We start from the raw sequence: 561,383 nt of genomic DNA, 5'->3' as shown, positions 1-561,383 counted from the left end.
CCTTCGCCCTGCAGGTTGCATAGTCATGGATTGTTTAAAACTTTCACCCCAAACTTGAAGTTCCCGGATGACCACGCGTGTGTGCTACAAAATCGAATCACGTCCCAGCACCCTTTGAATATTATTATTTTATAGAATTTAGTGTAGGTTCATCTTTCGTTGTACATACAATACGCAGAAGGCTCTGGAACGTCTCGATCAGGGACTTGATCAACATGATGGCGTCGTTGAGCAGCGGGTGAATTGTATTTCGGCTTGGCGGTTCTGTATGTGAAGTTCACATACGAAGAAATCATATTTTAGCACTTTTTGTAAGGCATTTTGTTAAGTTAGTTAAGATACCAACACTATATTGACACTATTTTTTTATGATACCGACTTGACGCAAACTACAGAAAACATTTCTACCTGCGACATTTGGCTTGTAAACAGCATTATCTTACTACTTACTAGAAGTAACGAAATTTGACCGACAACGGACCCCCACGTCCTGGGCATGGCTGCAAAATGTGTTCCCCCATCCGGGGTGACGACACAAAGAGATGGACGACTCATATCCATAGCATGACAAGCCCTCCAGCCAGATGAAGCCTGAACCGGGCCTTTGTCTAGAGCAGCATCGATCATACCCCAACGCCGATCGATAGCCCAACATGCGACACACGACATCGGCGTCTCTCAAATCGAAGCCATTCTGGCAGATAGTGCCCCAGCGGCCGCGATAGAACACTTCCACCCTCCCCTCCCCTAGGTGACTGTATGGACCCACCAGACGCACAAAGACTTGAGGACGAGTGGTGTAGGGGAACGGTGGCCGGGTGGTGTAGGGGAAGGGTCGCCGGGTGGTGTAGGGGAAGGGTCGCCAGGTGGTGTAGGGGAACGGTGGCCAGGTGGTGTAGGGGAATGGTCGCCGGGTGGTGTAGGGGAATGGTCGCCGGGTGGTGTAGGGGAACGGTCGCCGGGTGGTGTAGGGGAATGGTCGCCGGGTGGTGTAGCGGAAGGGTGTTGGTGCTGGAAAATGATCACATGGGTTATTAGCAAAATATCTAATTCTTTTAAAATGAGTGAAAAACCTATCTTTCAACGTTTTATATGGCAATGTTCTCTTTAAATAGAGCTTTCATATTATTAGGGTGTTACAAAAAAATTAGATTTGCTTTAAAATTTATCTTTGGAGCTTGAGAGCTTTTTTATGCCTCTCTCTCTCTCTCTCTCTCTCTCTCTCTCTCTCTCTCTCTCTCTCTCTCTCTCTCTCTCTCTCTCTCTCTCTCTCTCTCTCTCTCTCCCTCTTTCTCTCTCTCTCTCTTCATTTTCAAACAGAAAAAAGGAAAAAGGGTTTAATTGATATAGTATTTAATAATACAAAACTAACGTTTTTGGTTTGCATTACGAAAAATGAGTAGGACGGGAACGCTTTATCTCCCAAGGGGGGAGTGAGCCCCCTCAACTCCTTCCATAGATTTACCCCTGTAATACCTAACTTACTTATTGGATTGGATGTTATGCATTCTACAGATGCGTCTTCGCTGTGTCCACAATTGTGTACTCCCCATCCCCGATGGCGGCACTGTGCAATAGATCTCTCAGAGCCATTACAGTTCAGGTCGTCGAGCCATATTCGACCACTCCCTTGTCCGTATCGAGCACAGCAAGGCGCCGACCTGACCCCGCGATAATACCCCAACATTCTGCATATCACATATGCATCAGGGAGACCGAAATTATCATCGCAGATGGTGCCCCAAATACCGCCGTAAAGAACCTCCACTCGACCGCGGTAGGGCGCCCCTCCATTGACAAGACGGACCCTGACGAATGGTGTTGGTGTTGGTAGTAGCTCTGCGAAATACAGTGCAATGAGTGGTGCCCCTCCTAAGAGCTGGACCAAATTTCTTGTATTTGGGCCAATATTTTGGTATTTGTATTCTTGTTTCTTTCTTACCCCAAGCTTTTTCCATGTCAGTCCCACCCTCGCCGAATGTGTCTATGACTCAACCCTGGTTCACTTTGAATTTCAGCTGGCTTAGACTAGTACAAACTTTATGTACTATACAAGTAGAGTATACAAGTTGTACAAGTTTTTTTTTTTTACTTTTACGTCCTCACCATTACGACCATTGCCACAGACTCGATAATAACACGATGGTAAGCTGGTCCGCATGCGATACACGTAAAAGGCGCCACAATTTTTTACGAAAATTGTTTCTCGTCTTGCGCAGCATCTACCAAATGCAGAAAGAGAGAAACAAAGGGTTCTGTTGACTATTCCCATGTCCACGGTTGGGTGCGAACCGTTCATCCACCCAGAATAATACCTGCAAGACAAAAACGATCATTTTACTTGCATCTATGATCTAGAGTCGATTCTAAACCTTTCCAATTCGGTAACACAACCCTACATATTCTTGGTTCTCATGAGACTAAGGCCTAAGGCGCACCTCCAAAAGCTAACCCCGACTCCCTTTGCAAATCCTGGCTACATGCTTTCTTATGGCCGCTGACCTCACCTTGCACCGCAGGTTCTGTTGTTAGGGCACGTGGTCAGTACAGCATTCCCGGCATCACCTGATATGCGGTACCACCCATTACCATCAAGTCGTCCACAGGAGGTGTTACCTCTTGGGGCGTACACCGCTCTGTCCGGTTCGTTCAATATTGTGTAGTTAGAGCATGCTGTTCGTCGGAGAAAGGATAAATGATTAGAGAGTAAGTTATCCCTTATCAAAAGCCACAAAATACTGTGAATATAAATTGACAATTATCAGGTAGTGTTCAGACTAATTCTTTCTTGTATTATGTCGTTATATTATATCATAAGCATTACTTTTCAACCAGGCCTATCTTCGTCGTTGACATCTTAATAGCATTTAAAATATATGTCCAGAGTCTACAAAGTAAGAGAACTCACCTGAACCCTCGTCATCAAACAAGTCATCAAAATAACCATCTGCATCGTCAGCACTGTCTTCAAAATCATTGAAGTCATCTGTAGCTGTAATGAGATCGTTAATGCAATTGTATGTAGCCTAGCCCTACATAGCAAGCATTTGAGCGCGCAAAGAAATTAGGGGAGCAGCCATGCTTGTCCCCATTTTTTGCGGGGTTAAACACTTCTCTCAGTCAAACCTTTCTCCGAAACTCACGAGAACGCTTGCTACGAGGCTATAGCTGTTACAGCCCGTCGCACCCGCTTGGGGCACCTGTGGCGCACCCCGAAGAGACTGGACCTGTTAAAGTATTATGGTTTTAGTTTTTTGTCATTTTCCACTGTTGTTGTTACTGTTTTTCGCATTCCTTATTCGCATTTTTGGCAATTCTCGTATTCCATCGCATGTCTCGCAATTCTTGTTCTACCGAAGAATAAAACGTTATTGATTCTACACAATCGCTACCAAGACATGACTAATGATCTTATGACTAGAAATTATGATTGCTAGAGACAAAGGGGAAGATGAAAAGCCCCCTCCCCCTCCCCTCTGTTGTCATATACGAGAAGTATTGGCCTAGTTAAAAATAGAGATGCGTAATCTAGAATTGCGGTAAACACTTCAACAAGTAATGAGCGAAACACAGCGATAGGACGACTGACGATTTATTTGATATTAGAATACAGAATTTGAATTCAAGTGCTACTTAGCTAAAAGCATTCTTTTTCTCTGCCCTGAAGACGTTTTGTTAAGGACGAAAATTTGGCAGAGTCGACAACCAGTTTTTGGTGTATTATATTCTTTTTCCCAGCACAATACACAAGGCTTAATTATTTTGACATTGTAAATAAAAAAGAGGTTGATCACTCGATTTTGTTCTTTAAAGTTAAGAAAGTAAACAAGGTACTCAAGTCAGTACTTTTGCCCTCTTTAAAATCTCAGACATGATTCTTCATTATGCCTGAACCATATTAAGTGCATAATCGCTTTATTTCATCGCATCAGTAGCTTCCAATGTTGCTTGATCAAAATACTTTTCATAAGTAGAGTTTGAGAATTCGAAAATTAATTCCTATCTCTCTCTCTCTCTCTCTCTCTCTCTCTCTCTCTCTCTCTCTCTCTCTCTCCTCTCTCTCTCTCTCTCTCTCTCTCTCTCTCTCTCTCTCTCTCTCTCTCTCTCTCTCTCTCTCCTCTTTCAAAAGCCACACCCAATTCGCATTGCAATGGAAGATGCACAATTTTGTTAGTCAGCCTATATGCCTTTTCGTCAAAAGCTTACAATGATTTTAGAAATCCACATTCAAAATGAAAAGCGGCTTCAGAACGCAATATTTAACAATTGTGGACGCACAATTTCGAGGTATAGAGTTGTGTTATTACTGAAGGGCTATAACGATATCCAATTAGGATAAATATTTCAAAGGCGCCTGCTCACCTATCCCAGAATGCTCTGCATTACTGTCACATCCCCAAAATACCCATTTTTATGACCTTTAATAACTATAAATTTTAGCTGTTAATGAAAAAAGTTGTCATGTCTGTCTAAAAATGTACAATATTTTGATTTTCGCTGGTGTTAAAAATGGCCCCCAAATGGATCACGGGTGGGCTGAGTCATTCCCTTTAGTTTGTGAGAAGATAGAAAAGAAAGTCCGTTGATCAGGTGTTATTACAAATTAATAATTATCAAAAACCTTACCTTCTGACTCCAGACCAAATGCATCATCTACCGGATCAGCCAACGAAGAAATAAACAGTAGCAGAAAACACGCCTTTAAACAAGCACATTAAAAGAGGATTACAATCACAATAACCCAAATACCCCATAAATGCTATACATGAACTGACCAGAAAGATTTCAGCTTTTGTCATGCTTGCCGCGGACTCGGTTCTCTTGCAAGACAGTACAAGCCTCGCCAATAGCGTTATGGCTTGTGGCTTAAGCTTTGAGCACTTTTTCGAACTTAAAACATTGCGAATCACTGATATTGGCACTGTCTAGGATGGTCATCTTTTTTTACTTCCACATCACGTTCTCGTTTGACCTTTTGGAAAATAACTGAGGGTCATTATTCAAATATTGATAAGTGAGTAAGTAAAAAAGTAAAGCAAAGTGTTTGGAACGAAAAACAAAGTGTTTTTTTCCTGAACGAGGGAACCAGTTAAAAAAAAACAAGACTTAAACGGGCTTCAATATTATTTTGGCCAAAGCTTATTATTCGTTTGCAAAAGACTCATTTTTGGTGCAATTTAAAGTTAAACTTAACTTTTCCAAAATACTAACGAATTGACTATTCAAACTTATACAATACATCTTATACAAAACAGGTTTCTTTGTCCCTATAAAATAACGTCAACGTCGTAGGTATCGGACTCAACAGGGAACGCAAATTCCCCCCTCCCCCTCCGATGCTCTTTTGCATATGATACCTATAACTGCGTACCCCCAGTCAGCTAATGCTGGGTACGCGCCTGTAAACTTTCTAAAAATCTGATTTCCAAGAAAAGTCAATTTAATGTTATTGGATAAAAGTGAGAAACTACGAAAATCAGAATCGCTCAAAAATGGGTCCTTCACAGGACAAGGGCGGATTCGGTCCTCTGGGTCACCGCTCCTGTGCTAAGTGACATTCAACTGTGTCTAAAACTGAAAAGCTTTCTGGAAATACTTGTATAAAGGAATCCCATCTAGAAAACCATTGATTTTATAATATGTTGTCTGTCGTCTTACTATCGAGAGTGCTATTTGGGTTACCTTTGGTTTGCCCACAGACCCACCATTTCAGCCCCAGTCGGCTGGTCCCTTCTCAAGTATGCGGTAGTACCAGGGCAGGTGCGACATCCAAGATGGCGGATTCGGCCGAGAAGACGTCGCGAAAACCTTCCAGTAAGCACTCTTAAAACACTACAAAACGCACTAAAATACCATGTATATGCTCCTTGATGTGTATTCTATCGATATGTGCTTGTTTTATAGACACAGCGTTTAAACAACAACGACTAAAAGCTTGGCAACCGATTCTGACTGCGTCCACAGCCTTGCCTGTCTTCTTCATCGTCGGAGTTGTTTTCGTACCCATCGGAGCGATTCTACTTGTCGCTTCTGATGGGGGTGAGTACGAGCTTAAAAATCCAGCTAAGAAAAGCTTGTCGCTCTGTTATGGAGCATTTATGTGTTTTATTCGTTAAGTGAGAACTGAGTGAAGGACCAATCTAATCTAGCCCTAGCCCTGACGCTGATTTCAAAACAACCGCCTTCTCTTCTCATACTGCCGCAAATAAACCGAAGTTATCTTGAAGTTATCTTTCTCTTGAGAAAAAAATACTTAATATTAGTTTGAAAGAATTAGCTTTTTATGCTAGGAAAATAATATACTAAGTATGCAAATTTTATCGTTTTTCATCAATTCATAATGTGTTCCGATAACCGTGGAAACGACTGCCGAACTTCCCCAAACACAAAGATGTTTTTATTTTATTCCCTGTATTATTTTAATTCATCACCCATACAGTAGTTAAATTTTAAGTTTGAATTGTGTTTGCCTAAATATGATTTGTCTTCAGTCCTATCGAAGCAAACACTCGGCCTGTAAATACCAATAACTGGTGACATAACCTTTTCTGGAACTGTACCACAATTTTTTTTTTTAAATAATGCTATCAAATTTTTGACAATTCAAAAATTATATGGTAATGCTTGCATTTCCATGAAACCTTGTTAACCAGAAAAAATAAAGAATGCTAATTTTAATTGTTTTTAATTTTTCTTGTGATATCTCTAGGTCCAAGAAAAAGTTATAGAATACACAAAATGCAACAGTACTACAACTAATGAGGGCTGTGACGCATTCTTCAAGAAAGTCAACAACTCCGGAAAAGTTTGCCATTGTAAAATAGACTTCAGCCTTGCCAGCAAGTTTTCAGGAGATGTATATATCTACTATGGAATGTCCAACTTCTACCAGGTATGAATGATTTCTAAGTGTAGAGATTCCATGCAGCATTTTCATATTTTAGTCATCCAATGGTTATCTAGGACATTATTATCATGTGGAAAAATAATACTGTGTGACTCAACAATCCCACCATCCACACTTGATCTACAAAATGGTCTAGCTTATGTGAGTTATAGTATATGCATGTTTTGTGAGGACTGCTGTATTACTTGTAGAACCACCGGCGCTATGTCCGATCACGAGATGACTTGCAATTGAATGGCCAGCTGCGGACATCTGTCAACAAAGACTGTGCACCATTTAACAAAAATGCCAGCGGGACTCCAACGGCCCCATGTGGAGCAATTGCCAACAGCCTTTTTAATGGTAAATTTTTGATCTTCTGTACTTTGTCTTTTAGTATCTCAGAACGAAACTCTGGTAGTTTTCAGCATTTGTATTCATGGCTAGTGACTTAAAGTGTTGAAGCTCAGAAATTAAATGTAATTGTGTTCTTCCTGGTTTCAGACTCTTTCAAGTTCTTCTACAAGAAATCCTCGTCTGACATAATACCACTTGATCTTACCTACAAGGACATTGCATGGGAGTCTGACCGGGAAGTCAAATTTAAAAACCCTTCAGGGAACTTGGAGTCAGCCTTCAGTAAGTACTCCAAGCCCCGAGATTGGCAAAAGCCTGTCTATGAATTGGACAAGAATGATAGCAGCAACAATGGCTTCCTGAACCAGGACTTTATTGTGTGGATGAGGACGGCCGCATTCTCCACCTTTCGCAAGCTTTACAGGAAGGTGGTGGCCACGGATCCATTCAAAGAGGGACTGCCCAAGGGTGATTACACTGTGGAGATTAACTATGGTATCCTTCTCTGTACACTGTGTTGTGCTAGTACACCAGAATAACTTTTTTATTGATAAGCATTACAAAACACCATTTATACATTTTATCATTGTGGGTTTTTGTACATATACAGTACATGCATCGTACAAGCTTTTAAATCTGTTTTTGCTGTAACCCCAGTCTATCATGTCTTTTATGAGATGAAATATACATACAGGAGGGGCTAAGTACACCATGGTGATTCTTTCTATTGTGATCAGTCCATAACTATATAAAACCTTACTCAATCTATATCTCAAATATGAAGAACATGGTACTAGTACTTTTTATGATAATCGTTTGAATGTAGTTGTTTTGGATTGGTTGCTAGCTCAGGTACATAGCCAAGAGTCATTGAAGGAGGCTGCACTTGAAAGGGTGCACCTGTGTGTGCCTGCATTTACAATGTCCTTAACTATGGTTAGCATACCCTGTTGGGAGATTTGATGGCGAGAAGCGTATCATCATCAGCACAACCTCTTGGATAGGTGGCAAGAACCCTTTCCTGGGCATTGCATACATCACTGTTGGCATTCTCTGTATTGTCCTTGGAGTCTGCTTCCTGGTGATACATCTCAAGTTTGGCAAAAGGTCTGTCACAAGCTTTGAATGATTAGAGGGAGTTACTCAAATTCTGTATGACGTAAATACTAGTTTGTACATAAAGTAGCTTTTATAGCTAATCAGTTATTTTGGTATGTTAGATATTATATGACATTTACACTGGTGAAACTATTTCAAGCAGGTTTCATAAGGATAAAATTGAGTGTTAACCAAGGTGTTCATATTTCTCCTGAACTATCCAGTGCCAACCAAATAGGGAATGAGATGGTTCTTGAAACATTCAGACCATTTCAACATTGTTTTTCAGCGAAAGCCTTACAGTATATTCAATTTGATATTTTATTACCCCTGGTTGTGTAATACACAGCACTTTGTTAATTTTTAAAGAGATTTTGAAAATGGTAGGTAAGACTGCCAAACTGGGTTAGAATAGAGTTCTTGAACTCTCTAAATTAAAGAATGACAAAATAGCATTTTTTTTCTTGGATATTTTGTATATTTAACACCAAAATCATATAATTCATTATAATTAATTGTACATTGAACCCATAACTAGACCATGGAATAGAATGTGTTTTCTTTAAGATTTGTTTCATTTAACATATTTTGCCTTTGCTCAAAGAGCGAGGGGTGCTATAAACGTTTAATCAGGAAAAATACAGGACACATGTGTAGGATATGACTTAACATCATTTACTGTATAGTAGTGGGATCTACTATTAGTTGCCTTCTGTTCTTATCAACAGAGTTTTTTTTTGCAGAAAGTTATATTATAAGATGTACATATTTAACAAACTTGCAGAAATAAACAAATTGTTTCCAATTAATGTATGTTTTTTTTGTATTCACACATTAACTGTATGTAGGAATTTATAACCTGCATCTCTATCTTTTCTTCTAACTTCAGTCCTCTCATGTGGGCAAATGTTTCTTAACTGAAAATGTTAACAAGCACCAAATGGCTTCCCTTTTGTGATTCCTGCATGAACTACATAGTGCTACTGGTAACACTTCCTCTGTCTTTTAGTAACATGGAAATTATTTGTTGTTCACAGGGGATACATGACAAGCGATGGTGTCCCTCTTCAAGAAATACGTAACTAACACAGTAAAACCTCTCTCTGTAGTCTTGATTCAACTTTTGAATTCCTATCATCTCAAAGACCTTAAAGTTCTATATAAGTCCCCTACAAGCATGCTATTTGTCTACTGTATCTTGTAATACCTGTTCATCATACTACAGTAAACTAAATGCAAATTCAAACTCTTTTCCTTGCTAAAATTCAGTAAATCCTTTATAATGAAAATGGTTAGCTAGAGTAAACAGAAAGGAGGATATTTTTCAAAATTAAGAATTTTCTCTATAGACCATGAAAACAGTGTTCTGTTAGTAAGACATAAACGGTCTTTTAGCAATGATCATGCAGATCTCTCTTAAAATTACTGAAAGAAAAATGTAAAGCTATTACAAGGTCATGATTGTCAATGGTAGGATTTAGATTGGCTCAGAGAGATAGTTACATATTATATTCAGGCCCATACCGGGGGGGGGGGGGGGGGGGGGGGGGGGGGGATGCAGGGGTAGTGAACGCACCCCCCACAAGGACCAAAAGTCCACTTCTGGTTCTCAATAGACGCGTGATATTTGTAGACAAAACTAAGAATCATAAGCTAGATCCCTCTGGTATGTAGCCAAATGCGACAATAAACGTCCCTTGGAGATACTGCAAAGGCAGCCTTGGTGGTTAGATTTTTATCAGAGAACTCCCTCCCCCTCCACCACGGAAAAATTATGTACACTTTTTCGGATTTCGCACCCCCCCCACCCCCCCCCCCCCCCCTCCCCAAGAAAAATCATGGGTACGGGCCTGATATTTATGTTATTATATGAATTTAAAAATCATTCTCACCTTAGAAAACGACTTGGAGAAGGTGATTTAGAGAAGGTTCAAAGTGTTCCGTCATGTTCTCTGATGCTCACTGAGGCATTTCTTTGCTTAGCTTTTTTGGCTAGTGAATGCTAGATATAATGTCTCATATCCTTATAAGCCATCTTTACTTTTTTAATTTCTTAGGTATTTCCATTGTTGCCTGACTGCAAGAAAGGGAACTTTGAGTTCATGGCGGATTTGATTCTTCTGTTCACAAACATTCTTGTCGCTCATTCCCTTTATTAGAGGGGACTTAAAGGTCTAGCAACTTATGACATAAGGAAATGATAATTGGGCTATGTATTTTTCAGCCTTAATTCGGCTTTTATTCTGAGACGTTTTTGTCTGATAATGAAGGGATGGTTTGTATATATCTATCTATATATATATATATATTTATGGTGAAATTATGTTGCTATTTGGGTATTGGTTTTTTGTATGAGGAAATTAGGAAAAGCAAAGGTACAATATAACTGTATAAGGTATTTGTAAGGTATTGGTAAGATAATTGCATGTTGGGTGTTTAAACTCAAAATATCTAAAATATTAGTGAAATAGTCAATCTCCCTGGCAAATAGCTTTGTGCCTTAAAATAATATTGATATTTACATTTAGTGCAGTCGAGTTGGCTGCCTCGTTAGTAATTTAGCCCAGAGGCACGATAAGTCACTTTGTAGCGGCTTACCGATGGGATATTAAAAGTGTTTCATTCACCATTCATTTGTTATTGTTTGTATTTAAACGATTTGCAAGAAAATGTCAGGGGCGGATCCAGCAATTCTAAGAGTGGAGGGGGGTACCATTAAATGTGTGACGGGAACAAATTTGTGGATTTTTGCAGCGATTCTTCAATAGGAAAAGATCAAGGGGGTGTAAGCGTCACTGTGCCCCACCTCAGCTTCGCACGTATCCCTTTAAATCATGGCGATCATTTCCTCTCTAAAGCTTACCGAATTGCACCTTTTCTAGCCGACCAGTATAGCATATATAAGGTATAGACAGGGTTATAATCCACACTAAAAACACCGCAACAGGGTGGGAGAGAATCCTGGCAAGAGAGGATGCACTTTTGACCCCTTGTCGGTAATTCTGGAGTGATGTACATGGCAGTGTGCAGAAAGATACTGTTATTCTCGAAGAGGGCGTCCCTGGGAGCTTGCAGCTATGTACGACAGGTGTACTTTTGGAGGGTCCATGCTATTCGCGGTCACCTGAAAAACTCACATTTACAATCAATTATTCATTCAGCGTCACGGGAATCCTTTTAGAAGGTAAGAGTTGTAATTTGGAGCGTCATTACATTAGCGAGGGTAAGGAGTCGCAAGAATTAAAGCCTTTGTTAGCGAGCCAATCGGAATTGTTTATTCATTCAATAATTATTATTTCGCCTTGTCGGTGATGATAATTCTCACAGTTGGCCTGTTTCTTATGGCGAACTACAGACTACATAGTCTTCAGGAAGATCGGACAAGTCGATTAGGGTTTGTGTTAGTGAATGCAGCCTTTAGTGTGTGCGTCGAATCCTCACATTTATAGCCGTGGATGTTAGAAGGGGAATCTAAGGTATATATCGCCGGTTTAATCAAATATATTTCTGTTAGTCACATTGTGTTGATTTAAGAGAAATATACTCACATAGAAGCCACCTAAAGCCACCAGGATTTTCGATGTTAATGTTGCTCTTACAACTACATTACCTTCACTCTTATTCGATTCATTTTTGTTTTAATAAGCTTATTTGTAATTTGATATAGCTATGAATGTGTGGTATGAGTCGTTTGTTCAACCCGGCAAGACCCATATAGACATTTCCCCCTGTTTTTAAGTAATGTCTCATACAATTACTGTATTTTTGGCTGCTGGAAAGGGGGGGGGGGGCTGCCACCCTTGGCTTAACCCTGCGCAAACCCCCTAAGAGATCTTGTAAAATTAAGAGAAATTCGAAATAGGGTGGGTGGATCAGGTGGGAAAAAAAAGGAAAATTGGAAAATCAAAAAAAAAAATGTCGTGCCATAATGATAATAATCTTAATAATAACAATGATAATGCGGATAAATAAATAAATAAATAAATAAATAAATAAATAAATAAATAAATAAATAAATAAATAAATAAATAAATAAATAAATAAATAAATAAATAAATAAATAAATAAATAAATAAATAAATAAATAAATAAATAAATAAATAAATAAATAAATAAATAAATAAATAAATAAATAAATAAATAAATAAATAAATAAATAAATAAATAAATAAATGCATTCTGACCTCTCCCTCCCTGGATCCACCATGCCTCCCACCGGCTCTACCTCCATCGGCACGAACGTTATCATTGTATTGCTCTGATAGGACACCTAATACATCAATATGCTGAGTGGGAATAGCTCATCCGCGGTCAGTTGGTGCAACAGCAGTATCCACGCATGCGTCGATCTTGGTAAGTCCCTTATCTGCTTGTTATGGACATATCTCGTTCCCAGGGCTCTGGGACGAGACCGATAATGACGACGAGGACGTCACCATGAAGGCACATTTATTGATTCACAAGGAAGCAGTGTTTATGTGCTTATGGTACTAGATGTCCCAAAAGGATGGGTGACCAGGACATACAGAAATAGACCGACTAACGGGGACAAGACTACCTGAGTTACCCCGTTAAATACCTATTGCTACGCAGCTGATAATAACAGTTGGACCATTTTATCTTTCACGGGGGGAGTGGCTGATTTCTCCCAAAAATTATGAAATCTCAGGCCCTCGCTCGAGCAAACTTCCATTTACCTATCAACTAAAAAGATTGTTCCTGTTGCAGAGCGCTTCCGCCGTGAGTTCGTGTATAGCACAACCGCCACTGTTATCGTCATACTTGTGTTGACTCTCTGGCTTTTTATCTTCCTCGTGGCGCTTAAAAACATGGACAGAGCAAGCAAGCAGAAAGAAAAGAAAGCTGCTGAAGAATTGCAAACACAAAAGAAGGGGGACAAGGTCAAGATGGCGCATATTTAGTACAAACGAATTTTCTGTGTTTTGCTAATATAGGGACGTATCCCTAAAGTCCGCCGCACACGGCGAGAAAAATTTCGTGCTTGCGCTTCTCTCCTGTTTACTATCGAATCCGTTGTATCACGATGCCGCATCTTCAAAACATCTATTTGTTTTTGTCTTTTGGGATTTTCTGTTCCGCCAGTCAAATTATTATAAGCCAATCAGATTCTTGCCATCTCTCGCCTAGTGCAGTTGCCCGGCTTTCTGTCGCGACACTGTTTGGTTTTCGTCCAGAGGATAGCCAGGGAAGTGCACAAAGCGAGTTATAGGGACGTATGCCTAAAGTCCGCCGCACACGGCGAGAAAAATTTCGTGCTTGCGCTTCTCTCCTGTTTACTATCGAATCCGTTGTATCGCGATGCCGCATCTTCAAAACATCTATTTGTTTTTGTCTTTTGGGATTTTCTGTTCCGCAAGTCAAATTATTATAAGCCAATCAGATTCTTGCCATCTCTCGCCTAGTGCAGTTGCCCAGCTTTTATCCAGAGGATAGCCAGGGAAGTGCACTAAGCGAGACTTTGATTGGCTCAGAATGGTTTTACTGACGGAACAGAAAACAAAACAAATCGTGTTTTGAAAACGCGGGTCGCGATACAACGGATTCGACAGTAAAAAAATGGAACTCTTGTGACAAAAATTGCAGTATCCAAAAATGCGGGCTGAGTTTTCTTTTTATATCGCCTGGATGTTTAAGATGAGAGAGGACGTTAAACGTTATTTGTAATAAGAGGTTGTTGAATAAATCCCACCAATGTCAGAGCCATACAACAATGACCTTTAATTAATGATAGTTGTATGCCAGTCGCTATTCGCCATCTCGCATTGGCAATCTCTTTTTTAAACAGAGGTTTAAAATGGGTCGTTTTTTTATATGGTCAGAGTTTGCAGGCAGCCATCTTTATTTATATTTTTGCTTGTGAGAGATAAACATATTGTTTTAAAGGGCTTGGAATATGGTAAAATTCTAAGGGGAAAAACGGCTGCTAGTATTCTAACTCCCATTATCTAACAAAAGTTCTTCTATTGCTAAATTACCGTCGTGAGTGACCCAAACAATCGCCTTTTCCCTCTTATACGTCGTCAGGCAGCGTGCTGACTTTCAGGTCTTCGAGCTCGCCTTTCTTCCCTCTCTTTTTCTTAAGTTTTTTTATTGCATCCATGTTTTTGAGTACCACAAGGAACAACATTAGCCAGAGGACAAGTGCGATAGCGACTCCTGCGACGGTATATCCGTTCGTCTCACAGCACACAAGCATGTCACTCCCTAGAATCGAAAATGAAATCCTGGTAAACATTGCCATGTCACACCCTAGAATCGAACATGCAATCGGTAAACACAAGCATGTCACTCCCTAGAATCGAAAATGAAATCCTGGTAAACATTGCCATGTCACACCCTAGAATCGAACATGCAATCGGTAAACACAAGCATGTCACTCCCTAGAATCGAACATGAAATCCTGATAAACATTGCCATGTCACACCCTAGAATCGAACATGCAATCGGTAAACACAAGCATGTCACTCCCTAGAATCGAACATGAAATCCTGATAAACATTGCCATGTCACACCCTAGAATCGAACATGCAATCGGTAAACACAAGCATGTCACTCCCTAGAATCGAACATGAAATCCTGATAAACATTGCCATGTCACACCCTAGAATCGAACATGCAATCGGTAAACACAAGCATGTCACTCCCTAGAATCGAACATGCAGTCGGTAAACACTAGCATTACACACCCTAGAATCGAACATACAATCCTGGTAAACACTATCATTTCACACCCTAGAACCGAACATACAATCCTGGTAAACACTAGCATTTAACACACTAGGATCGAAACATACAATCCTGATAACACAAGAATGTCACTCCCTAGAATCGAACATGCAATCCTGGTAAACATAGCCATGTCACTCCCTAGAATCGAACATGCAATCCTGATAACACAAGCATTTCACACACTAGAATCGAACATACAATCCTGATAACACAAGCATTTCACACACTAGAATCGAAACATACAATCCTGGTAAACACTAGCATTTCACACACTAGAATCGAACGTGCAATCCTGGTAAACTCAAGCATGTCCTTCACTAGAATCGAACATACAATCCTTGCAAAATTTCATAGCAATCCAACAATAGTAAACAATAATGTCAATAGGTTATGATGATATTTTCCTGTGCCTGCTCATTTAACTATGCTTTTTTTTTATAATTGTTGCGGCCAGATTCTTGGTCAGCTTCTAGATGCTATTCGAGAGTAGCCTGGACTCAGAGGTAACTAGTATGGCTGTCAAATGTAAGTTTGAAGTTATGAGGGTTGGCTAGGTTTCAAGTGAAACTCACCTGTGCTAGTTCCATTTCCTATTTTCCCATCGGATGTCAAGTTTCGCATTCTTTCTCGTTATACAGCCGCTATTGCTACACACTGCAACTCTGTCGTATCAAAAACATTGCATTTAAGCAAGGAATAATTTTTTTTCACAAAGCCAAGGCGTTTATCAGGATAAGTATGCCTTTGCGAAGAAGAAAGGAATGATGCGCAGACTGACAGATACCTTATAACTACTATATGATATGGTGATTCAATAAGAAGAAAAGACAACTTCAATAAGAGAAAAAGACAACTTTGGCGGTCGGGAGGGAAAGGGGTCGGGGTGGGGGGACCTGTCCATAGCTATCTGCGCTTACATTATTAAGTACACTCTTTACTTACGCCTTGGTGCTATTAGGCTATAACATGGAAGTAGATTTCAAACCCCAAAATCCCAAGTTTTATGTTTTCTAAGACTAGCAAAAGAGCAGATAGTGAGCACTTACCTTTGTTGGTACCTTTTTTCAGACGAAGCCAAAGAGTTTAAAGTCACAGAATTTTTAGACACGATAAAATAATACCTTCACTCAATAATACCTTCACCTAAAAAATTCCTTCACTCACGCATCAAATATGTTACTGGTAAATCTAGGTTAGGCCTTTTTGTAACTTTGAAGCTACAATAAAATTGCGTTAGAATTCAAGAGAGTATTGGTAGGTATACGAAGAAACCCCTGAAAGTAAATTTTGCAAGCAGTGGTTAAGGTCGTATTCAAAACACCTTGTCTAAAAACAACAAGTTTAGACAAGGTGTTTTAGGCGAAGTAAAAGCAGTAATTGGTGGTGCGATCACAATAATGATGTACAAATCCTTGCTTTCCATTGGCTTCTAATAAGACGCTACCTTAATCCTTAAAATGCTGGTAGACCACCTCGATTTTTTTAGAAGATAAGGTGTCACGAGTATGCACCATTCCTGACCCACATTTGTGTGTTCATACTGCGTTTTCAACTGCGCTTAGATCAAGATTGAAAAGCTACCAATAAAGCTACCAATAAAACCGATGGTTTTCCATAATTGGAACCCTACGAACACTTGTTCCTAGTAAGCCCGCACAGACACGCGCACGGTACGCAGTATAAACTCCAAGGGAGGGGACCCTGAGCTTTGCAAGTGTGCGAGCAGAGGCCCTTCTAGTACATCATGATGAACGGTGATGCGAAGAGCAATAGGAGCATGCGCTGAAACAACGGACCGCAAAACAGCGAATCGCTGACACGTGTAATACGTAGCGCTTTGGAAACGGAAGCAACATGGTGGGACTACTGTTAATACTATAGTCGTAGCTATAGAGAGTCAGAGGGCAAATGAAACAGAGTGTGTGATTTGTACAAAAAAAAGCGACTGCAAAATATAGGGTTAAAACGCCTTCTGTAGGGATTTGGAATGGACTCGGTTACAGTGGAAGATGTAATATTCCTCCGCCAACTTGACCGCCATAAAGTGCCCCCCCCCCCCCTCCCCCAGAACCTCTCAACCAATAAAACCTGAAATAGAATATTCAAAACTTTCCTAGCGGGAATATAAGTGTAATTTTGTAGTTTTACCATTAATTCACGGCTCGGGGCAAGTCGTCAACTTTCAAATGGGAAGCCAGCATTTCCTCTTGGGGCGAACCACGCTATTAATGCTGGCTTATGCGGGCGCACTTTGCATGGTATTTATTGAATCCGAATTTAGGGCAAATGAACTAAATGACTTCCCGGAGAGCTTTTTGATCGCAGTATCTTTAAAGGAGAGGATACAAGATAACGGTCATAATAAAGTCACGAGATCAGGTAGGTACAAAAAAAACACTTTATTTTTTCTTAAAAAATGAGGGTTTTTTTCAAGTTTGAAAATTATTTGAGACTACGTGGCGGGTCTTTTATTAGCTCTCGCATTATACATTTATTACTCAAATTATGATAACTAATTTCCTATAAATACTAGAGTAAGCTAAAAGTTAGAATTCGAATATTATACTATACTATACTATGTCTAGCGAGACTATCCAAACGGAGGCCACCGCCAATAATTGGTAAGACAAGACGCTATGGTGGCGAGGATGATAAGCAGCCTGAAATCAACCAATGAGAGAGATTATAGATTCATTGTAGATGTAGAAGCTCGGAGACCCCCAGCGTGCTTTGCGGTAGATCTCCCCAAAAACTTTGAGCATATCAGAGTTAACTTTAGCGTTTAAACGAAGATTGATGGAAAGAAAAGAAAAAACAAAACCTTTTTTTTTCATCCTTTGACCGATGGCCAATCTATTGTTCCCTTCCCTTTCACAGCACATGGCTCCCCATTAACGAAAATAAAACATTTCCAAATAGCCCTAAAATGATAGCCGGCTAACAGGTTACTAAAAGGAAGTCTAAATTGCTACACATACCTCGTCAGCGTTAGTTCCCGTGAGCCGTTAAGACAGCACGCAGCTTGCCCGTCAATCTCACAACACCTTGTTAGATGCACCGCATCGTTAGGACGTGGACAGTAGCTTCTCTCCGCTGACCACTTATCACTGCACGTGTTGCCTCCGTCTAGGCAGCAACTAGCACCGTTGTCATAGCAACATATTGTCGATTCATTGGAACCTTGATAAAGAGGACATCTAAATGGGAACCTCCAGTCTTGAGGGCACGATGATTCACCTGTTAAACATTCTGCAGTCAAATTCACGCGCATGCGCAGATCGCGATAAGGTGATCACGTCGCTACAAAGGGGTTAATGCGGATAAAAATACACTTAAGCAAATATTTAAGAGTTGTTTCTGTGGACGGGCAGCGTGCAGGGAATGTGTGTGCAAATCGAAACGTCCTTAGCTGGGTGTGACTACAAGTAGCGTAACTCGAAGCTGGGAGTAGTAGCGTGACACATTATCAGATCGTGTGGTTTGTAGTAGTGTGACTTACTGTTACACTTTTGCATCACGTGATTTTTAGTAGAGTGACCTTCAGTGACATTGTGATTGATAGTTGCGTGACTCACTGTCACATCTTCTGTGGCATTGTGATTTATAGTAGCGTGACTCATCGTTACACCTTCTGTGACATTGTGATTTATAGTAGTGTGACTCATCGTAACACCTTCTGTGACTTGTTATAGATAGTAACGTCACTCACCGTTACGCCGAGAAGAAAACTCGGCGATGAAGCCCTTGCCCTTGCCATTCACATTTTCATCAGAACTAAACTCCAACCACAAGTATCTACCACTGGAGTATAGATCCATCGGTAGCTCGTTTCCACAGTAACGGCCAATCACGTCGGCACTTGAAGTATTTCCGTCACGCAACGTCAAGTGGTCACAAGTGCACTGCGCGCGTGAGTTGGAACAGTTTTGAATGCTGAACTTGAGGAACTTTAATCGAATGCGTGTTTCAGGGGGAGATTTGATGATCCATTTGCATTCTACGAGGGAGGGGTAGGTGGTGTCGTAATCTGGACTCGCCAGAGTTCCACCATTGGAGATGACCAGCGGTTTAGAGCTGCAAACTGAGGTGCAAATCAAGGTTTATATGTAAGTGTAAGCTATCTGGGTAAGTGTGTAAACTATCTGTATAAGTGGGTAAGTTATCTGTATGAGTTGGTAAGTTATCTGTGTAAGTGTGTAAGTTATCTGTGCGAGTGTGTAAGTTATCTGTATGAGTGGGTAAGTTATCTGTGTAAGTATATCTTGAGAAAATGCAAAAAAGAAGCCGTAGGTAAAAGCTTTAACCGTTGAAGATATTTCTTACCAAACCCCCGTTGGGTGGCCTCATACTTCGCTCTGAATCCAAAGCCCGAGTCCCCCTCATCGGTACTGAACACGACTCGAAGGGTGCGTCTCCTCGAGTACACAGCATTAGGAGTGGAGTGCCCGCAGTAACGCGCAATCACAGAAGTCTCGCCAGACTCAGACACATCCAGGAACGTGACGGCATCACACTCGCACGCCTGTTTACCACACTCCTCCACATCGAAGGACAGGAAGGAAACCTAGCCGAACAGAACAATTGACGCATTGTCCATAATAGATTGTAGATACACTGTAAACGGCGAAAAACCATCTAGCCACTAGACAACATCTAGGTACCAAATGGTCAAGATAGGCTGGTTCTGGACAACACTTATGGAGGGGAAACGAAACGAAACCTACTGTATGACAAATGATATCCATTAGTGCAAGATAAATGAACATAGAAATAAACTACAAGGCTTTAAATGAAAAGAGAGAAAACCATACATCCAGACGTGCGCTGAATCACCGTATGTTAGCTAAAGCTTTACGGCTAGGCATTAATAGGGAGGCAATAACCGGGTACCTAGCCCTGTCTTATACGGTTACCCCACACATAGCTCGCTGTGACGTACAGTGAAAAAATATTGTAGTATATTTGTGTGTCAAGGGTCTCTAGGGAGTTTCTAACACCGTACCTAAAACCAAAAGACCTATGAAACATAAATGATATGCACGGGTATAAAAATTATTTGGTGCGTAACAACAAAAAGCAACGGAGTATGCGGTTCTTCGCAATTTTGTATTGGTAATTGTTTTGGTTATTCTTCTATTCTCATACCAATTTCAACACCGACTTTTCTTGTTCGATTAGTTAAGATCCTCCGGTTTGTAAGAGTGATAAATTGAAGTGAAGGGGATACAAGTCTACTTTAAATAAAGCGGCAATAGCTCCGTGATAAGGGCTTTGTTAATCTAAGAAGATCCAATTTTCAGAATTAGCTTTTCGCGTCTCTCTAAACACACTGCATTACTTTGCATCGTTATATAGATAAAGAAGCATGAAAGAACGATTGAGACGCTCTGTTTTACTATCTAGCTACATCTTGTTCCAGGAACGCATTTATAGGAGATGGCATGGGTGTCACGGGCAAGCTCTCCCCCCCCTCCCCTCCCCTCTCGGCCGTCAACAAGAAGGGGCCTTTTCTTTTCCCTCCCCTCCCCTCCTCCCCACCTCAGCAAACCGCACTCACTCAACTCATACTGGCTGAATATTCTGCCTTGAGCAGCCCACTCAACACTCAGCGGCGTAGCCAGGATTTTTTTACAGGAGGGGCCCAAAACGCCCTTTCAAGCCATTTTCTCCTGTATTTTAGATGATGTTTTATACATTTACTGTATTTGTGGCTGGGGGGGGGGCCCTGGGCCACCCCCCCTGGCTACGCCCCTGACACTAGTGATGTTTACCTTGACGTGAAGAGATTCTGGTGCAGTTATCTCCCATACACACTGTAGATCCATTGGGTACAGATCCGGGAAGCGCGGGCTTGAAAACGACCCTCCATTGTCATTCAGGTATGTTGTATTCGGGCACCCTGTGGACGAATGTCTACAGTTCATGACAGAAAAGCACCATGGGGGATAGAGCAGATATTCTGACATCTAATCAGTAGTAAATAACGGAAAAAAAAACGCAAATAAAGAGAGTTCTAAATTAAGATGCAATAGCCGTGGGGTTGGGTTTGGAACACTTTTGACATCGCGAAAATTAAGTGTAATAAGGTAGACAGTTGTAGCCAAATTAGATGATGGGGCAATTTCAGAATCCTTTTTGTCTCGTTTGGGAATAGCGCGTAGTCAATCAACCGTCTAAAACAATCGATGTCGATCGATGTTTTCACTCTCGCGTGATAAACCATTTGACTGCACACAGCAAGGTAATTGATTAGTCACAGTGCTATGATTGACTACGCGCAATTTTCAGAGGAAAAAAATGGGTGATTTTTTTACGGGGGGGAGGGGGGGAATTTCCCACCAAGAATCAGAATGAAATTGTATGATGGAACAGGCGCGTACCCTGGATTGTTTTGGGGGCAGGGGAGGGGGGGGGGGATCGCAGACACTAGAAAATACAAAATTACCACCTTTTGGCCGTCAGGGAGGGCAGGGTAAAAATCCTAAACTAGGTCAACTTTTACCAGGTCAGTGGTAAGGGGTGTTACACTTGGTGCTTTTTTGATTGGTCATAGCCTTTGCATGGCTGGAAGCCATTTCACGTGAAGCCAGGAGACGATTTAGCTGTTGGAAATAGCCGCAGTAATTCAGAAGTGATTTGTTTCGAACGCGCGAGGGCGAGTGCATTTCGTCCCTTTCGCGCCACACGATTCGCAGTATGAAAACATAACATTTCCGAATGTGACCCAAAAAAAGACCTGGCTAGCCGTATAGCAGCCGTGGCACGATCCATATGTGGTGGCAAGTACAATAACACAGTCTCGTTACTGGTCATTTATATAAGAGTCATCATAATTTCAGATAGGCTTGAACTCGTACTTACAAGATGCATAGCTAGCGCCAACCAGTGACAGCACTGAAATGAAAACACAGCACCAATAAGTGGACAAAGGACTCAAGGGTAAAAACTGACTGGACATATCAACATCGTCATGTGATAAAAACAGCGCGAGTCATATGAAATTGGCTTGAGCGCTGTTTACACAACAGGAACTGATATATACTTTTATAAAGGGAAGTGTATTTTCAGGGGGGGGTACTCCCTATATCCATCGGACGGGGATCATCGTCGTATCTTTTAGGGTGTAAATTTGGAGCCTTGTGTATCTTTTAGAGGGGTGAAAATGAGAATGCCCAGGTTTTTTTTTTTTTAACTCTTTTAGGGTGATATTATAGCCATCCCTCATCTAACTTGTAGCTCATGAAACAGCGTTAAAACGTGTCAATCTTACAGTCAGTTTAAAATAAACGTTTTTATTACAAATTATTTACGTTTGTTTAAGGTATCTTTTAGGGGGTAAATTTATGCCGAACCACGCCCACTTAAGTATCTTTTAGGGTTGTTTAAAAAAAATCCCGACTATTTATGGTATCTAAATGTGTTGAAATGTCGTCAAACATCGTATATAAATAATAATAATACTACTAATTTGAACTGAATATGAAACAACTAGAATTGTATAAACATATGTATCGGCACTATACTAGTGTTTTATTCAAACTCTAATATATCTCGTCGATGAAATTGTACATAAGTATCTCCTTCCTAAGGAAGACAGCCTATAAATATTAAGGCTCCTAGCTTGTTCTGACATGTTTTCAACGATTCGCCCGACAACACTCAATCGCAGGATTAGAGCCTTTCGGTGGATTAATACATTAGCGACTTGAATTCAAAACTGCATTAGCACTAGAACTCATATCACAATGCTTAGTAAGACTAATAGATTATCCAAATCGAGTGCAAAGCAGGATAAACTTTGATAAAATGTCTCCTTTTTTTCCCCAACTCGCTTGTTTTAACATGCGTATCAATTCCTTCGCTTGTTGGTACTCTAAAAGCAAACATTAGAAGCTGTTATCGGAGGCTGTAAAAAGCTCAGGATATACCAAACGAACCGCCGCCATCGCCCATCTGCGAGCGACAATAAAATCCTTATTAATAATCAGATTTATGAGCAGTAGACTTCGACGTAGAATTTACTTAACGACGATTTCTTCCTTGATATAATCTATTTCCGCATTTTTGCTTAGAACAAAAAAGGAATTGAAAGGCTATCGTGTGATGCGTGTTTGCTGAAATACCACAGTAAGACCTCACGTTTTTCAAGTGACTTGATCGCTATGCGGGGGAAAAAGCTGGCGGTCTCTTGAAACAGCTATTAATTGGCGGTTTTTTTACGGGTAATCATTTGAAATTTTTATCCTGATAAAAGAATGAAAGAAAGAAATAATCAATCGCGCTAAAAGATAGCGACAAAGTTTTATGAATATATTGAACTTTTTCTAGATGCCCCCTTCGATTTTTTTCTTGTTGACCGCGTGTTTTTTACACAGTAATTATTACGACCTGGGAGATTAAACCATAGTGCTTATAACCTTATTCCCTAATCTGGCTTCCGACAGCATTGTCACTTTTACAGCAAAAAACATTCCTGACTTCGCCTCGGGTCAGGCATGCGAAAGCCAGAAAAGACATTTTCATCCAAAGAAAAACGTCATTATTTTTTTTTTCCAATTTCGCACAAATTTACACCATGCAGTCCCTCAGAGATTTAATAAATACTTGGGCTTTTTCCAATTCACATCACTTACACCATTGGCCCACAGGAAGGGAACCCTGAAGAATGATAAATGGTACTTACGTGTGAGGACATTTACATAAACTCCAGAGTGTGCCAACCTATTTTTAGGAGTAAATTTGGCGCCAAAGACTTCACATAACTCTTTGAATAATTTACCAAAAGTGGCGTAAACATAGTTTTTAGAGTAATAAAACAGTGTGATCGAAACTTACTCAGACATTAAAGAGTATAATCGAACGCTGAATGGCCTCGCAAAGAAATTAATAATAAGCGAAAGGTTATAATTGGCACGTTTTATCGGTGAATTTGACAATTCACATTATCTTAGAAGAAGAAAGCATCATTATTTAGATTTATTCCCTGAAATGATTGCCGCAATAGATGGAAGGAGATGTCTCGAATATTTTTATAGGGAGCACTTTCGTGTGACCGTATTATTTTAAACAATACGGTTGTTGTTGTTTGAAACTCGAGTTTCAAAAAACATGAGAAACTGATAACCCTTTTAATCCAACATGACTCCGGTTTGTAGACATAAATACATTTCATTAGTTCGAATAAATGGTAACTTGAATAGACTCTAATAACAGGTTTGCTCTTTTTTTATTTTGCAATACGGATCTTGGTGTGTAAATACGATAGTTACAACTACCACGTGTCAATTAAGCTATTTTCCACGTTTTGATCGCGATATCATTTTGGAAAAAAAACACCACAAGTTTAAAATTGAATGAAGTGAACTAACTGCGGTGAAGAGATTTTCGTGATCATCTAAAGGGAGGAATAACGGCGAGTTGCTGTTTCGCAGCGTATAAAACTCATTTTATAACAGGCCGGAACATTATAAAACACGAAGAAACAAAGAAAACAAAGAATCGTGGCGTGACAGAGGACTCTAACAAACAGCAGGTATGCCGCTATTCGGCCAGAAAAAAATCCAAAATTCTAAAGGTCTTAATAAAAGCAGGACATTTTAGCATTCATTACTGAGTTTTCACGAACTTTAAGCCGCTAATGTGGTTGCAAATATTCTAAATTGCATTAAAAAAGCAATAAAAATTAGACAAAACCAGTCGTAAACAATCGGGTCAAATGATTTCATGATCGACCCAACTAGCCGTCAAATTTGACAGAATAAGACAGGCAGAAACTTCTGAATACTTACTCAAACAAGCAGCAAGCATCACACAGCGCTCCCAGTTTAATTCACCTCAGTCTGGTCCTCAACTGCGGCCGTAGCCATGGCCAATAGCGCTACAAGCAAAGTCCCATTGGAGGTGTGCCTTGTCGTATCACCCGTCACGCAATACTCGTGATAGTCACAGCTTATGCTAATGCTCTGTTCCGATAGACAGGTGCTGCGTATGTGGTTTATTGACACAACAGGCTTTACCCTGGCCCTTATTGGCGATCTCACAAAGAAGACAACCGTGCTTCGCAAACATGCTATGGATGATAGGTGAAAATCTATGGTTGTTTATGTTTGAAACAGCGTTTGATCTGTGTCCTAACGCTACACCATTGTCCAGCCCCGTAAAAAGAGGTCACATAAGGAATGAGTAGTGGGCCTATAAACATCACCGATTCATGGTGGTATGGGATATAAACGGCACATGGACTTGATTGCTAACTACACAGCTGCTATAACTTTTTCTAAAATAGCCGAGAGAAGGAATAGTGAAGCAGACGTGATTGCTCATGCGTGACCAGGTTTGTCCAGTTAATAAAATTTTGCTCAAAAGCGGGAGCAGAAGAAAAATCACAGCCAGCCTATAATTCACATATTTTTTTTACAGTTATTGCCTCCTCATTGTTTACTTATTGCCTTTGCTGAACTTCTTATTTCTAGCTACGATCTCAACAGGAAAAACTATTAGCAGGTTACAAGTAGAGAAGATCTCAGAAAAATATTTCCTCTTTGTGGGATTAACAGGTGGAATAAATCTTATTAAAAAAAAAAAACAGATAATAAAAACTATAAAAGTAACCTAAAGAAAAGACGCCAAACCGAATGAGCTGTAGACTACAACTCAATCCGGTTCGTGTATATTTTATTCTTCTTTGCAATTAGAAGAAATGTAGACATTTTTTCGCCCAGAAATAACTTGTTGAATACGTTCTTTGAATTTTTGCCGGGATAGAGGGTGAAATTTTCAATAATCACATCTTTCCATAGTGTTTTTATAAATCCATATACCCTAAGCTCTATTTTTGGGGAGAGCGGGGGAGGGATGGAATACGTTACCTCCTTGTCGCCGCGATGGCGATGGATGTGTGATTTAGCAATAAACACAAATTAACAACTGGTATTTCAAGTACAAAAATATCTATTTTATTAACGTTGGGTGCAGGGTTTTTTTCTAGTAAAGCCACTTATCTTGATAGGGTAGAGTTCGATTTCTTTCGCCGTAGCCAATCCCTTACTTTTGCTAAACTCAATGAGGCGGAATTCCTGTGTTAAGGCCAGGCTGGATTCCTTAGCTAGGTAAAGTTATTATAAATTCGCAAATATGCGAAGACAAAGTGTTCCACTGACCAAAGAATACAACACGTATTCATTTTAATAACGTCTACACTACACTAAATTGATTTATTTAATCATACTTATTTTATCTACTATCCAATTAACTGGAACATGCAAGGTACCTAGGTACCAACGAATAAATTCATGCACCAAAAAGGTCATTTTCCACAGACTTGCAATTTGTCAGGCCATCACTAGCATACTGAAATAGCCTTCGCTAGAACTGCCCATCGTTCTACAATCAAACTAAGCTGATTACAAGCTGATAACGTTCACTAGGAACGCAATATTTCTAACGATATCTCTTATAAATCACGGTAAACATTGGATTGTCCCGGCACTGCTGCCCAAATCAGCCAACATGACCCATCACACCAGCAATGTTGGCTCCGTTGGCACACAAAGTTGGGAAGTTTGTGGAGTAGTACCGATAATTTCTCTGCTGTGGTCAACCGAGCGGAGCAGTGCCAGTGAGTAGTATTGGCGCTGTTTGCTCTTTGTGGAAAAATGCATTCATTATCTTCGACAGAACTTGAGCAATTTTCTCGGGAATTTAAAGAAAATTCGTCTTATTTTAAATATATTTGTTTTCTTGAATGGAGTCCCATTTCAAATTTGGATCTACAAAAGGATTCTTCTTTTAAAACTCTAGTCCTATACAAATTACCAATTCTCCTATTTATCCAGGTTTAATTTATATCTACCCGCGCTCATCTCTATAAGTCCTCTTCGTCCTCCGGTCTATACTTGGCTTGTCTAATCTTGCTGAGTTTAACCCTGGCCGCCTCGAGCTCTTTTTCGATCTTGAGCACGTGTTCCTGGGCCTCGAGCTCTTGCGCGATCCCGCCCACGAACCGAGTGTTGATTATGATCGTCGTCTCCTCCTCCTCAAACACGGCCGCACTCTTGGCGGCTCGCACCAGGTTCTCTGCGGCGCGCTTGACCGCGTTACCGGCGACCTGGGGTGAGTAAAAATTGTGAAAATGAAATAGAGGTTACTTTGCGCAAAATGTGTGGGGAACTGAGCCTGGAACGCAGCCTGGCGAAGGAGACTGAGGGATCGTTGGATAAGGTAGCCATCTTTGTCCTGTCTTTCTGTCCACATTTGTTTTGCACAGCAAAAGGAACTTTCGAAACCAATCGTTTTGCAGATGGCGAATTGGGATAGAAGTCTTTCAAAAAAGATAGTAATTTACACGTGGCCCCCCAAAAAACAAAAATATACATAAATAAATGAAATGATAATAAAAAATAAAAAAGGGCTATAACATAATAAAAAAACGATCACTTTGTACATAAGACAAACAACGAGTCAACACATGACAAGTGAACAACAAGAGCTATGTCACGCAAGGACATAAGGTGTCACGCGCGTCACATGACATAGGAGCCGTTTGACAAAGTGGCCAACAGGGGCTATGTCACGCAAGGAATAGAGGGTTAGTTTATGCTCAAAATTAAATTAGCGCACGACAAGGTGTTATACAGGACACACAACAGGTAACACGACGCAGAACCGATAGTAACAGGATAAGGGTATACTGAGGTGGTCAGAATATACAGGGCAAAGGTCAGGACATCATCGATGATGGTGTACCGAGGTGGTCGGTATATACAGGGCAAACACAACACAAACATAACACTCGGCGCACTAAAGACAGCTCTGATTACCTGGAGCCTTCTCTGGGTCGCGCTGTGAGCATCGGCCTTGACGCGACATGCGAGTAACAGCTGCGCCGTGGAAGACGCCACCTGGTTGGCTCCGGCCACAAGTCTTTCCTCGCTAGCATTGCCTTGGACAGCAGCATTGGCGGCCTCGCAAAGAGTTTGAGTAGCAGCGGCCACCGTGCGTGCCTGAAATTTAGGTCATGACGGAAAAAAACATGACTTAACGCTTCAAATAAGCTCATTTCAGATCTAATAAGCCTGAAAATTTCTCTAAGTACTTAGTGAGTAATAGCAAACAAAATATCAAATGCGACTTTTTTAAAATTCATGCGACTTTTTGTAAAGTGTCATTGAAATTTGAGCTTTTCGTCCCTGAGCTCATACATAGCGCAAGGATGATCAAGGAGAAAAATATCTTAAAAAGCAAAAATCTGGGTATGTGCATTTCGGCCAAACGTTATTTGTGTTTCAAAAATCAGTCCGGAGTACAAGGAACCGATGGGCATTGTAAGAAATTATGTCTTCTTTCTCTATCTCGAATTGCGAATTTTCCAGGTTTTTCCGTCATGTTTTTGTACGGCGTGTACAAGTCCCTATTTCAGCAACTACAAGATGATCTCTGAAATACGATCTCGGTATTCTGTTCCTAAATGAGTAGCAATCAACCCAATTAAATAAACGATTAAATAAACGTTATCGGTAGGAAACTTCATGCATGACTCCAGGGTCAGTAGTTTGTGGGGTCATCCATGTAGTGCTAGCTAAACTGAATAATACTAACCGCGGAAACAAGGCCCTGGGACCATTGGTTGTCCTCTCGTGCATCGGTTCCAGCCGAGAAAATCTGAACCGAGAACAAACATTCAAAACATTATTAAGCGTACGTTTATCAGAGATTGTAAGTAAATAAAATAAAAATAAAATCATATAATGGGAAACACGTAGTGGGTAACACACACATGCGTAGAGATCAACATCAGATAACAGTGATAAATTAATCTAAAGGCCACAAATCTAGTTCCTTTATCCCGTAACTAGTCCATCTCTTAGTCTCGTATGTCTCATACCTTTCCGGTAGCGATGAGTTCTCTCTGAGCAGCGGACGCAGACTTGACGAGCGCTACGGTTGCAGCGGTGATGGCCTTAGCTGCTTCCAAGATCTGTTCCTCGAAATTCAGGCTGTCGTCCGCTTCCTTAAATAAATACGGTACATAAATAAGCTGGAGAGTATTATCAAGCACAAAGTACTGTAAATGGCTGGGGTGTGGTGATGTAGCTTAGGTCTGAGTTTGGGGATTTAGGGCTCTATAAGAAAGGAATAGTGTACGTAGCTGGCGTGGTGGTGTAGTTTTGGTGGTTTATGGACTAAAGACTCTATGAGAAAGGCATACTTGGGACTATGGGAAATAATATAACGTATTCTTGGCACTATGGGAAAACTACAAAGTTTCGGATCTATACGAAATACTTTAAATGTAAATTTTTATGGTTCTAAGGAAAATACTATAAGATGAAAAAGGTGTACATTCCTTGGCTTTCATTAAGAATGAGTATACTATTGCTTGGGGATGCGCTCAGTGTTCTATGCCTGACAATGGTATAACTATATACTGACTGGGTCAGAGTAAGGGTCCTTAAAAATGACATACCTTTGGCCTGGGTTTTGGTCTGAGCTCGGCGAGTTTGCGCGCCGCAGCCTCGATTGAAGCAGCCGCCCCAAGAAGCTCATTCTCGGCGATGATGTTAGGGTCTTCAGGATTAACCCATTCCGATCCTATACAAGGAGCAGATAGTAATGACAACTTCCCCTTGTATGCGAATAGAATATCAACAGAACAGCCCATGCTTAACAGCGCCATTTTATAGCGGTACAAAATATCTATACTGATTTACACAGAATTTACATTTATCGTTTTTTTAACCCACCTCCCACCTCCTCCATGTCCGATGACTAAAAAAGAATAAGGAATGCAGCCAGAAGAAAGGTTTAGCTTACCTTTGAGTGTTTCGGCGGTCCGTACCAATTTGCCAACTCCTTCGGCGACTTTTTTGGACAAAGGCATCAAGCGTGCCTTCTTCTCAGGCGTTGGCTTTTGAAGGATCTGTTACACAACACAAGTAAACCCTCACATCTCAAAGGAGTTTTCATAGGATTCCGTTTGAACTAAACGGGGATCAGTATCAGGTCAGAAATACAATAAAACCGCAGCAATGCAACAATGGATAGCCTGAGTAGCAAGTGTCTGTCAAACTGATAATGCAGCCAGGATTCCAGCATGCCTATTTTGTTCTGTAAATATAACAAACTAATAATATGCCATTCATAAACAGATCGAAATGACGGAAAAACATGACGTGACGCTTCAAATAAGCCCATTTCACATCTAATAAGGCGGAGAATTTCCCTGAGTTCTTAGAAACTTATAGCAAACAAAATATCAAGTGCGACTTTTTTTAAATTGATGCGACTTTTTGTAAAGTGTCCCTGAGCTGATACACAGGGCAATGATGATCAAAGAAAAATTATCTAAAAAAGCCAAAATCTGGTTATGTGCACTTCAGCCTCACGTTATTTGTGTTTTAAAAATCAGTCCGTAATACAAGGAACCTATAGCCACTGAAGAAATTGTGTCTTCTCTCTCTATCTGGAATTGCACGTTTTCCAGGTTTTTCCGTGATGTCAAACAGATCACTAAACAAAAGCATCAATTGATATTATCAAAACGTCAAGGGTTTGGGCCAAGCTGGGCACTCACGTTAATGACAAGCTCGGAGACCTCTCCGTAAGCTGCGGCCGTGTCGCGACCGGCCACGATGGTCGCGTATTTCACCTCATCCGTATCGGCCTTGACTGCCGCGGCCTGGGAAGAGTCACATGTGTACAACGTTAGTAACAAGCAGACAATGTCAGTAGGTCACAAGAAAGTACCTTGGACCATCTTGTTCATATGTTTTCTTTAAAGTATTTGTCTCGTTTGGTAATAGCACGTCATCGATCTAACAAAACAACTAAAAGGCCCTTAAATCTCAATTAACTTCGCGCGAGTTTCGAGGCGAAACTACAAAGCAATAAAGTATAATGAAATAACGTTACAAAGCGTAATGCACGTCTTTATCCTGACTGCGACATTTTAAATGAACCTCGTTGAAGTCCTCAACTTACTTTGCAGATCGATAACATCTCTGTAACAGCCTTACGGCCCATGTTAGCTGCTGCAATGACGTCATCCTGATTGCAGGAGTTCCCGGCAGCCACCGCTTTGGCCGTTGCCAGGGTGACGCCCTTGGTGCTTCTGATGAGGTCTTCTGGTGAGGCGTCACGTGCGGGGAGCGTAGGGGAGTTGAGAACCTGGTGAATCATAACAGGCACTGCGTTAAGAATGTCTCTAAGGAAATGGTCCTTTTATTCTTTTCCATGTCAACAACTAAGTATTGACATTTACTGTTTTAGTTCAAATCAACACCTCACCATGATTGCCTGTTTGATGGCCTCATTCGAAGACTCCATCGCACGTGTCCCACGCATCGTCTTGTCCTCAACTGTCTTGACCGTCATTAACAGCGACGAAACGTTCGACACCATCGTCTGACAACAACACAAAAATGTATACCCATAGATTTCTTTCCCTTTACCCTGCATTTCTCGAGTCCTGACCACGCTATAAATTTGAACTTGAAAATATTCAGTTTGCACCACTGCTTATTATTTATTGTATCCGCTTCGTTGAGTATTATGGCTCTCCGAGAAGGCTCACCTTTGCTGAAGACTTGAGAGGCTCCATAGCGGGGTCGTTAGGTGATTTCCCGGATGCATTCTTCGTTGAGTTGATGAGTGACCCGAGGGCGGAGGCCACGTCTCTAGCGGCATTCAGAAGCATTTGCTAAAACAAAAAACACATCTCCCACATCAACAACTAATTTGAACTGAAAAGGTAAAGAGATACCCGAAATAAACGTGCACAATACAAATATCTGTTGTATACGAGAGGAAACTAATTGGATTCAGAGCCGGTTTCCCGCTATATTAAACACGAGGTTCCGCTACAAAAGGGAAAGCTCCTCCCACCCCCGGGCTCAAGAACAACCAGTTATCAATCAGCCGCCAATGCGTCAACATTTCAGGACAAATGCTCTGAGCGCTAAATTAAAATTTCATATTCTAAACCAAATAAAATATCATTCCTAGACTTGTTCACCTCAAATGTTCCTATTTTTAATAAAATAATGCTATACCAAATTTGTGCGTGCTCTAAAATACGAGCATTTTCATCATAGCGCAAGAATAATTTATGCCGATGTGATAGATCACGGACAGCGCAAAATTTAAAATTTTGCTTTGCTAAACCTGAGCGTCACTGGACTCAAAGCCTAGTGTCGGTTTTCTAGAGGTTTTAGGGTACCTGTGCATCACTGTCATCAGAGCCCATGGCTGCAGCGCCGAGTTTTACGTGATCGGTCAGTTTTGACACGCTGCCGACCGATGACTCGGCGGCAGTCGCCAGGACGTCTTGTGATGCTTGCGCGGATGCTACAAGGCGCTTAGTGTCCTCCACCAGTACCTTGGCGGTGCGTAGGATATCCTCTCTGCACGGAAGAACAAAGGAATATTACTTTCTAACACTGTAAATATAGTAAAAATATCGCACAGACTGTTGCATGCAGATGTCTCCCTCTAAGCTCATTTTTTTTCTGCTAATTTCAGTTGCTTAGTTGCCTTATGGTAATCTTTTAAACTCCACATTACCTGTGATCTGCGAATGTCTCTCCAGGAGTTTCAGGGTTCAGTGTGCCAGCGGTTGCAAACATGACAGTAGTGTCCAGGTCACTCACAATGCCCTGGACGGTGGACGCGGCGTTGATACAAGCCTGGGTACCACGTGAGCCCGTGATCAGAGCAGCCAGCAGATGGGAAACCTAAGCAACGCAGAAAACCGAAACCGAGGTCAGGCATGTGTTCTTATGTGGTAATACATCGTTGTCTCTGCAATGTTGCTCGATGTTGCTACGGAATCGATACCTTTTCGGCAACTTGTCGGGAACGGTCGGCTAGATCTTTCTTGGAGTAAGGGTCAGTCGGAGTTGCCTGTACGGCCCCTGCACTCTGCACAAGACCGATGCACGACTCGCCAAGCCCTTGCACGCCATTGCGAATACGACCGGCAACGTCGGCGTTGCCAACAGTCGCGACAGCCCCACGCGCGTTATGGGCGATGTCATCATACAAGTTGCTGATGTCCTTGGCAAGAGGGCCAAGCTTGGTGGGGTCTGTGCTCGACTTGCCAACCTGAAAACAGTCAGAATCAACATAAATATATCAACTAACGCGTCGTCGGCATAAGGTCTAAAAATATTTCTCGATATTCTATTCAGATGCGTTATTAGCGTGCACCAAGTTTCCACATTTGGGCGCAAAATTGCAAGTCTGAGTGGGAAGTACTCACCATGTCTTGTGCTTTGCGCACTAAGTCCTTCATTGCTTTGGTCATGCGCTCCTGGTAGACCACAAACGGTTCATAGGCACCGCGGCGGTACGCGTCCACGGAGTCATATGGGGACTGACCAAGCTATTGAAATAGGATTTGTTTTACTTACTTTGTAATGGTATATGGAGAAGTATATTACCAAATAAGGGGTTGATTGGGTTGCCAAAGAAGCATAGGCGACCCTGCTGTACATCATAGCAGGGAGTGATAGCATGCGTTAATGATTCAAAGGATATGGTTTAAGATAGTCCATAAACAAAATGCGAAAAATTGCAAACAGTTGAAAACTAGTTAGAGGAGAACAACCATATGACAAGTGGGAGGTGTCATTTGCTTACTGTGAACGTAGGCATACCTCAGACAGTGTTTTACTGATGCTGTCCACGAGTCCGGAGACGATGCCCGATTCACTGGCGTCTTGCTCAATCGTGTTTTTCAAGTCGTAAATAGCGTCATGCATACTCTGTGCGGCCTCGTCGACTGCAGGGTGGGCGTGGTGGACCTGTATGAAAAATATTAATATGTACAAATCTTGGATTGTAAATAAGCCACACTGGTTAAGCTTTCCGCGATAAAGTCCCCCTGACATGGAAATGCCCGGGTAAAGTACCTGGGGGTTGCCACCTGCAGTCTTTGTAGCGTACATCATCTGGGCAGCAGACTCTGCCACTGTCTTAGTCTGATCCAACAGGTCTCCTTTGCGCTTGCTGTTTTTCATGAGTGACGCAGCGCCGATTGCAGCATCACACAGGGGTACAAGAAAGTCAGTCATCTTCGCTACCTGTGGGGAAATAACAACACGCCATTAGTATCAGAGTACTATAGTATCAGAGTACTATACTAAAAACTAGTGGACTAAAATTGTCGCCGATTTTTGAGGTCGCCTCACCAAGTGTCCAATGTTCTCGGGCTGAGACTTGGCTGCAACACCAAGCGGCTCCACCACAGGGTTCATCTCACCCAGGTTCTGCATCATCCTCTCCTGGTACACCTGGAAACACATAAACCCGATTAACCTGTTTCGACAAACAGGAATTAAACCTGTCAACTTCAGGAAAATGATTGGCCAAACGAGGACCTGTTGTAAGAAACATGGCTACTATGGTTACTGTGTCTCTCTTATTTTGATCTAGTTCCATTTTGAAAGGGTTGTATGGTGTCAGGTCGCGAAACTGTACCGTAACGTTTGCTTGGAAAGGGACCATACCTGCAGAGGCTGCTCTGTCCTCGGCTCCAGTCCATCGCTGATATTTGCCAGGGACGCCTGGTCGAGATTGTTGATGACAGTATTGATGTCCTCAATAGCAAGATCGCATTCTCTTTGACCTGGTGCGTTGTCTCTGAATGGTAAAACAACAAGAACAATTTACCAAAAGTATACATATTTTTTTAGACAAGGGAAAATCGTAGGGGTGACTCTAATGTCTCATGTTTGGATGAAGGGAGGAGTAGAGAGGGTGTGTCTTGTAGTGTCGATTTCCAGAGGGTTTTTCCCCTTTTGCACACAAACACTGTATGTTTGGCCGCCTAGTAGGAAATATATTCCGGGGAGATGGCTATGAGAAAATTTCCTTCGAGGGGCGGAAAGGAGGTAAAATTATTAATGTTAAGGGAAGCTTCTCTTGTCTTCATACTCACTTGATAGCGGTGATGAGTCTACGCATGGCATCTGCGACCTGCTTGGCCGTCTGTTGTAGATTCTGCCAGGCGTTCGTGTCCTGCGGGTTAACCACGCTCAGCTTGGCAGCGTTGAAGTAGTTCGCACCAGAGTTCGCGATCGACTTGCCAGCCATGATCACAGGGACTTGTGCTGACCGAGCCTGCACAAGATTCAGGAATGTCGGTCAACACAACGGTCTTTCTTTGCAGGCTTGGTTAACGATATTTGATTAATCTCAGTTGCTTGAATTTCCCGATGAAAATTGATGCTTTGTGTGATTTGATTTTGCGCAGGCGTAAAATGGAGGCGTGATTAACCTTCTTTAGAGTGTATCAGGGTTAAGGATGTTGCAACGTTTTTCAGGGTTGATTCTCAGACAAGAGCTTGAACAAGAGAGTGAAACTGCCTCAAAAATTCCCAAGTAACGTGGCGCAGTACGCAAAATCTATATGACTTTGATGAATAATTTCATCTCTTTCTTATTATGTGTACCTCATCGCTGATCTTGGCCGGGACAGGAGCGAAGTCTGGGGAGAGCGCATACGCAGTTAGGCTTTCTACGCTGTTCCGTAGCGGACGAGTAGCGCTGGCGCATGATTTCCGGTTGTCATCGTTCATGTTACCAGCAAACGTCTGGGAAAATATCCAAAAAGAAGGAGCCGTAAATATGTACTCCAGTATAATATTGCTAGTAATAATACACACGTCCACATTGATAATCATCGTTCCATTATAAAGTGGCGAGTGTAGCATTTTGTGCTAGGATGGCAAAAATGGAAACCGACTCTTAAATCTCTGGATGAACTCTTACCTTGATCTGTTTGACAAGATTGGCGGTGTTGTTAGCCACGTCCTTGGCCGCCTGGACAAACTGTCTCTTGGCTGCGGGCTCGTGTGTCTTTGCGGACGCAACCTTGCAGGCGTTGCATAGTGCGGAGGTGTGTTTAGCCACAGCGGTAGCTGCAGCCAGGACCTGTAAAAAACATACACATGTCAAACTGTAATAGAATAAAGATAGTAGACCATCACTGGCGTTTGTGAAGGTTTGTCAGCCACGTTTCTGCTCAGGACAAGAATAACCTTTAGCCACAACAAAGCGGCTTACTAATGAAAACTATAATATAATGCTACAAAAATAATAATGTCAGTGCAAGAACAAAAAGCACGAAATAGTGATAATTTACCCTCTGCAGATTGGATTCTGGGTTTTGTAAGCGCATGACACTAGAATATTGTTATAAGATATTATTATCATCACAACGATCAATGTCTGTGGTATTACCCTCTGTTGACTGGAGTCGGGATTTAGTAAGCTCTGACAAGCGTCGTTGATCTCTTGCTTGGCGTTGATGAACTGTTCCTGGTCAATCAAACCAGGTTTTCCAGCCACACTCGAGGGATCAGCAACTGCGACAAGATATGCAGCCTGGAAATAGGTAAATAATATGTATCAGTGCTAAAAAAAACCGGAAAAGGCTTTGCCATTCTTCCCCATCGTGTCGACAATCATTATTACTTTTGTCAAAATCAACGTCGGTTCTGCATGATACAGGCCACACCAAAAATACTTTTAGAACATGCCAGAAATACTATATGCTTATGGAATTTGTCATTACCTGGAATTTGTCATTACCTGGGCTGCGGTCTCCGTGAGTGCACACACGGCATTAGAAGCGCGCTTGATGGATCTGTCGAATTTGTTGTAGTCAGCCTGCTTTATGCTATCCGCTATCACAGGCATGGCCTCTGTCAGGTCCTGCAAGGGCATAATTCATTTAAGGATATCCCCAAGTGTAGGTAATATTTTAACTGTCAAGTATATTGGTCATGATTGAACCATTGATTGGTACTACTTTAGGTCCATTTTTAATCTGGATCAACAAGAACATATCGCGCAATGTGTTTGGAATGGAGTTAGTCCATATTCCTTAATCACTTGTTAGAAATCAATAGTAGAAAACTTATAAAGGTTAAAGGTCTTTGAAGAACACAGTCTTTCTGTAAACACACCTTGGACTTGCCAGCAACAGTCTCCAAACAATCAAAGTACGTGGAATCGTTAACAGGTTCCACTGGGTTGTCCAGGATAGTATTCACGGCCTGCGATAAAAATACGAACAGTGAGACGAGGCAAAAGACAGAAAAATTTAGTCAGATCTAGGGTTGCTCCGAGCAGGCCACGTCTCCCTTTTTTCAGATTGCTAACAATTATGAAGAAATATAAGGAGATCCACAAAAGACCACTGAATCCAGTCCCTCCTCTCTCTTGGAATCCTTGCTTTGACCTACAAAAACCAACCCCACCCCCAACTCCTTTTTGATACCCCTTATTCGCCTCTCAAAGGGGTTTCACCATAAGAAGAACATTGATAAAAGTGAGTATTTCTTAAAAGCAAAGAAACCTCCACATTTTCTTGTAGAAACGTAGAGGAAGGAGGAGTGGACTGACTGAGAAGTGGTATGACACTGACCTGAATATTCCGAAGTGCACTATCACACTCCTTTTGTCCTGGCGCAGCAGACATGCAAGCATTCAGCAGAGTGTTGATGCTATCCGTCACAGCTCTAAAAAAAGGTCGAACAACGTGACGGACGTTAGGATAGAACGAAATCATAGTCAAAAGGCTAACAAACTAAATATACTGGACCAGCATCCCTTCCTTCTTTTATCACCTCAAAACGCAATCATTGTTTATTTGGAGACATCCTTCAAACTTGCAGAGCAAAGGAAACAAGCGACACAGAAAGCTCTGCGCACGAAACTTAGATACAACTTACATCATTTGTCTCTTTATTACAACTAACACCCAACTAACTTGTCGTTAAAATTATCATCATAACCACGATCATAGCCACCTCCTTCAACTCCTAAGTCTCTTAATAACCTACCTCGCGGCATTCGCTAGGGCGTTCTTCGCGTTTGGTGCGTTTGGATCAGAGACCAATGATCGAGCGGCCAGCAAGAGCTTGCTAGAAGCGGTGGAAGTGTTGCGCAAATTACGAACAAGGGCGTCTTTAGCTGCCTCATCCTGTAAGGGAAAATAGTATGCAAACATTGCTTTTCCTTACTCTGCCGATTGACCGAGGTTAGATTCAGGGCCAACGCAGTCTCGACGCCAGCACGATATCAGTTAATGTAAACACCCCCTAGCTAACAGCCACAAAGTCGGCCCGCATTGCTGGCGGTCTCGCTCGACTGACCACAAAACGACGAAGTGCTGGCATTCCCTTCCTATTGTAGTCAGTCGAGCAAGACTTCGCCAGGAATACTGGCCGAAGCTGTCGTTGTTCGCACGGGACTTAATAACTTTAAAGAATGGTTTGCAAGCCAGCCAAGCAAGATGTGTCTGGAGTTAAAACGAAAAATATCACAAAGAATTAGTTAGAGCCAGCATTATAAGCGCTAGTTAAAGCCAGCATTTAAAGCGTCACCGACATGCCTTTACTGCAAACCGCTACCTGCGATAACAGCAACAGCAATTGTATCATTTCTTGATCCTCCATGCGACTCACCGGCGCCTGCCCAGCAAGCATAAGACCGCTGTTCACAAGGCCCTGATAAGACAGCGAAAAGTTCTTGGTAGAGGTCGCGAGCTGATTCGGTGACCCACGTGACGCGCTGACCACGTCACTAGCCGCGGCATTGAGGGCAGCACCTGATTGGCTTAGTTTTTCCTGATTCCTCTGGTACGGCTCTGTAGTGGGCGGAAACTGATAAAAAAAAGAGACAAGTGACAGGAAAACAGTGAAGGATACCATCAACAATTTCCAGATACGTTTACAGTAAAAAATCATTGTGAATTTCTTATGACTTTTTTAAAAATATGTTAAAAAAACATAATATTCTTTAGAGAGGCTATCTTCCTATCGAAGATAGAGTTAAGTGTGTGTTACTGATGACACGTTATTTCACTTCACAATTCTTATCGTATGAAATTGCTCGTCGTGTAACAATAACACATACCTCTTCCTTGGAGAGGGCTTGAGAGGCAGCTGAGACGGCTTTGATAGAGTCTTCGACCTCTCTCTGACCGGGCAGGCAGTTGACGCAGTTGTTCAGTGCTTGCGATACGCCCTTGGCAACCTGCAATTAGCGATTAAAGGTTACCTGACCTCAATTAAGGCATTCGCGGCTGCAAGGAGGGTAATAAGCTTCAAAATTTATGCATTTTATATATAAATAAACAAATTTGCTTCGATTGCAAGGTTGCAGAAGAAAAGGTCATACAAACGCTGGTCTCATTTCTCACCTGTGCAAGTCGCTGTTGATTGTTCGGGTCTCCTGGATTATTCAGTGCTTTCTTCGCCTCGTTAATTAGTTTGGCTGATTCTTGGATCACACCACGCGCCGCCTGTACGATATTCTTCTGCGCGTCCTTATCGCTAGTTCCAGCAGCCACGCCCCTCACAGCCTGCGTCAGGTTCTTCAGGGCGTTGGCCGTGTCACGTGCGGCAATGCCTGTGTAGCTCTCATTGCCCTGTAAACCATCGTACACACAAAGGTTATTATCTGACATGGTTAGTGTACAGTATAGTGGTACAGAGATATGATTACCATTGCGCCCAAAAACAAATCGGTTCGGGCGGGGCCTTGTGGCCACTTACCTTGGAGCAGCCATCGGACAAAACAATGATAATGGTTGTTCATGGTAATCTCTTTATGAGGGCAATTCTAGACTATTTTAATTGTTTCTGGGCAAGAGTATCTCTAAAGGTTACTAGGACCTTAAAAGCATGAAAACATTTCACTTAACTTTGAGCCTCTTTCTATCAAATTTCAAGACATTCAAAGTAGACAACGGGATTACACTGTACCAAACAGCAGGGGTCATACACTACACAAAGAAAACTTCGCACCTGTGCAGCAGCAGTTAACAGCTGAGCCATAGACGATCCCACAGTCTTGGACGTGGCACCGAGCTCAAGCGCAGAAGACTCAGGCTAAAGGAGAAAGGTAATGTGATTATTACAAAAACCTTAATAGGAAATAGGCGATTTCAGACCAGCGTTATTTCAAGGCTTGGTATATTAATGTACAACTTTTTAGCTAAACGAAAATAACTCACGTTTTCTCCAGGCAATGGCACCAATTCCCCTTCCTCTGCAGCGCGTTCGACCGCCTTGAGGTCATCGTCGAGAGCCTTGAGTCTCTTCAACGCACTATCCACCTCCAGCGTGCCACATGCCTCGGCGGCCTGGTGACAAAAAAAGGTGCTTAGCGTACGTAGCCCCTAACAGGAGAAATCGTGCCAATTTTCAAATATCTCTAGCTCTTTTTATCTTTGAAAATATCGGATGGATCCAGCTTATATCTCATAAATAAGCCCAGAAGAAATGTTAATGGACACGTTTGGTTTCTTTAGGAGGCAGAAGTATATCTAGTTAAACAAAACGACCTGATCAGACTGATAAAACATATTGACTATAAACAGTTGCGAAACATTGTATACAAACAATCAAAAAACACCTTTTCTGCCGCGTTCCGTAGTTCGTTAAGAGAGGCCGCTGTGCTCTTGGAGAAGTTGCCCAGCTGAGAGGCGTACATAGGCTCGTCTATTGTAGGCAGCGCTGCCTTTGAAAACGCCACAAGTTTTGCCACCGGCTAAAAGGTAAGAAAGATAAGACATTTAACATATAGAAAGCTTGTTGTAAATCATCCGCTAAGGTTTTGTTTATTTCGATGTCCATACATTCTCGAGCTGGTCAGGATGAATTCTCAACTCTAGTGTGAACGCAGAATTAGACCTGTTCTTCATATCAGACGCATAGTACGCACCGGAATGAACATCTTTGAGACATTGATGAGGTTGAGTTGACTGTTAGCATCATCCGGGTTATTGGAGCAGTCTCGCAGGGATTCTAGAAGACGCGCGATCTGGTCTTCCACCGGCTGATAAAAATAAAAAAAACACCCACACAGTCGGGTTATGAACAGATTGACCAGCGAACAAGCATTGAGGCCCGGTGAGAAGAGTGAGAAGGTGAAAGCACATATAAGGATCATTCAACGGCTCCATGTTTTTGTTCATTTGGTCTTAATGTATGACCGTAACTCGAGAAAAAAAGACCGCGGGCAGGCGCAATAGGGCTCACCTTCAGTTGGTCCATGAGCTGTTGCTGGGAGGCCTGGTTACGGTTGACAGGCGCGGCTGCTTGGGCTGCAGCTACCAGTTGAGTGGTCTGACCAGTCGCCTCCTTGGCTGCATTCTGGTGTCAAAATCAGTTTATGTCAGCCATTTTGAAAGTTAATAAAGAATGTTTAGTGTAAATGCAAGGCTGTCAATGATCAAGCATTGCCAGAAACCTACACCATTGCTTAACACGTGTTTACAGTACAAACGCCCACGTTGTTTAGTTTATTCCGTTGTTTTTTTAAAGACACTGTCCAGTATTTTGCCGTCGTATTTTAAGTCCTTAATATGACGTAGGAAACTGTGAAATATAGCACCATAGGACGGAATCAGGCTCAAAAGACTTCAGTCATGACTCCCTTTCCCTACAAAGAGTGGCTTGGATGTCATCCCTCTCGTTACCTCAAGCCGTTTGACGAGTTTCTTCTTGAGTGCGTCACTAGCCGCGGTGTTAGTAGCTGAGCGCAGGTCCTCTGCTGCACGCTTGAGTTTTTCTTGTTCATCTGCGTCATTAGGGTTTCGCGCCGCGCCCTGAAGGGAAACAAAAAATAAAAAAACGGATAAATAAGGAGTCAAGCAAAACGGCCTGCCACGGGCTACAAGAAACCATTTTAAACTAGTCGAAAATTTTGTACTAAAATAGGCTAAAAGTATAGAACGACTTATGTGAGGTCGTAAACTAGCAGGGTATTTTATACAACCTGATGTCATCCCAATGTTCGGGATATACATTTAAGCGAGTTTGTGACTTACCTTTGCTGCCTCTACTAGCTTGGCGGTTGCGTCTGCGAGCAGCTTAGCAGCAGCCAACAGTCGCTTCTGGTTGTCATCATCGTCTTGCACTTCCGCTTCAGACTTGATGCCGCTCACAAGTGATGAGGTGGCCTAGGCACAAAGAGGTATGAATGCCAAATACAAGAGAATACAAGAGTCATGGCTGTATACCTAGACTTGATATCACTAAGCAAGACTGGAACAAATTAGCATGCGTCAGCAAGCACTAACGATTGCAAGGAGATCAGCGATTTGGACCCGTGCAAAGTGGTGAAAACGGGAGTAAAGATCCTGTCACACGTACGTTTTTTCTCTTGCGACCTGTCTCGCCAAAAAAAAAAATAATAATTGCAAGTAGCACGGGCATTTTTTTTTTTTTTGCATGTGACACCACCCCCTTTGCAACGTTTTGCATTTTTCAAAGTCGCACGAAAAGTAGAACGCTCTTCTACTTTATGTAACAAATTGCTTCAAGTCGCAGGAAAAACTTCACGTGTGACATGGCGCGTGCGACTTGCAACATTTTTTGGGGAGACAAGTTGCAGCCGAAAAGCCTACGTGTGACAGCTCTTTCATTTCGCCCGCTTAGGCGCGCGCGGTTGGGCTTCTTCCGCTCGCTACGCAGGCTGGAAACAAAAGGAAGGCGCGGGTACCTCTGTGACCCTTTTTTTTTTCCTTCAAGGGGCTGCCGACGAAAGGTTTTTGTAAGATTTGAAATATCACCAACTTATTGTGTCTAACCTGAGCAAGAATCTTGGCTTGCTTGACCATCTCACCGGCGTTACCCATACTGTTGAAGAGCCTATCAGTGGCACCAAGGATGTCATCGCATGTCTCACCGTACTTCTCGCCTTCTGTTGGCCTCTCTCCACCCTCGCGGACCTTTTTTAGCAGGGCGTTCAGTGCGTCCCTGACGCCTTGAGCCGCGTCAATCAGAACATTCATATTCTCAGAGTCGGGATCGCAAGCACCCTGTGGCAACAGAGTTATGTGAACAAAGTGCAAGGAAATAGCCACTAAGCGTAGTAAAAGCACGAGAATAAATACTTTTTTAAAGCCCTAGTTCCATCTCCAGTGAGAGTGCTCACGCGCCAACTCACAGCCATGAATTGTAATTTGTGTCGAACAGTCTGTATCTATACTCTGACGATTGTCTGTCTGTCGCATTTAAAGCGCTTATACAGACAGACTTCGTTATACAAGAAGCGCTTTATAAAAACACATTCAAACTACTTTTACTCTGTTCACCTTGCAGGCACCCTCGGTATCCTCCACGGCCTTGGCGACCTGTTTGGCGGACTCCACCACTTGTTCCTGGCACATCTGGCTGGTGATGGAAGGCACGACAAGCTTGACGCATGCCACAAGTTGGGAGGTGGTCATTGCCGTGTCCTTGGCAGCGCCAATCACCTTGTTCTGCTGGGCCGTGTCGGGACACTGACTCGCCACGTTCTTGGCTTTGAGCACTAGGGTGGCGGTCGCGTTGGCGACGGCTTGGGCGAGTTTTAAAAGAGTTTCCTAGTGGAAAAAAAGATGCATGTGTAGGTCCCTTATGACGTTTAAAAACTACTACGTTCGGAGTAGCCTCCGCAAGAAGCCGAAAACTCGCTAAATAAAACATTATAGCGACTAAAAAATATGCGCTTGTGTAGGTCCCTTATGACGTTTAAAAACTACTACGTTCGGAGTAGCCTCCGCAAGAAGCCGAAAACTCGCTAAATAAAACATTATAGCGACTAAAAAATATGCGCTTGTTGCGCAGACGTTCATTAAAACATAATATTTTTGGAGCATAGAAGACTGGTTCGAGCTAAAGTGTTCCGAAGCCGCTGACCGTACCTGCGTCTCCTGGTCCACCTCGGGCTCACCCATGTACTCCAGCAGTTGAGCTCCACTTGAGCCCACGTTACCGGCGGCGTTCAGCAGCTGGCTTCGCTTCTATGGAGACAAAGGGTAATCGTTAGAAGGTGTGCGTTTACATCCAAGAGTGCCCGCCAGTCGTTTGTGATACTAGCAAAATGGATATTTCCGATTAAATATAGCAAATAAAATATAAAACTTTTTGCTTTTTGTCTAGCCTGCTTCAGGCGGAACTCGGTGTTTCTGGAGCGTTTTTGCGCTCGCTTCCAAGGAACCACACGGCTTAAAATACAAGATGGCGCCCGATCACCGAACGGATAGGGTTTTCCGCAATAATAACACCGAGTACCGCCTACAAGCAGGCTACTTTTTGTTTAGATTTCTTCACATAATTTGTCTACCAATATGGAATGAAAAGGACAATAACGGTTAGAGACCTCTAATCAAGTATTTAACGCGCCCTCGTCCATGCTTCATTAACGTTTCCCTTCCTATAACCTGTTTTCAGGCGGTAAATCTACGCCAGCGGAAGGCTTGGTCACTATCACCACTGACTGAGGCGGAACTGTGAAAGGAGATTTCTTCTGAGGCTGCAGTGCTTGGGTCAAGCGAGCCACTACATTGCATAGGGACATTATTGTTTACCTAGTAAGGATAACATAAATAGGACACTTTACCTCCTTGTCCCCTCCAGCACCTTCCTGAGCAGCCTTCAGCAGCAGGGAGAAAGCGCCGGCGAGCCCACGGGCAGCATCCAGCAGTTTACTGCTGTCATCCTGATTGTCGAGTAGACCAGCGATGAGTTTGATGCCTTTGGAGAGGTCTTGCAGATTAGCCGAGCTGTAGAGAAGAGGTGTACCAACAGTCGGCTTTATGATTGATATGATCAGAAAGACTACACACAAACTGTAGAAACGCTAGATGGTCTGCGTTAGCGTGGAAGGTTTTAAGGTGACTCGGAAAAACTTGCTACATAATCAGAACATAAAGGTACTCTTTAAATTCAAAGGTATTACAATAACGATAACAATACTCACATTACATGCACGGCAGCACCAGCGGCAGTGTAGTTTGTGTCTCCGGGTTCACCTGACAACGGGCAAAGACAAGGTTTGATCAGCAATTCAAACAACGCCACGTGATGACATGAGATTACTATGGTACTTGAAATCATCCACTACCCGCGTACGTGATGATACCGGTACTACAATCATAGCACAAGGTTAAGATCCACTTCTGGTCTATACCTGAAGTGACGTTGACGATGGAGGCGCACGAGGCGGAGAGAGCAGCCAGACGTGAGGCGACGTTCTGGCGAGAGACATCCAGTGTGTTCTGCTTCCACTTGAGAGACGCCTGCAGAAAAAGTATATCACGCCTTAGAATCTAATTAGACTTTTATAATAGTGAAGAGAACGACTCGACAGGGGACGAAAGAGGTGAGGTGGGGTTCACCTTTCAAACGGTAACTGCGTATAGGGACCCAAAGAATCTACTACGACGCACACACAAAATTTTGGCGCGTCTTACTACATTTTTCTTTTAGCACATGGCAAACAATAACAGAAGATATAGGACCTACACATGACTCAGGACACAAAGAGCAGCTAAAATAATTAACAAAATAAAACAGAACGCTTGTGTGTCCAGAAGAAAATAAAGTGTAGAGCGTTGAAGGACTGATAGCACGGAATTATGCCTCCGAAAAGAGACGAGATATGGAACAGAGAAAGAGCCTAATTACTAGCCGTTTCTGTCAGCCTGCAGTAAAAGGGACCTTAAAAACGGACGACAACAACGTGGTAAAGGTTTGAAATTGGTATATTTCTCGTTTTCACCCACATTGTCCTAGCCGACCCCAGCAAAGCCCGTCGTAAACGGGTAAACTAGAGCCTGATAACTCTACTGCATCCCATGGATGCTACTCACCGGGTCCGAGCCTAACGCTACGATGTTGACTGGCCGTTTGAGTTCCTCATCAGCGGTATCTACTGAGTCAATCCCTTGGCTTAAGCTGCTCATATACGCTTGCTGTGCCGGCGTGAGGTTATGGAGCTTTGCCTGGGAGCCCTGGTGACAAAATAATAAAGTAAGAGACAGATTCAAAAACGAGAGGTTCGGACCCCCCAGGATATCGACTACCAACAATTTCCTTTTCCCTAAAGTGCATTACATAACATAACATAAAGAACACGACACGACACGACACGACACGAACTCCAGAACTCCATAGAGAGAGGCCAGAAACTATAATAGAAGTCAAAATTGGTAAAAAAACACATAATTGAAGTAAACACAGCCTATTTATTAGCCTTTTGTTATAACAAAACGCAAAACCAGGGAGGATTAGATAAGTTTTTGAAGTGCTGAATTTTGAAAATTTGTTGTTTGTTCGCGCGCGCACCTGAATGAGCGCACGCACGCTGTTTTTGAATTTTATTTTTCAATTCAAACGAGCGCGCGCTGTGTTTAATGTCTCAATGACAATTTTTGCTCTTGTTTTTGTAGAGAATTGACTTCAAACACTTTCCCGAATATGCCTGACAGTTCTTTAACAATCTCTTGTACTTTACAGTTGTCGTAGTTTGTCGTATACGGCTTTACTTTTTGCTATGTTTCTTCTGGCCGTTTCAGAGGTCCTCACTCAATGAAGTCTAGGTTTTAATGGCGACGACTTGAGCGAGAGCTTGCGAAAAAGGAGGCGGAGCGATCCCTTTTATAGCGCGCGTTCGTGTTTAAGTGATTCTTGCTTGGCTTAAACGTTTAAAAGGACATCAAATGTCACTGTTGCTGCAGGGACTAGCGTAATAAAAACTATTGTGATAATTTTCTGATAATTTTTGCCCACCTCCAATAGTCCCCCTCTACAAGAGAAAAAAACAAACAAAGAAATAGACCTATAAGAGCGGTAGTTGCTTGAAGGTAATTGCTTTAAGCAGGGACGTCCTTCTCGCGTCTTCTTAGTTTACACCCTCTTTTACAAAATAGTCTCCTACACTCGGTAGAACACTAAGAAAAGCATTCTTCTATTGATTACACCTCGACTAACCTTGCGGGCTTGAGTCATTATAATACCCATGTAAAAAGGTTGAATAAAAGACCCGTAACGCGAACGACTGTAAATAGTATTTAGTTAAAAAACACGTGAGCTTCATCTGGTAAAACACGTGCTAGAACACACACTATTTAATATTTAGTCAAGGAAGTAACATCTGCTTGCTCGCATAGCTCACCATGGGAGGCCTGTGTGCCGAGTGGGCGGAGCCAGAGACTGTGCCATACTGCGCAGGCTCCATCTTGCCCATGCTGTATCGTGAGGAGCCTGGGGAGAGCACGAAGGCATTTTTTTAAACATTTTCATTCTGCCCCATCAAAAAAAACATAAAAAATATTTTCTTTCTTTATCAGTGATTCATTCACGGTGATTTTGAGTGGCTTTTGGCAATTCGGCTTTTGTTAATAAACAAACAGCATCTGTGGTATGGCGCGACCGTTTGTTTTATTTACGGTATTAATGTATTTGAGTTCTGAGAATACTGCAAAGTTGTTTTAGATATCAGCTTTCAATAAGCCGCCCACATTTTTCAATAATGACGCATATAAGCTATTTGTTGAAGATTTTTTAGTTTTCTTATTGATCGGATATTAGGTTTGATTTTTTTAAAAATAATACTTAAAATTAAGGCAAAATAGGTCTGAAGTCTGAATTATTAGCGCTCCACTCATTAATAGGTCTTCAAATAGACTCATACACTTCTTCTTTTGGCAAGGAAGGAAAAAAAAAATAACGACTTCCCTGTTTTCAAACAAACGTAATCATACCATCCAAACCTCGTGTTGGTTTATTTAACTTATTACAGGAGTGTCCTTGGTAATTACTAGTACCTTGACCTCCTGCTCGAACCACGGCCGGAAGAGCAACGGAGCCGACCGAAGCATGCCCGACCTTGTTAGTCTGCCTGTCCAGATATGTCCCTCTGACGAAAAGATGGTGAAAAACGGTGAAAATGATTGTAAGGGTTTTAATGTCATGTATTACTTACTGAAGATTGCAAAACTTATAGTTCGACGCTCGACGCGCGCTTGTGGGGCCACCAAAACAAAGGGGTTTTTTTTAAAGAAAGTTGGCCAAGAAGCTTGCGGAAGTCACTGAGTGATTGGCACGAACTTAACAAGGAGGATCCCGTCACGCTCCTATGTGCACTGAGGCATTTCTTTGTCTCGCTGATTGGCTAGTGCAGTTTATGTCAATCAAATAGCGCGTTTCTCGCATCCTTATTGGCCTACTTCACAAAACAGTCAAGGTGACCACGGTAACGTGCGGCGCACTGTAAAAAGTAATGTCGCTTGAATGTTACGCGTGCATTGCTTACTTGGAGGGCGCGACTTGGTCTTCTTCCATGGCCGATACTTCGTCAAAGTCCGGGTCATACCCCTCCATTCCTTTGCGCTATGGATTCAGATGCACAATCAATCAATATTCCATACTTACTACCGGGGTTATCTTCCCCAAACTCCTACCTTTTTCAAGATGATGTCTATATACCCTGCGATTAGCTGGGAAATCTTCTCGCCTTCGTTGGTCTGCACTGAGTAGTAGGATTCCGTGTAATCCCCGAAATCCTGGAGCACAAGTCAAAGGGAAGTTAAAGGGAGAGATTCACCGGGTTAGAGGCGTGTTATACTTTGAAATTAATTGGGCAAAACGTTATTGACTTATTATTGAGTACTGCGAGTACCATCTTGTTGACTCGGCACCCAAATTGCTGTCTTGATATCCTTAAAATCGTTTGGGAAGCTAGCTACCCTCCTTGCAACCGGGATGATGAATTACGAGGGAGCAGATATACACTACAACGCGGTCGAGTCAAAGGAGAATAAAGGTATAGAATACTGCATACGACTAATGTCTTACTACGTAACAAAGCTAAGGATCGAAATTGTTCGTTTTTGTGCAGGGATGACAGAGGCGAAAGCACCCAAAGGTAAGGCGAGAGCCAACACACCCAACCAGAGATCAGAGGCCTAAAGCTACTGGTTAGAGACAGATGCTTTACAAAGCCCAGCGTTATGCAAACTGCTAGGCTCCCCATAACGTGATAACGGTAAACTCACAAGTGTGAAGCTGTTCGGCGAGGCAGCCCATCTGCGGACGGTAGTTAGAGGCCAGGTTTTCATCACTTCTTTGGTTTTCTCGTCTACGCGGAGGATACTTTCTTTGGTGATCCCCAATAGGCGAGGAACAAGCTTGTTTTTACCCTTCATCTTTTCCTGTAAATCCAACAGGCAAAGATAAATACAGCGGTGTCCATGAACTAACCTTAGTTGTGGGAGCTACATCTATCACACATTGTAGTTCCGTGTATCCCACTAAGTAAGCGCACAAACCGAAAGTAATCAGCAAGTCTCTTTAGCTAATATCCACTCTGATCTTATTTTTGCAAAACACGTTGGTTAGCATTTACACAAGTCTTTTGAGATTTCCAAAACGTTTGAGAAATATCTTACCTTGACCAAGAAGAATGTAACACCATAAGTCTTGAGTCCACGGCAAAGCTGGACGTACTTGTAGCGCCCTTGAAGTTCATCTAGACCGTTGAACTTACGGTGCTCCTAAAATGAACAAATGGGAATACAAAAATTACCCAAATGGTATTTTCGTACAGCCGTTATATGACAAATCATGTTATTTTTGCCTTGCTTACCTCTTTGATTTTTTTATCAATATTCTTAGACTTCACGTATTCCTTTGGAAGAACTTCCTTCAGACTACAGGAAAAAAGGTTAAGTGAACATTAGTGCACATGCAACAAGCGCAACGGTCCGATTTTTTGGTCATGAAATGTCTCACTGTTACTTACTCAATAAGCTTGTATTTGGACTCTTCATAGTCACCAAATTGCACTTGAATTTGGATTGCACCGAGCTATAACGTAGAAAGTTCACAATTGTAATGAGTGTAAAAGCTATAAGACACCAATGAAAGCTGGCTGCGAAACAATAGATGACTTGCACGAAGAAATTTGACTTTTTGTATGGTAAACTAACACCAAAATAAACACAGAAATGTGACTTTTTGTGTGGTAAACTTACGCCAAAATAAACACAGAAATGGCTGCGCCTGTCATGCCAGATAGCGACGAAAAAATAAATCCTTCAACAAGAATAAGCCCTTTCTGTCAAATACATTTTCTGGCTGATTCGTAAGCACTTAATAACTTGCTTTTTATTGTTGCGAGGATAGGGGAGAAAGGAAGGATAAGGCGCAGGAAAGAAACAGGCACAAGGGCAAGTAGTTGAAGTGGCGAGAAAAAAAGGGTATAAGAGCTCCAAGGGAGGGGGATAACTAAAGGGGGAAGTGGTCCAAAAAGTATTCAGGCTTGAGGATTGCACTCACCTGAGAAGCTTCCTCTTGAGTGCACGGATGCGTTCCATCGAGGATACCATCCCTGCACTAAATAAAAACAAAGAGAACCAAAAGTCAGAACAATGTACAAGCCTGTTGAAAATGGACTTGAAATAAAGATGACGTTCGATGATATCTTACCTGTACGTAAAGAAGGTTGAGTTGGACAGGATCTTTGATGTCCACATTTTGATCCGAGTAGAAATACTTGCGCCTGTATACGAGAGAAATGTTCAACAGATTATGATATTACAGAACCGTTTTCAGCTTTGTTTTGCACTTGGTTTGGTCATACCTAGACAGTGGAACAAGATAAGCCGAACTTGACTAAACCAAACTCCACTAGTTTCCCGTATAAACTATTTCTGAGTCATTTTCACTCAGATAACTCGAACTCCCTACTAACTAGGACTGTTTCTTGTCTCCCTTGAATGTTCAGGCAAATGGGGTTCCACTGTACTTCCAGCTTAGAAGAGACTTTGGAGTAGAACATTTTCTCACCTCATTACTACTGTATGGCTGTCGTCCGTTCCTTGTTCTCTCAATGTCTTGTCGTGATCAAGCCACTGAACTAAAGGAAGTCAAGTAAATACACAAAAGGTATCAATACAAATATTTCAACATAACATGGAAAGTTCAGATGGTTTGCATCTTAAAACCTCGTGTGAACAGCACATCCATTGGATACAACAAAAGCCAGCTTTGTTGGCCAACCAATGCTGGTACTTTTTGTACACCGTGTTGCTGTTGAGGTGGTGCGAAAACGTTTTCCAGCATCTTTGTCTTGTGATCAGCTCAGCGAGGCAGGGCCAAGGATGTTGGCTGATGTTGCGTCTGTTTGGACAGGGCTAAGTATTTAGGGGAGTCATGAATTTCTCAAGACAGACATACCGTCATCCTCTGTGTGGAGTTTCTTCTTGAGTTGGTCCATCTTCTTGCGGTCTCTCTCCTCCAGCCTTTTGATTGGAACATCCTTCATCACTGACTTATCCTACCAAAAACAGTCAGTGATAATAGCAAGTTCGAGTTATACGAGTAAAATTGACTTAATAAATACAGAAAGTATCTCAAAATTTGCCCGAATCAATTTTTAAATATACTAACAGAGTTTGCATTTGCATTTGCTACTAACCCTTTTTAACGTTGATGTTTTCTCAGCTTCTTCTTTTTCATCATCTTTGCCTTCCACAAGAAGAGAAAACTCCTCGGGGTTTGAGATACCTGTAAACATGTAATTTGAATCACCACCATAACCACCGTCATAATCATCATCATTTGTATTAGCATTTTAACTATTAACATCACTATCATTTTCATCGGTATCGTACCATAACATGATGACCATAATAAAGAAGTTTAACGTACCCATTTTGACGCATACTGTTTCTAAAATTTGGCCAACGGTGTGACTGTCATCAATCTAAGAACAAAGAAACCAATTCAAAAATAAGGGGAAAGCTCAGGGAAAAACTCAAACCACAAACCAGAATAATGCGCAAATGATCTTGCATCAATTGATTCAATCAACTTGTTCTGTGTGTATTGATTTATTCAAGTGTATTGATTTATTCAAGTTGACAAATTTACCTGTAATGTCTTGACATTCCCATCCATAAACTTGATCTTTATCAGGCGGATTTTAGACTTGTACTCCAGCATGTCCTGTAGAAACATCAGTAATTGTCACATCCCTAATCGTCACACCTCTAATATTGCGCCATCTTCGATGGTAGCACTTTAAGCGCATGCTTGACAAAGGTATACCGCCTTGCCTATGGATGACCGGATTTTCTCTATCTTATCTCAAATTTGCGGGGTTTTCGACTGCTATAAGTGAGATTAATTAACATCAATGAGATTCGAAGCAACCGGCTAATCTACATAACAGAATGGAAGACGGTAACAACAAAATAAATCTCTTGTTTGACTTCTGCAAACTAATCTTCATTTCGTATAAACATACTACCTATTCAAAGCTTCTTATTTTGTTGTTCATTTTGTAAAAAGCAATATTCTTTTTATCACACGAAATAATAGTGGTTCCATTCGTAGTCATTCGCTGATTCTATTTACTAACGTGTCAAAATCTAAAGCGGATTTTTTCCAACAAATACCACCTGAAATCCATAAGTAATTGAGGAGGATCAAAACATCGTAAACCCCATTACACTTTCCGTTTATCTTACCGGTATATAAGCTGATTTTCCCGCCATTATCGTAAAGGAAAGTTCGCGATTGAAGCACCGAGCGTCAGTGAGACTCGGACGGAAAAATCTAGCTGAGCTGTGGTTTTCGCTTTTGCCGGCAAGGCTCGCACCCATTCACAAAGAGAACTTCACGTTTACCTCTTCTTAACTTACCAATAAGAACTAACACTACACTCGTTAACCGTGCACGATATAAGCTTTGTTCGTCTTGTTACCTGGGGCTTTGAAAATGTTATCACAAAATCAAGAACCCCATTAGTTAATTTAAACTACTTCAAAATTGAGACCACAAATATTGAATACTTTAGAAAAAGTATTGTCAGAGTTTGGAATACAGAGGGTAGTTTGAGAATCTACCGATATTCTACCGATTGTAAAACGACATTTTTTTGGAATAGGAACTATAGATTTTTGACAGTGTTTCTGTGTTTTATTACTTTTCCATTAGCTTTCTAAGTGCACTTTTCAAGACAGCTGGCTCAAATGAGGCGTTATCTTAAAAAATAAAGGCTTCCACGCTAATATCAAGTGTGGATCGAAAAGCATAATAATTTTGTATACAAATGGAGATGGAGGAAAACCTTTTTATTGAAAACGAAATCTGTGCTACCTGAAAACAACTGTGATACAAGACGCAAAAAGCCAAAAAAAACTATATTCCTATATTGATCAACCGGTCGGTTTTGCTATGGATGAATGCAGCTTTTACTTACTGGGACGACATCGCGGGATTTCGAATCAAGTAAGTCTACGTTGTTGTACTGCGTAATTACAAAAAATCTGGAATGGCGCGACATTTTCTAACTTTGCGCATAGTGTAATGTAAATCTGATGCAAGTTTTAAGGTGACACATATTCTCGCTACTTATTTATACTGTAGCACGGCATCCGGATTTAGAAAAGAAAAAAAAGCGATCCCATAACGTGATTTCGTGATTAGTTTTCTTAGCAACTGTCAATTTGTGGTTTGGAGATCTCTGAAAGCGTGGTTTACTGATGTCTGCCAAGTACAAACGGAAAATACTCCCTTTCCCAATTGAATGTGTATCATCTCCCTGGTGTATTATTTCGCTGTTTATTGAGTACGTGCGTGTTCAAGCAAAATGTCAGGTTATGGATGGCGAAGAAGGGGAAGTTCATTGGAAGTCAAGATTCAAACGCAAACTGATGAAGTTATCTTTAGTAATGAATAACACGAAGAAATTAGTCCGTGTTTGGAGCTGAAGGCACACCTGCGACTAGAGCAATTTTTGCGTTGTTCGGAATTGGTTTAAACGTCGACAAAGGTATGTTTGGATGGGAATGATGGATATTTACAAATAAGTTTCTGTTGGGATACCCAGTATTTGTGGGGCGAAGCTTCTTCTTTTTTTTTTTTTCAAATGAACCCAAAAATAACAAAACAAAGTGGGGCTACACAAGCGCAAATGCTGCTTTCTTTGATTAATTGTTACTTTACCCCACTAGCTTTGCAGATCGTAAAATCTCACAAAGTGTTTAGGCAAAATTTACGATAAACTTCGGAATACCACATTATTTGCATTTCTTTGTATAACTAGCCCGATAGCCATTGGTGTGAATTTTTCAAAATTACATTGTTGATTGAAGTTGTTTAAAATATCGTTCATAGTGTATGAGATGTTCCATAGTACAGTATAACCACCAAAAGTTTCTCTGCTATCCAAGAAACATTTGTTTTGTTTGTTTTCGTACCAATATTATTATTTTTCGGTAGCTACATGTAGCACACTACATGTTGTGCGCGACATGTACCCTATGAGAAGTCAATCGATGGAGATCATGAGTTTTTGTGGATAATTCCTCGTGTTATCCCAGATATTTCCGATAATTCTCATGTGGTTTTGTGTGGAAACGATTTGAGAATAATTGATTAATATACCTCAGGCAAAGAGTGAAAATGGCCGGGGTACTTAGAAACATATGATAACTTTATTAACAACTGGCGACAGAAATTTTGGGAACACATTTCGCTTCATTAAACTTTAAAGAAACGTTATCTAAAAATAATGGGTTGTTGGTAGAACGTGAATCGTAAGTCGGAACCTCAATATGTTTGCATAAGAAATGTACTAAATATACTTTAAAAATTACTAAACGTTGAAAGGTAAACAATAATGTTAATGTCAATGAAAAAGGGCTGTTGCGGAATTTGTCAATTGTAAGCACTCGCTCTGTTACTATAGTAAGCACTCGTGAGCATTTTGTGCTTTGCTGATGTGTTTATCACCATTATCAAATCCTGGCCTACTGGTGATAGTTGCGATCATGATCAAATCTTATCTAATGAAGTTGCTTTGTGTTAGCATCTAAAAATAACACTTCTTAAGGACACTGATCAGAACTATAATTTTACTGTCTGGGAGGACCGTCGCCGCCTTAGGCCAATCTGTCAGTATTTTCCAGACTTCTTAGGTCATGATTAGGAATAACATAACTTTTTTTAAATGCCCAAGCAATATTTAGATGACTAGGGTTTCTTCATGTGCGCCCAAAAACAAAATTGAAATATATGTGCATGTGCACTTTTGCCCCTAGTGTCGGACCAATCAAAGAATGAGGTTTGGTAGACAAAAGTAAAACATAGTAAACGTAGAATCGCTGCTCTCAGCATCAAAAACGCACTTCGATATTTTCCAAACTCCACACTATTGATGCAGATTCGTATAAATGTTATCATACTTGCCGTTTAAGCTCAAAGTATGAACTGAATCTAGTTTTAGCACTTTGCACTACTGGAGAGGAACGTGTGAATTTCCCTGTGAGTAACCTGTGAATAAGCCTGTGAATGTCACAAGTTTTTCATTGGAAATTTACAGGTTTCTCAAAGGGAATCCCCGGGTTACTCTTCAGTATGTTGTATCCTTATTTCTGTCCATAGCTATAAAAGTGTGATTTGTACCCCTTTTTTAGTCACATGTGCCCCTCCATTCCAATTTTTTGGTGGGCCTCAACAGGCGCATACACAGGATTGGCTGAGAGGGAGGGAGGGAGGGGGGGGGGGTGCTCAATCATAGGTGCCATATGGAAAAAGCATGGTATTTGAAGATTCCTTAGTAAGAAATTACCCATTTTTGGGCCGCCAAGGGGGGGGGGGTGCATGCATCATACTGGATCACCTTCCTAGTTAACGTTGCTGAGAAAAAACTGTTAAACACAAAGCCAGACATTTAAAAAGGTGAAATTATTTTGGGGCTATTTGTGCTGTTGTTGATTTAGTGTGTATTTCAGTGTGTATCCTTTGTCTGCTTTTTTGCTGCCTAGTGCTTTGAGGTAAAATGTATACTTACACCATCTTTCAATGGATAGAAGTTTATTGATCTAGCTGGCTCTAGCCATTTCCCTTTTGCAGGGTCATCCTCCTGTTTGAATAATCCATAGTCTGCAACTGAAACAGGCAAACAAGTGATACATTATAGTGATAAAACCATACCACAGATGTCCAACACATAATGTATTTAGAAATCCCAAAAGATATATATGTGGAATCGTCTTCTGTTGAATAACAAGAAAAAATAAGGCACTAATTGGCACCTATGGCACCTATTTCAAGGTTGCAGTCGGGGGATCTGTGTTGTAACCCGCAGTGCTTTATGGATGGCAAATAACTAATAAAATAAGTGTTAAAAACAAATACAGGTTTAAAAAGCTTTAGCATTTTTGTTAATGTACCTCTAAACCTTTACAAGGTGTTTAGAGACCGGGATTCAGCCATGTTACCCTTGAACCCACTAAGGGTTACGATACATTGTTTTGCGGGTGTAACCTTAATTGAAATAGGTGTATACAGCATATAACTAGGATTTGCTGATGATGGGGGAGGGGGTGTAACCAATCATAGGAGATTCATATGGAAAGAAGACGACGTATTTGATGAACCCAAGATATGACCCACTTTTTTGCGGACTAGGGGATGCATTTGTACACTGACAAAAGATTCTGGTTCACAGTAGTATGATTCATAATGAGCTTAGCAAGGAGTTCAATGATACCTTTGCCAGGGCTAGCGTCAGGGACCTTTTCCCGAATTATTCTCAGGGCTTCTGCTACGGTTGCTTCAGGGTTGAACTGTATGACACATAAGATACAATTTTCAGTTTCTTGTCAAGCAACTCAAAGACATTAATTTAAATTTGCAAACTTTAACCTGGTTTAAAATTTAATTGTTTTTTTAATCTAGAGGCTTAAAGTGTAGATTAAGCCTTTCATATCATTGGTGCAACTTCAAACCACTCTGCATTTTGCTGACCAATCAAAAACAACAAATTTGATTCCATTAGTTTGAGTGATGAGGCCTAAAAAGTGGCTTGGAAATTATTGAAAAATATTCATACAAATATTGAAGATTGCAGGCGTAGAGCTTCTATTGTTGCACCTATTTTCAAATGCATGCGGAATCCAGATTTCCAATGTTATGTCATTCGACATAGTCATCTGACAAGGCTAGTAATTCGTGGATGTCATAAGCATGCTATTACTAGAGACGATCTCCCAATTGAGTTCCTAACATCACACTACATGAAGTATATTGCTAAACTCTATGCTAAAGGCAATGATCCTAGCTTAAACTATTTTTTTTTTATAATTATTATCCCTGGATATAAAATATTAATAAGTACAGTCACAGACTTGTCCTGTGTCGCCATCTGTATTTCTGATACAAGGGCTTGTAAGGAGTAATAAACAACTTGTAGGTAGCTGTTTTGCAGCAACAGTATAACAAATATAACAAAATTGCAAACAAAGCCTCTTCCTCTCTTTCTTTATGATATCGCCCCTCTGGGCAAATAAGCAGTAACAACAAACCTTTTTATTTTGGAATTACTTGTTAAACCAAAAGGTTTAGATAATGAAATTAGAATTGTAAATGGTAGAAATCAATAACTTGATGGTTGCAGGTGTCCCCTTCTCCCAGAGGGCATACTTTACATCATTCAAGTGCAGTATCAGATTGCCTGATAATGCAACCATTTCTACCTACCTGGAGGGTCTTGATGCTATTATTCTTCACAACATTTATCTTCAGTGACAAAGCCATCCTGGCTCCTCTGTAATCTTATGTCTTGCACTTGTCTGTAGTAAAATCTGGAGAAAAAAATCTATATAATGAGTGGGCCACCATGACATAGGCTTTTAGGGATGAAACTGTAGTTTGCTTGTTTTTCTATACATCAATATATATCGCTCTTTACACCTTTAACCTATAAACATCTACACCCATGCACTATAACACAATACAGCTTATAGGAAGTTTAACCAACCCTATGTTGGATTTTTTAATGCTTTTTGGGGGATTAAAGAAAGCTTTTAACAGATAATGCCAGAGTAAAAAAACATCAAATAAGACCACTCAAATATTCATAACAGGTGTTAGGAACACTAGGGGGAAATGAATGCTTTTTGTATAACTTTTTGTTCTGACTGAAGATAAATTAAACTGTCTAGTCAAACATTTTACAGTGGTTGCAAAAAATTGCCATAGACCTCAAAATAAAAATGGTTGTATCTAAAATTAATCTTAATGACTTTGTGTTTGAGAGAGGGACATACGCCACAATATTCCCTTACACAAGCCTTAAACCAACAGTCTTTATCAATTTGCTGGTGGTGACCACATTATAAGTATAACATTTTAGATAGAACACTGCCAAACTTCAATAAATTATACTTATATATTTTCAGGTTAAATAAGAATACCAAATTGCAATTCAGAACTGCTGGTAATTTTCAAAAAGAAAGTCATACCTTAAAGAAGAGAGTATTGACACCCCTTACAGTACCATGATTTGAATATGGTAAAGCCGGTATTATTCTTAATGTTACTTGATCTTCTCAGATAAGACTGGATTATCAAAATGTCCACTTGTCAGAGATAGAGCTAAAGCTGAACAAAACTTAAGATTGTGTTGTCAAAATAGTGTCAGTTTTGAAACTTTGTTGTGCTCCTAGGGCCATTTTTCAAAGATTGTAAGAAATTTTATTTTTTATATGTGTTAATTTTGGGTATGATATTAACTGGAACTGTCTCTATTAATATATATTACAGCATTTGTATAAGCATGTAGATTTCATTAACTTTACATTGAGAATTTAAGTATTTTTTTTTAAATACTAAATAAATTACATCCAGATGGCATCATATTACATAAGCCTGATGTGATATTTAACTTATTTTATCAGAAAGATATACTTTTAATTATTCATTAATAAAATAAAAATAAACATTGTTTTGGCTGTAATGGCTTCACCAGTCTGCAATCATCGAATAACATAACTAAAACAGTATAACAATACAAAAATCAGTATTCAATTGAAATTCACAACATTGTGTTAAAACCAGGGTATAATGGTTTAAGGACATGTATAAAATTACTAACCCTTAGGTGTCAAAACCCTCATAGGACTTTATTTGGCTACACATGTCAAGGAAAAAAATCTGCTGGCAAGTCACATCTAAGTATTTGTAACTTCTAGAGAAAAAAACCCTGATTATCTAAGTCGATCTAAGAGGAAATGTAAATAGGATAGCGTAAATAGATATAAAGTGGTTTGAGTTTGTTCAGGGGAGTCAATTGTGTCCGTCCACTTCATTTAGACAGAATAGTGTTCATAACATAACACATGGCCTTTAAATCCACCAAATAAATAACAAAAATAGAAGCGGGCATTACAAGGAACCATATTAGCTTTAAGCTCTTAGACTCACATTTAAGCCAAGAAAAACCCAGAGCAAATTTTCCTGCAGTGCCGGGACGATTTATTGGCCAACAAGAGAACAGCAAATCGGTCTTCGTGTCAGAGTCAAAACTAATTGATAGCAATAGCAGCTCAAATTTCATTCCCTAAAACGGTACGAAAGTCTTGTCTAAAATGTGCGTGAAGAGACGAGATATCGCCTTCAAACAAGAGAACAGGTATGAGGAAACACAATAAAGCACCTAATTTGCACCGTGAAGTCCATTAGTATACAACCGGCTGGCTAAGAGGTGCGGGTTGAGCCTAAATATTTATACATACAAAGAAGCAAATGAGCAAACATCGAACGTTTTGATTGCACTCACTGACTTATCCTTCGAATTCCAACACACATGTTCGGCATGACTCCGTAAAAGCATATTTCGCACTTACCTTCCTGCACTCCAGATCACTACGTTAATTCATGCAGATTGGTCGTGTACAATCTGCCGTTGTTTCCTCAACCCTCCCTCACAAAGAATCCCAAGCGGAAGCTCCAAAATTCCAAACAAAATGGCCGCTTCAAGCGTTCGGCTCTTCGGAATTGAGGGCGGGAACGGATTAGTGACCAAATATGGGTATCGATAACGTCAATCTTACCTCGGAAATTATTCGGGCGTCGATTTTGCGTCTGGAAGATACTTCGGGAATCAGTCATGCAGATCTAATAGTTATATGGCGGTATACCCTGTGTAGAAAAAGGTTAAGGGAAAAGTAAGAGGACTGTCTACACTGCGTGCCGCACAGTGATGCCCTCCCCCTTCTTCAAACCCTTCCCACAGCGCTGCCATAACAATGAAAAACATAACCCGGGCTAAACATAGTGCGCGCGCCCATGTCGTTATGTTGTTATGTTGCTAGTGTGCACTAGACATTATAATAAAAGATAATAGACTGGAGATCCCATCCCGTCGGCCCCCCTTCTCCATGAATGATGGCAAACACCGTTCTTTTTGGGTACAGTTCCGAATGCAAATACATAAAAATGAAGAATTGAATTTATTCATTTGCATGCATGTATATTTGGAACGGCACATGAAAAGAACGGCGTTTGCCCTAGGACATACAGCCTTCGAATTAAAAAAAACAGCCCGCGTTGAACAGCATTGTGCGATGTAAAAGATCCAATAGAAATGGTCCACACCAAGTTTCTAAAATGGCTTCTCGGCGTAAACCGATACTGTAGCTCGAACGCGTGAAGGGCTGAATTAGGACGATTCCCTCTCAGAACAAAAGCAAAGTGTAGAGCGATCAAACATTGGCATAAACTTCCAAACAACAATGACCTCCCCCCTCTAACTACTCGCGATGTGGCATCCTTTCAAGTCGATGAAGTCCCTGCTAGGTTACTTGCCACCATCCCGGAGGTTGAGCGAGCCCTATCTGCCACCAAGATAAAAAAAAAGCACCCGGTCCCGATGGAATTCCCAATACCATCCTGAAGACCTTCTCCTTCGAACTTGCTCCGGTCATATGCGACCTTTACAACAGCTCGCTAACTGATGGCTTCTTCTCATCTCCTCTAAAGTCTGCTATCGCACTTCCTCTCCCTAAGTCCAAGCATGCAAAGACCGTGGAAAACGATGTGAGACTTATCTCCCTAACGTCACAAGTCGCCAAGATCATGGAAGGACTAACACTTTCGAGAATGCTCCCCGCTGTCTTAGATAAAATAGATAGTAAGCAGTTTGCAGTTGCGTCTAAGTCTACCGAACAGGCTATTGTCTATATTCTACACCTTATGCTTGAGGCCCTTGATCTCGGCAATTGCTCGGTTTGACTCTTTTTCGCGGATTTCAGATAAGCATTCGATTTAATTGACCATCATATCTTACTAGATAAGTTAAGATCACTTTATGTTGAAACGGCACTTTTGCACTGGGTTGCAGCCTTTCTACAAGGGCGTTCGCAGTCTGTTTGCCTCGATGGTAAAACATCTTCCTCGCAACTACTTAACGGGGGAATCCCCCAGGGTACCAGGCTTGGGCCCATTCTCTTCTGTGTAATGGTCAATGACTTGGTCAGGACGTGGCCCCCGCGGGCTAAGTTCGTGGACGATTTGACTGTTCTTGAGTTGGTACCTAGGAACTCACCATCCCTCCTAGGACACATTGTTAACGACATTCAAGCATATGCCCTAAAGAATAACATGCGCCTTAATCCATCAAAGTGCAAAGAAATGTCCGTTAGCTTCTTAAACTATGATAGTTGCAGTTGGCAGCCCATGGCCGTAGGCGGCAATACCATCGATCGGGTGCAGTCGTTCAAGCTGCTTGGCGTTCTCATATCGTGTGACTTGACATGGGTTGCGCACTGCGACTTCATAATTAAGAAGGCTAACAAAATGCTTTATGCTCTAAGAGTACTTAAGAAATGCGGCCTGGATGCCATAGAGCTGATAACAGTCTACCGGTCACTTATCAGATCGGTCATTGAATATGCGTCTGCAGCCTTTGCGAACCTCCCAAATTATCTGTCTGACGCCCTAGAAAATGTTCAGAGGCGTGCGCTCAAGATCGCTTTCCCAGGTAGTAGTTATGAGGGCTCACTCACGCTTGCAAAGCTTCCAACGTTGCACGAGCGAAGAAATATCGCATGCCAGCGATTCGTTTCCAGAATCAAACCAGAGAATCCTCTTTTCCTATCATTAAAGGGCGTCGCATTACGCATGATCCAGGTTATAATCTCAGATCTAAATCTAAATCTTATCAGAGGCCTACTAATACGAGTCGTTTCAACGAGTTCGTTACTGTTAAATATGCTAATTACATTTGATTAATTGTAGTTTATTGTATTGCTTACTTTTATCTCTGACTCAAATGTAATCCAGTCTATACTGCGAAAGGTTGAATTAAACTCGTTATTATTAACGAAAAACTCTCCCGCAAAGCATTCGCTACCATATCTAATTATGAAAACAAGAACTTTTGGCATAGAAAAATTAAACAAATACTCGTAAACCTTGCGGGTAGGAGCGATATTTGGCTGACTGACACAACCCGAAGCAACTTACAGTTTTCTTCAACAAAGGCTTTATGACATTGAGCAACAGACATGGCTTAGCTCTATTCAAAATGACAACAGAAAAGACCAAGCCCAAAAGAACAAATTGCGTACGCTCAGAAAGTTTAAACTGTCCCACAATTTAGAAGATTATTTAACGGACGTAAAAAATATTGACCATAGGATTGCCCTTACTAAATTCAGGCTAAGCAATCATAAGCTAGCAATTGAAACTGGAAGGTATGAAAAGCCATATAAAAAACCTAACGAAAGAAAATGCTTAGTATGCCAGACAGGTAAAGTGGAGGATGAAGAACATTTTCTGTTAGAATGTCCGGCCTATAAAGATGATCGGGATAATTTACTGGATTTCCTTAAAACGCATGCAGGTATCAATGTTAGACACCATGCCAACAAAGAAAATAACTTCGTCAGAATTATGGGATTGAGCCGGAATGAAAACGTGAATCGGCGCTTAGCGAAACATATTTTTGAATGTATGAAGGCAAGAAATGTGAAGCTTGATGACGACGTACGGTCACGTCACCTAATCATTCGAAACAAGAAAAAAAATGCAAAAGGCAAAGTAAGGAAAACATATTATTTGTGGATTTACGCCGGTGTAAATGTTTTATAAGGTTTCATGAATAAAATCTATCTATCTATCTGTAGGATTGCTCGTCATGGTTTTCCTTATCCCCCGACCATTAAGATATAAAAAAGTAAAGATTGGACTAAAAGTAGAATTAACGTTCGTATCGACGCACGTAAGCTCTTCAACTGTGTTTCCACGCTGAGTCGATCAGCTAGTCGAGCAGTGGAGAGTTTCTCTTTCATGTGCTTTTTGTAATTGTAACAGTAGACAAGAAAATGAGAGGCTTACGATTTGAAGCCTGCTGGACGTGCGTCACACACACTCTGTCACAGAGGCTTGAGAGACGTAGACTGTTGAAATTTATAACAGGGGGACACTTCTTGTTTTAGGCAATACCGAGAGCCGATACTATGCCCCCTTGAGCCCTTCGAAAAAGCAACCCCCCCCCTCCCATCAAAGTGCGTATGATTTCAAAGATCAAAACATCTGTCACATAGACCTTTTTTCTTCTTGTTAAGAAATATACTTCCCCGCACTTTACACGTTCAAGCGCTACAACTTTGTTTACCTAGACCAAAAAAAAAATTAAAGCTTCTCAATCTCTGGTCAGCGGTATCTTAAACGCAAAATATGCGCTGCGTTCCTACTAAATTCAAGATGGCGGCCGTGCGCGACATTTAAAAACGTCTTGATATTCATGAAATTTTCTTAGGACTACTGCTTTAGAAGATAACCTATAGTACACACAAGTATCCATATAATGGAGGACGAAGATCTAGAGGAAATGAGAGCTTTACGAGGTAGCCACTTATTTTATACTGCTTCTGAGCTTATTACTTCTATTGTTTGATAATAATTAAGTAGCTTGTGTACAGTAGTAAATAATGATAGTCTGCTTCTTTCTTGTTGCAATGTAAACTACCAATCAATGAAAAGCACTACCCGGACAGCTTTGTGTTTAAAATTTGGAGTTGCTATGATTTTTCAAGCTCCCGTAAAGTCGTATCATATTCCAGCTTCTTCACGCTACGCATCGCCTTCAACTTCAGTCAAGTCTGCAGGATTTGGAAGTTTCGTAACATCACGACCAAATAGCTCACGTGCGACGCCATCTTCTACGACTGCATCAAAAGACTCGAGGAAGCATGAAAAGGCCCCAGCAGGTGTGTTTTAGTATGTGTGTTTAAATATATGTCATGTTATACAGGAAATAACAGTCTTACAACAGCTCAGTCTTTGCTCACATCATGAGAACTTGAACAGTTGCATACTTGGCCACTTCAACTGTGCAATGTGTTTTGGCTTACAAGCGATCATATCTGGAGAGCTAGGGGGATAAGAGAGTGTGTATTGAAAAAGCTTTCAACCCCCACTGATATCAATACACCCCCTCTCTCTATCAATAGAGACCTTACACATGGTGAACAGTGACGACAAGGGCATCAAGAATGGCACATATGCTTGCACTTTTTCCAAATCGAATACACATGTAGAATGTGAAAATAGGAAAATGCTGTTCTAGATTTGCCAAATTTGCAATTTGTGAGCGTGCACACCATTCTTGATGCCCTAATGTTCCTAATGTTATTCCCTCATGTTGGGCAAATGTCAAAACGCAATCATCCTAAAGCCATAAAGGTACCGTAAATGATCTAATAAATGCCAGGGCATTTATAAAATTTCGATGGTCTGATGGGGATGTTCAATAGATAGGAGGCATTTTAGAAATGGAAAAGGGCGTTTATTAGATCATTTACGATAACTTAAAGTCTAAATATATTTCCCTCCTATCAACATAGGGCTTGATCATAAGATATCATTAGATCTCCATTGTGAGGTTATGGTTTGTCAGGACGGCCCCATAATCCATTTAATAAACAGGTTTGAGTACATAATATACTCTGTGTGTGCTAGGATCTTGAGGTCACAAGCCACTCTGGCTAATTTAAGCCAAAGGAATTAGCCACACTGATTAGTCCGGTCACTTAGTGTTTCAATCTATATTAGCATACAAAAGCACCAAACTTGGCATAAAGATAGCCAAAAGGATGCTTATAAATAATGAGACTGGTTTTTGATATAGGGGAAATATAATGCTATTTGTTAATATTTCAAGATAAAACTGTCGTCAGCTGCATTAAAATGCTTTATTTAAGAGAAAAAGTTTTCAAAGCTAGACCCAATCCTCCTCACGGTTATTCAAGATGGTGGCTTATATTGTCACAGTATCCGGGGGGGGGGGGGGGGGGGGGGGGACTTTAAGAAAAACAGATGGGGGTGCTCGACAGCAAAATAAATTTTAACCCTAAGGGATAGCACTAAGGCTGTGGTCAACAACAATTCTTACCCGTAAGAGATAACACATTGGGTGTGGTCAGAGGAATTTTTAATCCTAAGAGATAGCATTAAAAAAACAATGCTGGTTTTAATTTGCTGACGGATCCTATATTGTTATGTTACCGACAATAAAGCCGGAAGTATGAACGGATCAGTTGACTTGTGGTTTATTGTAAAATACGTTTCGAGCAATTGGAACACCACTCAGCGTGAGACACCCTAAAAGATAGCAGAATTGGAAAAAATACCCCTCCCCGGGCGTGAAAACCCCTAAAAGATAGCAGAATTGGAAAAAAATCCTAAAACACCCCCTAAAAGATAGCAGTTGGGAAGAATTAGTTAAAAAAGCTCATTCTTTATGTATCAAGGACTTACAATATCTATAACCTACGAAATATGAACTTTTGTCTTGATTTTAAATGTATTTCTTATAAATCTGCGAGATTGAGAAATTAGAGGATTTGGATGTTCTGCAGAAGAAACATCTGAAAATCTCTTTGTCGCAAATAGCACAAAATCTGGTGTTGCGGGTACCCTGTGGTAAGATTTTCATACCTTTTTATGAGACAAAAAAAAAGAATTGCACTTTATCTATGGATCCGCTAATGGTACCGGTGGGCACCATTCTCAATATTGATTGGTCTCTTTAATTTCCTGATATTTAAGCCCCACGAAATCCTATTCCTATTAACGTTAATATTGCAAAATTCATTACGCTTTCCGTTTTGTTTCCCTTGTTTTTTTAAATGACGACCAGGCAAAGACAATTAAGAAGTTATGATTTTTCGTGAAAACATTATGTTACCCAGAACTAGGAAACAGCACAACAAGCGACAAAAAAAATACAAGAGAAATATCATTCTTTAGCTGTGTTTCTCCCATTTGTACGTTATATTGATGTATTAGAAATAAGATTTCGAGGTGAAAGATCATTATTCAAAACTCACAAGTATATGAAACAGTCGCCACCGTGACAAACGTAGTTAGCAATAGAATTGGCCACATGGGGAAGGAGTTCAAATTTTGCAAAGTGCCGAGTGCTAGGCCACACGAAGATATATTATTTTACATTGTATCCTGAACATTTGTGCATTCCTTCATTTATCAATTATTAAATAATTTTTTTAAACAATTGAAAAAAATTCCGTGGTTGCTAGAACAATAAACTGTTTATTACAGAACACATTTATAAGTGGACCCTTTTAAATTGTTTTGTTTAACATTTGTCTTCTGCTGTCCTTCTACAGCTGATAACCAAAAACCTGAGGACACACCAGATATTGCTGCCATGATGGGCTTTTCAGGTTTTGGTAAGTCAGATGCTAGTGTTCTAATTGATCAAGATATTACTCACCACATTTTTAACAAGTGATACATCTTCATTATTTCTTATAGGCAAAAAGAAAGCACAGACCTTCAATGTAGAGGAGATGTTTGCTAAGGCACGATCCACTGCACAGCAAGTCTCCCTTGCAAACCAGAAAGGTGGTGTAATATATCACTTTAAAGGGCTTTTTATTCTCCTTATACTAAATGTAAGAAATTGTTTGCTTTTAGAGAAAGTTGTTGATGGGGATGAGGATGATAATGATGCTCCTTTTGTGATGCTTCCTCCAACAATGACTCGTAAATCTGATAAGGTACTGAGCATGGAGTCAGTTTAAGGAGTTTATTTTATTTGCTAATAATTGACAATATTTGGCAATCTTTCTCAGACATCAGAAAGCAATAAGAAAGAGGACAGTGATGACGATGATGATGATGATTATGGTGATGATAGTGATAAAAGCAACGAGGTACTGTAGATTACATTTTTTTTTCTTCTTGATTGTTTTTTCTGTAACAAAATAATGCTACCTACTGTATAAGCTATAGAAAACTTTTTGTATTGTCATGTTTTATTTTTGTTTAGAGTGTAGAGAAGAGCCTGCCTATTACTCATGAAGTGGCACTAGAACATGGCTCCAAGACTGTAAGTCATATGATTATGGTAATTGTAATATGTTTATTAATTATATATGTATACCTCAGGGACATGTACCAGGTGCAAATATAGGAAGTAGCAAATGGGGTGTAATGTTCACAGTCATTCCATACATAAAAATACTTATATATAAAGTCTGTTACCCAAAAAGTATTGCTAGAGTTTGGATTTAGTTGTGCATTGTTAATGGTGGACTGACCAGACTGGCCAGAACCGCTGACACATCTCAAGGCCTGCTTAGGGAGGCAGCTCTCAAACCCCTTTTGGTTTGTCCCAGATATTCTTTGTCGAAATCTCATTCTGCACTTCCCAGGTGTCAGCTGTGGCCCTTGACCCATCAGGATCTCGGCTGGTAACCGGTAGCTATGACTATGAGGTATAGTATGTAGGAATAATGACACAGCATCTAGTTATGAACACTATACAACACTCTCTTTGCACCATGTTAAAAAATAAATGGCATTACTTTTCTTTAATCTAAAATAACTTGAAAGTTAGGATTTGCATGTTGTATGTATAAACTTTGTAGCATTCCTTGATTTCTAAAAGTTTGCATAACAGGAAATAAAAACCACATGCTTTTCATGACAGCATTATTATGTATCCTTCAAACTGTCTTAGCAATCATTGTTTTGGTTCAGATCAAATTTTGGGATTTCAATTCCATGGACTCCAGCCTGCGAGCCTTCCGGACGTTACAACCTTTCGAGTGTCATCAGATTAAGTCAGCACAGTACAGCATTACAGGTGATGTCCTCCTAGTTGCTGCTGGCAATGCACAGGTTAGAAAGATAGCATACTGTAAATGTAACGCCTTGGACTGAGCTCATGGTTACTTGCATGGTTCCTTTCCACCATTATCATCATAATGTCATCATGCCACCCCAAACCCGCTTCAGAAAAAGAAATTGAAAGAAACTTTTTAATGTGTTTTTATTTTATATTTTCAAATATGGTTTTAGGTACCAAAATTCCCTAGTGAACAATTTAAATCTTACAGCAACACTTACCCTTTCTACCCACCCCCTCCCCTGTCTCCCCTCACCAGAAAAAAAAAACAATGAAAAAACACTCACCAAAAAACAATGTGCAGCTGTATTTCTATTGAAAATGTGTCATCATCACAGGCCAAAGTACTTGACAGAGATGGCTTTGAGGCCTTAGAGTGTGTCAAGGGGGACCAGTACCTGACAGACATGGGCAACACAAAGGGACATACTGCAATGCTCCATTGTGCCTGCTGGCATCCCAAGCAAAAAGAACAGTTTATAACGTGCAGTGATGATGGGTAAGTCAAAGTTTGGGAAGGGCTGTTTTCAGACGGGGGTCCTGTGTTATTTGAGCATGAAAAAAGTTCTTATTTGAGCATGAAATAAGGTCTTTGGAAGGTCTTAGTTTGTTTTCAGCCTTGTTACTTTTTGCCAAAGCCTTCCTAGTATAAAGTATCTTTTAATTTGTAGGACTGTTCGAATTTGGGATGTAAACTCACCAAAGAAAAACAAGAACGTGATCAAGACAAAAAATAAGCAAGGTGAGGACCAAATCTTGATTGAGTTATGTCAATGTTTTCTTTTGTTAAATTACAACATCTGCGCTAAGAGCCTTTTGCCAATAATACTAAGACTGAGACTACTTTGAAATGATCTTTCCCAGGAAAAAAGACAATTCCTACGAGATGCTGCTTCAGCAGAGATGGAAAGCTGATTGTTGCTGCTTGTCAGGTATATATGTCAGGGATGCATGGATGTCACACTAGGTACCGTATTTACCCGCGTATAAGACGCACATGCGTATAAGACAAACCCAGAATTTAGAGCTCAAAAAAGTAAAAAAGTCAATATTCAAATGTTTAAAACTTGCATTGCGCGCTACAGCAACTCCAGAAATACCGCAAAAATCAAAGTTGACGTCGGTTAGTAAACGATTCAATACACTCAGTTGATGGCAAAGGGTATCTCATGGATGCCCCCCCCCCCCCCCCCCCTATAATGCTGAACTTTATTATTTTACTGAATGTGAGACATACCTTTTCTGTCTTACCCTTTTACTAATTAAAGAAAAACACGAACAATTTGGTTAGCACTTGTGGGAATTTTGAAAGAAACTCTTAAGCGTGAGATTGACTGCACTATAAAGTGCAGCCAGTCACAAGCCTCAGTATCCAATTGACAGAAGACTCATAGTATGGTTTACACAGCGATTATAGGTACTCACAAAGTTGTTTCCTTCTTTATAGGATGGTTCCATACAGGCCTGGGACACAAAGCGCATGTTTGTAAGTTATTTTTTTTTATGAAAGGGACCATGCTTTACAGGACCGTAGACAGAGGAGTGCCTCCCATACCACCTTCTTTTAGAAGAGTATTATAAAAAAAGGCCTTTACTTCTCAAGCCAAGACGAGCACAATATCCTTAGTGGCAATGCAACCCATTCTGGAAACGAGTCCGGTTTGGGGAATAGAGTTAACAAAGTCGTTCATCTGAGAGGATATTCATTTTCTCAACACAATATAATGGCTAAAATAAACAAATATCAGCAAACGATAAAGCAACGCCAGAGACAGCGCGGAAAAGCAGCGCGAAAGAGCAACGCGGAAAGGCAACGCGGAAAGGCAACGCGAAAACGCAACGGAAAGAGCAGCGTAGTCAGCGTCAAAACGCAACGCATGATGTCATACAAAATGCAACGCCAAACGCAACTAGAAAAAGGTAACGCAAAACGCAACGGGCATGTGTATGTAACGCAATTGGGTAGCAACTCCGTGCACATGGGAAGTATATATTTTAACCTTAAAGCCGAATTGTCACCAGTTTACTTTCGGAGGTCCGACGGAAACCTCAACCGTTATAAGACAAAATAATCTATTAGAATCCAAGATATTTCACAAGCCATCCGCTCTAAGTTATCAATCACATCCTCAAAGAAACTTCCAATAGAGGTATAATTATAAGTAATAGCTTTCAATATTTTGAAATATTTTTCGCGTTTTCCGTTAAAAATAATCGGAGATTGTTACGTAATGGACCGGAAGTAAACTGGCGACAGTGCGAGATACAATGATAGCGCTATACAAATGCATGTAATTGTTATTGATTAATTATTATAATTTATAGGTTCACACTACATATCTACAGAGGGAAGCACACATGTCTGGCAGGGACACTTCTGGCCTTGACTTCTCACTGTCTGGGAATCTGCTTGTCTCGAGAGGAGGTATACTACCACAGTGCTGTTAAAGAAGACTTGATTTGTTTTTATTTCTGCTTATTTTGGATTTAAATGGGTGTATAATACACATAATTTTGGCTTTTCCCAACCCCACCCCTCCCCGACAATCTAACCAAAAAGGAATACATTTCCTACTTTTCACTGTATTTTGCCATTACATATTTATCTCAGGTGATGACACAGTAAAGACGTGGGATCTCAGAAACTTTAGAAAACCAGTCAACATAGCAACTGACTTACCTAACTTCTATTCCCAGTGAGTAGTAGGAGCAAACACTTCTTGTATGTTTTTGAATTCGTATTTTTTTCTTTTGAGTCTGGAAAGATTAATGAAACTACTTTGAAAATGTGTTTCTCATTGTCAATCGTTGCATAATTTGTTGCCAGGACGTCGTGTCTGTTTAGTCCTGATGATCGTCTTATTGTCACTGGTACATCAGTCAGAAAAGGAGAGGTATGTGTGCATTAAAGTGTCATGGAACGTCCTGAGAAAGTCGTTCTCTCATGTCTTCAAACATTTCGCCGTTTCTAACATGTGAAATGCTTCCCTAAACAGCGTTATGGCTTTTCAATTTATGTCATGTAGCAAAGTTGTTTGGCGGGAGGTTGTGCTCGTTTCAGAAAACGCTTATGAGGAGCAAAGGAAACGAGCGGACACAGAAAGCTCTAAACAGGAGGTATTCAAGGCACAGAAAGAGGGCCTTTTTAATAATTCACCCTGTGAATCAGTGGTAGGGTTGAGGCATCTGAAGCTACCAGCCACATTTGCTGTACTCCAAGGTCTTTGACCTTTCTCCACCAGCGGGAAATACTACTGACTTTTAATTAGACAGCTTGTGGTCTAATATCTTCTCTTCTATAAAGAAACTTCCCTCTGAACCTCATTTCTGTGGGTTCTGAAGGTAGGCGTGATGGGATGGGCCTGTCCAGGAAGGAAGTCAAGTGGTTCAATGAGCACAGTAAAGTTGTCACTAGATCTTACTAGAACTTAGGCAGCTCCGTTGGGCTCTTAAACAGTTTTGGCTTGTTAAAAAGAAACTAGTCAAGAACCCCAGAGTCCCTTGTTAGCACATTGGTATTCTGAGAGAGTTCTGTTCGTAGTTGTTTGGAAATGCACTTGCTGGTTGAATTAAAATCCCCATTGATTGTTACAAGGCTTCCGGAAGAATGACTTTGGATGTAACAATAAGGGCTTGATTACCGTCAACAACTGCGCCACTGGCGATGATAAATAACACCGACCGGGATCGCTAATACACAACAAGGCAGCGTAATCATGTCGTGACCAAGTCTTGAATAACTAATTAATTTTATTTTTTTCTGACTTTTTATTGACATTTTTTCTCTCGTTAGGGTATGGGCAAGCTGGTTTTTCTCGAAAAAGATACCCTGAACATTGCCTACCAGTTTGAGGTTGCAGACTCTGTAAGTAACAATGAATTCCCACTCTTTTTTTTACAGTAAGCCTATTTGGTGTTAGAGACGCTGAAGGTCGTACTGCCATATTTTGGGTGTACTTCTACTGTACTTTTACGTTCCATGTGTTTGTGGTATTATGTAGTTGAAGCTAGCTACTCTGTCACTTCAGATGACTGCATGCCTTCGTATTCCGTTTTTCAATTGCACCCTAATAAAAAGGTATCTGTTTGGTACAGAGTGTTGTAAGCTGCATGTGGCATCAAAAGCTGAATCAGATTATTGTCGGAACAAGCGACGGAAAAGTCAAGGTGTACTTTGACCCTAACCGCAGCAATAAGTAAGTTCATCGGGACATAAACCCTCGCGAGGCTCTTTGTGGTGTGAAATGTGTAATTCCAGAAAAAAATATTTTCTCATCTATATGTTACTTGCTTACAGTCTTTCTAATTCTACTAAGTCGATGTGCGCTGATTGCATTGACTCCCTTGATTTTAGTATTTCGAGTGACCCTTCTTTTTTGTCTTGTCAACAGGGGTGCAATGTTGTGCGTGGGAAAGACGCAACGAAAGAAAGTCCTCAGAGATATGGTCCTTCCTGATCACATAATCACACGTGAGTAACAAGTGCTAAAAAGGTCTCGGGCATTGTGCTAGTCACACGTTAGTAACAAGTGCTAAAATGGTCTCGGTCATTGTGCTAGTCACACGTTAGTAACAAGTGCTAAAATGGACTCGGTCATTGTGCTAGTCACACGTTAGCAACAAGTGCTAAAAAGGTCTCGACCATTGCGCTAGTAACACGTGAGTAACAAGTGCTCAAATGTTATCGGTCATTGCGCTAGTCACACGTTAGTAACAAGTGCCTAAAAGGTCTTGGTCATTGCGCTAGTAACACGTGAGTAACAAGTGCTCAAAAGGTCTCGGTCATTGCTCTAGTCACAAGTTAGTAACAAGTGCTTAAAAGGTCTCGGTCATTGTGCTAGTCACACGTTAGTAACAAGTGCTCAAATGGTCTCGGTCATTGCGCTAGTCACGTGAGTAACAAGTGCTCAAAAGGTCTCGGTCAGGTCTTTGCACAGTGAAGTCCATGGCGTGACGAGAAACTTCGTTTTTACGGAAAATAATTTTTAAAGGCTTATCACTTAACCTGCAAAGCATCCATTTTAATCTGCTAATTAAAGCGAGTAATTGAGATAATTTATTTATAATAAAAATATTAAATAATAAAACGCTCGTGGATGGTTGTTTTTAAGTCTTCTTACTAACAGACCATTGTATTTTCAAATGTAAATGATAATTATATAATGATCGACAACGATGATGGCCTGACTAGGGGTTTTGTGTTTTGTGTAGCGCACGCGTTGCCGATCTACCGCCAGAAGCAGCCAAGAAACATGAAGAAGGTGAAAGAAAGCGATCGTAAAGATCCCATCAAATCACGGCGACCAGATTTGCCCATGACAGGCCCAGGTATAAATACAGCCTTATTCACTGATAAACCATCTGAATTGTTCTATATTTGGTCAGGCAAGGGACGTTGTGTGACGCGTGACATGCTCTATTTCTGTTTAGGTAAGGGAGGGCGCGTCACATCAGGAATGTCGCTATCAGCATTTGTAGTCAAGAACCTTGCTCTTGAAAAGATGGACGATTCACACCCTCGCGAGGCTATACTCAAGCATGCAGAGGTAATTGGATTGTACCTATTTGCCTTGCAAAATGTCATTCTCTGTTGTGATTAAAGAGTCAGGTACTAGATGAGCTAATTAAACAAGGGAGGGTACTCACATGTTTGCTGAATTGGGTGTGTGACCAGACAGATTATTTTGTTTATTATTTTTTTTGGAATTTTCACCACTAGTACTTCTAGCCTCCCCCTCACCTTTTTTTTTCTTGGGCCCTAGCATTATCTCAACTCGAAAGACCATGCTTTTTTTAACTTTAACATGATCCTAACACTTCTGTATTTTCCAGGCTGCAAAAGATGATCCTTACTGGGTATCTCCAGCCTATAAAACGTAAGTTATATAATCATATTATACCAGTTATGACAGTTACTTCCAATTTCTCATATGGCACATTCTCCTTTAGGACACAACCAGAAACAATATTCCAGGAGCCTGAAGAGGATTCGGAAGAAGATGAAGACGAGGATCGAAGAAAGAGGATGAAAATAGTGTGACATATTGACAGCAGATCGTATGCCTTGTGGTATTACTGATACATAAGCAGAAAGTGCATGTTAACATTATTATTGAACATAATCATTTTCATGAGACCCTTCACGTGCATATATCGGTAGAGGGCAGTACTTGGTATATAAATAAATGCTTATATCTAATAATTTGATTTGAAATTCTATCAAAGCTGTCGCACACTTATGGCTTGACTGCTAAGTTTTATGGAACTTTAATAGCTAAAGTAATATTTCTACTCTTTTACATGAAAATTTGTTCACATAGGGTATGAATCCTGTCAGTAGGGGGGAACCTACATTATAACATTGTGTGGACTGATGACATTCTTTGCTGCAAATTATAATGCATTTTAAATTAATAACTATATTCAATAATTATCATAGCACAGCCCTCCTCCCCACGCTTCGTAGTTGACACCAGCACAATTGCAATTGTGTAGCTACAGTGTCACTTCAAATGTAGCACAGTACACAATGAATAAAAGGTCTGAACAACTGCGTAGGAAACTACAAACAGCGTTCAAGTATAATGGTCAACAGCCAATTCTGAATTCTGAAAAGTGAATTGTGATTGTTCATTTACAAAATGACGAAATGTCACAAACTAAAAAGAGCAAGCAACAGCTGTTTTCACAACCTTTGGCACCTTTACTTAAAGTGGATAAATACAACTGACATGTATTCAGGAGACAACGTTTCTGTATTTAATCAGATTTGACTGCATTATTTTAAAATAAATGACATGTTTACGTACATATTATTGCCTTACATGCAATACAGGAAAGGGAAAAAAGAAGCCAATACAAACAAATCAAATGGTTTTGATGAATGAAGCCTACAAGTTTTTAAACTTTTGAGAAAAATGTTACAGGGATAAAAAAAACTTTCTTTTATTTTTGGCAAAAGGAAATTTGATGAAAAAAACATTTACTGTACTTTCAATTCGTTTCCTCAATTTGTATGAGGCTGAGAAATTTTGTAATAAAAAAAAACGTTTCCTAGACAGATATCAAATCTGCATTGAAGATGCGGGAACTGATAAACAATAAAAACAAGGTCACAAGTTATCTGCTTCAAACACTAACTCAGAAAATGGACCATCTCTTATGAAACAGCTTTGAACTTCACATCTAACACACTAGTTTGGTGAAGCCGAACGCCTGGGGGATGCAGAACGTCTTGGAGATCTGGAACGAGATCTGGAGAAACAAAAACGAAATTAATATGGGTAATCCACTTAAATAACATGCTGTGATCATGTGGTGTTCTTTCAAGTTCCAATGTGTTGTAAATTTTATTCATCTAGTAAAGAGGTTGTTAAGGGTTTATTTTCTAGACAGAATGTTTTTGTTTTAAAAGATGCTAGTGCAGAGAAACAGGATGCACTTGAGAAATAGGAGCGCAGGGATACAAATAGATGTAATATCGCAACAAAATAAGTGCCAGGGAGCATCCATTCACATCACCTGATTTAGGGAAGCTATTTCAATCTTACTTAGCAAATTGAAGAATAGTATGTTATTTTAGATTTCTTAAAATAATTTGTCTTCTATTTTTTTATGAAAACATTAAAAAAAAGATGTGGTTCACTACGGCTGTTTATAATGGAATATTTAATCAGTATACCTTCGTTTTGGAGAAGGTGACCGGGAGCGTCTTCTGGAGGATTGACGGCTCTACAAGTCCAAACAATGTATCAGTTATTTCTCCTGCTTGTATCAGCAATGCTCCAACAAATACAAGTAGTGTACCTCAACAAGTCGGATCCTCTTGCCAAACAGCTCAGTACCATCAAGTTTCTTCAACGCATAGAGCATGTCACTTTCATTGGAAAAATCACAAACCCTAAAAACAAAATGTAAAAATTAAATGCTGGAAGATAAACTGGGTCAGACTCTAGGAATACAGTACCGAAAATATGAGTACACTATTTCCAATCCGAAACTCATTGGGTATTACTATCCTGCAACTACAATCCCCAACATAACCAGAGTTTTTCATACCTTTTTTTTGTAATTTACCGGCTTCATTGATATACATTTTCTCTTTTAATCTCCCTATACCAAAATATCATGCACGGAAAATATCATGTAGGTGGATGCTTCCCAAACTATTAGGATCTAACCATAAAAGCCACTCAGAGTAGGCGGTGGAAATTGATAAGTAGGGGGTGGAAGTTATTAGTTCAAATAAAACAATCAACTCTTTAAGTAGTCAGCACTCTGAAAACAGTAGTTTTGACTGGCCGTTATGACCGGCCACTGGGCCTATATGCAAACCCTGCCAAACATACATACCCTTCTCCGACCCTATCTTTGTGGCACTGTGTGAAGGTCACTTCACCAGCTTGGCGCATGTAGTCCTTCAAATCCTGTGGGGAAAAGAATCATGAAAGTGTACCATTTATTGTCCATTTTCTTCATAGAAACAAGATAAAACAGGGATTCATTATACCTTTTGGTGCCCCATGCATGAATTTTAATTTAAGATTTTATGCAGAAAACTTATTAGACCTACAAACTTTCTTTTGCCAACATTGCATACAGTATAGGTTCCTGGAACGAGAGCAAAAGTTCCTGGAACTGGAACCTCAGAATTTCACACTTTGATTTTTAAGAAATTTTAGGAAATTTTGTAACCTCTATTTTGGTAACAACCACACAATAGCTTACCTGTCAAACCAATAATTAGCCAAGCTACCAAACAGTGTGAACCATTGTGAACCAAACTGGTACCAAAGATCAGAATTGCCAGGGAAAACTAGACCAGTGCCTAAGACCCCCACGATAAGACCAGGAGTTGTGTTGAGCCAAGCAGAAACCAGGAGCTATAGAGCATCATCCCATGCTAGCACTGGCTTTGAAAAGGGAGCTTTCTATTCTGCTAAGACCAGTGGCCCCCAGCTTGCACACCACATTACCAAAGTGACTAATTATGTGAGACTACAGCTATGGGGAGAGGTAAAGAGCAATAATACAGAGGTGTTACAAACCATAAAGATTATAGTGTGCACTTGTGTAAAGCTGCAACCTTTACAGTGAAAGTTCAATAACAGCAGCGACTTATAATGTTTATATTAGAGGTGATACAGCAGTATAACAAAAGTGTTGTGTTACCTCCAAGAATCTGAAATCCTTGTCTTGTTTGGGAATAGAGCATCTTCAATCAAACTTTGGGGGTGGTTTTGATTGTTTGGTTTGATTCAGTATGTGCTATTACTAAACAAGACAATGATTTTGGATATTCAGTAAATAAACCCCTTTGGTGGATGGGATATCGGCGGATAATGTCCAAGGATTCGAAATGGTACAGAAAATAAACAGTTGGCCGAGAAGCGAAGCGGCAAATTTTGAGGATCATTTCTCATCCACAAACATCCGCTGATATTACAGTGAGCCAAAAAAGGGATTTATTTTATACCCCAGTGACTGCACTGAAAATGCAAAAAGTGTCATCTGCACATGCTGACATGCACTGGAATGATGCCACGAGCGTGCGCAGTCATTTTTTGCAATTAGCGTAAGATATGTAACAATTTTTTTATTAGAACAAAAACTTCAAGATCAAAACTTGCATTTCAACTGATGGATTATACCTAGACTGTTTTTTTTTTGTTCTGCTGAGAGCTGGAATAGAAATTGAAGCAATTTTCAATTTTGACATGTCTTCTATGCGCGCTGGCATGCAAGTGAATGATGCCACGAGCATGCGCTGTTGTGAAGTCTTTATGCGCATTTCAGGATAAATTCATAACTGGGATACAATTGGAAATAACACAACAATGACTGCATCTTAGTAGTAGCAAAGAGGGGCATTACAATAAACTGTTGCTTAAATGGAACTCACATGTGATGGATGCTCAGGTACAAAATATATCAAACTGAATTTTAAGCCCCTGTCATTTTATCATTCCAATATGATCTTCTTATGCATAACAGACAGGAGAATTTCAATGGCAGATGGACATCCTAGGTCCCTATGCAGTATATTTATTATTGAATCACCCTTTCCTTGTACAATGGCTAGATCCATGTAGTGGCACCACAGTGGTATGGTAGATGAGTTCAGGCAAAACTGCAGTTTAGATATTATAGAAAGAGTTGCAGGACAATACACTCCTTATTGCCAATTGTGTTTGTTTTAGAGTGCCTGTTACCATATATCCCCAAAGATTCCCATAACATGGTCTTAGAAAACTGTAAAAAGATCTCTATCACACAGTACAAAAACTATACATCAACTTAATGGTGAATGATAATAAATGTTTGACACTTGTATTACACTGTGACACGAATTAAATGAAACACATTGTTTGTAGTTTTTGACACATACCTGCCACCCAGCTCTTGTGGACAAGTTCTCTACAATCAGTCGGTATTCTGTGTTGTAGGGAGCTCCAAATCTGAAAAAAAAAACATTTAAAGAATATATCATAATGTATTGGGGTGTATGGCTACTCTAAGTTAGGTATTTTACATGCATACACAAGCAGTAAGCTAGGGCAGCCCTTTTCGTGCTTAGCAGAATTTGGAAGGCAAATATAAAGTTTTAAGATAAAAAAAATAAACTAACTTGAAAAATGAAAATAGAAAATGGCTCCGCAGTTGAATTAACACATTGCATATTTTAAAATACATAAAATCAGCTGAGTTAGATCTCTTCTAAATCCTCTAAGCTATATTTGGCTGACCTATGAAACAACAAAAAATATTAAAAGGCAGCCTTATACATGTGCATATAAACAATGCTCTTTTTAAATGAAAATATATCTCACCGTGAGGAGGAACGGTATCTGTCCCTTCTGGGGCTTCTGTCTCTGAAACCGCGCCCACCGCCACCGCCACCACCCCTAGATGGGTGAGCATGCTCTACTGAAACCCTGAAAGATCATAGAAAATTTCATAATCAATAACACTTTCTACTGTCACCACAAAAAGTTCCTAATACATCAGTCAAACTCTAAATGAGTATGAAACACAACATTAGATATTTGACAGGGGGCTGCAATCCCCCCCCCCCTTCAAAAGTAATTTCACTAAAATAATTGTAGAACCATTGTGGCAGGTTATTCTGATGTTGCTCTGTATTCCCTGATTATCAAATGTGTAGCTATTACAGTAGCCAGTTTCTTAGCAATTTTCTATTGCTTGTATAAAATTACCTTTCTCCGAGAAGCTCTTTGTGGTTAAGTTCGTAAACTGCGTCGTCGGCATCGCGAGCGTCATCAAATTCCTGCAAGTTACCGACACGAGGATTACAAGAAAAGTAATTAATATTTCATAGCGTGGGAAAACAGTTCCTTGCCTTTGGTCTGGAACTGAAAGCTACAAACTAGAGTAGGCCGATGTAAAACAAGTTTAGGTCCTCAAGTTCACAATTCTTCCGGCATACTGCAGTGAACTTATAAGCTTATATTTTTTTATCGATAAGGTCGAAAGAGACGCTTAAGTTTGTGTTTGTTTGGTAGAAATGAGCCTTTTTAGACTCAAGATATCTTGAACTTCGATAACACACCATTCGAAATAAACCTTAAAATAACGAGATACATGGAAGGGCAAAATTATTTGAACAAGTAGAGTGCTCTAAAGTAAAACCGAACCGGGTTGCTAACTTACCACGAAGGCAAAGCCTTGTTTCAAATTGATGTCATTGATTCGACCAAATCCTTTAAAAAATTTCTCTAAATCTCGATCATTCGCACGAGGGGGGAGACGTCCAACAAAAACCCGACCTCCTTCGCGACTCATAATTGTAATATTGATGATTTATCGAGAAAAACTCGCCGTTAACTTGGTCAACTCTGAGCCTTTTGTGCGAGAAGTCAATATGGCGTCCTGTAGCAAACGCAACCCAAAGGTCACGTGAAGATCACATGGTACATGGAAAAATAAACTTTGGGTTCCCTGTGGAACTTTTACCTCACCGTACCCCGTATCATTGTCAGTTTATGACTTTTCGGGCGCCTCGTCGCCAGGCCACGTGGCTCACAGATGTGAGTTTAGAGTTGGGACCGCAAAATCTGTTGGAAGGCCTGGGTACTGCTGACTAGGTTTTCCTTTGACGGGCTGTAAAAAAACTTATCCTTTTCGCTGCAGGTTACACCTTCTTTGCAGCCGTCCTCAGCCTGTCCGCGGGTGTCAGTCGCGAAAGCGCTCCGTAAATGGAGGGCTGCAAATGAGACCACACGAGTGGGCGGTGAAAAAAACACTGCAGTGGCTTAATTCTCTTTGAAGTGGTCACCCTCGTGATCGTGCTCGGTGACAATAAAAAGAAATGAAAAGTGCTTTATATATTTTTCATACTCATCTGAAACAGTAACTTCTTAACTGTTCAAGCGACAATGTCAGCAGTTTACTTCTGGTCAATAAGGCCAAGTAAAAATAAAAACATGTTTATATCGTCCTGATAAGATCAAAATAGGGAGCATGCGGTCCTTTCTATTTATTTTTTTTTTCTATTTATTTTCCCCCTGGTTTATCAAAGATTCTTACGATTCACAAAGGAAATTGCCGCGATGTTGCGAACGGGCGAAAAAAATCGTAAGAAAAGCCTTGAAACGTGAACGTCTGCCTTTATTTCAGTGCCCAGACACCGCCAACGTACGAAATTTGAACCTCTGAGAAACAAACAATCAAAAAAGCAGCAGAAATACCTAAATAAAAATATAGTGTTGGTTTGAGAAAAATACAAACTACATAGGTTTCCCTACAGGTCTGTTTCGTGGTTGCCCACTCATCAGGGGATTTAATGAGAATATTCCTACCATCGTATATATACTATTAACATTGAAATTTACATAATAATAGACTGATAGTTTTAGCTAAGGCGGTAAGAGGAACAATAGCGAGTTACATTAAATATGCGGGGCGAAAACTAACAGTGCGTAACGTGTGAAAAATTGACGTGTGAAAAATTGAATTGATTGACGGTGACGGGATTAACAGTTCTAATTGTTTCGTAGCAGGGCTTTGTTTCTGTGGCGGCACGGACAGCATGATTGAGTACTTTATTTCATGGCGCATTCTTTCTTCCCACTCCGCCTACAACAGTACCACTAAGCGTTGCAACCTCTGCCTCAAGGAAAAGCTGACGATCATCTGCCAACCCAAACTATCAACTCTAAATAAACGCAATGAACTCGTGTCCTCGTGCCGCCACAGAAACAAAGCCCTGCTACGAAACAATTAGAACTGTTAATCCCGTCACCGTTAAACTTTCGCGCTATCAATTTTTCACACGTTACGCACTGTTAGTTTTCGCCCCGCATATTTAATGTAACTCGCTATTGTTCCTCTTACCGCCTTAGCTAAAACTATCAGTCTATTATTATGTAAATTTCAATGTTAATAGTATATATACGATGGTAGGAATATTCTCATTAAATCCCCTGATGAGTGGGCAACCACGAAACAGACCTGTAGGGAAACCTATGTAGTTTGTATTTTTCTCAAACCAACACTATACACCGCTCTACTTTCGAGTATTGAGCACTTTCTATGAAAGCCTTCAACCATCATTTTAAATAAAAATATATATATTTATGCGGCCCCGAAAAAGGATGCGGGCGGGGACGATAAACATGTATTTTTTTTACTAGACTTAAACAATCTCCCATTATTTTTAACGTAAAACGCTAAAAAAATAATTAAATAAATGGAAAAGCAGTGTGCCTATTGGAAGTTTCTTTGATGTTTGAGGATGTGACTGATAATTTAGAGCGGATGGCCTGTTAAAAAGCGTGGATTTTAAAATTATTTGTTTTGTATCTTGTCGGTTGAGGCTCTCGTCGGCCCTCCCAAAAAAAATTGGTGCATTTACCGCTTTAAGACCAATATTTCGGGACTTTGGGGAGAGAAAGGGAAGTCGCCTCAATAGAGAACCTCCGTAATTCGAGGCAATACAAAAAAAGGAGCATCAGAGTTAGAAAAAAACTAGGTACCCAAAGGGTACACGAGTCTAGGTGCCAACCAGCCTGCATAGCTGGCGATTTTGTTGAGTTTAAGAGCAGTGAGTTTCTACGCGGATACGCGAAGTCATTCGAAGTTTGTTTTCTTAGCTTTTTGAATGGCCGCGCGAGAGAGCTAGGGCTTGTATTGAGGGGCGCCCAGAATAACCGCCTGCAATCAATATTTTGCAAAAAGAAGTGATTAAAAAGTGAAATCTCTTAAATTTATGTGTATTTTTGCCAGCGAGAGCAAAATTTACCCATCCCTCCCACAAATATCAGAGTACAATTATTAGAGATAAAAAACATTATTCTGACTGTGTCTCTTAGGGATTTTATCATAAGAAAATATGTTCAGTAACTATAAAGCGAAAGTGAAAAAGTGAAAGATAAAATCACGAGAAAAAAAAAATAGACAAGGTTGGTCTTGAACCTGCGCACTAGACTATCGTAGCTTTGCTGAAAACAGAAGGGACTATACTCATTCTATTTGTGTCGTATTATCGTTAGAAACTTTAAACAACATGTATAATAATAATAATTTTATTATTTATATAGCGCAAAATTCATTATCTATATGATCTAATGCGCTTTACAACAACTAAAAATTATATATATGCTAAAACTAAGCTAAAACTACTAACTATACTATACTAACTATACTAAAATGATATATTATCTAAAAATATGCCAGATTAAATAAATGAGTCTTTAAAAATTTCTTGGAAGTTAAAATACATGTCGCTGCCCTAACGTGTTGTGGTAGTGAGTTCCATACCACTGGGGCCGCAACCTGGAAGGCACGGTCCCCAGTGGTTTTGCCTGTCCTAATGCTAGACCTTTCTAAGATATTACTATTTGTTGATCTAAGATTGTAATTCGACTGCCTAGCCTTTATTAGGTCGCTGAGGTAAGCGGGAGCAATGCCATGTAATGCTTTAAATGTAATAAGAGCTATTTTAAAAGTAATCCTAAAGTTAACAGGTAGTCAGTGGAGATCTAACATAACAGGTGTAATATGAGAGTAGCGTGGCGTGTTCGATATTAATCTTGCTGCTGCATTTTGAGCGCGCTGAAGTCTGTTGATTTGTATTGCAGGAAGGCCATATAAAAGCGAATTACAATAGTCTAATCTACTTATCACCAGTGCCTGTACTAGAGTCTTAGCTGCATCTTTGGATAAAAATTTACGTATACGTCTAATATTAAAAATAGAATAAAAAGCAGACTGACATGTCTTGGTGATGTGTTGTTCAAATTTAAAATTACAGTCAAACCAGAAACCAAGGTTTCTAGCTTCGCCTACAGGTGGCACAGCAGTCTCGGCTACTAGAAGACTGTTAGTCCCTACTTTTTCCAGCTGCTGGCGCGTTCCAATGAGCATGAACTCAGTCTTGTCCTCGTTGATCTTGAGCTTGTCCGCCCGCGACCATCCACGACCTCACCGCCCTGATGCATCGCTCCATGGCACACCTGGCCTCTGTCTCACCGACAGAGCTGTCAGCTTTGAATGAGAGGTACAGCTGGGTGTCGTCAGCGTATGCATGTGCGTGAGGCAGATGGGATTTGATGACCTCAAACAACTTGCTTGCATAAATGGAGAAGAGGAGAGGACCGAGGCAGGATCCTTGAGGTACACCAAATGATAAACTGCATCTGTCAGACTGTTTTCCATCAACAACAACACGTTGTGCCCGATCAGTCAGATATGATGTAAGCCATCTTAGAGCATCACCAGCAACGCCAAATGATGTGTTAAGGCGTTGGAGAAGTATGAAGTGATCGATAGTGTCAAATGCCGCGCTCAAATCTAGCAGTACCAAAAGGGTCACGTGCTGGCTGTTCATGTTGATCAGGATGTCATTTGCAATCTTTAAAAGAGCTGTCTCCGTGCTGTACGATTTCCTATAAGCCGATTGTAGCTCAGGTAGGAGAACATTTTCCGTGACGTGGGCGTAAAGTTGATTAAATACCGCCCTCTCCGTGATCTTGTAAGTAAATTGCTGACTGGACGTAGATTGTTATTTCCGGTGTCCTTAGCACCTTTTTTAAGTAAGGGAGTTACAGCGGCTTCCTTCCAGTCAGCAGGGAAATGACCAGTAGACAGAGATGAGTTTACCATATTAGTTATGACAAAATTTCCCCTATTCTTTTCGGACTCAAAAATAAAATACCCAGCACAATTGCACTACCGTTATACAATGTGTGTTGTGAATGTTAATACTCTAGAAAAGTGCAAAATCGTAATTCGATCAATAAGTGGGGGCAATGGATGTGTTTGAATCTAGAGACTGCAAGAGATGCAAATCGGCAAGTCGAGGACTAAAAAAGCTCTCCTAGCATTGTACTTTTTTGTTGACAAACTAACAACTTGAATTGAACACTGCAGAAGACACAAACTGCTGCAAACTCAGTCACACGCTCTTCAAAACAAGCACTAGTTCCAACAAGCACATTAGCAGGGCCCCCGAATGGTCTTTGGCGAGCACCCCGTTTTTTATGCGAGACCGAGCATTTTTAGGTGGAAAAAATTGCGCGAGCATGCGAGCATTAGCCGAAAACTGCGAGCACATCGAAATTTCGGGGGACCATTCAGGGGGCCCAGGTAGAGCTCTCTTCGCTTCGCAAACTAAGTCGCTACGAATCTTTAAAACATGCAACACAGTCATGTAATTCTTCAAAACTGCACAAACTCAGTCTAGCATTTCTTTAAAAATACAACTTGCTTCAAACTGCTCAGTCTAGGGAGGGCTCTCTATCTAGAACAAGCGCCAATTGCTACAAACCAAGAAAATGTTCAAACGCAGTCGCGCTCTCTTAAAAATGTGCAAACTGTTTCACGATCAGACTAGCGCTCTTCAAAACAAGCACAAATAATTTACGCAGTTTTCTTTATCTTATATAGAGTAGTTGACAATTTTGAAACAAAGGGCGCGTAATAGGTAACAGATACTAGACAATGCGCACGCTCAACCCACATCTTGCAGAAACGTATTCGGATTTCGTTCTTATTGACTATAAAGGTCACAGGTCGACAGGGAGCGTTTTATACTTCCAAAAGCTTTAACCGGAAGTTAACACACCGGAAGTTTTAAGATAATCGGACCTTCCTACAAAGAGGTTTTACAAGATATGGGAAAACCAACCACATTCATGTGTTGCACAAAGAAAAAAATTTTTACGGATAGATTTACTTCGCTCATTGAGCTATTTTGGTCGACTTCCGCTCGCAAAACACCAATGAAAACACGCAACAACAATTATCTTTGGTACCTCAGGTAAAGAGAAAATGATTTTCAACCACGGAATTCAAGTTATATTTTTGCTAAACATCTAAGAACAATATTGATTTGAATTTTACGGCATAAAAATTGGAACGGCACTTCTACCGATGCATTTTATACTCCGATTTCGGCATTACTAAAAAGCAGAACGAGCTAAACCGGCGGAACCAGTGGAACCGGCGGAACCAGTATATTTCGTTTAGTTATAGGGGTAGATGTCATACTAGGATCACCATTTATTTCCTTTCTAATCTGCACAAAACGCAAGGTTATTAAACATGCCGTTGTGAAATGCTAAGACAACATCACTAAGCGCAAACTCCCTCTTCTCTTTTTTGCCTTAAAACTTAGAACATGCCTTAATTTTATTGACAACATTCTACAAAAAACGCTTTACTCGTCCCCTCAGATCAGCCGAGTTCCGAGCTACGAACAAGCAACCATTGCCTGGGCTACCTGTGCTTCTTCCCAGCGCGGTCAAGCGTAACTAATCGTACAACGGCGTCGGTCAAGGATGCTTGTGGCTACTTTCTCGTTTTAAAATACGGCTAGTGGCCAGGGAAAATAGTTTAGCTCGGATTTTTTGCCACATATCGAATGTAAATGTACCCTGGCATAGGTCTGCGAGATAAAAATATTTTGTTTGTTGTTTTTTCCTCTCGAATTTCGACGGTATTTGAGTGCTACCGAAAATGGCGCCTCCAACCTTGTTTCTTTCCTTAGTAGGGGAGAGAAGTCATAAATTCTGTTAAGAAAACCCCCCCAAATTGTGTATTACACGTGAATTTGGCAACCATAAGGCATGTTTTAAGTTCTAAGGCAATTTTATTGACAACATTTCACACAAAAAAACGCTTTACTCGTCCCCTCTCAGAACAGCCGAATTCCGAGCTACGGACAAGCAACCATTGCCTGGGATACCTGTGCTTCAACGTGCTCTGCTGCTAAACGGTGCTGTGAACATGAGACTCTATCTGCTACAAAAGGTCAAATTAAGCAATGCGTGCAATCGCTTTCACAAATGAATCTAGGAAAAGAGAGGAAATCTACCTCTCATCTAGTAAATGTATTTGTATATTGGGCTTTCCCCGCCCGCGTCATACGTATCACGTAAGGACACGTCCCAAACAGGGATATATCAATATATATTCAACCCCTAAATTCTTTTAGTTAGTTAGTCTACCGCTACCAGCAGTAAAACGGCTTCTCCTACCTTTTTGCTACCAAGATTGGTGCAAGCGTAAACCAAAGTAAGTTAACCTCTTTATTATTTTCTAGTCTTTTTGAAGTGTTGCGGACTGTCATGATTATGAATATCATTTTACGTTTTAAATCTACAAAATTATTAATGCTTTAAAACCTCGAATTAAAAAAATGTAAAAGCAATGTATCTATTGGAAGCTTCTTCAAGGATTCTATATCTTACCATTCATATTATCTACTATTCAACATTTGATTATTTGTGTGATTCCGTGTACATAATAAATCGTTTTTAAATCAACTCGTTTGAGTTCGAATCGCGCTAGCATCAATCATCAATAGACAGTGTGCACACGAGCTAGGGTTTATCGAGTTGGACTAAAAGTCGTGGGTGCGAAGTCGTGGGTCGTGGGTGCGAAGCGTGGGTGAAGTCGTCGCGGGTCCCGAATTTTTTTATTTTTTCCGTGGTCTTTGTGCGACGTGAGTTTGCATTAGATTTTTTTCGATAAATTTTATTTTTTAAATTCTACTTTTCCCGTGGTCTTTGTTTACAAAGCCGAGTGCGACGTGAGTTTGCGTTTGAACAAAACTGTGCGATTACGACTAGTCTTCACTTTTCTCTGGTAAATAGGATGAGCCTAGAAGCCTGGGTACGAGATCCATGTTTTCCCGCCATTTCACGGAGATGTGACAGCACTTCACATTCTGGCACATCCTGTTATTTGTTTCAGCGCCCGCGATCACACGTTCACAAACTTATTGATTTTCCATCTGCTTTTTAACTCGAAACAATGCAAGAACACCTAGATCGTCTGGGTTAAAGGTCACTCACAATCGACGAGGAAAAGGAGACTGCTTTTACTCGGCAGCCGCGTTCCAATTGGGCTTGCAAACATGTAATCACAATGGGGGGGGGGGGGGGGGGGGCACTATATATCTTCTGCGAATTTATCAGAATAGAATTGACCTAAAATATTCTAGGACTAAGTCCTTGAATCCGACTTTCGTGACACTGCTGTTTTTCGTTTTTGTTTTGGATGTTAAGAATTCCCATAATTTTGAAAAAAATATACCTTAACCAACATTATTTGATACATTAATATAATCGCGCCGATATTGTAGCCTACGAAACCACGCGTCACGTAAGTCGTATAAACTGGCTTAAGTTGATGCACGTCTTTTGCTCTCATGATTATTATTTTAGGCGTAGCAGCTATGTTAAAATTTATTGTAGTAATTTTGATATAGCGCCTGTTGGTGGTTGAGTGGAAGCTAAAAAAAACTATCATATAAGGGGCATGTTCCGGTTGTCATTAAACGGTTCTTTTCAAGGGCAGAGCCCTTGATGAAAAGAACCGGTTTAATACTAACCGGAACATGTTCTGGTTGTTTATATTAAATTTATTAAATTATCTTGATGATACACCAGGTTTCTTTTTTACTATATAAGGTAATTATCAAGAATTTTATTGGAAAAAAAAAATAAAACGAATCACGCTGTTGCTCGTGTTATTTTCAACCAGAAATGCATGGAGACCAGATAGATAGCTTTTGTCTTTCCATTAAACTGACAGGCGGTGTCACTTAGCCGTGGAGCGCAGTATCGTACCCAGACGACGCGCGATGCATTTTGGAGATGTTGAAGAAGCGCACGATGCATGACGGTCAGGATGCGCTTTAGCATCTCTGTGGATGTCCGCGCAACAGCAAAAAACGACTGGGTACGAGTCTGCGTGGAGCGCCTACTCGCGTAAAAGCCGTTCATGGGTTTGCAAAATAATATACTTTCGGGTGTAAGTCTTTTCTAATTGAATTTTTTTTTTCATTCCAGTTTACAAATTCTATAGGGGCGTTTAGGCAAGGGTTTAAAAAGTATGAAAATAACTTTCCCACACTATTCTTCAACAACAAAATCGCGCGCTATAAATAATAAACTTAGTTTGAACTTCAATTCTGTCTTCGCAATCTCGAATTTATTCTCCCTATTACCTTGGAAACCTTAAAACACCTAAAGAGCAAATAGCAGAAGTATATTGGAAGATCCAATGTTTTTACTTTTATTTCCATGGCTTTCTCTAGGAGTTTAAAAGTTCGCGCAGCGTCAACTAATTATTTTAATTTAAAACTTACTCTGCTCTCGATATAGGATCTTTGAGAATACAGAGTAATCAATGAACGTTATTGTAAAATCGCTGTGCTCTCTCTATTTCATGCTAGCGCATTTACCCCGCAACAAATATTTGTTGTCAAATGCAAACTCACGTCGCACTTTGTAAACAAAGACCACTGGAAAATGCGTTTTTATTATAAGTAGTTTGTAACGGTCATTTCGAAGAAAAATGCTAGGTTTGTGGAGTTGCTAAATTTATGTCGGACTGAAAATATCAATACCTATCCCCACCCGCCTGGGGTTGGCCTTGCTTGGTAAATCATATCCGAGCATTTAAATTTTTTCCCAATTCTCTGAGTATTTCTTGTTAAAAAGTGAATACCGACACATTCTTCCATGCACTCCACCTTCTTAACTAATGCGTCATTTAACAGGCTTAAGTATGTCTTTCCCTATGTGCCCTGTACCTATGTTTATCAACCTTATATACTAATGCGTCGTTTAATTACAGACTTCAGGATGTTTTTCGCTGGGTGTCCCGTACTGCTGGCCTTAGCGCTCCTAGTCAGTCCACTCCAGGGCTGTAGTGAAGCCAACTGGCAGATCAGTTTTGATAAAGAAGGCTATTCAACTTGCAATAGCAAGAATGATTACATAAACGGTCTTTACCGGAACAACAACGCGGGGGGCAATGATGGCATTCACCTCATTGAAAAAGCTCGTTGCTGCCCTATACCATACCCTTTTTGGTACCAGCCAACCGACTGCGTTATTGCAGACTGGGTTCACAGTCTTGATAAGTAAGTGTTTATTGTGTACTTTTGTCCCTTCCTTTTACCAGGTCTGTAACCAAAAATATCCGATACCAAAACCAAAGCGATCACGATTTTTTAACCTGGTACAGGGCTCATAAAAATTATTATGAAAAATACTTTGGACATTACCTCTAGTAAAACTTGGCTATTTTTTTTATCCAGAAAAGGGCCTCGCTCCGCCAGTTGCGTGCCTGTTGACCCTCCCCACTCCCCGTTAGTTCTAAAGCTTTTATCATTCATTGGTGCAAGAATTGAGTCGCAATCCATACAGTTCTGGACAGTCCTCTATAGTTGTATTAGTTTATATTAATTTCCCGAGGGGCACCACACGCAGACCAGTTGGCTGTCAAACGTCCTTGTCGCCAATATTTTGTTCAGATATCACTACAGATAGCGCATGTGGCCAATAAAGCGGTAACAGTGTTAATGGGCCATTAAATATTAGAGACCACTATGGGTCTAGGGGGTAAGTAATATGGATTCCCTCCTGAAGTTGTAATGTTACAAGTTGTGAATGTTGCTTTCTCTCCTTTTATATCAGCAACTATCGCTGGAGTACATGTCCAGGCGGTCACTTCTTGCAGGGTCTTTACCGAAGTGGTGATAAATGGCTGCATAACATCGAGTACGGCAAGTGCTGCAAACCCGCCAACCATCCGCACTGGTGGGGGCACTGCTACAACCAGGATGTGGGAAGAAGCTTCGACAATGTGGGGACTAGCAAATGCAATGATGGCTACTTCATGACGGGCGTATATCGGGGCAGCTGCAATAAGCTTTATTGCATTGAATCGTTCAAATGCTGTAAAATGGTTAATAGTAAGTACATTATCATTAATCTTTTTGGTAAGAGGGTCTACTGAGAAAACTCCCTATAAAGTTAAAGAAAGAGCAATTGGTTTAAATTTTTGACCCTGAGAAAAAACTGAAAAGGAGCAGGAGGCATTTTAGTCACTTTGTGACGAAAGGGTGCTTTAGTCATATGACAATTAGGAAGGCCCTAATTGGTCTCTAGTTTTTAGAGAGACTCGGGCACAGGCCCCAGCCCTTACAGGCATATTACGGCCGTGCAATTGAATGTTGTCTGGGGCCGCTTATGAAGCGATAGATGATGTATGATAATATATGAAAAAAGAAAACCTTGGTTGTGGGCCATAGTAGAGCTAAGATTTTTCCGATTTCGCTTTACAGGCCCACCAGCCTTGACATCACTATCAGAGGTCAAGACGCGTGTAATGGACACAGCAATGAATCCTCTTGCTCGGCTTGCTAACTACCTCGGCTACGGATGGTGCGCTAGCTGCCGCGCCCAGTGGGTGGGAGAGGACTTTAGACGAAACGGAGACAGCTGGGAGGCGGACAAGAAAGGACCGTGCAACGGCTACAAGGGCCACCATCGTCTCAAGATGCACTTTGGCAATTTCAAATTTGGAATCAAGGTTACTTTAATAACTATATGAGGGAAGGCTAAAAAATGCGAGTCTCTTAGCAGGAACAGACCCCTTTCTTATCCAAAAGTCGTCACTATTAAGACCCCAAGCTGAGCCTCAGAATTACACTTATCTATAAGTTGTACCCTTACATTACTAAGACCTAAATGATTGTCGCATTAAAAATGTTGATAGATAAGGTCATCCTTAACCTTTTCACTGGGCAAGGAATGAGTGCCAGTTCATCAGACGTTTGATTATTTATTTTATCAAATTGCAACTTTTTAAATGGTGATCGCGTCCACTAGGAGTACAGGTAGTTTAGCAAGATACCTTCTAAGCATGCTAGAATTTAAAAGAATACCGTACCTATTGAATTCTATCTTTCAGAGAATCAAATACGGCAATCTAGTGATTCAGTCAATGAAGCCCGAGGTGTACTACTCTGGTACCGTCAGAAACAATGACCCTACGCCCCTTATACACAAAGTGGAGCGTGAAGTCCGTGACGTACGCACTGTCACTCACACTACCACTAGCTCGTGGAAAGCATCGCACGAGCTTGGTGTTGAAATCAGCTATACCCCCCCAGGAGCCACCGGTGGATTTGGTGGTAAGGTCTCGTATAAATTCAACTACGAGTCCTCATCAACGACCACCGATACTAACACAAACACGCAGTGGTTCATCGACAAAGTGATGTCTGAAAAGACACTGGCTCCTTACACGGCGGCCGAGTACCGCATAATGTTGACCAGGACAAGGATCACTGTGCCGTACACCGCCACCATCATCGCACACTTCTCCGCAGAGCTGGACGGATTCCTGAGGTGGGGAGGAGGATACAACGGGGACTCTACCAACTACCACTATCAGTAAGTATGCCCTTGATTCTCTTTATCATAACGAAATATTACCATCCGGATTAAGTATGAACACGTTGAACACCTATAAGGGGAGAAGGTGTTTCGGGTATAGAAAACATTTCTAGAGACAAGATATGAAACACTGGAACATTGAATAAATTGGCCCTGATCCAAGGGGTGGCCACCCCCTTTGAAAGAGCCCTGAACCAAGATATAAACTTTCTCATTCCCAGGCACCGCGGCAGTAAAAGAAGATCAACCGTTAAGTACCGATTTGGTGACGCATCAACTCCATTGTACCAGGACCTGAAGGATAAGAGTAGCCGCAACATACGTCCATGGCAATGGCACGACATGACCTCCCGGTACCAGTACGCACAAAGCCTGATCAACCAGTTAGCCGACGAGCGGTTGTACGAGTTCACCCTGACCGGTCAGTTTGAGGACGTGGTCGGCCAAGACGCCTCTGTTCTGTGGAAGACAGTCTCTCTCAATGGCAAACGAAGGGTGGAGGAGGTTTTTCCTACTGACAACACAGAGGACCCACCAAGAGTCTTCCCCAAGCCCCCCACGGTCGTTCTGACTCCTGGAAAACGTCCTGAGATTCCAGAGGACGTGAAGGGGTCTAAAACGGCATAATTTACGTCTAAAGATGAATTGCTGCATTGCCCTAATTAGTATGCAGCATCGTTTTTTATGCTATACATGAGATATGAATAAAAATGAACATTGGAATTATTTGTCTCTTATTCTGTGAGCTATTATAGAATAAACGTCCGCTTGAATAACATTGGGAGGGATTTTTTTATTTAAAAAAATTCAGAAAGGTCAAAGGTTGATCGCTTGAATGTTGAGACTATTTTAGAAACAAGATGTTTCGCCCCATGACAGGTTCTCCAATAGGGTTCTGGATTCCGGATCCTAGTGTGTGGATTCCGGATCCTAGTGTGTGGATTCCGGATTCCATGTGGGTTTTTTCTCGTGGATTCCGGATTCCATTTTTGTTCCAGGTTTTTTTACAAAACTTTAAATACCTCCAGTGCCTATATGCTCTAAATCTTTCTAATGCCTGTAAAGTTTTGTTTTTACCTTTCGATTCCATTTATAAACGTTTTGCGTTGTGTCGCTCGTTGTGTAGACCACATCAAGAAATTTTAAAAGAAACAGTTTTTTATTACTGTCAAAAAACAAAACTGCATATCAAAGCATACTGTATCTTTTGTCTGTGCGTTACGTGGATAACTATGCTTCGATATAAGTCAAAAAATTGCAAATTTAATAGATCAAGGAAACCTTATTAACTCATCGGGCAATAAATGTTGCTGAGAATATGCCTACTTCTTTGTATATCAAAACACATTATCAGGCTCTGGTATTTTGTTTGACCGTGCCATTGTGGCCCGCTTTGGTGGAATATCAGGGCGGGTTTAGGAGAGCCATGGTAAGTATTTTGGCACGAGCCTATAACAATAACTAAAGTAGACATCAGTATCGTAAAATGAAACGCGTTATTTAGCGTCCTGATAAACTAACGCCTTCCACTCTCCTCGGGAACGACTCTTCTGTTGCTTCTGTGGGTCTGTGGGGGTAGAAGAAGCCAGCCACTTTCCTTCTTCGTTCTCATCTTTCCGTGTCTTTCCGTGTCTGATGTGGAACGATTACTAGGGTAATAACCTACGCTTTAAGATCAGGCAGGGGCTCGGCCAGCTTGCAGTCTTCGCGCACCAACAGACTAAGGGACTTTGTCACGCACAAGTACTTTAATGTAATGTTATGCTGCTAGTATAGCTTTGTGTCTCTACCTGTAATTCATTTGAAACACTGCGAGAGGTCATATGTGAATAAACTTGAATTATTATTATGTCTTCTTCGGGAGTTATGGTTGCGGTCTGGTCATCAATGGTGAGGCTTTCTACTTTTGCCAGCAGAGATCTGGGGAATTGCCGTTGCATACCTCGTCGAAGGTATATTTCAGATGGTCATCAGTCTGATCGAGCCATCTGAAAGTTACGCTGTTCTTTTGGAATCGTCCAGTTGCAGCGATGACCAGAACGTCTTCCCTCATAACGGCGAGCCAATACGGAGATGCTTCCCGTCGGCAATCGTGTCTGACGGCGACAATGTCGACTATCGTAAACTGAAACGCGTTGTTTTGCGTCCTGATAAACTAACCCCTTCCACTCTCGCCGGAAACGACTCTTCTGTTGCTTCTGTGGAGGTAGAAGAAGACTCTCCATTTGTCAGTCACTTTCTTTCTTCGTTTTCATCTTCCCGTGTCTCCACCGTCTGATCATCACCGTTCGCAATTCTCGAAAGTTTGATGTCTTCTTCGGGAGTTATGGTTACGATCTGGTCATGAATGGTGAGGCTTTCTACTTTTGCCAGCAGACATCTAGGGGAATTGCCGTTGCATACCTCGTGGAAGGTATATTTCAGATGGTCATCAGTCTGATCGAGCCATCTGAAAGTTACGCTGTTCTTCTGGAATCGTCCAGTTGCAGCGATGACCAAAACGTCTTCCATCATAACGGCGAGCCAATACGGAGATGCCTCCCGTCGGCGATCGTGTCTGACGGCGACGATGTCGTCTTTGTAGTACAAGACCTGCACCCTGGTACTTCCACCGGTGTCATTTACTGTGACCGTTGATCGAGCTTCACTTACAAAGTCTAGCACGTCGTCTGAGCCCGTTTCGATTCGATCAGGCAGCATACTCAGTGAGTATGGAAGGGTTTCTGTCAGCTCTTTTGTCTTAGCTCGGACATTTGCTTGTCGCACTCCTCTCCCATACTCCCGTGTAAATTCCCGCATGTTCTCTGCACGTCTGCGGTCTTCTGTCTCATCACCAGTCCCCTCTTTCGTCTGCGTTTTCTTGGATGGCCCTTTGCATCAGACTTTGTGGATCGCCCGAGATAATCTTCTCCGGATAAAACGAGTTCGGCCCTGTGAAGTATGTAAAATGCTTCTGGTAAATTCGGAGCATGTCATCTTCCACACAGCGCGCTCGTCTATAAGCATACTCCACCATAGTTGGCATGTCATAATCGGCACGCATGGCTTTGAAGAAGCACTCGACAGAAAGAGTTGTCAGACTCGCAAATCTGATCTCCTCCAGGACTCGCTCTTCGCCGATCTCTGTTAAGGTGTTTGCGAGGCTGGTCAGTGAGTCAAGCGCGATTTGGAATGACTGTCGGGTGCAATGTGGAATTGTCATGTCAGGGCCATTCGTGCTCAGCTTCCCTGTCCTCTCCTTTACCTTTTCTTCATGATCTAATAAAAACGCGACCAGATGTTCTATCTGTCTTTTGTGTTCGTCAAACCTCTCGGGGAAATTCTCTTTCTCACACTTCTTATCCAGGCGGAACACATTGGCATACATCGACATATTCTGCTGGAGATGCACCAGTCCAACAGCTGATGTAACCATTCTAACGGCCTTGTTACCAGTGTCGCAAGCAAAGATCGTATTACTGTAGCTACAAAGCCCTGATGGAGCGTTCCACTGAGCACCTAAACCATCACAATGGCCTGTATTCGTTGAACTAGAGATTGCTGTTGGGGTGTTATCACTGGTTATAAGATCCACCTCTGTCATGGTCAGCAGCGTGTTGATCTTACTTGATGAGACGAACACAGTTCCTTCCTCGGTCACTGCTATTCCTGTAGGAGCCACAACACCTGATACTGTCCGAGTGATTGTTTTGTATACAAAATAGCACAGGTAAATAGCACACGTAGACACAAGGAGCGTTCTCTTTGCAGTCTCCAACAAGAATGTGATCGTCATCCCTGGTAACCGTTATCGACGTTAGGATACTTGTCCGGCCAAAAGATAATATGGCATTCAGATGTCCAGAATAGTTCCCATTTGCATCAGAATTAATATTTGTGATAGAGAATAACATTTGCTCGCGAATATCCGATACATAGAGTGTAAAAGGATCCTTGTGTGATCTGCAAATGCCAAATGGAGACTTCAAATTACATTCTTCTGAGTCAGATGTCAAAGTAAGGTCCCCTACTGTCACCTGGCGAATACGCCGAGTTGCGCATTCCTCGTCCCCATCTCTATCCTCATCTCCATTCTCAGACGTGTCAGAACCTAGATTAAGCCTAGACGAATGACAAAAAAGGGAGGTGCAGTCTATAACTCTTATTCGGCCATTTCCCTGATCACAAACGTAGATAACTTTACCATCGATATCTAGATCAGCAGGATCTCTCATTTTCACTCCCTTTCCTTGTTCGTTTGCGTGACCTGGTCCATTGCCCCTCTGCAATTAATGTTACGTTTACCGGACAGTGCATATCGAGCATATAAACGGCATGCTGATGTCGATCGCTAACGAAAAGCTTACCATGGCAAGGTGAAAAACACACTCCAACTGGATGCTTGAGAATTTTGCCATTTCTTCGCCACTGTTTGAATTCTAGCTCTGGTACTAAGGTGGTTGTTACCTGTTTGTCCGGGATGGACGCCTGGACTCCATGTCTATGGATCTCAATGGCTGTCTCAACGTCCATCCGGTCTTTGTTGCGGACAGCCTTCATTGAGACATTTCTTTTCATTTCTTCCATCTCTATTCGGAGAAGCAGAAGAAGTCGCACATTCACAAGATAGCCGCATTGATGTCGACCCAGTACCAAAATTCCGCTGACCGTACGCTTTTGATATTATGAGGTGGGTCTGGGAAAGGAACTTGGTAAGGGTATGAAGCTTTATCCTGTAGCATTCTGTTCATAAAGGACTTCTGTTTGGGGTCACAATCTGTTGACCAAACTAAGGGGAGAAGCCGTTTACAAGGGATTTCCTTTTCCTTTAGGCACTCGAGACAAGGACGACGGAGAGGATGCCACTCGCTATGTCCAAGAAGGAGGCACTGTGCGCACACCGATTTATTTTCGAAGCAAATGTCACAATGGCAAATACAATCCAGATCGTCTTGAACACAACGTGCACATCTATTCACAGCGCTAAATATGTCTTGGTACATATGTTCTATTGTGTCCGCACCTCCCTTGCTCCCGCAGTAAAAAACTCCAACTGGGAAGTTAATTTTGTCATCAAGAGAGCTCACTCTTACTTCTCTTGCTTGAGTGACAAACTGTCGCGTCTTTAGGAAGCTGGTTACACTTTCACTTGACGTCATAATACGTAGAATTTCATCATACGAAAGACGGTCGGGGTCTACCAGACCGACTACCGACTACCGAGAATATTCTAAGGCTGGCTTAATTGCCATCTCATCTGTGGAGATACAACACAGGTAGCCATTCACTTCGTTGCTCTTGATGGCGACAACGTCTTTCTCTGCACATGTTTCAATGCAAAATAGAACGTCTTCACCATAAACACGCCCTTCAAGATGTGGAGGCGGGGCATGTCTTATCACCGTCCTTGGGTGTAAGAAGCTCAGATTATGTGTCTGAACGAAGCCTTGAGGTGTCTGAGCCGCATGTCGCCCTTGGCCGTGGTTTCCTCGACCGCAAAGAAGGTAAGAAGCGACATGCTTTCAATTGAACTGTATTGCACGCTGGAATCGCGTTAATGCGGGATAAAGCTCCGTGAACGCCTCGGCCTCTACAACGCCTAGTGCACGCGAACAAAAGGAATGAACCTGTTCGTAAAACACGTGGTTCTTTGGGAGTATCCCAGATGATGTTAAGAAAGCAAGCATTGCTGCAGCCTCATCCATCTTCTCTAGGTCAAGTAAGAGATCCGCCTTTTTCGGCGGTTCTAGTCATAACGGAGAATTGCCTTGATGTTCTTCCTCATCGTCGCCTTCGCTAGTTGAGCTCCGTTCCTCGTCACTATCATTTGGCTCACTGATGTTGCCTTCTTCACACAGCTCTGATAAGTGGACGAGGAGGGGATGTGCGGAAGAACCCACAACTTTCAGACAAAGGTGTTTGATGTCGTCTGTAGCAGCCTCAAGAGTACAGGGCCTGTCCGCGACACCATCTAACACGGTTAAAAGGACATCAATTGAATCATTCGATGATTCTCCTTTGTTCCGAAGTTCAAGGACATATTCCACCATTTCCTTCGCTTTGTCAGAGACGCGCTGGGCGATTGCAGTCATTGCCATAAATAGGCTTCTTATTATATATATTAAACTACGTACATAAAATTGAATAAGCAAACATTTGATTTTTCCCTCGTCCAGTGACTGCAGGCCTATAACCTGCGTACGCCCTTGATTATAATCTCAACCAAATATCAGTCCACCAAAAAGTATGTGAAAGCTATAGGCAATGGCCTTATTTTTCAAGTTGCATGATAACCAACAAAAAAGCAGTAATCAGAGTACAAGCTCATTCCCAATAAAAGAATTTAACAGTCGTTCAAATCAGGAAAGCGCACTTCCCTGTTCAAATCAAATCCTTTTTTCATCTTATTTTTTTCTGTTGCCTTTTTTTGTCAACATGTTTATCTTATTTTTTCAAACATGTTTTTAGATTATTTTGTGATATTGCCCCCTCCCCTTCCCCCCTCTGATTCCTGCTATGGCTTTGTTTATTATACGAGTATCAAAACATACCTCAGACGTGTCTTGACGTGTTTTGAAGTGAAAACTCTTTTGACCGATTACTTCGTCGAGATCAGAACTTCCTGTTCTCACAGATATGGCGAGGCGATTTCTTATGGGTGTTTTTTTACAATACAATAAATATTTAAATAATTGAATGTCATTATCAATAAGAATTCGAAAAAATAAATCTGCCCTTACCCTCCTTTGTTGTTGATTCTTGCCTGTGTGAAGCTAGAAAGCGAGAACTTGGAGGTGATTGACCGCATGTTCAAACCTACCCGCGTCTCATTGACTAATAAAATAATAACCATGGAATGGCTTCTCCGTCAACCGCCAAAAGGTTGAAATGAAAATCACGTGCATATAAACAGATAAATCAAAATGAATTTTGGAAAAAGAAGCCAAATATTAAAATAATTTTTATACTTATTCTTGTATTCCGGATTCCAGCTTAAGTTTTGGATTCCGGATCCTAGTGTGTGGATTCCGGATTCCAGTAGCATGGATTCCGGATTCCAAGTCTCATTTTTTCATGGATTCCGGATTCCGGATTACCTGTCATAGGGCGAGATGTTGGCAATCTACTAACAGAAAGATAAAATATCTCATTAGAAATAGTTGCCTCCATCCTATTCCCGACTCTAATTGAGAAAGACCTTTTTAGAAATAACAAGATAGTATACATATTTATTTTGCATAAGCAGGGAATAAAGAGATTTCGTATTTTGAACAACAAATGTGTTGAGAGTTCGGGGGACGTGGTTACTTTGTGAGAACAATATTGATTCACCTGCTGTTCTCGTATGGTACTTCATTGATCACCCCGAATATATGGGCGGAAACTAATTCCAGAACCCTTTAGAAGGCATCCCAAATTTGTTTAGCAATTGGCCGCGGGAATGGCACGAGACAATACATGCTAAAATGTACGTCGCTAAATAGTTAGCCTCCTATACATGGCTGTGAGTCTTTTGACCAAACATTACGGTTTATTATGTAAAAAATCATTTGTTTTATGTTATTTTGAATGTCGTTTCATAGCGTGTAGCTAGTAATGGTCCTCTTTCTAGGCCGCCATAAAGGGTTTTTGTTTTCTGGTTACGCTAATGCGTCCAGTACACTCTTATCTCCTACTCCAGCAGAAAGCTCCTATGACGTTGTACCGTATTTTTTTAGGGCCGGCTAAGTAAATCCGTGCTCTTAAGTACACAACATCGTCCAAATACAGATTACATTGGTAATGGGCATGAATGAAGGGTGTAAAAACTTGTGTGTTCATAGTAAGAATTTAAAATCTTATTCATCTTTCTCGTGGGAGCACTGTACAGCACGAGGATTTACCAAAAAGGTTAGCTCCCGTTAGCTTTTATTTTGTTTCCCTACACTTTCGTAACCTCTTTTATCTTATTTTCTTTCTTCTCTACTTCTTTACGCCTTAGTCTCATTCATTCTTCAATTTTTCATGCTTGTGCTTTTTCTCATGGCGGCCACAATCAAATCATAGATAGAACTTTTGTTCGACCATTCTATTAGGAAACTGCAAAACGCTAAAGTCTCGCTTTCAGCGGCTATTGTACCATTCTAAGCAGCGTGTAACTAAAAATAACCATTTCCATCGGCAGATTTTCGGAAATAATGGACGATATCTTTGATTGAATTTGCTAAATGAAGTGCAAACTTTGTTTTTAGACGGTTATTGTGAAATGTCTTTCCATAATTTGTCTTCCAATTTCGTATGAGAACAATAGGAAACGTTGTCTTACTAGGGCTAAATAATGCTTGCTATCTGTATCTAGAATTTTCAATATTTCTTGCATCCTAGCATTCTCATTTTCTTGCATCCTAGCATTCTCATGTCTTCATTCATTTTTTCGGTGAAAAAAAAACAGAAGAAGATAACCTCGATTCAATCCCCTTTCGCGCTGCCAAAAATGAATGAGCGTCAATTTTCAAAGCTCTTTAGAAAACTCAAATTTCAATCAACTTCAATTCCCTTATAAGGATTTGAAAGCTTTTTTAGTTAGGTTTTAAGGACTTTATCTCGCATCCTAGAAATATCATGTCTTCATTCATCTGTCCGGTGCTGGTCCTACTGGTATCCCTTACCAACCAACTTAAGGGATGCACCATAACAAACTGGTGGAGCAGTTTTGACAATGAAGGCTATTCCACTTGCTGCAGCAAGACTATTTACATCAACGGTCTTTATCGAAACACCAATGGAGGAGTCAGAGATGACGGTATTCATCGCATCGAAGAAGCGCGCTGCTGTCCCCGACCCAGGTCTTACTGGTACCAGTCCACTGACTGCATCGTGGCAGACTGGATGCACAGCTTAGAGAAGTACGTCCCGGAATGGGGGGAGGCACTAAGTCCTTGTTTGGGCATAGGGGTGCCACCAAGGGTCTGTTACCCTAACCCTTTTTAGGATAGCAATTCCAAATTTGATATCCTGTTATAGCGTTAGATATAACGTTAGATAAAATGTCCCCCCCCCCCCCTTTGTCCCGCGAAAGTACGTGTTTTGCTTTGTTTTTTTGCTAACGGCAGAATGGAGAGCCGTCTAGTAGGCTTTTTAAAACTCAAACGAATACAGGTAGAATGTCAAATATTTTGAAAAATACGACACTATTTAAATAAGTGTTCGCTATTGCATTTATGTTTTTCTTTTATCTTCTCTTCTTTTAAGCTGTACATTTTCTACTTTTACAATCAGTACTATTCTCTTATATCAGCGACTATCAATGGAGCACATGTCCAGGCGGCTACTTTTTGCAGGGTTTTTACCGTAGTGGCGATAAATGGCTGCATAACATCGAGTACGGCAAGTGTTGCAAACCCGCCAACCACCCACATGCGTGGGGACACTGCTACGAGCAAAGTGTGGAAAGTAGCTTTGACAGCGAGGGGACCAGCAAGTGCAATGATAGCTACTTCATGACTGGGTTGTACCGAGGAAGCTGCGATAGACTCCACTGCATTGAAAAATTCAGATGCTGTAAAATGGTTAACAGTAAGTATAGAGCAGGAGGGCACTTAAGCCCAGGTTACCGAGCGTAGTGGGTGGCGCACTGTACAGTCCCGGTGCGTTTTTTTTTATCATTATTTGAGTCTTTCAATATCATTGCCTTCATTTACTTATAGCATGATATGAATAATGTAATTTTGCTGTCGAATCTGTGTATCGCGAACCCGCGACCCGCGTTTTTAAAACACGATTTCTTTTGGTTTACTCTTTCGTCAGTGAAACCATTCTGAGCCAATCAGAGTCTTGCTTTGTGAACTTCCCTGGCTATCCTCTGGATGAAAACCAAACAGTGTCGCGACAGAAAGCCAGGCAACTGCACTATGTGATTGGCTTAGAATAATTTGACTGGCGGAACAGAAAATCCCAAAAGACAAAAACAAATCGATGTTTTGAAAATGCGGCGTCGCGATACAACGGATTCGAACATTAAAATGCCTGCCTCCTGACGTTTAACACCGTGTGAGCAAGCAATTCCACTAATGTTGGCTCCAATTTCCCATGCCTACCAAAGTGCATGTCTGCCTGTCTGGGAATTGTAAACATTGCATTTTTAATAATATGTTTATTCTGCATTTCCAGACCCACCAGCCCTGACATCGCTATCAGAGGTCAAGACACGAGTATTGGATACAACGATGCATCCACTTGCTCAACTGGCGAACTACCTCGGCTACGGCTGGTGCTCCAGCTGCCGCGCCCAGTATGTGGGTGAGGACTTCCGACGGAACGGGGACAGCTGGGAGGCGGACACGAAAGGCCCATGCAACGGCGAAAGGAGCCATCAACGTCTAAAAATACACTTTGGAGATTTTACATTCAAGATTAAGGTACAGCGGCTACGGGTAATCCGACCGACCGATGAATGACCCCTTTTGCCTAGACACACTTCTTGTACAAAGAATGGCTTTCGGGAATTTAAAGTATCAGGTGCAAGATACAGTAATCTATTTATTTATTGATCTGTTATCTCAATTCCTCATGAGAGTATGAATAGTGTCATCTGTTAGATAACACATGGTGAGCCCGCTTTCCCCTATTTCACAGGCTCCCCTCTCTTCTATGCATCGACTTTTTTTATGGAGGTGCTTGCCCCCTATCTCTGCCCTACCTACCCCAATATTTTAAAGAATTATAAGGAAATGACCAGTAGGGGCGTGGATGTGCCTCAAAATTGTTTCTTTATCGTGCCCCACCCTTATCTCCCCATATTTCGAGGCCTGCCACGGCTTTGCTATGCGGCTACGGGTATAGCATACCTATTAATACCTGTCTTGATTTTTTATAACATTACCTTTTAGAATATCACATACGGAACTCCAGTGGTCCAAACAATGAGGCCAAGTGTGCATTACTCTGGCACCATTAGAAACGACGACTCGTCGCCGTTGACACACAAAGTAGAGCGCGAGGTTCGTGACACTCGCACGGTGACACACACGACCACTAGCTCTTGGAAAAGAGCCCGTGAACTTGGAATCGAGTTGTCTTACACGCCGCCGACTAGCTTTGGGGCTAAGGTCGCTTTCAAGTTTAATTACGAAACCTCAACAACGACCACAGATAGTGAGACAAACACACAGCAGTTCGTTGACAAGGTGATGTCTCAAAAGACACTGGCTCCTCACTCGGCGGCCGAGTATCGCATTATGCTGACCAGGTCGAGAACCACTATGCCGTACACCGCCACCATCATCGCACAGTTCTCCGCAGAGCTGGACGGATTCCTGAGGTGGGGAGGAGGATTTAGTGGAGATTCTAACAACTTCCATTACCTGTAAGTACAAAGATACAAATGCACGAATAATGTGATAAAGAAGTGTTTTAGTCTCAAGCGAATAGCCAGCAATTGTTTGCTGAGAGGAGGAGGGGTGAAGAGTTTTAATTTATGGTGGTCAAGAACAGGGGGGGGGGGGTAGGTTGCTCCTATTACGCTCAATCGTAGCTAATTTTGTATAATGAATCAAGACAGATAAATCAAGAGGGTTGTTTCCTGTGTTTCGGGTCGAATTATCGTTATTAACCATTCACTAAATTAATGATTTTTGGTTTATCAGGCACCGCGGGAATAAGAGCAGACCGACCTTAAAGTACAGATTTGGCGACTCGTCAATTCCATTTTACCGCGCTCTGAAGGAACAAAGTACCCGCAACATGCGACCCTGGCAATGGCACGACATGAAATCAAGACATCCTGACTCACAAAACGTGATAGACCAGTTACTTGACGAGCACATGTACGAGTTCACCCTTACAGGCCAGTTTGAGGACGTGGTCGGCCAAGACGCCTCTGTTCTGTGGAAGACAGTCTCTCTCAATGGCAAACGAAGGGTGGAGGAGGATTTCCCTGCTGACGACACAGAGGACCCACCAAGAGTTTTCCCCAAGCCCCCCACGGTCGATCTGACTCCTGGAAAGCAGGAGATTCCAGAGCACGTGACGGAATCTATAATTGCGTGATTTGCGCTAAATGAATAGCGGCTTTGTTTTTGTGCTTGTTGTGTGTATGGATACGCATTAAAAATAGTTGGCCATGTTCTGGACTATGTGTTTGAATATGTTTTTGAATATATATCCCATCGTTGGGATGGGATCACAGCTTCAATATGAAAAGTAGACTCCTTCGTAGCCCCCAGCAGTACCTCCCCCCCCCCCCCCCCCCCCCGGCACGTACTGCGGGCTCACAGAAACGAGCTGGAAATCGAGCATACCAGCAGTCAGAGTCACACAACGCTCCCCGCCATTTCCGAAAATGGTAGGGGCACTTTTTCCGTACCCTCTTCAGAACACAGTTCAATCAAACGACATACAATCACAAACATGTGACCCATATTTGCTGCAAATTTGGAATAAACCAAAAACTGGAATTTGACTCTGCCAAATTTTTGTCTTTAATTCAGGTCTGCCCTGAAAAAGTCATATTAAAGACGAAAATTTGGCAGAGTCGAATTCCAGTTTTTGGTGTATTGTAATCATTGTTCTGGTTCACGAACACGACTATTTGGGCATTTTGTATTAATTTGCTTTGCGATAGCTATTTTACTACCCCCTTCAAAACGCCCTTTTCAATTCATACCAAGTTTAATCAGGCTAAAGAAGAAAACACACAAGATTTAAAAAAAAAATTTTTGTTGTGATGTTCAAAATGCCCCCGTTATATTATACAAAATCTGACATAGCAAAAAAAATGGCATGAAATTTTCGAATCCTCAATATATAAGCTTAAGATTCCGCATACAAGGAGTTCCTCTGACCAAAAGCTTAATTCCAAATTTTAAGGAATTTAGAAGATATGAAATTTAGATAATAGCGAGCAAAGGTGGCTTAATTTCTGATCAGAGCCCGACTTCTCCCTAAAGACGAGGAGAATTCATAATTTGAACATTTGAAAATTGCACTTCAAGCCTCATATCTCGAAGACGAATCAATTTGAAAAAACACTTTTTGATATGTTGGTTAACATAACATAAGGAACCTCTATGCAAAAATGAAAGCTTACCGAAGTTAACCAGACCTTATTTTGGGAAAACTTGCCATTTTTTGCTCTGTCAAAAAATCTACAGTTGATTATCAATCGGCCCTTTGCCATGCTTACCAAGCTTATCATGCTTATCAATGCTTATCATCAACTTATCATGAGGATTATTTCTACACTACGTTACTGGCTCACGAGAAGTCGCAGCACTTGTTTCCCATTATACCCCCTCTATTTTTAGGCTTTTCATAAATATTGTAAACTCTCCTGTACACGTATGCTGATACAGCATTTAGTGAGCGTCTTGTGTTGGTTTATCAATTCCAATTAAAAGCAGTCATTAGTCTACTATTAATTTACCATATTGCACATTCCCTAAGATATCAATCTTTAGCACACGTGCAAAAAACATTCTACTCTCCTGTCCCTCCTTCTGTTGCATATTCTTCCCTTATTGTTTTTAAAGAGCTTCGCTCAACCGCCTGGGTGTGTAAAACTATTTCGCATCTTTACCACTCTCAAATATTTGTCCTCAAATATTGAAAAAAAAAAAAGATGTGGCTGACAAGAGCGCTAAAAACTTGACAAACAATACAAGGTCTTTATGGTAATGCACCGGACACAAGTAAAGGAATCACTATACAAATACAGAGCTTTCTGATGACACAGCGATTCCATTACTGGCCGCACTGGCTTAAAAATTATTCGCTTATATGAAATAATTTGGGTAATAAATAAAATAGAATATCGTCTTTTCATTTGTTAACTGTCATTTTCTAGGGTTTTCAAAAAACGTCTACACACCATGTGACTAAAACGTCACGTGATCCCTCCAATGTTGATCGAGCTGGCATAATTTCTGCCGCCCCTCTTTTATTGATTTGATGCAATTTTTTCTCGTTAAGAACGTCAGGGCCATCCCTGGGTGGCATACAAATTCATGTACGACTTACATCGCTAGACGATAATCGCCTATCGTCATTTTAGACATTTGTTTCCCGATTCGGGTCGTTTAAATACACGTTTTCCTTTGAGTAGACCCTGCTAAGAAGACACTCTCGTTGGGTTACCACTTGTGGCATGGAAAAATATCTTTCAAGGATATACTCCATTCCCGCTGTATTTCCAGCTTTCTTTTTCTGATAAACAACACGACGAGCCCCTGACTTCGTCATTGGCGACTCCGTTTTCTCTGAACCGACGTCGACGCTAAGTTCACTGATTTTTGTCTCTGCGATGGACCAACTCGCTTTTGTAGTGCTGCTGGACGGAGTGGACGAGCCGGGTACTATTTCAAACGCACCATTGCGCAGAGCCCATTCTTCTCGCACTCGTTGTGGTAGGAGAATGGGAATAAGAAATAACAAACAAACTCCTGTTATTGTCATTGCACCAGCCATGAAAAATGCAGGGACATAGGTTTGTGTTATCTCGTACATCCAGCCTGCAAAGCAAAGAGGAGAAAGGTGAGGGGAAAAGAACTAAGCACTTTTCACAGGAGACGTGGCGATTTTACATGACTGTGATGATCCCACAGAAGAAGGAGTAAGAAATGTAAGAGTAAGGGATGATGATCGTCATACCGGAAACAAGGAAATGAACAAATGGACAAAAGAAAAGAGAAAAAAAGAATATGAAGCATAATGATGATGAAAACGACGGAGGAAAAAGATAATGAGCATGACGATATTAATAAAGATATTGATCCTAAAAAAGATGATTCTAAAAAAGATGATAAAACTGATGATGATAAAAGAGATAGAATAGAAGAAGAGGATGATGGTTATAATAGAAGATGATAGAAAAATGACAATATAGACGATCGTGATGTATACAAGAGAGAGAAGATGGTGCTGATTTTGATAATGATGATGATGTTGATGTTTTTGATGATGATGATGATGATGATGATGATGATGATGATGATGATGATGATGATAAAAAGGAAAAATGAAGAGGTAGAAGGACGTACCTGCGACAGGAGGTCCAATCATCATGGGCAGAGCGCTGATCATGTACATAATACCGAACGCCGAAGCTAAGTTCCCACGTCCAACAATATCCCCAGTTAAAACAGCAATCATCACTACGAATCCACCATCAAAAAACCCGAAAATCCAGCAATACATGGCCAGTGACGTATACGACGAAAAGATAGTTAGCAGCGTTGTCATGACACTACACATGAGCAGACAGAACTGCTCAAGGTAGATTCGATTAATCCGAGGATGATCCGCGATGCGACCGAAAAATATCTTGCCTATCGTCTGTGAGATAGCCATGTACCCCACAAGAATTCCACCAGCGCTTTTATGGATGTCAAGATCTTGGCCGTGCCGAACCTGTTGATGACACATGATAAAAAGATGGATTAATTGTTTGTGATCAGAGGGTAACATAGCCTACGTGCAAACGTTAGGGGAACGTTTAGGGGAAAGAAACACAGAGAATCTGAGGAAAGACGTTCGACGAGCGAGTGTTTCGAGTGTTTGCTCCCCTCCCCCCCCCCCCAAAAAAAAAACCACTTGTCGTCCCTCGTCGGGTTTCTTTGTGGTTCCCTCTAATTAATTCTCTGGGCTTCTTTTCTCTAAAAAACATATGGAACGGCACTTATTCTCAAGTAATATAGAAACAAAAAACGTTTGCATTGCAACTTCTTTTTACCGTCATGGAAATCAAAACCCTGTTCCATCAATCTGTAGCTTCATTTAATTGTAAAACAATGGACTTGATTTAACCATTTTCTTCAGAGACATATAGCACCAGTCAAGAGTGGCGAATAGAAGAGTTGTATCAAAGCATTTACTTACCAAATGAACATATGGTATGTAAAATCCAAACAGCACTAGTGACTGAACCAAAACCCATACGACAAACGCCTTGTTCTTAAACACGCCGAGATCAAACGTCTTCTTCTGCGGGTTGAACCTTGGACTGTCAATGATCTTTATTGGCGCCGGTACCGCAAACAGCATAAGAGCGCACACCAACAAGATAACAAGCGATATACCACTCAGTACACGCATGGTGTTGCGCCACTCGTATCTCTGCAGCAGGAAGCTGACTAAGGGGGTGAGGGCGATGGTGCCGATTCCTGCTCCAGACAAGGCAATGCCATTCGCCGCGACCAGTCTCTTGGAGAAATACTCATCCAAGACTAGGATAGACACGTAGTAGCAGAAGCTGCTTCCGGTCGCCACCAGCAACGAGTAGGTAACGTACATTTTGAACAGACTCCCGGCGAACGAAGAACAGAAGAGACCTAACGCGAAGAGAATGGCTCCCAGCACCGCGACACTTCGGACTCCGTACTTGGTGCACAGGGAGGTGGTCAGCGGTCCTAGCATGAATGTGAGGCTGAATGACAACGAAGCTATCCAGGCTAGAAAGGAAAGAAGGAAACTTCAGGTTATCATCTCGTCATTGCAGGCCGGTACCCAGGATTTTCCTTGGGGTGGGGGGGGGGAGGTGTGCGAAATCCGAATTTACGATACACTTATAAAATTATGACATACCAAATTGAACATACCATCTAGAACGCCCCTTTTTTTATCTAATTCGCTTATGCTTTATAGTTATGTCTGCAAATAGCACGTTTATTGCGAACCGGAAGTGGACTCCGCGCCGTTAGGTTGTTGGGGGGGAGGGGTGGGGGTGCGCGCCCCCCATGAGTACAAGCCTGCGATGCATGTTGATTCTTACAAAAGCCTATGTCGGATGCAGAATAAACAGTAAGCCCTTATTCACGCGCTCAAACGACTCAAATTCATCTCTCATGTTGACTAATTAATTTAAACATCAGGATTCTTCTCTATGTCATTGAATAGTTTAGACTGAAAGTAGTATAATACATGTGATTGGGTCTTATAAAAAGACATCGGTCTATCACAAGAAAGCATAGATATGTATTAAGCAACTTTACGTTGTTGCACCTTTGACTGATAATACTGACCCCCTTCGAGACAAAATGCTTGGTTTTGACCTTAATACAACTGATATAATTAAATAACTTCAAAGACACTGGGTATGCGGCGAAGCCAGGATTTTTAACAGGAGGGGGCCAAAAACATCACAAAAATGGCAAAAAAGCAAGCCGCTGTAGCGGGTTGACTAACTGGATAAAAGCCAACCCGCTTTAGCAGGTTGAGCGTCAACCCGTTACAGCGGGTTGAGGACCTTCAAGCTCCTATAGTATACTATGGTCCCCAAGCCGCTGTAGCGGGTTGACCAACCGGTTAGGAGCCAACCCGCTGTAGCAGGTTGAGCGTCAACCCGTTACAGCGGGTTGAGAACCTTCAAGTTCCTATAGTACACTATGGTCCCCAAGCCGCTGTAGCGGGTTGACCAACCGGTTAGAAGCCAACCCGCTGTAGCAGGTTGTGCGTCAAGCCGTTACAGCGGGTTGAGAACCTTCAAGCTCCTATAGTATACTATGGTCCCCAAGCCGCTGGTAGCGGGTTGACCAACCGGTTAGGAGCCAACCCGCTGTAGCAGGTTGAGCGTCAACCCGTTACAGCGGGTTGAGAACCTTCAAGCTCCTATAGTATACTATGGTCCCCAAGCCGCTGGTAGCGGGTTGACCAACCGGTTAGGAGCCAACCCGCTGTAGCAGGTTGAGCGTCAACCCGTTACGGCGGGTTGAGAACCTTCAAGCTCCTATAGTATACTATGGTCCTCAAGCCGTTGTACCAAGTTGAGCGAGTTGACTAATAAAACATGTGTCGATGTTCAATCAATCAATGAATTTATTTTAATTAACTTTAAAATTTTACAATTTTATAGGTTGAGCGAGTTGACTGAAAAACATGTGTCGTTCATTTTCTAAATTGAGTTATAATCTATCTATCCATCTATTTTAATTAAGGTGGTGTTATACCCTGAGGGGTGACATTTTTTTAAAAGCACTAGAATAATTTTTAACCAACATATATTCAACCTATATGGTCATAGAAATTTATTGACATACTTGACACATAGTTTTATTTAATACATCACAATCAATGAAGGATGAATTGACAATAGCCTGAGTGTAGCAATCGAAAAACTGGACGGTTTTGCATCCTAAAACAGTCAACATTACGCTAAACTTCATAAAATGCGTAAAGCTAATACTTGAATGAATGATAACAAAAAATAAACAATGTACACAGCATTATATCGTGAGAAGAGACGATCCTTGCAAAGATGGCCACAGGTAGCCCAAGCTCTTTATTTGTCCCTATTTATATTTACGGTAAACATGGGGCGAAAAACAAAATTAGTGAAAAATAAAAAATCGACTTGTTTAAAAGACGTGTGTAGTGTAGTGTTGTGTTTATGTTTACTTTTTGCGTGTTCTTTGGCCGTATTAAGCGCCTTTTTCAAAATTCAAGCTTGTGCAAAGGCAACCTCATTCCCAGGGTCTTCTGGGTAATTTTCAATATGGATTCAGAACACCCTGGGAACGAGGTTGGTGCAAAGGGTGCAATGCATCGAAAGCACGTGATAACGAGGGTGATAGCTTGGATTCGAGGCCTAGCTTGAAGTCGAGGCTTAGTTTGGAGTCGAGGCTTAGCATGGAGTCGGGGTATCATTTTGCGATTGAAGAAAATAATAACAGAGGCGAATTTTTAACTCGTGGATTCCTCCACAGGTATCCCGAGTAACAAGTTCAAAGTGAATATAAGGGTCGTTGAGAGTGTGGGCCAGTTCACGGTGAAACGGTCATGGGAGTTGGTGGAGATCTATCTCATCGACTCATTTCAAATCATGGTTGATTAATATTCAAGTCTCAAACATCACACTTGGTAAGACATTAGTTTTGAGAATGCTTGAAACTCCATTATCAAAACAAGCGACAAGCGTGACCACTTTCTTAACTTTTAATATTTTGCATTTTTTAGGAGATTATCGCCAATAGACAACATAGAATAATTGATTTTTAGCAATAGAGTAGAGCTGTGTAAGTTTTAAAATCATTCAAGTGGATTTATTTCTATATTAAAATGTCCATGAATGAAAGAAGTACATAATCGTTTTTGTACAGTGCTGTTGGTACCGCTATTACTATGGAGGTTATTCTTTCTACTAAAATATCAGATGAAAAACACTGGTTGGCTAACCGACTATTTTATCTGTCTTTCATATTTTTTTGCTAATTGGGCGTGCACATGGTGTATTTAGTGCGGCATTGCTTCCTGGACTAGGCAGCTTACTATTGCGGGGGAGGTACCTTCTACGCGCCTGGTGACGCATAAGGCAGTGAAGTAGGGGGTCATGATAAACACCAGGAGAAGAGAGGATCAATTCAGAACCTAAATGAAGGTCTACTCGCGCGTTTTTACTGTATGCATCTTCATGTATTTTGTGAAGGAAAAAATTTGGATTAAAGTGACAGGTACCTTATAACTAACTATACCGCAAATAATAATAATAGACGCACATCACATAGTGCACACAGCAAAGATGCAAATACAACAAAAATTATTAAAGGATCATTGCGTTTGCAAACATACCGGTTGCAGCTTTCGATTGCTTGAATTCGGCGAGAAGGTCAATGTAAAGGAGGCCAAATACATTGTGAACTCCCATGATCACTAGTTGCTGTAGAAATGATGATAGTACTACAAGCCAGCTTACTCCACCATCAAGCGTTCCGCGGACCTTGAATTTCTTTGGCTTCGCCATGGTCAAACAGGTCTCCTAAAAAAGTTGTATACATTGGAGAAAGGTATGGACTGGCCCTTAAGATTGTGTATGTTGAACACGTGATAAGAAAGAAAAACACTAAATAATTCAGAACTGCAGAGGCATTAAAAACCGCGTTGGTTTGTAATCTATATCAAAAGCAAAACATGAATAATTAGTTAATAAGACATTTGAAAAGTACAATACAGAGTATTGTCCTAGATAATCGTAAGTTTTTGCCTCGCCAGCAAAACACATGAAACTTGTTGTTTTGACAGTGGGGCTAAAAAACATAGTTGTGTTGCTCTAAGTGTTTTCATCGACATTTTTCTAAAAAAAAGATCACATGACTTTTAATTGCGTGAAACGGGTTTATAACTTGTTGGTTGGGATTGTGTATAGGTTTAGCACCATCGGCGTGGAAAATATATTCCATTAAACACAAAAGGATATTTCTGAGTATCTTAAGAGCCATTAATCATGTGTCTATGGTAACGCTGTGAATTCAAATTATTTGTCTAGCAGACTACCACGGTTGGTTTCGTTTACACCTATTTCACAAAAGGTTGACAGTGCAAATGACTAATTATTCGTAAAATTAAGGGTGTTAAATAAGTCCAGCAATGACAGGGCCAAGCAATGGTTAACGGATAATTGTTTTGATTTATCCATAGTCTTCGAGACGCATGGCTACTTTCGGTCGTAGAACTGCCATTTGCCAATCGCCATTTGCACTGACAACCTTCGTTGAAACAGGTGTATATTAACTATATTATCGAACCACCTGTGGGGCAGAGGATGACTTTCTCATAAATTGACCCACACTTAATAAAACTTATTTTGCCCCCTAAAGCAAAAAGTTGAATACCATAAAAAATATCAAGAGGGACGAAGAATTCGAGGCTGAGAGCACTTCATTTTGTAGGGGGCCCGGGAGATCCCCCCCCCTAGAAACATTCATGTTTTTGACGATCAAGCCTTGTCTTAATTCCACAGAGTTCCTTTTCTCGCCTTTTTTGTCTGAGTTTCAGGGGGGGGGGGAAAGCTGCGCCCAACCGTACAGCTATCACCCTACACCTTGCACTCCCTTGCTGACTACCCTGCTGTCCCTAGTATCTTGTTCCGAGCTACTTTCCGTATGTAGTAACAAATTTAAATTAATGCAATAACAACGACGACAACAACAACAAGTCGATTATTTAATTTTCGATGGCACATAAAGTAGGGTGTCGTTTGAAGTTAGCCTTTAGCCCATAAAAGACAACAAAATCGTTCAGTCGTGTGTTGTCAGCGGTTTACTATACAGGGCTTGTCATCGGCTCGCACTACATTTTGGAGGCGAAGAGATCCCGCTAGTAGTTTAGGTAGCTTGAATGAACGTCGCCTGCCCTCGAGACATCAAAGCTTGGCCACTAAACTCTGAACCGGATCGAATGATCTCCAAGAACATTGACATCTTTCGTCCTCTACGGTGGGACGTCTGTCGTGACGTCTGTCGTGTCGAACCAAGCAAGAGCCAACCAGTAGTTAGAATTTAGACAGTGTAATAATTTGTATGAGCGAATACAGAGAAGAAATAAGTTGACATTTTTATTTTACCACAAGCCTTTTATTTCATAAATATACACTATTATTTATCATTTATAAATATACACCATTGCTTTTGCACATAAACTTGTCTATATTTGTTTTCTCTCATAGTATTTACATAAATATGGTATTTTTTATAGAGCCAACTTAGATATTTTGGTAAGTGCTAATCGACCTAAATGTTTGGTCTTCCTGTTTGTATCGCGCCCTTCGATTGCAAACTTGCATAGCATTCTGGGTAATCGTAGAAACCCCAGTAGTCTGTTTGGTCATCATTAAAAAAGCTTTTTCATTCGTCGTGAAGACTATAAGAGGCTCTTTGGATTATGATCATCTCACTCCAGATTAATCAACCCGAATATAACGGGGCTGCCATTGTGAAAAACCCAGCCAAAATTTCAGAAAAAGACAAAAAGTTAGAAACAAAATTGTATAACAATGCCGTTGTTATTTATGACGATCTTAAAAAATATTTCAAGTTCTTGTTTTTGCTTCTTCTTCGATATTTCAGCGGAAAAAATGATAAAATGAAATTTTTTTTTAATTGTTCTGTTGTCTCCGTAGCATGAAGATAGGAAACAAGATCTTAGACGTAGATCCCCTGGTTGCACCGCCTTCCAATGATAGCTTAGAGTAATCAGAGGCCTAACGAGGGTATCGGCGGCTAATAAACAAAACGCATCTTTTCAACGGATGCTAACCTTACCTATATTTTCATCATCATCGTCATCATTTTTTGTCCTTCAGAAATTTCAAAACTAAAATGTTCAAAATTTGGGAAAATTTCCGAAATACGGTGACGTATGTAGTCGGGAGCTTATCGGAAAGTTTCGAAATGTTAACGGGAATAAACACCAATTTTCAAATAAGGTGACATTCGGAATTCATGTGTCGTAGCCTGCATCAGAGCGAGCTACTGGCAGTGCTATATAGTATCAAATAAATAAGCAAAAGAGTGCGCATGTAAAAACACCAAATTTTGCACGTTCTCGGAGTGCAACCTTATTTGAAAATGGCGTAACACTTGTTTTGTCAAGAGTCGATCCCAGTGCGATCTTGGGTGCGACTTCTAAGAGCCCTCCAGGGATTTATAAAAGCCAGTGTACTCCCTAGTTGCAGGGAAACTGCCGGTTAATCCTCAACAACGTTAGTTCTCCCCATAGAAGACTTTTTTTCATCGTCATCTTTAGAGGGGAACTCTTTTAAGCAAGCACGCCTAAGGAAGGAAAAAGAGTTCGTTGTTGTAGATATGTTTTAATATCTAGAACCACTTTAAGGTGCCTTATTAGGGTTTTGGTAGGCGAGCAATTGATTTACCTTGTCAAATTGAACAACTGAGTTCCCTGATGAATCTGAGTAGTCATCTGGTGTGAAAATCCACGAGTCAACCACACTAAGGAGCGAAAAAAAAAAAACTATCAGAAACACAGAAAGCCCATGCACGGGTATTGAGTTGACATGGTAAACACCACCGACACAACGATAGGCCTCATATAAGATGTTTATTCATTTGCCTGTGGCTAAATCAATATGATATTTAAAGTATGTGGGTAAACTGTATTTTGACAGCATTTTTCAGCAGAGACATCTGCGAAATCGCCGGGTGCTTGTTTCATGGTTCCCTGTTGTTTTGGAATGCCAATGGGATGCCGTAGCCTCGAGGCAGAGATGAGTTGAGATGCGAATGGACATAAGACCGGATGCTCACATGACCCGCGAATGTACGCGCTTTAAAGTTAGCAGCGCTTTCAACGCTTTTGAGTGTTTGCCGAGTGAGTGCTCTGTACGTGAGTTCGAGAACGTGCTATAGGGGATTTTGTAAATGATCATTTCGACAAAGTGCCAAGTTCAGAAAGGATCAGAAAGGGATGATAAAAAAAATGAGGATTATGACAAATCATCCCAAAACAAAAACATTTTTAGTCTCCACAACAGCCTTTTGTTTTGCAAGTTTGGTTTTCAGGCGTGCATCAATAAAAAAAATCGGAATTAATTGTTTTCAGTATCTTCTACGCTTTGTGCGTTCGATATTTTTTTGGATAATTTTATTACCTTATTACACTTAATTTTCGCGACGTCAAAATTTCGCGATTTTAAGGTGGCGATATTTCGCGACACTTTATTTTCGCGATTTTCCTATTTTTGTAAAAACCAGATCACTTTATTTTCGCGATTTTGGGATGATAAAATCAAGCAAAACAAGTGGAATTAAAATGTGTTGTAATCATCAAAACTGTATCAAACAAAACAATATGTAACAAAAAGATGCGTGGGCTAAATTTAGTTTAAAAATCTAAAATACAAGTCCAACTCAACCTCTTACCGTACAATATTTACATTAGATGACTTGATAGACAATGTTTTTACATAAAGCTTATTAAACGGCCAATATCCCCTCAAAGGTTTCTTATGTACTCACTTAATTTTCGCGACACTTAATTTTCACGTCACTTTATTTTCGCGAATTTTTTAAAATCGCGAAATTAAAGTGACGTGAAAATTAAGTGTAATAAGGTATATAAAAGCCGACGACACGCGCGTAGAAAATTGCGTAACACTAAAAAAAAAAGAGAGCCAACCAAAATTACCCGTCTTGAAAAACTACAAGCGAAGGCGGAATATTAGCTCTTAACCTGCCGGTTCGCCGTTTATTTTGCTTAGCAAAGTCATGTGCATGTGCTGTTTTCATTATGTACCGGATGAGCCCCAATTCAATCAATAAATAATTGTAACCCGGTAAACGCATTGTCGCCCTTCTCTCCGTGGGATCAACAGGCCAAGTAGCGACCTCATTGCCCTGAATCACAAACACACGATACAGACACACAATAAAAAGCGCCCACAAAAACAACCTTCGTGCAATGCGAACTGATAATAATAATAGTTTATTCGACCACTTGCAGTAATAATACATTTGAATTATGTGGAAGGCCATTACAAAACATTAATTGGCAAAGCGGTTAGTGATAAAGTTATTGAAGCGATCAGTTCTACCGGACGGCTGTATTGCACGCACACTTCCCGAGCCGAGGGTGTAGCCATAGCTTACCACGGAACGGGATGGAATAACCGATTTGAGGGGTTCCAAGGATGTAGCTTTAGATATAAAAGTCTGGCAGAGAAGCTTACGGCGCTCATCTAGTGTGGCAATTCCAGCGCGGCACAGCAGAATCTGATAGGGAAGATCGTATTCGGCATAGATACATCTCAAAGCTCTTTTTTGTATGCCCTCAAGCGCGTCCTGCAGATAGATGGGAAGAGACGCCCAAGCAGGGGCCGCATATTCTAGGACCGATCTTATTAGCGAAGTATAAATCTTAATGAGGTCATTTGAGTCGACCCCAGCTTTCCCCAGTAGTCTAAGCGCGTACAGGCGTTTATTCGCCTTTTTATGATGTTTTCAACATGTATATTCCATGACAAATCAATACTGGGAATAGTATTGAACCCTTATTATCTTGTGTTATTAGATGCGTTTCGTATTTTTGTTTTTGTATTCCAGGAGGGGGAATTCTAGCTTTGTGGGGGGATTCCGGATGTGTTAGAACTCTCATTTTGAACCCTTCCTACATGTCCGTCCCACAAGCCGAAAAAGCAGTGTTCCGCTTGGAATAAATAAGTCGGAATAAATAATATCTTGATATGCAACTCAGTGGTTGAGCTAACAAAAATTAGAAACCCATTTTGCCTCGAATATCTATATAATCAAATCTATGTACTTTAACGTAAATAAAATATGGCAAATTCCTTGCCAAATAAAATATCCAATATTCTTTACCAAACCCTTTTTTATATATTTCTAAATTGTAATACCGAGACAACCTCAATACCGTAACAGAATTTTTTTAATCCCATTGAAACAACCAGGTTTTCAAATCAGCACCGTGATTGGCATAAAATAGAGCACACTACATTTAGCCATACCTTGTTGCTACAAAGACGTCCTTTCGCTCGGTAGCGGCTCCCATAGCTTCAGATGTGATCTGCCAAGAGTGGCTCCCGCGACTGCATGAACCTTGGACTTGCCGCATGGCTATAAATAAACAGGTTGACAAACCGGTCATACCAGGACCACAGATACTTGATAGGTTTCCGGCGCTAAGGTCTATGCAAGTACAACACGAAAATAAGAAAGCTTTATCACTTCGTTAATCGCTAATTTTCAACCAAAAAGAGGATTTCTTGCGCTTGATTTCAGTGATAGAGACGGCGATAAGGCATCGCGGTCTTTAAAAACTGACATCTTTTCGAAATGACCTTGACTCAAGTTCGACCCCAAGGCGGCCGCAAAAGAGAACGGAAATCACTCATCGAATGGTTGCAATTCTGTCACTCGAGAAGAGCAAGAAAACAAACATGTAACGTAAAAAACCCGACGGGGGGGTCCTAGGCTTCTTGGATAAAATGGAATAACCGAAGATATGTCAACAAATTGCTCGAGAGAAATGTGAACCACAAATCTCCTATAGACAAAATCTGGGATATATCATTACAGGTTTTTCTTGCATTACAGGTTTTTTTAAGATGTTCAAACATCTATAATCATTGAAAATTTGCATATTTTGTTATTTCCCCCTTTTCGTGATAAATACGGTGTTGCGCAAAACACGGATTTAGTAGTTTATATTACCGTCGTAGAGCTTCTAGATCTGTGTGTTTAGCGTCTCCCGGAGAGCAAGGTCTACCACAAGCATGCGACCTAAGAAATTAGAAAATATAACAGTGTTATATTTGCTTAAATTTCCTTATGCTATTGGCAATGAAGCATGGAATCAATTTGATGGTTTAGCGAGCCAAGCAGATGGTAGTGGAGGCTATTCCAAGTTGCGAAAAATATACTTGGTATATCGATTAAGGTGTCAGATTTCGTTGATTATATTTCTTGTCGTGTCGTGATTTGCAACATTTTTACAACCTTCAAGATCAAATCTCGAGTCCTAGTGAGAGGAGAAGACAACATTGGCCATTACGAAGCTTAATCAGTGACAGTTGACTTGAATGCGCTGTTGATTGTGAAAATATTGTTCTGTTTTCAAATAAGCAGCATGTATAAAACTATATAAAACAACACTCTTAAAAATCCATTTTTCGAAATAATATAGTTTTAAAGGACTACCTGGAAGTAGAAAACTATTCAAACCAAAGCTTCTGTAGAATTCAGAATTTATAAAAATACCTGTCCCAAACAGGATAATTCTCTATTTTTAGCCAGGCCGGACTTTGTTCCAATATGCACAGCATACAGTGTCTGCTTCAAAAATGTTTCTTTTAAGATTATTATTAAAATAAAGAAATAAACATACTCGAAGTATTAGGACAACGCTCGCATTCTCACGCAATCTATTTAGCCCTACTCCAGAAACGTACAGGAACATTGGGGGGGATTGCTGTTTTCAGTCTGTTTTTCTGTTTTCAAAAGTACCCAGGAGTGAAAGGGATATCGCGAATTCGTACCCAAGAGATTGGGTTCCCTGTTTGAGAAAGGTGATGTTTGAGCCAGCGGCTCAACGTTTCTCCACACGCATGCGCAATCGTTCAATTTCAAGTGGCGCGTAAATTCAAGAGTATACAGAAGCAGAGAAGCTTGCTGTTATTTTCACAAAATTTATTATCAGAATTTTAAGATACGTTGATTGCAGAGCCAAGATTGTTTGAGTTATGGATGGTGAAACAAATAGTCGGACAGATATGAGAGCAGAACCCGATGTCAACGAGAACGCCGCTATTCCGACAACAAACGATCACGAAGCCATGGAAATCGAACAAGTCGCCCAAGATGGCGCCGAGTTAGAACCTACAGTTGAGGCGAATAACCCTGAGATAACCACACAACAAACGCCGGAGAACACAGAAACAGCTAATTCTGCGGTAGATATCACGCCTCTGGCTGTAAGAACGGTTCAGTTAGTAAATCAAGTGAGAGATTCGCCGTATGAGTTCCAACCAACAAAAGGCAACAAGAAGGCCAAACTTGCCAAGTCACCGCTAAAATCACCTGAGAAGGATGATGATGTAGGTAGATCTTTTAAAATAAATGTCTTATCCGGTTTCTTATACTGGTTTCGACAGATATGTCAAGCACATTTATTTGTGGTTAGCTTCGAATCTTAGAGGAATTGGTAAATGTTGTATAAAATAATTAAGTATAAATATTTTTTGAACATTTTAGGCCCAGTGCTGCCCCATATGCTTCGACGCATGGTCCAACTCAGGAGCTCACAGGCTGTCATCACTCTCATGTGGCCATTTATTTGGAAGGAGGTGAGATTTTGTTACGACAATTATCCATAAAACCTTGAAAAAAAATGTGCTCGTGTCTATGGTGAGGCAGTATTGTATGTGTACTGTATCCAGCCAGGGGTATGTCCCTTTTTGCACACCAGCTTCCTTTGGTATCTTGTGCTAGATTGCAGCAGTGCTTAATCTTCTTTCATTAGAATTGAACATCTAGTTAAGTGGGATGTTTCTTTTTAACACCTGTTTATGCACTACCCTTGTTTCCCTCACAACCCTATGGCCACCAAAAAGTGGGTAATTTCTTATTGAAGGGTCTCAAATACTACCCTCTTTCCATACATATAATATCTATGGCTACACCACCCGCTACTTGGAAAATCCTGGAATAAACGCCTACTATGGCAAGCAGATGTGTATGAAAATTAAGTAGTATTATAGTATTATGTTTAAAAAACACTCTTTGTCATCATGATGATGGTTGCATTAGATCTTGTGGTAAATTCCAGGTATAGCGTAATATGAAACCCATAATACATAAAATTTTGTTTGATTTCAGTTGCATAGAGAGATGGCTGAAAGCTAAAGGTGGAAGTGACAAATGCCCTCAATGTAATGCACCAGCTAAGAAGAAAGACATTCGCAACATATATGCAAAGGCTCTAAAGACCATTGATACTGCTGAAAAGGACAGGGCACTAGCTGACTTGGAAAAGGAGAGGGTGCAGAGACAGAAGGCGGAACAGGGTGAAGCTAGGGCTTTACTCCAATATCAGCTGGTCAAGGCGGAGTGTGAGAGGATAAAATCACAACTACACCAGTATGAGTTACAGCTTGCAAGGTACAATATAAGCATGTATCATTATCATATACTGTGTAGGTAATGATTAGAAGAAGAGTATGCACAATACTCAGATTTGCACAAATCAGATCAGATTTTATATTCAGAACTAGTTATATTGAAATTCACTGTATCAGGGTCAAATTTACTCTTGACAAAAAGATTTGCATTGCAAAATTAAATTGCTTGCTTGTTGAAGGCCTTTTTCTATGCATTTTGTAGTTCTTTTTAAATGGCACAAAGAAACAAAGTAAAATCCAGAACATATTTTGAAAGGAATATGCTGATCATTATGTCCCTTTTTTGTAACACTGTAAATCAATCTTTCTACATCCTGAAAGTACTGTAACTGTGCAAGCTCTGTCTATAATAAACCTGCATTTCATTACTAGAGCATAGTTAAATAATTGTTTCCTGGCATGCTATCTTGTGTTTGATATCTTTGCATGAATGCAGTCATCTTTGACCATGTTGATTTTGCATTGTGATTTAACCTGTTCATATTGGCAGGCAAGGTCCTCATTCATGCACATGTGGCAAGCAACCAGTCACTGGAACAAGGACCCATGGGCAGTCTTCAAGCCAGCTATTGACTTCCAATAAAACATATGTGATGCAGAGATCATTCCAAGTTGCTGCTGTAAGTTTTCAAATATTTTCATCCACTTTCATGTTATTAAAACCAACTGAAAAACTTGATGTTGAGGATAACCACCCATGAATGACAAAGGTCACATTTGTATAAGGGGTTTGATTTAGGCCCAGTGGCTGGTGAAACCGCCTGCTACTATTTTCCAAGCAACGGCTACTATTTTCTAAAAAGTCGATTAATGTTTTATTGATAGGTCAAACAAAAAGCCGAACGCAACCCAAACGTCGTTCAAAATTAAGACTCACATTTCTCACGCGAAAAGCCAAGTTGCAGAGTTTGTTTTCTGTTTGATCACAATGCTTCCTTGGAATATTTTTGCACAACTCATCACCTTACTGGTAGTAAATTCATTCTATGAATATCAAGAACAACAACTGCTCAAGTCAAGCTGGTTGTTAATTGAAAAACCTGTCAGATTTGACATTTGGCCTAGTTCTGGTCGCCTGTAGAGCAGGCCAGCGGCACCTTTGAAGACTGTTCGGCTGTGCCAAAAATTGTCCTGATCGAACAAACGCATTGGCACATGTTTCCTGCTAGCGTTGGCAGTTTTTTGTCAAAACAAACAAACTTTTGCCTTGTGCGAATAAGCCCCTTATTAGCTGACTGGAACACCTTCTACATACATAAGTACCACATCCCCTTGCCTTGCTCCTTCCACACCATCCTTGGTCTTATTATTGCATTCACCCACATTTACACCTAGGTGGCAGCTACTGCCCATAAGATATAAGTAATACCAACAAGGTGGATCCAGGGTGATACTAACAATTTGCTTGTAAGGTGGATCTAGTATGATACTAACTATGTCTTTTTTTGTTAAGGGCGGAGCTAGGGTGATGGCATTTGATGAGCACCATGCGCTCCTAGTAGTGTCCAAACCATCTCCAAATCAGCTTTTTCCTGGCTATGGTGTTGTCAAGGTTTGTTTAGCCTATGGATTCCTTAAAAAAAGACATTGTGATACATTGGAGCCTCTTAAGTGACCACCCTTAGTATGGAAATCAAAGAATTTGGGACTTTGTGTGGTGGCTGCAAAATAGAGCTACAGTATTATTTGTTTCTTATGGCTGATTATTGCTTCTATTTATTACTTTAGGTTAGCTCTCTTGATGTGAAGCACTCTGAGTTTGTGCGCATTCACCAGAAGCCTATCAGAGATGCATGTTTCAGTTGCCAAGGCGATGGCTTACTCCTGACCGCTGGGATGGACAAGACAATTCAAATCACAAGCATGCTAAGCAATACTGTTGTCCAGACGTAAGTCAGCATCTCTCAACTGGTAACACAAGTGCACAGTACTTTGACTGTGATTATAATGCTAGTTTTCTTTGGGTTATTTTCCCTCGTGCCTTCTATACAGGAGCTGCACCCTTAAGCCTTTGCCAGTTAAGTAGAGGTAACCAAATTCTGATTCTGATCCATTCTGATCTTATTTTCCCCAGCAGAATGATAAACATTTTAAGTCTCTAGAATGGTATAGTTCGTGGGAAAATAGCATGGTTATCCCATGGTTTACTACTGTAGCTATACAGAATAAACTTATCCTAATTTACTGAGTTGTTGTTACATTTGTTGGATACTTATTTGTTCCACTGCTATTATTATTTTGTCTAGGTTCTTCTACATCATGCATCATTAGTTAAAAGCTAGTCTTATTCAAGCTTTGGCAGTTTAAATAATGTAGACAAGTTTCAATCTATAATGCTATTTTCTCAATGAAATATACTAACAACAGTGTTCTTTTTAGATATACAACCCCAGTTCCTGTCTGGTCTTGTGCCTGGGATCAAAGTGACACCAACTACATGTACTGTGGATTGCAAAATGGCTCTTGCCTCATCTTTGATGTGCGCAATACCAGCACTTCACTCAAGAGTTTGAAAAATGAGACAGCTAGCTCCTGTCCAGTGGTATCACTAGCCCATATTCTACCCAGTCAGACATCCAAATTAAGGTACAAAATACCTTCAAAATATTGTTAAATACAGGTTATGTAAATGGCAAAAAAATGTTATGCATCATATAAGTACTAGGCAACCTAAAGGCAAGTGACATGCTGGCATGTCAAAAATGCCTTTGCTGAGTCTAGAGTATCAAGTATTCTTTGAAGCTGACCCCCCTCCCCCCCTCCCTCACCCATCCCTGTAAGTCTGATACAATTACTCACCCAATACATTTATTTCAGACCTGGTGGGATCCTTGTTGGTAAGCTGGAAGGAGCTTGTTTCTGGGAAAGTACTTTTGGTGTTGACTACCTACCGCACTTGCTCACTCTCCCAGAGGGCTCTTGCACTGCTTTGTCATTTGAGTCACAAAGCCGGAAGTGTATGTTCTCTCTCAGGCCCTCAAAGAACTCGCCCAACACAAGACATGTGGTAAGTCATTCATGCTAATTTCATGCTACTGTACTCTGATGAGACAGAGCAAAAATCCCAAAATAAGGTCTGGTTAACTTCGGTAAGCTTGAATTTTTGCATAGAGGTTCCTTATGTTACGTAAACCAACATATCAATTTTCCAGTGGGTTCGTTTTCGAGATATGAGGCTTGAAGTACAATTTTCAAATGTTCAAAGTATGAATTCTCCTCTTTTTTAGGGGAAGTCGGTCTCTGATCAGAAATTAAGCCAAATTTGATTGCTAATATCTAAATTTCGTATCTTCTAAATTTCTTTAAAATTTGGAATTAAGCTTTTTGTCAGAGGAACTCCTTTTATGCGGGATCTTGAGCTTATATATTGAGAATTGGAAAATTTCATGCCATTTTTTTTATCTGTCGATGAGTCGATGAATATTTACCGGGCTAGCCATCTCTTGTTTAGGTTTAATTGAGAAAGTACACAATGTTCTTGTATGTGGCAGAGCTTTTAGTCTGCTTGTAGCCGTTATTAGTTTCAGTCACGCATGTGGAGGAAGCGTTGCGTGACTAAATTTTAGTGTCAGTCACGCATGTGGAGGAAGCGTTGCGTGACTAAAAACGGCTGCAAGCGGACTAAGCTTTACTGTGGCCAAGAGAAATGTTTGCATGCAAGCCGATCAAGTGCTCTTTATTCCTTTGTGTGCCACATGATTCATGATGTCCAAAAACAAATAATTTCCAAATTACCCCAAATAAGATCAGGCTAGGAAATATTGTAAGGTATGGTGTATTTCTATAGCGCCAAGTATTTATGTGTGTACATAGTCACCTGCCCTTCAGCTGTCAGTTGAGTATAGAACTCTGACTGCTCAGAACAATTCCCATTATAAAGAGCGAGGTTTTCAAAACAAACAAACAAAAACAAACCTTGGATTCAACCTGGGTCCTCTGGGTCCTCTCTTCTTGAGAAGTGAAGCCTGTTTCGTTATAAATTATTCATTATTTGTTGTAAAGTAATTCTAAGGATTCCATTACTTACTCTATGTCCAGATTTGTGAGCTTGAGGGTAATGGAATTGGAGTATCCACAACTCGAGGCCAGGCAGAGAATGACCCTAATGGTACCAACACCACCGATGCCAGTACAACTGGAAGCAGCCTCTGCACATGTAATGCCCTGGTACAGTGCACAGGAGGTCCTATCCAGAAATTGTTAAGCAGGCCAGCTCTCTTTCCGCATCCTGATGACGGCAACAGGCTGTTAGTGGCAGCTCCAGATGAGGCCTCAAAATCTGTAAGTAAAACACTACCACTACATGCAGTATCACATGCATTGTAAGTAAAACACTACCACTACATGCAGTATCACATGCATTGTAAGTAAAACACTACCACTACATGCAGTATCACATGCATTGTAAGTAAAACACTACCACTACATGCAGTATCACATGCATTGTAAGTAAAACACTACCACTACATGCAGTATCACATGCATTGTAAGTAAAACACTACCACTACATGCAGTATCACATGCATTGTAAGTAAAACACTACAACTACATGCAGTATCACATGCATTGTAAGTAAAGCACTACCACTACATGCAGTATCACATGCATTGTAAAACACTACCACTGCATGCAGTATCACATGCATTGCAAGTAAGACACTACCACTACATGCAGTATCACATGCATTGTAAGTAAAACACTACCACTACATGCAGTATCACATGCATTGTAAAACACTACCACTGCATGCAGTATCACATGCATTGCAAGTAAGACACTACCACTACATGCAGTATCACATGCATTGTAAGTAAAACACTACCACTACATGCAGTATCACATGCATTGTAAGTAAAACACTACCACTACATGCAGTATTACATGCATTGTAAAACACTACCAATACATGCAGTATCACATGCATTGTAAGTAAAACACTACCACTACATGCAGTATCACATGCATTGTAAGTAAAACACTACCACTACATGCAGTATCACATGCATTGTAAGTAAAACACTACCACTACATGCAGTATCACATGCATTGTAAAACACTACCACTACATGCAGTATCACATGCATTGTAAGTAAAACACTACCACTACATGCAGTATCACATGCATTGCAAGTAAAACACTACCACTACATGCAGTATCACATGCATTGTAAGTAAAACACTGCAACTACATACAGTATCACATGCATTGTAAGTAAAACACTGCAACTACATACAGTATCACATGCATTGTAAGTAAAACACTACCACTACATGCAGTATCACATGCATTGTAAGTAAAACACTGCAACTACATACAGTATCACATGCATTGTAAGTAAAACACTGCAACTACATGCAGTATCACATGCATTGTAAGTAAAACACTACCACTACATGCAGTATCACATGCATTGCAAGTAAAGCACTACCACTACATGCAGTATCACATGCATTGTAAGTAAAACACTACCACTACATGCAGTATCACATGCATTGCAAGTAAAGCACTACCACTACATGCAGTATCACATGCATTGTAAGTAAAACACTACCACTACATGCAGTATCACATGCATTGTAAGTAAAACACTGCAACTACATACAGTATCACATGCATTGTAAGTAAAACACTGCAACTACATACAGTATCACATGCATTGTAAGTAAAACACTACCACTACATGCAGTATCACATGCATTGCAAGTAAAGCACTACCACTACATGCAGTATCACATGCATTGTAAGTAAAACACTACCACTACATGCAGTATCACATGCATTGTAAAACACTACCACTACATGCAGTATCACATGCATTGTAAGTAAAACACTACCACTACATGCAGTATCACATGCATTGTAAGTAAAACACTACCACTGCATGCAGTATCACATGCATTGTAAGTAAAACACTACCACTACATGCAGTATCACATGTATGTAAGTAAAGCGCTACAACTACATGCAGTAATACATGTATGTAAGTTAAACACTACCACTACATGCAGTATTACATGCATTGTAAAACACTACCACTACATGCAGTATCACATGCATTGTAAGTAAAACACTACCACTACATGCAGTATCACATGCATTGTAAGTAAAACACTACCACTACATGCAGTATCACATGCATTGTAAGTAAAACACTACCACTACATGCAGTATCACATGCATTGTAAGTAAAACACTACCACTACATGCAGTAATACATGCATTGTAAGTAAAACACTACCACTACATGCAGTATCACATGCATTGTAAAACACTACCACTACATGCAGTATCACATGCATTGCAAGTAAAACACTACCACTACATGAAGTATCACATGCATTGTAAGTAAAACACTACCACTACATGCAGTATCACATGCATTGTAAGTAAAACACTACCACTACATGCAGTATCACATGCATTGTAAGTAAAACACTACCACTACATGCAGTATCACATGCATTGTATGTAAAACACTACCACTACATGCAGTATCACATGCATTGTATGTAAAACACTACCACTACATGCAGTATCACATGCATTGTAAGTAAAACACTACAACTACATGCAGTATCACATGCATTGTAAGTAAAACACTACAACTACATGCAGTAATACATGTATGTAAGTAAAGCGCTACAACTACATGCAGTAATACATGTATGTAAGTAAAACACTACAACTACATGCAGTAATACATGTATGTAAGTAAAACACTACAACTACATACAGTAATACATGCATTGTAAGTAAAGCGCTACAACTAACTACATACAGCGATAAATGCACTGTAAGCACATTTAGTGATACATGGACTGTAATTGGGTACAAATTGGTTGGAAATGATTAAATTGTTAATTTAAGCATATGCAGAGCCATCCCACATTTAAAAAAAAAAACTTTAATTCTTCTATTATTGCCAGACACTGATTTGGGATGGGAATGTTGCAAAACGCACACAAAAGCTTCCTGACCAGGGAGAGCCAGTCCTAGACGTCAAGCCTTTTGCAGTCAATGGAAGCCAGTTCCTTACTACAATAACAGAACAAAAACTGAATATCTATAAGTGGCAGTAATTTTTATAACTTCAAAGTACTTACAAATACCAGAACCCAAAAAAAAACACACACAACAACAACAAAAATAATAATAATAGAATGAAATGTATAATGATGTTTTATTTATAAGAATATTATATACATATATTTATGTATGTACATTTTAGTGACAGGATAGTATTTTTATCCAAAATAGAATTGAGGAGATAATGGGAATATGGGAACATAGAAGAAATATTGTGTGTTGTAAAATATGAATTGTACATAGTGTATAGATTGTACTATATATATATTTTTAAAGGCAATCTAAAGTCATATTGACAGAATGTATATGTCATCAGGCATAAACAGTAATAAATGTGGTCAACAACTTTTCTTTGTACATAATATATGCTTTTTATTGTTTGCATCTTCAGTATATATAATCATTTGTAATTGGTGATCAGCTATTTATCACTTTTTCTTTTGGCTATACAACACATCTTCATCTCTTTTGCTAGTCTTAGAGGTATCTGTGATAGCTGGTACCATGTGCCTACTTGTATTCCTGGCAAAGGCTAGAAGTGTAACAGCGCCAATAGCAGCACATTCTAACACCAGCAGGGCCGTCTTCCAGTCATATTCTTTGACAATAAGGCTTAAGGGATAGCCAGCCATCACCCCTCCAGCTAAAAAAATAGATTAACAGTATATTAAAGCTGAGAACACTTCAGGTAAGTAACAAACACTGTAATCAGGATTTGTGGAAGGTTTTTGAAAGGCCTAGTGGTGTCCACCCCTGGTTACTAATTAAATCATAGCTGAATCTCAGGACACAGTACTAAAGTGAAAGAGCATTTTTGGAGGTTGCATATACTCAAAACAAACTGATCTGAGTAGAAATCTGTTCATAACCTCTTGTGTAACATATTATTTACCACCAAAAGTAAAGCAACTGAGATTACGACAGTGGATATTTACAAAGGCAGAGAGTTGAGGACGGTGCACATGCAAGATTTCAGTGTATGCTACCACATGTTTGTTTTAGCTCTTCGAGAAAGACAGATTCCTCATCCCACCACCGTGAATCGTGGATCTGTAGACTTACAACTTGCTGCCAGAGCAACCACGGCATGAGTCGTTGAAGTTAACCCTGGAGGGGCATTTTCTATGGCTAAAACTCCATACATATTGAAGGGGCCATAGGCTGTACATCCAATACTAAACACTAATAGATAGATTATCATCTGGAAAAAAAAAGAATATGAAATATAAAATAATAGTACATAACTGCATATTCACACCCATTATTTCCCCAGGCCAGGAGTAATGGGCCTAAGCTGTTAGGATGGCACTGTCTTAAGTCAATGAGTACATTTTACTCAGTCTCAGTTTGAGGATATAATAAATATTCATTTTATAAGAAACAGTATGGCCAAGGTAGTTCTAGAGATAATTAGTGATCTCTCAGCTTCTTTTTATGTACCTCAGATGCTTTTATTGTCCTCAGTAAATGAAGACTTGCAGTAAGTCCAATGGAATAGACCAACACAAGCGGGATCCTTGGACTTGATGATGAAGTATTATTGTACTGTAGAAAAAAGAAAGTGTTATTTGAAACTAGACATTGTCTAGGAAACAAACTTAAGAGGTAAAAGACAAGAAGAACTAACCTTGAGTACAAGCCAGTCAGAAAAGAACCCAGAGGTTATGCTTCCTATGAAGCCTCCAACTTCAAACATGCTCATTGCTAATCCAGCTGAAAGATAGAATAATGTAACTAACATAGCCCCTATACACATAAGCACACATGTTGGGTATGTCAGTGCAAACTTCTTTGTTTTTGGCAGGCAGATTTCCCTCAATATATGGGAGAATACTCGGGCATAGCTAGTGTCACATCAGGGGATGTGCATATACTTTTTGCAGGTATGCATGTGCACCACCCAATAACTCAGCAACATTTATGCACCTGACATTCAATGTTAGAGAATCAAGACTTTGTCTGTCAGGGCCATAGCAGGGGGTGGAGCACTGGGGGCGCGTCCCTCCCCCATATTTTGTGCCCCTCCAATATTTCAAAGCTTCCTATGGCACTGTCTGTGTAGTGATGCATGTTAACTTGAACTCAAACACAGCTAACCTACCACTATATTGTGTCTGCCCCTTGTCTTGCATCAAGAACAGTTGTCCCCAGTCTGCAATGGCAAACTTGATCAAAGAAGTTGCTAAATTACCCAGGCTTATCATCCAAAGGAATGGGCTAGTTAACACAGAGGATATAAGCCCTTCTGGTGCGGGTGTGATTGTTCTGCCCTGTTTGCTGACTTCTTCACTGGCTTGGGCTAACCCTCTTTCTGAGGGATCATTGTAAATAAATAGATAAAGTACAAGTGATGTGCAAAGGGCTACAGCCCCTGGTATTGTAAACGCAGATCTCCATCCATGGCTGGTGATCAGGTAGGTAGTGAACAGGGGAGAAAGACTGGCTGCAAGGTTACAACCTGCAGTCAACAGACTCCACAGGGTTCCAACCTGAAAAATGAAACAATTGTCTGATTCCATCTAGTCTTATTTATATGAGTTCTACTGCACAGTGTTTGTAATAAAAAATATCCCTCTTGAAATAAAGTCCCCCCCCCCTCAAAAAAAAGAAAAAATTGAGAATTAGGAGGGGGTGAGGAAGTTAGAGATATATCATCAGGACTTGTAGTAGGGGGTGGGGTAGACACCATTCTTCTTTTTAAAAATTGGCTCTATTGGGGATGTAGCTAGAGGGATATTAAAAGTGTCACAAAAGACACATGGCTACCCCTGCCGCCTCCATAATCACGGATCCATAATCACAATACCTCAAAAGGCTTGAACCATGCTTTGAGGAGTTTTGCACATGGAGGCCAACCAAAGCCCTGAGCCATTCCATTGACACTCCAAAAAATAGTGAAACTCCACAAGCTGGAGCTATATCCAAAAGCAATATTCAGTACAGCGCTGAGCACAAGGCCACCGACAAACAGTGTTCTAGCGTTGATTTTATCACAAAGAACTCCACCGGCGAACTTGCTCAAACCATAGCTAATTGTGTAACTGCTTGTTATGACTCCAAGATCGCTTTTCTGTACGTCGAGTTCACGAACAAGCGAAGGCATAGTGTAGGTAAATGATTTTCTGGTTAAATAGTACGTGGAATAGCCAACTAAAAGGCAAATAAATACTTTCCATTTTGTTTTGTTGTATATAGCTGTTTCTTGTACCGCCATCTTTTGTCGATCTTCAACTGCTTCCGGTGGTTGTGCTTGGCTTCCCAGGAAGCATTGCTGGCTGTTTTGATGCTATTTTTTTAGTCTTTTTTTTTCAAAAAGTGTCTAATGAACATTTTTTTTAATTGCCTTAGGAAATTCTAAAATCGTAAAACAACGGTAAAGATAAAAGATAAATAAATTAAAAAAAAACATTTCCCATTATTGTCCTGACTTCGGTGGTAGCCCTGTGGATCTTAGGGAACCCCGCCGGCAACGCTGGAACCCCAGGAACGCCTGACTTCTTTCTTTGTCTATCCGGTCAAATTTCACGTCACCAGAAATTAATATATTTCAGTCTACTTTGAATTCCTATCGGAAAACCAAGACACTACTCCATTTAAATTGGAAGCCGTTCTTTTAAAAGGATAGTGTTTAATTCAATTACGAGACTAAGACCTTGTCAATTTTAAGATGTCCATGATGTATCGGATGAGTGGAATCCTACGTCCCCTCGTCTTTCGTCAAAACATACGATGCCTGGGCACACAAGAACTAAGTAAAGTGTTGGTGACCAGAAGAGTGCCACAGCTAGCCATGGACATACTGAAAACATCTCAGAGGTGAAGACAATGTCATAAATAATTACATTATATCTTATAACATGCACTGGCAAATTAAATTCCTAGCATTCACATTCGTTTTATGACTAACCTTATCACACTTCTTACTTTTATTTTTAACGTTACGTTTATTTTCGCGTGACTCAAATATATTGAATTTTGTTTAACGTGAAACTTGATTTCCGATTTTTGAAACTTGTGAAATGTGTAGGGACCCCCCTTACCACCCCCGGATTAACCCCCCGTTCATTTATCTCTCAAGCTGTGACCTTGATGTGTGGGACTCTGATGACCCCATTCCAAGGGCTGAATTGCTTAAACGAGCACAAGGAAAAGATGGACTGTATGTTCTACTAACAGAAAAGGTTGATGCAGAACTACTTGATGCAGCTGGTAAATAATATCAACTACTCTGTCAGTAATCTATTTCAGGAATGAAGGGCAATTGGTGGCTCCAGGTTTTTAAAAGTGCGTGTTCATTTTATGACAACTATACAATAAAACTATACACTATACAAGGCAGATGTTTCATCTGTAATCTATAATGCAAGCTTGTGGTATATTTAACAATTACACTTTGAATTAGCACTTTTATATTTGTTATGGAAGTAAACTTTTAGGATTCATTTCTTTGCTCAAAGTCTCAGTTTATAGCATTAATTACCCTATTATTTACCAGTTAAGTCCCAACTACATTTTGTTTGTCAGGGCCCCAGCTGAGGGTTGTCAGTACTATGTCTGTTGGATATGATCATGTTACCACTAAGGAACTCAAAAACAGGTCTGGTATTATATACTGTGCCTAAATTTGAAGATGTAGTCTGTATTGTTCAAAATTATTTTTCTCAACAAATCAACTCCAAACACAATGAACATAACTTTTAATGACAAACAGTTTACAGGGCATGCATACATTATGAGTATGCCTAAATCCGATAGACTTCCCAGTGTATTATCGCTATAATTTTTAACTAGGTCTTATTTTTGCATAGGAACATTCCCTTGGGCTACACTCCAAATGTCCTTACCGATGCTACTGTAAGTAGAAGACAAAGAGACAGACATATAGACAGCAGACATACAGTGAGACAAACAGCACAAGGTTGGATGGCAAAAGTACAGCAGATAAACAGACAGACAACTAAACAGACCAAATACTTCCTACTAGTGCTTGCCTGTCAGTTTACTCATATTATATTGTCATAAATTCTGCATGTTTTCATCTTCAGGCAACCCTGACAGTAGCTCTGCTATTGGCGACCTCAAGAAGACTTATTGAAGCAGTTGGTGAAGTTAAAAAGTAAGACTGTATCCTGGGGGGGAATCCTCAGGGTAAAAGTGATAGGGATGCCGGTAGGGAAATTCGAAAAACGAAAAATACCCCTAAAAATACCGGCACACCAAAAAAAGCTACCCTAAAAAATACTCCAGCAGCCCTAAAAATACCAATTCTACAAAAAAAACTATTTTTTTCTCATATACTCCCTAAAAATACCTTAGGCCCTGTTTTGACCCCTAAAAAATACGACGAGCATCCCTGTCAGGTCGGTATGGGAAGATTTCCCCCCCCCCTTGGGACTGTATCCAAAACCAGGCTTCTACATTATTCCCCATTTCAAAATTTTGCAAGTTGGTGCTCTTGACAATAATGGGGGTTCTGAAATCCATAAAACCCTTTACGAAATACTGATTGACAAGTGTTGTAAGGCTCGTCCCCCTGTACTTTTCCTGCCACTGTCCTGCTTGCTAATTTGCTCCCTTATACTGACAGTGGTGGCTGGAGTACCTGGAAGCCTATGTGGATGTGTGGAGCCACACTAAGAGGGAGCACTGTTGGGATTGTTGGACTTGGAAGAATTGGTATGTATGTGCCAAAGCTCCCAGGAACATCAAATTTACCGCATCGTGTGTGCGATACTCTAATGATTTATTAATTATATTAAATAGAAGATATAGAGGGGTTAACATTGCTCTCTCATGTGCACATGTGTTGACTCTTCTGCTTTTCTCTTTTGTCCAATATCTAAACATTACCAAATTTTACTTTATCATCACTTTGACTCAAGAAAAAACCTCTATCCCTAAATATTTTGCAATTCAGATAACTCAAACTGTTGTATCAAATATTTTTTTACCATTTCTACCCAAATGAACTTGAACATCTTGCTAATTCTATCATGCTAAGATGATGCTATTTTTTGTTGCCCTTGAGGGTTTTTGTTAATAGGGTTTCATTGCATTTTTAATCCAATTTCTCCGGTAGGTCTGGCAGTTGCTCAAAGGCTTCTACCATTTGGTGTCTCTAAGATAGTGTATTCAGGATGGAAAGCTACTCCCGAAGGTAAGAAAACCGAACTTTTGTTTTAGAAAAAAAGGACATTAGTAACCAATCACTTTGTGTTTTCCCTTTTATGTCCAGTTGAGAAGCAAGTGAATGCCACACATGGTAAGGCAAATCATAGGACCCTTTTTACCTTTCCAAAGCTCAGCAATCAATTCCATAGTGAAATCATCAATCTGGAAACTCAATTTAAAGCCGCATTGTCACCAGTTTACTTCCTGAGGTGCGACGGAAACCTCAACCGTTAAAAGATAAAAGAATCTATAAGAATCCGAAATATTTAACAGGCCATCCGCTCTAAATTATCAATCACATACTCAAAGAAACTTCCAATAGACACACTGCTTTCAATATTTTGAAATATTTTTCGCGTTTTCCGTTAAAAATCATCGGAAATTGTTACATAATCGACCGGAAGTAAACTAGTGACAATGCGGCTTTAACCTCATTTAAAAAGACAAGAAAGCCAACTTGCCTGAATGTAATAAGGGGAGAGAATTAGTAGCTCACAAATTTAATTCTAGAGCTAGTTCTGATGCAAAGCATCCTCGGGTACCAGTGTAACAAGGCGCGATAATGAGGGTGAGGAGGTTGAAGGGGGAGGGGGGAGTAGAGAAAGGAAGGAAAAGAAGTCTTCTCATTCCTTTTTCTTCTCTCCTGCCCCCTACCCTCCTTTGGCCTTGTTCCGCCACGTTTTCATGCCTGTGACCTCAACGCCCTAGGCTCCAAAAGATTGATGCAAAGCTGGGGTTATTGCAGTGCTCCTTTTGCATGCTCTTGTTGCATAGCAATCTTCAGCTCATGAAAGAAGTTAAAAAGTGCCCATGACCGCATTTTTTTGTTCTCCAGGGCTCTCAAGCCTTATGTTTTCTCTTTATGTATCTTAGTTGATAACGATGCATTATTTGCTAAGTCTGATTTTGTCCTGGGCTGCACTGCTCTGACTCAAGAGACGCAAGGTAAGCTTACTGTGCATTAGTTTGATATGAATGGCCAATTGATTTAAGCATTCACTTACTGTTTTAGATAGTTGCTTTTTGCTTTTTTGCCATGCAAGTAATGTACAGTGATAATGAATTGTTTTTTCTAGCAGTCAATAATAATCTTTATCTCTGTGTTATGAAGTAGTCAGTTCTCTATATTAGATTGAGTATCCCTTTGATTCCTGTGAAAGATAAAATAGTTCATAAAAGTTCCTAACTTCATCTGAATTTGCTTATTAATATAGGAATGTTCAACAAAGATGCCTTTTCTAAAATGAAGTCAACGGCTATCTTTGTTAACACGAGCAGGTAGGTTTGTCACTATGATCATTTTTCTTTCGGTCAGGGGGACTTTATCCCAAAGCAAATATAACCAACTTCCCTTTTCTTATTTCAGAGGTGGAGTGGTTAATCAAGACGATTTGTACGATGCTTTAAAAGATAACGCCATACGGGTAGGTGAAGTCCGCAACTACAAGGTTATTTTACTTTTTTAGGTGCATGGAACTTTTCTTTATATCGGCTTCTGTGTTTTCTTTATTCTTTCTTCTGATACCTTTCTCTGTCGTCTTATTCGTTATACTGTGTTTGAATTTTTTGTTCGTACCGCAAACGCGTTTTTTTTTTCGCCTTACGCTTAGGTGTGTGACTGGGAAGACTCTTTAGTCGTTCTCTCACAACAGGGAGTTCTTTCACAACCCCCTGGCCGTACCAATGACACGTAACTTGCCGTAAAGTCGCGTAATCTTGTTCGCAGGCCGCAGGTCTAGACGTGACGGTACCTGAGCCTCTTCCCACCGACCACAAGCTGCTGTCACTCCCAAACTGCGGTGAGTTGTACATCGTGTCTTGCAGGCGCGTAACAAAAAAAAACGGTCTCCCTCCCTCCCCCTTCGCCCCACTAACCGCCAAAGGGGGGTCTTAAAGCGAAGTTAAAGCAAAGCAAGATTCTCAAGTATTGTTGCTTTACGGTCATTTTTTTTTTTGTCATTTATACTTTACCCATGATGCAATGTGCGATGCAACACGCGGTTTATACCCATGGTGCAACGCGTGGTGACGTAAGCTTGTGCTCAATATTTTTATTTCGTGTATTTGTAGTCATCCTACCACACATCGGCAGTGCAGAGGACGCGACGCGCACTGAAATGGCCACACTCGCAGCCCGCAACTTGTTGGCGGGACTCAGGGGGGAACAGATGCCAGCACAGGCTGACCTTTAACGCATGCATGGTCAAATATCCGCTGATTGTAGCGCAGGCTTTTTCAATTGAGCCAAGTCCCTGGTGTTTTTAAAGGTTTTATATGGTGTTGCGGATTTCCTGTGGTTGATGGTGTGACGTCACGCGAAACAATCTCTTCCAAGCCCCTCTAGTCCACAACCAACCACAGGAATCCCAAAAAAGAGCATCGGGGACTAGCTGGGAGTCGGCTCATAAATTGGTAAAGGAACGAAGTTTACATTGTTCGCGAACGCCTAGAAATTTAATAAAATTGTAAGAGAAGTGACTCGTATTCCTAGGTATAAAATATGTGAAAATAAATTTTTGATGGTGTTTTATTTGTTTTATATTTTCATCTTTCGACTGCAACTTTTGAAATGCTTACCAATGATAAAAGATGAGGCCAAAGAATAATACGAAGTAAGTACCTGATCCAAAAAAACAAAAATCCCACGAAGATTTGCCCTTGTTCAACAAGACACTAACACTAAATGATTTTTGTAAGACTGCAAAAGGGTGTCGTTGGTTTGTTTTCTGTGGGTATTTCGGGTATAATCCAAGCAGCTTTGGTTTACATAGCGCAGGGGGTCATGTTTGGCAAAGTCAAAACGACAACCACCTACACAAATATTTCCATCATCTCTGGTTTCATGCCTAGGTCTTTGAGTATAGGGATATCCGCAGTGAATGTGTCGAATTTAAAGGTGTCTCGTTAGCCGCTACAGAAGAGTTATCAGTCCTTTGGCGCAAATGAATCTTGTAGTCCTAAAGGTCAAGTAAGTATTTTTCAGATATTTGGGTCTTAAGCATTCCTGGACAACAATCGACTCCGCGAACACAGCATTGGTGAGTACTTGGTTTGGTGGCTTTGGTCTTTCGAACTTCCTTCCTTTTGTCTCGCTTTCGATACAACCGTTGTATAAACATCACGATAAATGAAGATAAAAATAATTCCATTCATGCCCCCCTATGAGACACTAATTAATCGATCTATTTCCGTATATGAAGGTCACCTTGAGTGACTTTCCTTTGAAGATAATGCGCCGTACTTTTAAGGTGATATATTACCATAACGCTCTCTTCGGTAAAATGGATTTTTATACCATCTTTTGAACTTCTCTGTACACACAATTTGGGTTTATTAACTGGACGAACTACTTCACATGTTTTTGTTTTGATCTACCTAAAATTTGAAATAATTTAATTCAACGGACGGAACGCACGGAGCGAAATCAACAAAATCCATATGAATCAGTTTGGATGAGATGGGATGTTTTCACGTGATAAAGTGTTTATTTATATAGATATCTGGGCCTGTTGACGCAGAAGGAGAGATCTGTCGTGACGACGGAATCATGGTTGGGGGTAATCTCATGATAACAATGGATGAGTTAACTAGAGCAAGGTAACTAATTTTGAATTCATGTTTGACCTATACTTACTTTGTTCCCTTCCCAAAAAACTCGATCTCGCTTCATTGCGTTCCAACTAAATAGAATCCTTTCCCACAAATTCCATATACCAAAAAATACTAAAGCTTATTTTGTTTTATATTATGCAAGGAGCCACTAGGAAAAATATAAACAAAATGTAAGCTAACACAACCTTACAATTTTAATTTTGCCATTTTTTGCTCCTGTCTGAACATGCTAGATATCTTCGCGAGCAGCGTTTAGCGCTCAATGCTTTTTTCGAGCTCTTAAAAGTTTAGTTTCGCGGTGGTTTTATTTTCGAAAAGGGGGCGATAGTGTGCCAGTCAGGCTGCGCAGACCCTTCCACCACCCCCCTCTCCCGGGCTCCACCTTCCCTCAATGTCACATTGTCAACGTAGCGATGTTATATCTTTTTTGGCAATGCATATTCTGCCCCTCCCTTCCCTGATTCAACTTGTAACATTATATGGTGCAAACGTCTACTTGTGAGTGTCGAGAAACATGTTTTTCTGTGAGAAAAGAATAAAAATAGTTCAGTGACGAGTTTGGCAAACAGCTTCTAAACTTGCTTGCTTTGGCGATAACCTCAAATCCCTAATAAATCATCTTGCAGACATGATAGATGAATACAAATCTATCTTTTCATTTGCAGGGGTCATTGATTTTTGTCTTGCTTTGTGTTGGTGAGAAACACACAGCTGTGCAGGTCACTCTGTGTAGAGAAGAAGTTAATGTAAGTATTTATAATTCGCAATAATACAGTTCGTGCAAAGTTGTAGAAACACTGCCAAAATATCCTATAACTTATTTAGGTTAAGTTTCGCATTTTTGTATGTATCTCCCCTTCTTTAGCATCATCAGGAAAGGATGCCATCACCAGACAACTGTTTTTAGCCTTTTTAAGATGGGGTACTCTCCAGCTGTGGTCGTTTGATTGTACTGAATATATGTTACTTAATTATAATGACTTAAGGTAATTTTATTATTAAGCAGAACATTGGCCCGAAGTAATCATTTCTTCTTTTAGTAACATTTTTCAAAATAGCAAGATTATTGCAAAGGATATAGCAAAGAACGCGAAAGGCAAAAAGTACTTTTAGCTCAAAATAGTAGTACTAGCGGCAATATCAGGTATCTTGTTGTTTGTGCAATGACGACTCAGTAAAGTAGGGCACAATTCCACAAACGTGTAAACTTAGACTGCACATATTTCAAGTATAATACTTGCTATGTTTTTGTAAAGGATGTTAGACATCCCTGTAAGTGCTTTCAGCAATAGTCCAAGGCTTATTATATGGAGCATTGTTTGTCTAAAAACATTTTTTTCTAATACAGCATTTGAATAGAAACATATTAGTAAAGGAACAATGCCGCTATTATTTAGTTGTCGGCCTTTCATAAGCGAACATGCAGGCTAGATTAGTATTATAAAGCAGGTTTTCAATCGTAACAACAGAAATGGATTTGACGAGAACAGTTAAAGCTCAATAATAATTGATAAAGAACTGTTTTTTTTTTCGCGATTTGAAATAAAAAGCACCTACCGAGGGCTTTTCAAGAGCCCAAGAGTTATTTTTGACATGCTTCCCGCTGCGTGATTGATTCAAACAAACTGACAATTGTTTCTTTTTATGGACCTTTCACGGCCCCATTGTAAAAGATAATGAAACACATGAGATTCATAGATCCTCAATTCGGCCTCTTCATTGCTCGAGAAAATCCAGCGTTTTCTTCGGCCGCGAAATAATCACGGAACTTTTGGTAGGTACCTTTGCGGCAGTGCCCGCAATGAACGCTGGGTATCTAGGAGCGATGTTTGCTGCATGTCCAACTTGCATTCGGGTTTTGTAATGTAAGCTCATGGTCATTTGTAAATGTTAGTCAAATTTTAAGTGGGTACCCTCATAGTTAGTACTAACTATGGTACACTACACGAGTCCACAACCAGCATCCTTTCTTACGGCAAAAGCACACACTAATGAGAGCAATGAGCATTGCTGCGAGAGCAACATTAACGATTTAGCGCGCTAGTCAAGCAATGATGTATAGTGTGACCTGTTGCATACTGCTACTGCATAGGCCTCGCTCCATTTTCGGAAGATGTTGTTTAGTTGTTTTACACTATCACGTTATAGCCTGATTTAAAAGAGGAATTGGAAGGAATGGAGGAAGCGATCTCCCTGACTGACCAATACTGCTAGAAGTGTTTTAACGCAAGACTTCTCTTTTGTGGACGCTAGTTTGAGCGTATAATCCTCGTTTGCTAATTAGATAACATTCTATTTCATCAAAGTGACAGAGCAAAAAGATGGCAAGTTTTCCCAAAATAAGGTCTGGTTAACTTCGGTAAGCTTGAATGTCATGTTAACCAACTTATCAAAAAGTCTTTTTCTCTAATGGATTCGTCGAGATATGAGGCTTGAAGTGCAATTTTCAAATGTTTAAAGTATGAATTCTCCTCGTTTTTAGGGAGAAGTCGGGCTCTGATCATAAATTAAGCCAACTTTGCTCGCTAATATCTAAATTTCATCTAAATTTCTTTAAAATTTGGAATTAAGCTTTTGGTCAGAGGAACTCCTTGTTTGCGGAATCTTGATCTTATATATTAATAACTGGAAAATTTTATGCCATTTTTTTGCTCTGTCGATCAAAGTAGGAACCGCCATCACCAAATTTTTGGAAAGAAACTGGCGAAATAAAATCTTGCGTGACATTAGGTACAGACATCAAGCCTCCCACACCCTAAGGCATTTTTACTCGGCGAGTTGCGCACATGATAGGGGGGTGTCTTCATGGCCAAGGAAAACAATATTGCGTACTTGTGACTCCAAGTAAACGCTTGTAAGTCGGATAACTTCTACCCGGCCCCAGAGAATTAAGCGCAGCTTGAGTTTACGCAAGCCCCTCGAAGGTTCAACTAAGAGCCCTGTGCTTGGCTTGCTTGTCAGTGACTGAGAGAGGGTACCCTCATTCTAACAATCCGGTTCATTCTCCTATTCGTTTGACAACTTTACTTTATCCCACACATAATCTTACCTAGACATGGCGGGATTAGTTCCACCGTGAATAATACAGAACTACCGAAAGCCCTTACTTACTTACACGCAAAGTGTCTTTCACTACCCTACGGCCATTGTACGATTTACTCACTTATAGCCCTACTTGACGCCATGACAACGCTGTGGTATTTACAAAGCATAGACTGGTGGATAACTTTTGGAGGGTATCCCGATTGGCTAATCTTTTACAAGATTGTAATAATATAATGCGACGGAAGTGCGTGGGATAAAGGCCGTGATGACGTCGTGTTGTGTTGTTCGCGCGCTTGTTTGCGTAGAATGATCCATGGGGAGTAGAGCTGTCAGTCTTGCGGGCTTTGCGCTTTGTTTAGTGCCGTTTTGCATTGATTACTAGTCCGTGACGCGCTAGTTGTAACACTCTAGTAAACCTCTTTGACTTTTACCTCTGACTTTGCACGCAGCTCTGCATACAAATTCCAGCGCCCGCCGTCGCGCCATCGTTTTCGGGGTAGCCTTACCTTGCAAGAGTGCATGCAGCAAGTCCGAACGTTCATGACCTGTGTTATTGATTAGAATTCCCAACAGCGATGCCTAGCACTCGTACTCGGAGCAGATCGTGTGAGCTGCTCACCGCCAAGCTAGCCGAGTCGGGACTCATAAGAAAGTGCTCCGGACCGAGTTTTGCAAGACGCACCAAGCACAAGTCCAAGAGACCTGCAGTGGACAGGAAAATCAAGGAGGAGTACGAGGATGAAGACGAACTTAGTAAGTGCTATACAAGGACATACATTCAACCCTCGAATAGATAGATGAATAACGTTTGCTTTTGCCATATATGAACCATATAAAATATGATTTTTCTCAGTGCAATAACAAACACTGTTTGATGCTGCTTGTGAATCATACTTGTAACGGTGATCAATGCGTGTGGGCCGATTTACGAGACTGTAGTTCCATTTTATCTGTACCTTTCACCGTGCAAAATTATTTATAATGATTTGCAGAACTTTGATTTATAACATTGGCTAGCCTTATTATTAGTTTCCTGGTCATATAAGAAGTGTGCGTAATATGTTATTCTAAATGCTTTTTTACAAGACCCCTGGGTCAGTGAAACACCATAACTCTTCCACGCTCGAATAAAACCTTCGCCCCCATAGATCCATGGTATTGTTAGAAAACCATTGAACGTCAATCGAATGGATCAAATTTACTTTTTGAAGTTGTAATTATTCCCCCGAGCCCTCGAGTCAAACATGCGCACGAGACGTTTTACCTTTTTAGATAGTTGGCGAAACTTTTCATGTTAATTAGCGATTTTTTTCCTCTACGTTTTTCTAAAGATTGTTTTAGGTTTCTTTTGAATCGTAGCACGTATCCTTTAAATAATTGCGTTTGTAAGTTTTTTAACGGTCCGTAAGTGGCTGACCTCCCCTATTGTCTTGGTCCTTTCCGCTTCACTACAAAATCGGTCGTCAAAGGAGTATTTAGTGATTGATTCGTGTGCGAACCGACATGTGGTGTCCCGTGTAAGCGTGTACCCATGCCATTCAAATGCTGCAAAGTGTCGCTGCAGACTTGCTACACTCCATTACTTGGCTAAATCATGGTAAAGCGTTGCAAGCGAAGGGAGAATTTTGAAGAGATCATGGGTAGAGTAAAGTTTTGACAATTTTCTTGTCGTATCTCTGTACGGTGTTGACATGTTTTGCGGAGTGCTAATGACGGTTTTATGTCTTATAAATCTTCCCAGCAGTCGAGACCTCACCAGCGCGGGAAATCAAACACCGTGGCCTGACTGGCAATGGTCTCACCTTAAAAACCAAGAAAGAACAGCTAACCGAGACTCTGAATTGGTGAGAAATGCACTCTCATATAGGCTATGAGCATCCAACGTAAGCAAATAAAAAGGTCACCAAATTTGTGCCATTATAGGTTATCGGCCCTGTTATATAGCCCTTTGCTATTTTCGTGTGAGTATTGTCATGCCATGATAATCTTGTGAAGGGAGCAAAAGTATTTCGCAGGTTTTTATTAGAGTAATTACTTTGAATAGAAGTAATCATCTTTTTCTTTTTGTTTTGAACATTAATTTAAAGCACTTGGATTTTAGAATTGAAGTGATTTTTGCATGCTTGTACGCTTGTGTTGAATATCTTACACGTTTTTAGCACTTTATGAATTCTTTTATAAGCCATCTAGCGGTAATAACTCTAGAGAAATATTCTGAAGCTACAGCAAGCCTTACGGCACTTGATTATTTTATATCGGATTTGATATTCTTACAGACCAGGAAATCTTTCTAATTGCTATGTGTTTCCTAAGTACAAGAGGTTTAGCCTCTAATCCTTAACTTTGGCAAGGTATCCAGAGTTAGAAATCCGCTTGTGAAAACTCATCAAGTACCATTTTGCTATTGAATTCTCGAGTACTATTTGATCCATTTTATCGCGCTAAATATTCTACCAGTGGCTACAAACATCCACCGGAAACTTGGTGAAAAACTATTCTGAAAAAAACAAAACATGGAACTTAATTCAAACAATCACGAAATTACAATTGTAAGCGCCTGGGTTTCACACCTAGAAGTCTTCCGTTCTATTGGAGGTTGCACGCAAATGTACTAATTACTGTCGACTTCACAAAGGACTTGGACTAGCCTTCTGTTACTATTTTTATCCATTGAGCAAGCTAGTATTCTGTTTCTGTCAACCTATGTAAATTCATGTCAATCTAAGAATAAATGAATTTTTCTAAGTTCAACAACACGGCTTCAATGCAAACATCCATTTCTCTATGCATTTTAGTTGAGGAATGTTGACGCGTTTCTGGTGGGATTTCAAAGGGCTGCCTAAGTACTGCGTTTGCAAGATAAGCAAATAAAATAGTTCATTAAGTTTTTCACATTCAAGAAAAACGCGGTTTTTGTAGAGTAGGACGAACAGTAGGAATTATTTTGAGTTTCCTGTTGTTTTTTGTCTTCGTTTGTTATATACGATGTATTCGTAGTAAATTATCTCGGTATTATTTCCGTGCGAATAATAAGTGAACATCCGGTTTATCATGTTTTTTTTGCGCAAATGCAAGAAACGTGACTAACAGATAAAAAAACACCGTTTGCGCTGCAGTTATGTTACTATTTAAAAGCTTTAAAGCTTTTAAAATAGCTTTTGCATCAAATTTTAGTTTGTGGTGTACGAAATACATCAAATTTCCATTCTAGGAAAATCAAAACATTCAAGATGTTTACAAATTATTGTTATTGTTCTGATGGAAGCTGGCGGTGCAGCAAGGTCAGAATGGCATCTGCACCCCCAACCCCCCTCCCCTATGTCCTTAACAAAACGAAAGAATAGCATGGTGAACCTCACCCTGGCGCAGGAGAGGGAGCAATTTTTTCTAGAGCAAGTACAACCTAATGTGATAATTTTCCTTTAAATGGGGGGAATATTTGATAGACTTGAGAAATGAGCATTGGAAGATGGGTGGAGGGTTCGTATGATAAACTTGAGGATGAAGCATTATAAGGTGGATGGGGAATGGTATGATAGACTAGAGGATGGAGCATTTTAAGGTGGATAGGGGCTTGTATGATAGACTTGAGAATGGAGCATTATAAGGTGGATTGGGGTTTGTATGATAGACTTGAGGATGAAGCATTAGAAGTTGGATGGGGGTTTGTATGGTAGACTTGAGGATGAAGCATTAGAAGTTGGATGGGGGTTTGTATGGTAGACTTGAGGATGAAGCACTAGAAGTTGGATTGGGGTTTGTATGTTAGACTTGAAGATGGAGCATTATAAGGTGGATGGTGGCTAGTTTGGTCTGTTTTCTACTGGTAAAAATTCTGCAACCACACCTTCATAAGTTGAACTTACAAATAAATTACTTTTCATTTATATGCTGATATCAGATTTAAGAGATGTCATGGGGGGGGGGATGAGGGGGTGGCCCATGGGTGACTGCATCTCTCCCACCGGCGATATTTTTTTTTATTTCCTCTATTTCTAATAAAACATTCTATCTGAATTGATCTAGATTGAAGTGCCAGCAAATCTTGCTATTTATGAGTTATTCTTGTCCTCAAGGCGATAGTTAGGCCATGAGACTGTTCTATAAAGCAAGATTATTGAGCCTTTTGAAATTTTAATTAAAACTTGAAAGAGGCATTTGTTTCGGTTTATTTGAAAGTTAGCATACTGTTTTGCCCTAGGCTAGAAAATAGCCATACTCTTTCTTGCATGTTAATGCTTTTTGTGCTGTTGCCCTTGGCTATAATAAATGGAATATCTAAGACCATTGCTATACAATAAACATTACTTTGTTTTTCGTTTTTATGTGTTAGTTCTCGGCATAATAAAGAAAGGAGTCACAGTAAAAATCACCCTCGCGAGCCAGGGCGACGTGGAGAACGGAAGCGATAGTACGTGCATCGCCCAGCAACTCCGAGGATGAGTAAAAATGCAATTTAAACCGTAAAATGGTGATCGCGGTTGCTAAACGGAATTGGCCCTTTATGAGGTATAAAATACATACAAGGGTGGCCACTAAATTGAGTTGACTGTTTAATTGTCGTTATAATATCTCCTGCTTGTCCCTGCGGTTATCAGAATAAAGACGAACTTTAATTCTTAATTAATTGCCCTAATTACACCACCCTTTAAACCAAATCCGCTCTCTGCTGCTGCTGACTTGTTTACAGTTTTCTCGCTCAGATTTTTCTAAATGGATGTAAACAGTTAGATGTAAAAGTTCCCTAGATATCCCTAATATGCTTTAAATATTGTTTAAAATATGTTTTATAATATATTTTAGACAAAATAGATAAAGAAATGAAGAGAAAAATATGTATATGGCATAGAAACTGATGACCGGCAAATAAAGGCATAATTGCACGACATGATGTTCTCATAAAAAAGCAACTTCCTATATAACGTGCTACCCACACCTTGAAAGCCTATCTCATTCCGAGTACTATTACAGTCCGTCTGTGTTGTGCCATTTGCGCTTGGATGCGACATAAATAGCGTTAAAGGGTGGGGCATACTTTGTGGATTTGCGCCTTTGAAAGATGATCTGGATGCAAAAGTCCATTACCAGACAAACTGTTTTTGTTGATGTGATGCTATTTATACCTGGATACCAGATCGCTATCTTTTGATATCCAATACTTGTGATTATGCGATTCGATCGATAATCTCATTTACAAAGGATATATTTTTATGTGCCCGTTATCTGAATTCCGTAGCAAGACATTAATCTTCTCTTTTTTTTATTTTCGTAATCTTGTGATTCACTACGAAAAAACAGCATAAACACATTAGAGAAAACTAAAAACATCTGAAAAAAAAAAACAAAAAAAAATCAAGAAACGTAAAAATGACAAAAAAGATGAATAGTTAATGATAACCATGCGTAAATATTCTTTACTTTTGATTTCTTACATACAAGTGAACTTGTCCCTTTGTCTTATTGTAACGAGTCAAATCTAATATCAAATCTTTTGTCGATGTGTCTTCCCAAACATCTTTAAAATGATTGTTGTTAGATAGTGTTTTTTTTTTCTCGGATCTACAATTGTCCACTCTGAAAAGCTACGCGAATCGTACATCGGCTTTGCGACTTGCTAATAAAGTGGGTACACATTTTTTCTTTATTTAAACTTGTCCCAAAACCCCCTTGTAACACTTTTTAACAATGTCCTTTTTAATTCCTTTCGGTTCATTATAATTTTTCCTGAATTTCTGCCGCTTCCTTAATCTTTGCTTTTTCAGATGAATGAAAATACCATGTCACCCGAACCTTTACACAAATCCGTGATATTAGGCAAAACAAACTTAAACAAGATTCTCAATTGTCGTGGGTTTACTATGAACGATCTTGTGGCTTTTGCTTGCGTCTTTGATAAAGTCAAGTTTGTTTGCGTTTAGCATGTTTGGCGGCATATCAAACGTTTTAAGCCACTTTTGTTAGTTTGACACTAGAATTTTAACTTGTGAACATTGTTCTCCTTTTTTCTTACTTGCAACGGGTTTTAAAGACGCCTTCGAAGTTGATTCCAAACAGTTTTCTCTTTTTATAACAAAAAGATGACCATGAACAAAATGTGTTTTCTGCCTTATTACCGAGTCTTTTTTTAGGATTAATGAAGTAAAAATTGAGTTTGGGCTCGAATCTTTGTGTCAGTGAGTGTTTCTAGAATTTTATCAACCTCATCGTTGTAATATTTTCGACCCTCTATAATACCTTATGCGACTAAAGCCAGCAGCACACGATGAGGAAAATTTCACTCGTGCACTTTGCCCACTGCCTCGCGAGGCCAAAAAACTCATAGTTCAAGCAGGAGACAATTTTGCCTCAGTTGCTCGCCAGACGTAATTTCGTTCGATCGACGTCCGCACACAGTGAGTTTTTGGCCTCGGATGCAGTGAGCAAATGGCATGCGTGAAATTTTCTTCACCGTGTACGCCGGACTTAAATGTTTCTACAATTGTTTGGTTATCTTTCCTGTATTTTCGTCTATATTACAGTCTCCGGAAGGAACTATGTAATGTGCTGTGATTGTGTGTGAACATTATGTAATCAGTTTTAAACCTTCAAGCCGGCTATGCGTCAGAGGGTACCCAGTATTGTATAATGATTTTCCCCGATTTAATTTAGAAAACTTTTGCGAGAGAGTGTTTTTTTCGATTTAACAGTTATCTTCTTTGTTTCAATAACACAGGCTCGTAAAGAACTATGTGATATTTAAGGGAATATGTTTAGCTGTATAACACCTTTCTTGTTTTAGGCTCGACGAAAACTATGTTATGTGCGAAGGAGTGTGCCTTCCTCGGTGTATCCTGTACGCGCATTATCTCGACTTCTGCCGGCGACACAAGATTGAGGCCGCGTGCGCTGCAACGTTTGGAAAGGTGAGTGGGCGTGGCTTATCATTGGTAATGTTTTTGACCTAGCTTGTGTGGACGAGAGTGGCATCTCACTAACTTAAACCCCTGAGTGAGCGAAAACAGCTCAAGCCAGGTTGGGATTTCCGTGTAGAATTGAATAAATGGTCCCCAGAAATGTTGAAGTATAAGTTCGAGTTAGCGTGAAGTTTTTGTTTATTTCCGATTTCTAGTTATCGGGGTTTCGCTTTTTTTTTTTTAAACATCATCAGATACAAAAGACTTGAAGAAGAAGGTTGTTTAAATTATTAGCCTGTAATAAATTAGCTTTTGGGAACCGTTATTATCAATTTTTAACCCCACTAAACCTAGTTCATTTAAACTCTCCCACCACCTCCTACGCAGTCTTATATTTTAACGAATTGCACAATTCTTTCAAAGTTTGCAAGCAAGAACTCTTAGACGACGCTCATTACAGGCAAATGACGGTGCCAGGTCCATTTGAAGCTGTCTAATGTGTTATTATAAAAGTGCATTTATTACAGCTAATCCCTTGTTATACCGCTTTTTTCTCTATATGTCGTGTGATACACGATTTGTTTTCCTGCGGAATTATAAACGGCTTTTGACCATTTCTTACAAAGCCTTGTGTCAACCTGAATCAAACTTCTTATGTATCATCACGACAAATTATTTCCGCAGAGAAACAAAGAACGAAATTAATTTTTTTTCATCAATCTCTTTCTTTGGTTTCGCAGACTATACGGCAGAAGTTTCCACAACTAACAACACGGAGGCTTGGGACCCGAGGACATTCAAAGTAAATACACAACATGCATTTGGTCTTCACTTGACGCCGTTTTCTTATGTTAATCTTTAATTCCCCTCTTAATTAACTTCAGCGCGTTGGATGCATTAAATCATTTCGCCGACTTTATATTGTTGTCTAACTTGTCAACCTTTAATTCCTTTCAGGTATCATTATTATGGTATTGGTATCAAGGAATCGTCCGCGTATTACCATTCCGTGTACTCGGGAAAAGGTCTTACAAGGTACACGAACCGAGCTAGCGAAAAAAGTGTTGTTATTTCGCCCGCCACTTGAAGCAGTCAAAGTCTTTTTTGGACGCTATTGTTTAGTTCCAAATTGGCATTGCAAACAGGGACCGTGATTCGAGTTTATTGACTTACGTAAGCGTCCTTTTCTGGTGCAATAAACATATTTGTAAGAAAGGAAATTGCATTCTCATGTTGACTTCGATTGCCTTTGTACTCGCCTGTCAATCTTGCTCATTTTCGCATTTTCTTTTTATTACTTTTAAATCCCAAATCTTTATCATCTTTTATCTTTCATCCAGAAAATTCTCATTAATGATATAAACTTGAAATCGTTTTGTCTGGATGGTTTTAAGCCTAAGAGAAAAAATACGCTCACTTATCTTATCTTTTTTACAATATTTGGATTTTATTCAGTCTTATTTCGGAATTCGTGATCAAGCCGAGATCTTATAACAAAATTCGCCATTACAATTAGATTTAATAATTAGGTTAATGTCTTTTTCATTTTCTTTGTTGTATGGACACTGATGTTACCGCAAATAAATAAATACCTGAAAATATTATGCTTAAAAACCCATAGACACGGTCATCAAGAAGATTGTCAAAGACCATCCTTGGTATTTTTTTTTTGTTTTCCTATTTGGAAATATTTTCTTATCTATAGAATATGTGATATACGTTTAAACAGTATTTAAAGAAAAAGCATTGTAGGTCTTTTTCCAAAACATCGCGTTTTTTAGCGCGTTTCATCAAAATATGTTACGGGTATTTGCTGACGTTTCCTTTGCGTGGGGCCTGTTGTTCTTAGTGACACACTGTCGGGACTAGCTTGATTACAAGACTAAGGCAACTGACGGGGTCAACAGCAAAGGGGAATGCTGAATCAACGAAACACTGTTTCATTGCAAAACAGTTTATATGTGCGTCTATGTCAACATTGCAGCGGATATTCGAGAATTAGTTCGAACGTCATAAGCGCACGCACGGAATTTTTTTATATCAATACTTTCATTATATTTCAAATGCTTTTGAAGAGATTGTCCCTTAGGCGTATTTTAAAACAAACACAACATGAAAATCAAGCAGCTATGTTCTCTTCGCTTGCTTTTGTCTCTGCGTTTTGTGAGACTAGGAAAATCATCCTCTAATATTTTTCGACTGTCTATTTGTCTGCCTTTATCGTGAATTATGGAATCATCATATCAATGATTGTAAAATTGGAGATTGAAGCCAAAACCTTGCTAGACTTTTCGCCCCATGGTAGATTTCTGGTTTTTGTCCTTTTTCTTTCGGTAGAGATAGGGGAGGGGATGGTCCCAGTCAAACCGTTAGAATTTGCAGTTACCGTGGAACCTGGATTTAACGATACTGGATTTTACGATAACCTCGATTTTTCGAAACGTTTTTTTTTTTTTTTTTCTCCCGGCGGAAATACAGTGGAATGTATAAGAAATTACCTCGATCTAACGATATTGGATACAACAGTATTCTTGATTTTACGATCTTTTCTCCGAAGCGTAATTTTTACCTCGATACAACGATAGTACTGATTCAACAACAAAGAGAGAAAAACTCAAGACGCCACACACATACAGTACAATTAATCGATTTTTTTACTTGACAGGCTGATAACAGTCTTACAGAGAGTAACTGTACAGTCTTTCACAGAGTACAGTTACAATATTATTATTTTGTAAAAGTTGGTTATTAGCCCGACCTCGCTACAACGATATCTTCAATGGATTTTCCTTTATATTGTAAAATCGAGGCCCTTTTTGTAACGATACCTCTATTCTACGATACATTTTCTTTCTTCCGAGGCATGTCTTAAAATCCAGGTTCCACTGTATTTAATTGTCCGGCTTCGAAAAAATATCGTAATTCCAGTTTTGAAAACGGAAGAAGTATGGGTTGGATCCCCCATGTTTGGCCAGTGTGTGTGTGAATCGTTCCCAAATTTTGTAGTGTCTCAGTTTGTTTCTCTGCTTCATGTTACTTATAATCTTCTTTTAATCCTTTTCTAGATTTTCAGGCTCTAAAGCCAAGAATGAGGTGAGAATTTACGGCTACTCGCGGTCCCGCGGACAAACGGGATAGCAAGAATAAAGAGGGGAGGGAAGAAGAGCTAAATAGCAGCGGTAAAGGTCTTTGCAGGCCCGTACACAAAGGGGTGCGCGCACCGCAAGGCTGGCAGTCAATAAGTGGGTCATTTCTTTTTGCAAGATTATCAAATTGTATCTTTTTTTTCATGTGATACCCATGACTGCGCATCCCCCCCAGTCAATCCTTAGGAAGTGACCGCTGGGTCTCTGAGAATGTATTTGGGTAAGATATTGATTGAGTCTTCTCCTTGTACCCAGGGTAATTTTGCTGCGAGGAAATACTCACTTAGCTCCAAAACAGGCACTCTTCTACCCGACTTTCCGAACCCACAACTGCTGGAGCTACCCCAAGGAATATCACAAGATAAGGTAATAGGCGTGGTCAACAGGGCTGATCCAGGTTTGACCGAACTGAGAGATGGTGGGGGGGGGGGGCAAATAGTGGAAGTAAAATTTGTGGATCTTGGCTTTCATAAGGCGCCCATCACTAGGGGCGTACAACTGTATCATAGGATTGAGTGAGCCTTTTGCGTGCAAAGGGACGGGGGACCGGTCTTACGTGACTCAGATATCCTAATATAGATAGTGAAAGGTAACCAAATAAACTGTTATTTCTAGAACAAATGTGCCGCTTGACAAGATGTCTGATTTTTTTGTTTGCAGGTCGAAACATTTGTCATTATGTACAAGACGCACTGTCAATGCATTCTAGATACAGCAATAAATGCGAATTTCGACGAGGTATGCTCTTACTAAGATTATTCCTCCTTCCAACAGATCGACAGAGCAAAAAAAATGGCATGAAATTTTCCAATTCTCAATCCGCGAGATTCCGCATACAAGGTGTTCCTCTAACCAAAATCTTAATTTTAAATTTTAAGGAAATTTAAAAGATATGAAATTTTGATATAAGCAAGCAAAGTTGGCTTAATTTCTGATCAGAGCCCGACTTCTCCCAAAAAACGAGGAGAATTTATACTTTGAACATTTGAAAATTGCACTTCAAGCCTCATATCTCGAAGACAAAACCATTAGAAAAAAACTTTTTTGATATGTTTGTTTACATAACTTACGAAAACTATATGCAAAAATTCAAGCTTACTGAAGTTAATCAGACCTTATTTTGAGCAAACTTGCCATTTTTTTTTTTTTGCTCTGTCCAACAGATCACTACGCGCCCATCTCGTCCTTCCCATCATCCCTTGGGACCCCACGTAAATAATGGCCGACATTCTCATGATAATATTGCCTTTCTCTGCTGCAGATTAAGAATTTCCTCCTGCACTTCTGGCAGGGTTTACCGGATCATCTTCTCCCTCTCATGGACACGGAAGTGGTGTCGGATGTGGTGTGCGTGTGCGATTCTATTCTCTACAAGGTCAGCGGAACTCTCATGGTCGTAATCACCTGTATGCTAATATGCTTTGGCGTACCCATGACAGAAGCTTACGTGGGAAAGGATGCCTAATGAATGACTTAGGCCTTTAGACGAAATTGGGGCACCTCTGGAAAAAAATACTCCAAATTTTATCTAATTTTGACACATAAATTAAAAATTTTGTTTTGCTTTTTATGCTCCAGTTGTTGTTGTTATTATTGTTGTTGTCACTACTACTGTTACCATTGTCGTTGTTGTTTTCCCTCTTGTTTCCGTTTCCGTTTCCGTTTTCGTCCTCATTCGAATTATCCATTTCATATCTTGATTGCATTGACTCCTGTAGGTATTGATGGACGTCCTCTTGCCTTCCTCCATGCAAGATGTTCCTGAAGGGTAAATAGGTCCAACCTTTTCACTTTCACTTTTTTTGTATTTACCGTACCCTGCAGTCTGGCGATCTTTTAGGCGTCATATGGAATCCCGCTATCTCGTTTTGTTTTGTTATTAATTCTTCCTTCAATTACATCATTTCTTGGACGTCAAACGGGGTCCCGTTATTTTGTTTAAAGTCGTTAACCCTCCCCTCCTTCCAGTGTTTACGTGTCGGTTTTCTCTCCCCTAGGTTACTGGCTGATATCAGGTCGTTTGCGCGCCATCTGGAGGTGTGGGTTGCATCTGCAACCGAAGAGCTCCCCGAGTACGTCAAACTCGCCAAACTTCAAAGTACGTCACAATTTATTCACAGTGTGTCCTTTGTAAGTAAAAGAGTTGACAGTTCTTGTGTTTTATTATATAGTCGTGAGACGATTCGCCCAATCAATTCGCCGCCAAACGTCATTTCTCCACCTCGCCCAGGTATGGTTTTTTTTTTATTTATCACTGTGGATAATTTTAGATTGTGCCTCCAATAAGAAATTTTTTAAATAATATTTCGATCTAGAATTGTCTCTAGTAAAACATTTTCTGAATAAAAAAAAAAATCGTTCACCCTTCATTCTCACTGATCTATTTTTATTGTTAACTTATTGTTAAATTTTCGTCTCGCTTCATGACACAAGGCCGAATTTTTATTCATTATGATGGGGAGCTCTGTCTTTTTTTTCTCTTTTTTTCCTTCCCCCTCCCCCCCCCCCCTCCGCAATTGTGTGCGCTAGCCGCGTAGAACGTCTACTATTTTGTAGATTTCTGTTTTACGTGTTAACATGTTGTGACCTGTTCCGCCCTAGACCGCCCGTCCCGTCCTGAACAGCGCAGAGTTGCTTGAGCAGATGATCTGTGACCTGGATAAAGTGGACAATAGCTCAGCTGGGTCCCAGACCCTCTACGACAAAACGGAAAATGAGACGGATGAGGGACTGGACAGAGAATGTGAGCATGTTGTCTGTGTCTTGTAGATTGGAAGAAATATAATGGACATCTTGAAAGTTCGGGAATTTCTAAAGTGTTTTCCGTTATTACATTGATGAAAAAAATATATTTGGAAAAATACTTCCGTAAGCGAAAGCGCTGTTTGCGCTAAGACCGCTCTTGTGAAATGACATAGTTTTACAAGCCTCGATTTTCGGATGTTGACTGTTAAGATAAAAAGATAATGTAGCTGGTATTTATATTTTCCATTCATTCTTTAAAGTATATTTTTATCTCCTTTTTTACTTTGCAACGCACGCTACCGTGACGCCCTTGACAGTTTTGTAAAATCTTAAGAGGTAATAATATTATTTTTATTTCCCTCCATAGTCATGGAGGAGTTCAGGGAATTGCTCGCGAACCAGTCGTGCGTCGAGAGTTACGTCGAGTGGCTTGACAAGACTGTGGAACAGAAAGTCATTCAGGTACTTTCTTGAGTAATACTCAACTTGAGTAATACTCAACTCAACATATCTCTCGTAGTCTTTATGTAGGCTTCTTTAACAAGAGAGTGAAGAGAGATCTCTTGTAGTCTCAAAGCCGCATTGTCACCAGTTTACTTCCGTTCAATACGTAACAATCTCCGATTTTTAACTGAAAACGCGAAAAATATTTTAAAATATTGAAAGCAGTGTGTCTATTGAAAGCTTCTTTAAGTATGTGATTTATAATTTAGAGCGGATGGCCTGTTAAATATCTTGGATTCTAATATATTTTTTTGTCTTTCAATGGTTATGGTTTCCGTCGAACCTCCGGAAGTAAACTGGTGACCATGCGGCTTTAATGCAGGCTTCTTTAACAAGAGAGTAAAGAGAGATCTCTCGTAGTCTTAATTTAGGCTTCTTTAACAAGAGAGTGAAGCGAGATCTCTCGTAGTCTTTATGTAGGCTTCTTTAACCAAAGAGTGAAGAAAGATCTCGTCTCGTAGTCTTTATGTAGGCTTCTTTAACAAGAGAGTGAAGAAAGATCTCTCGTAGTCTTTATGTAGGCTAACAAAAGTGTTAAGAGAGATCTCTAGTAGTCTTTATGTAGGCTTCTTTAACAAGAGATTGACGAGAGATCTCTCGTAGTCTTTATTAGGCTTCTTTAACAAGAGAGTGAAGAGAGATCTCTCGTAGTCTTTATGCAGGCTTCTTTAACAAGAGAGTGTAGCGAGATCTCTCGTAGTCTTTATGTAGGCTTTTTTAACAAGAGATTGACGAGAGATCTCTCGTAGTCTTTATGTAGGCTAACAAAAGTGTTAAGAGAGATCTCTCGTAGTCTTTATGTAGGCTTCTTTAACAAGAGATTGACGAGAGATTTCTCGTAGTCTTTATGTAGGCTAACAAAAGTGTTAAGAGAGATCTCTCGTAGTCTTAATGTAGGCTTCCTTAACAAGAGATTGAAGAGAGATGTCTCGTAGTTTTTATGTAGGCTTCTTCGGCGAGAGAGTAAAGTGACATCTAACTCGACGGATCTCATGTAGTGGGAGTAAGAATATATCCATGTCATTGAAAAATAGTTGATGACTTTTTTGTTTGTTTGCAGTCGTGTGTTGAGAGCGGACTGGAGTTCAAAAATCGAGCTCAGGAATTTCTGTTACGCTGGTCATTCCTCGGTGCTCGGCTTATGCACAGCCTTACGCTAAACGCTTCCTCCTGTTTCGGTATGTCTGCATTGCCTCGCCCCTGTTTGATCACCCACATGAAATAGTCTTCTGTTCAATAGCCGTCGTTTTAGAGACTGGCGAAACAGATCCATTGTAATCACACAGATGACCCTTTTTTTGTTAACCTACACAAGCGAAGAAAGCGCGGGCAGAGATGCAAATATGGTTATCGCGCGTCTGAGAATCAACGAGAGTGAGACGAGGAACGAAACGGTTCCTTCTCTTCGTCATTCTCGTCTCCGCTTACTACACACTGACGTGAAGGATTTTCACACGCGCATGAGCTAATATGATTTCTCTATTAGTCTCAGTTTCCTTCGGTAAAGCCATCACACTCAAGACATAGCGCCACATATTCACTCCTTAAATCGTCTTAAATATATCTTATGGCGTCCTCATCTTAACACAGGTTCGTTTCATCTACTGCGCATGCTCTTGGATGAGTACATTCTTCTTGTAATTGAGACGAGGTTCTACAACGAGATGGAGGAAAAACTGCAGGAGTTATTAGACCGGCATCTGAGAATGGGTAGGTAAAGTGTGATGTTAGACCAACACCAAGAATGGGGGGAGGGTAGGTATAGTGTGTTTTTAGACCAACACCATAAGAATTTGGAGGTCAGGGGAAGGGAGGGTGAAAAGATTGGAGGAAGAAGATGCTTGTCTCATAATTCTCACCTCGGGTTTGTTCGTCCTCAGGGGAAGGTATTGACAAAGACAACTCACCCCTTCGCGTTCAAACAGTAGTTACAAAGACCAAATTCACAGTCCCAGATGAGGAGACCCTTGTATCAAGAAAAAGAGACTCCATGGACGAACCTCCATCAAGAACAACCAATAGGAATAAGCGTCTCAAGTCACGTGATGATAGTTACACAAAGTCAAAGCCCAAGAAGCTGCAGAGCCCGCGATCAACACAACATAAGGACTGCGGAGTCCATTTCAGCGGTCTTCCACCAACTCCTATGGAGCCAAACGGTTTTCCCATTCCCTCTCTAAAGTATTTTAACTCGCCTCAGAACGGAATCTGTCCCACGGCGCTTACGCCGCCTGTGTCTCCGGAGATGACCAGCGGTCAGTATCCTAGCAACGGTCACGCGCTTGTGACGTATACTGCGTTCTCGGCGGATAAAGGATCGTGCGAGTATAGCGATCGTGACGTGCCTGATCCATCGTCGGACATGATTGACAAACTTGTGTCACAACACTTCAACAACTCCGGCCTTGGGGGCTTTGTAAATACGAGATATTACCCCGGAACTCGGCACGAGTCGCAACACTACATGCCTCCCCGCCAGGTAAGACAGGGCGTGGGGTATATGGCTTGGTTTTTAAGGGGGAGGGGGTGGGTCATCCAACAAAGAAGCCAGGTAAAGTCAGTCACATATGAATCGCATTCGATCATGTCTCGAGGTATTAACCAGTGCTATACACATACTGAACATTTCATTCCTTCTTTCTCTTCGCCAGCCGTACGTGACTACTCACAACCACCATTCTCATGACCACAACAACAACCTTACCACAGCCTTCCCATTCGGCGGCCAACGGATGATGACGCCCGCACATGCGTACTACCCGCAGCACACGACTGCGCATGTACCTATGATGACGTCATGTCAGGGGGTGTATGTGGAGGCTGGTCATGTGACCATGGAGGGGGAAGATGGTGAGGGAATGAGTCATGAACAGGAGGAGTATATTGACATCGCGGTCAACAAGCTCTTCAATGGAGAGTGCGAGCTAGAGAAGGTTGACTGTGTGGACGGAGATAGCGAAGCATTGCCCGCCATAAACTCGCTACTGCTCACCGAGTCTTCCGTGTGATTCCTGTGGTGTTAGGCTGGGCCATGTTATCATGGGATCCCTGTTGTGTTAGGCTGAGCCATGCTACCATGGGATCCCTGTGGTGTTAGGCTGGGCCATGCTATCATCGGATCCCTGTTGTGTTAGGCTGAGCCATGCTACCATGGGATCCCTGTGGTGTTAGGCTGGGCCATGCTATCATCGGATCCCTGTTGTGTTAGGCTGAGCCATGCTACCATGGGATCCCTGTTGTGTTATGCTGAGCCATGCTACCATGGGATCCCTGTTGTGTTAGGCTGAGCCATGCTACCATGGGATCCCTGTTGTGTTTTGCTTGGCCATGCTATCATGGGATCCCTGTGGTGTAAGGCTTGGCCATGCTATCATGGGATCCCTGTGTTGTTAGGCTGGGCCATGTTATCATGGGATCCCTGTGGTATTTGCTGAACCATGCTACCATGGGATCCCTCTTGTGTTTTGCTTGGCCATGCTATCATGGGATCCCTGTGGTGTTAGGCTGAGCCATGCTACCATGGGATCCCTATGGTGTTAGGGTTGGCCATGCTATCATGGGATCCTTGTAGTGTTACTCTGAGCCATGCTATCATGGGATCCTTGTAGCGCTAGGCTGAGCCATGCTATCATGGGATCCCTATGGTGTTAGGGTTGGCCATGCTATCATGGGATCCCTGTAGTGTTAGGCTGAGCCATGCTACCATGGGATCCCTGTGGTGTTAGGCTGAGCCATGCTATCATGAGATCAGTGTGGTGTTAGGTTCGGCCATGCTATCATGGGATCCCTGGGGAGCTAGAAAAGTTCAAATTATTATGGAATCCCTGATACTAGAGTAAATATGGGAACCCTGTGGTACTGTGTTATGTCATGGAATATTAATTACCAAGTGATAAGTATGATAAGGTATCGTGGGTGCCCTGTGGTACGAAAGTGGGTTATATGATGTAATCTCCGCGTCCATTTTTTATAGCTCCCCATTCCTGATTTCTTTAGATTTCAAGAGACCGTTCTTTAACAACTGCCAAGGGAATCAAATAGACAAAAAAGACAAAAATACTCATTCTAAATTACTAAATTGCCTTTTGACAATAATGATTTTTTTTTGCTTTAATATGCCTAAGTCGTTCGCTTACATTTTATTGTATTAAACTTGGATTCACATTGAATTAATTGCGTAATTCTGCGAGCTGATCAGTGAAGGCGTAAATTGGTCATTTGGACACTCATTTGGATTGAGTGTACCACCATTGTACATTATATTTTTGTATTTTAACTCAGAGGCTATATTATGAATGATATTTTCATATATTTACTTTTATATGAAAAGTGATTATCGTAATTAGACGGAAAATAAATGACTCCAGTGGATCACAAGATAAATTAGAATAGTTATCTAGATGTATAGTAATTTTTAATTTGAAATTTATATTAAAATCAAAATTACTTGAATTTGTGTTAATCCTTCGCAAAATTGTTCATTGATTCATTCATTATTACGCGAAGACTTCAGACCTGGACGCACACAAGAAACGGTACAAGCCTGCCCACATTACTATCGAATCACGCGGTTGACCATGAAACTCTGGTTGACATGTATTTTTTATTGTTAAAGAATGTCGATCACCTACTCTTATTTGTAGTTCGGAATTTCGTGTCTTTTTTGGCATGAAATGTTTCTGAGTTTAAGCATTTGTTTACAAATTGGTCAGAAATAAAAATTAATATTTTGAAATGGAATCTAATGTAATTCTATTACATTGCTTGGATGCGCTTTAGAAGGTAGTCTACAGCTATTTTAATAAACGTTGTCAAAGAGCGTTCTGCCGCACGCACCCATACCGCGAGGTAGTATGGGTAATATATATTGTTTCAAGCTCTGCCATCCTTTATCGCCGACACGAACTTCGTTGAACGCTATCAGAATGGCAGAACAGTCTGATAATTTTCTAAATATATATCTGCGCGTCTTAAACAAGAGCAGGTTTGGCACCTATCCCGTAAGAGGTGTCAAACGGAGACTCCGTAGTTACACACAAAAAAAAAACCTGTTGGCAAAGTGCCTGAACGAAATAGCAACGGCGACCAACTGCAGGGGGAACCCAAAAAGCTTTCATACTTTGCGCTCAATTTTAAACTAGTTTAGATATAATTCACTCGTTTAATCCCCTAAAAAACTATAGTAAAACCTAGAATCTTATTTCTAGCATAGCGAACAAGGATAGTCTAGTTTTCAGTTTGCACACGTTCCCGTCCTCGCTACACCATGAGTTTTCACGTTGTCGTTTGAAGAAAAATGGCTGAAATGTATCAGACAGAATCTATTTCAGAGTATATTTCACGTCTGGCTCTTTGAATTCTCATTTGTTTTCTGCCGTCGTCTTTCGGGTTGTCGTCCCTATTTTTGTCCCTAGTTTTGCAGATACCTTTTACAATTGTACCCGGCACATAGAAAGAAGTGTCCAGATAACTCGCCAGCGAAGGTCTTCACTTTAAGACTGCGGCATATTTACTGAAAACCTGTTACAACATATATTATCCATACCACCTCGCAGTATGGGCGCGTGCGGCAGAGCACTCTTGTATAACGTTTATTGAAATACCTAATTACACTTAATTTTCGCGTCACTTAAATTTCCCTATTTTAAAAAATCGCGAAAATAAAGTGACGTGAAAATCAAGTGTCGCGAAAATTTGGATGGGCGAATTTTAAGTGAGTACACAACAAAAAGCCTTTGGGTGAAATATTACCCGTTTGGTATACTTTATAGAAATACCTTGTCTATTAAGTCATCTGATGTACATACATATAGTACCGTAAGGGGTTGAGTTGAACAACTCTGAACTGTATTTGTAGATTTTGTGGAACCAAATTTAGCCCACTCATGTTTTTGTTCCAGTTTAAATGATTACAACACATTTTAATGCTACTTGGTTTGTTTGATTTTATTGTCCAAAACTCGCAAAATCGCGAAAATAAAGTGACCTGGTTTTTACGAAAATAGCGAAATCGCGAAAATAAAGTATAGCGAAATAAGGCCATCTTAAAATCGCGAAATTTTGACGTCGCGAAAATCAAGTGTAATAAGATAGCTGTTTGTCTATGCCTTGGATGAATCCATGAGTATCCAGGTCTGGTGATGTTTGGTTTGCATTTCTGACGTTTTGGAGTTGGGCCTATATTTAACGGGCGTCTCAGGACTTTATAGTAATGAAAGATTTAATCATGCAAAATTAATGCCCCTTCATCCAGTACAACTTCCAAAGCCTCGTTATTTAGAAAGCGGACCTTTGCAATTCAACCTAAAGTGAAACTAAAACGATTATCAAGCATTCCTTTCCAGTCTTTTATTCAAATTATTCAAGGTTGTTGTACAACTACAGGAAGTTAAAAAACTGACCAAAGTGGTTAACTTTCGTTTTTTCCAAACAGTAATTTAGTCATAATTTTGTTTTCTGTCGTCAAATGGTTCAAACAGCATGACATGTGGACGGCCTCTTGGCCTCCACGAGTCCCCGTGCACCCCTAATGACGTCACGCCAATCAAACACATCACCCGCGCCTTCAGTGCAATCCGCTGACATTCTAGCAATCTCAGACGAGCTTAGCTCTCTCCTCCACATATTCACTCTACTCATCTCACCAATAAACGACTGTGTCTGGTGAAAACCCCCGCCAAGCATGTCTTGCTCGTTCCCCAGTACGACTGCACCTCCGCCGTCGATCTGCTCCCCTTGACTCAGCCCTGTGCCGCTTTTAGCCACTCTCCCGTCCTTGTACAACCTCCAGCTGCCAGCGGTGTTCTCCCATGTCACGCAAAGGTGGTGCCATTGACCGTCGTTTACTGCGATTCCAGTCCTAGAACAAAAAGAATCAAAGTTTGGGTATCATTATCATCAGCATCATCATTATTATCATTTATTGCCCCGTGTGACATTTGGCGTCACACTTCAGATAAATTTTAGCTTCATGACCATCACAAATTATTTACCGAGTTGTATTTTGGGCAATCCATATAACCACATCTCTGTAATCAATGATAATGAATTCGTTGTCTCTTGACGTTGTAGCGTAACTGAATGGTGTGCCTTCGTTCGTCTTGTCAGCGGTGTTTATCCAAAGGCATACCGTCGCTGCTTGCATTGTGGGTATTTCTCTGATAATGACGTAATCAGAAGTACTTTTTCGCGGGAACTTGAGGTCAAACGCTGAAAGACAGATTCTTCAGTATAAAAAAATATGATAAATGCATTTGAGCAGAATCCTTTGTGTCAAAAGATGAATGGAGCAAATAGTGCAATAGTGATGGCAAGACACTATAAATAAAGAAGCCATCATTGAAATAATCAACCTGGATTCACTATGTCTTCCAGCGCCTGTAACTTGTTTTGAAGTCTTTTCATGTCGCTTTGGAGCTTTTTAACCACTCTCGATTCGCCCTCCATTGAGATCGTCACATGGTTGTTTTCGCCGCTGACGTACACCTTTGTGGCGTTCGCCCTTCTGTATGTTTGAAGTACGCCGCAGTGAGAGTGAACAGCGAGGCAGAGAACGTAGAATAAAACTGAATGAAGGCCGCCAGGAGCCATGCTTGTACGGGCCGTTTAGGAGGATCTCCGAAATAGTCAGGTCACTTTATAGACAATAAATAAATAGGCAGGATGTATGAAACACTATACAGGAAGTAGACATGAGAGTCCTCTTATAGCAGGCTTGTTCCGGTGTTCCGGGAATTCCGGGCCATCATATTGCCTAAGATTGCTTAATAATATTGCCTGATATTGCTACCTGAATATAATAGCATTTCCTAAAATTGCCAAATACCGCTGAAAATTTCTCTTGATAAATCAGTATTATGCCGATATGAGGGCCCGGAACATGCTTCTCTAAAAAATGTCACGTCTTCCCTTTCATAACCCGTTAAACAAGCTGTATAGTGTTTCATACATCCTGTCTAGTATGCATGGGGCGAAAGGCTAAACATTCAAACTTATACACCGGTAGCAGCTCTCTCTTTATAGTCCGTATAATCTTCTTCTCTGTTTTAATCTATAACAAAGAAGGGAGCTTTTTATTGGGGAGATGGGCTTATATCTTGAAATCTCATTTACCCAGTTTTCGCACAAGCTTTATTTTAACTTTGAACAGCACAGGAATTACTATTGTTATGGGACGTGTCAGCATTATATGTTGATAATGCCCAGGGGGGGACTTCGAGAAAAACAGACTGGGGTGATCGACAGCAAAATCAATTTTAAACCTAAGGGACGGCACCAAGGGCGTGGTCAACAACAATTTTTACCCCTAAGAGATAGCACATTGGGTGTGGTTGAAGGAACTTTTAACCCTAAAAGATAGCATTAAAAGAAACAAAGATAGTTTCAGATAACTAGATGCTGTGATTTATCCTGTAAACTGTCAAGCCATTTGGTTGCCGTTTCCTATTTAGCACGCTCGAACAATCACGGAGCGATCCCTTTACCGCGCGTTCGTGTTTAAATTGGCTGACGGATTCTGTATTATTATGTTACCGACAATAAAGCTGGAAGTCTCTACCGATCAGTTTGATTACTTGTGGTTTATTGTAACATACGTTTCGAGCGATTGGGCCACCATTTAGCGTGAGACACCCTAAAAGATAGCAGAATCGGAAAAATCCTCAGCCTGGGCGTGAAAACCCCTAAAAGATAACAAAATTGGAAAAAATCCCAAAACACTCCCTTAAAGATAACAGTTGGTAAAAACTTTATACCCTAAAAGATAGGTCGAGCACCCCCGTCTACTTTTCTGGAGAGTCCCCCCCTCGGGTTGATATGCTTTTTAGAGACATGAAAATGAACTTTATACTTTGCGCATAATACGGAGTGGTGCATAATATCTAGAGTCCCCTATGGAGGGGTGGGTTGGGTGGTGCGAGAGGGCAGTAATAGGAACGATTTGGTACATATTTGATGACTCTGCAATAAGAAGTGACCCACTTATTCCCCCTAACTATATATTCGCCAGAGATCGGGATACCCCACAATGTTGTAATGTTTAGCGCTGTAGACAAGGGCAATCGTACTATAATGGAAAAGTTGCCATTTATTTTCCCCTTTAGAAACGCCAAAATAGATGGATAATCATTACAATTCTTTCAACTTGATTGAAAATGAGTCTACCGCGGCGTTGCCAGGATTTGTAACGGAGGGGGCCCAAAAGGCCCTTTCAAGGCATTTTTTCCTGTATTACAAATAATGTCTCATACATTGACTTTTCTGGCTGCTAGAAGGGGGCCCCAGGCCCCCTGGGCCACCCCCATGACGCTCGTCTACCATATTTTTTTATAATTCAGGAAGCTTAAAAACGAGTTCTGATATTATACATAATTTCGACACCACTATCTTGATATCCACTCCCCCAATCAGTAAACCCTTGCTAGAGCCCATATTGTCCACTCATCATCACGGTCTTTAGTAAAGTGAGTTTTTATATCAGTGTTTGTACAGTGAGAAGTGCGATTATAGTGTAATTAAGATAAGAGAGTGTCTTTTATCGTAGTTATCCGGTGGTGGGTATCGTATCTCATAACATGGCCCAGTATACAGGCTTTCTCTTCACCCTGGCTTCTCGCCAAGAGATCCGCTTTAACCTCTTGACGTCATTAACCAACTCCTACATTCACGTACGTGTACGGAATCATATATATTGGTCAGATACGCTGACTTTGATCTTGAACTCGTAGCAAGACACACTCTTGACATGTCTGTGAGGTTTCTTGTTTACATCATTTGTCTGGGTTTTCTGAGTTTATCTGGCCCTGTGTCCATTGTGAGAGTAGAGGGACACAAAACAGCCGCAGAGACCATCAGTACTATCAACCAACAACAGGGTAAGAAGTGGTAATATAACAACAAGAGAAAGGGCTACCCTTGCTAACACCCCCACCCCCCCCCAGCTATTATCAACCGGCAACAGGAGTAAGAAGGGGTTATATAACAAAAGAAAAGGCTACCCCCTCCCCCTCCCCAGTATTATCAAGCGACAACACGATAAGAAGGGCTTACATGACAAGAGAAAAGGCTATATCCCAACCTCCACTCAAGTATTATCAACCGACAACGGGGTAATAAGAAACGAACAAATCGTTACATAACAACAAAAGTAAAGTTATTTTCCACCTTTTTCCTCCCCAGGGTAAAAACTCCTGAGATGTTTAATTGCGATTGTACAAAACATGATTCTTATGATGATATTGGCCGCCGTCTTTTATTTCAGGCTATTCGTGATCCCTTGGTGGGTATCTTGTGGTTTTCGATATGCGCTGCCGTGTCGTGGCGGATTTCTAATTTTGTACTGGCCGCGCGCGCCCTGGAGAAAGGGGTTGAAACGCAATTCAAGATGGCGGCCACGACTCGGCGCATAGTGAAAAACACCGAGTAAACGCCTGATTGACGAGATAGCCAGAATAGGAAGGAAGGGAGGGGTGTCTCTTTTTCAGTCAATCCAAGAGTTTGCGTGTAGCCTAATCCAATATCGTTATGGGGGGAGGGGGGCGTATGGGTTTGCGGTGATGCGGTTTTGCCTTAAATCTGGCGCTGTTTTGGGGTTTGTCGATTTTTATTCCGCTGTATTGAGGTTTCTCTAGACTGCGCGGTTTACGGTTATTGACTTATTTTGACGGTTTTGCGTAATCTGCATTGGAATAAGCATGATATCAATACCTTAATAGAATTATATTTTTCATTAACCTTTAGAGTGGAAGAGCGACACTGTCAGAGTCTTCGATGGGGATATACTTATGCCAAGGCCTATCTCATCCGCTGGTTCCAAGGGCCTCTCGGCCGCCTCACGACCTCAGTGGAAACTATGGCCTGGGGCGATTATTCCTTACAAGATAGACCCCAGCATCAGTAAGTTCAAGTGACACCTCATAAAACCTTTAATGAGCGAGCCAAGCAGTCAGATAAACGAATAGCCCGGGTGTCAGACCCATTTATCGTTCCCTATGAAGTATATACCGGGGAGCGATAGTTTCATTTTTTCTCTCCGACTTGAAGAATAAAATCGCCTGATACTCGGGCTATCAAACGAAACACATGAGCCAAATCGACAACAACGTGGAGTCCAGGGATGATTTAAAGCCTTTAAACTGTGCTCTTCTCTCAAAATATAGAGGTGAGCTACGAAGCTCGAGACAAGCATTGATTAGCATGATGAGAATGTAACACTCACTTGTGAGTAGATATTATCGACAGTACATGTCTTATAGCAGCTCCATGGACTGCCGTTTTATACCCTGCCAAAATGCAAAATACCCTTTATGTAATATCTATCGGCGATGTCACGCAATGTGTTGCTGGTGCATCACAAATTTTTGCGTGACACCTTACCTCCTTATCTGTGACACCAGGCAAAAGATCAAGGCACGTGAGAATTATCAAGGCTGCGATGAGGGAGTGGGAACGAGTCACGTGCGTTAGATTTGTAGACAAAACAAGGGAGCCAATCAGGGAATACGTGCACATCCACTATGGCGTCGGGTGAGTTGTTTGTAAGAATTGTATTATGGAATATAAAACCATTCACTGCACTGAGTAAATGTTTTTTTTTTTTTTTTGTTTTTTTTTGCAATCGTTTTTTTGCAATCATTGCAATCGATGGTGTAAAGGAGCCTGGAAGAGTGTGGGTAGCCTGTGGTATTTTAAAGGTTTAGAGGGTTTGTACTTCTTTTTTAAGATGGCTGCCAGCAAAATCGTAGCAAACAAGAAGTTCATTACGTTAACTGGAAATTTCTTATTCGACGTACAGACTACAAGACGATAAATAAGCTAAAGAAATTATTGAAGCACATTACTATTTTTCTTTTTTTTTTTTGGGGGGGGGGGGAGGAAGGTAAAGGAGCTCTTCAACGGAATTGATTATTGTATCCCATACATAGCTGTCGTGGTAGCGTTGGTCGATGGCCAAATACACGGTCCTTGCTCACACTCGGCAAGTGGTGTGACAACTTTAAAGTTGTGTTACATGAACTTGGTCACACAATCGGCTTTTGGCATGAGCAGAACAGGCCAGACCGGGAAAAGTATGTAAAGGTCATGTTGGAGAATGTCATACCAAGTAAGTGATATAATTTTAAATTATTACTCAACTCTCATTGGTTGATTTACAGTCTTATCCCCCTATGCCCTGCCAACAAACATTTTTGATAAATTGTTTTTCTTTTAAATGCTGTAAAATAAATATCTTATTGTCTTGGCTTGGTAGGGATGGGAGTTTGTAGAGCCTTGAATTTTTCCATCGCTTTATGGCCGGCGAGCTTCGTGCACTCAGTTGCATATATATATATATATATATATATCCCCTGATGAGTGGGCAACCACGAAACAGACCTGTAGGGAAACCTATGTAGTTTGTATTTTTCTCAAACCAACACTATACATATATATATATATATATATATATAATATTCTCCCAACTGTGTGATATAGACCCAGTGCTAGACTTTATTTGTTCACTACAAAAAACTGGGATGTTTGTGCAGATAATTTTGGGAAGGGGGTGGGGGGGTGGGTAGAATCTGCCTTATTTTAAAAGCCATTCTTGCAACTTGGCAATGTTTACTTATTTTAATGATTTAGTTACATAGTTTCCATTTCCCTTGGAGAAAAAAAAAACCAACATTCAATTGCGATCTTACGATAACTCCAACAAATTGTGATTTTTTCGTTTTCTGGCTAGACCATAAAACTCATCCGAATTAAGTGTTATAGTCAAAGTATAGGAAACAAGCCAGCACAAAGGAGAGAACAAAGATGATATAGAGAGTATTAGTGCTAAAAAAGGGAAAATGTATTTTTTTTAAACCACTCTATTTGGCCATCTTTTTCAGAGTGGCGGTTTGCGTACTCTCGGTACAGTCGCAGATTGATTGATAGCCTTGAAGTCCCGTATGACTATTACTCAATCATGCACTATAGCAATAAGATGTACGCACTGCCCGGCAAGATCACGATAATACCACGTGACCCGTCAATCAAGTCGCTAGGCAACACGGGGCTCAGCGCTCTGGACATCAAACAAACCAACATGCTCTACAAGTGCGCCGACAAAAACAAAGGTCAACGGTCCATTACTGCATCTGAGCTGTTGTTAGGAGGAACGGAGGAACCTTGACCTGCTTAAAGCACAATTAAATCCAACTGTTTTGCTTATTGGAATCTTAAAATCGCAAACATATCAATATTTGGGTGACCTTAAAACTCGCTTGGCCAATCTCTTGGAGGCCTTGGCCTAAGAGCTTTTCAAGGCTTGTGTGATAAAGATTTGACCAAGCGATAAAGTTTTTTTTGAAGACACATTTTTTTCTCGAGTCTCAAATTGACAGGAATCAGCATTTTTCACCATGTTTTCTGGAGATCAGGGAGCGGGAAAACTTTAGCTCTTCTAAATATGGGCATCAATGCCCATATAAGGCAATGCATACGAAGGACACTATCCGTGGGGATGTTTGATATGATTTTGGCGAAAAAAAAAAAACAGAAAGAAAAGCACCGCAAGGTTAATGCTATCATCAAAATACAGTAATCTGATAATAACGCTTTCGTTTTACAGAGCATCCGAATTTCCCAGACGATTTCTTCTTTACACCAAGTGACGAGTCTTCGCTTCCAAATTGTGTTGCGCTCATCGAACCCCATGACCCCACATGGGCAACGATCAGCATGTGTTACAAGGAGGAGAAGCGTCCAGTTAACATCACGTGGTCCCATACCGGTCACGTGACCAACATGACCTGCACACACATCAACATGCCGGACCGAAACCTGCACGCTGTCTTCTGGCAGGACAACTACTTATGCGTATCACGTGATAGCGTCCTGACATTTCATTGGTCCGTGTCAAGGCCTATAGCAAGGAAGAACTGTACCGCTATACGGAAAAACAGAGGGAGCCCACAGTTCTATTATCTTTGTGCCACGAGAGTACAAGAGCGAACCAAAAACAGAAAACGTACGTATTGCTATACTCGGATAAGACTCTTAACATATGCAGTAATAATAGAGAATCAACTTTATCCAATAAATGCTTAAATACTCGCCCTGTTGGAATTTGAAAAGGTGCTTATACATAAGAATATGACGAAAAAAATCTTAAATCGACTGTTTTTTCCCAGAGAGTTATTTCTTCGAATGGAGCCCTTGGACGCCTTGTACTAAGGACTGTGGGGGTGGGTCACAGGCTAGAATGCGCTCATGCAAACGAGGTCAACAATGCGTAGGTCCGACCCGTGAATTAAGAATCTGCAACATGCACAGATGTTTAGGTGGGTTTATGTTGTACTTGCAATTGATTTGTGCCGATTTCTGCCATTGATTTGAAAAAAATGACATAAATCATTCACTGCTGAAATCATGTTAAAAATATTTTCTCTTATTCTAATTTTTCACCCTGGCCTTTGCTATTGTTGATAATAGTTGTCATTAAGATAGTTGTGATAAAAAATTAGTCCTTTGGCTGCTGATGTTTTTAATAATGATTAAGACGATGCTGCTTATGCTGGTTATAATGATGGCGACGATGATGATGTTGATGGTGATGGATGGTAATGCTGCATGGTTATGAAATTGGCAAAAATGTTGATGTTCCTGTTACAGACTGGCCCTCATGGCCGGTGGGATTCTCATGGCAAGTTGGCCCATCAACTCCTGGCCAATCATGTGTGAGGATCTATGAACGTTCCCAGTATTCCGATTGGCTCAACCACATGATGTGCTGGGGCCTAGGACGAAACCGATTGCTGACAATGCGGTGGTCGGACAGCGGTCCCATAATGGGCTTGCGATGTACCCAAATACTTGAGCCCAAGGAGGGTGACGGTGGATGGCTTGACAATTATTTTTGTGTGGAAAACGATGCACCTTATAAGTAAGTATTGTACGTTATAACTCTTAAGTGGCGGATCCAGGGGGGGGGGGGGTACAGTAGTCCCCTTTCTCTTTTTGAAGACTAATTGTGAAGTTAGAATCCACAAATTCAACACTAATACTATATTGCTTATGTGAATTTCTTAACGTTTCAAGCGATATTTTCATTTTTTTATTTTCGTATAGTTTTGAATGGTCCTCCAGAGGCCCAATTGCCGGCTTGGGTTGTGTCCAGTGGAATGCGAAAAAAGGGAAAAATGGCTGGAATGATAATTATCTTTGCGCTCAGAGATATCCTCAACCATCAGGTAAGAGTTGTTACTATAATACCAGGCGCGTACTCATGATTTACAAATGGGGGGGGGCTCCACATCCAGGGTTATTATATGGTTGAAAGATAGTATTCGACTACCCTTCAATAATTACCAGTTTTTTTAACGAACAAGAGGGAGGGGACTGCGCGCACCCTGCGCCTGAGCAATAATTAGTGTTAAAACACTAGCGAGGAATACGGATGGCAGAAAAGCAAGCGAAGACATGGGTGCTTACTGCGCGGGGTAAAACAGTGTGAGAAAGACGCAACAGCGTTAGCCGTAACTGCGAGAGGGAGACGTAACAGTGTGGAGGAAAAGTAACAGCGTGACGGAAACGTAACAGCGTGGCGGAAACGTAACAGCGTGGCGGAAAAGTAACAGCGTGGCGGAAAAGTAACAGCGTGGCGGAAAAGTAACAGCGTGGCCACCCCGACGTATGTTCTGTGTGTTAACAGAACGCGCAATAGGGCGAGTTTCTAAACGGTCGAGAATTCGATCGGTACTGTTCAAAGGTAGTCTTATGAGCAATATTCATTTTTCAAGGTTGTCCTGAGGATTGGCAAGTCCACAAAGTCACCAACATCAATCACTGTTATAAACTCGTGGAGACAACAATGTCATGGAGCGATGCAGAGGAAGCGTGTAAACGCAGCTTTAACTCCAGTCTGTTAAGCTTGGCCAGCCAAAGCGAGCTAGACTACGTTCGAAACGCGGTGCAAGATGGGAATAGTGTGTGGATAGGTTTTAATGACAAAGGCCGCGAGGGTCGATGGGAATGGACCGATAGGTGGGTATTGTGTAAATAACGCATTTAGGCCCGCGTGGGTTCCTAAAACACAAGCTGTTTATTTCATTGCACTGCGTACCCTTGTTTCACAAGGAGTAACCTCTAAACAAGATTTCGACCAATTACTTTTGTATTTTCTACTTTGTACGTCTTCATACGGATACACGCACATCGTAACAACTTTACTTACTACCAGGGTTTTAGATAGAAAGACGGTTCCCAGAGAAACCCCTTTAAAATAAAATCCCAGCTGAACCTTATGTATTTATTATGGTTTAATAAGAATAAGATTGGAGTATTGCTGGGGAGGGGGTGGAGGTTTACGCGAAAGGACCACTGATCTCAATATATTATTTTTTCAATTAATATTAACAGTTATCCACGTTTAACAATGTAGGGTTTTGGCTTCGCTGGAGGTTGTTTTATGACGTTAATTCTTACGAACTATTAGTACCAATATGTACCTTTCGGCCTTAGAACTGTATTTGACTTTCAACAGCTAGACCAATGGCACTCTTTGTACATCTTACACTCACTTATATCTTTGTAATCTTTTTATTGTTTTAATTACCAGCAACATTCACATATATCTCGTAAGACACGATAACTGCATATCCCCTGGCATTATTTAGATCACCGGTAACTTTCAAGAACTGGTCTCCAAATGAGCCAAACAACGGCGGTTTCCGAGAAAACGAGGACTGTGCGGTGATGCGGTGGGATGACAGCAGATGGACGGACTTCCCGTGCTCCGTGCCCTTTAAATTCATCTGCAAGAAATCCGTGGTGCCTCCGTCAGCATGACGTAATCATGACGTCATCATGACGTCACAAGGTCATGTCATTATTTCCGGATCCTAATAATCTCATGGGCGTTTATCAAACATTAGACAGGAATCGCCTTGGAGGGGAGAGGGTGGGGGGGGGGTATTCAGGGATTGGTATATGCTTATATGTGATATACACATGTACTATCTTTTGTATACTGTGACTGTGAATAAAGGACAGGCAACAACTCCTAGATTTGGTGATTCTTTAATAAAGAAGAAGAGCTATTTGCAGAGCTTGAATGCTCACTAGAGAAAACCCGACTTTTCTAGTTGCAGCCAGCACGCAGAGAAACCCTACAACAATTAGACTTTTTCTAAACTATTCTCATAGACTTGATGCTTTTTAAAAGTAAATTCAATCACTTTGTTGCTGTCGCGCAAGAAAAAAGAGTGCTGACGCGCAAGAAAAAAGAGTGCTGACGCGCAAGAAAAAAGTGTTCTCGCAAGTAACATTGTGTTATGAAGGAATTGTTAATCTATGCAAAAGTCGTTTCCGACGCGTCAGTCAGATATTTACTTTCACGTTCCATTCGACATTTCACTTATTTGCTTTATGTGGATCTCTTCATTGTTTGACTAAGCATGCGTAGTTACTGTTTAGCAAAACAGGTTTTATATTTGCCAGGCTAAAATAACAGTTTAACGATTACCTTTATCCTTAATCTTACCGCTGTTACATTACTAATTTTGCATATTACTATAGTCAATCTTTTCCTTTTATCCTGCTCTTGCTATATCTATCTAAGGAATTTAACATTTCATAGTTGATTTTCTTCCCAAAGTCAACACCCGATCTTCTATTCTTACATCATCCTTAAAACCAGTTTGACCAGTTTTATTAATGAGATTAGTATAAATTGAGCAGCATAGTAACTAGCTCTAGGATTGTACTGTAACTGTTGCGAGGACACTACACGGCAGTGCTCTAGGTTGGTTTAGTCAGGACTCTCTAAAGTTGGCTTAGTCAACTTTCCGGGAAAGAAATGTTCCTTCACTACCTTCCGAAAGTACTTGCCTTCTTACAGCCAACCTCCCGCTAGCCAGTGGTAGCTCTACCATTTGTAAACACTCAAGCGGTGCAATAAAGAACAACGAAGACGGCCAACCCTTGCTCAGCGTGTACGATCCCCGGCTACCCCTAATACCATATAAGAACCACCCAAAAACCTCGTAACAACTGTAAGGTGTTAGTTTCTTAGTGCAATTCGCCAGCTACCCCTCACTGGCATTGTGACGTAACTCGACATATTTTGCCTGTTTGTCATCTGGCAATCTGTGAAAAGTGTTGCCATAATTATTACATGTAGTAACCTCTCCTTTTGAAGGGTCATTGAGCAATGAGTGCACGAGTTAAAAAGCGGATCAAAAGGTAGTGTATTTGGGTGCCCTATCTAATCCACCCCTTTCGCACCCTCCACCAAAACAACGTTCAACAAACGATCTCATTATCGAAGCAAAAAATAGAAAATGATCACAGAGATCGATTGTAAGATAAATCGATAATATTGCGCCAAAATTTGTATAGAAAAGGAATCCGTAATATGTTTTTACTGTAAGCTACTTCTCTTTTTACTGTCATGCTGTTATAATCATCAAGAAAATCAATATAACAATAATCCAGTCCCGTACCCAGGATTTGTTCTTGGGAGGGGTGCGAAATCCGAAAAAGTGGACTTAATTTTTCCGGGAGGGGGTGGGGGAGGCGTGAGGAATTTTTTATAAGAATCTGACCACCGTGGAAAGAACAAAAAGGGTTTTTTTTAATGCCATTATGCCGCAGTACCTTCACGGGACGTTTATTATCGGATTTGGCTCCAAAAAGACTGACTTATAGATTAATGACATACCAGAGTGATCTATACGGACGCACCCCCCCCCCCCCCCCTTTGTAATCGCATACCAGCAATGGTTCATACTCTCGGCCTTCACCCAGTTATGTTGTCAGCCGTGTAAACCTAACAAACTGTACCACGCCATTCGACATATATCTGGCGTTATCAAATATGATTGGCATTTAGTCGAGAACTTTCACATGTCCTTGGTATTACATGACGCATGCTCTGATTCTTCACTCATGTTTGACATTGACCGTTCAGTTGTTATCTGGTCAGCGGGGAAAACGCGCGCTGGTCGTCTAGACAAGCTAAGAGTGTACTCGTGAACTTCCGGTTTATTGAGTGTATCCGGTGCCCCTTCACGTGGTAGGGCGCGCACTAAATCATGTATAGAGCATGGAAATTTATAGAGCTGCAACTTATATTCAAGGCGAGGGGGGGGGAGAGTACGAAAAAGAAGAAAATAAATAGGTAGATGAATAATAAATGAGTAAAAGTAAGGGAGAAAGATAACAGATCTTTTAGCAATACAAAAAGTTTATAGGTTGAGATTAAGGGGAAACGAACATTATAAAGAGTACAAAAAAAATGCATGCATTCTTTCTCAAAGAGGAAATGACAAATTTTATCGGTAAAACAATTCAATTGAATTGAACGTGCGGAATGCAGAAAAACAAATTGATAGAAAGTGGGCGCGGCTTCTTGGGTTGGGATTTGTTTAAGCAGATAGCAAAGGTGTGTGGCGGGGCTGTTGACAATAAACAAGCACAAAGGGATTGACTTCCGAGTCAAATCGTGACTGGTACACTTTTCCTATTAGTCATAATAAAACTGCAAATAAGGCATAACACAATTTGGGAAGAGACTGGAGAGGGGTTATACTTTGTAACGTCCGTATTCCGTGGACCGGAATCCACCTTCAAAGACCTAGAGCGTGAGAGAACGCGAAAACACGCCCGTTTAAGAGCCCCTGTCAGACACACATTTGTCATTGTTTTCAATTAAAATCGTGAAATCTCGAACAACCATTTAAAATAGTGTTATATAATATCCAATTCATCTCAATCGAATTTATTGCGAACGTTTACCAAATTCCCCCGATGGAAATGGATTCTTTTTCGCACCAATGGATGCGGGCAACTCTTTATAAGCCTACTTGTAGGCTTTGATAGTTTTTCCTGCACGAAAACCCTACAGCCGCTATCTTGGATAACGGGCGGCCATGGTATGCGAACTTTCGTGTTTTCGGGGTTTTCGTGCCGGAAAAAACTATCAAAGCCTACAAATAGGCTAGCTCTTCATGCTTTAGCTTGCTTGCGAGACCCCGACACCCCTTTGGCGTTTCACCCCTTATTGTTAAATCCCATAAACAGTGATAACATACAAGCCTGACAACAATAACAAATGGGCATAAAAACTTCCGGCTCTCGGATTAGAATTGCTTCATATCCATGCTTTACTTTTCCGAATGGTGATATCGGATTTTTCTTGTCTTTCATGACCGTATCACTTCTATTCTTGTAACGTGGGCTGAAATTTAAAAAAAGGCATGCCACTTTAAAAGCTATTTCTGTGGGCGCATTTTTGCTGGCAAGTTCTGTTCTGTTCCGACATTTGCGCTTCTGACGTCATGCCGCCGGAGTCGCACGCACAGACGAACAATCGCGCCATCATTTTGAGGTCACACGAAATCGCAAAATGTACGGAAGGGTTCAACCGTTTTGCGGAAAGAAACAAGTACCAATCACCAAAAGAACAACGCCTTTTCCTTACAGTAATACTTGAAACATTTCTCTCTTTTGTTTGGTTTTGCATGAATAGAAGGTGTGGACTTTCAAAGACCATAGCTCTTACTTATCCAAATTGAATAGAAATCAATCTTAGTAGATGTGAATGAAAAATGTGATTTTTTTAAGCGGAAATCAATACTGTTTATATGATCAATATTATGAAGATAAATATTTAGTTCCTGCGTTATGTACTTGATTTGCGTTTTAAAACTTAATGGAGAAAGTGTTTTACAACCCCTTGCTTCTGATATTCTACTAACTATGGATATTCTAGGCCTATACCCACGCGCCCATTTTCGTGGGTGACCTATAACGTGTATTGTCTGATATTCACCTTCTAGACTCTGAATCGCACGAATACTTTAGCTTTATCGGGGGTAGATACTGCTTGTATTACGTTTGTGATTGGCTAGGGAGTATCAGTTTCCATCCGCTGACCTCATTGGCTGATGGTATGCAAGTCGGATAGCTAGCCATCGATTTGTCGTCACTTTTAAATTTCACAGGCGAAACAATTTCGGTATAGACGCTAGCATCTCCACAAGATACCTCAAACTGTACTTAAAGGGTGCCCAGAGCCTTGGCAGGAAACCAAGCTAAAGATTATCGATCACACTAGAGAAATAACTTTGTATTAATGAGCGCTTCGGCTTCATAACACAGCTATGCAGAAGGGTGAAACTTGGATACTTTATATTGTTATTGGAACATGGATTGTGTTGGGAACCCGAGGAGTGAGTTTATCGAGGCACCAAAAGCCGACGGCGTTTGAGAGAATCGAAAAGATTAATTCACGATTTGGTAAGCAATTCATTAGTTATCGTTTATGCAAGTTGGTCGCGCTTGCAGATTCCGCTATGTTAAGCTCTCACTCTCGTCTTGCAATTGCCAAGGCTATACAGCCATGAAATAATAAACCCATTTAAGCCTAATAGATAAAGGGTGATTTAGAGGAACGAATTCCAGATGCGGTGCCAGAGGCCGTGGGAGTATGAGCTTTAAATAGGAAAAAAATCGCAAATCTTCACCATATCACGATTGCTTTCATCCCGCTTTCATGGGGCGCAGCAGTTTGTTGTGATTTCTTTGTGATCGCAAGAGTACCGAGATGTCTTGTTTGACCACAGGAGAGAAAAAATAATATAAAACTGCTCTAATAATTCAGCTTAAAGGTTAATGTAAATAGGATGAAATTTTACCCCAAAAGCATTTAAAATATTTGACAAAGATTTTCGTCCCTCAAATTCTCGGATGAGAAACTTTGACTTTGGTCTCGTTGGTGTCTCCGGGACAGATTAGCCGCAAATCTCTCTATTCCAGATTATTCCATGATACTCCTCTTTACAGACAATTACCCGCTGTAAAGATGCCAGAATTTTATTTTCGGAGTCTCGGTTGTGTATTGTTGTTAGGAGGTTGTGATGGAATCAGAGACAAACGAAACATCACTGTAACTTTGATTGACAGCTCTTAATCTGAAAGGGAAGATAACGGGATATCGCAACCGGCAATTGAAAGGGTTTCGTTGATAGCGGCCAAATGTGTCTGGAAGATGTCCAGTTTCGTTGCTCGACCTTGGACAAAATTGCGACACGTTTAACAACTCGGAAAGGCAACACTAAAATTAGACCTCTCTAGTTCTCACGGTCGGGCATAGGTTTTCCTCAATGGTGCGAAGTTCAGTTCATTTCTGTCATAAGCCAGAAGCTCCAATTGATTTGGATTCTAAGTGTTAATTGACTCTACTTACCACTAACCATTGATTGTGTTGGCCAGCGCCCTATTGTCGGGACAAGACAGAAAATCTTCAGACTTAGGAAAAGAGTTGTTGTCACCTACTAATAATATAATCAACAATCATCAAAAACGCCTGTTATTCAGTCTTCGTCTGAGAGAGACCAGGTTTATATGTTACATTTTTAGGGCAAATTGCTTTCGATTGACTATTTGAATTCATAGCTCTAGAATAACGAGCAGCATCGAGATAATAGTTTCAAATCTGGTGATTTGCCATCATTATGTGCATGCATTAAATAAGCACGTGCGTTTCTTATGATAGTATCAAAGGTGAAATGATGATACAGCAAATCCGATAGCGTTTATTGTGATTTTAATTACAACAAGTAAGATAAGTAACAAGTAAGAGCAAAGAAAACACACATTAGGAGGTAGAACCCACACAACGCTCGCTTTTTTTTCGCCAGGAGTTCTTCCATAAAAAAAGTGATAATATGAAGAGATCTCACACAATCCCGCTATCAAAGAATGGATAAAACAAAGCCCAAACAACCAAGGACAAAGAAGATTAGGGTATTACTCACCCGGAAATTATTATTTCAGATATCATTTACAAAAGTGGGCGGGAGATGTCGGTCTTGGCCTGCCCCTATTATAAAACAAATGTTGTCGTTTAAATGGTCTATGCGAGATTAGGGCGAGCACGTGAACGCCTGTGGTAAAGAAGAACGAGGGTAGCTGGGGCCTATTCAAAACGCCTGTCATGAACGATGAAGGAAACGAGATTCTCTTGAAGTAAGACGCGTCCAGCTGCAAACAGGGGCGGCGGACGGGGAGGGGCAGGGGGCGTTTGCCTCCCCCACTTTTTTGAGCGTATGTGTGTGTTTTTTACATGAAAGCACGGTTTTTACATGTAATTAAATAGTTTTACAAGTGTTACAATTAGAGCTGCCCGCTTGAGAGAGAGTTTTGGAAACGTCAATTTGCGACAGGAGTTGGTCAACGTCGTTTAGACGCGGTGTAGTACCGCAATTTGTGTTGTTTCATGAGTAGATCAGATAAGACTATCGTGTGAAGCAAATATCAACCAAGATTGCTGAGGATTTGCAATTTCCGGTGAAATATCCAAAGAGCAACCACAACAATGTCAAGAACCTTGTATCATCCTCCTATCGTTCTCTAGTGTTCTCATTGCCTTCTATTGCTTTCAGCGCGTTCTCAATTTTGAAGATATCTTAAGATTAACAAAATTACGTGTGTCTATGAAGCCGTCTACCCGATTTTGTTTTGTCTTTGATGTTCTTTGAGCATTGAGGGTTACATTTTTCTCATTCCTTCACGTATTGTTTTACTTGTGGAAAAGGATTATTTGTAGGCTCTTATATGCGCCTTAGTAACGAAAAGGTGCATCGTTTGTTTTCTATGCTTGGAGATAAACGGCAAGAAAGTGGTGGGCTTTTTGGACAGGATTTGTGACGTCACACTCCCATTCCTACCACTTACGTCTACGCAGACCATCTAGTTTTTCTACAGCTTGCCTGTAGTCTTTCTATAGTGATATTACATAAAGCCCGGTCGGAACGGGGGGAATGCTTTCTTTGTGTTGCCTACCATATGAAGATAAGACCAAGTATTGATCAAGTACTCCCCTTTAATGTATTGCAGACAAATACAACGATCACCTATATTACCAAGGTGACATGAAATTACCAAGAAGTCCCCAGCAACACCAAAGATCACAAGGATCTAATCTATTCAACGCCGCCATTCGTGGAGACAACACGAATCTATGGCCCAATGGAATCATCCCTTATACCGTAGCATACCATATAAGTGAGTATCACGTGACTAATCTAAGGGACAATGGAATCATCCCTTATACCGTAGCATACCATATAAGTGAGTATCACGTGACTAATCTATGGCCCAATGGAATCATCCCTTATACCGTAGCATACCATATAAGTGAGTATCACGTGATTATAATCTATGGCTTATGGAAGAAGTACGATTTCAGGCTTTCTTCAATACATTTCTAATTGGATTATTTTCTTTTAGAAAAGAATGCAAAGAAATATAAAATTCTTAAAAATGCCATGGAGGAATGGGAAAAAAAGACGTGTATACGATTCGTAGAGAGGACCACGCAAACCGACTACGTGGAGTTCTACCACGGGGAAGGGTAAGAGTCGTCTTCTTTTTTGTGTCTTTTCCTCTTCTTCTTCTCCTTTTTCTTGTTGTTGTTATTTTTGTTGTTGTTTTTGTTGCTGCTGTTGCTGTTGCTATTGTTGCTGTTGTTGTTGTTGTTGTTGTTGTTTATGTTGTTGCTGTTGTTGTTGTTGTTGTTGTTTATGTTGTTGCTGTTTTTGTTATTGTTGTTGTTGTTATTGTTGTTGCTGTTGTTGTTGTCGTTGTTGTTGTTATTGTTGTTTATGTTGTTGCTGTTTTTGTTATTGTTGTTGTTGTTATTGTTGTTGTTATTGTTGTTGCTGTTGTTGTTGTTGTTGTTGTTGGTATTGTTGTTTATGTTGTTGCTGTTGTTGTTATTGTTGTTGTTGTTATTGTTGTTGCTGTTGTTGTTATTCTTTTTCTTCTTCCCCTCCTCTTCCTGACCCTCCTGTCATCAAACAAATCAAGGTCTTCTATTCTTCTTTTCTTTTGCTTTTCATCGTCTTCCTTCCAAATAGATTACTTGACCCCAGGGTAACTCACACGGTTTGCTTCTCTCCAGGTGTAACTCGGACGTGGGTCGCGTCGGTGGCCGGCAGACGACTTCACTTGGAGGTGGCTGCGCACATCACAGCATTATCGTCCACGAGTTGGGTCACGTGATCGGCTTCTGGCACGAGCAGAATAGACCAGACCGCGACAAGCACGTGGAAATCGTGTGGGAGAACATCATTCCGAGTAAGAATATATCATGCTTAAATTGGTTGACCCGACTAAAGTGACTCATAGTCTTTCCAGTCTTTCAATTCCTTTTAAATTTCTTTTTTAAGAATTCCAGTTCGCTTTTACAAAATACAACAACAAGAAGATCGACAGCCTTGGCGTGCCTTACGACTATTACAGTGTGATGCATTATGGATCCAAAGCGTTTTCCAAGAACCACAAGCCCACCATCCGGTCACGCAAGGCCGATATCACAGAGTTCGGCAGTGCGCACATCAGTCAGTATGACGCTAAGCAGGCCAACTTGTTGTACAATTGCCCAGGTGCGTCACGCAATACTGTAGTGTCACGCAACACTTTCTTGTCAGGCAACACTATCAAATCACGCAACACTTTCGTGTCACGCAACACTATCGTGTCATGTAACACTATCATGTCTTGAAACACTATCGTATCACGAAACACTATCGTGTCTTGTAACTCTATCGTGTCACGCAACACTATCGTGACATGTAACACTATCGTGTCACGCAACACTATCGTGTCCATGCAAATTCCGCCGACGTGAAATACCTCCATGCCGCCTATTACAAAGGCTTTCTCAGCGTCCCTAGACCCTGCTGCATCCGCCACTGGATCGTTACGTCGCCAATGATTTATTATTTTATTTGAAAAATTTGATCGACATCATTAATTGATGCGCGTTTTGTTTATTACAGATTACCCAGAATTCCCTAAAGATTTCTTCTGGAAAACAAATGGTCCAGTACCGGCGGGCTCTGAATGTGTGCGGTTCTACGAGCCCAAGGATCGGTACAACTGGCGCAGGAGCTACCTGTGTTACCGCAAAGACCGCATGGCCCTGGACATCCAGTTTTCCCATAACGGAGCAGTAGAGGACAAGGAGTGCATTCAGACAGCAGCACACACCAAGAATCAGGACGTCTGGTTTGATAACCACTTCTGCTGGTCCCGCTATGGGGTGTATAAATTTACTTGGTTGACATCAAGGCCTTCTCCAAGTCAAGCAGAAAAGTGTTTGAACATTACGAACCCGAGGGACCCTGAGTGGAGTCAGGGGGAGTATTACTTGTGCGCAGACAAGGATCAGAAGCCTGTCGGTCAGTATCATTCTCGTATTTCAATTCTCCGTCCTTTTTGTTCTTTATGATAGTGTGGAGATTTCGGCCCAAGCTGAATTCATTGTGAATCTATAAATCTAATACATGTTGTTAAGGATATAGTAAGGAGATTTTCACGCAAGATCAGTGTAATTTACCGGATCATTATAAAAATTCTCCGAACTATGATATATGCTCCAATGAAAGAGTGATAAGAATTTAACAAGAAATCAATTTATTTTAACGGATCATCGTAATCATTACCTAACCACCTTATGGGGATCTATATAGATGGTCAATGGTCGCCCTGGGCCTCCTGGACAACATGTAGCCGACCATGCGGTGGAGGTCTCCAGTCACGTGCTCGCACGTGTTCCAATCCACGCCCCTCTTACCGCGGCAAGTACTGTGTCGGGGACTCGCTACAAAGACAGCGCTGCAACGAGCAAAAGTGTGAAGGTTAATTCAACATTATCTGAATACGTTATGACCCCCCAAGGGCGGATCTAGGAGCACTCCCCTTGTCTGAGATTTTGCATTAAAATATAAAGAAGTAGAAGGAAATAAAACATTTTTTGTCTCACTTTGTGTCTTTTTTTTTTCTTAGAGTGGCCATCGTTTCCGTCGGATTTCAGCTACGGCAAACGTCGGTTCATCAGCCCCGATGATGTCTGTGTGAGAACATACGAACGACTTGACTACTTTCAGTGGACCAACTACGTATTCTGCTCCCCGAATAACAAGCGAGACCCCGAGTTCAGCTGGTCTGACCACGGGCCCATACCCAACATGCTTTGCACGCGCATCTATGTACCTAAAGAGGTGGAGAAGGCCAAACGCAAGGGATCATGGGACGATAATTACTTGTGTATGAAGGACGACTCTTCGCCTTACAGGTAAATATGGTCAGGTGATATTCAGTTGAAAGTTTGAACATACTTTATGGTCACGAATTAGAGTTCTGTTAAACGTTCGATAATACCACTGCTAAAGTAGTCAGACTTTGCAAAGTTGAAGTTAGTACAACAATAATAAAAAAGATATATATAACAATGCACCGTTAATGTTTCTCACCGTTAACGTCTCCGCCTTAAGGTTTCGCTTCTCGTATAATGGACCTATTCCTGGTCTCGACTGTATGCAGTGGTACGCAAAAGACGGAAAAGACGGATGGGACAAGACCTTCCTCTGCAACGAACGGACTGTCACAGACCATTGTAAGTTGCATTTGATCAAAAATCCAAGAATTCGTTATGTTAAGTTCTTTTATGATTGGAGAGTTAGATATTGTTCATTAAAAGGTTTTTTAGTTCCAAATTTAAGAGAAATTTCTCCTATCAAATTATTGTTTCTCTGTTTTGTAATGTAGCCCGAATACCTGAGGTCGCCCGCCCTATCAATGGTCAGTGGTCGTCGTGGGAAGGCTGGCAAGCGTGCAGTAAATCTTGTGGAGGCGGTGTACAAAAACGCATGCGCAAATGTAACAACCCCATTCCATCAAATGGCGGGAGCACTTGTCGAGGAAGAGATCTGGACGAGAGAGCCTGTAACATCAAAAGTTGTCCACACAGTGAGTTTTTTTAACGTTTCTATGACTTGGCGCAAAAACACATGCTTTCATTTGGAGATAACGGCGAAGTCTTGTCTATCTTGTGGACCTGGTTTCCATTAACCTCCAGAATTTAGAAGAAATCTTAAAATAGCCACCCGCATTTGACATTAGATACTTCAGTCATAAACGATATTTGATTGAGGATGCTTTGTGTGACACAATACTGTGCGGGAGCGTAAAATGTATAATACAACCTATTGCAGCCTGTAGCGGTACGTATGTTGCTGACGGTGGTCGCTTCACATCTCCCGACTTCCCACTGAACTACCCGGATAACAGCGACTGCACGTGGCTGATCCAGGTCGCGGAAGGAAAGATTATCTCGCTGAGGTTCAACTACTTTGACGTTGAAGGTAGGGATATACTACATGCTTGAGACCCAGCGGTCTTTGCCGGCTCTCCCTAAAGGTTCCTACCGGAGAAGTTTTTCGGTCGTGATTTTTTCGAGGCCGAAGAAAGAAAGCGCTGCATCCTTGAGTATAAAATGCAATTATAATCAACAAACAAAAGACCCAGATCATGGTCTAAGCTAATTTAAACAAAACCTAAGGTTTGACTATTTTTTTTTTGCTTGTTTATAAGGTCCTATCTGTACGTACGACTGGATCGCTATCCATGATGGTCCATCGGTCAAGTACCCCCTCCTTGGGAAGTTCTGCGGTTCTACAATACCCGCGACTGTCCGGTCCACCGGCCATTACATGTGGATCAAGTTTAAGACAGATGACCGGACAAGCCATAAAGGATTCGATATCTCATGGACCTCGCTACAGGACCCAACATCGAAAAGGATACCAAGTATGTTCACGTTTTCGACCATTCCCTTCGCACCTCATTAAATCCTCCAACAAGCATCCGCCGTCATTCTGGAGAAACACATTTTTGTTCTGAAGGACGAGGATAGCCTAGATGTCTTTGTTTTTTTCAAATCTTCTCCTTCCGCTTCCTATGACCCTGGTCCTTATTGAGTTTTGCTTGATCCAAATATAATACTTCATTCAATAGGGGTCATATCATAGTATATCCAAAGTTATATATATTTCTCTTATTATTTGCCTTTTTTTTCTGGACAGGGTGTGGTGGTCACGTGACTCGAAGCACTGGTTCCTTGACGAGCCCAGGCTTCCCGACCGCGTACCCTGGCGCTGTAGATTGCACTTGGGTGATCACGGGAGATCGAGGCAAGAGACTGCAGGTCTGGTTTGATCACTTCGACATCGAGAACTCACATGAGTGCCAAGCGGACTATGTGCACGTGAGAGATGGCAAGACAGAGTTGGCCACGTCACTGGGAAAAAAGTGCGGTCGGACAGCGCCAGGTGAATATATCATTGTGTGCATTCTATAAGGGTGTGTCAAACACGTGTTAACACGTGCCTTACTGACCTGCCCACCACCAATTTCAAACAAGCTATTCCTATATGCAGCCCCTTTTTCTTTCAATCAGCCACGATTCAGTCATTCATTTGATTAGTTTTGCTAATTATTTTTTGTTTTTGTGCTTAGGTCCGTTTAAAAGTTTGGGAGATAGTATTAGATTGACTCTGCATTCGAACGGTCAGACAGAAAGAAGTGGATTCCGAATCCGTTGGAGAAGTGTTGATCTTGGTGGCCGTCATGCAACACCAGCACCTACTCCTGCAGCTAGTAAGTTCACGCCATCTGCCACCCCCAAACCTTAGGCCATGACCATCCTCTTCGTCGACTGCTAGTATCTAAACTCTCAGCCAGTATGTTCAAATGTGCATACGCCCCTTACATCCGCAGCTAGTAGGTCCTCGTTTACATACATGCGTCGACAGTTCCCCTCCACGTTTTAAAGCAGTGACACTAGGAAGCAGTCGTAATTGGCCAGCTATAATTCCAACGTGAACAGCAGTGACATTAAGGAAGCAACAGTAATTGGCTAGTTATAATTTCATGATTGCTCTGCCCACAGACGACTGTCCGCCTGGCTGGATCAGCCACTCATTCGGAGAACATGTCTACTGCTATCTGATTAAGAGGAACTATCACACATGGTTCGAGGCGAGGCGTCACTGTATGAGTAGCATAAGTGGAAAGGTACAGTCATCATAATGTTGACATCCACTATATTTCCATTATTGCAAAGATTATAAATTCAATAAGTTTATTTGTCTTACTTTATGCAGAATACGACAGAAGTTCATTAGAAGTCTATCGCATTGAATACAGGATCTTTGCATCCGAGTCTGATTCAATTTCTCCTTCAAGTTAAAAGAGCTCGATTTGCATTTCCTTGGCAAATATATTAAGTTAGCTTTAATCACCCTCTTTGTCTCCAACAACGCAGATTGGTTGATGTTCCAGCAGTCACACATTCTTTGTCGATCATCAAAAATAAACTTGAATTATGTTTACAGTACAAAGCCGATCTTCTCAGCGTGTTAAGTAAGGAAGAAGAGAACTTCGTGATCAAGGACCTGAACCCGAGACACAACCTGGGAGAGTCCTTCATGTGGTTGGGTCTGAATGACAGACTCAGGGAGGGAGAGTGGGCCTGGAGCGACAGGTATGTCCAACGTTTGGAATGGGTGGTCTCTTTAATGCAGTTACTGCTGTTGTCATCTTGCCTTTAAAGAAGGCCAATCACGCCGCCATTTTATGCTCCCGCTCAATGCTCTCGCACGGCAGGGTCCATCCCGTCATACCCTTCATTGCCCCTGGGGTATAACAGGCAACCTGGCGTGCGAAGATGTTTAACATCGACCGCGGGAAATACCGATGGAAATCTAATAATGAGTCGAAAAAAGATAATTTTATGTTAATAGCACTACTTAAATAACTTTGAAGTAAGAGAAATGTTAGATATTGAAGTTAGTTTTTGCTATCACAGGCAAGAGACACAAAAGTATATAAACTGGGCTCCGGGTGATCCCAACGATGGAGGGTACTTACGCAATGAGGACTGTGGTGTTCTCAAACCGGACGGCAAGTGGAACGACTACCCATGCAATTCACGCTTCAGATACATCTGCAAGACCCAAGCAGGTACGTGTGTGTGTGTGTGTGTGTGTGTGTGTGGGGGGGGTGCTAAAGCAGAACAAGAGACCATGATGTAAGAGAACGAATCCCCCCGTATTAGGGTATGTTTCAATGATGACGTCTGTAAAAACTATTTTTAGAACAAGCAGTTATTTTTAGATACGTCTCTTATTGGTTAGCGCTCATGTTTCCTAGCAACATGAGTCTTACGCTCGATCACATCTTGAGAGATGTGAACCGGCAAAGGATGTTATGGAAATCTTTTTGACCGAAAATACCTTCCTTTCTTACGAACGCTATAAAAATGATCTTCCATAGAGTACGCTGGAGCCAATCAACCGTTTCTGGGAAATGCATAAAGTGCGTGATTTTAGGCTCTGGGATCAACTTCCCCAGTAAAAGTTTTTACTGCTGATTCGAAAATTATAACACAACAATCAATCATAAATCTGTGTTTACAAAACACAATTCTCTTCCAATTCCCTTTTAATGAAAAAGATACATCCAGAACTTAATACCATTATATTCACACCAATATTACACATAAAAGATTTCAAGTCTTTATAATGAAGTAAATTTTATTCCAGTTTCTTGAGTGACATGATTTCTGAACATTTGCGTGAAAAATTGAAGTTCATTCATCTAAAAATGTTATAAATCAAAGCAAACAAAAAAAAGGCCTTCTTGTATTAAGATACATAACATAGACCCTGAGAATGCCTAGGTATTCTATCTCACCGAATTGCAGAGAAAAATAACTTTTTAGGAATCTGCACGTCTGAACTCCAAATTCACCGTCTCCCCGATGTCTTCCCGTTCAATTATTTATACAACATTTAGATAACTTAACATTAGATAACTTAACAGATAACAGGACACCACCCCATGAGTAGCATTTCTGGTGGTTAAAAGGGGTAGGGGAGGGGGGGTGGTGGATTGGGATGCGCGTCTATTATCATTCTTTTTTTGTTGTTGTTGTGAATGATGATGATGACTTTTGCGTTTGTTTTGCAGTTTAAAATCAAGATGATCTGAGGTCTATTTAAAGTTCTGCCACTCGACTTTGTGGCTCATTCGGCCAAGTGGGCATCAATTGATCAATTGTACAGGAATGACGGAAAGCAGGCACTTATAGTAAGCATCTCGTCAAGAGGCGGAGATGTTAGACCTAGGAACACACAGCAAGGGGGTGTCATGGGAGGTATCATCATATTTCCTTGAATTGTTCTCGATCGAAAAGCGCATTTTGATTCCAGTTATTTCAAAATCTCCTTATCTATATATTTGGTAAAGACTATACGTAATGTTGAGAACATCACCGAGATAATTTATTTCTACTTACGCTTAACATTTGTCATTAATCAGTTACCAAATGTTCAGGGAAATTCACGGTATTATCGGTACTGTCTTAGATACTTTACTGTTAAATAACACGCCACAAACCAGCATAGTCAAAAGGCAAAAGAGGCTGGTAAGTGCGGGTTTCTGTTGACGTCATATCAACAATCACAGAAAACCTAAACCAACACAGGAAACCCAAAAAGAACAACAAGAAGTACTGTAGGCTGCGCACAAACCAATCAAATTCGTAAACAAACAAAATAGAAGAATGTGAGAATTTGATGGAGGCGCGGGTTCAATCCCATCGCACCGTTAAATTTCACATTCTTTTTTTGTATTTCTCGAATAGATAATTTGTAATTAAGTGATATTCTGGGTACTGGCATTTGAAATTATTAGAACTATTTTAAAGCAAAGCTGCTTTTTATAAGCAGATGTACAAGGAGATAAATGGATTGTACCAAAGGAAGATCGAATTCTCAAGATTGAGAAGTTAAGCATGACAACGCTATAGAAAATTATATATAGTAATTTATATTAAATATTTTGATAATTCTTTTTTTGTAGATATATAAATGATTGACTCTATTTTTAAGCATGATTCATTTACATCTGTAATTAAACGTGATTTATTCACTTTCAGCAGGGCTACAGTAATAGGGGATAGATAAGAAGCTTCAGTTAAATATGTTCACTTAACATTTTGTAGATTACTAACTTGTTAGTGGTGTACAAAATGATTTGTAAAATCAATATACTCTTTTTGAACTGTGTGTCAGTAAACTCCCGTTAGTAACACCAAAACACGTGACGAAAAGTTATATTACCTAGCCTGTAAAATATAAATATTAATAAATTGGTTTAGAATATCATTAATTGTGATTTTTTTTTATTTATATTTCTTCTATTTGACGGTCCGAATTCCTTCCTACGCCTACGGCATGTAAAGTTTTCCTGGAGGGTCCATATGGAGGTCTTGTATATTGTGAAGCTCGTGGAAAAAGCGTAAAGATTTAGGCCCGTACCCAGGATTTTTCTTGGGGAGGGTGGGTGGGGGAAAGGGTGCGAAATCCAAAAAAGTGGGCCTTATATTTCCGGGGGGGGGGGGGGGGGGGGGTGTTCGCTGATAAAAAAATCTGGCCATGCCTTTGCAGTATCTCCACGGGACGTTTATCGTCGGATTTGACTACATACCAGAGTGATCTAGCTGATGCTTAATAATTTTGTCTACAAATAATAGCACGTCTATTGAAAACCGAAAGTGGACCTTGGCAGTTGTGGGGGAGGGGGGGCGTTCGCATTCCCTGCACCACCCCCCTGGGTACGGGCCTGAGATTGGCCAGCAACAATGGTACCGCCCCGCTCGACGGTCCAAGAGAGTGTTGGCAAACCACTTCAAAGCGCCTTTCAAGAAATAGCGCCAGCAATTGCTGGGCTGGAAATGCTGTCTGTTTTCGACAGCAATATGCTGGCGCTGCTCAGCGCGGCTTTATACACTATTTGTGTATGTGTGTGTTTTTTTTTATAAAAACCTTTTTTATAAGAACGCCCAGCCTGAGATTTCACCAAATTTTAAGAACATGCTAAGAACATGCAGTGGCTCAAATAGCAGAATTTTTCTTTTTTATTCTTGATGCGTTCTAAAATGCAGTATCAAATTGTGCTCATAGTAACAACCTTATTATTGCTATTGATCATTAGTGTAATTCTCTTCCTAATAAATCATTGGGTATTATATTCTTATATACACTAAAATTAAAGAACATCGTTAAAAACATATTCAGCCTTAAAAAGTCCCAAAAATAAGAACGGCCCAGCCTTAACTGAAAATTAGACGTTCTCATAAAAAAAGAGTGTATTCTCGTGTAGTACTCGTGTAGTGCTAAAAGTTACCTGGTAACAGAGGCTCCAAGTTTCACTACTCACGCGCCGCGACAAAGAGCCGCGACAAACAGAGAAAAGGAAAAAAAGGTCTTGTACGAGCCATTAAACAGAGAGAAGGAAAAAAGGAGACTCTGGAACCAGGGTAGCTAAAAGTAGACTGGTGGTATACATAAATTTTTAATCTAAAATCATATTAGGTCCAAACGAGTGTCCAAAAAAGCTTTTTAAACTATATTAATCATAGTAATATAAGTCATAGTAACATTATTGCTATTGATCATTTAAGTGTAATTCTCTTCCTAATAAATCATTGGGTATTATATTCTTATATACACTAAAATTAAAGAACATCGTTAAAAACATATTCAGCCTTAAAAAGTCCCTAAATAACGGCCCAGCTTCAACTGAAAATTAGACGTTCTTATAAAAAAAAAGAGTGTATTCTCGTGTAGTAATTCGGGTGCTAAAAGTTTCCCTGGTTCCAGAGGCTCCAAGTTTCACTACTCACGCGCCGCGACAAAGAGCCGCGACAAACAGAGAGAAGGAAAAATAGAAGGGAAAAATTTTCTCTACCGAGGATGCTCTGTTCCCCGAACCGAATGTGTGCCGGGCTCCCTGTCTAAATAAAAACTCCCATGATGCTATGCAGTAGAGGGCGATTTCCAAGATGGCGTCGATTCTTGACCAGTACGAACTCGCAGCATCGCGGGGCGCAGTGGATTCCCTCAACCCCTTTCTCACTCCAGACACAGTAGAACCGGTAACTAATACATCCTTGTATACTTAAGGGTGTTTGCTTTGGCACGCGTACAGTTGTACGGAAAACTATCCCCATGATAATAATTGAGCGATGTCTGAGGTTGGCGATTGTCGTCAATGCACGGGCTCGTATGGGTTGTCAGAGTATTGAGAACTTATGAACTCTGTACCAAAATTATTTTGTCTTTTTGATTATATGGAAATTTCTGAGCTAGTCATTTTATTGTTATTTTATTTTACCAGCTTAAATAGTTTATCTAACCCCGAGCACGTACCCTACCCCTCATGTCTTTTACCCCATGCCCAGCCCTAGATTTTGACAGCCCCTACTAATTCTGCTTGGGCGAGGCAATAGAAAAGTGAACAATGCTATAGTAGTGGTACAGTGATACAGGCTTTGCTTCACAAGTAAGATCTCAGAAGACAGAAGTCCGTGATTGTTTTTAGAATTGCAAAAAAGGGCTCTCTGGTGACTGTATTACTCTTATGACTCGGGTGACTGCTGTAAATACTATTTCAACTCTCAAACCCACCAAGCTACATTGTAAAAAAATATTGTTGTGGAAGGTTGTATATGCTTAAAGTTTTTGTACTTTGCAACATAATGTAAACATCTCTGATTTATGTACATTAAGTGGCAGCACGTTTCGCCTTGTATATCAGTCTGGATAAGACCTAGAACAATTGTTATCTAGTCTATGGCTGCACGGCCTGTTTTCTTTCTAATACTTTTTTCATGAAATGCAGATAAGCACAGGCTTTGTGGAGCTGAAAACTGAAGATGAAGTACCAATATTTAGACGACAGAAGATCAACTTTAGGTAAAAGCCTCTTACTTCTTGTACTATTTCAATTTTTGTTGCTAAGTTTGCTGTTTGTAAAATATAGATATGCATATCTCCCATATTTTTTTGCATTTTAACTGGCTATGAATTCTGGAGATTTATGCAAAAATGTTTAGATGCTTGCACATTAAGGGTTGAGAGGGATAGTGAGACGTTAAGGGGTGAGAGGGATAGTGAGACATTAAGGGGTGAGAGGGATAGTGAGACGTTAAGGGGTGTGAGGGGTAGTGAGACGTTAAGGGGTGTGAGGGGTAGTGAGACATTAAGGGGTGAGAGGGATAGTGAGACGTTAAGGGGTGTGAGGGGTAGTGAGACATTAAGGAGTGAGAGGGGTAGTGAGACATTAAGGAGACTGGGGCACAGCCACACCCTTATTTCCTTCTAATTTTAGAAAGAAAACTGAGGGGCTAGGGTCCAGTGGAAGTTTCTACACTAATAATTTGTTTTTCTTTACTTTAGACCACCAAGCAATATGGTGGACTTGGTTGTGAGTAACAACACTGTTGCTGTTGGGTTGAGCACCAATGTAATCATGAGGATTGACTTAGCGAATACATCAGAAATAGATAGTAAGCTTTGTTAGAATATAACTGTTTAAGTGGGTACTATACATGAGGAAGTATGTAGAGAAGGGGATTGCAGGGACCCCAGAAAAATATCCCGGAATGGCTTATAGTAATGTTGTTTTTATTCCCTTCTCCAATGGTAATTGCACTACAAATGAGGATGATAAATGCGTTTCTGTTATTGCTGTTTATATTTCTACTGGCATGGACCTAGCACTAGCAAACTGTGTATTTGATCTCTGTATGTTCTGATTTTCTTTATGGTTAATGATACGAAATATTTTGTTTTCCTCTCAAGGTGTTGAAGTGTGCAAGAGATTAGATGATACCATACACAGGATATTCATAGACCCCACTGCTCGACATCTCATAGTGTGCATGAAGTCACAAGAGTCGTACTACTTGGCTAGAAATTCTAAAAAGCCCAAACCAATGACTAAAATGAGGGTATGTAGAGTTTCCAATGTTTGAGCGACTCATCATTTAATTAGCTTTACTTAAAAGTAATTGCTGCAACTTTGAATACAGTTTACTGCACTTCAGAAGTAGTCTACTGAACACACATGATATTATACATGTGCTCTAAATAAATAAAATTAAATATGATAATTTAAGTCACGTGGCATTTCATTTGAAATATATTTTTAAGATAAGCTGTAAAGTTGTTTTTGAATCTAGATAAACAATTCTTTACTCTCTTGTAATAGGGCCATCTTATAAGTGCTGTTGCATGGAACAAGTCCAAGTTGACAGAGAGCTCAACCCAAACCATCCTGCTTGGTACTACATCAGGTATGCCATTGCTTTTTAAATTTGTAAGTTAAGTTACAACAAGTAGTATGTAACTATTAACATAGCATACAGGTTTGATGAGTTTAAGGACTCTCATCTGGATTCATTGAGTTTCCTCGTCACACTGCGGTATTGTAAAATTGCATTGTTGATACTCTATCCCTGCTTAATACAGGTTCGCTATTTGAGACTGAGCTGGAACCTGAGGAAAAGTTTTTCCAGGGAGGAGTAGAGCGCTTCTGTAAACAGGTATTGTTTGATATATGAGATGTAAGTTTTTTTAGCCATTTTTAATGTGAAATCATTTTGGAGCAATAATGATTGTTATATGTGGGACTTGGCTATGTCAGGCTATGCAAGCCGTTTTGTCATCTTTTTGCATCATCCTTTTTTACATTTTTAGTGGCAAAATTTGTAGTCACTAAGATGAAGCTATGTCAATAATAAGAGTAGGAAGCTGACTGTATCTCTTTAATTTTTACAAGGCTCTCTGAAGAATTTTGGATTGTGTATAACAATAGTTCTGTATGTAAGGCAAGTTTGTTATTATGCCCATCTTTTGTTTTCCACTAGTTGTATAACATCAACTCTAGCGGAGAAAGAGAAGAACCTATTTGTGGCATCATGTTTGACAAGTTTCCAGCCACACCCCAGTCAGATAGACGCTATCTCATCATGGTCACTTCTCTCACGTACGTTGTAGCAATAATGACTTTTCTCTCTAACCTCATGAGACTACCCACTCACCCATTTATTCTTTTCATCTCTTCTTTCCATTTTCTTTACGTGTCCTTAATAGACATAACAGTACATATCAGGTATGACTAGAAAGACTACAGAAAAGCTACAAAAAACGGTGGTCTGTGCAGACCAGGTTGAATAAGGGAAATAGTTAAACACAGAATTGAAATCAATAGCATGTTTTACTCTTTTGAAAACAGAGTAGTTTTGCTGACCTTTTTGCTCTGACCAACAGACAAATGCTACGATTGCAGCAAAGCTACTCTTTTTTTTAGATTTAAAACATGTCATTCCAACCTTGTGTTGATTTATTTACAGGTAATATAACAGTTTCTCCTCAGTTCTCACACAAGAAAGGAATTATCAGTCCATCCCTTACCTTCTTTACTTTCCCCTTTGGAGCAGGATAGTACATAAAAACCCTCTTCCCTAACCTCTAAAAGGTTGTTGTCAGTAGGTTGAGGAGCCGGACTCTATATATCATTTTTAGTTTGATATTCTGACTGTGGTATTTTGGCCTATTGCAGCCGCCTTTATCAGTTTATTGGCGAGGTATCCAGTTCTGACCCTCTGTCATTTGTTCCCTTGTTTGTTGACTACGAAAACAGTCCTGGTAAGTCACACCCACATAACATAAGACCATCAGCATCTTATCATAGATGATTATAATCAAACTTAAAGTAGATCATCACATCTTCGGCACCTACATAATCACACCACTATCATAATCACAGTGCACCCTTATTGTTTTATCTATTCTCTCTACAGTATGAATATTTTAACACTGTTCAATTCCAGCACCATTTCATGAGATGCCAGGGACTTTGTCGCATGGTGAGCTTGTGTGTTACTATCCCAAGCTAAGAGCTCTGCCTTCTTCCTTTGCTTGGCTCACAGGTATGTACAGACAAGATTCTAAAACAGCTAAATTCCTACTAACATTTGGAAGCTGTATGCAATCTTGAAAGCAATTTGAAATAGCAAAAAACATTAAGCCATGAGTTGCATCTAGAGAAAATCAACAGTACCCCCTCTTCTCTATGGCAATCAGCAAAACAGGGATAATTTTATAGCCTTATCTGAATAAAATAGGTTAAATATTTTGACCACAGATGCCAAGACAAGTTTTTGTGCTGTCTATACATTCATGCACAAAAATGATGCCTTTTTAAAACAGAAAGTTTTAAAAAAAACTGACAATTTCCAACAGCAAAATCATCTTATGACTTCTTTTATTTGAAATCGCCATTTCATTAGCCAGCATTTATTAAGTGGTTTTAAATCAAACCACATCTCCATAAGGAACTGACCAATCACAAAGCACCAAATGTAATACAGTTTGATTATTAGCAGCCAGAATGTAGATAAGCAGCTGGAAATTATTAATGAGAGTTCATAGAATATTGAAACTGTAGTAAAATGCCACATATATCTTTGATTAAAGTGAGAGCACACAAGCATTCTTGGTTGAACATTTTGGTTGCCAATCCCTTAGTATGTTCGCCCCCCCTTTCGTTTTAAGTCACATGAAAAATAACATACTATTTGCATACTTATTCTCTTGTGTTTCTCTGTTGCCATAGGAAGTGGCATTTATTATGGTAAACTTGACTTCAATGCACAAGACTTGACAGACAATGTCATCACAGAATCCAAATTACTAGTGTATCCTTTTTATCTTCATGTAACAGCATTATAGCTGTCTAATGCCTGGTGCACACCAGTGACATAACGTCATAATGACATAGGCGCATGCACCCTTATGTTCATATGTTCAAGTGTGAATGGTTCGACATTTTGACAGAAGCCAGACATAACAACATGAACATAACGACATAAAAGAAAAAAGCATGTTTTTTCTTTTATGTCATTATGTCTACTGTAAATGACCTAATAAACGCCCCCTATCTAAAGAACACCTCTGATCTAATAAACGCCCTTCCTAAGCTTACAAGTTTGTAATAAACGCCCCTCTCTATTAAACACCCCCTCCCCTCCCCCGCTCCCTTCCCTGCCAGCATTAAAAAAACATAGGAATTCCGGATATATTACTGTTATTTTAATTGCCATCTTGCTTAATCAACACTGGGTAAGCGAGTAGCGTCTTGTTCAAAGCCAAGTCCAAAATGAGGGTACTGCTCTCTAACGTTCCTGATCTCATTGCTTAGGATGTCAGCAATTTTCTTTAGTTTTGTCCTCGCAGTGCATCATCGAGGAATAACAAGGCCTACTTCTCGTTTCCGCTTACTGCATACTTGCACCGCTAAATCATTGCATTCGTTGCACGGTAAACACTTGCTACGTAGGCTATAATTTAAAGTGATCGTGGCTGAGACTAGAACCCCACTGCACTTGAATAGATTTGTTATATTTTCATATTTTGTAAAGAACGCCCCTTTCTAATAAACACCCCCTATCTAATGAACACCCCTCTCGGACCATCGAAATTTAATAAACAGCCCAGGCATTTATTAGGTCATTTACGGTATGTCGTTATGTCGGACTTAAAAGAGTGTGCGTGCCTATGTTGTTATGTTGTCATGTCACTAAAGTGTGCACTAGGCAAAAGTCTAACAATGCAGAGCGTGTTCTCAGAAATGAAAATTCTCTATTGACAAAAATTTGTTAAAATAGCATGTTGTTGTAAAGACATAAAAAATATGTTGCTGTTTGCTTTCTACTCTTTTCAAATAAGTTTTTCAAGTAAGTTTTGCTTGACTACTTATAAGCTACATGCCCTCAGGGGACAGTAAAGAGCCTGTCCCGCCATTATCAGTAGGAATCACTGGTTTCCATGCTCTGCTTCTCTACAAGGACAGGTTTGTCTACTTACCTCTTGTCAACTTTATATACATTGATTAATTATGATAAGGGGTAGTCAAATAACTAACTTAGCGGGTTTCCGAGATGAGCCGTGAAGTAGTGTGGGGCCAGGGACGAGCTGCTCACCAAGGGAGCCAAATCAGGGGGAGGGGGAGCACCTCAATAATATAACAAACATGATAAAAAGTGTATTCAAGTCTCCAGTGTATAAAGTTTCGTATGCCCATGTGGCAGAGGTATAAAGAGGTTTTCTTTATACAGATTTGAGGCTGTTTCTTTGCTCAGTGAAGAAGTGGTGTTTGAGGATATTCTGCCGCCTCGGGTAAGTTTGACTGCACTGAAAGCGACCCTCAAAGGCTCATCAGCAGAAGTCACAGGTGGACCACTGTATTAGCGTGTCAGCATATGTGGCCTCTTCAGAAAATATCATTTCTTTATTTTTAACTCTTACAAGATCAAGCTTCAAAGACTCTCCTCAGCCCTCATGTCCGATTTGTGCATTGTTGAGGGTTTCTCATCTCTCATCAACTCCCTCTCCTCCGTTTGACCGAGGCTTTGCTAATGCTTTCCTTGATTTGTTTAGTATGGCGCCATGCGTAGGATGTCTCTAGACATGGTAAAGAAGACAGTTTGGATCTTCTCAGATACTGTGATATTCGAGTATCAGATCAACAAGGAAAGCAGGTGATCAAGAGAAAATGCACTTGAAACTCGCGCTCTGATTGGTTGAGAAACTGACGCACAGGCTGCGCCTCTTGCATACTTTTTTGTTCATGACACGCTATGATGTCGTCTGTAGATCATCAGAGGGCAGACGCATGCAAAAATGATAATGGAGCACAGGAATCGTATAATTGTCCTATTGTCTATAGCACATACTCGAGAACGTGCGAAAAACATTGTGTCCTATTTTACAGAGATGTGTGGAAAATGTATCTCAACAAAGGGGAGTTTGAACTGGCAAAGAACTACTGTCAGGTAAATGTTATAGAAAACTAATGAAAATTATTCATTGTGATTTGCTTGGTAAAATCGTGTGGCTTAACAATAAAAAACTTATTATCTTCCTTATCTACGCTTACAGGACAACCCCGCAAACCTGGATAAAGTGTTAAGGAAACAAGCAGAGGACATGTTTGATAAGAAAAGGTGAGAGAATAATTTGGAAGTCGGTAAGAATGACCATTTTCACAACAAGAGCTAAAAATACAGGTGAATGTGCTGGGAAAAGACAGTCCCAATATTTTTTTTCCCATTCCCTTGCTTGTTTACGGCACAGCAAATTTCTATGATTCAAGTATTGTTAGTATCCCAAATACCTGTGTCTTACTTACTGTATACAGTAGCTAAAAGGCTGCGGCATAGTTCTGTAGCTTGTATAGTCCTCGTGGGGTTCAGCGGAAAGTTTGACCGAGCTTGATCAGTTTTTCGAGAGCTATTCGCGGAAATGCTTGCTACACAAGCTACGGTTTTAATGGTAATGTGCCCTTACTGACTTTTATAAACAATTTGACTTTTAGTTACACGGCTGCGGCGAAGTGCTACGCGGAGACCCAAGTGTCGTTTGAAGAAGTTGCCTTGAAGTTCATTCACGTGGAAGACCGGCAAGCTCTCAGGATGTTCTTAATCAAGAAACTAGAAGGCTTAAAACCCCAGGTGAGCATAGTTCTTAAAACAAATTCTCGACGACGAACAGCATTGCGACATTAAGAGTGTGAAGTGCAAAAAATGTTAGCCACATTGGTCGATTTGAATGCTACGAGAAAATATATTTGCTGTTTCCCACTTTAGGACCAGAAAGTCGTGTGCTAGTAAAAGAATTGAAAATGAAATACCAATGTGAGCCTACAAAATAATGTTCAAGAGAAAATAACATATGGTTCCTAGATCAGGATAGATAAACTGTTCTGAGAATTTAAGCCGATTACTCTGTCAACTTCCCAAATGTTTGTGTGTTGGTTCAAAGAAAGCGTCTTTTGCTGTTTGCCCGGCTAGGACCAGACCCAGATGACGATGATTGTGATGTGGCTGATCGAGCTCTACTTAAATAACCTTGGTCAGCTGAAGGAGTATGAAGACACTGCTGCCGCGGAGAGAGAAAAACTGCAGACGGAGTTTAGGAGATTCTTGGCTCAGATTAAAGTCAAGGTGTGTGTTTGTGATTCCGGGTTCTCCACCTTTGCTACTCGAATTTTTCCCCAGGTTCTTCGGTTTACCCCCTCAACAAATCCCACTAAATTAGTCGACTTAAGCTGGATAGTGTGGGATGTATGGCGGCTACACAAAGCGCCAACCTATAATGTATTCAATAACGTCGAGCTGTTGGCGCCATCATATTTCTTTCTGGCCGGGGCAAACGGCTTCAAGCAGGCTACGTATGATGCCTCCCACTCGACAACGTTGTGTCTACGCCAATTTTTTTTTAGCATTCAAGGTACAAGACAAGTGATTTGCTTCCTAAATTTATTTTGATGTATTATTCTTCTATCAGGCCTGCCTTGACCAGAACAGAAAAACAGCGTACGACCTGATTGCCAGTCACGGCGACGTCGAGAATCTTGTATTTTTCGCGATGTTGATGGAAGGTATGTCGAACAATCATACTGGTCGTGGGACTGTCTCCTAGCTACTGTTTGTGTGCGGGGGGGGGGGGGGGGGGTGGGGAGCATATACACACCTCCCCTCCCCTCTACCCCTTCGCCAAAAAGTGGGTCACGGGTCACTTCGACGAAAACACTTTTATAGGCTCTCCAAACGTTTTACATTGTCCATGTCGTTACTGCTGTTGCTGATAGGTTTGCTGTTTTATACGTATATTTTTATATTGTATGTTATATTTCAACTTTCTTTAGAGTGGGTAGCAAAACAATCAAAGATTTGAACTTGTTATTGCTTTAGTAGTTGTTGTTATTGCCATTGTCTTTGTTGTGACTTCTGCTGTTGTTCTTGCTGTTTTTGTTGTCGTTGTTGCTGCTTTAATTGATGTTGCTGTTGTTTAAATATAACAGATTATGAGCACGTGATCAACCACCATGTCCAACATGACGATTACCCAGCAGCCCTTGGGGTCCTTACAAAACAGGCAAGAAACCTTTTCTTTTTCAGAGAGGCATTATTTTATAATTTGACGGCCCGTAGTGAGAGATAAGGATAGATGCTTTAACTAGTTCTATTTCTTTTTCAAGACTTGCAGTAACGAGTGCTTTTTACTTTAGGCCGACACAGAGCTTTACTACAAATTCTCCCCAGTCCTCATGCAGCATATCCCTAAACAAACAGTCAGCGCTTGGATTGAGAAGAAAGGGAGACTGGACCCTAGGAAGCTTATTCCCTCACTCGTGCACTATCACCAGCAGGGCAAAACTATCCAGGTAGGCGTGTTTTAGAATTGGTTTGTTAACCTATAAACTCCTGTGCCGGCCTATGCCAATATGAATTTGAAATAGGTTCAGAGAGGTTTAAAAATGGGATCTCCGTATAATAGAAAAAAGTGGTGGAAATATTGTCTTTGAGAAGTACTAACAAGCCAAGAAATTTGAGAATTTTAGATAGGCTTGTTCAGAGAATTAAAAAGATGGGAGATCCCTATACTAGAAAACAGATATACTGTATAGGCATTGAGAAGTACTCACAAGCCTAAGAGATTCATGAATAGTGGATTTTGTAATAGGTTTTGTCGAGAAAAGTTTTAAAATTGGATGTAGAAAAACATTTTTAGGTCACGTTGGACATGGACATGGGGTTATCAAGAGTGTGCTCGCCTTAAAAAAAAGAGATGACAGCAATCTGTTATTATTTCACCTCGCGGACATTATATCTCGTTACGTCACCGCAAGAGCAAAAAGAGCATGACTGTAACGTGCCGCTATTTATACTACAACCTTTTACACGCTGTGACTGTTCTTTGACGACGTTGTATGATCCCTGTCTGATCGCCTTGTTTGCCCTGACTCCAGGCTGAGGAAGCCGTGCGGTACTTGGAGTTCTGTATCGAGAGACTGGGCACTTCGGACCAAGCCATCCATAATTACTTGCTGTCGCTGTATGTGGAGCTGAATGACGACGACGCGCTGTTGAGATACCTACTTATGCAAGGAACGGTAAGGTTGAACAACAAGCCAATAGCCGATTTGCACTGAAAGTCACGTGACTTTTTAAGTGGCGAATTCAAGCCCAAATAAGCAAAGAAAGCCGGTTGCGCCCGTCACGCCAGAGAGCGACGAAGAAAATAAAATATTTCAATGGAAATAAGCACTTTCTGACAAAGAAGCTCTCTGGCCGATTCCTAAGCGCAGAATGTTTTCTTTTTGTTGTTATTTTGCGCGTCGAGTTTGCCACCCAGAAAGCCACGTGATTTTTTAGTGTAAGTTGACTATTGGGTGGGACAAGTAGGGGATGAATTGCATTATCCACTATTTATTTGTTTGCGTTTTCTTTTGTTTTTAAAAAAAATTACCATGCTGTTGACAATGATAAAGTGCTCAACAGACTTGTCAAAAAAAGGTTAAATCGCTCACTTACCTAAAATGTACCATCAACCAATAGAAGGGTGCTACTGACTCATTAATATCACAAAAGGAGGCCAATACACCTGATCCTATGAATAAAGAACTATATTGTGTATTTTCAATGCATCATTTAGCCTCTGTGAGATTCTTAATAACATCTTAGTCAAGTATGACGTTGGCATACTTCTTGCCAGATACAGGTTTCCTAATGCATTTTTACATCCGTGTTGAATGATCTAAGGTTGCTCACAAGAGTTAAGCCATGATGATACTAGTGCTAGCCGTCGTTCTTTTGCTGTTTCCTTCATCCTCCTATTCCTGTTACTCGGACCTGGACTGTCAGTTTGCCAATGAGCAGTGCTGTTCTGATCACTTCTGCCGGCCGTTAACGATAAGCAGCTAGTCGGTATCATATTCGGGCTGCTCATTGTCCTATCCGCTATTATCGCGTTGTTGGGTTATTGCTGTTCTTCACCAAGAGGGCTATGTTATCGCGCGAGGCACAAAAGAAGAGAATTAGCCCCAGTAGATTTAAAGTCGCCGCGTCAAGGCGGAGTAAAGGAGATGCCTTATTATCTGCGCGAGGATCATTTGGTTATCGATGCACCGTCCTCGTTCTCGCAGCCGGATCCAGTGAACTCTGTATGACACAGTGAGCCATACCTTTCGCTTGGTGCACCAAGCAAGGAACGCGTCTATCAGTCTGACGCGCCCAGTGACGCAGTCAACATTGGCTATGATACTGGAGAGGCTTTACCAGAATATACAGCAGAAATGAGAGGATTTCATGATAATGATGAAAATAGGAGTGAGAATCTCGAGGGCACACTGCTTTGAAAAGGTGACCGGGTCCGTTTTGAATCAAAATTGACTATTATAAGGTCTCCCTTATGTGTTTGTCGATATCAGAGGAGTACTGATCATGATGAAGACAGGAGTGGGAGCGAAGTGCTTTGATTTACCGTGAATATATTCACGGACTTTTACTTGGACCTACTCACGGACTTTTGCCTTGCTCTTGTATAAAGAATCTAAGACCAATACCGTATAATTAGGAGAATACGTGGATGGTTAAGTTTGTTATATAAATTTTTTTTTAGATATCTAAGAATCCAACCGAAAAACTTCTGGTACAGTATTTTTGCGCATTGCACAAGGGTTTGATATTATCCTCGTGTTTTGATTGCTATCTATTTTGAAAGAAGTTGCGCCTCGGTTGAGCTAAAAAGATATTGGTATCTTGATTTAGAGAATATGAAACCCATCAGTGTCACACAGGGTGACCGTCTTGATTGGCTGCACACAACAGATGGACCAATAAAAATCCAAGGAACATATCACGTGACATTCCCCAGTTGGATTCAAACTCAACAAAATTCGAGCAAGCTAAAATTTCTATTCGGTCGCATCAGCTGATGTCCTGTGGCTAAAACTAGGTCTCAGCCCTGACAGAAACTGATGTCTATCTGTGAGGTAGAATGTACCGTACAACCCATGGACCGTGTACGAGTTTGCATTGCAGGGCTGTTGGTGCTGGCTAGGCCATCGGCGGCTTTCGAGGAAGACGGCATCTATGTGTACGGCTCTATCGCTCTGCTCGTGTTGAGCGTCTGTGGGATCCTATGGTGCGCTATCAAGTGCATGCGGCGTCCATTCGTGCCTTTACCACTGGCGCTTTCCCTTTCTCTCATGCCTGAGGTTGTGTCATATCATCGGTTTAGTGACGCGCCTATCGACGCGTTGGCAGGTGAACCGTCTTGTTCGCAGACGGAAGGCCAGCAAACAACGTATACCAATCAGTCACAACCTGAACCAAAAGGCGAACAAATAGAGCATAGTATAAGGATAGAAGAGATTGCATAAAGGGAATAGACTTTGCAAAGAAGGGTTTTTACTACTACACCGAGTAGGGATAAAGGTGAACAAATTGAGCAAAGCAGACGGACAGAAGAGATTGCATACAGGCCATCAATAAGCTGGGTTATAACTAAACAGTATAATAGTGGCTTTTAACGGAAACAAAGGTTGTTATTTTGTAAGACATCAAGAGGACAAACTTTATTAACGTCAACGGCCTTTTCTTTAGGCTACAGCAAAACGAAAATACTCTTGTAATAGTGGATATAACCTTGATGCTTTTCAAGCGAAACTAACCCATTGGAAACATACCAATGTAGTTGCCAACGGCATCGGTGTAACGGCGTATAGGGAGAGCCAATATCCAAGTGATGGAGCCGTTAAATTGTTTTCAATAGTGTTACCAACATCTGAATTTTAGATTCATTTTATTGTAACTGTTAAGACCTACGTTTGATTCTTGGGCTAGTTAACTACATTGGTCGAACACGAACACCGGTAAAAAAAAATCAACAAAAATTTCAAAATAAATAACAGTGTTATGACTTATTATTATGGGTGCAACTAAAATCTATCTAACATCACCTGCAAAACGAAATTCAAATTAGGAGAATTGTTTATACCAAAAGGGTTTGTTTGCGTGAGATCGAGAAAATAACAAATAATCCATTGGTTTGGTTGATTCAGCCTTCTGGACATCTTAGAATGAAGACAGTAAGTTAAGTTATACTTCCAAGAATACCAAAGAAACTATTGGAAATAATCTGAAATAAGAATAAATGTAATAACAAAAACCCACCCGCTAAGAACTCTTCGCATAAAATGCTATCAAATTGTTTTGTAAAAACAAAGGCTATAGAAATACATAAGTTGTCCGCTTGTTTGGCCTTAACGCTTCGATCCACATGGATGGCATGTCTGTGGCAGACTTGCTTAATTTATTGTTATCTTCTTGTTATTGTTCAGTGATTGTGTGAGACTTTTGCATGCACGAGCTGTGTTTTGCATAGAGATGTATTTACGCGGGGGGGAGGGGGGACGTGATACGTGCGTGACAGTTGTATTTATGCTGGAGGCGCCGTAGTACTTGCGTAACAGTTGTATTTACCAGGAGTGCCGTGATACGTGCGTGACAGTTGTATTTACGCGGAAAGTGTCGTAATATATGCGTGACATTGTATTAACCCGGTTGTATTTACCCGTTGTATGTACCCGGTTTGCCGTGATAGGTGCGTGACAGTTGTTTTTACGGGGTTTGCCGTGATAGGTGCGTGACTTTGTATTAACGCGGGAAGCGACGTGATACGTGCGTTACTTTGTATTTACGCGGGTTGCCTTCGAAAAGAGTGTCCCGCAAACAGAATGTCAACTTATTGTATATGTTCCCCGCGAATGATTTGTAAAGATTGTGAGAGACTGGCTATATGTGGTAAGTGTTAATGTTATTTAATATTTAAATGCTTTCTCTTTCTACATTCTCCAGAATGCTGACGAAGTAAAGTTTGACCTGAAGTACGCGCTAAGGCTTTGCTCTGAGCACAACAAGGACAGAGCATGCGTGCATATCTACAATACTATGGGCTTATATGACGAGGCTGTTGACCTTGCCCTCAAGGTGAGATATATAGAACCCTTATAAATTATTACTTAAAAGCCAGGGTAGACTGTCCCTTCACTCCTCCCTCTTCCTTGTCATTCATACCCATGCTGCGTCTCTAGAAGGGCGACGTGGATCTCGCCAAGAGGCAAGCTGAGAAGCCCCCTGAGGAGGACGAGGTCCTTAGAAAGAAGCTCTGGCTGCGCATTGCACGTCACGTGGTCGAGGAGGAGCATGACGTCAAAAAGTAGGTGGACATATACTTGTATTTAATTCAATTATCATATTATGAAATCAAATTGTGAAAACACAAGCGGGCAAGTATCCCCTTATATCATTTATCATGCAGATGTGTCAGGGGCGTTGTCTCAATTCAATTTTGGCTTTTTTACAGGGCGATGGAATTCTTGAATCAATGCGAACTACTGAAGATAGAGGACATTCTGCCATTCTTCCAAGACTTTGTGACCATAGACCACTTCAAGGTATACTAATCAGGAAAGCCGAGAAGTCATAGAGCCAAGACGTCTAGATCTTGACTCACCTCTAAGGGCCGCATCAGGCGATGGGGCACCGGGATACATCCCCCTCCCTTAATATTTCCAACAACAACAACAAATAAGGAAGTGACCTGTAGAGGCATGGCTGTACCCCAATTATTTTATTTGTTTTGTTTTTTTCTACCCCAAACCCTCCCCCGTCCTCCCAAATATTTCGAGGCCTGCTGCAGCTGTGCCAAGGAGAAAGAGTATGTGGAACGGATAAACATCGAATCGTTTAAAAGAAGGATTGGTTAGACCCCAGACGCGGGGAACTAGACGCTGGATCGCGGATTTTTATCAGCGCCACGTCGTGCTCAGGACCTTTTCTTTACGACCCAACACAAATATGCACGTGGAAAAGTGCACAAGTCGGCGTCCTGTTGCCAGCGTCGAGAATCTAACGCCCTTGAGTCTGAGGCGGGCGAAAACTGAAAACGATACAACTATTTTCAAAACGGAATCGTTTGATATGAGCTCTTCCAATCAAAGAATGGTCGAGTTCCCTTTGAAAAGTGCTTAAGTTCAGAAATGGTCCTACCTTCAAAACGCAGCTGCAATTACCTTGTTTCCTCGCTGATTCGAATAGCTGCTGATAGTATTAAGGCGTGTTCGCTGCACTGAACACACAGGGAATAGTTTATTGAGAACTAGTCAGAGTTTCTGTTTTTGCCCATTTTCAGGATGCGATCTGTTCGTCGCTGCAGGAGTATAATCAGCATATTCAAGATCTCAAAGACGAAATGCAGGTAAGTTTCAGCAATGATGTTCATCACAAGAAACTCACATCGTGATGCTGAAAAAAGTGCAAAAAACGATATTGTTCATGGTCACTTTAACCTATTCACGAATTGTTATAAATGAATTGCGGTCGATTCGCCAACAAACAGAAATGAAGTTATTTTCCTTTAAATACAGGTGATCTAGACGCCTCACTCAACACATTTTCAAAGGTTTGAGAGAATATACACCCTCTACCGAGACCTAAAACTGAATTTTTCAATCCATCTCCACCCGCTTTATGTGAGCTGAACATACCAAAATCTTTGATTTTTTTTTTTTTGACAAATGAAAGGCCATTTAATAAACCTGGATGGGTTTTTTTGTGATTGCCGTGAGTACTCTTGCCACAGGGAGCCAACTCAACTCAGCGCATTGTTTATTTAGCATGTGCTTTGGACTTCGTTTATGAATATCAATTAGATCACGAAGCTTTCAATAAAACTCCTTCCAAAACCATATGCCCTACTCTTTATTGCATCCATTCATGTTTGAAACACCTTTTCTATACCCCTGCGTCGATTTTTTTCAGAATTATTCGGGTTTTGCAAAAACCTAAAGTCTTAAGTTCAGACAAGGGTGGAAAGTTATTTCCAAACTCCGTCACACCACTTCTGCTGATTTTTTTTGTATTTAAATAAAATCAAAGCAAAAAATAAATTTCTCCACATATATCGCTAGAGTGATGATGGAGCTAACTTCCGATGGCAATTGTTCGCACAGGCGAAAGATCAATTGCGATTTAAAATCTCATCTCACCTTAAAATCTGTCATGGAAACATGTCTGACCACGACATCTCGGCGAAAAATTCGACATAAAAAAACCTCCAGAGGGGGCAGGAGTTTCTTTGCATTCGATACAAAGAGCCGGGTGGGTCATATTTGCGTGCTCAGAATACTAATTCTATACCCACCCGACCACTCTATGTATTGAACGAAAACAAACTCCTGCCCCCTCTGAACTTCGTGACCTAATTGATATTCATAAACGAAGTCCAAAGCACATGCTAAATAAACAATGCGCTGAGTTGAGTGGGCTCCCTGTGCTCTTGCTAGTCAGTCCGTGTGTTAACTGTTTGTCGTTTCGCAGGAAGCAACAGAAAGCGCTAAGTCTATAAGAACCGATATTCAAGACATCAAGAACAAGTAAGCTACAATACTAACGAGGGCATAATGGGATGAGCTTATTAGGTATACCTAGAGGTAGGCATATAGAATGGTAGGCGTATCTAAAGGAAGGCGTATCAAGAGGCAGGCGTATCTAGAGATAGGCGTATCTAGAGGTAGGCGTATCAAGAGGCAGGCGTATCAAGAGGCAGGCGTATCAAGAGGCAGGCGTATCAAGAGGCAGGCGTATCAAGAGGCAGGCGTATCTAGGGGTAGGCGTATCTAGGGGTAGGCGTATCTAGGGGTAGGCGTATCTAGGGGTAGGCGTATCTAGGGGTAGGCGTATCTAGAAGTAGGCATATAGAGTGGTAGGCGTATCAAGAGGCAGGCGTATCAAGAGGCAGGCGTATCTAGGGGTAGGCGTATCTAGGGTAGGCGTATCAAGAGGTAGGCGTATCAAGAGGCAGGCGTATCTAGGGGTAGGCGTATCTAGAAGTACGCATATAGAGTGGTAGGCGTATCTAGAGGTAGGCGTATCCAGGGTAGGCGTATCTAGAGGTAGGCGTATCTAGAGATAGGTGTATCTAGAGATAGGCGTATCTAGAGGTAGAAATATCTAGAGATAGGAGTATCTAGAGGAAGGCGTATCTAGAGATAAGAGTATCTAGAGATAGGCGTATCTATAGGTAGGCGTACCTGGAGGTAGGCATAAATAGGGTTGGGGCGTATCTAGAGGTAGAAATATCCAGAAGTAGGCGTATCTAAGGGAAGGCGTACCTTGAGGTAAGCATATTTAGAGGGAGGCGAATCTAGAGGTAGGCGTATCTCGGATATCTAGAGGTAGGCGTATCTAGAGATAGGCGTATCTAGAAATAGGCGAATGTAGCTACACATATCTCTAGATCGTTTGGCATTCTGGATCTGGCTCTTATTTCAGATGCGGAGTTGTGACTGCTAATGAGAAGTGCTCGACGTGCGAGTACCCACTGTTCACGAGACGATTCTACTTATTCCCCTGTCAGCACGCCTTTCACACCGACTGCCTGATACAAGAGGTAAGATGACAAATAGATTCCCCTCTCAGCACACTGACTGCACAGATAGATTACCTTGTCATCACGCCTTACACACATACTACCTGATACATACAAGAGGTAAGATGACAGATAGATTCCCCTCGTAGCACACTGACTGCACAGATAGATTACCTTGTCATCACGCCTTTTATACCAACTGCCTGATACAAAAGGTAAGAGAACAGATATATATCCTCCATTTAATCAGCCAGCAATCAGACAAGTAATCGCTCAGTCAGTTGGTAGACCAGCTAGCTAATTAATCAATCCGCATCATCCATTCGATTAATCAATAAACCAATTGAAAATCCTTTTAGTCGTGTGATCAGCTCTTCATGTCAATCAGTCTACCAGACGAGCAATCGGTTAATCAGGTGGTAGAAATGAAATGTTTAGTATCGAGTACAAATAGCCAGACATGGTCAAATGCGCTACACTTGTGACGTGTGATGGACTACTACACGAACTTTACACCATTATTTTTTTTTTGCTTCAGATATCCCCACACTTGAAGGAAAGGCAAAGGTATGAAGATGAGGAATAGAATATACTATTGTAAAAGGTGGTAGTCGAATGTTAAAATATTTTACTTTATGAAGACATCTCCCTAGCCTACCTGTAGGCTTTCATAGTTTTTCTGGCACGAAAACCCCGAAAACACGGAGTTCGCATAACCCGGCCGCCATCTTGGATGATGCGCTCCGCAGGGGGAAGGGGGAGGAAAAATGCGCGCAGAATACCACCCACTCCGTGTTTTCGGGGTTTTCCATATGTACATATGGAGGTTTTCCACCGTCTGATATCGTTTATTATGTACATATGGAGGTGTTCCACCGTCTGATATCGTTTATTATGTACATGTGGAGGTTTTCCACCGTCTGATATCGTTTATTATGTACATATGGGGGTGTTCCACCGTCTGATATCGTTTTTTTATGTACATATGGAGGTTCCACCGTCTGATATCGTTTATTATGTACATATGGAGGTTTCACCGTCTGATATCGTTATGTACATATGGGTGTTCCACCGTCTGATATCGTTATTATGTACATATGGAGGTTCCACCGTCTGATATCGTTTATTATGTACATATGGGGGTGTTCCACCGTCTGATATCGTTTTTTTTATGTACATATGGAGGTTTTCCACCGTCTGATATCGTTTATTATGTACATATGGGGGTTCCACCGTCTGATATCGTTTATTATGTACATATGGAGGTGTTCCACCGTCTGATATCGTTTATTATGTACATATGGAGGTTTCACCATCTGATATCGTGTATTATGTACATATGAAGGTGTTCCACCGTCTGATATCGTTTTTTATGTACATATTGAGGTTCCACCGTCTGATATCGTTTATTATGTACATATGGAGGTTCCACCGCCTGATATCGTGTATTATGTACATATGGAGGTTCCACCGTCTGATATCGTTTATTATGTACATATGGAGGTGTTCCACCGTCTGATATCGTTTATTATGTACATATGGAGGTTTCACCATCTGATATCGTGTATTATGTACATATGAAGGTGTTCCACCGTCTGATATCGTTTTTTATGTACATATTGAGGTTCCACCGTCTGATATCGTTTATTATGTACATATGGAGGTTCCACCGCCTGATATCGTGTATTATGTACATATGGGGTTGTTCTACCGTCTGATATCGTTTATTATGTGCATATGGAGGTTCCACCGTCTGATATCGTTAATTATGTACATATGGGTGTTCCACCGTCTGATATCGTTTATTATGTACATATGGGTGTTCCACCGTCTGATATCGTTTTTTATGTACATATGGGTGTTCCACCGTCTGATATCGTTTATTATGTACACGGAGGTTCCACCGTCTGTTATCGTTTTTATGTACATATGGAGGTTTTCCACCGTCTGATATCGTTTATTATGTACATATGGGTGTTCCACCGTCTGATATCGTTTATTATGTACATATGGAGGTGTTCCACCGTCTGATATCGTTTATTATGTACATATGGGTGTTCCACCGTCTGATATCGTGTATTATGTACATATGGAGGTGTTCCACCGTCTGATATCGTTTATTATGTACATATGGAGGTTCCACCGTCTGATATCGTTTATTATGTACACATGGAGGTGTTCTACCGTCTGATATCGTGTATTATGTACACATGGGGGTGTTCTACCGTCTGATATCGTTTTTTTTATGTACATATGGAGGTTTTCCACCGTCTGATATCGTTTATTATGTACATATGGGGGTTCCACCGTCTGATATCGTTTATTATGTACATATGGAGGTGTTCCACCGTCTGATATCGTTTATTATGTACATATGGAGGTTTCACCATCTGATATCGTGTATTATGTACATATGAAGGTGTTCCACCGTCTGATATCGTTTTTTATGTACATATTGAGGTTCCACCGTCTGATATCGTTTATTATGTACATATGGAGGTTCCACCGCCTGATATCGTGTATTATGTACATATGGAGGTTCCACCGTCTGATATCGTTTTTTATGTACATATGGGGGTGTTCCACCGTCTGATATCGTTTATTATGTACATATGGGGGTGTTCCACCGTCTGATATCGTTTATTATGTACATATGGAGGGGTTCCACCGTCTGATATCGTTTATTATGTACATATGGAGGTTCCACCGTCTGATATCGTTTTTTATGTACATATGGATGTGTTCCACCGTCTGATATCGTGTATTATGTACATATGGGGTTGTTCTACCGTCTGATATCGTTTATTATGTGCATATGGAGGTTCCACCGTCTGATATCGTTAATTATGTACATATGGGTGTTCCACCGTCTGATATCGTTTATTATGTACATATGGGTGTTCCACCGTCTGATATCGTTTTTTATGTACATATGGGTGTTCCACCGTCTGATATCGTTTATTATGTACACGGAGGTTCCACCGTCTGTTATCGTTTTTATGTACATATGGAGGTTTTCCACCGTCTGATATCGTTTATTATGTACATATGGGTGTTCCACCGTCTGATATCGTTTATTATGTACATATGGAGGTGTTCCACCGTCTGATATCGTTTATTATGTACATATGGGTGTTCCACCGTCTGATATCGTGTATTATGTACATATGGAGGTGTTCCACCGTCTGATATCGTTTATTATGTACATATGGAGGTTCCACCGTCTGATGTCGTTTATTATGTACACATGGAGGTGTTCTACCGTCTGATATCGTGTATTATGTACACATGGGGGTGTTCTACCGTCTGATATCGTTTTTGTTATGTACATATGGAGGTTTTCCACCGTCTGATATCGTTTATTATGTACATATGGGGGTTCCACCGTCTGATATCGTTTATTATGTACATATGGAGGTTTCACCGTCTGATATCGTTTTTTATGTACATATGGGGGTGTTCCACCGTCTGATATCGTTTATTATGTACATATGGGGGTGTTCCACCGTCTGATATCGTTTTTTTATGTACATATGGAGGTTTTCCACCGTCTGATATCGTTTATTATGTACATATGGGGGTGTTCCACCGTCTGATATCGTTTTTTTATGTACATATGGGGGTGTTCCACCGTCTGATATCGTTTTTTTATGTACATATGGAGGTTTTCCACCGTCTGATATCGTTTATTATGTACATATGGGGGTTCCACCGTCTGATATCGTTTATTATGTACATATGGAGGTGTTCCACCGTCTGATATCGTTTATTATGTACATATGGGGGTGTTCCACCGTCTGATATCGTTTATTATGTACATATGGGGGTTCCACCGTCTGATATCGTTTATTATGTACATATGGAGGTGTTCTACCGTCTGATATCGTTTATTATGTACATATGGGGGTTCCACCGTCTGATATCGTTTATTATGTACATATGGAGGTGTTCTACCGTCTGATATAGTTTATTATGTACATATGGGGGTTCCACCGTCTGATATCGTTTATTATGTACATATGGAGGTGTTCCACCGTCTGATATCGTTTATTATGTACATATGGGTGTTCCACCGTCTGATATCGTTTTTTATGTACATATGGGTGTTCCACCGTCTGATATCGTTTATTATGTACACGGAGGTTCCACCGTCTGTTATCGTTTTTATGTACATATGGAGGTTTTCCACCGTCTGATATCGTTTATTATGTACATATGGGTGTTCCACCGTCTGATATCGTTTATTATGTACATATGGGGGTTCCACCGTCTGATATCGTTTATTATGTACATATGGAGGTGTTCTACCGTCTGATATCGTTTATTATGTACATATGGAGGTGTTGCACCGTCTGATATCGTTTATTATGTACACATGGAGGTGTTCTACCGTCTGATATCGTGTATTATGTACACATGGGGGTGTTCTACCGTCTGATATCGTTTATTATGTACACATGGAGGTGTTCTACCGTCTGATATCGTTTATTATGTACATATGGGGGTTCCACCGTCTGATATCGTTTATTATGTACATATGGAGGTGTTCTACCGTCTGATATCGTTTATTATGTACATATGGAGGTGTTACACCGTCTGATATCGTTTATTATGTACATATGGAGGTGTTGCACCGTCTGATATCGTTTATTATGTACATATGGAGGTGTTCCACCGTCTGATATCGTTTTCTCATAGATCCAAAGTGCACGATCTCTGCCATCAGTTGTACCCAGGCTCTCTGCAGGCTGAGACGTCCTCTGTATCATCACATACACCGCGGGACACGCTCAAGGTTTATAATCATTATTGTTCTTAGAATTGTTACTTTACTGTAAAAGCGTGCCATTTCCTTTCTCTGGGGTTCAGATTTCAGCTATTGATCAGCCTGCCAGCTTGCTATCATTTGAGGTTATATGGAAATGCTTTGTTTTCGAATGTTGGGAATTTTATTGCGAGGATCGGCTTCCACGCTCTGCCCAAGTGCACCCCTGGTTTTCGCTCGTTCGAAAACAAAACATTTCCGAATAATGATAATCGTCGCAAAGATAGTTTCTTGTATCAGATACCAAATGGTCGTTTCTTATAGCCTCGAATGTAGATTTGGAATAGCTTCTGATAGTACTGTTATATAATGCTAACCTGGGCGAACTGAAAGCTTAGGAATATCGAATACATTGAAATATTGCTATTTTGCAGGCGGAACTGGATGAGCTAATTGCCGGAGAATGCGTTTACTGCGGGGAAATGATGATCAGGTAAGAGTTACGCAAAAGACTCGACTCGTTGCAAAGAACATGACTGAAAATTCCAGTTAGCTTTTTCTTAATCAAGCAACCAAACTGATGCAGTATGCATGAATATCCATTTGTCAACTCACTACAATAAGAATCTTTTGTACAAATAATGCTCCTTTATCACGCGCCCGCGCCATTTTGTTAAGACAGTGTTGTCAAAGATTTTCCAGCTCTTCTGGTCTAAAGCGCTAAAAGTGTGAAGAAACAATTATGCTTTTCTGACCAACCGGGTTGTGGTATTTAGGGTGCTTTGCTCTGTATAGTGATGGTCAATGTTGAACAATACAGGTGCTGTTTGTGCGAAAGATGGTTGAGAACTTTTTTTTGTCTAATGGTGAATGTTGTTTTTGCCTGATAGGAGTATTGACCAGCCTTTCATTTCCCCCGATGAGTTTGACGAGGTACAGAAGAGCTGGACATGAATAAGAGGCTGCATCGTGTATCAAATCAGAGCACGATCCTGACATCACGTGGCACAGCGTCATGACATTTGTGGTGGAATATTCAGCAGATATCGTTTTACCACAATCGCTGGCTGTGCTTCAGATAGTCGTGAGAAATGACGGAGAGATGTGCAATGCAAACAGTCATACTAGAAACAGCTGACATTGATACAACACAAACGTCTCTACCAAGTAGGGTATAATTATTTAAATAACAAACAAGAAATTCAAAAATAGAAAAGAAACATTTTAGAATACTGATTATTCTATATATTAGACTAACATTGCTGGATACGCAATAACTGTATATATCTATTAGAACTTTACATAAAAATCAAATATTTTAACAATTTCGTCACTCACTATCTTGTCACCGTATAACTATTCCACGTGTCTCTAGCTGCGATTCAATATCAAGTAACGTACTGGGATGACGCTTCCGAGGATTTATTTGCGTTCAAGCTTGACCTTGACCTTGGGAAAGAGGGGAGGGCAATGTTCAAGTACTGTCGTCAGGGGCCGTGTGTTGACGAGCCTGTAGTTGACGAGGCCGTCAAGCCATTCAAAAACCTGAATGTAAAATGCATTGATTTCTCTGTCATGTTCTGTTGCTTTTGAATACATGACAAAGTCAAGTTTAGCATTGGAAAAAGGAAACTATTCAAATGGCATAATACAGACTGCCCTGAATTGGGTCGTGTCTGTCTGCACGTCTGACCCCTTTGCACCGGCATAATAGGATCGAATGGGTTAAAACTTTATTGGTATAATTACCTGCTCTGAGCTTGGCTAGAAACTTATGCCTCCCGGGTTCCATCGGTTACCTGCTCCGAGCTGAGTCGTGATTTCGACATGTCTGACCGTTTTTGACCGGTATAGGAGCGAATAGGTAAGGCTTTATAGTAATTACTAGAGAGTAGAGAGTAAGACTAGAGACCAGAGACTTTCAGCTACGGGGTACCACAACTCACCTGTTCTGAGCTAGGCCGTTCCTTAGCAGGCCTGATGCAGTCTTTGATAAGAACCCGGATGTTCTGGCTCCATTTACTGGACACTTTGCGCATGCGTGGATCCACAAGGCCCATCACTTGCTTGAAGTTGGCGATGTTATCAAAGGGTCGCTTGCGCGTCACGCATTCCCACACCATCACGCCGAAGCTGTACACGTCGCCCAGCTTGTCAGCGGGCTTACCCCGGAGCTGTTCAGGCGCCATCCATTCGTACAGGGGTTCGCAGTGGCTGATGGGTTCGCCACTAGAGTCGCTTTCTTTAACCGCTTGTGCGTAATTGAAATTGCATATCTGGCAAAAATGACATTAAATTATAGGAATCGTAATACATTAAACTCACTATTTAGATTGCAATGATTGGCTGAGCCAATACCAGCGAGAATCTTGGTAGTTTAGAAAATAAAACAATGCAAAAACTTATCATTCCTTGTATTTGTTGGTGCCTTGTCCTTTTTACCTGTGCTACGCCTTACCTACGCTCTTAATGTCCATGGAGGACACTGATCTATCAGCGGCGTAGCCAGGATTTTTAACAGAAGGGGAAACAAAAGGGACTTTCAAGGCATTTTCTCCTGTGTTTTAGATAATGTCTCATACATTTACTGTATTTTTGGCTGATAAAGGGGGGGTGCCCTAGGCCATCCCCCTGGCTACGCCCCTGTCTTACAGTCTTGTTCTCAGTGGCTTCTGTGTAATTTTAAATATGGCGTCTACCTGTTGAATAATACCCAGAAGGCCCTGTGGACGAGGTTGTTGACCTTCTGTTTATTGTGTACCTTTGCATTATAACTCTCACTGATGACTACGCTGTGTGAGCCGAGGTAGCAGTGTATGAACCCTCTCTGGTGCGTATAGAGCAGCCCGCACGCCACGTCATGCCCGATGTCAAGCACAGTATCCTCGTCTAGAGGCTCTTTGTCTACGTGGAGAAGCCTGTGCAGAAATCCGCGCTCAACGGGCTCAAACACGAGCCGGAAGTGATCGGGCAGCGGCCCTGTGCAGGCGGACATGAGCAGTAGGATGTTCGGATGACGGAGAGTACTGAAGACATGAGGAAGAAAAGGAAGCGAGCTCGAGTTAACTGAAGTCTGAAAACACAGATAGAACACCACATAGCCAGCGAACGAAAACGCGTGCTGTTACTCGTACTGGTATCGCTTGTCATTTCGTATGTCATTTAAAGCATTAGGTGAAAGAACGTCCCCTTCGTCACTCGTTTTGTCACTCGGGCACAAACCGAACTCTGTCGAGTGTCTAAGATGGTGACCAGCGAGAACGAATTATGTGTTTTTCGCTAAAAAGAGAAAACGCCTACAAGCAGCATAGTAAAAGGAGTGGAACAACAACCCAAGCATGCCCTAGCATCCAGCACCTTTTTTTCAGGCAGCGAAAACCGTAACCCCCACAAAGGCCGCTAGTTTCATGGTCACCCAACATAGTTAGTTTTTAACAAATTCAATTGAAAATATCACAATGGGTTCCCTAAACCTCCTGATAGAATTGGTTTCTCGCGAACGATGTTTGTTAGACTAAAACAAAATAGCGTCTGACAAAGAGTCTTTTTCTAAACGCGATCGCATTATGCGATGAGGTCATAACGACTGAGAGTGAGATTAAACCTATCGAAACGGTCGCATTCGAATCGCAATCTTTAAAAAAAATTGCTACTCGTAACGTCATGAATTGTGCATCTAGGCCACATAGGTTATGATACTTCCAATATATTAAGCGGGTGACCAAGACGACCATAAAGATATACATATGTGGGGTTCAGAACAACTGAGTCCCACAGTCTCACTTTTAATGGAGGGTTGTTTAGTCAACTTGTTCGCCTATTAAAAACTCGTGGCGCAACCCTTTTAAACCCACTACAAATAAGGTTGCACTCGGGGGATCCAAGGTTTGAAGCCCGCTGTGCAAATATACAAGCAAACAAACGTAAATTTGAATGAATATAGGTCTGGAAAGCTGTGACAATTTGTTTATATGACTTCAACATTCACAAGGCATCACCATCAATTCGTTACCCATGAATTACTGCGGGCTACGACACATGGATTCTCCACTGCTACCTTAATCAAGTGTATTAGACCTTAATCAAGTGTATTAGACCTTAATCAAGTGTATTAGACCTTTAATCAAGTGTATTAGACCTTTAATCAAGTGTATTAGACCTTTAATCAAGTGTATTAGACCTTAATCAAGTGTAAAACTAGGGCTCTAGGATTCACACACCTCATAACATTTAGTTCATTGGCAAATTGATCACGCAGAGCCTCCTCGCTAACTTCACGGCTGTATTTTTTGATGATGACGTCACACGTGCCCATCCTTCCCTTGATGTAGAGGCTGTGAGGACCTTTTGCAACCACGTGATCCTGGTCTTGCTCGAGTTCCTCGAACTGCACTTCGGGTAATGGTGATAATAAGACTCCCTCCTCTGCGGTAGGAAATTAGAGTGAATATGCTTCTTGTCGCTCGTTGTTAGTGTTTATTATTGTGAAAGCTGTTGTCGTAGTGATGATGGCGGTTGTTCAAGTGGTATCGTCATCTATATATAAATACGATGTAAATACGACAAGGAAAGTGTTTGTGTGACGTAGTACTTCTCGAAAGACGAGTGCTGCCGCCGTCTCTACCACACCGGTCAAAGGGAGTTCAGTTATTCACGTGTAATAGGAGTTTGTCAAGACTCGGAATGGAAGATTTTTAGGGAGAGATCGAGCTCGCAAAGGCATTTTGAAGTCTTCCACAGAAACCCAAAAAGTATTTATTCGCGTTTTGACCCTCAAAGTTGTAACACAAGTCACAAAGAAGTGTTCGTTGTTCTGTTTACTAATCCACTCAAGCATCTGCCCAAAAATTTGTGGATATACCCGTGCCTCGACGCCGATCGCTTATAGGGTCCAGAGGGACCCCCCCTCCATTTTTTTTTCTAAAACCATAATGAAATGATTAGTGGGGGGACAACCACCCATTTTTCATACTGTCTTTTGTATCGTCCCATCCCCCAGTATTTCGATGTCTGTTACGGCCCTGTTTACTCACTGTACAATAGTAAAGTACTAGCAAAAGCAAATGGTGTGTGTAGCAAATGCATACTTAAAATGCTTGCTGAATTTTGAAAATGTCACATCAAAGAAAGATTTCTTTGTTTTCCTTTTCATGTCATATTTACACCATCAAAATATGGATTCATTCATTCTCTCGAGAATGTGTACAGTAGGCGGTGTAACTTACACTAAGACATCACTTTTTTCATGGCAAACTCATGCATGCTCAAACTTTGTGAATCAAAATAACAAAAAAAAGGAACTTATGAAATGCTAGAGGATCAGCCAGGGCTTGTTTTCATAAAAAAAATTTTTATAGAAATATTTTTTGCATCACTCTTTAGTACTAGGCCAAAGGCGAATACTAAATTTTTATTTTGTTGTTTGCCACTCAAAATGTCACGTGATATTCCATTGCAAGTCTCATATGACTTCACAAAATGCATAAAGATAGCAGTCCATAAGACCCCTATTGAACATTTTGAGAGATGGGTGTCCAGAGTTCAGTTATGCTGGCACAATGGGCATCTCCACACAGAATGCTGAGTTCGGCAAGTCCCTCCTTTAATGTTTGGCTGTCTATGGGGTAGTTGGTTTCCTGTGCCAATTCTAATGCCATTTTCACATGCACAATTGCTTGCTTGTACATCTCATTCTTCCACTGCTGGTGACAATTATCTGTTTGGTTTTTCTGGCATTGGACTTGGGCCTTACGAAAACACAATTCACCTTGTGCCATGTAAAGTTGGATCTGCAGAGAAACATTGAGATGTTGACTGTATTTCTGCTCTACATATTTGATGCAATCTTCCGCTTCTTTTACATCTCCCTCACATACAGGCTGACTACGAGCCACAGAGGTGCGACAGTTGAGGTCAAGATGTGCAAGCAACAACAAGGCAAAAATGTGTTTCCTAAGATAGATATCAGGGTTTTGTTGGAGCATCTTTTCACAGAATAATATGACCAGCCTCAAGGCATCCTTGGTTTCTTTTTTTATTTCATCTCTGTCCGGTTCTAAATAAGATACCAGTGACAGTTCTATTACTAATGTGCTTGCTCTCTCATATGCAGTGAATCCTTTGACCAAAAAGGAAGGAACCATTTCTGCATTTTGTTGCGCTTTTGCTAATGCATCATAAGTTTTCAATTTCTTCCCTTCTCTTCGGTAAAGAGCAGCAAGTTCAGTGTGGGAAAGTGCAAGCAGGAATTCTCGCAGTTCCAGGGCATGTTCTGAAATCTTCTTGTTAGCCTTGTTAAGAAGGTTTAGAGCATCTTCATTCTTTTTTTGATAACGAAGTCCAATGCTTTTCTCAATCATTAAAAATATTTGAACATCTCTTTGCCCAGCATTACGAACAATCTTAAGCCTTTGATTAATACTTTGATAAAACAAGTCCCACTTTCCATTTTCACGTAATGGGTAAATGTCTCCGATCAATGTGTAAATCAGTTGTGTTCTTTTGGCCAATGATTTACTAGCTCGCACCACTAGGGGGGATGTTGGGGACACTAACATATTTGGATGTGACCCATCTGCTGTCACATTCTCCCCTGTGACAAAGTTATGCTCGCACTTTGCATTGTCTCCTATCACTACATTCCCTGAAGAATTCACTATGTTGATATTGTACTTGTTAATGTTACATGATCCATTGGAAATTTGAATAGGACCCGAGTTGTCTTTGATATCGATATATACATTTTTGGTGGAACTGTTTTTATCTAACTGACCACCTTTCTTGTAGCCCAAAACCTCGCGTCTCTTTCGTTTCTTGGAAGTCGCGCCCACGATTTGGCTGGAGTTACGAATGCGTAGTCGCAGGATCTTGGTGTTCGACCCGTGAAAATTGTTACGACGTTTCATAGGCACGGCCAGCTGCCTTTGGAAAGTGTGTTCTCTGTCATCCCCAAGTTGAACCACGAGATTCCCCTTGTTTTGAATATTAAGGCTGTAGTTGTCGCTTGGGCCCGCTTTTGCGATATTCACGGCTTCCATTGGCATATCTTGCGAGCCGTAGTCTATATCATACCTATTTTTTGTTTCACACGATGATATCTCTTGAGATTCTTCTTCGCTTTCACTCAAGCACCCAGATTCCTGGGACTCTGGTGACGATCTCCACTGGCCGCCATGTTTAGCTTCTTCTTGCCCACAGGTCTCGATGCTTTGGTCCGTTTTTCCATGATCTGACGGGCGAGAAAAGGGCTGAGGTAGCTCCTCTAGACTTAGGTGCGAAATGGCAAGCGAATCCATGCCATGTAATGTTATTTCAAAAGAAGGATTTTGGCTTCATTGTAGACACAGCAGAAATATGCGTTTTTGCAGTCCGTGGAAATACGTTTCGCACTGTCAGCCACAGGTAGCCCAAACATGCAGTTTATTTTTTTATTGTGGTTTGCGTGTTCTCTGGCCTTTTTAAAGCGTCTTCCGTGGGGGAGGGGGGACAGTGACAAAAACTCTTCTCCTAGATCCGGTAATGGATAAATTCTGGAATGTGTTCTTAGTGCTATTTCTTAGTGCTAGAAAGTGTTTCGAAAATTTGCTGGTGACAACACCCAAATGGCTATCCCTTTTTAAAAAAAAGCATCATTTGAATAAACAGAAATCGGGCGCGATGGTTAGATAACCATGAAATTTGATGTTATCTAAATCCTTCAGATTCTACAGTTTCTTTTATAAACTCAAAAATCAAAGCTTTCTTTCTTTTATTCAAATCATAAGCATTTGCATGTTTCTAGAAAAAAACACTGAAGTGATTGCAGGGCAATATATGATTTTTTAGATAATTTGTTTTTATTTTTGGAGGGGAAGGGGAATTTCTGCAAATAAATGCCCCAAGTCTTATTCATCCCAATATCTTCGTCGCTATAGAAAAAAGAGAGTGTATGAAATCAGTCTAGTATTGTCCTGCTCACCTACTCCTTTGATTCTCCTACATCTAACAATTGTCCCAGTCCTCCCTCTATTTTACTCCCTTACCATTTTAGGAAGAAAAAGGCAACCGAACATGTGAGATACATAAAAAACTTGAGCAACTCACCAGGGCTATCTTGCTCGCTCGAGACAGACGCCTTGCGTTTCTTCAATGCGTCGAACTTAATCTCCTCTTAAGCAAACAAACAATCATTAAATGTATTATTACTTAACTTTTCGAAACAAAAAAACAAGCAAAACATGATGACAGGAACCTGTCCCATTAATTTTCTTTTGCATCTTTTTATTTCGACACCGCACCCCATTATCAGCTACTGTCTTCTTTTATAAAATCCTTTTGGCTGTAGGTGTTCCCCAGGCCTCCATGGCGCACTCTGGCAGTCATACCATGAAAGGGGACGGGAGGAGGGGGTGGGGGAATTAGGAGGCTCTTATTCGAAAAACACTCTACCTGATCTCTTGATTATTCTCACTGCTTACGTAATTAGAATTTCACGGGGTAATTAAGAGCTATCCAATAAGATAGTCCCTATGGATGTGGATACCCACGTGTACCTGGGATATATAATGACAATATTTGGTGGTAGATGCACCGCAGGTCTCCTTGGCGCACTCAGTCATCCCATGAAAGGGAGGGGTGGGAGGCGCTTATTTGAGTACCACATTACCTGCACTCTTGATAATCCTATTAGTCTTCGGTGTTCCCCAGGCCTCCTTGGCGCACTCTAACACGGTCACCCCCTGGTGGTTCCTGAGGTCTAGCTGTGCGCCGCGGCTGATGAGAAGACGAAAGCATTCCTCGTGGCCTTCTTCTGCGGCGGCGTGTGCAGGCGTGCCAAAACGGGAATGTCTGAACAATAGATAGCAGCGCAATCAAGCAGGCGCGTTCTCAGGATTGGCCGAGGGAGGGGGGGGGGTGCGCAGTAGGTATCATACGGAAAAAGCATAATATTTGCAGAAAACCCTTAATAAGAAATGACCCACGTAAATTAAAGAGTTATCCGACGTTTAGTGGGCGCGTTAAAGGAGAAAATTTTGAAAGGTGATGTCCGAACCAGAGCGCGGACGCTGGTGATATCTTGTACCTGTTAGGGTCCGCGCCGTGGTACAGATAACGCCTTTCTATAACTAAATGTTGTTGTACCTGTTAGGGTCCGCGCCGTGGTTCAGCAGTTGTTCTACCGCCGCAAATTTGCCAGCCTTTGCCGCCAGGAAGAGCGCAGAGCGGAACTTAACATCCCTGATATCCACATCCCATGCTTTACGTTTTTCTATCAGTTTTGTGAGATCCGCATCTTTTCCCTTCTTAGCGCTGTGGAACCACTGATCGACAGATGAACGCCTCATGGTGGTAGTGTCCAAGTAAGAAAGGTTGCTCTGGTCGTTTGTTTGATGTACGTCACGTCTGCCGTCACGTCACAAAGTAGATGCAGTCTTGTTTTGCGCGCGCATCATATTCATGCACAATCATTTTTCCCGCCCTAGAGCTCGCCAGTCTCGAATAGTGCAATACCAGGGGCACATAAGTAGGGGCAATCAACCCATTTTCTGGTACTATATAGGTGTCACGGCGTTTCCTAGGATCAGGCTACTTTTAGACGCGCGGATGAGCCAATCAGATACGACTTTTGTGTTGACGTTTGGCTTAGCTCAACTGCACGCGCAGTCTCAGACAAAAAGCTATGTTCTCTCTTCGGTACTTTTGTTGATCACTTCTTTAATATGAATCCAACCCTACCTATGACTTTGAATTCTAGCTTGCAATTCTTTTAGTAAACAAACAAAACCGACGGATGATGGATAAAAAATATACTTTCTAACTGCAATTTGCGAGTGCAGCCTCACGTCACTCGCACGCGCGAGTGTTTCCCCGTTCTGACTTAGGCATGTTTGTGGCTTTCTCTTATCAATAAATCCTCAAAATTGACGAAAAAAGAGAAACCGGTAGGCCCTTCTCTCTTTTTTATTCCAATCTCTTACCTCGTGAATGTAAACAAACGAGCGCACAACTTCATTTGTGCCGCTCGTATTTCGCCTCTCGTCCAAGGAGGAGTTTTTTTGCTTCTTGGCACGTAAGTTGTACATTTGTCAAAGACTTATCCGCTTATGAAGTGCTTTTTTCAATCTTTACCCAAGTTGCATCGATTTTCTCGTATGGTATTCATAATAACCATTCCGCTTCTCAGTGAAAAAAATTGCATCCAAGTTTTTTTAGGCAATGCATAAAATCTTCTAAAAATAGAATAAGCCAATGCCTGTAAAAACATTGATTGATGCACATAGATCATGTGTTGTAAATAAAGCGAATATAATAATAATTGCTTTTCTTCCTTTTTTGTCACTTTACCTTTAACCTATTTACATTGCAATCACAGACCTATCCAAGTGCACAATGTTTGGAGCCCAAGTTCTAATTCTGCATCTCCTCAAACCACTTCTCCTACTACTACCAGCTCTCCACTACCATTACAAATGTTAATATTTGTTTATTGTAAATACCAAGATTAGGCATGATCAAGTGTGCTGTACATGCACAGATTGATCTATGCAGTTTACAATATTATGAATGCGAGTAAGTATGTAAGCACTGTACATGAAGATTTTCCCTAATATACAGTGTAATTCAGTGTAAATAGAAGCATGAAAACATTAATAAAAACCTGTGACCCCAAAAGCTACGACCCCTAAAGCTACGACCCCAAAAGCTACGACCCCCCCCCCCCCAAAAAAAAAAAAAAAAAAATTCAGTTATTATTTAGTCTACCTTGTTTCCCAAATGGTTACACAGCGCGAAAGTTTCATATGGAATCAGTGATCCCTATGAGGTAATTCAGCGGATTTTGTTGTGCTTTTCATGGAGGAAATATTCTCATGTGCGCGCCAATGAACTATTTTTAATCGTCGTAGTTGCACTCATTTTTTAGACACGCTCCTTTGCCCGGAAAATTATCCCAAAAACTCTCCCGGTAACCTAACAGACCCGGCAATTATCGGTAATTTAGAAAAATGCATCCAGAAAAGTTTCCGAACTCCCTGGCGAGGAAGAGTGTTAATCAAAACAAAGCTTTTGCGTAGCGTGCCGATACGGGTTCCCGACAAGTAAATTATAATTTCCAAATTTATGAATAAGATTGGCTAAATAGTTATTGAAATCCTAGTTTTGTCGATGTCTGTAGACAACTTGCACCCCAAAAATGGCTGTGGCATCGACATTTTTCGAGAAAAAGACAAAGAACAAGTAAATAAGATCTCATTAGAAAAACTTCTAATAATTTCGCAAAGCTGTTTATATTTTTAGGCGCAATGTGACAGCTCAATGTCAAATCATTTGACAGAGATGAAACCAGATTGGTTGGAAGGAAATCCGATAAAATGATGTAAGCCTTGATTGGCCCACTTTTTCCTGGCAATGGAAAACTTTCTACAACCCGACACAACTAGAACATGAAGCGATTTCCCGTATAAAGTTAGCGGGCAATTAAGATTTTGGAAGAAACACCCGAAAACGTTTACCGGGTGACATTCCGGGTTTCTGAGTTTATTGGCGTTTTAAGAAACGACCACCTGGAAACACAAATAGTTCAATATTTCTCAATTAAAAAAAAAATCACTGATTTCACATGAAACTTCCACGCTGTGTAGCCATTTTGGGAAACAAGGTAGGCTAATAACGGCAAAATTTTGGCGGTCGTAGCTTTTGGGGTCACAGGTTTTAGGTTTTAAGTCTTCGTTTTGTAGACATCCGGGGGAAGTAAGATGTGAAGTGGAGGCTAATCCAGATTATGAGAGCAATGGGGATGTAATATTGTATTTTCAAGGATGCATCAAATCATCTTGACTTTATTATCTGCATTTTCCTAATATTAGATAGAACTGCCAATTCCAAGCAGGAGAGTTAGGGGTATGGGGCTTTGTTCCCTTTTCTCAAAATATAGGAATCAGAAAACCCTTGTATAGATAGTTTATTGTTTCACCTTTTGTAAATGTTTTCACAATGATGGAAAAATAAACTGCATAGTTAGTAAAATTTAGGTTGCCTTTGTTATTGAATAGTTACACAAAATAGTAAGAAATGGTAAGATGTGTCATGAACTACAGAAATAACACACCAATTTAGTATATTTAAAATATACATAAACTGAGATGTATTGTAATGCATTATGATGAAAAGTATTTTGTAAAGATAAAGATAGAGAGGTTTTCAAACTCCAGTGCAACAAAATGTAATTGTTAATGTGTAATAGTCAAGCAAGAACAAAAGAGAACAAAGACATTACAGTGTATTAGTACTAAATAAACTAAATAGTATTTCACGGATTTTTGAAAACCACTCTACACATTTTAGGAACCTAGGCATATGTAGAGGGGCTATTATTTGATAAGTTCCTAACCTGGCTTGCTGTCTATTTCAGATTTAGATTTCAGGAGCACATAGCCATGAATTGTCAACGGTGTGTGCCCTGACATAGATATCATGCAAAAAGCAGAAAATTTATATTTCTAATAATAAAGATGGGTGTACACACACCCTGCTATAAAGACATGTTTATGCAAAGCTACTGTGTAAAACATAACAAGTCAACAAATGTAGTATTGCTTATGAGCTGAATGCTCCACCCTAAATCCTACACAGGACATAGAACACTAGAACATTGTTTGGGTGAGGTGGCGATGATTCAAAGAGGGGCATTTTAATTTGAAGCTGTATAGAGTGGTTTTCAAAATCCACGCAACAAAATGTAAATATTAAAGTGTAATAGTCAAGCCAGAACAAAATAGAGCAAGAACATTTCAGTTTATTTGTACTAAATAAAGTAAATAGTATTTCACAGGTTTTTGAAAACCACACCATCAATCCTTTTTGGTTGCCAAATATCTTCATATAATATCAGGGCTGCATCACAAACACTAGCATACTGTCTCTGTGATCAGTTGATTCTAGGCCATAAAGCATCATTCTGAACAGTATAGACATAATAATAATTTTATTGTAGTCTTAATTTATACATGACATTTCAAAATTATGAGGGAAGATAAGTACACAAAAGTATACATGAGAAAGTATAAGTACCTAATTTTGACATAGTATTTCACCAAACTTCCAGATGACATAGTTGGTGGGTTTATCCACTTCATAGAGTCACCGCAAACACATTGCATCTGCACGCTGGCAGAGTGGCCCTGTCTAGAAATGCAATGCAAATGCAATGCTTTGCGGATCAAAACAAAGACTACAAAACGCACACTTTCCTTTCGTTTTTTTTTTAATAGAATAGACTTAGTGAATAGATAAATTCATCGGACTGGCTTCCTGGGATTTGATCGAAAGCTATTTGAAAGGACTGAAGGGTTGAGTTGCTTGAAAAGAGGGTCGTTGAGGTTTCCTTTGATGAACCAAGACGGGATTTGTAATCTTGTTGATGATCCTTAATTCTCTTAAGTCGACCTTCGTCTCCTGTAGAAAGCTCTATGTTGAACATGGTGCTTCGATCTCAAAAAGGATTTCCCCACCATTGCAAATGGCCGTTGCGCTGTTGATGGATCGACTGAAAGACCGAACTTCTGGCTTTGGTCTCGATATTTGGGGTTGTTTTGAGACTGTTCTTTTGGTTGAATCAGCTATCCACAATAACAAACTGAGTGGAGGCTCGAAGGAAGGAAAAGATTGAGCCTGGAGCAAAAGGACTGGATTGAAACTGGGAAAATGGCGCGAATTTCAAAAGCAGCCTCCATTCGAAGACAAAAAAATACCATGCATGCAACAGAAACCACATTTATTATTAAATTAGAGCTTTATTGACTAATAAAAAGTTGCTTTTATTATGCTTTATTCTTTCTCCCCTTTGATAACGCTACCAACCGCCATGTTAGATACTGATTAGTATGCAAAAAGGGGGCGGAGCGATCCCTTTTATAGCGCGCGTTCGTGTTTAACAAAGGCAAATTGGCTTGAAGCGTGCACAGCAACTTATTATTGCCCTAAATGTGTTAGTCTGGAGAGAGCCTCGAATTGATGCTTTTGTCTTGTGAGCATTGGCGCTTTTATCGAATCTGGTTTCAAGGGCCCTCTCCCTTATCTGTTTAGTCGGCGGGAAACAGCACCCGCCGACCCAAATGACAAGAAAGAGAGATGGAGCTGGGAATTAGGTTGCTGGGCTGTAGCATAGAAATCGTTATAGAACTCTATGCCAAGGCATCCGGGTCTTTTTTTTTTTTTTTACTTTCCGAGGTGTTGTTATGTTGCAAGATTTCAAAAACGTGTAAAAAAAAAGACCAGAGACTTCATTCAAAATGTGTAGTTCCAGAAAATATCCATACCACCCCCCCCCCCCCCCCCCCCCCATTGAGGGGATTGGAAATTCCGGGAAGGTGTGGGGTTTAGACGCCCAGGAATTTCCAGAGGTTTGGGGGGGGGGGGGGGGTGGTAAAATGCCCTTTTTCCTTAACAGTTACTATATTTATCTTTTTCCAGGGGGTTGGAAATTTCAGAGGGGTGGGGTGGGGGGTCATTCCTCCGACCCCCTCAATTGGGGGGTATGGATATTTTCTGGAACTACACAATTACTACACAATTAGCGGAAAAACGTGTGCTTCAAACACCGCTTCCGCTCTAACTTGCTGCTTCTTCGTGGTTTCTCAACATTAATTATCTTCCTAATGGTGGTGGGGTGGTGGTTACTATAAAAATAGCCAGATTGGGAATCGACATGGCGCGCGGGTAATACCAAAGTGTCCCTCTCTTATCTTATGCTCTCTTGGTTGCAGTTTCAATGTCACAGCTCTTGGATTAATAGCGTTATCTCCTTTATTAGTCGTGAAATATGTAATCTCTTTACACTCTGAAATGACTTACAAGTATAATTATCATAAATGTAATCTTAACTTACTTACACTGCATTGGAAAGTGAAAACTAGAATCAGGTCTCACAGAGTATTTATTTCCCTGATGTTATTACTTTTTACAAGTAGTTTTATTTCTTTTTCAATTTTTTCTTTATCCAGGATCCATGCGAGGTATGTTTTACAACAGGTGACTTGCACTAAGAAACCACTCGACCTTTTGGGTGGAAAAATACCTCGCACTCAAGCTTTTGGCGGTAAACTAACAACAAAAAGCAACTTATTTAGGGAGATCAGCCAAAAGTACTCTATATGTCAGAAAGGGCTTATTTTCATTGAAAGATTTTTTTTGTCAGTCTTTGGCTACTGTTGAATCCATTTCTGTGTTTCTTGTGGCGTGAGTTTACCAGTAAAAAAGTAACAACAAATCATAGGCAAGTCGCCTATTCCCGCAGTAGCAGAAACTGGTTTTTGGATATCAAACCCCAACATTCTCTTCCTCATCAAAAGCACCATTTAAACTCAGAGTTTCATCATTCCGAGTGAGAACAAGAAGGTTAACCGCTAACACTCCCCCAAACACCAACAACACAGAGCACATGGCAAATATTGCACTTATGCCATGACTACTGTGCGTGTCATGCAGTGCCATCAACACAATCGCTGCTATTGTATTCAACGGGATCCTGAACCAGTTGATGATGCCTGTGTGATGTGCCTCTGGAAGAATCCTTTGCCGTAACCACCCCATCGCAGGAAAGTATACGCCACAAGTTAACTCAAGAACAATAAACATCATGAATGAAGTCTTTGGATGGTTTGCACTTGCCACAGCTGCACCAATATTTGCTAGGGAGGCCATTGTTATGGTGGCAACTACTGTCTTAAGAGGAGAGATTCTTTGGGTTAGAGTGAAATTAAAAAAGATACCACCTAGTAACACACATAACATGAAGCAGGCAAATACAATCCCAAGGGGGGGATACTGCTGATGTCGATCTAGCACAGGAGTCCATAGAAACACAAAAATGTACATTGCGCTTTCAAACAATGAATTGATAATTCCAATCAGCATGATTCTGCGATTTTGTATAATATGCCTTAAGCAGTCCATACATGGTCCAACCAGCTTGGATGATCGCCCACCATAGTTTTCCTCCCATGTGAAGATTATCAAGACACCCGCTAATACCAGAAATGGGATGGCCATGACATAGGGTGCCACTGGTCCAAAGTTCAACCACTCGGCAGCACAATTTGCCAGGAAGCCAGCAACAACTGAGATGAGACTGTTGAACAAGGTCGCTTTGGAGAAGGTTTCTGACACCCACTCCACTGGGAAATCATTGGACTGGGTGTGTTCATAGACATACCAGGCATCAAAGGCAGTGAACAGCAGTGATGTTGAAATCCCACCAAGGACACGGCCAAATATGAGAATGCCATAGTTTCTGGAGAGTTTGGTCAAACAGCAGACTGAATACAGGATTGTAAAAAGTACACATGCCTTTTTTCGCCCAAAAGCATTCGCAAGGTAACCACTTGATGTTCCAAATATCACACTTGAAGCAAATCCACAGACATAAATAATGGCAATCTGGGTATCAATAAACCCATAATGACTGTATAGTTTGTAGAGATATGGCCCTTGTAGCCATTCAGCCATTAATGCAAGGAAATAAACCCTGAAGTATGTGGCTTGGAAGGTGATGAATGTAGGGTTGGCGAGGGTGGTTTCCTCTTTCCTGCATTTCAAATGGAGGGCCATCCCAAGAGCAACCAGAATGGCAAAAGCCACATAAGCTATTACAAGCATGATTGTAGCTTGGTGCTAGGAATGGGGTAAGCAATGATTCACATAACCTGAAAAAAAGATAGCATTTAGCCAAGAAGTTAATTTCTTCCAAAAATATTTTTAATCAAAAAGTGTCATTTTTATCTTTTTTTCATTGTTTACTATAGTTATATGTATATTATAGTTTTTTTTACTATTGTTTAGAAATTGGAAAACCTTAGAGACTTACAAAACCCTTTAGCTACTTCTTAGGTTTGCTCAACTATCAAAACTAGGAGACATGTGGCATGCGACATGTGCCCTCGATAAGCGCCTCGAAAATTATTGTAGCACACACCAAATTTTGTAGCAGTGACAAAGAAATGTTTCTCGGATAATTGATACAAGTTTTGCATTGCGCCATACAAAATTTGTTGCAACATTTGTGGGAAGTGGCTAAACTAGAAAACATTTTAGGAGTCATGTCACAAGCTATATGTTTTGGTAGTGGCTAAACTAGGAAACATTTAGGACAACATTTAGCATGCTTCATATACCACTCGACATTGCCTAGTTTCACCAGGCTTTGCCGGGCCTTAAGATTTGGTAATCAACTTCTGAAAACCAACAACCCCCCAAGCAGCCTCCCTATAACAATTGGAGGCTGATGTCCTCAGAGACGACAAAACCTTAAAAAAAAACAATAAAATATAATTATATATATATATATATATATATATATATATATATATATATATATATATATATATATATATATATATATATATATATATATATATATATATATATATATATATATATATATATTATGTGAATTTGACTTCTGTACCCCTGACTTGCCAAGTCATCTGAATAAAAATCTAAACACCGAAATAAGATATGATTGGTTCACGAATTTCACATCTTTGCAATACAAATCTACAGGGAAAGCTATAGGAAACGCTTTGGAGGAAGACAGATGGACAGTCTGGTTTACTGCTAGTGACACTTTACAAGATCAGTATCTTGTCTTTGTGAAAACGCCAAAAACTTACCTTAACTTGCATCTTGCTATTGCTTTATTGCAGAAACATATAGCACAACTAAAAACCATGGAACTCTATGTTGCACTAAAAATGGAATCAACCGTAGTCTGTTTCGACAAAGCTGCTAAAGAACCGATTATTACAGGTAAACCTACTGAATGCCACGTGTAAAAATATCAATCGACAATAACATGGCGCCTATCAAACCACGTAGGAAGAATATAAAAAATCGTACTAAAGCTGACATAGTAATGGGATATATTGTTCAGATAGTTACTTACCTTCTACATTAAGTTAATATACTGCGTTGTCCTACTGTATTAAATAAAATACGGTATGAAATTAACATATCACAAACGCAAAAGTTAAAAGTGACTTTTTTTATTGAGTATTTATGAGCCAGCGATCTTGGTGTAATTCATTCATTTCTAGGTCCCTCTCTTCCTAAGCCGGAAGGCTGAGGGGAGGGGGGGGGGCTAGCTTTCCGCCAGATAGGGTTCGTCTGTATTCTTCTATAGAAAATGGGGGCGTTTATGAATTCATGCCGATGAAATACAAACATTTTCCTTGCCTATGTACAGTATGAAAACGGTGACACGCTAAAGGTCTTCAAATTACACTCTTTTTTTATAGGAACCTTTTCTTTTTTATAAAAGAACGTCCGACCTAGATTACGCGAACAAGAACAAGCTAAGAACATACCGAGGCTTAGATAGGGGGCTGAAGTGTCTGGAGGAGAGGGGGGGGGGGGGTGTTACAATACAACACATTAAATTATTTTCGGTAGGTAGGTAGGCGGTAGGCGTTTCAGCGCCTATGTCTGGAAGTATGGTCTTTTCTTTTTCTCGTTTCATCTGATCTGAGAAGGTTCGATCCTCGAGCTGACGCAGATATTTTTAAAGCATTGAAAAAGTTGAAAAACAATAAGGCACCGGGGATTGACAGAATAAGAAATGAAATGCTTAAATGCGGTCAACAAACTTTAGTCCCATGTATATCTAAGATTTTCAATTTAATATTGGATGCCGGTGTCTACCCTGATGTCTGGACAAGAGGCATAATTAGTGCTATTTATAAATCTGGTGATAAATCTGATCCTTCCGATTATAGAGGCATATGTGTCACAAGTTGTCTTGGAAAATTATTTTGTTTCATTTTAAATAATAGGTTACAGACGTTCCTCACATCGAATCAAATACTACATCAATCACAGATTGGCTTTCTCTCAGGTTTTCGAACATCCGACCACATTTTCTTCTTACGTACTCTAATCGATAAAATGTAAGGCATACCACAAAGGGAAAACTATTTTGTTGTTTCGTAGATTTCAAAAAGGCTTTTGATTCTGTTTGGCACCCTGGATTGCTATCAAAATTATTAAGCTATAGATTGGATGGAAGATTTTATCGCATCGTATCAAGCATGTATTCAAAGTCAGAATGCTGCATTAATACTGGCAGTATGCGATCCGAATTTTTTAAATACAATAGAGGAGTTCGCCAAGGATGTATTCTTTCCCCGCTACTATTCAATTTGTATCTAAATGACATTCCCTCTCTTTTACAGAATGCAGTTGGTCTTGACCCAGTTCTTTTGCCCAATGGGGTCCACTTAAACTCCTTGTTTTATGCTGATGATCTGGTTCTTATCTCAACCAGTGCTTCGGGACTACAAAAATCGATTAATCTGATCGATCAATTCTGTAAAGATTGGTTAATGTCTGTAAATCAAAAGAAAACAAAAGTAGTTATTTTTCAAAAACAATGCCGGAAACTGACTCTTCAAAAATTTCGCTCACAACTAGATAACGTAACAGAATATAAATACTTAGGATGTACTTTTACTACAAACGGTAATTTCACAACTAGATAACGTAACAGAATATAAATACTTAGGATGTACTTTTACTACAAACGGTAATTTCACAACTTCGAAACTGCGGTCAGTTGAAAAAACAAGACGCTCTATCTTTGCAGTCAAGCGCTATCTCTTAATAGATTCCCTATCAAGTTAAATAACAAGTTATTTAACGCACTCTTCTCGCCGACCCTATTGTACAACTCGGACGTATGGGGAGCTTACGATGCGATAAATTTTCAAAAATGGGAAACAGACCCCTTAGAACGCTTGCATTGCCAATTTTTCAAATACTACTTTGGCTTGAACAAACGCGCCCCGAATGTCTCTGCCCGAAATGAGGCCGGCAGATTATCGCTAAAATCAACAATATTACGTAACACCCTACTGTTTTGGCTCCATATTCAAGCATTACCAGAAAATAGTATTGCCAAACAATGCCTGAAAATTTCTAGCGAATTGACATGTTCGGGTAAATCGAGCTTCATGTCCTCAATATGTAAGATACTAGAAACATTTGATGCCCCATATAATAAGGAGACGATTTATAACAAATTTAAACTAGGAAAATTAATCACAAATATTACAAACGAATCTAAACGTCATCAAATGGGCCTTATAAATCTGAACAAAAAGCTAATTTTTTACTCCTCTTTCAAAAAAGACACAAAATCTAGTGAATGCTATGATAAAATACTTAAGACTGTAAGATGGAACACAGAAAAGCTTTAGCCAAACTCAGACTAGGGAATCTTAATCTAAACATAGAAACAGGCAGACACACAAAACCTCCGATTCCAAGAGAGAAGCGTATCTGCCAGATTTGTAACACTTTAGAGGATGAAAAACATTTCATGCTTTTCTGCGTCTCATCCCACTCTGAACGAAAGCAATTATTTTCTGATATCCAATCCCACTACATTTTCTTTGACAATCTAAGTAATGATGGTAAAATTCTGTTCCTTTTTAATAATGTTGACCCTTTTGTGAATAAGAAAGTAGCCCACTTTATATGAAAAACATTTAAATCATGACCGAATACTCTCATTTAAGCCATAATATGTTATGCAATACCATCAATGTAAATGGAATGCAAATAAATAAATGTAATGTAGACCTCCATCCACAGGAAACCCGGTCAAATTAGCTAATTTGCATACGATAAGGTCACGTGTTTGCAAACCAAGAATTGTGCCCCCTCCCCCCCCCCCCCCCCACAATCTCTCACGTGACCTGCTACGGCTCTGGTTAGAGAGGATTTATCAAGCAATCGATCTATTCAGGTCAGTAGCGGATCTAGGGGAGGTGGGGGTTAGGGGGTTTAACCCTCCCCCCCCCCTGTGAGCTGCCAGAAATCCATATATAACTAACCACCTAGATCCGCCCCCGCAGGTAACACTTGTAGTACTATTTAGCGCGTCCACGCAAAAAAAGTCTCATTAAGCCGCCCCTGACTACATAGAGAACGAAGAGGGTACATTAAAAGCCACATTGTAAACTGTAAAATCCACTTTTATCACGTTATGTTCTAAAGATTGACAATTTTCGGACCACACTGTCAAAAACTACAGGTCCTCTAGCTCATTCATGATACTTTATCCTGTATCATTCCCTTCTTTCAATCTCTTCAGATAATCGTGTGATAAGGTTGCATACCAATTTTGCCTCGAAATTTTGGAAAATTCTTAGATGCATTGTTCCATTGTTGTTCATTTTCAGACAGATAACTCACTCGAAACATTTCAAAATCCACTGTAAAAATATTTCTTTTAGTTTTCCAGTACAGTACATATTGTCGGAAAGAATGAGGAAGAATGGCGGGAAGAAAATGAATTAACATCTCTGGAGAGGCGGGAAATTATGCTTGACCGAGAGAGCACTAAGGAGAGTACCAAAATCCCCCTACCCACCACTAGTCAGTACACCCACGCTCAAGACGTCACAAATGTTGAGTTGCCTTCCTGATCGCTGGCGTTCTTTTGATTTCATGGCCGTTTGGGATTATTTTGATTTCCTATAAAAGGAAAAGGAATTACAGTGCAAGCTAAGAATTGAAAAGATGCTTCGGTGAGGTTTTGAAGCTACAGAAATGTCCGAGTACGATTTTGACGACAGCGGTCTTAGGCCCATAGAAGAAAGATGGCCACCTCTCGGAGCGGCGAACCCGTCAGAAAATGGCTACAAAAGCTCGGAAGACGAACGGCAGTAAGTAATGCACCGTTTAATTATGAACACCATATAGTAATACTCATGTTTTTCTGTCTGTATGAAAAATTCGTACATCATAAGCGAATTCCACGGTGCTTGCACAACGCTGTTTTGAGTCGTTTTTCATGGTTGAGCGACATAAACAAATTTTTCATTCAGTTCCGCTCGTCAATCGGCGATAGAATACCAGATTTAAAGTCTGATATTAGAAAAAAAGGCTCCCTTGTTATCGAAGAAATCACAGCTTCGTTTAAATGTTAAAACCCTCGGTTTTAACCTGAGTCGAAATGGGTCATCCTGTAACATGATTTTCTCAAGGAAATAGAATCAAAACACTTGAGTTTTTTTTCAACCGCTTGGTGAACAGCTGAAAGTGGGCAGTAGATTATTCACGGTTTTGTGTTTTTATAACTTGCGGTCCCTATTTCAGCCTTGTATCTTATTTTTCACGTCCTAAGAAGTATTTTGCCCGCTATGAGCGAACGGCATTAATTATAAATGTACACTTGAGTAACTGTTGTTATTGAAAAATTATTCGAATTTAGTGCGCGCTCAGACGGGGTCGAACTGTCAAGACAAAAATGCAGAGATGTGTATGATCTTTAATTTGAATTGATAAATTGTTACCTTTAAATATTATGTATTTGCTAGTGGGTAAAATTTCATTTTTGCAAATCGGTAAGTACATACAAGCCTCCCTGAGTTTTTTATTAATCTTTAATTTATTTACTAGTCAATTGAAACCCCCATCCCCAGGGAAGGGTGGGGGATTAGACTTTGATGCTGTACAAAACAGAGAAAAGCCCCCACCCTCTCGGGACAAAACTCCAGTCAAAAGCCCCTACCCCTCGGGATGCAAACTTTAGGCAACTACCTGACAGCAAGTCATCTGAAAAAAGCCTTTATCTTTCAAAGCCAGTACACTTCAGCAAATTTGTTCTAATAACTATGAAGATAACAGTTACCAAGAAAATGGAAAAATAAATTATCTTCATTTGGCATTAGTTATCATTTTTATTTGTTTTCACACATTTCACCATGCAGCATGCCACACGCTGATACATGGAATTGCTTGCTACAAAAGAGAAAGAGTCTCAAACCAGAAACTAACATGACTTTTGCAAAGTACCTTTGTGATGTTTTTCATTTTGCCCCAAGCCTCCATGGTGGGGACAAGTCTTAGAGTAAAAAACTGTCAATTCCCCCACCCCCTTGGGGACAGATTTTTGTTTAAAAGTGCTCTAAACCCCGGTGTTAACCCCACACTTCCCCAGGACCATGGGGGTGGAGGTTTTAAATGACTAGTGCATTATCTATTTTGTTGCAAATCCTAAGCAAGAAAGGGAAGGGGGCATGCTTAGTATACTTCACATATTTTAACTAAATCTCCCCCAATTTTGTATACAGTTTCTCATCTCCCTTGCATAGACATACCCACAATTGGCACAATCATATCATGCACCGTATTCATTGTTATATACCTTTAAAATGTAAATTGCTAAGGTAACACAAACTGTGTACTAAAATTTATCTACTGTATTATGCAGTATTGGTATTCCCTCTATGGTTTGATTTACTAATATAATACCAATTTATAGCTGTTTATGATAATTACACTGTAGTGTCTTAATTCATTTTGAATGTAATAGAAGCATATTAAATGTGTCAATTAGTTTATTGTCTTTTGTACCATGAGTACTGAATAAAAGATTGTTCTGTTTCCTAGTAATATTATTTTTCCAAGATCAGTTCCAGTTTATTTTCAAATTGACATGCAGCTGTTACTATACCAACATATTTGACTTTTAGGAATTTTAGGCTCATTTGTAAACAGTGACAATGAAGGCAAATTTGCATAAAGTTATGACAAAGAAAAACGAAAGGCAAAAGCTTTGTATTGGCTGCTTGAATGTGGATTTCTGCTTTTAAACCAGCCTTGGGTTCACATTTTGAGTTGAAGAAGAATACATTTTCAAGTCAACATTAACAACACAGTTGTGAAGCTTTTAAAGCTCTCTTTTAGCACTGTACCTGTAGGTAAGAACATGTAGATGTGAGAAATGATTTTCATACAACTAACACAAATACTCCAGTACATAACTGTATTGCCATTTGTATTTGCAGTAAATTTGTGTTTTTTTTACTGCTTTAATCAGACTAAGCAATAGTTTCTTTTTTTAATAGCATTTTCTGCCCTACTTTTTTGTGTATGATCTTGTGTAAAAACTGAATAGCTGATAAACACGACACTTAATGGTTCCATTATGGTGTAAAAAGGATTTGTATCTTTAAAGATAACAGAACTAGGTAGCAATTTTGCTCTGTTTATGTAAGGGCACTGAGCTTGTGTTTAGGATTGAAAGAAAAGTAGAATCCCTGAATTTACTTGAACATTATTTCCTCAATCGTAATTTTGATAAAAAGATGGTGGTAGCATAGTTTTAAGATAGCAAACATCAAACAATATCAATCTTTTTTGAAATGTTAATTTTGAAGTCGAATTAAAATGATTTGTGACAGATTAATTCAAGGTTTAAAACACACTTAGTTGAATCATGTATCGATGACAATAATAGATGTATGACTGCCAATAAGCTTCTTCTTAATGGTGATAAGACGGAACTTCTCGTACTTCATGCTCGTCATCGCCCAAAACCTATTCTGAGTTTCATCAATGTTGGGTCTGATGTTGTTGAGATTTCTGATTCCGCAAAAATGGAACATGGTTTGACAGCGAAATGACAATGGACAAACAAGTAAAGAACATATGCAAATCAGCTTTTTTTCATCTAAGCAATATTGCAAAAATAAGAAAATACATCTCATTTAAACACTGCGAGATACTCTTCATGCATTTGTCACGTCTAGGCTGGACTATTGTAACTCGCTTCTTTCAGGCCTGAAACAAGAACATCTCCGTAAACTCCAATCTGTCCAACAATCTACAGCACGCATTCTCACTGGTGTACGTTAATTTGACCATATAACCCCTATCTTACAGGAGCTCCAGTGGCTGCCTATTCCCAAAAGAATAAATTTCAAAATACTACTTTTAACTTTCAAATCTTTTAATGGCCTAGCTCCTTCCTATTTAAATGAATTGCTTACACCTTATGTGCCACGAAGGAGTCTGTGTTCTGAAAAGAAAGCCTTACTGGTAGAGTCTAGGTGCAATCTTAAAACCTATGGCTATAAATCATTTTCACACACACTGCGCCTATGCTCTGGAATTCCTTACCTCTGAACATAAGAAATTATGACAGTTTAAATGAATTCAAGGCAATGGTTAAAACCCATCTTTTCAGAAGTGCTTTTTAACATGTTTTAAAGAACCTATAATTTCTAGCATTATATATTAATATATTTTGAATTGTTTGCTGTTTTAACTATATTTCTTATATCAAGTGTATTTTGAGATGCTATGAGTTAGTTAGTCTAGGTTAGTTAGTCTAGGTTAGCTAGTTAGTTAGTTGTTAGTCAGTCAGTCAGTAAGAGTTACCCTTATTTTGGCACATTTTGTTCCATTTTGTATATGAATTTAACATGAGTTTAAAAAATCAGAAAGAGCAAAACCTAAACTACCATAACAAGTAAAAAAATATTTAATACAAATAATCACTCAAATATCACCACATTACATTTTCAAACATGTACTGTATAGTACAATAAACTGTCTGTTTTTTTTTTTGTTTATATTGTCCATGCTCTTTTTGCTTTTTTCTTCTGATTTTATTAATACATTGATGCATAAGCATTTACTCCTTAAGTTTAGAGAAGGCAAGGGTGCAAGAGCTGGAAGAGGAACATGAAGAGCTGAATTCCTCCCTGCTGGCACTTACTACACATTTTGCACAGGTACAGTATGTAGAGAACTATGTTAAGTTGGCCTTGCTTTGTTGTAAAGCCTCATCAAAGGGAATTGCTTTCCCAAACCACCTTTGCCATATACGTACAGATTCAAAAATAGTTATTAATACCGTATGTTATGTTATTTACTTTTTCCAAAACATTAAGCTGATGTATATTTCAATTTTTGAAACTCGTTATGATTATGATTTTATCTCAGGATGATTGTTGTGTTTAAATGTAAGTTGTAGGTGGACATGTTTTACAAAATTATATTAATTATGATCCGCAGGTACAGTTTAGGCTGAAGCAAGTGGTTGCTGCACCTGCCGAGTCAAAAGAGGTATACACTTTGTACATATGTATATTATTCATAGAAGATTGTGTTTCATGGCTTATAGAGCTAACAAAACATAACTGTGACTGTAATTACCATCATAATCCAATTTACCATAATTATAAAAGAATGACTTCCTAACCTTTTTTTTTTTTAAAAAAAAAACCACTGCTACTGTATTAATACCATAAACATATATTCATTGTTTATTATTTAGAAACTGTTGTTAGCCCTGGAGGAATTTGCATTTCAAGGGTGCCCAGATGTGAGAGCTGGAAGTCACCGTGACACAGGAGGAAGCTGTACACCAATGCAGGTTTGTACTGTATTACAGGGTATCACAAGCAGCATCTTTAGCCTTAGACTCATATTATCTGTGCCATATAGAGATTTGTGTTGTTCTTGTTTATAGCTGTGGGGGCTGTGCCTCTCCTATGTTTTTTCTGAATCTTTCTGTATTGTGCCCGCTCCCCCCTCCCAATATTTGAGGCCTGCTATGGCTCTGAACATACAGTATGTTTTGTCTTTTTTAGGATGCAAGGAGTCCAGAAAAGAGACTCAGTGAGGAGAAGCTGAAGCAGGAACGTCTAATTGGTCAGCTCAAGGATCAATTGGAAGAGATGGAGAGATGTGTGGCGGAGGTACACTTAAGTCTTTCTGTTTCTTTGTCTGTCCATCTTTCTGTTTGTTTGTCTGTTCATCTGTCCAACTTTCTGTTTGTTTGCCCATCTTTCTGACATCTGCTCATTTATCTGTTAATTTATTTGATTCTCAATTTTATATCACAATTATGACAGCGTTATAGGCTTGATTTCATGGCTAGGCCTCATTAGCCCCACTAACGGCTGGATCAATGGTTACCCACGCTTGTCCTTGGCGTCACTTCCAATATTATTCAAATTCTTTGCATCTATTTGTGCTATAAAACCCCAATAAACAATTGAAAAGGTAAATGAATATACTAGGAAGTACACTTTTTGCAAAGCCCAACTGAGCTTGATAAAATGTGCAAAAAGTGCCAACTGATGTTAGTGATCACCCGTTGGCGCATTAAAATGTAAATAGAAATACCTAGTTTGCCTTCACAGTCTCCAATTATTAACTTTACAATGGAATAAAGATTTTGACGAGCTGTGAAACATTTTCCCCATCGTACCAAGGCCAGGAAGTCTGATTTTCTTGCTATTCTCTCACATTTTCAAACTTTTCATTGTTCTGCTGTCAAATCATATGTCAACAGGTCAAGACTTGTAAACATCCCAATAAAAGCTCCTATTTTCAACACGGGCGATTTTCCAAAGCCTCTGCCAAGCTAAGCTTCTAACTTGAGCTCTAAATTGTCTTCTGCATGAGAGCTATGTATCCAGGCGCTTTTTTGATTGGCTGAAAGTTCAATCGCGGGACAAACAACCAGACCAGTTATCCAGCCATTAATGGGGGCACGTACTGCGGGCTCACAGAAACGACCTGGAACTAATCAAATCTTGACAACTCTAGCTCCTTGCTAGAGTGTGTTTAAAGATGCAAAACTCAAGCACTGTAGTTTGCAGGATTTTGGGTGTTTTCTGACTTTGATAAACAATTGAGTTCATGTTACAATGACACCTTTGGCAAAACAAGGAATTTTTTAAATGAGATAACAGGGTATGAAGGGGTTGTAATTGTGGTCCCCTTATTTTGTTTTCCCTTTTGTTTATCAGGGAGCTAGTGACAGTCTTGGCAATGAGATGAGTCCCGAGCAACTAGTTGAGAAACAAAGAATAGTCTTAGAGCAACTCAAGTAAGTATACTGTAAACTTTAAGTAGAAGAAAGAGGGAATAAAAAAGCAAAAAAAAGTAATTAAAGAGTACTTGTCACAGTTGTGTGTTTGTACAATTGTCATTACTTATTATTGTTATTATTTATTTGTGTTGTTATCATGTTGTTTTTAGATTTGCCTTGTTAGTACCAATTGTGTTCATTTTTTGCGTCCATCTGCTAGAAAGACCCCCAATAAAGCCAATCTAAAACTTGACATTGGGAATCTGCATCAGTCAAGGATAAACACTCGGAAACGACGGTATAATTAAATTTAAAATGTTAAACAGAAAGAGAGGTATCCATTGTAAATATTAGTCTCTCACACAGCCATTCTTTGTGTTGGTCACACAACGCTCCAGTGATGGGAGCATTGTGTGACTCTGGGCATGGGAGAGTTCCGTGACTCCAGGGATGGGAGCGTTGCGTGAACGACACAAAGTTAGCTGCGCGGGAGACTATAAATATAAAATCAAACTAAAAGCTTCCTGATTTCCAAACCACTTGTTAAAGTTTCCACATTTTTGTAGGAATTAATAAAACATGAAATAAATAGCTGTTAGGTTCTACAATCAAATCAGTAGCCTGCATTGACAGCCAAACTTTACCATGAAAAAGACCGGGGTAAAGTTCGGCTGTCAACGCAGGCTATCAAATGAGTTAAGCTAAATTTTAACCTAAATGATTAATATATACGGCTGCTAAACTGGATATTGATATATTCAATAAACCTAATTAATATTTTACAAACCTTCAATAAATTCATGAGAATTAATCCTGCAGTTAAATTAAACAAAGATGATAAACCCTAAGTTAAATAATATACACAGTATAAACTGGTTTATGGATACCATGCAGGCTTCTTCCCCTTATTTACATGAACAGACTAGGGATAAAGAAGTTCTGTTTTGCTATATGTGCATAATACAGCTGCTCACTCTAACCCTGTTGTTTACTGTGCAGGGCAAGAATAGGACTCAAGTTGGATGGTATTGACAAAATGAGGTAAGACTTGCTATGGTCAGGATATCCTTGGGCTTAGAGCAGTTTGTTTACAAGTTCATGTGCCTCCCTACCTTTCAAGGACCTTGGGATGTTAAACAATGCTTAGTTGTGCCGTAGGAGTTGTTTGAGAGAATATTTTATTACTTGTTTTCAATCGTAACATTGCAAGTTAATCTGTACTATTTCATAACCATGTAAAATTTATCTCAAGGTGTGTATAGAAATCACTTGATACAGCTTGTTTCTTATGTAGTTTATCTGGGTATTTATTTACTTTCCTCATTCTAGTGAAGAAGATGTGAGACGAAATGTGGATGCAGCCTTAGGGAATGCACTCAACCCTGAGAAAACAAAGGTGTGTACTTGAGTCTCTTTGCAGCTGCTTTTAAATGAGGTTAAACCACCACCCCTAGAACTACCTAGAACCCCAACTAAATGTATCCTTTTCTGTAGTCTCTTTAGCAAGTATTTTTGAGAAAATTCATCAAGCAGTCGAGTCATTGTAAAGCTAAATGAAATAAATGATCCAAGATGGCTTATAACCGCATCATTCTGACTATGGAGGGTTTTAAGGGATAAAATTTGAGCTTTGTGTGCTCTCCCCACAAAACTTTCAATCCTGTGTTATGATTCATTTTGTAATTTAAAAAAGTACTTCTTAATTCTTTTTCCTCAATCACAACTGGAATCATGGACAACTTTCTGGCTAGTAGACATATCACAAACACCGATTTTACAAGCTGTATTTGACAGTTCCTTTTTATTTTTTGTTCTCAGGAACAAATTGTCAAGCAGCTGACAAACCAGATCATGGACCTGGAAAGATTTGTGCAGTTCCTTCAAGGAGAAGTGAATGATGATCAACCCAAGACAGAGAAGCACTTCCAATACCCATGTACGCAATACCCATTCCAAGTGTCTGAGATGGAAAAGAGACCGCCTACACACAAAGAGAAATACAAGGTATCTATAGATAAATTACTGCACAAAAAGAGAAATTGAAGCATCAAAAATAGACAATAGCTACATTGAAAGAGAAATAAACACAAGGTATAACAAATAGACAACAGAAAAAAAACAAGGTATCTACAGATGAATAACTACCCAAAAAGAGAAATTGAAGCATCAAAAATATACAAATAATTACATTGAAAGAGGGATATGCACAAGGTATAACACATAGACAACAGGAAAATAGAAAAACAAGGGAGTAAAATAGACAAACAAGGGAGTAAAATAGACAACACACAAATAAAGTAAATGAAAATTACAGTAAATGAAAAGGACAAGTAGAAACATCTGAAAAATACTAGAAAAGCAATGGTTTATGTGAGGGGCACTGTACAGTAGCAGTTAAAAGATGTCTGTTATATCATACACAGGTGCAAACAAGCACCTATAAAGCAGCGTATTCAAACCCTTATGTTGTGAAATATGGTCTTTTTTTAAAAAATATTGTTATTTTCTTTTTATGCTACTGTGTAGTTGTAGCCTCACTCCCTAATCCCACCTATCCTCCCTGTAGCTGAACAATACAGCCTCATTCAGGAGGAGCTCTTCGTCCCTAGCAGACCTGCAGAGGTCGCAGCGCGCCTTTGCGGCAGATTATCCATTAGAGGGCTCAGATGATGCTGGTGATGGTTGCTGCTTGCATGTTCCTGCGATCCCGGCGACCCCAGAACAAGCGCGCAGTAAGGTGCGACTACATCTGCTACTGCGCTAGCGCTAAGTGTGTTAAGCAATTGTTATCAGTATAAGTGCATTCCCCCCTCTTTCAGCCACACCCTCCTCGTCCCACAAAGAGATATCTTTTGGTAAAGGTTCATGCATTATATCTCTTCTCGTGCGCTGGATAAATGCTTTTCATGATCTGTGAAAATGTGTAGCCCTCAAGGGTGTTTCTAGCTGTATCTGCTGATACAAACATGCATTTTGTGAGTGTTGATAATTGTGCATATATTCACTGCTAACACAAGTTAAAACTTCGAAAAGTTCATGTTTTCACTTGCAATATTTCGTACTCTCAGCAGAGCTTGTAAGGATTTAGTAGTGCTGGTAGTCTAGCAAAATGCGCTTTCTAAAGTGTGTTGGTGAGATGTGTACAATACCTTAAAGGGACAGATTTTCTTCTTGTCTTGTCCTGTGACATATCGTCTATTATAGCACGGAACACTATTTACACAGTGCGATGCATTTAGTCCTGTAGATCCTATAAACAATGCGGTGTACAGTAATAAGGACCAGTATTATATTCACAGAGGATTCGTGATGCCAGTGTGGCCATTATCCGTCGTGCTTTGGCCATCTTACAGATATTTGCAATCAGGTAATCACTGAGTGTAAATTCCTTTCTATACAGGGAACTCTCTAGCAAACTGCTGAGAAGGTATCAATGAGGCCTGAATGCAGAAATAGATTGTGTAGTTCCAGAAAATATCGATACCCCCCCCATTGAGGGGATTGGAAATTCAGGGGGGTGAGGGGCTTAAACGCCCAGGAATTTTCAGAGGGGAGAGGAGGGAATGCCCTTTTTCCTTAACAGTTACTGTATTTAATTTTTTTCCAGGGGGTTGGAAATTCCAGAGGGGTGAGGGGTCATACCTCCGACCCCTTCAATAGGGGGGGGGGGTATGGATATTTTCTGGAACTGCACATTGTATGATGACCGCTCGAAGTATAGCGATCGGCCACTCCATTGCTTATATTTGAAAATACAACGGCCTATTTGCAAGAATACTCCAAAATAAGCATACACAATTGAAGTCCGACATTTCAGTTTCTCGGTGGATGCTTTGTGAGACTCAGTATTAAGTGGGAGTTTAAAATGGTGTCGTGGCTGCCCTTTGATATGAGGGTTTAGAAGCATTGTCTCTTTTTGCCAAGTGTTTTTTTCTCCACTGTTTGTTCTCCACTGTGATCTCCCCGCACAGGAAAAAGAAATGCCTTATGGTCAAGTCAGTGATCTCTGATATCAGCCTATCTGTATTGTTTTGCAGTCAATTTGGATGCACTGGGAAGCAGATCCAAGACCAAATAATACAGAAAGCGACAAACGTCGCTATCCCTGGATACTTGTAAGTATAATACCATCCAAAGCATAGATTCTCACATGTGTAGATTAAACAAGTTTGGCCATCAGTTGTGATACTTGGAAAACAATTCTTGAAACTGAAACATAATTCGCCATCATCCCCAATCGGCAGCTACCTTGGCAGTTTTATGAAATAAGCTATTAAATAAACGAGGATGCGAAAAACATACCATGTTATTGTCATTGACTTCACTAGCAAACTACCGAGGCAAAGAAATCCCAGAGTGTACTTCAGAACATGATAAGATTTTTCTAGTTTTGAACTTGATGTCCTATCAAGACTGTAATCCTCGCGTGCTTAATGGATAATTTTTGTAAAAGCCATTGGTGGTCACACTATGATCTCATTCACCTATCATCACAGTGACTTGCTGGCCAAGCTCCAGAGTGCCGTGGACAAGGTGGCAAGTCTCAAGTATGCGCTAGACCAGATGGAAGGCGACTTCTCAGAGCCTTGCTCTCCTTGCTCCCCTGACTCTGTCAAGAGCTTGAGCAGGCAGAGCTCCAGGCGATCAAGGTCCAGCTCCATGTGCTCTGTCGACACGGCTATAATGGAAGAGAAGGTATGTGCTCTGTCGACACGGCTATAATGGAAGAGAAGGTATGTGCTCTGTCGACACGGCTATAATGGAAGAGAAGGTATGTGCTCTGTCGACACGGCTATAATGGAAGAGAAGGTATGTGCTCTGTCGACACGGCTATAATGGAAGAGAAGGTATGTTCTCTGTCTCGACACGGCTATAATGGAAGAGAAGGTATGTGCTCTGTCGACACGGCTATAATGGAAGAGAAGGTATGTGCTCTGTCGACACGGCTATAATGGAAGAGAAGGTATGTACTCTGTCGACACGGCTATACTAGAAGAGAAGGTATGTACTCTGTCGACACGGCTATACTAGAAGAGAAGGTATGTGCTCTGTTGACACGGCTATATTGGAGGAGAAGGTATGTGCTCTGTTGACATGCTATAATGGAAGAAAAGGTATGTGCTCTGTCGACACGGTTATACTGGAAGAAAAGGTATGTGCTCTGTCGACACGGCTATAATGGAGAAGGTATGTGCTCTGTCGACACGGCTATAATGGAAGAGAAGGTATGTGCTCTGTCGACACGGCTATAATGGAAGAGAAGGTATGTGCTCTGTCGACACGGCTATAATGGAAAAGGTATGTGCTCTGTCGACACGGCTATAATGGAAAAGGTATGTGCTCTTGACTCGACTATACTGGAGGATAAGGTGCATGCTCTGTCAACACAGCTATTCTGGAAGAGTAGGTATGTGCTCTGTTCAAACGTCTATACTGGAAGAGTATATGCTCTGTCGTCATGGATATACTGAGCAGACATGCGCATCGTAAGCGGCCAGTTGCGTGTACAGGCAGACGCATAAACAAACAAACAAACAAACGGACAGGCTGGTAGTTGAATGATTGAAAATACATACAGCCAGAAAGAAGGACAGACGCACCACAAGCAGACAGAAGCAGGGACAGTCAAATTAACGGACAAAGCAGACAGATGGACGACCAGACAAGCAAAAAGATAGAAAGTCATTATAACGATTTTGCGCAGCACCACAAAGCGTGATCTTAAGTTTAAACTCGTAGAATATGTTTGATTTTTGTTTTATTCACATTTGCGTTCTCTTATTAGTTCAACTACGCGCGAGACGGAGAGCTTGTGAACGCTGTACGCAAAGACCTCTCCATGGCACTGAAGGAATTACTTTCACATGGACTAGTCAGGGTGAGTAATGTGGGGTTAGCGTTTAGGTCTTGATATAGACTATGGGTTGGGGTAGGATTGGGGAAGGGCGTAGACAGTCAAGATAGGGCTAGGTAGGTAATGCTAGGCGAGGTTTTGATCTCTCGACGCTGCAAAAGGATCTAAAATTGTGGTTTACGTTGGGTGAGGGGTAGGTTATGGGTTTTAATAGGACAGATGGATAGATGGTGCAGTAAGAGTTAGGTATGTGTGAGTCAGAGTGCAAGCGAAGCTCATGGATCTAAAGGAGCGCCTGTCACAGACATGTTTGAGCTGCTTAGCATCAGTGTGGATAGAGTTATGGTGGGGGTAAGAAATAGATTTAGTTGTCCGAATCATCCTAGGGATTTATTATTGACATATCTCACAGTAAAACCTCTTGTTGTTTTTTTTTTTTTTTTTTTTTTCAGTCTGTAGATAGCCGCATCATCTCATCCAAATCTCTTGTTGCCTGTATCGTACCGACCACGCGCACATCGTTACCCAAGAAAATGCATGTCTGGGAACTCTTCAACGAGTACTACAATCTCAAAGTAAGCAGTGGGCTGACTTTTCTAAAAAGATATACTAGTTTTATGTATGGTTGCTATTACGTGGCCTATTTTGTGATTGGCTTAATTGGCATGTATATTGACAGACATCAACTGTGAATTCCTGAATGGCGAGAATCAAAAGCATTGCTTCGTATCGAGATAAAACTTTATACCGTTCAAATCGATAGCGCTGATTTTGCACTTGCCCGGGTCTACTGTCACCTGCCCGTGCGCTCATCATAGCTATGCTTTTACTTTGCCCAGGTTTAGTCCAGGTGACGTCGATTCTTTTCATCACGCAGTTTACAGACCTTGTGCTTCTCTTGTAATAGTACCCTTGGTGAATCTCTAGAAATGATCACCAACTAAGCCATTCGGTTGCATAGAGAGTAAATCTTGATTATGGTGTCGTAGAAATAATGTGTATCTCTTGTAGCACGGTCGGGAATATAACTCGACACCGGCGAGTAGGCTATCCGAGGCTTTCGGTATACAAGTGGATGGGAGCTCAGCAGTTACAGGGAAGCAGGTGAATTTTCTGATTACTTTGTTTTCTATCCACAAGAACTGCAGTAGATACGTATGGTCTAAAAGGGAGATAATAACTCCAACTTTTTTGGGGAATCTTTTAAGCCGACCTTCATCTGCCAGGACAACCTTATCCAAAAGAAAATGGAAGACTAGAGTTGTAGCAGGCTTCGAAATATTGGGAGGGGCACGATTTATATAGACAGAAACATTTTAAAAATAATTTAGGGTAAAGAAACATTAAGAAAATATTTGGGGGCACAGCCACAACCATAGCGGTCGTGGCCAGTGCCCCTTTCCCTGCTACGGACCTGAACAGTTTGTGCTACTGGAATTCGTGTTCGGGGTTCTATTGTACTTCATTCGACCATCTCTATGTTTGCAGTGATGCTGTTCCAATGTATAGATTATCATGTGTGTTTTTTTTTTTTTTTTTTTGGTTTTAAGACCCTTCTTCGGACGTTACACCGCATTAAGTCTACACACGAGCCTTGTCGGCGGAGCATGGACGCCATGGTAAGCCATCACTCCACCCTTTTTACCTATCATGTTATCATTATAAGACTTTCTCACAAGCCGAGTATGGACGCTATGGTAAGCCATCACTCCACCCTTTTTACCCATCATGTTATCATTATAAGACTTTCTCACAAGCCGAGTATGGACGCTATGGTTAGCCATCACTCCACCCGTTTTACCTATCATGTTATCATTATAAGACTTTCTCACAAGCCGAGTATGGACGCTATGGTTAGCCATCACTCCACCCTTTTTACCTATCACGGTATGATTATAAGACTTTCTCACAAGCCGAGTATGGACGCTACGGTTAGCCATCACTCCACCCTTTTTATCCATCATGTTATCATTATAAGACTTTCTCACAAGCCAAGTATGGACGCTATGGTTAGCCATCACGCCACCCTTTTTATCCATCATGTTATCATTATAAGACTTTCTCACAAGCCAAGTATGGACGCTATAGTAAGCCATCACTCCACCCTTTTTACCTATCATGTTATCATTATAAGACTTTCTCACAAGCCGAGTATGGACGCTATGGTTAGCCATCACTCCACCCTTTGTATCCATCATGTAATTATTATAAGACTTTCTCACAAGCCGAGTATGGACGCTATGTTAAGCCATCACTCCACCCTTTGTATCCATCATGTTATCATTATAAGACTTTCTCACAAGCCGAGTATGGACGCTATGGTTAGCCATCACTCCACCCTTTTTACCTATCATCTTATGATTGTAAGACTTTCTCACAAGCCGAGTATGGACGCTATGGTAAGCCATCACTCCGCCCTTTGTATCCATCATGTAATCATGATATTAAGACTACATACACACGAGCATAGTATGGACGCTATGGTAAGCCATCACTCCACCCTTTTTATCTATCATGTTATCATTATAAGACTTTCTCACAAGCCGAGTATGGACGCTATGTTAAGCCATCACTCCACCCTTTGTATCCATCATGTTATCATTATAAGACTTTCTCACAAGCCGAGTATGGACGCTATAGTAAGCCATCACTCCACCCTTTTTACCTATCATGTTATCATTATAAGACTTTCTCACAAGCCGAGTATGGACGCTATGATTAGCCATCACACCACCCTTTTTACCTATCATGGTATGATTATAAGACTTTCTCACAAGCCGAGTATGGACGCTATGGTAAGCCATCACTCCACCCTTTGTATCCGTCATGTAATCATGATATTAAGACTACATACAAACGAGCAGAGTATGGACGCTATGGAAAGCCATCACGCCACCCTTTGTATCCATCATATAATCATTATATATGGACGCTATGGGAGGTCAACCGAGGCACAGCCATCACTGTACCCTCTGTACCCATCACACCAAATACCTCCATCCTTGTCGCACTCTATGCACCTATTTTGAGCCGGTTGACGGAGCATGGGTGTGCCATCACAACACCCTCTGTCAGCTATTGTCAGCTGTCTTATTAATAAAGTTTTTTCTTTTCTTTTCAGTTCAAGTCTCTCGTCTGCTCCGGACTAAAGTGAGTTCTAAAACCTTTTATTCCTTGGCGTCTAAAGTATAACACCAATCCCCATGGAAGAGCAAATGCACGAGATCCCTGCAAAATTCTTTCGCGACCACAAATGAAATGACTGGCCGAGCTCATTGGTGATCAAGTAACTCTTAGCCATTTCCTCACTTTCTGTTATTCACACTAACCAATATCAAATGATGCGTGGTTTTCAGCCAAAAGAAGCTGGTTCAGTGGTGCCGTATAGTGATGCGGACGTCTTGTTTGGTGGAAGAACACTACCAGTCGTGGTCATACGTGGTCAAAACAGGTAGGACATTGACCGAGTCAGGGGATGCAGGTACAATGCCATCAACATTGGACCAGCAAACTACACGCCCTTACTAGCTCACCAAACCATCTGACCAAAGCAGGAAAAGATATCATCGGGTGTACAGTTTTTTGTTTTGTTTTTTGTTTTAAAAAAAAGATTACATCTGGTGTGCATTTAAATCCCTAGTCTGGATACTTTTATTTGTTGACGTTTGTTTTGTTTCGTTGTGCATATCCGTTGCGACATTTCGTTATAAAATTCTTAGTACCAAACTACGCGCGGCCTTCATTCCACAGCTCTAACGTTGTCCTGTTTTCACTTGTGTCTATGCAGTAATATGAGGCCACGTCTTATTCCTAACGTTGCCTTTTTTTTTTACTTGTGTTCAAAGGAATGTCAGAGGCGATGGGTTCCCTGGACAGACTTCAGCCGTTCGACTTCTATTTGCCGGAAGACCTGGCCATCCGGCATCTAACTAAGATCAACGACGCGTTCGGCGAGCCATGAAATTCACCCAATTCACGAAATTGTAGCATGTATTGAAAGTGCAAAGGGTAAGGGATCGACCTTTAGATACTTCAGGGGATGGGGGGAGGAAGTCGACAACCGCCTTCCCTTAATATGAATCGAGTAGTCTCCAGAAGCAAGGAAAGAGATGTTTTCTTATTATCCTTCATTTTGAGCGCGCAGGATCACTTCTACCCCTTTTCCACTACCCGTCTTGCACTTGCAACGCAGGCTGAAGAAATTGTAAATATATTTAAGGGAGTAGGTAATCAATATTATATTGTCGGTCTGGCTGTGGTACTCTGTAGCCACAGGTAGCTTGAACTGCCGATAGGGCATCAGAGAATCATTGGAGGGGAAGGGAGGGAGGGGCTCAACAAGAAGGCCATATAAATATGTCATAGTGCAAGGGGATTAGAGAATACAAGAAGCAAAATGAGCATGTCAGTAAATGTCGAGTTATTTTAAATTATATGGTCCTAGGACAATTAAAGAAAAAATATATTTTAGGAGGTCGATAAAATGTAGAAATGTGACTGGGACCATCACCATCACCATTGAAGATTATGAAAGACTAGGACATTCCTTCAATGTGATGGTGGCCGTGTCTATTCTAAGCCAGTTGCCTTCCTAGCCATCAGTGCAACAAGTGGTGTGCATTGGCTACTGAAGTAGAGTCTGAAATAAAATTACCGGTAAATGCGTCCTGTCTTTATCTTACTGTCTTATTGGTCCCGTTTGCCTTGGATCCGTATCCACTCGCTAATTTGGTTGGCTGGTTTCCATTATGATCCATACGATTTATTCATACCAGTCTGGAAAGAAAAAGGTTTACAAAGGTGTCTGGGAGGAAGAGATATTTTGCGAGCTGTTCCCAAAATCCTTTACGTGCGGTCATTTACATTCTACGACCGCTGGCACCTGTTTCAGAATTGTTTCACACGGCTGTATAGTAAAGCTTAAACGCATTTAATTGCGCTTTATACTCTACTAAATCATAACTTTTTGCTGTTTTTTTGTTGTTTTTGTTTTGGAAATTTGGCCCCATTTTAGTGTTTCCTGGTTTTGAGCCCAATTCTGGTGTGTTTTTAGCCTGGATTCAAGTGGCTCAAGGCCAATGCCGACAGGAAGGCGGGTGGCACAACCTGAATATCAGGCCCTCCTATGTTTCTATCGCGCCGGCGAGAGTTTATTTCTCATTGGTATCATTTTTTGAAGCGAAGATCTACTAGTTATACCAAAGGCGCTGGAAATATTGATGTCATAGAAGCTGCTTAATACTACGGACATCTTTATTATTATCAAATTTTTAGACAGACCAGGCGCCGAGTATTCAAGAAGTTTGTCTGTGAGAGCACGAAGAACGCTTGGGATTGTTTGCGGTACTTCCCGCGAGTTGTTGATCAAGTGAGCTTATCAAATAATAGAATTTGTGTTCAGCAGAGGTTTGTTTATTTAGTCGAAAAAGCCTGTAGTAAATTGGTGATGTGAATATCCTGTTGTAATTTAGGTGATGTGTGGATCTGCAGTCATATACTTTAAATCGTAAATCTCCTGAGGCGTGAACTATCCTTGCGTTTCAATTTATTTAGCATAAAGTTACCCTCACCGAGGTTCGTCGTTACTAAAATTATTACCCTTGCATCTAACACCAATGTAGTTTTGATATACATAAATGCTGTTTATAATTTGATTTGGGCATTTGACTGTGCCACCACGCGAGTAATTGGAAAATTGACAGCCGACGTATTTTGACAGTGGCCTGAAAAGGGGCGTCGCGTCTAGTATTTGTGTCAGGCGTACTTTTATTTTTCCTCTCCGACTTTCAAAAAATAAAATCGCCTGATACTCCGGCTACGGGTGGCAGCGCACTTAAATTTGAAGTGACAGTGCTCTTGTAGCTGGCACCCTCTCATCAACACATGACCCCATCACGTCTGGACATGGCTATCAGGTCAGCGTATGGTGAGTTGAGGGACATGCCGCAGGCGCGTACCCAGGGGGGTACTCCATATGATATCTACGACTGCTCACCCCCCCCCCCCCCTTCCCCAACCCCCACCCCCGGCCAATCCTGGGTACGCACCTGTGCCTTGCACGGTGACAGGGTCCCGCAGGGGTAAAACAAAGCCCAAGATTCGCCTTGATTCTAGGCCGTTATTTGCGCCACCGGAAACGGGATTTTAACTTTCAAGAACGGGTTTATGGTTGACAGCAAGAATTGGGAAACATAAACGGACAGGAAAACTACTGAATAGCCCAACTCAGGGATATCTCAAAAGGTTTTGGGATGGGGCGGTGAAGTGGCTCTTAGACAGGGTCATCTGTGTTCATAGACCGAGATAGACCGCTCGCCTTGTTCAATCGCAGATCGTCAACCGCTCGCCTTGGTCAATCGTAGTACGTAGAACGCCCGCCTTGGTAAGAGTAAATCGCATTACGTAGAGCGCCCGTCAATTGCACTTCGGGGAGGGCCCGCCTTGGCCGATAGCGTTTCGAGGAACGCCCGCCTTGGTCAATCGCAATTCGGGGAGCGCCCGCCTTGGTCAATCGCAATTCGGGGAGTGCTCGCCTTGGTCAATCGCTATTCGGGGAGCGCCCGCCTTGGTCAATCGCAATTCGGGGAGCGTTTGCCTTGGTCAATCGCAATTCGGGGAGCGTTTGCCTTGGTCAATCGCAATTCGGGGAGCGTTTGCCTTGGTCAATCGCTAGTCGGGTAGCGTTCTCCTCAGTTCTAAAATGTTATCCGTATATCTTGATCAAGTTATGTATACTTCATAAAGCAAAGTTAGTAGAGCGTGACTGGTTAGGAAAGCCGGCGAACTTCAAAGAAGCATGTCTCTTACTATGCATAGAGTCATGAAACAAAAGTGGTTACCTAAAGTTTATAAATCTAACACGAGAAAAGAACTCATTGTAACAGTCTATTACGAGAGGAAAATGCTGGTGCTGAGTTGCTTAAAAAGTCCAGATGAGTCTGAGAGAGATTAGATTGATGACGTTGATACAGCAAGCCCTCTTCCGCGGCAGCCTCTGACCACACTTGTGAGCAAAATCATTCAACTGTTACAAAATACATAAATAATATTGATTAATTGAATTCAATGAATTGAGGGAAACTTTGCTAATGCTAGACCAATTGATAACAAATAAAGACAGGACAGAATTCAGCTTATCTTTTTTTTTCAAACAATTCCCATATTTTGTTACTATTCGGCTGCTGTGAGATTTTGCATCTCTCTCAAATCGCGCCAGCCTATATATCACGTGACTTAAACGTCAGAAAGGCAAGAGTCACGAAAGCTCTTGAAAACATTTTTTCTTGTATATCGCTGCCTATGCACTCGCGCAGTTGTAAACAGAAAGATGGAGAGATATGCCATGCACTATGTCGAAGTATCGGATTCTAAACGCATCATGCCAGATCACTCGGCGGGAACCGAGAACCGGTTCGTCCACTGTCCTGTAGTCGGGACTATTCCTTTCTACGGGTGCTGTAGACCATGTCGCGAATGTGAGAATCAAGAAGTTGCCTGTCGCCGGATACCGGTGGTTCACCCGAACGAAATAGTGAATTTGGCTGCGAAGGAGAGAAGAGTGCAAGCAGAAATAGAAAAACAAGAACAACGATCTATTAGATGTTCGGTAATAGTTCAACGACCTCAACTCAGTCATGATGCTGTCAACGATATTGTATCGGCATCGGCAAGCTGTAGAGACACAACATACGATGATCAAGAAAAGGAAAAGAAAAAACCCTGGGGTAACGCTTCCTATTCCGATCTGATAGCGAGAGCTATCACACAATCCACCAAGCAGAAGCTAACCCTGCCCCAGATCTACGAGTGGTTTGTTGACAACGTGTCCTATTTTCGGGACCGCGAGCATTTACCTTCAACCAAGGGCTGGAAGGTGGGTGGACACCGGCTTTAGTGCGACCGGGGCCTAACTTGGGGAACGGTTCCTTTTTTATAAAAAAAATATTTTGCTTGAGAAGCGCCTAGATACCCGTTACGTTTTATTTTTTTTAAACAGTTGCTTTAATTCATTTGAGTGTTTATTGCGATCGAAAAGGTTTAGCTTCCATGCCACGTGATCCAGACTCAAAAGTAGTTTCATAACATGGTAACAACTGCTTTGTCAAGATTTTGGGAATGGTGAATCTTGCTGACATTCTAGCGTGATCGCAAGGGTTTCACCTTCTCCCCTAAAATTTTTTTAAACTTTGGCTAAAATAATATCGCCAAAAAAACGTATGGATATAGGTGTCTTATTAAGTTAAACAACAGTATACTCAAGGGAACCTCCTTAAAGGCTGGATATCAATATGATATAAATATATAAAAATTGATCAGTTCCCATTGGCGATGACCCTTGCAAACTAGCCTTGTAGCACTGAAGAAGGACTGAATAAAAGTCCGAAACGTTGGCATATTTTGCGATTCTGTTTTGGTTCTCCATTTTAATCCTCTAAATTTTCTCTAACACATTTGTTACCAACCATCCATAGCAGAAGTTTCTATGTGGATTGTTTCATGTTGAGAAAAAAAGCGACACAGAGACCTCTACGAAGGAGGGTATACATTTTTCAGACTCTATATAAATGACTCACATTAATCAAATTACTTTGTACATACTCCAGGCCTACTGGACTTGGATAGTCAGTTAAATTTGTGTTCGAATAAGAGCATATATGTGCTATTCTGTCACGTAATATCCCACTGATAGCTTTCATGTGAACAAAACACTTAAACCCTCATTTGTTTGGATCATGGAAACAGAGAACGACTTAAGCTACCATACACTTCGTCCTGACTTTTCGCTTTTTTACGATTAGCTGATACGTATACCATGTGCCATTATACAGAATGCTATCCGCCATACACTCTCTCTGAGGCAGCGCTTTGTACGGACCGTCGATCCGACTAACCCATACCGTTCGTGGTGGAGTCTCGCCAGTGAAAAACTACGAAAGGAGAGACGAATGAAGCCCAGATGGAAATCTAGAGGCACACAAACCACGCTTTTATAAACAGACTCATAAGGCACTTTAAGGTAGCTCAGCTTAGTTTAGTCGCCCTTCCAGGGGAATGAGGGGAACTTTACCGAAGAAACGACACTATGTCTGAGATATTTAGGCCGTTTACCAACAAAATACGACTAGCATCGTTGGCTATAGAAGGTAGGAATAGGGTCTTGGGCTTATCTTTGATTGTATGGAACTTATAAAGTCGAGCTGATTTTATTGAGCCTAGTTTAGAATTGAGTGATAAGCATAAAAGTATTTTTTGGTAATGTTCTCCGTTGTTGCTCGTCCCTTCCCCACTTGGCGTTTGGCTTTACGCAAGGTGATAAGGGGTGATGAGTGCGGACTCACTGCACTAAAAACAAGACGAAATTATAAAAAAAAAGATAGATAAAGACACAACCTGTAATGAGAAAAAGCTATGAATAAAATAATATAAAGATTGCAGTAAACTAATCCTTAAAAATAAGTAAAGAAGGTGGCTATGATCTGTAAATACTGGAGTCACTGCAAGAATTCATAGAAATAGAGCAGTTCATTCATTTTGTACAACGTTTACACTTGCCAAAAAAACTAAACCTAGTAAAGTATAGTAATCTTTTTTTCGGTAGAGGTTTCTGTCATCAGGTTATGATACAAGAAAAAAGGTATTCTTTTAACTATCTTATATTAATTCGCATCAAATGTGCCCAATAAAATATGATGTATTATCATAAGGAAGAAAGATCTACAGCGTTCATACAAAGAAGGCACTTCTCCATTTCTCCATACCATTTGTATAATCTTCACAAGTTTATTTTTTCTAGCTGTGACAGATATTACTTGCTGGTTGAATAAAATGTTGAATATTTCGAATAATAACGAAATAAATTTGTTTACCTTCATGCCCAATCCTTCATTCTTCTTCTGTTAAGCGTTATTCTTACCCTTCCCAGATATAACGCGTCAATTTATTAATTTGGGATTTGCTGTTGTCTATTTTATGTACAGTTTTCTGAAAATATAATTCTTTCATTCGATATTCGAAGGTAGCCTGAATAAAAGCGGATCTAGGAGGGGGGTTAGGGGATTTGAAAATATCTTCCTTGAATACTCGGGTTTTGAGAACTTGAACTTGAAGAACTTGTTGGAGTTTTATATAATAGTAATAAATAGGCGGCGTGGAGGATACGATAAGAAATTCGGATAGACTGTTGCCTGTGAATCGGCTGCCTGTGTGTTTTCGGAAATACCTGCGGGCGCAAAAGTTAGAGCGCCACAGGTATCAGGTATCCCTCCCCAGCTCTCGAATTTTTGCGGCACAGGTATTCTGAACCCCAAAACGAACATTTCCCAGAAAATACGTAGGAAAGCTAGCCCACAGGCTTGATACGCTATTAAAAATAACACAGACGAATAGACGGGCACGATATAATACTTTCGACCGCATATGTTAACACCTAACATCTTTCTCCATATTCCTTACTCTAGCATGTTTGATTTTAATGGCATGTGCTTCGTTCGTCAGATCAGCGCTACTGGTAGCCTTCTAGCAGGCTCTCATTGTGGGCTATTCGGAAATGTTTTATTTTCGAATATTGGGAACCCTGTGCGCGCGCGAAGGCCGAGGTGCGCTGGGCCGAGGGTGCAAAGAAATGCATTTCTTTGCATCCTCGGCCCAGCGCACCGCGCACAGGGTTCCCAATATTCGAAAATAAAACATTTCCGAATAGCCCACAACGAGAGCCGGCTAGCAGGCTACGCTACTGGTTAATCAGAAATTCTTTTTACCTTATCCAATCTTTCATTGCGCCGTGAAGTCAACATATGTGTAAGCACGGAGCAGCTTAGTCTGTTAATGTACGGTATATTTCAGATAAAATGAAAAGAAAAACGTTCTCTTAATTATTGATTGTGAGTTTGTTTTAGCAGTAGTGTAAAACACTTCAAATAAAACGACACGAGCTTCGTTGATTTGATAAAAAAAGACTAATATTTTTTTGCCAAATAGACTAACACGAAATGACAATAAAATAATTGTTCCAAAGCAGTACCCGGGTGGGGTGCAGGGGGTGCATCCTCCCCCCCCCCCACTACGGGCGAAAGTCAAGTCATAAGCTAGATTACTCTGGTATGTCAGTAATCCATGAGTCAGACTTGTATTTGTAGCCAAACCGACAATAAACGTCCCGTGGAGATACTGCAAAGGCAATAAAAGATTTCATTTTTGTTCTTTCTTGGGTGGTCAGAGTCACGCTAGTGACTCATCAAATCCTAGTAACAACTGGACATTATTGTAGCCAGAAAAGAAATATGCAATTCAGTAAAACTGAAAGAGTGTTTATTTTAGTGCTTTGAGATGGAAATTGCTTCAACCACACTTAAGCTGGTTAGCCACACCCCAAGTGTTATCCCTTAGGGTTCAAATTGATTTTACCGACGATCACCCCTGTCTGTTTTTATGGGACCCACCCCCCCTGTGAAAATACTGACTTAGCCGGACTGACTTAACCTACGCACGACTTAACATACGCACTGACTTAACATAAACACTTGCTTAACATACGCACTGACTTAACATACACATTTGCTTAACATACGCACTGACTTAACATACGTACTGACTTAACATACGCACTGACTTAACATACGTATTGACTTATCATACGTACTGACTTAACATACGCACTTACTTAACATACGTACTGACTTAACATACGCACTGACTTAACATACGTACTGACTTAACATACGTATTGACTTAACATACGTACTGACTTAACATACGCACTGACTTAACATACGTACTGACTTAACATACGTATTGACTTAACATACGTACTGATTTAACATACGCACTGACTTAACATACGCACTGACTTAACATACGTACTAACTTAACATACGTATTGACTTAACATACGTACTGACTTAACATACGCACTGACTTAACATACGCACTGACTTAACCTACGCATAACTTAACATACGTACTGACTTAACATACGCACTGACTTAACATACGCACTGACTTAACATACGTACTGACTTAACATACGTATTGACTTAACATACGTACTGACTTAACATACGCACTGACTTAACATACGCACTGACTTAACATACGCACTGACTTAACATACGTACTGACTTAACATACGTACTAACTTAACATACGTATTGACTTAACATACGCACTGACTTAACATACGTACTAACTTAACATACGTACTGACTTAACATACGTATTGACTTAACATACGTATTGACTTAACATACGCACTGACTTAACATACGCACTGACTTAACCTACGCATAACTTAACATACGTACTGACTTAACCTACGCATAACTTAACATACGTACTAACTTAACATACGTACTGACTTAACATACGTATTGACTTGACATACGTACTTGCTTAACATACGTACTTGCTTAACATACGCACTGACTTAACATACGTACTGACTTAACATACGCACTGACTTAACATACGTACTGACTTAACATACGCACTGACTTAACATACGCACTGACTTAACCTACGCATAACTTAACATACGTACTGACTTAACATACGCACTGACTTAACATACGCACTGACTTAACATACGTACTGACTTAACATACGTATTGACTTAACATACGTACTGACTTAACATACGCACTGACTTAACATACGTACTGACTTAACATACGCACTGACTTAACATACGTACTAACTTAACATACGTACTGACTTAACATACGTATTGACTTAACATACGTATTGACTTAACATACGCACTGACTTAACATACGCACTGACTTAACATACGCACTGACTTAACATACGCACTGACTTAACATACGTATTGACTTAACATACGCACTGACTTAACATACGCACTGACTTAACATACGCACTGACTTAACATACGTATTGACTTAACATACGCACTGACTTGACATACGCACTGACTTAACATACGCACTGACTTAACATACGCACTGACTTAACATACGTATTGACTTAACATACGTACTAACTTAACATACGTACTGACTTAACATACGCACTGACTTAACATACGCACTGACTTAACATACGCACTGACTTAACATACGCACTGACTTAACATACGTATTGACTTAACATACGCACTGACTTAACATACGCACTGACTTAACATACGCACTGACTTAACATACGTATTGACTTAACATACGTATTGACTTAACATACGCACTGACTTAACATACGCACTGACTTAACATACGCACTGACTTAACATACGTATTGACTTAACATACGCACTGACTTGACATACGTACTTGCTTAACATACGTACTTGCTTAACATACGTACTTGCTTTACATACGCACTGACTTAACATACGTACTTGCTTAACATACGTACTTGCTTAACATACGCACTGACTTAACATACGCACTGACTTAACATACGCACTGACTTAACATACGTACTAACTTAACATACGTATTGACTTAACATACGCACTGACTTAACATACGTACTGACTTAACATACGCACTGACTTAACATACGTACTGACTTAACATACGTACTGACTTAACCAACGCACGACTTAACATACGCACTGACTAACATACGTACTGACTTAACATACGCACTGACTTAACATACGTACTGACTTAACATACGTACTTGCTTAACATACGTATTGACTTAACATACGTATTGACTTAACATACGTACTGATTTAACATACGCACTGACTAACATACGTACTGACTTAACATACGCACTGACTTAACATACGTACTGACTTAACATACGTACTGACTTAACATACGTATTGACTTAACATACGTACTGACTTAACATACGTACTGACTTAACATACGTACTGACTTAACATACGTATTGACTTAACATACGCACTGACTTAACATACGTACTGACTTAACATACGTACTGACTTAACATACGCACTGACTTAACACACATTCTAACTAAGCTTATAAAAAGATACAAATAAACCAATGCAAATACAATTACAGTCTAGAGGGTGAAATCGGGCCCAACGTTTTACTAGCCTATTCAAAATTTTCGTGACTGATTATTGGCGTTGATCCGCGAAGATATGTGCGTGTGTGTTAGAGCTTTTCACACTTTATGTGATAATTGCGCATTGTGAATTTTATCACAAAAAAGTAATCAAAAGGCGTTACTTGTAAGAATTATGCCAAGGTCCTAGGAAGGCAACCATATTAACATAAATAAGCACCTCTCCTGGGTAAATGTAGAGCTCAGTTTAATGCTTAAATAGGCGCCAGAACCTGGCCGAAGAAATTGGCATGCTCTCCAAAAAAACCCCTCTATTGTTATGAGGGCGCGATCGAAAAAAAAATCACCCATCAAAGCAGGGCTAAAAAAATTACAGTCTTAGACCGTTTCTCGAGACGACAGCAAGATCTTGCTGCGCAGAAAACTAGTTAAAAGCCGGAAAAGTGAAATATACCCCGTGGTTCGTTAAGAAAATTGGGGAAAATATTGGGATGAAAGTAACCCTCATATCAGCTGGGGATGTTTAAACGGTGGTAGCAAATGGTCATGGCGAGCATTCAGTCATTTGTCTTTTCTTTTTATTCTTTTATTTTCTATTTTTAACGAGCACAGTCTTTGACCTTGGTGAGCACTACGATGCTTTTTGCGAGCAATTAGAGCATGGCTTAATATTGCGAGCATTTGAAAAAAAAGTCGTAGGACCATTTTCTACCCCTCCTTAAAGATGCTACAAGTATCGGACATGCCAAGATTGTTGAGAGAATCTTGAACGCCATTTGATAAACCAGCGTGCCAATATTTAGTTCTATGGTCTTTAACGGAAGTTTTTACCCCCTGTGCGCAATAAATTATGAGCAACATTTCTCGTTGCCTGAGTGCCCATTAGTTTTGGGTTATATGGCTTATATGAGCAGCTGTCTACCTACTTCTCATCCGGTGTTCAAGGTGAGCTTGAACCAAGCCAGTTTACTTGACTTTTATATGCATATCTTACACATCTTGATGCTATATTTTTAACATGCATTTTCCTTAACGGTATATTGCATTTCATCTACAAACACATATCTTTGTACACGATTCATTTGAGTATACAGCTCTTATACGGTTCTTTTTGCAATTTTGACAAATAAATATTTGCCCTTCACTTTATCAATAAATACACACAATCAATTTAAATTTGTATTACATTAACCCACTTTTTGCACCATAGAAGGGGAAGATTGCGGGAAGAAAGATAAAAAGCAAGTGTGTATTGTTGTTTTTGCGTTAAGCGCTTACTATATACTTATTTATATTAAATAAAAGACAAACAAACAAACAACAAAGCGGTTTTTCTGTTCTTTTCTTTTCTTTTCTTTGTAGTCCTATTCCATGTAGAGCATTACCTAAATATAGAAGAATCCGTTGAATACTTGGCGTCAATTGTTCAAATTTTCACAGATGCATGACAGTACGCTCTTGTAGCACCGCGCTGATTCTATGGCGCTTCACCTCTACACTTTCTTCAAATGCTTGTGGATTTTGACTCCTTCTATTCCGCACTATATTATAAATAGAAAATTGCGATTTTTTTACAGGCTTATCATGTTCTGACACTGTTTGATTGCGACCTTTCTTTAAAGTTTTTAAGTACTTTTTCTGTATACTATTTAGTTATGGTCAGATGCCGCTCGATGGTCTTTTCTTCGAAGTTTTTCCTTTGCTCTAGCCGCAGCAAAAGCCACGATAAAAGTCCTCTTGCTTTGCAAGACTATACACTCTACACCTCTTTGCGTTTTTGAGGCCAGTACAGCTCGCCAAAAAGTTAAATGAAATTTCCATGTCATCAGATGGTATTTGTTATTGGCTTGTTGTTTGAGTGGCGAGTTGCCCATCACGATTATTTCCAACACCTTGAGGTCTTTTCGTCGCGTTACCAAAATCCGTTAGTTCAAACTCTCCCTGCCACCTTTCACCGACCATCTTACTCAGCGTTCGTTTGACGGCGCATCGAATGTTCGTTACTCGCCAGCAGTAAACCACCGGGTTGATGGAAGAGTTCAGGTTCACTATTGTAGTAGATGTAAAATATGCTATCTTCATGGCCAGAGAATACTGCACAATTCCCCGTAACAGAACAACTACAACCATTGGCAAGTAACAAAGAAGGAAGATCCCCAAGATGTAGCACATTGTTAAGGTGGACTTCTTGTATTTTAGGAAGTTAAACGCCAGAGTCTGTCTTCGCCCGTTGTGGGTTTGGTGATTCGCTGGTGTTGCCGAGTGGGCTTCTATTACTGACTGATGTCGCAGGACAACCCGGAATATGAAGATGTACGCAACGATTGTGACAAGTAGAGAAGCGAGTACAAGAGGCAAGGAAAAGCTGAAAAATACTTTCTCATTCGCTATCACTAAACGCGCTATTAGGAGAAGTATGACGAACACCCAAATGAGTGCTACAAGTTTGAGGACACGCAACGTTGTCACTAACTCCTTGTAGCGAAGATGGAGGCGTATAGCAAGAAGTCTCTCCACGCTAATGGCGGCGAGGGTGAGGATAGACACGCTAGCTGTCAGTACTCCCACAAACTCCGCTATAACGCGAGTAGCACAGTAAATGTCAAAATCGTCCAGTATTTCTCCGATCTTATGTATTACAAACGCGGGCTGGGCGAGGAGACCTACCAAGAAGTCCGCGAGTGACAGGCAGCAAAGTAATGTGTTGGATGGTGAATGAAGGAATGGATTTTTCCAGATAACGTACATGATAAGAGTATTTGCGAACACCGCAATAAAGCCAAATATCACATTCAGTACCGCCACGACTATATTCATCGTAAAAAACGAGGGGTCGCGATCGGAATTCACCTCGAAAAACAAACAGGACTTTGAGGTATTGATTCCGGTAACGTTCATTTTAAGCATAGAAAAAGGCAACCAGTAAACGAAGTCCTATTTTCCTGTGGTTTTCTCGTTTGGTACAGGACTGCCAAGTAGATTAAAACAGTTCTTCCCGCTACATTTATATACGGCCCTTACTTTAATCGATCAGTAGGCTGAGCCAGATGGTTGCTAGGTGGCAGAGCTTGTCTATAAACATGTTTACTTAAACGTAAGCACCGCTTGACACAATTAAAACTAATTAATATCAGCCTTATTTGAGAAAGATATTTTAGTATATCCCCACAGAATATATTTCGCGATATTCCATCTAGTACATTTTTGCGATTGGCAATGTTACAAAGCGTTTTTGAAAGATTTTTTCTTGTTTTATTATTCCACAGAGATCTTTCCTAATTTTCGCGTTACTTAACAGTTTTGGATGCATAGCATCAAAGGCTTTATTCAGTCAAATTTATCGAATTATATCAATAACAGTCACATTAACATCCATGTTTGATGAAATCTTGCAGTATACATTAGAATGCCATACGTATATCATCATAGATTTTTGGAGTTATAAATCCAAGGGAAAAAATGGGAAGGGTTTAGCAGACGAGGTGCTAACAGTGTTTTGTCAACCTATTCACGTTATAACGGGTTCGGCTTTTACGGTGGCGGTATACGTTTTCAAAGACCTTCCTCACGACGGGGAATCGAGAAATTCCGCGAGAAACTTTTTAATTAAGATCTTGAGAGCATATGTTTCTAATGAACTTTTGCGTCTTTAAACGAAAAGAAAGTAAAAACTAGATTATCGTTTGACTATTTTAAAAAGGGTTTGATCGACGTTCTATGGAGAATATTCTCTAAAAATCCATTCAGTATTGGTTTCCAATCATATAAGCAAATATTTTTGTTACTAATTGTCTAAAAACCGGCCATAGGGAACCGAATATATCATGGTGAAATTAAAACGAAAAAGTAAATTGAAAGGAAAGCCAAATTAATGTTTATCCAATCCCCTCGATTCCAGACTGGTTTTATGAGTCGATGATGTAAATATTAGAAGAAACTGGAAGCTTTATTGTGGTCGTTATGTGTGTAAGGTAGGCAAGATCACACTCACAAAAAAGAAACAGCAAGGGCCCAAATAGTGTGTTACCCTCAACCGTATCTGAGAAAGTAAAGCTGTCTCATTTGTGTCAATGAAAATCAATATCCGTTGAAGCGTTTTCTGTTAGCGAACCCACCCAGGCTTGCGGCATCAATTACGCTGTGAGCTCCGAAAATTATGGAAGACGACAATGGCGGGAGATTAAAAGTAAAAAAAAAATATGTACACATCATGTGAAACGGTCTAGAGCGTCATTTGTTGATCCCATTCTAAGGAAATTCTTCAATCAAACACGCCGCATATATAAATTAGAAGTGAAAAACAAATGCGACTACAGGAGGGCGATAATCTGAGAATTATGAATGGCAAACGACTGCATTGCTTTTCCTATAGCCAAACTTTGGTTGATCACTTATATTATGAAATCAAAATGAATTATTACATGAGCAAAGACGCAGTAGTCAAAAGCAACAGCAGAGTATGAAAATAAGACGCAAGGGGGAAACTGCTTGGCATTGGATTGCTTGTGTCTAGTAACATCGTTTTATTAAAGAGATATGATAAAAATCATAGGTTTCCCCAACCATGAGGAAGCTGACCCATAAGTCTCCAGCAAGACAGATCCTGTAAGAGCCGGCGTGAGCGTTATAAAGAGTGTAATATACGCAATGATAGTGATTTATGGTGGTGTGTGGGTAGATGTAGTGTAAATTGTGTTGAGTGGTGACAAGCGGGGGGTGTTGTATGCATGAGGACGCGATAGGTATATATTGTGTAATATTTCTCATAGTTTATCATTTTACATTTTGCCTACCCCGCCGCATTACACCTTATTTTCATCCACGCTATACACCTATTTGCATGAGCACAAACGTTCACATCCTTATTGTCCCTCTTGTCATCTCCCCCTGCACTGTCACATTGCACTACGACCGTCAAATATTACACAATATATACCTATCCCCACACACCACCATAAATCACTATCATTGCGTATATTACACTCTTTTTAACGCTCACGCGCACACTACTGTCTTGTTAGCCTAGATCCTACATAAACATTCAAGCGCTATCGTACCTACATAAACATTCACCCGCTATCTTAATCTACAGCCCAACTGTCACCTTTACGTAATTGCATTATTTCATATTACCTACCACAACCTTTCCATTTATCTACTTGCATTAGCCTGCGAGCCGGCTCTGATTCGGGCTCGGAAATGTTTTGTTTTTGAATATTGGGAATCCTGTGAGCGCACCTCGGCCTTCACGCGAATTCCCAATATTCGGAAACAAAATACTTGCATGGTTTTTTTTTAAACTTGCATGGTTTTTGTATACTTGCATGGATTTTTTATACTTGCATGGATTTTATACTTGCATGTTTTTTTATACTTGCATGGATTTTGTATACTTGCATGGATTTTGTATACTTGCATGGATTTTTTTATACTTGCATGGATTTTGTATACTTGCATGGATTTTTTTATACTTGCATGGATTTTTTATACTTGCATGGATTTTGTATACTTTCTTTTTTTTTATACTTGCATGGTTTTTTATACTTGTATGGATTTTTATACTTGCATGGATTTTGTATACTTGCATGGATTTTGTATACTTGCATGGATTTTGTATACTTGCATGGATTTTTTTATACTTGCATGGATTTTGTATACTTGCATGGATTTTTTTATACTTGCATGGTTTTTTATACTTGCATGGATTTTGTACACTTGCATGGGTTTTCTATACTTTCATGGATTTTGTATATTTGCATGGACTTTTTTATACTTGCATGGATTTTGTATACTTGCATGGATTTTTTTATACTTGCATGGATTTTGTATACTTGCATGGATTTTGTATACTTGCATGGATTTTGTATACTTGCATGGTTTTTTTATACTTGCATGTTTTTTATACTTGCATGTTTTTTTATACTTGCATGGATTTTGTATACTTGCATGGATTTTGTTTATACTCGCATGGATTTTTTTATACTTGCATGGATTTTGTATACTTGCATGGATTTTTTTATACTTGCATGGATTTTGTATACTTGCATGGATTTTTTTATACTTGCATGGATTTTGTATACTTGCATGGATTTTGTATACTTGCATGGATTTTTTTATACTTGCATGGATTTTTTTATACTTGCATGGATTTTGTATACTTTCTTTTTTTTATACTTGCATGGTTTTTTATACTTGTATGGATTTTTATACTTGCATGGATTTTGTATACTTGCATGGATTTTTTTTATACTTGCATGGATTTTTTTATACTTGCATGGATTTTGTATACTTGCATGGATTTTTGTATACTTGCATGGATTTTGTTATACTTGCGTGGATTTTGTATACTTGCATGGATTTTGTAAACTCACGGAATCTTTACTTACTAGCAAAGTTTTTTGCATACTCTTGTGAATTTATATACTTGCAATGATTATTTAATAGTTGCACGGATAGTTTGGCATAACTTGATTTGCAAATTGATACTATAGTCCCCCCCCCCTATAGTGCGAAAATGAATTTTAAAACGTTTGGCGCCTGATAAAGGAATGTACACCGCAATGAGCGGCTTCGTCTTGTATTCATAATCCATTTGTTTCCCCGTCTTACAAATCATGAGGTACAAATATGATAATTTGAGGTGCAAAAATGCTCGTTAGGTAACCGAAAACTGGCTTTTAGAAAAACTCATGAAAATAATAAAATCAAATCTGGAACCAATACATGTTCATTTCATTAAAGTACTTTATAAATTCTAGTAACTATATATCTCTGTAATGACTAACACCCTGCACCTATACACCCATACGTCTCTAGACAAATGCAAAAATACTTACACGGAAGTAATTAAGTATGTGTGTATATTATATCATATAGTATGGATATATGTAACGCCCCAAATATCAGAATATATAAATACTTTAATATCTTTATCCAAGGCACATAATTTTTAAAATTGTATACAAATGATCCTATGGATATAGAACAATAAAAGCATTGCTTTGCAATGCGGAAGTCGATGAATGAAGACCAAATAACATAAGAACGTCTAAGAATGTTTTTATCTATTTTCTAAAGTTATAAATGGAAAAAAAACAGTTCCCTAAAAGTCTGTAATATATGCCACGTGATAAATAAGAAAAAATGGAATAAAATGTGAAGACAATTAAAGTCTTTTCACATTACCAACACCTAAGCCAAAGGTAAAATAATTTAAGCAGAGGTTGAAAAGCCGCCCGCACCTGCCAAAAATCAATAAATGATGGTGTCGAGATTACCCACACCACGCCGAAGTTTAAACATCCGATTTCAAATACCTTTTAGCTCTTTACCGGAATCAGTGCACAACTGTGCCAAGATAAGAGGGAATAATCTCGAAATGCATAATTCTAACCAAGGGTGCTTCGAGGGCGAGCACAACGCACGAAATTTTCCGACCAAAAGTGAAACGCAAACTAACGCAAGCTAATGCAAGAGCAAGAAAATGTATTTGGTTGAATGCGCTTGTGTTTGAATAATTCTTACTTGTGTTGCGCTTGCGTTTGTACTTGCTATTGCGCTTGCCTATGTGATAAATTGGTTTAGACAAGAAAGTACAAAATCCCCAGATACACTATATGATGAGGTTCAGAGAAAAAAAAATAAAATAAATTTGAGATATTTTGATATAATGCTGAGATGTTTTGGTGCTGTTAATTCTTAACGGACTGGTAGAATTCCGCTAGGATGTTCCATGCTGTTGGCGCCATGAACCCATTCGGCGGTTCCTCCCCTGATCGCGCTAGCGCTCGCATGCGCGTCCCTGAGATAAAGTCAAAGTCTTCCTTGTGCTCAGGATCGAAGAATTCCATCTTCTTGTGCCGCGTGTTGTACGCAGCGACTCGGAAAGGGACGATTTCGAGCTCGGTAAGTCCAGGCGCCATGGTGAGAACCTAGTGGTGAGGAAAATGTAAGTGGAAACGCAGAGGAAAAGGGGAGGGGGCACCAATATACAAAACAAAGGAGGACGGTACACTGATTATCGCAAACTCTAAGTGGTATAGTAGTGGTACCTTTCGGCCATGGCTGGGGTGGTACAGGTCCCTCTTCTCATCAGGGTGTGGCATGCCGGCGGGGTCGCGACCGACTATATAGAAATTCACCCCAGCAGCGACACGCGCTTTTGCATGCCATTGTACCTTATGGACAGGATAGTATTAGTATTTGCAGAAGAGTAAACTTACAGCCTATCAACACTATCAACAAGCTGCATAGCACATGCCAAGGTTAACTAGCCCCTACTCGGTATTCATTCGCCACAGCTTTGGGGGTGTTTGGTGGTGATAGAACGAACCAGGATTGGGTGAGAGGGGGGGGGGGCAGTCATAGGAATCATATAAAAAAAGCATGGTATTTGAAGATTCCTTAATAAAGAATGACCCACTTTTCTTGGCGCGCACCTTGGGCAGCCCCCCCCCCCCCTGTGTACTCGCCTACTCCCCACTAGGCATTATTCGTTCGTCACGGCTTCCGCTGTCCGGCGGTGAAACTTGCCAGCACTTGGCATTCGTTCGTCATGGCTTCGGCGGAGCTTCTGGTGTCCAGGATATATGAAGAGTATACCAGGTGGAAAACAATATGAGGCTAATATTAAGATTGAAGACATACCTCGGTAGGCCCGGCGTACATCATGGGCGAGGGGAATATCGCGAGGACAGTTGTGTCGGGGTCTAACACTCCCTCGTCAAGCACCGCGTAGTGTTGACGCATGCGAACAGCGAGCGGGACATCGTCCTCCTTGGTCCACCCCCCTAGGGGATGCAATAGTAGAACGGGCTTCTTGAAGCCACGCTGAATTAGACGTTGCCGTGTATCCTGAAGACAAAAAAAACACAACTATGAAGGTAAAAAATTATCATCTATAAACAAAGTTATATTAATTTTTATAGCTTCCCCAACCGCTTAATGTTCCTAGACATGTTTCGTGGTATAACTGCTTACTATTCCTAACATGCGCATGTTGTTCAGGATATACCGGTCACACCTGCATGAGTAGCGCATGGCCATTGTGCACAGGGTTCCTGAGCTGGAAGGCGAATACTACGTCGGATCCTCGTCGTTTAAACTCGTCTCGAAGTTCGTTGGGTGTGAGTCGGTACTTTTCGAGACCATCATTCCATCGGATTCGCTGGATCACCTCCAAGTCACCCCCAGAGAGCCAATCACCAGACTCAAGAACCATCCGTAAAATGAAAAGTACAGATTAGGCTAAGTGTATATACATCTATTAGTAAGGCTGCACTCGCAGAATCCATGTGTCGTAACCGGCAGTGCCTCATGGGTATCAAATAAGTAGACAAATAAGCGTGAATAGAAGCGTATAAGCCACTGACTGTACCATGATGTGTGGACGGTTAGGTCGAGATGGTACTCCACTGTACTTACCTTGATGTCTGGGTATTAGGTCGAGTGGTACCCCACTGTACGTAACTTGATGTGTGGGTATTAGGTCGAGTGGTACCCCACTGTACGTAACTTGACGTCTGGGTATTAGGTCGAGTGGTACCCCACTGTACGTAACTTGATGTGTGGGTATTAGGTTGAGTGGTACCCCACTGTACGTACCTTGATATGTGGGTGGTTGGGTGAGGTAGTACCCCATTGCCGCGCTATCCGCTCCTCCTTACGGTGTTCATAGAAGTCAGGGTTTCTGACGATTGCGATGTTTCGTCCCTCGTAGGTCAAAGTGTACGTAGAGTAACCTTCAAGTCGGTTTTTATTCTCTGTGGTCAGCGATAGGACGATCGGGACGGACTGGTTGGATACAGATGCTGAGAAACAAATGTTTGATTCTCACTACGCCATCAACGGTCTTTGAGACTGAGTAAAGTAGTCATGTTTTTTTATGATAATCTGACAACAGATAATCATACAATTCATCACTAAATTGGGAATTTATTGTAAAACAGGAGCATATACTACGTTAGTGACAGAATCGCAGCCAGCAAAAAACACAGCGACTGAAATTAGACATTATGGTGGATGCCGAACATAAAAGAACACCTACCTTGTAAAAGGGCACCGAAATGTTGACACTGAAGGAACTCATTCTCCCTCATGAAGCCGTAAAGCGGCGTTGCCCATCCTTCAGATAGAACCTGAACCCACTGTAAGTCCAGCTACACGGGAGGAGAATAAGGAGAAAACGAACATGGGTAAATATCAAAGTGAGGTCAATCAGTATACCGTGGAACCACACCCTTGTGACCACATAGTTGGAACCATAACATTGCAACCACACCCTTGGAACCATAACCTTGCAACCACACTCTTGGAAGAGTGCTCTCTATAACTCTCTAACTTTGCTTGTCGCTAAGTGATGTTTGTATCGACAGATACGACAAACAGGATGTGAATAAACTAAAGAGGCTGAGTTTATACCCTGGGTACCAGAGGCTTATCAAGATATGCATGCCGCCACTCGGTATTGGTTCGTCGTTCTTGCGAGTTTACTTCGAAAACAAGGAAATAGTTTAAATGAGCTTCTGTTGCAGCCCTCGAAAGGGCTCTTCGTATGGAGGGGTATCCAGTCTCACCATAGTTATCTCTAATTTTGGAAGACTATCCGCCTCTTGTTTGGCAGCGTCGACATTTTCTGGCTGAACAAATAGCTCCTTGATACCGTTGACAATGGCATGTGGTAATACACCCTGAAACATAAGGAATGTGAGTTAAAGACTTGCGGATACTGTTTACTGTTTACTATATGACTTTTCCTGCATTTTGTGATACTTTAAGTTAAGTTCAGACGTCGAACTATGAACTGTACTCAATGCAAATGGGATGCACATAAATATAAAGTTGGTCGCATCGGGTTTGCTAGCTAGGAAGCCACGTGCCAGGCAAGTCGGACGAGCTACAAACCCGCCTACCAATATATAATCTTTACGATAGACCTCATTTGGTTGCACTTACAGACTTGGTAAGGAGTTTGACAACCTCCTGGACACAGTTGTCTACTGATAGCTCCCCTGCTCTGAGTACCAGCTCAGGCTTATGTGGGGGCTGGTATTCTTCGTTTATTCCAGTAAAAGCTTAAAGAATAAAGACAAAGAACAGATGAGCTACATTCGGTAACAATGCATTAGACATGGCCCAGTCATTCCACGTTTGAATGCGAGCTGTTGCTCTGTTGGTAAGGGGTGTCATAGTTAGGCTAGCGTTGTGTTGTTCGGTTTGGTGTAGTGTTGACTAGTGTGTTATTGAATGGTTTGGCATGGCATGAAGGTGGAACGTTACAAGCTTTACAAAAATGGGCACGTTCTAGAATAGGTAGGGTAGAGTACAGTATTGTTTGGTGTATTGTTTTTTTTTAGTGCGGTGTTATATGAAATAGAGTTGTGTGGTATAGGCCGAGCATGTGACGTCACACTCGCCGTTGCGGCCATGTTGGCCCTTCTGCTAAGTGTAAAAGCCAGGCAGTCGCCAGATTGTAGAGGTATGCCTAGACCCACTCTTGATGATTCCAGCTCGTGCTTTCTTGTAAAGTCCCTTCACATCACGCTTCTCGCATGTCTCCAGCGGAGTGTTGACGAAAATCTCGAAAAACGGCAGGTTCGCGTCTTCGTGAAGCTTTCTAGCGCGATCACGGTCCTGTAGATATAGACAACACATTATTATGCTACATAGACCCCTGCCATAATCTTGCGCATGGCTTTCCCCTTATTAGATATATACAACACATTATTGCCCTATACAGACCCGTGCCATAAACTTGCGCATGGCTTTCCTTTTATTAGATATAGCCAACACATTATTGCCCTATACAGACCCGTGCCATAAACTTGCGCATGGCTTTCCTTTTATTAGATATAGACAACACATTATTGCCCTATACAGACACTTGCGCATGGCTTTCCCCTTATTAGATATAGACAACACATTATTGCCCTATACAGACCCTTGCCAGAGACTTGCGCATGGCTTTCCCCTTATTAGATATAGACAACACATTATTGCCCTATACAGACACTTGCCAGAGACTTGCGCATGGCTTTCCTTTTATTAGATATAGACAACACATTATTACCCTATACAGACCCTTGCCATAAACTTGCGCATGGATTTCCCCTTATTAGATATAGACAACACATTATTGCCCTATACAGACCCGTGCCATAAACTTGCGCGTGTCCCTTCCTTTATTAGAATCAACATCTACCTCGCGTGCACTAAACGATGCATGTACATACCCTACTATAGGGGCTGATTAAAGCAGTCAAACAGATCATTCCAGAGTCTGCAAACAGCTTGGCCACCTCGCTAACACGACGGATTTTCCTCGCAATCCTCAGGCGAAAAGCCGAGATTCCTGTTGAGTCCTATGCGCATATTATCCCCGTCCAGGGTATAGGCGGGGATGCCGTGGCGGCACAGGTAATCCTCCAAAGCCATGCTGAGCGTGGTCTTGCCCGCACCGGAGAGACCTGAAGGGAAATGCAATGGGAAGGGTTATTCAGCAAATGGGCGAAGTTCGTCAATAGGCCTATAGCCATATATAAAGTGCTTATTGTGTGCAGGAGGTGATTCGAAATGGAGGGAGCGGTTAGAATCTCATTCCAGGTAAGCAAGGGCGGCACTTTCTAGACAGACAAGTCTGACGAGATCTGGTGCCTCTTGTACAATGCGAATAATATAGCTTTGTATATTTTGGAGGCTTTTACAACATAATAGTATATATTTATGACATTCAGGCGCGCATCCTGCGGACCAAGGTTTTATTCTCAGCGCTCCCGTTACTATGTTACCGACGGATTTATTTATCACCATATTTCCCCCAAGGGTCTCCTCCTTCTTTTCAGGAAAGCTGTCTTACGGGCAAAGGTTTTATTCCCAGCGCTCCCGTTGCAATGTTAACGATTTGTTCATCGACTCACCGGTGAACCAGACGGAGCATCCTCGGAAGCCGGCCCTTGTGCCCACCACCTGTCCACGCTTGTCTCGACTCACGCTGTGGTCTTTGTACTCGACATTCGTAGCCTTCACTATATTCTGAAACACAGAATACGGGGGTAAGAACACAGCTAGGTTCGGACGTTGCTCGTGTCTAGGTCGGCTTGAGGTCGTGCGTGTGTCGAGAAGTGTTCGTGTCGGGTTTTGTTTCGTCTATTGCTGTGACTGAAATAAATGGAGAGGGATCTTTAAGAATAAGTTGCTGTTATTGATGGCTTGTTTGAAAAGCGATTTTTATTTTGAACACATTTCTAAGTTTTCTAAGCGAAAGAAATCAATTTCAACTGAACGTAGAAACAAATCTCGAAAGCCACTGCAAAGCAATAACAACTCTTTACGAACAAAGCACGAATAATAGGAACAATAACAACTGTGATGGCCTGAATGATTATTGAAATCTTTTTACAAAACAAGCAATCATATATAACCAGGGAAGTGCAAGTGTCTCCTTACACTTCCCTGATATAACCAAATCAAAGTGTTTTGAGGCATCAAGGTCGTTGGACTTGGGCAGTGGAGTAGAACCTACAACCGATTTCTTTAATTTTTATGCAAATATGAATGAATAAAAGTCAAACGCTTTGGTCTATAACGAAGAATATTCCATACTGAATCCAGTTGTAACGCAGGCTACTGTCTTGGTATCAGGATCTTGAGATTTTGATATCAGATGTCGTCAGATATCATGCCGGTGTAACGTAAGAACGCCACCTTTGCACGAAACCATGGAATACGACCCGGATTCACAACAAAATAAGTATATTTGAGGTATCTTGAACTGTCATTTGGTCGAAATAAAAATATATATGAATTTACTTTAATGTTTGAATAAGAATAAGCTTTAATCAAGCTCAAGCATATGATCTCCTTTTCATTCCAATTCCATTGGACGATGCCATTTTTGAAAAGTTAAACTCGGCAAAAAAAAAAAAACGTGAACGAATAAAAGAAACCAAACACTTATTGCTTAAACTCAATATAAGAAAGCAATTAATTAGCAGACTAGTGAATAAAACCCTTGGTAACAAACGCCAAATCTAAAGAATTCTTACCCACCATGATATTGAAGAGCGATCAGCCCCTGAGTCAAGATATTGAACATCAAGTAGAGCATGAACTTGGGGCTTTGCTGTACATGGACGTAGGTTTGATGTGATATTGGGTTCCGGCTAAACCGTGTCATGCAACTAGTTATCGTTTTTGTAACGCAACCTATGCGTTACGCCCTTACGCTGACTGTAAAGAGCAGAAAAACTGATGTTTTTTCGATTACCGCGGTGATCCTGGTTCCTTAAACTTCTAGGTTCCTAGTCAGTTCCTAATAGGTTCCTAATGGTAAAGGGGGAGGGGGTAATTCTTCAATAACAAAAAAAAAATCGAGATTACCTATTTTCTGTATAGAATAGGAAAATACGCCAACATATTTTTTTTACATCGATTTTTGCGCTATTTAGCGGATTTATGCTAAATTTCTATTTGAGGCGGTCCTAATAGAAGCAAAGACTCATTCTAATAGTCTCTACCTTCTCTCAAAATCATTCAGTGCTATTTAAAGATTCATGCTATGAGTTAGATTCATGCTATGAGTTAGATTGAGTTAGATTTTAGAATGACTTCTAAAATTATATGCGAATGTTGTCGACGGTGAAGACCACCCAAGTGAAAGTAACGCTTAGATCACGCGCTTGGCAGTCACGCCTACATCAAAACTTAATTGCGCGACATCTAAAAAATTACGGACAGTTACATAGAAACTGGACTAGAAGTGACCGGGTTATAATTAGAATCACCCAAAAGAAGTGGAATTTATTCTTTTTTAACGAAATTCATAGAGATTTGCGTCCTACTCTTGACCGGAAGTAGGAACTGTTTCCTAATTATGTAGAAAAAAACTTTTATACCTTTCACACGCACTTAAATCCACCAAACATAGTATAACACAACTGAGTAAAAAATCAGGAGTGCGAATTTGGATTTGTTTGTGCAAACGAGGTAGGAACAATTCTGTTTTTTACTAAAGCAGGAACTGATTAGAAACTGGTCTAAAAATCATGCAAATCTCCATCAATTTTTTGAATAAGAAATAATTCCCCTACTTTCAGATGATTCTGCACAGATTCTATCAATTCAAGAGCAGTTCTTCTTTGATTCCGGTTCCTAATAGTAAGAATTCTATTTACGAAACACGCGTTTTCAGACCCTACTTAATTACGCAACAACCCGTAATCAGTTGCTACTTCAGTACAAAAATTATTCCTACCTTGTTTCTATTTGTACGAACAAACCCAAATTTGTACCCTTGAATTTTTACTCAGTTGTATTATACTATGTGTTGTGCATTTAAGTGCGCGTGAAAGGTTTGAAATTTATTTTCTATAAGTTGCTGGTCTCTAGTACCATTCCAAGAAGCCTGACGTTTTATTACAGAGATATGATAAAAATCATAGTTTGCTGAGCCATAAGTCTCCAGCAAGATCCTGTGAGAGCCAGTAAGACGGGCTTCTCAAGCCAAAGGTACCTGAGCTCAAACCAGGGTTCATACAGTTAAGGATTTTTTCAAAGTTTCTGAGCTCAAACCAGGGTAAATGAAGTAAAGGATCTTTTTCAAAGTTCATGAGCTCAAACCAGGGTAAATACTCATGAAAATAATAAAATAAAATCTGGAACCGATACCTTTTCATTTCATTAAAGTACTTTATAATTTCTAGTAACTATATTTCTCTGTAACGACTAACACCCTGCACCTTCACACCCATACGTCTCTAGCCAAACGCAGAAATACTTACACGGATAAAGTATGATATGTATATTATATCCATTAAGATGGATATATGTAACGCTCCCAAATATATATACTTTTATATCTTTATCCAAGGCACATATTGCTTTGCAATGCGGAAGTCATTGAATGACGATTATAAATATCATAAGAACGTCATAAGAATGTTTTTATCCATTTTCTAAAGTTATAAATGAGAAAAAACAGTTCCCTAAAAGTCTGTAATATAAGCCACGTGATAAATAGGAAAAAAGGAATAAAATGTGAAGACAATTAAAGTCTTTTCACATTACCAACACCTAAGCCAAAGGTAAAATAATTTAAGCAGAGGTTGAAAAGCCGCCCGCACCTTCCAAAAATCAATAAATGATGGTGTCGAGATTATCCACACCTGCCGAAGTTTAAACATCCCATTTCAAATACCGTTTAGCTCTTTACCGGGATCAGTGCACAACTGCGCCAGAATAACAGGGAATCATCTCGAAATGCATAATTCTAACCAAGGGTGCGTCGAGGGCGAGCACAACGCACGCAATTTTCCAGCCAAAAGTGAAACGCAAACTAAGCTAATGCAAGAGCAAGAGAATGTATTTGCTTGAATGTTTGTGCGCTTTATTTGAATGATTCTTACTTGTGTTGCGCTTGCGTTTGTACTTGCTATTGCGCTTGCCCAAGTGATAAATTGCTTTAGACAAGAAAGTACAAAATTCCCAGATACACTATATGATGAGGTTTAGAGAAATAATATTAAAATAAAATTGAGATATTTTGATATAATGCTGAGATGTTTTGGTGCTGTTAATTCTTAACGGACTGGTAGAATTCTGCTAGGATGTTCCATGCTGTTGGCGCCATGAACCCATTCGGCGGTTCCTCCCCTGATCGCGCTAGCGCTCGCATGCGCGTCCCTGAGATAAAGTCAAAGTCTTCCTTGTGCTCAGGATCGAAGAATTCCATCTTCTTGTGCCGCGTGTTGTACGCAGCGACTCGGAAAGGGACGATTTCGAGCTCGGTAAGTCCAGGCGCCATGGTGAGAACCTAGTGGTGAGGAAAATGTAAGTGGGAACGCAGAGGAAAAGGGGAGGGGCCACCAATATACAAAACAAAGGAGGAAGGTACACTGATTATCACAAACTCTTAGTGGTATAGTAGTAGTACCTTTCGGCCATGGCTGGGGTGGTACAGGTCCCTCTTCTCATCAGGGTGTGGCATGCCGGCGGGGTCGCGACCGACTATATAGAAATTCACCCCAGCAGCGACACGCGCTTTTGCATGCCATTGCACCTAAAGGACAAGATAGTATTAAGTTTGCAGAAGAGTAAAATTACAGCCTATACACTATCAACAAGCTGAATAATATATGCCAAGGCTATACTAGCCACTACTCGGTATTCATTCGCCACAGCTTTGGGGGTGTTTGATGGTGATGGAACGAACCAGGATTGGGTGAGAGGGGGGGGGGGGCAGTCATAGGAATCATATAGAAAAAGCATGGTATTTGAAGATTCCTTAATAAGGAATGACCCACTTTTCTTGGCGCGCACCTTGGGCAGCCCCCCCCCCCCCCTGTGTACGCGTCTACTCCCCACTAGGCATTATTCGTTCGTCACGGCTTCCGCTGTCCGGCGGTGAAACTTGCCAGCACTTGGCATTCGTTCGTCATGGCTTCGGCGGAGCTTCTGGCGTCCAGGATATATGAAGAGTATACCAGGTGGAAAACAATATGAGGCTAATATTAAGATTGAAGACATACCTCGGTAGGCCCGGCGTACATCATGGGCGAGGGGAATATCGCGAGGACAGTTGTGTCGGGTACTGCCCCCCCCCCCCCTCCCTCGTCAAGCACCGCGTAGTGTTGACGCATGCGAACAGCGAGCGGGACATCGTCCTCCTTGGTCCACCCCCCTAGGGGATGCAATAGTAGAACGGGCTTCTTGAAGCCACGCTGAATTAGACGTTGCCGTGTATCCTGAAGACAAAAAAAACACAACTATGAAGGTAAAAAATTATCATCTATAAACAAAGTTATATTTATCGTAATAGCTCCCCCAACCGCTTAATGTTCCTAGACATGTTTCGTGGTATAACTGCTTACTATTCCTAACATGCGCATGTTGTTCAGGATATACCGGTCACACCTGCATGAGTAGCGCATGGCCATTGTGCACAGGGTTTCTGAGCTGGAAGGCGAATACTACGTCGGATCCTCGTCGTTTAAGCTCTTCTCGAAGTTCGTTGGGTGTGAGTCGGTACTTGTCGAGACCATCATTCCATCGGATTCGCTGGATCACCTCCAAGTCACCCCCAGAGAGCCAATCACCAGACTCAAGAACCATCCGTAAAATGAAAAGTACAGATTAGGCTAAGTGTATATACATCTATTTCAAGTAAGGCTGCACTCGCAGAATCCATGTGTCGTAACCGGCAGTGCCTCATGGGTATCAAATAAGTAGACAAATAAGCGTGAATGGAAGCGTATAAGCCACTGACCGTACCATGATGTGTGGACGGTTAGGTCGAGATGGTACTCCACTGTACTTACCTTAATGTCTGGGTATTAGGTCGAGTGGTACCCCACTGTACGTAACTTGATGTGTGGGTATTAGGTCGAGTGGTACCCCACTGTACGTAACTTGATGTGTGGGTATTAGGTCGAGTGGTACCCCACTGTACGTAACTTGACGTCTGGGTATTAGGTCGAGTGGTACCCCACTGTACGTACTTGATGTGTGGGTATTAGGTTGAGTGGTACCCCACTGTACGTACCTTGATGTGTGGTTATTAAGTCGAGTGGTACCCCATTGTACGTAACTTGACGTCTGGGTATTAGGTCGAGTGGTACCCCACTGTACGTAACTTGATGTGTGGGTATTAGGTCGAGTGGTACCCCACTGTACGTACCTTGATATGTGGATGGTTGGGTGAGGTAGTACCCCATTGCCGCGCTATCCGCTCCTCCTTACGGTGTTCATAGAAGTCAGGGTTTCTGACGATTGCGATGTTTCGTCCCTCGTAGGTCAAAGTGTACGCAGAGCAACCTTCAAGTCGGTTTTTATTCTCTGTGGTCAGCGGTAGGACGATCGGGACGGACTGGTTGGATACAGATGCTGAGAAACAAATGTTTGATTCTCACTACGCCATCAACGGTCTTTGAGAGTTGAGTAGTCATGTTTTTTTATGATAATCTGACAACAGGTTATCATACAATTAATCACTTAATTGGGAATTTATTGGAAAACAGAAGCATATACTACGTATAGCCATCGCAGCCAGCTAAACACAGCGACTGAAATTAGACATTTATGGTGGATGCCGAACATAAAAGAACACCTACCTTGTAAAAGGGCGCCGAAATGTTGACACTGAAGGAACTCATTCTCCCTCATGAAGCCGTAAAGCGGCGTTGCCCATCCTTCAGATAGAACCTGAACCCACTGTAAGTCCAGCTACACGGGAGGAGAATAAGGAGAAAACGAACATGGGTAAATATCAAAGTGAGGTCAATCAGTATACCATGGAACCACACCCTTGTGACCACATACTTGGAACCATAACATTGCAACCACACCCTTGGAACCATAACCTTGCAACCACACTCTTGGAAGAGTGCTCTCTATAACTCTCTAACTTTGCTTGTCGCTAAGCGATGTTCGTATCGACAGATACGACAAACAGGATGTGAATAAACTAAAGAGGCTGAATTTATACCCTGGGTACCAGAGGCTTATCAAGATATGCATGCCGCCACTCGGTATTGGTTCGTCGTTCTTGCGAGTTTACTTCGAAAACAAGGAAATAGTTTAAATAAGCTTCTGTTGCAGCCCACGAAAGGGCTCTTCGTGTGGAGGGGTATCCAGTTTTACCTTAGTTATCTCTAATTTTGGAAGACTATCCGCCTCTTGTTTGGCAGCGGCGACATTTTCTGGCTCAACAAATAGCTCCTTGATACCGTTGACAATGGCATGTGGTAATACACCCTGAAACATAAGGAATGTGAGTTAAAGACTTGCGGATACTGTTTACTGTTTACTATATGACTTTTCCTGCATTTTGTGATACTTTAAGTTAAGTTCAGACGTCGAACTATGAACCGTACTCAATGCAAATGGGATGCACATAAATATAAAGTTGGTCGCATCGGGTTTGCTAGCTAAGAAGCCACGTGCCAGGCAAGTCGGACGAGCTACAAACCCGCCTACCAATATATAATCTTTACGATAGACCTCATTTGGTTGCACTTACAGACTTGGTAAGGAGTTTGACAACCTCCTGGACACAGTTGTCTACTGATAGCTCCCCTGCTCTGAGTACCAGCTCAGGCTTATGTGGGGGCTGGTATTCTTCGTTTATTCCAGTAAAAGCTTAAAGAATAAAGACAAAGAACAGATGAGCTACATTCGGTAACAATGCATTAAACATGGCGCAGTCATTCCACGTTTGAATGCGAGCTGTTGCTCTGTTGGTAAGGGGTGTCATAGTTAGGCTAGCGTGGTGTGGTTCGGTTTGGTGTAGTGTTGACTAGTGTTTATTGAATGGTTTGGCATGGCATGAAGGTGGAACGTTACAAGCTTTACTAAAATGGGCACACGTTCTAGAATAGGTAGGGTAGAGTACAGTATTGTTTGGTGTATTGTTTTTTTTAGTGCGGTGTTATATGAAATAGAGTTGTGTGGTATAGGCCGAGCATGTGACGTCACACTCGCCGTTGCGGCCATGTTGGCCCTTCTGCTAAGTGTAAAAGCCAGGCAGTCGCCAGATTGTAGAGGTATGCCTAGACCCACTCTTGATGATTCCAGCTCGTGCTTTCTTGTAAAGTCCCTTCACATCACGCTTCTCGCATGTCTCCAGCGGAGTGTTGACGAAAATCTCGAAAAACGACAGGTTCGCGTCTTCGTGAAGCTTTCTAGCGCGATCACGGTCCTGTAGATATAGACAACACATTATTATGCTACATAGACCCCTGCCATAATCTTGCGCATGGCTTTCCCCTTATTAGATATATACAACACATTATTGCCCTATACAGACACTTGCGCATGGCTTTCCCCTTATTAGATATAGCCAACACATTATTGCCCTATACAGACCCGTGCCATAAACTTGCGCATGGCTTTCCTTTTATTAGATATAGACAACACATTATTGCCCTATACAGACACTTGCCATAAACTTGCGCGTGTTCCTTCCTTAATTAGAATCAACATCTACCGCGCGTGCACTAAACGATGCATGTACATACCCTACTATAGGGGCTGATTAAAGCAGTCAAACAGATCATTCCAGAGTCTGCAAACAGCTTGGCCACCTCGCTAACACGACGGATATTTTCCTCGCAATCCTCAGGCGAAAAGCCGAGGTTCCTGTTGAGTCCTATGCGAATATTATCCCCGTCCAGGGTATAGGCGGGGATGCCGTGGCGGCACAGGTAATCCTCCAAAGCCATGCTGAGCGTGGTCTTGCCCGCACCGGAGAGACCTGAAGGGAAATGCAATGGGAAGGGTTATTCAGCAAATGGGCGAAGTTCGTCAATAGGCCTATAGCCATATATAAAGTGCTTATTGTGTGCAGGAGGTGATTCGAAATGGAGGGAGCGGTTAGAATCTCATTCCAGGTAAGCAAGGGCGGCACTTTCTAGACAGACAAGTCTGACGAGATCTGGTGCCTCTTGTACAATGCGAATAATATAGCTTTGTATATTTTGGAGGCTTTTACAACATAATAGTATATATTTATGACATTCAAGCGCGCATCCTGCGGACCAAGGTTTTATTCTCAGCGCTCCCGTTACTATGTCACCGAGGATTTATTTATCACCATATTTCCCCCAAGGGTCTCCTCCTTCTTTTCAGGAAAGCTGTCTTACGGGCAAAGGTTTTTTTCCCAGCGCTCCCGTTGCAATGTTAACGATTTGTCCATCGACTCACCGGTGAACCAGACTGAGCATCCTCGGAAGCCGGCCCTTGTGCCCACCACCTGTCCACGCTTGTCCCGACTCACGCTGTGGTCTTTGTACTCGACATTCGTAGCCTTCGCTATATTCTGAAATACAGAATACGGGGGTAAGAACACAGCTAGGTTCGGACGTTGCTCGAGTCTAGGTCGGCTTGAGGTCGTGCGTTTGTCGATAAGTGTTCGTGTCGGGTTTCGTTTTGTCTATTGCTGTGACTGAAATAAATGGAGAGGGATCTTTAAGAATAAGTTGCTGTTTATTGAGAGCTTGTTTGAAAAGCGATTTTTATTTTGAAAACATTTCTAAGTTTTCTAAGCGATAGAAATCAATTTCAACTGAACGTAGAAACAAATCTCGAAAGCCACTGCAAAGCAATAACAACTCTTTACGAACAAAGCACGAATGATAGGAACAATAAGAACTGTGATGGCCTGAATGATTATTGAAATCTTTTTACAAAACAAGCAATCATATATAACCAGGGAAGTGTAAGTGTCTCCTCTCCTTACACTTCCCTGATATAACCAAATCAAAGTGTTTTGAGGCATCAAGGTCGTTGGACTTGGGCAGTGGAGTAGAACCTACAACCGATTTCTTTAATTTTTATGCAAATATGAATGAATAAAAGTCAAACGCTTTGGTCTATAACGAAGAATGTTCCATACTGAATCCAGTTGTAACGCAGGCTACTGTCTTGGTATCAGGATCTTGAGATTTTGATATCAGATGTCGTCAGATATCATGCCGGTGTAACGTAAGAACGCCACCTTTGCACGAAACCATAGAATACGACCCGGATTCACAACAAAATAAGTATATTTGAGGTATCTTGAACTGTCATTTGGTCGAAATAAAAATATATATGAATTTACTTTAATGTTTGAATAAGAATAAGCTTTAATCAAGCTCAAGCATATGATCTCCTTTTCATTCCAATTCCATTGGACGATGCCATTTTTGAAAAGTTAAACTCGGCAAAAAAAAAAAAACGTGAACGAATAAAAGAAACCAAACACTTATTGCTTAAACTCAATATAAGAAAGCAATTAATTAGCAGACTAGTGAATAAAACCCTTGGTAACAAACGCCAAATCTAAAGAATTCTTACCCACCATGATATTGAAGAGCGATCAGCCCCTGAGTCAAGATAGTGAACATCAAGTAAAGCATGAACTTGGGGCTTTGCTGTACATGGACGTAGGTTTGATGTGATATTGGGTTCCGGCTAAACCGTGTCATGCAACTAGTTATCGTTTTTGTAACGCAACCTATGCGTTACGCCCTTACGCTGACTGAAGAGAGCAGAAAAACCGATGTTTTTTCGATTACCGCGGTGATCCTGGTTCCTTAAACTTCTAGGTTTCTAGTCAGTTCCTAATCGGTTCCTAATGGTAAAGGGGGGAGGGGGTAATTTTTCAATAACAAAAAAAAATCGAGATTACCTATTTTCTGTATAGAATAGGAAAATACGCCAACATATTTTTTACATCGATTTTTGCGCTATTTAGCGGATTTATGCTAAATTTCTATTTGAGGCGATCCTAATAGAAGCAAAGACTCATTCTAATAGTCTCTACCTTCGATACCTTCTCTCAAAATCATTCAGTGCTATTCAAAGATTCATGCTATAAGTTAGATTGACTGGAGAATGACTTCTAAAATTATATGCGAATGTTGTCGACGGTGAAGACCACCCAAGTGGAAGTAACGCTTAGATCACGCGCTTGGCAGTCACGCTAGCTACACAACTGCGCGACATATCAAAAATTACGGTCAGTGACATAGAAACTGGACTAGAAGTGACCGGGTTATAATTAGAATCACCCAAAAGAAGTGGAATTTATTCTTTTTTAACGAAATTCATAGAGATTTGCGTCATTTTTTAAATCAAGTTGTAATTGGTTTCTACTCTTGAAAGGAAGTAGGAACTGTTTCCTAATTTTATAAAAAAAAACTTTTATACCTTACACACGCACATCAATCCACCAAACATAGTATAATACAACTGAGTAAAAAATCAGGGATTTGTTTGTACAAATAGAAACGAGGTAGGAACAATTCTGTTTTTTACCGAAGCAGGAACTGATTAGAAACTGGTCTAAAAATCATGCAAATCTCCATCAATTTTTTGAATAAGAAATAATTCCCCTTCTTTCAGATGATTCTGCACAGATTCTGTCATCTCAAGAGCAGTTCTTCTTTGATTCCGGTTCCTAATAGTAAGAATTCTATTCACGGAACACGCGTTTTCAGAGCCTACTTAATTACGCAACAACTCGTAATCAGTTGCTACTTCAGTACAAAAATTATTCCTACCTTGTTTTTATTTGTACGAAAAACCCAAATTTGTACCCTTGAATTTTTACTCAGTTGTATTATACTATGTACTGTGCATTTAAGTGCGCGTGAAAGGTTTGAAACTATTTTCTATAAGTTGCTGGTCTCTAGTACCATTCCAAGAAGCCTGACGTTTTATTACAGAGATATGATAAAAATCATAGTTTGCTGAGCCATAAGTCTCCAGCAAGATCCTGTGAGAGCCAGTAATACGGACTTCTCAAGCCAAAGGTACCTGAGCTCAAACCAGGGTTCATACAGTTAAGGATTTTTTCAAAGTTCCTGAGCTCAAACCAGGGTAAATGAAGTAAAGGATTTTTTTCAAAGTTCATGAGCTCAAACCAGGGTAAATACAGTTAAAGATTTTTTTTTTCAAAGTTCCTGAGCTCAAACCAGGGTAAATACTCATGAAAATAATAAAATCAAATCTGGAACCGATACCTGTTCATTTCATTAAAGTACTTTATAATTTCTAGTAACTATATTTCTCTGTAACGACTAACACCCTGCACCTATACACCCATACGTCTCTAGCCAAACGCAGAAATACTTACACGGATAAAGTATGATATGTATATTATATCCATTAAGATGGATATATGTAACGCTCCCAAATATATATACTTTTATATCTTTATCCAAGGCACATATTGCTTTGCAAATGAATGAAGATTATAAATATCATAAGAACATTTTCTAAAGTTATAAATGAGAAAAAAACAGTTCCCTAAAAGTCTGTAATATATGCCACGTGATAAATAAGAAAAAAAGGAATAAAATGTGAAGACAATTAAAGTCTTTTCACATTACCAACACCTAAGCCAAAGGTAAAATAATTTAAGCAGAGGTTGAAAAGCCGCCCGCACCTTCCAAAAATCAATAAATGATGGTGTCGAGATTACCCACACCTGCCGAAGTTTAAACATCCCATTTCAAATACCGTTTAGCTCTTTACCGGGATCAGTGCACAACTGCGCCAGAATAACAGGGAATCATCTCGAAATGCATAATTCTAACCAAGGGTGCGTCGAGGGCGAGCACAACGCACGCAAATTTCCAGCCAAAAGTGAAACGCAAACTAACGCAAGCTAATGCAAGAGCACGAGAATGTATTTGCTTGAATGTTTGTGCGCTTTATTTGAATGATTCTTACTTGTGTTGCGCTTGCGTTTGCACTTGCTATTGCGCTTGCCCAAGTGATAAATTGCTTTAGACAAGAAAGTAAAAAATTCCCAGATACACTATATGATGAGGTTTAGAGAAATAATATTAAAATAAAATTGAGATATTTTGATATAATGCTGAGATGTTTTGGTGCTGTTAATTCTTAACGGACTGGTAGAATTCTGCTAGGATGTTCCATGCTGTTGGCGCCATGAACCCATTCGGCGGTTCCTTCCCTGATCGCGCTAGCGCTCGCATGCGCGTCCCTGAGATAAAGTCAAAGTCTTCCTTGTGTTCAGGATCGAAGAATTCCATCTTCTTGTGCCGCGTGTTGTACGCAGCGACTCGGAAAGGGACGATTTCGAGCTGGGTAAGTCCAGGCGCCATGGTGAGAACCTAGTGGTGAAGAAAATGTAAGTGGAAACGCAGAGGAAAAGGGTAGGGGGAACCAATATACAAAACAAAGGAGGACGGTACACTGATTATCGCAAACTCTTAGTGGTATAGTAGTGGTACCTTTCGGCCATGGCTGGGGTGGTACAGGTCCCTCTTCTCATCAGGGTGTGGCATGCCGGCGGGGTCGCGACCGACTATATAGAAATTCACCCCAGCAGCGACACGCGCTTTTGCATGCCATTGTACCTTATGGACAGGATAGTATTAGTATTTGCAGAAGAGTAAACTTACAGCCTATCAACACATTCAACAAGCTGCATAGCACATGCCAAGGTTAACTAGCCCCTACTCGGTATTCATTCGCCACAGCTTTGGGGTGTTTGGTGGTGATAGGACCTCTGGCATCCAAGTTAACCTCCCCAGGCGCGAACCCAGGATTGGGTGGGGGGGGGGGGGGGGGGGGAGGGAGGGGGTGAGTCATAGGAATTATATAGAAAAAGCAGGGTATTTGAAGATTCCTTTATAAGGAATGACCCACTTTTTTGGCGCGCACCTTGCGCACCCCTCCCCCCCTTTGCCCCGTGTACTCGCCTACTCCCCACTAGGCATTATTCGTTCATCACGGCTTCCGCTTTCCGGCGGTGAAACCTGCCATCACTCGGCATTCGTTCGTCATGGCTTTGCCGGAGCTTCTGGCGTCCAGGATATATAAAGAGTACCAGGTGGAAAATAATATGAGGCAAATATTAAGATTACTGAAGACATACCTCGGTAGGCCCGGCGTACATCATGGGCGAGGGGAATATCGCGAGGACAGTTGTGTCGGGGTCTAACACTCCCTCGTTAAGAACCGCGTAGTGTTGGCGCATGCGCACAGCGAGCGGGACATCGTCCTCCTTGGTCCACCCCCCTAGGGGATGCAATAGTAGAACGGGCTTCTTGAAGCCACGCTGAATTAGACGTTGCCGTGTATCCTTAAGACAAAAAACACAACTATGAAGGTAAAAAATTATCATCTATAAACAAAGTTATATTTATGGTAATAGCTGCCCAACCGCTTACTGTTCCTAGACATGTTTCGTGGTATAACCGCTTACTATTCCTAACATGCGCATGTTGTTCAGGATATACCGGTCACACCTGCATGAGTAGCGCATGGCCATTGTGCACAGGGTTCCTGAGCTGGAAGGCGAATACTGCGTCGGATCCAAGTCGTTTAAACTCGTCTCGAAGTTCGTTGGGTGTGAGTCGGTACTTGTCGAGACCATCATTCCATCGGATGCGCTCGATCACCTCCAAGTCACCCCCAGAGAGCCAATCACCAGACTCAAGAACCATCTGTAAAATGAAAAGTACAGATAAGGCTCAGTGTATCAAATGGGTATCAAATAAGTAGACAAAAAAGCGTGAATAGAAGCGTATAAGCCACTGACCGTGACATGGCTAGGTCGAGTGGTACCCCACTATTCGTACCTCGATGTCTGGCTATTAGGTCGAGTGGTACCCCAATATTCTTACCTCGATGTGTTGGTATTAGGTCGAGTGGTATACCCCATTGTCCGTACCTTGATGTCTGGGTATTAGGTCGAGTGGTACCCCACTGTACTTACCTTGATGTGTGTATATTAGGTCGAGTGGTATACCCCATTGTCCGTACCTTGATGTCTGGGTATTAGGTAGAGTGGTACCCCACTGTACGTACCTTGATGTGTGGGTATTAGGTCGAGTGGTAGCCCACTGTACTTACCTCGATGTGTGGGTATTAGGTCGAGTGGTACCCCACTGTCCGTACCTTGATGTGTGGGTATTAGGTAGAGTGGTACCCCACTGTACGTACCTTGATGTGTGGGTATTAGGTAGAGTGGTACCCCACTGTACGTACCTTGATGTGTGGGTATTAGGTCGAGTGGTACCTCACTGTACGTACCTTGATGTGTGGGTATTAGGTCGAGTGGTACCTCACTGTACGTACCTTGATGTGTGGGTATTAGGTCGAGTGGTAGCCCACTGTACGTACCTCGAAGTGTGGGTATTAGGTCGAGTGGTACCCCACTGTACGTACCTCGATGTGTGGGTATTAGGTCGAGTGGTAGCCCACTGTACGTACCTCGATGTGTGGGTATTAGGTCGAGTGGTACCGCACTGTACGTACCTTAATATGTGGGTATTAGGTCGAGTGGTACTCCACTGTACGTAACTTGATGTGTGGGTATTAGGTCGAGTGGTAGCCCACTGTGCGTAACTTGATATGTGGGTATTAGGTCGAGTGGTAGCCCACTGTACGTAACTTGATGTGTGGGTATTAGGTCGAGTGGTAGCCCATTGTACGTACCTCGATGTGTGGGTATTAGGTCGAGTGGTACCGCACTGTACGTACCTTAATATGTGGGTATTAGGTCGAGTGGTACCCCACTGTACGTAACTTGATGTGTGGGTATTAGGTCGAGTGGTAGCCCACTGTACGTAACTTGATGTGTGGGTATTAGGTCGAGTGGTACCCCACTGTACGTACCTCGATGTGTGGGTATTAGGTCGAGTGGTACCGCACTGTACGTACCTTAATATGTGGGTATTAGGTCGAGTGGTACCCCACTGTACGTAACTTGATGTCTGGGTATTAGGTCGAGTGGTAGCCCACTGTACGTAACTTGATGTGTGGGTATTAGGTCGAGTGGTACCTCACTGTACGTAACTTGATGTCTGGGTATTAGGTCGAGTGGTACCCCACTGTCCGTACCTTGATGTGTGGGTATTAGGTCGAGTGGTACCCCACTGTACGTACCTCGATGTGTGGGTATTAGGTCGAGTGGTACCCCACTGTACGTAACTTGATGTGTGGGTATTAGGTCGAGTGGTACCTCACTGTACGTACCTTGATGTGTGGGTATTAGGTCGAGTGGTACCCCAATGTACGTACCTTGATGTGTGGGTATTAGGTCGAGTGGTACCCCACTGTACGTACCTTGATGTGTGGGTATTAGGTCGAGTGGTAGCCCACTGTACGTACCTTGATGTGTGGGTATTAGGTCGAGTGGTACCCCACTGTACGTAACTTGATATGTGGGTATTAGGTCGAGTGGTACCCCACTGTACGTAACTTGATGTGTGGGTATTAGGTCGAGTGGTACCTCACTGTACGTACCTCGATGTGTGGGTATTAGGTCGAGTGGTACCCAACTGTACGTACCTTGATGTGTGGGTATTAGGTCAAGTGGTACCCCACTGTACGTAACTTGATGTGTGGGTATTAGGTCGAGTGGTAGCCCAATGTACGTACCTTGATGTCTGGGTATTAGGTCGAGTGGTACCCAACTGTACGTACCTTGATGTGTGGGTATTAGGTCAAGTGGTACCCCACTGTACGTAACTTGATGTGTGGGTATTAGGTCGAGTGGTACCCCACTGTACGTACCTTGATATGTGGGTATTAGGTCGAGTGGTACCCCACTGTATGTAACTTGATGTGTGGGTATTAGGTAGAGTGGTACCCCACTGTGCGTAACTTGATGTCTGGGTATTAGGTCGAGTGGTACCTCACTGTACGTAACTTGATGTCTGGGTATTAGGTCGAGTGGTACCCCACTGTGCGTAACTTGATGTGTGGGTATTAGGTCGAGTGGTACCTCACTGTACGTAACTTGATGTGTGGGTATTAGGTCGAGTGGTAGCCCAATGTACGTACTTTGATGTGTGGGTATTAGCTTGAGTGGTACCCCACTGTACGTAACTTGATATGTGGGTATTAGGTCGAGTGGTACCCCACTGTACGTACCTTGATGTGTGGGTATTAGCTTGAGTGGTACCCCACTGTACGTAACTTGATATGTGGGTATTAGTTCGAGTGGTACCCCACTGTACGTACCTTGATGTGTGGGTATTAGGTCGAGTGGTACCCCACTGTACGTAACTTGATGTGTGGGTATTAGGTCGAGTGGTACCCAACTGTACGTACCTTGATGTGTGGGTATTAGCTTGAGTGGTACCCCACTGTACGTAACTTGATATGTGGGTATTAGGTCGAGTGGTACCCCACTGTACGTACCTCGATGTGTGGGTATTAGGTCGAGTGGTACCCCACTGTACGTACCTTAATGTCTGGGTATTAGGTCGAGTGGTACTCCACTGTACTTACCTTGATGTCTGGGTATTAGGTCGAGTGGTACCCCACTGTACGTACCTTGATGTCTGGGTATTAGGTCGAGTGGTACCCCACTGTACGTACCTCGATGTGTGGGTATTAGGTCGAGTGGTAGCCCACTGTACGTACCTTGATGTGTGGGTATTAGGTCGAGTGGTACCCCACTGTCCGTACCTTGATGTGTGGGTATTAGGTCGAGTGGTACCCCACTGTACGTACCTTGATGTCTGGGTATTAGGTCGAGTGGTACCCCACTGTACGTACCTTGATGTGTGGGTATTAGCTTGAGTGGTACCCCACTGTACGTAACTTGATATGTGGGTATTAGGTCGAGTGGTAGCCCACTGTACTTACCTCGATGTGTGGGTATTAGGTCGAGTGGTAGCCCACTGTACGTACCTTGATGTGTGGGTATTAGGTCGAGTGGTACCCCACTGTACGTACCTCGATGTGTGGGTATTAGGTCGAGTGGTACCCCACTGTCCGTACCTTGATGTGTGGGTATTAGGTCGAGTGGTACCCCACTGTACGTACCTTGATGTCTGGGTATTAGGTCGAGTGGTACCCCACTGTACGTACCTTGATGTCTGGGTATTAGGTCGAGTGGTACCCCACTGTACGTACCTCGATGTGTGGGTATTAGGTCGAGTGGTACCTCACTGTACGTACCTCGATGTGTGGGTATTAGGTCGAGTGGTAGCCAACTGTACGTACCTCGATGTGTGGGTATTAGGTCGAGTGGTACCCCACTGTACGTACCTCGATGTGTGGGTATTAGGTCGAGTGGTACCCCACTGTACGTACCTCGATGTGTGGGTATTAGGTCGAGTGGTACCCCACTGTACGTACCTCGATGTGTGGGTATTAGGTCGAGTGGTACCCCACTGTACGTACCTCGATGTCTGGGTATTAGGTCGAGTGGTACCCCACTGTACGTAACTTGATGTCTGGGTATTAGGTCGAGTGGTAGCCCACTGTACGTACCTTGATGTGTGGGTATTAGGTCGAGTGGTACCCCACTGTCCGTACCTTGATGTGTGGGTATTAGGTCGAGTGGTACCCCACTGTACGTACCTTGATGTCTGGGTATTAGGTCGAGTGGTACCCCACTGTACGTACCTCGATGTGTGGGTATTAGGTCGAGTGGTACCCCACTGTACGTACCTTGATGTCTGGGTATTAGGTCGCGTGGTACCCCATTGTACGTAACTTGACGTCTGGGTATTAGGTCGACTGGTATTCCACTGTACGTACCTTGATATGTGGGTGATTGGGTGAGGTGGTACCCCACTGCCGCGCTATCCGCTCCTCCTTACGGTGTTCATAGAAGTCAGGGTTTCTGACGATTGCGATGTTTCGTCCCTCGTAGGTCAAAGTGTACGCAGAGCAACCTTCAAGTCGGTTTTTATTCTCTGTGGTCAGCGGTAGGACGATCGGGACGGACTGGTTGGATACAGATGCTGAGAAACAAATGTTTGATTCTCACTACGCCATCAACGGTCTTTGAGAGTTGAGAAGTCATTTTTTTTATGATAATCTGACAACAGGTTATCATACAATTAATCACTTAATTGGGGATTTATTGTAAAACAGGAGCATATACTACGTATAGCCATCGCAGCCAGCTAAACACAGCGACTGAAATTAGACATTTATGCTGGATGCCGAGCATAAAAGAACACCTACCTTGTAAAAGGGCGCCGAAATGTTGACACTGAAGGAACTCATTCTCCCTCATGAAGCCGTAAAGCGGCGTTGCCCATCCTTCAGATAGAACCTGAACCCACTGTAAGTCCAGCTACACGGGAGGAGAATAAGGAGAAAACGAACATGGGTAAATATAAAAGTGAGATCATCACTATACCGCGGAACCACAACCTTATAACCACACCCTTGGAAGAGTGCTCTCTTTAACCCCGCTTGTGGCTAAGAGATTTTTGTATCGACAGATACGACGAACAGGATGTGAATAAACTAGAGAGGCTGAATGAATACCCTGGGTACCAGAGGTTTATCAAAATATGCATGCCTCAATTCGGTATTGATTCGTGGTTCTTTCCAATCGAAAACAAGGGAATAGTTTGAATCAGCTTCTGTTGCAGCCCACAAAAGGGCTCTTCGTATGGAGGGGTATCCGGTCTCACCATAGTTATCTCTAATTTTGGAAGACTATCCGCCTCTTGCTTGGCAGCGTCGACATTTTCTGGCTCAACAAATAGCTCCTTGATACCGTTGACCATGGCATGTGGTAATACACCCTGAAACATAAGGAATGTGAATTTAAGACTTGCGGATACTGTTTACTGTTTACTATTTGACTTTCCTTGCATTTTTTGATACCTTAATCTAAGTTCAGAAGTCGAACTATGAATCCTACTCAATTCAAATCGGATTCACATAAATATAACGTTGGTCGCATCGGGTTTGCTAGCTTACGAAGCCACTAGCCAGGCAAGTCGGACGAGCTACAAACCCGCCTACCAATACATAATCTTTACGATAGACCTCATTTGGTTGCACTTACAGACTTGGTAAGAAGTTTGACAACCTCCTGGACACAGTTGTCTACTGATAGCTCCCCTGCTCTGAGTTCCAGCTCAGGCTTATGTGGGGGCTGGTATTCCGCGTCTATTCCAGTAAAACCTGAAATAGTATAGACAAAGATCAGATTAGCTACAATGAAATTATTCGACATTATGGCACAGCCGAAAGAGCAAAAAAAAAAAAAAGCCATGAAATTTTCCAATTCTCAATATATAAGCTCAAGATTCCGCATACAAGGAGTTCCTCTGACCAAAAGCTTAATTTCAAATTTTAAAGAAATTTAGAAGATATGAAATTTAGATATTAGCGAAGTTGGCTTAATCTCTGATCAGATTCCGACTTCTCCCTAAAAAGAGGAGAATTCATACTTTGAACATTTGAAAATTGCACTTAAAGCCTAATATCTCAAAGACGAATCCATTAGAAAAAAAACACATTTTGATATGTGGGTTTACATAACATAAGGAACCTCTATGCAAAAATTCAAGCTTACTGAAATTAACCAGACCTTATTTTGGGAAAAATTGCCATTTTTTGCTCTGTCGGCACAGTCATTCCACGATTAAATACGAGCTATTGCTATAGTGGTAAGGGGTGTCATGTTTAGGCGTAGCGTGGCGTATCGTGGTATGGTTCGGTTTGGTGTAGTGCTGAGTGGTGTGTTATTGGATGAAATGGCATGGCATGAGGGTGAAATTTATAAGCTTTACAATCAAATGACAAAATGCGCACGTTCTATAATAGCTAGGTGTATTTTTTTGGTGAGGTTATATGACATATATGGTCTGGTATAGGCTCCGAGTGTATGACGTTACAGGCGCCTCGACGGCCATGTTGTGCCTTTGTTTCGGAGGTCTGTTAAGTGTCTGTTAAGATTTGTGAGGTGCGCCTAGCCTCACCCTTGATGATTCCAGCTCGTGCTTTCTTGTAAAGTCCCTTCACATCACGCTTCTCGCACGTCTCCAGCGGAGTGTTGACGAAAATCTCGAAAAACGGCAGGTTTGCGTCCTCGTGAAGCTTTCTAGCGCGGTCACGGTCCTGTAGATATAGACAACACATTATTATGCTACATATACCCTTATCTTAAACCTGCGCATACACCTCTCCTTATAGATATAGACAACACATGATTTACCTTACACAGACCCTTACCATAAACTTGCGCATGCCTTTCCCAAAATTGGATATAGACAACACATTATTACCCTACATAGACCCTTCCCAGAGACTTGCGCACGTTCTTTTAATAGAATCAATATATGCCGCGCGTGCACTAAACAATTCATGCACATACCCTACTGTAGGGGCTGATGAAGGCAGTCAAACAGACCATTCCAGAGTCCGCAAACAGCTTGGCCACCTCGCTAACACGACGGATATTTTCCTCCCGATCCTCAGGCGTAAAGCCGAGATTCCTGTTGAGTCCTGTGCGCATATTATCCCCGTCCAGGGTATAGGCGGGGATGCCTTGGCGGCACAGGTAATCCTCCAAAGCCATGCTGAGCGTGGTCTTGCCCGCACCGGAGAGACCTGAAGGGAAATGCAATGTGAAGGGTTATTCAGCAAATGGGCGAAGTTCGTCAATAGGCCAATAGCCATATATAAAGTGCTTATTGTGTGCAGGAGGTGATTCGAAATGGAGGGAGCGGTTAGAATCTCATTCCAGGTAAGCAAGGGCGGACAGACAAGTCTGAGGAGATTTGGTTCCTCTTGTACTATGCGAATAGTGCTATTTAGTAACACGATTGGTCGGTTTAAGTGGTGCGACTTGAAGGCTCTACAATGGATATTACATATAACTTTGTATACCTTGGAGACTTTTAAAACTTAGTATATATAGTGTATATATCCTGCCTTCAGGCGCGCATCCTGTGGGGAAAGGTTTTATTCTCAGCGCTCCCGTTGCTATGTCGGCGCCGGATTTGTTCATCACCATAATTCCACCCAGGGTCCTCTCCTTCTTTTTAGGAAAGCTGTCCTAAGGGTTTTATTCTCAGCGTGGCCCCCGTTGCTATGTTACCAATTTATTCATCACTATATTTATCCCTGGGACCCCTCCCTCTTTCAGGGAAGCTGTTATCACTTTGGGTGGCTCAACTCACCGGTGAACCAGACGGAGCATCCTCGGAAGCCGGCCCTTGTGCCCACCACCTGTCCACGCTTGTCTCGACTCACGCTGTGGTCTTTGTACTCGACATTCGTAGCCTTCACTATATTCTGAAACACATAGAATACGGGGGTAAGATCGCAGCTAGGTTCGGACGTTGCTCGTGTCTAGGTCAGCTTGAGGTCGTGCGTGTGTCGAGAAGTGTTCGTGTCGGGTTTTGTTTCGTCTATTGCTGTGACTTGAAATAATTAGTGGGGGGGAGGGGTATTTTATAATAAGTTGCTGTTTATTGAGAGCTGGTTCGAAAAGCGATTTTATTAACACAAGTTTTCTAAGTGTCAGAAAACAAGTTCAACTGAACATAACAAGAACTCTCGAAAGCGAAAAACTCTTTAGGAACACATCACGAATAATAGGAACAATATCTAACTGTGATGGCCTGAATGATTTTTGAAATCTTTTTTTTACAAAACAAGCAATCATATATAACCAAATCAAAGTGTTTACATAGAAGGTTTGAAGTAAACAGTTAACGATATTAAGAGTCAAAAAGGCAACAATGTCGTTAACTTGGGTAGTGGAGTAGAACCTACAACCGCTTTCTTGCAATATTTAAGCAAATATGAATGTAGATTATTATTGCTTTGGTCCATAACGAAGTATGTTCCAGAGCACCCCCGAGAAACTGGAAGAACTGTCTAGTAATTGACAACGACTCGATCAACGATCTAATAACCTGAACGCGTGGCAAAGATCGACTGATGTAATTTCTTACTGAAAGTATCAGTAATTTTAAAATACTATACGGAGTCATAAATCTAAATATAGTTTATGTTCAACACAGAACGAAACCCAAATATAGCGTTTTCTTGAATCAAAGGAAAATAATTCATTGAATCGACAGCCAAGCATAGCTAGGGTAAAGGATAAGCCAAATCGGAACTTATTCTAGAATTAAACAAAATTATTCCTACCGGCGATTTTTGAAACGAATCATCAACGCCGGCCATGATAATCAGCTTTTTGTATGCCGTAGATCAAGAGTTTTCATTGAGTTGATAATTCGAGGCGATAGTGAGATACAACCCTCCTACGACCTGTGCAGCACCGGTTTTCTGCTGAATATTAATGAATAATTCTGGATTCTTATTGGCTAGGAAAAAGGGGATGCTTTGTCGGGGTTTGCTATAGTGCTAGGCAACAGACTGTTACAGCAAAAAGGCAAAGCTTAAGGGTGGAAAGAGACGCTTTTAAAAATTGTGCAAATAGATATATTAAATGAAGATTATTATCTGAAAGAGACAGCTGCAGGCTCTTTTCTTCCGGGAAGAGAGAGAAACATTTGTCGACGAAGCGAATATCAAAAGATCAAAAAAACCAATTTAGACCGTAAAGTTTTTTTAAAGTGCGAACAAATAAATGAATCGCACTAGAAATTTATAAGAAAAGGTTTGGAAATTATTTAATTAAAAAGGGTTTTTGGGACACGTCATAATTAACCACTTTTTGCCGACTTACACTTCTAGTCAAGCCGCTTTTAGTGTCACGCAGGCTGCTAAGCAGACTATTCTAGTAATCGCACGTTGTACATTTGGCTTGAGGTGGTTGTTGACGTAATCTGGAATGATGTATTCCAATATCTAACTAAAATCTGCTAGCGAGCTTTTTTGGTCAGGGACTATTCTAAGTTAAATGATAAAAAGAAGACGACGGCTAGGACAACGCGATCGAAAAAGATGTTTTCGCGCGTGGCTATCGATAATAATTTAATTGCAATGGAATAAGCAAAACATTATAGTCAGAGACAGATAAAAATAAACTAAGGACATTATTTCTACAGCAGCGAACGTAGTTATTGGAGTTTACAGTGCCAACGTCCGCGTCCTCAATTGACCGTGATACTTGGAGCTTTCACCTTCGTGGTTTTACAAAAAACGGCTGAAATGTATCCGACAGAACGCATTTCCACGTGCTGCTATTGAATTCTTAATCAAATTCCATCGTTTTCTGCCGTCGGCGTCCGCGTTGCCTAAGGTCCCCTAATAAAATAAAATTGAAAGGTCCAGGGCCGTAGGAGGGGGTGGGGCACTGGAGACACGTGCCCCCCCCCCCCCCAATATTAACCAGTAGGGGCGTCGCGGTGTCCCCAATATTTTCTTAATGTTTCTGTATTGCCCCCCCCCCCCCCCCCCCCCCCCCCCCCCCCCCATCTTTCGAGGCCTGCTACGGCTTTGAACTTTGAAGTCGAATACTGTTTAACTGTATATGTTTACTGCGTAGATTCCGGCGTAAAAATGCCTATTACAACAGCAAACATTTCGCATGTCCAATTCAATACAATAATTAGACACCTATGTTTTCCCAACGAGCTAGAGAACAGAGAATAATTGTTTATTGCACTGGATTCAATTTATTTGTTTGCCATAATTACAACTGGACTACATACAATAACTACAGGAAAAATGGCAAGGCGAAAGGCTTACAGAAAAACCAGGGCTTATGCGAGTCATAAGCCCCGAAAAATATAAAGAATTACGAACGACAAATCAGCATGCTAAAACATAGAAGCCCATAGAAGCGAAACAAACAATCACGGAACGATACAGCACTTAGTAAGCGAGGGCACAATAAAATATAATACTACTAAGGTCTTCTTTTCTGAGGCTTCTTATGAACTGTTTGCTTGCCCCCTTTCCCCAGGCCTGTCAGTAGAATCCTATAAATTTGAAATAAAAACAGTAAAAGACAAACTAAAGTATAAAATAGGGCGCTGACACAAACCAATCTATCAGTCTATCAGAGGTCATCCGACCTCGACGGGAGCCAAAAATAGCCAATTTTGAACGTCCCAAAATGATCAAAACGTGGAGTAACATGGAGTAATATCCATAACCAAAGTAAAAACACAGCGTGTTACTCCATTGTTTCCCTTTGAAATATTTTTTAACACTGCGGTCGTCCAGCCCTGACAAGCGCTACGCATGACATGTAAATTACAAACAGAAAATACAAGCCCTCAAAAGGCGCAGATCTTGCAAACTAATCAATACTAGACAACAATAATAGGCAGTACATAAGGTAAATATTACAGCAGATAGCGTTACTTACCATTGGACGCTATCTGAGAGGGGCGCGAAGCCCTCAAACTACGCTACGATATCGCCGCTTCTCAGTTTATTCCGCTAAGTGTGAAATTTATAGCGAAAGGCACGACGGGAAGAGGTGCTTAGTCAGGACCGACTGAACCTAGTTGTAACGCAGGCTACTGTCTTGGTATCAGGATCTTGAGATTTTGATATCAGATGTCGTCAGATATCATGCCGGTGTAACGTAAGAACGCCACCTTTGCACGAAACCAAGGAATACGATTCGGAGCCACAACAAAATAAGTATATTTAACCTATAAGCTTTAATCACAAAAGCTTTTAAACAAAAGAAGCTCAAGCATATGATCACCGTAACTGCTATTCATAAATCAATTCCATTGGACGATGTTATTTTTGAAAAGTAAAACTCGGCAAAAAATACGTGAACAAATAAAAGAAACAGAACACTTATAGCTTAACTCAATATAAGAACGCAAATAATTAGCAGACTAGTGAATCTTCAAAGACCGAAAATTGACCCTTCGTAACAAACGCCAAATCTAAAGAATTCTTACCCACCATGATATTGAAGAGCGATCAGCCCCTGAGTCAAGATAGTGAAGATCAAGTAGAGCATGAACTTGGGGCTTTGTTGTACATGGACGTAGGTTTGATGTGATATTGGGTTACGGCTAAACCGGGTCATGCAATTAATGATCCTTTTTGTAACGCAACCAATGCGTCGCCGACTGTAGAGAGCAGAAAAATCGATGCTTTCTTGACTGCACATGATTCAATTAATAAAAAAAAAAAAAAACGGTATTCGGAGAATTAGGAAAAACAGAAAGCAAATCCATACAGGAAAAGAAATCGAGTAGAAAAGGTTTAAACAATCGTCATCACACATCACAAACGAAAAGCATTTGTTCGCACGCTAAGAACCAGCGAAAAATATCTGCAGGGACAATTTTTCATCAAAGAAAAACAAATTAAAACCATGGAAATGTAGCATTCAACTATTTGAAAATTCAAGATGGGTTAATAAAGCTGACGGCAAAAAGTACTTTTATTTAAAATAAATAATGATAATGGTGGTCAGCGACTAATGAAAAATAACGGAGAAGAGGCGAACTGAACTGTTAAATAATTAAAAAGCTCGATAAAACACATTAGGAATGAAATCAAAGTAGAATGTTAAAATCCATTCAAGTGGCTTTTTACAGCATATTAAAAATACATTTCGTTAAAAAAAAACTCGCTGTTTTTGGGACAAGCAACAAGTTTTAGTCAAATCTAGTGAAAACTTAAATGCTGGTATAAGAAGTAACTGAGGAAATAAGTCAAAATCTTGACAGAACAGGAGATAACAAATCCTACCATGCTTGAAAAGCAGTTCTCGTGAAAATGCGAAAGCCTTGTGTTGTGACTTTTCTGGAAAGAGGACGAGAGGAACCGATGAAAGGATCACTGGGACGCACTTTGATCACTTTTGAAAAGGACGCGTGACATCACCCGAGAAACTCAGTTTATCTGAACTCATAAATGCTTAACGAAGCATTGTATGTGGCAGAATTTTTACGATTTTTTATTATCTGTCGGGAAATTCGTAACCAATACTAGGCGATAATCTATAGGCTAACCATATTTGATGTGAAGTTGTGACAATAATACAAAAGCATTCATTGTGAAGTTGTTTTGAGAAGAACAAAAATAGCGAGGAATTAGAATTTAAAATCAACCTTTCTAATGAATAATACAATTACCGTGGGAGTGAGAATAGTCAATAAACCAAAACAAGAAAATAATGATTATGAAAATAAACGACCCATGAACAATTAATGAGTAAGGCGTAAATACAGAGTAAATCTCTCTTAATGTTTGTCTTTGTTCTTTTAAAATGTTATTGGTAGCAGTAATTACAAACCAAAGGAACATAGACCTACTAAGAAACGTATATAGGCTTTTCAGTTCTGAGGAAATAGCCATAAATGGCAGGTTCATACAAAACAATGTTTCACAATCGATCGATATGTTCTTTTCATTTAATTATTTATAATTTCAATTCAAGTTAATTGAAAGCAATTCACACTTGATTGTGAGAGGGGGCTGCACGCTATTTGATTTTCCACTTAACTCCCATCTGTTAGTGGTTTTTGGTGTAAATCTACTCCACGCCTTAGAAAGGCGGAAATCTACAAAACCACCAGAAAACAGACCTCTCAGCAGTGCTGTAGAGGTTCCCCTTAGAATTTTTAATTTACCCATGAAATGGTTTAATTTTAGACTATCTGAAGTGAAGACCAATCAGAAAGTAAAAGCGATTTTAATATCACGTGCGGTAATCCAAATAAGAAGTAAGAAGGCCTACACCTGACACTCCCTAGATCATATTCTGAGCAGGCTGAGCAGCTACAGAAAAAAAAAAGTTGACAGCATGAGAAATGTGTATCTCAGTGCAGGGCCGTAGCAGGGGGTGGGGCATTGGGGGAACGTGCCCCTCAATATTTTCAAAATTTATAAGAAAATGACCATTATTGGCATGGCTCTCCCCCCCTCCCAATACTTTCTTAATGTTTCTGTATTGTGCCCCACAATATTTCTAGGCCAGCAAAGGACCTGCAGTGTCAGAGAGTGACATGATATTAAAATGCGTGAGATTTGATAGGTCTGTGAAAATAAGCAGGAAGAGTCTGAGATTTCAAGAAAGTGGTGTGTGGGGGAGAGGGGATGGGCCTTTCAGAATGAATTTGAATTTCATTGGAATAATATTTCAATAATATCTTCAACAGCTAGAATTCTGTTCACATAGCTTGGATAGCAAAGACTTTGCCTTCTTTAGAGGCCTGTGGTGGTAAAACGGTTAAGAATAACATTTCAGCTTTGTGTTTTTTTCTTTAACTAAAAAAAAATGCATTTACGGCTGGAGTGTGTGGACCATTCCGCTCATGCCATCTTTTTTGTTGTAGATTTGGATGAGTATTATAAAAAAGTTCTTGACGACCTTAGCCAAGGAGAGTGCAAAGATTATCCTTAGTGGCATTGGGAACACGGCTCTACTGAATATAGCATATAATTTGACTTGTAAACATATATTTAGACCAAAAATGTCCACGCACCCCAAATCCACCATAAATGATGGCATAGGACAGTGACTGAGTAGCAAATATTTCAGACTTAAAAGATAATGGCCCTTATATAATGGGTGGTTGCTAATGTTTGGCCTCTTAATAGAAATACAAGGTATTTGAAGGGACAAGGCATGAAGGGTTAGAGGGGATTGTCTTACAAACAAAAGGAAGATAAAAATCATGTCGAAAGGAGATCTTAAAACACGAAAAAGAATTGCATCTTTTGCAATCAACACCCAAATCCTTAAGAAAGGCAAGTAATGGTCTCATTTTTGTTTTTTTCAGCCATGAAGAAAGGCATGTGTTTGACCAGACCAGCATACAAGGGGAATACATTTTAAAAACAGCATCTATAGAGCAGATGTTTTCATGAGGTACCTTTTTCATAGGCGGCAGACAAGGGGGGTCCCGTCCCTGTTTCTCTCTCTTCTTGTTACCTCCCTCCCACTTATTATCCCAATGTTTTTTTATAATATCCATAGCACTAATAAAATTTGGAACTCTTAGTTTGGACAAACTTAGGATTTCATCTAAACTTTTTACTTTAAAAAACTGGAATGTGAAAAAAAAGTCATCCCCTCAAAATTGTTGGGGGCTTCATCTGCACCTTAATCTCCTGCGCTTTCCTAGTCTGCTGCCCCTTTAAGGGAATAGGTCAAAATCCGTAAAGATCTGGAGAGACAGGGGTAGTTTATTTGAACTGGAACTATGGGTTTGAAATCTTTGTAAAGTTAAAACCCATTAAGATCTTCACTAAAATAAGTTCCTTTATGGTGCTTCCCCCATCCCCGCCAACCACCAACACACCCTCTCCCCTTGTTCACAAGGATATCTTTTAGTTGGGACCCCCAAGCACAACGACAAAAAAAATATCAACAAAGAGGTTATTATAAAAACATACTTCCCCGCGATGGTTTTACACGGAAAATTGACAATACATGTTGAAATTAGCGAAAATTGAATAAATGACGTGGCACTAAAAATGACAGCTCAAAAAAGAATTTTAAATTATTTCTTTACTTGAGTTATACTTAACTTAACTTAAATATTTTTGTATGGTAAGCTTATGATAATTTTGTGAAATGTAAACATTTAATGATTCTTTACGGTGGAACATTGGCCAAAACCTTGTTATTATACAAAATATAGTTAAAACACACATAGATTTTGTCACATAACTTGTTACTTCTTTCTAAATCAACAAGAGAAAAAACATTTCAACGCTATTCTTACGAATTCACAGTGTTACCCGCACATCACAGCACGATTAAAATAGAGAGCAGCCGGGAAAATACAATGACAAATAGCTTTGAGATATCTTACCGCTGCCGTCACAGTGTTCCTACAATCTGCCATTGTAATAGAAGTAGTGAATATTCGTGTATGCTATTGAGATTCAGCGTTTCCACGTTCATTCATGGAAGTGAATCCCAACCTTTTGATCGCCGGTGCATCGCCGGTACACGCACACACAAACAGTCAGAGCGAGACTGGTAAAACGGAAATGACGTACGCATGCTACGTCGTAGGGCATCTTGATAAATGGAAGGGCCCCCACGCGAACATTTTTATATCCGGTCTAACCAGAGCAACTGCTCATGTATCATTTTTATTATGATGGATTATGACAGTATGATGCTATGACTCAGACAATTAGGCTAGGGAGAACTCGTTACGATAAACTTTGTGGCAGCCCTTTAAATTATAGCAGGTCGGGGGAGCGTTGTTGGATTTATGCAAAACTTATAGAGTTTCCATTCAGGTTTAAAATTAAATCATGAGAAGCTCTGGGCAGCAAAAAAAGGGAGGCTCAAATTGCTACAGCTAAATCTTGAAACAAAATTGTTCACTTCACTTTATTTTTTCCCATAGTGCTTCTGGGAAAGATGGCTACAGTATCTCGATCACGTGAGATAATGGCTCGTCTTGATTGGTGCATGCCAAAAGCAGCATACTAAGGCTGTCGATAAGCCAAAACAAGGGCTGCGGGTTGCGTGTGTTGTGAAGGGATTTTGTGGAATTTTTGCGGCCTTGGCTCTTCAAATTTTAATATATTACCAAGAAAACACATCCCTAGGGCTTGTAAACTACTTTGATAAAGGACAGTCGACAAAATTTATTGAAAACAGCGGTAGTTCGACAGGTCACAGGACGCCGAAGGCGCGCTTCTCGGGCTTCAACTTGAAAATCGTTCGTTGGTTTGACTCGTTTTGCATCAAGTGGGCTACTTCTAACGGCGTGTGAAGCTCTGGCGTTTACTTTGAGGACTGCTGTTCAGAAAGCATGCTTTGGACATGACTATCGCTTTTTGGACGGCTGAGGTCTGATTATCGTGCTATAAGGCATAGTATTGGTATCGAACTCACAGCCTTGCTATCGCAGGTGTAACCGAGCCATGACAAGACTGTTGTCGTTTAAAAAAGCAAACCCTATGTGTATTTGTCCAAGGATCGTCTGAGAAAGTAGGTTTGATAACGTGGACAGAGGTGACAGAAGTTCTAAAGTGACTTCCTTATGCACTCGATGTAATCTCAATTTTGTTTGTCATTGAAAATTTCCAGCCAGCGGTAGAAATCGCGACGCTGGCGGTGCAACCTTTCGTCTTGATAGCTTTCGACGCGCGCCGTTTACGGTCTCTCCGTTTGGAACTTTTGTTAGGAGACAAAAGCGTGTGGATTACAAATAATGATAATACGGAACTGGAGCGGAGGAAAAAGTAACACTTCTATCTGATAAGCGACACCAAACTTCCTCCCGGCTGAAAGCTTGGGAACAGAAATTCAGCAATGACCGGTTAACTTGTGCTGTTGGAACAACTGTTTATGTTTATCGAAACTCGACGCTTCCGTGAACGAGGAAAAGTGTTGTTTATATGAGTACCAAGGACGGGGCTAGCAATTCCCGTCAGTGGAGTATAGAATCAGGCCTAACACAGGCCATTCGGCCTGTCTTAGTATGTACAACTGACAAGAAGATTGCAACAAAGTCGGTATGTATTCATCATTCACTTCCACACCCCCTATTCTGAAGGTAAACTCCCAACTTGCTGGAACAAAAATGGTTGCTGTTAGATCTTTGCCGTCCCAATAAACTACATTAATTAGCTGTAAAACTCTCATTAGCTGTTAGTAACATCCTATTGAATATTTCTTGGGGTTTTAGCCATTATAAAGTTTGTAGTGAACTGTTGTAATGTTGATAAAATAACACCAGTGACACAATTACTGATATGGTGTTTTGTTGTTTTTAAACGTGACGAGCCCTTTATCATCTTATTTGAAAGCCATGATCGGTTGACCCTGCTGTTTATCGGTTTATGCATTCTTTACCTCATTTAGACAAAAATGACTAATAAAGCTGTTCTTTATTTGGCAAGGAAAACAAAGATGGATTAAGTCTAAATATTTTGATAAAAGAAACCATTTCCATCCTGATTTAGCTAAGACATGGATATTAGCTGGTTTATCCTTAGGAAACTACATTTCATTAGTGGCAGTTATAAAATGACAATTTTTTTTGTAATTTCATATCTTTTTATGGAAATGGAGATAAATGAAGAAAATGAATTCTAATATTGAATTTCATATGCAAGGTGTTCATTTTAATTTTGCTGTAAATTAATGAAAAATAATTTTATGTGAACTAGTAGATATTTTGGCACAAAGCAGTGTTCCAATAGATCTTATACAAAGCATAAGTGTTTTCTGGCTTGTATCACAAAAAGTTTGAGTTAAAAGGAGATTTAGCCTTTCAAATCAGCATTTATAAAAATTGTTATCTTATATGAACTAATGATTTCTCACAATAAGCAATTACTTCATAGTTAGTAAATGATGCAGGTTCTGTGGTCTAGTCCTTTATGATATAAGTTTGGGTAACCAATGATAGTTTTACTAAAGCAAGCTCTCTACAGCTTGTCTCCACATGGTGATAGTTGGTTAGCAACAAGGTGAACACAATGTACGGTGGTTTTGTGAAGGGCCCATTGTGAGCCAGATATTTAGCCATGAAAATATTGCATTTTGTGTCATCTTTTGACAGTTAGCCGAGAGCATTATTATGTTATTCCATTTTAATTCACACCATGGAAAGATGTTTGATCTGAATCTTAAATCAGTGTTTAAAATGAGAAACGTAAATGCCTGAGGGAAACTAGCAATTTGACCAATCGCTGTTTGACATGTCACTTTTTTTACAACTGAGTGACTAAAATTTCTAATTTTTTGGCTTTTAGTTTCCTTCTCTTCCTTTTGGTGATCTTTTAGACTAACACTATAATATTATAATTTCTTTGTCGAATAAATAGGACTTGTAAAGAATATTGATGACATACTAGCTTACTACATACTCTATTCCTGGGAATTCCTTTATTATTTATTTCCCTAATTCAATTTAGCCACAATAGTGCAGTTGTCATTAGTGCAAAACTGCTTAAAGTCAAGATTAATACATTATTTATTGTACCACTACTGTATGTGCTGTAGTATTGATATAAAAGCTGCCCTTGGGCTTGCTAAAGTAGATAGGCAGTGCTATAAGCTTACTGTTGTTGTTAAAATGGAAAACCAATATTATGTATGTAAAGCATATCATGTTTCATTTTAGTAATTTGATATCCATTTTTTTGCATGTTTTGGTTGGTGCCTATTATTGCTGGAGCGCATGCTCATCTGCGCATACAAGAAAGCATGTGCGCGCTTGTTTTGTCACACGCAAGCAACTTTGTCACTTCAAACGGATGAAAAATTTTTTTTCGCAGTTGATAGCAGAAAACAATATTTCTGCTACATATTATTGTACAATGCTTGACAATGGCTATTTAAGACAATGTAAATAAGATTCATGTTAAACTGTACTTGGATAGAAATACACGTTTTTCTCTGTTGTCTATGCTCGAGCACGTACAGTACCGCTCACGAACATAGGGACACTGTTCGCGAAACTTTCGCAAACAATGTTGCGGAATTTTGCGAACAGTGTTTGCGAATGACGTTTGTGAAATTCGCGAACATATAGACTGTTCGCGAATGCGCTGTTCGCGAACAGATGCAAAATAAACGGTTTGACGAATGGTAACGTGTGATCCAGGGCTTAATAACAGCTAGAAAAGCGAGAAGCCATTTATTTGACAAAGACTTGTATTAGACACGAGAGAATGAGTTTGGGGGAAGAATGCCGATCGCTTGATACTCCTCGAATGTGTGAAAACTGCTAGCGAATACTTTTGAACACTGGGAAGCCATTTATTTGACAAAGACTTGTATTAGACACGAGAATACATGAGTCAGCGACAACATGCTCTACTATAAATCTTCTTTTCGGGTTTTGTAGGTGGAAGACTCGCATTATAGATAGATAGATGGTTTATTCATAAAACATTGCAGCCAGTAGGCTGAATTACGTTTATGTTACAATTATAATAATAATATTAAAAATTTGAAAATATGTAAGCAATAATTTATATTATGAAAACTATTAATTAAAACCATGTAAAATTGTATATTAAAGATGAATAATTCAACTACTTGATTTAAAATGGTTCAATGAATGGTGGTAGATGAAACTTTGGCACGTTCTATTTGTTCGTAACGGCTGTACATTGAAAGTGCGCCTGCGCCTTAGATTTACCGGGCACATGTTTTGAGTTGGAAGGAGACTATGCAACCTATGAGCTGGATTCAGAATGTCGGCAAATAATTTCTGGGAATATGGGTAAAAACAAAAACACAAGGCAAACCTGTGTTGTCTTTATTGTAAAGTTTACAGACTGCTTATGACTCGTCATAAAGTTCCGCTCGCGCTAGTTTACCAGCCAAAGCAAAATAAATAACATCTAATGACAGACATCACATATCACTCCATGGTCGATTGATTTGGGTTTGGAGTCGGAACGCAATGTGCAAAGCACCCTGTTCACTTAGATAGAGGATATAAACCCAGAATGTGTGATGTTGAGTGAAAATATCGAGGCAGAGACATTTGTATCAAAATTATTTTAATATAACAATAAGAACCACCACAAGAAACAACCCAAGACGGTTCTTTTAAGAACCCCCAAAAAAGTTATAAGTCAATGATCATGCATAAGTGTCTGTTTTAAAATCCCCAAAGTCGTTAACTTGAATAAAAAAGCGATATGCATTCCTGTGCTCAAATAAAAACTACGATGAATAAGAGATCAAAATATTATATTTCCCAGCTTCCCGCTGTCTTCCCGCTAGCAGTTAACACACATTCCAAAATCCTCGAATAATATCAAGTGATCGGTATTTCTTTCTCAAACTAATTCTCCCGTGTTTAGTTCATGTCTTTGTCAAATAATGGCTTTCCGCTGTTCAAAAGTCTTCGCTAGCAGTTTTCACACATTCTAAAATCTTCGAAGAATATCAAGCTATCGGCATTCTTTCCCCAAACTAATTCTCTAGTGTCTAATACAAGTCTTTGTCAAATAAATTAATTGATATTTTTTCAATGTTTGGTTGGTACAGTAACTGATATTTTGTAAACATGTAAAAATAAATTTCTACAGATTCTTATTTTAAACTCCATGCTTGCATATGTGCATTTCCACCCATTGAGCAACAAAACTGCATTTTTTATATTTGATAAAGTAAACTTGTCTTCAAGTATTCCCTTTTCTTTGCTGCTTCAATATCCACTAGACCAAGCAAGCAAGAAACCCCAAATGTTCACATATGCTTTATTAAATAATTGAATGGTAACACTATTATCTGTTGCCGTCACTTAAGTCTCTGGTCAAGTTTCTGAAATAACCAACTTTTGGCGAAATGTCTGAACCATCCCTATCCTAAGCAATAATCAAATGTGAAAATTTTGTAAGAGCATGGTAATTGTGTTACATCCTTTTTAGGTGTCATAAAATTGCTAGCATTCATCAAAACTAATTTTCCTTAAAAAAAGACGGTGGCAGTTTTCCAGCATATTTGTTTATTGAGATTTAAACTGGAATTAGCACTATATTCTGATAAGTTCTGATTTGTTATTAGATAAGCACAGATTCTGCCCTCCTCTCTCTCTTTTTAACCTCTACTTAATTACCTCTTAAAATTCCAAATCTTTGTGTGTTTAATGGTGTTGAATTTCTCATAGGCAGAAAAAGAGGTTACATAATTATGTTAAGGTTTATTGATATTGTCTAACAAAACAGTAAACACTTGTTCTTTGCATTGTTTTATTTGTTAACATGAAAAATAATAATTGTATTTTTATTTTGTGGCTTATGTGAGACTCTCCAGGATTCTATTGGTTAAATTGATTTCTTTTATCATCCTTTTCATTGTGAGGTGTGATATTACCCTGGTTACTCATAAAAACACATAGCATTATTGTAGTTATAGGTAATTGATTTGACACTGAAAGAATAATTGTACATTGTAATGCACTTAGATGTTATGTTTTTTTCACAATTTTAATGCAATGGGAATGATTGTTGGAACCACTTTCAAGGTATCATAAAACACATTAGTTTTGGTTCTTTATTGTACCATTTTATTAATTGTGATTTATTGTCATTTTTCATCCATTTCAATTTTGTGCTCGAGGAAGAGATCATAGCAGTGGTTTTGTATGTTTAAAATGTAAACACTGGTCATGGATAATAAAATGCTCATGATGATTGAATGCACAACCTACTTATCATGTTTTGTGTTTAGTTAAGCCTCAAAGCTCACCTAGGAATCTATATTATAATGCATGTCAAAATGTCTCAAGCTATCATTTTGTTTTTGTTTTATTACTATCAGGTTTTTGTTTATAACCATTATACTTTTTTTATAACTATTCGTTTCTTTGTTTATATGATTTTGTTTTTTTAAACTATCCTTTTTTTGTTTTATTAGGCCTCAGATCAGTTATCTGTTCCACAAACAACAGAGTCCAAAATGGCTAAGATGAGAAAAAAGATACAGTCTCCTCTAGTGAAAAGAAAAGGTAATAACATAGTATACACCAAGTGTGATAATTTATACATACAATTCCACCCAGACTCATAAAGCATGCTTTGTTTAAGACAGCATAGAGCTTATTAGCACCTAAACACTGTACCTGCTTGAACTGACCATCCTAGATTGTCAATTCTTGTATATATACAGTACCTATATACTATCCAATAACATTGAAGTTAATAACAAACATTAAAGCAGCATTGTCACCAATTTACTTCTGGTAGTTTAGTAACAATCTCTGATGGTTTTAAATGGAAAATGCAAAAAGTATTTCAAAATTGTGAAAGCAGTGTGTCTATTGGAAGTTTCTTTGAGGATGTGATTGATAATTTAGGATGATGGTCTGCTAAATAGGGCAGATTCTATTAGATTCTTTTGTGGTGACTTTATGTTGCTTTAAGTGTGGGATTTTTCTACCAGTTTGAAGTAGAGTTGTTCCTCTTTCATGGTGTGCTTCATGTGTTACCTTATCATTTAGTCACTGCCACCTTATACATGTGACAGGCCCTCAAGGCAGTGTCGGCAGTCAAGTCAATACTGGTAACAAGCAGTTTGGTGTGCCGCTGGAGGAGGTGACAAAGAGCAGAGATGGCTCACCCATACCTTGGGTGCTGGCCAAGATTGTGCATTATCTGTCACAATGCGGTAGGTCACATTTTCGCATTTGCATTATTTGTTAGAATAACATTGTGCCAACTTTACAACAGCACTGACTAGTGGTGTCATTGAAGTGCACGTCAAGATGCACACAAAAGACAGTATGGAAATGCAAAAAATAAATAAAACTACAACACCTTTTGGTTATCTTAAACAGGTTTAAAACATGAGGGAATTTTCAGAGTCAGTGGAAATCACAAAGTTGTTGAGAGCTTGAAAGCTACTTTTGATAGAGGTGTGTATACTGTATAATGTGTCAAAGTTGTGAGTGTCAAATTGACCTGATCCTGTCTATAGTATCTTTATTTGGTCTAAAAATCCAGATTCTCATGACTTGCTATTCCTATATCTCACATGAGCAGTGATGTATACTAATTCAGTTTATAAGGAGGATTTATACAGTTTCTGTGTAGTTTCTGTGTAGTATTTTAAGACTGGTATTCAAAGTCAGACATTGTTGTCATGTGTTTGGTAATCAGATGGTGATGCTGATCTTGAGGAATGTGATGTCATGGCTGTTGCCGGTCTTCTCAAGCTTTTCCTGGTGAGTAGAAAAATGTAAAAGCATTCAATTCAACACAGGTATTTCTGTTATGAACTTGGGGTCTGATAATTTTTGGGTGGTTAGTTTTTTTTTTTTATTTGGGTATGAAATTGCGGGCACATTGTAATATGTAGCTGAACACCCTATTTCTGAGTTGAGAACCATCTAGGGTACACAGACTGAGCTGCCATGATCTGTTTTTCAGAGAGAGCTGCCAGAGCCCCCTGTCCCCCAGTCCCTCACCGCTGACTTTATCAAAGTCCATGAAGGTGGGTGAACTGTATGGTTTATTTTACTAAAAGTCTTTCTGACTGTGGTTGTGATAGGTCTGGTAGAGCATGGCTCCTGGATTTAACCGTGCATCTACCCTTGGTAGGGCTGGATGGCAAAATGTTGCTGCAGGGGTACCTGGAGTAATTACTAATAATTCATATTGCTCTTTATAGTGTTACCTTTTAGTTAGTAAAAAGGAAACTCTAACAAATCAATTCTTTTTTTGCTGTAGTTGTGTGGTTGTTGACATGTTGAATGCTTTTTTGCTGTAGTTTATGGTGATGATAATCCTGACTGCTTGGATGAGCTTAGAGCACTTCTTGACAAACTTCCATATCTCAACTATGAGCTTTTAAAATTTCTGTGCCATTTCCTTGTGGAAGTCTCAATGAACGAAGGTACAGTAGGTTCCTGATTGTACAAAATACTACTGCCAACAGTTTTTTTTATCTTGGACAATATTGTATGTATTTTTGCAGAAAATAACAAAATGAGCACCATGGCTCTAGCGATTGTTTTTGGACCAAATTTCTTTAGGTAAGTTGTTGGCCTAGCTGAGTATTTGAGATCCATGATCCCATTTTTCTAAATTTGTTACTGTAAGATTTAAACCACATAATTAGAATTCCTTTAGTTGTGTCTGTAATTCAGTCACACTGCAAAAGGCTTTAATAAACTATATTATTATTATTATTGTTATTGTTGTTTTTGTTGTTGTTGTCGCTGTTGCTTTGCTGTTGTCATTGTCATTATTATTATTATTACTATTACTATTACTATTACTATTACTATTACTATTACTATTACTATTACTATTACTATTACTATTATTACTATTATTACTATTATTACTATTATTATTATTATTATTATTATTATTATTATTATTATTATTATTATTATTATTATTTATTATTATTATTATTATTATTACTATTATTATTATTATTATTATTATTATTATTATTATTAATATTATTATTATTATTATTATTATTATTATTATTATTATTATTATTATTATTATTATTATTATTATTATTATTTTTGTTATTATTATTATTATTATTATTATTATTATTATTATTATTATCCATGAAGATAATACGATCCATGAAGGCTGTCTCCTTTTCATTTTGACATACCATTTTTGTGCAGATGTAAAGATGGTCTTGATGGACTGCGGGAACAGGGCCACACTAATTCTATAGTGTGCATGTTCCTAAAAGAATATGATCAACTTTTTAAGGTGATTACTCTACACTGATGCAAAAGTATGAAAATACTTTTAATAAAAAAACAAAACCTTTATATTGCTAACCTAAGCAACAAATAAGCTTTCTTTATTTTTTTTTCTATTTTGTCATAATTACACTATTCATTGTAATACCTTCAGTTTTTAAACCATCATTGCAGGCAATTTTTATTATTGCAATAACATTTAAGGAATTTGCAGTATGGTTGGGTTTTGTTTAAATAACTGTTACTGTAATGCCCACTTTAGCAGGCATTCTGCTTCGAATTAGCACCCCGCATAGTGCCCCCCTTGTGACCGAAAAGGAATTTAAAGTACCCTTGTGCTAAAACTAACATTTATGGTTATCCTATCCATTTATAGGATGAAGGTGATGAGATATCCCCATATGCCACAACAACATTATTTATAAATGATCACACAAGGTAAGCTTCAACCTTAGGGGGGGAGGCATATTCTTTAACATTTTATTAAAACATGTCTTCAACCCCCAATAATATTCATTAATTCCTTCTTCAGCCCTTACCCCTGATATTTTTTAAAATTAATTTTTATATCTAATTATAATTATTGAAACCTTTTCTTTTTAGTGATGAGCCCGAATCTCCAGATCATAATACACTCAACAAAGTTCAACAAGTAAGCAAGTGGTTTTCAAGGGAAAATTTTCACAACATCTGTCTAAAAATAGGGTAAAATGTTCACATTATCTGTCAAAATATAGGGCAGAAGAGTTGAGTACTCTAGTATTTTTTTTTTCTTATGGTTCTCTAGTTTTTAACTTGTGAATGCTATAAGTATGAGTTATTGGAGGGTCTTCTCTGTCACTTGATTATTGGATCAATCATCCATAAACTTTTTGTGGTCTTTCTGTGCTTTCGCAGCGTAGCAATTCTTAGATCACCTGTGAATTTCTTGTCTTCAACTTCCGGTTAAAGCTATGTACTATAAAAGGGCACTGTGATTGACCTGTATTTATAAGCTAGATTTGTTAGAAGAGTCTTCCCAGTGGGTTAAAAGTGCACATACGCCTTTGTCACTGACATCAATCGATCTTCTACGGTTTTAGTCTAATTCAAGTGGTTAGTTCGTAAACAGAACAAGTAATATTGCTAGCCAAGATTTTCTGTCTCTTTGTTTTGGTACTTGCCCGATTTTCGTCTCTTAGTTTTTGCGTTGTTTGTTTGCATTTTTGTTTGTGGTTTGCGACTTTACAAGTCTGAGAAAAATAAGGGTAAAAGACTCTGTTTTCTGGTTTTCTGTTTGCAGGGTAATAAGTAAAAGCCTCTGTCGCACGAAAGAAAGATGAGGATTCATTTTCACAATTTATTTTTTTCCACAATTCTTTCCGATCAAATAAATATCAAACAAAACTTGTACAAACACATGACTCTGACTTATTCATCAAATAATGATTTTAACATGCATAAAACACATTGTATGACAGTAGCGTCATTAATTATGGCAGGTATTTTATTTTTGTGTCCGGAAAGAAAATGCTAACAAAAAGCTTTTAGAATGGTACGATACTAGTATAAACTAAATTTTAGTCCTGAACCAAATCAGCAATGCCACAGTAGTATAGCAGTCAGATAATTTGACTGAGTTCAGAGGTCGGGGTTCGATCCCCACTGTAGGCACATTTTTTTACTTTTAATAATAACAATAATCAACAATACTGTTGTATTTAAAGTATAAATTTGCTACTGTAGGCGTTTTCAGCCACTGTACATCTTATATAATAATAATAATCCAGTTTTTTTAAATCATTCAATTAGACCTTGAAAAAATGCAGGAATTTACAAAGACTACTCATCACTACTACTACTACTACTAATCATATTTCTTTTACTTTTTGTGCATATCCTTAGTAGGTATGACACCATGTTCTATTGAATACTTAGAAAGTTAAACAAATTTTATTTGAATATACGATAAGCTACAGTACAGCAGGTTAGAAGCAAGAGTTCACATAATTGTGCTTCATAGCTTTTTTAGTGTTTATTATTGGATAGAGCTTTCTCCAAGATTGACCAACTCTACCAAGCTCTAGTTTTTTTTTTTGATGGTAAACTCAAATGTTTTTATGTGGAGAAAGGTTTCCATATAATTATTTTCCATTAACAACATTCTTCCCAAACTCTAGTTTTAATTAGTTTGTATCAATATTCAGATAATTCATGAAAGCTCTACAAGTGATGAGGAAAACACAAAGTCTAATGTGGCTGCTGGTGCAGACCAGCCAATATATGCTGCCGTCAAGAAACCTAAAAAGAACTTACGACCAAACCAAGGGTAAGAAGAAGACTGATTATTTTTATTGTCTCTACTTTTAAGTGTACTTACAATAGAGTCTTTCTTCATAAGTGCATTGGCTGCCAAATCCTCACCTAGTCTGAGAGAAACATTAATAGTCAATGGTGTCTTAGATAGCCGGGGTCACTCACACCTGGCTGAAAGATCATTATGTGGAGATTTTTTGAAGTTTTAAGCATAAAATAGTTTTCTGCTTGATTCACCAATTGAATTGAAATCAGTTGATTTTGGATGCTTCCTTGCACTTGGTATTTAGGCAGAATTACAGAATCTATAACATGGTAACAATGAAAAAAAGATCAGTCCATATTGTATTAGAACAATAGTTATGAACTAAAAAACTTTACAATTTATTATGGATTAAGAAAGGAAATTAAGAGTTATTTTTTTTAATATAGCAACCTTGTTGATTTAAATTGACCTTGTTTTCTTTTTCCAGGGTGTCATCATCATCTGAAGAGCTTGACGTATATGTCAGGTCAGTCTCACCATCCTGGACAAGCGGCAGCTGTAGCAATGGCCATCCTCCAGGAACAAGGTATCAGACATTCTCAAATGATTGCCCTAGCAGTGCAATTATGCATAATGCTGTGGAACTCTACCAATAAACTTGAACTCACTGCTAACTCAAACTGAGTTTCCTAGACACTCATTTTTCCTGACATTTCTGACATTTCTCTTTGGCTATCAACAGTCAAACAGTACTCCCAAGCCCGCGACACGGCTCTGCTGGCAGAGAGTAAGTAGCATGCAATCCAAATAAATCATACGCACGCATTCAGACTGTGAGTCACACATTAACACAAGTGAAATACCGAACCGAATCACACAGTAACACAAGTGAAATACTCTATCGAATCTTATAGTAACACAATTGAAATACCAAACCCAATCACACAGTAACACAAGTGAAATACCGTAAAGGATCTAATAAATTCCCCTATCAAAAGAATGCCTTTTATCTAATGAACACCCCCCCATAGCTTACAAGTTTATATTGAACGCCCCTCTCTAACAACCGCCCCCCCTTCCCCTCCCCCTTCCCTCCCTCCCAGCTTAAAATTAAACGACATAAGAATTCCGGTGAAATAAATCAAATTCGATTTCCTTCTTGCTTAATCTGAGCTTTGTTTCTACTGGTTGAGACTTGCTCAATGTCAAGAACACTTGCCACAAAGGGTATAATTTAACTTGATACTGAACCCCACTAGATTAGAACCCCACTGCACTTGGGTTTGTTATATTGTTATAGTCTGTGAACACACAATAACACAAGTATGTACTGTAAAGTACTCAAACCAAATCACAAAGTGACACTATGTGAATACTTAGCTAATTTACTAAATACTCTTGGGTACTAAATCAGTTTTTGTAGTGTTGTTCAGATGGCTATTAATGACAGTATCAAAGAGCATTTATTCGGACCTGATGGAGTATCAACAGATGAGACAGAACCAAGTGATTTGTCACGGCATCATTCTTCTGAATCCTTGGATGATGGTAATACAGACTTTATTTGTTACCAAGATTTTCATGTCACCACAAACATCTGAGAAACTTTTTGCCTTTCATAACATTCCTCTCGCCCTTTTGTATTTTGCTGTCACACACTGTCAACTTTGCAAGGTGACTGAAGTGACGTTCGACCTCTGTTATTTGACCCCTCTGAAAGGTGTCCACACGCATAGTCATTTCAAAATTTAGTCTAGAAATTTATTGATATCAGATCACCAGTTTAGTCTAGAAATGCATTTATTGTAGAAGTTTATGTAGTCCTCAGTTTGTGACATAGCTGAACAGTATCAGTAAAGCATGACTTGACACCATTTCTTTTATTTTTAACAGGGCAGGCACCTCCACTTCCATCCAGGAATTACGGGGAAGAGGAAGTCAGCAAACAACGAAGAAAACGTAGGAAAAATGTCCGAAATTCAAAAGGTAAACTAAAACACCTTCTTTGGCATTTTACTATGCATAATACGATTTCTTTTTCTCCTTTTGATGTAAGTAATTGCTCGAATGAGCACCTCCCATAAATATGGGCCTCCCTGAATACGTGACTCAAACAGGGGCGGTGGAGTGGTCGCATAAGTGGGGGGGGAGGGGGGGTAGTGAAAGTTGGGGGAGGGGTGGGTAGTGGTTTCATGTGTGGGGGTGGCTGGTGGTCTAAGCCAGGGGGGTGTGCTGGTTTTAAATCCTAAAGCGCTATTTGTAAGAACACTGGAAATAACTTAGTTTTTTATGCATGGGATTTTAAACTGTTCAACAAATTTGTTAATGGTTGCATATGTACCGCTTGGTTTAAAAAAAACGTTCGTATATAAAGAAAACTGCCCCCCCTGCCCCTCCCCTTCCACTACCCCTGGCAATACTCTGTGACTGGGTTAAATGGAGGAAAAGCTGTGAAACTAAAAAAATCTTTTCTAGATATAAAACGGATTTTGAAATAATATAGCACGAGGCTATATTAGGGCAATTATGGTATCGCTATTTTGTTTGCATTTGTGTATTGCTGACATAATGCCTAAACGTTAGAAAGAACAGTACCACATGACATGATTAGAAGCAGGTTTCCTGAAGGCAATATAATTAATATATTTATAATTAAGTGCTACTTAACCTGATGTAAGGCAAATCTTATTTACTTTCAGAGGAGAATGGCCAGTTAGAAGGTGAGGAGCCAATGAAACAACAAGAGGATAAAGACACTAGCTCAGGAACTACCTCAACTGAACGGCCAGAGAGGCCTAATAGACCTAAGAAGAAAAATAAACCCAAGCCTCTGAACTTTGACGAGCACAACCTTGTCATTACTGTGGTAAGAATGTTATGGCTGTAGTGTTCAGTGTTGTTCAGTATTATGCTTCAAATGGTGTTTTTTTGTATTTAAGTTAAAAAAATGAGACATGACCAAACAGTAGCTCTTACACATTCCTCTAAAAAGTATGACCAGAGACAGGGCCGAGGAGACGAGGGATTTCACAGTTTACAAGGTTAAGAGCCCATGGTTTTATTACCCCTCTGTAAAATCCCAAGGTCTTAGGCAGAGCTCGTGTCACTGAGATATCATACCACTAAATTACACTTCACTAGAAATGTTGTGTTGTTTTTTTGCAGGACAAAAATAGCAACACTGTAATAAAAACTGTGCCGCGATCACCTCAAGAGAAAGCAGAAGAGGAGGAAAGAAAGGTATAATGATTTAGAATTTGAACTAGATCTTATTCCTGTAGTCAGCTCTAACATTGGTTGTTAATAGTTATTTTGTTAATAGTCATTTTTTATCCTGTAGCACAAGATAGCAGTACGAATTGTAGACGATGATGAAGACGCTGATGTTGATAGTGATGAAGGCCTCTCTAGGGTCAGCAGAAATTCTGACATTCTGTCCCCGGTATGTAGTGATGAAGGTCTCTCTAGGGTCAGCATAAACTCTGACATTCTGTCCCCGGTATGTAGTGATGAAGGTCTCTGTAGGGTCACCATAAACTCTGACACTCTGTCCCCGGTATGTAGTGATTAAGGTTCCTCTAGGGTCAGCATGGACTTTGACACTCTGTCCCCGGTATGTAGTGATGAAGGTCTCTGTAGGGTCAGCATAAACTCTGACACTCTGTCCCCGGTATGTAGTGATGAAGGCCTCTCTAGGGTCAGCATAAACTCTGACATTCTGTCCCCGGTATGTAGTGATGAAGGTCTCTCTAGGGTCAGCATAAACTCTGACATTCTGTCCCTGGTATGTAGTGATGAAGGCCTCTCTAGGGTCAGCATAAACTCTGACACTCTGTCCCCGGTATGTAGTGATGAAGGCCTCTCTAGGGTCAGCATAAACTCTGACATTCTGTCCCCGGTATGTACTGTAGTGATTAAGGTTCCTCTAGGGTGATCAGAATCCTAGACATTTTGTCTCTGGTATGGTGGCATCCCCCCTTTTTTATTCTTATGATTTTTTTATCATAGAAATATCAAGAACACGCTAACATATATATCTTACCTATTTAACAAAGGTATTAAGGTTTGCTGTGGTGCAAAACGTCATTTTCTTTTTTTTTTTCAGCTTACTTTGAATCGAGCCCCACCTCCAAAAAACCGAAGACGTCCAAGTTTGAAAAAGAGTCCTTCTGGAGATGATGCTGACAACCTCAACGAGGTAAGCTTATTTTCTCAGTGGAGAATATGGGTAAAGCTACACTTGAGTGCTTAACAGAGTAATGGTCTGTGTTCTGCACACCATGTGAAACGATCCTGCAAACGGCTGTATATAGCTGAGAATGATTGTGAAAAGTTTCCTTGACACCGAATTTTTGCCAAAAGTTTTGCTGAACACTGTCTAGTTACAAAACAGTGTAACAAAGTGAAACACAGTTTTCCGTCGATTTGCACTCTCAGGATGGGGTCGCAACATCTGCCTTTATATAAGACCCGTAAACCATTCTAAAACCAGCACCGTAATGTATTGTAACGCCAACAAACATTTGTCGAAAGCTGTTTACACCAGTTTTGACACTTGCACATCATTAGCACAATATGTAACTAGCACTGCTGTTCTGTCAATGTTCTGTAATAATGTTTGCGCTGTTCTCACCTATTGATCTCACCTAGTGATCTTGCACGACTAACATGATATTGGCAGTTTCTTGGTGTTACGGAGCACAAGTCACACCTAGTGCGTAACCAACAGCGTGTATTTATCATCAGATTGAAAGAGATCTCCTACTTGAGGTGAACATCCCCGACAAGTTTGTACACCCTCTGGTGGAAGAAGCCAAGAGCCGTGACCCAGTGGCCACTCCTCCTCCTCGCTCGCCCAGATCACCAAAGGTCACCATGTCTCCCCCACCCTCCCCTGGCAGGGTGAGTAGTGTCACTGTTGTATGTGTTCAGCCTGCGTAACCTATCTTGTCTTGGCTGGTGACTGTGGAAGACTGTTTCCAATAAGTTTCACCCTATCTTATGTATGTATTTATGCATATTCGTGATATTTTTCTCTGGTTATCTCGTAATTATCTTTAACAAGCTATGTCTTAACGTGATTGTACATTGTAAGCGACTCAACCTAGCCTTGTTCAGGACCGACTGGTCTTATCGCTCCCCTGTGGTCTGTTAACGGATTCAAAGCACAGGCATGTAATCTAAGCTCACTGTCTAGCTAAATCGACTCTAAGCACCCTTTTCTGTCTCTCTCAGCATGCAACTGTTGATGAATTGGACTGCGGACATAACCCTGTTAGAGAGCTAACCAAGCAATACAAACAGGTGCATGTCTACGGTACTCCTCTCGTAAAACACTTACCCTTGTGGGCTAAGGTATAGAGCAAGCCTCGGTTGTACTCTCAGCACTTTCCTCTGCCAAATATCGGTGTGGTGTAGAGCGTGTTTTATTATCAGTCTCCATCCCATCCTAGGGTCCTTGAGGATAACTCCCATTGTGAACACGCACCTCCATCCCATCCAAGGGTTCTTGAAGATAACTCCCATTGTGAACACGCACATCCATCTCATCCAAGGGTCCTTGAGGATAGCTCCCATTGTGAACACTCACCTCCATCCCATCCAAGGGTCCTTGAGGATAACTCCCATTGTGAACACGCACATGCATTCTCGCTGGTGATTTCACTCTTTGTGACATAATATTTTTTGTGTTTCACTGTGGTCTTTTTCCATAACATATTTTCACATAGCTGTCTATCGCATTCGCTCTTTTAGTGTTCTACCTTGGTCACTCACTTCTCTCATAAAATGTCATTATTATAAATGTATAAATATTAAGTGATCCTTTGATTCTTACTTTAGGGTAACTGCAATTTGGATAAGCCCTTATGCAAATTAACATGGAATGGACCTTATCATTTTACAACTGCCAAAACCCCTAATTGAAGTCTAATCTTGTACCATGTAAGCTTTTTTTATGCCGACTTCTATTAAATCACCCTTGTGTTAAAATAGAGGCAAGTATCATTGACGGACACTTTGACACTTCCCATTGCGTGTAAACTGAATCCACGAGCTTGATCTAGTTATTCTATAATCTAAGAATTTATTAATCGAACCGATCAATTTCCATCTGCCATCACCCCTAATTAAAGTCTTATCTTGTTAATCGAACCGATCAATTTCCATCTGCCATCACCCCTAATTGAAGTCTTATCTTGTTAATCGAATCGATAAATTTCCATCTGCCATCACCCCTAATTAAAGTCTTATCTTGTTAATCGAACCGATCAATTTCCATCTGCCATCACCCCTAGTTAAAGTCTTATCTTGTTAATCGAACCGATCAATTTCCATCTGCCATTACCCCTAATTAAAGTCTTATCTTGTTAATCGAACCGATCAATTTCCATCTGCCATTACCCCTAATTAAAGTCTTGTTAATCGAATCGATCAATTTCCATCTGCCATCACCCCTAATTAAAGCCTTATCTTGTTAATCGAACCGATCAATTTCCATCTGCCATCACCCCTAATTAAAGTCTTATCTTGTTAATCGAATCGATCAATTTCCATCTGCCATCACCCCTAATTAAAGTCTTATCTTGTTAATCGAATCGATCAATTTCCATCTGCCATCACCCCTAATTAAAGTCTTATCTTGTTAATCGAATCGATCAATTTCCATCTGCCATCACCCCTAATTGAAGTCTTATCTTGTTAATCGAATCGATCAATTTCCATCTGCCATCACCCCTAATTAAAGTCTTATCTTGTTAATCGAACCGATCAATTTCCATCTGCCATCACCCCTAATTAAAGTCTTATCTTGTTAATCGAACCGATCAATTTCCATCTGCCATCACCCCTAGTTAAAGTCTTATCTTGTTAATCGAACCGTTCAATTTCCATCTGCCATTACCCCTAATTAAAGTCTTATCTTGTTAATCGAATCGATCAATTTCCATCTGCCATCACCCCTAATTAAAGTCTTATCTTGTTAATCGAATCGATCAATTTCCATCTGCCATCACCCCTAATTAAAGTCTTATCTTGTTAATCGAATCGATCAATTTCCATCTGCCATCACCCCTAATTAAAGTCTTATCTTGTTTATCGAATCGATCAATTTCCATCTGCCATCACCCCTAATTAAAGTCTTATCTTGTTAATCGAATCGATCAATTTCCATCTGCCATCACCCCTAATTAAAGTCTTATCTTGTTAATCGAATCGATCAACTTCCATCTGCCATCACCCCTAATTAAGTCTTATCTTGTTAATCGAATCGATCAATTTCCATCTGCCATCACCCCTAATTAAAGTCTTATCTTGTTAATCGAATCGATCAATTTCCATCTGCCATCACCCCTAATTGAAGTCTTATCTTGTTAATCGAATCGATCAATTTCCATCTGCCATCACCCCTAATTAAAGTCTTATCTTGTTAATCGAACCGATCAATTTCCATCTGCCATCACCCCTAATTAAAGTCTTATCTTGTTAATCGAATCGATCAATTTCCATCTGCCATCACCCCTAATTAAAGTCTTATCTTGTTAATCGAATCGATCAATTTCCATCTGCCATTACCCCTAATTAAAGTCTTATCTTGTTAATCGAATCGATCAATTTCCATCTGCTATTACCCCTAATTAAAGTCTTATCTTGTTAATCGAATCGATCAATTTCCATCTGCCATCACCCCTAATTAAAGTCTTATCTTGTTAATCGAATCGATCAATTTCCATCTGCCATCACCCCTAATTAAAGTCTTATCTTGTTTCGTCGGAGGAATAACACACACCTAATCCTTTGGGGTGAAATTGAACGCACGGGCTTGACTTGATCTAAAGAAGTTGGGGTAAAACCCTCATTTCGATGACCATTTCACTCCCTTTGAGCTCAAATTTAAAATAAGCACCCCATCTAATGGGTCTCCCCTCCATAATGCATAATAACATACAAAAGTATTAGTGATAAAAAAGAACACTAAAGGCAAACGTATAAACGCGAACGATATAACACATTTATGGTATCTAAGACTTCTATAGGGGCCAATTATGGGTGTCAGAAACCGAAAAAAATCAGCCCTCACCTTTAAGCTTTATCTTTATTCTTAAGCAACCCTTCCCCCGGTTGATAAGATAATTTACTGTATTCTTGTGAAACTATGCTTACACGTGTTTCACTAACGTGATTGTTGTGCCGTGTTTCAGCATCACCGTGCATCCCCGTTGGTCCCTCCCTTGGAGCTCTACAAACTTCAGCAGGGTGACATAGGTGCGGTGCATTGCATTAATCGCTACGAAAGTAAGTCTAACCACGCTAACGCTGCTAATACAGAATAACACGCAATGATAATGCCGTCCACGAGATGAAGTGTCTCGCATAATCGCAATATAGTAACCTCTAAACAACTACCTTCACTAGCAAAAGAAGCAGGTATGAAGAAGGAAGGGGAGTTGAAAGATACTTACCGCGTGCATGTAAGTCTAAAGGAGACGCACGCGGAGAACGCAGAATCAAAACTTATTTTTCCTGTGATTGCATCTTCTTGCTTATTTACGTGCACGAAAGCACTTACATCTTTGCTTCCTTCTCTGTCTCCTTTGGTAGTGAAAAGCGGCTTAACCCTGCTCATTTGCTATAATAACTACTTACTAACCGAGAGTGAGGTCATGCCGGGAAATATCAAACTGAGGCTTTGGCGTATCTCAGTTTGCCCTCAGAGACGGGCAATACGGGAATGTCACGACTAACAATAAGCCAATCACAGCGCGCGTACTATCGTAGCCATATAATAATATAGTAAGATAAATAATCTTAATGTATAATGTATCAAATCAGGCAGTATTTGGTTGGACGTATGCTCCTGTCTGGAGTGGTTTTCGTTGATGTTGTTGTGTAAGAAAGTCAATGGCAAATATAAACTTCTCTGCCAAGTAGTAGTATTGCTTCTCACTTACTGCAAAGTATTATGCAGGCGGTTGTAGGTCTACTTTTGAAATACAAATATCTGAGCAAAGATTTGATCTGAAAGTAAAAGGCATTAAAGTGAGCGAACAAAACCCAGAATCGAACGCACCTCAAAAAAAATCTCACAGTTTTTTTTCTCTAGAGAGGGCGACTCATAGTTAGATATCATTCTCTTCTATAAAATATCTGTTTCTATTCAACTCGTTATTGCGTTTGTTCTCTATAGATGATCATGTTCAACGGTCTCCAAGGGAAAAATATGATGGGTAAGTCACTGAAGTTGCATTTGTGTCTATATTTCACGACCGGCCATAATCTTTGTCACATTCTATCCACACTCACATCCATTTTCCGTGTCCCCTACATGATAGGCAAACATCAGAAAGGGAGTTGCCTGAAGAGCCAGACTGTATAGCTGAATAGCGTTTGTGTAGAACTTGAAAACTTACATCTAGAAACGCTAGAGTTTTACATCTTTTTCACGATTTTTCAGGGAGGGCTGTCAGGGCTCAATAGAGCCATCAGAGAGGATAGTTTCTTCCGTTCGCACGCTTTTAATTTCGATTTCGTGTAGGCGGTACAGGCATAAATTGAAGCAACGCGACTTAAACAGGAGTTTCCGCTATAAAAAGGAAAGCTCCTCCAACCAACCCGGGGCTCAATAAAGTTTTAGATCAGCCGTCGATGAGTCAACACGTCAGAGCAATTGTTCCCTGTAGCGGAACCTCGTGTTTAAGACGCTTTTGGGGTATACTGTTCTACTGCCCATCTGCACTTGTCTCAGAGCCTCGGACGTAGCTGGATTTGTCAGTACCTGAAAGACGTCCAAGGTATAGGGTCAGGGTATTGCTCACCCTGAAATCTTAGAACCAGTAGGCTCTACTACCATGTTCCAACAATCTTTGATCCTATATGTATTTAGTTGGGACCTTGCATCGACTGGAAAAATGATGAACATGTACCTACGACATAAATTGAGGCCAGACTAATGGTTGATCCTTGTCTGCAGTCTTGGTAGCGAAGAAGCGCTCCTTTCCCCTCGTACACGACCACTCATGATAGACACCAAGAGGTCAGCAGCCGGCAACCACACCAGGCACGGCAGAGACTACCGTCCCCTTACCTACACATTTCCAGTGACCAGGGGTTATGGCCGCTTTACAGCCGCTTTACACTGGCCAATTGTAGGGCACTTCATTTAAAAGCTAAGGCGTATTTTGGTTCCGGAAAAAAACCCGACCCGGCCTCAAACATCTGTTTCGTACCTTGGGCTTTAAGGGCGCACACTAAATGAATGAAGGTCACTGAAGGGCAACTCTGAGATAATAGATTCAGTTATAATCTGAGAATTCAGATGTATTTCTGTTGGTGCTCAGAACTCGCTTATGCCATGTTATTCTCTGCTGTTTACATTACACTGAAAAGCAGCGAGGGTTTTCTCCTGGCTATTTGTACACTTTATTTCGAGTGTCGGCCTTGCTTGGCTTTACTGTATCACCACCGGTCTGGCGATTACCATACCCAGAACTCAACGTAACCTAAACTCCGCTTGTAACTATGTAACGTTAACCATAAATTTGTAATAAGAAATGTGTAGTGTAGTTAGTGTAATTTAATGTAACCTTCCACGTAACCCTTCATACTATAATTGATAACGTAAGGTGCACACATACATTGCATGTAACTGCCTGAACTCTCGAATGTCCCAACTTTATTAAATCCTTTAATATTGCGCAGCTGCCCTGAATGCCCCCCTTCTCCTCCTCATGAGCAACTGGATCATTACTGGTACGAGAGAAGGTGAGAACAAATGATATAGTCCTCTTCTACTCTTTGAATTATTATAACTCTAAGATGATCGTCACTTGAATTCCATATATGAACTGTTGTAGACGTCAACGTACTCAAAGTTACTTGGAATAGTATCACTGATAACTGTATAACTATTTCTTTTCTGCTATGGGTTGCTGCCGTATGTGGCTATATCGGTTATAAGTTTGTACACCCATTTTAGAAGGGTTGTCAGCGCAAACAGCTAATATCGATTGGTGAATGGAAATTCAGTGACTGAAAGGGACAACCAAATGCAATGAAATATGTACGATTATCATTTAGGATAGTGCCTTAATGTAAGGTTCTGAAATCGCAGGGGTTTATTACCTTTATTCGTTAGGAATAATTAGTACCCACAACCACCTTTCGGTCTTGAAAAAAAAAACTGCCATTCGCTGTCATTGACAAGATATGTGAGTTTGAAATAGAGTAGCTTGCAGATTTGGACGAGAGTATCGAAACTTGTAAGACTTGCCAGACTTCGTCTACCTTGCCGTGACTACAGCTTTCTTTGCCTTTGTTTATTGACTCACGGTTGCCGAAGCCAAGATGATGGGTGACCTACCTGGCATACGTTATTACTCGACCAATACAAGTTCATTCTCCTGATAACTTCAAGTTAAAGTTTAATTAATTATTTTACCCAGAGTGGAGACTTCGCCCAAAGGAGAAATCACGATAAAGCAACTTGCCAAGAACATCCATCGTAAGTCTATAGATTACTCTCTTTGCTAATTCTCGTGGTCCTTTTTTAAGTCGTAGGCTTTTACTAATCTAACTTGGTGTTCTTAGAGTTAAAGAAACGGATTCGAGAATTTGAAGAGTCGTTTGAGACCGAGCATGGCTACAAGGTATATAAGAAGCACTTCGTAAGAATTCAGTTTCTAGCAGGCTCTTTACGTTGCTTAGTCTAGATTCTCCGTGTCCGCCAGTCACGTTTCGTGTTTTTTTTTTCCTCTTTAGCCATCACAGGCCGACAAGGCTCCCATCAAAAGGCAGGTCGCTGAGCTTACCCGCTGTCGAAAACAGCTGAAAGGTTAGAATTAATAATGAATTTGATTTTTGTTATAGCGCGCGACTCGTGTTCAGAGGTTTTGGCGCGTTTTACCAAATTCAGAAATAATACCTCAATGATTGAAATTGAGCCAAAGATAATGCGAAATTATTGGAAGCGATATTTTTTTGTTGATAATGGACTAATGTAAGATTGTAAGTGGTGTTGGTGTTTTCTCAATTATATACTAGAACGTAAAACTGACCGAGTAACAGGCCGAGTAACTGACTTGAGTTCTATTAATTCTTGTTTCAGAAATGAGAGAGAAAGCTAAAGGTGAGTAACTTGAGATCCTTTGTAAGACAGGCGTATCAGAGGCTAACGTTTGCTGTTTTTCTTCCAAATTAGAAGAATCTGAAAGGCTGAACGAGACAGCTCCTCCAGCCAGTGATGTTCCGGACACAGGTACGAGGCGAATCGTAATGTTAGGGAAATGTTGGACCAAAAGACATCTTTTTAATGCCCACTGATTATTTGACAGGACAATAAACACCCACCACGGATCGGGTATCTCCGGTAATCGGAAGATTGTCTTAAATAGAGGAATAGCGCTGCCAGATTTGAGCCAAAAGTCGCTATTTTTTTCGTACTGGTTAAGCTCCTGGGATTGTTTTCTATGTCAGAGACCACCCTCAAACATATTTGCTCTGTTACGGACCTGAAGTATACATTCAGGTAACAGTTGCTAGTAGGCGGGCATCTAATGTCGCCGCTAGGTGCTTGCCATCAATTTTAGAGATGACCTTATATTTGCGGTACGTCTACAGACGAGCCTTTGTTGACGACGTCGCCTGCATCTGTCCAACAATCCTTGAATAACATCCTCCGAAAGCTGCAGGACAAGAGGAGAGCAACCGGGAGACCGGAAGAATTGAAGGTAAGTAAAATTAACTGTCCAACACGGACGTGGAATATGGTGTCCAAGGAATCGATAGATGCATTGGAACCTCCTTAGTAACCACAATGTGCAATACAAGTTCATCTCGTCACGACCCTCGATCCAAATAATTTTTATCGCCATGTTTTTGTTTCATTATCTGTTGCAGTCGATGTCGTTGGAGATGCTTCATGACGAAAAACTGGCTGTACAGAAAGCCCTTCTTCAGCATGAAAGTGTATTCGGCAGACCCGTAAGTGACAATCGACATTACCTCGATCAAGATCTTTATTCTGGCGACTGAATGGCTCATGCGTGTTCTCTCTTTACAGACGTCCAAAAAAGACAAGGACATCATGCGACCGCTGTACGATAGATATCGCATGATCAAGCGCAATCTGGCAATTCACCAGTCGGCAGCATCGGATGGTGACCCAAGTCCGTGAGTACTCGCATTAGCTTCTTCTTGTTATTGGAAGGGAAAAGTATCTCAGGTCCAAGTGCATAGTAAACTCAGTCTTAAAGAATGCCAATCACGCCGCTATTTTACGCTCCCGCCCAATAACGACTCAACGATCCATTTCTATCGACTAACTCAAGCAAGTAATTGAGAAACTTTCAGTCAAATATCATTAATCATTAATAAATAATCGTGGATGGTTATTTTGAAGTTTATCAAATAAACCGCCGTATTTTCGATAGAGGGGATAATCATATCTTCACATCTAATGCCCTTCTTTTCTGTTTTATTTGTTTAACACCCCAGGGGCTCATCAAAACATAGCAGCCGGGAAGAGTTGGATTCTATCAACGACGAAGATGGTAACTTAACCATTGTCTTTAATAGTTTTAGTTGATTGTATGATTGAACATCTTTTGATTTTCTCGTTTACAGCAAACAGTAGTGAAGATTTATTTTCATCAGGACTTCTTAAGACGCTCGAGTCATCTGCGTTTAAGAAGGTGCGTCTTGAGATATAAAAATGCTGTCGAGATAGAAAATATAGGAATCAAGATGGTGCGTGCCTAGTACCTGCCTAGTTTCCCTCTCATATCCATGCTCTCTTGGCAAGCATCGCGTATCGAATTCTCTTGTAGTTGGTATACCTATCTGTCGGTGCTTTACATTTCTATATAGTATAACTTGAAATACTACAGACAACTGTAGAAAAACTTGAGGGTCTTCGTAGGCGTAGTGTAGACTAGTTATAAATAAACAATCAATTGGTTCTTTTGCTTCGACAAAGGGCTTACGCTCTAAACGACAGCGCAACGACTCTGTTTCGTAGTATTGATTTATAACTTTCTCTTTATTTCTAGACTCTTTCGCCGTCGACTAAAAGGAGATCTCGGTTGTCCGATACCCTCGAAGACGACGACGACCCACTAGAAGACACCGTTACTGTGCTCAAGGAGCACGACACTCAGCTACACCGCTTGTCACAGTAAGTGATCACCGCTTTATTCATGAGTTATCGTAATTGCTCGTATAAGCGCCTCCTCTTCAAAAAGCTCCCCCCCCACCCCCCACCCCCCGAATAAGCGCCTCGCCTAAAACGTGTTGCACAATAGACTGCGATGACGAAGGAGGACCGATGAACAATGAGTGATGGAATGTAAAACTAACCTAAGATATTCTCTCACGTCCCATAGGGATGAGTTAGAAAAACAAGTTGAATGCGCAAAACGAGAGAAGAAACGTCTTCGAAAGAAATTAAAGAAGTTCGAAGACGACTTCTTCGAGCGAACTGGACGGTTAGTCTTGCTTTATCGTCCCTAAAACTTACATTCTATGCTTAAGGGTTTTCCCCTTTTTACACAATATTTTTATATATAGGCGCATTCAGAGAGACGACAGAGGCGAAATGGAAAAAGATTATCATGATTACAAGGTAAATTTTGATTGTTAGTCCATACGAGATCTGCTGATTGCCCAAAGGGTGTTATACAGATTGTGGGAACTACCCTATTCTTTCTCCGATATTTATTCTATTGCCCATTCGGTATTGGAACTGCCTATAAAAACCTTTATGGTTGAATTTCGTATAGTTAAGCCATCATCCAGATTCAAATCCTCCACGAAGTTAGGATTTGGAGGTACCTGTCTCTCGTGCCCTACTATTTATATTGGTTTTACCAAATAACTGCATTTGAGCCCCTTTAACCAGGATATTTAACATTACATACATTTAGCCATAAGCATTACTAAAAACAAGCATAAATATGTAAAAAGCTGCAAGTTGTAAAGAAATCCGACTTGCCATAGTCTCACCTTCGCTTCTAAAAATTAAAGGACCTAAACTTTCTAAATCATTCTTATTGCCTTCGGCAAACTGTGTGTGCCTTTATAAGGGTCTCCGCCTCCCTGTATTCATTACTCTTTGTATCTTTTTCCACAGCAACTCAAAGCGCGGTTGAGATTATTAGATGCGCTACTTACAAAGAGACAAGCTAGCCAAACAATATAGATGTGTACAGCTATACATACATAGCATATATTAAATTGCTGGATTAAAAGCCATGTTTTGTACAACTGATGTGTTTATTTTTAAAGAAGAATAATTGAACGAAAGTCTAGAGGGACGAAAAAGAAAACGTGCCACACGGGGCCCAAACTTCAGTCTACTATCTGTATTTGACCTAATCCGACGGAATTGAGAGAGGGGGGTCTATTACTTATCCGAGAGAATAGGGTGAAACTGGTTTGCAATTATCTTATTTGTAATCACAAATAGATAGACACCACACTTAATCACAAAATTTATTTATTAAATAACCTCCCATTTCCAGCCATTGACAATTTGCTCCTAAATGACTGTTTCCAATAACGTGGTCCCTTCCCATTTACATCCAAGCACTTAAAAAAGTCCCAAATATCTAGAGCCCTCAGGGCGCAAGCAAACTCTGAGGATTGTTCTGCTAGATTTCCCTAGCTTTGTCAAGGAATGGTTGGCCCAATGGGTAACCATTTTTTAACTACCAATTTGCCCATCTTAGCAGACTCGGAGAATCAGGCACACCAGGCTTGGGCGAGCAGACCAGACAGATAATCTATGCAGAAAAAAATCGCGATACTACAATGAGACAATACCCTTTTTAGCGTTCGAAGGGGTGCACGCGCCCCTTTGTGTCCATGCCTTGCTATGCGCACGCGTGATTTACATTTCTATGCGACGCAGTTTTGTGTAGTAGGCCAAAAAAATGCGTGAAACGTGCTATCTGATTGAAACGATCAGAGTGGCAAAGAAATACTTTATGGAGCATCATGACAGGACAGAATACTCCTTATTAAGTCTGTCCATCAAAGTCTGTTTGTCAATCTGCTATTTTCGCGTCCTTATTATTGGCTAAGCTTTCTGAAAACTTTGTCTTGCTGGCCACGGTAGCACGCGTCGCACTATAATGTTCAGTTTATGTATGTACGTATGGACATTATTACATTATTATTTAACTTTGAAAAACCTAGGCCATCCTTCCCTTGAGAACTGGTACCTACTCTGGCAAAAAAATTTGACTATAAGTTTGTATAAAGCACTAAAAAGGATTAATATCACAGACGTTTCGACGCTCCTGTCTCTCCATCAGTCACTAATGGCACTCTTTACAAATCTACAATCATACTACTTCGTCTTTTTGCATTTTATTTTTACAACCCTTTCTTGGTTGCAGAAAGTGGGCCCTTAAACTTCCCGAATACACAGCGCATTATAGCGTTAGTCAATCAGCATGCGAGAATCAAAGATTGACACGAGCTACATAAATAGAAACATTATGGCGTGTTTTGACGTGCTCTGATATATTTCTTTGTCACGCTTGTTGCCTAGTAAAGTTCATGTCAATCCGATAGTCATGTTTTTATTGGCCGCTTCTCTAAAACCTCAAGGTGGCCACTGTAGCGCATGTCGTGTTGTAAGTCAGTAGCCTGCGTACCAAGAGCAAAGGGCTGGAGGTGAGGAATAGACCTCGCGCGCCTGGAGAGAAGGATGTAGCGAATGCAGGGAAAAGGAGCGGTTGTAGCCTCCCTCATCCTTCTATCTCCCTAGCGCGCGCCTCGTCTGCGTGTCTCTTCTTTCCCAACCCTTTGGGTTTGCTACGCAGGGTAATAAGTTACGCCCTTGATTTTATACATAAAAACATACTGCATTTGTTTAAAGAGTTATACTTATAACCAATCCTACTTTCTTTGCCCAGTTACTATCTTGCTAGTCTCCTTTGATGCTTGAACCAACTCTCAGAGGCTGCATAGGGGACTGGCTTTATACGATGATTATGGACTAAGGAAACTAGATCATCGAGTTTGTGTTAGCTCATGTAGATTTTAGACCTTATTGGTTCCTTAAAACACTCTGCGTATATCAGTTTGACCAGGTAGAGGTGAAAGGCCACGATCAGGAAAGCGATGGTCACCCAGAATTTGGCGGGTAATCCCACATGGTGGTGGTACACATGGTGCTGCTTCAGGGACTCTGAAACAGACGAGACATGCGGTGATCACAAGACTTTCTTGTGCAGGGAAAAGAGAAACAAAATTAGATTGATCTGGTAAAGCCGTGTTACTTTTCAATGAATAATACAAGTATACTTGGGTTATAACAATGTCAGTTTTGATGGCTGAAGCACCCCCCCCCCCCCCCGCTTTTGGTCGTCAAAGCACTCTACTGTGGTGACGTGGACTCTTTTCTCGAGTTCGAGATCGTTTAGCCCACTTCCAATATAAGGTGCGCTCCAAGGCCGGCACATCACCGTTAGCTATACATTAACAACCCAATTGGGTTACATCGAGTTCTTGTAAAACACCAGGCATACCAATCAGGGTTACCTTGGTGTGCGTCCTTGATAAACACGTGCTGCTTGATGCTGGTCAGCTGACTCTTGTTGTGAGATATGTATAAGATAGGCGTGACAGGCTTGGTCATGCGCACTGGAAACACCACACTTGACGAGCTGTGCGGAGAAGAAAAATTATCCGAAAAGGAATAAGTCAGAGTTTGACAGATACAAGGAATCTCTTTTAAATCAACCATATTAACAAGTTGGCAAGCCGGGAATTCGGAGACTGCTACGAACTGACAAGAAGGTACTGAGGTTCAATTGTTGAACTGTACGAAAAATGTAAAAACTTCCCAAACTAATCCATAAAGCAACAGCCACGGTGATCTGGAAGTACCTCAGCTCCACAGGCTCGTACTGACAGCCGGCCTCGCACGCGTACAGCGGCCTCTTCTCGTGACCCGTCGCTTTAACAACAAGCTTTTCTGCATGTCCTATGTGCTCATTCACGAGCACAGACACATATACATATACACCTTGGTGGAGGTGGATATGGCGGAATTCTACAGTAGTGTGCAGGGATGCAGGGTTTGCAGCAAATTCGAAAAGATCTGATGAAAACTGCAGGCCTCCAAAACTGAGGGTCATCGCTTGGATAATCCCAGTGGCTCCTGAAGAGTGAGAAAAAAATCATACATTAAAGAACCAAGGTAGTCAAGTTTAAAGCCAGAGGTCTATCATGGGTTTATCAGGCAGTTTAAGTCATAACTTGTGTCTGGCTAGTACCTACCTGCGCGTATGAGCGAGGCACACCCATTCTGTTGCAGTACTCTCTGCCATTGGGAAACCATTCTATTGATAGACGCTTCCACTCTTGGGATAGGCCACAGAGATGCAGAGTGCCTGAAACATTTTGAACACACACTTTTTAGATCTCAAAGTGAATATCTAAACCCGATGTAACATCGATCTAGAGAACTTAAAAAAAATGTTAATAGCCAGATGGTATTTGCTAAGAATGCCTTTAGATTTAATTGACAGAACTCAAACACTCAACTTTGCGAGTGACATTTGGGGTCTTAACCAATTGCCCAACATATCCCATATATCCCACCAGACAAGCGCATACAGCACTTGCCTTGAAAATTCCGCAATAATATGCCAGAAATCTAAGTGTTCTATTAAAAAAAAAACCACCCAATGCTATTCATAGTTAGCCCTCAAAATAAAAGCAAGCAAGCAAACAGACAAACTGAGAGCTTAAGGCAAAAAACGCTAATTATAAGAATAATCCTTAGCTTACATAGATGGTGGTCCACTAAAGCAGTGTTCTGGAGTGTGAAGCAACTTTTCAATCTCCTCTGTATTCTGAGGATCTCCGTTGGTATTGTAGTCCAAGGAAGGGAAAGAGGAGAGGATATAATACATTGTAGCATTGACTTCTATCCCAGGTGGTGTGTCTGGGTCCACATGGGAATCAACATGAATACCAGTCTTCCAAATCTAAAAATAATAAAATTAATTCTGAAAAGATGTGGAGCAAGATTAATAGAACAGAAAAACAAAACATCTCATCTCATCAAAACATCTCATCTCCAACCCAAACCTCATTCCAAACTTTGATATGGCTTTTCCTCAATTTCCCGGGAATGTTGAGGTCCACAGATTTCATGACATTGTCAAAGTCCTGTTGAAAGGAATCGATATGGTTAAAAAAAACCTGGTTTATCCAGCGCCTCCTTCCCTAATCAAGGGGGTAATGTAAGAGATAAGACAAATACATAATGCCAGCAATTAAACTTTAAGCATCCAAATTTCAAAACACTGATATTTTACTAGACAATAACAACAATATTTTAATACCTTTTTACATTTGCCCTCCAGTTCGTCCATAGAAATTCTTGTCGGAAGATGAGTTGTGGTATGAGCAACTGTAACATGTTGTAGAGAGGACGTACTATTGGGGAAGACAAAATAACCACAGATCAGAACCTCCTTATGGCAAGCATTGCACACTTATCATACATTACCTTCTTCCTTTGACCAACAAATTGGAATGGGGTTTAGTGGTTACTATGGATACATTGACACCTGGATGCTCATCATCAACAAAGCCAACAGTTCCCCTGTGGACGACATACTCAGAGGATTCCTTGGCATTGCTGAGAAAAATGACATAAAAATACAATGACGCAGCAACAAAAGAAGCAAAAAATACACCCCACACATTTTAAATATAGCCTACTCTGTACTTTAACATTAAACAGCACAATCAGAATATAACAATTTAATGTACCTTGACTCTTTAGATAAAACGTTTCTCCATTCTTTTGCACCATCATACTCAAATCGTACATTTGCTGAAATTACCTATAACAATTGAATAACAATTAAAACAAGTTTAAAGGAATATGGATCTTTCCAAAACAAAGCAACCTTTTACATCTGCGGAAATACTCGGAGGCTCTACTGTTTTAGATTATCAAGATTGATGACAATTCTTACAAATTGGGATCTTTAACTGTACATAAAACACAGATAACTCACCCCATGATTTGTAATAAAAATCTCTTGCATGAGTAGAGATGGGTGACTTCTATGTGCATAAACCACACCATCTACAAGAACACAGCTCTCTCCCTGCAATAAACAAGCCCATTACCCAAAGTTGGAGTATTAAACAACTTCATCTACAAAAAACACAGCTCTCTCCCTGCAATAAACAAGCCCATTACCCACAGGTGGAACAAAAACAGTGGGTGGGTACAACTAAGGAGTAGGTATTTCTTTAGCTTTGTCTTTTTATTTAAAACTGGAAAAAGCACTAGTGGGGTTGAACACAACTAGAATTAATGTAAAAGAAACAAAATTTTAATACTAAAAAGATACAAAATCTATTTCAATCAAAACAGAAAATTCGTAAAACATGGGATCAAAAGGATGTTATGTCTCCTTTTTAAATTGTATGAATCAGAAAGAGTCAAATAATGTGTTTTGCCCATATGATACCTAAGCCTAGCATCTTCTCTTACCCATAAATAACTGTGTATGATGTGTACAACTCCTTCCTTAATGTCAATAATTGTTGCTTCTGAAATTAAAACAATACATTCCTTTAGGGCAGTGCAAATATATTTTAAGATCACGGCAAGACACAAATTAACAAAGAAATTCACTCCTTGATAATCATGAGGAAATGAGAATAAACATCTAGTTAAAACTTTTTTTATAATCGGCAATATGTTTCCTTCTTTTTCTATAAGGTACTAAAGATAAAAGGATTGAGGAAGTTCATCCTATGTCAATATCGGTTGATGATCAGGATACCATGTACTTTACCTTTAGGTAGCCCAGCTTCAGAGAGAACTGGATTCAGTAATGGAGAAAATGGAATCTGCATAAAAGCTGTGGCACCCCTGATGTGAAGTAAAGCTTTCTTTTTAGCAGCAACGCTGACATTACCATTCCCTAGTCAACAACAACAACAAAAAAACATTAGAGGGTACAGCCATACGATGAAAACTTAAAGAAAATCAGGGAGAGTAGCTACCTACCAACAAATGGCAGATAGGGGCTTTCGTGACTGTGTAGGGGAGTATGTGTTATTATCACCTCCCCAACATCAGCCTTATTACTCCACTTGCCAACAAAGTTAGCCAGACAGACTTCATCCATTTGTAGAGCTACAAATGAATAGATTAATGAGCATTAATTTATATTAGGTACCTTAAAAAATTAGGATGGCAACATGAAAGAAAATAGAATTGGATTACCCGTTCAATAGAAGCATGTGCAAATTAGTTTTGTCTTATACATTCAGCAGTTTTCCATCAAACCACGACATAAAAACTCTCATGGTCAATTGAGGATGTGAATGTTTGCCAATGTTTGTTATTGTAGAATAATGTCCTTTTGTTAATTTTCATATGTTTCTAGCTCTATGTTTTCTTATTCCATTACAATGTTCTTTTATATTTTTTCATACTTTTTTCATACATTTTACTGAAGCTCCCTTATTCAGGGCTATTCTGCATCAATATTACAAAAACAGACATAGCAAAAACTGAAAAAAGAAAAGGAAAAAAATTAATTACAAACAAGTGCTTCAATTTCTGCAAAGTGTTTTTTCACACTTTTTTTGAACTTATCTCTTTGATGGTCTCGTCTGGGATAGAGTTATATAACTTTGCACCACGAAAAGTGAAGAAACGTTGTCCTGTTTTTAATCTACATTTTGGTAGATCTAGGGACAGCTTATTTCTAGTCCTGCGTCCAGAGACACAAAATCTGTTACAGAAAAGGCTACACATATGGTTGTCCTAACCATTATTGGTGTAAATCCTATAAGGCCCTAGTTTGATATTGTATATCAAATAAACATATCTCAGCTTTGCTGCTAATAATTGCATACATTTATAGTGTGATGCCTGATATGAAGGCCACCATGACCAAGCTTAAAAATTTAGCCAATTAGATCATGAAAAAGAAAAAGTCACGAAATTTGACTGACATACTTCAAAGCCAACAGAGTTTTGTAGCATTTTGATGTGAATGAAGCATTTCTTTGTCATGCCATTAATGTCAATCATATAATAAGTTTTCCAATACAGGTGCAAAAAATGACAAAATTTAAATTGTAAGGTTGTGTTAGCTTACATTTGTATTTTGAATAGAGGTTCCTTGCATAATATAAAACAAAATAAGTTTTAGTATTTTTTGTAAATGATCTGTTCTTGAAATATGATTGAGCAAAGTTGCTATAGATCATGAATTAGTAGCTATTTTACCCAAATTGGGCAGTTTCAGACGAATCAAAAGTCTTGCAATATCTCAAGAACGGATTATCTACCAAAGAATACTAAAGCTTATTTTGGTTTATATTACACAAGGAACATCTATGCAAAAAAATCAATGGAATATAAGCTAACACGTCCTTACAATTTGATTTTGCCATTTTTTGCTCCTGTCGTTTTCCACATCCTTACTGGCTTTACTTTACTATAAGTTAAAAAAAAGAGTAAATTTTTCAACTTTCAGACAGGGCGGTTATTTGGGGGAGGCGCTTATTCGAGGGAGACGCTTATTTAAATGGGCAAATTTTGCACAAAAGGGCGAAGAATGTTTTTATTTATTTAATACCAATTTTATCAAGAGTTTTTCTCTATATCATTTTTGCAACTTGGAATAGGTTTTTTTTTCAATAAATTTTAATCCATTAAATATTTGTGTCTTTCTTGTCCAGAGTCTATGAGTTCCAGTGCTTTCTTAGAACTACATGTATGACAGTCATTTTACATTTTACACTTAGTTACATAAAACCTAGGGAGAGGAAGGGGGCGGGGGGGTTTGGGGGAGGCGCTATTCTATGATTTTTTCAATCCCCCTATAACTCTTGAAATACATGTAGTTCACCTTTTTATATAATTTACCTTTGTACTTTGCATGGTTATGGACTGATCCTTTTATAAATTTTTTACTGTGATTTGGTAAAAACTTGGACGCACTCCAAATTAAAAATAGAACTATTGCCGCTATGAAGATGAATGCAGCTTTTCGTGACCTGTGGAGATAAAATAATTTTTTACACAAAAGTAACCCATGGTTTGTATGGTAGCTTAGCAAACACAAATCCAATAAAGTTGTCCATTATTGTCTATTATTAGTCACCAAAAGCTGGTTATACAAATTATAGTCCTAAAGTCAAATCAGTATTATAATCATTTATATCTTTAACGCATTCATTCTAGTTCTTTTTCTTTATCACAACAATCAAGTCTAAAAATGGAACGATTCAGACAATGATTTTGTTTATTTCAAGCAAAACCACGAATAAAGCGAAGTGAAGTGAACTAGATTATCAAGTCTTCAAATGATATTTAGGGTAGATCTTAAAACATCATACAAAATAATTCCTTTTTTACCATATATTTTAAGCTATCTATTAAACCCCCAGGATAAGAGAAAGTGTTTCGCCCAACCACAGGTGTATCAAGTAAGCACAACAATAACAACGTCACGGTAGCAAACATAGATGTGCAAATCATTTCGCGAGTTAACCAAATTTATGACAATTACGCACCTTCCAAATGGTGAATAAGCAAGCCTCGCCTTTAGCCATGTCGCAAGGCTCATCAGCCTAGCGTTTAGCCACATAAGAGCTTATTAGACACTACGTAAACCGATCATAGTAGAATGATTCGGAGAGAGGTTCCAATAAGTTCGCCATTTTGGATTCTCTGCAAAGCGATATTTGAATCAGTGGTCTCACAAATAAATGCAGCACCCACGCACCGGGTCTAGCTCACATCCGCTGATTTATAGCAGGCTCTTAAACGAGAAGAGCACAGAGGACTAGGGCTAGTCCCTTTACATTCGGTTGATGTAAAAATGTGTCTCCCATTTTCCTGAAAAAATATTTGAAAACAATGCATTCCCCACTAACTAGACTTTTGACCAGTAAGTTAAAGCATAGGAGTTTCTTATGTAAAGGTCACAAGGAAGCACTTGGAATTTTGTCCGCTTACAGACATCTGTCAAAGTCGAACAACAAGACACCATCATGGCAGGAAGGTTTGGAAGAAGATGATCACCCAGATACTCTAGAAGTCCTCAAAAGTCTCCGAGCTAAGCATCATTACCATGGAAAGGCAGTGGATGACCCTAAGAAACATGGAGTGATGGTGATTGAGCCCGATTACAAGTGGGGAAGACACAGGTATTTGAAGGAATGTTTACGTGCAGTGTGTGGTGTTCGTTTTGTCAAACCCACAATTCTCAGCTGTTTTTGGTTATAAAGATAATAAGTGAATATGGAGATACAAAGACTTTTGCAAAGTCTTCCTCTCTTTCCCTGCAAATATGTTGGCGACTTTGTCAATGTTTATTTGCTTGAAAGATATACACCTATACTTGGAGAATCTGTGTATCGTAAACCACACTGCTTCATGGGTAACAATGAAATAAGCAAATAAGCGTAATAAAACTACAAACCCAGGTTTCAAAAGCTGTACAATTCTTGTCTATGTTCTTATTAACATCCACACGGCTTTCAGATACAAGGATTCTGCCGTTTATACACTACCCATGAACCACCACAGGTTTAAGACTCATGTATTCTCAAGTTCAACCTTATTTAAAACAGGTGTATATTTTTGTGTGATTATTATAATTCGTTAAAATACTCACCAGCCAAACTCTCAATTTCAAAGGATTCTTGCATTGCTATGGAGATTTCTCTTAAACCGAAAAAATAAGATTATATGTACATTGTACCTCAATCTAGGAAATTGAAGTGTTGTTTAATAGAGAAAGATACTGGTTTTCCCATTAAGAGACACCAAGTAGCGTAGTCCATAGCATCAAACATGCTATTTGGCCTCCTTAGTAGTTTAGTAGTAGAGCTCATCTATAATCTTATTTTATGCTGTAACTGTAATTGTAGGTTTAAGAAGGCCACTGCTGAGCACAGATTGGAGGAAGCATGTGGACTCGTGCAAGCGATTAGTAACTGGGCCGTGAACACTAGTGCTATTGAGCCTATCCGTAAAGTGGACACTAAAAGTTTTTTCGGTAAAGGCAAAATAGAGGAACTTCAAGAAAGAATAAGTCAAGCCAAGCAAATTGAAGAAAATACTTTAGATGCTGTTTATTTGGATGTGGGACAGCTAACGCCTCGTCAGCATAAAGAACTAGAGGCGTTTTGGGATGTGAAAGTATTTGATAGGTTTGGGATTGTGCTTCAGATATTCAAGGAGAGGGCTCAAACAGCTGAAGCAAAGATACAAGTGGAGCTTGCAGAAATACCGTACATAAGGTAGGAAAAGGAATCAACTCTGCTGTACTGTTAGGTTGAAGTCTCATCAAATACCTCAGAATAAAATAAGTTTTTCTAAATAAGCCTTAGTTTAGACCTGAATCCCCCTATATGTGCATTGTCCTTTTTTATAGCCCTTATATGAGAGTCCTGCATATTAAAGTTCTACCAGTGGCAGATCCAGGAGTCCAATAAAGGGGGAGGGGGGGGGGGGAAGAGCAAGATTTTCAAGAAATGTCCTTCTGTGGATTTCTTTATGTTTCTTGCCAAATAACTGAAAATAGGGGGCAGGGGCCCACCCTAGATCCGCCCTGTCTTTTGTACTATTAGCAGTACTAGTACTAGAGGAACAACATATTTTTATACTTACATTCCAGATTCATTGGGGTGTTGGGTTGTCTGTCAAAGTGTAACCAGGGGTCTGATTTCTTGCCCTAATCTCCAAGTTTTAAGTAAAAATCTCAACATGATTGTCATGTATGTATACAAGGGGTTGCCCATGAAATATTCACGGAAAACAATTCTTTGTTGAACAAAACTTTTTAAGGTTTATTTCAATTCTTCAATGTAAGCAGATTCTCTCAACTCGTGAGTTAGAATTTCACTCCCCAGTATAATATTGAAATAAAAGACATTTTGCACACCTCCTATTTGTAATTTTTTTGAGATTTTTTCTGAAAGGTGATGCACAGTCCATTCCTTAGCATATTATATATAGAATAGATTATCACAAAGAGAAAATGCAGTATAGAGAAGAGTGCAGAGTTTTTTTTAACATAAAAGATGTACTTTCTCATTTGTCTATAGATCCCGCCTTGTTGGGGATGATTCTGTTGAGTTTGATCAGCAGAGGGGTGGAACACATTTTATAAGTGGCAGTGGAGAAACACAACTAGAGAGAGAAAGAAGAGTCCTGACTGGAAGAGAGCTGAAGCTCAAAAAGAAGCTGGAAGCATTACGCAAACACAGAGAGCATGTACGACACGAGAGGCAAAAGAGACACATTCCTGTTGTGTCAGTTGTTGGCTACACCAACGCTGGTAAGTTTGACCTGACTTGAGATCAGTAGTGTTTGGTGCTCTAGACTTTCATGAAGTTCCTATCACCCCTTGCACTGACCCTGTGCATACTGAGTGATCTGTGAGGGAGACTTGGATCATGTTGGATCTGTGCCAAGGGTCCATTTCTGACCCTGAAGCCTTTCCTTTTAGGTAAGAATGTTATACAGTGAACAGCACATGCAGATGGATGATAAGATGTTTGGTACACTAAATGTCAAAGTTAACCCCCCTCTTCTCCTCTTCTCCCCCCCCCCCCCCCCCCACACCCTTGTACAGTATATTTATTTCATGGGCTATTCCTTATCCTTGACTGTCTTTTTAGGCAAGACCACCCTTATCAAGTCGCTGACAGGGGACAACAAGATGCAGCCTGACAACAAGTTGTTTGCCACGCTAGACGTGACAGCCCACCCCGGCAAGCTTCCTAGTGGGATGCAAGTACTCTTTGTCGACACTGTGGGATTCGTGTCAGACTTGCCCCCTGAGCTGGTAGAATCATTCTCTGCAACTCTAGAAGACATGGTGGACTCTGTGAGTATAGAATATACTGTGGGACCTCATGTATAAAAGACTTCATCAGGTGCAGACCTCCATGAATACTGAAAAAGCAGAGCTGTCGGTTGACTTCAATCATTTTTAAGTTGAGAGTAATATATTATATACACAAGACAGTGATGGCGAACTTCGTGGAATGTGTTTTCTATAACAACAGCAACAAATGTGATATGAAAAAAAATTCAGAAACACTTTGTGCTTGTTTGGAATGATGCTATTTTAGTGTGCTTGTGAAAATAACACAAACTTAAAACGTTTTTACTTCGAAATCTTTCTAATCTCTATTTATTGTCAATTAAATTCTTAGAGAAGAGTGAAAATTTAGTTGTTTTTGCACCATTGATGCTTCAAACTCGATATTTTCTTTTGCTTATCCCATTGACTCCTGGCTATTTTTGAGCTGAATTTACAAAAAACAGACTGATAACAGATACCTTCCCCCCTATTCTGAGCACCAAGTCAGCGGTATCCAAGCTTTCCAACAGTGCTTTGCGGTCCCCACTCTTAATCCTTCGTCGTTGTGCTGAAGCCAGCACAAGTTGATGGTTCCTTGTATTTTTCATCAAAAATACAGCTATGAGCATATTAGGAGAGTGTCTCAGGACATCATGAAGTCTTTTGGGGCATAATTGAGTGCTTTGCTTATGGATATTTGCAAGTAAAGGTGGATTCATGATGATTTTTTCTTGTTTGGCTTTGCCTGGATGAGAAAATAATTTTCTTGAATCATCACAGCTCTCCTAATTGCTGTCTTTTCTGAAACCAAATTGATTCCAAAATTTACACTGCTATTCTGGGTCTGTATGACCTGGACTTGATTTGTTTGGCTTCGGGGTGATAAACAACCATCTGACTTTGGGGAGAGGAGTGTTGACTGGCGCTCCCTCGTGAATTTTTCCCTGGATCTCCCAGAATGCTTTGCGATCCGTGAAGGCATCTTCGTGGTTTTACAAGCCTTCAAGGAGTGGACATTGTGTTTTGAGGCCATGGAAATGGACCTGGAGGATCAGAATAAAGGTATCTATTTGTGTCTTGAGCTGTGTTTGCTTATCTCTCTCCCTTGTGTTGTATTTTGAGCCTTTTATTGAGAGGGGTGATTCTGCTTTTCTTTCCTTGTTCAATTTGAAATTTGTCAAAGAACCTGTGCTATTATTTGGCTTAAGAGTAGTTTCCACAACTTGGTTGTATGTATATCTTCAAGACCATTTATACCTTAGACTGATGCCTGAGTATCTTCATCTTGTTGTGTTTAGTTTGCATTTATGAATTTTTTTGGTTGTGGGTACTTCCCAAAGTCGGTACTGGCCGGTTGAGGGGTCAATGTGTTTACCAACACACCCTAAAAAATTATGCTTGCCTCACTGCCTGAGAACAATGCCTTTTTTGCAAGCTTAGGTGCATACAACAGTGTAAGCAAATTCTGCTTGATAGACAAACAAGCCTCCATTGTCACCTCCATTTAGTTTGCATTTATGAATTTTTTGGGTTGTGGGTACTTTCCAAAGCCGGTACAGGCCGGTTGAAGGGTCAATGTGTTATTGTTGTGGAGCTCTGCACTTGACAGACATAGAATAGGTATGCACCCTTTATACCACAGATCCTTGTTTAAGCATCTTTAAGTGCTTTGGCTACCAGCCCTAACGCCTGTACTTGTCTTACCTGAAAGCTTGCATTGTAGAATATTTGTGAAGGAGTACATTCCACCGTTAAAAAAATCAATTAAAATCAAGTCAATGCTTATCGAGCCTGGAGTATCCTTTTATGTTTTCAACCTGCCCCACGATCAGCCCATACCATGATAATAATAACTCTGTATAACGCATTGATTTAATGAGTCATATAAACATTAGGTAAAACACAATTTTGTTCATTTACAGGATCTTGTGGTTCATGTCCGTGATGTGTGCCACCCTGAACAGGAGGCTCAGAATGAAGATGTCCTCTCTGTGCTTCAGCAGCTTAAACTCCGACCTGCACTCATGAAAACCATTATTAATGTATACAACAAGATTGATAAATGGTAAAGGATTACTTTTAAAGATCTAATAAGCCGCCAGGGCCTTGGCTCTTCTGTTCTCCTGTTTTTATCTAAAAAAAGGGGGATAATTGGACAGAGGGTCTTAATTTAGCCAATTCTTGCCAAATTCAAATTAAAGTGCCATGTGTAAATCTAATTTTACTGTGTGTGTTGTTTAGCTCAGCAGAGCATCTTCAGGACACCGTGTCTCATATGCACACATGTGAAGTCCAGATATCTGCTCTCCATGGAATGGGACTGGATTTACTCCGTAAACACATAGAGGAAGGGATCATGAAGTCAACTGGAAGAATGATCAAGAGGGTTGTGATACCCCCAGATGGTCCTCAACTAAGGTAGGAATAATCTTTTTTTTCAAATTTCAACCGATATATTGAGCAATTTGTTTTACTGCAATGTTTCATATTCTGTGGACTTTTGCCAGTAAAATGTGCTAAACTACTCTCTGGCCTCTGTTATCCCAGCTAACTGGAATAACAATTGGTGTTTATGTTATTGGTCGACACCTTGCAGAGGTGATGTGATTGGAAACCATTTCATTGCTGGCCAGTGAAAATGCTTCAGAAATTTTGAACAACAGAAGGTGTTATATTGTAAAAAAAATTTCTACAAACAAGATTCGAGATTGGAACATTAGGGGGGGGGGGGGGGTCACTGTGAAAAATAGACACAGAAAAGAATATGACCTCACCTCCCTTCCTATATAGACCCTTGTTTTGTTCCTACACCACAGATCGCCAAAATCTATGAAGCAATTTTCTACAAAAAAAATATCCTTTTTTTCAGTTGGCTGTACCATGAGGCAACAGTGCACGAAACGGTAGCTGATGAAGATGGTTTTATTACTGCAACAGTGATCATCGATGAGGCTACAAACAATAAATTTGAAAAGAAGTTTGGAAAATTACTCCATTAATATGTGAAGTTATAAAGGAATTAGGTATTTATAAAAGTAATATGATAATCTAATCTGTGATTAGGCAACCCTGATGTACATAAACAAAGCTTCACTTGCTAATGCTGAAAAATATTTTATACAACTTAAAATAAGACTAATTACTAGGTAGCAAAAACTGCTTTTAGAACAGAACCTTGTTTCAGCTTTGTCAAGGCAGCTTGGTAGTCAGTTAGCTTAAAAACAGATATCCCAAGTTTTTCATAATCCAAATACTCTGACATGTCTCTCACTAACTCAACCGAATGTAAAAAAGAAAATGGATTCATAGAAGACCCCAAAATCTGGATTTCCTTGTGGTGGATCTCGTATGGGCTTATTTTTACCTCAGAGTCTTTTGCACTACTCCCGAATATAAGGAGTTTGCCGCCATACCCCAACCACTTTATGGCACTTTGCACCAACACTGACAAGCCAGTACACTCGATAATGACGTCAAATCCCCAGGTATTATTTTGGGATTGTGTTGCTTCTACTAAATCCGTGTGCACAGTGTCTGGGTGCAAGATTTTGAAGCCTAAATTAAGCCCCATCGCTAACATTCTCCACTGCTCTGAGAACTCAATAACTGTCACCCTTCTGTATCCATGAAAGTGTAAGATGCACATCCAGAGTAAGCCTGTCACTCCTGTTCCTGAAACAAGTATCTTGGAATCCCTGGCAGCCGGGTGTAACTTGTCGAGCCCATGCAGTACACAGGATATTGGCTCACAAAGTGCTGCTTGTTTGAGGCTCACTTGTGGAGGGACGATGTGTATATTTGGTGCATGTACACGAGCGTACTGTGTCCATCCACCATTTTTCCAGACTCCTATTGCAGAGCCGGTACCTCCTTTTTCGCAGAAGTGGGGCTGCCCTCTTCGACAAGCCTTACATGTGTTACAGCTGCTATTAGGGTTAACAACAACACTGTGGACAAATGCATCGGATTTAATAATACATATTAAAGACTTAATTTAAAGGTTTTAAAGGAGTGTACTTAACTAAAATACAACCTTTTTTTTAAAGTAAAGTACTAATATAATTTTTTTATAAAAACGTCTAATTTTCAGTTGAGGCTGGGCCGTTGTTTCTTTTAGTCCGTGTCACGTCTCTGTTCTTTCGCGTTCTCGTTTTTTTGTGGCCGCAGGAGAAATTTATTGTTTCCCCTGCGATACAAACAAACGAGAACACGAAAGAACGACACGAGCGGCTGCAAAGGTGACTCGCCTCTTTATTTTCGCGAAATATTGTACCAATAAAGTCAGTTCAGTCCGCCCAGCTAAAATTTCATTTTTTTTTATCACGCCAATTTGACTGAAAAACTGAACGGTTTAGGTAATATGCCATTCTTTGCTCTAAGGGGGGAAAACGTACGAAAGTAGTCGAAATGTAAATCTCTTTTAAAATGTCTGGTGGAATGAATGGGTATATACCTCCTTTGTCACCAAGTTTATAGACAATGTTTTCTTTCTTCCGGTAACGAGAATTTCTATTGAACCTCTCTCGGATTGTTTACCTTTTTATTAACAGATTATGAAGAATGTATGAGTCGCGGAGCGTGTTAGAAAATGGGGGAAATGTAGAATAATATATCAAAGATAGGACCTTAGAATCGTAGTTTAATCGGCGTTGATAAAATGATTATCATTGTAGATACGCAAATGACGTTTTTAGGGAAGCAAAAGGAAATGGGTGGAAGTTTGAATATCTAATGAGCAATCCTTTATTGGTTACAGCTGGTCTTAAAATAATATTTAAATTCCTTTCCCAAAAGATAACCTCTACAATTTCTCCATTTTCTAGAAATAAGTGTTTAGGAAAATCTGTGGAAACAGGAAACTTCATATTTATGATCAAGTTAATAAACGTGAAATGGAAGCAAACAATCTGAAAAACAAAACCTTCGGTATTTCAATAATAAACATGCAGAATTGGCGTCGATCATGAATATATTTTTATTCATTTCGGCCCACTGTGCCTTCATCCACCCATTTAAATCGTGCACGGGATTAATTGCCTGAAATGCGCAGCCATCGCAGATTATGTCATATTTTGTTTTAAAACGTAGGACTCAAATACGACGCCTCCGTGCGCCGATCACGCGCATTTCAAGAGATGATCTTTCAACCCCTCTCGGAAAGTGTAAATCTATCCACCGAAGCGTAACATTGATACCCACCGATCACCTATGGACACATTCTTCACGTCGCTTCCAACGTCACTCACGACACCAGAAAACTCATGACCGAGAACGACACACTTCGCAGCTGGTAATTCTCCCTCTAAGATCTGGAGGTCTCGATCGCAGATGCCCGAGTATGCGACCTTCACGATCACTTCGCTCGGGTTGGAAACATGCGGCACTGGCCGTGTGATCACAGATAGCTGACCGTCCCAAAGCTGTACTGAGTTGTTCATGTTCTCGTGATGAGATGGGAATAACAGGGAGTGAGAACGGAAGAAATTCCGATGAAAGACCTCACGGAAACACGCAAATCTCTCTTCGGTTTCAATGGAAGTGTTGACAGCTATGGGACGAGGGAAACTGGTGCGAGTTAGTTGAATTCCCCTTTTCCCTTTTCCGTCACATTGTCTATATTTCCAAAAAGAGTAGAATAGCTCGATTGTTACAGAAAAAAGGTCACTTAATCTCAAATTTGAATTCGCTCATGAAAGGGTGCATGGTCATACTTACTACAATGACCTCCTATAGCTTTCGAATCGGATTTTTTTTTTGTCGGTTAATTCATGGTTGACCAATGATGACATATAACCAAGTCTCGTCTTCCAAAATTTTTTTAGTTGAAATCCTATAATGGTTACATAACAATCTATCTGTCCCTAACCCTCCCGTCCCGTCACACATGTGACATCATGATGGTCACGTGAGAGCCTCGTCCGCACTCCACTTTGGTTCTTTCGCTTGATTGCGCGCTTCTTCTCTTCCATTCTCGCCAAAATGCTCGAGAAAAGTTTATGGGAGAGTTTCCTGGAAACTGTTGAGCCCCATCTCCCAGAGTACTTACATTGGAATGAGATCTGTGTAAGTAAATATTTGTTATGCTTTTAAAAGTGGCGTTATCGTAGATAAAGTTTTCTTGTGAGTTTCGGCCAACAAGCCGGTCCAACATGGGTTGTTTGTTTCAGTGGACATTCGTTGTTTATTTGGCTGAAGGACGCCGTCATATTCATCGATGGACCCGTGGTATGGAAGCATGGGAGGTAAGAACTTGTGCAATATTGTGTTAATCATGTAAGATCATGTTCGATCGAGTTTGGTTACAGTTTCGACATTTTCTCGGGGCATGTCATGACGCAGTGGAATTTGAACCCGTCACAAAATAGCATGACATTAGCTAGACATAACCTATTAACTCAAATTTTGTACCTATCAGTATAGTTTCTTTTGAAAAAGGTTTGTCTTCTTTTATTAAGAAGATCATTACATGAGATCATAGAACTTGCTTGTTAATCTTAACAATCTACAAGGGCATAAGTCTAGTTCCATAAACAACAATATTGGTTCCATAGTCAACAAATGGTTATGCAATTCTGTTGTTACGTCACTTATGGGAAAAGGATGGATTATGAAAAGGAAATATTCCTAGCAATGCTTACTATTAACTAATGTATTACAGTAGAAATTATCATTAGATTTTTATTTTTTAGTCATTTTTAGGGAGGGAGGTGTGCAAGAATGTGGGGGGGGGGGGGTGCTTTTTAATAGTCAGAGTGGCACTATATGAATAAAAAGAATAAAAACGATACTTAAGGTCTTGGTAAAGGTAAATTTGACACAACTGTTTGTTTTTGTGGTTTTTGCAAAACCTGTATCAATAGTTCTTAAAATTTATTTTTGCAAAAAATTTTTTTCCATAAATCGCATTCTAAGACAGCTAAAATGGGCCTTTGCTGTTTCCCGTGACCTGTTGACCGTGAATTCATGCCAAATCTTTTACTTTTTTAGCATATTATTTTGAGGCAAGAACGCAAGCTTGTCGGGCGTAACCTCGCGACGGGTTTTAAGATATCACATTCAAATTTTCGGGATCTGATAGATAATTATGCCATGTCATAAAGTGTGTGAGGAATTTTCGATTTTCGACTAAAGATCGCTTTTATAGCACTTTTCGTGTCCAAATTTCGCCAGAAATGAGAGTTCCAACTTTGATTTGTGATATTTTGTTGACAGTGTCAAATAACAAAAAGTCCTCACACTCTTTGGTAGATCATCTATCTGTCATTGAGATGCAATTACGTGCAAGTACATGCACAATAACGCGAAGGTGCATTACTCTCTTTAGAGTAAACTCGGTACTTTTGAGTTTGAGGCTATTGCAAAAATAAAACTTGTAGGAGATAATTCCTCGAAGTGTTAGACAGAGGTAATTGTTCCATTCGTTTCTTTTTCGCCGACTTCAGAAAGGGCTTCGACTTAATCGATCATAAGATATTACTATCTAAGTTATCCTGTTCTGACATGCACTCTAGCTTAGTAAGGTGGGTTGCTGCTTTCCTATTAGAAAGGTCGCAGTCTGTCCAAATAGGCACGTTTAAATCTCAACCTAGAAAGCTTAATGGGGGCATCCCACAAGGCACAAAATTAGCGCCTATATTATTTGCTGTAATGGTGAACGAGCTTGTCGACAAATGGAGCTTGAGGGCAAAGTTTGTCGACGACCTTACAGTAATGGAAGTTATTCCCAGGAATTCACCATCAATAATGAGGTATATTGTGTCGGATATTCAAGAATTTGCCAGTAATAACAACATGCAACTTAATCCAACGAAATGCAAGGAGATGCGTGTAAGCTTTCTTCACTACAATAGCTGCGAGCTCCAACCCATTGCCACCGGTGGCACCTATATTGAGGAAGTGACATCATTTAAGCTACTCGGCGTGTACATTTCCAACGATCTGACATGGGCTGCTCACTGCGAGTACGTAGTGAAGAAAACTAACAGGCGCCTTTACGCAATAAGGCAACTCAAGAAGAGTCGTGTCCCACAAGGGGACCTTGTTAGCATTTACTGCTGTCTCGTGCGCTCTATCCTGGAGTACGCATGCGTAGTCTTTGCCAACCTTCCAAAATATTTATCGCAAGATCTGGAGCGGATCCAGAGGCGCGCTTTGGCTATCATATTCCCATTTATCCCCTATGCGGACGCGCTGGCCAAGGCTGGTATTCCCACCCTTGAGGAGCGCAGGAAAATAGCATGCAGTAAGTTTATCCGTAAGGTCACTCCTGACAATCCACTCCATCTCCTAATACACAAACGCATAATTAACCAGTCCTCGCACTACAACTTAAGACCTAAAGACCATGTCACTCTAGCAACCAAAACCGACAGGTTCGGAAATTTTGTTAGCGTAAAGTTTGCAACCTCAGGCTTGGAGTGAATTATCAATATATCATGTGTAAATTAGATGGTAATTATATATTTATATGTATGCGTAATTGACCGTCACTGTAATTCAGTCCATGGACTGCGAAAGTGAAAAATAAACTAATTATTATTATTATTATTATTATTATTATTATTAATTCAGTCTTTTATCTTTTATTTGATATATAGATTGTACATGTAGTGGAAATTGCAGCGCGACAATATTTTTTTTCGCGGACAAGTCGTTTATCTTTAAGTCCCATGATGAAGAAAACAGAACAGATAGGATATGTAAAATGTGCACGTCGCACAGGCTTACAGCTCGTATGTGTGATTATCCTATCAAACATCGTTATTGTTTAATCGACAGAAATTATATTGGTGTATATTGGTGTCAATTGTTTTCAATCAATAGCAAATTATGAGTTGATTATAAAGTGGTATTGGTAATTGTTAACCAATTACAAAAATATGAGCAACCAATTATGTATTATTAACAGCCAGTAAAAACCTTATTGACAAACATTTGATAAAATTGATAAGCAAAGATTTTGAGTCAGTATCAACAGTCTTCAACAAATAGCAACTTAGTAATGTCATCTTAATTTAATTTATATTCCAGATTGTTGTTTGGACAGTGAGCATTTGCTTTGCTGTGTGGCTGGCTACTGAGGTTTTAAGATTCTTGTTTAGGTGGATCTTTATGCAAGATGAGGGTAAGGCTCATCTCTAACTGAGGGATTTACCATTTGGTATCTGACAGGGAGGTAACATATTTTTTCCAGCTTTAACATGGTAACATATTTTTTCCAGCTTAAACATTTTAGGCAAAATGTGTTACTCATTTTTTTCTGGAATTTTGCTGTAGCTTTTAGCCAAGTTTGCCTGATCTTATATTTTTTTATGGATTTTATCTTGCTCTAGTTTTTTTTGGGGGGGAATTTCATTACTTGAATAAATTATGGGATTATTAAGATTCTGTTTACTTGATGTTATAAGGAAATTGAGAATATCTGAGAATATCTCTTCAATACCCCTAAACGATAAAAAAATCAATAAAAATGTTTTTGATTTTTCAGGTTTCTTCACAAGAACAAAGAAGACTTTTTTCAAAACTTTACGCAGGCTACCCATCATAAAAGACAAGGTGAGAGAATATTTAGCCACTTGTAAAAGGGTCTGTATCTGGATTGTAAAAGTGTCTGTATCATTAGTTGTGCATCTGTTTGTCACTTGGAGTCTAAAGATGTCTAAAGGTTATGTTAAGGACCCAAGTCAGCAACATCTATCAAGTATAAGTTTTTTTTCTAATATACCGTAAAATTCCAATAAAAAGCCCCGGGGCTTATACTTTTCAAAGGGCCTTTGGGGGGGGGGGGGGGGGGGGGGCTTATATTCGAGGTGGGGGAGCTTATATTCGGGGGGGGGGGCTTATTATTATCAGAATTTTACGGTAATTGAACAATGCTTAGTAATCTTAGTGCATGGAACTGACACAATGTCCATAACCGCAGATAAATGCTGAAATGCAGAAGTCTTTAGATGACATGGAGAAGCTGGCTTTTCCAGAGAATAAGCATGTAACATTCATTCAAAGGGTAAACAATACTTTTCTATAAAATTGCACATAGATTTTTTAATTTCCTCCTTGATATTTTCTCACCTTTTGTTTGTTTCTTTAGCTACCAAGTAAAGGACTTAAGGAGGTAAATTTATCTTGATTAGGATTATTAGATAAGTTCAAGATAGCATAAGATAAGAGAGAGACACTTTGGTATTGCCCGCGCACCATGTTGATTCCGAATACGGCTATTTTTAGTAACCACCACCCCACCATGAAAAGATATCATGTAAAATAACTCGGAAGAAGAAAACAAGTCTATCTTAAGTTACCAAGATTGGCAAATATACTCACAGAAAGCTAAATCCTTGAATAGTTTGATTTTTTTGTTTGTCTGAGCGGCGAAGTAAAGTGAGAAAGAAAAAAACGACGAGCGATAAAATGGCTGTGATACTGAGTTTGATTCAAATCCCGACTCCAGCACTCCAGCTTGTATAATAACAACATAATAATAAAACATATAAAAATAACAACATCAAAGAAGTACAGTAATATCTCTCTCTTTATTTTCTTACTTTTACAGAAGCTCAGATACTTCAGCTTGCTGGCTTTGATCATCACAAAAATGCATTCCCTCGCTACAAGGATAGTTTTATGAAATGTATTTTTCTTGGATTCCTTCTCAATTCACCGGAATATTCACAAAAATCAATATTATATCTAATCTCTAACTTACAGATTTCGTTTGACCATTAAGAAGATAATGAATGTTGAGAAACCACGGAGAAGCAGCAAGTTAGAGCGAAAATGGTGTTGGAAGCACAAGGTTTTCCGCTCTTGATTTTGAATGAACTCTCGTTTTGGAAATCTTGCAATCCTTGAAGTACTACATCCCCTTAATAAACTGCAACTGCCCGTATCCTTGATGTTATAATGACATTTTCAATGGTATTTGTGCAAATAGGGTGGTTTTTTTTTTTCGGTTTCATGCCACAAAATAGCTGCAAACAACAAGATGTAAATGCCACAGCGCGGGGGTAGGGTGAGTAAAAATGCTCACGCGCAGTGGTGGGGTGGTGGTTACTGAGAATAGCCAGATTCGAATTCGACATGGCGCGCGGGTAATACCAAAGTGTCCCTCTCTTATCTTATGCTCTCTTGATAAGTTTAAATATGGGTTTGCTTGATACTATAGGAGTGATAAATCCACATTATTTCTTTTGTAGAATGAACTGATGAAGACACTAGATGACAATTACATTAAACCTAGTGAGTATTTGTGATAGTTTTGTTATTTTTAGTGTCTGTAACACTAAAAATAACACTAAATACTCAAAGTATTTATATGAAAAAATACTGAGAAATTTGCTTTGTAATTTCGTCTCCATGCAACTGCTTAATAAAACAATTTTCTAACAAAAATATTGCATGCTTGTGGGCTGAACTTGGTGTGCAATGCAGTTCAGAGGAATAGACAAAATAACCTTAAAAATATAGAGAATAAAGAGCTCTTCCCTGACACATCATTAAAAAAAGCTGCATTTCTATTACATTGCCGATCATCTAGTTGTGCATGATGGGTCCTATACCTAATGCCTTTCATTGTCATCAGGTGATCTTAGCTGGAAAGACGGAAAGGTGTCAGGAACAGTTTACTGTGGCACTCAGGAACTTACAGATATTCTTATCAAGGTAAATTGAACTGCATATTAAAATCTCTTAAGAATTTAGATTATTCAATTATGTAATAGCCAAGTGTAATAGGAACTTACAGATATTCTTATCAAGGTAAATTGACTTTACAAAAACACTGTTCTGATTTATATATATAGGTATTTATAGGTAGGCAGCTTTGCTCAACCGTGAAAGCCTTTTGTCCATATGGCCCTGGTGGCTTAATGTGGTAATCCTATCTGTGAGGTCGAAACGCTGGATGTCAACAGTTCAGTCCCAGATTTTTGAAGTGTCTCATTTGAATCTCCCGCTTAACACACATTTAAAAAAAGTAGTCTGGTTAATTGTGATTGATATTTTATTTTATTATATTAATTTTTATTATATATATTTTTTATTTTATTTTTATTTTTTATCTTAGTTGAATATAAATGTATAATAACTGGATGAAAAACAGTAAAATTAAAAACAGTAACATTAAAAAAAAAAAATTTCAGGTATATGCAAAGTTTGCATGGTCCAATCCACTCCATCCTGATGTCTTCCCAGAAGGTTTGCAACTTGCTGTGCTTGAAATATTATTCTTATAACTGTTAATTCATAGATGGCTATATTAATGTATATAATTTAAGCGTTGTGTTAAACTTTGTTTCAGTGAGGAAAATGGAAGCAGAAGTTGTGCGAATGGTGCTCTCAATGTTCAATGGGGATAAAGACTGTTGTGGAACGGTAAGCTTTTTGTAGAGAAAACATATTGGCTCTTGCTCTGTCAGTAACTCAAACGAAAACTCTTTCCTCCTTATTAGTCCACCCTCAAAGAATGAATAAGCATGTCATTTGTGACTGTTTACACACATTAAATCTTAGATCGATTGACCTAATAGAGTCGTACATATGGACACTGACCTCAATATTTCTTATGACATGAAAATTTTCTTATGCAAGAAAACTTCAATGTTTCTATAATCCGTAATATTATTTTTGTAATAATAGCTATATCACTGTTACTTACTTCAATTTGCCATTAAAAATTAATGCTTTGTGGTTTCAGATGACTGGAGGTGGAACAGAAAGTATTTTGCTGGCTTGTAAGGCATACCGTGACTGGGCACGCGAAAGAGGAATATCCAAACCAGAAATGTAAGTCAGCATTCCCTCAGTCATTCCCTCATAGAAGAATACCATGTTTTATTTCTTGTAGTAACACAGCATGTTTCTTTCTCTCTAGTATTGCCCCAGTAACTGCCCATGCAGCATTTGATAAGGTAAATGCTCTTCGTATAATACTGCAAAGTACCATATGGTGCAGATTGTGTTTCAACCACAAATGATCCGTAATCTAACATTTCCAACTAGTCTAACAGATTTCAACAGTTACAATCTGTACTAGTAAATAGGTGCGATTGTAAAGACAAAGTGGTGTATTGTTCAAGGAGCTATGCTCCATTTTTCTGTCTGTCTGCATCTTCTCTTCCCCGGGTATTTGGTAATATGTTACAGACTACGCAAATGCTAAAGCAACTTATCATCTTGTCTTTAGCTGCAGCTAAAGATTTATCTCCTTCTGTGTCTCATAGGCCTTGTCCTCAGCCTTGTCAACTAAGTGATATCTTCATCTTTTTTGTCTTCCTTTGGTTTTGTGGTTTAGGCAGCAAACTACTTTGGTTTCAAGTTGGTCCATGTCCCTGTGGGCAAGGACTGGAAGTGCGACATGAAGGTTTGTTGCACCTTTTTATGTATTTGTGTGTTGACACCCACACAGCCCTATCCTTGTTAAGCAACAAAAGTCACAGTATAACCTTTATTATATATACAAAACTGAGAAAATCCCTTCTTGTTGCAGGCAATGAAGCGAGCAATTTCCAAGAACACAATTGCTGTAAGTGTTGAAATATTTAGTATACACAAGGAGGTGTGGAGGTCACTACTTTACCAGTGAGGACACAGAAATCGGGCCATGCTGAACTACTTTGACCAATCAGACTTGGCTGGAACATTGTAAACATTTTGAAAAAAAATTCAGCCAATGAGAAATGCCAGACGTTGTGTATCACTCGTATTTTTATGAGTGATCAAGCTGCTTTCCAACGGTCAACTACATGTACAAGATCAAATAAACAATGTCCGGCATTTCACGTTGGCTGAACTTTTTTTTCAAAATGTTTATGGTGTTCAAGTCGAATCTGATTGGTCAAAGTTGTTCAGCATGGCCCGCTTTCTGTGTTCTCACTGTTAATACTCACTACTTGTTTGCTGTTGTAGCTTGTGGGATCATCGCCTCAGTTTCCCCATGGAATGATAGACCCAATTGAGGAAATGGGGAAGGTAGGCTCTCATTTGATTATAATAATCTGAATTTATATGAGTTAATTTTTTAACACATATTGTCCTAGCTCGCCAAGAAATACAAGCTAGGACTCCATGTGGATGCATGTCTTGGAGGATTTCTTGTCCCATTCATGGAAAAAGCTGGGTAAGAGAAAGAAAAAGAGGATACACACCCAGAGCGATATGCTTCAGTTTATGTCAGTGAGACCTTTGTGCTAATAAAAGTCTTGTTTATATTTTTGTTTTTCTCTCACAGATACGACGTCCCTCTGTTTGACTTCCGTGTTGAGGGTGTGACAAGTATATCAGCAGATACTCACAAGGTGCAGTTTTAAAAGTAGTATACAATAAAATACAAAACAATAAACTTTATTTAACTAGGGTAACATGATAACTTTTGACAGTTTCCTAACCCATGGCCCTCCTAAACAATACTATACTAGATTATAAAAATATAGTATAGTAAGTATAGTAAGACTGTAGGACTGTTATTTTTTAATATGTACATTATTTGTTACATATCTCCAATAAGTACATTGGTTACACAATTTGTGATTGTTGATCGTTATTTGCATACCATGTACATACGTATTAGTAAGAATATACAGTTGTTTAGATTGATGTATTTTTCTTTCAGTATGGTTATTCTCCTAAGGGGTCATCTGTCGTTATGTATCGCAACAAGGACCTACGTCACCACCAGGTTAGCTCATATTCGATGCCTGAAACTAGTCATTACTGCTTTGCACCACAGTGTCACAGGTAAAGGATCCTAGTTTTATAAAACTCGATCTTTTATCAGCTGTTTTTATTTCTAGTTCTTTGTTGCCCCTGACTGGCCTGGCGGTATCTATGCATGCCCTACTATCCCTGGTTCCAGGTCTGGAGGGATAATTGCTTCCACCTGGGCTGCCATGATGCACTTTGGAGAGTCAGGTGGGTGTGATTTGTAAATACATGTTATGTTAGGTATCTGTATATATACATTGTATATGTAAATGCGTGAGTGCAGGCGTTCATATAACAGTGCTCAATACATAGGTGTAGAGCGGGATATATCTTGGTTTGTAGGAAAAAAACACGTGAACTACGGTTTCATCTCTACAAGCCTGTTTCGTGGTTGCCCACTCATCAGAAGATTTGTCTCCTGATGAGTGGGCAACCACGAAACAGACTTGTAGAGATGAAACGGTAGTTCGCGTGTTTTTTCCTACAAACCAAGATATACATTGTATATGTATGTTTAAACATGAGTTGATCGGATGTGGTTGGTTATTCCTTGTTGTCCTTGTTGTAAGATGTGTTTGATTTACAATTGGCAGGTTATGTGGAGTGCACTAAGAAGGTTCTCCAAACAAGGGAGCGCATTGAAAAGGGGTGAGATTATTTGTACAAATGCAATATTGTAGAGCAAATTCTTTGAAGTGGACAGAGGTGTCGACCTGTTCACAAAAAAATGGGGTTGATGCTCCACTCAAGGAGCAGTTATAGATAGTTTAATTTTAACTGCTATTGGGTATCGGAAATCTAAAAAAAATATGAAACTAAATTCATAGCCAAAAGCAGCTAAGCATTATTAGATTTTTATTATAAAGTGTTTTGAGTAAACTTTCCAACACAAAGCGATGTTTCTAAGATGGCCGTACAGCGATATAATGGCCTACTAATCCTCCAATGAGACAGGATAAACCATAGTTGTATAATTAAGTGTTTGACTGCATGGCAAAAGAGGTAATTCAAAAGCTATCCATAACTAGGGCTGTCCATCCACATACAAGAGGATTGGCAGAGCTACACACCTATAAAAAGCATATCAACAAAATACCCAAATAGTCGTGTTTGTTAACCAGAGTATAAATATGGTTCACAACCAACTGAAATAGACTACCAGTTTTTGGTGAACGCTATGAAAGACATAATGCACTTGCACTTTCCGTCCTATCTTTTCTTATTCTCTTATGTATATTGTTTTCCCAGTTTGCGTGACGTTCCTGGACTGTACGTCTTCGGAGAACCCATAGTTAGTGTTGTTGCATTTGGTTCTGATAAGTTTGACATCTATGCACTGGGAACTGCCTTGACAGGCCGCGGATGGTGCCTCAACTCCCTACAGTACCCCCCAGCGTAAGTGCAGTAACCATGTCTGAATAGATGTTTGTTTAGACGAATAATGCAATATCCCATCCTAGGCTGCTGTTGGTACTTGCTTTTTGACAACGTTAGCATTTGAAATGACAAGACTTCTACTCTGTAAAATATTGGGGAAAATAACCCATGCTAAAGGTTTTTTTACACAAAATTTTTGTTTTGCCCTTTCATACAGCTGCGATTTATTCTCAGATGTCTGCAGCTTTTAGTTTCAGTTACAATAAAGGTCTCGAGTAGTACATGTATGATTAACATATCATTTTGTGCTGGACAACTGTTATATGTTAGACTAAATACCTAAAGATGTGTACAACTTTGGACAGGATCCACTTGTGTGTGACTCTCCTTAATACCCAACCTGGTGTGGCTGATCGCTTTTTGAAAGACGTGCGCGAGTGTGCTGCCAAGCTGTTGGCTGACCCTAACGCCAAAACAGCCGGCCTGGTGAGACGTAGTAACTTTCAATACATTGTGCGCACTTCAAATGTTCATCGCATAGAAACTCTTTCCTTTGTAGCCACTTTATAGAAACTCTCAGCTTTGTAGAAACTTCATAGAAACTCTCCCCTTTGAAGGCACTTCATAGAAACTCTCCCCTTTAAAGCCACTTCATAGAAACTCTCACCTTTGAAGCCACTTCATAGAAACTCTCACCTTTGAATGCGCTTCATAGAAACTCTTCCCTTTTTAGACATTATATAGAGCTTTCACCTTTGTAGAAACTTCATAGAAACTCTCACTTTCGTAGAAACTTTATAGAAACTGTCTCCGCGTTTCGCTTGTGTGCACTAGAATTTACTGTTTTTTTCTCTCTTTCTAGGGTGCTATTTACGGTATGGCTGCAAATATACCAGACCGCTCAATAGTCAATGAGCTGGCCTGCGGTTTCCTGGACTGCATGTATAATACTGGTAGTAACAAGCCTCAAGAGAATGGTAGAGAGTAGAACAGTCTTGACTACCTGGACTACCACTTGTTGGGCCATGACATCACTCAACAAGGAGTATTTCAAATATCACCTGACTTTGATAGATTGTCTTGATAGATATGAATTTCTAATTGCTAATCAACTTCGATCATGAGAAATATTAGCCAGTGTAGACGTTTTATATAGATTTTTTATTCCATGTATGCTCACAAATGTATAGAGTTCTATACGCACTTCCTAAATCTTCACATACAGTATTCGTGTTAGCTAAAGTCGGTTTAACCACTGACATAATATGGATGATGTGCGGGCGCATCTCAATTTATGGCAGCAGCATGACTTTATGTAACGATACCGTGAACATTCTGCATCGTAACCGTGACAGGACAGTGTCTTAGCGTGAATCTATTGCTACAATGTCGTACAGTGTCCATGCGGTGACAGGTTTATAGCGTATCTTTCAATCTATCTTGTTGTTTGTTATGCAAGTTTCGAGCGTGAATGACGTAGTTTAATGATGTAGTTCATCATTGATAATATACTTAAAATACTGATAATATACATAGTATATACATAGTATACTTTGTGACTGGGAATAAGTAGAGTGAGCCCGATAACTAATAAATGAACAAAAAAAAGTTGAAGTTAGCCGGGATTTCGAGTTATCCTAGTAAAAATGACTGGAAAATAACTTAAAAAAATAAGCTCAAACAATTGGGGTTTGACGGTGGTTGTTTTTTCTTACATTTATGATGTTTTTGCTATTATCCTACATAGGACTTTTTTATCAAAACAGTTTTATTACGACATACTAGATTTGTTCGTTGCTTGCACTAATGAAAGGTGGCCGCTAGTAAAACGCGTACAGGGTGTTGGATTAGTTGCAGCGCTCATGATGGAGGAAAACTATCGTGGATTACACAAAGACACACAAAGACACGCCATCTTGGTTAGCTCCCCGAACCGCGAAGAACATCCGGGATCTTTTATTTGTATAATCATACACAGGGATCCCATCCCATGAGATCACAGGGGATGCAGTTGCCACAGGTGCATGCAGTAGACGATAATTTTTATCTTACTCATGGATAACTAATAATAATGGTAATAATAATAATAATAATTTAATGTTAAAGCAGGAAGGCATTTGAATAAGATTATACTTGATTGAAAACTGTGAAAACGGTTATCATGTTAGCAGCCTTATGTAACATTTTGCTCTATAGAGCGTTATTCAAACAACTTTGTTTATTCAATAGTGGAATTCGCTGCACGGGGGATCTGGTCTCGAGTAAAGAAGGAAACAGCCTCCTGGGAAAAGTGCTGAATAACGTATGCGCATGCGCTTGCTCTGGCGAAAACAAGCACAATCGTAGTGTAGGTACGAAAGGCTGACTTCAGTTGCTGTTTTGACTAACTGTACAGCATTAAAACCATACTGTACAAAAGATGACAGATTCGTTTAATAATGAGGGAGTTAGTTGAGACTAACAATGTTCAAATTATTGCTATTAGGTTGCTAAGATAGGCGGTTTACAAGCGCTTACCCATGACTCGAGCGTGGCACCTTTCTCGTTCTGCCATGGTCCTCTCGGACCCATCACACACCGCGCATCGGCGGAACCCGTCTACCTTTTCCCGCGCAGGCGCAGGTGCTTGCTGTGCCACAGTGCGACCAATGCTTTGTGAGGCCTTTTTCTTCTCATTTTTCACCATCACTCGCTTGATTTCCATTATTTCGCCATCGACAGTGTTCACCAAGTAGCGACGTATGTCGATCGTTGATTTTTCATTAATGAATATTAATTCTCCACCAATCGTATGGACTTTAAGGCCTATTTTTTCACCATGTGGACAGCTCTTTATTGTCATAACTCTCATCCGCTTTGTGCTGCCCTCAGTGCTCGACGGAGGGCTGGACTCTTGGGTCTTGTTGGCTGCTGCGCTGTTCATGGGCAAACGAGAAGCATATTTCGGGGCTTTTCATTCCCCTCGCTGGTCTGAGGGGATGGATTGTAACGAAAAATAGGCATGCCTTCTCGTTTTCTCGAAAGAAGTGAAATAACGGTCTCTTCATATAGCGGTCTTATGTCGGATAAAACTGTTTTGTGGGCGAAGTTGTGTTTGGATAACGGGTCTTGGGTCCTTTTCTGTACAACATAGTAACAGGTATTTTCTGACGTATGCTTTTTATCACGTCACTATTTTTTTTGTGCACGTGTGTCAATTATCATAGCCTGTAACCAGTACCGTATTTACTCGAAAAAGCGCTTTCCCCTAATAAGCGGCCCCTTCGAACCAAAACTATTAATAAGCGCTTCCCCGAATAAGCGCCCCCCTCCCCTCCCCAGGTTTTCTGAAACTGAGTAAAATGACTATCATACATGTAGTTCTAAAAAAGCACATGGACTTTGGACAAGAAGGAGACAAAAAATTAATGGATGAAAGCTTATTGAAAAAAGCTACTTCAAGTTGTAGTATAATAATAGTATAAAATTGATATTAATTGACAACATATAACATTCTGCGGCCTATTGTGCGAAATTTGCCCTTTTCAATAAGCGCCTTTCCTCGAATAAGCGCCCCCGTCTGAGAGTCGAACAATTTTAATAAGCGCCGGGGCATGTGGTGAAGCATGCCATCACCTTGGCTCCCTGTGGCCCGACTCATGCCACCACGGCCAACATGGCGGACGAAGAGTTATTTCAAACGCTGCTGAAAACACATCTGGGAGACGGCATGAAACGCTATTATCAAGACATATTAAGAGAATTTATGCTAGTGAGTATCGGGGCAAAAGCTTCTTTGCTTTTCGATTATGCGTATGTGGAATCGTCTAAGATGTTTTCGCTTTTGCAAGATCTCCAAAGTCAAAACATCTTGGAGAACGCTTTGAGTGTTGTCGTTCTTGGCGAGGATATAATTATTTGTGACATGTGTAAAATTATAACCTTTCTCGAGGTTAGATTACAAGAAAATGACTTCGTAGTAGTGGATATATCTGTTCATTTGAAGAAACCTAAAGTTATCTGTAAAAAAGAGCAATTTCTTCAACTTTTAGAGCAGATGCGCCATAGACTTCTCGAATGTGGCTCCGAAGGTAAACCTTGTCAAGAGAAGGCTTTGATCCTGCACATTGATACGTTACCTGACTGGAATATATCTTCTTTATTTGGCTTTCTGCTTGGATACCCTGTCATTTATTGGTACGACAAAGTCGGTGATTATAACTGCTTAGCAATGGAGCCATTATACCTATATCAAGTGTTTATTTCAACGTCGACATGTTTGCACTTTGAGAAGTTAAGGAATACTAAAAAGATGATAACAAAGGGCAATCAGAAAATGCAAATGATCTCCTTTTCAGCACCACAGTGCTTGTTTCCACATTTTGAAAGTTGTGTTGAAAGATGGAAAACAGCACTGGTGGCAGCTGTCAAAAAAGTAGGCATCGACATCGAGTTTGCAAGGACAGCAGTTGTTCAGGAGCATGTCATTTTGTAGGCTTGAGGAAGTTCAATGTTCTCTACACCCTTCATATTGTTGGGTTATAGAATAATTTGTGTTAGACTTGTGCTTTATTTGATCTAGCCTTTTACAATGCAAGATAAAAGTGCTAGGAAAAGGTACTGTAAGTAGCCTGCATATATCCGATATACACAAGCTTAGCCTTTGGTTAGTACAGTTCAGTACTGGATGTATGTAGATAATACTGTAACTAGCAGTGAAAAATATATTTTATACAACACAGGTGATTCATTTGATTATGAACTAATTCATCTTGTGTTTTTCTATAATCCTTCCAATTATTTTTATGATCTTGATCAGGGAATTATTTTTTATTGTGTAAAGAAATGGATTATGTATGCATTCTCCCTTTTTTGAGGCAGTAATTATAAGTGAGTAATAAAAGAAGACTACTTAGATTGAACTGTGGAAAACTATTTCTATTTAATAATAAAATGTTTACTTTGTTTATCAGGTCTCACATTTTCTGACATCCAGTCACTATCAAAAGTACAGAATGATAAAAATACAAAGTTCTCTTTACATCATTCCCTGATCATAATATAAAATTTATACTTTCCTGTGCCTGGAAATTGAGCAAGCTTATAGATACCATCACAAAAGACTAATTATGCAAAAGATAAGACGTTTTAAGCAACTTTTGGATTTAATCTATTAGACACATGCATTTAAGTCAGCTTTTGGATGCATCTTAGTCAAAGCAGTTTGCTGAGAAAAAAATGACTGATGTAGTTCTTATATATTTTCAACATTTTGAATATTGACAAGAAGGCAAATGAATTTAAACAAATGCCATTTCTAATAATGAGAATAATTCCTAACATTTGTTATTTTTGCCTAGATTTTTAAGTGCAAGAGACAAGGGTTACCTATGGTTGGCCCTGGCCTCCCTTAACTTCATAAAATTGTAACAATTTACACAACCACCCAAACCAAAAGAATGCAAAATGACAACAAAAAGAACATTTTGTTATTCTAACCATAAGTACAGTAAAATTGCCGATTTTTCTATACTCACAAAACATTGGATGCTGGCAGTTACAAGTATGAAATCCTTTTTCCTGTCTGGTTCAGTTCCAGTGTATCTCCCTAATCATAAAATATCTGTTCATAATCCTGTTCCATCAACCTCATATACATTATCTAAAGTGAATTTGACATTACAAAAACAAGTCTAAAAACAATTCTAAAGGCTACTCCTAAGGCTTTAGTATAGCTAATTTTACTATAATATGAGATAACAGGAGTCTGGTTATCATCAATTGATCATCATGAGCCCTCAGGGTGCACCATGGAGTACACAGAATGGCTTGCCACCATAAGCATAAAACTGAGATCCCTCCAAAAGCTTGTTGCAGGTCTAGCGAGAGAAAAAAGAAGATAACCAAAATGACCATAAAAATCACAAACGTTAACCTTTGACTATCATTCAAGTTATTTCAGATGTCCATATAAGATTTAACCAAACTGGTGAGCAAAATGTTACTTACAGAACACTTGAAGCATGTTGCATGCCACGAGACATCAATAGCCTCTACCCAGCGGTCACCACCCCCAATAGCACGATTGCATCCAGCACATTTGACACAGAACAGCTTCTTATAGCACATCTCACAGTAAGGCATTCCACGATCCACGTTAAATCCTTCACTGCCAATCTGTTTGGAGCAGCTGGAGCATGTAAAGTGCTCAGAATGGAAGGTCTTCCCGATGGCCTGTACACATGGCTGAAAGGTATGCAAGAATAAGACATGGTACATATACAAGGTGCATGAATAATCCACTGATGGCCTGTCCTAAAATGGATGGCATATTCCATGGAATACCTGTACACAAGGCTTGGAGGTATGCAGGGGTGGTATATGATAGTGTGGAAGGTACATAAATCACCTGCTTATAGCTGGTCCCAAATGCACATGGCATATGACATGAAATGGAATAACATGGGTGATAGGTACATGAGAAGAAGACATGACTGTGGAAGGTGCATAATAACTCTCTTATAGCTTATACTAAAATGCATTGCATATAGTATGCAATGGAATGACCTGCACTAAAGGGTTGAAGGTGTGTGAGTAAGAGAAATGGTTTAGCTTATCCAATGCACCATATACTGCTATAGCATGGAATATTTCATGCACTGCTTATTATGGCTTAGATGGGTTGTATACATGGATGAAAGGTACAAGGATGAGACATGGTGTAAGGTGTTGAATGCGAGCTTAGCTTATCCTAAAACACACAGAACATGATGATTATGGCATACTGTACACATGGCTGAAAGGATGAGACATGACACTCCGAAGACATTAGTGACCCACAAACAATAACCTTGCATGTGGGCCTGCAAAACATTATAGGGTGTGTCACTGGGGGGCATGTACTCCCAACAATTTGAAACTTCATATTGCAGCAAAGCAGTGTTTTATTTCATATCAGACAGTGTGATGTTGCTTTAACTAGGACATAAGCATCATAAAAAAAAAAATGATGAAAGATACTATTGCTGTAAAAAATGACTGAGATAAGAACTATGCAAAAAAAATTGAGCAAAAGGAGTGTGGTGTAAGGAATTTGGACAAAAGCCTTTGTTATATTACTTCCAATGGCAGCCAATGCCCTTTAAAAATATGGACAGTGATAAGAACTATAGTAAGGGTGGGCAAATGGAAAAAATATAACTTGCCTGACAATATTTCCTGATTATTTTCTTCAATATTTTCTCCAAAAATAATGAATGATAAAATTAGAAGAGATGAGACACAAAATTTTGCTTCCAAAGAACGGTGACACAAGCTATCAGATGCTCAATGGGCCATATAGCCAGTATGCAGCAACTTGTGGTGTCAGTCAAGTAATGTTTTAATCATACTGGTCTATGGCTAACACCATTTCTTCAGCTCCATATATGGCTCAATAATTGCACATCCACTCCAGTCTTATATTTCCTTTATTTGCCAGAGGAGTTCATAGATTTTACTTTAGCATGTACACTTGATTAGCATAGATTTTTAAATTTCTTTCTTCTTTGGTTGTGAATGAAAAACACAACTTAGGAAAAATCTGTGCCATGTCACCTAAATATCTTCACGTTAAATAGTGACTTTTTATTACAAATATTAAAATTATCCAAAAATATGGTCTAGATTTTATTTTGAAGTTATTCAAAATAGCTCTGTTCTTTTCACCAGCTTCAGATAAACATGAGAAATAAAGCTAGAATGCACCTCAGACGTGATAATTAGGTTCCCACTTTGCTAAATTCTACACCTGGCAACTTACACAAATCAAAAAAGGGCCTGAAGAAGCCAATCTGAACTAAAACATATAGTACAATCTAAGAACTACCAAGGGTTCTAGGGTCTGGGTTTATGATATAAGTGGCATTGTACAACAAGCTAAAATGCAATTTAAACATCAAGGGCACCCAACGACCATTTTCGGTCAAATATCTGTTCGGAAGCAAGGTCAACTACGGGTTTGCTTTAAAAAAAAGGAACCCTTGTATTTTCGGGAGTAAGTATACAAGGGACATTACAGTTTCGGATGCCTCGGGTTGAGTAACTAGATTTTTCGGATGGCTGTTATTTCGCCTAGCAAATCCGAACAGATAAAAAATATCTAGGAAAGCTCTATATTGTATACAAATGACTGCAAACGAATAAAAACGGTATCATTTTAGGCCGGTTGTGAAATTTTCGTCGTTGGGTGCCCTTGAAACAGTTGCACAAAAATATGAGCACATAGGCTTTAGGCTTTACATGCTATAAATTTGCATTTATTGAGCCACACAATAATTGCATTGTAAAAACTGTTGACACCAAATATCATCAAAACATAATAAAAATAGCGCCGCAAAGTTATATAAATAGTACTTCGAGTTAAAAGAAAATAGCCTCTACATCACCTTTTCAACAGATCAACTACAAATGCAAATTTGGTTAAAAAAACGTTTTGGTTCTTTGCTAGGTTCAGCACTTTAGAATCAAAGAATTAAAAAAATACAGGATCTAGATTAACCTATCATTAGAAAGTCTTCTATCCTTTCTACCTACTTCTATAACTAAATTTTTTATCCGCCATCCTTCTACACAAACGTTGCACTTGTCAGAGAAGTTGTTGGTGATCACGGGCTACTGCTGATTGCACAACAAATTGCGGTTTCTGAGATGCAGGACCCTTCTCGCTGGACCTCCTGCGTGTGGGCGTGGTCATACCCCTATCACTGGAGCGGCGCCTAGGAGGGGGTGGAGCCTCCCTGTCACTTGATCTTCGTACTCGTTGCTGGTAGTTAGACAGTTGGTAGGACACATGTCTTGTGTGGTTTCTCTCTACTTCAATAGCATCTTGCAGTTGGTTGACGTAAATCTTGAGAGGAAGAATCAATTTTTCAGCGCGTTGGAATCGTTCGTTTTGCTCTACTATCGAGTCTCCGAGAACTTGAATCTGATATTGTTGATCTTCCGTCCTCGACTGTTTTCTTGACGTTTTGTTTTCCAGATTCTGGATACGCAGTTTGTACATGTCGAGCATATCCTGAAGGACCTTAGCGCGCGCCTCCATGGCGTTCGTATGATCCTCGTAATTCTGGATCGCGGCTTGTTTCGCGACTTGTTTGCGAGACGCCGCGGCTAGGCGCTGGAGTGCGGTCTCTCTCGCGGCTTTCAACTCGGACATCTCGTACAACATGTTATCCTTCTGGCGCAGTCCTTCCATGCTGTCGCTCTCCGCGCGCTCTTTGTTCATGATCGATTCCTCGGCCACTCGGCGGCGCTCGTGTAAACGCACGCTTGTTTCCTGAGTCTTATATTCTAGCCTCTGCAATCTATCCTCGATGGCTTCGATCTTCCTCTTGAGCTGACTGCTTTGTCCTTTAGCATACTGGTAACGTTTATTTGCTTCCGCCTTGTCGTCGTTAGCGTCTTGCTCTTGCTGCACAGCGCGTCTTAGTTCCTCCTTCAGTTGTACAACTTTGTCTTTCATGGACCCTCCACCAGGATCCGCGTATGCCATCTCGTAATGAAGACGCTCAAAATTCTGAACGGTCTTTGGTGAAATGACCACCTCCCCTTCACTAACGCTCCCACTACGGCTTCCACCGCGGCTCCCACCGCCGCCGCCACCAAAGCTACTCCGACTGTTACTGGAGAGCGAGGAGGCATTTGAGTCTCGCCTTATGGGGCGCATGTAGTCGATTCCATGGACGGGGTAATGGACACGCCCCGAGGGGGTGTTCTCGCCGCCTTTGTTCAGCGCCAGGGAGGGGTTGATTTGGGGCTGCCTGGGCCGCGGTTTGCCACCCTCACGGATAGCTCGCAATATGTCAGAAGATGGTTTAGGGACGGACGGTTTTGGGGGAGCACAAGCATGCAGGCTCTTGGGCTGGAAGAGAAACAAACGCAGGGCCTCTTAACTAAAGCTTTAGTTACTGAGCAGACAGAGAGCAATCATTACCGCACGAATAGCTTTTAGAATTACGAAAATATTACGTAGGCACTAAGTAGGCTGCGCTATGCGCCGGTGTTTAACTTTAACGCAAATATAACACGACCGCCCGTGTATGTTTTTTTTTTCTCTGCAACACTTTTATAAAACCTTGCAAGTGAAGATCTTTTCGAGTGCCACTTTGTATCAATCAGCAGTTTACCAAGTGTTCTCAGTGCGTGAATAACTAACGTGCTTGTCATTGCTCAACGGAGACTCTTAACGTGCAGTTAGTGCTTGGTAAAGATTTAGCTGCATGTGATTAGCGTACATAGAGAGACAAGAGTTACAAGAAGATAGCCCACGCGTCACCTACATGCTTGAGGGGGGGAGGGGAGGGGTTAGAGTTCATCGCATGCAAGTCTTCCCGTCGTCCCTTGCTCTCTTGGCTCGTAACTTGACTTGAACTTGTGACTCTTCGTTCGGAATGTTCTCTGAAGACACATTTCTCATAACTCTTCTCCTTGTCTACAGCGTTTACAATATTTTTATTTTTATAATATTTTTTTGAGACTATAAGAACATCTAATTTTCAGTTAAGGCTGGGCCGTTTAAAGGCTGAAAATGTTCTTAACGGTTCTTAGCGAATTCAAAAGTTTGAGCACCGTTTGCGCGCCTTTTTTTACAGTTTTTCGAATTGTGGAAAAAGAAACTCTCACAAATTGTTTTAAAAACACTTGTAAAATGGACATTTTTATATCAAAGTTCCTGTCGGTCATGCAGTATCTTTATCCTTTAGGATAAAAACAGATATCTACATTTATTACTTTTATTCTACAATCACCAATAAAATAAGTTAACTTTATTATCATATACACAAACAACCATGCAGATATCAGTTTATAAAACAATCTACAAATGTACAATGGTAGATTACCCATAACCCCCTCAAGCCTCACGAGTTGCTATGGAAACAAGAGTCAATGGATACACGAAGAAACACACGAAGCCAGCAAGTGAAAGGGTGGAGTGTGAGAATATTGTGTACATGAAAATGAACAACACAAATAGTGGCTCATTCATGAAGTACTCGATGTGATCGATCAAGTGCATCGTAAACCTGTGGGATAGCTGTGCTGTGCCGTGTTATTGTGCTGACGAGAAGCATTCCCATAACAATAAAACTCGTGTTTTTCCAAGTCAAATTGATTTTTGCACTCCCCCCCTACTCCTCCATGCAGCTCTTTAGTCAACAGCGCGATGGAACCTGGTTAAAAGACAGCAGAGTCTCCTGCCTTTTACTCAGGATTTATGTGGTATTCAGGCATGGCCAACCGAAACCTCCACAGGGAACACGAAAGAACGCCAGGGGCTGGGTTCCAGGTCATGTGGTCGAGGACCTCTCTCCAACAAAATAACATTACGCGCATGGCATTTCCCTGGGAAAACCTTAAGTAGAAAGGTCCTGATCCTCAGGATATAAAGAACTCTCTTCCCTGTTTGAAGATGTGACTTACCCCGACAATGGGCTGCTTGCAGCTCTCGCAATGGGGCGCAAAGAACTTATTATAATCCTTCTCGCAATACAGCTTGCCGCCCTCCTCAATAAATCCTTGGTTTTGAAGCGAATCGCCGCAGCCCGCACACGTGAAGTGATCCGGATGCCACGACTTCCCGATTGCGCTCACAAATGGGCCCCTGTTTGGAGAAAAATAAGATAGCGAAACAATGAGCGCACGACCCTAGCGCAGAGGCACTAGGTACAGGGACATTTTTTGCGCAGCAAACTAATATCGCACTGCTCGAAAATAAAGTGCACACTGTCAAACAAGTGGGTATTAGTTCACGTTTGCGCACAGGTGGATTCAAGTATTAAATTAGGGAGCGCGCAGAAATACATATGCCAAAAGTCTAATTTTTGTCGATTATTCAATAAATATTTTTTGGAAGTCGAAGGGTTCGCGCGCTCCTGCACCACCAGCCACACTTCCGAACTAAGGCGTCAAATCAAAATGCTCACGAAGACCGGAATTAATACTTACAGAATTTCCTCTCCGCAGGCATCACAGTAAGGCGTGCGCGGCCCGTCACGGGGCTGAGGAGGCTTGGCTGGTTGCCTCCTGATCTCCTGGGAGGGGCCAGGGGGAGCTGGACTACCTTGGTACCCAGGGCTTCGCTGAGGTGGTCCCCGGGATGGGGGTTGGGATGGAGGAGGCTTGGCTGGCTCCATCCTCACCATTCCAGGGAGACCAACAGGTGCGGGCTGGCCTGGTCTGGTAGCCATTGGAGGGGGTGGGGCTTGAAGGGGTTCATGGGAGGGGCGGACCACGGGTGCGTGAGGTCTTTGGAGGGGCATTGGGGTAGTAGAAGGCTTGCTACGGTCAGATTCTGCGCGGCTGAATACGCTTGGCGGGGTTTCTGTTGAATGGAATTCAATTCATACGGGTTAACGATTATTGGGAAATCAATAATGACAGGAAAGTGTCTTTTTTTATACGCCCGTATCACGTTCCTGCCCACAAATCCCATGATTTTGGAGTAGGGATCCCTGTGGTGAGTTCTAGTTCCCAATCCTCTAAAACAGAGCAAGTTGAAAAAATGGCGCGCGTTTTGGTGGCACGAGATGAGGTCGGCGTAAATTCACCCATTCAGCTAAGTGTTTGAGGCTCCTTGGTTACCCCTAAAGACTTGGAATATAACAAGGAATTTGGCAGAATGAGGTATTTAGGTTTATATTGGAATGCTAGTCACAGATTAGCGGTAGATTCTACATTTTCAAGTCTTGTACGTGAGCGATGTACCGTCGAGACGACATTTCAATCGCATTCAAGAAAAGTTTGCGTTTTGCTTATGATAAAGCAACGACTTTTGTCCTCTGCAATGCACATAATATCTATTGTTTTCTCTTTTGCATCTCGTCTTTTTGCACTTAACCAGCAGCACATTTCATAACATTGGAATAGAAATTATTACTAGTTACTTATGCACTTCCCGGGAGAGGGTGGGGGATTAGACCCTGTACAAAACAGAGAAAAGCCCCCACCCCCTCGGGACAAAACTGTGATCAAATGCCCCTACCCCTTCAGATGTAAACTATAGGCAACTACCCGACATCTGAAATAAAGCCTTTATCTTCAAAGCCAGTACACTTCAGCATATGTAAATTTGTACTAATAGCTATGAAGATAACAATAACCAAAAAAATGAACAAATAAATAATTTTCATTTGGCATTAGTTATCAGTCATATTTGTTTTCGCACAATTTGCCATGCAGCTTGCCACACGCTGATACATGGAATTGCTTGCTACAGAAATGAAAGAGTCTCAAACCAGAAACTAACATGACTTATGCAAAGTACATTTGTGATGTTATTCATTTGTTCCCAAGCCCCCATAGTAGGGACAAGTCTTAGAGTCAAAAACTCTCAATTTCCCCACCCCTTGAGACAGATTCTCATTCAAAAGTGCTCTAAACCTCCATGTTATCCCCACACCTCCCCAGGACCATGGGGGTGGGAGTTTTAAAAGACTAGTGCTTAATACCAGATACAGTTCTCTCTTTTTTTTCAGAAACAAGAACCACCTTTTTTCTACAGCAAATGTTTTCTACTTTTTCATTAATCTACTGCAACAAAAGTAATCTTTTGGTCATCTTAGTCAGATAGCTATAGTGATTCCCAACTCCAGTAAATGTTTCATTTAGCCATACCTCCAGAGTCCACAGCTCTGCTGAGCATTTGGAAGGACTTGGATTGAACATGGCTGCCGCCATCCTCGTCACCAGGCATGAAGGCCTCAGGGGGAGGGGGAGGCAAGTCTGTTAAAAGATAGTAAATTTATCATTAAATACATGTTCTCTTATCTATTAGGTATATACCAAGTAGACTTCAAGCAAGAGGCAATACACAATTTTAAAAGGATATGGGTTTTACTAGGAACTTAAACTAAAAAAACGCTTTTAGTTAAAAAAAATTATTTTCTATTGAGACATTTTCAAAATAGGGGTACCCTGCCAAGCATTTCTTACCATCCTCAGGTTCTGCCTATGTTATCAGTGTTTCTTTCCATCGTCAGGCTCTTCCAATGTTATAAGCATTTCTTACCATCATCAGGTTCTGCCTATGTTATAAGCGTTTCCTACCATCATCAGGCTCTGTCTATGTTATCAGTATCTCTTTCCATCATCGGGCTCTTCTAATGTTACAGTATAAGCATTTCTTACCATCATCAGGCTCTGCCTATGTTATCAGTGTTTCTTTCCATCATCAGGCTCTGCCTATGTTATCAGTATTTCTTACCATCCTCAGGCTCTTCCAATGTTATAAGCATTTCTTACCATCATCAGGCTCTGCCTATGTTATCAGTGTTTCTTAACATCATCAGGCTCTGCCTATGTTATCAGTATTTCTTTCCATCATCAGGCTCTGCCTATGTTATAAGCATTTCTTACCATCATCAGGCTCTGCCTATGTTATCAGTGTTTCTTACCATTCTCAGGCTCTGCCTATGTTATAAGCATTTCTTACCATTATCAGGCTCTGCCTATGTTATAAGTGTTTCGTACCATCCTAAGGCTCTGCCTACTGTATGTTATAAGCATTTCTTACCATTCTCAGGTTCTGCCTATGTTATATAAGCATTTCTTACCATTTTCAGGTTCTGCCTATGTTATAAGCGTTTCTTACCATTATCAGGCTCTGCCTATGTTAGAAGTGTTTCTTATCATCATAAGGCTCTGCCTACTGTATGTTATAAGCATTTCTTACCATTTTCAGGTTCTTCCTATGTTATAAGCGTTTCTTACCATTATCAGGCTCTGCCTATGTTAGAAGTGTTTCTTATCATCATAAGGCTCTGCCTACTGTATGTTATAAGCATTTCTTACCATTTTCAGGTTCTGCCTATGTTATAAGCGTTTCTTACCATTATCAGGCTCTGCCTATGTTAGAAATGTTTCCTATCATCATAAGGCTCTGCCTACTGTATGTTATAAGCATTTCTTACCATTCTCAGGTTCTGCCTATGTTATAAGCATTTCTTACCATTTTCAGGTTCTGCCTATGTTAGAAGTGTTTCTTATCATCATAAGGCTCTGCCTACTGTATGTTATAAGCATTTCTTACCATCCTCAGGTTCTGCCTATGTTATAAGCATTTCTTACCATTTTCAGGTTCTGCCTACTGTATGTTATAAGCATTTCTTACCATCCTCAGGTTCTGCCTTCTCCAGGTGCTTCATCAGTCTCTTGAAACTCTTGGACTGCACATTAGGATCAGGGGGGTGACCCCAAGAGGGAACCTCATCACCATCATAACTCACTGAATTACAGGCAAAAATGGATTGAACATGTAATAGTAGTTTTTTTAGAATTAGTGAATAGTAATATGTGTATAGGATCAAAACAAAAATCTCAAAAGCTAGTTAAAACATTTCTAAAGCAAAGATGAATTTAAATGGTAAAAATACAGTTCAAATCTAAAAATTTCCACAGTATTATTGAAAGGCACCTCCTTTCACATTCTTCTGCCCAACCTGCCAATTCAGCATGTTACCAGCATGTCCCTGGCAAAGGATTTCACTGCTTATTTTACATTTTTTTGTGTTTCAACCTCTTACAACTATTCTCAGCTAAACCTACTTAATATCAAATACCTTCCCCATCATCACTTATGCTCATCTTAAATCTCTGTGCTAGCATCTCATCTTCAATCTCTTTCTTTTTAGCCCTCATTGCAGCATCACTATCCACTTGGTCTCTGTGTAATACAAACACAGTTTTCATGAGAAGTGTAGTACAAACACAGCATGTTAGCTAGTATTTTATGAAACACAGTTTATAAGTTTATTGTTCCTGCTAAACAAAACTAAAAAAGACATCCAACAGAACCCGGCAGCTTTCCTAGATATCTAGAATAAGCAAGAATATTTTGGACCTTTTTGCACGACGAGGACAATGAGTTGAAGGTGTAAAATTCTAGTGTTTGGTGTTTAATATTCTGTATTTGAACGAGGCTTCTGGTTCAAGATCACAACCACACGGGTCTTTTGTATTATCACTGCTACTTTGATACTAACTCACCTGTACTGGGCGCCTCCCCCATATCCTTGCGGCTGAGGAGAGTACTGTTGGTGAGAATACTGTTGTTGAGAGTATGATGGCGCCGGTGGTGGTGCTGGCGGCCCATGTTGGTAATGCTGGGGCTTGCTAGCAGTGGGTGGTCCAATGCGGACTGAAGGTGCCGCCTGGACAGCAGGGGGACGGGCGGGGGCCTGGTATGATGTTGCTCCAAACGGCTTGGGAATTGCATTATATTTGTGATCTGCCCCGGCTGAGTGTGTTGTTGATGTCATTGTCAGGGGTTTACGCGACATTGAAGGGCTTCCTGTAGCTCCACTGAAGACAGACAAAGGACTCTTGGTAAGTTCTTTCACTCAGAAACGTTTTGCCTGGGGTGCTCTTTACGAGTATGTGTGAGCATTTTACCATGAAACAAGCACACTTCTAGATGAATTTTGTGAGACAGGACTAAACCATTGACTCAAAAACATAATATTTACATTTATGCCATAAAATAGTTAAACCTTGGTCATAAACACTTGGTATACAAAAGGATTTGGTTTTATTTAGCAAAGATTTTCCTGAGAGCAATTGGCCAAAGTTGTCATGTCATGACAGTATGTTTGACTATAAATCAACAACAGCAACAGTGAAAATAATCTGTTATACGGATCATAATAGCGGATGTGTTAAAAGGATTTGAACATCTATATAGAGCCCCAAGCATTAAAATAATCCAGCTCAATTTGGAAGAGATTTTAATTGTACTTGTACTTTTTGAGAGTGCAACAAAATAAACTGCTATTTTGCAAAAAAGTTGATTTTATGATGTCTTGGTAGTTATTAAAATATTTTTTAAACATAACCTTGTAATTTACTTAAAATATCTTATGAATGTATACATAATAATATATTAATATGAACATTTGTAGTTATCAATTAGAAACTTTCATTCAAAGAAAATGCATTTTTACTTAAACGAAATAAAAAAAAACAGCCAGACATGTAAATTGAAAATAAGAATAATTAATTATATGAAGAATATACCTTGCTTTGCAAACCATGTTTATTAGATATGAAAATAAAACCATAATAATAAAAGAAAGCCATTACAAAAGTAAAGCGTATGCCATATTATCTTTCCCCTTTGTGACTTGAAAGCGAAATGGCACAATTCCACGAGGAAACCATTCATTCATAATTCCCTGAATTTTTTATTAGCTGCCTCTAACGTTTGTAAACATCTTAACTTTTAATGATTTTTTTAACAGGGCGAGCAATATGGCACCTTAAACAATTCGATATTATCTAAAAGTTTCTCATAATATTTTATATTTTGGCCGAGTTAAATAATAAATAAATTTAATAGCAAGAGTGCTTGACATTTCGGCATGGTGTTATCTCTTAAATCATAACCTTCATAATATCTCTTCTCTTGTGATGAATTGCTGGCAAATTGCGGTGCATCTTGTAATTCAATCAGCTACTTCGCAATACTGCAAATTTGTGAAAATAATCGTACAAATTTCCAAAAATGTCTCACTGGTTAATTATAAGTGAAGTCGTAAAAGGAGATACACGTCACACGATTCAATGCCATCCATTCATTAACCAAAGGACTTGAAGCAGGCAGTTTGACAATAACAAAGTGGGTCTATTCAAAGCTGTATTGTCCCCAGGGTTTCATAGCTGACAAAAAAGTATAAAGGTCCATCCTGTTTCGTCCCTTAGGTTTGACAAAACTTGCGTGAGGCTAATTTCTGCTCATTACAGCAGCTAATCGCCGTAGAGTACGGCACAAAGGATAGCGAAAGCTTCAGCAGTTACACACCGTCTATCATTCCTTCATGATTTTGATAATATACAGATTTTTACTATGCTTACAGCAAAGCCTTTAGGTAAACAAACCGGCAACATAAGTCAATAAATCCGTGCATTTTTCTCGTGTCCGAATCGGAGGTGTCTACGAAATATTTCCCGCTGTTATCATGTCGGCATTGATTTTAAACAATTGTTTCGTTAATGCAGAGTAATCTGCAAGGGATTGCCCGCGAGCTTGTTGACTCGCGAGGCTGCAGTAGAAAGCAAACAGTAGTCCGGGTTGTCTGATGGCCGAAGCCATAAGCGCATTAGGTGCTTGGCCCGATAGAATTACAACTGGTTAGAGAAGCAAGCATTCCAAGACGGCAATAGGATTGCCAAGGCCCGACCTTTTAGTCTGAGCCAGCATGAATCCTGGGCTCGCCCTGCAAGAATTCCACTATAAAATGTCCCATGCGTATGTAACGCTAGTAGATAGATGTTGCCAGCTAGTGCCGATTTTAGGCGGAGTAAGCACCGCGAGTCACCCCTCTGTCCTTAGCAAAAGAGCAACTGCAATCACATCACACCCTCATCGAGGAGAAAACTCAGCGACAGCGGAAACCAAAGTGAGGTGCTCTTTCTAACAGCGACAAACGGGTGCTTACACATGGGGAAATTAACGCATTTGAGTCGCGTTGAATCCACTTACCGGCGGACCTGAAGTCTGAGCGCGTTGCCTGTACGCTTGATGCTCTCCTGTGCCTCCATATGAGTCATATCCTCGCAGCCCATGCCGTTTATCGAGAGTATTTGGTCCTCCACGCGCAAACCATTCGTTATTGCCTTTCCACCAGGCGTGAGCTGCCGAGGGACAAATGCGCAAAAGCATCAGCATCGTCGAGCAAGGCCCGGCGCTCGTAAGTCACACCATTGACGAATGCAACCAGAAGTTTTCAGCGTGAAAAGGTGGCCCTACCTGAGATACAGTGGGTATTTGACCAAAATCCTTGCCTCCCTTGAGTCGGAAGCCCCATGGCCCGCCACCGTCGAGCACCAATGCAAACTCCTGGCCCGCCATCCTCGCGATTCAGAGAACAGCTTCAACAAACCCACAAATTCACTTCAAAATTCGGGCTGCAGGAGATCACACAAACACAAACCTCTCGGGGATCTAAAGGCTAATTATTCCATCTCGGGTGGAGCGGAGCCCTGATTGGTCAAGACTACAATTAATTCCTCTTCGCGCTATGATTGGTCGTCGGAACAATGGCCCCACACCTACGGGGCAAAATTTTCAAGAATTTGAAGAACCCGAATATTTTGGATGTGGTCGATGCTGCTTGCGTAGTAAATAATGTAGATTGGGGAATCCTGGCGGGTTTGTGAAGTTTTTTTTGAATTCGGTGACTAGCTGAGGGTCTGATTCCGAATCTCCGCGGACAGCATAGCGCTTACGTAAACTGTTATGACCAAGTTTTTGTGTGAATAGCTGGTGTGCAAAACAAAGTAACCAAACTTTTAATTAAAAAATATATAAATCAGCAGTTGGGCTATTGAATGGCATTTCCTGGGTGGGGAGGCGTCGTAGTTTTGTTATCTAGCTGTTCATCAATACGACATAGTACAAGTGGAACTAGCACCTCTATAAATGGTAACCGATACAGCCGATTTGGTGTGAGAAATGGCATAAAATAAACGTCCACTGTTTAGTTAGGTTCATCATTTTATCAATAGAATCATTTATCCGAGTAAACATTAATTAAAGCAAATACATCTTTTCTTTCCTCTGGCGTGATTTCTCGATAATCCTCTTTAGTCGCTGTTGAAATCGTTTATTTCTTTTGTTGTTGCTTGCGCGAGTTCAAGAGAAAATAAAATCAGTTTTCATCGGTTGTCACAAGCCAATTTCGTCACAGTCGGTGATCGCATTTATTGATGCACTTCAAGTTATTACTGATAAAAAGAAAACATCTTTATTTAAAGACTTAGAAGCTGTGACCCTCGCCTCTGTTGACGATAGCTGTGACGTACAATGTACCGAGAATGCGCTATGTCTAAATGCGTTGTTACTGTGCTTCTCTTCTTGTTTCTAGTATCTGTGACGTCGACAGACTTCGTTAGCTCATGCTTGCCCCGACCCCCCCCCCCCCCCCCCTAAGCAACAGACAACAAAAGAACGACATTAAGCTCATTACAAGATCGAATCTTTATTAATGACGGGGTCTGTGGCAGTGTTCGGATTAGCTGTGGTATTTTCTGCGTTTTATTGGCTCAAGATGGAGCATACCGGTGGAGGGTAGACTGCAGTGTCTGTTTCGTGCGGGCGAACTGGCCGCTTCAATCTTTCTCCACATTCGAGCGTGCGCGCACGAGGAAGGCTGCAATGTAGAGGTTATCTTTATTCTTCACTGGCGGATCACTTAAAGATTTTCTGGCAATGTCTACTGCACCTGTGTTTGTCCAAGATACCGTCTTTATACCACGCCCGTAGATCAACGTTCAACCTAAATGTGCGCGGTTTCCGGAAGGTGCACCACATCACCAATAGGTGCACCTTTGCTATGCATTTGCCGAAGTGCCGATTAGCCTTCGCGTACATTTTCGAGCTGGCCCGACTATTCGTCTTGTTTCTCAAGGTTAACTGCCCCCTCTCTCTCTTGTCAATTTCTACCACAGCATTGAGAAGGTTAGACAATCGCGCACAATAGGACTATCGAACCTCTGTCCTTTAGACAACTGTCAGTTCCAGGAAAAAATATATGACCCATTCATTGGTACGAAAGATCGAGTAAGAAATAATGTTTGTTTCGCTCGAGTGAAAGTATTGGTCCTTAGAGGTATCCCTTCGTGGAAATCTTTAACTGTATTTTATAAAAATAAAAGAACAGGAACTGTATAGTAACCGTTAAAGACAACACTTCAATGCGCAAAAACAACAGATTCCGGCACTCCTGCACTGCCGCACATAACGCGACGTAACCAGTATGATGAGTAAAGCGCCGACATATAAAAAGAGCCTGCGCTGACGTTATGCAGACAAGAGCATATGTCAAGGGACGAAGAGGACGACAGCAACAACAGCTAGGATTTAAACTAGCCTACTTGTAGGCTTTGATAGTTTTTCCGGCACGAAAACCCCGAAAACACGAAGTTTGCATACCTTTCTCCCCCTGCGGAGCGCGTTATCCAAGATGGCGGCCGTGGTATGCGAACTTCGTGTTTTCGGGGTTTTCGTGCCGGAAAAACTATCAAAGCCTACAAGTAGGCTAGGTTTTAACCGTCTGGCCAGTGGCAGCTAGAAAATGTACAGATCTTTTTTAATACAACATAGGCACGTGAAAAATAAAGCATGCCATTTTTTTTACTTACTTCTTTATTCTTACAAATAATAAATACCCAGACGACTTAGGCCATGGAACTGCCATTTGCATTTCGCTGTTTGCTTTGACAACTAAGATGCCCCACCAACATTTATAAAGTCACATGGACTTATATCATTATATGATGTACTTGTCGCTCGACGTGTCGCGCGTGACGCGGATCCAATGTGATGCCCAGGGTCGAGTGAGCCGATGAGAGATCCAACCATCATAGCGCACACGTCTTGGCTCTACTGCTCATCCAGCCTCTCAAACACCACGCGAAAACCGCAAATGCACCCTCGCAGCGAGCCCCCAGAAATGCGGCTTTTAAAGGTGTTAAGTTCTGCGCAGTTGAACGGCAGACAAAGTCCTCCAGGGAAACCATGTGCCAAGAACAGCATCCCGGCATTATGCCCTTAGGGCTCGATAGCTCTGTTAATGACCTGTAAAGTGCTTTCTTAATCATGCAACGATGACACTATCAAACCATTTTAACCCAAATCGTGTGATTCAAATTGCTCAAGTAATATAGTAACTGGCGACTCCAAGTTTTGGAACGTTGTTCGCGCCTGGCGATAGGCAATAGATGGATGCGAGATTACATGGACGGTGTTCATCCGGCATCTGTTACAGAGAGCGATCATCGTAACCTAGATGTCAATTACCGCGGTCAATGCACCAGACGACGGAAAGAAGCCAGAAGCAGAGGGCCGCTCTTGGCACGTCTCACGCGACTGCTGTTCTAGATTAATCCGTAAGCTGGCATTTGATAAAAAGTTATAGATGCCACAGCACCTTTGTATCACCTATCGACCCCCTCAACAACGTCCCTAACCGAGTCCGAAAAATAGCACCTTGGATTGGAGACGGCGGGAGGGAAATCGCTAAACCTCGTTTTTATTACTCGCCCTCCACCTCCTCATTCACTTTCCCTCTTGCATCCTCTCTCTCCCTGCCCTCGATCACTCTCCTCTGTCTCCCAGCTTCCCCTTCCTATTCCTTTATCTACACTATCTTTTGTATCACCCATAAATGTAATAACACCCATAAATGTTATAACAACCATAAATGTAATAACAGTCACCCATAAATGTTATAACAACCATAAATGTAATAACACATCGCCCATAAATGTAATAAACAGTCAACCATAAATGTAAGAACACGTCACCAATAAATGTTATAACAACCATAAATGTAATAACACATCGCCTATAAATGTAATAAACCGTCAACCATAAATGTAAGAACACGTCGCCCATAAATGTTATAAACCACGTTAACCATAAATGTAATAAGACGTCGCCCATAAATTTTTTAACTTATAATTTCGACTCATAGAAACAACATTAGGCAACCAAACTTGACAGATGTCATGTTGGTGTCAAGGGGGGTGCAACGATATGTCAACTGAGCATGACGTCATCGATGACGTCACTAAAAACGGCAATACTCTTATCTCATCAAAGAAACATCATAAGGCAGTCTTACTTGGCAGATGTCATGTAGGTGTCAAGGGGGGTGCAACTGATATGTCAACTGAGCATGACGTCATCGATGACGTCACTAAAAACGGCAATACTCATATCCCATCATAAAAACATCATAAGGCAGTCTACCTTGGCAGATGTCATATAGGTGTCAAGGGGGGTGCAACTGATATGTCAACTGGGCATGACGTCATCGATGACATCACTATCCAACGGCAATACACATATCTCATAATTGAAACATTATAAGGCGGTCTATCTTGGCAGATGTCATGTAGGTGTCAAGGGAGGTGCAACTGATATGTCAACTGAGCATGACGTCATCGATGACGTGACTAAAAACGGCAATACTCAATTCTCATCATTGAAACATCATAAGGCGGTCTATCTTGGCAGATGTCATGAAGATGTTAAGGGGAGTGCAAAGATATGTCAACTGGGCATGACCTCATCGATGACGTCACTATCCAACGGCAATACACATATCTCATAATTGAAACATAAGGCGGTCTAACTTGGCATGTCATGTAGGTGTCAAGGGGGATGAAACGATATGGTGCCTCGACACGACGTAATCGATGACGTCATCAAGAACAGCTGTAAATTCTATGTTATCCAAATTAAACTCATTGTCATTACACGCGACCTCAGCGGATTCAAGACCGTCGTCTGGTTTGGGATTAGCGCGTAGTCAATGAAGGCCTGACGTTGGGGTGATAGAGACCAGCCGTCGCATCCAATGTGAATGGAAGTCAATGGGAAATAGGTTTCCAAGGAAAATCGAACTGCGTTTAGCGGGCTCTGCAGATAACATATTCCAATTCTATGGTTTATGCGCGATTGTGTTAAAGTGTTTTACTTCGGCTTTGTTGCGCTTTAATTCCACAAAGAATGCACATTCCATCATTATTTCATAGTTCTAATCATAATTCTTTTTATTTTCAAAGGAAATAAAACGGTCATTTTTTTCCCGTACACACTATACAGTAAAATAATTCACATTTGCAGCTCTTGTTGATTGATCTCTCGTTCTAAACAATGAATCGAATACCAAGTTTGCAGGGAAGCACCGTAAAATTTCGGCAGAAAAAGGACTTGGTGACAGAAGATATAGGAGAGCCTTTGAAATCTTTGGGGTACAAGGAGAAATGAAACCTCATAGTCCTGCTGGATCATACTCTTGTCGTAGTTTTCGATCGCGACTCACGACTGGGAAGTCGCAGCAATTGGGATTCGCGCGCGATAAAATACGGGCCTGGATGTTGTGGTTTATCTTGTAAACTATTTTGTTGACGTTTTCTATTTAGTATTGCCAGAAAAATGCTGTTTCATTTAGCTGATAGAGCCTGTATTAATTATTACAGACAATAGAGCCGGAAGTATCAACCGATTAGTTAAATTGTGGTTTATTGTAAATACATTTCGGGCGATAAGGGCCACCATTAGCGTGAGACTAGCAGAATTGGAAAAAAAAAGTCTTAAAAATCCTCTAAAGGATAGCAGTTGGTAAAAAATGTATACGCTTAAAGGTAGGTCGATCGCCCCGTCTACTTTTCTGGAGAGTCCCCCGCGGGCTGCCCGCGATTTACTGATGTGATTGACTTATTATATGCATAATGTTGCACACCCACTTCACACCTAAATGACATCTGTCAAGTTAGACCGCCTAATGATGTTTCTATGATGAGATATGAGTATTGCCGTTTTCAATGACGTCATCGATGACGTCATCCTGAGTTGACATACCGTTGCACCCCCCTTGACATCTACAAGACATCTGCCAAGTTTGGTTGTCTAAGGTTGTTTTTACGAGTCAATATTATAGGTTATAACATTTATGGGCGACGTGTTATTGCATTTATGGTTAACGTGGTTTATGACATTTATGGGCGACGCGTTCTTACATTTATGGTTGACTGTTTATTACATTTATGGTTGTTATAACATTTATGGGTGTTATTACTGTGTGGTGTTGGGTTGCGGTGCTGTGGGCGCTTTGGCAAGGCCATGTGGTTACTCTATCAGTGGGGCGCTTTGGCAAGGCCATGTGGTTACTCTATCAGTGGGGCGCTTTGGCAAGGCCATGTGGTTACTCTATCAGTGGGGCGCTTTGGCGAGGCCATGTAGTTACTCTATCAGTGGGGCGCTTTGGCAAGGCCATGTGGTTACTCTATCAGTGCCTTGGGCACCGCGCGCTTCTTGCCTTCAGCAATGACCCGGATGAGGCCAACGCCGTGTGTGGTCTTCTACACGTCTGCAAAAGAGTGTTGAAGATAGCTTCGCGCACTACGAGGAGGATCTTATGACCGCATCGAATTGAAATAGAGCCTGTGTTTAAAAATTATCTTTTAAGAAAAAAAAGAACCTTTGTTGAAGAATGATTATAAAAAAAAGTCAACCGGTAAACATTGACTTTTCCATCCTGATAGAAGTACAGATGAAAATATATTTAGAAGTCGTTCACAGCGCCTTTTCTTTTCAGTTTTTCTTACTCCGCGCCTGTCGCAAAAGGGAGCCTCGAAACAAATAATGATCCAGACAAAAGTACCCCTCCTTCCAGAGGTATCGGAAACTGCGTGTTAGACCAAGACGCTCGAGTTGAACACTCTTTCTAAATAATCTCTGGTTTGAATTTGATATCGAGTTTGCTTCTTTTTCGAGCCTGGGTCTAGCGGATTTTTTCGCCTTTCCAAAAAGAAAACAAAACAAATGTCAGGCCTGAAACTGAACCATTTACAACACAACCTTGACTTGGTAACTTCAAAAGTTATGCTAATTTTTATTTTTCACGTTCTTTCGCTCTCGAAGAAGACTGCAATTGACGTCAGGTGTACTTATAAATTAAACAAAAGTATGGTGTAGCCGGATGTGACGTAAACAGTTCATCGTGTACTCACTAATAATTTAACTTGTTTATACGACCATTAATTGATCGTGAGTGCTCGAATAAACCTCATCGCTTTTATTGATGGGGCTTAACGATGTGCTCAGGTCTCTATTGTGAGAACCCGACAAGACAATGGCACCACCCCTAAGGGACTGGAATCACAATACGATCCTCTTCCACAATTAACATATTAATGTTCTCTTAACAACCATTTGTAGTGCATTGTTATATCAAACAGTTATCGTGGACAAGTCTTACAGTTGCGATATGACTAAAAGTTACTTCTGAAGTTTAAGTTGTATACTTCACTCTCCTAAGGGAAAGAGGGTTGTTGATCGTCATGGACCGGTCCAAGCACATGTCCAGGATTGACTGTAATAATGTGGCGCAGCATAGAAACCTTATGCAGGATATCGCTTTGAAAAAGCATATTAGTATGATCCAGCGAGAGGGGAAACTGATCGAGAAGGAGCTCCGGGAAATATCCAAAGTTAGGGCCACTCTGATGCAGATCCGAAAACCTCCAAAACAAAGAGTGCTAAGGACGGAGTTGCAAGAGACCGATACTGACCACGCCGAGGTTGCGGGCCCAGGGAATTCAGTATCCAAGATGGTGCGTGCGACCAGTCAAAGGCCAGGGAAAGTTAAAGTGATGTACTCTAGCGAGAGTACGACAAGAGGTGGCTCCGTGTGGAGGAGAAAAGGATGGAGTAGTAACGCCGGTGGTAGATCAGCGGGACAGAGACCTCACCAAGAGACCTTAAACACCACCCGAGATGGAGTACGCACGAACAACTCGAGTTTACGTAAAAATGCATACACAAGGTCTGTCAATGGTTCAACCTCTGGGAGGTTTCAAAACCGGGGGAATGAGACGAAAATTTCTGTGGATAATTTTGGTTTGACATCAGAAAGATCGGTATCGTCGCAAAAGCTAAAATCGTGTCTCCAAATGCCTACTCATGTCGATGGGAGTACTGTGGATTGTTCTCTACCACCTATTGATACGAATCCACCGAGTCCAAAAGCACAAATCCACCGAGTCCAAAAGAAATATCGACTTTTACTACCGTCTGGTAACCCTTGCGAGGGCGAGCATCCAAATCGCTCTAAATCTGCAATAATCAATAAGAAAGACGCGATTTCTCCCATTCCGCCTAGAGCGGAGACGTCTATGACTTCAGGTGCACGACTTCGAAGGGGCTCCATCGAAATCTCATCGATAGAAGCCCAGCGCGCTCTAAATCGTGTTGATTCATTAGAGCAGGTGGAAATAAGCCTTACCATGGAGGAGACATTGCGCATCAAAGGAAAATTCCGACAAATTGGGCATTCTATTATTGCCACAGCTCTGCTGAAGGGTCTCAAGTCCAGGGGAAATAACCTAAGCACAGACGCCATTCACAACATGCACAAGCCTATCAACCTTAGCAGAGCACCACAGGAAGCCCAGAAAGATGAGGAGAAAGAAAGCGAGGAGGATACGCCAAAAACTGGACTGTCCAAATTCCGAAGCCTTACGCGTAAAACTATCAACGTAAATAGGCTAGTGTCCGTACGAGGAAGGTCGATATCGGACCCTGGGAACATGCCTCACACACGGCAAAGTGAGGATGATGGGAATGAAGAACAAACAAAGGACAGCCAAGTGGCGGAATCAGCAAAACCTTGCGTCCGCAAACTTGGGCTTGCGCGCGTCACTCGTAAAGTCATGGCAGTGAAAGCGTTTGAGAGACCACTAGCAGGTCCAAGTATTGATTCGGGACCTGCTAAAACCGCGCCGAGCAGACCTCTGATGAACCCCGCCGCTGCGCTGACCAGGAGGCGCAATCTTGTGTCAAGGACGCTAAGTGATAACACGCACCTTTTGCACAGCACCATACACGAGGAGGAGCATGCGCTCAATGACGCTACTACGCCCAGGCTGCGTGCGCAGAAATCGGTCCGGTTCAAAGTCGAGGCCTGGGACTAGGTTGTGCGTACTATGCCGCGCGAAACAAGTCTGCCCTGAAGAAGTCTTATTAAAGACGAAAATTTGGCAGAGTCGATTTACAGTTTTTGGTGTATTGTATTCATTGTTCTGGTACGAGATCGCAACAGTTTGGGCTTTTTGATTCTATGCGCGAAATAACAATACAGTTAATGGGAATAAAAGTGTACACGCAATATCTACTTGAATTAGCTAATTGCTCCACTTAGTGAAGCTATGTCTATTTTAATCCTGCTATATAGTTTATAACCTACTTTACCTATTGAAAGTTTAAATATACATACTCATTTGTGTACTCTACCTATTTCTAAGAGTCTGCAGAAATTAGTAGTTGTACCAAAATAGTGATGTTGAAAAATAATTTATGTGTATATTGATTAACTTATTTACATAATAATTGACAAAAATAAACCCATCTACCTTAATTCAAAATAGACCTGGTCGTTTTTGTGTGTAATTTTGATAAATGTCGTTATGATATAATTACCTTGATAATTGCTGCTATTCTATGATTGACATCTTTATGACTGTTCTATGGTATATATGACACCTTGAATACTGTTGCTATGGTATGATTGACACCTTGATGATTGCTGCTATGGTATGATTGACACCTTGGTGATTGCTGCTATGGTATATATGTCACCTTGATTACTGTTGCTATGGTATGATTGACACCTTGATGATTGCTGCTATGGTATGATTGACACCTTGGTGATTGCTGCTATGGTATGAGTAACACCTTGATGATTGCTACTCTGGTATGATTGACACCTTGATTACTGTTGCTATGGCATGATTGACACCTTGATGACTGTTGCTCTGGTATGATTGGCACCTTGATTACTGTTGCTATGGTATGATTGACACCTTGATGACTGTTGCTCTGGTATGAGTAACACCTTGATGACTGTTGCTATGGTATGAGTAACACCTTGATTACTGTTGCTCTGGTATGATTGACACCTTGATTACTGTTGCTGTGGTATGATTGACACCTTGATGATTGCTACTCTGGTATGATTGACACCTTGATTACTGTTGCTATGGTATGATTGACACCTTGATGATTGCTACTCTGGTATGATTGGCACCTTGATTACTGTTGCTATGGTATGATTGACACCTTGATGACTGTTGCTCTGGTATGAGTAACACCTTGATGACTGTTGCTATGGTATGAGTAACACCTTGATGACTGTTGCTCTGGTATGAGTAACACCTTGATGACTGTTGCTATGGTATGATTAACACCTTGATGACTGTTGCTCTGTATGATTAACACCTTGATGACCGTTGCTCTGGTATGAGTAACACCTTGATGACTGTTGCTATGGTATGATTGACACCTTGATGACTGTTGCTATGGTATGATTGACACCTTGATGACTGTTGCTATGGTATGATTGACACCTTGATGACTGTTGCTATGGTATGAGTAACACCTTGATGACTGTTGCTCTGGTATGAGTAACACCTTGATGACTGTTGCTCTGGTATGATTGACACCTTGATGACTGTTGCTATGGTATGATTGACACCTTGATGACTGTTGCTATGGTATGAGTAACACCTTGATGACTGTTACTATGGTATGATTGACACCTTGATGACTGTTGCTATGGTATGATTGACACCTTGATGACTGTTGCTATGGTATGATTGACACCTTGATGACTGTTGCTATGGTATGATTGACACCTTGATGATTGCTACTCTGGTATGATTGCATACTGATGACTATTGTTATAATTTGTTACTTGCTAGTTTTAATTATTTTTTTTAGTGAGTAAAGAAGCCGTAAGCTTCCTCTACCAGGATAGCTCCCGTCACTTTTGTCTTTAATATAAGTTTATTTCGTGAGCCCCGGTGACGTGAATGTCCTTTGATCATTTTGACAGCTCTCGGTATCCCGCACGTAAGGACTATCACGTTGCAATTCAAAGATGCCGGCGGTCTCACCTCATGTTTCTACCGCTATAAATACGCTGTTCACCCCTGCAAACGGGCTAACCAATTGTCAGAATATTTCATTGACGGGGCAAATTATGTCTTCGGCGTTCTTTTTATTAGTTCGCAAACGGGCTAACCAATTGTCAGAATATTTAATTGACGGGGTAAATTATGTTTTCGGCGTTCTTGTTATTAGTTTCCAAACGGGCTAACCAATTGTCAGAATATTTCATTGACGGGGCAAATTATGTTTTCGGCGTTCTTGTTATTAGTTTCCAAACGGGCTAACCAATTGTCAGAATATTTCATTGACGGGGCAAATTATGTTTTCGGCGTTCTTGTTATTAGTTTGCAAACGGGCTAGCCAATTGTCAGAATGTTTCATTGACGGGGCAAATTATGTTTTCGGCGTTCTTGGTTATTAGTTTGCGAGTTTGCCAAATACTCTTAACCTCTGTAACATTCACGACACCGGTACGTCACGGAGTGAAGTAACTCGGCCTCTGACTCTCTGCCACCTGCCACCATACATAAGGCAATGCCTGTTATTAAGGGCCAAGCGGATGCCAGTATTTGATCATTTTTCTTGGGTTTGTCATCATCTCTGTCCAGTGTTCACACTCCTTCCCCCGTGCATACATCATCCCGCCCAAGAGGACCCGCCCAATCAGCTTATCTTCCCGCACCCCTCCCCCGCTGTGCCAAACCGACACCAGCAGGGAACTCGTGCCCAGGTCGTCCTCGGTCACGGTGTAGTTAAAGGCGTCGTTGAACATCGGGTTGACTGTGTCTTGGTGTACAGCGGTCTTCTTGGTTTTCATGACTTTGTTACCGATTGAGAATGCTATCTTGACGAAAGGATCTGCAAGGAATGATTAATGGTCGGTGGTGAGACATATAGATTAGCAGGTGGTCAAAAAGGCAAACTAAAGTTCAGACAGAAGGAGAGGACAAACAAAAGGCAGACAGCAGGCCCGTACCCAGGATTTTTATTTGGGGGGGGGGGTGCGGAATCTGAAAAAGTGGACCTTATTTTTCCAGGGGGGAGTGAAAGGGAGGGAGTTCTCTGATAAAAATCTATTCACCTCCGAAAGAACAAACAGGGATTGTTTTTCATGCCTTTGCAGTATCTCCATGGGACGTTTATTGTCAGATTTGGCTACATATCAGAGTGGTCTAGCTTTTAGTTTTGTCTACAAATAGCAAAGTGGACTTTCGAAAGTGGACTTTCGGCCGTTGTGTGTGTGTGGGGGGGGAGGGGGGTCGTTCGCACCCCCTGCACCCCCCCCCCCTCCTGGGTACGGGCCTGGACAGATTGATAAACAGACGAACAGACTGTTGGGCAGGCTTGGTGTCGTACAAACAGACATGTCGGACAGACAGACATTGACAGGCGGTCGGACTGACAGACATGCGATCGGACAGAAAGAGAGAGAGACAAGGAGTACCTGTTCCTTTGTGTCCTATTGTCCTGAGGTTAGCTGCCCTCAAGATGATGATAGTCAGGCGGTCAAGTGTCGGGTAATACGACAGCGAGATGTGGATATCGCCCAACTCTGATGTAGTCTAGAAAAAAAGGGTTTTCTCGTTAACTTTATCATCCTGAGTGTCAAGGACCAAGTTTGTCGCGAGTTTCATTCAACTGTTTGTAGTACACATTCAACGAACAGTCTGCTCAGTTCATTATTAGTTAGAATGGCGTTCTCAATACCTCAGCGTCCAAAGCCACTCTCTATTCATAAACTTGCACATCATCGTCGCCTTTCATTCATCCTAGGGGACAGTCTTTCTCGCGTGCCCCCTGTGTGCCCGATCTCCGCGACGCCCTGGGTCCCCGGGATGGTTTGCAATCCATCACAAGTTTCCGTTTTGCTTGGCTTACCTCTATTGGCTTCTCGAGATCCCTCCACAGCTCCTGTATCCCAGTGGACTCCATATCAATCAAGGGGTACATGGCCTCCCCTATAATCGCCTGCTGGCTCATCCTGTACCCATCAAATACGGTGAACTGCAGGGTAGATGAGTCCAGCTCGTCTTCAGCTATGGGAATGTAGAACGTCTCATTGAATGTCGGCCTCTTGGTCTTCCGCTTGCACCGAGATTGCGACACGTGCTTATCCTTGGGCAGCAGAGCAATCTTAACGAACGGGTCACATGTTCTAACCGTTTTACTCCGCGATGGCAAGTTCCTGGCCTTGACTAGGGTGACAACAAGGTTCTGTCCGGTCGTGCTATATTGTATATTGAACCATAGCCGACCTATATGACCTTCAGGGTACACCTCATCTTCCTCGTCCTCCTCGTCCTCGTTGGCGCTGGTCGGACTCGGGTCTCTACTCGACAGAGACATCGACCGTCTACTGTCGTACCTCTCTAGGGCGTCGTAGAACGTATCATCACTCGACACGGCCGGCGACAGGGACTCTTCTGACGCTGATAGCATTTTGACGCCTAGGGTGTCCCTCAGGGGAAGACCCTTGGACCCCTCGTTGACGATCTGTTTCTCCGTTCGCACGTTGCATGGCGGCAACTGGAGTGAGGTATTCTTGGCTACCTGTGAGTACTGCTTGTATTTCTCATCGCGCTTGCGTCGCTTGTAGACGCAGACGAGGGCGATGACGGCGACTAAGAAGACACCCGCCGATACGGACACTGCGATGGCGACAACGGGGACTGAAACGATAACAGAGAAATGAATAAATAAGCGGTAATAATTATCAGATAGGATAGTGGGGGCCAGACGGCCACTGAAGCGGTCAGTCAGCCTACATGTTGTAATCGCCGAATGACCGACAGTGTGAAAGGTTCTTTTACTTCAGAGAGCTCGCCGGTGGGGTAAATCCGATTCCATAGACACAGGTCGTCCGTGGGGCAAGATGGATGTATGAGCAAGACTAATGTCTGATGATGTGGTAGGCTGTGTCCATGCCCTGTTGCTTGGAGACACTGGCGGCACCGCGAACTGAGTCTGAGAATCTGCGCTTTGACGTCACAGCCCGATATTGTACATCTGAACTCGTCGCGCCTAGCTCTTTAAAGAGAATGTTTGCCTCCAATGTTTTTCATTCTAATAAAACACATCCATAGTCCAGCGACATCCCATTACTCTTTTTGGGGAAAGTTTACCCATTTTTGGTTGAATTGGTAAATGAAGCATAATAACTTGTTTTTAGATGGTTGTTTCGAGGTTTCATCACAATTTGTCTATTATTTTTTGTATATGACGTTTTAAATTGTGAACTAATTTAATGATGATTCTATTCATAACTATTCATAACGTAATTTATGCTTTTGCGAGAGCTTTTGTGCTGATTTCAATAAAAATAGTGTTTCTTTCTATTCCCGAGCGGCCTGAATGACGGGTTTTTATATTTATTTTAGTTTTGCGTTAGTTGCAAAGTGTTACATGTCAGACATCACATCCGTTGGTTTAGCGAAAGGGTCTGTCGTATAGTCGACAATTATGAAAAATAACCGTTCAGTGCTCTTGATATTGGCTTTTTTGGGTTTCGTCAGCAATTTATTTCTATGCGGAAAATGTGCAATCATGCAAAACAGAAAAATATTTAAACTGTGCAATAACGTGGAAAAAATTATTAACTTTAATTCCACAATCTTCTGTTCAAAATAATGATTAATCGCGCTATTCAAATCAAAACCGTTTTTTTTTTTTCTTTTTTTTTTTCTCAGTCTAAATTCAAAGTAATCCTTTAGACACTTCCAAATGCAATATCAGCCCGGTACCGCAATATCCGATGTGGAATGGCAAGTTAAAATAAAAAGCTTACATACTTTGTGATATACCCTGGGATAATAGAGTACTCGGGTTTTTACTGAATCTGGTGATCGCAGACAGGATACAAGCTGGTCATCAACGTAACGAGACGAGAACTGAAGCACTTCTCGATCCTTTGTCAACCCGAAAATACATTATGAAAACACAGATTACAAAGTGTGTTTTTTTTTTTCTCTAATGAAACATGTGTCTAACAGTTATGTTATCCTGTCAACGGCTTAAAGATGGAAAAGATGACGATTGTTTGTATGTTATTTGAGCTGAACCGATCGCCAGCCCAAGGGAATAATAACCAATAAATGATTATTGCTAGTGTTCAGAAATCAAAGAACTCGGTGTGTATTTTACCTGGCATATTTCAACATTCGCGTAAAGCTGTGTTGCAGCCTGAAATAGTTTGTTGATTCAAAGGCCGATTAGTCATCTTTGACTCTTGGCGAATAGCCCTTTAAATTCGCGCTGTGATTTTGAACGTTTCCCGTTGATTCGTGCTGATGTTGGTGTTTTCGGTGTCTCCCAACTCTGCTTTCGCTTTCTTCATTCAACAGACCGCGATCAGACACAAGCACTGCTGCGAAGCTCGTTCAACGGTACAACCTTTACAACCGACGAGCTCAATTTTCTAAGCAGGGCACTCAAAACGCAGCGATCTGTGTCAACCCTTATCTAAGCTATTTCTCTAATGTCAGTCAGGACTGGCTACATTTACCACACCATTAGGACTTTCGGTAAGGCTTACTCGTGCGGTTGGGATAAACAGGCTATCGATGTTAGCAGAAGTGCATTCTAGTTATATGGATAAATGGAATTAAGGAAACGTGTAAAAACGCGAAGAAAGGTGGGACAATGACATAAGACGGTGGCGAAATCCCTTTAGAGGAACTGATAATGGTGTCACTTAGACTTTTTATTTCTCGATGAGGAGGAAATGTCGACAAAGGTCATCCAAGTTTGGATTTTTGTATTTTCATCGCGATCTTACATATGGAAGCGTTTGTCCCCAGGCAGTATAATACTAGATATTCAAGTTCCATACAAAACCAAAGTTAAAGTATTCCTAAGGAATTCGTAAATATAACTTTCTATTAATCAGACAGTGAACAAAAAGCAGAATTTATTGGTGAATGTTGGAATACAAAAAGAGTATTTTCCATTTTTGTGAATAACCGTCAACCATGCGTATTTATTTGACAAAATCACGAAACGTAAACAAATTATTCACAATTTTCCATAAGTCTCGTAGAATTACAAGTCAAGTAGTAGAGTATAAAACATACTCAATCGATGACATTGATTTGTTAATTCGTCTTCATAAAGTAACACACCTCTGCCAGCTCTTTGTACGATGTTCATGACTTCAATCAATGACTTCCGATGATGTCCTCATTTCAACAATAAATACTCGTCTCATGGCCCATAAAGTCAAAGGGTCATAGGCTTGACTCGAGACTGGGTCACGAGATTCGAGATTGATAGGCCGAGAGTCACATGAGATATCTGAAATATCGAGAATATGATTTCTGTACATCTATGACACAGTGAATGCCAAACATTTAGGACTATTTGTCAGTTTGTCAGAAGACAATTAAATGTCGTGTTGTTTCTAATACAACGGGTTCAAGGTCCCTGATGCCTGTGCGCTAATTTCGCTAATGTTTTTTTTTAAATTGATGAGTCAGAGGTCAATTACTGGTTGTTGTGTTGTTGTATGGCACTACCAGGCACTCCATTTAAAGGTTTTGAAAGGGGCACCGAAATGCTAATGGCCACCCACCTTTAGTTTATCACTCTATTGTAAAACGCGTTCCTTTGGCGGTCGTTTTCCCACCCAGCGACCCTAATGGTCGAAGGTCTTGAAAAAGTCGCAAAAATGTCTTTAATGCGTATGATTGAGGTTTTTTTTTTTGTCGGTGGCAATAATAACAGCGCAATGCACTCTGGGAAGGGTTTATTGGCTCTTTAAAGAACAGACTCATGTCAATACATCAAGCATGGGCAATACATATATTGGTAATAAGGGCAATACATATATTGGCAATAAGGGCAATACATATATTGGCAATAAGGATGTGTGCATCTAACCAGATTAAAAGGCTTTGTTTTAACAGAGTTTAAAAGCCATACATTATAGGAAAAGGCTCAAATCTTGAAAATGAAATAATAGCAGCCATCAAACGTGATCCAGAGGTAATACTTTGTAAAACCTCGCCATATTCCGGCAAACGTCAATGACGTCATAAGGGATCATGCTTATGTCCTCGTCCTTGATAATAAGCCAATACTAATTACTCTGTACAAGACCCTTACCCGCAATCGCGATAGCAGCGATTAGTTCGACCGTGGTTCCACTTTATTGTAGTTGTATAAGATCTCAGAGACGAATCTAGCTTTTTCCTGCGAAGGGGAGTTTGACCTAAGTTCATCAATAAAGTGCACTCAAATTTAAGGAGTGTTTATGGGCATGCTTCCAAGAATAAAATTCTGTATGGTCCCTGGGCGGCCCAACAGGGTAACCCTGTTAGTTAACCTTCCCTTAGATCGGCTACTAGGTTTGCTGTATGCACAATGTGTTCCCTTACAATGTAATAGAGTCCTCTCCGTTTCTTCCTTCCAGTTTTTCTTTCATGACATAGAATTCATCTTTTATTTAAAGCCGTTGAGGAAAGATGTATTAAGAGCACCCTTGGTGCGTTCCACATGTCAAAAAAGATCCGAATAATAAGAAACTGTCCCACTTACTCTCAGAAGTTTAATGATCTGCCTCTAATGTTGAGAGTATTGTTGAAAAATACCGTATTTGCTTGACGTTTTCGACGTTTTTTGTACCTCCTCCGCAGCAAACATTAAGGATTTGTACGTGTCATATTACATATTTCGCCTTGATTTTTTTATTAATTCAACTGATCGTGGTACGTTTGTTTATGTTAGATGTTTCAAACATCAATTACAATTATTGCCTAACATTTTAAAAGTAAAAATGAAATTGATATCACTGTTTTTTTAGTAAAAAAGGATATTGGCTTAAAGCTGCGAACGCCAAAGATAAAAGATTGAGTTTATCATCCATTTATATTTGCTAACACTATAAATTCAATTACCCCAGGATAATTATATCAGTCCTATGTAATGGCTAATATTCCTTTTAAAATTTCTTTTAAGGAAGAGAATAATAAGGCCAGAAACACGCTGTTATAAGGCGATGTCAATTGTTATTAACAAATAATTTATTGTCTTAAAGCAAAAAGGGATTCTAACTGCCGGTGTTTTGAAAATTTCCCGCCAGAATAATTTTGAATAATTTCAAGCTTAGCTGAAATTTCGTTTGGGCTTACAATTTATGGGCCTGCAAATTTGATGATAAAGTAAAAGAGAATAAAATGATCAATTATTGTCTGTTAAGAGGCCAAATACCAAATCGTGTTACAAGAAGAAATATAAATTTGTTGTTGACTTCCGTCTCTATTGAAAGGATCATACCCAAGTCACGTCTTGCTTCTGGTTATGGACAACAAATAAAACCACAAATAAAAACAATCATAAAACATCTTTATACGTAAAGGCTTGTAGACGTGAAACGTGTGTCATTATTTGTCACAGTCATTTTTCTGCTTGAGCTTACAGAAAATGTTTATTTTTTATGGTTTCAGTTAAAAACTGGTCAAAAACCTTTCCTCTCCATAAAGAACCAATAGATGGAGTGATAATAGGTTCCTAACATTAGACAGACATGTGGAGGGGGGGAGGGGTAGTTGGTAGTTGCCCTTCTAGCCCCTTCTAGTCTCTTCCAGTAAGGACGACATTGCGCTCTAGAATTATCCATTCCATTTTCTTCTACCGCTGCCATTTGCGCTCTGGTTTTGATGTTGCCTTCGTAGCGTTTAGTCTAGCACTCCCCCGGCATTTTATCCCACACTGTCATCGCTACACGGGATTCATGTGGCGCGCGCTTCACGTTTATCATCCTCAGAAAAAAACCTTTTCCTCCATTTCAATTCCAATACAATCCCTCCACTACAATTCCTGCACTACAATTCCAATATAATCCCTCCACTACAAGGATTCGAGACTCGCAGGGACTTGTCTAGCCCTCTTAATCCATGTTTTCATTTCATTTTCATTCATCCAGTTCTCAGACACGGCGCGCGCAGCCCAGCTGCCACCGACAACCTCAGTGCGAACCCTGACTTGTCGAGGTGACCGCAGCTACCAAAACTCTGGTTTCACTCGCTCTTGCGTTCACTCTCTAAATCACCACCAACTGTTTGAGACAGCCTTATGTTTGAAGGCTATCAACGCAAGCGGGGGCTAACTTTTCAAGGTTTTTCTTTACCTTTTCTAATACGTTTAAAAACGTACTTGGGCGTTAATTAGCATATAAAACAGTATATGTAGTTTAGGTCATAGAGCGTAAACACACAAAAAAGCGTGTTTAGGTTGCTTTCATTTTATAATGAATATCGTATTGTTTGAATGTAGTGAATAAAAGTTTGACATTATTTTATTTTAAAAGAGCGCCTGCCTAATCAAGCGGCAAATTATGTGAATATAATTGTAGAAGAATAGAGCGAGTCTGAAAAAAAAGTTCTTTATAATTTTTGTTTTCATATTTTAGGCGTCTCTTCCTTTCTATAAATTGTATGAACAGCTTACTTATCGCGTCGCCCAATGTACAACTCAAATAACAATCCCGTCAACAGTCAAACGAATATTGAAAAGAAAATTCTCCTTAAACTAAACAGAAAAGTAAGAGAAGATCCCGCGTCTTTCCTTTTGTGTTGTCTGTGCAGTGCGTACGTATTAAATATAGTTCTTATTTTTTAAGTCCTATATTAACATACAGCCTGTTGATATGAAGGAGAGGATTTTCACTATTTTACCTTGGTCGTTGGCAGACATTGCGGCTTTATTTGGCCCCTCTGTTTCGTTTTTCACTTTGACTACCGGTTTGTTAATACTGGTGAAGTGTTGGTTAAAATTCACGGCCATGACTAATGAAGCGTCGGTTTTACGCCGGGAAGAAATCTCCAACTGAATAGAATCATAGTGCGTCTCTTTCAAACATATGGTTTTTAAAGTAATTGATTCAAATTTAAAATTTGTAATTCAAATGCCGATTTGACGATCTCGACGTTGACTTATGAGGATATTAGCATACAAAAACCTTTTGATTTACTACGTTCGCAGACAAAGACAATCACTTAATAAAGGAATCGAGCGTAGGCGTTCGAAACTACTCTAGTTGGAAATCCCCATTTTTTTATTTTAAAACTAAATCGGTTTAAATCTATTTTATTAAGTAGGAATCATTTCTTGAGTGGTTGGGAATTATGCTAAGTTTTCTGAGAGTCGAATTTCGTGACTGATATGGTGGCCATCCCACGTTTTTTCCAGTTAAAGCAGGAAAAATGGACCGACTGCTTGTGAACCTCACTTACGCCCACATAAACGCACACACAGCACGCAAATGAAAGGGCCGCTCGAGATATGCGAATAAATGGGCCGCTCGGGATATTCAAATAAAAGGCGGGCCGCTAGGGATTGGTGACTGCGTGCCTAATGTAATAAAGCGCGAAAAAAAAAAACATCAGAACTAACCGTGTTTGCGTGAAAAGGAAATATTCTATTATTATATTTTTTATTCAAATTAACTTGAAATAGACTATACATGCGCCAATTTCAATAGAAATGTTCAATTAGAGCAGACAGCTCATGTAGTGTACATACTACGACCCTTAACGTGTTCCGCTGACCTTCATGAGTTATGCAGGGACTCAGGCCCGAACCCCCCCCCCCCCCCCCCCCCCCCCCCCCCCCCCCCCCCCCCCCCCGCCCCACACACACACACACAACGGCCAAAAGTCCACTTTTGGTTGTCAATAGACGTGCTATTTGTAGACAAAACTATAAAGCATAAGCCAGATATGTCATCAATCCATAAGTCTGACTTTTTTGTAGCCAAATCCGACAATAAACTTCCCGTGGAGATACTGCAAAGACATAAAAAACCCTTTTTGTTTTTTCAGGGTTGATAAGATTTTTACCTGAGATTTCGCCGGAAAAAAATTAGATCCACTTTTTCGGATGAAGGAACTGTATGAGGGTTGAGGGCAAAGGGTGATAAACTCTATATAACCTTTATAAGTTATGGAGGAACCGTATGAGGGTTGAGGGAAACAGGTGATATGCTCTATAACCTTTATAAGTTATGAAGGAACTATATGAGGGTTGAGGGGATATGGTGATAAACTCTATATAAGCTTTATAAGTTATGGAGGAACTATATGAGGGTTGAGGGGATATGGTGATAAGCTCTATATAAGCTTTATAAGTTATGAAGGAACTATATGAGGGTTGAGGGGATATGGTGATAAGCTCTATATAAGCTTTATAAGTTATGGAGGAACTATATGAGGGTTGAGGGGATATGGTGATAAACTCTATATAAGCTTTATAAGTTATGGAGGAACTATATGAGGGGTGAGGGGATATGGTGATAAACTCTATATAAGCTTTATAAGTTATGGAGGAACTATATGAGGGTTGAGGGGATATGGTGATAAACTCTATATAAGCTTTATAAGGTAGTTTGGGTATTCTTTGACCAGTACCTAAAATTTAAATGATTGGTCGACACTTTGAAATGCATGTTGTTTGTGCGTGTGTAAAATAGTGACCGTCCCTTGGCAAAACAAAACAAAAGGACTAATTAAATTGTCAGCATATTTTTATTCATTTCATATGTTCTCTTTTCAGCTGACCCTACACGCGCGTCCAAACCATACTCAAGGTAATGGGGGAAGAGCCGGAGCACCACCTCCCCCTGGCATAGAAGGTAAAGTAGGCGTATTTCCATCAGTTCCTGGCGTAGTACGGGGGGGTAACGTTGGCAACTGCCCCGTGATGAGGTTGATCCAGTGCAGATAGCGGCGGACGTTGGCGTAAATGCCGTACTTGAGAGCACGCGCACACCCCTTCCCCCAACTGGTCACGCCCACCAGTGTCCACTGGCGCGGGTTCTCGGGGTTCGTGCAGACGAAAGGCCCCCCTGAGTCGCCCTGACAGGAGTCGACACCCCCCTGACGCATTCCGGCACACAGCATGTTCTCCGTGATTCTGTCACCGTAGGACTGTTGATGGCTGCACTGGTCACGTGATACAAGCGGTACCTTGGCTTGCATGAGGACCTGGAAACCAACGAGTTTATACCCGTATATCAAAATACACAACATAGATTTGTAGTACTTGAGGCGGAACAAAAGGCGAAGCGCGTTGAACCCAACAAACTTAGTAGCACAAACAGTGTGTTCGATTTAAATATAATACTTGAGGCACATAGAAACAAAGATATGCAGAGAAGCCCTTCTGTTATAGCTCATTCCATTTTGAATTGCAACTAATAACTCAACTTCATATGCCTAAAGAGGGACCATTGTATATTTGAAATGAGGGCTTGCCAATTGCTTTGACCTTTGACGTTTTTCACTGCAGGAATTTTCGCTCTTAAAGATGTGCTCGATTTTGTTTTCGGAATTTGTCCAGCCAAAAATTCGAACACGACTTAGGTGTACTTACCTTGGAGGTAGACCCAGCACCCTCTTGCAGTGTACCTACCTTGGAGGTAGACCCAGCACCCTCCTGCAGTGTACCTACCTTGGAGGTAGACCCAGCACCCTCTTGCAGTGTACCTACCTTGGAGGTAGACCCAGCACCCTCCTGCAGTGTACCTACCTTGGAGGTAGACCCAGCACCCTCTTGCAGTGTACCTACCTTGGAGGTAGACCCAGCACCCTCCTGCAGTGTACCTACCATGGAGGTAGACCCAGCACCCTCCTGCAGTGTACCTACCTTGGAGGTAGACCCAGCACCCTCCTGCAGTGTACTTACCTTGGAGGTAGACCCAGCACCCTCCTGCAGTGTACCTACCTTGGAGGTAGACCCAGCACCCTCCTGCAGCGCGCCCCACCCACTGATGGTGCACTTGGTCCCCGGTTTGAACTCGTCGTCGGCTTCAGGAAGGCAGATGGTGTTGACTCGCTTGTTCAGTGTGGCGGGTCGATCGAGTTTGATCAGCGCCATGTCGTTGTCCGTAGTCTTCTCGTCGTATTTCGGATGAATGTAGTATTTCTCAATGTAGAAATCTTGCTCTGTGCCCTCGTCCTCGTTGAAGTTGTGCTCTCCTGGGCGATAAAACAGGATTAGCGAATTATTATTTATTTTAACTAAGTGTTAATTGAGGTTCTTTACGTCCTTTCGATTCAGGGAAACTTTTTGCAGTTTGAAGGCTTATATAAACGCAAGAGACATCATTTACTTCGAAAAAGGGACAGAGCCAAGATTTGATCCGGGGCTACAGCGGTAAAAGGCTAACGAGATAACACACAGCCCCCCCCCCCCCCCCCCCCACCACCACCACCACCGGAATTCTTAGCATGTCACGTGACTTACCTAGTCTGAGCTTGTTTCGTTGACTTTCCCCATATCACGTGACTTACCTAGCCTGAGCATGTACTGTGACTTGTCCCATGTCACGTGACTTACCTAGCCTGAGCTTGTTTCGTTGACTTTCCCCATGTCACGTGACTTACCTAGCCTGAGCTTGTTTCGTTGACTTTCCCCATGTCACGTGACCTACCTAGCCTGAGCATGTACTGTGACTTGTCCCATGTCACGTGACTTACCTAGCCTGAGCTTGTTTCGTTGACTTTCCCCATGTCACGTGACTTACCTAGCCTGAGCTTGTTTCGTTGACTTCCCCATGTCACGTGGCCTACCTAGCCTGAGCATGTACTGTGACTTGTCACGTGACTTACCTAGCCTGAGCATGTACTGTGACTTGTCCCATGTCACGTGACTTACCTAGCCTGAGCTTGTACTGTGACTTGTCACGTGACTTACCTAGCCTGAGCATGTACTGTGACTTTCCCCATGTCACGTGACCTACCTAGCCTGAGCATGTACTGTGACTTGTCACGTGACTTACCTAGCCTGAGCTTGTACTGTGACTTGTCACGTGACTTACCTAGCCTGAGCATGTACTGTGACTTGTCACGTAACTTACCTAGCCTGAGCATGTACTGTGACTTGTCTTTGGTGATTTCAAAGCAGTGTGCAGCCGTCAGAACCCACTCCGGGTCGATTAGGGACCCCCCGCAGAACTGCGCACCCTTGTCGTGCCCTTTCGCCCATATCAGAGCCACTTGCCAGGGCCATGCGCCGGGCTTTGCCACCACCCCACCCACGATGCGAGTACCAACGGCGCTGGTCCCACAAAGACGCGCTCCTGGCGGACATCAAGCGTGGAATGTATCTTATTTATTTACAGAGAAGACAGAGCGGCTATAAAAGCTCATGTGGACACATTATGAAAACGAGACACGTAGCTATCGTAGGCATTATATCTATGTAAATGCTAATCTCATATCGTCGCCCGAAACTCCACGTCGTTTAACACATTTATCTCATTTTTGCTTTCGTCTCTCCTCTAATAGATGCACACATGCATAGTATGTCATAAACAAAAAAGTACGCAACGAGACGCAGCGCTAGCGCACATGCTGACGCCAAGCTTACGTTTGTCATCTAATAACACATGGACACTTGATCTATCACAGCGCGCGAGTGTCGTTGTATAAAAATGTATAAAACTACTTGCATTGAATACACTGTGTTACGATATTGAACAAATTAGATGTTGACGTCTCGTACATTTTCCCGCCTCTACTGGTAATATTAACCGGCATCAAAGGGTATTTGTTGTTGATATCTACCTGACCCGTCTTCTGGCTGCGTCAGTCTCTTGGATGTCCAGACCGCGCGGAAGCCGTGTCCGGTGTCGGACTCGTCCGAGTGGAGCTTAACTTTGAGTGTAGTGCCTTGCGCCTTGATCTTCCCGGGAGAGTCAGTGCCACAAAACCGACCTGGTGGGGTGAATATCACTCTTAATACCGACCGTACGAGGTGATTATCACTCTAAGTACTGACTGTATGAGGTTAATATCGCTCTTAGTACCTACCTTATGAAGTGAATATCACTCTTAGTACTGAGCGTATGTGGTGGATACCACTCTTAGCACTGACCGTATGAGGTGAATATCACTCTTATTATCGACCTTGTGGTGTGCACATTACTTAAAGTATCGACCACGTGTGGTGAATGTCATTGTAAGCACCAGATTGGGTCTTTTTTTCCTTATGGGGGTAAATGTCACTTGAAGGCTTATTCGCACATTGAGGCCGGCGCACTGAGGTGGACTTACCCAGGGATGGAGAGTCTTTCTTGTCTCCTTCCCAGATCTCCACCGAGTCGTACTTGCATTTGCTGCTGCGTTCGATGTTAAACACCTCGAAGATCAAGGTCAGAGCATGGGTGATGGGCACTTTAATGATCCACTCGCAGTCCACGTTAGCGGGGTAATTACTGGGGAACATAGGGCTGGTCATGGTACCCGTCAGGTTACTGAACACGCCACCGCACTCTGAAGAACAAGACACAGTTCGGGATATAAAGGGGCTATGGAATGTGTCAGTGGGCCTTTATTAGTCGTTCGCTTGATATAGAGAGAACCTTTCTCACAGCACTCACCCATGTTATATCACGTGACACGGCCCGCCACTTCGCACGGAGCCCCTTACTTATTGATATCACGTGACATGGCCCTCCACTTTGCGCGAAACCCCTTACTGATTTCACGTGACACGGCCCGCCACTTCAGGCGGAGCCCTTACTTACTGATATCACGTGACACGGCCCTCCAAGTCGCACGGAAACCCTTGCCGGTATCACCGTCATCTGACGTCAGCTTGACGTACATGGAGTTCCCGGATGAGCGGATGGCGGCCTTGGGTGGCTTGGTGCCACAGAACGCGCCAAGCTCGGGAGACTTGGACTGAGCGAGAGAGCAAGAACAACTCTTCAGTCATAGGAACATAGCAGTTACGCGAAAGTTTATCATCCGACAATCAAATGACATACGGGGCGAGAGTTACTAGCTTTTTATCAAAGTGAGTAGGATAGTACTGGTGAGTACTGTATGTCGGTCACTTAGGAAAGACTGGGGGCATAAAATATTTCTACTAGTATTCCAGTTTCAGGGACATCGTCTAATAGATGAGGTGGTTTGCCTTACGTTTGGCCCATCGTTGATTTCAAGGCTGTCGTAGCGGCATTTCTTGCTTTGCTCTATATCAATGGTCTCGATCGTCAGCTCGATGGCCTGTTTAGGGCCGACTCGTATAACCCATTCACAGGTCACATCTGTGGGGTAGGGTGAGGGGAAGTTTGGCGAGGTGAGGGTGCCCCGAGATCCTGTCACTCTGCCACCGCATGCTGCAAGGGCAGTAGGATAAAGCGTTAGACAAGGGCAGTGTGATAAAGTGCTAGACAAGGGCAGTGGGGTAGAGTGTTAGACAAGGGCAGTGTGATAAAGTGCTAGACAAGGGCAGTGGGATAGAGTGTTAGACAAGGGCCGTGTGATAAAGTGTTAGACAAGGGCAGTGGGATAGAGTGTTAGTCAAGGGCCGTGTGATAAAGTGTTAGACAAGGGCAGTGGGATAGAGTGTTAGTCAAAGGCAGTGGGATAGAGTGTTAGACAAGGGCAGTGAGATAAAGTGTTAGTCAAGGGCAGTGGGGGCAGAGTGTTAGACAAGGGCAGTGCGATAGAGTGTTAGACAAGGGCAGTGGGATAGAGTGTTAGTCAAGGGCAGTGCGGTAGAGTATTAGACAAGGGCAGTGGGATAGAGTGTTAGTCAAGGGCAGTGCGATAGAGTGTTAGACAAGGGCAGTGGGATAGAGTGTTAGACAAGGGCAGTGGGATAGAGTGTTAGACAAGGGCAGTGGGATAGAGTGTTAGTCAAGGGCAGTGGGATAGAGTGTTAGTCAAGGGCAGTGGGATAGAGTGTTAGACAAAGGTAGTGGGATAGAGTGTTAGACAAGAGTTTCCATAAAAAAAAGCTGTCATATTTCTGTCATATGTGTGACTTACATGATTTTGATTTCTTGGGAGCTCGGACATCTCGAATCAAGCCTTTCTGGGAATTGAAGAAGTGAAGTAAAATTGAGATGGAATGTTCAGTATTTGCAGCGCTTGTAAAAATCGCGAGACATGGTCAAATGCGCTTTACATCTGACTGACTTTACTTGTCAGTGTGTAAATACGGACTGCTCCACGCAGTTTACAAGCATGAGTGTTGGTTAGAGTATGTAAGCACTGTCACTGAAGATAGTACCACGGGCCAACGACCAAACCGGTTCTTTTTCGTTCATTGAAAGAAGAGACTTCGGATTAATGTCGTACCTATCGGGGAGAGGGGGGGAGTAAGGGGGCCACGAAAACCGCCGAAAAGCAAACAAAAATCCGCATCGGAGTTTCGCAAAAAAACGAAAAAAAATTTACCGAAACTGCACAAACTGACAAAAACCGCATCACCGCAAATCTTTACTTCCCCTGCTCCAGTAAATCAACTATGGTCCGCCATCTGTATTTTCCATGGGGGCTTTGGCTCATCCTTCGTCTCAATATTTTGTTATTTCAAGATTTACTCATCACACAAACATGTTACATAAGATGACTTCCTTGTCTTTTCCGTCCTTCTTTAGCGTTCATTGGCCTTTGTTAGTTACCACAGCTTCATAGGCGTGGTCACAGACTGGATGGGATAAGGGTCAAGAGAAGGGGTGAAAGACCCTCGGAATTCATTTGCTCTGACAATTTAAATAGTTGAAAAGTGGAAAAACAACGGAGTTGAAAAGTTCATCGCCTATCCAATCTTAAAAAAAAAGTTGCCATAACCCGGTTTGAACCCTGGGCCTCTTGCTCGAGAATCGAAGCCTGTACCAAGACGCAATTAAAACTTGGAGAGGTCCCAAGAGACCCAAGGCGCCCGAATATACCGCAATATTTTTCGCTTTAGGTATCAGCGAGCTGTGCGTGGCGTAACCGTGTGAGACAGGGCTGAGATCCTGGTTATTGCCTCCCCATTAATGCGCGGGTACCTCTGGTTCCTTTGTGTTGTACAGTTCGCTAGATAGCGGTGCTGGGGTCGAAATCTTCAGCTTAGCCCTAAAGCTTTATGCTGCCATACGGTGTTTCAGTGCATGTCTGGAAGTATGGTCTATTTTGTTTTCTTGTTATGTTTTCTTGTTTCTTGTAATCCTATCTGGTTCGATCCTCAACCAAACTAACAGCTTTCATTTTCTTTTCTTTTTTTTTTACTTTTTCTCTTCACCCTTTTTCACTTCTTACTATTTGTGGTAAATTAAGTGCTTTTTAAAAGACTGGAAATGAAGGGTTGGTGGGCTTTTGAAAGACGTTAGTCAATAAAACAGTCATTGTTTTGCTTGTATTTTTGTTTAGAGCAACTATGTCAAGCGGTATATAGCGAGGGTGTTCACCTCCTCCTCCTCCGCCAAGGTTTGCTAAGGAAGCTTAGCGTGCCTAAATGTTCCGATCTCGTTCAAACTCATATAATAACATAATGGAGCGTACTAGTCTACTACTAACTATTCACTACTAATTCTACTACTAACTATTCACTACTAATTCTACTACTAACTATTCACTATTTAAAAGAACAAAAACTAGTGTCGAAAATGATACAACATTTGATACTCGGTCACTAAAACACAAAAATCGCACAGGAAATCACAGCAAAAAAATAAACGCATAGGAGTTTCGCGAAGAACCGGAAACCGCTTTGGTTTAAGAAACCGCAAAACCGCACACACAAAAAATACCAAACCGAAAAAAAACAATAATTTTAAAAATAAAAAAAAAGCTTCACCGCAAACTTTTACTGTCTTACGCCTCGTATCTGAAAAGGCCCCAGTGTAGAGGGCCAGGTTTGAATCTCTAAAACAATTCTCTGCTTTTGCTTGAGAGCTATACCGCCTGCATTGATAATAGTATCTCTTATTCACCTTTCAACCTTGCCAATGACTTAGAACAAATTGTCTCTCTTTTCGCTCTAAGCGTTGTCCAGTCACCAATAAATGAAAAGACTTTGTTTTCAGAGGCGTACAACTATACGATTGTTTCCACAATGTCTATGCAGACCACCTAGTTTTTTCTACAGCTTGAGAACTGGTGATGTTATAACTAGTCTTTCTAGTTATGCCACTATCCAAAGTTTCTGTATTTAGCCTTATATTCTTAGACGAGAACGCAAGAACCTATGTCGACCTGTTCTCTGGGAAATGTATGTTATCTCGTCGCTGGCGCGAGCATACCTGAGTCCAGTCCTCCAAGGGTACCGCTTCCGCTACCGCCAGTAGGATGGTCAGAGCTACTCCAATAGTCCACTTCATGGTGCTTGCCATGTTGTGCTAAGAGAGATGTAGATACCGACCGTCCTAGCGATTTTCGTGCGGGACGGAAAGAATAATGAGCCTTGGTTGCCGTTATTTTCTCAGCTGACTTCGGATTCAAAATCAATTATAGCATCCTTTCAGCATTCAACTGAAAATTCATTAAGTTGTATTCACTTATTTTCATTTATCTTTGCCATAAGTAGTTTCTTTCGATACCTTCGCAATTTCGTGTACTAGAACGTTATCTTTAATTTTCTACAAAAGTTGGTTATTCGTGTACGAGGGTAATTCGCTTTCTCGTTATATATATATTTTTTTGAATTATTGAAATCCGCTCGGTGCAGGCGGCGTCAGGGCGCAGCTGAACTATCAAGTCTGTTAAACCGTCACTATGGTGTTACCAGCTGCTACGCCAGTATTATCATCATTAGCCCTGCTATCCCGCCTTCGGAGACGGAGATGATGGGAAGTTAGAACCAGGGATAGCAAACCACCACGGCGCGCTGCAGAAGTCTAAGGCCTGGGGCTCGTTTTTCGTAACACCCGAGAATTCTCGGGCCCGAAAACGTTTTATTCCTTAAATTTGAAATGCTGGCTAATTCCTATAAAAATTTATGGTATCTGAATGTGTTGAAATATCGTCAAACATCGTATTTTACCACAAAGATTCATGTGAAGGAGATTCTCTTTATAGATTTATAGATTTTAATCTTTCCCGAACTTCTCGGGCCCGAAATTCACATGGCTAAAATATTAAGAAGGTTCTCGGGACCTCGCAGTCACCCGAGACTTTTCGGGTAACTTTTTGGCTTCAGAAAAACTTCGAAAATAGCCCGTAAAAGCGTAATAATTTGGAATACGAACCAAGAGGAAGTTCAAACTGTTCTTAAACATGAAAGCGGTTCTCCAAAAGGAAAACATGCGAAATTTTGAGCAAAAATGCAAAATGATGTTTTCGGGCCCGAGAATTCTCGGGTGTTTCTAAAAACGGGCGCCTGGTTTAGACGCCGTTCTATTCGTGTACCGTTGCAATGAGCGAGGTCGAGCCCCCAGGCTACCCCCCTGGCTAAGCCTCTCAAATAGCCAAGGGGGTGGCCTAGGGGGCCCGCCTTTCCCCCCTTTTAGCAGCCAAAAATACATTAAATGTACGAGACATTATCTAAAAAACAGGAGAAATTGCCTTGAAAGTCCCTTTTGGGCCCCCTCCTGTTAAAAAATCCTGGCTACGCCGCTGTTATCCTATTTTCATTTGCTTGTATTTCCATTTCGAACGGTACGTATAACGTACGGCGTATGGTATGTGGTATGGTATGATATGGTATTGTATGGTAATGGTATGGTAATGGCACGGCGTGGTAATGGTATGGGTATGGTATCGTATGGTATGTGGTATGATATGGCATGGTAATGGTATGGTATGTTCTGGTATGGTATGTGGTATGGTATGATATGTTATGTTATGGTCTGGTCTGGTCTGGTATGGTGTATGGTATGGTATGGTATGTTATGGTCTGGTATGGTATATGGTATGGTAATTGTATGTTATGGTCTGGTATGTTATGGATTGGTATGGTAATGGTATGTTATGGTCTGGTATGTTATGGTACGTGGCCTGGTATGGTCTAGTATGGTAATGGTTATGGCATGGCATGGCAAGCGAGGACCATCGGGCCCAGGCCTCCAATTTCAATGTATAACCTGCAGGAGGGGACTAGGTCTGACCTTAAGAGATGCTCCGTGTGTAGGGGCTTCGTGCCTGCTACGGGCCTGACACTCATAAGGTCATGAAGGGTAGCCAGTACGAAGCCTCTCCACCTCCCCCCCCCCCCCCCCATTCCCCACGAGTAGCATAGATGATGTCCCTACCCTCCCCTCACTGAAATTGTAGGAGAAATTTATTAGGGCGAAAACCCCAAAAGCTCTTGAGGTTCCCCTAAAAATCCCCCAATCTATACTTACAAACTATTCAGTAACTGTCCTTTTTGTTTTGAAATACAGTCCATGTATGCGGCCACATGCGTGGAGGAATATTACCAAGAAGAGGAGACGGCTCCAGGTTGTAATGCTTAACACTGCTATATACAGTATATGGTAATTATAGAAAATCACTACGTACTCAATCTGAACAGCAAAACAAACGATGCCCACACCGATGATAAAACGCACATATCTAACCTGGAAATCTGAGGATAAGGTATCATTCACGAGCATATCTTACAAGGAAATCTGAGGATAAGGTATCTCTCACGAACATATCTAGCCTGGAAATCTAAAGACAAGGTATCTCTCACGAACATATCTAACCTGGAAATATAAAGACAAAGTATCTCTCACAAAATGCCTGCTACAGTGTGAAGTATGCAAATCCGGTAACCCATTAATATTATAGAGCGCTTCTGGACAATCAGTGTTAGTTGGCGGCAGAGCAATTGTACCATCATCAGAGTGAGTTCTGGAGAGAAAATGCTTCAAATGAACTCATGAGTTTTGGTAGCACACAAGGATAGCTGTAGGGCAACGAGTGTTAATTAACAGAAACTTGAACGGGTCTGAATAAAATCAAGTACATAGCCATGACGTGCTGAGAGAAGAGGAAGGGCGGTCATAAATATCACATGGAAATAACCTACTTTTCGGCGGCCATGCGCCCCTCCCTCCCCCTATATTGGTACACAGGGTTCCGGTGCAATTAAAAAGCGTGCGCGCATAATCTAGTTTTGTTTTGAGTTGAATGCTCCTATAGAACCTATAATGTCAAAATAACGCAAATCAGGGCTGTTTTATATTAAATTTAATTCTATTGACTATTAGTTTAGCGTTTATGGACTTCACGAAAAGAGTATTAACGTCCAAGTTATAAGGCCTTGAGTTCTGCTTCCACATACTTATGGAACGCGCCATTTACACCCCCCCTCCGCCCCCCCCCTTCAATGTTGGATGATGCCAACGCCAAAACACTTGACGCAACATTGAAGGGGGGTTCTAAGGGTGGGGGGGGGCTGTAAATATTATTTTACGGGTTTTGTGTTCTTGCATGGATTATTATTTTGATAATTTGGACAAATTCCGACAATGTCCCAATGATTTTTACCATGATTGTAGCTACGCGCATGAAAATAGGCGCTCTCGAGCTTTGAGAAAATGCGATATCTTTGAGTGACTAATTATACAGTACTACACAATAAGACGTTCCATTGCTTTTATTTACTACCAAAGTAGCAAGTGTTTTAATATGCTCGGTTAGTAACAATTACTTCAATTGCTCCCCGCTTCATAGACTGTTTAGTGATAGCATGCCCAGAAGTGACCTCCAAGTCATAACAAATGGCCGTTTAGGTTTGGCTGGCGTTCAAATATTCACTAACGTTTCAATTATTTCTAGTAATTTCCCGACTGCTGGAAATCCAGCAAACGCCAATTGCCATTAAACATTTATAGGAAAATATGAAATCTATCGATAAGATTATCCCCAAAATATAGTTGTATTTTTATTCAATGCTATTTTTATTTCGTTTTTTCTAGAAAGTTAAATTTCATCCATTTTTCCATATTGTATTTGTCTGTGTTATCAGAATATCATATGCGCATATCTTTCTAAAGCTTCTTTTCCTAAAGGGATGACAAATGGGGATAGAACAGATAGTCGCTTGACAGTTTATAGCACCCGTTTGTCAGTTTGCTAGGGTATAGTTATTTCATATTCAAGTGTTTAACTAGACTCGTCGCACGGTTTCTATTTAATATCACTGTTACGAGTGAATCTTTTGCTGCCTTGCTCTCAACCGGACTAATTCTGTCTGACACGCTAATGCTTCGTGGCCTAGAGCAAAGATTTTGTTGGGATTGCGCTAATTCGCGCTGTGTAACAAGACGTAAACTTGTTTGATTGGTCTCGTGTTATTAATTCAACTCGCAGCCGTCCAGTCGAAATTCCATTAGATGTACCTTAGTTCCGCTTTAAAAAAAACTCTGCCTTCCGCACTTGCATTCTTTAAAAACCTCAACGACGACTTTCGCGCTATTATCCTTGTCTCAGGATTATGTCTTTATTGTGCCAAGAACTTGGGTGTTCTTTTGTTAAAAAAAATAATCCTTTGTATGTGTATTATGGCTCAGAGTTCATAACAAACACGTCCATCTGATAAAGACCGAGTTCTCCTGGCTCGCGTGTTGCTACCATTTGGAAGACATTTTTATTCACAATTCACCGATCCGATGTCAATGCTCCTCGAATTTATCAAAACTGAGCTACGGCTTTGAATATATCTAACCAGGATTTATACCGCCTTGGACATTTTAGTGGTTTTATTAGATCATAGTTGTATCGGGGGAAAACAAAGCCATCACATTCAGTTTATCCCATTTTTTACATCACGATTTCATCCCAGTCTGGCTCTGGTTCAACAGCAGTCTTAAGATCGTAATAGTTCGTAGCCCTGTTGATGGGTGATCCGCAGACATTGTTATTATTAGGATCACCCTGGGTGCTAGACCTGTTCAGGTTTGTCTCGCTCACCGCTAGCCTTCTCAGTACACCCGGCGCAAATGCCGAATCAAAGCTTCGAAGCTCCTTGCTAGTTCGTTTATCGCTTTGCGCGTTTTCCATCATGGGCTCGTAACTCTTTCGGAGCTGTTTATTTGTGCTCGCGTACAGAGTCTTGGTCTTGAAACCAAGTGCGCACTCGCTCGTTGATGATCTAAGAGTCTTAGGGTCATGCGCCAGGAATTGCTGACTAGCTCGTAAAATCTCCTGCGAAACAGTGTCATTCAATGACACACAGCTCGCACTCTCCTCCTCTATGGAGCGTAGACTTGTGGTAGAGCCGCCAAAGTACCTGAGCAGTATTTCTTCCTTACCTGCTCTAATGATCGCAGAAGCCAACAGGAATACCATTCCTTCGCCTGTGGCGACGTCGATGGAAAGCTGCCCGTCGTATGATAACGCCGCGGCGTCCGCGCACGACGACAACAGCAGACTAGTGACATCAAGGAAGCCACCATTTGCGGCGAAATGCAGCGCGGTCCAACCTTTAGAGTCCCTTACCTCCAGGTCTGCTCCGTGCTCGAGTAGCAACCTGACTATTTCTATCCTACCGTACAAGCAGCTGTGATGCAATGCGGTCATTCGATTCTCGTCTTGGTCATTGATTCTCCCAATGTGGAAGCGTAGCACGAATTTAACTTGCGCTAGGTCGTTGTCTTCGATCGCTTGTCTTAAGATGATCTCTTTGCTTTGGTTAATCAGCTTTTTGGGCGACTTATTCATTGTCTGCCTATAAAGTTGCTCGCTTGATACTTATCTGGACTTTCAGGTTGTCGACTACGCAAACTCTTATTCCTCTTGAGATTAATTCAGCAAATCGACATACCAACAAACCCTTATAACCTAGGGCCGGCCGCGCATTGTGATGGTAATTAAACAATCATATTGAAAGGCTTTTAAGGTGTTCTTTGTCTTACGCGAACTAATGGCTTCTCGTTGGTGTTTGCAGAATTTCGTGAACTGTTTAAACATTAATCACTTGGAGTGGGATTAAACTTCCCTCTGGTTACGAGGTCGTTAGAATTATAAGACCGCGACGAGGTGCAAATTGTTTTTTGCTGCTTGAGAGCGTATCCCAGTATGAGCCAGCGAAGCCTGTCCCGAACTGCTAATGTGTGACTAATAAGCATGCAAATCGCGAATATGAAAGGCTGATTCGACCAACACAAACAATCTAAAAGCAAGAAGTGAATAAATCTTGCATAACTTTCTGAAGACCGTTTTATCTGAAAAGAAAACGCAGCTAACCTCAGAGCCGGAAAGATCAGACATGCGCTCATAACAAATATCACACTACGCAAGGTGACTTTGTAAATTTTTTAGAGGACAAAAGTTGTAATTGTTATTTTGAGTAGAGAGTTGATCCATAATCAAGTAATAATCCTTTTCGGCTGCTAATTGCTTTAAATATTCGAAGCACGAGATTTTAACTTGAATCACTAGTTTTAGAAAAGTATATCAAAGATCCCCGCGAACACACTTATTCGAACGAGACGAGAGGAGATTTCAGATAGATTGACATAAGCATTGTACAGATGACTAGGGTAGCACTTACAGTCGATGATACGCGAAACGTATGATTACATGCTAGCCTTTTATTATTTCCTAAGTCACTTGACGCGGTCTGGAAGTCTAGAAAACGAAGGAAACGGTTCGAAGGAGACAGGACGAGAAGCATGTCAAATCCTAAAACCTTCAACCAGCATTACGAACGCACGTTCTGTTTTACTATGATAGAATGACGTCATCTGACAAAACCCCGAGAATGTGACTTTTCATGGTCGTTTGAGAATCGGCATGGCTTAATTCGATTTTTCTCTGAAGAAATATCGTAAAAAAAGAGACGAAGTCAACAATACTACAACATTTGGACTAAAATATGGTGATGGCAAAATTCGCGAAGGACGATCTGCTAATGTGTTTTTTTGCCCCATTAATGTTGAAGATGAAGCGATGACGTCAAAAACGTAATCTGAATCTTTTTAAAGTTTTAAAGTCATGTTGACAGACGTCTGAGAATAAGTATCAATGGAAATGAAAATAAAAGAAAGCAAGAAAACTTTAAAATAACCATATTAGCGATTGTATTACGATATTTTAACTATAGTAAATTGGAAGTATCTCAGTTGGTTGCTTGAATTAGCCGATGAAGAAATGATTTCTTGGTTTGACTTATGTATGTATTATGTATGAGCGTAAAATAAAGACTGCGTGGTTGGACTTTATAATGCTACAAGAGCTGCACGGCCATGTCTTAAACCATGTTTTGTATCAGGGTTTTCTTGGCATTGTATCCCCTTTGTAAGACCGAATCCCTACGTCGATTTTCTGCCTTTGGTACATCGTCGTCTTATCCTCTTCCCCAGCCTAGTCGGCGTTCTTACCGGGTTTCCTGTTCTCAGAAATAAACCGTGAAGTAGCCTGGGGGCTGGGACGAGCTCACGTTTCCTGTAACGTCACAACTCTTACCATCCATAGGAAACCCAACCACAGGAAACCCGATAAGAACGTCTGGGACTAGGCTGCCTCTTCCCGTCTTGAACTTCAGGCACGTACTCAGGATTGGCTGAGGAGGGGGCGCACTCATAGGTATCATATGGAAAAAAGCCTAGTATTTGGAGATTCCTTAATAAGAAATTACCCACTTTTTGTCCGCCAGGGGGGGTGGGGGATTGACCGCACCCTGTTTACGCGCCTTTGAACTTCGTGATTGTTTTGTTTTAATTGTCACGAAATCTTGGTCTGCTCCTGTTAAGTTATGTTTTTTTTATAGCTGACACTATTTTAATTACATAATACAACCAAAATTTATCCTCTAATTTATCTATTCAAATTATTTGTTTGAAATGTCTCGGACGGCCCTTTCTGATATAAAACATTTTTCGCCTTTATCTCTCGCATTTAGAGTAGCTGATATTTTATTAAGATCATTCTAGATTAATAAAGCTGTATACGGTTCGCTTTTATCTCTGTTTGAGAGCACGTCTGATTTTTCTGTTCTTTACTTTTTTTTTCATTTTTTGTTGTAATCTTTCTAGTTTTTCAATTTTTTTCACGCTGAAAGTTCTGATCGAAGTTGCGATTTGATAAATTAGTGTGATACATCCTGTCTCTATAAACTATTTTCCCTCTTAGCAAAAATACAAATAAACCCGTAAGTAAAAACAATTCCAAACATTTGTTCTTAAATTGAAAAGACAAAAAAACCCGAAAGGTTTGATGACTTTCGCGTGGGGTTTAATGACTCGGCTCGATTGCTTATTGGATGATGCGATTGGATAATGCGACCTTATTGACAGGCAGGGAAGCCATTTAGTTGATTGCACCTGCCTCTCATCCTGTTATAGCTAAACATTGACTCAAGTGGTAGAGAAGTTCCTCAATTCAAATGATTAGCCACACGCTGACTTGGATACGACTCAGAAGAGATAATATTTACGACACTCGAACTCAATACTTCACACTCACGAAAACTTGAAGTGCTTGTTCCCATTCGTTTCGTAGAATGGCAACGAAGTGTAAGACGTACAAGGTAAACACACGACGCTTTAACAGCCGGGATATGAGCTTTAGTCGTCGATTTTGAAAACCTCAATGTCAACCAGCCCTAACGCCAGGGCGAAAACTGCTGCAAAGACCGAACGCAGAAATGTAAAGTTCGGCCGAAAGAGATTTACTGCGCGAAAAGGATCGGCTCCTACACTTCGACAGCTTTCTCCCGAAGGACGCGAATCCACAAGCGGGGATTATCTCGCTGATTTGAGCTATGGTAAGTGGGCTAGAGAGAACGACGAGGTCGGCAGAGATGTGAAATCAGAGAAGAAAAAACTAGTTTCCCCAAAGAGAAAGCCAAAGAGATCTCCAGTTAAGGATAACTGGGTGTATTTACAGGAAGAAAGCGTGAGGGTACATTCAGCCTCTCCTTGCTGTAGTCCGACTCCTGCTGTCTTTCATGGCGAGCAAGTTGACGAGGAAGAATCTGGAATTGTCCAGAAGGAAGACTATTCTGGGATTCAAACTTCACAATTTGTGACTGAAAATGAAAGTTCCGTGTCGGGTCCACCTAAAGCTAAGGAACTTGAAGGAACAGCTACCGACACTCGAGGTGAGAACAGCCCTCACGCGGAAATACCGTGGACAGACGGTGATGATCGTATCGGCGAAAATGCGAATAGATATGAGGACCGACGCGTCTCTAACTATGCAGAAAGACAACCATTTAGGGCGACTAGATCGCTCGACTATTCTAGTGATATCAAAGCTATAAGTTTGCTGGAACCTCCTAGTGCAGCAAGACCCATAGAAAACCCCGGAGACCTAAGCGATTCAAGCTCGCCAGATCATCCCAGTGACGTAACATGTGACAACTCCTTGGGCAACGTCAAACCGGCCTGGGAGTTGGGCAAGATGTTTAAGCTCAACAAAGACTTCCCAATGGATATCCTCAAGGACCAAGCCAAACCTTCCGGGATAAATGAGCGGATGGAGAGTTCTAGAAAGATTCCCGAGTGGATGACAGAAAGGCATTACGTGAACCTCTCTCTCAACCTTCGCCCACTTTCACCAAGCGTCAAGACGTGCAGGATTACACTACCGACGCACTTTCCTGGAGTCGTCACTAAACAAGCGCATAAGAAAGATCAACCCGAGAGTGACTCGGAATCATCCGCCGACGATTTTGACTTCACGTCACTTCAAGACGTCGAAAGGTACGAAGAGATGCAGAAAGAAAAGTCCCATTTGTTGGAGGTGCCAGACGTTGGGCGAATAAATCTTGTGAGTTCTAACTCCTCGTCGCCGCGCTCTTGTCGCTCGGAGTGCTCCACGCCGGCCGAGTTACTCGCGATGACGGCCGCATCAAGCGAGTACCTTGCGGCCCGAGTCGTCACCGAGCTCAAAACGAGTCTTCTCGAGCCCGAGGATGACCACCAAGGATACGAGTGCGTGACACCTACGAACATCAGGCGGAGGCGGCATAGCATGTTTGCGACTTACTCGCCCATCCCGCCACGTTCTAAATCAGCCACAGTAGACGTTCCTTTAGCGCTACCCTTGCTAACCCACGGCATAGACAAGGCAAAGAGTTTACCCGACCTCGAGAATGATCGGTTATTCGAGTCCAGGAGAATGTTTGTTAGTTTCCGAGAGAATTCGCCCCACGTCGATACCGTCAACCTCAGAGGAAAAGGCGAGGTGGCCGCGCGCTGCCGAAGAATCAATAGACTTATCGGGCGTAGAGAGGACAGGCAGACTAGGCTTGACCTTGGCCTGGAACCCAAGGTCAAGAAGAAGGTCAGAGTTAGACGATGGGTGAAGGAGTGCCACCAGACGTTGTCGTCTGCATAATAGGCGCTCCACATGTAGGCACTAAGAAACTTTGTTAAAGCTATATAGGCTCTCCATTCCCATCTTTCATCTTTTTTCCGAGTTAGACGATGGGTGAAGGAGAGCCAACAGACGTTATCGTCTGCATAAAAGGCGCTCCACATGTAGGCACTAAGAAACTTTGTTAAAGCTATATAGGCTCTCCATTCCCAGTCTTTCTCTATTCCTTCTGAACATTTGTTTTTTAAGGGAAGGCCAATGCAAGCTAGGAATCATCTCCTTAATTGGTTGACATTTGCATGAATTTTATATTATCGTAATAAAAAAGAGTTATACTTTTATAAATATTAAAATAATACACTTTTGATCTACTCATCAGCTGCACATCCTCTTTGCGCATGGAGATTTGTGTAAATAGTCGAAACTCTGATGATTCTGTTAAAATATCGCGTGGATGAACCGTAAATACTTTTCTGGGATACCTAGCTTCAGTCCCTCCTCTTATTACGTTAAACTACGGGCCATCAAAACTCATTACGTGTTGCTTGGGTGTTACTGGAAGCGAATGTCGGTTGTTTTAGTCCCGTGAGGTTTGCGATACAACATCAGGCGGACTTATCGTCCCTACTTCTTAACCTCAGCTAATGTATCTCTTGATCCACTACCACGAACACCAAGTTATCTGTCGTAATTATTACTTGAGGGCGGGATTCTTTTATGATTTTAGATTCTCCAATCTATCTCTCAAAAAGTATACAAAAAACGCAAGATGGTTTTGTTTGTTTTTAATCAGCTTTAAGTCATAACGAATACTTCCTCGGCGTTGCTGGATTTTCCATGAGAAGTAAAACAAAAACATCAGTGCAAAAGGGGAGTTGAAATGGCAAGCAGACCGGTGCTTATTAGTAGAATTATTTCTAAGAATACTTATTATAGTTAACATGTACAGATGATGTAAACTATTCGCAAAATTTATCAATAATTTTTGCATTCACTAAAAATATGATGAGAACCCTGTTTTAATTGAAGTGTAATATGGTTGAAGGTGTGTTGGCAGAGCTAAGAACCAGCCGCTAGCAGATTATCAATGAATGGGAGCGTCCGTAAGGTGTGTTAGCAAAGCTAAGTCTGCCTTCCTAAGGCTGGATTACCAATGAATGGTAGCTTATGTAAGATGTCTTAGCATAGCTAAGACTTCGCCTAAGCAATAGATTACCAATGAATGAGTAACTTCTATGAAATAAATACCTAGTCGCTGGCAAATTATCAGTGAACTCTCTGCATTTGCCGAGTCCTCAATGTGTGTTGGCATAGCTAATACCCCATCACTAAGGCCAGATTACCAATGAATGGTGAGATATGTTAGCACACCTTTGAACCTCGCTAAGACCAGATTACCAATGAATGATGAATGCAAGACGTGATAGCTCAGCTGAGCTTGAAGTAAGATATAAGGACCGCTAGGCGAATGCATCTTCACTCTATCACTGAGTATACCGACGAGTGCTACGATGAAGACTGCTTTGATTGCCCTGCTCGCCGCCACTCTGCCCTTTCTCTGCTCCGCAGGTTAGTGTACGTCCTCGCAACAAATTGACTATCGTATTCATTTTATTATTTTATGACCTATTTTACGCAGCTATCAACGGCAGATAGAATAGAAAGATTGTCTTCTATAACTACTCGCACCACCTAACCCAAAATTAACAACCTATCTGTCCGCCCAAACCCTACCCCCAGCCCCCTTGTACCTTTTAAAAAGGCTTCAAACTGTAATGTGCTATGTCGCCGTAAAAGTAACGCTTTCTTTCAGAGTGTGGCGTGAAGCCTGGTGGGAGCCGTATTGTTGGAGGGACCGAGGCCCCCATTAACGGGTGGCCGTGGCAGGCGATGCTTCTTCGATCTCCCAATGGGGACCAGTTCTGCGGGGGCTCGCTCATTGACCCCGGATGGGTGCTTACGGCAGCGCACTGTCTGGTGGGAGAACAACCCGATTCCGTCGTTGTGAGGTACGGCATGAAAATGCTGAATGTTTTAAAATTATATATAATCCATTTCTAAGTGGGCTCCCGGTGCCAAGACCTCTATGCTTCTGTGGCGTATTATAGGATCATAAATCATGGCTTACCTTTATCTTTTGTCGCCCATTTTAAGCCAAAGTTTATTTCCCTGATAAACTCTATTTAGGTACACTTCAGGGAATGTGCTAGAAGGGCTCCATAAAATCACTACACCTGACTTTGTCAGTATTAGTGATTACACACTAAAGCCCACACATGAATGTAAACTGCGTGAAGCAGTCTTAACTATACTAACGGAAAGTTAGTTGAATGTGCAAATGCTTGAATACCACTCATGAATGATAATTGGGTGGAGCAATACATTTTATCATAATTTAACTTTCTTCCTTATCGCTGTTTTTAAGACTGGGAGCACACTACAGATCCAACACAACAGTAGGCACCGAAAAAGACATCAAAGTCGCCCAGATAATCCCCCACAAAAACTACCACTCCCCAATTGAGATGGCTAATGATATCGCACTGCTGAAGCTAGAAAATCCCGCCTATTTGGGTAATGGTACGGGTACAGTGTGCTTGGCAAATAACAACACTCACCTCCCTGTGGATGAATTTGGAAAGTGTTATATTACTGGTTGGGGATCACTGTCTTCGAATGGAGCTGCTCCTGATAGGCTGATGCAGGCTTCCGTTCCGTTGGTTTCCAAATCTCGCTGCGACACTGGTAATTACACAGGAAAGGTAAAAACAAAGATGCTTTCAATTTTCACCTTGCAATAGCAAAACGTTTCTATTTTAAAATTGCTCTTTCAGCTGTGGTATAGCCCAGGGTCGTGCTTGTCATAAAACCAGTTATAAACCAGTTATGACCTGGCTTAGACAGAGTTTGGGAAATCTTGAATGACGAAAAATGAACAAGTACCTAAGAACACCCGAATAGTCATATATATATCAGCAGAACTTTGGTCGTGCCAAGAACGCCCCTGGCACCTATTTAAAATAAGGTTGCATTTGCGTGTCTTTACCCGCGTTGTATCATGGGTAACAAATGGTCAATAACAAATGTGCTTAAAAATCACATATAATAAACATGCTGAAGTCCTTAAGCCTGGATTCGCTGAATTACAATTGTAATTAACACTTGATACGCGTAGCGCGGGTTACAATGCATTAACTGTCCGCAGGTTCGCTATACAATTTTATTTGAAATAGGAATCACAATACTCTGATAGTCGCGAATTCTTTAACCAGGAGTATCAAAATGTTCGTCTTTATTAAAACTTATTCAAAGCAGACGAACATTTGGTAGATTTGACCAGGGGCTCGAAGTTTACTAGGGCTCCGAATCCAAATTATCCGCTATAGTGATTTTATGCAGCACTGGCCTAAAACTGCGAGCCGTTCTAGTTTTTAGGGACCATTTAGGGCCCCTCTGTGTCGGCCCAGCTAACCTCCTCATCGCCCTTCTCAGATACACGAGAGCATGCTGTGCGCAGGCCTGGAACAAGGGGGTGTGGACTCGTGCCAAGGCGACTCGGGTGGACCGCTGGTCTGTGAGGACACAAACGGGCGCTGGCACCTGGAAGGAGTTACTAGTTGGGGCTATGGCTGTGCTGCTCCTCGAATGTACGGCGTCTACGCGAGCGTGCGTTACTTGCGCGACTGGATAAACGGAGTTATGAAGGGTACTGTAACAGGTAATTACTGTACATTTCTGGTAAAGCACTTGAGTCGAAATTATTTACTACTACAGGTAATTACTGTACATTTCTGGTAAAGCACTTGAGTCGGAACTATTTACTACTACAGGTAATTACTGTACATTTCTGGTAAAGCACTTGAGTCGGAATTATTAACTACTACAAGTAATTACTGTACATTTCTGGTAAAGCACTTGAGTCGGAATTATTAACTACTATAGGTAATAACTGTACATTTCTGGTAAAGCACTTGAGTCGAAATTATTTACTACTACAAGTAATTACTGTACATTTCTGGTAAAGCACTTGAGTTGGAATTTACTACTACAGGTAATTACTGTACATTTCTGGTAAAGCACTTGAGTCGGAATTATTAACTACTACAGGTAATTACTGTACATTTCTGGTAAAGCACTTGAGTCGGAATTTTTTTAATAATAATAATTTAATAATTTATTAATTTATATTGCGCTTTTTTCATATAATGATCAAAAGCGCATAAAGTTTAAATGGTATAGGAATAATATTTTTGTAGTTTATGCATTGCTTCGGGTCGCATAAGTGATCAAGATGGAGTTTATGACGCTGGTCATCTAAACGACTAACGAGGAGTTTTTTATAGGGTAGGGATTAAGTCATTTTGTTTTTCGTAAATTCATTGGAACCCCGATATTTTGAATTAACTCGCTGACTCAACCCCAGTTCAAGTTCTCTAACGACTAATATTGATAAATGTCTAATCTCATTAACTGAGCTGTTGTTAGTTTTACGATGAAGAGTACCGTCGTTTTTCAGTCTAGCTCTTTTTCGATCCATTGCTCTTCGCCCTCATCTCGGATCTCGGTTCTTACGTCTAGTGGAAATTTTTGTCGGAAAAGGTCGAGTTACCCATTGCTTTAGGGCAAAAGCACCCTTCGTTTTGTTTTTTTTCGGGGTTCGGTATCAAGGGCACCCAACGACCATTTTCGGTCAAATATCTGTTCGGAAGCAAGGTCACCTACGGATTTCGGGGTCGGCCTAGAAATGTCTTTTTTTTCGGAATTTGTAATTCTAGATCACCTATGTTTCTCGGGAAGAGAGCTGGATCACCTATGTTTTTCGGAGTTGATTTTGTTACCACCGTCACCATTTTCGGGAGATTTTTACGTCCGACATGCTTTAAAAAAAGGAACCCTAGTATTTTCGGGAGCAAGTATACAAGGGACATTACCTAGAAATTTCGCTTAAGGATCCTAGAATCGCTAGGAGTTTCGGATGCCTCGGGATGGGTAACTAGATTTTTCGGATGGCTGTAATTTCACCTAGCAAATCCAAACAGATAAAAATATCTAGGAAAGCTCTGTATTGTAAAAAAAAAAATGACTGCAAACGAATAAAAACGGTATCTTAACTCATTTTAGGCCGGTTGTGAAATTTTCGTCGTTTGGTTCCCTTGCGGTATCCATCAAATAGCGCGCTCTTGTCGGTCCAAACCTCGAAAATGAGTCGATTTGAAAAATGACTATCGAGAACTGGCTTTTTACTCCCGAGATCAGAGATCTTTACATCAAAATGGCATTTTATTTGTCATTTTATCTAGAATAATTGACTTCACAATAAATCTTCAAACTCCCTGTGTTTTGACAATTTGCCGCCATCGCGACAATTTCAAGTTTCGGCTAAAATTTGGAATTACAAAATTGCTGGTCAAAACAACGAGAATATCTTTATTAGAGATTCTGTATTTCTGGAGAATTAAAAGCGTTGTGTGTAAATACAAAATGGTGTTTCATTGAATGATCTGTGCGAACAAAATCTTCACGAACACCGACGAAAGTCAGAAGCGAAAACTCGCCCCATGCGACTGTAAGCCCCTGTTGGAAATTCCATTGTGTAGTTCCAAAAAATATCCATACTCCCCCCCCCTCCCCCATTGAGAGGATTGGAAATTCCGGGGGGTGGGGGGTTCAAACGGCCGGGAATTTCCAGAGGGGAGGGGGTAAAATGCCCTTTTTTCTTAACAGTTACTGTGTTTATTTTTTCCAGGGGGTTGGAAATTCCAGAGGGGTGGGGGTCATACTTCCGACACCTTAAAACCTCAAATGAGGGGGGGGGGGGGGGGGTGTATGTACATTTTTTGGAACTACACATTTGAGGAAAAAATAAATATGTTATTTACCAGCAAAGGGTCAAACTGGCAGTGAAGTAAGTATAAAGAAGGCTTTCCCATCCAACCGCGTAAGTGCTGAAACAGTTTCTTTTTCAAATTTTTTCCCTACTTTACCACCTGAGCATTTGCCAAAAAGAACTACATAATGTTCGCCTATTCAGAAAGAAGCTAAGAAATCTGTTTTCCGTTTCCAGCACCCACAGCCCTACCTCCAGCACACACGAATACACCTGCAACCCCATTTCCCGGTAAGGAGATATATAAAGTTACCGTAAATGCCCTTTTCCGATCCATTTCTCTTCGCCCTCATCTTTTGGGGATCTTTGTTCTTGCGGCTAGTGCGGATTTACTCGAAAAAGGTCGAGTTACTCATTGTTTTAAGGGCAAAAGCATCCTGTATCAGTGTGAAACCACGGACGAAGCTCTCAAACGTTTCAAACTGGAAGTGAAGTGTAAAGAAGCTTCCCATTTAAGCGCGTAAACGCTGAAGCAGTTGTTTTTTCAACTTTTTTTTTCCAAATTGATCACCTTAGCCTTTACCAAAAAATAGTCCTTATTGTTCGTTTTTTATATTCAAAAATAAACTAGGCAATCTGTTTTACTTTCTAGCACAAACGCTGGTAAGGAGATCGCAATAAATATAATGTCAGCGTAGATGCTCTATAATAACTTAAAAAATAAGTATAGAATACGTAATTTCACTCCCTTCCCCAAAATATAGGAACTTTCTTATACAGAATTGATCAACTCACTTCATAAGCCAGTTACAAAAAAGTGAAGACAAAACCTTTCTATTGCACAGGTGGTTGTAGGGACGAAATCCCCGACTGCTTGGCGTGGATGCCTGAAGTGTGTTCCGAGGGTGACGACTGGTCCAGTCTCTGCAGTAAGAGCTGCAACAAATGTGAGTATATCCTGGATAGCATTTAATTCTAAGAAACGAGCTTTTGATATTATTGCTTTTGCAAGAATTTCTCCTTTCTCAAATCATTCATTTGCGCAAGCATTTTTTTCTTTTACATCTATTTTACGTTTCTTTTACTTTTTACAATTCTCTTTTTTTTTACTTTTTATTTTTTTTCACCTTTGGCGGGAGGAAGGTGAATGAGTCGTGAATATCGATGATAATACCACTTTACCTGCTTTTAATAAGTTGTGGATTTTTATTTACACTTTGTTCTTGTTCTCATTTGCAGGCTGAACTACTAACAGTCAGATTGGATAGCTTTTAATTGCACACAACCAAGACAAATAAACGATTAAAGCATTGAAAGAAAGACTTGTTTTGTGTATTCAAATAAGAGTGCATCAATTTATCAGCCCTTTTCAACCCTCTGACCAAACAAAGCTTAATCTGCACGTTCGATGCCGAGGCACTAAAACGGAGAAAATCATACTTTCGAGCTTGATATTTCAGCTTGAACGCACTAAAATACTTTGTTGATCCAGCGCAATCTTCCTCCATTTGCATTTGTTTTCTTTTGTTTTATGATAGAGGTTGTTTAAGAAGACAGTTTTACTGTTTGATGTCTAGATGACAAAATAGGCGTACCTAGCTCTCGAAACAGTGTTCCAATATTTCAGACCCTGCACGTATTGCAATAGCAAAGGCACTTATGTTGATTGAGGTTTCCCGGTCGTTAGAATGTATAACCAGTATCGAAGCTACGTATTCATAAAAAAAAACCTTTTAAGTCCCCTTAACAAGTACTAGTCACTTTGTCTTTCTCTAGTAGAAATCTATTTATCCTTTTCAACCTAGACGCTGATCCTTCTGAACCAGTTTGATTGTCGCCATCTTGATTTATCCTCATTCGGTCGAAATGAAAAGCTCTCTTTAATTCCCTTTGGAAATTGTTCTTCATAAACGCATACACAAAGACATTAACAGCAGAGTTCAAATACCTCAACAAGACCATAATACTAGTCAAACCAAGCGAGCAGCTACATAATTTAGCGAGATAAAAGCACGCCATCACGTAGAGATAAAAGCTATTACACACAAGGAATATGGCGACTACAACGCCAACCGTCTTGAAGCTTCTGGCGCCATGCGCTACGCTTTTGGGTTTTCCCGATTTCGTTGAGGTTCTTCCCAGTGCTTCTACGGCATTGCTAGAAATCTGCCGTTCTAATTTGCGAATCTGAAGGTGGTGCTTACGGACCACTAATAAAATGCGCGCGTACGCGTACATCATCCATAGCGTGGGAAGGATGTTAAGGCTGATTATATACACGGAGTTAAACTCAACAGACGCCTCGCGCGTGGCGCCAACGTGGCCCAGGAGGTCTGGAATTTGAAGCGCGAATGAGATGGTCCACGCAAGTAACGAGAGCCCACGCGTGATTCCCGCCTGACCCGCGTGTTTGTACGGATGAACAATGGCAATGTACCTATCGCAGGTCAACACGCAAAGGTTGAGAACGGACGCATTCATAAACGCGTTGCCGAAAAACGAGTAGATTGCCCATGTAAGGTATCCACACTTTGACCAAAACACGCAGATAAACTTAACAGGGGCGTTGAATACACCCACGCAGAAATCTGCCACCGCCAGCGAGAGAATGGACCGGCCATTCGGAGACGTCTCCTCCAGAAGAGATCTCTTACACAGGATAACGCATATCACCAGACCATTTCCCACGACGGTCAGTGCGGAAATTAGCGCGTGAAGAACCCAGAACCATGTCTGGTAGTGACTCGAGAAGTAACTGTTTAGGTTTTGTTTATTGATGCTGGTGGTGAGATTCGCAATGTCGCTGTTAGCCGTCTGATTTTCCATCACGCCACTTTTCAATCTATTTCAGTTTCCCCGTTCTATCCGTTTCCACTTAAGCCTATTTTAGTTTTGCTTTACACACCAAGCCAGTCAACTTTAACCGCCAAGCTTGAATGTTAATGGCTACCCTCGGGCCCACAAGATCTCCTTTATTTGCAATCTTGCTCCAAAACAATCCCCAGTGACAACGCGAGCGTTTTACCAGCTGCAACTGAGTAAACTTCGCTTTGCCAATTTCTTTGCTTTTTTCGGGAATGCCATTGAATCATTAGAACGTGTAAACAGGGCCTTGTGTGTTATTGATTCAACTGCTGGGGAACTCGGGCTTCATTACGCATATTTCCCGCCTTAGTCTTTGTGGAGACCGCCTTATTTGCGCATTTTGTTTTTGTTTGTATCATAACATTGAAAATAGCATTCTGAACATCTAATGCGATGATCTGTCAATCACGGTTTATGCAGGCGCATAAAAGGAATTTTGCCTCCATTTCATAACACTTTACAACAAACACAGTTCAGGAGAACTCCTGTTTATTTTGGATATGTAGCCAGCGCCCAGCTAGCAGTAATCACTGCTGAATGAACATTACAATGCAAAACAATCAAAACAATCTGACGAGCATTAAACACTGCTGAATTTCCAATACAATTACTGAAAAGGTGAAATATTATAATCACCTAATTTATATTTACAAGAAGTTAATACTGAGCCGGACACGTAAACCACAGATAAAAACCCTGTGGGAAAAAAACTCTGGACCGTGTTCCCCGAACCAATGCTCAGCATTGCGTGCTCTCGGGGCTTGAGAGCCGAAGAAAAAGTTTAAAAAAGATAATACACATAAAAAAAAAAAAAAAAATAGCAAAAGTCAATATGGCTTAAACAGAGGAGCCGGCTAGAGTGACACTAGCGCGCTATGTCTCCCCTTTTATTCACATACCCATACTGCACTCTCTTCACATTCCCGCGTGTTATTCACATGCCGTCAAAATAAACATTTCTGCCTCTATCATTACATTCCATCGGCAGAAATGTATTATTTACGGAGGGAAGGTGCAGTCATAGGTATCATGGAAAAAGGAGAGTAATTGCGACGATCCTTCAATAAGACATGAGCCACTTTTGGGCGGCAAGGGAGTGGAGGGGGTGCGCGAGCCCCCTGTGCATTATGGGAGAAGGAAGGTGCCTTAAATAATATAACAGGTTAGACCAAAGGTAGGAATGTGAAAATTATATGAGTGGGATTCTAATTATCATAGCACCCATTCAACACAAGACTGATAACAAGCTCTTTTTATTAGTTTTTGATCGTTTAACAGGGGATGCATCGCTTCTCGGACCATTAGTGTGTAGTATCAGTCTAGTTCAACCAGGCTTAGTGCAATGCATGGGACTAGGTGTTTTCCAGCTCTAGCGGGGTACAATGATAAAGTTGCTAAATTCCCCCATACCCATCCATACCCTTCGATCCTACATAGCCTCAGTGCAGAGGAATAAAAATCAGAAATAACCCGAACCCGAAAAAGCTAGGTCATAATAGACAAGAATTAATTTTATTTCTGTGGACTTCAGCTCCCTAGAAATAAAATAATAACTTGCCTCAGTAAATAATACATACCCTGCGATGCACCAGGCTTGAAGAAACTTACAAAACGTAACAAAGTAAACAAATATTTGAATAGAAAATTAAACTATCTATGATACAAGACCATAGTGCAATGCCAAAAGGCTATGGTAGCGCTATTTACTGTACATGCTAGTCTAGGTCTACATGGCCGGGTGCAATGCCATGCCATCAACAAGGTTACTTCTTCGCATATGATATACTCATGGCATTCGTAGGAGTTATCCTGAAGCCCTGTAAAGCGTCTTTGGCCGTGCCGGCTTGAACTTCATTCTCAAACTCTACGAATGAGATGTCTGAGCGACCTGGTACCAGACGGACTTCCTTGAAACCAGGGAATCTAAAAAAGGTGGAGCATAACATGAGCTTGCTTATGGAAAACCTACAGTAGTAGAATAGTGAAGTGTTTCCAAAGTAGTGAAAAAGCAAAATACTAATAAATTCGAAACAAAACAAAAACAATTATGCTATTGCCATCCTCACTACTATTTGAAAGAGATTGGAAAACAACGGCTGTTAAATTCTCCCAATACAAAAATACTGCACTGTAAATAGAAAGATTTAATCCAAACAAGCTTAATTCGTAGTCAACAAATACAAATAAGTAAACAAATGCTGCTACTGTGCATGTGCATAGTTAATATCAGGATTTTATATATTTATAAATTTGATCATTTTGCTTTTCTGCAGTGATAAAAGTTTATCCTAATCCCCCTTCACATTGCCAAAATGTAAAGAGGAAGTAAATCAATAACATTCTGATGCCTTTGTGCAACTTGATTCAAGTTGTGAACACTGATGCTTTTGTATGACCTGTTTCAAGTGGTGAACACTTACTGGTTAAACAGCATGGATAACATGAGTTCTGTTGTTTCCATTGGAAGGTTGGTCAAGAACAGGATGTTGTTAGGCAAGTCGGGCTGTTGAGTTGGTATGGCCATAGGAGCAGCAATGGGCGCACCTGCTGTTGACAAAGAAAGGATGATTTATATGAAAGACGTCAAACATTAGCAGTGTGTGATATCAGAGGATATCAGAGATCTGCAGTAAACACACAACAGTAATATGCGAGGGTGGCACATAAAATGTTCTCATCTATGTGATTTGAGTCAAATGGTGGCATTAGTTAGAAAACATTATAGCCAAAATTTGTTGTTGCGCGACCTCCCAGAATTGAAAATTCCTTTCTCTGTTTGGGAATAGCCCATAGTCAATCAAACCAAACAATCAAAACAAGACAAACCGCCCCCAAAGCTTGTGTCTGACAATGTGCTATTCCCAAATGAGACAAGGATTTTGGATTCGCCGACGTCATGCAACAACAAATTTGGCTGTATTGTACCATCAGTGGCATTGCTTGTGGGATAGCCCACATCACAGGCGCTGCTACACGCACCACACCCAAATGATTACTTAATATAGAAATAAGTCCAGGTTACCTGGGGCCATAACTGGCGGCACCATTCCTGGCATGGCCTGTGGGATAACCCCCATCACAGGCACTGCAATAGGCACCTTCTTTGCTGGACGAGCAGCTAAAGCCAGACAAAGACATTATATATAAGTAAAATGAAAAGGGACCAGCATTATAGGGCAAAGGGGAATGTCATATTTCCCATGAGCTGTATTCAATGCAAATGGAACAAGTCAAAAGATGGAGAGTGGATAATAATTTACACAAAATGGGGTTCTTTTATTATTACCCACTAAGGATACAAATAGAATGCAGTTTAATAACAACACAAACTCCTAAACTCCAAATCAAAATGTAGCCAGGGTGTTGTAATCCATATGATTTCCTTTTAAAAGAATAGCCTAAAAGCATGGACGAGAAGTTAAATGATGCCAGGACATCAAAACCACCATACACCAGATAACAATTAAAGAGAATGAAAGCTGTATGTACTTTGTTGCAAAAAAAAATCAGGGAAGGAACCAAACATAAATAACTATGTATGGACCGTGTCAATCAATTAATCTTCATTTGCATGGAATACAACTCTTGGGAAAACACATTTGGTTGACCATACTGTAAAGTAGGCCTAAAAGAAAACTATAATATACTGTACAGTAATACTTTTTGTCAAATGAAATCTGTTTTTACGTGTTTAACATGAACTACAATATAATCATGATTATTTGTTCATTCTTTATAAATAAACTTATCCATAATTTAAACCCTAAAAAATATTCATTATTTTTTCTCTTTCCTTGATTTTTTTATCAAAATTGTTAAACAAAACTGTATGCTAAGTTTTCTAATCTCTAGTCTATTTTTGCCTTACAGCAAGTTCCAGATAAAAAAAAGTCATTTGCACTATTGACCTTAGGCTGTTCGGTATTTGTTCAACGATATAAAAGAATTATTCATGCACATGACAAACAAATACAGGCAATTATGTCGTAATATAATTTTCCTAAGTAAGATTTCTCTTACCATTCTCAGGAGCCTTTCTTTTCTCTTTTGGTTTCTTTTCCCTTGGTACAAATGTCCCTTCTGCCTTGGCTACAGCATCTGACTTCCCCTTGGCATATTGAATCCGCTAAGATAACAACACAGTTTCTATTTTAGAAAATTGCACTAGAACAAGCTATCATGACTTAAAAATTCAAATTTGGTCCTCACAATGTTTAACTAGGATTAGTGTTATGATGAATAATTTAAGATTTTGCAACCTCTTGGCTCAGGTTATTCTATCAGTACAAGTTTACTTTTTTTCAGTATACATACTATAAAAGTAGAATTCACAAACCCTTTTTTTAAAATGGGAATAAAAGTTTCGATCTCAAAGTGAAAAGGCTTCTGTGAATAATCAAGTTAAATAGCAATTACTTCTTTGGCAAGAAAGCAACGATACTCACCATCAACCGGAACATCATATTTGAAACTTATGTTTTAAGAATATTATATTTTTCTTTATATCCTAGCAGAAGACAGCTGTTTAACTATCTTTCCTTTTTCACTGAGAAAAAAACAAATTAACATACAGATGACAAAAATCGCCTTATTCTGGGCACCGTGTATGATTGGGTGAGCTTTTAATTTAAAGTTAAACAAAGAAAAAACATTCAAGCCTATCATTGAGAAGGAATAAAACAAAATCATGAACAAAAAAATATAGCACGTAACAACTGCTGTCAGGGAGGAAAAGTAGATAAGCAGAGCGTGCAAAAAAAAAGTATTAATGACAGGTCAAATTAAGAATAGGTGTCTTTTTTCTGATCTTTAAATAAACCTGTAGGAAATTTCATATAAACAATAAAGGTTTTCTGACTCTGAAATCTGTACAGCATAACTTTAACCTGGTCTCAAAGTTTATCATTTTTTTTAATGCTGCATACATACAACTAGTGTCAAGTTTTTTAAGGCCACAGTTCAAAACCTTAGATTGGACTTGGTACACATGTTACTTATTTGTAGTATGTCAGCACATCAGATTTGCATACAAGTTTTGCTGGAAACTTAGCCTTTGGGGCAGATCCAGACTATGATTGTTTCTTGAATTACTGTAGCTAAAAAATATAATACTCTGAAGATGTAAAGATTTTGTCAAAAGGACCCCTCCATAATTTCCTACATAAAGAGATTGAAACAACTTACATAATTCGCCTCAAGCTTACCCTATCTCTACCTTTTTCAAACTATTATCATTCAGCCTTACGTCTATAGCTATTGATTAATAAAATTTTATCATACATGTTTCTTAATGATATGTAGATTGGCCCTTTCATAAATTGTCTATGTGTTATACTAATACTGTATGTAAGTATTGGGATTGTGTTTGAAATTTAATGTTTACTGAGTCCTTCAACCGTAATTGTGTAAGTTAAAGTAGTGGCATGTAAGCTATGTATTTTAATGTCAATGTACACACAAAGACCAGGGACTACCAAACAAGCTACAAGCCCACTATCCGAATTACTTTAGTGGCACACCAAGTCAGTAGCTGTTAAATAAAAATCACAGACAAATTATTGGAAGAGCAATAACAATAGTACACTCATACTGAAGAACAAATGTTGCATCAGTAGTTATACAGTCTTAGGTCACATCAGTCATTCTTACCATAGGCTTGTCATAAAACGGAAAACCCTGCATAGACCTGAGTGCATTTGTTGCACTTCCTATGTCCTTGAAGACAACAAACGCTTGGCCTCTCATCTTGAGGGTCTTCAGAGCCACAATGTCCAGGATTGGCCCAAATTGGGAGAAAATAGCATACAGGGACTTCTTCAACTCTAGGTGAGAAATGGATGCGATAAGTATATACACACACTGAATTAACATGGCCGACACACATCGGTTAATATCTACAGTATTTCAATCAAGGTTGCATTGAGAACCTATGTGTGGCACTCCACAGTGGTTCATGTTTAATTTATAAATGGCTGAATCCTGGTCATCTATTGCAATATGTATGCTGACACTGTTTGTAATTCAGCCTTTCTGCGAGACGTGGTAATAAACAATTAATTGACTGATTGAACCATTTGAATGTTCACAAAAACATGAATATTACAACTCTCCAAACACGGGGCTGTTTATATTTACGGTTATTCTTTTTTTTTTATACCAATGAACCGCTGCAGGAATAGCACCTGTCACTTTCACAAAGGCAAGCAACAACTAACGCCTGCCCCCAGACAAACTTTTTTAGACACAGCCATGCAATCATAAACCTTACAAAGAAAACAATTCATTTATAGTTTATTTCTACATATAGTTGTTTTCTATGTACTGTTAAAGTTTTGGCTAAAGGTACAGACAAAGTGACCAAGTCATAACTCAAGTAAGCTCAAATAGAGCCATTTTTTTACACCGCGTATGTATCCGTTGTATTTGGACTTTGATGATCCCAATGAAGTAATCCCCTAAGAGTCAATGACTCACCCTCTTTCTTGATCTTCTCGTTCAGGTTTTTTATGTAGATCGTCTGGTTCGGAGGGTTTTCCATGTTCGAATGACAGCTAGCTTTGCCCCAGATACGTTATATTCTAAAGGCAACAGAGTGGCGCTAGACAACACAGAGCAAGAAGGATTGAAGTTAACTTACTTCTAAGTACAACAACTATCCAGTAAGAGGTGGATGGGATAAACAAAAAAAGATTGTAGAAGATTACAAAGGTATATCTATCTCGCCGCAAAAACAACTCAAACCGAAGCTACAAAACCAAGCCGGGTTTATTTGGCCCTAGTCCTCCTTAGATACTCTTCAGTCTTTTCCCACAGGAAGCCCAAATTTGATTGAAAAATACTAGGAAAACAGCAAAGCAAGACTATGTGAGATGTCTACTTAGGAAGGTTAACATTTTTTTATATTGTCATACAAATGGCGATGATTTAGGGGGAAGGTGTAGGCATAAAACCATGAGACTGTCACACCAAAATGAAACGAACATTTCACTTACTTTGCTTTTTTTTCATCCTCGGAAAGAACTTTAAAATATAATTGATTTGCTTCTATTGCGTGTTATTTTTTATTTTTTTATATTTTTTGCAGTTTAGACCTCGCTAGAATTTACGCATGCGCGTTGATGTGCGGTAAATAACTTACCCCCAGCGGAGATCCGTTCGTCTTCGCTCGCTCCAACTCCAGCGCTCGACTTTACGTCGCAATCGGGAAGCGAATTTCTTCCCCCTAAACTGTTATTATAGAATCTTTTGTATTCTATACTGCTTAGGCAGTCAGCTAGTTACAATTTCGCCTCACAAAGAAAAAGAAAATCAGGACCCAAGGCAGAAATTTCCGGGGAAAAGTTCCAAACAACCCTGTAAGTAATAACCAAGCATGGCGACTACGCAATTCGTTGCTGGTTCATTTTATTTAGCTTTTATCTAGTTTTACTGACACCTTTGACCCTCAAATATCCTCTTTTGTTTAAATTTATACCTTTTTTATAATTGTGGACACTTGCCTTTTGCTCTCGTCGTTTTAATCTGAGAAACGGGACTTTTTCTATAGGATTTTAGCATTTCGTAAGAGTGAAAGTTCTTGCCTGGAGAAGATCACCGAAGCGGCTTTTGACATTAAACATTCCCTAAATCTTTCTCGATTTTTCTTTAATTTATTGTTGGTACTATAGTTATGATTTGGATAGGCTTTAAGGGTCTGAAAAGAAAACGTTAGGAAATAGTTTTAATTAATAAATCGCAACTCAAAATATACCAGCCATTGAGTGTCTTGTATGTACGTTACAAACTCGTCTTACAAGATACGGTATCTGGAATGTGGATACATCATAATCAAACCGTTATCACGATCCATCTCCTCCATAGATAACATGTTGTGCAAAAGAGCTATTTGGAAAACTTTAAAATTTCAAGAGCGAAGTAACGTTTTATAACAGTCGTCTAAAAATTTGTATATGGTTTATGTTTCTAGCTTGCATCCTATAAATGTTAACTTGTCAAACTACGACTTGAAAAAAGCCTCTGTCCTGTATTACCTTACCTTTTTAGCTTGTGATTTTTTTCTTGTTTAGATACTACTGTATTTGTTCAAAGTGTTACAAATTACCTACAATTTGAACTATATTAAATAATCTGTTTTCTAACTTTATTCTTGTTATCCAAATTACTCCGACTTCATGTTTACAAGCAATAGGCAAAAGAATAAACATTGCAACCCTGCTACAAAAGGGATTAGCCATGATCAACTAAAAGACTCACTTTGCAGCACACAACCAAATCAATTACCAAGAAAAGCGTAAAGTTTTATGAATTTGTATGTTCTGCTCCAGGGAGTCATCAATGCATTGTATCCATCACATGCGACACTGGCTGGAGTGGTATTCCTGACGTCCGTTTCGATGAAGCTTCTTCCATTGACGGGGACGGGGGTGGGGAGGATTCAGAAGATGATAATATATCATTCTACACACTCTTTTTAGTGAGTATTAACACACTCAGCGAACTTATTTCTTTTGTTCTAACATCATAAAGAACAGTAACTTCTTGACCTAACATGAATAATCAATATGAAAAGGAACACAAGTCCCTGCCAAATAAAAGAGGTGGCAAATGACTCAGATAAGTAGTAAAAACGAAATCAGGCGTTATGAATTGCTAACTTAAAAATAATCATCCACAATTAAAGTCTGATGATATTTGAATGAGAATATATAGGTTACTTGCTTGAATTCCTGGTGGATGCTTTGTGTGACAAAGTCTCCAGCAGAACCATAAAAAGACAGCATGATTGTCATTTTATTATAACCAAGTTATTATCTCATTCGACAGGGTAAAGAAGACGACCTGAAAGAGTGCTCCCCACCCCATCAAATTCAGTTCTTCTGTTTTCATCTCAAGACTGGTGACCATGAGGTTGCAGAATGGTCTGCGGCCCATACGAAAAACTGCCTTTATGTCCAGGTGCCAGAGGGGGAAATCCCACAAGGCAGCAAAGAGTGGTGGGTATCAAACTGGGAATTTCCCAGTGCATGACGGAAAAACCTGGAAAACGCGAAATTCCGGATAGAGAGAGAAGGCACAATTTCTTACATTGGCTTTAGTTTCCTTGTATTACGGACTGATTTTCAAAACACAAATACTGTGAGGCTGAAGTGCACATAACCAGATTTTGGCTTTTTAAGATAATTTTCCCTTGATCCACATTGCCCTGTGTATCAGTTCAGAGACGAAAAGCACAAATTTCAATGACACTTTACAGAAAGTTGCATCAATTTAAAAAAAAGTTGCACTTGATATTTTGTTTACTATAAGTTACTAAGTACTCAGAGAAATTCTCCGCCTTATTCGATGTGAAATGGGCTTATTGGAAGCGCCACATCATGTTTTTCCGTCATGTAGCCTGACAATCACACTCAACCTAATAAGTTTATATAAGCATAATTGTTTATAAAGTTTAACATATAATGGACACGATCCTACAGTATTAAATATTATATATTTAGCAGTATTTTTGTTATTTCAAATAAGCTTGCATTCAGAGAATCAATGTGTCAAAACCTGCAGCGCTTCATATACAGTAAGCATATAAAGTAAGCATAAATAGAAAAAAATCCAGGTTATGAAAAGTTTTTGCATTCTTGTCTATATGCTTGTAAACATTCACAGGGTTCTCGAATCTATTAGAATTACCCATGAGCCATTGTGGGTTACAACACATGGATTCTAGAGTGCACTTCAGACTGTATCAGCCTATGTAAGAGATACATAAGAAATGGAAATCTTTTTTTTTTTTCATGTTAGGCAAACTAAGAGCAGCAAGTTTCCTTGAAGACTTGTATAAGACTCATTTTTTTTTAAGGTCTTTTTGAGAAATATAGTTTGTATTATAAGAGGTTAAAGTGCCTGTAGCATCAAACTCTTTGTTTCCGGGTTTATACCAATATATCAGTAGTTTAGGACTTAAAAACAAACCATACCAAGTTTTATTTCCATACAACAGGTTTTCGTGGGTTTTTGCCAGCTTATAAATGTAAATAATATCGCATATTCAAGTTGTCAGTTTGCAAACAAAACAAGTAAAATGCTAGCAAAGCTTTTAATTCTCCTTGTTTTAGTACTTGAAGATTAGTATCTCTGGGTTTCACGTTATTTGTTTGAATTTGTGCTGAAAGAGCGATTTTGTGCCGAAAGAGCGGTAGCCAAAGCTGCAACTTTAAAGTAAGAGAAACACAAGGGAAAAAACTCTGTTAGCAGGGTAATAAGAGAAAGCCTCCGTTTGCAGGTCAAGAAAAATGGTATGGACTTTCATAAGTTGTTTTTTCCATAATTCTTTTTATATAAATTAAGTACTAAATATAAAACAAAACTAGTTCAAACACGCTTATTCATCGAATAAAGATTTTGCGCTTTTCTTGAATGTTGACATGCTTAAAATACATTGTATGACTGTAGCTTGATAAATTATGTCGGGTATTTAACTTTTGTTTTCTTTTTTTTTTAAGTTAAGTACTAAATATCAAACAAAACTCGTTTAAATTATAAATTTAAGTTATGCAAAGCATTATTTTTACTTCTTCTTGAAAAAAAAGCATAGTGACAACAGTTTTTCCATCTATTATTTTAACGGCAAAAATAAACGATGCAAAAAGGAATAGCGTTTTAAACTTAAGGTAATTCCCTTGAAATAGTTCTACAACCCAGAATTTTTTTAAACTTGGCATAAACAATATCGAAGTTAAGGGCTTTCAAAAAATGTAATAAAAAATGGGGGTACCGACCTCGTTTTCACAACAGGGGCATAGATTTGAAGCGTTTTTACTGATCGCGCGAGGAAAAATCCCAACCCTTTAGTTTTCAAAAAGAGTGCCTATAGTCCGCTGTTCTCGCTGGGTGCAGGCTTGTTTTGTGGGGTCAACTTGTGAAAAGGTAGAGCTGTTTTTAAACACGTGTGTCTTTGCCTGTGGTCAAATTTCGAGATTTTTTCTGATCATATATGATATCATATGAAAACGCTTGACCTATTCTTCACCTCAGGATAAGTAAATATAAAAAAAACAAGTTGCTGGAATTTGATGCGAGGGCACTTTAAATATGGTTAGCTAGTATGTAATAGAGTCTTTTGTCTTTGTCTAGCTTCATCTCCCTGTTGGAGTATGCTGAGGAGAAGCTTGAATGCTCCCATGTCTTTATTTGTCTGAGGAAGGCCAGGGAAGACAGAGGTACAGTACGATCTAGATACACTATTGCGTTTTTTGTTCACCCTAACATTTCCTTCTCCATCTCTTACATGCATTTACAGTAACAAAATTAGAAAAAAAATTGGAGGTGTGGATTTAAGGATAAAAATAATCATTTTTATTAAGATTTGTACAAAATAGCATATAGTAATAAAGATGTGTCCCTCCAATGGCATAATTTGTTAAAGTAAAAAAAAAAAAACATTTCTAGAATAACAACTTGTACAATCTTACTAGGGTGGTCCCAAAGACATTTTTCTGCAGGTTTTTCACAAGTCCATGAAAATGGTGTTATTGTACTTTTAAAACCACTGAGTACTGTAGATTTTCACAATTGCATATGTATTACAAACAAAAATTCCAGAACCAAAATTCATAAACGTACAGTATTATATTGAATAACAAAGACCATCCCTAGCAGACATGTTTATGCAAGTTTTACTGTATGGCCCTGTACTACTGATTCATTAGATTAGATTAAATGCAAAACACAATTATGTATATTGTAGAGGAGTGATGTTAACCACTGCCTCTTGTTGTTTCCAGTGCCATTGATGCGAACCTTCATGTTCATGGGCTTTGAGACAGTTGTACCAGGGCACTTTCTCTGTCCAAAGAACGAAGACTACATATTCATGGCCTACACCATTGAGTAATTCTACAGGTTGACTATACATGGCTTAATTCAGTACTGGCTGACTTCTATGATGTGACTAGGAAGATAAAATGCTGTAAATCATGAATAACTTGTTATATTCACTTGATTGCACACCGTTAATCACATTCTAGAAAAATGTGAACTGCATTATTGAATTGTGTGTTGTAAATGTTGTAAATGGTATTTGTGATATTTCTGTAAAGAGTTTATTGGTTGTTGTATATGTTTTATCTTTTATTTGTTTTTATATGTTGCTTAAAAAAAGGACATTTTTCACAAGTTTTGTTCAACAAACTAACAAAACCTGTGAAAACGTGTAGTCGTTATTCTCCCTGTGTTATGGTTGCTAGTGAAGTTATATAGGTGTAACATGTGAAATATATATTCACTGGTTTGTTTCAATGATATATATTCTCTAAGTTATATCCGTAATGGATTACTAGACAGGATTGGTAACAATCTACATATGTTGTAGGTAGGTCAATATCAAATTTCAATAAATCTACTGGTTTGTGTACAAAGACCATTGTTTTGCTGAGCCGTACTCGCCTCCTCCACAGCCATATCAATCCGGAGGTAACAGGTTACGGGTTCCGGTGTAAAAGGGCAAAAATGACTCTGGGGTAGGGAGAGGAGAAAGAAAAGAAAAGAGAGAGTTCTTTTTTTTTCCTCCCTCATTCTCTTATGTCCCCTGAACCTCAGAGAAAGCCCGAATCTCAAAATAGGCTAGAAAAGCATTTTTTTTTTCTTACCTATCTCCTTTGTGTTTCCGATTGACATGCCCTGTGAAGAGGGCAATGCCTTACTCTACAAAGCTGAGCCTAAATTTGGAGAATATGGCAAATTAAGGCATTTTGATTATTAGCACTAAAAAGCACATATAAGGCCATCCTGTTTTGGCCCCATGGATGTATACTAAGACGATTCATACGTGAAACTGTCAACTGAACGGTAATCCAAGCCTAGTCTTTGATGTTCTTCTGGTGACACATTGGTATTTCGTCACCCGAAACTCGACACAGTTCCTTTTGTCTAACATCCTTGGGAACCCAGGGTGGAGGTTACGCGCGAGAAAGAGTCAGAACAAGGACAGGGGAGGGGAGGGAGAGAAGAATCTTCTCTTTCTCCCTTCCCTCTGTCGCCTCGTTCTCGTGCCTCGTTACGCTGACCTCGAAGCCCTGGGTACCCGAGTTGCTTGCCCCACGTTCAACCATAGAAATCCTGACCACCAGGAACTACTAGGCTACGGTTATCCTTGTAAAGCTTGTTTTGTACAAACTGTTCTGTGTCACATGACCCGCCACTTAGCCGCTCATGGTCGTAATTTCACCCTAGCCATAGCTTTAAAAGTGCGCATGCGATCACCATTAGACCGCTGGCCGTCAAACTTGTGCTCGTATTGCACAGGTCCTTGTCACAGCAGAATATCTCGCAGTCGTTCATTAGTGAGGACGAGCCGCAGTACTTCTTGACGTTTTTGCAGTTTTCGGTGTTTTGACACGCGCGCCCATACACGGTGTAAATCTTATCCTGCTCTGTAAGAGAGTAGGAAAATTTAGCGCACTTAAAGCCATCAGGACAACGCTCTTCGCTTCTATCCGCCAGACATTTGTCGTAGGATTTGAGATTACTGCACGAGTAACACTTTAAACCTGAAACAAACGGCGACGTTACGACTTTGGGGACAACAAGGGGTGCTTTTGTTGTGACTACGACAGGCGCAGCGTGTTTTTTTTAATAAGTAAGGACTGCTTTCTTGTGGCTGAAAAATACCCCTAAAAATACCTGCACAAAAAAAAATACTACCCTAAAAATACCTCAGACGAATTAAAAAATACCATTTCTAAGAGCAAAGCCTTTTTCTTTTCTCGGATACCCCCTAAAAAATACCTGAGGCCCAATTTTGACCCCTAAAAATAATGATGCTCGTCAATCATTGGAAGAACCCCATAGGGATAATATGCGAAAAGTCCTGGCTGAGGGGGGGGGGGGGGGCGTTTGCCCTTCGCGCTCATCACCCATAGCTACACGCCTGTGATGATGAAAGTCTAAGATCTAGTTTAGACGCCGTTCTTTTCAAGTCCCCGTCCAAATGTAAATGCATGATGAAGGTGAAACAATCGACGTTTATTTGAATGTATTTTTATTTAGAACAGTAGATGAAAAGAACATCTTAACCAAAAAGCATTTACACTAGGCCTAAAAGTACCGCGATCATTAAGTGTGGACGTAGTGAAGGTGTCAAAGAGAACACGAAAAGGGTATAGCTTTGTTGCCAAATCCCGTGCCAAATACAAAGACGGGAATGCGCTCGTACAGCTGAATATATGTAGTCATGTGATCCAGCGTAGCTGCAGCCTCCAGTCTCTAGATCTTGTCATTTGGTAGTCAAGTGATATTGAAAGAATTAAGCGGCATTATTAACGGGATCAGTTTCCGGATCCGTGACTAACAAAAAGGCTCATTACAATATAGTCTGTTCTATAGAAAGTTCACTCGTCCATTCCCTAAAACACACCATTTGGATGTTTTGTGTTCTTCCGTCCAAACTCTAGGTTGTCGAGCTGCTTTTGCTTGAGTTTTGCGGTTCATGTGGGAATGCCGATTGGTTGATTGAGATCGAAGTAGTCATTATAAACGCACAATACAAAAAATAAAGAAAAATGTATATATCTATATATATATTAAAAGACAAATATGGAAAAACTCTACTCCTTAAAATCCGAACAGATTAAGAATAAAAAGAATACGGGTTTTTTTCGAATAATTTATCTAACTGGTTGCTAAATGACATATAAAACACTAAATTTTATAAGAATTTGCACATAACTTAAAAAAGCATTCATGGTTACATATAAGTCTTTATAACGCTAATTTATACCACCCGAGAAAAAAAAAACCCTAAACTGACTTTGCTGTTAACGAGATGTACTGTTTTAAAGTCGCCTCACCTCGTCCTTTAACATTCAAGCAGTCGATGAAACGAAGGGCAGTCACACAGTGTTTGTGCAGTCACACTTGGTGTCATTATATTTTCTAATACAACTAACCTGTGGTGTAGGAAATCGCAAGCAGAAGAGAAATCCCAGTAACCAACATCACTAGAACGGGAAAAACATTCGCGAAACGCAACAGATATTCGTGGTGTTTGTTGAGCGCTAATCAGCGTTTAACGCCCGGTGCCTTTGCGTTATCAGTCCAAACAGATCTTCGATAGTTTACTATTGGGTGATGACGATAACCTCGAATCAATTGTTTGAGCACTGAGATAGCGGGGCCCCCATGAAGCTCCACTAGGTCTGGCGCAAAACTCGAATGATTTTGATCTCGCTGTGGTCTAGTTTAATAAAAAAAAAAAAAAAAGAAAAGAAAACATATGACCGTGCTGGTATTAAGAGGATTAGAATTTTGATTACTGTTAGATTTATAGTTTCGTGTGATATAATTCTCTCTCTGGGTAGAGTGATAATAAGCATAATATCCAATATTTCGACCAAGTCCGAGCCTGTGTTGATATCATTGAAAGCTCCTTAATATTTAATCTATTGTGGCTTGGATGCTTTAAATATCTTTCACCGGTTTCTGCCCTTATTGTAATAATACGACAATTGATGTCTACTGAAGAAATTAATCTGTCTGTTGGCCAATGCTTGGTATAAATCCATCAGCTGTATTTAGTAAATAAAAATAAAATAAAATAAATTTGGGTAGCTAATCGCTTTCATTGCAGCTGGGAAGCTGAATTACGAGAGCGCAGATTCAGACGTGGTCGAGTTGAAGGCACATAGGAAGGCGCCTCAGGCAGCCGGCATACAACTCATGTCTGACCACGGATCACAGCTAAGATCGAAGTAGAATTATAAAGCATCCAAAAAATTATCAAAGTTCGCTTTGTTATCTGGCGACGCTGTGGAATCTTACTATGCATTCCTATAAACCATAGCCATTACCCAAAACACTGTAAGTAGTGCACATGCCCAGCTGATGATTCCGCTGGTAATATGTGAGCCCGCGTTACACTTGTCTTCTTTACAGCACAACACGTCACAGTCAACAGCGTCTGCGATGCGTGAGCACGTTCGCTTCCTCTCCTTGCAGTATGCTATGTTGATGCATTGCTTTCGGTACACGTTGGTTTTCGGAAGCTTGAAAAAGATCTTGGCGCAGCGAGTATCCCATCCACACTGGACGGGCTCGCTGTTGCTATGGCAATCGGCGAATGACGTGTAGCTGTTGCAGTGATAGCACTGAAGGGCTGTGACTGATGCGAAAAAGATCATGAAATGAAATGTTTAGTACTTGATAGAGTATCATATTGGATTTTTTTCGAGATATTGATGGGGGTAGGGAGGATGAAAAGATGACCAAGAAAAGCATAAATTCACAAGTTTATTATTATGGTACTATGCGCAGTATATCTAGAATCGTCGGATGAGCCTTGGCATTGCAGGAATATAATTGCTGGTGAGGGGCTTTGTGAAATATAATCTATTAATTGGGCGCCCCTCTCAGGTGATGGCAGGTTACACAGCAGTAATAGAAAAATGCAGATCTTGTGTCATAAGGAAACCATGTGTTTGAGACTTGCATCTTCAAGGAATCGTCAAGAAAACACCGAGATCATATTATTGCTATACCTATAGCTATTCTATCCGATCAGTCATTCAATATTCGCTCTTACAAAGGAGACCTCTGGCACAGGTACGCGGGCTCGTCGATCGAGAATGTGCCTGTCTTTGTACGTGACTTGTCTACTTTTATAATACAGGGCAAAGATGTTAACAGAAAATAGAAAAATTGCTATGCTACTTGGAAGAATATCAAAGAAACGAGGCACAGTTGAGTAAACAGTGTAACTGTAGCTGTCAAGCCTTCTCTGAGGTCGTTTTTTTTATCGACTACAAAAAACTAGCGTCACGCAAGTTTTGTCAACGGACCTAAATACACGGAACAGGTTTTCATGTTATCCATAGTTCCTTTCATCACGATTCTGTGTGCTCCAGATCTCGTGAGCGTGAAGCTCTAAGTCATAGGTGTTCACATTAATTAGGTAAACTGTTTAAAGTTGCTCTACGCAAAGGTTTTTTCGACTCACCTGTTTTTAGAAAAAAGCACAGAAATACACAGATCGACGCCAGGGAAATCCAACTCTTCATGATGTTTCAATTTTGATCACGCTTTTAGCTCTATCATTCCGTTAATGACGCACAGAAGAATCAGCAAAAACAAAGGTTCAATACCTGTTATTTTCAAACACAGGACTTATTTGACCTTCTCACAGCAAGAGGGAAGCGAGGAAGCAGATAAGGGGGAGGGGCGGGGAAAATTGGAATAGCAATGACGAAGTGATGTCGTACAACAGGTCTAAATCAACATGGCAAAAATGTTTCATGAACAATGTATATTTCAATTATCAATATTAAAATAACTACATTATATCATTCAATCACTGGTTTATTACACCCTTTTGCAGCCAAGGGCTGAATTACAGGGCCAGTCAGCAGGACACAAATAATATTTAATACATAATTTGTACAAGATAGAGTATTCAATTCTAACACTAGCTTCTAGCCGAAATTTGTACAGTAATCAAATAAGCGAAGAGATACAAGGTCATAAAACCTCCCTCCCCCTCCCCCAGTATAGACGGGAATAGAAAATAGCGCCCCTCCCTCCCCTTAGCAAATACAAGAAATGACAAGTCCCCCTATCAGACGGAGCAACTTCAGAATTCCCGTTCTGAATTCACAATGGGACTTCACACCTCGATTTCTATAGAACAAGCCTGTTCATACAAGGAAAATCCAAATTTATGGACGGGTTTGCTGACGTTTAGCCAAGCCTTCCAGCTACAGCTTGACAGCTAGAGGTCATTCGTATCAGAAGAACTTATACATAGCCAAGGTCATTATGCAGATGAAAGCCATATATGGAAATGCACCATCTGACCCAGACTCGAGCCACTCGCACCAATCCCCTTCTCCATCCACAGGCGTCCCACCGGAGACGTTGACAAATTGGACGCGGTCATTGCAGTTGTCTGTTGTGCAGCACTCAACCTGGAAACAGCAAATTAATCTTGGAATTATTACAATGTAACAGCGGAAAGAGCCGAAAAGGTTTTTCTTCTGCTCCAACGAAGGCACGTTATCCTGTTGATCATCATTCTCATTATATTCGTCATATCAGCCCTCCCTACCGTGAGTTAATATGAATTTTAAAACAGCCATGGCCTTGCATAATAATTGATAATAAATCAATACCAGTGTCGTACTCGCATAAGCATTATCATTACCATCATCAACTATCATTATTACACGACCATCACACCAATCAATCATAAAAATAATAATCATCATCTTCATCATCACCGCCATCATTCGTCACTATGACACCGCCATTATCGTCATTATCACTATCACATTGTCACCACCACCACCACCACCACCACCATCACCATCACCATCACCATCACCATCACCATCACCATCACCACCACCACCATCACCACCACCGCCACCGCCACCGCCACCGCCACCGCCACCGCCACCGCCACCGCCACCGCCACCGCCACCGCCACCGCCACCGCCACCGCCACCGCCACCGCCACCGCCACCGCCACCGCCACCGCCACCGCCACCGCCACCGCCACCGCCACCGCCACCACCACCGCCACCACCATCATTATCACAACCGCCACCACCACCACCACCGCCACCACCACCACCACCACCACCACCACCACCACCACCACCACCACCACCACCACCACCACCACCACCATCACCATCCTAACCACCACCTCCACCAACAGCAACAACAACAACAATAACAATCATCATCATCATCGCCATCATCATCACCATTATGATCGCCCTACTCACATTACATCGACTTGCTCCATCCTTTACATTGTCGCAAAACGTTTGAAACTCGTTACCAGTCCTCTTGCAGTAGGAAGGGTATGTGCAGCTCTTTGCGTATACGAGTTTGCCCGTTATGTCACTGACGTACGAGAAATAGGCGCAGCGTTCCGCGGTCTCCCCGCCACGCTCGGGGTACCTCGCACAGCTCTCGACAACTTTTCTCGTGTTACAGTCTTCGAACGAGTCACCACTGCCTCCAGCGCACATCCAGCAAGTAAGGGAAACGACTTCGAGATAAAAAGAACAATAGTTCACATTACATTGATATTTAGTGAACATTATACTTGGCGCCTCCATCTAGCGCACATCCAGCAGGTGAGAGTGGTGAGAAAGGAATAAACAGCTAGTGTACACAAATATTAGTGGACATTACCGATATCAGTGAACACCACAGTACGAAAATCCATATTTGCACATCCTTGAATGTTGGAAAATGTGCGTCTCTGGACGATAGCCGAAATAAATTCAAACGCACGTTTTACTTTTGAAAAAGATTGCATTAAGGATGGAAGATATTTACACACCGTATGACTGTATATTGCACCATTCGTAATACAATACACCAAAAACTGGAAATTGACTCTGCCAAATTTTCGTCTTTAATAAGACTTCTTCAGGGCAGACTCTGCCCTGAAGAAGTCTTATTAAAGACGAAAATTTGGCAGAGTCGATTTCCAGTTTTTGGTGTATTGTATTCATTGTTCTGGTACGAGATCGCGACAGTTTGGGCTTTTTGATTCTATTTGCACCATTCGTAAAGATATTAGACGTTTGTAATATTGGAAGGTTTTCCTTGTATTTTATATTCTGCGCTGAAAGGAAACATCAGCGAAAGACATCGAACATTAGTTACTTAGCGCATATAATCCGACAGAACAAAGCGAACGGAGATATAAAAAAACTAATTCAAGAAGGGACAGAATGCACCCAACGTTTAGTTCAGGAACAGGAGATGCCAATAATTAAAAACGACGGTTGCCACAGAGTAATCACACTGTAAATAGGTCTCCCACATTTTCACCAAGTTATAAGGGTTTTCTGTGTGAGTAATGGTAAACGCAGCGCCACAAACAACAACAAAAAGATTGTAGCCTTCAGCGATGACAAAACCTTTTACACTCCGCTTACCGGAAAGGGACAACAAAAACAGCAAAAACATCGAACAACGACAAACAGAACAACAAAAACAGCAACATTAAAACAACAGCGCAAAACGCTAAAATGTGTGCGACAATTAATATATCCGAAAATTTTGACGACACACCAGAAAAAGTAATTTATCTATGGTTAAATGTTTTAGAGAAAAAAAAACGATTAAACACAATGCGACACATGCGACATATTATAATCTTTATATATAAAGATTTACCATTCTACACAAATTTCAAATTTCATTATTTAGAACAAGTAAAGGTACGGGTAAACTGGACCATCCTACAGTCCACTGTCCTCGCATTGTGTTAATTGAAGTAACAATAAACTGCTATGTATGATAATCAAACTAATAATAAAGTAACTTTTGTGTTGCCTTTTGTGTTGTAAACATACCTGGACTAATCAACACGCAAAGGGAAAAAACTACAAGATTTGTCCTCATTTCTGCTCTCAAGGCCGACGATACGATACGATACCTTCGCAGCACTAGAGGAATGCAAATAGATTGACTCAAACAAGTATTACATTATTTTACTTGTGATTGTTTTGAAAGGTTTTGACAGCCTGTAAAGTGTTAGTCACGATTTTTTGAAGAACCGCGCCTTTACATCCCTGAGACAATTTTTTTTGTCCTCCTTTCTTGAAATTCCTTTATTTTAGTTCCTTAGTTTCATTTGCTGCTATGGTTTAGATTAAGGGGGACATAATTTATGCAAAACATATATTAAATCACCGTGCACATGTGTACCTTTGACAACCATTATAATCACAAGACTTTACGAGCTTAGCACATGCCTCTGTCCCTGTCCTATTGCTTTTTTCGCTTCTTCACTTTCACACATGTCCAATACTGTCAACCGGATTCCGATGGACTCCGGTCGTCGACCATCGGATTCTGATGGTGAACTGACTTAGGCTTAAGGTTTAAGTCCTCTTACTCAAACCTCACTTATAACGGGGCTTCCTGTGGTATTTTATCCTTACTCGGTTTTATCCTGATGACGGGATTCCCTATGGAATTGATAACCCCAATGGGGCTCCCTGTGATATTTTATTGCCGCTCCATCTGCACACCGGGTTCCCTTTGGTACTTTCTACTTTGGGGAAGGGGTCTACGTAGCCCGGCGATGGAGGCGCTAATTGGTTTTGCATATGATTATCGGCATTATTTTGCATATAATATTCGCCTCTTGTGCATTTCCAGAAACATTAGCCAGCGGTTTCTCTGGGCTCACATTTTGCCCGTGAGGAATAACAGCGGTATCACAAATAAAAACAAGATTGCGGCCAGCACAGGGGCTTCCCTTTTGTTGTTACACTAGAAGCATTTAATAAGGTTGACTAAAATTCCAAATAAAAGTAGTATTAGCGGTATTTAAACGTGCAAGGGGCTTCTCTGTTATGATACGTCCAATGATAATGGAAGTGCGGCAGTCTTGCTGAGGTTGGAAAACATTATATGCGCAAATTTAAAAAAAAAAAGTATTTTAAGAAGGCTTTATGGTTCCCATGTGTCAATCCCAGAAAGCCGTGGGGCCGTTTAAAAACAAAATGGAGAACGGACGAACGGCGAGTCCTGCCCCTGTGATGCGGCGAACAGTTCTACCTTTTAAACGACTACGTTTATGCCCGATTTCAAAATGTTTTTATTGGATTGATTTGACGAGTTTTTCCTCGAAACTGCTAAATCGAAGTGCTTGCGTGTCCTTCATTGCCTTCACACAATAACAAAGCTTAAAATTGCTAATGCTACTAGCAAGCTGCTAGCTCTGGTGCTTATAACGCCGTTCACCCATTCGCAATCCTCATCGTTATCATCTCCGTAGGGTGAGAGTGCACCATCAACGCCTTTGGTGACAGGAGAGGGTCCCTCTGTGGACAAACCCTTTGTCGCACTCGTGGGCGTTGACGAGGTTGTAGGTTTCGTTGTGGTAGGTGCTGATGATATTGTTGTATCAATAGGTGTCGGTGTTGTATCCGCATTGGTTGGAGGTGTTGTTGGCGCGAACCCTTTCTGAAAATTGCACTGATCTGGCTCGCAACATTGCACACGACACTGGTCTCCGCCCTGATGTATATTCTTGCAGAATGTGTTGTTAGCCGTGCAGTAACTCTCGTAAGTACAGCTCTTGGCGTACACACGGAATCCGGTTGTGTTAGCGTAAGAAAACGTCGCGCACCGCGTCTGATCGGGCGGGCAGCCTTGAACTTCTTTTATCGCATCACAGAGATCGAATGAGGCTGCACCGCCCCGACACATCCAGCATTCCAAACTAATTACTAGAACAAATAACAGAGAACATTACACAAATTGCCGAAATAATGTTTTCATTTTCTTTAACACCGCAGGTATTTAAACGATCTATAAAAGCGTATAATATAAGGCACAGCTTTCCTCATAACGTTTCACTATTTTCGCAAAAAAGACCCAGCCAATTCCTTTATCTAAAGGGATAAGTGGGATCCTGATAACTCAAACTCGGAAAACTCGATCTTCGCGCTTAATCGACATGTTCCATAAAAACTAGATTTTAGTCCTTTCTATTCAGATAACTCCAGCTCTTCTCGAAAACTATGTTTTTTGTTTTCCTTGAGAGTTTGGGTTAACGGATCGTAACAAAATCATTTGAACATATCGATGGGTCATTTGTTTTATCAAACATTCTCTGGTTCCTTGGGAAATTGTTTGTTGGTTTCACAGTCATATGAAACTTCAACTGGATCCTAAGAAGATTTAATTTACATGTCAAATGGTGAAGGGTTAACAAGAAATACAATAAATAGGTAGAGAACAAACCTTTGTTGAAAGTACAGAGAAAGACGAGAATCGCCGAAAAGGCGACCCACTTCGTCATCTTGGGTCTGTTTTTTCTCCAATTAATCGTAATAGTGGTATTGTTGTCTTTGCGTAATGCCTTCATCTAGAATACAGAAATAGTAGGGGAGGGGACGGAGGGGACGGAGGGGGGGAGACAAGGAGGGGGGTGTCCGGAAAAAAGAAGGCGTAAAGAGAAAAAGAAGTTCTTACTATCTTGCATATCTTGAGCAGCTATAAAAGCCATAACATGTAATACAGTAAACACCGAAGAAGAAACATATCCCTGTAAGCCATGCTGCCCCCTCCCCTCCCCCCCATATCGTTAGCTTCGTTTTCATCTAAAACCAGTTTCAAGAGGAAACTGGTATAGAAGCATTTCAAAGTAAATAAATGACATATTGCGCACAGAACTACAGAAGCAGCAACTTATAGTTAAAACCTTTAGCACAATTTTCGCTGTGATTAACAAAAACAAAAAAGATGACGGACACTAGGTTGTGTTAGCCCCATATCTGAAGCCTGAAAACCTAGAGACAAAACCACACTTACCTTCATGAGTTTGAAGAGACATGACAGAGTAGGCTTACTATTTGTTTACATTCCATTGCTGCTGCCTCCTCTTTGTCAACAATATATAAAGATGGAATTTTCTAAAAGCAAATGAATTCACAACATTAAATGTGCCCGTGATTGAGGATATTAGATTTGAGAATCCGGACCAGCAACTTCAGAATAATCCGCCACAATTGTTTTACAAAAAAAACTTAAACCTTAAGACCAGCGGTCTGAGTTCGTCGAGATTTCTCGGAAAAATGATGTTTGGGCGCCCTAGCTCAAAACTAAACTGGTAATAGGTATGGTTGACCTCAGTATACTGTGAAAGTTTGAAGCAATTTGGATAAATATTTTTGGCGATAGAAGCCGAAAAGTAATTTTTCGTCTCCCGCACCCGGATTTGAGACAATTTCGTGGTTGTTAGAAAAAGACTAAAAACCGGTTCGCAACGCGTGATAAAACATTTGAAGCTTATATAAACCTAAAGAATAGATAATAAGGATTTCCCAGGCTGAAAGATAAGCTGTTCTGTCAGCACCTTATTATTTTACGCGATTTTATTTTATTTTATGTTTTTAGATGACTTTGAAAAGCCTTGAAATGACCGTGTAATATCGCCGATGAGATGTGGATTTGGCAAAAATGATTGCATTCATCGAAAAGAACATCATTTCTACTTTTGATATGTGAAATAAAATTTAGGGGCAAATAAAATCCGACTTTTTTACAAGCCGAAATATGATACCCACTTGACCCTAATTATAAAAAAATGCCGACTACTGTATCGGGTTTTCCGCATTCAAACAACGCCTTCAACTCTCCAGAAAAACAAGAAAGAGCGCTCAAATCAAAAGAAATCTACTGTCGGCAATACTAAAATTTAATGGTAATAATTTCATAGCATTTATTGCATTAAATTGCGATTTTTAGGCTCGCGTGATACTATTTTGTTTGCTGCCATGCATACGTAATTAAAGCGTGACAAACAAAGCGACAAGCATAAAATACCTTACCATGACTGCAATAAGACTTTTCTGATAATTACTTATTAAAAAGAAAAACGTCCAAAAGAAGAAAATGAGAGTTTTGCATGTTTTTATTTAATTAACAAGCGATACTGACATAATTTTGTACAGTTTTAAATTGTAATTAAACAAAAAGCTTGATCAAATTGTCAAAATTTGCTTATTTTCAAAGCCTTTGTTCAACTACAAATTTGATCAAATAAAAATACAAATTATGCAAGAACGCTGAGACATTTGCGATATTGAGGCCTCTCACCGTAAGCTGTTCTCCTTTTTAGTAAAAGAGAGTATTGAAGTGTAAAAACTTACTCTGGTCTTCACAACAGAACACAGGATTACCGACTCAGAAATCTATTTCATGTAACCATGAAAAAAATATAATCGGGACCCAAGAAATCGTGGATTTATTTTGCGCAACTACATCTTCGAATAACATCCACGAGCGTGGCTACAAAAGAAGCTTTGCGTCGGGTTGCTCCGGGCACTTGAAGCTCCAGCTCTTTGCAGATAGTGGGAAGGGTGGCCACTGAAAGAAAGGTGAGCCTTGACCTGGAGTACAAGTGGCACAAGTCGATGCCGTTTGCTTCTATTGAGTGATTTAGTTGGCATTCATCTAGGATGGCAGCTCTCGTACGGAAGTAGGCGGCTGCCTCCTCCGCAGCCTCTACTGCCTCCGCACCCTGTGTTATTTTAGGAAATAATACACCTGTACATGGCCCGGTAATAGGAACTCGCTGATTTAATATCACTTCATTCCCAATTAATGGTACGCCCCCCTCCTCCCCCCGACTACTTTTTGGTGGTAGCCAAGCTTGCCGGGAAGGGGGACTCCGATAAAAACAGACGGGGGTGATCGTCGGCAAAATTGATTGTAACCCGTTAGGGATGGCACTTTAGGCGTGGTCAACAGAAATTATTTCCTGTAAGAGATGGAAAATTGGGTGAGGCCGAAGGAATTTTTGCCCCTAAGGGATAGCAGAGTCGAAAAAAAAAACCCGTTTAACACCCCCTTAGGAATAGCAATTAATCGAAGTTTATACCCTAAGAGATAACAGAATGGAAAAAAAAAACGTTTAACACCCACTTAGGAATAGTGGCAGTTGGTCGAATTTTACACCCTAAGAGATAGCAAAATCTGAAAAATCCTCCAACACCCCCTAAGAGATGGCAGTTGGTAGAAATTTTATACCCTAAAAGATATGACGATTACCCCCGTCTACATTTTTAGAGAGTCCCCCCCTCCCCCCCCGGGCAAAGATATGCATTCCCCTTCTTTGTCAAACTCGCATCTGCCGTATAGTGTGTGCCTGTCTAACCAAGCCAAGCGTGTATAGCCTTTCACGCACTGGACAGCCGAATAGCTTTGTGGTAGGCTCTGCCTCGTTGCTGACTGCGGGTTCTGGCTCAGCGGCGTTCGCCCTGCGCTCGACAGCACGCTTGATGTCATCGAATTCACCGTCACTGAACGAGCCCGGAAACGTTGAAATCGATTGGTCAGGATGCGGCTTGCTCTCTCTCCTCTTCCCCTCCCACTCCCCTCGTTTTTCATTTTTGCTCAAATCCAAGATGGTGGCTATAATACACCGGGTAAACGCCCCCCCCCCCCCCCCCTTATTGAATGCTTTTCAAATATTATTCTTTTTCCAAATGGTACCTATGGTTGAGCAAGCCACACCTCCCCCCCCTCCTCAGTCCTCTGGTCCTATGATCTCCTGCCTGAGACTTTGTCAAAGTAAAGAAGCGCTTATAGAGAGTAATTACCTGCTTGCAATAAGCGTTCACTGCACCTTACGCGCAATGATAGAATCCTGCGTTGTCTTGTCAGACAAATTGTGTCCTCCTAGTGCGATTAGGCCCTAAGTTAACGCGCGAAAAAATGAAAACAGAAAAGTAACCTCAAAATTTACCTAGGGAGCTTTTTTGGACATATGCTCCCTGACAAGAATGGAATTTTTTTGGTAGTATTGAAAACAATAGTAAAAGCATCAACTGTTATTTTTTCTTACTTTCTTTTTATAACTCAATTTACCTGGGGAATGGAAATTTGTTGGTTATATCATAAACAATAGTAGAAAAGCTTCAACTGTTATTTTTTTCTTGATTTCTTTGTATGAGCGTGTTGAATAAATTAACTCCTCGAATTTGCATAACAACACGACAGCAGAAGATGGTACGCGTTTCTAGTCCACGAAAGTAGGGAACGGAAGAAAATATTATAATGCTTATAGAACGAGGGATGGATAGAAATAAATATAGGACGATTTAAGAATAACTTTCGTGGGAAAAAGTTTTGTGATGCTCGTGAAGCGGAAGAATAAAGAACCGGAAGTTTTTAGTGCCGATAATAATTATCATGCATGGGGATTGTACTTTAAAATGTAATGAAAATATAATCTTGAAAAGCATATAAACATCAGAGAGACAAGAATATTTGATCAAATACCAGTATTTTCAAGAATTATATTGCATCCTTTTTTTTGGGAGTTTTAATTGCTATTTATAAGTTTTTGGTAGCGAGGCATTAAAAAGTGAGTGTCGGCATTTGTTTATACTTAGGGTCAAGTGGGGGTCATATTTCGGCTTGTAAAAAAGTCGGATTTTATTTGCCCCTGAATTTTTTTTCACATATCAAAAGTAGAAATGATGCTCTTTTCGATGAGTGCAAACATTTTTGCCAAATCCACATCTCATCGGCGATATTACACGATTATTTCAAGGCTTTTCAAAGTCATCTAAAAACATAAAATAAAATAAAATCGCGTAAAATAATAAGGTGCTGACAGAACAGCTTATCCTTCAGCCTGGGAGTTCCTTATTATCCATTCTTTAGGTTTACATAAGCTGCAGTTGTTTTATCACGCGTTGCGAACCGGTTTTTAGTCTTTTTCTAACAACCACGAAATTGTCTCAAATCCGGGTGCGGGAGACGAAAAATTACTTTTCGGCTTCTATCGCCAAAAATATTTATCCAAATTGCTTCAAACTTTCACAGGATATCATGGTCACCAATACCTATTACCAGTTTAATTTTGAGCTAGGGCACCCAAACTTAATTTTTCCGAGAAATCTCGACGAACTCAGACCGCTGGTCTTAATTTCTAAAGAACGGGGCATTCTCTAATTAAACCGAGAATACTTGTTACGGTTCTCAATCACGCATTATTAATATATACATATAGGCATTCCCTAAAGGCGGAGCTCTAAACGACCAAATCTTTGCTTATTTTCGCTTAATGATTTAAGAAATATTAGATATTATTATTCACGGTTTCACAGATCACGCGACCCACTTTTTAAACCCCCTTTCCACCACCCTTGCCATCTACATGACACACACTGCACGAAAAATTAGATTCACTATCAAACAAATCTTAGGTGAATGTGGTGCGTATACCTATTCACTCGTATTTGACCATATTCGCCACGGCACGAATATAATATTCGACAAATATATTCCATGGGGTGTGAATACTGTGTATACCACATTCACTCCATGTTTGCGATGTAGAGAGAATGTGCAGCAAATATTATTTCCACTTAATATTCACAACAACCTATAACCACAAGAAACTATGCTAAATTTCGTATTCACTACCGATTCGCTGTAGTGTGTGAATATATTATTCACCGTGTTTCCACGTATAGCGAAGATAAGGCGAACATCATATTCACGTCGACTTCAACGCCTTTCAACCTATGCCAAATTTCGTATCCACTTCTGATTTGCTGCAGTGCGTGAATATATTATTCACCGTGTTTTTCACTTATAGCGAACATCATATTCATGCCGCCCTTGTCCCTCATGCCCAGTCAGGTGGGAAGTCCTGAGGAAAAGGAAGACATCGGCTACCTCCCCTCTCACCCCTTAATTGGCAGCGCCTGCCCAGAACATTAGTCTCAACTAACTTAGTTGAGACTTTTACAGTATTTGTACAAAAATTGTGTTATTTTTACAGTTGGTCTTATCAGATTGATCGATAAATTATATATTTACAGTGTATTTAATTTCCATATTGTTTCAGTTGCTTTTAGCAGATTGATTGCAATATATATTTTAAAAAAAGTAGAAAAAAGCTGAAGTTTTCAATTTTGAAAAGCCAAAAAAATATGAACTTGTTACTGAGCTTATTTATTTATTATTTTGAATATTATTTTAGGTCTAACAGCGAACACCAGTTTAAAACTTTTTGTCATTTTTTATTTCATTTATAGAACTTATATAACATAGAACCCACAAAAATATTGTAATTATGTTATAGTTGCTACAGAACATTGATTGGTTGTAATTCTATAAAATAGTGTTTATTAAAATAAAACTTTTGGTAGGCAAGTTTTGTATTGTGGACTTTCTTTGATTTGTAATGGGTTCTTTTCTGGTGAAATGAGGCTATTTCATCACACAGAAACCACAGAATATTAACCTGAGAATTTATAAGAAATTTAATTATTCTATTAATAATTTAATAGAATTGCGGTGCAATTCTCAACTTCTTTCTTAGCGTTGCAGAGGTCAAATGAAGACGCTCCATTGCAACACATCCAGCATGACAGTCCGCTGACTAAAACACGGAGAAAGTCAGAAATAACAAGCATTTACAAGGAAAGTTTAGACAGTGGCTTATAGACGGCCGTACACGCCTGCAAGCCAGTCAGTCAAGCCTTGCTTTTTTTGGACGATTTTGTCAACAACTCGGTAGCCCAGTTTTGGATTGCGCTATGCTTTCTGGACAGATAGCATTCATAGTAAGCGCCAGGAGCTTGGAGTTGGGGGGTTAGGGTTGGGGAGAGAGAGAGCCTATGTTTCGATCTTGCCGGTGTTCTCGGCTTGCCTGAAAGCGAGATTAGCACTTAAATTATGCGTCCTTAGTGACATCGTCCAGCGGACAAAGTGCATTTTGATAATGGAATCATCAAGGAAGGACCTGGGAAATATGTGTTGGCTTAAATTAATTTGGGAACGCCCCTATTCGAGAACACAAATCGGGCTAGAATCGTTTCACGCCTTTCCGTACAAATAGCTGACCCGTTTCTATACCGTTTCCTTTGCTTCTACTGTCAAAATGGAATCTCTACGGTTTAGAAATTATTGTCTTAAAGTAAAAGCTAACGGTGCCAAAGCCCTGTAACATGCATCATTATTTGGAAAAAAAAACTTAGAAAGTCAAAGACTATTACTCTAAGTAGGCGAATCACTGTCTTGGCTAAAATGTCCTGAATTATAGAATTCTCTATTAATTAACAAACGGGTAAAAATATTTTCTTAAGGATAAACGGATGATATTGCCGTGGAATCGAGAAGGTATGGGTTTTTAATGGGTTAAAACAAGGAACCTATAACGCGTAGTTTTGATATTTTTGCGGTTATTTGCATAATTTTGATTTATAAAAGCAACAAGAAAAGAAAGCTATAAACTTTAATCCACATCTTGATATTAGGTTATGGGATTTACATGTTTTAACATAAATATTATTTAACACTTTAGGAGGATAACGCAAGAAATCTATTTGTAGTAAGAGTCTACAAATAATTCCAAATCTAGAAGTTCAAAACTCATTGTCGTTGTAATACACACTGCATATGCTTCGGATAATTTTAGGATATTGGAAAGGATATGAGATCTTGTTAGCATAAAATATCTTTGTAAATGCGAGTTATGTGAGTTATGTAGAAGAAAAGCTGTTTTGCAACCAAGCTGAGTTTTGTACTTTGGCTGTGTGTAAAACAGTTTTACCCCCTCAAAATTTCTCACACTTATTTAGAATACCATCGCCGTGTATTTGCATTTTAGGGAGTTCTTTCCACGCACTGTTAGAATCGACACCGATTTAAGTGTCGACTTCAGCCGTAGCTTTCTGATATTCCCCTCAACTCCCATTAAGCGTAGCATGCGTGCAAAGAGAAAAAAATATATATAAAGTGCTAGTATCAACTTACCTCTATAGATCGAACATAGTAACACTACCGTACACGCTATAACCCAGCCCGCCTTCATTTGCGCTCAAATGCCTTCCACCGAAAAATTCCTGCTAATTGCAATTCTATGCTCGTTAACACACGGCCGCCGAATCTAGAATAGCGATGGTATTAGCTCACATTTATTTACAAAGATACTGCTCTGGATTTCATTGTATCTGGTATTTTATTGTCTATTGTTAGGCATTAAGCTACATAAAAATGTATTGTCCGTAAACCCTGATTTCAAAGCCAATATAATAATTACAACAAACGCCTACTCAGGTCAAACGCCTAATCAAGTCAAGGTCGTCGTATACACCTATTCCAAATAATGTTGCACTTGGAGAATCTATGTGTCATAACCCGCAGTGCTTCATGATTTATAAGCGTAAATATAAACAAACACAAGTTTAAACAGCTTTAGCATTCTTGTTTATCAACCTCTAAACGATCAAACGGTGCTCAGAGTCTAGGATTCAGCCATTTATACCTTACCCGTGAACCACTGCGGGTTACGATACATCGATAAATGAAATAGGTGTATATCGAGGATCATACAATTCGTAAAGGTCGCTACCGATTGTCTAAAGCTCGATTTCTAGCTCGTTCTAGCTTGTTATACCGTACCGCTAGCGAGGGTTGGAAAAGCGTGGATGGTCTCAAAATGTTTGGTCCTGGTACACTCGTCTCCAGGCATAAACTGCGCGGCAATTTAATGCTGCGCGGCCTGGAAATAGAGCCTACGATGGGCTCAAAATAGGGTGAAAAAAAGCCGCGTCTTTGGCATTAAAAAAGGGAAAGAACCCACCGACATCACTTCATACTTATTAAATATCCAATACAATGGAACACAACTTATTTTGAAGTTCTTTCCTTACATGTTTTTTTATATTATAATATAAAAAAGTATATATATATATATATATATATAAGTGGCTTTTTTTTTTGGGGGGGGGGGGACATTGACTTGTCAAGAAGATGCCCAGAGCCTAATCAAGGTAGCCCGAGTATAAGGCGATTTTATTTTTCAAAAGTCGGAGAGCTTCCCGGTATGTACTTCATAGGGAACGATAAAAGGGCCTGACACTCGGGCTATAGGCATTAGACTGTTTCTGAGCAATCTCTTTTTCTGTGCAGGGGAAAAGAAATATTTGAGCACAAACACAGAGGAGAATCTAGGTTAACAAGAATTAGCAAAAAAAGCCAATAATATCCTGATCTTTATTAAACCACGTCTTTATTAAACCACAATCTAGTTGAGTAAACAGAGTCATACGGAATTGAAAAATCAGCGGACAAAATGGTACAGACAGCGTGCCTTAGTACACGGAGAGATTTAGCGCAGTAAAATATCAAAGAAACTGACCATGAGTGCAAGCATTGTAGTAATGTATGACCCTGTCTTGCGTTAAAAATGGGACTATATGGCGGAGAAATGTTATTCGGCTATTGAGTATTTTACACAGTTGTTCCACGTGAGGTGACTACCAAAAGTTGCCCCAGAGCCCACCCAACAAAGTTAATAAAAAAAATGCACTTGTCCGGGATTGAGCGACAGTGCTGAATAACGTATGCGCATGCGCGTGTTCGTATAGAAAAAGTCTATATAAGAATAAGAAAAGTCGTATAGAAAATTTTAGCCTTAGGTTTGATCTAGTTTTCTTAGCATTCGCCAAAATGTGACAGTTCGCCGGTAAAACGCCGCCATTTCAAAACAAAAAGTCTGGTTTAACCGCGCGGTACTGGAACTAGTCTTGCGTTTTTCAGCACTGTCGGATTGAGCCATATGAAGAAAACGTTGTCGTTTTTTGGGATCTGGTAACGAGGAATCTTAGCTTCTCTTTAGAGACCTTCTCCATCGACTAAAGATGGTCACAGTCATTTTTTGTTCGTTTCTGATTACAAGTCCTAAACTTTACGAAGCACCTGCGATACGGTAACCTTAAAAATGACAAGAATCATGCAGTTTTTACAAATAAGGAATATATTAGTTTCCTTATATGGAAGTGATCGCGTTTGGCAAAAACGACAATTTTTGGCTAAATTTTCTTGATATGTAGAACAGCATGGAACCAAACCGAAAAAAAATCCCTGTTTTTTTTTTTACATTTCTCCAATGTTTCTTGTTCTAAATCTGAACTACTTTGAAAAACATTTAAAATTATAGTAATTAAAAATATTTTAACTCTAATCGCACCTCCTCAAACAATTCAATTTTAATTCTTTTCAGAAGTTCAAGAACTGACAGCAAGATTCAAACAATGAAAGAAACGTACTACAAACGTCACGGGCAGAATAAAGAAATGATAGAGAGACACTTTCTCAAGTACAATCTCCGGCTCTTCCGCTAAATTAAAGATTATGGCTACTCTAACAAAAAACTGCCTCTGAAGCCAATGAGAAAACTGTAGACTGTCACAAACTTAATCATTAATATACAATAAATGACACTTGTAATCTGAATAGCCTACAAAGTCAACAGCAGCAATGAAAAAATTATCATGCTGTGAGGAACTGCTGCCGCTTACCGAAAAGTGTTTTATTTTGAGTACCATAAAAGGCTATCCTGTGACCTTGCAAACAAGCTTATAACGAGAGCTTAATTTCTCACCGCCTATAGTAAAAGAATTACTGTGAAATGAAGATGCAAATCTGGTCCAGAAATATGTGCTTTGGCTAGTATCAGCACTCACGTGGTATTAACACAATGTTCTCCTCTTTGACTTCTGTTATTCGGAAATGATCTCACTGGTCTGTAGCTTACGTACATTGCTACAAATACTTTATATATTAATAATAATCAGTGAAACGAAAACGCAAATGAAAATTGTCAAAGCATTGATACGAAACAGCGTTGCATCACTCCAATCGCAAAAGTCATCATCTTCACCTCCACCGGTGTTTCCGCCGTTGAGTTCCGCCATAACCGTGGATGTTGAGGAAGAATACTGTGAAGATGATACCGGAGAAGGTTGGACATTTAAAGAATGCCTTAGCCATACTGGTAATGATCCTTTGGAAAGAGACATTGAAGATGATAACGATGGCGATGGCGACACTGAAGATGATACTGATGGCGATGGCGCCATTGAAGATGATATCGAAGGCGACTTTAAAAATGATACAGATGGCGATTGCGCCACTGAAGATGATACTGATGGCGACACTGAAGATGAAGATACCGATGGCGAAGAAGACACTGAAGATGATACCGATTGCGATAGCGACACTGAAGATGATACCGGTGGCGATGGCGACACTGGAAATGATACCGATGGCGACAGTAAAGATGATACCGATGGCGATGGCAACACTGACGATGATACCGATGGCGATGGCAACACTGAAGATGATACCGATGGCGACACTGAAGATGACATGGATGGCGACACTGAAGATGTTACCGATGGCGAAATTGAAGATGGTACCGATGGCGATAGCGCATTTGAAGATGATACCGATGGCGATGGCCCCACTGAAGATGATATCGATGGCGATGGCGCCACTGAAGATGACACAGATGGCGACACTGAAGATGATACCGATGGCGATGGCGACATTGAAGATGATATCGATGGCGATGGCGACAATGAAGATGAGTCCGATTGCGACACTGAAAATGATAACGATGGCGATGGCGCCACTGAAGATGATAACGCTGGCGACACAGAAGATGATAACGATGGCGATAATAAAGAAGATACCGGTGGCAAAGAAGACACTGAAGATGCTACCGATTGCGATGGCGGCATTGAAGATGCTACCGATTGCGATGGCGACACTGAAGATGATACCGATTGCGACGGTGGCATTGAAAATGACACCGATGACGAAGAAGACACTGAAGATGATATTGAAGGCAACACTGAAGACGATATCGATGGCGATGGCGACATTGAAGATGACACCATCACCGATGGCGACGATGCAGATGATATCGATGGCGATGGCGACACTGACGATGATACCGATGGCGACACTGAAGATGATACCGAGTGCGATGGTGACATTGAAGATGATACCGAGTGCGATGGCGACATTGAAGATGATACCGATGGCGATGGCGACACTGAAGATGATACCGATGGCGACACTGAAGATGATACCGAGTGCGATGGTGACATTGAAGATGATACCGATGGCGAAGGCGACACTGAAGATGATATCGATGGCGAAGGCGACACTGAAGATGATACCGATGGCGATGGCGACATTGAAGATGATAGCGATGGCGATGACGACATTGAAGATGATATCGATGGCGATGGTGACATTGAAGATGATACCGATGGCGACATTAAAGATGATACCGATGGAGACGGCGAAACTGAAGATGATACCGATGGTGACATTGAAGATGATACCGATGGCGACATTGAAGATGATAGCGCTGTCGATGACGACATTGAAGATGATATCGATGGCGATGGCGACATTGAAGATGAAACCAATGGCGACGGCGATACTGAAGATGATACCGATGGAGACGGCGAAACTGAAGATGATACCGATGGCGACATTGGAGATGATACCGATGGCGACATTGAAGATGATAGCGATGGTGACGGCGATACTGAAGATGATATCGATGGCGACGGCGATACTGGAGATGATAGCGATGGCGACATTGGAGATGATACCGATGGTGACGGCGATACTGAAGATGATACCGATGGCGACGGCGATACTGAAGATGATACCGATGGCGACATTGGAGATGATACCGATGGCGACATTGAAGATGATAGCGATGGTGACGGCGATACTGAAGATGATACCGATGGCGACGGCGATACTGAAGATGATACCGATGGCGATACTGGAGATGATAGCGATGGCGACATTGGAGATGATACCGATGGTGACGGCGATACTGAAGATGATACCGATGGCGACGGCGATACTGAAGATGATACCGATGGCGACATTGGAGATGATACCGATGGCGACATTGAAGATGATAGCGATGGCGATGACAACATTGAAGATGATATCGATGGCGATGGCGACATTGAAGATGAAACCGATGGCGACGGCAATACTGAAGATGATACCGATGGCGACATTGGAGATGATACCGATGGCGACATTGAAGATGATAGCGATGGCGATGACAACATTGAAGATGATATCGATGGCGATGGCGACATTGAAGATGAAACCGATGGCGACGGCGATACTGAAGATGATACCGATGGCGACATTGGAGATGATACCGATAGTGACACTGAAGATGATGCAAATCCAACTTGATAGTTGCAAAGTTCTGTGTCACAGCACTGCACTCGACAGTCATTGCCATCAAGGCGTAAATTCGCGCAAAAGGTATCCTCACTTGAGCAGTAGCTGTTGTAGGTACAGCTTTTTGCATACAAGCGCGACCCGCTTAGCATGAACGAGAACGTTGCACATTCCGTCAGTTCGGCGCTGCAATTCTCAACTTCTTTCTTAGCGTCGCAGAGTTCGAATGAAGACGCTCCATTGCGACACATCCAGCATGACAGTCCGCTGACTAAAACATGGAGAAAGTCAGAAATAACAAGCATTTACAAGGAAAGTTTAGACAGTGGCTTAGAGACGGCCGTACCCGCCTGCAAGCCAGTCAGTCAAGCCTTGCTTTTTTTGGACGATTTTGTCAACAACTCGATAGCCCAATTTTGGATTGCACTATGATTTCTGGACAGATAGCGTTCATAGTAAGCGCCAGGAGCTTGGAGTTGGGGGGTTTGGGTTGTGGAGAGAGAGAGCCTATGTTTCGATCTTGCCGGTGTTCTCGGCTTGCCTGAAAGCGAGGTTAGCACTTAAATTATGCGTCCTTAGTGACATCGTCCAGCGGACAAAGTGCATTTTGATAATGGAATCATCAAGGAAGGACCTGGGAAATATGTCCTTATCTGTTAATCTTGGGCTTAAATTAATTTGGGAACGCCCATATTCGAGAACACAAATCGGGCTAGAATCGTTTCATCCGCCTTTCCGTACAAATAGCTGACCCGTTTCTATACCGTTTCTTTTGCTTCTACTGTCAAAATGGAATCTCTACGGTTTAGAAATTATTGTCTTAAAGTAAAAGCTAACGGTGCCAAAGCCCTGCAACATGCATCATTATTTGGAAAAAAAAACTTAGAAAGTCAAAGACTATTACTCTAAGTAGGCGAATCACTGTCTTGGCTAAAGTGTCCTGAATTATAGAATTCTCTATTAATTAACAAACAGGTAAAAAACAACATAAATTTTATTTAACACTTTAGGAGGATAACGCAAGAAATCTATTTGTAGTAAGAGTCTACAAATAATTCCAAATCTAGAAGTTCAAAACTCATCGTCGTTGTAATACACACTGCATATGCTTCGGATAATTTTAGGATATTGAAAAGGATATGAGATCTTGTTAGCATAAAACATCTTTGTAAATGCGAGTTATGTGAGTTATGTAGAAGAAAAGCTTTAACCATATCGTAAAAGCATATGAAATGTGTTTTGCAACCAAGCTGAGTTTTGTACTTTAGCTGTGTGTGAAACAGTTTTACCCCCTCAAAATTTCTCACACTTATTTAGAATACCATCGCCGCGTATTTGCTTTTCAGGGAGTTCTTTCCGCGCACTGTTAGAATCGACACCGATTTAAGTGTCGATTTCAGCCGTAGCTTTCTGATATTCCCCTCAACTCCCATTAAGCGTAGCATGCGTGCAAAGAGAAAAAAAATTATATAAAGTGCTAGTATCAACTTACCTCTATAGATCGAACATAGTAACACTACCGTACACGCTATAACCCAGCCCGCCTTCATTTGCGCTCAAATGCCTTCCACCGAAAAATTCCTGCTAATTGCAATTCTATGCTAGTTAACACACGGCCGCCGAATCTAGAATAGCGATGGTATTAGCTCACATTTATTTACAAAGATACTGATCTGGATTTCATTGTATCTGGTATTTTATTGTCTATTGTTAGGCTTTAAGCTACATAAAAATGTATTGTCCGTAAACCCCGATTTCAAAGCCAATATAATAATTCCAACAAACGCCTACTCAGGTCAAACGCCTAATCAAGTCAAGGTCGTCGTATACACCTATTCCAAATAATGTTGCACTTGGATAATCTATGTGTCATAACCCGCAGTGCTTCGTGATTTATAAGCGTAAATATAAACAAACACAAGTTTAGAAAGCTTTAGCATTCTTGTTTATCAACCTCTAAACGATCAAACCGTGTTCAGAGACTAGGATTCAGCCATTTATACCTTACCCGTGAACCACTGCGGGTTACGATACATCGATAAATGAAATAGGTGTATATCGAGGATCATACAATTCGTACAGGTCGCTACCGATTGTCTAAAGCTCGATTTCTAGCTCGTTTTTGTTATACCGTACCCCTAGCGAGGGCTGGAAAAGCGTGGATGGTCTCAAAATGTTTGGTCCTGGTACACTCGTCTCCAGGCATATACTGCGCGGCAATTTAATGCTGTGCGACCTGGAAATAGAGCCTACGATGGGCTCAAAATAGGGTGAAAAAATAATTCCAAATCTAGAAGTTTAAAATACTATTGTCGTTGTAATACATACTGCATATGCTTCGGATAATTTTAGGATATTGAAAAGGATATGAGATCTTGTTAGCATAAAACATCTTTGTAAATGCGAGTTATGTGAGTTATGTAGAAGAAAAGCTTTAACCATATCGTAAATGCATATGAAATGTGTTTTGCAACCAAGCTGAGTTTTGTACTTTAGCTGTGTGTAAAACAGTTTTACCCCCTCAAATTTCTCACACTTATTTAGAATACCATCGCCGCGTATTTGCTTTTCAGGGAGTTCTTTCCGCGCACTGTTAGAATCGACACCGATTTAAGTGTCGACTTCAGCCGTAGCTTTCTGATATTCCCCTCAACTCCCATTAAGCGTAGCATGCGTGCAAAGAGAAAAAATATATATAAAGTGCTAGTATCAACTTACCTCTATAGGTCGAACATAGTAACACTACCGTACACGCTATAACCCAGCCCGCCTTCATTTGCGCTCAAATGCCTTCCACCGAAAAATTCCTGCTAATTGCAATTCTATGCTCGTTAACACACGGCCGCCGAATCTAGAATAGCGATGGTATTAGCTCATATTTATTTACAAAGATACTGCTCTGGATTTCATTGTATCTGGTATTTTATTGTCTATTGTTAGGCATTAAGCTACATAAAAATGTATTGTCCGTAAACCCCGATTTCAAAGCCAATATAATAATTCCAACAAACGCCTACTCAGGTCAAACGCCTAATCAAGTCAAGTCGTCGTATACACCTATTCCAAATAATGTTGCACTTGGAGAATCTATGTGTCATAACCCGCAGTGCTTCATGATTTATAAGCGTAAATATAAACAAACACAAGTTTAGAAAGCTTTAGCATTCTTGTTTATCAACCTCTAAACGATCAAACGGTGCTCAAGAGACTAGGATTCAGCCATTTATACCTTACCCGTGAACCACTGCGGGTTACGATACATCGATAAATGAAATAGGTGTATATCGAGGATCATACAATTCGTACAGGTCGCTACCGATTGTCTAAAGCTCGATTTCTAGCTCGTCTTTGTTATATCGTACCCCTAGCGAGAGCTGGAAAAGCGTGGATGGTCTCAAAATGTTTGGTCCTGGTACACTCTTCTCCAGGCATAAACTGCGCGGCAATTTAATGCTGCGCGGCCTGGAAATAGAGCCTACGATGGGCTCAAAATAGGGTGAAAAAATAATTCCAAATCTAGAAGTTCAAAACCCATTGTCGTTGTAATACACACTGCATATGCTTCGGATAATTTTAGGATATTGTAAAGGATATGAGATCTTGTTAGCATAAAACATCTTTGTAAATGCGAGTTATGTGAGTTATGTAGAAGAAAAGCTTTAACCATATCGTAAAAGCATATGCAATGTGTTTTGCAGCCTAGCTGAGTTTTGTACTTTAGCTGTGTGTGAAACAGTTTTACCCCCTCAAAATTTCTCACACTTATTTAGAATACCATCGCCGCGTATTTGCATTTCAGGGAGTTCTTTCCACGCACTGTTAGAATCGACACCGATTTAAGTGTCGACTTCAGCCGTAGCTTTCTGATATTCCCCTCAACTCCCATTAAGCGTAGCATGCGTGCAAAGAGAAAAATATATATAAAGTGCTAGTATCAACTTACCTCTATAGATCGAACATAGTAAAACTACCGTACACGCTATAACCCAGCCCGCCTTCATTTGCGCTCAAATGCCTTCCAACGAAAAATTCCTGTTAATTGCAATTCTGTGCTAGTTAACACACGGCCGCCGAATCTAGAATAGCGATGGTATTAGCTCACATTTATTTACAAAGATACTGCTCTGGATTTCATTGTATCTGGTATTTTATTGTCTATTGTTAGGCATTAAGCTACATAAAAATGTATTGTCCGTAAACCCTGATTTCAAAGCCAATATAATAATTACAACAAACGCCTACTCAGGTCAAACGCCTAATCAAGTCAAGGTCGTCGTATACACCTATTCCAAATAATGTTGCACTTGGAGAATCTGTGTCATAACCCGCAGTGCTTCATGATTTGTAAGCGTAAATATAAACAAACACAAGTTTAGAAAGCTTTAGCATTCTTGTTTATCAACCTTTAAACGATCAAACGGTGTTCAGAGACTAGGATTCAGCCATTTATACCTTACCCGTGAACCACTGCGGGTTACGATACATCGATAAATGAAATAGGTGTATATCTATCATACAATTCGTACAGGTCGCTACCGATTGTCTAAAGCTCGATTTCTAGCTCGTCTTTGTTACAACCGTACCCCTAGCGAGGGCTGGAAAAGCGCGGATGGTCTCAAAATGTTTGGTCCTGGTACACTCTTCTCCAGGCATAAACTGCGCGGCAATTTAATGCTGCGCGGCCTGGAAATAGAGCCTACGATGGGCTCAAAATAGGGTGAAAACAAGCCACGTCTTTGGCATTAAAAAAGGGAAAGAACCTACCGACATCACCTCATACTTATTAAATATCCAATACAATGGAATACAACTTATTTTGAAGTTCTTTCGTTACATGTTTTTTTTTTATATTATAATATAAAAAAAAGTATATATATATATTTTTTTTAAGTGGCTTTTTTTTTGGGAGGGGGGGGGAACATTGACTTGTCAAGAAGATGCCCAGAGCCTAGTCAAGGTAGCCCGAGTATCAAGCGATTTTATTTTTCAAAAGTCGGAGAGCTTCCCTGTATGTACTTCATAGGGAACGATAAAAGGGCCTGACACACGGGCTATAGGCTGAGGGGCGTGTACAGGACCCGAAATGATCCCAGGACCCGAAACGATCCCAGGACCCGAAACGATCCCCAAAAGTTCCCCAACTGATCCCGGGACCCGAAACGATCCCCAAGAGTATCAAGCGTGTGCTATGTTTATGCTGTATTCCTTTCAGTAGCAATTGAAAGTTGTGTATTTGTTTTGGACTCTGTTTATGTGTTTAACGCCGGGCAATGTAATAAATAGAAGTATTGTATTGGAATTTAATATTTTTAAGTCACGTTGTTTAGAAATTGAGTCGCTGTTAATCCATAATTATGCTTCAAGAATTGCAAGTATTTCTTCTGCTTTCCCTTTGTCCATTACCGCAATTCCTTGGGGTTCATTTCGGGGACTCCTCGGTATCGTTTCGGGTCCCAGGATCATTTGGGGTACTTTTGGGGATCATTTCGGGTCCTGGGATCGTTTCGGGTCCTGGGATCATTTCGGGTCCTGTACAGGCGGGCGTTAGACTGTTTCTGAGCAATCCCTTGTTCTGTGCAGGGGAAAAGAAATATTTGAGCACAAACACACAGAGGAGAATCCAGGTTAATAAGAATTAGGAAAAAAAGCCAATAATATCCTGATCTTTATTAAACCACGTCTTTATTAAACCACAATTTAGTCGAGTAAACAGAGTCATACGGATTTGAAAAATCAGCGGACAAAATGGTACAAACAGCGTGCCTTAGTACACGGAGAGATTTAGCGCAGTAAAAGATCAAAGAAACTGACCATCAGTGCAAGCATTGTAGTAATGTATGACCCTGTCTTGCGTTAAAAATGGGACTTTATGGCGGAGAAATGTTATTCGGCTATTGAGTATTTTACACAGTTGTTCCACGTGAGGTGACTACCAAACGTTGCCCCAGTACCCACGCAACAAAGTTAATAAAAAAAAGCACTTGTCCGGGATTGAGCGACAGTGCTGAATAACGTATGCGCATGCGCGTGTTCTGGCGAAAACACACAAAATCTCAGTGTTGAATTGTTCGAGTAAAGGTACGAAAGGCTGACTTCGGTCGCTGTTTTGACTTACTGTACAGCATTAAAACCATACTGTACAAAAGACGACAGATTTGTTTGATAATGAGGGAGTCATATAGAAAATTATAGCCTTAGGTTTGATCTAGTTTTTTTAGCATTCGCCAAAATGTGACAGTTCGCCGGTAAAACGCCGCCATTTCAAACAAAAAGGCTGGTTTAACCGCGCGGTACTGGAACTAGTCTTGCGTTTTTCAGCACTGTTGGATTCAGCCATATGAAGAAAACGTTGTCGTTTTGGGGATCTGGTAACGAGGAATCTTAGCTTCTCTTTAGAGACCTTCTCCATCGACTAAAGATTGTCCCAGTCACTGTTTTTATCTTCTGATTACAAGTCATAAACTTTACGAAGCACCTGCGATACGGTAACCTTAAAAATGACAAGAATCATGCAGTTTTTACAAATAAGGAATATATTAGTTTCCTTATAGAAGTGATCGCGTTTGGCAAAATCGACAATTTTTGGCTAAATTTTCTTGATATGTAGCACAGCATGGAACCAAACCGAAAAAAATCCCTGATTTTTTTTTACATTTCTCCAATGTTTCTTGTTCTAAATCTGAACTACTTTGAAAGACATTTAAAATTTTAGTAATTAAAAGATTTTAACTCTAATCGCACCTCCTCAAACAATTCAATTTTAATTCTTTTCAGAAGTTCAAGAACTGACAGCAAGATTCAAACAATGAAAGAAACGTACTACAAACGTCACGGGCAGAATAAAGAAATGATAGAGACACTTTCTCAAGTACAATCTACGGCTCTTCCGCTAAATTAAAGATTATGGCTACTCTAACAAAAAACTGCCTCTGAAGCCAATGAGAAAACTGTAGACTGTCACAAACTTAATCATTAAAATACAATAAATGACACTTGTAATCTGAATAGCCTACAAAGTCAACAGCAGCAATGAAAAAATTATCATGCTGTGAGGAACTGTATTCTGCTGCCGCTTACCGAAAAGTGTTTTATTTTGAGTACCATAAAAGGCTATCCTGTGACCTTGCAAACAAGCTTATAACGAGAGCTTAATTTCTCACCGCCTATAGTAAAAGAATTACTGTGAAATGAAGATGCAAATCTGGTCCAGAAATATGTGCTTTGGCTAGTCGATTTTAATTACTAATGTGAGCCAGGCGAGGGTTCGTCAGACCCACACTACTCATGTCATCAAAGAAGAACCCTTCAAAAGGACTTCGAAACAATCACTCTTAAGTGAAAGGAAAGGGGATTTTCAGTTAATACACACAAAAAAAGAAGCAGAGTAGAAACATAGCAGCGGTTTCAAAGGTGAGTCAACATTTCTCGTTATAAAACACCGAGTGTATTGTGAGAAACAAAATTGTTTTTTTCTTTTTCACAAGGAGTAGCACACCAAGCTCTTGTCCCTTTTGCTTTGAAAGGGTACTTTCTAGTTAAAAATGTTACTTGAACTATTGGTTTTGTTTAATCGCCCTAAACGTTTTATTTAAAACATTCAGATGATATTTTCTGTTTCTCGTAGAGTAAATATAAGGGTTGAGATTAAGGAAAATATATCGCCTGTTTTACTCTTTTGTGTAACTCAATGATAACACATAAACAAGAGTGATAACAGTGATAAAAAAATATAAAACGCCTTATGTAACTAGCCAAGAAATTAATTAAATGATAACTGGAAAAGGCATAATATGCGTTATGAAACTCTAGCCAAAAAACTATTAAAATGGTAACTCGAAAAACATAAAATGCGTTTAACTCCAGCCAAGAAACTAATTGTTTTGTACAGTGTAACAGCTATGGCGAAAGTATGTTTTTTTTTGTTTTCGTGTGTCGATCGAGCACTTTGGCAATTTGTTTATTGTAACTGGTAATGCTGTACTTGCTTGCTCACCCTGTCTTTTTTGCTGGCGATATGTTGTTATATTGACCCTTCATTTATTTTTGTTATTTCAACGATTGTTGTGGTTTTAGTTTTGTTATTGTTTTTTATATTGTTTTTTTTTTATCGTTCATTCATTTTCTCATTGTTACTGCTGCTAGAGACTTATTGTTGTTGGTGTATTTGTTGTTGTTGATTGATGAATGAGCTGTTTGTCTGTTGTTTCTGCGGATGATATTGTTATGAAACTGCTTATAATAATCGTTGTTGTAAGTGATACCTGTTGGTGCTTCTGATGTTGTTTTAAATTGTATCATTTTTTCTGAGAAAAAAAGATTCTGCAAAATCTCAATGTCCCCATTTTTTATGTTCCACTTTTACAACAATAACGTATATCTCATCATTGATAGGAATACGAAGGAGTTTGCCATGTTTATCTAGGCATTCTTTTGATTAGCTAAATCTATTGCTGAACTTTTGGTGACGTAATTTCGTATCCAAGTTGCGGAAATTTTGTAATCTAGCGGAAGGTCTGAAGACAAGCATTATTTTTCTGCATTTTATACTTTTATGCCTTGCTTTAAGAAAATGTGGCTTTTTTTTAAAGATACCTATCAAGGGCTTAGTGTTAACAAGTACATAACTATTTCACTTTCACCGAAAAAGTCTTTTCTCAGCACACGAGGAGGAACATAATATCAATTGAAGAGGGAGGTATGCAATTCGGTATGTCGGTATGGCATTTTATCAAAGCATTGTTAAACGTGTTATACTAAATACAGGGGTCCGCACTATTTTCTCGTCTTTTTCAATATAAAAGTGTATATATAAAATGAAAACGTTGAGTTATACGTATGACCGTAAGTGTCAAGAAATGCGGAAGATTATGCTAATCAAAGTTGTATCAACTGAGGCCTGTGTAGGCGTTTTGAGAACTACTAAAGGCTCCGTTTCTGAAAAGAGGAAATGATTGTGAGAATATAACTTAGTATTGATCTCTAGAGGCGATATTCAAGTATAGGTGGAGTAGATGACGCACAGTAAAATGACAAAATACCATCATTGGTAATTGATAAATCAGTCAAATTCACTGAAATAAAAGGGGGAACGTCAACAGCGCAAACAAATTCGTAAAACGATTAAGAGTCGCATTAAGATTTACATTCTTTCAAAATTTATAGTATTGTTTCTGATATAAAAACTATGAACCACGGAATTGGTAGAAAGGATTTGGATATAGGATCACATCCTTATCCCAGACCCCACGTAAATTGTGCTCATGAACACACAGTCATTTCCGTCAAAATCGAAGCAAAACACAATCTTTTGATTCTTAGCTTGCCATCTGTCTCACCTGCCCTATGGATGTTTTGTCTCTGAGAAATCTGAATAAATAATCGAAGTTTTCCAACGGATTACGAATATTGCCTTTGTGATAGATGAAATATGAAAAAAAAAATTAACGGTACAATAATTTGAATACATAGTACTCACAAATACCATAGGATCAGAAAAAACTCAGAACACCCAAAGAGTGCTTTCATCATAAAACTGTAAAGAACTTGCCGGGAGACAAAATTGTGAATAATCAAAGGGCTTGCACTTTTAAAGAGTTGTTAAGGTACAAAACAAATACAAGCATATCAGACCAAAATGCAGTCTAATTTGACAACGTCATGGCTAAATTCAACTACAACGTATGGTTGCTATATCGCCAACATTTTCGATACTGCTGTAGTATATGGGTTGAGCGGTCTGATAAGGAAAAGGAAAATCTCGATTAATATGTGGAGAGTGACAAGATCATAGTATAATCCCAACTCCTGCCTCACTGTTGGAGATTACTATACGCTAAAGAATTCTTCTCGAGACAAATCTGTACAGAACACAAATACCGAGTGTTTTCCTAAGGGCAAGTCATTACACACACAACGGGCGCTAACTGAGAAAGGTTGAGATAATACCATTCATTGCGGTGAGCGATCGTTTGAAGGTGAATTATATTGAACAACAGCTTGGGCGACGGGGAGATATTTTGCTTCTGAAGTTAATTGAAAAAATGCGAAGAAACAGTATTTTTTAATTACTTCATCGATTGCAGGAGATTAAATGTAATATCGGTACCTTTATAACAAAATATTACCAACGGAATTGTTGTTATTTTTAAAGGAGTGTACGCGAATGAGGATCTTACAGAGAAAGCTGCAAGAGTCTTCGACCTGCCAAAGCCAAAGACCACGGAGAATTCTCTTGGAGGGGATGTTCTATCTACAATATAATGATCCTGAAAATTAAAGAGAGTATTTCCACTTTCAACCAAATATAAATCGCGCTTGTGGTACTTCCTTCAATAGATTCTCTACATGACAAAAATCATCGAACAAAAGTATAAGCTCTAGAAGGATAACTTATTGTGTTAGCCAGACAAATATATTCCTTCGTGTTTGTTTGCCGTATGGCCCTTACGCTGAAAAGAGGACGGCGAATGGGTGATCTACATACATGAGATAATTCTTAAATTCAGTTTCAAGAAGATTTGAGCAGCTAAATAGACACTTACTTATTGTTGGGGCACACTCATTATGAAATCATAAAAGTGCTCATTCAATTTCGTTTTAATGGGCTTTTAATGAATGGACTTTAAGTAAGAACATTTTGAAGTAAGTGCATTAGTGAAAAATTTTCATCTTTAATCGAATAGACCTTTGAAAGACGCATTGTTCGTCTAAACTTGAAGAGCTTTTTGCACATACATATTTTCGCATCCATCAAGCGGGTGAGCCGAATTAAATATGAAAAATACAACGGCGGTCGATCCTCTGTTTACTGAGCTCCAGTCAAGACCTGATGCACAGATTTGGGCAGAATCCATATTCTACGTAATCATTAATGTGATCGCACTGTTTGGCAACCTCTTGGTTTGCTGGATCTTTTACAGGAATTCACGTCTAAGAACTGTGACTAATATCTACATCATGGCCCTTGCCCTATCAGATGTAGCGACGTCGTCATTCTGCATGCCTCTAGTGGCGGGGGTCCTGCTAGCGGGGGTTTGGCCTTTCACAAAGACAGTGTGCAAAGTACACGGCTACCTGGTGCTTTTCTTGGCATTCATATCCCTTCATACCATCGCTCTTACTGCTGTGAACCGGTACTATCGAGTCGTCAAAGCAGAGAAATTTAAACGAATGTTCACAAAAAAGAACGCTATGTATTCAATAGTTATTGTCGCGGGCGTGGCAGGGTTTTTGGTAGCTCTACCCTTATTTGCGGGTATCGGGCACTTTGAGTTCCATCCGGGGAAGATGACTTGCTCTATCGAGTTCTACACGAGGCGCGCGGATTTCTTGTACTCGGGTTTCCTAGTTCTCGTCATAGTCTTTTCACCGTTTGTAACCATCATCTATTGCTACAGCAAAGTTTTCAAGGCTGTGGAGTCACATAGACGTCGCCTCTCGTTAACAATTCAAGCATCTCAAGATACCAGATTAAGCGTAGAAGAAGTGAACGTCACCAAGACTCTGTTCGCTATTGTGCTTGGCTTCAGTGTCTGCTGGATTCCAGTATTCATCATCGAATTCGTAGATGCTACGTTCGGTGAGCACGGTCTCCCGAGACCCGTGTACCTTGTCCATGCCTTTCTGGTGTCAATATCTGCGGCAATCAATCCAATTATTTATGGAATAATGAATAAGACGTTTCGAGGGGAATATCGGAAGATATTCTGTTTGTGTGCACCAGCAGTAGAAGTCGGCGATATTCGCATGGATGAGCTGAGAAGAGGAACAACTTTACATATGAACAACACTCGCCTTCCTCGACCATTTACACCTAGGGGCGCCTTCTTGGTTGAGTCCTGCCAAAACTCAATCTAAATATGCTCCAGCTTAACGTATGTGTCTTTCTGGTTGACCCCTCCAAAACTCATTTTAGACATGTATGCACCAGCTTACAGTGCTAGGCGACTGTTGCCGTGCCTAGTAACATTTTTGTTATTAATACCTTACGCTAGTCGACTACTTTTCTTCCAATGACAAAAATAAACCTCCCTCTCCATTTTTCAGAGGACGAGCGACTTTGAACAGCATTGAGATGTGGGGGGTAGGAGGACTTTCTTGGCAAAAATCTTACTTTTTTTTATCCTGTGTAAAATGCGGCATTTGCGTGAGTTCTCTTCTCTACCATTTTAGGAGATCTTTTTGGTTTTTTTTTATACTTCAGGTTTCCTGTGGTTGACGATGCCCCTCTTGTCTCACGGCCAGCCACAAGTATCCCGAATAGAACACATATTTCACAAAACGTGTCGGTGCAAAAGGTAGTTCTTCTACCATAGTTAGTAAAGACTGGTTAGGAAAGCAGGCGAGTTTCAAAGAGACATGTTTCCGAGTTATTTGACCATGTGATCACGGACATATCTATTGAGCGTACAAAATATTCGGAGTAATCAATTATACTTTTGTACCAATGCTATTTGGACCAATATCACACTCAGATCCAACAACTCCAAGCATCGATGCCTGGCGCTTCCCTAGGCAGGGGGGGTGTTCAAGGTGATCGGGCACCACCCTTGGCCGCCAAGGGGTATTCATTTCTTTTTGAAGATTATCAAATAATATCCCTTTTCCATATGATCCCTCAGCGCCTGGTTCCAGATTCGTACAATTGCTATAATGCTTGCGTGTAGGATCACTGCCTAAAGAATTTTAGCGCAGCACTATTTCTTTAGAGCTGTAAAGCCCAAAATGTAATGAGCTAATATTAGCTCAGGTTGTTATGAGATCGAAAGCTGCTTATAGGTAATTTTATTACAAAGCATAGCCTCCCTTCGTCTGAACTTCGGGAAAAGGGGGAATAGTTTTATCTTTTATTTTATATACATAACTACGAGCCTTCTGCAAAATGGTTTCTTAGGCGATATCACAGTCGTTTAACAAACCGGCTTCGCGACTACGCAACAAGCCCGCATGTAAGCATGGATAAAAAACCACTGAAGCGCTTAGCTGCATATATTTACCACTGCATAACCTCAGACTTAGGGCGCGTTTTTTTCCTATCATTCTGGAATGGGTATGGTTGGTAGAGAATGTTTAGAATGGCATTTGTGTCATTCTGCTACAGGTAGCAGAATGGGTGGAATTGCCTTCATTCCATTCCGGAATGGGAACGCGGGATAAGCGAACGCGCGCTTTTTCTATTCTTATAATTCTCATACCGGAATCACAAAAAAGCGCGCCCTTAGACATGGTAGCGGTGGCTAATATATGCAGCTAAGCGCTCCAGTGGGTTTTTTTACCCATGCTTATATGCCGGCTTGTCGCGTAGTCCCGCAAAGCCAATTGACGACGACAACCTTTCGTCAAACGTTTGTATAAGAGCACGCAATGTTACCTTTGGCGTTACATGCATTTTTTTTATCTTGGTCGCTATCCTAGATTAATATTGAAATAATAATGTCTTTTCAATATTTGCTCTTATCATTCGTGTGTTTAGTCAATAAATAACTAATAAATGTCTCCTTGTTCTTAATCGGGAAATAAAACAACTTTTCCTTTTGTATCGCGTTTGACGCAATACCATCATTTTTGGGAATGTTCAAGGAGAATGTTTTTGGAATATCTCTTGTTGATCCCTTTTTTGTAAAAGCATTTCCAATACTTTTGTTTGATTCAGATCCAGGAAAGTTTTCTGATAAAACTGCCGAAGTCTCATTTACTAAGAAGTCCTCTTTTGTAAGGACATTTTTTATATTGTTTGCCTGTTTAATTGACTCATTGTTTTTCAGGCCGATTGCTTGAGAAATAGTCTCTGGATACTGGCTTGATGCACTAGATTTTGTGCTATTCTTTACGTGCGATTGTGAATCGCGGCTTGGTCTGTTCAGCGCAGTGTTCTGTTCCGTGTTGTCCGGTTCGAGGGCGTAGTCCGGAATTGGCATCTTGTGCTTAGCCAGCCATGCTATGTATAAGTCCCTCGCGGTACTGTCCTGTGAACCAGACGACTGCGTATCATCTTGACTACCCTGTGCGTTTGGCTGGTTGTCCTGACGCTGTGCGTTTGGCTGGTTGTCCAGGCTACCCTGTGCCCTTGGCTGGTTGTCCAGGCTACCCTGGGTGCTTACAGATGGCTGATTGTATTGACTATCCGGTGGACTTAACGTTGACTGCATAACCTGGGGACTGGTAATTTGCTGGTAAGGGCTCGGCGGAGGGCTTGCATAGGGCGCTGATGTTGCAGCTTGCGTCGAAGCATAACGTGAATTTTCAGCTATTTCTTTTTCGCGTGCAGACTTCATGAAGTCATCAAGCCATTTTCTATACGCTTCTTTGACTTCCTCTTGTCGTGCTAGCCATTGTAGGTACTGTTGCTTGTACGATTCCTCAGCGCTCATGGGTTTGTCCCCATTTTCATGTTCTTTTTTCAGCCAAGCCATATAAAGTTCCCTTGCATTCATCTTTTGCTGAGAGCTTCCATCGATCGAAGAATTCCACGATGAACTGTTGTCCGGATTGATCATTTTATTCATTTCTGTATTGTTAATGTTGTCAGTTTGATTTATCAACGGGTACGCACTGCTTTGGTATCCATTGGAATACGATGTTGTATTTCCAGCAGATTCAGTCAAATATGTTGAGTTACTTTGTCCTGGCGCATATTGGCTACCTTCAGTGGTCATATTTACCGATGGATATGGGCTATTTATTTGAGTATTGGAATTACCTCTTGTATTCTCCTGGGGCTGTTTAGTATCTCCAGCCGCTTGAGGGTTTACCTGAGAGTTAACTTGTTCCGAAGATGTTTGGTTGTTCATCATCTGCGAGCCTGTGTTCACGAGGGATGATAATGGCACAACGACCTGCTGTACCTGTAGACCCAAAGAAGCATCCACGTTTGTCTGCACATTTGATTGCGGTTGCTTGTTATTGTTATTTTCTGCTTGCTCAGAATTATTTTGAGTATTATTTCGTATCGGTTCTACTGTCTCAATTTGGGCCTGAAAATCCCCTGTTTGTGACACCTGTGTATTCTCTGATGATCCTTGTTGTACTGGCATCTGTGTATTTGTGACGTTTAGTGACTGGTTCTGGAGATAATGTTCTCGTTGTTGTTGCGGCTGCTGCGGGGGCCTCGTCTCTGGGGCTGATTGTTGTTGTTGTAAAGGTTGTTGCTGTTTCTGTTGCCTTGGTAGTTGCTGCTGTTGTTGTTGTAACGGCCCCTGAGTCAAGTGCTGCCCAAGCTGTTCCTGCAGCTTTCCTTGTTTTTGCTGTTTCTGCATTATCTGTTGTTGTTGCTCTTGTTGTTGTTGCTGTGTTGGCGAATGTTGTGGTTTTTGAGGGAGTATATTCTGGTTTACTTCTGACTGCTCCTGCATTTGAGGAGTCGGCGGTTGTATGGTATGCTGTTGTTCTTTCTGTTGTTCTGCCTTTTCTTTCTGATTCTCTGTGTTATTCCATAGCTGGAGCTGTTTCATAAATGCCTTATCACGCGCAAGCTCTTTCACTATAAAACCATTCACCTCCTTCTCCTTAACAGCGCTGTTTTGGTACGAAGGTCCCTTGATTTGCACGGGAACTCTTTGTAAAGGATAAGTGACACCTGCACCTAAGGGCCTTCCTTTGATTGGTCTCTTCGCCAACCTTATTGCGTCAAGCTTTTGTTGAAACATTAGTGGCAAAAGACGACCATTTTGAAAGAAACTGTTTTGTCTGTAATGATTCGCCAGTGCTAATGCTAACTGTTTTGCGGGCAACCCCTGTACGTTGCCTACATTGTACAGCGGGCTCATTACCATGGCACTAGGCTTAGTCTGAACCTGTCCCGGCATAACTCGCGCTCCTTGCATCAGACGATTTCCCAAGGCATGAGGCATGTTCTGCATTTGAGCTGCTAAACGTCCAGGGACTGCACCACCGGGTTGTCCTTTTCCAGGTAATGTAGTCATGGGTCTGTTTTGGATGTTTGGGTTCTGCATTCGCATGTATTTTAGCTGTTGCTTCTGTACAAGGTTGCTTATGCTCTGGGCGCCATTCCCCTCTTGTTGAAGCTGCTTTTGGAGCTCTTCAAGCTGGGGTTCACTTGGGAACTCAATAATCACGGGCTCGGCGTTAGAATTTAGATCTTGTCGTTTGCTGCTTTGAGTCTGCCCTTTAGATTTAAATAATTCTTTAGTTGATTGAGGGAGATTGTGTATGGTCTTAGTTTTCCCCTGAATATAGTTATCTAAATCCTTGCTTGCCTTGCTGAGAAGAGCTTTAAACACCATTCTACTGTTCTTTTTGTATTCATTTATCGAGGGATAAGTCTCCAGTCCCTGCGGGTGATACTGCGCGTTACTGGAAATGAGACTATGTCTGTTTTCCAGCTGCTGTTTGCGTAAGGCTTCGGCTTCTTTTTCTATGTTTTCTTTGTATTCGAAGGCTTTTTGTGCCTTCTCGATGTATTCGTATAAGTGATGGAATCTGCAATAAAATCATAGCAAATCATATCAGCAATGTCACTCCGCCCTTCACACCACTTAGCTACGTGCGTGTGTGCGGCGTGCGTGGTGCGGCGTGCGTGTGTGCGTGTATGCGGCGTGCGTGTATGCGGCGTCTGATATTACGTGTACAAGCAGCCTCATCTGAGCCGCTGTGATAAAGACAAAGTATAAAGCCAATCCTTGAGCCGCCCCTTAATAGTCCTGGATCATGCTATTGGCGGGGCTGTTTCCTTCACCTCCCCTCCACTCTGCGGTTGGACGGTGATTAAGCACCGCTCCTCGCCTGGTCAATGTTGTTTGCTAGTCTGTACCCCTCTCCCCTGTGTCCGCCAGTGCCCATCAGTCCCCCTCCCCTGGTCCGTCACTGTCCATCAGTCCCCCTTATTCCTCTCCCCTCCCCTGGTCCGCCAGCGCCCCCTTATTCCCAACCCATTCCCTGGTCCACCAGTGCCCCCTTATTCCCCTCCCCTCCCCTGTGTCCGCCACTGCGCCCTCATTCTTCTCCCCTCCCCTGTTTCCGCCACTTCCCATCAGTCCCCCCCCCCCCTGTGTTCGCCACTGGTTTCCTAGTTCATCTACGTCGAAGGGAAGGGGTCAAAATTTACCTGTCCTCCTGATCCATTTTGGCGGGACTGTACCCTAGTATCGTGCTTCCTGTGGCAGTCATGTGCTGAGTGATAGCATTTCTTTGTTTGGACAATTGTTCTTCAATCTTGTCTTTACCGGTTCTGTTGGAAAGTATGGCACCTTTACGCTCGGTTGACACAAGACAAAGGAATTTTTGGCGACAAAGAAAGTGTTGGCGAACCTTCTAACATGGTATGCAAACAGCACCAACATTGATGGTCTAGCAATGTTTGCTGTTTTAGTCAGCAATTCTGCGCTGTTTGAACGGGGCTTGACAGCTAAGAACTTACCCATCATCTGGTATGCAGTCTGGCCAAGGCACCCCACTCCCCACAGGATACGTAAACCATTCCCCCGTCACTGGTCCGCACATGTACACCACGGCAGGCTTGGTTACAAAGCGGTATCCGGGATGGCAGACGGGTGAGCAAAAGAGACGAAAAAGACTGTCACACACCACGTAACCATTCTTCGGCTCATCGAAAGTCATGCAGCGTTGGACCGATGCTAAAAGAAAGACAAAAATAATTTTACTTTAATTTTTTTTATGACACAGGCAAAATGTATTCTGTCCCGGGAAAAAGAGCAATGCTTTGGGTTATATATTGTGTTCCATTGTATCCCAACTCCCCCCTTCAACCCGAGTTTAAAGCACAACTCTCTCTATCGGGGAATGTGAATCCCCCGTCGACTATAGAGACGCCCAGGAAGTTGTTTATTCGGCGCTTGTTTGGGGAAGGTGCTATTAAGGTACTAACTCATAATCATCTATATACTGTATCTATATACTTCACACGTGAAGCCCGCATAGCATGTCCTGTACATTTCAGAAGTGACATCTCACCTATTGATGGTATGAGGTTGAAGAGGGCGATCAGCAAAGTGATGCCAAGCCTTGGCGCCATTCCATAGACACTCATTCACACAAGACTTGCCTGTACCACGTGACCATGGCCATCATAACTTTACTTTTGTTCGTCTGTTCTGATAAAAAGACTGTGAATGATTGACAACGAGATGATTGTCATTATTACTGAATTATTACTAATTGGCCTGATGGCATTGCTACCATTATTAGGAAAACAAATAATAAACGCTGCAACGCACCTTCTACAAGTTTATAAAGCACAAAGTATAGCAGTTAGTCCGCGAAATTGACCTGTGTAAACCATTTGTTTTTGTCTTTTGGGATTTTCTGTTCCGCCAGTCAAATCATTCTAAGCCAATCAGATTCTTGCCATCTCTCGCCAAGTGCAGTTGCCTGGCTTTCTGTCGCGACACTGTCTGGTTTTCGTCCAGGGGATAGCCAGGGAAGTGCACAAAGCGAGACTCTGATTGGCTCAGAATGGTTCTACTGACGGAAGACTGACCGAACAGAAAACCAAAACAAATCGTGTTTTAAAAACGCGGGTCGCGATACAACGGATTCGAAAGTAAAGTTAGTCTTACTTGACGTAAAATAACGATTTATTTGAAAAAATAATATATGGAAAAAAGCATTTGAAAAGCAGCAATATATCCGATAATAGTTTCGTTAAAACACATTGTGACAATACTTAGTATTGATTTTTTATGACCTTTTTTGTTCAACAACTCACAGCACGCTAATAAACACCATCCAAATACTTACTCTGACTGCGCGTAGCTGATATTTAAAATTTGAACCATTGAACAGGAACGAACACAACGCGTCTTTATGGTTATTATAAAGTACCAATACGTTTATTTTATATAGTGCAACCCACAGCAAACTTAGTAATATGATCTAATGGCAGCGTTTGACACAATTTCGTATAAACGTCAATAAAGTGTTTAGTCTTTGTCTCTCATTGTTCAATAAGGATTCATTTTTCTGTTTCAAACCCCAAGAAAGTCATAATATCATAAGTTATATTCTTACCTTTAAACTCCAATAATTTTGACATGATTGTTATTCCAGGTTTTCCATCCGAAAGCTATGAATCTCCATTCCCCATAAAAAATCCACTTTTGCTTATTGCTTTAATTGTTATCACTCGTCACATTAATTTTATGAAATCGTATGTTCTTATTACTTTGTTAATACTTTTTTATCAGAGTGGTTAGGAGAATTCAACTCGCGATCTAACACCAGTATTTTAGCAGGTTGGTTATTATTCTGGAGTCGCTCTTGGCCAATGGCCCCGAAAAGGTGAAGATAAAGGATTTCTATAGAGATGCAGGTATTTTGAGAGTTTTACCGCCCTCTACAACAGGTAACGTGAGACAAGTCATTCCGCTCGCTTGGTCTCCCTCATCCGGCACCCGGTCACCCCCCCCCCCCCCCCCCCCCCCTGGCGCATAGGCTCTGACGACGAAACCATGAGTATGGCTTGGTGGTGGTGGTGGTGGTGTGGGGAAGTGACTGGGGGGGGAGGGGTATCAGCCATTTTATCAGCTTTCGTTTATTTCGATACCATGGTAGTAGCCTGGCTACCTTTCAATTACGTAGATTGCTCCGCGCAATATATCACGAGTGAGAGTTTGTGTAAAAGCGCACACAAAAAGGTCAACCAAGTGGTCCTTAGCAAGCTCTTTAGTACAAGATTCGAGAATTTGAAAATTGGATAATTCGAGCAATTAGCAAATTAGATTTCTTCTTTATTATCATCTAGACGTTATTAGATAAAGATTTGTAAAAGCAGTGTGACGCAGGGTAAACATGTTAGTCTGCTGATGGTCTGCGTGCTAAGAATGCAACTGGGCATTGATCTGTCTTCCTGTCATTATGAAAACTAAAAAAGAAGAAGAAAACGAGAAATCGAGCATTCTTGTTTTTGATTGAGAGCAACCGCAGAAATATGCAATAGGAGCACTGCTTACAAAAAAATCCGCGCATTCGATCATTGGCCTTATACTGTGAAAACCTCCAATTTTGATTCTTAACACACTGTTTTAACACCAGTCATAGCATAAAGTAACTTTTCTGACAGCACCCAATCCTTCTCCTGCTTGTTTTCTCACAGGTACCCCAAGCTCACTGTGTGTTTGAATACATTATAATGGTTCACGTTTACATTGAACATATGGGATTGAAATAATCCGTTCACTTTACTACGAAATAAAATCGTAAAACTCTCAAAAATATTCTGACCTGACAGTGAAGTCTTAAATGTGGCCTTATACTGTGAAAACCTCCAATTTTGATTCTTAACACACTGTTTTAACACCAGTCATAGCATAAAGTAACTTTTCTGACAGCACCCAATCCTTCTCCTGCTTGTTTTCTCACAGGTACCCCAAGCTCACTGTGTGTTTGAATACATTATAATGGTTCACGTTTACATTGAACATATGGGATTGAAATAATCCGTTCACTTTACTACGAAATAAAATCGTAAAACTCTCAAAAATATTCTGACCTGACAGTGAAGTCTTAAATGTGGTCTGGGTGAAGTTTGAAGCCAATTTGGCTTGCATTTCGAGAGTTACGGTGTTCTGTTTCCCCTTGGAAAGTGAACGGCTTATTTCAACCCCATATGTTTTATACTGTAAACGTGAACCACTATAATTTATTTATACACACAGTGAGCTTGGGGTACCTGTGGTTTTCTAACTCTAAGTCCGACCAAGATTTGAATCCGATCCTGCATTCAGGCACTGGCTTGTGCAAAAGGCTTTTTTTCAACGGGATGCATTAGATAATTGAACAATGCAACCAAGAGGAATCCATGACTTGTCCCTAGAGCTTATTTGACTCCACAACAAGAGCAACCTCTTGTGTTTGTCTTTGAACAAAGAAATAATAGTTTTATAATGTACTTGGAGAGGAGGCCTGCTACAAGTCTTTCCGGCTATTTGTGTTAGATTTGGTTATTTGTGTGTAGGGCGGAAACAGGGCGCACGCATAATGAGTGAGGCATAAAAACTAAGAAGGCAACCCTTTTAAATTTTCAAAACCAAAATAATGATAGCTCTTTTTTTGTAGATTGACAGAGTGGGGTTATCTAGAAGTTCTGAGTGACTTTCTGTTCTTTTGCCTGAACCACGAATCCCGCGTCGAAATCCCGCAAAGAGCTGCCATCACAACCAATCAAGCGTGCAAGATAAGGTCACGTGATCTGGCTAGTCGCGGCTGGCATGAAATGGCGATCAAGCCAAACTAACTCTCGAGTCAGTGAAGGTATTCTAGGGCTTTCCGCCTCATAACTTCAGGTAAAGCTTTAATCTTACATGCGAATGTTATTAATGCTGTTAGCTATCTATTCTTCACTTGACTTGGTGTAATGATCCGTCTTTTCTGCAACAGAAGTCTTGTCTTTACGGTATGACTCTCTTTGTCCTGAATACATAAACAAGATCAATTGGTCCTACCGCAGAGAAGTCTACGCGAAGCAGAAAAGACGGAATTACAATAGGAATTATGTTGATATAATCCATGCTAGTTACTGCGCTAAACATGATCTTACCAGTTTCGACTAAATCGCAGCGGTTTTGGCATTCTATAAGGACTCTCTACCGAGCAGAGATTTCTGCAGGAATAACTGCAAAGTGGCAGGTCATGACTATTCTAATTTACACTCTTTTCCTAATTGAGTTCAAGTTTGTAACTCGTGCTCAATTTCTCAGTCTTCGTCTAAACATTCATGTCGTGTTTCCTTGTAATGGGTGGTTGTTGGGGAATTTGATTCATTCAGGGAAGTTGATACCCTACAATTGCAAGTATCACTTAAAATCTTGTTTACTTTAAACTCTTTATTTACTGGGAAAGATTATACGTTCTAGAAGTCAAGATTTTCGAAATTATCACATATTTTTGAAATGCACGTTTATACATTTTTGTTATTTAAGCTAAAATTTTGTATTCATTATTTTTAAATGTAAATTTTTTATCAATAACAATGTTTGATTTTCTACATAAAAACATCCCATCCATTTTCTACCCAGACCTTCAAACCATTTTTTTCTTGAATATTAAAAGTTGTAGCCAATTTTAAAAAATCCACTCAGTTTTCAGCAATGTTTTCCTTTGTTTCAATATTTTTCTCACATTAATCATTTCACATGTCATCTAGTCAATAAGATGATATAATATGTGAGGTATTATTCATTATACTCAAATATTTATATGTGCAGCCTGTTTTTATGTATTATGCAGAAAATCCAAAACCACTTTGATGAAACTGAGACAAAACATTTTGTTTTCTTCTACTTAGCCAATACTTTAGCTTCCTAGACCTAATCCTTGGGATAAAGCCACACAGCTCTCTGATTGTCTGCTGACGGTTAATTTGAATCCATACATAGGAATGCTTCCTGCACTGAATATGTATGATATGCTCTACCCCCCTGGATGATGGAGATTAAGAAATGATCAAATTATGTACCTACATTGAAGTCAATCAAACCATTATATGTGGAACCTTGTAACCTCAGACTGGCATTGTAGTTAAAGGGGTCATCTTTAGATTTTAGACCTTAAGCCAGAGTCATGGGCAAGCTAGAGCATCCATCTGTGAAATCTGCTGAATTTAAACTGGTTAAGAATTCTGGCAAGGTTACCAGTAGTAGAGAATGCTGCCCAGTGAGTTTATTTCAAGACCGGGTACGAGTCGTAGAGACAGATGATGGCCATGTGAGCTTTCATGTTAGGGAGTAAGTTAAAAAGCCATATTATTCTGTCTGCATTAGCTTACTGATTTGAGATAAAACATTTTAAAAGATAGATATCATGAAGGACTAGAAAAATATGGACATCTGTTTTAATGAATTGATTTTCTTATAGCATTATGAGCATCTCTATGGAAGGAACCATGTCTCCAATTCTTGCTGGGAAGTAAGTAAATACTGTCGTGATATATTAACAATGGAGTAATTTGGCTGTTTTATTGGAAACTTCTGTTTGATGTCATTTACTGTATATAGAAAGACATATTATTTTGTCATTATGTGTCATTTTAATCTAGCATGTTGTGCTACTGCAGATGTCCCATAAACTGAATTGTATTCGTTTCTATCTAAAAGTGTTTACTTGTCACACAGTATTTCAATGACTTTATTTGATTAAAGTATTGTTAATAGTACAATACATATTTGGATTTTTTGTATGATAACTAAAATTCACATGACAAAACTACTGTACTCATTTTGATTTTAATGTTGACTGACAATTGAATACTGTAGCATTTTTCAAACTACTCTACTTTGTTTTATTATCTGTGTGTTCTTCATAAGCTAGATAGAGCTTAGGTATACGACACTATGACTCATTGATATTGGAAACATGTTTGAACCTTGGATTAACCACATTTTTGCAATTCCTGAAGAGTGAAATGTAAATATTGCTACAGATAATTAAAGAAACAGTAGCATTCTACTAGTTATAATCTAATATATAATATAAATTGTAATGCAAATACTACACTTTGTACAGTACTCCATAGAGTTATGCTTATAGCTAATGGGCTCAGCTCAGTAAAACAAAACACGTTAAGAGGTCAATGGTTGCCTTGTTATTGGTGGATTTGTGGCGTATTATTTTGACTGTTTTTAACACTTCTTATGCCACTCTTTTTAAACGTGCGGTTTAACAGATTTCAAGAAAAAAAATGGTTTGGGAAATTTGAAAAATATGAAAAAAAAACAAATGTAAACCTAGGTAAGTGTGATCCTTGCCAAGCATGGTTTTAGTGACTTGATAGGGATTAATAATAAGGTCAGATTACTTATTTTGTCCATTTTTTTCAGAAATAAATTGATGAATCCCCAAAACAAACAAACAGCAAAAGAGATGTTATAGTTTATAAACATTCCCTTTTTTTGTTTTTTGATTTCCCGTTTACCTATAAACCATACTTCTTCGCAGAATTGAGAAGACCAATGATATACATAGCTGTCAACTCACCTGCATTAGGCAGGTGTCACATGATTTTGGACCTCATCACAAGCAATTTTTGTGAGAATGTTCATACATTCTCTGTATTCACCCGCTTTGGCTCTCTTGGAATTTTTCACATACTTACTGTATTTCATTCGATTTTACAAAATTTCTGTTCAAGTTGGGTTGACAGCTTTGGTTATATATTGAAACAATGTCTTTCCATTTGTTCTTACCTGACATTTTCTCCACAGTATAATGAATGACTCCATTCCAAAGGATGAGGCAGAGCATCTTTTGCAGGATCTTATCAACGACATGAGTAAGATATTATTTTGTATTGTACAGTATTTTCTGGTAAGAGCTGGTCTCATTGTTTGTGTACAGTATCAGCACCAATGCTGAATTCTTTCTATTGATTCCATGCTCTTAGCATTATAATTTTTTTTTAATTGCAGATGACCAAAATTTTGACACCATCCGATTTGCATCATACCGAACAGCAGCTAAATTACAATTCATTCAGAAAAAAACTAACTGTAAGTCCCTTATAGTTTTTCCTCGCTGCGTCTGAATGAATGGGTAAATGAAAACAAGTAGATCCAAGATTCGAAAGAGAAGGGCTAACCTCTCTCCTAAGAGAATCTTTATAGAATGGCGAACTTTGGCAAAAGGGATTTTAAGTTACAGTTTAAGGGCCTATGGTACTATACATAGAAGCCTCAGCCGCCCTCATATGACCACATAGGTAAATTATATCTAGGGAGTCCAGGGGGGCTAGTGCCCTAGCACCATGTTTGAGATGAGTGCCTCCCTCTAAGAAATGCTGGATCCACCCTTAGATAAATGATATTTATAATATTTTTATTTCTTTTTTTAGTACATCTTGTTGATGTCTACAATATGATTGAAGCATTTCGTGAAAATGGTCTCAACACTCTAGACCACAACACAGAGCTACATGAACTACGACTGGAGGCAATTGTCTCTAGTATATTTTACGCCCTTAATAAGAGACTTCCGACTACTCATAATGTTGATGTTGAAAGATCTATAAGTTTGGTTACAAACTGGCTTCTGTACGCTTATGACAGGTTTGTATAAGACCATGTATTTCATAATCATCCTGATGCTCCTGATGTAGTTTTTGCTTTGATGACAAATTGCTCACTAAGTGTTTACATGGTTTGATACTGATATTGTTTATTGTGACACTTATATTCATGTTCTCCCTTTTTTAAAGCAGACAAATTCTAGTCATTACATATCTGTTAACCGTTTTAGTTTGAAATAGTATATTGTCAAAAACATACTGTAGTTAGCCTGCACAGACCCTACTATAAATTCTTTTGCATGTTATAAGAATTATTCTCTACAAGAATCTGTTTTGTCAGTGTTAAGCCTCCACTCTTTTCTTTACACCATTCATTTACACTTCATGATGCAGACATGGTACTTGAGGATCCAATGCTTTCTTCCTTTGCCTCTAAGATTTTGCCCTGGGGAACACTGATGTACAATATCAACCTTGATTTCTGTTAAAATCATAAACAAACCAGCCCAGAATACATTCTCCCCAGAATATCAAACTTGGTGTAAAAATATGAATCAGAAATGTTTTTTTTTAAACTTTAAATCTATAGTAGCTAACAAAAAAAAGTAATGTCATTACTTTTTTTCAACTAGTGATGCAATTGGAAGGATCAGAGTACTTTCTGTGAAAACAGCTTTATCATCAATGTGTTATGGAAGATTGGTAGACAAACTTAGATGTAAGTTGATGTGATTAACAAAGTTTTTATTTTCCTTGGTTGTTGCCTTGATAGGCATGTTCATGTGTTTCTTAAATTTTTCCTGCACAGACCACTTTTCACAGATAGAAGACAACAATGGCATGCTTAATTTCCCCAAGTTTGAAGCTTATTTAAGGGAGCTATTACAGGTGATGCATTAGCAGTTTTATCTGATGGAATAATATGTACCACGCCATGCAATACTTTCATTATGTAGTAAAGACATATGCTTGCCCCGGTATTCATTACTGCTCTTTATTTGAATTTGTTATCATCATTTTTACCATCTTGACAGTTCTTTTTTACAGTTATACTTTTGCCGTCTCGACAGTATTAGGCTAGCCAAGTTAGCCAATAATGATGCAAGAAAATCTGATTGATTATCTGATATTAGCGTGACAAAGAATGCATCACTCAATGCAAATCAGATCATAATGAAAACTTTACGTTGAAATTAGTGTCAATCCAAACTGCCATTCTTGCATCTGATTTGGTAACTTTCTCTTCTCCCACAGTAGTGTGTATTTATTGTAAGAGGCAATTCTTCAAGACAATTCATTCTACCTCCATCACTCTAGGAAATACAAAAATTTACAGCTATCATTGGTATCACAGCCCTATTATTGCCACTGCTCTTATATATCAACAACTTCTGTCTAATCTCTTATGTGACCACCCTCTATTGTTTTAGGGTGTGGCCACACAACAGCCCTCTCTGTTTTAACTCTTTTGTAACCAACAAGCTCTAGCTACCACAGATTTTACTGTAGGTGTGACCAGGGATGTGTAACACTTTCTCTTTGCAGCTCCCAGCCAGTGTTGGTGAGGCACCAACGTTTGGGTTTACAGAAGATGTTGCTAGCATATTCTTCAAACCTCAAGGGGTAAGTTCCTCATCAGTTTTATCATGATTATACAAGCTTATCAGATACCCTAGGGTCTGAAACATATGCCCGTTTTAGTATAAGGAGATTTAATTTATTGAGTTTAAGTGAGTAAATAACAAATCAGGACTGGAAAGTAGTAATTGTATAAAGGATGCTACTTTAGGGGTTCCACTGTAATAGGATACGTCAACAAAATAAAAAATGATACTGGAAAAATGACATGTAATGATTACTTGCCAATCCCTGCGTCTTCATAATCACTAGACTGGTTTTGCCTTTTCATGAATAAATGTTCTAAATTGATAATTTTTGCTTTGTTGGATTTGCCTGTTCATGACAAAATGTTCAAAATTGAATATTCCGCTTTGTTGGATTGCCAGGCAAAATGTTCAACATTGGTAATGTATGAAATATTTTGACAGCCATTGGATCGACAACGAACCCAGCTGGTCCACTTCTTGGAGTGTGTCATGAACAAGGAGCCCCCTCCACCTTATGCCTGGCTATCCACGTTACAGAAAATGAACAATGCTGCAAAAAGTAAGTAAATTGTCATATTCTGTAGCAGGTATGTTCCTACTGTACCCTGGTTTCAGAGCCTCGAACGTCTCTCTATGTAATGGCCAGCAAGGTAAACAGAGAGACGTTCGAGGCTCTGGAACCAGGGTATTCCTACTGTAGCAAACCATACTAAAACCATTTTAGGTGGTTTTATTTTAGCCAATATTTAACCGAAGGAGAAGCTGATGACATGCACCCAAAGGGATAAGCATCTTAAATTTGAGTGAACATACAAAATAAGAACCTATTTTTTCTGACCCTGTTTGGTGGATGGAATTTTGCATATCACATTTTCGCTTGATCAGTACCAAGAGGGGTAGGCGTAAAGGGGGAGGCTAGGTTGACCCCCCCCACATTATTCCCCCTCTTGCTCGTGAACATTTCCATTGTATTATTTTAAAATGTGTTTTTTAACACACTAACTTTTTTTTTCAGCTGAACATCAGGTCGCATGTCAAGTTTGTAAAAATAAACCAGTGGTAGGATTTAGGTACGGTTTGATGCTCGATTTATTTGCAAATTATTATTGTACTGAGTCAAGATTACAATTTTAGATACAAATGTCTGCACTGCTACAATTACGTGTTATGCCAGGTGAGTTAGTGTCATATCTAAGCTAATGTATTTTTTGTGTGATTACGTCCAGTTATAATGTAAGTAAACATGTGATTTATTGTCGCTATAGGACTGCTTCTGGAGAGGGAAGGTATCTCAGCACCACAAGACAGACCACGATATGCGCGAGTACAGCACGTGGGTATGTATGGTATTTGCCTTTTTAACCCATTGACTCCTATGCCGGCCTGCAAAGGCCGTAAGAACTACTAAAAAAATTTCTTAAATTCAACACAAAAACAACTCAATTAAATAACAATTCATAAATTCCAGGCCCGTACCCAGGAGGGAGCTCTCTGATAAAAATCTATCCACCTCCGAAAGAACAAAAAAGGGTTTTTATGCCTTTGCAGTATCTTCACAGGACGTTTATTGTCGGATTTGGCTACATGCCAGAGTGATTTAGCTTAAAATTTTGAGTTTTACTACAAATAGCACGTCTATTGAGAATCAAAAGTGGCCTTTCGGCCGTTGTTGGGGGAGGGGGGGTGCGTTCGCACCCCCTGCCCCCACCTGGGTACGGGCCTGAATTCAACACAACAACAATGAGCTCATGATGTTCAGGTATCACTTAAAAGGAATAAATGTTCTTGAGAAAAAGAGGGGAAACGCTTTTGTCTCCCTATCTCGCTACTCGCAAAATATTATGTTTAATAATATATATTAATATATTCATGTTTAATTTTTGTCACTCTTATCTTCTTTTAAATTCACAGAATGCTGGCGAGAAAGGTAGCTCTCTGAGAAGCAAGTTTCTCTGTGGGAGTGGAAAGAAGAAGCGACCATCGTTACCAGACTTCCCGCGCGAGCCTGAGCCGAGCAGGACGCTGGACATGACTAATATTGTGTGCGTAAAAATCCAGCAAAACGAGAATTCAAGAAAGATGGCGGGAAATAAAAATATTTCATTTTTACTTTTCCCACATCCACCCATTTTCTCGCCTTCATAACCGTCCACGTGAAAATGGCTTTAAATTGCTAAGTGTCTAACCTATTTTCCAGAACTTTATAGTTTTTTTTTCTTAGAAAAGAAACTTGCTGGTAAAAATAATGAAAATAGACGGTAGCATGCAAACTAAGTTTTCATGGTAGAATTTGCTCCAGCATCCGGCTTCCATATAAACAATGTACCTTACTTTTAAATAAGTTTTCTTACCTATGTCCCTCAAACTGTTAGAAAATGTGGCTATCAAAGGAGTGATAATGGTTCATAACTAGGGATATTATCTGAGTATAAAAGTCTATTTAAGAATGCTTATGGGGCAGTTGCTATTACAGTTTACGTTTCTCCTTCATTCTAAAGTCACCTAAACCGACAACAAATACAAAAAAGACTTTTGTTACAGTTTTTCGAAACCTCATGAGGGTTTTTTTTTCTTTCTGTCATTCTGAATTCTTTGTCTCTGATTTGGCGCGCATTATGATATATAGGATAGTGAAGACTCAGTTTTATGAATAATATATGGCAGATCACCAGCAAAGGATTAGAAAGATAATAACGAAAGAAATTATTTATAAGATTTTTATAGGAATGGGCGCCTGTAGTGTTTTGAATTGGTCACTAAAACCTATGAGTTTCTTTCCCGTGCGAAGGAATGTCTGTGACAGTCTCCCCTTGTTACAGTTATGACTAGCGAAGGCGAAGGACCGGGGAAATGCGTAGTTTTGGTGCTTAAGCCAGGCCAGTCATGTTACATCTTTACTCGCAAGTCTAATGTGAAAATTCGCCCGCAACAAAGAACATGTAACTCGTAAGTAATGTGTCTAGCATATAGCAGACTAATTTCCCATTCATTTTTGTAGTCCGGTTTTTTTTTAGTCAATCCATATTTATTCCAAAGCTACTTGTAAGACCATTGTTTTTGTTTTTGTTGTTGTTGTTGCGTCCATCATGTTCAGAACAAGCTACTGATTTGGCGGCAACAGGAATTGATTCAATTTTAGATTTAATTTGACTACATTTTTCTATATTTGTCTTATCGTTTGGAGTACACTGTGTTTATGTACCGAGATGGAGAAGGTCAATTCGGTGTGCAGTATTATTAGATCGATGTTCGAGTTCTAAGTAGATTATATTTATCATGTGTTAAATTAGACGCAATGTAACGAGATAATACCAAAGTGCAAAGTGTATGCTGCTATCACCAATCATATTATACATCTTTTGGACCATCTCGAATCCCCTTGGTGCATATATTGATTACCATAATACCAATAGGCAATGGAACTATTGCAGACGGGATTTCTTTTAGCTTTAACTAAGTGCTTTAAAAGACTTATTTATAGGAACGTATTACTTTGGCTACAAATTTATTCGATTTAGTAATTGAGTATTTTTTTTTCATTTGTAGCATTTTTTAAAGAATATGTCCATCCTTTTTTTGTGGTATTCTAATAGAAATTGGTTAATACTTTGAATGGTATTTGTATCAATCGTATAAAATCGCAGCATTCTATGTTGGGAAAAACGGTAAACCACTATGTGAGTGAAATTTGACTAGGTTTTGTCGTTCAATTGTTTCCATAGTCTTTTTTTTTGTCCATAACTATTCATCAGGACTTTGCCGAATCTAGTTTGGAAACAAAATGCGCTCTCCTTTAAGGTTTTTATATGAGTGGGTCCAAATGGGTTCAGAATAATAGAATGACATGGAGCAGGTGCGTTTTCCTGTCAATCCACATGACGCATGCGTAGTCAGGCTTCCTCGTGCTCTGGGGCCCTGGGGTAATGAGAGGGGTGGACCCCGGAGCTCAAGGATGATTATTAGGGATATTAATTAGGGACCACGTCGTGGTTGTATGGAAAACGGCTGAAATTTATCAGACAGAATGTATTTTCACGTGCTGCTATTGAATTCTGTTGAATTCCATTGTTTTCTGTCGTCGTCATCAACGTTGTGTATGTATTTATAAATACAAAAAGCCCAAATAGTCGTGTTCGTAAACCATAAAAATGAATACAATACACCAAAAACTGGAATTCGACTCTGCCAATATCATGAGAAATATATCCTATATTTGCCGTCTTCTTAATAATAAGTCCTTTCGCAACCACGCCAAAGAGCTTACAATCAGCCCAAAAATGGTAATGATGTAAATTTCTTGATCTTTTTTCTTTAAGTTGATGAGCTTGTAGAAACCTTCCTCTATCAGTCCTCGGGAAAATCAATACGAATAAGTGCAAATAGCCCAAATAGTCGTGTTCGTGAACCAGAAGAATGAATACAATACACCAAAAACTGAAATTCGACTCTGGCAGAGTCGATTTTCAGTTTTTGGTGTAGTGTATTACAGTTGTTGGTGTAGTGTATGTATTTATGTATATTTACGATTACCTTGTTGTGTTGTGTTTTTCAAAGTTTTGCTTTTAGTTAAAACTATTTTTGTCCCGTCCCTAGTCCGCCATTACCGTCCGACCTGTCCGGTCCGAATAATGCCACGTCTGATTACGTCACGTCGCCTTCTCCCGAGTCTGTTGTTTCCAATGTGTCGTCCAACCCAACAAAGCTCTCGGATGAGTTCGATCCCAGGTAAGCACGTATGTTTTCTCCCCACTAAACCAATGCTTAGCAAAGTGATCAAGTGAGGAGCATTTAGATGTTATATTTTCATTTTTTGCGGTCAACTCAACATTTCTACTTACTTTACCAATGCTAAACTCAAAAATCAGATGAGGAAAATTTAGATAACAATAATAAAATCAAGATTTTTCTTAATAATCAAACTGATCAGTGACCTCATTACAAAGTTAGAAAGATAATGACATGACACATAGCAATGATATGTTTTGTTTTATGCACGGTTTTATGCACGGTTTTTACCCTTTAAAACAATACGGCATAATCCCCTTGGTATTTTATCGTTCGCGGTAGGGTAACTTTCATGGATGAGTTAGACATTTATAAAAAGGCGATCAAGTGGTAAAAACAATAACGGCCACACAGCGGAAACGTCACTGACATTTAACAAAAAATAAGATACGATTAAGCATAAAGTGGAAGGATCCAGGGAGGTATTTATCAAATATCGCAGCAAAAGGGAAAACGTTGACGTCGATAAGGATACCCACTTGACCAATATGGCGGCTCCCTATTATGTTCAGTTTTATTAAGTTCCTAAAAATACTGGCCTTTCCAAGATAATTACTGTAAATCAACAGAGTCACCGTGATGATTTCCGTTTAGTGACCAATAGCAAAGTGTATTGTTTGGTTTTTCATCTTTTAATATATTGGTCTCCGTAGATGAACTGATTTTTAATATGGAAAGGTAGATTAGTTTTCTTCTTAAAAGAATAAACACTGAGGGATATCCCCTAAGCATTAAGGCTTGTGGCGATTTCGTTCGTTATTGGAACGATGTTAAATTTTACGTTTTATATTGTATTATATAAGCTCATTGGCTATGAATTATCGCGAGGCGAGCGTAGATTAAATCTTTGGCTTTCTTCCTTTTTTATGCAAGGTCATACCCCGAGTAAGCATTTTAAAGTTCTTCTCATCCAATGTTTTCGCGTGATCTTTATAAGATTATCTTATTTTCTCGCGATCGTTCCTACTAATCATGCGGTACCTGCTTAAGTGTTTCTCCAAACGAATGAATTCCCATCCTAGTGGTGATAGTGATGTTGTGACAGTGAGCGTCACTTAGATTCCGATTCATAATGAAGTGGCGAAACAGCTGGGAATTCTCACTTTCCGTGCGCTAATTGATCACCCTCTCATACGAATGCATCAATTTGATTAGAAAACTTTCATTGGGCACCTTCTATCTCCTTTTTTGCCCACTCATTGTCTTATGCTGCATCTCGCCATTGAAATAAACGCAATATCTTGCTCGTTGCACTTCAGATGTTTAAACTAATAACGTGCTCTTGGCGATCGCCTCTCAGTGGGCCTATTAATTGATGCGTTTTTAGTCTCGGGTGCCTATTAGCGATTCTTCAGTGAAACGTCTTAGACCTTATTGAAATATAGCGCCGGATATAAACAGTGCGTCTCATAGCTCTGGTCATTTTAAACATGGAGTCGTTGGCCGACGTTTTAAGGTGAGGCGCTGCAAGCTTGTTGGTGTTTTAATTCTCACGAAAAAAAAGGCTGACCGCAGTTTATCAGTATGCGTTGTATAAGTTTACTTTTGCGATCAGTCAACATAAGCTAACCAATCTTACCACAGAGTGATCAAACCTGACCGTTGTTGTTGTTTCAAAACCATAGAGATTTTACCGGGCGGCTCCCTTTTTAAAGGACGAATTCAAAACCTGGATAGAATCTCACAAATTTCGCGCGTGAAGTAGAGAGTAACTTGCGTAAATCTGTCTTCAGGATTTTGGTGTTGGATTTTTTATTTATATTATTTAATTTTATTTTCTTGTAGGATGGATGACGAGCACAAGCTGATCTCGCGTTATGCTGCTAGGTTAGTACGAGTACACAAAACCTTTTCTCCTGCAACCGTTCTAATCTCAAAACGTATAACTAAGACCCATAACCTGCTACTAAAAATATAATATCGAGACCTTCCCTTTCTGCATCTCTAATATCATATTTCCCCTTATTTTTCCTCTTGCAAACATATTACTCTAAAACATATTATCCTAACCTTATAACCCAAATCCTTTTACGTCGCCTCTCTTCCTTGTAGAGCTATTTCCTACTGAAAAATCTAATTACAAAATGTTTATCAAAACATGTCAAAATGTCGGGCTTACTTTTAGACGTACAAGCTTTCAGATTCCCACTGTTCCAATATTTCATTTCTCTTTGAATAATTGTATTTCTTTATTCATGGATGAGTTATTGTGCAAATTCTGACTTTATTCGTTTTATTTCCCTCATGCTAAGTCTATGGTCGCCAGCAGTCTGAATTGAACAATACAAACAGCATTTAAAATCCAGTGTTTTTACGAGATCTCATGCCTCCAGTAGGTTTAAAGCACCTGAACAGCCTATACCTATATACATATCATGGGCGGCCATCTATATTAGTCACACAAATATAGCTCTGTTTGCCACAAGAGCCATGCATGTAAATTTTACATCTTTTTGCTAGAAGAAAACGCTCCACGATTTAGCCTATTTCTTGTCTTTTCAAAACTGTTTTGGATTTTTTATCAATTCGTTTTAGATTTCTAGTACAGTTTTCTTTTATTCTGAAATTGATTTTTACTTTTTATCATATCTGATTTCTACGTATTGTTTTTCTATTCTCTTTTTAATTTCATTTTATAGTAAATTAGGTGAAATGCCTATCTTTACTTTCAAAAACAACATAGGAGATATTCCGGCGCAAATCCGTAGTGCAATTACTATAACTCATTTACTGTATTCTCCATTGTGTCTCTAATTATTCTCCCTTCTCAGACTTAATTTCACCTAGGAGGTCTCGTCATTATCTTGACGCAAATGAATTACCCGAACCAATCGGCCCAGAAGCCGAGAAGATTTTAGATTATGCTTAGGGCAAGAAACAAATTAATTCCTTTTTTTCGTTTTTCACAAAGAGGATGTAGAATATCGTCAATTTTTGTTAATCAACGTTCTTCCCCTGTCGAGTCGAAGTAAATAAAATAAAGGGCTGATTGCAGAAAGACAAAAAGATACTGAATTACTCAACGTTGTTCTTGTTTTTTTTCATGGGGCAATCTAAAACGCTTTCAGAAAGAAAGCTCTTATCGGTGTAATTTCAAGTGCATGATGGTGTTTTAGGAAATGGACGAGAATTTATCTCAAAGCAAATAAGTAATTGAGGCTATGAACTCGATTAACATACCCTCTTCCAGTAGTGGCAACGTGTGGAATCAGAACGAGGCCCTTTTCGTGACTTGTGAACGTATGATCTCCATCTCGGATCGTAACTGTGTCTGTATTCCGCTGTTACATTTTCTCAATTAGACGCGATGGAAAACTATGTATGTACATGGAAAATAAGTTTGCTAAATACAAAAAGCCCAAATTGTCGTGATCGTGAACCAGAAGAATAAATATAATACACAAAAAAATTGGTATTCGACTCTACCAAATTTTCGTCTTTAATAAGACTTCTTATAATTTCTTCCATTAAACGCCTGTTTAACTCCAACAATTGTAAAATTCTTAGAAGTTAATTTGTATTTGTGATCATTACTGCCTCTGAAGTTTTCAACTGTTTTTGCTTTCAAAACCGCAAATACTTTTTGTGTGGCAAATGCGCCGCGCGATCCGTCTTTTACCGGGCAAACTTACAACAACAAAACGCATATTTTTCAGCGCTTACAAAACAGCCAGAAAGTTCCTTTGTCAGAAAGAGCTTTCATTAAAAGATGTTATTTTTTCGTCGGTCTTTGGTATGACGGGCGAAGTCATTTCTGTGTTTATTTTGGCTTGACTGTGCCTCTCAAAAAGTTACGTGACCCCTGAGTACAAGTCGCCTATTATGGGTAATCATGGGATGGGTGAATTGAACACTTTATAGACGAAGCAGATTGTAATGTCTCATGAGAATCCTTGACATTTTGATGAAACACAGGAATCCCAAGATAAACACTTTGATTATATAGGAAAAACAGATGCTGTATTCTGTTATTTTTTGACTGGAAAGTACCGTCTACCGAACAAACTCATGGATTGATTTAATGTATTTTCCATATTTCAGGCTTGCTGCTAATTCGGTAAGTAAAATATATTCTTACAATGTTTTGTTTTAGCCTATAGCAGACAACGTTTATTAGATTATTTATCGAGTTCATTACATATCATTTTTACTCGTGAATGCTTGCAAAGCATTTACGAGTTATTGGAGAGACTTCTGTGTCACTCGATCGTCGGATGGTTGGATGGTCGGATCGATCATCCGTAAACTTTTTCTGGTCTTTCTGTGCTTTAGCCACACAGCGATCCTAAGATCATATGTATACTTCCGGTGTTCAACTTCCGGTTAAAGCCTATTACTATAAAAGGGCTGTGTCATCGACCTGTGACCGTTTCGGTCATTCCTTAGTATGACCGTAAAGTATATATAAGCTAGTTTCTTCAGAAAGTCTTCCATGTAGGTTGAGCGTGCGCATGCGCGCCAATTGACGAAGGCCTCTGTTAGCAGGGTCTCTGTTTGCAGGGTAATAAATAAAGCCTCTGTTAGAAGGACAAAATCGAAGAGCAGATATTTCCACAAATTAATTTTTCACAATTCTTCCCAATCAGCTAAAATAATATCAAACAAAACTCGTACAAACGCATGGCCCTCGCTTATTCATCGAATAACGATTTTGAGCCTTTCTAGAATGTAACCATGCATAAAACACATTGTATGAAAGTAACGTGATCAATTATTGCGGGTATTTTATTTCTGTTTCCGAAAAGAATATGCTAAAATTTCACATGCTAGTAAAAACTTTTTTGAACGGTACGATACCAATAGCATTAAAATTAATTTTATTTACGGATCGATTCAGCAATGCCACGTTATTCTAGCGGTGCGGACACTTGCTCGGACCGCAGCGACCCGGGTTCGATTCCCACTGATTGCAATTTTTGTTTGTAATCATAATTATAATTATACGGTTCTTGGTGTGTCATGACATCGAAAAGAAAAAAAGGTATAAGGACATTTTTATGTACTCTCAGCATCTTGGATGTGTTCATGCTTTGTTCAGTATCTTGTATATCTTTTAGGCACACAAGAAAATACTAAAAAAATAAATTTGCATTTAGGAGTTGGCTCACAGAGCCTTTGATGATATTTTCATGTACATCTATGTCAAAAAGGCAAATGACAGTTTTTCTATCGGTAAATACATGGTTCAAATCATTTTCAACAGAATAAATCATGTAATTTGTTTACTTCTCATCTTTATTCTTACATATTTTATAACCATGTATACCGGTCGTTTTTTGAACAAACATTTGTCATTCGCCATTTGCACTGAAAACGTTTTATAGATATATGCTAGTCCTGCACCACAGTGGCATCGGTCTACCTGTGGTTTCGACGACACCATAGGTAGACCGAAGGTGCGCAGGGAAACTCTCAATGTTCTCGCATTTTACTGAGAGCTGTGCAACTAATTGTTTTAGCGTCAGAAGCCGCCATCGAAGTCCTCAAGTGAGCTAAGCATCGATGCTAACAAAGAACAAAGGGAGCTCATCCAGACCTTGGAGAATAAGAACAGGTCAGCGGTAGTTTGGGTTAATGGGCTGGTACTTCATGTAGCCGTCATATAGTGTATCCTAGATACTGACCCTTACCCTAACCATATTGATGGCTACATGAAGTACTTACTGGAACCTTACGGATAATCAAATGAGGCCCGCGGAAAACAGAGATCATTTAAAAGCCTGTTGCATCCTTATTCGCAGTTTGTGAAAGTAAACTAAACGCTTCTAGAACATTATTTTAAATTCAAAACCCTGAATTCAAACCAAGAGTTTCGCGGCAGGAGAACACTGGCGACATTCCCTTATTTTTCATCCCAGGCTTCTTCTAAAGGAAATTCGACGTCTCCGGGACGAGCATGACGAAGCATCAAAGTCTGCTGCCCAGTTGGCTCAGAATCCGGAACTATTGGCTGAACTGAAGTTGCTACGGCAACGGAAGGACGAGCTTGAACTGCGCATGTCCGCGTTGCAGGAAAGTCGTCGGGAGCTGATGGTTCAGCTCGAAGGCTTGATGAACCTACTCAAGGTAAGTGCAGCTAAAAGGCACGAATGATACGCAAAACCGTTAAAAGCACCTTCAAGCATAAGTCAGTCCAAATGGAAAAACCGAAATCGTCTAGTCGTTGGTGAGATTTTTACGGGCCTTATTTGTAAGTATGTGGATATTACAAGATAAGGAAAAAAAACAAACAACAAACAGAAAAAAAACGTGAACAGCGAAGGTATGTCTGTTTCCGGCAAATGTCACTCTAAAGCTAAGTTTAAACTTAGTACTCTCCATGAGCCGTATGCGATGCAAATACATGCAAATGAAGATGAAACAAACGACCTGGTTCATTTGCATGCATTTGCATTGAATACGGCTCATGGATAATGCGACGTTTGAACTTAGCCTAAGCCTGATTTAGAGTTCGTTGGCCGTTGAATATATTCAGACGCTCTCGACCGTTTAATCCCCTGGAACCCAGGATCCACCCCGTTATCGTTTTTGATTGGTTGAATGTAAAGTTGCATACATACTTTCTCTACTTTTTACTGATTTATACCAAAGAGTTTTTGCTGTAACTGATTTGAAATTCTACGCGTAGATCTCTTGCTGACTGGACTTTCCGTTTTTGTTATTGTCCCGTTTTAATGTTCATGGTACAATGCTTGAAGGTGTGATCGCACGTTGAAGGTGTAAAAACCCTGCGGTGTTAATTGGATTGCATACATATATGTAAGGGGATAAGTAATGGCTCTCGATGGTAATGCTGTCAGCATGCGTGGCAAATCCAAACCAGTAAGCGAATGACAACAGTAGATCACTGTAGCTAGCTCACCCTAGAACAGCATGAAATTAATAAAGCAGTAATAATAAGCATATATATATATAAATTCAAATAAATAACTAAATCTTTTCTGTTAAACGTAATCAAGTGGATGTAAAACAAGTTAATAAAAGTGGGAATAAAATTAAGCGAAATAAACTTCGACAAATAAACATAATTGACGTGTGAATGGTTTCTAGGAACATAAAGAAGCGAAGAAAAGTGAAAGCGATCATTCTGGGATCGAGTGAAGTCTAAACAGGTGACGTCGTATAACTTTTAACGATCGATTATTTTTCGGTAATTGTCACTATTAATCGATAGTCATCCGCGAAGTCGATCTTTTGAATTGATAGGTATCCGCAAAAGATTTGCGGCGTGGCAGCTATTGACTACGTTTAGAAGAGAACATTAAAGTTTATGTATGTATGTAATAAACTGTCGATGATAAAGCAATTATATTTTTTGGGGGAATATTTTGTATAAAATGTAAATTGTTTTGGTTGTTTTTCAAGTTTAATACTGTGGGATTTATTTTTAATTCCATCTTATTTAAATGGAACCGAGGAATGGATAAAATGTAAAATCCTTTTGTTAATATAAAAAAAACTGAATAAAGAACTGCAAGTTTGATATTAGCTTTGCTGTTTCCCATTGTTTTGCTATTTAGTGTGCTAAGTTTGTGTCTATTTTTTTGCAAAGTCAAAAGAGATTCTTAGAGGCACGTTTTCGCGTTTTGCTTTTTTTCCAAACTTAAACTTAAATATTTCTGACTAAATTTATCTGGCTGAAGTAGGTATTTGCTATATCCCTGTCCTCTTGTTTTGTTGGCTTGAAATAAGGAAGTTCCAATCTTTGCGGGCGCTCCCAGATATCTTTCGCGGCAGAAGAAAGAACCAAGAGAGCTTACGTTATTAATGCGCTTTTTTCTGTCTCTTGCAGGCAGACAACTTGTGAATCACAACTGTGTGGACTGCAAGAGGCTGAATAAAAAGCCTTGTTCGGACGCCAGCGTGCCAAACTATACATCACGCTGCGTTCACATTAGCACAGAAACACGTTTACTATGATAATGTTTCAAGACCCAGGTTGAACAAATTTTCCCACCGCGAAAAATATAACACCGCTGGAAGTTTTTTTGGGTGCCCGCAAGGACTGCTAGCTATCCGAGCATGCCCCCAACAAGGCTTAGCAAAGGATGCCAAATGAGTCACTGTCAAAAATAAGTTTTTATTCTGGACATGTTTCGGTGCAAGTGTAAAATTGTAGCAATTTTACAACAAGTAACAAAACAAACAATTAGCACAATGTTCAAGAAATTCACATATTTATGTATCACAAGTGTATTACAAACACCTTAGGACGTCGTGCATCATAGCTTTCATCTATAACATTTGTATCAGGCGCCGCACTTGCGCAGTTTGTACTGTCTTGAGGGAGGACGAAGGGCCACCCCTCGAGTAGCAAATTCGCTCTGTTGTTAAGGTTAGTAAAAAGTCTTATATAATCCATTTTAGGGAAATTCTGTAAGACTTTTTACTATAATGCACAAAATACAGCTGCCTTGACTTGAAAAAGTGTTTTGACTAGCAAAGCATCATGGGTAGAGTGAGCTGGCATTTTTGTTTCAATTCCATTTGATTCACGCAGGTTTGTCTCTGGACGCTTCTCATTTTGTAGCAATAATGTCCGCATGCTATTCACACCACCAAATGAAAGACGGCCTGACGAAAAATTAATAATAGTAATAATAATAACTGAATTCAATTAATTGAATGTCGAATGTATGGCAAACTAGACCGATGAAAAAAATGACAGTATTAACCATAGGAATTGTATAAATATATTATTTTGTCTTATATTTTGTCTTAGGGGTATGGTTGCCTTTTTGGTGTACATGCCTTGTAACTGATGTCCGGTTCTCACTTGACACAAGCGCAACAGAAGTACCATATATGATTGTTCAGCCGCCACGGGCGCTCATGCCATTTTTTGGGTCGCGAAGGAGCGCTAATTCCAGCGCTTGATCTCAGCGGTTTTCTTTTGCAATTTTGTGATTACCAACCTTTGGGATAAGTATTTTGCAAAGAATGACTTTGTGCCGTCTCTTGGTCAGCGCGTATCTGCACCCTGAAATACAGGCCCGTACCCAGGGGTACGAACGCACCCCCCCCCCCCCCCCACAATGGCCGAAAGTCTACTTTTGGTTCTCAATAAACGTGCTATTTGTAGACAAAACTCAAAATCATAAGCTAGATCACTCTGGTATGTAGCCAAATCCTACAATAAACGTCCCGTGGAGATACTGCAAAGGCATAAAGAAATCCCTTTTTGTTCTTTCGCAGGTGGTTAGATTTTTATGAGAGACCTCCCCTCCTCCCCCCCAGGAAAAATTAGGTCCACTATTTCGGATTTCGTACCCCCCCCCCCCCCCCCCCCCAAGAAAAGTTCCTGGGTACGGGACTGAAATACGTACATATTACACATCCTGCAAACTGAAAGTTTTTAAAAAAAAACTAGCATAGGAAAATCCTTTTTTTCGCCGGCGAAAAAAAATTGGTAGACGTTGAACTTTTATTTCGGGGAGAAAACCCGGAGTTATCTTGTCACTTCCCTGCTTGTGGCCGCCATTTTAGAAAATTCGGCCGCGGAGAGGAGCGGGACGATCGAGTTTCCAAAATGGCGGCCAAATACCGTGAGCCCTGTTATTGTTCTGTTAATAATGCCCAATATGTTTTCTGCTCCTAGTTTTCCCAAAATAAAAAAAATAAGCGCAAGATATTTCGACTTGATAATCGATATCCCCTGTCTTAAGATATAGTATTTTAGTCCAAAGTATTTTGATTATGCATAGTTTCTGTTATTAGGACCAAGTTTGAAAATAAGTTATTGAGGACCTTTTCCCGTCAAGTATAAAAAGGCGACATTGAATGGTAAACTACTACCAATCAAACGCCATTTGAATCGATCGACTGAGGAGAACCTGGGGACGAGTGTACGCGCCTGTGCGTAATCAAACGCCATTTTGAATTGATCGACCGAGAAGAAACCGAGTACGAGTTTTAATTTGGGCAGCCTGTGGGTGTATGCGCCTTTGCGTACTCTTACTGAGGACAACCCTTCAGACCTCTAGCACGGCCGTCAAACGCTCGCTGTTTCCCCTTGCGTAACGTTCCCACTGGGATAGAAGATGAATTCGTTCTAGCGTGTGCATACTCGACTGCGGATAAGCACGTGTTTCTTATTCCTTCCCAGGCCGAGATGGTACGAGGTAGTGTATATGGTGGTTTAACTGTAGCGCCTGTGCGCGTAGCGTGGTAGATAACATCATGATCGGTGTTTAATAAGCCGGTGACCTTTTTTTCTTCTCATTACAAATGTAGACATGCGATAACCTTTATCTCATTGTGCGCTTGTTCCACCACGTTTTTTCTTTTTTTTATGCTTATATTTAAATATGTTTCATCGGGACAACACTAAATCCAAATACCTTGATCCGTTAGGCGATTCATTCCGATCAATTTTGTGCTCTCATGAAGTCCAATGTGCGGAGCAGGCGTGTTGTTGCCCATTGAAGAAGCAATCAATTCTGTGTAACGCTTGAGTTTTCTTTTTCGGTATTTGCAATGGAATAGAAATGTGACTCCCTCGTTTTGCGAAATCCAGATAATCCTGAAATCACTTCAAGACTTGTTGGATGGGGTGCAGTTAAAGTCACGGACATACCGATAAAAAGAAACAGAGAAACAGAATTTAATAACGCTGACCTTGTGTTTGTCTGCGGGGAATAGCGATATGGGCCTTGTCACGCAACACCGGCCAGGACCAAATAAATGATGTACTTGTTTTTAGATATATATATATTTTACCATTTCCTCAGGGATTCGTTAAACATTTCTTATTAATAACTAAGAAAAGTCTTTTATACCTAAGAGTGCAAGATTTTTTAATATAAATAGCGTAATTCAGGATAAAAAGTTATGATATATAGATCTTGGATGCCGTCATTCGGCTCATTCGGACGAACTTGTTTGTCAAAACTCGTCCGACGTTTGTGAACCATCCTTATCACTCACACTCTAGGTAAGCGTCTAGAATATAGCTATCTCAATTCCATTTTGGGTGCTGTCTATTCATGTCCATTTTCGAACATTCAGATTCCGGAAACAGAAAGTGAATCCCTGTGGAGAAAAAATATTACAATTCCGACTCTCTCCCACAAAGACTGTCTAATGCTTATCGAATTAGCTTTTGTGAGGACCGCGATGTTTTTGCCAGTTACCTCACCACGACCTTACCACAACTCCATCCCGCTCAAAACGCGTGGAAAAAAAATAATCGGTTTTGCTTTATACTGCAAGTCGGGGACTGCAACCGGACACGAGTCAGAGCTTTCATCAACAGTATTTTAAACTGCCACTCTAGCTTAATGGACGTGGTCAAATATATTACTTGATTAAAAAATATCTTTGGACGATTTTTTTGAAACCCTAGGGAACTTGTCTAGTGATCGGTTAATAGGCTGCCATCGCTCACAACAAGATGCGTACCTCCAAATACCTTCTTTTAGTAGCTTTCTAACATATTTAAAGAAAACATATTTCATCACTATTGCTGCCTAAGGTCTCTCGATTGGATCTAGTTTTAGCATGGGAAAAGGGGGTATTTAACTTAGTTTTCATGGTATCCTTACTCTAAGAATTTTAGAAATAAGGCTTGTAAGCTACCTTTTCTATTAAATTTTCTTTAAACATTGAACGTTCATTTTTCTCTTCTCTGTTTGTCTTTTCCTATCCCATTTATCTTACTCTCAAAAAATCTCTCGAGCTGAAAAACGTTTTAGAAATAATTTTTAAGCTCGATAAGCAACTATTTACTTAGTCGCAGTCCCCAAGGCCTTTCATCCAGACTTACTCTCGTGCGAAACCATCATCCTCGTCATATCTCACTCATAATGCTACTGGCTCGCTTTTCTCGTTTACTATTACCTTAAGTTAGATCATGTTTTTTATTAGTCCAGACCTGGGACTCTCTTTGCGCTCCACATTCTGGCCAGAATGTCGAGCGCAAAGAGAGTCCCAGGTCTGGACTAGTTTTTTATTTGTTGTTGTGGTCTGCTTTTATCGAAAGCTTCGCCTAAGACTAAATCCCTGTTCATAGCAACCCAAAGTGGTAATTACTCGACTCTGGTTGGTGAAACGGATTACAGTTCAATCCCGATAACTCGTACCGTCGGTAACTCCTATATTTTCTAAAAAGAAAAAAAAAGAATGTTATATTGAATACGGCTACCTCGAATACACTACCTCGTAGGTTTTTGCCAAGCCGGGCTACAAAAACTTCATTATGGACTCTATATATTTTGTGTAGATGTTTATTAATCAGAGTCTATGGTGCGCGCAATAGTGCAAATAGCAAGGTGCTAATTTCCTTTACGGGGGTGACCATGAAAGAGACTTGCGCAAGAGACTGAACACAAGGTCATCTAAATACCTTGTACAAAACTCCTATTAGCAAAAATAACTCAGGAATAATATGGTGTATATTCAAGCGCAGAAGTGGGTTCTAAGTCCGCCTGGCTGGCTAAGGAGCTACTTTATTCGTGGGAACTAGTGTAGGATCTAATATAGATATGTCTGTTTGAGGTGTGAAAACGTGATCTTTATTCCGAGAAAACGTGATCTTGCAAAGAGTGACGCTTCTTTGCTTCTTGCCTTGCGTTGCAAAGAGTGACGCTTCTTTGCTTCTTGCCTTGCGCGCAGGCCAGAGCGTCTAGTCTGGCCGCCATCTTGTTTTGCTTGGTCGCGCGAAAGCGATGTGATTTCTTTTTAATTTTCGGAGAGTTTTCACTTTGATCGCTGTAAAAAGCCCTGCGGAAAAGCGTAAAGTGACGCAGGCGAATCAAAATGTTAAATCATATCCCAATGACGGGTAAAACATCAACAATAACAAAATTCCGCCTACGATAAAAATAGCATCACCATCGCCGCCAACAACAGTGGTATGAGCGATGTTGCTACCCGTGTTGAAACCACGCTAGTTGGAAAGGGGAGCGTTAAATAAACTTAACCTGCGGTATTTATCGTCAATTCTAAAGCCGGCTTTTCACTAGGAAAGAGACAAAAGGGAACGGAAAAGTATTATGCTTATTTCGCGGGTGATAGCGTCAAGCAGATGCAGGCGGAGAAGGAAAAATAGAAAACCTATTTTCCTTTCTTTTCTTGCTCTTCCTTGGCGCTATTGTCAAACGCGGAGTAAGCATAATTACTTTTCCGCTTCCTTCCCCGTTTTGTCTTACTTTCCTAGTGAAAATAAGCCTTGAGGGTTTACCATAGTAATTCTTGTAACTTAAACAAATTTCAATTAGATACTTAAATAAAAGTCGTTGAATTTAAGTCCTCTGTTTGATTCCCTATCAAAGCTTAAAAAAACTTTGATTTTAACTTACTGACAAGAAGTTTATTAATGGATAAAGTTATTAAGCTTGTATATAGGTCTCATCCATACACCGCATTTTATACCCAAGAACAATATCCTCTGCGATACCTTATTCAGGGCGTTACAAATCCTAAACCTGTTTTGCCGGATTTACTATTTATAGAATCGAGACGTCTTGTTTCAATGTTCGAGGGGGACCTTGTGATCGCGAAATACCTCTTAATAGCACTTTGTTTAATAATAAGAAGAAGAATAACAAAAAAAAAATGGACATACTTTTGGACTGGACTTTACACTTTCATGTACTTTACACATCTTTCACATTTCGTATTTTCTCATGACAACTGTGATTCTAAGTATTTCGGGGAAAAAGTTTAGTTGTTTTTTTCTCTTGCAAGTTGCAATGTAACGTTGGCGAATCAACAACAAATTCGGGTTGCAGAAACGTGACACACGGGGCAGTTGTTCTCGCAATTTTGCGAAAATTAGAGACCATACGTTTTTGTACGTTGCAAGTTGCAGGAAAAATTGTCGTTTAACATGACCTTTAGATAGACTTTACACTCCATAACTAAAAAATACTTGCCCTACAAAGCTTTGCTTCTTACTAACTGGCAAATGATCTTTTCGACAACGTTCTGTAATGGTATTATATGAATATTATATAAATAACAATACAAGAAACTCAATGGCATCTGAAGTAATTGAATGATTGATCTTTTGAAACGTCAAATTCCTAAACTGTGTCATACAGACATTCAAATATTCAAACCTTTCAATTTTCAGGGTAAAAAAAGAAATTTGAAAACCTACGGCTTTATATTGTCAAAGCTAATAGACTGGAAGTCTCAATTCCATTTATTTTAAAGTCATCGGAAAACGTAAAGTTTACAATAACGATGACCATAACCACATCTTTACAAACGTCAGACTCAGGAGGGAAAGAACAAATCATTACTACACAAGCATTCCTTTATATAGTTCTAGAATAAAAAATAGCTGTTTCTCATGCAGGAAACTAAGTTATTATGAAGTCACAATAGAAATTCTTATAGAGGAAGCCCTTACGAAGGACCCTTAGTCGAGTCTTTGTACCCAGCCGAGACCCGTTTGTGTTGTGTAGTGGCAACTACCTTGTTGTGCATAATACGTGTATTGAAGCGTGGATAATCACCGTTCGCAACAGACTATTCAATATACGCTTTTATTTCTTTGAAATTCTTTTGTCCGAGGTCTGAATCGTAGACTATAAATACGGTTAAAAAAGGTTGAATCGTCCATTTCGAAGAACGCTGCGAATCATTTGAACCAACTCAAGATCCCACTCCATGTCCGCAATGTCTTTTACCGCGCTCAGAGCCACCATACCAGAACCGAGGACGATTGTGTGTTTCCTGGTCTTTACTTTGCTGTCCAATTCCTATGTATTTTGGACATGGTTTGGGCTGGGTTTGGAAGCGCCTTGTGTCTCCTGTACTGTCATGAACACTGTTTCAAAACTTGGTGGATGCAGCAAGTTCCCTTCATCCTCTCCCTTTGTCTTCAAGGTAAATGTGCGTCGTGAGAGTTATAAAAAATATCCAATTGTTTTTACAATAAATTTAAAAAAAAAAAAGAAAAAAAAAGGCGACATAAAAAAGAAAAGATAAATATTATATAATTGCTTAAATACTTACCTTTGTCAATAGTCTGAAGTATAAAAATATAATATGCAATTCAACATTGTCGCTTAAAAGAAAAGAAAAAGATGAGTTTAGTGTACATACTCCACGGTCACTCTTTTTGCGGCCAAGAAGATGAGTGCTCTTGAATGGAATTTAGGATAGGTATTTAGGATAGTAAAGAATATTAAAAGGTATGTTAGTAAAGTTCAAAAAGGTTTAAACCTTAAATCAATGCTTAAATTGATGTGCAACACTGAATATACCAACACTTCACACACAACACATAAAACTATTTGACCCATGCTCGAGGATCCAAAGCTCCACTTTGGGAGCGCCCGCAAAGGACACTGGATCGTCGAGCGAGTATTTGACCTAGTCCCAAATAATTTGGTAAATTAGTTTAGGGATGAAAAATTCGGCTAATTGTTTGCTCGATGTATGTGGTAGATATTTCAAGAATAACCCTAAGTCAGCCAGTGCTTATTTAAGAATCGTTAGTGGCATATTTGGTACAATACAATGGGTACTAAACAAAGGGGAATCATCCTTAGTTGTTTGCACCTTTTAGAATATATATTGCTCTACTTTCTAAAGACGTCACAGCGTCGGCTGTTGTTGTTGTCGTTGTTTAAGGCTATGATTTTCAAACACTCAAAGAAAACGTTCTATTTTTACGTTTTTAAAAGCAGCTTTTAAAGGCTTGCATCATTAAAAGAATCGCTTTTAACGGGACTATAAAAACACATGGATCGGTGTTATTTATTCTAAAAGAAGATATAACAACAAATAGGTATAAAGAAGTTGCTTTTTATTACTATCTAATAACCTGCCTTTGACAAGTTAACCTTGTTCTGGTTGATTTCCTTCCCTTAAGCAATTATCATTGAAAAAACCATTAGATAATTTATCTCTTAAGCAGAGGATTAGACCAAATGGATTGTATTGTAAACTCGGTGAGTTCGTGGGTGGGTTTCCGATATCTAAAATTAGACGGAAGATTGTAGTCAAATTGCTTTTGTAAAGTCTGAAAGGGCGGAAGGTTCGCGAAGTCTTGTCAGCGGTAAATTGAGAGGGAATAAGGAAGGATGCCACTGTTGTCTTATTTGTTCACCTGCTGTTTGGAAAACTGCTAAGAAATCTAGGCGTCATGTTTTTAACTCAACATTTCATTTGGCGGTTCGGTGTATTTCCCTTTAAAGTACCTTCAGCACCGATTATCGGTTAAATTCGTCATTGGTTAAGTAACGCGATTGACTTATATTTGACTTATATTCCATTAATAAAATCGCTAGAACATCTGGTCAAAGTATTGATTCTAACAACTGTCATTTTTTCGCTATTAAGTAAATCAACTCTTATTTTCCATCGTTATTTTGAATGATAATAGTGATAGGCAAAGCGACTTTTGTAGACGTGGGCGAAACCACTGCGATTCATACACGCATTGGTATGATCATCACTTCTCAACTCCTGTTGAGAATATCAAGTTTACATAAAACACATGTGATATCCAGTACTCGCCCATATTGATATATTTTTTTTGGTTTCCAGGCGGGTTCACCTCGAGTCGCGCGCAGCCCAAAGGCCCAACACATTGCTGCCTCACCCGCCCCAGGCCTCTTCTCCAAAGCCTCTACTCCTCAAACACCAGGAACCCCAATGTCGCCTGATTCTAGCAAGCTCAGTGGCGTGGACGGTGATATTAAGCAGGCGTTCGGTGACCAGGCTGGGTCGCCATCATTGACGCGAAACTTGAGACAAGATCTTTTACTAGCGGCGGATTCTGTGACAAATGCGATGTCATCGCTTGTGAAGGAGCTTAACTCGGGTGAGTGACAGCTTATCTTGTAATGACTCTGTTAGCGGTCCTTTTCGCGACAACGAATAACTCGCGAAAGGAGACGAGTTTGCTTCATAGCCAGTTGAAAAATCTCTTTACACTATTTGGTCGTAGCTTGAGGTGGACACAGCGTGTGGGCTAACGTATGCAGGAAAGGGAAAGAAAACGAAAATAGTTTTAGATTTACAGTATTATACTATTTCCATTCTGATCATTATCATTTCTTGTGCAGCCTTGCTTGGAGAAGTCATTATTTTGTCTCACCTTCAAAACTAATTTCAAATAATATTGTCATTCAGTGCTCCCGAAAAATGACATAGTCACGCAAAGTGACTTTTTCCCATCGGTTAAATTCAAGCAAGTATTGCTTTTGAAATGTTAAACAAAGTGGCTGAGTGATTTTCTTTATTACCTTTTTTCAGAAGATGAAGATTCAGTGACCATTGTTCTACCGAAACCAAACGACCCAAGCGGTCTGGACCTAGACGCTCTAGAACAACAGGTAAAACCGGGTAGCCTGTGGTGGGAATATAGCCGAGTCGAGGAAGCCTCATACCCAGTGGTATAACTAGAAAGACTACAGACAAACTGTAGAAAAACTAAATCAACACAAGGTTGAAAAGGTATGTTGAGCGCCTCTCTGAAACAGAGTCCTATTTCTTTTGCTCCGACGAAGGGCTAACGCTCGAAACTTCAACGCAACTACTCTGTTTCACAGAGGCGTTTAACATACCTTTTCAACCTTCTGTCGTACCCAGCTTTAGAGAGACTGGGACAAGAAAACGATTAACAAGACAGGCGCGCAACGGGTTCTGTTATAAACGGACTCTTGGCCGTTTTATCTCAATAATATTGTGCGCGCCTCGTGTTTTATGCTTGTAGGAGTCTAGTCACGCCCGTCTTCCCGCAATGCTAATACTGCTTTGCGATACAGATCATCCCCCCTATGGGGACGAGTCTGTTAACCCATGTCTTGCCATCAGGTGACGCAGATGAGGCACTCCTTACGCGGAGGTGAGCCGAGCAGCGCGGCAAACCTGACTAATGGCACCACAAACGGCGTCAATAAAAACAGCGGCAAACGAGCACTTCGACGCGGAGACAGCGATCGCACAGACACAGATACAGATGATGACGAGGCGCACCTGCGGGCAAATGAACCCAAGTACTCTTCCAGGACACAGGTACGGTAACCGAGATTAGGAAAGAGGGAGGGGCACAGGTACGGTTACCGAGATTAGAAAAGAGGGGGGCACAGGTACGGTTACCGAGATAAGGAAAGAGGGGGGGCACAGGTACGGTTACCGAGATAAGGAAAGAGGGGGGGGCACAGGTACGGTTACCGAGGTTAGGAAAGAGGAGGGGGCACAGGTACGGTTACCGAGATAAGGAAAGAGGGGGGGCACAGGTACGGTTACCGAGATAAGGAAAGAGGGGGGGCACAGGTACGGTTACCGAGATTAGGAAAGAGGGGGGGGCACAGGTACGGTTACCGAGATTAGGAAAGAGGGGGGGCACAGGTACGGTTACCGAGATTAGGAAAGAGGGGGGGGGGCACAGGTACGGTTACCGAGATTAGGAAAGAGAGGGGGGGCACAGGTACGGTTACCGAGATTAGGAAAGAGGGGGGGGGCACAGGTACGGTTACCAAGATTAGGGAAGAGGGGGGGGCACAGGTACGGTTACCGAGATTAGGAAAGAGGGGGGCACAGGTACGGTTGCCGAGATTAGGAAAAAGGGGGGGGCACAGGTACGGTTACCGAGATTAGAAAAGGGGGGGGGGGGACACAGGTACGGTTACCGAGATTAGGAAAGGAGTTAAGGATCAGGGTGGGGGCTGCACGTTTACTCATGCAAAATATGAGGTATGGTATGGGGCACGCATATGGAACCAGCTCCAGGTCCTTGAGGGTGGTGAAGTGTTTTTTTTTCATACATTTACGTTAGACTTTCCCTGATTCGCCAGATGACTGACGATGAGAGCTACATTCAGACGGATGACGACGAAGGCACGCTACGAACGGACGACGAGGACATGGAGTGGCAAGAAGCTATGAAGCGATGGGCACATCGATAAACAGTCGCCATCAGGGATATCCTGACTCTTAATATCTGGATAATATTATCGTATATATGTTGGCAAGTTATTATTTTTTGTAATAAAAGTAGCAAATAATATCTTTTCTTACACTATTAGCTGTGGGAAATTAAAAAATACATATATAGGATTATTATTAAGCAAGGGCCCTTAATAATCTAGTAAGTTTCCTGAACGCTCACATTTCGTTAAATAGCAAAGCCCTGTGTAACTAGTATTTTTAATGAAATATATTTTATCACTGATTTCTAGATTTCTAGAAAATGGAACCTTATCAAACCCCGTACATACTTAGCGTCTGTTTAACGATGTATCGTTAGGACAAGCGGGGGTCCATCATTTGTTTTAGTTGTCGAGGTAAGGGGGAGCTACTGTACCACCTACCAATAAGTTCAACAAATGATTTTTAAAGGCTTACACCCAGACAAAATAAGTATTCTAAGGCCTAGGGCAAACGCCGTTCTTTTCATGTGCCATTCAATATGTAAATAAACATATAGAACAATTTGCACGCATTTGCATTTGTAAAACGGAACCTGAAAATAACGGCGTCTAAACTAGGTCTAAATGTGTGCCTACTTTTATCCTAGGCTTAAAACATGGCTCCTAATACCTTATCGGCAGTTGTCAATGTTTGAAATCTTCTAATGCTAATATATATATAACTAGATAGGATATGGGAAATGAATCAAATAAGCATTGTGTGCAGTGATCTGCAAAGAATAAATGTGCCAGATTGATCAGAGTGTTTTTGTTTATCTACTACTGTTCACATGCACACTACGCCACTTGCATAAGAAAACATTTTATTTTAGTATGGTCATTAAAGCGTATTAGATAAAAAAAATATTAAAATCATTCATTCATCTCGGAAATACTCTGAAAACAATAGCGCATAAACGGCGTGTATTTTGTGGCCTTTGCTAACACTGTTTATACCAACCCTCCAGTCTTGTACATTCTTTGTATGGTCCTCTTTTGAGCCATAACCAAGGACAAGTCTATTTCCGTTCGTATCATGGTTTTTTGGTTTCCAAATCTTTTTTAGTTTGAAGTTTGCAGTACCAAAACCAGGGTTCTTTTAGGGTGAGTTTTTTCCCCTATCATTCTAGAATGGGAATGGTTGGTAGAGAATGTTCAAAATGGCATTCGAGTCATTCTGCTACAGGAAGCAGAATGGGTGAAATGGCCTTCATTCCATTCCGGAATCGGAACGCGGGATAGACGAACGCGCGCTTTTTTTCTTCTAATTATTCTCATTCTGGAATCACGAGTAAAAAAAAAACGCGCCCTTAGAGAAAACTTGAAAGCTTATATTGTCGTAACATGATTGCTACGGGTTCCCATTCGTGATGAAGCACTTGTCACGTCAATAAAATGATGGCAAACCATGACCGGTTCTAAATCGTGAGAAACACCTCGTTAAGTCGATCAAGCTGGTCGATGCTGTGTTATACCATGACTGGGACGGGTTCTCATTTGTGAAGAAACACCTCGTTAAATCAATCAAGCTGGATGATGCTGTGTTATACCATAACCGGCACGGGCTCTGATTCATGGGAAAACACCTCGTTAAGTCGATCAAGGTCTCGCTTATCCACAGCCTTGTGCAAGTCGGACCGTCCCATGAGCGATAGTGTCATCCGTAAAGTGGACCAGATGTTGTCCGACATCGTGGTTACGGTGCCATCAGAACCGACACCACCCTGGAAAAGAACACATCTAAACCTTGGCCAGAAAGGGGTGGGAACGCGAGGGAAGCAACCTTTCTTTCCGCAGAGTAAAAAGAGTCTGCTGCACGAAAGGTCAGAATGTTTGAGAGATTGGATAATAGGTAGATTATGTTTTTTTGGATGTTAATAAGGATTTATCTAAGGTGGTGGTCGCAATGGTAATATTTCTTATGAACGATTCTACGGGCCAAATCGGCCTTCTTTTTCTAACCCCAGGGGTTCCGTTGTAATTTAAGCGTAAACGACAGCTGACTTTCTTTCTCGCGTCCACAGGACCCTCAATTGTTATGAAAACTGCCGATTGCTTGATAGGTCCTATCGTACCTTCCTCTGCATGTTAAGCGCCGTAAGAAAATGCTCCACCGCCTGTTGATGTGCGCTCAAGTTGATGCAACTGATACCGAGGTTGTAACGACAACGGATGAAACCTGGACTGTATGACAGCGCATGTCTGTACGCGTCGACCGCTTCCTCGCTGCGCCCGCCGTTTGCAAGAGTCGCGCCCAGTCTATTCCATAGTAAGGCGTCTTCCGGCCGCGCAATCACCGCGGCCTGGAAACAATCGACTGCTTTGTCGTATTCGCCGGAGAGATTGAAAAGCACGCCAAGACCGACCTGTTAGGGAATAAAAGGCAATAATATTTGAATTGGGGAATTGAGTAGGAAAACTTGCTAAACAGATTTTGGGTTGTGAATGGCGTTATACAATTCCAATAAAACACCAGCCCAACCAAAACCAAACTCCACGCCAATTCGAATTAATTTCAGGAGTCTCTCTCGTCTAGAACACAGGAACGGTTAACGAGTCTCTGATCCTAATAACTTGAACTGTTTTTCGTTCTTTATTATAGAGATCGAGGTTCAAGTGTAGTTATTTGCTGGGAAATATGTTTACCATGCAACTTGCTACGTGCAATAACAAGCGAAGAAAGCAACTAAATAGCAAACTTACGCGAAAACAATCACACAAAAAACAGGCGAACCAACACCAGGCATAGTGGGCATTAAGGATGCATTGATTATTATGAACTTGATACTCAACTAGACCATAAGTCAAAGCGTGTTTAGAGCATACCTGTACGTTGGCATCTAGATCGTTCTCCGGCGCCCTCTGCGCAGCTGCAATGTACATATCCCGGATCTCGTTGTACATATCACTTGTCATGATGCTAGACGTTATTGGGCGAGGACGCTGACCAGCTTGGTCGTCTGAGGGTGGCACGATATCTTTATACCTGGAAAAGTAAAGCAACTTCTTAGACTGCATGGACTTCTACTGTGTTAAACTTGGGGTTAGCTCTAAAGCTTTTTTATAGGGTTCCACAAACCTGTGACTGCATGCAATTAGAGAGATTGTATCATACCTGGGGTTGTCCCTAAGCCAGTCTTTGAGGGTCATTCAGGCCTGTGACTGCATGCACTTAGAGAAAGTGTATCATACCTGGGGTTGTCCCTAAGCCAGTCTTTGAGGGTCCTACTGGCCAGTGACTATATGCACTTAGAGAAGGTGTATCATACCTGGGGTTGGCCCTTAGCCAGTCTTTGAGGGTCCTTCAGGCCTGTGACTGCATGCACTTAGAGAAAGTGTATCATACCTGGGGTTGTCCCTAAGCCAGTCTTTGAGGGTCCTACTGACCAGTGACTATATGCACTTAGAGAAGGTGTATCATACCTGGGGTTGGCCCTTAGCCAGTCTTTAAGGGTCTTACAGGCCTGTGACTGCATGGACTCGTTCGTGAGGCTTACTGCAAGTGCCATCAATGCCTCAAGGTTCCCGGGCTGCAGATCCACACACCTTAAGGGGGACAAAAAGTTATTGTGACAGGTGACGTAAAATCCTAAATAAAACCACTAAACATCTTACCGTATGTTGTCATAACAATCTTTGTTGAGTTACATTTTAAAATATCAACCGGTTTAACAACCTATTTAAAATAGTTCTTTGCTGGAGAATGCCTTATACATGGTACACGGCTAAATCTGTTTAACTTGACTATGATTCTCTGCACAATGTTTAGGTTAACAGGGGCAATAAAGCATTTCACACTTATCGTAAAAACATCTATGTCACCTAGATAGTTTCTGGCACTCCCCCATTAAGGGCACTCACTGATTGAGGACACTAACCGATTTAGGGCACTGATAGCTGCTATGTCCTGTTCATTCTCCGCTTGGCTAGTTCCTAGATACTGCCACGCCTACAGGAGAATACAAGCAAGGGTGTGGTCATTTTTCATAATAAATCATACAGAAATGTGCATTTACTTTAAGAATGTTAATCAGCCACTTTTAAGTTTATCTTGGAAACGAACACAATTGCTATGCACGAATATGGGGTCTAAAAATCTACTTGAATGTGAGTATTTTTGTTACTTGGTTGTCCAATAAAAATGGAGGTTGTTTTGTGACTCGATACTGTTCTCAGAAGCACAGCATGTGGGAGTGATTGGCCTTTAGCAAATATAGCATGCTATATTTGTGCAATATGCAAAACAAAAAAAAGGAAATTCTTTATACTTTAAAATAATGGGTTAATTGAAAGATACTGCCAGATTACCTCAGCATGTTCAGGATTTTGTCGAACCTGGAATAGATGAGCGCCGCAGATTAGAATCACATTGAACTAAATAATCTTTTAAATCTGCGCTCATATTCGATAGCCAGTCCTAATGCCCATATAAATATAAGCAGAGTATATTTACGGTCTTAGTCCTTTCTTAAGATAGGAATTTCTGGAATTTCTGGCCTGTAGTCTAAACTAATTCAACCATTTCCAAAATGTCCTCTACCTTTAACATTCATCATGGTTAATACTGTACCTCTGCCTCAAAAAGCAATATTGCACTGATCAAGTCCCCTTCCTTCAATTTCTTGAGCCCTTCTTCGAATGGATTGGGGTGATCTAGCAAAGGATTGTCTTCTTCAAACTTATACTCCTAAAACGAAGTAGAATAATAATTATAAAAAGACAACTGACATGGGAAGAATGAAAATATTTATTTGCTTTTTAATTACCTTATTGGTTTCTTCCTCATAATCTGTGAACCAGCTATGGGCCTCATCACCATCTTGTCTTAAAAAATAAATGCACTTCAGAAACATTTGATGAAATATGAAGCCACTTTTTGATGCCGTGTTAAAAATACACATTTCTAAAGGAGCTTTAATAGGAGGACCTACTGTAAACTCTATCCAAACAAGGACATTACAAGAACGCAATAAACCACTAACCTGACAAGAGACTCCCATTCACCTTGCAAATTGTCCCAGAAATCCACGTCTTCCTGTAAGATGATCAAAAATCCCAGAAGATTGCCTTGATTCCCTGTTAAAACTATTCAGGTGACACAAATCATCACTGCTTGAAAATAAGACCACCTCATGCCTGCCTTACCCTAGATGAGGCGCCCGCCTGCATGAATTCTGATGCCCAGTCACCTTCTGCACTGAATTTCTCATAATCTGCTACCCATTCCTGTGCTTCAGACGACTCGTCAGTCACTTCTTGTCCTGTCCGTGCATCAACAACCTGCAAGCACATGTACTGTAGTATTAAATCACAGCATTTGGTGTTGTCCAAATGGCAACCTTGAAGAGATGTTCCCATACTCTAATAAATAATTATGTAAAAATGAAAATGGAATCACCATGTTTTAAAATCGGAAATTTAGCTGAATGTTAAGGGATAAGCTTATGCTTGTATTTTGAGGCGAAAAGATAAAAAAATTAATATACATGCCTGGTTATTTTCGACTTTGTATTCACCATCTCTTAGCTTCCGCATGAATTGCATAAACTGGAAAAATGTACAGTACGAACATGAGGCAAACATGGTGATCAGATTAGAAAACCAAAATGAGAAAGGAATATCCTAATACTAGCCACTTTAAGAATGTAAGTTCAGTAACATAAAAGTATATGATAAGTATAGCCCTTTTAGATTAACAGTGTTGAATGATGTGGCAATGCTGAACTAGTTGCATGTTTTACCTTGGAATTAGCTATTTTAGGATCTGTGTTATTTTCTAATAGAGTTCCAGCAACTGAAGCCAGAGCGTCATTGTCATCCAGTTCCTGTTTGTACTCTACCACCCTAATGTAAAAGAAACTCTTATGATAAGTATCAGCATGATTCAGATTTAACTACCCTATGCAACAGTACTAGAAATATCATACCATTTTGAGTCATCCAACACGCCTTCATGCCTGGAACAAAAAAAAATCTTTCAATACATGTATTTTAGTATGTTGAAGAAGGAGCTTACAGAGGGAACTCAGCTTACTTCACATCTTCAAGGTATTCAGCTGCCCATTTTGCAGGACTGCTATGCAGCTCTGAAAAGAAAAATAATCATAATATTTTAAGTTATAAGTAGGCATGGTATGGTAAATAATTAGAATATTTAGTGACATGGTGTACCATCTCAGTATGGTGTGGTATGGTGTACCATCACAGTATGGAGTGGTATGGTGTACCACCACAGTATGGAGTGGTATGGTGTACCACCACAGTATGGAGTGGTATGGTGTACCACCACAGTATGGAGTGGTATGGTGTACCATCACAGTATGGAGTGGTATAGTGTACCATCACAGTATGGAGTGGTATGGTGTACCATCACAGTATGGAGTGGTATGGTGTACCATCACAGTATGGAGTGGTATGGTGTACCATCACAGTATGTAGTGGTATGGTGTACCATCACAGTATGGAGTGGTATGGTGTACCATCACAGTATGGAGTGGTATGGTGTACCATCACAGTATGGAGTGGTATGGTGTACCATCACAGTATGGAGTGGTATAGTGTACCATCACAGTATGTAGTGGTATGGTGTACCATCACAGTATGGAGTGGTATGGTGTACCATCACAGCATGGAGTGGTATGGTGTACCATCACAGTATGGAGTGGTATGGTGTACCATCACAGTATGGAGTGGTATGGTGTACCATCACAGTATGGAGTGGTATGGTGTACCATCACAGTATGGAGTGGTATGGTGTACCATCACAGTATGGAGTGGTATGGTGTACCATCACAGTATGGTGTGGTATGGTGTACCATCACAGCATGGAGTGGTATAGTGTACCATCACAGCATGGAGTGGTATAGTGTACCATCACAGTATGGTGTGGTATGGTGTACCATCACAGCATGGAGTGGTATGGTGTACCACCACAGTATGGAGTGGTATGGTGTACCATCACAGTATGGTGTGGTATGGTGTACCAACACAGTATGGAGTGGTATGGTGTACCACCACAGTATGGTGTGGTATGGTGTACCATCACAGCATGGAGTGGTATGGTGTACCATCACAGTATGGAGTGGTATGGTGTACCATCACAGCATGGAGTGGTATGGTGTACCATCACAGTATGGAGTGGTATGGTGTACCATCACAGTATGGAGTGGTATGGTGTACCAACACAGTATGGAGTGGTATGGTGTACCACCACAGTATGGAGTGGTATGGTGTACCATCACAGTATGGTGTGGTATGGTGTACCAACACAGTATGGAGTGGTATGGTGTACCACCACAGTATGGTGTGGTATGGTGTACCATCACAGTATGGTGTGGTATGGTGTACCATCACAGCATGGAGTGGTATGGTGTACCATCACAGTATGGAGTGGTATGGTGTACCATCACAGTATGGAGTGGTATAGTGTACCATCACAGTATGTAGTGGTATGGTGTACCATCACAGTATGGAGTGGTATAGTGTACCATCACAGTATGTAGTGGTATGGTGTACCATCACAGTATGGAGTGGTATGGTGTACCAACACAGTATCGAGTGGTATAGTGTACCATCACAGTATGGAGTGGTATGGTGTACCAACACAGTATGGAGTGGTATAGTGTACCATCACAGTATGGAGTGGTATGGTGTACCATCACAGTATGGTGTGGTATGGTGTACCATCACAGTATGTAGTGGTATGGTGTACCATCACAGTATGGAGTGGTATGGTGTACCATCACAGCATGGAGTGGTATGGTGTACCATCACAGTATGGAGTGGTATGGTGTACCATCACAGTATGGAGTGGTATGGTGTACCATCACAGTATGGAGTGGTATGGTGTACCATCACAGTATGGAGTGGTATGGTGTACCATCACAGTATGGAGTGGTATGGTGTACCATCACAGTACGGTGTGGTATGGTGTACCATCACAGCATGGAGTGGTATAGTGTACCATCACAGCATGGAGTGGTATGGTGTACCATCACAGCATGGTGTGGTATGGTGTACCATCACAGCATGGAGTGGTATGGTGTACCACCACAGTATGGAGTGGTATGGTGTACCATCACAGTATGGTGTGGTATGGTGTACCAACACAGTATGGAGTGGTATGGTGTACCACCACAGTATGGTGTGGTATGGTGTACCATCACAGCATGGAGTGGTATGGTGTACCATCACAGTATGGAGTGGTATGGTGTACCATCACAGCATGGAGTGGTATGGTGTACCATCACAGTATGGAGTGGTATGGTGTACCATCACAGTATGGAGTGGTATGGTGTACCAACACAGTATGGAGTGGTATGGTGTACCACCACAGTATGGAGTGGTATGGTGTACCATCACAGTATGGTGTGGTATGGTGTACCAACACAGTATGGAGTGGTATGGTGTACCACCACAGTATGGTGTGGTATGGTGTACCATCACAGTATGGTGTGGTATGGTGTACCATCACAGCATGGAGTGGTATAGTGTACCATCACAGTATGTAGTGGTATGGTGTACCATCACAGTATGGAGTGGTATAGTGTACCATCACAGTATGTAGTGGTATGGTGTACCATCACAGTATGGAGTGGTATGGTGTACCAACACAGTATCGAGTGGTATGGTGTACCATCACAGTATGGAGTGGTATGGTGTACCAACACAGTATCGAGTGGTATAGTGTACCATCACAGTATGGAGTGGTATGGTGTACCAACACAGTATGGAGTGGTATAGTGTACCATCACAGTATGGAGTGGTATGGTGTACCATCACAGTATGGTGTGGTATGGTGTACCATCACAGTATGGAGTGGTATGGTGTACCATCACAGTATGGAGTGGTATGGTGTACCATCACAGTATGGAGTGGTATGGTGTACCATCACAGTATGGTGTGGTATGGTGTACCATCACAGTATGGAGTGGTATGGTGTACCATCACAGCATGGAGTGGTATGGTGTACCATCACAGTATGGAGTGGTATGGTGTACCATCACAGTATGGAGTGGTATGGTGTACCATCACAGTATGTAGTGGTATGGTGTACCATCACAGTATGGAGTGGTATGGTGTACCAACACAGTATGGAGTGGTATGGTGTACCATCACAGTATGGAGTGGTATGGTGTACCATCACAGTATGGAGTGGTATGGTGTACCAACACAGTATGGAGTGGTATGGTGTACCACCACAGTATGGAGTGGTATGGTGTACCATCACAGTATGGTGTGGTATGGTGTACCAACACAGTATGGAGTGGTATGGTGTACCACCACAGTATGGTGTGGTATGGTGTACCATCACAGCATGGAGTGGTATGGTGTACCATCACAGTATGGTGTGGTATGGTGTACCATCACAGTATGGTGTGGTATGGTGTACCATCACAGCATGGAGTGGTATGGTGTACCATCACAGTATGGAGTGGTATGGTGTACCATCACAGTATGGAGTGGTATAGTGTACCATCACAGTATGGTGTGGTATGGTGTACCATCACAGCATGGAGTGGTATGGTGTACCATCACAGTGTGGAGTGGTATGGTGTACCATCACAGTATGGAGTGGTATAGTGTACCATCACAGTATGTAGTGGTATGGTGTACCATCACAGTATGGAGTGGTATGGTGTACCAACACAGTATGGAGTGGTATAGTGTACCATCACAGTATGGAGTGGTATGGTGTACCATCACAGTATGGTGTGGTATGGTGTACCATCACAGTATGGTGTGGTATGGTGTACCATCACAGCATGGAGTGGTATGGTGTACCATCACAGTATGGAGTGGTATGGTGTACCATCACAGTATGGAGTGGTATAGTGTACCATCACAGTATGGTGTGGTATGGTGTACCATCACAGCATGGAGTGGTATGGTGTACCATCACAGTGTGGAGTGGTATGGTGTACCATCACAGTATGGAGTGGTATAGTGTACCATCACAGTATGTAGTGGTATGGTGTACCATCACAGTATGGGGTGGTATGGTGTACCATCACAGTATGGAGTGGTATGGTGTACCATCACAGTATGGAGTGGTATGGTGTACCATCACAGTATGGAGTGGTATAGTGTACCATCACAGCATGGAGTGGTATGGTGTACCATCACAGTATGTAGTGGTATGGTGTACCATCACAGTATGGAGTGGTATGGTGTACCATCACAGTATGGAGTGGTATGGTGTACCATCACAGTATGGTGTGGTATAGTGTACCATCACAGTATGGAGTGGTATGGTGTACCATCACAGTATGGAGTGGTATGGTGTACCACCACAGTATGGAGTGGAATGGTGTACCACCACAGTATGGAGTGGTATGGTGTACCATCACAGTATGGGGTGGTATGGTGTACCATCACAGTATGGAGTGGTATGGTGTACCATCACAGTATGGAGTGGTATGGTGTACCATCACAGTATGGAGTGGTATAGTGTACCATCACAGCATGGAGTGGTATGGTGTACCATCACAGTATGTAGTGGTATGGTGTACCATCACAGTATGGAGTGGTATGGTGTACCATCACAGTATGGAGTGGTATGGTGTACCATCACAGTATGGTGTGGTATAGTGTACCATCACAGTATGGAGTGGTATGGTGTACCATCACAGTATGGAGTGGTATGGTGTACCACCACAGTATGGAGTGGAATGGTGTACCACCACAGTATGGAGTGGTATGGTGTACCATCACAGTATGGAGTGGTATGGTGTACCATCACAGTATGGAGTGGTATGGTGTACCATCACAGTATGGTGTGGTATAGTGTACCATCACAGTATGGAGTGGTATAGTGTACCATCACAGTATGGAGTGGTATGGTGTACCATCACAGTATGGAGTGGTATGGTGTACCATCACAGTATGGAGTGGTATAGTGTACCATCACAGTATGGAGTGGTATAGTGTACCATCACAGTATGGAGTGGTATAGTGTACCATCACAGTATGGAGTGGTATGGTGTACCATCACAGTATGTAGTGGTATGGTGTACCATCACAGTATGGAGTGGTATGGTGTACCATCACAGTATGTAGTGGTATGGTGTACCATCACAGTATGGAGTGGAATGGTGTACCATCACAGTATGGAGTGGTATGGTGTACCATCACAGTATGTAGTGGTATGGTGTACCATCACAGTATGGAGTGGTATGGTGTACCATCACAGTATGGAGTGGTATGGTGTACCAACACAGTATGGTGTGGTATGGTGTACCATCACAGTATGGTGTGGTATGGTGTACCACCACAGTATGGAGTGGTCTGATGTACCATCACAGTATGGAGTGGTATGGTGTACCATCACAGTATGGAGTGGTCTGGTGTACCATCACAGTATGGAGTGGTATGGTGTAACATCACAGTATGGAGTGGTATGGTGTACCATCACAGTATGGTGTGGTATGGTGTACCATCACAGTATGGTGTGGTATGGTGTACCATCACAGTATGGTGTGGTATGGTGTACCATCACAGTATGGAGTGGTATAGTGTACCACCACAGTATGGAGTGGTATGGTGTACCATCACAGTATGGAGTGGTATAGTGTACCATCACAGTATGGAGTGGTCTGGTGTACCATCACAGTATGGAGTGGTATGGTGTACCATCACAGTATGGAGTGGTATGGTGTACCATCACAGTATGGAGTGGTATGGTGTACCAAGTACTAAGACTAGTACTAATACCTGCAGAGTGTAATATCTCACTGTTGTCATACTCTTGAGCCCATTCTACAATTAAAGACAACTTTGATTCAGATTGATTAAGAATAGAGAGAAACCTTAAAGGCTTTAATTGAATACCATTTAATAGTAATAGGACAAAATAACTATCATTTGTACTTACATTTATATAAGAAATGGTGCTAATGCAATAGTTACAGGAAACCTTAAAGTAAGCTTTTAAATGCACTATACATACCTTCTGCCCTTTGAACCTCTGTAGACATATACTCTGCTGCCCATTCACTTGTTGCGAGATCTGCTACTCCTGGTGCTAAACAAAGGGGGTTAGTAAGCAAAGTTAAATATCCATGACTTTACATAGTATAAGTTAGTGGTTCAAGGCTATTGTGGCCAAACATACTCTCCATAAAAATATCATGTTCAGGTTTAATATGTTGTGAAAGAGCTGGGGCAAATTCATGGACACAATACATATTTGTTCAAAGAGTTAAGAAACAAACTCTATCAGCATAATAAAAACTGACTTTGTAACAAAAAAACACAGACTAAGAAAAATTGAAAACTAAAACCAAGGGGATAATTGGGCTGCAATAGCTACTTCTAACAGGTGTATGGTGCAGGCAACACCTACCTCTAACAGGTGTATGGAGAGGCAACACCTACCTCTAACAGGCGTATGGTGCAGGCAACACCTACCTCTAACAGGTGTATGGTGCAGGCAACACCTACCTCTAACAGGTGTATGGTGCAGGCAACACCTACCTCTAACAGGCGTATGGTGCAGGCAACACCTACCTCTAACAGGTGTATGGTGCAGGCAACACCTTCCTCTAACAGGTGTATGGTGCAGGCAACACCTACCTCTAACAGGTGTATGGTGCAGGCAACACCTACCTCTAACAGGTGTATGGTGCAGGCAACACCTACCTCTAACAGGTGTATGGTGCAGGCAACACCTACCTCTAACAGGCGTATGGTGCAGGCAACACCTACCTCTAACAGGCGTATGGTGCAGGCAACACCTACCTCTAACAGGTGCATGGTGCAGGCAACACCTACCTCTAACAGGCGTATGGTGCAGGCAACACCTACCTCTAACAGGTGCATGGTGCAGGCAACACCTACCTCTAACAGGCGTATGGTGCAGGCAACACCTACCTCTAACAGGTGTATGGTGAAAGCAACACCTACCTCTAACAGGTGTATGGTGCAGGCAACACCTACCTCTAACAGGCGTATGGTGCAGGCAACACCTACCTCTAACAGGTGTATGATGCAGGCAACACCTACCTCTAACAGGTGTATGGTGCAGGCAACACCTACCTCTAACAGGTGTATGGTGCAGGCAACACCTACCTATAACAGGCGTATGGTGCAGGCAACACCTACCTCTAACAGGTGTATGGTGCAGGCAACACCTACCTCTAACAGGTGTATGGTGCAGGCAACACCTATTTCTAACAGGCGTATGGTGCAGGCAACACCTACCTCTAACAGGCGTATGGTGCAGGCAACACCTACCTCTAACAGGTGTATGATGCAGGCAACACCTACCTCTAACAGGTGTATGGTGCAGGCAACACCTACCTCTAACAGGTGTATGATGCAGGCAACACCTACCTCTAACAGGCATATGGTGCAGGCAACACCTACCTCTAACAGGTGTATGGTGCAGGCAACACCTACCTCTAACAGGCATATGGTGCAGGCAACACCTACCTCTAACAGGCGTATGGTGCAGGCAACACCTACCTCTAACAGGGGTATGGTGCAGGCTTCTTTGTTCTATTTCTGTCATCTCATGTAACAAGTCATCCATGCGGAATGTCTGAGGAGGTGCATGGGATCTTGGATCCTGCAGATACTCTTCAACAAGCTGAAACATGCCCATATACATACGTATTAAAATCTCCTTTTTTAAATGTTTCTAATTGTTTTTTGAATCCCATTTAATGTCTTCTGTTGTCAGTACTGAAAATCTAAAAAAAAACTGAGACTCACAAGTGGCTGTGCATATGGTTTGCTCTACCCTATTATTTCTACCCTATTATTTGTTGCTATCCTGAATACTTACCAGGCATGACCCTATAGCTCAATACAAAAAAAATAAAAAATAGCTGATGGGTCATCTTAACAAATTGACACACAATACATTGCTTATTGCACAGTGCATTACATAGTGAAAAAAAAACAAGATAAATACCTCATGCTCTTGTCTTTCGTGAAATGCTCTCTCTTGCTATTAGAGAATACCAACATTAACAATAAGTAATAGCATAGTATTGCACAAATTGTCTTTGCAATGCTACTCACCAAATGTTGATGGGGACCAAATCTGTCATGGATCAGCCCTTCCTGGAAAGGCAATTGCTTTGGATTTACATTCTCACAAATCAAATATCAATAAATAAATAAATAAAATTTCAACAAGTACTGTTACAAGGTATGGCATATATGCCTACAGGGGTTTCTGTTTTATTTCTCAGAATCAGCTGAGAATGTTTTAAAATTTGGTTAAAAAATATGATTTACCAAGAATTTGTGCAAGCCTGAAAGAGTTGGTAAAAGGCCAGTGTAGATAATATTCCATTCATAGTGAGAAAAACTTTCATAATGAGAATAACTGCTATGTCTTATTGTTTGTTCAAGAGTTTTGGACCATTTTTTATCCAGAGACAACTGCTGTCCTAACCATTACTCACATACAGAAATCCAGTACTTGCTATTCAATAATATCATTCAGTGCTTTGTGGGACTTTTAATCACAGACTCCAAAAAGCACATAAAATACAGTACCTGGTGAAAGGATTTATCCTGTGTGAAATGGGAGACAAGCATATAAGATACAGTACCTTGTGTAGGAATTTATCCTGTGTGAAATGGGAGACAAGCACATAAGATACAGTACCTGGTGTAGGGATTTATCCTGTGTGAAATGGGATACAAGCTTCATCAGTGGATTAGCGTCACCACACTCCCCCTCCACCAAATCACGCATCGCCATCTTTGCTATTTACACCAAGGAAAAAAGGTGCAGTACTTCTGTAGATGGTAAATATGTGGTAGACATCAGTAAATATGGTGCCACATGGTGTTAGATCAAAAAAAGTATAAAGAACCTCAGCTCCCGTGAGGTTCGTTCCCTCGAAGATTTTTCCAGTGAAAAGTGTCCACCCAAATATCTATAATATTATGGTGTGCCCAGCTTTTGCAAATAGCTCTAAATAACAAGGTTTAAATGGCTAATTTTTACAAAATTATAAAGGTTGCCGGGTAGCTAGAATTTGGGCATGCGTTCCCGGCTCTTGGGTATCTAGACTTTTCGATCTTTTTTTGTTTTAGATTTCACTACAGATCAATTGGTTAACAATAGAGTTGTGATGGTAGTGGTGGTAATAGATTGATGCTTGCAAAACTCTGAGGCGAAAGAGTATTTTAAGATTGATTAGAAGAAAAAATATAGAATTACATTGCACCAAGACTAAATGATTTTGTTAGGTAGAGCTTTACACGTTCAAGGATGAGAAATACAATTTTGGATGTATGTTAAAGCTAGTGATTTCAAAAGGAAGGAGTTAGCTCACCTTATAATAATTTCTTATATCAGTAACACAACTTTTCTTCGGCGAGACATCGTCAGAGGGAGATGTGAATTACATACAGCATGTTTTCCACTATTCTATCATAACATGCTAGATTCTGTTCGAACCAATATTTTTGTGAATACTGCGCGGTTACGCAGCAAGTTGTTACCCGATGGTGTTACCCTCACTGAATCTTGGGGTGACTGTGTAGAATAATTTGTTTGAAAATGAACTACAAGGGCGATAGGAACAGTGTTTGTTAGGCTAAATTCTGATAATAAACCACGATTTTTCCTCTAATTCGACCGGGGTCTGTAGCGCTACCTGACATATTGGGACGTGACATATAGGGACGTGACATATAGGGACGTGACATATAGGGACGTGACATATAGGGACGCGTGACAGGGACGTTCGTCAAAATTACCTATACGGACGCAAATATCAAGCTACTGAGCGGCTGACATATTGGGATGTTACGAATATAAGTCCGTGGGAAACAAGGGGAAACACAGTGACCAATTTAGTCTTTGTGAGAGGGGAGGGTGCGGGTGACAGAAGTGCACATGACCTATACGGACGCTCATAACAAGCAACTGAGCGCCTGACATATAGGGACGTTATGAAAACGAGACCGTGGGAGACAAGGGGGAACATACTGATCAATTTATTTTTTTGTAGGAGGGGAGGGTGGGAAACAAGAGTTCACATGACCTATACGGACAGCTGAGCCTCTCACATAATGGGACGTTACGAATACGAGTCCGTGGGAGACAAGTGGGACCACACTGGACCAAGTTAAAATGAAATTATGCGGTACGAAGCAAAAACGGCAACCTCAGCCAGACATTTGGTTTTCTAGTAATTATAATACCGGATGAATACGTTCGTTAAGAGAAACTAAAACTCTCCCCGAGATTTGGTTTACTAGTACTAAGTAACTTAATTAAGTATACAATACAAGGAATATCCCCCGCATCATCATCGATTAGGATCGAAGGCCACGAAAACTTCTTCACTATTATCCCCTGACTTCTTCTATTTCTAATTAAGTTTGATGAAAGAGAAATTCACCATCATTTTGAAACATCGGATCCTCTCTGTCCCTGAATTTATGAATTTCAGTCACACATCGACAAGCGTCCGTTTTGCATGCACTGCAGTGTAATGCTTGATTTTTGTTTGAAAGAAATGCGCTCTCCTACCCAGTACCAGCATTTACTTTGTATTTATTTAGTCTTTCTTCACCCTCGATTCTCTTTTAGCTTTCGTTGGCATTTTAAAAGCGTTGTTGTGCTTTATATTGCTTTTTCTGAAGCGAATTTTTGCCATTAGCAATTTCACTCAAGTCGTTTGCAGTGTCACGCGCGCGCTCTCGGGAGATTTCGCGCTCAAAACACAGACAGCCCATCTAAGTTGAATTTTGCAGGATGAGAAAAAGTAGTAAATACTTCAAAATAATCAAAATGACTTAGCCTGTGGTCAATTGTTATTATTTGAAACATCCTGCCGGGGTATCAAAATATTTGTTTCATGTAAATAAAAAAGTGTACACTAATCGAAAATAGGGCTTGGGTAGCCTGTGCTCATGTCATGTGCTAGCTTGCGATGTACGTGCTCATGCCAAGGGGAGTGGATGGCTCTATGATTTTTTTTTTAAGTGTTTTCCTTAGCCTTTTTTATTTTAATAACTGTGTGCAAAGACTTCTTAGTGTGACAAATAAGTACCATTTGGCGGTTGGTAGACAGGATTTGGATCAAGTGGCGGAGGTAAGTTTGCAATATTTGACAACAGACTGAACACTGCTGTGATTGGGAAAAAAGAACTTTTCCTTGGCAAAAAAAAGGCCTAAAGCCATGAAATTCAGCTGGGTTGGCTAGAAATTTCTGACCACTTTTCCTTGGCAAAAAAAGGCCTTAGCCATGACCACTCTTGAAAATCTGCTAGGCTGGTCAGAAACTTCTGACTAAATTTACTTCGCAAAAAAGTAGTTATTTAGCCATTACAACCAGCTGAGTTGGCTAGCAATTTCCAACCCTTTCTGCATTCTAAAGAAAGCTTATCGTTGTGAGACATATTTGTAATTACCCTTGTCAAAAATAAACAATTTAACAACATATCCCTGCCAAGTGTTGTTTTTGGTGGTAAACTTTCGCAAGAATGATTTTGTTTTTTACCACTATTCTTCGAGTTAGCAAAAATATGCAATTTTTGTGTAACATCTTTTAAAAAAAATGCTACTTCAGAATATTGCACTCTAAAAAATTACGTGTTCATTATAGTCATAAAATTTCTGAAAGTAGCTCACTAGATCATTATGATTCAAACAAATCTCTTGCATTAGATTAAAAACCTTGAGCATCCGTACAGGACATGTGAACTTTTGTCGCCCACCCTCCCCTCTCAAAAAAAAAAATAGTGATCAGTGTGTTCCCCCTTGTTTCCAAAGGACTTGTATTTGTAACGTCCCTATATGTCAGTCGCTCAGTTGGTTGTTATGAGCATCCGTATAGGTAATGTGTACTTTTGTCACCCACCCTCCCCTCCTACAAAGACTAAATTGGTCACTGTGTTCCCCCTTTTTTCCCACGGACTCGTATTCCTAACGTTCCTATATGTCAGGCGCTCAGTTGCTTGATATTTGCGTCCGTATAGGTAATTTTGACGAACGTCCCTATATGTCACGCGTCCCTATATGCAACGTCCCTATATTTAGGTAGCGCTACGGATTTAACTGTCTAATTCGGCTGAAATGTGCCATGCTTGCGACACTCTTTTTGTGTTTGGTTAGAACACCGGTCAAGTAAGGTTGCGTAGTGGCGCGCGAACTGTTCCCGACGCGCTAGCCGAAACCTGCCCGACCAAGTAAAATATATATAACTATCGACCTCGAGAAGAGAAAAAGAAAAGAAAGGAGGGAGAAGACGCCCTAGGAGTCTGTTATATAAAAGTCACTTACAAAATGGTTGAGAAATAACGGGCGAACTTTTTCGGATTAAAGTTAACCAGGGGCTAACCCAATCACAAGTCATCTATTAATCACATTACTTTTTACTAAAGAAAATTTAACACTCAATTATGCACCACGCAAAGACAAAGGAACTGTCACATCAACATTTCTTGCAGTGTGATGCAAAACAGTCTTTCCAGGGCGTCTTCTCACTCCTTGCTCTCCCTTTCCGAGGGTATATGGGGTCTGTATGAGATGTGCATAGGGTGTGTATGAAAAGCGCATAGGGGATGTATATGAGAAGCGCACCGGGGGTGTGTATGAGAAGCGCATAGGGGGTGTGTATGAGAAGTGCATAGGGGGTGTGTATAAGAAGCGCATAGGAGGTGTGTGCATGAGAAGCGCATAGGAAGTGTGTATGAAAAGCGCATAGGGGGTGTGTATGAGAAGTGCATAGGGGGTGTGTATGAGAAGCGCATAGGGGGTGTGTATGAGAAGTGCATAGGGGGTGTGTATAAGAAGCGCATAGGAGGTGTGTGTATGAGAAGCGCATAGGGGGTGTGTATGAGAAGCACATAGGGGGTGTGTATCAGAAGCGCATAGGGGGTGTGTATGAGAAGCGCATAGGGGGTGTGTATGAGAAGCGCATAGGGGGTGTGTATGAGAAGCACATAGGGGGTGTGTATCAGAAGCGCATAGGGGGTGTATGAGAAGCACATAGGGGGTGTGTATGAGAAGCGCATAGGGGGTGTGTATGAGAAGCGCATAGGGGGTGTGTATGAGAAGCACATAGGGGGTGTGTATCAGAAGCGCATAGGGGGTGTATGAGAAGCACATAGGGGGTGTGTATGAGAAGCACATAGGGGGTGTATATGAGAAGCACATAGGGGGTGTGTATGAGAAGCGCATAGGGGGTGTGTATGAGAAGCACATAGGGGGTGTATGAGAAGCACATAGGGGGTGTGTATGAGAAGCGCATAGGGGGTGTGTATGAGAAGCACATAGGGGGTGTATGAGAAGCACATAGGGGGTGTGTATCAGAAGCGCATAGGGGGTGTATGAGAAGCACATAGGGGGTGTGTATGAGAAGCGCATAGGGGATGTATATGAGAAGCGCATAGGGGGTGTGTATGTTAAGCGCATAGAGGGTGTGTATGAGAAGCACATAGGGGGTGTGTATGAGAAGCGCATAGGGGGTGTGTATGAGAAGCGCATAGGGGGTGTGTATGAGAAGTGCATAGGGGGTGTGTATGAGAAGCGCATAGGGGGTGTGTATGTGAAGCGCATAGGGCGTGTGTATGAGAAGCGCATAGGGGGTGTGTATAAGAAGCGCATAGGGGGTGTGTATAAGAAGCGCATAGGAGGTGTGTGTATGAGAAGCGCATAGGAAGTGTGTATGAAAAGCGCATAGGAAGTGTGCATGAAAAGCGCATAGGGGGTGTGTATGAGAAGTGCATAGGGGGTGTGTATAAGAAGCGCATAGGAGGTGTATGAGAAGCGCATAGGGGATGTGTATGAGAAGTGCATAGGGGGTGTGTGTGAGAAGCGCATAGGGGGTGTGTATGAGAAGCGCATAGGGGGTGTGTATGAGAAGCACATAGGGGGTGTATGAGAAGCACATAGGGGGTGTGTATGAGAAGCGCATAGGGGGTGTGTATGAGAAGCACATAGGGGGTGTATGAGAAGCACATAGGGGGTGTGTATCAGAAGCGCATAGGGGGTGTATGAGAAGCACATAGGGGGTGTGTATGAGAAGCGCATAGGGGATGTATATGAGAAGCGCATAGGGGGTGTGTATGTTAAGCGCATAGGGGGTGTGTATAAGAAGCGCATAGGGGGTGTGTATGAGAAGCGCATAGGGGGTGTGTATGAGAAGTGCATAGGGGGTGTGTATGAGAAGTGCATAGGGGGTGTGTATGAGAAGCGCATAGGGGGTGTGTATGAGAAGCGCATAGGGTGTGTGTATGAAAAGCGCATAGGGGGTGTGTATGAGAAGTGCATAGGGGGTGTGTATGAAAAGCGCATAGGGGGTGTGTATGAGAAGCGCATAGGGGGTGTGTATGAGAAGCGCACAGGGGGGTTGTATGAGAAGCGCATAGGGGGGGTGTATGAGAAGCGCATAGAGGGTGTGTATGAGAAGCGCATAGGGGGTGTGTATGAGAAGTGCATAGGGGGTGTGTATGAGAAGCGCATAGGGGGTGTGTATGAGAAGCGCATAGGGGGGGTGTATGAGAAGCGCATAGGGGTGTGTATGAGAAGCGCATAGGGGGGGTGTATGAGAAGCGCATAGGGGGTGTGTATGAGAAGCGCATAGGGGGTGTGTATGAGAAGCGCACCGGGGGTGTGTATGAGAAGCGCATAGGGGGTGTGTATGAGAAGCGCATAGGGGGGGTGTATGAGAAGCGCATAGGGGGTGTGTATGAGAAGCGCATAGGGGGTGTGTATGAGAAGTGCATAGGGGATGTGTATGAGAAGCGCATAGGGGGGGTGTATGAGAAGCGCATAGGGGGGGTGTATGAGAAGCGCATAGGGGGTGTGTATGAGAAGCGCATAGGGGGGGTGTATGAGAAGCGCATAGGGGGGGTGTATGAGAAGCGCATAGGGGGTGTGTATGAGAAGCGCATAGGGGGGGTGTATGAGAAGCGCATAGGGGGGTGTATGAGAAGCGCATAGGGGGTGTGTATGAGAAGCGCATAGGGGGTGTGTATGAGAAGTGCATAGGGGATGTGTATGAGAAGGGCATAAAGGGTGTGTATCAGAAGCACATAGGGGGTGTGTATGAGAAGCGCATAGGGGGTGTGTATGAGAAGCGCATAGGGGGTGTATATGAGAAGCGCATAGGGGGTGTGTATGAGAAGTGCATAGGGGGGTGTTCGAGAGTTCTGTGTTAGCATAAGGGAGGTTGTGTATCGGTCGCGCAAAAAACATAGGGGATTGTGTCTAGATGTGCGTACAAGAGTGTTATGTTAGAAAGGGACATAACAGAGCCAATGCCAAGGCCACAAACGAAGAGGTTATATCAAAAGCAAGGGGTATTAGCAGGAGCAAAGAAGAAGAAAGTAGTGTGAACAAACAGGCTTTCAGAAATCCAAGAGCTACCAAACTGACCCCGAAATATAACTGGCTACCGCACAAGAAGAACAGAAAAACAGGGTGGGGTGGGGGATAACAAGTTGGCAGGGCAAACAAGCAGGAAACAATGTATGGTGTGATCTCATTTAAAATCTTTTAGACTAATATTCCACTCGTTTAAACTCTCATAATAAATAATTCTCACTAATTACATCAGCTTCTGCTGTTACTGTGCCAAAAAATTATTCAATGAACGGCACCATAAAAAAGATTATTATGGAATATTTTTAGTCCGAAATATTAAAATATCTTTGTTTAACATTTGTAAAGAAATTGTTCAGAGACATTCTGGGCAAATTACTTAATATAAAGTTAAAACTTAGTCGTGTTAGCACAACTTGTGGCGGTTCTCCACCAGTATTTTAGTATGCCCTAGTTAAAATAATGTTTTCATTGTTATTCATTATTCCAATATTGTTAGGTACAGCGAGACAAATAAAACAATAAACACTAAAACATATGCGATTCTTTTGACGAATCACAAGCAAGAATTCAGTTGCTAAAATTTGTTGACTGTTTATGGATATCTACATAAATTAAGTGTGATTGATTGAGATAAACATTCCCGGTTTTACTAGTCGCGCTGTTATAATGGAATAGTTGACATTCCCAAAAAAAACGGGTTTTGCATCATTCGCATAACCCTGAAATATCGTATTACTTTTAATAAAACAAAAATCAATTTTTCTAAGAATCTAACAACACTCAGAAATGGATGGCAGCAGAGCAGATTCCAAGAAAACGGCATGCGCAGTTAGCAAGGAGCTGACGTCATACCCAGAATGCCCCGGATTAGACCCTGGCTTCTGAATGGCCACACATGGCAAGAGCCAGGCATCTGATTGGTGATTAGCATTACCAGTCGCTGGAGTGTGTTCTGCGGTTAGAAAGTACAAGAACAGCAGTTGGTAATGGCGATGAGAAAGGAGAAGAATAGAAAAGACGCTTAAATGATGGATTTATCAAAGATGAAGCCTAAATCTTTGTGTGATCTATTTTGCAAGGTTACAAGCTATCAAAACATGCAAGTCATTGACTACGGAAGCCAATAAAACATGCAAGGCATTGACTACAAAACCACATACAGAAAACTACTAATCGACTAGATGAATATTTGACTTTTGCTAGGTTACTTGTCGAAACATACCACAGAATTTCCTGATGGAGACAATAATTATTTGATCGAGAGAAGTAATCTAAACTAAAATAATTGGAATGAACATAATCTAGATTAAAAATTGGTTATATGGTTATTTTTGTATTTGTATCCAGTATAATTTAATATTAAAATCAAAGTGGCTGAGAGGGATAGACAAGGAGTATGTAAGAATGATTGTAAAGATTTAGTTGTGAAAAGAGCGAAGGTGAATGAGAGAGTGAGGAAGAATGACGCTATGCACAAGACCTGTGAAGGGTTAGATTCTATTAAAAAAAATCAACATAAAGCTCATTACAATCTTTGTTTATTTGTTGACATGATTGACGCATGAGTTGTTATTAAAATTCTATAAGTATAAGGATTTAATATTGTCTAGTCACCAGATTTTGTTGTCAGTCTGGAAGAGATGCAACTTATTACATGGCGGCTAACTGTAACTAAAATATATAATTTAGCCTAATATCCATTCTATATGCGCTCCTTGAGTCAGAGTAGCATTTTAACTAATACTCTTTGACTCAAGCAATGATTTCCTTTGAAAGAAAAATGCACATTTTTTTTACCCGAGGTGCACAAAGTAGTACGCCAAGGAAATTATCTGATAAGCCCCCAGAAACACCTTTCACATTTTACTTTACTTACCACTCAAAAAGAAAAAAAGTGCACAAGTATACCGTAACTTATCGAGCTCTATACAATTTCAAGGTTTTAGTAAAAATGCACGCCTAGAAGTGCGTTTTTAATCTATCTTTTATAATACTTTGTTTTGGTGGCCACGGTAGCGCGCAGCGACAGTTTAAAAAGGGGGCTGTTGTGATTATCCGACTTCATTTCGGCATATGATATACATAGTAAAACCCCATTAACTCGAAGCTTGTTAGTGGGGGTTTGAGTTATCGGGGTCGATCGAAAATAATACATATATTTATAAAAAGCTACTTATATTGTTATAGACTTTAAAAACAACACATGTGCAAGTTATCAGGGATGTTCGAGTTTTCGGGGTTTTGAGTTCGAGTTTTCAGGGTTTTGAGTTCGAGTTTTCAGGGTTTTGAGTTCAAGTTATCAGGATTTTAGTTCGAGTTATCAGGGTTTTGAGTTCGAGTTTTCAGGGTTTTGAGTTCGAGTTATCGGGGTTTTGAGTTCGAGTTATCAGGGTTTTGAGTTCGAGTTATCAGGCTTTTGAGTTAGCTGTATACAATGGCTGGTATTTAGATTCAAACCGCAGGAAAGCCGAGCTAGTTCAAGTTATAGGGGAGTTTAAGTTAGCGGGGTTCTACTGTATATGGAGCTAAGCAAAAGAGCAGCTGCCTTGAATTAAAGTTTCAAGTCTTTTAAATAATGGCATTCATTTAAGCACTAGATTAGCCTCTAAAATACTGAACTTAGATACTTACTTTTTGGAACAGAATTTTAGAGCATCTTCTTTTATACTTCCGTGAGTTTCACTTTGCATTGTAAACAATAACAATGTGCATTCACTTGCACCTTTCTATTTTTGAGAAAATAACGGGATTTTTTTTTAGCTATATGTTATTCAATAATATCCCTTTATATATTCAAATATATTAAATTCTTGGTGATTGTTGATCAATTTAAGATACTAAACCTACAAAAATATTTTATACTAGATCATGAATATTCTAAGAGTTGTTATTTTTATCAATTTAGGAAAGTTCCATGAAAAAGAAAACAAGTTAAGAACATTCAAGCTCAAAATGCTTTCATTCAAATATATAAATATTCATATATAATATATGAATATTTTCAACAAGACTGATTATAGAGGTTTCACCAAAATAAATAAATACGAAAACGCAAATGTGTGAATGGAGTGGATGAGATACGCTATATAAAAATCTGTCTCTGATATAAATGACCATTGAAAATACACTATTATGACGGTACAACTGTATAAATAGTCAACTCAGTATTGCAGGCTCATGGCTCAGCGGTAAGAAACAGGTCAAAATAGTGTGTGTAGAATTTTTCAGGCTACCTTAATGTACCTGATAAAACAACGGAATCCCCTCTAACAATTTTCGACGCGCTTTCTTTGTTGGTATTTAAAACACAGACCATTCGACTTTGTAAACTCCGAAAAAACATCATAGTTAACCGTTTCGTGGGTTTATTAGGTAGCTTCATGTCGTCTGACAAATTCTGTTCCTACCGCCCTTGCCTCCAGACTCACTATTCCCTTCAACCATTCATTGGCAAATTGGCACAGTACATTATATTCACTGGTAAATAGCCATGAAATAACTTTCCCTGACATTTTTGGCTCGGAAGCCCGTGCTGCAATCAAGATTCCCTAACGAGCTACTTCGCTTCATCTGCATCATAATGGACTCTGCTGACCTTGGGTCTGACCTTGGGTCTCCCTTGGGCTTGTCACGCTTCTTACTCTCGAGCTTGGAACCACGTAACACATTCACGTATGCCATGTAACGCTTGTACTGAAATAGAAATAGAGAACCGAGTCACGTAACGCATGCACGTACGCCATGTAACGCTTGTACTGAAAATGAAAAAGAGAGCAGAGTCACGCATTCATGTATGCCATGTAACGCTTGTACTGAAACAGAGATATAGAGAAAAGAGTCACGCTTTACTGAAACAGTGATCAAGAGGACCGAGTCACGCTTAAATAGAGATAGAGATAGCCGAGTCACTCTTGTACTGAAATAGAGATAGAGAGAATCGAGTCACTCATTTACGTATGCCATGAGCGAACAGAATCAGACTGGTACTGAAACAGAGATAGAGTACTGAGTCACGTAACGCATCCGTGTACGCCATGTAACGCTTGCACTGAAATAGAGATAGAGAACCGAGTCACGCATTCATGTACGCCATGTAATGCTTGTACTGAAATAGAGATACAGAGAATCGAATCACGTAACGCATTCATGTACGCCATGTAACGCTTGCACTGAAATAGAGATACAAAGAATCAAGTCACGTAACGCATTCATGTACGCCATGTGACGATTATATTGGAATAGAGATAGAGAACCGAGTCACACATTCATGTACGCCATGTAATTCTTGTACTGAAATAGAGATACAGAGAATCGAATCACGTAACGCAATCATGCACGCCATGTAACGCTTGTACTGAAATGAAAATACAGAGAATCAAGTCACGTAACGCATTCATGTACGCCATGTGACGATTATATTGGAATAGAGATAGAGAACCGAGTCACACATTCATGTACGCCATGTAATTCTTGTACTGAAATAGAGATACAGAGAATCGAATCACGTAACGCAATCATGCACGCCATGTAACGCTTGTACTGAAATGAAGATACAGAGAATCAAGTCACGTAACGCATTCATGTACGCCATGTGACGATTATATTGGAATAGAGATACAAAGAATCGAGTCACGTAACGCAATCATGTACGCCATGTGACGATTATATTGGAATAGAGATAAAGAGAATCGAGTAACGTAACGCAATCATGCACGCCATGTAATTCTTGTACTGAAATGGAGATACAGAAAATCAAGTCACGTAACGCAATCATGCACGTCATGTAATGCTTGTACTGAAATGGAGATACAGAGAATCAAGTCACGTAACGCATTCATGTAAGCCATGTGACACTTATATTGGAATAGAGAGTATTGGGTCACAACGCATTTATCAGAGAATCACAAGGAGACGACACGAAAAACTACTCACCTCATAATCCAGATAGTCCCTTTTCTCTTGCCACTCCTTCAGAAAACCAGAACATTTTACTGTTTACTAAAATGCTTACTGTTTACCTCACTATCTATTAAACAAGATTTTTGACCTTAGTATTTAGTATGCAGATAATTCATACCTTTGCCTTTATGTTACCCACTTGCTACATAGCCTCTTACCTCACTCCTGGTGCCTATAACTGTCTGTGCATGTCCCCACACTATATTACATAGTGCAGCCAAACCCCCAGATCAAGTATTTACTGCGAGCTAGGCGCAACAATGCGATGGATTCATTTAGGGTATACCTGCATCTCACGTGTGGTTCCGTCACGTGGCTCCTCTTTTAGACAGTCGATCAATTCTTCTTGGCATTGGGAGGCCTATAGAAAAAACACATCAGGCTATTTGCAATAACCGATAGCTACAACTATAGTAGATCCTAGAGTTGACCAGACTATATTCTAACGATATATTTTATAATACGATAATTATACGATATCTAGGTTATTAGCTGCATTCACATAAAATTCAGTATTTACTGCAACAGAATGATTTAGCTTTGACATTGAAATATCGTGCTTCCGCCAAAGTATTCTTTGCCAGATTTCCAACTCGTGAATTCTAAGTAAGAATTGGCTTCTTATCGCAGTTACTCAGAACGTCTCTCTATTTAATGGCCAAAGAGGTTGAGACGTTGAGGTTGAGAGAGACGTTCGAGGCCCTGGAACCAGGGTAGCAGTGGTTACTCGATGTTTATCGCGATGGGTCAAGTCTTGGCCGCAATCTTGCGTGTGACCATTACAAAACAGGATGGCGGCTACCACTTGGCGCATGGCGAAAATCACAAGGTGAATCAGGGCCGTAGCAGGGGGGGGGGGGGGCACTGGGGGCATGTCCCCCCCAAATGACCAGTAGGGGCGAGGCTGTGCCCCCCCCCCCCCAATATTTTCTTAATGTTTCTGTATTGTACCCACCCCCCCTCCCTCCAAATATTTCGAGGCCAGCTACGGCCGTGTGAATGTTTGTGATTCGGTTGGGCTTATGAAACACTACACCATTATAACTGATAATTACCTTGGATTCGTGGCTTTCCAGCTGTTTTGGCTAAAAAGGAACATGTTTATTTCGTTAGATGACAAACAACCAAACGTCCAAGGCTCTTATCATTACTTGCTTACCAATGGTAATTTAGTTTTTGAGAATGGCAACAATGGGCGCTGGAACCGCTTGCTAAAAGAAAAAGAAAAACATCAATGAGCAGCATGCACGAAGTCTAACCAACACCCTAGTATCAACTCTTACCAAGATCCTAGTTTAAACTCTTACCAATAATCTAGTATAAACTCTTACCAAGATTCTAGTATAAACTCTTACCAAGATTCTAGTATAAACTCTTACCAAGATCCTAGTATAAACTCTTACCAAGAATCTAGTATAAACTCTTACCAAGATTCTAGTATAAACTCTTACCAAGAATCTAGTATAAACTCTTACCAAAAATCTAGTATAAACTCTTACCAAGATTCTAGTATAAACTCTTACCAAGATTCTAGTATTAACTCTTACCAAGAATCTAGTATAAACTCTTACCAAGAATCTAGTATAAACTCTTACCAAGAATTTAGTCTAAACTCTTACCAAGATCCTATTGGAGGGGGCAGAGGGGGTGCTGAGAACGTGGCAGCAACTTGATTTATGGCAGCTATCCATTCCGACATATCTGTACGACCCCTGATAACACAAAATACACTATATGAGGCATGGTTGTCCCCAGTTTTGTTCCAAATGAGTCTATTGGTATTTTCTTTTCATTGGATCATCTCATCTCTTTTGGTGTGTTCAAACTACCTAGGTTCAAGCTTATGTGGCTCTACATTTACAAAAGACCCATAGAAACGCCAGGCTGGATAAAACATCCAGTACTTCAGGCCTAAAAATGCCTGCACTGTTTGCATAACATATGTATATTATTGGCGACGGCATGTGTTCCTCATTTTATGGATGGACATGAACAAGGTTTTACTGTATAAGCGCTATATAAATGCTATAATTTTATCATTTTAAGTTGGGAAATTTTGTCTTCTGTTCACCCGAGCATAACTCACTAGGGTTCACTAGTTCATTGTACAAACATTTCACCTTCACTAAGTTTCACTAGTTCATTGCACAAACATAATTTACCTTGCTTGGAAGAGAAACTCTCTCCAGTCTGCTGTGACGAACTTAAAGACAAATGGTCTCTTTTTATAGTCAGTTGCTCGGGAGGCTAATGAGTGATGCACGCCAAGGCAGTGCCGTCTGTCTTCCACTGAGTTTATTTCATCAGGCTTTAAACAAATGCCAAACAATAATTAAGTATTGCTAACCAACTTTGCTCACACTGTCCTAAACCGCAAAATGTGTGCACGTATATCGAATATTAAGCAAACATTAAGTATTGTTAACCAAATCCACCCTGCACTGGTCCAAACCGTACGGAATTGATTTTTATCAGGGTTTTATATCAAGTATTAAAGTAACAATAATCATTGAAAAAACTCAGTCGTATAAAGGCCTATACCATCTCGCTTAGCCTCATTATACCATACGAAATCCACGTAGAATTGCAAATTTGAAAGCCAAAACCAAGTAAGATTCAGTTCTTCAAAAGTTTGGTTAACACTAACTTTATTTGGAACGTACAGTACCTTGTGCAAAAAAAGGACCATGCCCTTGAGTGTTGCATGGAATGGTATCCATTTACGCTTCCATGCAGAGGCTGGAGACAAAAGCAAAGGCACTTCAGCCAATGACACCAGAGAAATGACATATTACAAGCAACAGCGACTCACTTTTCTTTCCCTCTGATTCCATTGTAACTTTTCGGTACAGCAGGCCTTCTTTAAATAATTTGTCTTTTTCATCGACTTGAATCTGAAACGACAACGTACAAAAGTGTAAGATAACCGGAGGTGACCAAGCTGTTTCTCTTAGGGTCCCTGGAAGCAAGAAAGAACGTAGAACATTATACAATAAGTGCAATCAAGGAATATGCAAAGCTTTCTTACCTCTAAGTATGGATTTCCTGGTGATGCCTTAAGATTAGATTGAAAACGGTTATAATTAGTAAAACCTTATGTTTGTGATGATCTACACAAAACAATTTTGCTTATTTATTTTTTCTTTCTGTGTGTTGTTTACTTTGTATGAGCCCCCGTGCACTGAACACAACATACTTATTTACTTACCCGTATACCATTTGCACTTCTTGGAGTTTTTGGGGTGGGCGGTGTATCAGAAGGCTTACTATAAAAGATAATTTCAATATTTAATTTCAATATTTGTACCTTACTATTACTTACTTGCACTGTAGCTCCAACATTAAAACTGTGAGCAGCAAAGCATGCTCAAAGATACAGAATACTTTGCCGGTGATCCCAAAGGACACCCCCGCGTAGCTTTGGGAGTGCCCGCAAAGTATGCTGGTTTTTCGAGCATGGCAGCAAAGATATACAGGGAAGGTTATTTTTTTCAAGCAATCACACAGGAGACATTAAAAGCACTGAGTGGAAACAAGTCAACAAGTTTCGACACTGGTTTTCTTGCTTCTGATTCGAAAGAAGACAACAAACATTTAAAAAAATGTCTTTATAAAACTTTAGAAAGACTGCGCACATGAAGGATGCAATTCATCCAAACATGTTACAACGTTACTATTGAATAGAGTAAATAGCACACCATAGACAACACAAAATGTAACACCTGAAAATACTTGTTATCATAAATCAATAGTTGATCAAACTACTTACATGCCGGACCACTCAAGCGGGTTAGTCCTGATCTCTTGGTATATTGACTGTAAAAAAACACCACAAGGATGCATCAATACATAACAAATACTACTAATACTGAATGTATTTGACTCTACTGTATGGAGCTACCAACAATCATGTCATTATCTTACAGTATCATGGTGTTCTTTTTTTACCTTCAACAAATCTTTAGGGAAATCATGCCCATCACATAACCCAGCCATGTTCTCCAAGAATTGGGAAAGAGTCATCTTCTTGCCAATGTTCTGGAATACAACCACAATACACAATTTATGGCAGATAAAAAAAACACCACAGAGCTTACAGTTAATGACTGGTTAATGCATTAAAATACATATAACTTCACTTACTGCAAGTTATACAACATGGCTTTTATACACCAATGTTTCCTATTAAATTTATATTGTTTAAATACCAGTAATATAAAGTCTGAGCTGGTATAGTATCATCCATCCAAATTTTAAAGTTTATACATAAAGGAGAAGGGTTTAACAATACTCACCTCGCCATGGTGATCAGTGTTGAGAAGAAGAACTGCACAAACTAGAGTGTGGACAGCATCTGAAATGACAGTACTTTAGAATAATGCATCACAACAACAATAGTCAAAGCTGTCAAGTAAAGTTTTCAGATTCGTGTGCTACTGTATTTCAGTTGATTTCGCAACCACACATTTAAAGCAATAATGACCATCTCAAGGATTCATGACTTGATTCATGAACTCTCTTAGCACCCAATCACACACATTTGGTAGAATTGCTTTGTGGAGGGAGGGAGGGGAGGCAAAGTTTCTTCAATATAAAATGCACAGGAGCAGGATCTATGGTAAACCATTTATGATACAATATACACATATTGAGTTATACATATAGCTTCTGTTCAATTCCATACCTGCAGACCCATAATCTGGTGTGTTGCACTGATAATATCTATTAGAGAATGGAATGAGGATTCGTTCTCTTTCTTGCGTCTCTCCTATTAGCAGGAAGGCCTTGGTGAATACGCGCAATGCTTCCACTATTGAAAGTCCACTGAAGTTAAAGAGCTTTAGGTATTCCACAGCTACTGTCTTACCAAATGTAGTACTGCAACAAGAACATGATTACAAAATGTGAGAATACAATACAAAATTTAGTAAGACTCCTCTGTTATTTCGAAGTATTGAAAGAAAATGTTAAAAACATTTGGATAACAATGACTGTACAGTATGTAAGCATTAAAGCTGATTTTTAGCAATAAATCCAAACAGTGTGTTACTGGGATGAAAATATGGGCATAGTTCCTAAAAAGCATGTGTTACTATCTACATAGCCATTCCCAGGTACTGTAAACTGTATATTTTGTACTGTACACAAATTTTGCAAATCAGAGCCAGCTACAATGCTTTGTACAGTGTCACTATCTTTATATCTTGTACTGACCAATAATTTGTGTCATGACAGTTTTGTATATGAAAACCAATATCACCGTAGATTTACTCACTTTTTATAAAGCTGAGGGGCCACTTGGTCTTTTGTAAAACCGTCTAGACTAAAGAGCCTGAACGCCAGTGTTCGTGGGCTTTCATGTTCGACCCATCTGGGTTTTCCTATTAAAGAATCACTAGAAAGGGGCCCATCGTAATCTTCTACTCTGGGCGGTACAATGCTTCCATTTCCAGTCCTGTGGTCATCTAAACTCCCACTTTGTAATAGTATTCTCTCATGACCATGTGAGGATGATGCATGAGGCGGTAATGATGTCGAAGGTTTTAGACGTGATGGTGCATGTCCCTGGTGATGGGAGGTATAGGGGCGCTCCGGTAAACTAGTCCCACTAGAAGATAATTGTAGGTTCTTTCCACATTTCCTACACTTTATCCTAGTAGGGCTTTGCGGTGTACCTCCTTCCCTATGCAGCCCTGGTGAACTTGCCAGGAGACTTGTGCCACCGCAATAAGGACAACTATGAGGAAAAGATTGTGCACTAAGGTGAGATGAAATGCTAGAAGATGATGAGCCAATTTTATTCTCAGGAAAACTGTTCCTATCTCTCTTCACAACTGGTAATTTTTCAACAGTTTTTGGAGGGCGCCCATCTATGGGAAAGTATGTCATAAGTCTGTAAGATTCATCTGTTTCTGTTGGTGAATATTGTCCATCTGTCCCATGTATGTACCCTTTGCCACTTTGGCCACTTGATAGGCAAGTATCTTCAGACTTTGAGCCTATAGTTCTCCTCATGCTTTGACTTGCGTTCAGTTGACTTCTATTTTTGCCATGACGCTGTTTTTGATAATCTGAACAGGATATGCGCTGAGGGCCCAAAGGGGCCGATGCAGTTCGATGCAACTTGGCTTGATATAGCTGGACTTTAGGGTCAGCAACAGTGAATGTTCGTAGGTAGGGCTTGGCCCGTTGTCTTGCACCTGTGTCTATAAAACAAAAAAGGAAGGTTGGGTTAGAACGGGGACAAAAACAGGAACACCACCTAACTATATCAACTAACTATATCACAGTAGTAAGTTGATCATAATACAGTACACCAGGTGACCACAGTACCAGCAAGGAGTATCATAACCTCCACTAGCGAGTGTTAAGCCCTAATTAAATACTCAACACTTGGTAATCAAGGCTCACACTTTTAATGATGCAATCAAGAACTAAGCCACTTGCACTCTGAGAAATTGTACTGCTCGCACACGATTGTATGTTTTAAGATGATGCGAAATAAAAAAAAAATAAAAAATACGCAATACAGCAACTCTTATTATTGGGAATGTAATTTTAAATTATTCTTCTTTGGTATAATATGCACAAGTCATGAGTACTCACAAGTGCAGCTTATGATACTCGTTGCCTGTACTGTATGGTAACACTCTCAATGCCTTCTCTACTAAACAATTAGATGACACAGGTGCAAAGCATCAGGGTGACTATTTGCCAATAGTTATGGAGCTATCTCTCACTGGATAGATAGTGTACCGCCTTAAAGGGAGGATCTAGTATCTCACTGGATAAATAACGCATTTTACTAATGAACGGTTTTATATATGTACATACAGTACATATGTGAGATGATAGTCAAATACAGCATGTAGTCACCCCTGCTACCCCCGAGTAGCAGGTAAAATGACATGTGGATAGATTCTGGCTGCAATCTACTGTATGATAAATATACAGTATAGTCTCATTTGCAGCTGTCTAGTTGTCAGTATGAAAGACCAATTTTCATGGATCAAACTTAATTGATTATTATCTAGAAATGCTGGGGTGATATATTCAAAATTACTCTGCAATAGAGAGAGTCTTGGATGTCATGATAGCACAGACTATAACGAGCTCTTGGATAAAAAATAACAGACACTGTAGGAAAAAAATGATGTCAACTTTATCTGAAAATAAACAAAATCCTAACCAAAGCATGAAATAGCAATGTTTCTTTCACAAACAGAAAACTAAATATATATGTATTGAGTTTAGCTATATGGCCATATTATTTAGTGTCTCTCTAAATTTATATTCCATATTCTAATGAAATGCCTCATACTCTGAAGTGCCACTGAATCAATTTGTGACAAAGCCAGTACAAATTATAGTGCACAGCAAAAACTGCTTGATGTATACACAGTGATCGCTGAGTCTGGGGTCAGTCTTGACTTCAAATGCATCAACATTGAGTGTAAATATGACAAGGATTTGTCACTGATAAATAACAGAAAATAACAGAAATCCAAAGGGAGGTAATGCAATTATACAGTGGCGATTTCTGGCTGGTAAAAGATCACTAAGCACATACCTGAAATCACTGAAAATCACATGCAGACAGACTTCCTCCCTTTTCCTAATATCTGCTGTGAAGTCTAGCTTAATATTAACTTTTTAAAAGATCCTGTTACACAAGATCTGTCAATGAGATCTCAGAGCTAGGATTACAGGGGTTAAGCATGAAAGCAAAAACAGTAATCTGTGCTATAGTTAGGTACATTCAGTGATTAGGGATTAGAAAGAGTGAAACAGCAAAACTCTTGAGCAGGAAGAGGATGCAATATATTATTATTGGTTGTGTATGAGTGAATTGGCCACCTACTGTAAGATCAGTTTGTCTGAAATATGATAGTTAGACTTAGCAGACATCCTGTATAGAGATTCCACAACATTCTTATTGCATTGGTAACACAACTGAATACACATACTAAAGATTTGACAACAGAAAATATATAGTAAATTTACTGCAGCAAAATGTTAAAGGAAATTATTTGGAAAAAAGACACATCGCTCAAAACTGAATCACTCATGCCTTATGCTTGTTATTCAAGCGCTGGGTATCAGTTATAGCTTTATCCGAAAAGGTTTATACTGTAGGATAAAATTATTCAAGTCAATCTGCTAAGCAAATCAAGAAAAAAATATTTCTATAGATTGTGATAAAATACAAAATTACATCTCTATTTTGATATTGTAATATATCAAATATATTGTTATATTAGAGATATTGTTTGTCTTAGTCTGTAAGTAGTCTTTTGAATGTTTTGATTGCATGCATGAGTGGTGACTTTTTCTCATAAACAAGCTAATTCCTATGACAAAAGCAATCCAAAAGATAGAAGAATACCTCACACAGATTAGACTAATCTGTAAAGCAAAACATATGTTACAACACAAAAGCAATAAGCAGGCATTCTTTTGATACAGAAATTATATTGCTTTCGCAGCTTTGGTTTAGCCCTCTTTGAATGTTAACTGCTCTGTTACTTTCTATGAAAAACATTAGTTTATCTTCAATAAACAAAATCTCACCTTGCAAATTCTCTAAGCTAAATTACTGCATGCTGCAAAATCTTTAGGGACCAGTTCCTAGAATTTTCTCAGACAAATCTAATTTCAGGAAAAAAACCCTCATCCTGCTTAGCTTGACTTCCTGCTCATGCAATTCTAATATCTGAATCTGAATACTAATTAGCAGTGACTATTGTATGTGTGGTTTGAGCAAATTTGAATAATTGGTTGCCTGGAGGCAGCCTTAGTAAAGGTTAAAAAGTCAAAGATGTAGCATAAAACTAGAAGTATACGGAAACAGAATGCCTAGAGGTGTAAGACTTTTCATTTTATTATATAACAGAATTTTCTATAGTTTCTTAATTGTAAATATCTATTATTATTATTATTATTATTATTATTATTATTATTATTATTATTATTATTATTATTATTATTATTATTATTGTTATTATTATTATTATTATTATTATTATTATTATTAAAGTAATAATTTATCAGTTCAAATAATAATAATAATGATAATGATAATAACAATATATATATGAACAAAAAAGAAATTAACCTGACCGTTAATGTGCGGGGATGATACTTACCTAGATACCATAGCCTATATTTTTACTTGTTATATTTTTCTTTTAAAAATGGTAAAAGTGAAATTAATGTATCTAGTGTGAAAAATATGACTTCAAATGTTTCCCGGGAAAACCTTTTCATGATACATACCCTCTCTGAGACGTAAGAAGAGCTCATCTGTCGAGTCTTTAATACACTGCACCACTGAAAAAAAAGCAAACAGCTATTTTAATGTACTTTAAGTGGAAAGGCAGTGATTATGCTGCAGCAACTCTTCATGCTTCAAATATATCATAGCAATCAGCAGATAATTGATTGAGAAAGGAAAGATATAAACTGTGATACTTTATATCTTTTCCAGTAACCCAATTGTAATTTCTACAAGGTAGTCTGCGAACTAGAGAATGATAAGGAGAAAGTTGGGGACATAGACAATAAAAATTAAGAGGGTGGTCCAGTATTTCCAGTCTTTGTATAGTGATAGGTGGGCAGATGGAGGGATGGGCACATAAATAAAGCACTGCATGGCTCAAAAGTGGTTCTTGAATATCTTTTACACACTATTTCACAATACTGTAAGTGATAAAAGATTTCGCTATCCACCTATTCACCCCAACAAGTCTGGCTAACATGAGAAAGCAGTCTGATATTTGATTTGTACTTTAGGTGAAGTCTGAAGTACTACCCCCGGCTCCCATCCCAATATTATTTTTCTCAGAGGACAAAGTGTTCCCTACATTATGACTATGCAGGGAGTATTTTGGGGGAGGGTATGGGGGTGGGGGGTGAATATCAATGTATTGAAATATAAGTGCATGTAAATGCAACTTTAAATCCCTATAACAAGCCAAACAGAAAGATTATAGCATTGATGTTCCTGTAACCAATAAAGCTGCTTAGCAGACTTAATTTATTAGTAATACCTTCACTAGTGGTGAGCTGAGTAATGGGCTTGCCATTAACTTCAAGAATAACATCACCAGCACGGACCTAGTAGAGAGATCAGTCAAAATAGATTAAGATGCAACCAGACTTCAAGGTTTATAACTTTGTCAAGAAGTGTGCCACTAATCTCAAATCTGTAGTTGCTGTAATCTGTCCTACATGCGCATACTGTACGGCCTTTACAGTAGTAGCACACCCCAAATTTTGGTAACAAAAAACAAAAGCTTTGATTAATAATAATAATGTCTTTATTAAAATATTGGTAAAAATACATACGAATAAGTCTAAAACTATATAATGCTATATAATATATAATTAAAATCTAAATATAAATCTTAAAATCTATAAATCTATCATCAGGTCACTTATACGCTGCTGTATTTAATGTTTGAAACAAGGATATCCACCATTTTATTAAATGATAAATCTATAATAATTATTGTGATTGCTTAATAGAGGTTTGCCACTTAACAGAGGTATCTAAAGTATTTTAGTAAAAAAAAATTACTGCATTTGGGGAGTTTGTGTAAGGACTGCTAAAAAGGGGGATTGCTGTTTGACTGTATTTTGTAATCAAGGGACCCCCACAATTGCTTATATTTTGGTCACTTGTTTGCCAATTAGATATAATGAAGAATCTGGTCACAAATGTGACCATTAAGTTACTAACTACTGTATGAGCCCTGCCAACAACCAGTTTCCCTTCCCTGCCAACAACCAGTTTCCCTTCCCTGCCAACAACCAGTTCCCCTTCCCTGTCAACAACCAGTTCCCCTTCCCTGCTAACAACCAGTTCCCCTTTCCTGCCAAAAACCAGTTCCCCTCCCCTGCTAACAACCAGTTCCCCTTCCCTGCTAATGACCAGTTCCCCTTTCCTGCCAAAAACCAGTTCCCCTTCCCTGCTAACAACCAGTTCCCCTTCTCTGCTAACAACCAGTTCCCCTTCCCTGCCAACAACCAGTTCCCCTTCCCTGCTAACAACCAGTTCCCCTCCCCTGCTAACAACCAGTTCCTTTTCCCTGCTAACAACCAGTTCCCCTTCCCTGCTAACAACCAGTTCCCCTTCCCTGCTAACAACCAGTTCCCCTCCCCTGCTAACAACCAGTTCCTCTTCCCTGCCAACAACCAGTTCTCCTTCCCTGCCAACAACCAGTTCCCCTTCCTTGCTAACAACCAGTTCCCCTCCCCTGCCAACAACCAGTTCCTCTTCCCTGCTAACAACCAGTTCCTCTTCCCTGCTAACAACCAGTTCCCCTTTCCTGCCAAAAACCAGTTCCCCTCCCCTGCAAAAAAACAGTTCCCCTCCCCTGCCAAAAACCAGTTCCCCTCCCCTGCTAACAACCAGTTCAACTTCCCTGATAACAACCAGTTCCTCTCCCCTGCCAACAACCAGTTCAAGTTCCAATTCCACTTCTCTGCCAGCAACCAGCTCCACTACCAATTCCTGGTTGTAGATGTATTCTGCATTCTGGTGTTCTGTGTTTGCATGAAAAATCAAAATCCATAGGCCCCTAGTATAAAACATGCTGGACTTGAATTTATATGTGCTTATCCTAAGCAGACCAACATGGCACTTAGCATATTCAATATCATTTACAAATTACAGGATTAACCAGTATTTCATCACTTCAATTAACAAAACACTTATAATGTACTTTATCACAGACTGTAAGTAATCTTGTTTGAAGTTTGGAGTGAAATTATCAGCTCCTATAACAAAAAGAAAAGTCAGAGTGTATCTACCAAGAGTAAGAAAACAGCACCATGGCATTCTAAAATTATCAGCTTTTATATATCAACGGCCTTGGTGACAGGTTTTTCACTTTTGTTGCTCTTTTTTATGTCAACACAGAATATAATACACTCTCTATTTCATCTTAAACTCAGCTTTAGTTCAAAATCAGAAACAGTGTTTTACAGTTATTACATCAGGACACTAGAATTCTTGAAATAATTTTGAAGTCAATGCAGAACCTCCTAAAATACTGCTACAATGTCAACAAGTAGAGTTCAAGAAATGCCATAATGATAGATGCATTCTAATGATAATTTGGAGTGATAACAAAATCTAAAGGCAATGTAAATAATTGCTGAATCAAGATTATCTTGCAAATTAAGTAGAATATAAGCTGTTTTTGTAAAGAAGCTCAATAATATTGCATGTGTAATTATCACCAGTTTACTCAATCACAGATATAAAATATAGTGGCAAGCCTCCAAGAAATAAAAAAAATGTATTTTTTTTACTGTATCTTGAGACAAAACAGTAAGTCTTGCTGAAATTGCACTCTAAAAACCTGATATGAAATATCTGTGATTTCGGCTACCACCAACAGTGGATTATCCTAGCAGTATCTATTACCATTAATACCACCATAATCACAGATTATGGCCTGTCTTAAATTACCAGTCAGAATTATCAAAACTACAACTTTTGTTGTTGCACCTCATTAAAAAAAATTTCCTAGTCCCCCCATTTTCCTTCCCTAGTGTAAAACAGCTGTGAGCAATTCGAGAACTGTTTAATCACCCACTTTAACGCCCTTCAGAGCTTTATAGAAACATTTTGCCGGTACATCTCGTTTAAACGAGACCACATAAAAAGCATTCCAGTTTAATTTGTTACGACACAAGACAGAATACAGTTCGTTATTAAATGCAAACAAATGAGGCATTCCTAAGAGAATATTTTCTTGCATAAATGGGATCATTTGTGATATACAGATAAGAAATTCCGAAATTTAAGCTTTCGATGAATTGCAATGGCCTAGCAGCGGTAGGTCAACAATGGTGGCTGAGTGAAATAATACAACCAGAATCAACAGAATGCTTTGTAGACCTTTGACAACCATCACAAACTCCTCTTTTCGATTGTACATTGAGCAATAGATATCACCAGACGCTTGAACATTGTAAATCTTGCGTTGGGGATTTGCTTTCGCTTTTACTCTGCAAGGTTGGGCGATTAGTTGAAGGCAAGATTGCGAACTTGTAGGGGTTGAACGAGAACTGACAGTTTTTCTCACCTTTCCACTCAGATGTGCCGCTCCATTTTGCACCACAGCACAGACCATGGGAGGCAAAGGCGTATCAACGCCGCCAATAACACTGAACCCAAATCCCCCTAAAGCATGGCGCTCTAGAGTGACAAATGTGTCCATGTTCTACACTGTTTCTCATTTCTTCAACACTTCGCCATTTGATCGATTCGAATCGTGACAAGCTGCCCGCTTAGACTTCGGATATCCGAACGCACCCGAATAGTTTCCGATGGGTTTCCGAATACTCCCTAATATTTCCTTTCTATTGTTTAGCTGGAAAAATTTCTTAATGAAGCTACATGTTTTAGCCTATGTTATCTGTTTAAAAGAAAAAAAAATGCATAACTTAAGAAATAGAGGATAAAATATTTGGTGAATCATGGAAAATTTACTTTTCTACTCTCCCCTCCCCCATGAAAAACCCTATAAGCACCTGGTGCATTTTGGGTTATCAACAAAAATGGCGGTAACGAAGTGAGAATACCCAACGGCTTGTGAAGTGACAAGATTTTATCTCCAAATAAAGCCTTCAAACGTCAGCTATCCGAGCCACTTATCGATGTATCTGTTCTACATTCTATACGACTGGAAGAACCGGGATATCGTTTCTGAGGAGTTTGTTGTTTATTTCTTTATGTTTCTGTTGACTTTGCTACAACTGTGTTGACACTCCTGTGGTTACTAACTTGGCAAGAAATTTAACAATTCAAGATGACAGCTGGTATGATAAAAGTACCGAGTATTATGCCACTACGGCTACCAGAAAGCGGTCGAAAGAATATCATAGGTACTACCACGCCGATTGAACTACACACTGATACTCCAGACACGATCATCTACTACACCATCAACGGTATGAAACCGGAACCGTTCAAACAAATTGGCATGAAGTGCACTTACAGGTACAACAAGCCGTTTGTATTAGGCATAGGAAAGAGAACAGTAAAAGCAATGGCGACGTCATCTGATGGTACAAGAGAGAGTTCCATCGTAACCAAGACATTTATAGTCGAGCAAGATTCTTATTCTGATGTAGCAGACGAGCTTCAAAATAGTATGCAGTCAGTATCGACCAATGGAAATCTGAGGAATTCTACTGGAGCTTTTATGGAGGAATTGATAGGTGATTCAGGGGGCATAGATACAATGGATGTAAGAAACAAAGCCACTGGCTCAGTAGCTTGGGGAAGTGTCACCAAACGACCTCTGACCTCAACCCCAGATATCAGGAGGGGGCAAACAGGGTCTGAATTTAGAAAACCACACTCAGAACCAAGATTCATGTCTGCAAGATTTGGCTCCAACAAAGCCACCATTGCCACTCCAGACCAATCATTTGCTGGCATTGATGCTGAGTCACGTGACATGCAAGGGCCAGACAATAAGACCCAGGTTACAAAAAGGCAGCAAGAAACTGATTATTTAAAGTGTATTTTTTGCTTTGCTGCTCGACCATCAGATCCATTTGCAAGGTTCTGCACAGAGTGTGGTTCTCCGTTGCCACCAATGCCGCAGTCACGCCTACCTCCCCCAGAAGGAGGTAAGTTAGGCATGTGTGTCTCCTGTCATTCAATGGTACCCATGAACACAACAAACTGTATTGTGTGTGAAGTCCCTATTCCCCCTCAATGGCAGCCCCAAGCTACTAAAAAGCTTCTCGCTAAGCTTGTTTGTGTTTCCTGTGGTACCGCCAACCCACCTGACTTAAAGGTCTGTGTGACTTGTGAAGCTAGACTTCCTCAGGATGCTAAACAGATCTACTCAGGAACTAATGCACCTCCGATACCCAAGAGTGACATGGGAAGTTTTATAACATGTTCAAAGTGTACAAGGGTGAATAGTAGTGATGCCAGATACTGTGACTGGTGCGGGGAGAAGCCTTCTCTCTACCTTTCCCCAATAGTGTGCTCGCAGTGTGAGGCCTCCAACAAACCATTCTCACGGTAGGTCAATGCTATCTAATTTAAAAGGCATCAGTAGACTACATTGCTAAATTTATCCTATTGTCATGACCATAAAATACATCTTCTTTCTATTACCTATTGCTAGTTCTAAAGACAAGATACTGGAGCTTACTCTACTTTTCAACCTCCTTCAATGTTGTACTATATACACTCTTTTTTATAAGAACCTTTTATATATGAACCACCAGCCTGAGATTTCACCAAATTTTAAGAACATTCTAAGAACATGCAGAGGCTCCAATAGCAGAAAAAGTTTTTTTTTAGTTCTGGTTTGTTCTAAAATGCAGAATCCAATTGTGCTCATATAGTCAAAACCTTATTATTGCTATTGATCATTATTGGAATTCTCTGCCTAATAATTCATGGGGTATTAAATATGTACACTAATATTTAAGAACATTGTTCAGAACATATTTATCCTTTAAAATTTCCCAAAAATAAGAAAGGCCCAGCCTCAACTGAAAATTAGACTTTCTTATAAAAAAAGAGTTTATAACATTTGCCACACTATACTTACCTCACTATCTGTATCAGTCACCTATATGTAACAGTCAGCTAACTATATTTAACATTCAGTTCACTATGTGTACTCACATTACTATGCTATAATAGCATAATAATGTGAGGGTTACATATAGTGAAGTGATATACAGTACTTTAAGGTAATTCCCTTGAAATAGTTCTACAACCCAGAATTTTTTTAGACTTGGCATAAACAATATTGAAGTTAAGGGCTTTCAAAAAATGTAATAAAAAAATGGGGGTACCGAACTCGTTTTTACAACAGAGGGGCGTAGTGTTGACGCGTTTTTACTGATCGCGCAAGGAAAAATCCCTACTCTTAGTTTTCAAAAAGAGTGCCTATAGTCATTAGAAAATTAAGTTCTGTTTGTCGAGCTGCCAAAATCCGATCTCCTAAACAATAACCCATAGTAGCTAATGTTCAAAACAAATCACATTTTAAGAGATCGCACTAAAAGACATTGTTTTCGCCACTATTCATATGTTAAAAAGCACCATTTTGAAGTATTTTTAAGGCTTTTAAGAGAAATAACAAAACTTCTACAACCCAACTTTTTTTCTTTTTTCAGTATATCATTTTTCCATATATATTTAACTATTTGAGCAAATAAAAAATGGGGGTAACCGACTTCGTTTTTCTGTCAAAGCGATTTTAAGTAAAAAACGGCGCGCGCCTTTTGCTGTGTTTTCTTGTACAACTGTGGCGCGCACGCACACTTAATACCGGAAAATTCGAACAAACAGCGCACGCCACAATGCGCAGAAGGGGTGCGCAGTGCAATTCAAGGGAATTACCTTAACATTCACCTTACTACTGTATACTGTATGTAACAGTCACCTCCTATATGTAACAGTGACCTCACCTATTCACCTATTTATCAGCCTGCTTCCATATATTGACCAACATTTCCATCTCCAGTTTCTGCAACTCCTGCGGGTGCACTATAGACCCCCCACCAAGAGTGACGCATAGCATGGCGTCTAGCGTGATTGGCATGCTGGTAGAAAAGGACACCATCCGTGAGAGGATGGGAAGAACAGATAGCGCCACTTGGCTTCCTGTTTCCATGCCAACATCATTTGCTGAGAAAGAAGATAAAGGTAAAATTTGACATGTAATAAAATGACTTGCAGAAGATATTGGCAGATATTCATAGTATTATCTGTATTTGACTGCAGACAAATCAATTCAGCAGAGATCAAGGGGGAAGATCTATACATTTATCCGATATGACTTTGAAAATTATTGGAAGACTGTATTTATGAGAGCCAGTAGGCTTAACGACCTGCGACAATTGCGTAGTGGGAAGTTGCCTAACAACTTATTTGCCTTATAACTGGACGTCCCTTATAAATAGCATTCCCTACACCTACAGGACCTACAGCAAGCAGTAAAAAATGGTTAAAACACAATTAACAGCTTGCAATTCAAAATAAGGAAATACTGTAGACAAAAAATATCAATTAAAATTCAAAACATTGACTTTTTTACTTCAGCTTTGAAATTGTATGAACTTTTTTATGGCCTACCATTGGTTTGTATCTTTAATCGTTTCAAAAGAAACAAATGACTATCTCAAGCAAAAATGCTCATAATAATGCATTGTATTTTCTACCTTCAGCAACTTCAACTGTTGGCCTCTTCTATCCATCTTCACAAGCTCTGTCTGCACAGAGTGAGCTAGAGGGTACAGAGCGCGGCCGACTTGAAGCATCACGCGATAGGAGACCCGCCCTAGCGGCAGTAAGTCCTGGTCAAGGATACTGGAGACAACAGATGGACCACGTCTGCTCGCATCTCCGCGCACACGCTCAGAACAACCCTGACTTTAGGAGTATCATTGGTGAACCACGCCTTGGGAAGATCATCTCTGCGGCGGTTCACGAAGATCTTAATGGCGATGAGGTAACACTGACAGTGACTTATGCGCGGCGGGATGGGAAGGAACAGTGGAAAGAAAAAACTAGGGCAGTGGAAGAAAGCCTGCGAGCTCTGACGTTAGGGAGAACTGCGAGTAGAGATAGTTTGAATAACAGTCAGACAAGCTTAAGAAGTATTCAGAGTAATTCTAAAGGCAAGAGCAAGAAAGTGAAGAAGAAGACAACTAGCCAGAAGACAGGTAAGGTACCAAAACTTAAGGAATCTGAACGTTTATTGATAAAAGAGCTGGGCGCCAAGGGCCAAGGAAGAGAAGAGGAAGTGGAAAGGCTGCTAGATGAGGGTGCGAACCCAGACGTCGAAGCACCTGATGGCACACCACTGATTATCCATGCCACCGCGAACAAACACCTAGACTGCCTTGCTACCTTGGTTAACGCTGGTGCAAATGTAAATGCGAAAAATCTTTCCAAGGGAAACACAGCCCTCCACACTGCCGTCCTCTTAGGGGGTGATGGGGCAAAGTTTGTGGATGCGTTACTTGGCCTGGGTGCCAAGAGTGACTTGAAGAATGACGCGGGACAGACACCTTATGATCTCGCAGTGTCATCTGGCCATGACTCCATCGCTAAAAGGTTTGCGTCCAACGTAGGGGATGAACTACTCCAGAAACTAACTAAACCACAGAAAACCAAATTCACAGCCGAATAGCAATATGTATCATTTTGATTTGATGTGTCACGCGATGCGTCGACTTGAGAGATAGACAATACGATGCACGTCAGAGATAGATGGTGTGACATGTTGTCGCGTCGCGCCAGTTGTCGTGTTTAGCTGCGACGTAGCGAAAAGACGTGTAACCTTTTTGCATTGTCAAAGGAGCGTGGCGTGTTACACAGGTCGCGAAATCTCGAGGCCATATAGCGCAACACTTTGCAAAGAGCATATCTAATAACGCCTCAGGTAACATTTCGACAGTGGTTGTTTTTTAACCTTTTGCTTTTATACTTAGCAATTTACAACTTGACTTAATATTACAGTGGGACCTCGATGTAAAGATATAGCAAAAATTAAGTCACTGTTTTATCGATAATATCGAGTTAATCCTTATTAATTCTTATACCAAGAATATCTTTATATTGGGTATCTTAAAATCGAGGTTCCACTCTAGTTTGTTTCTCAAGTTTGTTTTTAAATTTTATTTACTTTTTTAAATACTCACTTTCCCAGGCCCCCATTTTTTTTGAACCACTGCTATTTGCATTTCCTGTCAAGCACCTGTCCGTATTTCTCTTTTGTGGTTTTGCACTTGCGATTCCCTGAGCTTTAAATCAATCGAAAATTCCGATCCTGGTTTAAGTTTGATACTGCCCGTATTATAATTAACGCTGCGATATTATTTGACTACTATTCCGAGACTTCGAAATTAGAGTTACGAATCAAAATGATGCTTTTTTGATTTGCATCTCTTATATTCGCCGAATTGACTGAGTTCAAAGATAGAATCGGATTTTTGTTGTTGTGGTTGTTGTTTGATTGGCATTTTTCTCGGATTCTTATTGATCAGGCAGAGCTGAATGTTTTAAAAACATGCTTTTTAATTTTGGCTTTTTAATTTTTGCTTTGTATTTATGTATTTATTAATTATTAATGGTTTCATAGCGTAACAGACGTGGACTCAGACATTTAAAAGATTAGTTAAAAGATTTGGAATAAGGGAATTGGAATGAAATTTACGTCACCATTTGTGTAAGAAAGTTATTGGAAGTTTTTGTTGGGCGTATTTTTTTTAGTTTGGAAACCATTTTTCTTCACAATCAATATACGCACAGCAAGAAAGTATAGGCCGATAATAATGGCTTTATAAACAAATAAGGCAAGGTTTATTTGATATTACGAGCCTGGTCAAACGGTTGTAAAATGGCATTGAAACATATAATATATGTATATATATTAGTTGCTGACTATGTAGACTATTCTGATTCTTCTCTCCTTGCGAAATCCCGTTACTCAATTTCCTGATAAAGAGCGGGGAAGATTCACGCAGAGTCGCTTCGAACTACTTTACGCAAAGAGCTGAGTTAAAGTTAGGGAGGTTGAATCCTATGTCTATGATGTATGAGGTGCGAACTGTATTTATTGTTTATTTGTTTTTATGATATATAATTGTGATATATCTTTTCTTAAACGAGAAACGCACGTATCGTGACCCATCATCACCATCTATTTGTCGAACGTCTACTCTGTAACTTTTACTCCGCGTAATGCCTTTTTTCACATCAGCCCTATCGCTTACACTAGCTTCTGAAAAAAATTGCTTTGCCATATTTTGCATTTCTGCGACATCTTCACTTCACGGATTATTTGTTGGTTTCCACTATTATTTCCTCTCAGGAATCACGCCAGAGATGTATAAGAAAGTAATCATTACTGGTGATATCATCTGATTGACAGTCGCTTTCCTTTCATTTGGTATACCAACAAAACTCCGGGCTCATGGCATGTTTAAGCGGAAAGTAACAGCGATGACGTCACTCAGGCTATCATCGGCAATTAGCTATGGCGTGCATCCTCACTCCATGTGGGTAACATAATGGGTAAAGATGAAATACGCACACAAAGCGTGCGCAGTCATATCTGATACTTTTATGAAGATATGACCGTCACAGCAAGGAATCTGTTAATGGGTCTAGTAATTGGAATGTCGAAGTTAGAAATTAGCAGTGTTTTTGCCAGTGAGAACTTCAGTTAACGATTAGCCAAGGTAAGTCACTCTATACCCGGTCTGATACTTTATGGAGAAAAAGGACTGAATCACGGGACTTTGATAATATTGAGGATATAAACTGTTACAATTTCCAATCTATCTGTTAAAAAACATTAACGTTTCTCGTGTAAATTACTACCAGCCTCACATTAGCTGTTTGAAACTGGGTTTTGTTTGAAAACAACTCCTTTTTGCGAAACACAGAGAGCTACTGTTTCACCAGTATTTTTTAAGGGGAGATAATTCTGACGATCTAGGTGAGTTGAACATGAGCGGCCGTGAAATCGTTTAGGCGATTACAAGTTTTATTACTCCAATGGAGGGAATGTAGTTAAGGGATCTAGTTCTATCCACTTTTTTGATAAAAACTTATCATGCTTGGCCCAGTTAATTCGAAGCTATCTATCTCTCTTTCAGTTTAGTAAGTACACTACCCTGGTGGCTTTTCAGTTAAGTGTTATAAGACTTTTGTAGGTACATATTTGTGGCGCCTTTCCCTTATCGTTGGCTGATAATTTTCGGTAATTAATAGAACGCATGTAAAGAGCCTATGCAACTCCATATTATTCTCGTTACTGGAAGTGATAAGTGCTGTAATCGTCATATTGGCACCGGGTAAGGTGATTTGCGATTGTAGGGAGATCGAGTTTGCCAAAAATAGAATTTTAACAGTTACTTTAGTTTCATGAGTTTTTCGCCAGTCCAATTTCTACAAGCCCTTCCTTTATTAGGCTTAAGGTACTAGATGCTCTCTCACCCGCTTTCTTTGGCAACTGAGAGGTCGATGGTAAAGTACAGATAAACATTTGGACCTAATCATTTTCATCCAGTCCGGATAGCTCGAAATCCCCGTGATCTTTTATATACGTTTAACTACTGGCCATATTTTACCATGCCAGGCCCATACCCCCCACAACGGCCGAAGGTCCACTTTCGGTTCTCAATAGACGTGTTATTTGTAGACAAAACTATAAAGCATAAGCTAGATCACTCTGGTATGAAGCCAAATCTGACAATAAACGTCCCGTTGAGATACTGCAAAGGCATTTCGCACCTTCGGATTCCGCACTTTCCTCCCCCCCCCCCCCCCCCCCAAACAAAAAAAAAAAAACATTCTCTGTTATGAGGGCGAATCTCAAGGATTCTTTTGCACCGGAGGTTGAGTTCTTCGACTTGGCGGCGTTCTGAAATCATTTACAGTGGACTCCTAGCTTACTCAAATGGCAAATCTCCTATATTTCACTCTTACCCGAGCCTTACTGCTGACTCAGTAACTTGTATTGTCTTTTTCATCAAGTAATTTTTCTGTATTTCTACCCTATATACTCGAATATTGTTGCGCAGGCGCCGATCATGGCGGCAACGATGTTTTTTTGCTCTGTGTTTAATTTTGTGTATGATCGGTACTGTCTCTCATGAAAATCTCTCAATCAATTAAATGGATTCGTCTTCGCCGAAACGCCCAAACCAATACCAGTTTGGGGTTTTTGCACTGTTTTCAAGCCTCTGCCAGTCTTATTGCGCTTTGCGCCATCAGGATTTCACCGATCGACGCGTTCCGTCACCAAGACATCAAAACATGGCTAAACATCACTAGCAATCCCAGGACATGATCCTCCGATTGATGTTACAATATTTATGGACATTTCTATAAACCGTGGCCCAGAAATTCACTTAGATTACATCCATTCTTACTACACCAGCTCGAACCAGTTCTGAATACGTTTTTAATTCATATCAAATCAGGTTGATGAGAGGTCCTGAGCCCGCAATGTCTACTGGTCTATAAAATAGTGCACTAGGAGAATTGCTCCATGGGTATCAAATAAATGAGCATATCAGCGTAAATAAAAACAATTCCAGGGTATAAAAGTTTAGACATTCAACACATGGTTTTCCATGGTTTTCAAATACCAGGAATCGACCATTCATGCGTTACCCGTGAGTCACTGGGGGTTACGACACATGGATTCTCGAGTGTAACCTTGAAATGAGGCCGGTACACATGTGCAACACAAATCTGCAAAAAGAAAATAGTTTTTTGGATAAATATACTTACTGCTTTATCAGTTTTTAAATATGATAACCGGGTTTTTAATATGTCTGGGAAGCCATCTATTAGGTAAGTTGAGATAGACTTTTGAGCAACTGCCCTTTTTCAAACAAGAGGATTCTTTTTTCTGATCGAAATAAAATACAGGATTTTATAAAAGGAGTGATGTTCGAATACTTTAAGTACTTACATTTTAGATCTCATTTGAGAACTGATTTGTCCAAAGACAAAGCGGTTTTCCTGTCTGAGCAACTTTATAGGATTACCAAAAACAATTACTTCTTGATATTTCTTTTAACATACCATGACAGTGCTAATAAGCATTTCCCAAATTCGCCGAATTGAGTTCTAAGTTGTGCAAATCCAAATTTCAGATTTTGGCACATCCTTCAATTATACGATGACTGGAGCCCAATTTCCCAGTGAAAGATAGCAATTCATATCACTATCAAAATTTCCAAATTAAAGGCACCTGTCTTGATTGATTTGAGCCTTCGCCTTGCCAAAGAACCGTTTATTTGTTGTAACACGGATGTGCGAAAACTGTCATCGATCAAGAAAGCAAAATAAGCATATCTAATGCAAGCTTATTTTTTGTGGATTTAGTGCTTTTAATTTCATAAGGCAAGGTGATATCCTTCTCTCTCTTTTATAGCTTTAGGGTTTTTATCTGGCTTGTCGAAATCTTAAGATTGTGTCATCTACTTTCAACACAGTGAGCATCAAAGCTTGAGCTGCTCTTCGAACTCATGTAAACCATCAGCCAGTAAAGGAAAGGACCTGGATGATTTTTGAAGAAACAAGAAGCAAGAAATTAAGTCTAAATAAGGTGAGAAAAATAAAACACAAAAAAGTTTAGATAAAGGTCATGTAAGTGCTTCGAATCAAAACTCTGTAAGTTTTGTGAAACCCCGAATTTAACCGAAAAAGAAAAGAAAATACACCGCCATAATATTTCTATTGACACGAAAATGTTTTAGTTGGATCGTTTGCATTGTGTTTCTGTTTAAAAATAGAACTTTTAAACTTTTAACAGAACAATAAATTAAACACTAAATCAAAACACGAAATCTTCTGACTAATAAAATGGCAATAATGAAAACTCTAAAAAGAAACGGGAAAACCTCGCACACAACGCGCATAAATTTGTGTGCTTTGTAATTAACACAATTTTGATGAATTATCTGTACTAGAGCCAGAAGACTAGCAATTTTTATCAACTAAAAAGCTAATCTACAGCAAAGTTTCTGATATTTTTTTGTTTTAAACCAAACGCTTCTTCTAATAAAAAAAAAGTTTGCGTTTTGAGAGCGGTGCTTTAATTAACTTAGAATAGCGAGGGAAAGTACGTCTTTCTGCAATCATTTCGCTTACTTATTTATTCTGGATATAATTTTCTATGACACGGTTGATTTTCTCTGTCCATTGCCCGACATATGCATGACGACATTTTGGCTCTCAATCCATCTCAGTTTTTAAGCTCAATTTTAGATAATATACATTTAGAAAATAATAGACAAAAAAATTACAGAGATAGCATCTTGTGGGACAAAATAATTCGACTTTTTTTTTGCTTGGAATCAAATGATAAACTATAGAGTACAAATAAGCGTGAAATGAGGGAAATCACCAAGACTGTGAAGATAATTAGGGACATCAGCAAACTTTAAAATTTTGACACGATTCTTCGAATTGAGAAAGCAGACTTGCCGTAAATTAAGATTGAGCAGCCGTTGAGTATGCGTAGGTGGTTTCTGAACAGTGACTTCCATTTCCCATGTTTTAAGATGAGAATAGAAGAAAAAATTGAGAGACATTTAGATAGCGACCAATGGTATTCATCAGACGCACAGTATTTAATTAGTAGGAGGCGCAGCAAGTAGATAATTTTGTCTCACAAGAGACCGGCTGGTCTTTTGCCCCCCTAGACCCTGTAGTATGGCGTTCGGTTCGAGGGTTTGCGCGCGAGGCCAAACACGATAAAAATCTATTAATTTCCTACACAGGCTGATGCAGGGTTTTGATTATAACTTTCTGCCGTTTTTTAGCTTTTGTTTTCCGACGCATTGTCTTTACATCCGAAGGGTCGATTTGCTACATAAACGGAATTTTCTATCAAGCTACTGTTACCCGAGCTAAAATAATATCAACCTGTTATCAATGACGGAAAAATCCAACCATGTTTATCTAACCATCTCGACCTCTTTCCCTAGATAGACTTTGATACTTAAAAAAATATCCTAAATACTGCGAACTAAGTGAAACACATTCAGTTTGCTCTTAGCTACCATTTTGATAATCCCGGATGCTTAGGGGAGAATTAATGCATATGTTGTGTCATGAAAGGGAAGAGGCCTGCGGAAGATGTGATATTCGCCGCGCTAGTGACAGTTGTGATTCATCTGTAGTTTTAGAGACACAGCGACCGCCATCTAGAGCTATCTAGGCCATGTCATCGCTGCTTACTTGCGTAACTAGCACTTAGAACACACACATGCTACCCTTTTGCCACCGGTACTTCTCTTATGAAGAGAGTCCGGTGACGCCGTAACAAATCTAAAAAAAAATACGCGCTTTAAAATCAAGTCTACCATTAATCTACGGAGTTGACAAACCAGCGTTTCGTGTTACTGATTATGAGAATTCCAGGGACTTTTTCCTGAACCCAAATTATGCAAGAATTTGTCAACACGGTCCAAGCGATGTGGTTAGAGAATTGAACCGTTGAAGGGGATTACCGGGGATATATAACGTTGGCGATGAGTTGGCAGCGTATGAGATTGCACACAAATGTCTAACTTCACAACGAAGGGAACGACAGGCAAGTGAGCCTCTGATTCCACACTAAGATGAAATAGAATGTTTTTTTAATGGTATTTTTAAAAAAGGAGAGTCTAGTTCCATTCACGTATACTTACCGATATATGTTTCCAAGCCTTACGCTGATGACATGGTAGTAATGTTGGTTTTACGGGAGTTGTTTAAGAACATTTAAGATTTATAGAGCAAAAAGTGGCACTCAAATGTAGACCTTTCTCTTGTTACTAAGAAACGCTTTTGTTAGTCCAGAGCTCGCCTCGTAACTCGGACAACTCGTTATGATTGTCATTATCACACCATAGTGCTGTTTGATTGCACACACTTGCCCCGCACTTGTCTCGTAATCAGAAGATTCTCGAGCTTTTAGTACCAAGGAGGGCAACACGACCGGCTTATCACCGACTGAATCTAAATGCACATCGTCTTTTGTCAAAGTGTTGGACTCTCCGACAAAAAGCAATTTAGAAACAGACACTACGCGCATGATACAGGCAGTATCATCGACTAGACTTGTTGCTGGTGAAAAAGGTAGAATGGAAGGAATAATCGAATTTGTCTATGAATACTACAGCTTAGAGAATGATGATTTGTTGAAAAAAAAAAAAACCCTGGCGTAATAAGGAAGACTTATCTCTTGGTTTCTAGGTTAACCTACAAGTAATTTGAGAAGTATTTTGAAGCTGACTCGATCTATCGAATGGGTGGAGTTTCGCCATACTCCACTATCTATATTATATCTATACAAACCGTAAATTTTTTTTTCACGACATTGCTACGATGTATAATTATATCGGTGTTTTGCCACTACATTAACAGACAAATGCATATAGATTGTCTGTTTATCCACTTTAGACCAGACATTTGTGCAAACGTTTGATCAAAGAGGGCCATCGCTATATTAGTTCGACCCCGAGGCCAAACCTACATTATGAATTTACGGCGCGGTTTAAGCGTCTGTTCGCTTGAGGTTATAAGTCAGCGTCAGAGTGTCACGACAATAAGAAACTCATTTAACTTTATAGATTTTCAGGCGTGGTATAACGACCTAAGCGTCCATCCCCTTCGAGAAGTCTTAGAACGGTAAAAAACTCCGTGCTGTTTTGTGAATTCGCAGGAGCGGAATAACAAAGCACCCGTCCGCTGCGAGGGAGATGCCAGCGAGCGCTAACGTGACGCGTCCTGACAGCGCTGGACTGCGTGACGCGAGAATGACGCTAGTGGACTTGATTCTTTGGTGTTCAGCGTTCGGCCTAATCGCCATCGCCATCACTATAGGAAACTCAATCACTATTGCAGTCTTCACGAGGAAAAAACTGCTTCGGTCGCGAGCCAACTACTTCCTTATCTCCCTGGCGTGTGCTGACCTGATGGTGGGCGTGGTCACTTTGCCCCTCTACCTCTGCACCCTCGTCTTTTACTGGAGGAATGGCGAGGCCACGCCCTCGCACGTGTTCTTCACATACATGGCAGTGGATATTTTCTCCGTCTTTGCGTCGATATTTGCCCTGACTGTGATCGCGATTGAACGACTCTTCGCGGTTCTATGGCCTCTCAAACACCGCGTCGCCTCCGATCAGCTGTACTACAGTTTGGTTGGACTCACCTGGGCTCTGTCCGCCACGATATCGTTGTTCTATTACCTGTTTGCGTACCAGGTGTTACTGATCAAAGTCTTCTTCTACTTGGTCATCTTTTTCATCTTCTCCTCGCTGACTGTGATCTGCATCGCGTACGCGCTCATCTGGCTGCGCCTGAAGGTCAAAATGCCGCATGGAGGCAAACACTCGCGTCAATCAAGTGTCAGTCGCTATGGCAACGAGGTGGAGAAGGAGGATGTGCGCAGGCGCGTGGACCAGGACATACTGCTGACAACATTGTGCATCGTCACGCTCGTATTCGTTGTCACGTGGGTGCCTTTCTACATCCTGAACATCGTGGTCTTCTTCCATGACGGGAAGATGGAGGTGGCGCCTAACGGCTTCTACTTCAGTAAGTTGCTACATTACAGCAATTCGTACGTCAACCCGATTGTGTATTCCATAAGGATACCTAAGTTCTCCAAGACACTCTCGCTGTTTGTTCATCGAAAGAGACAGGCGTTTATCGAGTCGTATCGCCTGCTGAGCTCGCGCTACAAGAGTTCGTCGTCGAGTCAGTCAAAATCGAGGGAGATCGTCGAAAGGGAGACATCGTTATAACAGAGGTCAAAAGTCGATCGCAGTGGCACCTCTGAGTTAAACAGCCACTCCCCGAAGTCTCGATATATTGGTTAAACTAAAACAAGGGCTCTATTGCTCTTTATACCGAAACACACTATGTACACTAATAACAATTTTTGTGGTAAAAGGGAGAGGTGTGTTCACTTTTTTCGACAGTAGCTTTTCCAAAATTTTCCTTGCAAGATATGAGCGACACATTCCAAGGGGTGGCCGCTTTCATATATGTATCGATCTTTAGTAAACGTGTAGCGTGCGGAGAAGAACGTAACCACAACAACTTGATGTATGGTCATTCACCAAGTCATTCCTGTATAGACTGAGTCGACAGTTGCGGGGGGGGGGGGGGGGGGTGGGGTGGGGATTGGGAGGGACGAGAAAGGGGGTGGGGGAGGGAGCTAAGAAACATAAAGCAGTCGAAGGAATATAGAAATATTGCCCAGAACGAAAGGGGGAGAGGGGGCTTTGGAGAGTAATTGTAGCTTATATTTGGATCGATGGAAATAGGGTGTATTGTGCCATTATCGATATTTGAATCTTTATGCCATGGATTGGATAGGGCGGACAAAATCAAGGGTGTGGTGTTGATTCTAGATAAGATTTTAGCAAGACAGGACATTTAATAACATTTAAGATTTAAACATCTAGAAGATAGTCGCCATGATGATAACATATCAATAAATAATCCATGCTTTCTCACAAATGACCGATGCACATTCACATAGCAATATTACCTCTCGAACTATATTATTGTTCTTCTTAAAAAAATTCATACTACAAATAAATAACATGCAGAAGGGTGTATAGTGCTTAAACCCTTGTGATTGGTCCGTCGGTTGTCAAGGCAACATGCTTGGGGCTGCGTGAAGTGCTGGGCTGGCTGACGTCACTCCCGTCCGCCCCATGCTCCGACTCGCCATCGTCATTCAGGTACGAGTCCATCTTTGAGTCCTGGGAATGAGTCACAGATCTGTCAGTGGCGATAATGATGTGATGATGACAACGATGATGATTATTGGGATGATAAATAGAGGACACAAACAACATGGCAGTGAATACGATTAAAAAGATAAACTAATACATCGAATAAAATTTAAATTATACAATTGTACCACAGGCTTCCCACCCTCGTCAATAAAGGAACTTGAAATGAGCTTTCGAATAATCCCTAGCTCAGATTTTTAGGGACATGCCAATTACCTAAATAACTATCATTATGCTGCTGGCTCTTATTCTCAATCAAATATTTAGCGTTAAATACTTCTCACCTGAGACAGATAAAAATCCCCTTCGCTCCAGATCTTATCGTCAACATTCTGACTCCTACAAGATAAACAATTTGAAGAAGGGACCTGGTCACGAGATCCTGTAGCTGGAATGCTAGATATCCATAATATTATGGGACCGTGGATGAAGGTAGTCGTGTCGAAGACACAAAAGGTGCCTGAAAGCGTCTTAGGCAGCCGCCATTGGCTCATGTATGACCACAGATCACAGAACCCCGGAACCCAGTGGAGAGAGGCAGAAACACCACAGAGCGACGCTATTAAGGTTGGTTCTGACTAGGACGCAAGCGTAAGCGCAAACGGAAGCGCAACACAAGTGTGAATCGGTCAAACATAAGCGAAAGAGAATCACGCAGTTGCGTTCTCTTGCGCTTATGTTCTAGTGGGAATCGGAAAACTATGTGCGTTCCGCTTGCGCTTACGTCCAAGTGAGAACCAACCTTAAGTGTTGTACGGGTATGTGCCGTACACATGTGTTTTGAGCTTTCTTGTCTTGGTGCACACTTCTAAACTTAAAAGGCTTTCTATCCACGGTGCCTACAGCCAGCTTTGCTCGACTGTAATATGACAACTTTGAAACCACAATAAC

General features: G+C 40.4%; 53 protein-coding genes and 11 long non-coding RNA genes across 125 annotated transcripts in view; 31 read left to right on the top strand and 33 right to left on the bottom strand.

The window, feature by feature from the left end:
- Positions 1–4,906, bottom strand: part of LOC5520062 (deleted in malignant brain tumors 1 protein) — a 5,788-nt gene extending 882 nt beyond the window's left edge. Inside the window, exons 1-8 of the mRNA XM_032365054.2 lie at positions 4,776–4,906; positions 4,627–4,699; positions 2,909–2,992; positions 2,508–2,673; positions 2,107–2,315; positions 1,486–1,839; positions 451–1,011; positions 170–264 (exon numbers count right to left, since the gene is read on the bottom strand). Coding sequence (XP_032220945.2) covers positions 170–264; positions 451–1,011; positions 1,486–1,839; positions 2,107–2,315; positions 2,508–2,673; positions 2,909–2,992; positions 4,627–4,699; positions 4,776–4,799 — 1,566 coding nt within the window. The 5' untranslated portion in view covers positions 4,800–4,906. The remainder of the gene's footprint in view (positions 1–169; positions 265–450; positions 1,012–1,485; positions 1,840–2,106; positions 2,316–2,507; positions 2,674–2,908; positions 2,993–4,626; positions 4,700–4,775) is intronic.
- A 796-nt stretch (positions 4,907–5,702) lies between these two features.
- On the top strand, positions 5,703–9,763 carry LOC5520061 (cell cycle control protein 50A). The gene is made up of 7 exons (XM_048725202.1): positions 5,703–5,814; positions 5,905–6,039; positions 6,711–6,892; positions 7,099–7,249; positions 7,391–7,738; positions 8,185–8,350; positions 9,379–9,763. The coding sequence occupies exons 1-7, from the start codon at positions 5,775–5,777 to the stop codon at positions 9,425–9,427; spliced, it is 1,071 nt and encodes a 356-aa protein (XP_048581159.1). The 5' UTR covers positions 5,703–5,774; the 3' UTR covers positions 9,428–9,763.
- A 1,824-nt stretch (positions 9,764–11,587) lies between these two features.
- Positions 11,588–13,610, top strand: LOC116603590. Its single transcript, XR_004290690.2, has 3 exons — positions 11,588–11,817; positions 12,607–12,694; positions 13,070–13,610. It is a non-coding gene; the product is annotated as an uncharacterized LOC116603590 (long non-coding RNA).
- A 567-nt stretch (positions 13,611–14,177) lies between these two features.
- On the bottom strand, positions 14,178–16,675 carry LOC116603587. The gene is made up of 3 exons (XR_004290686.2): positions 16,138–16,675; positions 15,664–15,753; positions 14,178–14,566 (listed from the first exon to the last, which is right to left on the bottom strand). It is a non-coding gene; the product is annotated as an uncharacterized LOC116603587 (long non-coding RNA).
- A 796-nt stretch (positions 16,676–17,471) lies between these two features.
- LOC5520060 (tolloid-like protein 1) lies at positions 17,472–25,035 on the bottom strand. The gene is made up of 7 exons (XM_032365051.2): positions 24,880–25,035; positions 21,953–21,985; positions 20,863–20,990; positions 19,415–19,655; positions 18,801–19,172; positions 18,070–18,328; positions 17,472–17,751 (listed from the first exon to the last, which is right to left on the bottom strand). The coding sequence occupies exons 1-7, from the start codon at positions 24,896–24,898 to the stop codon at positions 17,682–17,684; spliced, it is 1,122 nt and encodes a 373-aa protein (XP_032220942.2). The 5' UTR covers positions 24,899–25,035; the 3' UTR covers positions 17,472–17,681.
- Positions 24,284–25,676, top strand: LOC125561359. Its single transcript, XR_007307389.1, has 2 exons — positions 24,284–24,623; positions 25,066–25,676. It is a non-coding gene; the product is annotated as an uncharacterized LOC125561359 (long non-coding RNA).
- Positions 25,677–26,023: 347 nt separating this feature from the next.
- Positions 26,024–59,723, bottom strand: LOC5520059 (talin-like). 3 transcript variants are annotated; one of them, XM_048725581.1, is made up of 63 exons: positions 59,574–59,723; positions 59,152–59,287; positions 57,427–57,530; positions 56,438–56,513; positions 55,736–55,833; positions 51,808–51,882; positions 51,586–51,640; positions 51,353–51,441; positions 51,112–51,211; positions 50,722–50,791; positions 50,362–50,434; positions 50,212–50,268; positions 49,676–49,740; positions 49,520–49,583; positions 49,323–49,427; positions 48,930–49,085; positions 48,336–48,437; positions 48,188–48,264; positions 47,700–47,791; positions 47,048–47,136; positions 45,744–45,884; positions 45,062–45,170; positions 44,852–44,903; positions 44,492–44,654; positions 43,794–43,892; positions 43,203–43,472; positions 42,696–42,926; positions 41,934–42,065; positions 41,583–41,711; positions 41,143–41,256; positions 40,826–40,939; positions 40,517–40,651; positions 40,116–40,244; positions 39,907–39,990; positions 39,300–39,527; positions 39,014–39,133; positions 38,563–38,760; positions 37,939–38,078; positions 37,521–37,614; positions 37,060–37,149; positions 36,683–36,805; positions 36,332–36,475; positions 35,861–36,022; positions 35,542–35,682; positions 35,028–35,209; positions 34,597–34,729; positions 34,279–34,380; positions 34,000–34,170; positions 33,745–33,891; positions 33,348–33,470; positions 32,924–33,190; positions 32,651–32,820; positions 32,307–32,490; positions 31,662–31,787; positions 31,376–31,492; positions 31,070–31,255; positions 30,663–30,767; positions 29,903–30,008; positions 29,556–29,680; positions 28,974–29,099; positions 28,688–28,750; positions 27,910–28,092; positions 26,024–27,197 (listed from the first exon to the last, which is right to left on the bottom strand). In XM_048725581.1, exons 3-63 carry the CDS (start codon positions 57,481–57,483, stop codon positions 26,955–26,957), a joined length of 7,701 nt encoding a protein of 2,566 aa, XP_048581538.1. In that variant the 5' UTR covers positions 57,484–57,530; positions 59,152–59,287; positions 59,574–59,723; the 3' UTR covers positions 26,024–26,954. The 3 variants fall into 3 exon arrangements, with proteins under 3 accessions (XP_048581538.1, XP_032220938.2, XP_048581539.1); XM_032365047.2 differs by lacking the exon at positions 59,152–59,287; XM_048725582.1 differs by lacking the exons at positions 55,736–55,833; positions 56,438–56,513; positions 57,427–57,530; positions 59,152–59,287; positions 59,574–59,723 and adding an exon at positions 52,407–52,578.
- LOC125561358 lies at positions 39,092–40,003 on the top strand. The gene is made up of 3 exons (XR_007307388.1): positions 39,092–39,193; positions 39,256–39,551; positions 39,832–40,003. It is a non-coding gene; the product is annotated as an uncharacterized LOC125561358 (long non-coding RNA).
- On the top strand, positions 43,430–44,496 carry LOC116603589. Its single transcript, XR_007307387.1, has 3 exons — positions 43,430–43,499; positions 43,607–43,921; positions 44,323–44,496. It is a non-coding gene; the product is annotated as an uncharacterized LOC116603589 (long non-coding RNA).
- Positions 52,968–74,696, top strand: LOC5520058 (WD repeat-containing protein 70). 4 transcript variants are annotated; one of them, XM_032365049.2, is made up of 24 exons: positions 52,968–53,169; positions 63,491–63,578; positions 63,795–63,941; positions 66,363–66,425; positions 66,511–66,600; positions 66,673–66,755; positions 66,831–66,911; positions 67,028–67,087; positions 67,413–67,475; positions 67,741–67,881; positions 68,227–68,387; positions 68,560–68,630; positions 68,753–68,820; positions 69,336–69,374; positions 70,214–70,313; positions 70,500–70,584; positions 70,716–70,782; positions 71,682–71,753; positions 71,984–72,084; positions 72,280–72,359; positions 73,100–73,216; positions 73,319–73,434; positions 73,721–73,764; positions 73,838–74,696. In XM_032365049.2, the coding sequence occupies exons 2-24, from the start codon at positions 63,539–63,541 to the stop codon at positions 73,926–73,928; spliced, it is 1,980 nt and encodes a 659-aa protein (XP_032220940.2). In that variant the 5' UTR covers positions 52,968–53,169; positions 63,491–63,538; the 3' UTR covers positions 73,929–74,696. The 4 variants fall into 4 exon arrangements, with proteins under 4 accessions (XP_032220940.2, XP_032220939.2, XP_032220941.2 ...); XM_032365048.2 differs by lacking the exon at positions 52,968–53,169 and adding an exon at positions 53,356–53,713; XM_032365050.2 differs by lacking the exons at positions 52,968–53,169; positions 63,491–63,578 and adding an exon at positions 53,360–53,713.
- LOC5519981 (serine-arginine protein 55) lies at positions 74,625–79,907 on the bottom strand. The gene is made up of 8 exons (XM_032365052.2): positions 79,559–79,907; positions 79,105–79,175; positions 78,718–78,822; positions 78,276–78,345; positions 76,241–76,314; positions 75,695–75,788; positions 75,570–75,619; positions 74,625–75,142 (listed from the first exon to the last, which is right to left on the bottom strand). Exons 1-8 carry the CDS (start codon positions 79,688–79,690, stop codon positions 75,082–75,084), a joined length of 657 nt encoding a protein of 218 aa, XP_032220943.1. The 5' UTR covers positions 79,691–79,907; the 3' UTR covers positions 74,625–75,081.
- Positions 79,908–86,266: 6,359 nt separating this feature from the next.
- On the top strand, positions 86,267–92,328 carry LOC5519979 (aerolysin). The gene is made up of 6 exons (XM_001639869.3): positions 86,267–86,422; positions 88,994–89,282; positions 89,839–90,116; positions 90,489–90,736; positions 91,118–91,602; positions 91,827–92,328. The coding sequence occupies exons 2-6, from the start codon at positions 89,002–89,004 to the stop codon at positions 92,230–92,232; spliced, it is 1,698 nt and encodes a 565-aa protein (XP_001639919.2). The 5' UTR covers positions 86,267–86,422; positions 88,994–89,001; the 3' UTR covers positions 92,233–92,328.
- A 7,039-nt stretch (positions 92,329–99,367) lies between these two features.
- On the top strand, positions 99,368–103,687 carry LOC5520057. The gene is made up of 6 exons (XM_048725634.1): positions 99,368–99,474; positions 100,179–100,469; positions 100,862–101,139; positions 101,734–101,981; positions 102,453–102,928; positions 103,209–103,687. Exons 2-6 carry the CDS (start codon positions 100,186–100,188, stop codon positions 103,609–103,611), a joined length of 1,689 nt encoding a protein of 562 aa, XP_048581591.1. The 5' UTR covers positions 99,368–99,474; positions 100,179–100,185; the 3' UTR covers positions 103,612–103,687.
- Positions 103,688–104,866: 1,179 nt separating this feature from the next.
- LOC125556686 (monocarboxylate transporter 14-like) lies at positions 104,867–111,636 on the bottom strand. Its single transcript, XM_001639787.3, has 4 exons — positions 111,121–111,636; positions 107,437–108,008; positions 106,599–106,968; positions 104,867–106,070 (listed from the first exon to the last, which is right to left on the bottom strand). The coding sequence occupies exons 1-4, from the start codon at positions 111,290–111,292 to the stop codon at positions 105,610–105,612; spliced, it is 1,575 nt and encodes a 524-aa protein (XP_001639837.3). The 5' UTR covers positions 111,293–111,636; the 3' UTR covers positions 104,867–105,609.
- A 1,243-nt stretch (positions 111,637–112,879) lies between these two features.
- On the bottom strand, positions 112,880–117,721 carry LOC5520056. Of its 2 annotated transcripts, XR_007307295.1 has the most exons (4): positions 117,513–117,721; positions 116,807–116,915; positions 114,200–114,275; positions 112,880–114,098 (listed from the first exon to the last, which is right to left on the bottom strand). XR_007307295.1 is itself a non-coding variant. In XM_048725193.1 (3 exons), exons 1-3 carry the CDS (start codon positions 116,944–116,946, stop codon positions 114,069–114,071), a joined length of 246 nt encoding a protein of 81 aa, XP_048581150.1. In that variant the 5' UTR covers positions 116,947–117,229; the 3' UTR covers positions 112,880–114,068. The 2 variants fall into 2 exon arrangements, 1 of the variants encoding a protein (XP_048581150.1); XM_048725193.1 differs by lacking the exon at positions 117,513–117,721 and having other exon boundaries at positions 116,807–117,229.
- A 676-nt stretch (positions 117,722–118,397) lies between these two features.
- Positions 118,398–127,411, top strand: LOC5520055 (E3 ubiquitin-protein ligase RFWD3). Its single transcript, XM_032365102.2, has 10 exons — positions 118,398–118,894; positions 119,052–119,143; positions 119,676–119,957; positions 120,468–120,597; positions 121,431–121,529; positions 121,706–121,866; positions 122,357–122,563; positions 122,795–122,984; positions 124,016–124,258; positions 126,905–127,411. Exons 1-10 carry the CDS (start codon positions 118,541–118,543, stop codon positions 127,055–127,057), a joined length of 1,911 nt encoding a protein of 636 aa, XP_032220993.2. The 5' UTR covers positions 118,398–118,540; the 3' UTR covers positions 127,058–127,411.
- LOC5519978 (glucose-6-phosphate exchanger SLC37A4) lies at positions 127,411–130,306 on the bottom strand. Its single transcript, XM_001639786.3, has 6 exons — positions 129,871–130,306; positions 129,166–129,553; positions 128,692–128,777; positions 128,505–128,609; positions 128,127–128,265; positions 127,411–127,707 (listed from the first exon to the last, which is right to left on the bottom strand). The coding sequence occupies exons 1-6, from the start codon at positions 130,276–130,278 to the stop codon at positions 127,493–127,495; spliced, it is 1,341 nt and encodes a 446-aa protein (XP_001639836.2). The 5' UTR covers positions 130,279–130,306; the 3' UTR covers positions 127,411–127,492.
- A 247-nt stretch (positions 130,307–130,553) lies between these two features.
- LOC5520054 (glyoxylate reductase/hydroxypyruvate reductase) lies at positions 130,554–135,765 on the top strand. The gene is made up of 13 exons (XM_001639866.3): positions 130,554–130,880; positions 131,143–131,273; positions 131,589–131,661; positions 131,873–131,918; positions 132,110–132,180; positions 132,652–132,740; positions 133,144–133,221; positions 133,300–133,326; positions 134,109–134,180; positions 134,450–134,513; positions 134,602–134,659; positions 134,962–135,034; positions 135,306–135,765. The coding sequence occupies exons 1-13, from the start codon at positions 130,732–130,734 to the stop codon at positions 135,425–135,427; spliced, it is 1,053 nt and encodes a 350-aa protein (XP_001639916.3). The 5' UTR covers positions 130,554–130,731; the 3' UTR covers positions 135,428–135,765.
- Positions 135,766–136,510: 745 nt separating this feature from the next.
- On the bottom strand, positions 136,511–138,520 carry LOC116603607. Its single transcript, XR_004290696.2, has 2 exons — positions 138,405–138,520; positions 136,511–137,572 (listed from the first exon to the last, which is right to left on the bottom strand). It is a non-coding gene; the product is annotated as an uncharacterized LOC116603607 (long non-coding RNA).
- LOC5519977 (DNA-binding protein RFX6) lies at positions 136,734–157,632 on the top strand. 8 transcript variants are annotated; one of them, XM_032365096.2, is made up of 20 exons: positions 136,734–136,832; positions 137,513–137,593; positions 140,454–140,645; positions 141,634–141,736; positions 146,671–146,794; positions 147,526–147,587; positions 147,743–147,820; positions 149,851–149,878; positions 150,187–150,297; positions 150,592–150,669; positions 151,193–151,306; positions 151,650–151,699; positions 151,929–152,029; positions 152,103–152,161; positions 152,533–152,674; positions 153,044–153,138; positions 154,241–154,358; positions 154,771–154,890; positions 155,061–155,659; positions 155,832–157,632. In XM_032365096.2, the coding sequence occupies exons 3-20, from the start codon at positions 140,468–140,470 to the stop codon at positions 156,186–156,188; spliced, it is 2,517 nt and encodes an 838-aa protein (XP_032220987.2). In that variant the 5' UTR covers positions 136,734–136,832; positions 137,513–137,593; positions 140,454–140,467; the 3' UTR covers positions 156,189–157,632. The 8 variants fall into 8 exon arrangements, with proteins under 8 accessions (XP_032220987.2, XP_032220988.2, XP_032220989.2 ...); XM_032365097.2 differs by lacking the exons at positions 136,734–136,832; positions 137,513–137,593 and adding an exon at positions 138,531–138,621; XM_032365098.2 differs by lacking the exons at positions 136,734–136,832; positions 137,513–137,593 and having other exon boundaries at positions 140,283–140,645; positions 141,637–141,736.
- A 1,881-nt stretch (positions 157,633–159,513) lies between these two features.
- On the bottom strand, positions 159,514–160,820 carry LOC5520053 (neuronal pentraxin-1). Its single transcript, XM_001639785.3, has 3 exons — positions 160,533–160,820; positions 160,173–160,389; positions 159,514–160,039 (listed from the first exon to the last, which is right to left on the bottom strand). The coding sequence occupies exons 1-3, from the start codon at positions 160,768–160,770 to the stop codon at positions 159,652–159,654; spliced, it is 843 nt and encodes a 280-aa protein (XP_001639835.3). The 5' UTR covers positions 160,771–160,820; the 3' UTR covers positions 159,514–159,651.
- A 2,004-nt stretch (positions 160,821–162,824) lies between these two features.
- Positions 162,825–170,209, top strand: LOC5520052 (zinc metalloproteinase nas-36). 2 transcript variants are annotated; one of them, XM_032364977.2, is made up of 11 exons: positions 162,825–163,052; positions 163,918–164,073; positions 164,574–164,703; positions 165,102–165,280; positions 166,053–166,280; positions 166,775–167,173; positions 167,337–167,486; positions 167,818–168,088; positions 168,274–168,395; positions 168,945–169,188; positions 169,821–170,209. In XM_032364977.2, exons 1-11 carry the CDS (start codon positions 162,923–162,925, stop codon positions 169,990–169,992), a joined length of 2,181 nt encoding a protein of 726 aa, XP_032220868.2. In that variant the 5' UTR covers positions 162,825–162,922; the 3' UTR covers positions 169,993–170,209. The 2 variants fall into 2 exon arrangements, with proteins under 2 accessions (XP_032220868.2, XP_032220869.2); XM_032364978.2 differs by lacking the exon at positions 166,053–166,280.
- Positions 170,210–174,101: 3,892 nt separating this feature from the next.
- LOC5520050 (tolloid-like protein 1) lies at positions 174,102–186,224 on the top strand. Its single transcript, XM_001639862.3, has 18 exons — positions 174,102–174,444; positions 177,046–177,213; positions 177,439–177,562; positions 178,112–178,287; positions 178,380–178,595; positions 178,992–179,393; positions 179,685–179,852; positions 180,001–180,289; positions 180,489–180,610; positions 180,763–180,963; positions 181,209–181,358; positions 181,588–181,803; positions 182,079–182,324; positions 182,512–182,652; positions 182,945–183,069; positions 183,390–183,538; positions 183,863–184,017; positions 185,026–186,224. Exons 1-18 carry the CDS (start codon positions 174,309–174,311, stop codon positions 185,028–185,030), a joined length of 3,189 nt encoding a protein of 1,062 aa, XP_001639912.3. The 5' UTR covers positions 174,102–174,308; the 3' UTR covers positions 185,031–186,224.
- A 1,679-nt stretch (positions 186,225–187,903) lies between these two features.
- On the top strand, positions 187,904–211,277 carry LOC5519976 (vacuolar protein sorting-associated protein 18 homolog). The gene is made up of 31 exons (XM_032364970.2): positions 187,904–187,996; positions 188,743–188,816; positions 189,300–189,409; positions 189,705–189,853; positions 190,114–190,198; positions 190,374–190,447; positions 190,772–190,890; positions 191,467–191,552; positions 191,738–191,836; positions 192,523–192,604; positions 193,669–193,758; positions 194,024–194,084; positions 194,346–194,446; positions 194,680–194,740; positions 194,847–194,911; positions 195,283–195,418; positions 195,758–195,910; positions 196,254–196,347; positions 196,771–196,844; positions 196,978–197,133; positions 197,719–197,862; positions 201,611–201,742; positions 201,847–201,971; positions 202,119–202,209; positions 202,947–203,012; positions 204,134–204,189; positions 205,088–205,205; positions 205,723–205,751; positions 209,883–209,979; positions 210,384–210,442; positions 210,840–211,277. Exons 1-31 carry the CDS (start codon positions 187,904–187,906, stop codon positions 210,901–210,903), a joined length of 2,943 nt encoding a protein of 980 aa, XP_032220861.2. The 3' UTR covers positions 210,904–211,277.
- On the bottom strand, positions 211,158–219,423 carry LOC5519975 (dual specificity protein kinase shkC). The gene is made up of 7 exons (XM_048725168.1): positions 219,070–219,423; positions 218,594–218,775; positions 218,032–218,097; positions 214,170–214,374; positions 212,711–212,975; positions 211,896–212,225; positions 211,158–211,494 (listed from the first exon to the last, which is right to left on the bottom strand). The coding sequence occupies exons 1-7, from the start codon at positions 219,270–219,272 to the stop codon at positions 211,372–211,374; spliced, it is 1,374 nt and encodes a 457-aa protein (XP_048581125.1). The 5' UTR covers positions 219,273–219,423; the 3' UTR covers positions 211,158–211,371.
- On the bottom strand, positions 215,070–217,360 carry LOC116603563. Its single transcript, XM_032364972.2, has one exon. The coding sequence runs from the start codon at positions 217,242–217,244 to the stop codon at positions 215,457–215,459; it is 1,788 nt and encodes a 595-aa protein (XP_032220863.2). The 5' UTR covers positions 217,245–217,360; the 3' UTR covers positions 215,070–215,456.
- Positions 219,424–224,712: 5,289 nt separating the features above from the next.
- LOC5519974 (molybdate-anion transporter) lies at positions 224,713–227,969 on the bottom strand. 3 transcript variants are annotated; one of them, XM_032365046.2, is made up of 3 exons: positions 227,867–227,962; positions 227,595–227,669; positions 224,713–226,628 (listed from the first exon to the last, which is right to left on the bottom strand). In XM_032365046.2, exon 3 carries the CDS (start codon positions 226,579–226,581, stop codon positions 225,244–225,246), a length of 1,338 nt encoding a protein of 445 aa, XP_032220937.2. In that variant the 5' UTR covers positions 226,582–226,628; positions 227,595–227,669; positions 227,867–227,962; the 3' UTR covers positions 224,713–225,243. The 3 variants fall into 3 exon arrangements, with proteins under 3 accessions (XP_032220937.2, XP_032220936.2, XP_048581432.1); XM_032365045.2 differs by lacking the exon at positions 227,595–227,669 and having other exon boundaries at positions 227,867–227,969; XM_048725475.1 differs by lacking the exon at positions 227,867–227,962 and having other exon boundaries at positions 227,595–227,849.
- A 3,384-nt stretch (positions 227,970–231,353) lies between these two features.
- Positions 231,354–248,114, top strand: LOC5519973 (RUN domain-containing protein 1). 3 transcript variants are annotated; one of them, XM_048725028.1, is made up of 21 exons: positions 231,354–231,647; positions 235,418–235,505; positions 235,789–235,839; positions 236,051–236,149; positions 236,367–236,474; positions 237,534–237,613; positions 237,816–237,893; positions 238,595–238,636; positions 238,925–238,991; positions 239,414–239,599; positions 240,162–240,332; positions 240,895–240,962; positions 241,633–241,710; positions 242,092–242,290; positions 243,381–243,473; positions 243,902–244,024; positions 244,461–244,553; positions 245,000–245,068; positions 246,571–246,599; positions 246,806–246,900; positions 247,295–248,114. In XM_048725028.1, exons 1-21 carry the CDS (start codon positions 231,532–231,534, stop codon positions 247,408–247,410), a joined length of 2,049 nt encoding a protein of 682 aa, XP_048580985.1. In that variant the 5' UTR covers positions 231,354–231,531; the 3' UTR covers positions 247,411–248,114. The 3 variants fall into 3 exon arrangements, with proteins under 3 accessions (XP_048580985.1, XP_032220866.2, XP_048580986.1); XM_032364975.2 differs by lacking the exon at positions 237,816–237,893 and having other exon boundaries at positions 231,355–231,647; XM_048725029.1 differs by lacking the exon at positions 240,162–240,332 and having other exon boundaries at positions 231,355–231,647.
- A 2,561-nt stretch (positions 248,115–250,675) lies between these two features.
- On the top strand, positions 250,676–253,320 carry LOC5520045 (forkhead box protein O). Of its 2 annotated transcripts, none has more exons than XM_032365104.2 (2): positions 250,676–251,322; positions 252,248–253,320. In XM_032365104.2, the coding sequence occupies exons 1-2, from the start codon at positions 250,777–250,779 to the stop codon at positions 252,440–252,442; spliced, it is 741 nt and encodes a 246-aa protein (XP_032220995.2). In that variant the 5' UTR covers positions 250,676–250,776; the 3' UTR covers positions 252,443–253,320. The 2 variants fall into 2 exon arrangements, with proteins under 2 accessions (XP_032220995.2, XP_001639907.3); XM_001639857.3 differs by having other exon boundaries at positions 250,682–251,322; positions 252,278–253,320.
- A 5,091-nt stretch (positions 253,321–258,411) lies between these two features.
- Positions 258,412–260,761, bottom strand: LOC5520044 (adenosine receptor A2b). The gene has a single exon (XM_001639781.3). It carries the CDS (start codon positions 260,355–260,357, stop codon positions 259,290–259,292), a length of 1,068 nt encoding a protein of 355 aa, XP_001639831.3. The 5' UTR covers positions 260,358–260,761; the 3' UTR covers positions 258,412–259,289.
- Positions 260,762–265,104: 4,343 nt separating this feature from the next.
- On the bottom strand, positions 265,105–271,563 carry LOC125561379 (bifunctional 3'-phosphoadenosine 5'-phosphosulfate synthase-like). The gene is given in 13 exon segments (XM_048725670.1): positions 265,105–265,381; positions 265,502–265,627; positions 266,097–266,303; positions 266,473–266,671; positions 267,055–267,259; positions 267,496–267,607; positions 268,025–268,138; positions 268,404–268,522; positions 268,943–269,081; positions 269,681–269,762; positions 269,764–269,914; positions 270,365–270,479; positions 271,497–271,563. Coding segments are annotated over 13 exon segments (1,812 nt in total). The 5' UTR covers positions 271,500–271,563; the 3' UTR covers positions 265,105–265,141.
- A 2,383-nt stretch (positions 271,564–273,946) lies between these two features.
- Positions 273,947–280,408, bottom strand: LOC125561381 (bifunctional 3'-phosphoadenosine 5'-phosphosulfate synthase-like). The gene is made up of 13 exons (XM_048725672.1): positions 280,282–280,408; positions 279,679–279,750; positions 279,144–279,290; positions 278,459–278,694; positions 278,001–278,139; positions 277,462–277,580; positions 277,083–277,196; positions 276,554–276,665; positions 276,122–276,326; positions 275,358–275,556; positions 274,973–275,188; positions 274,378–274,503; positions 273,947–274,257 (listed from the first exon to the last, which is right to left on the bottom strand). Exons 1-13 carry the CDS (start codon positions 280,406–280,408, stop codon positions 274,018–274,020), a joined length of 2,052 nt encoding a protein of 683 aa, XP_048581629.1. The 3' UTR covers positions 273,947–274,017.
- A 1,527-nt stretch (positions 280,409–281,935) lies between these two features.
- LOC5519972 (bifunctional 3'-phosphoadenosine 5'-phosphosulfate synthase-like) lies at positions 281,936–299,521 on the bottom strand. 4 transcript variants are annotated; one of them, XM_048725667.1, is made up of 12 exons: positions 299,393–299,521; positions 291,851–291,965; positions 291,043–291,278; positions 290,648–290,786; positions 289,729–289,847; positions 289,349–289,462; positions 288,891–289,002; positions 288,459–288,664; positions 284,207–284,404; positions 283,834–284,040; positions 283,187–283,312; positions 281,936–283,066 (listed from the first exon to the last, which is right to left on the bottom strand). In XM_048725667.1, exons 1-12 carry the CDS (start codon positions 299,423–299,425, stop codon positions 282,827–282,829), a joined length of 1,845 nt encoding a protein of 614 aa, XP_048581624.1. In that variant the 5' UTR covers positions 299,426–299,521; the 3' UTR covers positions 281,936–282,826. The 4 variants fall into 4 exon arrangements, with proteins under 4 accessions (XP_048581624.1, XP_048581625.1, XP_048581626.1 ...); XM_048725668.1 differs by lacking the exon at positions 299,393–299,521 and adding an exon at positions 296,319–296,488; XM_048725669.1 differs by lacking the exon at positions 299,393–299,521 and adding an exon at positions 295,521–295,593.
- LOC116603560 lies at positions 294,246–295,104 on the bottom strand. Its single transcript, XR_004290673.2, has 2 exons — positions 294,964–295,104; positions 294,246–294,571 (listed from the first exon to the last, which is right to left on the bottom strand). It is a non-coding gene; the product is annotated as an uncharacterized LOC116603560 (long non-coding RNA).
- LOC5519971 (protein FAM13B) lies at positions 295,106–326,285 on the top strand. 10 transcript variants are annotated; one of them, XM_048725660.1, is made up of 42 exons: positions 295,106–295,244; positions 298,355–298,443; positions 299,942–301,058; positions 305,929–306,019; positions 306,538–306,678; positions 306,848–306,925; positions 307,170–307,234; positions 307,440–307,503; positions 307,780–307,905; positions 307,987–308,044; positions 308,666–308,756; positions 309,126–309,187; positions 309,353–309,401; positions 310,936–311,057; positions 311,518–311,616; positions 311,773–311,817; positions 312,454–312,578; positions 312,924–313,016; positions 313,730–313,896; positions 314,196–314,270; positions 314,371–314,472; positions 315,136–315,228; positions 315,777–315,932; positions 316,266–316,334; positions 319,229–319,292; positions 320,215–320,254; positions 320,998–321,060; positions 321,726–321,788; positions 322,469–322,527; positions 322,614–322,672; positions 322,785–322,857; positions 323,131–323,151; positions 323,224–323,280; positions 323,643–323,752; positions 323,922–324,005; positions 324,085–324,194; positions 324,519–324,574; positions 324,648–324,715; positions 325,073–325,197; positions 325,406–325,507; positions 325,590–325,644; positions 326,152–326,285. In XM_048725660.1, exons 3-42 carry the CDS (start codon positions 300,942–300,944, stop codon positions 326,218–326,220), a joined length of 3,366 nt encoding a protein of 1,121 aa, XP_048581617.1. In that variant the 5' UTR covers positions 295,106–295,244; positions 298,355–298,443; positions 299,942–300,941; the 3' UTR covers positions 326,221–326,285. The 10 variants fall into 10 exon arrangements, with proteins under 10 accessions (XP_048581617.1, XP_048581616.1, XP_048581615.1 ...); XM_048725659.1 differs by having other exon boundaries at positions 320,998–321,084; XM_048725658.1 differs by having other exon boundaries at positions 319,229–319,322.
- A 215-nt stretch (positions 326,286–326,500) lies between these two features.
- On the bottom strand, positions 326,501–334,788 carry LOC5520041 (uncharacterized protein KIAA2013 homolog). The gene is made up of 15 exons (XM_001639779.3): positions 334,602–334,788; positions 333,952–334,082; positions 332,077–332,205; positions 331,862–331,990; positions 331,555–331,613; positions 331,070–331,162; positions 330,819–330,892; positions 330,553–330,684; positions 330,386–330,479; positions 330,129–330,209; positions 329,826–330,025; positions 329,313–329,425; positions 328,920–329,193; positions 328,572–328,696; positions 326,501–328,218 (listed from the first exon to the last, which is right to left on the bottom strand). Exons 1-15 carry the CDS (start codon positions 334,673–334,675, stop codon positions 328,055–328,057), a joined length of 1,872 nt encoding a protein of 623 aa, XP_001639829.2. The 5' UTR covers positions 334,676–334,788; the 3' UTR covers positions 326,501–328,054.
- A 65-nt stretch (positions 334,789–334,853) lies between these two features.
- Positions 334,854–341,233, top strand: LOC5519970 (putative GTP-binding protein 6). Its single transcript, XM_001639853.3, has 7 exons — positions 334,854–335,237; positions 335,964–336,335; positions 337,143–337,375; positions 337,719–337,927; positions 339,829–339,971; positions 340,148–340,324; positions 340,776–341,233. The coding sequence occupies exons 1-7, from the start codon at positions 334,948–334,950 to the stop codon at positions 340,903–340,905; spliced, it is 1,554 nt and encodes a 517-aa protein (XP_001639903.2). The 5' UTR covers positions 334,854–334,947; the 3' UTR covers positions 340,906–341,233.
- Positions 340,813–343,617, bottom strand: LOC5519969 (D-arabinitol dehydrogenase 1). The gene is made up of 2 exons (XM_001639778.3): positions 343,106–343,617; positions 340,813–341,853 (listed from the first exon to the last, which is right to left on the bottom strand). The coding sequence occupies exons 1-2, from the start codon at positions 343,342–343,344 to the stop codon at positions 341,049–341,051; spliced, it is 1,044 nt and encodes a 347-aa protein (XP_001639828.2). The 5' UTR covers positions 343,345–343,617; the 3' UTR covers positions 340,813–341,048.
- Positions 343,618–343,808: 191 nt separating this feature from the next.
- Positions 343,809–355,667, top strand: LOC5519959 (sphingosine-1-phosphate lyase 1). Its single transcript, XM_001639852.3, has 23 exons — positions 343,809–343,969; positions 344,074–344,148; positions 346,937–347,030; positions 347,394–347,461; positions 347,829–347,912; positions 347,997–348,020; positions 349,102–349,144; positions 349,488–349,567; positions 350,047–350,101; positions 350,205–350,278; positions 350,601–350,689; positions 350,778–350,814; positions 351,198–351,266; positions 351,393–351,428; positions 351,812–351,874; positions 351,943–352,022; positions 352,134–352,200; positions 352,515–352,580; positions 352,696–352,813; positions 353,200–353,254; positions 353,855–354,001; positions 354,349–354,469; positions 354,846–355,667. Exons 1-23 carry the CDS (start codon positions 343,886–343,888, stop codon positions 354,969–354,971), a joined length of 1,755 nt encoding a protein of 584 aa, XP_001639902.2. The 5' UTR covers positions 343,809–343,885; the 3' UTR covers positions 354,972–355,667.
- Positions 355,668–357,634: 1,967 nt separating this feature from the next.
- On the top strand, positions 357,635–358,931 carry LOC5519965 (UPF0739 protein C1orf74 homolog). Its single transcript, XM_001639851.3, has one exon. It carries the CDS (start codon positions 357,639–357,641, stop codon positions 358,455–358,457), a length of 819 nt encoding a protein of 272 aa, XP_001639901.3. The 5' UTR covers positions 357,635–357,638; the 3' UTR covers positions 358,458–358,931.
- On the bottom strand, positions 358,880–373,275 carry LOC5519964 (PDZ and LIM domain protein 7). 2 transcript variants are annotated; one of them, XM_001639777.3, is made up of 10 exons: positions 372,744–373,246; positions 372,477–372,628; positions 369,986–370,300; positions 369,559–369,662; positions 369,111–369,224; positions 367,616–367,723; positions 365,948–366,323; positions 365,423–365,603; positions 359,972–360,208; positions 358,880–359,841 (listed from the first exon to the last, which is right to left on the bottom strand). In XM_001639777.3, exons 1-10 carry the CDS (start codon positions 372,843–372,845, stop codon positions 359,761–359,763), a joined length of 1,770 nt encoding a protein of 589 aa, XP_001639827.3. In that variant the 5' UTR covers positions 372,846–373,246; the 3' UTR covers positions 358,880–359,760. The 2 variants fall into 2 exon arrangements, with proteins under 2 accessions (XP_001639827.3, XP_032220784.2); XM_032364893.2 differs by lacking the exons at positions 358,880–359,841; positions 359,972–360,208 and adding an exon at positions 361,414–363,863 and having other exon boundaries at positions 372,744–373,275.
- Positions 373,276–373,958: 683 nt separating this feature from the next.
- LOC116603549 lies at positions 373,959–375,842 on the bottom strand. The gene is made up of 2 exons (XR_004290667.2): positions 375,137–375,842; positions 373,959–375,062 (listed from the first exon to the last, which is right to left on the bottom strand). It is a non-coding gene; the product is annotated as an uncharacterized LOC116603549 (long non-coding RNA).
- A 3,729-nt stretch (positions 375,843–379,571) lies between these two features.
- LOC5519949 lies at positions 379,572–381,928 on the top strand. The gene has a single exon (XM_001639850.3). It carries the CDS (start codon positions 379,847–379,849, stop codon positions 381,476–381,478), a length of 1,632 nt encoding a protein of 543 aa, XP_001639900.2. The 5' UTR covers positions 379,572–379,846; the 3' UTR covers positions 381,479–381,928.
- Positions 381,685–392,329, bottom strand: LOC5519948 (synaptotagmin-15). Of its 5 annotated transcripts, none has more exons than XR_007307265.1 (5): positions 392,123–392,329; positions 385,332–386,122; positions 384,898–385,015; positions 382,559–384,311; positions 381,685–382,398 (listed from the first exon to the last, which is right to left on the bottom strand). XR_007307265.1 is itself a non-coding variant. In XM_032365034.2 (4 exons), the coding sequence occupies exons 1-4, from the start codon at positions 392,229–392,231 to the stop codon at positions 383,998–384,000; spliced, it is 1,332 nt and encodes a 443-aa protein (XP_032220925.2). In that variant the 5' UTR covers positions 392,232–392,329; the 3' UTR covers positions 381,685–383,997. The 5 variants fall into 5 exon arrangements, 2 of the variants coding, with proteins under 2 accessions (XP_032220925.2, XP_032220926.2); XR_007307267.1 differs by having other exon boundaries at positions 381,685–383,165; positions 383,198–384,311; XR_007307266.1 differs by having other exon boundaries at positions 381,842–382,110; positions 382,399–384,311.
- A 1,622-nt stretch (positions 392,330–393,951) lies between these two features.
- Positions 393,952–401,635, bottom strand: LOC5519957 (CUB and peptidase domain-containing protein 2). Of its 2 annotated transcripts, XM_048725005.1 has the most exons (9): positions 401,470–401,635; positions 399,227–399,272; positions 398,372–398,571; positions 397,975–398,131; positions 397,502–397,720; positions 397,013–397,162; positions 396,304–396,525; positions 395,169–395,422; positions 393,952–394,429 (listed from the first exon to the last, which is right to left on the bottom strand). In XM_048725005.1, the coding sequence occupies exons 1-9, from the start codon at positions 401,557–401,559 to the stop codon at positions 394,028–394,030; spliced, it is 1,740 nt and encodes a 579-aa protein (XP_048580962.1). In that variant the 5' UTR covers positions 401,560–401,635; the 3' UTR covers positions 393,952–394,027. The 2 variants fall into 2 exon arrangements, with proteins under 2 accessions (XP_048580962.1, XP_048580963.1); XM_048725006.1 differs by lacking the exon at positions 396,304–396,525.
- Positions 401,636–404,732: 3,097 nt separating this feature from the next.
- On the bottom strand, positions 404,733–408,268 carry LOC5519958 (ankyrin repeat domain-containing protein 46). Its single transcript, XM_001639772.3, has one exon. It carries the CDS (start codon positions 406,814–406,816, stop codon positions 405,917–405,919), a length of 900 nt encoding a protein of 299 aa, XP_001639822.1. The 5' UTR covers positions 406,817–408,268; the 3' UTR covers positions 404,733–405,916.
- Positions 408,269–409,410: 1,142 nt separating this feature from the next.
- On the top strand, positions 409,411–412,441 carry LOC125561225. Its single transcript, XM_048725004.1, has 2 exons — positions 409,411–411,487; positions 411,617–412,441. The coding sequence occupies exon 1, from the start codon at positions 409,688–409,690 to the stop codon at positions 411,437–411,439; it is 1,752 nt and encodes a 583-aa protein (XP_048580961.1). The 5' UTR covers positions 409,411–409,687; the 3' UTR covers positions 411,440–411,487; positions 411,617–412,441.
- A 411-nt stretch (positions 412,442–412,852) lies between these two features.
- LOC5519963 (CUB and peptidase domain-containing protein 2) lies at positions 412,853–418,567 on the top strand. Its single transcript, XM_001639849.3, has 7 exons — positions 412,853–412,987; positions 413,232–413,427; positions 413,844–414,180; positions 414,911–415,136; positions 417,483–417,536; positions 418,091–418,192; positions 418,485–418,567. The coding sequence occupies exons 1-7, from the start codon at positions 412,930–412,932 to the stop codon at positions 418,487–418,489; spliced, it is 978 nt and encodes a 325-aa protein (XP_001639899.3). The 5' UTR covers positions 412,853–412,929; the 3' UTR covers positions 418,490–418,567.
- LOC5519955 (5-hydroxytryptamine receptor 6) lies at positions 418,429–421,164 on the bottom strand. The gene has a single exon (XM_001639771.3). It carries the CDS (start codon positions 420,069–420,071, stop codon positions 418,989–418,991), a length of 1,083 nt encoding a protein of 360 aa, XP_001639821.2. The 5' UTR covers positions 420,072–421,164; the 3' UTR covers positions 418,429–418,988.
- A 183-nt stretch (positions 421,165–421,347) lies between these two features.
- On the bottom strand, positions 421,348–426,879 carry LOC5519951 (U1 small nuclear ribonucleoprotein A). The gene is made up of 6 exons (XM_032365013.2): positions 426,585–426,879; positions 425,760–425,932; positions 424,131–424,236; positions 423,133–423,228; positions 422,531–422,657; positions 421,348–422,033 (listed from the first exon to the last, which is right to left on the bottom strand). The coding sequence occupies exons 1-6, from the start codon at positions 426,646–426,648 to the stop codon at positions 421,874–421,876; spliced, it is 726 nt and encodes a 241-aa protein (XP_032220904.1). The 5' UTR covers positions 426,649–426,879; the 3' UTR covers positions 421,348–421,873.
- Positions 426,880–427,239: 360 nt separating this feature from the next.
- Positions 427,240–432,516, top strand: LOC5519956 (ornithine decarboxylase antizyme 2; the record flags this gene model as incomplete). Its single annotated transcript, XM_032364984.2, has 5 exons — positions 427,240–427,465; positions 428,435–428,583; positions 428,934–429,103; positions 431,238–431,323; positions 431,888–432,516. Coding segments are annotated over 5 exons (741 nt in total), but the record flags the coding sequence as incomplete, so codon positions are not given.
- Positions 432,517–436,169: 3,653 nt separating this feature from the next.
- LOC125561227 lies at positions 436,170–437,445 on the top strand. Its single transcript, XR_007307264.1, has 2 exons — positions 436,170–436,700; positions 436,768–437,445. It is a non-coding gene; the product is annotated as an uncharacterized LOC125561227 (long non-coding RNA).
- Positions 437,386–459,637, bottom strand: LOC116603578. Of its 6 annotated transcripts, none has more exons than XM_048725008.1 (5): positions 459,619–459,635; positions 443,448–443,548; positions 440,474–440,566; positions 438,884–439,152; positions 437,386–438,058 (listed from the first exon to the last, which is right to left on the bottom strand). In XM_048725008.1, exons 2-5 carry the CDS (start codon positions 443,467–443,469, stop codon positions 437,879–437,881), a joined length of 564 nt encoding a protein of 187 aa, XP_048580965.1. In that variant the 5' UTR covers positions 443,470–443,548; positions 459,619–459,635; the 3' UTR covers positions 437,386–437,878. The 6 variants fall into 6 exon arrangements, with proteins under 6 accessions (XP_048580965.1, XP_048580966.1, XP_048580968.1 ...); XM_048725009.1 differs by lacking the exon at positions 459,619–459,635 and adding an exon at positions 458,394–458,415; XM_048725011.1 differs by lacking the exons at positions 440,474–440,566; positions 459,619–459,635 and adding an exon at positions 458,394–458,415.
- On the top strand, positions 443,544–452,804 carry LOC125561226. 2 transcript variants are annotated; one of them, XR_007307262.1, is made up of 2 exons: positions 443,544–445,015; positions 452,665–452,804. It is a non-coding gene; the product is annotated as an uncharacterized LOC125561226 (long non-coding RNA). The 2 variants fall into 2 exon arrangements; XR_007307263.1 differs by lacking the exon at positions 452,665–452,804 and adding an exon at positions 448,249–449,871.
- On the top strand, positions 453,255–455,687 carry LOC116603567 (serine-aspartate repeat-containing protein I-like). Its single transcript, XM_048725671.1, has one exon. The coding sequence runs from the start codon at positions 453,255–453,257 to the stop codon at positions 455,685–455,687; it is 2,433 nt and encodes an 810-aa protein (XP_048581628.1).
- A 3,029-nt stretch (positions 459,638–462,666) lies between the features above and the next one.
- LOC5519966 (melatonin receptor type 1B-B) lies at positions 462,667–469,168 on the top strand. 3 transcript variants are annotated; one of them, XM_001639845.3, is made up of 3 exons: positions 462,667–463,085; positions 465,826–467,548; positions 467,878–469,168. In XM_001639845.3, the coding sequence occupies exon 2, from the start codon at positions 466,449–466,451 to the stop codon at positions 467,529–467,531; it is 1,083 nt and encodes a 360-aa protein (XP_001639895.1). In that variant the 5' UTR covers positions 462,667–463,085; positions 465,826–466,448; the 3' UTR covers positions 467,532–467,548; positions 467,878–469,168. The 3 variants fall into 3 exon arrangements, with proteins under 3 accessions (XP_001639895.1, XP_032220921.1, XP_032220922.1); XM_032365030.2 differs by having other exon boundaries at positions 462,668–463,085; positions 465,826–469,168; XM_032365031.2 differs by lacking the exon at positions 462,667–463,085 and adding an exon at positions 464,765–465,649 and having other exon boundaries at positions 465,826–469,168.
- LOC5519947 (putative mediator of RNA polymerase II transcription subunit 26) lies at positions 468,492–474,912 on the bottom strand. 3 transcript variants are annotated; one of them, XM_032365021.2, is made up of 5 exons: positions 474,660–474,912; positions 473,604–473,755; positions 473,050–473,266; positions 472,738–472,860; positions 468,492–472,112 (listed from the first exon to the last, which is right to left on the bottom strand). In XM_032365021.2, the coding sequence occupies exons 2-5, from the start codon at positions 473,677–473,679 to the stop codon at positions 469,115–469,117; spliced, it is 3,414 nt and encodes a 1,137-aa protein (XP_032220912.2). In that variant the 5' UTR covers positions 473,680–473,755; positions 474,660–474,912; the 3' UTR covers positions 468,492–469,114. The 3 variants fall into 3 exon arrangements, with proteins under 3 accessions (XP_032220912.2, XP_032220913.2, XP_032220914.2); XM_032365022.2 differs by having other exon boundaries at positions 473,604–473,743; XM_032365023.2 differs by having other exon boundaries at positions 473,604–473,738.
- Positions 474,913–476,700: 1,788 nt separating this feature from the next.
- Positions 476,701–506,670, top strand: LOC5519967 (dystrobrevin beta). 3 transcript variants are annotated; one of them, XM_032365026.2, is made up of 22 exons: positions 476,701–476,932; positions 478,503–478,553; positions 479,849–479,916; positions 480,053–480,133; positions 480,475–480,688; positions 481,281–481,366; positions 481,457–481,536; positions 482,194–482,271; positions 482,697–482,814; positions 483,271–483,325; positions 483,390–483,429; positions 483,521–483,592; positions 484,167–484,297; positions 486,849–486,980; positions 488,826–488,867; positions 491,082–491,097; positions 492,500–492,594; positions 492,899–493,106; positions 503,544–503,820; positions 504,255–504,334; positions 504,816–505,016; positions 505,799–506,670. In XM_032365026.2, the coding sequence occupies exons 2-22, from the start codon at positions 478,507–478,509 to the stop codon at positions 505,907–505,909; spliced, it is 2,232 nt and encodes a 743-aa protein (XP_032220917.1). In that variant the 5' UTR covers positions 476,701–476,932; positions 478,503–478,506; the 3' UTR covers positions 505,910–506,670. The 3 variants fall into 3 exon arrangements, with proteins under 3 accessions (XP_032220917.1, XP_032220916.1, XP_032220915.1); XM_032365025.2 differs by lacking the exon at positions 476,701–476,932 and adding an exon at positions 478,062–478,372 and having other exon boundaries at positions 504,258–504,334; XM_032365024.2 differs by lacking the exon at positions 476,701–476,932 and adding an exon at positions 478,062–478,372.
- On the bottom strand, positions 476,924–477,829 carry LOC116603580. Its single transcript, XR_004290678.2, has 2 exons — positions 477,187–477,829; positions 476,924–477,059 (listed from the first exon to the last, which is right to left on the bottom strand). It is a non-coding gene; the product is annotated as an uncharacterized LOC116603580 (long non-coding RNA).
- A 49-nt stretch (positions 506,671–506,719) lies between the features above and the next one.
- Positions 506,720–521,370, bottom strand: LOC5519954 (peroxisomal targeting signal 1 receptor). Of its 2 annotated transcripts, XM_048724695.1 has the most exons (21): positions 521,209–521,370; positions 520,533–520,666; positions 519,938–519,979; positions 519,828–519,863; positions 519,377–519,500; positions 517,860–517,934; positions 517,625–517,669; positions 511,947–511,998; positions 511,840–511,869; positions 511,654–511,756; positions 511,403–511,459; positions 511,058–511,192; positions 510,895–510,947; positions 510,679–510,736; positions 510,483–510,599; positions 510,221–510,247; positions 509,791–509,861; positions 509,336–509,458; positions 508,739–508,898; positions 507,988–508,278; positions 506,720–507,636 (listed from the first exon to the last, which is right to left on the bottom strand). In XM_048724695.1, exons 2-21 carry the CDS (start codon positions 520,626–520,628, stop codon positions 507,457–507,459), a joined length of 1,875 nt encoding a protein of 624 aa, XP_048580652.1. In that variant the 5' UTR covers positions 520,629–520,666; positions 521,209–521,370; the 3' UTR covers positions 506,720–507,456. The 2 variants fall into 2 exon arrangements, with proteins under 2 accessions (XP_048580652.1, XP_048580653.1); XM_048724696.1 differs by lacking the exon at positions 511,403–511,459.
- A 5,991-nt stretch (positions 521,371–527,361) lies between these two features.
- On the bottom strand, positions 527,362–545,470 carry LOC5506162 (PH and SEC7 domain-containing protein 1). Of its 9 annotated transcripts, none has more exons than XM_032374543.2 (20): positions 545,273–545,469; positions 542,225–542,291; positions 541,452–541,505; positions 537,451–538,381; positions 536,860–537,053; positions 536,471–536,529; positions 536,124–536,213; positions 535,945–535,991; positions 535,384–535,441; positions 535,204–535,230; positions 534,988–535,069; positions 534,844–534,914; positions 534,338–534,483; positions 533,795–533,887; positions 533,335–533,386; positions 533,231–533,260; positions 532,462–532,536; positions 532,149–532,184; positions 530,812–530,909; positions 527,362–528,168 (listed from the first exon to the last, which is right to left on the bottom strand). In XM_032374543.2, exons 1-20 carry the CDS (start codon positions 545,405–545,407, stop codon positions 528,147–528,149), a joined length of 2,367 nt encoding a protein of 788 aa, XP_032230434.2. In that variant the 5' UTR covers positions 545,408–545,469; the 3' UTR covers positions 527,362–528,146. The 9 variants fall into 9 exon arrangements, with proteins under 9 accessions (XP_032230434.2, XP_048580970.1, XP_032230436.2 ...); XM_048725013.1 differs by having other exon boundaries at positions 530,824–530,909; XM_032374545.2 differs by lacking the exon at positions 527,362–528,168 and having other exon boundaries at positions 528,740–530,909; positions 537,451–537,912; positions 538,126–538,381.
- Positions 545,471–545,720: 250 nt separating this feature from the next.
- LOC5506175 (double zinc ribbon and ankyrin repeat-containing protein 1) lies at positions 545,721–551,958 on the top strand. Its single transcript, XM_032374562.2, has 3 exons — positions 545,721–547,230; positions 548,693–548,874; positions 549,396–551,958. The coding sequence occupies exons 1-3, from the start codon at positions 545,999–546,001 to the stop codon at positions 550,361–550,363; spliced, it is 2,382 nt and encodes a 793-aa protein (XP_032230453.1). The 5' UTR covers positions 545,721–545,998; the 3' UTR covers positions 550,364–551,958.
- Positions 551,959–553,889: 1,931 nt separating this feature from the next.
- Positions 553,890–559,794, top strand: LOC116618237 (adenosine receptor A3-like). 2 transcript variants are annotated; one of them, XM_048725015.1, is made up of 3 exons: positions 553,890–554,541; positions 555,189–555,301; positions 558,407–559,794. In XM_048725015.1, the coding sequence occupies exon 3, from the start codon at positions 558,444–558,446 to the stop codon at positions 559,488–559,490; it is 1,047 nt and encodes a 348-aa protein (XP_048580972.1). In that variant the 5' UTR covers positions 553,890–554,541; positions 555,189–555,301; positions 558,407–558,443; the 3' UTR covers positions 559,491–559,794. The 2 variants fall into 2 exon arrangements, with proteins under 2 accessions (XP_048580972.1, XP_048580971.1); XM_048725014.1 differs by lacking the exon at positions 553,890–554,541 and having other exon boundaries at positions 554,558–555,301.
- A 314-nt stretch (positions 559,795–560,108) lies between these two features.
- Positions 560,109–561,383, bottom strand: part of LOC5506165 (protocadherin Fat 4-like) — a 74,346-nt gene continuing 73,071 nt past the window's right edge. For all 3 annotated transcript variants that reach the window (XM_048724529.1, XM_048724530.1, XM_048724531.1), the window contains 2 exons: positions 560,777–560,831; positions 560,109–560,459 (listed from right to left, as the gene is read on the bottom strand). In XM_048724529.1, the coding sequence (XP_048580486.1) occupies positions 560,319–560,459; positions 560,777–560,831 (196 nt within the window). In that variant the 3' untranslated portion in view covers positions 560,109–560,318. The remainder of the gene's footprint in view (positions 560,460–560,776; positions 560,832–561,383) is intronic.

This window comes from Nematostella vectensis, chromosome 3 (genome assembly GCF_932526225.1).
Source record: "Nematostella vectensis chromosome 3, jaNemVect1.1, whole genome shotgun sequence".
NCBI classification, from domain to species: domain Eukaryota; kingdom Metazoa; phylum Cnidaria; class Anthozoa; order Actiniaria; family Edwardsiidae; genus Nematostella; species Nematostella vectensis.
This window is presented reverse-complemented; position numbering and strand designations above follow the sequence as displayed.

What these genes read in the sequence shown, in the direction of transcription:
- LOC5519975 (XM_048725168.1), bottom strand. Translation starts at nt 219,272, where the DNA reads ATGAGGCGTTCATCTGTCGATCAGTGGTTCCACAGCGCTAAGAAGGGA. An exon ending in CACGGCGCGGACCCTAACAG is followed by an intron (nt 218,776 to 219,069) that starts GTACAACAACAT and finishes TCTATTGTTCAG; the next exon opens with ACATTCCCGTTTTGGCACGC. An exon ending in AATGAACTAAATGTTATGAG is followed by an intron (nt 212,976 to 214,169) that starts GTGTGTGAATCC and finishes TCATGTCTTCAG; the next exon opens with TACTCTCCGTCATCCGAACA.
- LOC5520059 (XM_048725581.1), bottom strand. Translation starts at nt 57,483, where the DNA reads ATGGCTTTGTCACTGAAGATAAATGTTGTGAAGAATAATAGCATCAAG. An exon ending in GGTTCGAGCAGGAGGTCAAG is followed by an intron (nt 47,137 to 47,699) that starts GTACTAGTAATT and finishes TGCTCTCCCCAG; the next exon opens with GCTCCTCACGATACAGCATG. An exon ending in CTCTCAAGTCTTCAGCAAAG is followed by an intron (nt 31,493 to 31,661) that starts GTGAGCCTTCTC and finishes TGTTGTTGTCAG; the next exon opens with ACGATGGTGTCGAACGTTTC.
- LOC5519954 (XM_048724695.1), bottom strand. Translation starts at nt 520,628, where the DNA reads ATGGCGATGCGTGATTTGGTGGAGGGGGAGTGTGGTGACGCTAATCCA. An exon ending in GTGTTGGATGACTCAAAATG is followed by an intron (nt 511,757 to 511,839) that starts GTATGATATTTC and finishes CTTTTACATTAG; the next exon opens with GGTGGTAGAGTACAAACAGG. An exon ending in AAAATCCTGAACATGCTGAG is followed by an intron (nt 509,862 to 510,220) that starts GTAATCTGGCAG and finishes ATTCTCCTGTAG; the next exon opens with GCGTGGCAGTATCTAGGAAC.
- LOC5519965 (XM_001639851.3), top strand. Translation starts at nt 357,639, where the DNA reads ATGGCGGACGAAGAGTTATTTCAAACGCTGCTGAAAACACATCTGGGA.
- LOC5519977 (XM_032365096.2), top strand. Translation starts at nt 140,468, where the DNA reads ATGCCTAGCACTCGTACTCGGAGCAGATCGTGTGAGCTGCTCACCGCC. An exon ending in GCGATTCTATTCTCTACAAG is followed by an intron (nt 151,307 to 151,649) that starts GTCAGCGGAACT and finishes TGACTCCTGTAG; the next exon opens with GTATTGATGGACGTCCTCTT. An exon ending in ATGCAAGATGTTCCTGAAGG is followed by an intron (nt 151,700 to 151,928) that starts GTAAATAGGTCC and finishes TCTCTCCCCTAG; the next exon opens with GTTACTGGCTGATATCAGGT.
- LOC5506162 (XM_032374540.2), bottom strand. Translation starts at nt 545,407, where the DNA reads ATGGACACATTTGTCACTCTAGAGCGCCATGCTTTAGGGGGATTTGGG. An exon ending in CGGCACATCTGAGTGGAAAG is followed by an intron (nt 542,292 to 545,272) that starts GTGAGAAAAACT and finishes TCTCTCTACTAG; the next exon opens with GTCCGTGCTGGTGATGTTAT. An exon ending in CTTCTTACGTCTCAGAGAGG is followed by an intron (nt 538,382 to 541,451) that starts GTATGTATCATG and finishes TTTGTTTTATAG; the next exon opens with ACACAGGTGCAAGACAACGG.
- LOC116618237 (XM_048725015.1), top strand. Translation starts at nt 558,444, where the DNA reads ATGCCAGCGAGCGCTAACGTGACGCGTCCTGACAGCGCTGGACTGCGT.
- LOC5519955 (XM_001639771.3), bottom strand. Translation starts at nt 420,071, where the DNA reads ATGGAAAATCAGACGGCTAACAGCGACATTGCGAATCTCACCACCAGC.
- LOC116603578 (XM_048725007.1), bottom strand. An exon ending in TCTCTGTACTTTCAACAAAG is followed by an intron (nt 442,361 to 442,877) that starts GTTTGTTCTCTA and finishes TATTTGTTCTAG; the next exon opens with TAATTAGTTTGGAATGCTGG.
- LOC5520054 (XM_001639866.3), top strand. Translation starts at nt 130,732, where the DNA reads ATGTCCATGATGTATCGGATGAGTGGAATCCTACGTCCCCTCGTCTTT. An exon ending in TCTGACTCAAGAGACGCAAG is followed by an intron (nt 134,181 to 134,449) that starts GTAAGCTTACTG and finishes TTATTAATATAG; the next exon opens with GAATGTTCAACAAAGATGCC. An exon ending in ATCTTTGTTAACACGAGCAG is followed by an intron (nt 134,514 to 134,601) that starts GTAGGTTTGTCA and finishes TTCTTATTTCAG; the next exon opens with AGGTGGAGTGGTTAATCAAG.
- LOC5519974 (XM_032365045.2), bottom strand. Translation starts at nt 226,581, where the DNA reads ATGCTTGTAATAGCTTATGTGGCTTTTGCCATTCTGGTTGCTCTTGGG.
- LOC5520060 (XM_032365051.2), bottom strand. An exon ending in CAGAATCTCTTCACGTCAAG is followed by an intron (nt 19,656 to 20,862) that starts GTAAACATCACT and finishes CTGTTCGGCTAG; the next exon opens with GTTTCCTTCCTGTCCTTCGA. An exon ending in CGGGAACTAACGCTGACGAG is followed by an intron (nt 17,752 to 18,069) that starts GTATGTGTAGCA and finishes GGTTGATTTCAG; the next exon opens with GCTGCTTATCATCCTCGCCA.
- LOC5519966 (XM_001639845.3), top strand. Translation starts at nt 466,449, where the DNA reads ATGAAAAATACAACGGCGGTCGATCCTCTGTTTACTGAGCTCCAGTCA.
- LOC5519951 (XM_032365013.2), bottom strand. Translation starts at nt 426,648, where the DNA reads ATGGAAAACCCTCCGAACCAGACGATCTACATAAAAAACCTGAACGAG. An exon ending in CGAGAAGATCAAGAAAGAGG is followed by an intron (nt 425,933 to 426,584) that starts GTGAGTCATTGA and finishes TTTCTCACCTAG; the next exon opens with AGTTGAAGAAGTCCCTGTAT. An exon ending in TTATCCATGCTGTTTAACCA is followed by an intron (nt 422,034 to 422,530) that starts GTAAGTGTTCAC and finishes CACCTTTTTTAG; the next exon opens with ATTCCCTGGTTTCAAGGAAG.
- LOC5520041 (XM_001639779.3), bottom strand. Translation starts at nt 334,675, where the DNA reads ATGTGGCTAAACGCTAGGCTGATGAGCCTTGCGACATGGCTAAAGGCG. An exon ending in TGGAGGGCAAATGTAAAAAG is followed by an intron (nt 330,210 to 330,385) that starts GTATTAAAATAT and finishes TCCTTTCAACAG; the next exon opens with GACTTTGACAATGTCATGAA. An exon ending in TTTAGTGGACCACCATCTAT is followed by an intron (nt 329,426 to 329,825) that starts GTAAGCTAAGGA and finishes AAAATGTTTCAG; the next exon opens with GCACTCTGCATCTCTGTGGC.
- LOC5520053 (XM_001639785.3), bottom strand. Translation starts at nt 160,770, where the DNA reads ATGGCTCCTGGCGGCCTTCATTCAGTTTTATTCTACGTTCTCTGCCTC. An exon ending in GGAAGACATAGTGAATCCAG is followed by an intron (nt 160,390 to 160,532) that starts GTTGATTATTTC and finishes TCTGTCTTTCAG; the next exon opens with CGTTTGACCTCAAGTTCCCG. An exon ending in ATTGCCCAAAATACAACTCG is followed by an intron (nt 160,040 to 160,172) that starts GTAAATAATTTG and finishes TTTTTGTTCTAG; the next exon opens with GACTGGAATCGCAGTAAACG.
- LOC5519972 (XM_048725666.1), bottom strand. Translation starts at nt 292,865, where the DNA reads ATGGCCGGCGTTGATGATTCGTTTCAAAAATCGCCG. An exon ending in TCAAACTTCTTACCAAGTCT is followed by an intron (nt 289,463 to 289,728) that starts GTAAGTGCAACC and finishes CTTATGTTTCAG; the next exon opens with GGTGTATTACCACATGCCAT. An exon ending in CAAAATTAGAGATAACTATG is followed by an intron (nt 289,003 to 289,348) that starts GTGAGACCGGAT and finishes CCTCCCGTGTAG; the next exon opens with CTGGACTTACAGTGGGTTCA.
- LOC5519973 (XM_048725028.1), top strand. Translation starts at nt 231,532, where the DNA reads ATGTCCGAGTACGATTTTGACGACAGCGGTCTTAGGCCCATAGAAGAA. An exon ending in AGCTCGGAAGACGAACGGCA is followed by an intron (nt 231,648 to 235,417) that starts GTAAGTAATGCA and finishes TTACTCCTTAAG; the next exon opens with TTTAGAGAAGGCAAGGGTGC. An exon ending in CGGCTATAATGGAAGAGAAG is followed by an intron (nt 242,291 to 243,380) that starts GTATGTGCTCTG and finishes TTCTCTTATTAG; the next exon opens with TTCAACTACGCGCGAGACGG.
- LOC5519969 (XM_001639778.3), bottom strand. Translation starts at nt 343,344, where the DNA reads ATGAACAACTCAGTACAGCTTTGGGACGGTCAGCTATCTGTGATCACA. An exon ending in AATGTGTCCATAGGTGATCG is followed by an intron (nt 341,854 to 343,105) that starts GTGGGTATCAAT and finishes ATTTGTCCACAG; the next exon opens with TGTTGTTGTTAACCCTAATA.
- LOC5519948 (XM_032365034.2), bottom strand. Translation starts at nt 392,231, where the DNA reads ATGGCCGTGAATTTTAACCAACACTTCACCAGTATTAACAAACCGGTA. An exon ending in AATGTCTGCCAACGACCAAG is followed by an intron (nt 386,123 to 392,122) that starts GTAAAATAGTGA and finishes TTATCGTTTCAG; the next exon opens with TCCCCGTTGTCGCCATCGCA. An exon ending in ATCTCGAGAAGCCAATAGAG is followed by an intron (nt 385,016 to 385,331) that starts GTAAGCCAAGCA and finishes CTTTTTTTCTAG; the next exon opens with ACTACATCAGAGTTGGGCGA.
- LOC5519957 (XM_048725005.1), bottom strand. Translation starts at nt 401,559, where the DNA reads ATGGCAAGCACCATGAAGTGGACTATTGGAGTAGCTCTGACCATCCTA. An exon ending in AAATCAACGATGGGCCAAAC is followed by an intron (nt 398,132 to 398,371) that starts GTAAGGCAAACC and finishes TCTCTCGCTCAG; the next exon opens with TCCAAGTCTCCCGAGCTTGG. An exon ending in GTGCTGGGTCTACCTCCAAG is followed by an intron (nt 394,430 to 395,168) that starts GTAGGTACACTG and finishes GTTGGTTTCCAG; the next exon opens with GTCCTCATGCAAGCCAAGGT.
- LOC125561225 (XM_048725004.1), top strand. Translation starts at nt 409,688, where the DNA reads ATGTCAACCAGCCCTAACGCCAGGGCGAAAACTGCTGCAAAGACCGAA.
- LOC5520057 (XM_048725634.1), top strand. Translation starts at nt 100,186, where the DNA reads ATGTCTTCATTCATCTGTCCGGTGCTGGTCCTACTGGTATCCCTTACC. An exon ending in ATGCTGTAAAATGGTTAACA is followed by an intron (nt 101,140 to 101,733) that starts GTAAGTATAGAG and finishes CTGCATTTCCAG; the next exon opens with ACCCACCAGCCCTGACATCG. An exon ending in ATTTTACATTCAAGATTAAG is followed by an intron (nt 101,982 to 102,452) that starts GTACAGCGGCTA and finishes ATTACCTTTTAG; the next exon opens with AATATCACATACGGAACTCC.
- LOC5520055 (XM_032365102.2), top strand. Translation starts at nt 118,541, where the DNA reads ATGGATGGTGAAACAAATAGTCGGACAGATATGAGAGCAGAACCCGAT. An exon ending in CTGGCTATGGTGTTGTCAAG is followed by an intron (nt 121,530 to 121,705) that starts GTTTGTTTAGCC and finishes TTATTACTTTAG; the next exon opens with GTTAGCTCTCTTGATGTGAA. An exon ending in AGTCAGACATCCAAATTAAG is followed by an intron (nt 122,564 to 122,794) that starts GTACAAAATACC and finishes CATTTATTTCAG; the next exon opens with ACCTGGTGGGATCCTTGTTG.
- LOC5506175 (XM_032374562.2), top strand. Translation starts at nt 545,999, where the DNA reads ATGACAGCTGGTATGATAAAAGTACCGAGTATTATGCCACTACGGCTA. An exon ending in TCCAACAAACCATTCTCACG is followed by an intron (nt 547,231 to 548,692) that starts GTAGGTCAATGC and finishes TTCCATCTCCAG; the next exon opens with TTTCTGCAACTCCTGCGGGT. An exon ending in TGCTGAGAAAGAAGATAAAG is followed by an intron (nt 548,875 to 549,395) that starts GTAAAATTTGAC and finishes TTCTACCTTCAG; the next exon opens with CAACTTCAACTGTTGGCCTC.
- LOC5519947 (XM_032365021.2), bottom strand. Translation starts at nt 473,679, where the DNA reads ATGAGTGTCTATGGAATGGCGCCAAGGCTTGGCATCACTTTGCTGATC. An exon ending in CAACCTCATACCATCAATAG is followed by an intron (nt 473,267 to 473,603) that starts GTGAGATGTCAC and finishes TCTTTCTTTTAG; the next exon opens with CATCGGTCCAACGCTGCATG. An exon ending in GACTGCATACCAGATGATGG is followed by an intron (nt 472,861 to 473,049) that starts GTAAGTTCTTAG and finishes ACTTTCCAACAG; the next exon opens with AACCGGTAAAGACAAGATTG.
- LOC5519976 (XM_032364970.2), top strand. Translation starts at nt 187,904, where the DNA reads ATGGCGTCGATTCTTGACCAGTACGAACTCGCAGCATCGCGGGGCGCA. An exon ending in TTCCTTTGCTTGGCTCACAG is followed by an intron (nt 191,837 to 192,522) that starts GTATGTACAGAC and finishes CTGTTGCCATAG; the next exon opens with GAAGTGGCATTTATTATGGT. An exon ending in ATTCAAGACATCAAGAACAA is followed by an intron (nt 204,190 to 205,087) that starts GTAAGCTACAAT and finishes CTCTTATTTCAG; the next exon opens with ATGCGGAGTTGTGACTGCTA.
- LOC5519959 (XM_001639852.3), top strand. Translation starts at nt 343,886, where the DNA reads ATGCTCGAGAAAAGTTTATGGGAGAGTTTCCTGGAAACTGTTGAGCCC. An exon ending in ACTGGAAGTGCGACATGAAG is followed by an intron (nt 351,267 to 351,392) that starts GTTTGTTGCACC and finishes TTCTTGTTGCAG; the next exon opens with GCAATGAAGCGAGCAATTTC. An exon ending in TCCCTACAGTACCCCCCAGC is followed by an intron (nt 354,002 to 354,348) that starts GTAAGTGCAGTA and finishes AACTTTGGACAG; the next exon opens with GATCCACTTGTGTGTGACTC.
- LOC5519970 (XM_001639853.3), top strand. Translation starts at nt 334,948, where the DNA reads ATGCATTCCCCACTAACTAGACTTTTGACCAGTAAGTTAAAGCATAGG. An exon ending in TACAAGTGGGGAAGACACAG is followed by an intron (nt 335,238 to 335,963) that starts GTATTTGAAGGA and finishes CTGTAATTGTAG; the next exon opens with GTTTAAGAAGGCCACTGCTG. An exon ending in TGTTGGCTACACCAACGCTG is followed by an intron (nt 337,376 to 337,718) that starts GTAAGTTTGACC and finishes CTGTCTTTTTAG; the next exon opens with GCAAGACCACCCTTATCAAG.
- LOC5520056 (XM_048725193.1), bottom strand. Translation starts at nt 116,946, where the DNA reads ATGACCGGTTTGTCAACCTGTTTATTTATAGCCATGCGGCAAGTCCAA. An exon ending in GACGTCTTTGTAGCAACAAG is followed by an intron (nt 114,276 to 116,806) that starts GTATGGCTAAAT and finishes TTCGCTCCTTAG; the next exon opens with TGTGGTTGACTCGTGGATTT. An exon ending in CAGTTGTTCAATTTGACAAG is followed by an intron (nt 114,099 to 114,199) that starts GTAAATCAATTG and finishes TTCCTTCCTTAG; the next exon opens with GCGTGCTTGCTTAAAAGAGT.
- LOC5520050 (XM_001639862.3), top strand. Translation starts at nt 174,309, where the DNA reads ATGCAGAAGGGTGAAACTTGGATACTTTATATTGTTATTGGAACATGG. An exon ending in GACGACTCTTCGCCTTACAG is followed by an intron (nt 180,290 to 180,488) that starts GTAAATATGGTC and finishes CTCCGCCTTAAG; the next exon opens with GTTTCGCTTCTCGTATAATG. An exon ending in GAGTGGGCCTGGAGCGACAG is followed by an intron (nt 183,539 to 183,862) that starts GTATGTCCAACG and finishes TTGCTATCACAG; the next exon opens with GCAAGAGACACAAAAGTATA.
- LOC125561381 (XM_048725672.1), bottom strand. Translation starts at nt 280,408, where the DNA reads ATGACACGGTTTAGCCGGAACCCAATATCACATCAAACCTACGTCCAT. An exon ending in TCAAACTCCTTACCAAGTCT is followed by an intron (nt 277,197 to 277,461) that starts GTAAGTGCAACC and finishes CTTATGTTTCAG; the next exon opens with GGTGTATTACCACATGCCAT. An exon ending in CCCAACCATCCACATATCAA is followed by an intron (nt 275,557 to 276,121) that starts GGTACGTACAGT and finishes TTTCATTTTACG; the next exon opens with GATGGTTCTTGAGTCTGGTG.
- LOC5519958 (XM_001639772.3), bottom strand. Translation starts at nt 406,816, where the DNA reads ATGAATAAGTCGCCCAAAAAGCTGATTAACCAAAGCAAAGAGATCATC.
- LOC5519981 (XM_032365052.2), bottom strand. Translation starts at nt 79,690, where the DNA reads ATGAGTCGCGAAGGAGGTCGGGTTTTTGTTGGACGTCTCCCCCCTCGT. An exon ending in AGATACCGTTCCTCCTCACG is followed by an intron (nt 78,346 to 78,717) that starts GTGAGATATATT and finishes TTTTTTTTTCAG; the next exon opens with ATTTGGAGCTCCCTACAACA. An exon ending in AGAGGATCCGACTTGTTGAG is followed by an intron (nt 75,620 to 75,694) that starts GTACACTACTTG and finishes TTGGACTTGTAG; the next exon opens with AGCCGTCAATCCTCCAGAAG.
- LOC5520052 (XM_032364977.2), top strand. Translation starts at nt 162,923, where the DNA reads ATGTCTGTGAGGTTTCTTGTTTACATCATTTGTCTGGGTTTTCTGAGT. An exon ending in TACTATCAACCAACAACAGG is followed by an intron (nt 163,053 to 163,917) that starts GTAAGAAGTGGT and finishes ATTAACCTTTAG; the next exon opens with AGTGGAAGAGCGACACTGTC. An exon ending in CAAGATAGACCCCAGCATCA is followed by an intron (nt 164,074 to 164,573) that starts GTAAGTTCAAGT and finishes CTGTGACACCAG; the next exon opens with GCAAAAGATCAAGGCACGTG.
- LOC5519979 (XM_001639869.3), top strand. Translation starts at nt 89,002, where the DNA reads ATGTTTTTCGCTGGGTGTCCCGTACTGCTGGCCTTAGCGCTCCTAGTC. An exon ending in ATGCTGTAAAATGGTTAATA is followed by an intron (nt 90,117 to 90,488) that starts GTAAGTACATTA and finishes TTCGCTTTACAG; the next exon opens with GCCCACCAGCCTTGACATCA. An exon ending in TCTACCAACTACCACTATCA is followed by an intron (nt 91,603 to 91,826) that starts GTAAGTATGCCC and finishes TCTCATTCCCAG; the next exon opens with GCACCGCGGCAGTAAAAGAA.
- LOC116603563 (XM_032364972.2), bottom strand. Translation starts at nt 217,244, where the DNA reads ATGGATTCGCTTGCCATTTCGCACCTAAGTCTAGAGGAGCTACCTCAG.
- LOC5520058 (XM_032365049.2), top strand. Translation starts at nt 63,539, where the DNA reads ATGGAGGACGAAGATCTAGAGGAAATGAGAGCTTTACGAG. An exon ending in ATAGTGATAAAAGCAACGAG is followed by an intron (nt 66,912 to 67,027) that starts GTACTGTAGATT and finishes ATTTTTGTTTAG; the next exon opens with AGTGTAGAGAAGAGCCTGCC. An exon ending in TTACCTAACTTCTATTCCCA is followed by an intron (nt 70,585 to 70,715) that starts GTGAGTAGTAGG and finishes ATTTGTTGCCAG; the next exon opens with GACGTCGTGTCTGTTTAGTC.
- LOC5520061 (XM_048725202.1), top strand. Translation starts at nt 5,775, where the DNA reads ATGGCGGATTCGGCCGAGAAGACGTCGCGAAAACCTTCCA. An exon ending in ACTTGTCGCTTCTGATGGGG is followed by an intron (nt 6,040 to 6,710) that starts GTGAGTACGAGC and finishes GATATCTCTAGG; the next exon opens with TCCAAGAAAAAGTTATAGAA. An exon ending in CACTGTGGAGATTAACTATG is followed by an intron (nt 7,739 to 8,184) that starts GTATCCTTCTCT and finishes AACTATGGTTAG; the next exon opens with CATACCCTGTTGGGAGATTT.
- LOC5519971 (XM_048725656.1), top strand. Translation starts at nt 300,942, where the DNA reads ATGAGTACCAAGGACGGGGCTAGCAATTCCCGTCAGTGGAGTATAGAA. An exon ending in TTCTGAATCCTTGGATGATG is followed by an intron (nt 312,579 to 312,923) that starts GTAATACAGACT and finishes TATTTTTAACAG; the next exon opens with GGCAGGCACCTCCACTTCCA. An exon ending in ACTTGCCAAGAACATCCATC is followed by an intron (nt 322,528 to 322,613) that starts GTAAGTCTATAG and finishes TGGTGTTCTTAG; the next exon opens with AGTTAAAGAAACGGATTCGA.
- LOC5520044 (XM_001639781.3), bottom strand. Translation starts at nt 260,357, where the DNA reads ATGCTTAAAATGAACGTTACCGGAATCAATACCTCAAAGTCCTGTTTG.
- LOC5519949 (XM_001639850.3), top strand. Translation starts at nt 379,847, where the DNA reads ATGGACCGGTCCAAGCACATGTCCAGGATTGACTGTAATAATGTGGCG.
- LOC5520045 (XM_032365104.2), top strand. Translation starts at nt 250,777, where the DNA reads ATGGAGAGATATGCCATGCACTATGTCGAAGTATCGGATTCTAAACGC. An exon ending in CTTCAACCAAGGGCTGGAAG is followed by an intron (nt 251,323 to 252,247) that starts GTGGGTGGACAC and finishes TTTTACGATTAG; the next exon opens with CTGATACGTATACCATGTGC.
- LOC125556686 (XM_001639787.3), bottom strand. Translation starts at nt 111,292, where the DNA reads ATGGCGAAGCCAAAGAAATTCAAGGTCCGCGGAACGCTTGATGGTGGA. An exon ending in ACATACCATATGTTCATTTG is followed by an intron (nt 106,969 to 107,436) that starts GTAAGTAAATGC and finishes TGTCATCAACAG; the next exon opens with GTTCGGCACGGCCAAGATCT. An exon ending in GATTGGACCTCCTGTCGCAG is followed by an intron (nt 106,071 to 106,598) that starts GTACGTCCTTCT and finishes TTTGCTTTGCAG; the next exon opens with GCTGGATGTACGAGATAACA.
- LOC116603567 (XM_048725671.1), top strand. Translation starts at nt 453,255, where the DNA reads ATGAAAATTGTCAAAGCATTGATACGAAACAGCGTTGCATCACTCCAA.
- LOC5519967 (XM_032365024.2), top strand. Translation starts at nt 478,209, where the DNA reads ATGGGCAAGCTAGAGCATCCATCTGTGAAATCTGCTGAATTTAAACTG. An exon ending in AATGAACAATGCTGCAAAAA is followed by an intron (nt 482,815 to 483,270) that starts GTAAGTAAATTG and finishes TTTTTTTTTCAG; the next exon opens with CTGAACATCAGGTCGCATGT. An exon ending in AGTACTCTTCCAGGACACAG is followed by an intron (nt 505,017 to 505,798) that starts GTACGGTAACCG and finishes CTGATTCGCCAG; the next exon opens with ATGACTGACGATGAGAGCTA.
- LOC5519963 (XM_001639849.3), top strand. Translation starts at nt 412,930, where the DNA reads ATGAAGACTGCTTTGATTGCCCTGCTCGCCGCCACTCTGCCCTTTCTC. An exon ending in GCCCTTTCTCTGCTCCGCAG is followed by an intron (nt 412,988 to 413,231) that starts GTTAGTGTACGT and finishes GCTTTCTTTCAG; the next exon opens with AGTGTGGCGTGAAGCCTGGT. An exon ending in CCCGATTCCGTCGTTGTGAG is followed by an intron (nt 413,428 to 413,843) that starts GTACGGCATGAA and finishes GCTGTTTTTAAG; the next exon opens with ACTGGGAGCACACTACAGAT.
- LOC5519978 (XM_001639786.3), bottom strand. Translation starts at nt 130,278, where the DNA reads ATGGCGGTACAAGAAACAGCTATATACAACAAAACAAAATGGAAAGTA. An exon ending in CTGACTGGCTTGTACTCAAG is followed by an intron (nt 128,610 to 128,691) that starts GTTAGTTCTTCT and finishes TTTTTTCTACAG; the next exon opens with TACAATAATACTTCATCATC. An exon ending in GGTTGCTCTGGCAGCAAGTT is followed by an intron (nt 127,708 to 128,126) that starts GTAAGTCTACAG and finishes CTATTTTTTTAG; the next exon opens with CTGGAGGGGTGATGGCTGGC.
- LOC5519964 (XM_032364893.2), bottom strand. Translation starts at nt 372,845, where the DNA reads ATGGCGGGCCAGGAGTTTGCATTGGTGCTCGACGGTGGCGGGCCATGG. An exon ending in GGGGGAGGCGCCCAGTACAG is followed by an intron (nt 369,663 to 369,985) that starts GTGAGTTAGTAT and finishes TGTATTACACAG; the next exon opens with AGACCAAGTGGATAGTGATG. An exon ending in GAAGGCAGAACCTGAGGATG is followed by an intron (nt 367,724 to 369,110) that starts GTAAGAAATGCT and finishes ATCTTTTAACAG; the next exon opens with ACTTGCCTCCCCCTCCCCCT.